This window comes from Lepisma saccharinum, chromosome 22 (assembly GCF_977018435.1).
Source record: "Lepisma saccharinum chromosome 22, izLepSacc3.1, whole genome shotgun sequence".
Taxonomy (NCBI): domain Eukaryota; kingdom Metazoa; phylum Arthropoda; class Insecta; order Zygentoma; family Lepismatidae; genus Lepisma; species Lepisma saccharinum.
Window position 1 is genome coordinate 20,620,482 of NC_139250.1, and position 576,716 is coordinate 21,197,197.

The window sequence follows — 576,716 nt, forward strand, 5'->3', positions numbered from 1 at the left end:
ATTCAGTTTAAATTGCGATCCGAACAACTGTGCAATGTGTTTCACTGGGATTCGAATCCGGGACCTCTTGATTGCAATATGATAACGTAGTCAATACGCTGTGCTGTGCATAGGAGAAAAGCCCAAGACCGTTCGGTCGCACCTATGACGAGAGCGCAAATTATACTTTATAATCTAAAAGAACTCTACTGATATCTGTGCGCTTCATGTGGTTTTGCAGCTGCTTCACACAACGGATGTTTACATTTCTGTGCTTCCTTGGCGCAGGCGGGAACTTCACTTCCGGTTTTGAATAGAATAACATGGAGTTCAAAGGTGTAAAGGCAGTGTCTTAAGAAAAGGCGACAATCATTGTGGGGCTTTTGATTACAACACGAGATTTGGGAACAAATATGTTTTCTAAGGTATCTATGCATAGTTTTAATTTTTCAGACAGATCTGATACGGATCAGTGGATTCAGGCATTACAGTGAAGAAACTGGACACAAACACGAGGAAATAGGCTTTATAAGTCGGCACTACATCACCGGAGTAAATGAAATGAAAATATTTTACGTGTTTCGAAGATCATAATTGTCTAACGCACATTTGTTGACTATATTAAAAAATTGGAACTGTTTATAATCATTCAGAATTCCAAAAAAATATTATGCAAACTTTATTAGTACATTTTTTACTAACTTCTAAAGACTTTTCTTGAACGACACTTGCAAAAAAAATGTAGAAGAATTAGTGGAAAATATTTGTGCTGGATATGCACTCTGCTTGTGGATCGAATAGCATGAATAAATAAATAATAATAATAAATTTCGAATAAAATTTGTATATTTAATTAGTTTAGTAATTAGTAATTGTATAATAATATTTATAACCGTCGCAATTATTATTATTATTTCTACTATTCTACTTTTTTTACTGGCCTTTACCACCCCCCCCCAAACATTTCTGACGACGCTCTCTCTAAGAAATATGATAAAATAAAAAATGGGCTGTGTTTGAATACACAATGTTGAAAATTATATATTTTACTGTTGTAAAATTGAAGTATTTCAATGTTTATAATTATATAAGCTTTATTTCAACCTGCAGAGGTCTTAACACGAAACTGTTGGAAGAAGATCAACATTGTCTTGGAAAATATTAGTATTGTCCCTTATATCTGCATCTAAAGGCTCCGGGAACTTCCAATTTTTTCCAGATACTTTTGTTTTTCTCTGTCGCTTTCAAATTTCAAGCGATCCAGTCTGAATGCGATCTTTTGTAACAGAATAAGCTCGAAGATAATCTGTATCCCACTTGTTTACATTGGGAGTGTGGTCAAACCGGAAGTTCATTTTGTACCTGCGATAATCGAATTGCCTGAACGATAATATTTTGTTTATCAAGGAATAATTGCTGAAACAAAACTCAAGTGTGTCGATTTGTCATCTGGAGAACCTGGTCAACTTACATGACGGACACCCTTTGGAGAGTAATTAACAAATTCCTGTTTATAGCGTAAATTCCAGTTAACCAACCAACAGACATGGAGGAATTAATTGAGGCAAATTTATATTAAAATGGAAAATAATGCAGCATTACTCCATTTGCAATTCCCATTGTTGGTAATCAAGCATGCAGGCGATGAGAGCTCTGTAAGTACACGTTACCTTTTGTGGAAACAGTTTTTATTTTTATTATTATTATTATGCATCTTTACTTCAAGTTTATATTATTGTGTTCCTTTTTTTTACACAATTTCAGGTAATTTTTTTTTTAAAGGGTTGCGGAAGCAACAGAAGAGAAAGTGTTGAAATGTCATTAAGTTTGTATTTGCTATGAACTTGCTTCAGTTTTAACTTGTGTGTTAAGAGATAAGGAAGGACAAAAATTGCTGCTACATTTCACGTCTTCTACTCAGAAGTCTTCTGTGAAAAAGCTCAAGAGGTGAGGGACATGTGTGAGTCCAAATGGTGAGAGAGGCTTTGGGAGCTCCCAGCATGTTTATTAATCACTTAGAAAGTGAAATGGTGTCAAGATTTTTTTGGGCAAGGTTTCCAGTTCAGTAAACGGCTTCGAGGTGATGATGGCTTCGTTTTCATCAGTTCTGTGAACGAGTCGCTTGTCTCTGAGGCTCTCAGAAGAGGTAAGGTCGATACAAAGTTCAAGGGACTTCTTTTTTATCACTAGGGAGCGGAAGTTGATGACTAAGAAAAATATAGGTATATGACCTATAGAATGTCCTAAAAAATGGAAAAAAAATGACCATAAAATTTGTTGGTTTCAGGTTAAAAATTGAAATGAAAAGGAAATTAAACAAAATGCAATCTTACTCTTAAAAAAAGGCACCATATGATACCACATGCACATTCAATTAAAATATGCAACAAGGATTTCCAATGGAAACAACCGAATAATTTTTAAACAATTTAACAAAAAAGTCGTATACACTGAACTGGTGTAAAATGCATTAATTTCCCGCATCTTTGCCTGGTTATGAAGTGCGGAGTGTTTCTGTGGCACTGTAAAGGAAAAGAAATTATCCGCGTAAGACAATTTTTGTATAGACATTTAACAAATTGTATAACAAATAGGGAAACCAAAATCAGGGAGGCATCCGGGAAAGGGTTCATAGATACGCCTCCCCCCCCCCCAGGAAAAGTACGTCGGAAATGTAATGTTTAACATCAAAAAAGAGTGTCTCCAGTTCAGCATTTCTTTTCCTCGTAAATTGCAATCCTGCGATATATATATATATATTGGATAAAAGCAAGGAGGGCCAAAAGGGCTAAGTAAAAATCAAAGAAGGTAAAAGGAAACACTCACCGGACAGTAGAAAAATTCAAAATTTTCGCTAACTTCGCTAACTTCGCTAATTTTTCTACTGTCCGGTGAGTGTTTCCTTTTACCTTCTTTGATTATATATATAATTTTATATATATATATATATATATATATATATATATATATATATATATATATAGGCCTATGTTCACCTTGGTGAAAAGACTCAAGAATATTACCGAAATGAAAGAAGTGACAAAATATGACGAAATACACCGAATATTGCGAAAAATGCTGGAAAAATACCGAAAATCGAGGAAAATTACATAAAACCAAAATGCAAAAAACGCACTTTAAAATAACCTTTTTTTGGGTTCTAGACGAAGTGTAATATTGTGTATGTTTAATGGGCATCGTGTCCGAGATGTCAGATAAAAGATGATATTTCAACAACTTCCGCTCCCTATTTATCACCTTTCAGGGGCGATTCCTCCATGTAGGAAGTGAGGAACTTCCTACATTTCATTTATACTTGCTTCCAGTTCTCTACTTTTAGGAGTTTAATAATAATGCGCGTTATAAAATTATGAGCTCAATGTACGTACAATTGACTAAGTTAGATACTGTCAAGGGTTGACTGCTGTCATTCGCTCCAGCTGCAGCCCAAAGACGATGGACACACAGGCTTTGCTAAAAAATGGACAGGGGAAGGTTGCGAGGAAGCATCGAGGGTATCCTCAGTCAGTGATGCCAACCCGAGCAAAATGGTACTAAATATAGCATAATCTGCAAATGTGAGTCTCTGGGAGAGGAAAATCAAATTCAAAGGAATATGTTTTCAGGAAATAGATGAAATGTTTCAAATAAAAGGGAGTATGCCTACACAGCGACAAGCTTTTTGCAACCATGCCTCGATCCATCCTCTATCTTTTCTGTATCCTGCCAGATTTTGTTCGCGAGAAAATTTTATGTCAGGAAAATGGTTGAAGGTTGTGGGGGTAAACAAATAATTATCTAAAACCGTTTCAAGTTTCTTGCTGAACCCATTTCGTTTGTTGAGCCATCGTACACAATTTTTCAAACATGCCTCGGTTTATCATAACTTCTTCCTAGACGCCAAAAAAGCCAAGAGTCGCCACTCACCTTCGGTGTGGGAAACTGAAGTAATGAGGGGGGCGCAGTATAAGTTTTCAAAATTAAGTGTTCAGGTATATTTTTTTTCGACGCGGTCAGTGCACAAGTCAGTAGGTGATCCGGAAATGACATTTGACGAGATTTTAGCTGTATCACTAGCATTAATAATTTTCCCCTCTAAATTTCCATTGTACGGTAAACAATTGTATCTGATTATGTATTTTGATTGATTAATTTTGTTCTTTTTACTTCGCTTATCTGCCACTTTTGGCTAGTTGCGAAGATGAGGAGGAGTATGATAAGATCAAATGGATGAAAGGACAATCACAGACATTTATGGACAAGGACAACACACGAGATTCACACAAGATTATACTGGCTGTGACTGCAGACGCCAGAGTCTCGTTAGTCTGCAAAATACAGTCTTTGGGGTTCCACGTGGAAGTGCCTATTGAAAAGAACACTGCTTACACTCCCCAGTTAAGGAAAACAAAGTTTTATTTAAGTCAACTTTAGACTAACCAGGACTGAACGTACAATTTAGAGTAAGATCCTAACCAATGTACCACGTGCCGCGACGCGGAATAGAACCCGTGACCCCTTGATTACAAGTCGCCAATGATATGTTACGCTATTGGGAAACCCAGTGTTAGGAATGTGCCTCCCCCAATAACGTCGTCGCCTTGTACTCAAAGGGTCTTTTACTCGATACCCGGAGGAGGCACTTAGTGATTCGGATACCACTTTAAGCTGTAGATCAAGTTCCGATTATCCTTTCTGTGCATAAAGTTGACTTAAAAAGAAACTAAAACTGTTAGGAATGTAAAAATACCTTTGTTATTGAGACTTCTGCGGTTTAAAGGAGAGGAAATCTTTGGTAGGCCTCCCCCTTAATTCACATCCTGTCATTGTCCCAATTAATGTAGAGAGCAAGACAAATCCATGTAAATAATTGAATTACAATTCAATTCCGGTTAATCAGTAATTTAATTGTTGTTGATGCTACAAATGCAGTTTGGCGTAGTGGCAGCGTCATCACCTTGTAATCAAGGGGTCCCGGGTTCGATACCCGGTGGAGGCTCATAGTGGTTCGGGTACCACTTTAAACTGTAGGTCCAGCCCGATTAGCCTTACGGTGCATAAAGTGTACTTAAAACACCAACTCAATCAATCAAAAAAATGCAGTTGGTGTATCGTCAGCAAACTGGAGAAACAATATTATGGATTCCCATCGCCTCTGTAAATCCCAATTCCTGGCCGCTCCCGTCAAGGAAAACAGGGCTAATATGTCTCTGTCACTTCTGAAGACCTTTCCTGAATGCTCCCATCATCCTCCTGGCGTGCCAAAACAAGTCTTGGCCTGCAGAAGAGGCAATTGGCCAATACATAATTACAGCTATTATAGGAATGAGCACCATTGGAGGCTGAAGCAGAGCACCAATGGCCCGAAGGAGTCCATGAACGTCTTTGGCTTTCAGCGCACAGCATCCTTCAGAAGGCTCACGGTATGAGCACACATGATATATGACAAGGACCTGCAGAAACACTTTCTCCGTTTTCTCGGGCAAGCGGAAGCGGACGAAAGGAAAGTGGATTCACATGTGGATGTCTCCTCGACTGTTTCACTGTTGGCACACAACCGTAAGAGTTGTTGATGAAACGGAGGGACAGACGGACGGAAGAAGACCAAAGTTTCACGGATTGTCACGGCACGTTTGACACAAACCCGTGCTCCGGAAAGAAAAAGTGAAAAAAGTGGATTATGAGGAAGAGCCAATGGCCTACCAGACTTATACATCTCGTAACTACAATCCCTTGAAACATTTCAGCAGATTCTTCCACTCTATCTTGAAGCAGTCATCCACACAGATCCTAAAATTTCATGCGGACCCATTCATGGTTATTTTGGCTCCAAAATTACCCTTCTAGATCGAAAAGTTTGGATAATTCCCTGTCTTGAAGTACCTTCAGTGCATAAGCATTAACATTGACAATGCTTGACATTAGCATGCAATGTTAATTGAACATTATCCATTCTCAACTTGATTGATTAATTGAATTAGTTTATTTAATGTTACATTTCGGCCACTTTGGTTTAATCGCGGCGATGAAGATGTCGTGGATCAAACATATATGGACGACACAACACAAGCACCACAGATGATTGTACTGATTATGGGACCAGACACCAGAGCCTCGTTAGTCTGCAAAATGCAGTATAGGGTGTTCTACCTTGACGATTAGGTGCTTTCCGAAAGGGTCATTCCTTGCACCTCTCCATTGTCTAATACTTCAAACTATACTTAGTGTGGGTATTAATGTGTCTGACAAATTTACAAGGAGATGCATTATTTCCATTGCTCTTTAATTTTGCCTTAGAATATGCTGTTAGGAAGGTAAGAGAAACTAAAGAAGGATTAAAATTAAATGGTGTGACTTAGTTGTTAGCATATGCACATGATGTAGACTTATTAGGGGATGATGTGAATACAATTAAGAATAATGCTAAAATATTTTTCAAAACTGCTGAAGAGATAGGTTTGGAAGTTAACATAGACAAAACTAAATATATGCTTACAGGCCGAAACAAAGTGTTAGGTAATAATCAAAATCTAATTATTGATAACAACTCGTTTGAACCAGTTTCCAAATTCAAATACTTAGGAGTAATATTAACAAATGAAAATTATATTAAAGAGGAAATAAAAAGTAGGCTTAATTCAGGAAATGCATGTTACTTCTCTCTTCATATACTTTTGTCTTCTCGTTTAATATCTAAGAAACTAAAAGTTAAAATATACAAAACAGTAATTTTGCCTGTAGTATTATATGGGTGTGAAACTTGGTCCCTTACATTGAAAGAGGAACATAAATTGAGAGTATTTGAAAATAAGATCCTTCGGAAAATATTTGGACCTAAAAGGGATGAGGAGACGGGTGAGTGGAGAAGGTTACTTAATTTAGAACTACATAATTTGTATTCATGTCCAGATATTATTAGAATGATTAAATCAAGAAGACTTCGGTGGGCATGCCATGTGGCACGAATGGGAGAGGAAAGTGGAGTTTACAGGATTCTTGTTGGGAAACCCGATGGTAAGAGACCTGTAGGAAGGCCAAGACGAAGATGGAGGGACAACGTTGAGATGGACCTAAAGGAAATCGGTAGGGATGGAAAAGAGTATATAGATCTTGCTCAAGATAGGGACAAATGAAAGGCCTGTGTTGCTGCAGCCATGAACCTTCGGGTTTAAGAAGGCTAGAGAGTTAGTTATTTAGTTAGTGTAAAAGCACTGGACAATGGACAATGCCCGAATAGCATTGCACCATTAGCAACTTTTTGACACCCTTTTAGCCCGTTTATCTATCTTAAGACAGATCATAAGAAACGTTTCCTTGTAACTTTTATACTCCATACCACACTATAATATACGCGTGTCATCAGTTTACAACTTCTGATGAAATCTCTGAAAGTGAAATGACCACTCAACTATGCTTTGCTTGCGCATATTACTATCTCCCCTGAAATTCACAGATTACAACCTGTGCACGTGTCTTACACTTATTGCAGCATTTCTAACAGCACATACATTGGTTTGCATTACATTATAACCCATGCATGATAGTGTTAATTTGTGTACTAACGGCCTCGCCAACTAAGGATCTGGCTTCTCATCCTGGCCTTCATAATCCAGAAGCACTTCCTTCTGAAACTTTCTCTCTGTTAATTGAAGAGACCAAATTCATCCATCATGGCAACGCACGCCATGACAATTTTGTATGATTTACCACAAGTGTTTCTTGATCGTATCTTAATTTCTATAATTCCTAGAATTTTAGAATGTATAACATTATCCGTCCACTTAATCAGTATCTGGACGGATGCACCTATATTCTCATACATACCTTCAACCTTATTAACTTTTGGTTGAAAGCAGAGACCTACTAAAGGTCAAATATCAGTCGAAGAAGATCAAGGTTGACAAGCAAGGTGCAATAAAGAGTTAAATAACTGAAACGTGACTCCACGGAAGGAAAGATGGAAAATTGTATATAAATGGTTTTGGAAGACTCAATTGAACTTCGTGCTCGTTTGAGAAAACTTTATACAAGATGGAATACGTGAATCTGTGAAACAAATTCCTACAGAAGTAGACAAATGGCTAGATGAAATAAAATAGCAATATTAGGATGGATCTGAAGTAAAGTGGTCAAGAATTAATTGCTATTGCCCAGGATAGAAACAAGACTTATGCTGCTGAGGCAATTAATCTTTGGGTTTAGGAAGGCCATACAGTTAAGACAAAATTTTCCTACAATTAATTTATCCGCTCTATTGGGTGATTTACAGTGTGATACTATGCAATATATTGAGCGCAATCAGTACAGCATACAGATAAGCTTGATACTGCCATAGTATTTCTAATAGTAGTACAACATTATAATAATAATGCATCTGCTTTACCTTTATAACTGATATTATTAATGAATCAATCCCGAAAATGTGTTTGTTCCGTAATGCATCAATTACACACAAACACAAACACACACACACACACACACACACACTTACACACATACATATGTGTGTGTGTGTGTGTATATATATATATATATATATATATATATATATATATATATATATAAACACACAACACACACACACACACACACACACACACATACACATGAAATGTACTCGTATTTATTTGTGTGTATGTGTGCCGTGAAAACACATTCACAGGCACGCTCCGGCTGCCTCATTTACCCTCCAGTGTTGCAAGCAGTATCCAATTACAAGAGGCTGGTTGAACCCCGGAGCCAATCCATGCAGGAACATTTCAGGGAAAAATTCCACCTGACAATTCAACAACGTTAAATATTAAGTCCCTACGTCCGCTGCGTACATTTTTTCCTTTCATGACGATACTATAACTTCGCACTGAATCAAGAGGACGACGATGTATCGAAGAACGCCGTACAATTTGGCAACGCAGGGGCAGGATTACATGGTAAGCAGCTGATTGCATCACCGCTGAGGATTGAAAACTCGACGACAGCGCCACTCTGTCCCGGAGTAACGAACTAAAACGAAACCAAGCCCTCTGCGCAAGTAGGATTCGAGAGCAATGAACGCGTGAGAGGGGAAATGAGCGCATGGAGGGGGGAAACGCGGCTGCAGCTACCAGCACTGCTTTGCTCCGTCTGCTGTTATGCGCGACCTTGCTCCACAGATTCCCGAGAAGAGAGAACTCTCTCGCCACTTATGAACAACAGATTTTTCTCCGCTTGACAATAAATCCTTTATCTGTCTCTTTAATAGATCTTCTAGACTCCAACGTGGCCATGAACTCTAGAAGTCTTCATAGCACGCACTGACCGAACCTATTTACCGCTCTTTTTTCTGCCTTCGTTTTTTCACAGATGCGAGTACTGGTACGCCTACACTTTCTACTCAACAACTGCGAGCATGAAGTCATATGCAACCTTGACACCAACACGCAGTTTCATGTCATTACATTAGGAACACGCTGAGTATAGAATTATGTAAGAATACTTTAAGTATCATCAGGCATGACGGGTCGTATACATAATAAAGAATGGCACGGTATTGAGAAGCTGAGAATGAATACCAACCCTATATTACTCTTAATAGAAAAATGGGGCAAGGGAACTAGGTTACTGGCAAGGTCGCGTCCATAATTGGGTTATTTCAACAATGCTCATGGGTAATAATACTAAGCATTGTCATTATTACACATAATGGCTCAACAATTGGCAACTTTTTCTGGTGTATATTGTTGAGGTATATTTTCTATTGATAAAATTACTTAGAATTATCTCTATCTTGTTAGAAAATAGAAACACACTATTTTCCTTAAGCACTTTTCCCAGGAATGGCTGCGTTTATGATGAGATACACAGAGAAATATCTTTCCAATATCTCTTGCGGTCTGTGACCAATTTTGCTCAAATCAGTGGCGTGCCCTGGATTTTCGAAAAAAGTAGGTTACGTATAATTTTGTTTAGTAGTCAGTCCTCACCTTGCCATTTTTTCTTGCCTTTGACGTTTTTCTTTTGGGCCAAACCCCGTTTCTAACATTAAGATAAGGGTTTTATATATATATATATATATATATATATATATATATATATAAAAAATCCTTGTATACTTTAAAGGGTGCAAAAGGGGCATGCTTGCCGATGCACCCAAAATTTTTAACTCATTCCTTAATTCGTTCACTGAAATTACCATGGTCAAAGTATTGTCAGACTGGCTCTTCTCTGCTTCCCCTAAACTATGCACCATATTGCAAAGTTTTACTATCAACATTCATCTGATCGTCATCCAATAGGTAGCACAACCACCTAAATAACCCCCAAAATAGAGAACTACCTATTGTACAATGTATTGATTCATTGAGTCCTCCTCCGTAGTCGAGCGGGTTAAGGCGTTCACTCGTCTTGAGATCGTTCGCTGCGGGACGGCGTAGGTTCGAATCCGCCTCTGGTCGGACTTTATTCGGCCTACGTATAGGGCCGTTGGCAACCCACCATCGTGAGGAAATTGGGAAGCTCCGAGTGAGTGAGCGTAACCCGGTCGAGAAGACCTACAACAACGGCTGGGGGTTCGTCGGGCTGATCACCCGTCACCCCAACACTGGTCTGAGACCTCCACGCTATAACAGGTGACGGCGGAACAGTGTGGGAGGGAGACCAGCAGTCGGTAGGTAAGCCAAGGCCCGCCAAGGTGCTGTAGAGCTGTGGGGTTATGTTATTGATTGATTTGCTTCATTTTACTTCGTTTTTTGTGTCACTTTTGCCTAATTCGCGAAGACAGTAATGAGCGATTATATGATGAAATTGATGAATGGACACTCACAAACATTCATGCCCAGACCCGGATTCGAACCCGGGACCCCTGGCATAGCCACGGGGGCGGCTAACCCATTAATTATAATGACCAGGGCTAGGATTTTCATGACTTAGCATATTTATTTTGGTAAGGGTGATGTGTGCCCTAAATATATAGAAATTCATATTGTGAAAAAACTAATTAAATTAGGGTGCTTCTTTAGGGCATATTTTGGCATATTTAGCCATTTCTGCATGATGGAGCATATTTTGATGGATTTTCGGTCATATTCAGCATATTTTCGCTTTTTCAAGAAATATACAGTCATTTCGAAGTGGATTCGTTCTTACTCCAAGGTTCACTCGAGTTTTTTACTGCAGCAAAATCTTTTTCATTTTCATTTGAAAATTTACAGAAAGTATTCATTGTGGATTGCAACTCAGAGCCCATAAAGTGATCTAAAAATAGTACGTATGTGAAAATATCTCAGTATTTAGATATTGATGTTTGATTGATTGATTTAGTTTATTTTACTTCGCGTTTTGTGCCTCTTGGCTAATTTGCGAAGATGGGGATGAGTGATGAAATGATGAAATTGATGAATGGACATTCAAAAACAACCAAGCCCGAAGCGGGATTCGAACCCGGGACCCTTGATATTGATGTTTGAAACAGTCCAGTTATAAGGGCATATTTTTCAGATTATAGTGCATATTTTGTACAATTTTAGGTCATAAGAGCATATTTTATTTTGCATATTTTGGTGTTTTTTTTAGGTCATAAAAATCCTAGCCTTAAAAATGACATATTTGGTTCCGCAACAGGACGTGAACCTTTTTTCTCGCACAATTTAAATTCGGTCCAAGTTTATTTCAATACGGAACTTGGACAGGTTTTAAATTGACCCGAAAAAAAGGTTCCTGGACCGAATTGAAATACTTTAAACATAAAAAGGGACCGGAATTGAATTTATTTAAAATTCCTTGACGTTTAACAACCCTGGCTAAGGGTATGATCAAGTGTTCAACTTTTATAAATAGTAAAATGTCATTTTAATTTTGTGCAAACCACTTCTGCTTTTGATTGTACAGAATGATGTTCCTTTTCTAATGAACCGACAATGATTTCAATTCATCAATTTTCTTTTTTACAGCAAATTCAACCAGCAGTTTACATCCTTCTGGGGACTATCTTTCCCGACCTGGAACTTTAGAGAATGACTAACACACAGCCTAAATTCCTCATAAGCAGTGTCAAGTTTCGCAATAGAACATTTCTGGACAGCATTTAGCAACAAAAATCTTTTACCCTGAGGTAACGCTCATCAACATTATCCACAAAAGTCACGTAGAACATGTTTTGCAATGTCTGGAATTTCAGAACGGCCCCAAATATGTTGTTTGCGTTGAATGAGGCGTTTCTGAGTCTTTGGGGGAGGTCCGTGGTTTTCTGTATGCTCATCCTCACCTGTACTGTGATGGATAGGACTTCTCTGACCTCTTTGCACCATACGGCACGCTTAACACTGACCTGCTGCAAACTTACTGCTTCTCTTGTTGATTGTAGCTTGCCAACATGGGAGTCGTTTGGTCACCTCCCGCTAAATACAGGGTGTACATAAAGTCCGGTAACACTTTCAAAAATTAATTGTAAAGAAACTATTAACATTACTAGTTGAACGAGTAAAGTCGTAAGTTTTTCTTTGTATTGCAGTTGTTTCCTGTAGTTCCATTTCTCGCCGCTAGATGGTGGCAAATTCAAGATGGCGCTTTCTGGAGCTGAAAAAATGTGTACTAATGGAGTACAAGAGTAGCCTAAACGGTGCTAGGTACAGAAAAGGTGAGATAGCCAAGTGGGGGGCTTTTATAGAAACCATAGGGGTAGCCGAGATCACGGGCCCCGCAGGAGCTATTTGGCCAATTTTGGGCATTTTTGCCGATTTTTCGAGCCGAGGCCAAGTATCACAAATCAAAATGGGGGCCATTTTTCGAAAGTTTGGATCTTGGTCTGCAACCCCTGGAAAATGGTTTCGGCGAGGTTGCCGTGGCAACGGGGGGGCGGGCCCCCCAAAAAGTAGCCTTTCGAGAGTGGATTTTGGAAACGCGCCGGGGAATTTTCGAAAAATTGGCGCCGTTCTAAAGGGAATCTGCTAAAAGTAAGAAATATCAAGTACGAACCCCCCCCCACCACAAGGTCGCAAAAAGTAAAAAAAAAAAAGACTTTTTCAAGTGACCATAGGTACCGAAAACATGAGTCGCTTTGGGAATTTTTGACGCGAAAATCGTAAAAAGTGGAGGGTGATTGACTAAACTGATTCCAAAGAGGAGGTTTCGGGCTACCACGTGGTATTTTGGTTTTTCTTAATCGACCGAAATTAACGAAACGGCGCCATTTTGAAATTGCCGTTTTCGAAATTTTGAAGTCACGTGACCTGCAAGCCATTGATGCCCCTCCAGGAGGGGGCAAAGTTTCGTCCGGGACCCCATTTTGGTAAATGTGCATATTCGGCATCGTTCGAAGGGAAGGTTCCGAGCAGTGTTCACGGTCCCCTTTCGACATGCTATCTTGATTTTTCAAAATGGTGGCCATTTTGGATTTTAAAGGGGTGAGAACTTTTCGAGGTTTTTGCAATTTTTCTGCCACCCTGTGTGTGGGTGCAGGACGGCGTTTCCCTAAGGGGTCCGGTGCGTATTAATAAAGGTTGCATCTATATGAAATGCATGTACTTGTGAAAGGAAATATCAAAGCTTTGGCTGTTATTTAGTTTCTTCAGTGTGCTGTAAGGATTTTATTTTTGTCATTTAGAGTCACTTTTCTGGCAGTTTTGACTAATCGCGACGATGAGCATGAATGATGATAGGATGACATTAATCCACGCCCTGATGTCCTAGCACGCTGTGATAATCATTCCGCCACGAAGGCCGACTAAGACCCCATAGATACGTAGCTACGCTAATCACTCCGGAATGGAGATTTGGTGTTTGTATTGGGTTGGCCCATAAGTTCTGGCGTTTTTTTTTAAGTGAAAATTTTGCGTGAAAAATAAAATGTGTTGGCAATGCGTTTTATGTTATTCGATAGAGAATTATGTGCTCTACAAAATAGTGTGTTTAGTTTTTTTTTATGATGATATACTTTTTGTTCTTTTCAGGTCATTAAAATGGAGTGTCAAGTCGACAAAAAAAGAGCATTTTCGACACCTTCTGCTTTTTGCGTTTAATCGAGGTACCAAAGCCACAGAAGCTGCTCGAGAGATTTGTGAAGTGTATGGCGGTAACAATTCGGTAGAGGAATCGCTACTTGTGTCCATGAGTTGACCGATGACGGTGAAGCAAACCGGCGAAGATCGTGGCTCGTTGATTTCTGTTGTTGTCGTTCAAAGCATGCGGAACCCATGCGCCCAACTTTTGAACCTTTCCCATCAAGTGAAAGTGACGCTCTATGGTACTGTGGGAGCATTCCATTATCTCTGCCAATTCCCTCGTCGTTTCGCATGGATCTTCGTGAATAAGCTGATTCAGTCGCTCCTCATCGAACTGAACGGAGCGTCCGGTGCGATGCATGTCTTTGAGGTCGAAATTGCAGTCTTTGAATCGCTGAAACCAATTTTGAGCCGTCCTAAGACGCATCGCTTCTTCGCTATACACTTCACAAATCTTGGTTTGAGTTGGTGTTTAAAGTCCACTTTATGCACAGTAAGGCTAATCGGGACTGGACCTACAGTTTAAAGTGGGATCCGAACCACTTGTGACTCCACCGGGTATCGAACCCGGGACCCCTTGATTACAAGGCAATGACGCTACCACTGCGCCATGGGGGAGGCCCTCACTTCACAAATCTCTCGAGCAGCTTCTGTGGCTTTGGCACCTCGATTAAAAGCAAAAAGCAGAAGGTGTCGAAAATGCTCTTTTTTGTCGACTTGACACTCCATTTTAATGACCTGAAAAGAACAAAAAGTATATCAGCATAAAAAAAACTAAACATACTATTTTGTAGAGCACATAATTCTCTATCGAATAACATAAAACGCATTGCCAATACATTTTATTTTTCACGCAAAATTTTCACTTAAAAAAAAGCGCCAGAACTTATGGACCAACCCAATATTTTTGTTATTTAGTGTCCGGTTTTCTGCCACTTTTGGCTCATCGCCAGAGGTCATCGGTAGATGCGGCGATGACAAAGCAAAATAATAAAAATATTGCTTTTTAAATATTTTAGGGAAGAAGAAAAATAAATCAGAATATTCGCATATTTGAGCGAAATTAGTCAAGTAACACCATTAAACAGCTAGAAATACGCAAGAGATTCGCTAAGTTTAGCGCATCGAAAGGAGAGCCCAGTTCTACACCCCCTCCCCCGTGCCCAACCATCCCGCTGCGTTTCCGTTGAGTGCAATGGGCCAGCTTATCGCAGCAGGTCTGCGAATCCAAGGTCCTTCGACCGCTTTTCCCCCCGCTTTTGAAGGTTTGGTCATGACAGACCTTTTTTTTTCAGCCTCCTTGTTTACAAACACGGCAGGGTTTCTGCGACATCAAGATGAAACTTCTCAGAATGTCCAGCACTGTAAAGCATGCAACACTCTTGTTTTTTAAGAGAAAGAAAAACATATTGAAGAGCATCACATAGAAAGAAATATAAGTAAGCAAAAGTATAAATTTCCCCACGGTTAGTGCTAGAAAGAACTGAAAAAAAGCAGTTCTGGATCCATTTTGTTTTCTTTATAGTATTTCTTCTTTTATTTATTTTTTTTTTTTTGGATCCTGCAGTTCAAATATCGATTTTTTGGGGGGAAAAATGTTCTTGGTTTACAAAACACAAAGTACTTCCTGCTGCTTTGTGTTTACTATGCTTACAAATGACAAGATTGATCACGATTTTTGTTCTCGAGGTGATAGACATACTTACTCAAACAGAACCTTTTCCCTAACATATCTTACTTTCACACCAGGGATGGCCAAAAATATCAGGATTCCGGAAAATCTAAAAATCTCGATTCAAAAATTCTACTACCCGGATTTCGGAAGCAATCCGAATTTCGGGGAGAGAAGTTTAACAATTTTTCCATTTAGCCATCTCTACTTCACACGTCATATACGAACACTGTTATCATTATCAACTCGACAATCAGGACGAGTGACGACATTTATGAAAGGACACTCAGAAATAACACGCATACCGGAACTTGAATCCGGAAACATCGGTCGTTCGAAATGGAAGCCAGTAGTAACATAGCAGTATTATTAAATCTTGGCTATGTTTATTTTCAGGGAAATAGATCTAAAATCTACTATCGCTCTGTGAGAACAGCTTTCTCTCTTCGCATCGTGGCAAGTCAATAACTGTTAATTTGTTACTCTCAGCTCTCAGATCAAAATGATGCGACGCAGCAAGCGAATGTGCACCCAAGTGGCATCTGGCGGCAGATCGCTGAACTCTTAGCAACGCGAGATTTTTTTTTTTTTTGTGACTTTTGAGCCAAAGCAATTCAGATGTCATTCCTTATTTGTGAGTGGTCTGCCTCAGATGACTAAGAAGACAATACTCACCAATAACACAGGCCTGCGAAATTGAAGTTATTGAAAAATACAAGAGACGTGCACGCTGAGTTTTATGTTATTGGGTGTGCTGATTTCGAAAATGACCTCCATTTTTTTCCATCACGTCAGGATTTTTTGTACAATCGATATCGATATTTTTGCTAAAATCCTATGTAAAAAGGAATTTTCACGAACAATTTTGCATGCACTATCTGGCAACAGTGGTTTTGATCCATTTAAATCTATGTAAAATCGATGCTTGGTGATGCAAATTGATTTATTAGCAATTGATTTTATTTTGTATAGGTTTAAATGGAAGAAAACCACTGTTGCCAGATCGCACGAGACACCTCTAGTCGAGAGAAAAACACAAAGTTCCCTTGCGTTTAGAATTTTAACATCCCATTATGGTGAAGTTTCTAGAAAAAAAGCACCAACGCATTATGTTCATTTGTGTTTATTAAGGTAACGTACATAAAATAGACGATTGACCACGAGGAGCAATGTATGTGTACATGAACGTTTGACACAAATTGTAAACTGAACAAACAACAAAACCAAACACAAACAAAGTTGATATTTAAGTACGTATCCTTTTGCCTTTGAAACTTCTTTTTGACGTTCTTCTTTTATGTGCAATCTCAGGCCTCTCTCGTGTTAACATCCAACAGTAGTCGGCGAGCATGTTCTTGTCCCATTGTCCTTGATATTTGCGCTCCATATCTTTAATATCTTGGTTGAACCTTTCACCCTGTTCTTCGCTGACTGCTCCTAAATTTTCGAGGAAATAGTCCACATGTGAGTGAAGGAAATGTAGTTTGACACTCATGGAGCAACCCAACGCTTGAAATTTGTCCAGCATATTCATAACAAGTGCTTTATAGTCAGGATCCTTGTAATTCCTTAGAAATTTACTGACCGCATCTTTGAAGGCAACCCAAGCTTCTTTCTCCGTTGTTGTCATGCTAGTCTCAAAGTCTCTATCCTTCATGAGGTTGCGGATATCTGGACCAACAAAGATTCCCTCTGTCAACTTGGTTGCAGATAAACCTGGAAACTTTTTGCACAGGTATTAGAAACAATCGCCATCTTTTGGAATAGCCTTGACAAATTGCTTCATTACACCTAATTTGATATGCAACGGGGGTAACAATACTTTTTTTGGGTCAACTAAGCTGTTCGGAATCACATTCTTGGTGCCTGGTTCAAGATTTTGTCTTTTAGCCCGTTCTTTCTTGACCCAATGTTGACTCTTTGCACGGCTGTCCCACTCACAAATGAAACATGGGAACTTTGTATATCCGTCTTGTTGACCAAGAAGCATGGAGATAACTTTCAAATCACCGCAAATGGTCCAACCGTGGTCGGCATATTTTATTTTGTTGAGGACGAGAGCCAGGTTTTCATAGCGTTCTTGTAAATGTACCGAGTGTGCAACTGGTACAGATGCATACTGGCTTCCTTGATGAAGAAGGACAGCTTTCAGGCTCCTTGTCGATAAATCTATAAACAGCCTCCATTCATCTTTATCGTAGGTGATATTAAATTTGCTCATCAATCCGGGAACATCAGAACAATAGACCAGGTTCTCCGCTTCCTCAAAGTACTGAACAAAGTCCTTTTCTCGATTCCTGTACCAATAAAAAGTGGTTCCTTTGGCCAATAAATGTTTTTCTTTCAATCTGGAGCCCAACAATTCAGCTGCCTCTTTCGAAAGGCCCAGATCTCTAATCAGATCATTAAGTTCAACCTGAGAGAAGGGCTGAGGTGAATCGCCTCCAGAGGGCTTATATTCGGTATCGGAGCCTTGACCGTCTGGATGTTCCGAGTCTGAAGACTCTGAAGAGATGACTGGTAATTAAGTTGGAGGCAAAGGCACTAGCACATAAGGTCCATGAGGAACGGGGTGTATGGCCGATAGAATGTTCTCAGGATAAGAGATTAGCTTGTGATTTTTTCGGTTATACCTGCGGACATGGCAGGCACAAAAGCAACAATCATCACAGTGGTTTCTCGGCTCCCTCCATGTCATAGGAATTCCAAAGCGTAAAGCAGTCTTCTTTCCGTTGAGCCATAAGCGTAGATCATTGAGACACTGCACACACACTTTATGAGGAGCCCACGATTTGTCCTGGTCTCCGAGTTTCATGCCAAAATACGCAAGATAAAGTTTTCTTACATAGTTTGTAATGGTCAGGCAGGGAGGAAAGCTATTCCACGCCGGAACAACATATTTATGGTAAATGTTCATACAAATCCACTTACAATTAAAATTTTCAAGAAAACGTGACGTGATTGACATTTTTCTTTATTTTTTTCGAACTCAGCACGACAAAATACATAAAGTTCACCTATCACTTCCCTTGTATTTTTTTCATCGCAGGCCTGTGTAATCTACTACAAACATTCGGCGTATCGAAATGCTTATTGATGTTTGAAACTTGTCATGGATGTGCAGAAAAGTGGATTAATAGAATTTCACCATGCATTTGACTATCGCCTCCACATAAATAAATAAATGTAAACAAATGTCACACTAATATGAGACTGTATGCACCATTACAACTCAAATCATCATATTAACCAGTAATAATCAGTGACGGCTATTAGTTAGAGGATTCATGAGGGGCAGTTACCCCCACTTTTTGCCACAATGAGCATGAGGGGCAGTTACCCACACTTCTCGCCACAATTGCACTCGCACCATGCTAAATCTTATCTAACAAGCCAAGGGAAAATAAACTGTGCTTGTCCGCCCCTCTTCCCCAGTTTTGTCACCTTGACCCCCAAGTTTTGAAACCCAATCGCCGCCACTGGTAAAAATCACTATTAGGTAACGTCTGCATACTCGCCTCAATTAGCACTCCGGCAGCATGTTTCTTCATACAGCTTATTTGCAGATGATACAATTCAACATTCAAGTGTATCAATATACGCTGTATAAAACACAACTTATTATCCACTTCGTTGACCCTGTACAACTCTACTTTTCTTGGTTCATTACCTGGGCGTGTAAGGGGTAGTACACCTCGCTAATTCTCTTTTTGCAAGGCAACGAGGCTCTGGCGTCTGAACCTACGGCCAGTATAATTCTCTTAGGGTTGTGTGTGTGTATTGTCGTTTGTTTTGTACTTATTATGTACTGATTACCTATTTACAGCCTCAGCTTTTAAGCCAGGTAAGAATATGATATCCTCAGACAGGCGTTTATATTAGTTACGGTAAAGCCCCCGTATAATGTGACGGGTGCAAATGGCCTAAGTGCTGACGCAACCCAGTTTATTTATTTATTTATTGAGAAAATTCAAGATACAGCACAGGTGACCATTTTACACTGAAATTGTCAACAATGAAAAAGCAAAATAATAATAAAAAGTAACAAAATAACACAAATTAACAAAGAATAAGTAACAAATGGCACTACTTGATATTATTTACAAACGTTTCTTCTAATAGAGGGCCGAAAGGCAAGCTCGGACAACAATATATCGATACTTGAGGAGAGATCATTGAATTGTGTGGCAAGTCTGTAAAACAGAGATCTTTTTGAATTTGTCTAGGTCTTTTTGTGTAAAATAAGCTTGTGTTGCGTGTTGTGCGTATAGGTACTCGAAACAGGAATTCCTCAAGGAGTGCGTTGCAGCGAATTTTGTCATTGACAATTTTGTATAAATAACTGAAATCATTCTGCAAACGGCGCTGAGATGCAGTCTGTAAGTTCAGAAAAGACAAGAGATGCGGAGATGAAAATTGCATAATGAGGGAACCCTGCATAGAACTATAGCTTGGAAGAAGTGAAAGACTGAATCGATCCTAGATAGCTGAGTGGGACACGCCATGGACCAGCCGGGAGAGCAATATTCTATTACTGCGGAAATGAATGACTTGAACTATAAAGTGAGGGCTGAGATGTCTCTAATTTCAGTGAAACGATCCATTAACCCAAGAGAAGCATGACCTTTTTTGTGGTGCCTGTAATATGATCCTCAAATGTGAGCTTTCCGTCGAAAACAATACCTAGGTCTTTGTGAGAAGATACACCATTTCAATACAATCAATCTCCCCTTTGCTACGGTTATACAATGCAAAAAGTCATTCAATTAAATAATACAGTAAAACCTCGTTAATCCGGACTAATGAGGATAAGTTGACCGCTTTAACGAAAGTCCTACCTACCCTATAGCGCTACAGCCCAATATTGGGCCCTGGCTTACCTACCGACTGCCGGCCTCCATCCCACGCGGGCCACAAGGGGGCCGTGGAGATCTGCAGCCAGACTAGGGAGATGGGTGGTCGGTCCGACCAACCCCCAGCCGTTGTAGGACTTCGCGACCGGATTACGCTCACTCACTCGGAGCTCCCCAATTTGCTCGCGATGGTGGGTTGCCACCGGACCTATACAAAGGCCAAAAATTCCCGGAGACCGAACCCGGGATCGAACCGAAAGCAAGGTGCCTTAGACCGCACGGTCACGGAGGAGGACTTAACGAAAGTCCGGATTAACTGAAATAACCTAAAAGAACAGTAGAAAGTCCATTAAAACTCCGTTTATAGCAACAAAACACGTTTATTATGGTGCATTTAAAGGGCATGGGCCTATTGTCTTTTGCCTGTCCGGATTAAGCGAAGTCCGGCTTATCGGGTTCCGGATTAACGAGCTTTTACTGTAGTTGCAAATTTAATAGTGTAGTTGACTTTAGAACGGTCCCGTCTATATTTCACAAGAGTTGGATGAAAGCGAAAATTCACCGTCTTAGACAGCAATTTATCCAGTCATTTATTTTACACTGTACTAAGGAAACACATTAAGAAAATCATGTTTCGCCTGTGACTGCAACTTCTTTATTCATCGAAATGGAGAATGAATAAGAGATGAAGGCGCGCTCACAAGCAGATACTTCAACTTGATTCAAACCACTCGACACCGCTCTCCCAAGCAGTGTAGCATTAAAAGTCAATATTGTTTCAACATGCAAAAATGACCTTTCTGTGAAGATGCTCTCATGACAACGACATTAGTGCCGCATCCTTTCATTTTAGAAGGTCAAGTGTTTTGCACAATCCGTACTGCACCTAGAAATAACGCCCTTACTTGTGTTTAAAGTTCGTAAATGTCACAAGAAACAACAACAACTTAGTTGTTGTTGAGTTTGTGTTTTAAGTCCACTTTATACACAGTAAGGTTAATCGGGACCGGACCTAGAGATTAAAGTGGGATCCAAACCATTATGTGCCTCCACCGGGTATCGAACCCGGGACCCCTTGATTACACTGCGCCATTGGGGAGGCCCAACAGCAACTTAGTTTCAGTAACGGAAATATGTGTGATTCAAACAACACACATTAGTTTCAATTCAACAACAAGATTCATTATGTGAACGGAACCTGACGTGGGTTCAGTTGAATTGGCGTCCACTTTATGCACAGTAAGACTAATCGGGACTGGACCTACAGTTTAAGTGGGATTCGAACCATACGTGCCTCAACAGAGAATAAAGCTCTTGACACCTTGATTACAGGGCGAGGATGACACCACTGTGCCATCGGGGACATTGATCAAATATATTTTCATAATACCTTCATAGTCTTGGCTAAACAAACTGAGTAGCTGATATCTGTTGCCAATGCTGGACAGGGGCGTAACGAGGCTGGGCAGCCGAGGCAGCGTCCCGGGGCCCCCGATCTGAAGGGGCCTCGAAAAGCAAGAAGACATTAATGGATTTTTCCTGATTAGTGTTTTGATAGATTGGCCCGCTACAGGCAGATTATATTGACGTGTGACGCCCACAGCTTGTGGTATCGTATGGTATCACGCCTGCAGTAATTATGACACGATACCCAACTGTGCTAAGCAAAGAATGCCAGAAGAGTAAAATTGTGGAGGTTTTAACACAATTAAATAAGAATTGCAACGCTGCCCGGGAAATCGTAAGTACAAAAAAGAACCCAACAACTTGCACCTCAAAATTGCGTTAGTCATAATTTAACTGTAAAAGGTAACCAGGAAAGTGCTCTGTATTTTTGTAACAGTTCAAAATATCTATATACTTTTTGGTGGCAGTATTCTGCGATGGCAAGAGTCAAAATCTTGAACAATAAATCAACAGAACCCAAATCTCAAAAAGCTTAATCCAACACTACATGTATGCTCTCAAAGAGAGGCATTTTGATGTCATGAAAGATTCCTTATTTTTTATTTGAAATATTTGCAGTAACTTGGGGGCTCCTCTTCAGAAGTCTGCCACGGGTTCCCCGGGAGCCTCGTTATGCCCTTGATGCTGGATTCGAGTTCTTTCTTAGAAGTCTTCCAGATTCCGTCAGCATCTAAAATACAAGATTTAATAAACTAAACAAGCAGACCCAGTGGCGCAACGCAATAGTGGATTCAAATCTTTTGCTAGAAGTCTTACAGAACCCTTTTGCATCTGAAGTACAAGATTTAAGAACCTAAAGTAGCAGAGGCCCAGTGGCACAACGGATAACGCGCTTGACTACGGATCAGGAGATTCCAGGTTCGAATCCTGGCTGGGTCGATTTAATATTTTCACTAAGACCTTCATAGTCCATTTCTTGACTAAACAAACTGAGAAATTAGTATCTGTTGCCAATGCTGGATTCCAGAGTTTTGCTAGAAGTCTTGCAGAACCCTTTTGCATATGAAGTACAAGATTTAAGAACCTAAAGTAGCAGAGGCCCAGTGGCACAACGGATAACGCGCTTGACTACGGATCAGGAGATTCCAGGTTCGAATCCTGGCTGGGTCGATTTAATATTTTCACTAAGACCTTCATAGTCCATTTCTTGACTAAACAAACTGAGAAATTAGTATCTGTTGCCAATGCTGGATTCCAGAGTTTTGCTAGAAGTCTTGCAGAACCCTTTTGCATCTCAAGTACAAGATTTAAGAACCTAAAGGAGCAGAGGCCCAGTGGCGCAACGGATAACGCGCCTGACTACGGATCAGGAGATTCCAGGTTCGAATCCTGGCTGGGTCGATCTAATATTTTCACTAAGACCTTCATAGTCCATTTCTTGACTAAACAAACTGAGAAATTAGTATCTGTTGCCAATGCTGGATTCCAGAGTTTTGCTAGAAGTCTTGCAGAACCCTTTTGCATCTGAAGTACAAGATTTAAGAACCTAAAGGAGCAGAGGCCCAGTGGCGCAACGGATAACGCGCCTGACTACGGATCAAGAGATTCCAGGTTCGAATCCTGGCTGGGTCGATCTAATATTTTCACTAAGACCTTCATAGTCCATTTCGTGACTAAACAAACTGAGAAATTAGTATCTGTTGCCAATGCTGGATTCCAGAGTTTTGCTAGAAGTCTTGCAGAACCCTTTTGCATCTGAAGTACAAGATTTAAGAACCTAAAGGAGCAGAGGCCCAGTGGCGCAACGGATAACGCGCCTGACTACGGATCAGGAGATTCCAGGTTCGAATCCTGGCTGGGTCGATCTAATATTTTCACTAAGACCTTCATAGTCCATTTCTTGACTAAACAAACTGAGAAATTAGTATCTGTTGCCAATGCTGGATTCCAGAGTTTTGCTAGAAGTCTTGCAGAACCCTTTTGCATCTGAAGTACAAGATTTAAGAACCTAAAGGAGCAGAGGCCCAGTGGCGCAACGGATAACGCGCCTGACTACGGATCAGGAGATTCCAGGTTCGAATCCTGGCTGGGTCGATCTAATATTTTCACTAAGACCTTCATAATAATAATAATAATATCGTCTTTATTGAGAGGGCGTGTTTCGGCCTCGCGGGCAGTTCTTACAACAAACCCTTTAAAGAAACATATTACAATTGACAATACAAGATTTAATAAACTAAACAAGCAGACCCAGTGGCGCAACGCAATAGTGGATTCAAATCTTTAGCTAGAAGTCTTACAGAACCCTTTTGCATCTGAAGTACAAGATTTAAGAACCTAAAGTAGCAGAGGCCCAGTGGCACAACGGATAACGCGCTTGACTACGGATCAGGAGATTCCAGGTTCGAATCCTGGCTGGGTCGATTTAATATTTTCACTAAGACCTTCATAGTCCATTTCTTGACTAAACAAACTGAGAAATTAGTATCTGTTGCCAATGCTGGATTCCAGAGTTTTGCTAGAAGTCTTGCAGAACCCTTTTGCATATGAAGTACAAGATTTAAGAACCTAAAGTAGCAGAGGCCCAGTGGCACAACGGATAACGCGCTTGACTACGGATCAGGAGATTCCAGGTTCGAATCCTGGCTGGGTCGATTTAATATTTTCACTAAGACCTTCATAGTCCATTTCTTGACTAAACAAACTGAGAAATTAGTATCTGTTGCCAATGCTGGATTCCAGAGTTTTGCTAGAAGTCTTGCAGAACCCTTTTGCATCTGAAGTACAAGATTTAAGAACCTAAAGGAGCAGAGGCCCAGTGGCGCAACGGATAACGCGCCTGACTACGGATCAGGAGATTCCAGGTTCGAATCCTGGCTGGGTCGATCTAATATTTTCACTAAGACCTTCATAGTCCATTTCTTGACTAAACAAACTGAGAAATTAGTATCTGTTGCCAATGCTGGATTCCAGAGTTTTGCTAGAAGTCTTGCAGAACCCTTTTGCATCTGAAGTACAAGATTTAAGAACCTAAAGGAGCAGAGGCCCAGTGGCGCAACGGATAACGCGCCTGACTACGGATCAAGAGATTCCAGGTTCGAATCCTGGCTGGGTCGATCTAATATTTTCACTAAGACCTTCATAGTCCATTTCGTGACTAAACAAACTGAGAAATTAGTATCTGTTGCCAATGCTGGATTCCAGAGTTTTGCTAGAAGTCTTGCAGAACCCTTTTGCATCTGAAGTACAAGATTTAAGAACCTAAAGGAGCAGAGGCCCAGTGGCGCAACGGATAACGCGCCTGACTACGGATCAGGAGATTCCAGGTTCGAATCCTGGCTGGGTCGATCTAATATTTTCACTAAGACCTTCATAGTCCATTTCTTGACTAAACAAACTGAGAAATTAGTATCTGTTGCCAATGCTGGATTCCAGAGTTTTGCTAGAAGTCTTGCAGAACCCTTTTGCATCTGAAGTACAAGATTTAAGAACCTAAAGGAGCAGAGGCCCAGTGGCGCAACGGATAACGCGCCTGACTACGGATCAGGAGATTCCAGGTTCGAATCCTGGCTGGGTCGATCTAATATTTTCACTAAGACCTTCATAATAATAATAATAATATCGTCTTTATTGAGAGGGCGTGTTTCGGCCTCGCGGGCAGTTCTTACAACAAACCCTTTAAAGAAACATATTACAATTGACACTTTCCACTTCTTGAAAATTTTTGTTGCAGTAGAAAGAATAAAAATACAAAAAAAAAAGAAATTGAAAAAAACATTCCTACTTATAATGTAAACAATTAATGTACTGAAGGTACAGAGTTAAATACCACAATTAAAATACAATTATTACAGCTAAAACTACAACCAATACCTCATTCCCATTCATTACAGAAAAGACAAAGCCAGGCACTATTGTTTGGACAGCAGATGTTTCTTTAGATTTATTTTGTATGTTGCAGGGTTAAGCTCCCCTGAGGTCAGTGGTGGGGGAGGTCATTCCTTTCTTTTATTGCGGTGACTATGAAAGAATTCCCATAGAATGTTGTTCTGTGTACAGGAATCGTGAAGTGTGTTTTTTGACGAAGGTTAATTTGTCTTCCTTTCTTCCTGTACGGAGCAATTTGATCATATAAATATCTTGGTTCCTTATTGTTCAGGATCCTGTACAATAAGGACAATGCCAAAAATGTTCTCCTATTCTTAACGTTTAACCAATTAAGTTCCTGTAAGTACGGGGATATTTCTTGACTAAACAAACTGAGAAATTAGTATCTGTTGCCAATGCTGGATTCCAGAGTTTTGCTAGAAGTCTTGCAGAACCCTTTTGCATCTGAAGTACAAGATTTAAGAACCTAAAGGAGCAGAGGCCCAGTGGCGCAACGGATAACGCGCCTGACTAAGGATCAGGAGATTCCAGGTTCGAATCCTGGCTGGGTCGATCTAATATTTTCACTAAGACCTTCATAGTCCATTTCTTGACTAAACAAACTGAGAAATTAGTATCTGTTGCCAATGCTGGATTCCAGAGTTTTGCTAGAAGTCTTGCAGAACCCTTTTGCATCTGAAGTACAAGATTTAAGAACCTAAAGGAGCAGAGGCCCAGTGGCGCAACGGATAACGCGCCTGACTACGGATCAGGAGATTCCAGGTTCGAATCCTGGCTGGGTCGATCTAATATTTTCACTAAGACCTTCATAGTCCATTTCTTGACTAAACAAACTGAGAAATTAGTATCTGTTGCCAATGCTGGATTCCAGAGTTTTGCTAGAAGTCTTGCAGAACCCTTTTGCATCTGAAGTACAAGATTTAAGAACCTAAAGGAGCAGAGGCCCAGTGGCGCAACGGATAACGCGCCTGACTACGGATCAGGAGATTCCAGGTTCGAATCCTGGCTGGGTCGATCTAATATTTTCACTAAGACCTTCATAGTCCATTTCTTGACTAAACAAACTGAGAAATTAGTATCTGTTGCCAATGCTGGATTCCAGAGTTTTGCTAGAAGTCTTGCAGAACCCTTTTGCATCTGAAGTACAAGATTTAAGAACCTAAAGGAGCAGAGGCCCAGTGGCGCAACGGATAACGCGCCTGACTACGGATCAGGAGATTCCAGGTTCGAATCCTGGCTGGGTCGATCTAATATTTTCACTAAGACCTTCATAATAATAATAATAATATCGTCTTTATTGAGAGGGCGTGTTTCGGCCTCGCGGGCAGTTCTTACAACAAACCCTTTAAAGAAACATATTACAATTGACAATACAAGATTTAATAAACTAAACAAGCAGACCCAGTGGCGCAACGCAATAGTGGATTCAAATCTTTTGCTAGAAGTCTTACAGAACCCTTTTGCATCTGAAGTACAAGATTTAAGAACCTAAAGTAGCAGAGGCCCAGTGGCACAACGGATAACGCGCTTGACTACGGATCAGGAGATTCCAGGTTCGAATCCTGGCTGGGTCGATTTAATATTTTCACTAAGACCTTCATAGTCCATTTCTTGACTAAACAAACTGAGAAATTAGTATCTGTTGCCAATGCTGGATTCCAGAGTTTTGCTAGAAGTCTTGCAGAACCCTTTTGCATATGAAGTACAAGATTTAAGAACCTAAAGTAGCAGAGGCCCAGTGGCACAACGGATAACGCGCCTGACTACGGATCAGGAGATTCCAGGTTCGAATCCTGGCTGGGTCGATTTAATATTTTCACTAAGACCTTCATAGTCCATTTCTTGACTAAACAAACTGAGAAATTAGTATCTGTTGCCAATGCTGGATTCCAGAGTTTTGCTAGAAGTCTTGCAGAACCCTTTTGCATCTGAAGTACAAGATTTAAGAACCTAAAGGAGCAGAGGCCCAGTGGCGCAACGGATAACGCGCCTGACTACGGATCAGGAGATTCCAGGTTCGAATCCTGGCTGGGTCGATCTAATATTTTCACTAAGACCTTCATAGTCCATTTCTTGACTAAACAAACTGAGAAATTAGTATCTGTTGCCAATGCTGGATTCCAGAGTTTTGCTAGAAGTCTTGCAGAACCCTTTTGCATCTGAAGTACAAGATTTAAGAACCTAAAGGAGCAGAGGCCCAGTGGCGCAACGGATAACGCGCCTGACTACGGATCAAGAGATTCCAGGTTCGAATCCTGGCTGGGTCGATCTAATATTTTCACTAAGACCTTCATAGTCCATTTCGTGACTAAACAAACTGAGAAATTAGTATCTGTTGCCAATGCTGGATTCCAGAGTTTTGCTAGAAGTCTTGCAGAACCCTTTTGCATCTGAAGTACAAGATTTAAGAACCTAAAGGAGCAGAGGCCCAGTGGCGCAACGGATAACGCGCCTGACTACGGATCAGGAGATTCCAGGTTCGAATCCTGGCTGGGTCGATCTAATATTTTCACTAAGACCTTCATAGTCCATTTCTTGACTAAACAAACTGAGAAATTAGTATCTGTTGCCAATGCTGGATTCCAGAGTTTTGCTAGAAGTCTTGCAGAACCCTTTTGCATCTGAAGTACAAGATTTAAGAACCTAAAGGAGCAGAGGCCCAGTGGCGCAACGGATAACGCGCCTGACTACGGATCAGGAGATTCCAGGTTCGAATCCTGGCTGGGTCGATCTAATATTTTCACTAAGACCTTCATAATAATAATAATAATATCGTCTTTATTGAGAGGGCGTGTTTCGGCCTCGCGGGCAGTTCTTACAACAAACCCTTTAAAGAAACATATTACAATTGACACTTTCCACTTCTTGAAAATCTTTGTTGCAGTAGAAAGAATAAAAATACAAAAAAAAAAGAAATTGAAAAAAACATTCCTACTTATAATGTAAACAATTAATGTACTGAAGGTACAGAGTTAAATACCACAATTAAAATACAATTATTACAGCTAAAACTACAACCAATACCTCATTCCCATTCATTACAGAAAAGACAAAGCCAGGCACTATTGTTTGGACAGCAGATGTTTCTTTAGATTTATTTTGTATGTTGCAGGGTTAAGCTCCCCTGAGGTCAGTGGTGGGGGAGGTCATTCCTTTCTTTTATTGCGGTGACTATGAAAGAATTCCCATAGAATGTTGTTCTGTGTACAGGAATCGTGAAGTGTGTTTTTTGACGAAGGTTAATTTGTCTTCCTTTCTTCCTGTACGGAGCAATTTGATCATATAAATATCTTGGTTCCTTATTGTTCAGGATCCTGTACAATAAGGACAATGCCAAAAATGTTCTCCTATTCTTAACGTTTAACCAATTAAGTTCCTGTAAGTACGGGGATATTTCTTGACTAAACAAACTGAGAAATTAGTATCTGTTGCCAATGCTGGATTCCAGAGTTTTGCTAGAAGTCTTGCAGAACCCTTTTGCATCTGAAGTACAAGATTTAAGAACCTAAAGGAGCAGAGGCCCAGTGGCGCAACGGATAACGCGCCTGACTAAGGATCAGGAGATTCCAGGTTCGAATCCTGGCTGGGTCGATCTAATATTTTCACTAAGACCTTCATAGTCCATTTCTTGACTAAACAAACTGAGAAATTAGTATCTGTTGCCAATGCTGGATTCCAGAGTTTTGCTAGAAGTCTTGCAGAACCCTTTTGCATCTGAAGTACAAGATTTAAGAACCTAAAGGAGCAGAGGCCCAGTGGCGCAACGGATAACGCGCCTGACTACGGATCAGGAGATTCCAGGTTCGAATCCTGGCTGGGTCGATCTAATATTTTCACTAAGACCTTCATAGTCCATTTCTTGACTAAACAAACTGAGAAATTAGTATCTGTTGCCAATGCTGGATTCCAGAGTTTTGCTAGAAGTCTTGCAGAACCCTTTTGCATCTGAAGTACAAGATTTAAGAACCTAAAGGAGCAGAGGCCCAGTGGCGCAACGGATAACGCGCCTGACTACGGATCAGGAGATTCCAGGTTCGAATCCTGGCTGGGTCGATCTAATATTTTCACTAAGACCTTCATAGTCCATTTCTTGACTAAACAAACTGAGAAATTAGTATCTGTTGCCAATGCTGGATTCCAGAGTTTTGCTAGAAGTCTTGCAGAACCCTTTTGCATCTGAAGTACAAGATTTAAGAACCTAAAGGAGCAGAGGCCCAGTGGCGCAACGGATAACGCGCGTGACTACGGATCAGGAGATTCCAGGTTCGAATCCTGGCTGGGTCGATCTAATATTTTCACTAAGACCTTCATAGTCCATTTCTTGACTAAACAAACTGAGAAATTAGTATCTGTTGCCAATGCTGGATTCCAGAGTTTTGCTAGAAGTCTTGCAGAACCCTTTTGCATCTGAAGTACAAGATTTAAGAACCTAAAGGAGCAGAGGCCCAGTGGCGCAACGGATAACGCGCCTGACTACGGATCAGGAGATTCCAGGTTCGAATCCTGGCTGGATCGATCTAATATTTTCACTAAGACCTTCATAGTCCATTTCTTGACTAAACAAACTGAGAAATTAGTATCTGTTGCCAATGCTGGATTCCAGAGTTTTGCTAGAAGTCTTGCAGAACCCTTTTGCATCTGAAGTACAAGATTTAAGAACCTAAAGGAGCCGAGGCCCATTGGTGCAACGGATAACGCGCCTGACTACGGATCAGTAGATTCCAGGTTCGAATCCTGGCTGGGTCGATCTAATATTTTCACTAAGACCTTCATAGTCCATTTCTTGACTAAACAAACTGAGAAATTAGTATCTGTTGCCAATGCTGGATTCCAGAGTTTTGCTAGAAGTCTTGCAGAACCCTTTTGCATCTGAAGTACAAGATTTAAGAACCTAAAGGAGCAGAGGCCCAGTGGCGCAACGGATAACGCGCCTGACTAAGGATCAGGAGATTCCAGGTTCGAATCCTGGCTGGGTCGATCTAATATTTTCACTAAGACCTTCATAGTCCATTTCTTGACTAAACAAACTGAGAAATTAGTATCTGTTGCCAATGCTGGATTCCAGAGTTTTGCTAGAAGTTTTGCAGAACCCTTTTGCATCTGAAGTACAAGATTTAAGAACCTAAAGGAGCAGAGGCGAAGTGGCGCAACGGATAACGCGCCTGACTACGGATCAGGAGATTCCAGGTTCGAATCCTGGCTGGATCGATCTAATATTTTCACTAAGACCTTCATAGTCCATTTCTTGACTAAACAAACTGAGAAATTAGTATCTGTTGCCAATGCTGGATTCCAGAGTTTTGCTAGAAGTCTTGCAGAACCCTTTTGAATCTGAAGTACAAGATTTAAGAACCTAAAGGAGCCGAGGCCCAGTGGTGCAACGGATAACGCGCCTGACTACGAATCAGTAGATTCCAGGTTCGAATCCTGGCTGGGTCGATCTAATATTTTCACTAAGACCTTCATAGTCCATTTCTTGACTAAACAAACTGAGAAATTAATATCTGTTGCCAATGCTGGATTCCAGAGTTTTGCTAGAAGTCTTGCAGAACCCTTTTGCATCTGAAGTACAAGATTTAAGAACCTAAAGGAGCAGAGGCCCAGTGGCGCAACGGATAACGCGCCTGACTAAGGATCAGGAGATTCCAGGTTCGAATCCTGGCTGGGTCGATCTAATATTTTCACTAAGACCTTCATAGTCCATTTCTTGACTAAACAAACTGAGAAATTAGTATCTGTTGCCAATGCTGGATTCCAGAGTTTTGCTAGAAGTCTTGCAGAACCCTTTTGCATCTGAAGTACAAGATTTAAGAACCTAAAGGAGCAGAGGCCCAGTGGCGCAACGGATAACGCGCCTGACTTCGGATCAGGAGATTCCAGGTTCGAATCCCGGCTGTGTGGATCTAATATTTTCACTAAGACCTTCATAGTCCATTTCTTGACTAAACAAACTGAGAAATTAGTATCTGTTGCCAATGCTGGATTCCAGAGTTTTGCTAGAAGTCTTGCAGAACCCTTTTGCATCTGAAGTACAAGATTTAAGAACCTAAAGTAGCAGAGGCCCAGTGGCGCAACGGATAACGCGCCTGACTAAGGATCAGGAGATTCCAGGTTCGAATCCTGGCTGGGTCGATCTAATATTTTCACTAAGACTTTCATAGTCCATTTCTTGACTAAACAAACTGAGAAATTAGTATCTGTTGCCAATGCTGGATTCCAGAGTTTTGCTAGAAGTCTTGCAGAACCCTTTTGCATCTGAAGTACAAGATTTAAGAACCTAAAGGAGCGCCTGACTACGGATCAGGAGATTCCAGGTTCGAATCCTGGCTGGGTCGATCTAATATTTTCACTAAGACCTTCATAGTCCATTTCTTGACTAAACAAACTGAGAAATTAGTATCTGTTGCCAATGCTGGATTCCAGAGTTTTGCTAGAAGTCTTGCAGAACCCTTTTGCATCTGAAGTACAAGATTTAAGAACTTAAAGGAGCACCTGACTACGGATCAGGAGATTCCAGGTTCGAATCCTGGCTGGGTCGATCTAATATTTTCACTAAGACCATCATAGTCCATTTCTTGACTAAACAAACTGAGAAATTAGTATCTGTTGCCAATGCTGGATTCCAGAGTTTTGCTAGAAGTCTTGCAGAACCCTTTTGCATCTGAAGTACAAGATTTAAGAACCTAAAGGAGCAGAGGCCCAGTGGCGCAACGGATAACGCGCCTGACTACGGATCAGGAGATTCCAGGTTCGAATCCTGGCTGGGTCGATCTAATATTTTCACTAAGACCTTCATAGTCCATTTCTTGACTAAACAAACTGAGAAATTAGTATCTGTTGCCAATGCTGGATTCCAGAGTTTTGCTAGAAGTCTTGCAGAACCCTTTTGCATCTGAAGTACAAGATTTAAGAACCTAAAGGAGCAGAGGCCCAGTGGCGCAACGGATAACGCGCCTGACTAAGGATCAGGAGATTCCAGGTTCGAATCCTGGCTGGGTCGATCTAATATTTTCACTAAGACCTTCATAGTCCATTTCTTGACTAAACAAACTGAGAAATTAGTATCTGTTGCCAATGCTGGATTCCAGAGTTTTGCTAGAAGTCTTGCAGAACCCTTTTGCATCTGAAGTACAAGATTTAAGAACTTAAAGGAGCGCCTGACTACGGATCAGGAGATTCCAGGTTCGAATCCTGGCTGGGTCGATCTAATATTTTCACTAAGACCTTCATAGTCCATTTCTTGACTTAACAAACTGAGAAATTAGTATCTGTTGCCAATGCTGGATTCCAGAGTTTTGCTAGAAGTCTTGCAGAACCCTTTTGCATCTGAAGTACAAGATTTAAGAACCTAAAGGAGCAGAGGCCCAGTGGCGCAACGGATAACGCGCCTGACTTCGGATCAGGAGATTCCAGGTTCGAATCCTGGCTGGTTCGATCTAATATTTTCACTAAGACCTTCATAGTCCATTTCTTGACTAAACAAACTGAGAAATTAGTATCTGTTGCCAATGCTGGATTCCAGAGATTTGCTAGAAGTCTTGCAGAACCCTTTTGCATCTGAAGTACAAGATTTAAGAACTTAAAGGAGCAGAGGCCCAGTGGCGCAACGGATAACGCGCCTGACTACGGATCAGGAGATTCCAGGTTCGAATCCTGGCTGAGTCGATCTAATATTTTCACTAAGACATTCATAGTCCACTTCTTGACTAAACAAACTGAGAAATTAGTATCTGTTGCCAATGCTGGATTCCAGAGTTTTGCTAGAAGTCTTGCAGAACCCTTTTGCATCTGAAGTACAAGATTTAAGAACCTAAAGGAGCAGAGGCCCAGTGGCGCAACGGATAACGCGCCTGACTTCGGATCAGGAGATTCCAGGTTCGAATCCTGGCTGGGTCGATCTAATATTTTCACTAAGACCTTCATAGTCCATTTCTTGACTAAACAAACTGAGAAATTAGTATCTGTTGCCAATGCTGGATTCCAGAGATTTGCTAGAAGTCTTGCAGAACCCTTTTGCATCTGAAGTACAAGATTTAAGAACCTAAAGGAGCAGAGGCCCAGTGGCGCAACGGATAACGCGCCTGACTACGGATGAGGAGATTCCAGGTTCGAATCCTGGCTGGGTCGATCTAATATTTTCACTAAGACTTTCATAGTCCATTTCTTGACTAAAAAACTGAGAAATTAGTATCTGTTGCCAATGCTGGATTCCAGAGTTTTGCTAGAAGTCTTGCAGAACCCTTTTGCATCTGAAGTACAAGATTTAAGAACTTAAAGGAGCGCCTGACTACGGATCAGGAGATTCCAGGTTCGAATCCTGGCTGGGTCGATCTAATATTTTCACTAAGACCTTCATAGTCCATTTCTTGACTAAACAAACTGAGAAATTAGTATCTGTTGCCAATGCTGGATTCCAGAGTTTTGCTAGAAGTCTTGCAGAACCCTTTTGCATCTGAAGTACAAGATTTAAGAACCTAAAGGAGCAGAGGCCCAGTGGCGCAACGGATAACGCGCCTGACTACGGATCAGGAGATTCCAGGTTCGAATCCTGGCTGGGTCGATCTAATATTTTCACTAAGACCTTCATAGTCCATTTCTTGACTAAACAAACTGAGAAATTAGTATCTGTTGCCAATGCTGGATTCCAGAGTTTTGCTAGAAGTCTTGCAGAACCCTTTTGCATCTGAAGTACAAGATTTAAGAACTTAAAGGAGCAGAGGCCCAGTGGCGCAACGGATAACGCGCCTGACTACGGATCAGGAGATTCCAGGTTCGAATCCTGGCTGGGTCGATCTAATATTTTCACTAAGACCTTCATAGTCCATTTCTTGACTAAACAAACTGAGAAATTAGTATCTGTTGCCAATGCTGGATTCCAGAGTTTTGCTAGAAGTCTTGCAGAATCCTTTTGCATCTGAAGTACAAGATTTAAGAACTTAAAGGAGCGCCTGACTACGGATCAGGAGATTCCAGGTTCGAATCCTGGCTGGGTCGATCTAATATTTTCACTAAGACCTTCATAGTCCATTTCTTGACTAAACAAACTGAGAAATTAGTATCTGTTGCCAATGCTGGATTCCAGAGTTTTGCTAGAAGTCTTGCAGAACCCTTTTGCATCTGAAGTACAAGATTTAAGAACCTAAAGGAGCAGAGGCCCAGTGGCGCAACGGATAACGCGCCTGACTACGGATCAGGAGATTCCAGGTTCGAATCCTGGCTGGGTCGATCTAATATTTTCACTAAGACCTTCATAGTCCATTTCTTGACTAAACAAACTGAGAAATTAGTATCTGTTGCCAATGCTGGATTCCAGAGTTTTGCTAGAAGTCTTGCAGAACCCTCTTGCATCTGAAGTACAAGATTTAAGAACTTAAAGGAGCAGAGGCCCAGTGGCGCAACGGATAACGCGCCTGACTACGGATCAGGAGATTCCAGGTTCGAATCCTGGCTGAGTCGATCTAATATTTTCACTAAGACCTTCATAGTCCACTTCTTGACTAAACAAACTGAGAAATTAGTATCTGTTGCCAATGCTGGATTCCAGAGTTTTGCTAGAAGTCTTGCAGAACCCTTTTGCATCTGAAGTACAAGATTTAAGAACCTAAAGGAGCAGAGGCCCTTTGGCGCAACGGATAACGCGCCTGACTACGGATCAGGAGATTCCAGGTTCGAATCCTGGCTGGGTCGATCTAATATTTTCACTAAGACCTTCATAGTCCATTTCTTGACTAAACAAACTGAGAAATTAGTATCTGTTGCCAATGCTGGATTCCAGAGTTTTGCTAGAAGTCTTGCAGAACCCTTTTGCATCTGAAGTACAAGATTTAAGAACTTAAAGGAGCGCCTGACTACGGATCAGGAGATTCCAGGTTCGAATCCTGGCTGGGTCGATCTAATATTTTCACTAAGACCTTCATAGTCCATTTCTTGACTAAACAAACTGAGAAATTAGTATCTGTTGCCAATGCTGGATTCCAGAGTTTTGCTAGAAGTCTTGCAGAACCCTTTTGCATCTGAAGTACAAGATTTAAGAACCTAAAGGAGCAGAGGCCCAGTGGCGCAACGGATAACGCGCCTGACTACGGATCAGGACATTCCAGGTTCGAATCCTGGCTGGGTCGATCTAATATTTTCACTAAGACCTTCATAGTCCATTTCTTGACTAAACAAACTGAGAAATTAGTATCTGTTGCCAATGCTGGATTCCAGAGTTTTGCTAGAAGTCTTGCAGAACCCTTTTGCATCTCAAGTACAAAATTTAAGAACCTAAAGGAGCAGAGGCCCAGTGGCGCAACGGATAACGCGCCTGACTACGGATCAGGAGATTCCAGGTTCGAATCCTGGCTGGGTCGATCTAATATTTTCACTAAGACCTTCATAGTCCACTTCTTGACTAAACAAACTGAGAAATTAGTATCTGTTGCCAATGCTGGATTCCAGAGTTTTGCTAGAAGTCTTGCAGAACCCTCATGCATCTGAAGTACAAGATTAAAGGACCTAAAGTAGCAGAGGCCCAGTGGCGCAACGGATAACGCGCCTGACTAAGGATCAGGAGATTCCAGGTTCGAATCCTGGCTGGGTCGATCTAATATTTTCACTAAGACTTTCATAGTCCATTTCTTGACTAAACAAACTGAGAAATTAGTATCTGTTGCCAATGCTGGATTCCAGAGTTTTGCTAGAAGTCTTGCAGAACCCTATTGCATCTGAAGTACAAGATTTAAGAACCTAAAGAAGCAGAGGCCCAGTGGCGCAACGGATAACGCGCCTCGCTACGGATCAGGAGATTCCAGGTTCGAATCCTGGCTGGGTCGATCTAATATTTTCACTAAGACCTTCATAGTCCATTTCTTGACTAAACAAACTGAGAAATTAGTATCTGTTGCCAATGCTGGATTCCAGAGTTTTGCTAGAAGTCTTGCAGAACCCTTTTGCATCTGAAGTACAAGATTTAAGAACCTAAAGGAGCAGAGGCCCAGTGGCGCAACGGATAACGCGCCTGGCTACGGATCAGGAGATTCCAGGTTCGAATCCTGGCTGGGTCGATCTAATATTTTCACTAAGATCTTCATAGTCCATTTCTTGACTAAACAAACTGAGAAATTAGTATCTCTTGCCAATGCTGGATTCCAGAGTTTTGCTAGAAGTCTTGCAGAACCCTTTTGCATCTGAAGTACAAGATTTAAGAACCTAAAGGAGCAGAGGCCCAGTGGCGCAACGGATAACGCGCCTGACTAAGGATCAGGAGATTCCAGGTTCGAATCCTTTCTGGGTCGATCTAATATTTTCACTAAGACCTTCATAGTCCATTTCTTGACTAAACAAACTGAGAAATTAGTATCTGTTGCCAATGCTGGATTCCAGAGTTTTGCTAGAAGTCTTGCAGAACCCTTTTGCATCTGAAGTACAAGATTTAAGAACCTAAAGGAGCAGAGGCCCAGTGGCGCAACGGATAACGCGCCTGACTACGGATCAAGAGATTCCAGGTTCGAATCCTGGCTGGGTCGATCTAATATTTTCACTAAGACCTTCATAGTCCATTTCTTGACTAAACAAACTGAGAAATTAGTATCTGTTGCCAATGCTGGATTCCAGAGTTTTGCTAGAAGTCTTGCAGAACCCCTTTGCATCTGAAGTACAAGATTTAAGAACCTAAAGGAGCAGAGGCCCAGTGGCGCAACGGATAACGCGCCTGACTACGGATCAGGAGATTCCAGGTTCGAATCCTGGCTGGGTCGATCTAATATTTTCACTAAGACCTTCATAGTCCACTTCTTGACTAAACAAACTGAGAAATTAGTATCTGTTGCCAATGCTGGATTCCAGAGTTTTGCTAGAAGTCTTGCAGAACCCTCTTGCATCTGAAGTACAAGATTTAAGGAGCTGAAGTAGCAGAGGCCCAGTGGCGCAACGGATAACGCGCCTGACTAAGGATCAGGAGATTCCAGGTTCGAATCCTGGCTGGGTCGATCTAATATTTTCACTAAGACCTTCATAGTCCATTTCTTGACTAAACAAACTGAGAAATTAGTATCTGTTGCCAATGCTGGATTCCAGAGTTTTGCTAGAAGTCTTGCAGAACCCTTTTGCATCTGAAGTACAAGATTTAAGAACCTAAAGAAGCAGAGGCCCAGTGGCGCAACGGATAACGCGCCTGGCTACGGATCAGGAGATTCCAGGTTCGAATCCTGGCTGGGTCGATCTAATATTTTCACTAAGACCTTCATAGTCCATTTCTTGACTAAACAAACTGAGAAATTAGTATCTGTTGCCAATGCTGGATTCCAGAGTTTTGCTAGAAGTCTTGCAGAACCCTTTTGCATCTGAAGTACAAGATTTAGGAACCTAAAGGTGCAGAGGCCCAGTGGCGCAACGGATAACGCGCCAGACTACGGATCAGGAGATTCCAGGTTCGAATCCTGGCTGGGTCGATCTAATATTTTCACTAAGACCTTCATAGTCCATTTCTTGACTAAACAAACTGAGAAATTAGTATCTGTTGCCAATGCTGGATTCCAGAGTTTTGCTAGAAGTCTTGCAGAACCCTTTTGCATCTGAAGTACAAGATTTAAGAACCTAAAGGAGCAGAGGCCCAGTGGCGCAACGGATAACGCGCCTGACTACGGATCAGGAGATTCCAGGCTCGAATCCTGGCTGGGTCGATCTAATATTTTCACTAAGACCTTCATAGTCCATTTCTTGACTAAACAAACTGAGAAATTAGTATCTGTTGCCAATGCTGGATTCCAGAGTTTTGCTAGAAGTCTTGCAGAACCCTTTTGCATCTGAAGTACAAGATTTAAGAACTTAAAGGAGCAGAGGCCCAGTGGCGCAACGGATAACGCGCCTGACTACGGATCAGGAGATTCCAGGTTCGAATCCTGGCTGAGTCGATCTAATATTTTCACTAAGACCTTCATAGTCCACTTCTTGACTAAACAAACTGAGAAATTAGTATCTGTTGCCAATGCTGGATTCCATAGTTTTGCTAGAAGTCTTGCAGAACCCTCTTGCATCTGAAGTACAAGATTTAAGAACCTAAAGTAGCAGAGGCCCAGTGGCCCAACGGATAACGCGCCTGACTAAGGATCAGGAGATTCCAGGTTCGAATCCTGGCTGGGTCGATCTAATATTTTCACTAAGACCTTCATAGTCCATTTCTTGACTAAACAAACTGAGAAATTAGTATCTGTTGCCAATGCTGGATTCCAGAGTTTTGCTAGAAGTCTTGCAGAACCCTTTTGCATCTGAAGTACAAGATTTAAGAACCTAAAGGAGCAGAGGCCCAGTGGCGCAACGGATAACGCGCCTGGCTACGGATCAGGAGATTCCAGGTTCGAATCCTGGCTGGGTCGATCTAATATTTTCACTAAGACCTTCATAGTCCATTTCTTGACTAAACAAACTGAGAAATTAGTATCTGTTGCCAATGCTGGATTCCAGAGTTTTGCTAGAAGTCTTGCAGAACCCTTTTGCATCTGAAGTACAAGATTTAAGAACCTAAAGGAGCAGAGGCCCAGTGGCGCAACGGATATCGCGCCTGACTACGGATCAGGAGATTCCAGGTTCGAATCCTGGCTGGGTCGATCTAATATTTTCACTAAGACCTTCATAGTCCATTCCTTGACTAAACAAACTGAGAAATTAGTATCTGTTGCCAATGCTGGATTCCAGAGTTTTGCTAGAAGTCTTGCAGAACCCTTTTGCACCTGAAGTACAAGATTTAAGAACCTAAAGGAGCAGAGGCCCAGTGGCGCAACGGATAACGCGCCTGACTACGGATCAGGAGATTCCAGGTTCGAATCCTGGCCGGGTCGATCTAATATTTTCACTAAGACCTTCATAGTCCATTTCTTGACCAAATAAACTGAGAAATTAGTATCTGTTGCCAATGCTGGATTCCAGAGTTTTGCTAGAAATCTTGCAGAACCCTTTTGCATCTGAAGTACAAGATTTAAGAACCTAGAGGAGCAGAGGCCCAGTGGCGCAACGGATAACGCGCCTGACTACGGATCAGGAGATTCCAGGTTCGAATCCTGGCTGGGTCGTTCTAATATTTTCACTAAGACCTTCATAGTCCATTTCTTGACTAAACAAACTGAGAAATTAGTATCTGTTGCCAATGCTGGATTCCAGAGTTTTGCTAGAAGTCTTGCAGAACCCTTTTGCATCTGAAGTACAAGATTTAAGAACCTAAAGGAGCAGAGGCCCAGTGGCGCAACGGATAACGCGCCTGACTTCGGATCAGGTTTTCTGGTTCGAATCCTGGCTGGGTCGATCTAATATTTTCACTAAGACCTTCATAGTCCATTTCTTGACTAAACAAACTGAGAAATTAGTATCTGTTGCCAATGCTGGATTCCAGAGTTTTGCTAGAAGTCTTGCAGAACCCTTTTGCATCTGAAGTACAAGATTTAAGAACCTAAAGGAGCAGAGGCCCAGTGGCGCAACGGATAACGCGCCTGGCTACGGATCAGGAGATTCCAGGTTCGAATCCTGGCTGGGTCGATCTAATATTTTCACTAAGACCTTCATAGTCCATTTCTTGACAAAACAAACTGAGAAATTAGTATCTGTTGCCAATGCTGGATTCCAGAGTTTTGCTAGAAGTCTTGCAGAACCCTTTTGCATCTGAAGTACAAGATTTAAGAACCTAAAGGAGCAGAGGCCCAGTGGCGCAACGGATAACGCGCCTGACTACGGATCAGGAGATTCCAGGTTCGAATCCTTTCTGGGTCGATCTAATATTTTCACTAAGACCTTCATAGTCCATTTCTTGACTAAACAAACTGAGAAATTAGTATCTGTTGCCAATGCTGGATTCCAGAGTTTTGCTAGAAGTCTTGCAGAACCCTTTTGCATCTGAAGTACAAGATTTAAGAACCTAAAGGAGCAGAGGCCCAGTGGCGCAACGGATAACGCGCCTGACTACGGATCAGGAGATTCCAGGTTCGAATCCTGGCTGGGTCGATCTAATATTTTCACTAAGACCTTCATAGTCCATTTCTTGACTAAACAAACTGAGAAATTAGTATCTGTTGCCAATGCTGGATTCCAGAGTTTTGCTAGAAGTCTTGCAGAACCCCTTTGCATCTGAAGTACAAGATTTAAGAACCTAAAGGAGCAGAGGCCCAGTGGCGCAACGGATAACGCGCCTGACTACGGATCAGGAGATTCCAGGTTCGAATCCTGGCTGGGTCGATCTAATATTTTCACTAAGACCTTCATAGTCCACTTCTTGACTAAACAAACTGAGAAATTAGTATCTGTTGCCAATGCTGGATTCCAGAGTTTTGCTAGAAGTCTTGCAGAACCCTCTTGCATCTGAAGTACAAGATTTAAGGACCTAAAGTAGCAGAGGCCCAGTGGCGCAACGGATAACGCGCCTGACTAAGGATCAGGAGATTCCAGGTTCGAATCCTGGCTGGGTCGATCTAATATTTTCACTAAGACCTTCATAGTCCATTTCTTGACTAAACAAACTGAGAAATTAGTATCTGTTGCCAATGCTGGATTCCAGAGTTTTGCTAGAAGTCTTGCAGAACCCTTTTGCATCTGAAGTACAAGAGTTAAGAACCTAAAGAAGCAGAGGCCCAGTGGCGCAACGGATAACGCGCCTGGCTACGGGTCAGGAGATTCCAGGTTCGAATCCTGGCTGGGTCGATCTAATATTTTCACTAAGACCTTCATAGTCCATTTCTTGACTAAACAAACTGAGAAATTAGTATCTGTTGCCAATGCTGGATTCCAGAGTTTTGCTAGAAGTCTTGCAGAACCCTTTTGCATCTGAAGTACAAGATTTAGGAACCTAAAGGAGCAGAGGCCCAGTGGCGCAACGGATAACGCGCCTGACTAAGGATCAGGAGATTCCAGGTTCGAATCCTGGCTGGGTCGATCTAATATTTTCACTAAGACCTTCATAGTCCATTTCTTGACTAAACAAACTGAGAAATTAGTATCTGTTGCCAATGCTGGATTCCAGAGTTTTGCTAGAAATCTTGCAGAACCCTTTTGCATCTGCTAGAAGTCTTGCAGAACCCTTTTGCATCTGAAGTACAAGATTTAAGAACCTAAAGGAGCAGAGGCCCAGTGGCGCAACGGATATCGCGCCTGACTACGGATCAGGAGATTCCAGGTTCGAATCCTGGCTGGGTCGATCTAATATTTTCACTAAGACCTTCATAGTCCATTTCGTGACTAAACAAACTGAGAAATTAGTATCTGTTGCCAATGCTGGATTCCAGAGTTTAGCTAGAAGTCTTGCAGAACCCTTTTGCATCTGAAGTACAAGATTTAAGAACCTAAAGGAGCAGAGGCCCAGTGGCGCAACGGATAACGCGCCTGACTTCGGATCAGGAGATTCCAGGTTCGAGTCCTGGCTGGGTCGATCTAATATTTTCACTAAGACCTTCATAGTCCATTTCTTGACTAAACAAACTGAGAAATTAGTATCTGTTGCCAATGCTGGATTCCAGAGTTTTGCTAGAAGTCTTGCAGAACCCTTTTGCATCTGAAGTACAAGATTTAAGAACTTAAAGGAGCAGAGGCCCAGTGGCGCAACGGATAACGCGCCTGACTACGGATCAGGAGATTCCAGGTTCGAATCCTGGCTGAGTCGATCTAATATTTTCACTAAGACCTTCATAGTCCACTTCTTGACTAAACAAACTGAGAAATTAGTATCTGTTGCCAATGCTGGATTCCATAGTTTTGCTAGAAGTCTTGCAGAACCCTCTTGCATCTGAAGTACAAGATTTAAGAACCTAAAGTAGCAGAGGCTCAGTGGCGCAACGGATAACGCGCCTGACTAAGGATCAGGAGATTCCAGGTTCGAATCCTGGCTGGGTCGATCTAATATTTTCACTAAGACCTTCATAGTCCATTTCTTGACTAAACAAACTGAGAAATTAGTATCTGTTGCCAATGCTGGATTCCAGAGTTTTGCTAGAAGTCTTGCAGAACCCTTTTGCATCTGAAGTACAAGATTTAAGAACCTAAAGGAGCAGAGGCCCAGTGGCGCAACGGATAACGCGCCTGGCTACGGATCAGGAGATTCCAGGTTCGAATCCTGGCTGGGTCGATCTAATATTTTCACTAAGACCTTCATAGTCCATTTCTTGACTAAACAAACTGAGAAATTAGTATCTGTTGCCAATGATGGATTCCAGAGTTTTGCTAGAAGTCTTGCAGAACCCTTTTGCATCTGAAGTACAAGATTTAAGAACCTAAAGGAGCAGAGGCCCATTGGCGCAACGGATAACGCGCCTGACTACGGATCAGGAGATTCCAGGTTCGAATCCTTTCTGGGTCGATCTAATATTTTCACTAAGACCTTCATAGTCCATTTCTTGACTAAACAAACTGAGAAATTAGTATCTGTTGCCAATGCTGGATTCCAGAGTTTTGCTAGAAGTCTTGCAGAACCCTTTTGCATCTGAAGTACAAGATTTAAGAACCTAAAGGAGCAGAGGCCCAGTGGCGCAACGGATAACGCTCCTGACTACGGATCAGGAGATTCCAGGTTCGAATCCTGGCTGGGTCGATCTAATATTTTCAGTAAGACCTTCATAGTCCATTTCTTGACTAAACAAACTGAGAAATTAATATCTGTTGCCAATGCTGGATTCGAGAGTTTTGCTAGAAGTCTTGCTGAACCCCTTTGCATCTGAAGTACAAGATTTAAGAACCTAAAGGAGCAGAGGCCCAGTGGCGCAACGGATAACGCGCCTGACTACGGATCAGGAGATTCCAGGTTCGAATCCTGGCTGGGTCGATCTAATATCTTCACTAAGACCTTCATAGTAAACTTCTTGACTAAACAAACTGAGAAATTAGTATCTGTTGCCAATGCTGGATTCCAGAGTTTTGCTAGAAGTCTTGCAGAACCCTCTTGCATCTGAAGTACAAGATTTAAGGACCTAAAGTAGCAGAGGCACAGTGGCGCAACGGATAACGCGCCTGACTAAGGATCAGGAGATTCCAGGTTCGAATCCTGGCTGGGTCGATCTAATATTTTCACTAAGACCTTCATAGTCCATTTCTTGACTAAACAAACTGAGAAATTAGTATCTGTTGCCAATGCTGGATTCCAGAGTTTTGCTAGAAGTCTTGCAGAACCCTTTTGCATCTGAAGTACAAGAGTTAAGAACCTAAAGAAGCAGAGGCCCAGTGGCGCAACGGATAACGCGCCTGGCTACGGGTCAGGAGATTCCAGGTTCGAATCCTGGCTGGGTCGATCTAATATTTTCACTAAGACCTTCATAGTCCATTTCTTGACTAAACAAACTGAGAAATTAGTATCTGTTGCCAATGATGGATTCCAGAGTTTTGCTAGAAGTCTTGCAGAACCCTTTTGCATCTGAAGTACAAGATTTAGGAACCTAAAGGAGCAGAGGCCCAGTGGCGCAACGGATAACGCGCCTGACTACGGATCAGGAGATTCCAGGTTCGAATCCTGGCTGGGTCGATCTAATATTTTCACTAAGACCTTCATAGTCCATTTCTTGACTAAACAAACTGAGAAATTAGTATCTGTTGCCAATGCTGGATTCCAGAGTTTTGCTAGAAGTCTTGCAGAACCCTTTTGCATCTGAAGTACAAGATTTAAGAACCTAAAGGAGCAGAGGCCCAGTGGCGCAACGGATAACGCGCCTGACTACGGATCAGGAGTTTCCAGGCTCGAATCCTGGCTGGGTCGATCTAATATTTTCACTAAGACCTTCATAGTCCATTTCTTGACTAAACAAACTGAGAAATTAGTATCTGTTGCCAATGCTGGATTCCAGAGTTTTGCTAGAAATCTTGCAGAACCCTCTTGCATCTGAAGTACAAGATTTAAGAACCTAGAGGAGCAGAAGCCCAGTGGCGCAAAGGATAACGCGCCTGACTACGGATCAGGAGATTCCAGGTTCGAATCCTGGCTGGGTCGATCTAATATTTTCACTAAGACCTTCATAGTCCATTTCTTGACTAAACAAACTGAGAAATTAGTATCTGTTGCCAATGCTGGATTCCAGAGTTTTGCTAGAAGTCTTGCAGAACCCTTTTGCATCTGAAGTACAAGATTTAAGAACCTAAAGGAGCAGAGGCCCAGTGGCGCAACGGATAACGCGCCTGACTAAGGATCAGGAGATTCCAGGTTCGAATCCTGGCTGGGTCGATCTAATATTTTCACTAAGACCTTCATAGTCCATTTCTTGACTAAACAAACTGAGAAATTAGTATCTGTTGCCAATGCTGGATTCCAGAGTTTTGCCAGAAGTCTTGAAGAACCCTTTTGCATCTTAAGTACAAGATTTAAGAACGTAAAGGAGCAGAGGCCCTGTGGCGCAACGGATAACGCGCCTGACTACGGATCAGGAGACTCCAGGTTCGAATCCTGGCTGGGTCGATCTAATATTTTCACTAAGACCTTCATAGTCCATTTCTTGACTAAACAAACTGAGAAATTAGTATCTGTTGCCAATGCTGGATTCCAGAGTTTTGCTAGAAGTCTTGCAGAACCCCTTTGCATCTGAAGTACAAGATTTAAGAACCTAAAGGAGCAGAGGCCCAGTGGCGCAACGGATAACGCGCCTCACTAAGGATCAGGAGATTCCAGGTTCGAATCATGGCTGGGTCGATCTAATATTTTCACTAAGACCTTCATAGTCCATTTCTTGACTAAACAAACTGAGAAATTAGTATCTGTTGCCAATGCTGGATTCCAGAGTTTTGCTAGAAGTCTTGCAGAACCCTTTTGCATCTGAAGTACAAGATTTAAGAACCTAAAGGAGCAGAGGCCCAGTGGCGCAAATGATATCGCGCCTGACTACGGATCAGGAGATTCCAGGTTCGAATCCTGGCTGGGTCGATCTAATATTTTCACTAAGACCTTCATAGTCCATTTCGTGACTAAACAAACTGAGAAATTAGTATCTGTTGCCAATGCTGGATTCCAGAGTTTAGCTAGAAGTCTTGCAGAACCCTTTTGCATCTGAAGTACAAGATTTAAGAACCTAAAGGAGCAGAGGCCCAGTGGCGCAACGGATAACGCGCCTGACTACAATTCAGGAGATTCCACGTTCGAATCCTGGCTGGGTCGATCTAATCTTTTCACTAAGACCCTCATAGTCCATTTCTTGACTAAACAAACTGAGAAATTAGTATCTGTTGCCAATGCTGGATTCCAGAGTTTTGCTAGAAGTCTTGCAGAACCCCTTTGCATCTGAAGTACAAGATTTAAGAACCTAAAGGAGCAGAGGCCCAGTGGCGCAACGGATAACGCGCCTGACTAAGGATCAGGAGATTCCAGGTTCGAATCCTGGCTGGGTCGATCTAATATTTTCACTAAGACCTTCATAGTCCATTTCGTGACTAAACAAACTGAGAAATTAGTATCTGTTGCCAATGCTGGATTCAAGAGTTTTGCTAGAAGTCTTGCAGAACCCTTTTGCACCTGAAGTACAAGATTTAAGAACCTAAAGGAGCAGAGGCCCAGTGGCGCAACGGATAACGCGCCTGACTACGGATCAGGAGATTCCAGGTTCGAATCCTGGCTGGGTCGATCTAATATTTTCACTAAGACCTTCATAGTCCATTTCTTGACTAAACAAACTGAGAAATTAGTATCTGTTGCCAATGCTGGATTCCAGAGTTTTGCTAGAAGTCTTGCAGAACCCTTTTGCATCTGAAGTACAAGATTTAAGAACCTAAAGGAGCAGAGGCCCAGTGGCGCAACGGATAACGCGCCTGACTTCGGATCAGGAGATTCCAGGTTCGAATCCTGGCTGGGTCGATCTAATATTTTCACTAAGACCTTCATAGTCCATTTCTTGACTAAACAAACTGAGAAATTAGTATCTGTTGCCAATGCTGGATTCCAGAGTTTTGCTAGAAGTCTTGCAGAACCCTTTTGCATCTGAAGTACAAGATTTAAGATCCTAAAGGAGCAGAGGCCCAGTGGCGCAACGGATAACGCGCCTGACTAAGGATCAGGAGTTTCCGGTTCGAATCCTGGCTGGGTCGATCTAATATTTTCACTAAGACCTTCATAGTCCATTTCTTGACTAAACAAACTGAGAAATTAGTATCAGTTGCCAATGCTGGATTCCAGAGTTTTGCTAGAAGTCTTGCAGAACCCTTTTGCACCTGAAGTACAAGATTTAAGAACCTAAAGGAGCAGAGGCCCAGTGGCGCAACGGATAACGCGCCTGACTACGGATCAGGAGATTCCAGGCTCGAATCCTGGCTGGGTCGATCTTATCTTTTCACTAAGACCCTCATAGTCCATTTCTTGACTAAACAAACTGAGAAATTAGTATCTGTTGCCAATGCTGGATTCCAGAGTTTTGCTAGAAGTCTTGCAGAACCCTTTTGCATATGAAGTACAAGATTTAAGAACCTAAAGGAGCAGCGGCCCAGTGGCGCAACGGATAACGCGCCTGACTACGGATCAGGAGATTCCAGGTTCGAATCCTGGCTGGGTGGATCTAATATTTTCACTAAGACCTTCATAGTCCATTTCTTGACTAAACAAACTGAGAAATTAGTATCTGTTGCCAATGCTGGATTCCAGAGTTTTGCTAGAAGTCTTGCAGAACCCTTTTGCACCTGAAGTACAAGATTTAAGAACCTAAAGGAGCAGAGGCCCAGTGGCGCAACGGATAACGCGCCTGACTACGGATCAGGAGATTCCAGGTTCGAATCCTGGCTGGGTCGATCTAATATTTTCACTAAGACCTTCATAGTCCATTTCTTGACCAAATAAACTGAGAAATTAGTATCTGTTGCCAATGCTGGATTCCAGAGTTTTGCTAGAAATCTTGCAGAACCCTTTTGCATCTGAAGTACAAGATTTAAGAACCTAGAGGAGCAGAGGCCCAGTGGCGCAACGGATAACGCGCCTGACTACGGATCAGAAGATTCCAGGTTCGAATCCTGGCTGGGTCGATCTAATATTTTCACTAAGACCTTCATAGTCCATTTCTTGACTAAACAAACTGAGAAATTAGTATCTGTTGCCAATGCTGGATTCCAGAGTTTTGCTAGAAGTCTTGCAGAACCCTTTTGCATCTGAAGTACAAGATTTAAGAACCTAAAGGAGCAGAGGCCCAGTGGCGCAACGGATAACGCGCCTGACTTCGGATCAGGTTTTCTGGTTCGAATCCTGGCTGGGTCGATCTAATATTTTCACTAAGACCTTCATAGTCCATTTCTTGACTAAACAAACTGAGAAATTAGTATCTGTTGCCAATGCTGGATTCCAGAGTTTTGCTAGAAGTCTTGCAGAACCCTTTTGCATCTGAAGTACAAGATTTAAGAACCTAAAGGAGCAGAGGCCCAGTGGCGCAACGGATAACGCGCCTGACTACGGATCAGGACATTTCAGGTTCGAATCCTGGCTGGGTCGATCTAATATTTTCACTAAGACCTTCATAGTCCATTTCTTGACTAAACAAACTGAGAAATTAGTGTCTGTTGCCAATGCTGGATTCCAGAGTTTTGCTAGAAGTCTTGCAGAACCCTTTTGCATCTGAAGTACCTGATTTATGAAACTAATGGAGCAGAGGCCCAGTGGTGGAGTTCCGTGGAAGCCTTCAGAGAGAGCGGACGCGGAAACTAGTTACTCCGTGAAGGTCAGTGAAAAGTTGCCTTCAGGAAACAACGAGCGGGAGTGCCGTGTGCGCGTTGCTTGTGGCGTTTGGTGCAGTTGGCTGTCGAGTAAATAGAATTGGAAAAGTACTTTAGAATAGTAAAAAGATGAATATTATTAGACAAAATACCATCCAGATACGTTTTCCGTTCGGGGCACCGAGGCCGTCGGCGCGAGAAATTCATGACTTTATTCATGGACAATTTCAACTCCACGTAGATGAGATCTTGGGAATACAAATACCTGGGGGTTCGTCGGGCTGATAACCCGACTACTGGTCTAAGACCTCCACGCTATAACAGGTGACGAGGAACAGTGTGGGAGGGAGACCAGCAGTCGGTAGGTAAGCCAAGGCCAGCCAAGGTGCTGTAGAGCTGTGGGGTTATGTTTATACCACTAAAATATGTACTATTAATATTAATGGAATCTTTTCGCCTGTAAAATGTAAAATGTTAGAAGAATTTGTACGGGTACACTCCATAGACGTATTGTTTTTGCAGGAAGTTTGTATGTGTGACTTTCCATCAATATATGGTTACGAAGCCATAGTTAATACTGGTATCAATGGCAGTGGGACAGCAACACTTGTTAGAAACGGCCTAACCATTACTAATGTAAAAAAGTTAGTAGATGGGAGAGGCATTAGCTTTCAAAGTAAAAACTATACTTTTGTGAATATTTATGCCCCATCAGGCAATCAAAATAGACAGTCACGTGAACAATTTTATAATCAGGACATTTTATATTTGCTACCGTTAAATGAATCAAAAATAATATTTGGGGGTGATTTTAATCAGGTATTAAATCCCAGCGATTGTTTAGGAGCTTATCAAAAGAGTCCAGCCCTTGCAACATTAATTGAAGAACTGCATTTGAAAGATATTTGGTTACAGAAGAGACAGGATATAATATTTACATATTTTAATAATAAATCTGGATCGAGAATAGATAGGTTATATACAAATACAGATCAAATAAAAAATATAACATCCATAGAAGCATTGCCAGCGACCTTTACTGATCACATGGCAGTAAAAATGGCAATTAACCTGGAAGAAACAAAACTAGTCAGGGGTCCTTCATATTGGAAGCTAAATATACAGTTATTAGAGCTTCCACATATCAATGAAATATTTGCACAAAAATGGGCCGAATGGTGTAAACAACAAAAGCATTACAGTAATCATAATGACTGGTGGGTTCGATATGTAAAACCAAAATTAAAAACTTTTTTCTGCTGGTATGGAAAAGAAAATGCAAAAGACAGAAACGGATTGATCAACTTTTATTACCAGTGTTTACACGAGGCATGTCAAGGGAGAGATGTCACCAAAAATTACCAAGCCATACAGCAGTATAAAGCCAAAATCTTAACACTCCAGAGGCAACAAATGGAAGGCATAACAATAAGAACCAATTCCAAGAATTTAATTCAAGATGAAAGAACTTCGATGTATCACTATGTACAGATGCAAAAACAACAAAAAACACTCATGATAATCAATCTTGTGGATTCAGGTGGAGAATCGCATGCGAGTCAGCCAGGAATCATGCAAACATTTTATGACTATTATGGGGAGCTTTATCAAACCGGGGAGGGGGAATCAGAAGCAAGAGAGACAATACTGAATTCTTTAACTAATGGTTTGCAAGAAGAGGATAGACAACTTTTAGATACTGAAGTAACAATAGAAGAAGTATATGAAGCGTTACAAACATTTAACCTTAAAGGAGCACCAGGAAAAGATGGTACTGGTTACAAGTTTTATTTGCAGTTTTTTGAGATTATAAAAAATGAACTAATCAAAATCATACAAGATGCCTTTAAAAATGGAAAAGTTTTACAAAATGAAGGCATCATCATATTGATACCGAAAAAAACACACGCAAAACAAGTAGACGACTACAGACCAATAACATTATTAAATTGTGACTATAAAATAATGGCTAAGATCTTAGCAAATAGGTTAAAGTCAATTTTACCACGGATACTCAGCGAGAAACAAACATGCATTGGCAAAAAACATAACATATTCAGTGCAGTTGGAGGGATTCGCGATCTGATATCCTATTATCTGGTGCAGAAACTTGATGCATGTGTGCTTGCTTTTGATTTCAAAAAAGCGTTTGATTTAGTGTCGCATGACTACCTGTTTGAGGTGCTAAAGGCATATAGATTCAGTGATAAATTTATTAATATTTTGAAAGGTTTCTATCAACATGCAACATCTCGGATAATGGTCAATGGATTCCTGTCGTCCCCAATAAATATAACAAGATCAATTCGGCAAGGATGTCCACTAAGTATGCTCTTGTTTGCTTTAACCCTGGATCCTTTGCTGCAATATACCAGGAATACTACTCCCGACGAGATACACGCTTTTAAGGAAAACCAAGTGTTTGCTTTTGCAGATGATTTATCCGCTTGTATCACCACAAACGAGCAAATGCAAAAAATGATGGCAGCGATACATATATACTGCCGTGCTAGTGGGGCCAAAATAAATATGGAAAAATCAAAGGCGCTACCCTTTGGCACATGGGATCAAAAATATCCAGATATAGGTATCCCATATGTACAGGAAATTAAAATATTAGGAATAATTTTTCACAGGGACGAGGAACAAATGTTAGAATCCAATTGGCAAAAGATAGCGAGAGACATTCGCATACAATGTTATAAAATGCGAAGCAGACAGTTGAACATGATACAGCGAGTGTGGTTTTTGTAAACATATATGTTTAGTAAATTAAACTATACGGCCCAAGTGATCCCAATCAATCAAAAATACCTCAGAATAATGAATTCAGAAATTGGTTGGTTTATGTGGTATGGACATTTTTTTCGAATACCACTATCCAATCTATGGCAAATGAAACTAAAAGGAGGATTAGAGCTCACAAATATTGAGATCAAATGCAAATCCCTATTCCTGGCAATATCCTATACGCTCTATGGCATTGAAGATTCCATTACATCATTATGGATACAGAGTAGTTATGGTACCGCCTTGAGGTCGATAAATCAATTGATTGGAAAAGATCGATCAAAGATCAATTGATGACGCAGCAGTTTTTTTGTTGTTTTTTTGGATGACGTCATAAAAGGGGCGGGGCTTATTTTGTAAGGATGATTTTGATTGGTTGTGACGTCATAAATGGGCGGGGCTTATTTTGTAAGGATTGTTTTGATTGGTTGAAGGAATTCGGGTTTTTCCCGCGGGAGTTTCCGGCGTCTGAAAACAGATGGCGTTGATGAGTCAGAAAGTCTGGGGTGGGGAGGAGGAAAAGTACGCGGTGACGGTTGGTTTTCTCGGAATTGGAGTACGTGTTTTCGGGGTCTGAAAACAGATGGCGTTGATGAGTCACGGGTTTTTCCAGTGACGGTTGGTCGGTAGTTTCCGGTGTCTGAAAACAGATGGCGTTGATGAGTCAGAAAGTCTGGAGGAGGAAAAGTAGGCGACGCGGTGACGGTTGGTTTTCTCGGAATTGGAGTACGTGTTTTCGGGGTCTGAAAACAGATGGCGTTGATGAGTCAGAAATTCTCGGAATTTGGGTGTTTCCGTTGTTTGAAGAGAGATGGCGTTCATGAGTCATTGTTGGGAGGAGGTGTTTTTCTCGGGCGACCGTTGATGAGTTTGAAATTCTAGGAATTGGGTGTGGTCTGAAACATGCCCGAACATGTTATAGATTGATGAGTCATTCTGGGGAGGAGATGTTTTTCTCGGGCGGCCGTTGATGAATTTGAGTGATGGAGAAACGGCAAAAAGAGAAAAAGGAGAGAGAGCGTCTAGATGTAAAGAAAATAAATAGAGTAAAAAAAGTAGGTTTCACGGAGGGGGTGACTGTGCATAGCGTACCAGGGCAGGAAGAAGATAGGAGAGGCACGTGGGCGTTGGATGCTCTGCGCAAAACAATGCGCGCCGAATATAATTCGAAAATACGTCACGGAGACAGTACTATATAAAAAAGAAAAATTGAGTACGTACCGCAGAACTGTTGATCGAAGCCTACCGACCGGAGATCATAACCGAGACTGGCACATCTGTTGCGAGAGTGAAGAAAATTGAAAAGGTAAGAGACAAATATTTAGTTTTAATGTTCTACCTAGAACAATGCAAATCGCTGGTCAAATACTATTATCACCTTCCCACAGTGAGATTCGTAAACATAAATACATCTTTCTTTTGAAGCAGACAGCTTGAAAGGTGTGAAAATAAAAAACGGTACCTGTGTCATCAACAGTTTAATGCAGAAGAGGATGACGTTTAACAGTGATCGATGGTGGGGGGGTCGGCTCCCGGTCCTCTTCTGCTGGGGGTGGGAGAGGGGGCGTATAGCGCCCATCCTCCTCTTCTTCAACCACATCTTCTTCCTGCTCTGACAAAACAGGAGAAACAGTAGAAGAAATAGAAGGAGAAACAGGAGGCACCAGTTGGCGCTGCCGATTGGCTATATCGTCATTTCGGTTACGCATTCTGAAAAACAGAATATAAGAATTAGAATATATTCCGTTCCATGTAGATATCGGCTAGAAAGAAAAGTTATCAGATATGTAGCATATATAATCGGAAAAACAGCATGCTATAATAAACGATGTTATCAGAAATAAACTGAAAAATAATTACCTAGCTCTATACCGACGGAGATTGGCGTGGAGCCTTTCCCTGTTCCGGGTACGTCGAGCCCGGAAAATAGCGGAGGCACGCTGTTGGGCCTCCTCAATTCTATTCTCTTCCTCCAGGTACCGCTCAATGTACCTCGTAGCCTCTGCGAAATGCGCAGCGCCTTCAGTGCCTGCCTGATGTCGATAATATGCATTTCGCAGTGCCTCCCCGTGATGGAGTATGTGTTCCTGAAAATATGTGTGAATTAATATATGAAAGTGATTAATTTGTGCAAAACATAATGAACATATTTTCTGTCTAATTTCAGATGTCGACACTCCCTCTCGGATTCAATTTGATGTATGGCGATATTAAGGAGACAACAGCAGGTCCGACAGAACGAAGGAACTTATGGAGCAAAACACATGCAAGACAGGTTGAAAAACACATCGGCAATTATGTGAATTTCTGTGAAGAAAATGGACTGGCGGAAGAGTTATTGGCAAAATTAGAAGAGACATGTAAAGATATCGAGGTATCGGTGGACTGTTTGGTCAAAATATTTACTTACATTGTTGACAAGAAACGAGATCCGCCAGTGTTTGGCGATTTTGTAGAGAATATACAAAGAGCGCAATATGTACCTTCCCATCTATCTTTAAGAATATGTTTCGAATTGATGGAGGTGTTTAAAGGTGTGAGAAATGAGAAGGGTGAAAATAAGAAGACAGGGGGAACAGGGGAAAATATACATGAACGAATGATGGAGATGTTGAAAAAAAGAAAACTGAACGAGTAACAAACACATACTAATACACTAACATCTACCAGTAGTGTAACAAAATATGTAAAAATATCTAATAACCTGTAGTACGAGTTGAAATAAAAAGTTTGTATATGTAGAAAACTTGTAATTTTCTGTAGAAGTTCAATGTGTTAATAAAAGATTTTGTACAGAACAATATTGTTTTTGTATATAAATAGTATTATATTAGAATGCCTAACACAGGATAAAAACCCCAAAAGTTTAATGAAAAAAGTACCACGAATCCTGAAATTAACTATGTTTTGATAAAAGAGGTACCGGATTCGAAACACTCCAGACATGGTTCGAATCCTGGAATTGCCAATGTTTGCATAAAGAAAACCAGGATTCGAAACCCACTCAGGTATGGTTGCGAATGTCGCCGGAGACCCTGGATTCGAATCCTACAATTAACTAAGGTTCCCTAGAAACATGTTTGATTCTGCTCAGGTATGGTTGTGAAATGTAAAAGGGTACTTACAACATGTAATAAATCTTGGCCATCCATGTTGCTGCCCAGATGAAAAGGAGATGAACTGGAGGGAAGGATGCCTGCAGAAGGAATTATATCCACTTCCTTATAGACACACACATCTGCAATTATTTTTTGCAACGTACGTTAGAAGTCTGCATATGAGATCACGACGTTTTTGTGAGGCACAACAGTTCCTTGATAATTTTCACAGAAGTTCCTTGTTTCGTGTCAGCACATGTTCTTCGAACAAGACTTCCTTATAGAGACGGACATCTGGTATCATTTTTTGCAACGCGGCCCAGATGAAAAGGAGATGAACTGGAGGGAAGGATGCCTGCAGAAGAAATTCTATCCACTTCCTTATAGAGACACACATCTGCAATTATTTTTTGCAACGTACGTTAGAAGTCTGCATATGAGATCACGACGTTTTTGTGAGGCACAACAGTTCCTTGTTCCGTGTCAGCACATGTTCTACGAACAAGACTTCCTGATAGAGACGGACATCTGGTATCATTTTTTGCAACGCGGTTTCCTAATTTCTTTATTTGCAATCGTAGACCCCCCTTCCGACCACTCTAACGAAAGGTCTCGACGTGCAGATTACGAATATGTAATCGGATTTGCTCTACGTCAATTAGGGGAGGAGTTAGAGCGATTTGAAAATTTCGATTTTTTTCACTTTTTTTTTTTTTTTTTTTTTTTTTTTTTTTTTTTTTTGCGAAAATTTAAAATCGCTGTAGCTCGGCTCCTAATTGAGCTAGGAGGGTGATCGATAGCTTGTCGGACTCGGAGTGAAGTCCTCTTTCCGGTGAATCAGGTTTCATTGTTCTAGGACCGGTGGTTTCCTACTTTCTTTATTTTCAATCGTAGACCCACCTTCCGACCACTCTAACGAAAGGTCTCGACGTGCAGATTACGAATATATAATCAGATTCGCTCTACGTCAATTAGGGGAGGAGCTACAGCGATTTGAATATTTCGATTTTTTTTACCTTTTTTCTGCGAAAATTTAAAATCGCTGTAGCTCGGCTCCTAATTGAGCTAGGAGGGTGATCGATAGCTTGTCGGACTCGGAGTGAAGTCCTCTTTCCGGTGAATCAGGTTTCAATGTTCTAGGACCGGTGGTTTCCTACTTTCTTTATTTTCAATCGTAGACCCACCTTCCGACCACTCTAACGAAAGGTCTCGACGTGCAGATTACGAATATATAATCAGATTCGCTCTACGTCAATTAGGGGAGGAGCTAGAGCGATTTGAAAATTTCGATTTTTTTAACCTTTTTTTCTGCGAAAATTTAAAATCGCTGTAGCTCGGCTCCTAATTGAGCTAGGAGGGTGATCGATAGCTTGTCGGACTCGGAGTGAAGTCCTCTTTCCGGTGAATCAGGTTTCATTGTTCTAGGACCGGTGGTTTCCTACTTTCTTTATTTTCAATCGTAGACCCACCTTCCGACCACTCTAACGAAAGGTCTCGACGTGCAGATTACGAATATATAATCAGATTCGCTCTACGTCAATTAGGGGAGGAGCTAGAGCGATTTGAAAATTTCGATTTTTGCAACTCATATGAGTCAGGAAGACATCTGCGTTGAATAACAGAATGTGTCACTGCTAAAAACCATCTTGTAAAGACGGTTAATTGATTCCGAGAATTTACATGAGCCTTCGTATCAGTCAGAAAAACATCTGCTGAAGACGTTTGACGATTTCTGAGAATTTTACATGAGTTGTCATATCTGCCAGGAAAACATCTGGTGAAGACGGTTAACTAGCCGCAGTAGAACCGTTAGGAACGGGAATAACTGCTTTGTCATGCTTGCGTATATAAAGAAAGGCGTTCTCTCCACAACACAGTGTTCGTGAAACAGTCATCGTACGATCATGGATGTACAGTTATCCGCTGACGATCTGTTAGCACGTTATCGTGATGGATATTACACAACACATGGACAGTTGCGGGAAGTGTTGACGATCATCGCGCAAAAAATCATCGCGGGAGAAAGTATCTCCCTAGTAGAGGAGTATGACCGTCTACTACAGACCGTGACATCATTCGTACCCGATCTTACCGGAGAAGGATGGAGAGATATTTCCGAAGAGTCGCCAGGCCCGTCATCGACACCTGATCCTGTATCCAGAGTTGCCGAGGAGAAGCAGATAGCCGTCACATCACCAGGAACTTCCAGAAGCACCGCATCCGGATCAGACCCGGAACCTTTACCAGGACCGTCATGGAGACCGGACCCTTTACCCTCAGCAGAACCGTCATCCCAAAGTGCTTCTGTATCAGATAGAAGAGGTAAGAAAAGAAAACGTGATACAGTGCCTCGTGAACAAATAGGGAACATAATATTACACAACATTCAAGAACGTGAATATCCCAAATTCCGTTCCAAAGGACGTCGTGTGGAATTCAGTTTCTCGCACCCTCCAGAAAATGTCGATCCTCACACATGGATCCGTGAAGGTGTTGAAAATCTTCTCACCTATGTTAAGAAAGACGCCAAGGATGAAGACAAGATAGGTTTAACTCTCTCTAACATATCTGACCCAACCGTGAAAGATATTTATGTCGGGTGGCACAGAAGCGACCAGTTACACAGTGATATGGTGTGGAACATTATGTATAAAATATTGCAGAGTGCGAAAACATTCACGGCTACAGATCGGTTAATTTTACGAGCCGACCATGTCGATATACCTGTCGGAGGTGGTGGAGGTAAACGAACATATTGTTTACCTAATTACATGTTAAGCACGCAAAAAAGGAGTATCGTCGGTGTGCCGAATAGGAAAAAACCACTCTGTTTAGCTGAAGCTTTGGTAATAGGAAAAGCTCATGCCGATAATGATCCGTCCTATTCACAGTATCGAAGAAATAGAAATCTTCTCAAACCTGTTTTCGAACTTATGCGCAAAGCAGATGTAGATCTCACAGACAATGCGTGTGCAGGAAGTGGAATTCCTGAACTGAGAAAATTTCAGCAAGTTCTTACAGAATATAAAATTGTTGTATACAACAATCTTCGTGATGTGAAAGATGTTTTGTTTGAAGGACAGGTTGAAAATGCTTCCAAATATATATACTTTCTGTATGATAACACTCGACAGCATTATGATGTGATAGTAAACCGTGTTGGAGCATTTGCGGCAAAACAAGAATGTCGTGGGTGTAACGAACTCATATTTCGAACAGCTCATAACCATCTGTGTAAACAATTATGTTCTATGTGCCGTTCAACTCCACCGTGTGTGCCTGAACAGGGTGTTCGCAGAATATGTCAGACATGTCACAGAATTTTCAAAAATGAGAACTGCTTCACAAATCATGTTTCTACACCATTCCGAAATGGTACAGTCTGTAGTGAAATCCAGCAGTGTCCTCGATGTTTCAGAATTATTCTAACACACAATACATATGAAAAAGTACATAAATGTAACATGAAATACTGTACTGTATGCAACTGCGTGAAACCTATAAATCATTTCTGCTACATGGCTATACCAAAACCTAAACAGAATTCAAAATTTCTATATATTTTTTACGATTTTGAATGTTACACAGATATTCCTCACTACGAGAAAGAGAAAACTTTTCTTCATGTTCCTAATCTTATTGTGGTGCAGACGGCCTGTCACGCATGTTACAAGAAAGAGGATCTAACGGTTCCATGTTCTGTTTGTGGAACAAGAGAGTTTATATTCTGGGATGACCCTGTAGACACATTCCTGTCCTACCTGGAATTGCAACATAAATTTTCCAACATAACCATTTGTGCACACAATGCCCGAGGTTACGATTGCACCTTTCTATTACGAAGAATGCTGGAAAGAGAAATGAAACCTCGTGTGATCTTAGACGGTACCAAAATCATCAGTATGTCATACCAAAATCTTCATTTTGTGGACAGTCTCAACTACGTTCAGACAAATCTTGCCGGATTTTCCAAACTTTTCGGTTTGCCTGTTCAGAAAGGCTATTATCCGCATCTGTGGAACACCTACAAGAACAGAAATTACATAGGGTCGATGCCTCCTCCTTCTGCATACGGCTATGAATATATGAAAACAGTTGAAGATCAGCACCGTTTTATGTCTTGGTATGATATTGAATGCAGCAAAAATGTACCTTTCAACAACAAAAACCAACTACTCCAATACTGCATCAAGGATGTTACGCTGTTGAGACAAGGATGTCTGAAGCTGAGACAGAATTTCCTAGACATATGCAAGATCGACATTTTCAAGGATTGCCTCACAATAGCATCTGCCTGTTCACTAATTTACAGGCATAAATTTATGCCGGCTAACACTATAGGAATAATACCTAAAGGAGGTTACCATCATGCTGATCAGATGTCCAAGTTTGCATTGAAATGGTTAACCTACGTGGAAGAACAAAATGATGTAATACTTCTTCACGGCGGACGTACTCGTGAAAAATATGTCATAGGAGGGCGTTACAGAGCGGACGGCTATCACGAGGAGACGCAGACGGTGTACGAGGCGCTTGGATGCTACTGGCATGGTTGCCAACGCTGCATATCAATTAACAGGGGTATGTATCCGAAAGGTGACGAAGAAGATGAAACCGTTCAGGATAGTAGCAGTGACAAAATTAGTGACATGTTAAACACTGCAGCCTTCAGATACGAGACAACGTGTCGTAAACTTGAGGCTCTACGTTCTGAAGGATACCATGTTGTCACAATGTGGGAATGCGATTTCAAAAAAATATTGCAAGCAGATCCTGAACTCGATAGACATCTATCGACGCATCCTATCGTTTGCTGCATTCCTTTAAATCCACGAGACGCCTTATATGGAGGAAGAGTTGAAACAGTCAGGACGTATTACAAAATCAAGGAAAATGAAAAATTACAGTACTATGATTTTACAAGTTTGTACCCTTATGTGAACAAATACTGTGCCTATCCTGTCGGACATCCTACCATATTTCTAGGAACTTCTATTCCTTCGGTAAATGAGGTTTTGAACATGGAGGGGCTCATAAAATGTACTGTTCTACCACCAAAAGCCCTTTTACATCCTGTTTTACCTACAAAAATGCATGGAAAACTGATGTTTGTCTTGTGTAACGAATGTGCTATCAGATTAAAATGTGAAGGTACATGCAGCCATTCCGATGAACAACGCTCACTTTCGGGGACTTGGGTCATTGCCGAGGTGCGTAAAGCTTACAGTTTAGGCTACAGAGTACTGTCAGTGTCGGAAGTGTGGAAGTATGAAACATCGATGTACGACCCTGTCACAAAAACTGGAGGACTTTTTGCTGGTTATGTCAACACCTTCTTGAAAATAAAACAGGAAGCGAGCGGCTGGCCTTCATGGTGTCAGAACGACGAGGATAAAAAGAAGTACATACAGAAATATTTCGATAAGGAGGGTATTCTATTGGAAGAAAACAGTATCGAAGTCAATCCTGGTAAACGTACTCTGGCTAAACTCTGCCTTAATTCTTTATGGGGCAAGTTCTGTCAACGGGACAACCTTTCCCAGACAACCATCATCAAGGAATCGAAAGATTTTCTCGATAAAATGACTGATCCAAATATAATGATTGGAGGAGTGGTATTCATCAATCAAGACACCGTTTTAGTGAACTGGAAATATGTTGAAGAGGCTGTCAGTCTGAACAGGAAAGTAAATGTTCCTATCGGAGCCTTCACAACATGCCATGCTCGTCTGAAACTGTATGAACTTCTCGAAAAATTGGGTGACAGGATATGTTATTGTGATACAGATTCTGTAATTTACGTAGATAGTCCTGAAATGGAATATCATCCCCAGACAGGTGACGCACTAGGAGAACTCACCGATGAATTGGCAGATTTCGGACCCGATGCAGTTTGTGAACAGTTTGTTTCAACGGGACCGAAAAGTTACAGCATGAAAATAACAAAACCGTTCTCCGAACCGCAGTATATCTGTAAAGTGAAAGGAATCACATTGAATACCTCCACATCGGAATTGGTTAATTTTGATACCATGTGCGACATGATAAACAATGAGCAATCTGAAGTTATGGTCGAAAATATTTTCAGGATCAGAAGAACAAAACAGTTTCAAGTAATCAGTACATATGAAAAAAAGTTGTTTCAGCCGGTACTGTTGAAACGACGTTTCGACGATGAACATTTATCGTTTCCTTTCGGATATTGTGCAGACTAAAATATGCCTGTAGTGGCCCAGAGTTTGAACCCTTCTTCGGACAGTCAGTGTATAAAATGTGTTTACAATGTGCCAGATCTTCATTTTCTCCAAATCTCCAGTATAAAACATGTTTCCTAAACTTTCCCATCCTTTCACCATGATGGTCAGCGGGGCATCAGGAAGTGGAAAAACTACTTTTGTGACAAATATAGTCGACTCCATCGTTCATCTTGTCGAAGGACCCGTCAAGAAAATCGTATGGTGTTACGATCAGGAAAACAGTATTCCGCAAAATCTTCGAGATGTGCAATATCATAAAGGGATCGTCGATTGGCAGTCGTGGAACGGAAAAACCCCTACTCTCATAATCCTGGATGATCTTATGATGGTTGCTCAAGGAGAAAAAGTAGCCGACCTTTTCACAAAAGGCAGTCATCACAAAAACATTTCGGTGGTGTTCATAACACAGAATCTTTTTCATCAAGGGAGAAATTGCAGAGACATTTCGCTGAACGTAAAGCATTTTGTTATTTTTAAAAATCCGCGAGATATGAACCAATTCACTGTGTTTGCACGACAACTTCATCCTCACCGCATGAAGGAACTCGAAAAAGTATATATAGATGCTACCACTCAACCTTTCAGTTATTTGTATATTGATCTTTCACAGTCAACACCGGATCCTTTACGTTATCACACAGACATTTTTAACCAGAATTACTCAACTGCATATCTTCCTCAGGAATGTTTAAAACTTCGAGATGAGGAGAACGAGGAAGACACGTACCAAATCACGTTCTAACAGGAATAGACATTCGTCTTCTTTCAAGAAACATTCACCTTTCTTGCACGTGTTGAAAAATTCACCGACCAAAATCCGTAAATCATTATTGAAAAGTGCTCCGAAAAAGACAATTCGTTTCATCAGCGAATGCTGCCTGAACGTTTTAAAAGGAAACGTGAAGATTAAACCGTCCACAAAACGTCGTCTGACACCTTACAAGTCGGTCTTACGCAATCTCGTGAAACCGAAAGTGAACATCGAAAAAAGAAGAAAACTTCTTGTGCAGAAAGGAGGATTCCTACCCTTACTTCTAGGGTCTTTGTTATCGGGTCTTCTCGGTACTCTCATTCCTCATTGAAAAATGGCATCTTCTTACAAAAAGATGATCGTCCTTTCACCGGAACAACTAGCACGTATTCGCGGTTCCGACTTATCTGTAACTCAAAAATTATCTGTTCTGGATAAGAAAATGAATGATATTCTGAAAATGAAAAATATAACAGACGATCAAAAATGGCGGCTTTACAGAAAAGAACTGGACGAGTATTTATATCTAAGTCGAAAATCCCAAGAACCATTACAAATTCCTATTGTTCAAGATAACGACGGTTCTTCTACTATTTCGCCAGGATCGACGTATTTTCCTCCGAACCTAGCAGAGACGTTACCCCGTAATACACGTCATCAGTTACAAAATATCATCGACGAGTACCAATCTACGGCTCAACATTTGATAGACGAACGTCAGGAAAAAACACTTCCTGATCCGAAGACGTTGAACTTCTCAGCGTCGTCAACGGAAAGCCCTGGACCGTCTCATCGACAGAAACAGAAAAAGAAGAAGAAAGTGGCCGTCCGTGTTTCCAGAAAAACTACACCTTTTCTGAGAACACCTGACGCATACAAGCTGGTTCCTCTGAGAAAAAGCCGTAGACAGAGAGATCAGTCATGGGAGTCCCTAAGTTAAAACACGATAAAATCCTCACCAAAATATATTACGATCCCCGACACAGGGCTTCATTCTCATCTGTAGATCGTTTATGGAACGCGGTACGGGATAAAAATATATCCCGCAATACGGTGAAAAAATGGTTGATGCACCAGGAAACGTACACTCTCCACAAACCTGCGAGAAAAAGGTTCCTCCGGAATCATTACAATGTGTGGAACATAGACATGCTTTGGGAAGCTGATCTCAACGACATGACTTCGATACAAAAACATAACGATGGATACAGATATCTTCTGACAGTGATCGATGTATTCTCAAAATATGCTTTTGCATTACCGCTAAAAAATAAAACAAGCAATTCGGTAACCGAAGCTTTCAAAACTATTTTCGGACGAAACAGACGAAAACCCGTCACACTACAGACCGACCAAGGAACGGAATTCACGAATTCTACATTCCAGAAGTTCTTAAAAATAAAGATGTAAATTTTTCGATCGCTTCAAATTATCCTGTGAAAGCAAGTGTAGTGGAACGTTTCAACAGAACATTGAAAGAACGAATGTGGAAATATTTCACATCGAAACAAACAAGACGTTACGTAGACATTTTACCGCAACTTCTCGAAGGTTACAATACAACTATCCACAGTTCCATAGGAATGGCACCTCGAGATGTGAACGAGTCTAACGTTTACATCGTGTGGAAACGTCTCAACAAAGCTGACAAACATATTTCACAGCCATCTTCAGATCTGAATGTTGGTGATATCGTACGAATCTCCGTCGTCAAAGGACATTTCGAGAAGGGATACGAACAATCGTGGTCACGAGAACTTTTCAAAATCCACTCCCTTGTTCAGCGATCACCTGTACCTGTATACATATTAGACGATTTAAATGAAGAACCTGTAAAAGGTACATTTTACAAACATGAACTGCAAAAAGTTTATTCGGATCCTGACGAAGAGTATAAAATTGATAAGATTTTGAACAGCCGGGGAAAAGGTAAAAATTTGGAATACCTGGTTCGCTGGCTCGGATATCCACCTAGTTTCGATTCGTGGATCAAGGCATCTTCCGTAAAACAGTTATCAGAAAAATAATTTCCAAAACATATTTATATCAAAATATATCGTCACCACGATCCAGTGAATTCTTTGTGTTCGACGAGAATGGACGATAATTTCTATGTTTACCTTCCGTCATCTGCATCGGAGAATTATTTTCCGAACAACACGCTGACCCATTTCAACGTAAAACTTGCAAAACGGATCGATCTGTCTCCAGAATTGTGGGAAGTCGGATTAGCAGAACTGCATTATTCAACTCTATACGACAATGTTTTGGAAACAGATTACGGAACGGTGACGTTTCCTGTTCGGACGTATGCAAGTGCTGAGGACCTGATCTCTACCATCGAAGAATCCCTTCCCAACGACCTGGAAATACGGAGAAACGTTCTTAAACAATTCTGGCATTTTCTGTTGGAAGCGCAATGGGACGCGTCGGGATCTTCTGTTTCTACGGATAATACACTCTATATTAACGAGCAGCCATTTTATTTTCCTGCAGCAACATATACAATAGAGGAGTTCATTCAGTTCCTGAAAACAAACCCTGCTAACGCCGTTGTTCCTACTCATCTCAGATTTTTCTTTAAAGAGGCTGTGAACAAACATCTGTCCGTGATAGGGGTTCCCGATCCTGAATTGGAAGGTGTTCCAACAAATACTGTTACACCTATAGACGAAACTGATGACTACGCTAAATTTCGATATGACGTATTGAAATCTATTTATTCTACGCACGTAGTGTCCAATAACGTCGTGGATAAAAACCCCTACATATTCATTTATTCCGATCTCGTGAAACAGCAATTGGTCGGAGGAGAAATGCTACGTCTTTTACGTCTTGCCCGAAAACAGTATTCGGAAACAGAATCATCTTGCACAGTACCCGTAGCCCATCATACATTTAATCCGATTCATTACGTTTCTCTGGATAAAGGTTCTTTCGAAACAATAGAAATTGCGATGTATGATAGAAAAGGATATTTTCTGCCTTTGAGAAACGGCTCCGTACCTACAATAGCTGTTTTACATTTTCGTAGGAAAGCAAAGTCCTTTTAAAAAACAGTAAGGAATCATTTTGCTCAGTCTATGTCGAAAAGCTGATGAATCACCATGAATTCGCAGACCGAATATTACAGTAATCAGATCCGTGGGGGAATTGGACCCATCTATCGTTCAACTAGAATTCAAAAAGGGAGAGGATTGGGGTCTCTCTTCGCAGGACTCTTTAGAATGGTGAAACCTCTACTCTGGAGTGGTGCAAAAGCGATCGGAAAAGAAGCTTTGAAAACAGGCGCTAACATTGTCACCGACATTGCAACAAGCCAGCAAACTCCAAGAACTATCGTTCGTCAACGTGTACGTGAAGCGGGTCAAAATCTTCAAAGTAAAGCACAACGGAAAATCGACTCTCTGGTAGGTTCCGGTATAAGAACAAAACCTGCAACAAAAATTGCTCAGTCGATGTTAAAACGTTCAGCCACCCGTATTAGAACATCTGCGATCCGTAAAAAAAGCGCATCCAAAAAGCGGAGAAAAACATCCACAAAATCTAGGACAACACGCAAAAGGAAAATTAAACAGAAGGCGGCAGGAAAAGATATTTTTGGATAATGATGGAGAATAACACTTGCATGATCTCACAGTTCGATCTTTTCAGCAAAAAACCTATTCAGCAAAATGTCGAAAAAACTTACACGGTCGCCTACAAGCCTATCACTTCCATCGATAATCAGAACATACTTCAATTTGCCGTTCCGCCGGCAGGAACAGATTTTCTAGATCTTTCATCTGCCTATCTCCGTCTGCTAACGCAGATGGTCAATCAAGATGGGTCTCCCATGAGTGCTTCCGAACCTTCCAACGCCCTCACAAAAAACTGCGGGGTCGTAAATTATCCTCTCCATTCACTTTTTTCACAAGTTACAGTGGCTCTCAACGGTATCGCTGTAACAGTTGCCGATAACAATTACGCATATAAATCAATCTTCGAAGCAGAAATCAATTACGGCAGCGATGCTGCGAACACGCATCTCACAAATGCCTTGTGGTACTTGGACACACCTGGACATCAAGATGCAATCACAGCCGACAACAAAGGTTTCACCACCAGAAAAGACTTTTTCCAGCACGTTCCGACAACCGGAAGTCCTACGGAAGTGTCTGCCGTAGTCGAACTTATGGGAAAACTGCACATAGATTTTTTCCACCAGCCTAAATACCTGGTCAACGGCGTTCAAGTACGTATCGATCTAGCCAGGTCACGTGATGCTTTTTACATCTGGGGAGATCAGACTTCACCAACCACCAGAATAAAAATTTTAAAGGCTGTTCTCGAAATAAATCACATCATTCCTACTCCTACCACCAGTTTGGCCATAGACAGAGCACTCTCTTACGCTCCAGCCCATTATCCGTTCACCAGAAGCGTCATCAAAGCTTATTCTTACGTTGCCGGAACGCAGCAGATTTCGATCGATAATGCTTTTCAAGGTGCTTTTCCGAATGTTGTTCTTTTTGCTATGGTATCCACCGCCAGCTTTCTCGGAGACTCTAAGAAAAATCCGTTCGACTTTAGAAGTTTCAATCTATCTTCTTTCCATCTTGTGAAAAATGGAGAACTCGTACCTTACGAACCCTTGCGGGTCACCACAGGAGGAAACGGAGGATTGATAACACGTGCCTATCAAACTCTATTTTCCGGTACAGGCATTCACCACGCCAATTACGGACACCAGATCACAAGGAAAATGTTCGAGAACGGATCCTTTTTCCTGATTTTCGACATAACACCTGACTCTTCAGGAAACGACACGCACACCAGTCTCCAGGAACAAGGTATCATCGGAGCCGAGATGCAATTTTCTCCCCAGCTGTCGGAAAATATAACATGCCTTCTGTATGCTGAATTCGAATGTGCAGTAGATATAACAAAAGACAGAAGTGTTATCCTCCATCAGTGAGACCGAATTGTCTATAAATATGTGTGCTTGTGTTTCTGGCTCGCAGTGTTATCGAGACAGTTCTGACGTAGACATTATACTACCTGTGATGGAGAAACCTACCAAAGTGATAACCCGTACTATTAAGCATAGTAGTGTTTCTTCGAAAGTGACAACTTCAAAACCTGTGAACATACAATCGTTTCCCGAACTACTTGACAACAGCCCTGGGAGCATAGAAATAACCAAAGACAGAAATATTATTATAAAAATATGAAAACATATGTAACGTGAGATGGGAAAACTCATCGAACTGTTAACCTGTGATGATATTTATAATAGTGATTCTTCGGAAGTACTGTCCGCCAAACCTGTTGACACGCAACCGTCCCCCAAAATATTAGAAGAATATCATCTTACTCTCATTTTACGTTTTCGGAAACATAGGCAGCATGAACACGTCGCAGATCAGGGAGATTCTATCTCAAAACTGTTCCACCAAGAACATTTTCTACGGTGTTTACTCGAGAGATCTTTTACCTCGGACGTTTCCTACCCCTGCTTTGATAATCGCAAACACTGACACTTCCAACTTCCAGGGTACACACTGGGTGGCCTTCTATTTTGGCAAAAACAATATTGCTGAATATTTCGATTCATACGGATTTCATCCTTTCTATCCAGAATTCGTAACTTCCCTGAATCGTCATTCCTCGGTCTGGACTTACAACAACATTCCCTTACAGGGGGTATTGGCCACGACGTGCGGACATTACTGTTGCGTGTATGCTTATTACAAAGCACGCCATGTTACGACCAAGGATTTCATTCAAGCATTTCCGCCCGGTGTCAGTAAAGATGGATATATCCTACACCGTTTTCGTCAGATCTTCAAATGTTTACCCCATTCCAAGTGCCCGAGAGGGGATCAATCGTGTTGCTCCATCCACACGATCCGGTGTCGTGTTATGCAAAAAGCTATATAAATGTGTGCTGCTGTAGCTTTCTCTCAGTGTCGTCGAGACAGCTCTAGTGAAAACATCATGGAGCCTACTAAGGATTCTACAATGGAAAAACACAATAAACTAGTGAAACGCATGACCCATCAGGATGATGCTTCCAAACGTAAAACCCGCAAACGTGTGCAGCCCCTCAAAATCGAAACTGTCCCTATCAAGAACGAACCGATGGACGAGGGGGTAGATGTGACTACAGACTGTGATTTCATGAAACGTCGTAGGGAGATCGGCTTTTCCCCAGATACAATCGAATGTCCTGGACTACACAACGTAGAGGCGTGTTTAGATCTCTATCTTGCTAACACATATTTTCTGAACAAGGAAAAAAACAAGTTCGTGGCAATAGGATTCGAAAAGCAATCCCCTTTCAATTTGGTGTGGGAGTTTTCGCAACAGGGGAGATCACCCGTACGCATCGATTCTAAGCAGATTAGAGAACTGTGGGCTTTGAAATCTGACTTACTGAATTACGTCGAAACAGGTCGTCGATTCAATTACTTGGTTACAGGAAATATCACCGTCAGTGCTGTAAATTTTTTCGGGAAACGTTGTATCTCGATGTATCAGCATCATTCATCCGATGCTTTTATTTTCACAGCCTCTGAACTACACTTATTTTTGTGTAACCTTTTTTGGCCTCTGCAGAAATTAAAGAACGAACGTTATCATAAATTGCAACCCGAAATGGAGGCTTTTGTATATTGCATCAAGAAAAATATGGTTTCAGAAAAAAAAGAAGTGCCCAATTTAGTGAACTATTTTTATATTCTTTGGTACAACGAACTGATGATTGAAATATATCTTGAGAACAATCTTGGGCAGACATTGACATTGTAAATAAGTTCTGTTACTTTCATGTATCTGATGTTGTAAGTAGCCATTGTAAATGAATCATTGTTCTTTTATGTATTGTACATCAACCGCTGTTATTTTATGTATTGTAATATAACCCTTCAGGTATTGTAAACCTTTCATATTCAATTGTAAATACAACATTTGTGTTATGCTATGTATTTAAACCCATATTACCGATTGTAAATAAAACATTTGTATATTTTAAAAAACTCTTTTATTTCTTGTACTTATTACAATAGAAACTGTACATCTTCCAGACATTTTCAACTGCACAGGTTTTTTTTACATTTTCACATTTGCTATGTTCTTTGCATCTTCCTGAAATGTTTTTCACACTATTCAATTTTGGACATTCAAGTTCTTCGATGTTACGTACGGATATTTTATTTTTACCTTTTTTTCCAAGTAATTTTTCAAACCATTTCACTTTCTCCGTACCTTTAACGTACACTATTTGATTCACAAGCACAACATATAACAGATCTCCTAATTTCTCATACGGCAGCCATCCATCTCCCCAGTTGAGACCGTGTTTGTTGGCACGGAGCCAGTAATTCACTCGGCGATACTTTTCACTCAAACAGTGTAAACCATATGGAGATTTCACTAAACAATCAAATGCATTGTCAAAAGGAAATTTTAAAATTCCGACTTCTTTCCACACAAATTCTCCTCCTGCTCCTCGAAGACCTTGAACGTCCAAAAAACAGACATCCATTTTGTTCATCAGGTGAAAACTGTCAACGTATCTTCAATGCTACCCCGGCATACGGCGCACTTGTCCAATTGGGAAGCACAGGATCCGCAGGAAACAAAATGTCGACACGGGAGAATTACAACACTGCTAGGATTCTCAAAACATATTTTGCACACAGAATCCACACTAGGTTTATCGGACGTTTTCTCAAGAGTCTCTATACTGTCGCAATACTTGCAGCTCTTGGAGTTACGATGTAACGCCGCAACACTCTGTATAAAAGGACACTGGGGTACCAACATGTAATGTCCTAGAATCGGACAATCTTTGGATGTCCAATCGCAAAGTCCGTACGAACAATGAAAACATAATACTCTGTCGCTAAAGCCTGAATAGTAAAATCCTGCAGTCACTAATTCTTCCGGTCAGTCACTAGCTAACCTCGTAGAAATTCACGCCATTATCAGACAGTCTTGTACCGCACACATCCATCCTCGCATGACGCTATTATCATGTATCCCTTCTATTTATACCTTCCTTTTTTCTACGTCAAATTTCCGTTAAACATACTTCAAATAGTCCTCTAGAAGACCGAGCCTAAAACATGTTCGAACATGTTCCTTTCAGACAGAAAATAACCACACCCGATTCCAAGAATTTCCAAGAATGGCTCATCAACCTAAAACATGTTCGAACATGTTCCTTTCAGACAGAAAACAGACACGCCCAATTCCTGGAATTCCCTAGAATGACTCATCAACGCCATCTGTTTTCAAACACCGGAAACACGTACTCCAATTTATATATGACGTCACATGCCAAAATAACATAACAAAAACTTTTCCTCCTCCCAACCCAGACTTTCTGACTCATCAACGCCATCTGTTTTCAGACACCGGAAACTACCGACCAACCGTCACTGGAAAAACCCGTGACTCATCAACGCCATCTGTTTTCAGACCCCGAAAACACGTACTCCAATTCCGAGAAAACCAACCGTCACCGCGTCGCCTACTTTTCCTCCTCCAGACTTTCTGACTCATCAACGCCATCTGTTTTCAGACACCGGAAACTACCGACCAACCGTCACTGGAAAAACCCGTGACTCATCAACGCCATCTGTTTTCAGACCCCGAAAACACGTACTCCAATTCCGAGAAAACCAACCGTCACCGCGTACTTTTCCTCCTCCCCACCCCAGACTTTCTGACTCATCAACGCCATCTGTTTTCAGACGCCGGAAACTCCCGCGGGAAAAACCCGAATTCCTTCAACCAATCAAAACAATCCTTACAAAATAAGCCCCGCCCATTTATGACGTCACAACCAATCAAAATCATCCTTACAAAATAAGCCCCGCCCTTTTATGACGTCATCCAAAAAAACAACAAAAAACTGCTGCGTCATCAATTGATCTTTGATCGATCTTTTCCAATCAATTGATTTATCGACCTCAAGGCGGTACCATAACTACTTACAGTTATGGACGGAGGAATTTCCACCCAAAAATCCGCCAGATCTACGCAGATTGCAAAACGGACCGATATATCTACGAAGTTTGATGCAAGAATTCAGTTATGTGGTTCTTCCGCCAAAAGGTGAAGATGTAAAACTCTCTCAATACTTATATACACTGTTTCACAAACAGTTGCAGATACCGACTCACCGCATTGAAAAACATTTTCCCAATAACAGATGGCAAAATATTTGGAAAAAAAAAAAATTAAATAAGAAATTTTTTGATACATCAGTGTATAGTTTTTGGTACAATGTAATACATGATATTATACCAACTAATGAACGCTTACATAATATCAATAGACAAACAACTAATAAATGCCACATATGTGGAGAGATAGACACCACTGAGCATAGAATAGTAACATGTAATGGAGTACAGGGAATTTGGAAATGCCTAACGACATATCTAGGACAAATATGTCGAACAGCACCCCAATACTTTCAACCGTCGATGTGTACAAGACCAGATTTCAAATATTTTCCAGAAAAGAAAAACAATGCAGTAATTTGGTTAATACAATATATTATGTATTTTGTAAAAAGTATGAGAACAATAGCATTTTGTTCTCACAGTATTTAAAAAGAACTAGATGGAAATTGTTACAATATCCAAAAATGTATGAGTATTTTGGAAACTACCTCAGTGTTGTTTAGAAAACAATAATTATGTACTTGTGGTGTAAAAATGTAAACAGGTATTTAATATATGAAGAAATGTATATTTATATTACAGGTACAAATGCATGTTTACGCCAAAAATATTGTATCAGATAGCCAAAATGGGACTCTTACTATAATACTTACTATCTTAAAAATTCTATACAATACTTTAACAGAATTTATGTAAGAAAACAGACCTATTTTGTATATATGCTGATAAAATAAAATTTTGTTTAAAAAAAATGGTTAGCACATAAAAAAAAAGAAAAAAAAGAAAAAAAGTTGCGCAACGGATAACGCGCCTGACTACGGATCAGGAGATTCCAGGTTCGAATCCTGGCTGGGTGGATCTAATATTTTCACTAAGACCTTCATAGTCCATTTCTTGACTAAACAAACTGAGAAATTAGTATCTGTTGCCAATGCTGGATTCCAGAGTTTTGCTAGAAGTCTTGCAGAACCCTTTTGCATCTGAAGTACAAGATTTAGGAACCTAAAGGAGCAGAGGCCCAGTGGCGCAACGGATAACGCGCCTGACTACGGATCAGGAGATTCCAGGTTCGAATCCTGGCTTGGTCGATCTAATATTTTCACTAAGACCTTCATAGTCCATTTTTTGACTAAACAGACTGAGAAATTAGTATCTGTTGCCAATGCTGGATTCCAGAGTTTTGCTAGAAGTCTTGCAGAACCCTTTTGCATCTGAAGTACAAGATTTAAGAACCTAAAGGAGCAGAGGCCCAGTGGCGCAACGGATAACGCGTCTGACTACGGATCAGGAGATTCCAGGCTCTAGAGTTCTTATAGAACGCATGATTTTGTCGCTTGAACCATAAATTACAGATTCTAGAGTTTCCATGCACACAAAATTTGCAATTGAGATCGCCGTGTTATATGTGAGTGTTGGTTCTTTAAACTAGAACGAATCTGATGTACAAGTAAATTTGTAGGAATGAACTGTTCTAATAGAGTGTTTTCGTATTATATACGTATTTTCGTATGTATTTTCCAAGTGTTCATTTCACATTGAAAGATCTCCCAGCTCGGCAGGTTGGGTGAGGGTGGCATTTTGTAGGGGGGCCCTGGGCCTCACGGGCTGTTGAGCCACGGGTTATTATTGTATCTAATGATAATAATAAGTTGTATGAATTATGCCAATCATATTCTCGCTGTAGGAGCCTGCTTCTTCCCTGACATCTAATGCTGTTAAACAACCCACAGATTGAAAAAATAAAAAGTACGTTAAGTAGGACTGTTTTACAAATTTAATTAGATAATATTTATCATGTCTACACTTCACAAGAAAGCAAATTGTGCAACAGTACTAATCAAGCAAACAAATTTGGATTCAAAATCTCTGTATTGACTCATGAAGAGCTACTTTTTATTCACACTAATCTACACACAAACCACATCCCATAATCTGGAAAGTAGCAAAATTTTGAATATTTGACGCACACTGTTCATTCATAGCTTCACGGTAGTTCTACTTGCAGACATATTGAAATAGAAAGAAACCATTTCTTTAGCTTCGCCAATTGCAACAATTACATCAATTGTGTGGACATTGACAAGCTTCGGTCTCAACGTCACCAGTTAGAGCAATCACATCAATCATTATGCTAGCATTCTGTAATAAAATATTCACATATAAAGAACATGTTAAAAATGTTATTATGAATATATATACTTTCCATGTGGTCACTAATAGAGTGGTCCAAAATAGGGACACTAACATAATAGGGCCTACCAAAAGCAAAGTTATCAATGAAAAGATTGTTGCTAAACTTTTCTTTTCTTAGTAGATCCTAGACTATCAGGAAACAAGGTTGTTTGTGTAAAAAGGATATTAGGACTGGAAAAACATTTTTCTGGAAAACCAGTTAGGTAAAATGGGGCACTTGTATGAAATAATGATAATCCGAGGTCTAATGTAAAATGTTGTTGCAAAAAGTTTCTTTAAAGAACAATTGCCATAAACTGAAAAGACAGGAAGTATTATTGTGTTGTTTTTTCCTTTGAAACATCTACACTAACAAATACTCTCTTATAATCAATTTAAACACTTAATAAACAACATAATATCACAGATTTGTCCGAGAATAAGAGGATAGGCCTAGTAAGTAAAACATATTTTAATATTGGACGGTGGCATTCAAAGCGGGGACTACCCTCAACGTCCCCGTCTTAGCAGACAGTGAACGCTTCAAAACATGGCGTCTCTTCACACAGATGTAAGATAATCTATCAAGCAATATGTCAAAATCTAACATATAACAATCAATGCTGTACTTATCAAAACTGATTGTTCAAAAGTGGCTTGATAAGGCCCAATGGGGCAAAATCAAAAACAGTTTTCGCGAAAACTTTAAAAAAACAACAACTTTGTAGATAAAAGAAGGTCGGGCTGCTGCGTCCACGACTCGATTCAAATTGGCATATATACGGCCAGTAATGGTAGCAGTATATTACGTCCCAGGTAACAACATTAATCAGTGAGAAACCGAACGTCCCTATTTGACCAGCTGTCCCCGTTTTGGACGACTCTCCCTTACAAGATTTTCCTCTGAATACTTAATATTTTTTTAAATATTGAAGGAAGCAATAGAAAAAAAATGTCTTCCAATTCTGAATTGCTGGTTACTGCAAAAATTAAAATATTTGTGCTTGTAAAAGTAATTTAATATTATTATTCACCATAAACATCGTCAAAATTTTTTGCAGGGACGGACAGGCTGTTGGTATTAATTGAATAGTAGAAATAATAATAATGAAATAGCAATTTTTATAATAATAATAAAAATATCAATTTAGTAGGTACTCCCAGGCTGTAATGCATTAAATGCAATTAAGAAACATTATGAATATCACTCTCTCGAATAGTTAGACTAACTTACATTATAGGAAAGAAGAATATCTATACCGCGTTTGGTAGAACCTGTCCCCTTTCCCGCGCTAGGCGATCGCTGGCATCTGGGGAAAGGCAAAGCCAGGCTGCCAATTAAAATACGCAACGTCGGAACAGCGCCTACGTAAGCGCCTCTCTTCTGGCTTCCATTCGCTCCTCGCTGCCCAGCAGACGATTTTTTCCTCGTTTCTCATTGGCACCGAAACTGTCGAGCGATCCTTAGAGCGGGAAAGGGGACAGGTTCTACCAAACGCGGTATAATTGTGTACTGAAGGGCAATCATAATAAGTAAAGAATGTAATTCTTCTTTTATTTATAAAACAGCAACGGTAAACAAGAGTTGTGAAAGAATTCAGAACGGCAACTTTTATATTTATTACATGTTAAATCGTATGATTTATCTTGTATCTGTTTGCAAGTAGGGTTTATGCGATAACTGAAACAAATTTTTTTTTCAAACGGAAGGTGTTTTCTAAAGTGCGTATTTAGTTTCATATTTCGCACCTTTTTAGTGCATATTTTAGATATTTTAAGTGCATAACTATCCTGACCCTACTTATCACAAACCCTATAGTTAAACTCAAAACTTGAGCAAATATCCCACCTAACAATTTCCACTTCAAGGGCTGTGAAGAGAAGGAAATTATTGGGTAATTTCCATTATCTGAAGGCAGAACTAACTAACTACAGTGTCAATTAAACACTGGGAAATGAATCTCATTTGTATTTGATGTACTTACAGCCGGGAGGTTTCCAGCCTGGTATGCTGTCCTTGCAGGGTATGGTTCTTTCACATCTGAAAATAAAACAAATTTTAAAATGGTGTTCATGGAATATTCCAAGTATCGTATCGTACCCAAGGTATTGGGTAAGAAGTGTCAAGTCTTAACATAGCAGAGAAAGGAATGCTGAATAAACTGTAATAAAATCCATGTCACAGTATTATTTGCATAGGTATTAGGCAAGTTTTACATGATTCTGATGAGAGCTATGTTGTTTGCAGGTTATAATTCAAGATGCAAACATTTTTTGAAAGAAGAGGCATTTCAAGACACATCAAATCTAAATCTCTTGTTTCTGAATTTAAGCTGAGGTTCTCAAAACTGTCAGAATTTGACCTGATGTCTGTTGAGAATGAGACTGAGTTTCAGTGGGTACTGGACAGTAAGCACAGCTTTGGGTACCTGAGTTTGAAGGGAAACAATGATTTTGAGCTGGAATTGTATTGCAAGAAAAGAAGAGTTGTGGGGTACTTTGTGAATTTTTATTATTCTGAAGATTTTTTTTTTTCCAGCAGACCTATACATCAAATTTGATGTTGTAAAGCTCGATGGTACAGATTATCCGGCAAATTCAAATATAAGATTGGTAGATAATTTTGTGCCACATCTGTTCTTTGAAATTGAGATCAGAAAACATGGTGTTGTTATAAACAGAGTGGTTTACCCCGGCATTACCTCTACAGCTTTGGCCACACTAAAATTATCCAAAACCGAGGCATCATACTACAAAATAGGTGGATTTGAGGCTGGTGATAAAATATTATCTAAAAGCCACACAGTGCTGTTCCCCATGCGCCTGTTGCCAGGATTCTTCTCAGATTACAAAGATATTATGTGGAAGGGTGGTTTAAGAATTACATTTAGAAGAGCTGCCAATGATAATAATGCTTTGATGAGGTACAGTACATTAAACTCTACCGGGGAAGCTCTGCCTAATACCCTACCTGATGAGGGCAAGTGCCTTATTCAGACTATGGAGCTAAGAATTCCAGTTGTTGAATATGAAGCCAGTTATGCTCTTAAATACAAAGCAGATATTCTAAAAAATCCACAGGTGCCTTTACAATTTTATACATATCAATGTGTACAGAAGCCTGCCACTGGTGCCTATTATGAATTTGATGCTACAAATTCATTCTCCAGTATACAATATGACATGCCAGAATTTGTGGTGGTACTGTTTCAGACTGGAAGACACAATAATCAAGAAAAAAATTCAAGTAAATTTGATAACTGCAACATCAAAAACATATATCTTAAAAATGGCAGAAATGAGGTGTTTCCTAGAGAAAATTATAATTTAGACATGTCCAAGGATGATTTTCTGAAATTATATGAAGCATTTACAGCATACAAAAGGGTCACTACTGGCAATACTGACATGTATTACACACCAGATGAATTTAAAACACAGAGACCCATGTTTGTCATCAACACTTCAAAAAGAAAACAAGTTGTGGTTAATGACAGGACAAACATTAAAATTATCTGTGAATTCCACGATACACTTCCTGATGACACCATATGTAGTGTTATTCTTATAGGTGAAAAATCATATGTTTATGATGTAAGAAATGAGAGAGTCACAGAGCAATTCTAGAAGGCCTCTGCATATTACCGGACCGGAAGTAAATATAAGTGGGTGTGGGTGGGTGAGGGTGGCTTTTATAAGCATTTTTGGCTTAGTTTTAAGTATAGGCAAAACAATATCAAGAGGGCCATATTTTTGACAAGCTTATGGACAACAATCTGGCAGATGTAGCTTTTACACACATGCGCAAATCTGTCTGAGGGGGGTTCTTCATTTGTACACTAGAATTCAAGATTCTTGGGATTTTGACAGAATAACACACTGTAAACAATAAGATCATATGGGTACTTGACATAATTTTAAGTGTGGGCAAATCTATCTCTTGAGGGTTCTTCATTTCTACACTAGGATTCAGAATTCTTGGGGATTGAGAGCATAGCACACTTGAGAAATTGGGGCATATGGGCATCTTGGCATAGTTTTAAGTGTAGCCAAATCGGGCTGTTTGTCCTCCTCCGTAGTCGAGCGGGTTAAGGCGTTCACTCGTCTTGAGATCGTTCGCTGCGGGACGGCGTAGGTTCGAATCCGGCTCTGGTCGGAATTTATTCGGCCTACGTATAGGGCCGGTGGCAACCCACCATCGTGAGGAAATTGGGAAGCTCCGAGTGAGTGAGCGTAACCCGGTCGAGAAGACCTACAACAACGGCTGGGGGTTCGTCGGGCTGATCACCCGTCACCCCAACACTGGTCTGAGACCTCCACGCTATAACAGGTGACGGCGGAACAGTGTGGGAGGGAGACCAGCAGTCGGTAGGTAAGCCAAGGCCCGCCAAGGTGCTGTAGAGCTGTGGGGTTATGTTAAATCGGGCTGTTTAATCAAATAACCTCTTCATTTGTACGCTATGTGTGTCCTCATCATTGTATTTTATACTACTAATATGAACCATTCCTCCTATTTATGCTTTTCAAACAGGTGAACCTTTTCTCCTGCACTCTGTAACTTTTCATGTAATTTGGGTTTGATTTTGTACGAAATTTTTAAATGTTCCTACTGTTCAACCACGGAAGATGAGACTAGCTCAAGAGGATGAATCTACGCACAATAGGGAAAGTGGGTAGAAACATGTATGAAGTATTGCTCTAGATTTTAGATCAGTATTAAGTATCTATGCATTTGGTTGTTTTATTATCACTAGTTTTGTTGTGTTTGTGTTGTCTTTTATAACTTGTAACTCCCCCTCTTAACATATTTGATCATAACGTTACTATGTGAAACTTCAGAGCAGATGATTTTCATGGAACCTGTATCCCTCATTCATTTCACCAGTGTCTTGCCACTTGAGTTATCCACTCAACGGATGCGCCACTGTGTCGGTGTTTGGAACTAAGGCAGCTAGACTCTTCCAAACATATACGTGACAGCAAATCAGGTGGTAAAGGCGCCCCTAACAGTATCAAGGCGTGGTTAAGCCTAACGGTCGCCGCCGGTTAGCTAACAAATCGTCCAGTGAGAATGTAAAATGTTCTACGTCCAATTTCTCATGTTTTCAGGAGAGCCCTTTAAAGTTTGACATGATATATTTATTGAACCTTTGTCACCATTGCGCTGAAAGTTTTTATCTCTAAAAATGAGTACCTACTTGTTTTGTTGAGAACTTATGCTGTAATTGCGAATTGAAATTTCAGATAGAACAATTGTACGCAACACCAGCAATGATTTGAGTGTGCCCGTGTTCTATCTACCAGATAGAACACTGCATTCTGGAAATGGGATGGAGATGAAACGATTTCATTATAAATTTGTCATTTGGTAGGAAAGTAAAATAAATAATTCATATTTTTGGAAATCAATGAGCTACTCTAATTCCATTACTATTCCAAATTTTTGTCTGGTAACAACAAAAGTAAAAACCGAAGAGCACTACTATTGCTAAGCAGCTCCCACAAGTGACAGGTTACAATGCAAGTGGTTTATGGTGCTTGTGGTTGGTTGAGGGCAGTGGCGTGGCGTGACTTTTTCAAAAGTGTTAACGGCTATCAGTACGACAATTATGCCTGCTAGGTGTTATCACTCCCCCCCCCGGTAAAGAAAACATGTCTTCGAGGTAGATATTTGTTCATTTCGTTCTTGTTTTGCAATCAGCACAGTGATTTAGCCACAAACACTCCTAGAAAGAACTACCACTTATGAGACATTACCACGAAAATCCAATAAATAGTGGTAGAGCCTTGTCAATTCCCCATCTGTCTCCGTTTCTTTGCAATGAGGTGCGAAGGGGAAGAAGAAGAACCACACTTTTCTCGGGTCAGTTTGACGTTTGTGTGGTGAACACTGAGCAGCCACAAAGGAAAGCACCCAGCTGTACGTACTACTGTTGCCAACTTAGTATTTTGGAGCAAGGTTTGTCAAAATCACGAATCACACCAAGGAACTATATTTTCGTCAATTACCTAACTGGTCTCAGTTGTAGTTCAGTCCAGCCTTGGTTCTGCAGTCTACCTCTAGTTGCTTCATAGAAATTGTATTCCTATTTTAGGCGGAATTTAGCTCTTTTATGCCAATTCGATGTGACAACACTGGCTGATCCGGTAGGTCTGAACAGTAACAGGGCCCCTTAACAGGCATATGAATAACCGCGTAGAACACTATACACCAAAGTCCTTCCCGCTCTTTCCTTGCATTGGCGTCCTCTTCTCCCTTGTTGCCTCTTCAGGGTAGCGGAACGGCCTCCCTCTTCGCTTCTGTCGGCTGCACAAAAAATGTCCTAGGCGATATCTACTCGACGGCAACGGTGTTCATTAACGTATTTAACAATGTTGTCATTTTTTTAAACAACTTTTTAATTCTTTACATTTTGCTGTTACCTGCGGTAACACCAGCTACATGCACGCCACGCCTCTGGTCGAGGGAAATTGTCTTAAGGTTTCATTGGCTGTTGGAGTTTGCACTCTCGTGGCTGCTTCCAAATTCTGCACATGTACCAAAAAGACACTCAATATAGTATATAATATGTATTGTATGTAGGCATCAGACGATAGCAGAGATGAAACAATTACATTCTAAGTAGACCACAGCCAAAATATCTCGATTTATTTACAATTTGGAGATGGGTCATTCCACGTCAAATCATCCAGGCCATGTCATCCACCATCTCCGATTTTGATGAAATTGGGTATACTTATAGAACTTTTAATTCTAATTACAAAAATTACAACTTTTTTGAGTTTGGTCAAGGGGTTCAGAAATTACGCGGTTTTTAAAAATCTCCATGTACGCCACTTGCGGCTCCGCTTTGAATGACACGCATTAGGTTATAATTGATCGTATCTTCTCTCAGGTTTGCCGTAGAAACTTCAAGTTCGTTTTCTTTTACTCAGGATAGCGTAAGCTTTCATTTAAAAAAAGGTTTCATATCAGTGTATCAATAATCATGTATTTTATGTATAGTTTCATGTATTTTTTTAGAAAAATAAATGACTAACTTCAAGAGCGAATTTCGTGCAATGCCCCCCTTCAATTTCCCCAAATTTATATACAGGTAGCTCAGAGTGTGTACTAATGCTTGATGGAAAAATTGGGATGGGCGGTTCAGAGACAGGGTGATAAAAAATAATTTGCATTAAAAGTTAATCTTATTAAAAATGCTTATATATTTAGCACAAAGTCTGAAGTACATTATGTTTTGAGGTATAATATTCAAAATACCGTGGTCAGCATACAATTGATTTCTTAATTATAATCGTTCAAGCAAAGTTGACTCTGTGTTTCATCATTTATTTGCAGTAGTAATGTAAGTATATGAAGACATATTATGTACTATAAATGCAATTTGAAATTTTTACACAAATCAAACTGCTATGTGTACAAATAAAACTGCTATGTTTACAACACTGTAAGTATTTCACAGAAACTGTAAAGTAACTCAGTTACTTTCAAAGTACCAGTAACTGTAACTAAGTTACCTTTTAAATGAATATCTGTAACTCGGTTACTTGTAAAAAGTAACTTACCGAACACTGTAAATAGCCTGTAGCCTGAGTTCAAAACAGTACATATTTAATCTTCCTGGTGCTGTTATATAGTACTTTGCAATCGCTGACATATTGTACTGCGGGTTGTTGTCATTTCATCTAACGTGATTAATAAGAAATTTATGCCTCTAATACTATTTCTACGGAATTGGTACTTCATTGCTGCACTTGTTACTTGATACTGTAGATGTCTATACAAGTCTTCTAAGTGTTCCAACTACCCCATCACAAGGTGATTTTCTGTGATATGTGGCAAAGAAAGCTAAATTTGTAAAAACTTCATTCAGCAGAAATGTGTATTATTAATTCTTACTTCATATTACGTATCCCCGTGAAGAGTAGCAAAAAAAAACTCCATATTGAGATAAAATGCACAAAAACAACGTTCTAAAAAAAATACATGAAACTATACATAAAATACATGATTATTGAAACATTGATCTGAAATCTTATTTAAATGAAAGCTTACACTATCTTGAGTAAAAGAAAACAAACTTGAAGTTTCAACGGTAAACCTGAGAGAAGATGCTATCATTTATAACCTAATGCGTGTCATGCAAAGCGGAGCCGCAAGTGGGGTACACGGAGATTTTTAAAAACGCTTAACTTCTGAACCCCTAGACCAATCTAAAAAGAGTTGTCATTTTTGTAATCAGCATCAAAAGTTCTATAAGTGTACCCAATTTCATCAAAATCGGAAATACCAGACTGACGACGATTGAACTTTGACTGGATCAAAACTTGAGCACTAGTGTAGATAACTGAGCGTTGCTTCAGCACTAGATGTAAATAAAGCCTAAGGGTATGACCACAATGGATCTGCTTTTAGGCAAACTTTTACACTGGGGAACAAACAATAGAATGTAAATAAGTGGGAGTGGTCACACTGTCAGCTAGTTACCATAGAGTACCCACTATCAATAGTTGGAAAATGGCTGCTTTAAAAGGGGCTGCATCCTCTTGGTCAATAAACAGGCATTGAAATCGTAGTCCCATTGCCGGCTGCAAAATGGTGAAGGGTCTCATTTCAATGGACTCAGCTCAAATTAGGGTGGGGATCTTCTTTCGGTGACAGTCACATAGGCACCAAATGTAACTTGTCAGGATGGATGTGGCCCATGGTTCATAATTTGGATGGCCTTGCTCCATATTGAAAACTAAATTCACCGTTCATTATAAATAATTTTTACTTGTATTTTTGGTCAATTTTAGTCCTTAATAATTTTAATTTGCATAAATCTATAACTCCTTTAAATAGACAGATGTGAGATGAATATTAACAATATCAATAATATAAAATTGAAATTAAACTTACATTCTTTATAGATTTCATTGACTGCTGCAAAATCACTGATATCATTTAAAATAACTGTCACTTTTACAACTGGAAGAGAAAATACAATTGCTAGAAGGTTATTTTTAATAAACATTTTAAAATATTTTATTAATTACTTAAAATCATAATTCTATCCTTACGTTATACAGGGTGTCATTTTAATGGCGCCAACGGACCACAGATTCGTATAGAGGACATTAAAACAAACAACTTTTCTCAGTAACATTTCTCCCGTTGGTGCGTCGATTCGACGCTATAGCCGTTCAAAAAAGACCGTTTTGCCGCCTGGATGCTGGCAACCTAACACAACATTTGATCGTATCTGTGACGTCATTTCCCGCTGCGAAACAGTTAATGGCAGGGTTGCAAGGAACACAAATTATCTGAAAAATGACAAACTACCAACCACATTATTAGCTGTAAAACGAAGCGAGAAACGCCTCCAGTAGACCAAACATCATAGCCTACCAGCCAGAAGATCAGCAGTCATCTCAGTGGAAGGGGGAAGTGAACTAACGATATGAGAAATTGTAAATGAAGTGTCAATGTCGGATTTTGTCTCAGCTTACATGTCAAATATGAACCATAATTAATTTTATTGGACTTACAGCTTACATGTGGCTGTTTACGCCCAGCTACATGTCAAATATTTGCAAATCTCGTTGCAAGATTGATATCTACAGGTTTGTGTCCAGATGCCTTGTAATACTTTTGTGCTGATAACGGAAGTAACCGAGGTTCACGTTGTTACATTACGGCTAAAACACGTACAACCACAGTAACAATGTAATGATGAATCAGTAGCGAATATACTGCCCCGTTCAAGATTGCAAACTATTACATGTGTATCCGGTGCATAGATAAACACAGTCGTCGGAGAGCTTGTATTACTACTACTTATATCCCTTTATTTTCAATAATTTTTGTCACTTGCCTCATAAAACCCTGGATATACATTACATTATGTGTTACTTACTTTTGGAATTTTTATTTCAATTTTGTAAACTGTTCAGTGTGTCACAGACAACTAGTATCAGAAGAACGAAGTAGATAGACTAAATTGTAGATGCCAACTTGGTAACTAGATTTGCAAATATATGACATGTAAGCTGAGACAAAATTTGATATGACCACTTCCACTTGGTTGATTGATTGATTCATTCATTCATTTATTTGGCACTTTCACTTGAATTCTATTTTCTTTCTACCATTTTTCGTATCGTTTGTTTACTTCCTGTTAGGTTACAGAATGTGTTTTCTTGTTTTGTTTTACGGTGCATAATGTGGCTGATTTAAGCTATGTCATTTTTCACAGAATATGTATGTTCCTGGCAACCCTGGAACGCATCGCTTTACGACGGGATATGACGTCACAAATGCAATCAAATGTTGTGTGTGGTTGCCAGCATTCAGGCGGCAAAACAGGCTTTTTTGAACGACTGTAGCGCCGAAACGATGTGCCAACGAGAAAAATGTTACTGAGAAAAGTTGTTTGTTTTTATGTCCTCTATACCTTTCCCTGGTCCGTGGGCGCCATTAAAATGACACCCTGTATATAAGCTGCTTAGAAATATATCCAGTATGTTCCAGAATATATTAACACGTTCAGGATTTAATATATCAGTGATTAAAAGACCTGTCTCTCCTACAAATTCTAGTATCTGTTTCTATAATCTATTAACTCCATAGATCCAGTGTGGAGTTTTCTTTTTCACAAATGGAGTAAGCCACCATCTTTAAAATTTAATGTAACAGAAAACATCAAGAGACTTTGTGAAAACAATGATGAATTTGAATTACCTGATGATATTTGGGATTCATAATTAAAAAAAAAAAAATCTAAAATAAAAATAAAATAGACTGCTTTTTTCACAGTTAAGTTGCTATATTACAACAATGTAACATTGACAACATCCATTATATAACAGATTCTTTTTGTTTAAAAATTACTAACCATTGTTATAACTGTATCTTTAGTCAAAATGAAAATAAATGTCTGATGAAAGGAGCGTGTGTTCTCCTGAAACGTCACAAAGAAAAAACTGTTTTCTTATGCTTGTAGTAATAACCGTAAACTACAGGAAAATAATTCTATTAACTTAGTTAAAGTAAATTATTTTTCGACAAGTGCCCAATAGTAATGAAAATTTCCAATGTACCTGGACTAGATATTAAGAGAAATTACATAGAGATGTAAGTTGTGGAAATTGTGAGTTAAGACAGAGGGTGGATCGGTAACACATTGTATTATTACGATAGTGGGTGAGTGGCTACAACAACATACAGTGACATCAAGGGTTCGAACCATGAATAACGCATGAATGTGTGTGTTATGTTCATCTGTCTTGATGAAAATGTAAAATAGAGTGTGCCGTATAGAATCCACTAGAACTCCATAACATTTCAATTAATTAATCTATTAAAACTTATCAAAGTGATTAGATGTCTTGGGTTCAATCAACTCATAGTTTATTACATTTTTTCGTTGTGTTATAAGCTGGAGCGATGGATGTGCAAATTGGGAGGATGTTTGTTTGATTGATTGATTGATTGATTTAGTTTATTTTACTTCGCGTTTTGTGCCTCTTGGCTAATTTGCGAAGATGGGGATGAGTGATGAAATGATGAAATTGATGAATGGACATTCACAAACAACCAAACCCGAGCGGGATTCGAACCCGGGACCCTTGGCGTCGCAGCGCGATGTGCTAACCACTCGGCCACAGGGTCGGGCGATGTTTGTTTGAACCTTGGGGCTAGCTGAGGGGGATGGTCCTATATATTAACATGAATACAATGGAACAGATAGGGGATGCTTTGCATAATTTTTGCTAGATGGAAGATACCATCCTCCCATATGCCCCTCCACTTCGAGCACTGGTTATAAGAAAATGGCAATTTGACTCATTTTTCATGTAATTGAATTTTAATCAACATTCACAGCAAATGAAGATTTACTTCCATACACATTGTTCTCCGCACACGATAAATACAGGATGATTCAAAAGTCTCTTGACATTTTCCTTATATTGCTAATGAATGGCGTTTTCCATCAAGATGGTACACCACCCCATTTCGCCAGAATCGTTCCGGACTACCTCGCTGACACCTTCCCCAATAGGTGGATCGGCCGTGACTCACCAAGACTTTGGGCGGCTCGCTCTCCAGACCTCACTCCCCTAGACTTTTGTTTTCTGTTTCATTAGCTAAGTCTAGGGTGTACCAAGTAAAAATCAACACCATAGAGCAACTGACACAGCGAGTAGTTGCAGCAACAGGGGAGATCACGTTCCTATTTGTTCCGGTCTACGCAAGGGAGATTGGGCCGGATCCTGTGGCCGAGTGGTTAGCACATCGCGCCAAGGGTCCCGGATTCGAATCCCGCTCGGGTTTGGTTGTTTGTGAATGTCCATTCATCAATTTCATCATTTCATCACTCGTCCCCATCTTCGCAAATTAGCCAAGAGGCACAAAACGCGAAGTAAAATAAACTAAATCAGTCAATCAATCAATCAAAGCAAGAGAGATTGGTGCTATGCCTAGACTTACGGGGCCACCACATTGAAATGTACTGAATTTGTCTTCTACTCTAGATTATACGTTTCAGCAGTACTGTCAATTTTGTGAATAGCATGCTTTTGGACTAAAATGTCAAGAGGCGTTTGAATCACCCTGTAGATATAAACGAACCTACTCATAAGAATTAAATGAGCTGAAGTCACATACAAGACATATGTTAGAATTGCATGAAAGGAAGTTGCATTGAGTGCTGGACTCACAGTCTTGTCATTTACGGTTCCAAGTTAGAGTCTTTGCGTGGGCATGGGTGTTCCTTATAAAGCAAACATTCTAATTACTGTTAGGTTCATGATTGTAAGATTGGCATACCTTTATCATATGAGCTGCCCGCTGCCTTCAAAATATGTCCTATGTTATCTAAAGCTTGACGAGCTTCTGCCTCAGTGCCACCCTCCACCAATTTCATAGTTTCCTTCATCAGTCCAAGAGTGCCAGATATATAAATCGTGTCATTTACTTGAACGGCTTGGCTGAAATTGTGTGAAAGGTGTCTTACAATATATTTCGATTGACTGGAATTTGACTATTTGTACACATCATTTCATATGGGGACATACTCTATGCTAACAATGAAGCATTACTATATTACTAAACGCACGGCCATGAAATTAGGCGGGTGGCAGAAGTTCGCGATGTTGCCACTTCGGAGCACAACCCCTTGTATTCGGAGGTTTAAGAGAATGAAAGATCTCGTTGTAGAGTTGGTCTTTGTAATCCATGTAATACAAACTGACAGTATTTGCTCGAAAGGTCAGGGATGACACAAAAGTGCCCTGGAGAGAGGTCGGTCTGACGCTCGAACTAGGCATCGTAGCTTGGTCGACGTTGCCACACAGTGCGCGGGAGCCTGCGACTTTTGTCCCGTTCTCGCTTTGCATATGTGGCACCCGCGCAATTCTGTCCAACCGCCTATTTTCATAGCTTTGCGTTTGGTTAAAGAAAGTGCGGGGTTGGAAAGAGCAGACCTATAGATAGATATTTTGGCTCCCTACGCAGGATTGTGGTTCCCCTCCCGCCACTACCAAGCACCGATATTTTATGTGCGTTCTTCGATATTTTCTCTTATGCCTTATGGTTTACGATATTTACATCTTACATGTTTTGAAATGAGGAAACAATGAAAAAGTCATTAAAAAATATGTTATATTTAAAGATCTGTAAAAGTCTGCGAATGGCAACAATTTCTTAAAACTAACAAGAATTAACAACGGCATGGAGTAGCCAGGATTTTAATTTTCGGAAAGAGATCGCAGAAAAAAATATTTCTGGACAAGTTGAGAATGTCAGTAATTAAGTAAGTATATATCTATATAATGGGGCAAGTCCGCAACTTCTTATCAACCCCTTAAATCAAAAGGGATTATGATAGAGATATTTTCGTGACGTGGTCGAACAGGGAATATCATGTACCGAGTTGAATTGTGAAATCTATTTTCACGTGGTGATCCCCCCCCCCCCAACTCTGCAAAAGAAGTGTCTAGGTTTACCATCACTTGATATTCTTCAATGGAAGCACATTGTATGCTTTCCTTCTCCCCTTACCTCTGCCAAGTGTAAATTTCTTCGTCGTATTATTTGACTTTGCTGTCTCTATTTTTCCTTTTAAAAAAACCTTTTGAATGGCACCCTCTGTGCATGGCGTCCTAGGCTTCAGCCCTCCCCCCCTCCCCAAGCCACCACTTGCTACGGGTCTGACAAAGAAAACCCTTGTGTCGAATATGTACCCAAATGCATAATGCTCCCACCTTTGAAGTTAAAGGGGGATGGTAAAATACTATTAGTGTTGGATTTTAATGTTATACACTCCCCTACCCTTTACTGCAAGCACTGCATCCCCTCCACACTTCTAGATAAAATATTCTGCAACTGTATTCTATCTCATCAAGACTACAATTTATACATGTCACATGTTTGATTTTCAGTGGACGTACAGTGGGATCCATGAGTATTACCGTGCAAATTGTTCATGACTATTTTCATTAATTTTTCTCTTACACCCTATGTGTTCTTAAGCGATGAATTTTTATGTATGCTGGTGCAGAAGTAGTCAACAGCTTGTTTTGAGTGTTATTTTAATTCTTGAAGCTCTTATTGGGTCAAATAAGGTGCGCGAACATGGTGATGGACAATTTGCAGGGTAATACTCATGGATTCCACTGTACATTTCATACTGGTTCAGATTCAACTTTAAACTATAGATCAAGTTCTGATTAGCCAAGTTTCACCATGAGTCACTTTTCTAACTATCTCAAGATCGAGATGCAACCTCCCCCCACCTCGCCCCTCTATTGGGAGTTCCAGGATTAATAACAAAACAGAATAACTAAGCCTTTCACATTTCATTCTGTTATAACAGAACAGGATGAAATGTGATGAAATTAAGGAAAAGAGTTGTACCTGATATTAATTTATCTAATGATTTCATTTTTTTAATTTGATAGACACCACAAAGTAGGCTGCTACATAATTCTGAGATCAGTTCATTGTGAATATTTTAATACAATCTGATGTCTAGAACCTTACATTTTGTGTGTGAAATGTCACACACGTAACGCTGGAATGCCCCATTAACGAAAAGTATGAATTTTCTTTTAAAAGTACTATTCTAGGAAGAGTAAGTTACACTTACTTGTATGGAGCTAATGATTTAGCTGCATGAGGTGAGTTGATAACTCTTCTTATGGTCTTGGACATGTTTCCCTCCATATTTAGAATTCTGCTGCAGACGAAGTTATTATTTTGGCTATAGATTTCAAGGATAATGGCGCTGGTTTTTTTTTAAAAAAATGCCTTTGTGTTGTATGTTCTTCGAAAAATACGCACTTTTAATATTATGCTCGGGCAGCTTGTTAACTTCATATAAGAAATTCTACAAATAACACAGACTTTTCTTTTAAGTAAAATTATGTTAATAGTTAAACTTGATAACAATAATCTGAGAAGATATCGATACTTGCTTTACATCTGACATACAAATTACAAAACATTTTACATGAGCATAATAATGCAAGTTCAAATCATGTACTGTGTTTTTAGTGCGTTTAACTCGGATCGTGGTGAGTACGTAAAGGGATCACTCTGCCTCCACTTCACAGACTCCTAAAATTAGACCGGATAAACATATCCTCTTCATTAGTCACATTGAATTCACAAAATGGTTGTGGTCGGAGCAGCACAACGGTTACGATTTGGCTTGCGAAGTTCCATTTTTGCATGTGAGTTTAGACATTCTGATTCAACTGCATTGGAAATTTGGCAACCATGTCGAGGAAGTGAGGGAGGAAACGCGATAGATTTCGGTTCGTCTTGGTGTTCCTGTATTTCTGCGAAGAAGAAAGATCAGTATTTCACCTAGTTTCACAATTAACGTACTATCACGAATCCAGCGTTGCCAAATTACAAAAAAGGTAGCCAGTGGGGCTCGGGGGCTCAAGCCCCACCCGAAATCCTACAAATATCTAATTTAAATTGTGTACATGGTAATTAATTTTACTTTCTTAGCAGAATTAAACATATTGTATAATAAGCTGTATCATACTGAGAAATTCATCTTCAGGCCTTCTATGCCCCACTTTTTTGCCTTTACGTGGTGGCTGCTGATAAGGGATGAGCTACCTCCCCGCAAAATAAAATTCTGGCTGCGGGCGTGCTGCTAACATAGCTGATGTAGACCTATGTTTGAATTGAAGAAATTATAAATAGGAAAGGACGGGGGAAATTTCACCTTTAACATTTCGACGTTGTTCTTTGCTTACGTTGTACGGTCAACGAAGTTAGTAATAAGTTGTGTTTTATACAGCGTATTGATACACTTCTGCAAATATGCTGTACAGAGAAACAAACTGCCGGAGTACTGAGTGAGGTGAGTGTACGTCAGTGGTTATGATTGTTTCATTAATCTCTACCGCTTATCAACCGCATCAAGTGCATTTTACCGAGGTTTTGTCGGTTTAATAGATTTAAAGTTTGCCATCTTGATACTCGTGGACCGCCGGCCCCGTGGCAGAGTGGTTAGCACATCGCACTAGAACGCTAGGTGTCCGGGTTCAAATCCTGGCCTGGGCATGGATATTTGTGAGTGTCCATCAATTTCATCATATCATCACTCATCCCAATCTTCGCAAATTAGCCAAAGGTGGCACAAAAAGCGAAGTAAAATAAAGCAAATCAAATCACAAAAATACTCGTGAACCGATTTCCCTCAAATGCAACAAAATAGCAGTCCAAGGTGTTTAAATACTCTAAGTAGTTACCTCAGCTCGTAACGATCGAATTTACTCTAATTATCCCGGTTACATTCTTAGTGACTGGCATCCACTTTGATCCCCCTCTCTCCCCACACATATATTCTTCAATTACGTACTACCTTCAGAATTTGGAGTGCATGTAAAATATGGAAAGTCAATTTTTCATTCGCCACTTTCAAAATGCGTTGACCGATTTCGCTGAACCTCCGTGTGCCAGACTATTACATCGAAGTAGTACAGTGGGATCCATGAGTATTACCGTGCAAATTGTCCATCACCATGTTCCTGCACTTTATTTGACCCAATAAGAGCTTCAAGAATTAAAAGAAAACTTAAAACAAGCTGTTGACAACTTCTGCACCAGCATACATAAAAATCCATCGCTTAAAAACACATAGGATGTAAGAGAAAGATTAATGAAAATAGTCATGGACAATTTGCCGAGCAATACTAGTGGATCCCACTGTACCTATCGCATACAAGCGAGGCCACATGAAACTTGGAGGAGATAAACACTCGTCTCGAATATCGAAATAAGTTTTATAAGCAACGCCCATTCTAGTGACGTTATTGAAATAATTTAATGCATTAAATTTATACATGCTGTTGTTGGACCTCTGTTCCTTTTTCGAAAACATTTCTCATCTTAATAATCTCATCGACGTTCTAGATTAAATCGAAAGTTGTTTGAGCTTCATTGGGTTAACTTTTTTGTACGCACTACCAAAATAATTGTGGTTTAGGCGATTGTTCAGCTGCATTGTTGACAATAATGAAGACAGTAACTATGAAACTGAAAGGGAACATAGCCTTAAGATTCGTGAGTATATTCGGTAGCTATTTCTGTTATCAAATGAGTAATCAGCGTATTTTTTCACTGTAGTTTCTTATTGCCTTAGCAATTAACCTGATTTATCGCATGTATCAGTTAGGGTTTAAAAAGAAATGTATATTACTTACAGTAGGTCAATGTCCAATGCCATATTCTTTATATGAACTCCTCTTCTGATGGTAAGAGACCTGTAGGAAGGCCAAGACGAAGATGGAGGGATAATGTTGAGATGGACATAAAGCAAATCGGTAAGGTTGGAAAAGATTGGATTGATCTTGCAAAGGATAGGAACAGATGGAAGGCCTGTGGTGCAGCAGCCATAAACCTTCGGGTTTAAGAAGCTAAAGAGTTAGTTAGTTAAAATATTTTTTTTATTATATTTCTATAAGACTCGTTTCAGAATTTCAGTGAAACACACGCTTAACGAAATTGATTGTGCACTTTGTGAAGTCACTTATTTTGTCACTTTCTTTAACCCAGCTCAAGCACTAAAGTTTACATTAGCGAAATTAACTGTAGTACATAAATGATGTATTTGTATTTATATTTTTGCTTTTTTCCCTCTTGTCTACTAATGAATGAAGTGAACTGACGAAGAAACGAACAATGACATTCATATCTTGCCAAGGATTCGAACCTAGGACCTGTGACTTGCAGCATGTTACGTTAACTAGCCTTAAGTAGATTTTGCACTCTTTATAAAATAGATGCAAAATGAAAACGCACGCACATAGAAAGATACTGAGCATTTTTTTTTCCATAAATTTCTCTTTGTGTTTCATGATTTCAACTTAGAAAAATATGAACAAGGTGCATTTTTGTCTGTATGTAAAGCCTGTTCGGCCAAAGAACGAACTTGAAAATTATATTTTTGTCCTCTCCATCGAAAGCCAAGGAGGGTCACATGAACCGCTGAACGAATCGGTTTTGTCCAGTTGCCGTGTGGAAATTCTCGTGGTATTATTCTGCGTTGCCAAATTTTTCGTTTCTAATCGTCTCGAAACAGGTGGCACCCTCACTCAACAAGGCCAAAACCGACGAAGCCTAATACATAGTATAATGGTTTCCGCTGCGTAGCAAGCGAATGAGTCTCGGATTCCCTGCCTCTCCCTGAAATTCGAGTGAAGGGTGCATGCTGACAGGAAAAGATGTCGTGTACGACTGGACAAATATCAGGCGTGTATTCGCGATTAAAATTATCCGATATGACATCTGGTGCGATTTTACGGAACTGCTTCATGTAGGATACGATGCTGTGTTTATGTCTAAAAGCATGGGAAATGTGTTCGAAAGAGTAAAGTCTACTGTTCAGTTTTTCGCTCTAAATCGTTTTATGGATCAGGACAAGTGAAAAGTTTACATGTGTTTCCACCCCGTGGAATCAACAAATGAAATTTGTAAATAAATCAGAGAAAACAGAATTGTTTGGCAGAAGATTGGCATGGACCGATAACATTGAAATGCGGTAAGGAAATTACGAATAATGCAAGAGTCCATTCACTTTATTTTCCGAAAATGATTCTATTACCATGAGAGTAAAGTTTTAAATTGTTCTTTATGAGTAAAACATTTTTTTCGAAAAAACAATGTTTTATCTCAGACCTTGTTGGTGGTATTATCTATTATGTATGATTTTCGGAACAGGTACAAGTCAATTAAGTGCGAGGATGAAAATAGTTTCAGAATTTAATGTCTGTAATCATAAAGATAACCAGAAAATGAAAATCAACATGCCAATTTTGCTGTTTCATTCAGTAAGTCCTCTTTCAGTGAAGCTAGCCTCGATGAAATTGTGAATTCTATTGTGTTACTATTAAACCAGCCTGCCTCTTTGGGGGAAGAACTGCAACGTTATGTTTAAACTTTTCTCCTGCCCAAGCTTTGCAAATACAAGTGAATTCAAAGAATTGCTTTATTTTCAAATCATTTCCGAGAGCTCCAGTTACAAACTGAGATGCAGATAAAACAGCACAGCACCAGTGCTTATACATTACTTTCGTCTGCGTTTTCGTGTTATTTTTTGCCTATCATAATTAAATGATTAGTTCTCAGCACAGCTTCACCTTCGTTAAAGTTCCTGGAATTCACATCGCATTCGTAATATTTAAAAATATCGCGTAATTTAAACGTTTGTTCCATACCAGCCATGACAACACGCTGCTATCACGTACTACTATGAATGTAAATACAGATTTATATAGAGCGGCCATATTGGAAGCGACACTAGCGCTCAGGTGGTAATTTTAATCGCGATTAGGAACTAGCAACACCGCTGGGCTTCCTGAAGTTCATTCTTTGACCGCCCGGACTTATATCGAATTATTCTAACATCTTTCCTTTCAGCTCTCAACAGTCAGGGAGGGACCTGAAGCAATAAATCTAATAAGCGAAAAAATGAACAGGGACCATCCGTACACCCATACTCTAATGAATGGTTATACAGAATTACTGGCCAATGGAGCTTGGGGTGAGTGTGAGAGTCCCCTGTATATAAGAAATTCTCCAAAATCCAATTCAAAGAAAATCCGGAGTTTTTCGCAGCACCTTAAGCCAGAAAACACAACTATTTCATTTGTGTCAGTGAGACTAAGGAGTGGACCTAACAAGTGAAGTTTCGGTTAAATATTCCTTCAATGTTTTATAAGTTTGAAATAATTTGAAATTTAATTTGTCGTATCAAAAAAACGCGTTTCAAAACACTTTCTAATAATGTGTCATATTTTCGAACAACCTTGTTTCATTGAACAAATTTATTCGAAATATTAATTTTATTATTATTTTATTATTTGGAGCCCAGGAATGCAGGGAGGGACCTGAAGCATCTACGAGATGAACAGGGACCAACCGTACACCCCAAGCTCCCGCCAAAAATTGACGTGTGTGTCGTTAATTAAAAAACTTTGTCCTGTTGCAGTATTTCCGTACCACAACAGAACAACTATTAGTGAAAGTTCACACCGGTTCACACTTTGTGAGCAAATATTACCTGCTAGATTAAAAAGAAGAAAAATTTATGCAGTATGTATTTTCATGTATTTTTATTCGCTTTTACATCGTACTGACATCTATTATGATAATTCTAAGTTACTTCTGTCCAATTCCCATTGCTTTTAGCAGTGATCAACAACTCAACAAAGATTTATTGGACTTACAGCTTTACTTTTAGCAGTGATAATAAGATATCACATCCAAGGGGAACTATACAGGTGAGTCCATCAACACTGTATTTGGGAATTTTGGGGTGACGTAAGTTGAAGGTAAAGACCCTCACAAATTTGAACAAAGCTACTGTTCTAGAGTGTCTTTTCTGTACTATTAAGATTTTCTAAGGATAAATAAACACGTGAAATTCTTTGCAAGTGTACTTATTATTAATTTGTAGAATATATTGGACGGGCGCACCTGTATAATGTCCACCTTCTGGTAAAAGTATCGAAGAAAAGAAATTATATCATATAGTTAACCATGGAATGAGGGAAAATATTTTTTCTTCCCTTTTCCCTCTTGTTCCCATTTCATTAAATTTTCTCGCGTTTCTAAGCTTGCAGTTTCAAATTTCCACCTACCTTCCTATGTTAGCATTTCTTTCTAAGAACATTCATGCCCAGGCCAGGAATCGAACCCTGAATCATCGGTAGCGACATCGTGAATCGACCACTCAACATACTTGTCACCAAGTGGCTTACATGTGTGGCGAATAAAATAATTTTCCATCGACAATGATGGGAGTTGGTTCTCCGGCGCAAGGCTGTCCAGTGCAAGCAACCTTGCGTCCCTCTTCCAACGGAAAAAAAGAGGCCCCCACAGATGGTAGAGACGTTGACGGCGTTGTGGGGCTTTCAACCAAGATCTACCTGCACCGCAATGAAACCAGATTTTTAAAAAAATATCTATGGGCTGTTCAAGTACAGCGCCTAGAATAACGTAGTGTGGAAAACGGCATGGTTTTGCTCTCTCTCGCTGGTTCCACTCGAAAATGATCCGCTAGAGGCGCTGGTGTTGACACCGGGACTTGGTGTTCGACTGCTTATAATGGAAGTAAATGGGGTTTTTGCTGCAACGTCTGATTCTTTTCCTTGTAACATTTCTTTGCATCAGAAAATTGTTATGATATTTGGTACAGTAGTCGCGAAAATATTAAAGAATATTATGAACCGTCGATCATGACCTGTCCTTGAGTTTTTATTAACAATACGGAAGAAAACATAGGTATGGATTGTAACACGTAACATGACAATTGCTGCGAGAATTAGTATTGTGTATGCATTATCCTGAAAGGTTCATTAATATTGTCATTGTAACAAATATTATTTTTATGGAAATTCACACAAACAATACTCGTTTATTTTAATTTATTTATTTTATTATTAATTAATTTAATTAATTTGCGGTTTATTTTCATCAAGTACAAGGTAGACATTTTACAGCCAAGTCACGAGTAAAAATGCACAGTCCTTAACACCAAAGTTCTACTTACCAATCGACACGAATGTAAAGCAATTTGTTGATAGAGATGACAAGGTACAGCCTAATCGGCTATTTGAACTCCATGGAATATGAAATTAAATTCTTTCGAATATCTGCATTTCGGGAAGATGACTTCATAATATGTACGCCACGAAACATTTTTTCTCCTTCATGACACTATTTCAATTTTATTAGTATACAAAAATAAACTTGTGTACACAATCCAACGTTTGACGTCCAGCCTCACATGCGATATGTTGATACTCGTGTTGCGTTGCACATAAAACGTATTTATGTTACTTTTCTGTGTAAATTAATGCCATTTCGTGACTGCAAATCACTCCACAAATATAACTGTTTCCATCAATTCACTTACCGCCTTTCTAGAGAAACAAATCTACACAATATATTCCAAAAACTAACTAAGCCGCATTACTTTCATAACAAAATTAGCCGCTGTGTCGATCGCACTGCCATCTACTTGTCATCGTCTCGGGGAACCAGTTTCTTGGGTCGTTTTCCACACTACGTTATTCAAGGCGCTGTAGTTCAAGGTTAAATTTTCACCCGGGCGAGGTAGCATTCCGTCCAGCCAGACTCGAGGACCGTAAACTGCTCCTTCCCCACCGACCTTTCGCTGCAGCGAGCTGTGGAAAGAGAGGTCTGTGCGCCGGATGGTCGTAGGAGAAGGCGCAGAAAAACACATGAACAGAAAGAGAACAGGCTCAAGATTTGATTTCCGGTTGAAATGAAGTCGAAATGTTTATTTAATTAGACGCAATTTCAAGTTCCTAAGGAATATATGGGATCCTGTAAATTTTGTAGCTCGAATATTTCCCAAGATAATGTAGCAAAACCAGTGAGAGAAAACACAAATTTTAACAAAACCTATTCGGCAGAACCACAGTTCTCTATGCGGTCCGCGCGCATGAAGCAAAACAACATTGAATAAAGGCATATCTTCTCGCACCTTTTTGAGAATGTTTTCATTAAACATTAAAGCGAGAACCCAGGATTATGTAACACTTTTTCGACTACCGTATACAGATCTCTTACCCAGAGTAAAATATAAGTTACAAAAACAGTGGGAGGAGTGGTGCAAAATAGAGCTACAAAATACCACATCCTATAAGTGGCATGCTCAAGTCAGAAATCATAGACCTAGGTACCAAAACATGAATCTACCTCGGGAAGTAATTGTTTTTATATTAAGAATGCGAGCAGGCAATGTATTTGTAAATCAACATTTTGTCTCGTTTAAAGATTGTGCCATCAACTTCCTGCCAATGCAGAGAAGCTAATCAAACACTTAATCATTTATTTTTCGAATGTCCCTTAAGACAACAATACCGAGACTCTCTATATAAAAACTTACAACATGCACAGGTACCATTTCCGATAACCTTATCTACACTAATATCTGAACCTCGCACTGCAGTTAATTGGATTCTATAGTTTCGCTAGAAAACGTAGGTTTACTAGTTAAACAACCACGATGTTTCACACTACAATTTAAATTAATAACCTCACAAAACTGTAAAACCATAAGAACAGGAAGACAGTGTTTCGAAGTAAGTGAATTATGTTCAACAACAGTTTGCAACATAGATACTAACAATAGAACCTGAACTCAGCAACTTTAGCTAGAAACTGCAAACGCGGTGTGAGCCAAAAAATAAAGAAGAAGAACATTTTCAGAACCTTCTTTTCTCCTTTCCCGGCTATAATTTTGCACCTTAAAATCCTTTCCCTAATAATCAGAAATGAGATTTCGTCGCTACTCAATGGGACGCTTCGGACAGTCCCCTGGCCCTTGAGCCGGATCTGAAAATATTATTCTGTGCTTACATATGTAGAGTGAGATGCGTAAGTATTACCACCAAGAAAATTTTCCATCACCATGATTAATATCTTTGTTTTATGAAACAAGAGCATACGAATTGACATAAAGCACCAAGTAAGCTGCTGACACTGCACCAGCAGACGTATAAATCCATTCCTTTAAAATGAATAGGATTAAAGGGAAAAATTATATTTTAAGTCATGGATAATTTGCCGAGCAATACTTGTGCATTCCATTGTACAGGGCCACCACCCAATTTGAATCCCTGGCATCTAAGCATTTCATAAAACCTGTTTTTTTTACATTCCTGCTTTTTCACGCTCAAAAGTGCGATTCTGAAGAAAATATCGCTAACTTCCGCCATTGATTAATTGATAGAATTACCTGTATGGAGAATACTGAAAAATATCTCAATCGATGAAGCCTTGTAACGCAGAAAATATGTGTAAATATCTCTTACGGTTTTCATGTTATTATCGATCAGTATTTGTGTTGCGCCACTTTTTAAACACTGTGTACTTCTGAGTGGTCAGAGTAATATACTAAAATTATACATATTAATAATAAAGCCACAATGAGGTCTGCTTAAACCTTACGGTTATTATCCCAGTTCTAATGTTGGTCAATACAAATAACATATGAGCAGTGGCGGTGATTGCGTTCCAAAACTGGGGGGGGGGCAATGTGCCCAAACTAGGGAGGCAAGGATAGTTTACTTCCCTTTGGTACATCAGGTTTTGCGTAAGGGGGGGGGTAAAGTGCGTATGAGGATTCAAATAATCCGTACAGTAACATATCCTTATAAAATTCAGTGATATTATGAAAGAACAAGATAAATTAATTTTGTCAATAATAAGTGTTAATGGTGTAAGTCATTCCTTTATTGCATTGTTTACAAACTTTTTCAAAAACAATATTTATATGCAATGAGAAAGTTTTTATAGTATAAAAATATAATAAACTTTACTTCTTTTTCCGTGACCTTTCACAGAATTTTACTTCGTCTTTGATATGCTACCTTCAGATTTCAAGACAAATCAATTCAGTTAAAATTTGACTTTCCTTGTCGATAATCAAATTTACTTAGAAATGAAGTTAAAATTATTATTAAACAAAGTAACTTAACATTACAACTCTGTTCTGTATTATACACATTCTTCAAAGCTTCGAAGGTTCTAGTCATTGTACAGTTTCAACTTCACCAACCACTGCAACAACTTCGATTTCTATTCTTGCTCCCTGAAATAAATTTGAATACACATAAATATTATATTTAATTGAAATATGTATAATAGTAAAATATCGATAATTTTTAAATATGTTACTTGGTAATAAGTACCTGAAAAGAAAACACACTTTTCATTAATGTAGGGGAGAGTAGGACATAAATTAAGAGTATCTAAAAATAAAATCCTTAGATTTTTTTTTTTGGATCTAAAAGGGATGAGAAGACAAGTGAGTGGAGAAGGTTACGCAATTTTGAACTGCATTATTTGTATAAATGTCCAGATATTAATCAAGAAGACTTAGGTGGGCAGGCCATGTGGTACGAATGGAAGAGGAAAAGAGAGTTTACAGGATTCTTGTTAGGAAACCTGATGGTAAGAGACCCGTAGGAACGCCAAGACGAAGATGGAAGGATAACGTTGAGACGGACCTAAAGAATATCGGCAAGGACGGAAAAAAATTGGAATGATCTTGCCCAGGATAATGACAGATGGAAGGCTTGTGTTGCTGCAGTCATAAACCTTCGGGTTTAAGAAAGCTAGAGAGTTAGTTAGTTAGAGAGAGAGGCAAGCGAGACAGGTTGGACAAGTGTGTCCACAGTATCTAAATTGTAAACCACGACAACTAATGACCCGCAAAAGGCTACTTGAAAAGCTTCAAACAAAATATATAGTATAGTCTTTGGTTGTAAGCAGTTTTACGCTCGCTTTGAAATTGAGGATTTTACAAATTATATTTATTTTTGAAGTTTTCTTTGCAAGAATGATGGAATATTATGAAACGTATATTATACACGGTGGCTACTATTTGTCGATATTGTAAGACCATATTTTCACTAGTACTGAACAAAAATATATGATGTGACCACAATTCGAAAGAGGAATATTTGTAGTTTCATACAGACCAAAGTGCGTCCAGCATATGGCAGGACAGTACCTAAATGAACACCTGCAAGTCGATGGATTGGTCGTCCAGCGGTCGACATGGACATGGTCACTCCATTCACCGGACCTCACAGTGTGTGATTTCTTCCTGTGGAATTTCATCAGAGTCAATGTTTACGTTCCTGCACTTCCATAGATATTGAAGGTGCATCGACATCGCCATCGGAAACATCACACAAGACAGGCTTGACAAGGTATGGCGAGAATGAGAATGGGAGTACCGCCTGGACATTCTCACCTACCACATGTTGGGCGTACATCGACGTAGTTAAAATATTTGTGAAATATCAAACAGCATTCCTCATTCAAATGGTTGCAGTATCATGCATTTATGTTCAGTACTGGTGGAAATATGGTCTTACAAAAATCGACTATTGTGCGCATCCTGTATATCGTCTATGCATGTTCGGGTCCCACTTTAAGCTATAGGTTCAGTCCCGTTTAGCCTTACAGTTCATAAAGTGGACTTAAAACACCAAGTCAATCAATCAAGTCTATGCATGTTGTAACTTATAATGCGATTTTTCCATAATATACAGGGTGTTCGGATTGGAATATCCTAATTTGAAATGTTTGTAATGAACATATGAGACCATTTTGTTTCGTATGCCAGGTGGTAGATAGTAGCATAACTGTGAAAATTTGATGTAATTGCAAGAAAGGAATGTGAAGTTGTTCCAGGTGGTGAAAGAATTCGAAATAATAATTTATCTTTAAATCTCAAGTTAGCAACCAATACTGTGGGGTTATGTCAAGGACATGGTGTATTCAACCAAAGGAACAACTATGGAACAGCTTGGTGAAAAGATTACAGTAGCCATTGGGACAGTCACACCACACATGCTACAGGCAACCTGGCGGGAAATGGAGTATCGGCTACACATCCTCCGTGCGACTCATGGAGCGCATGTAGAAATGTACTAAATGCACTTAAACCATACTAAATGTGCTAATTACTACTTTGCTCACAGAAACTTCATGACTATGTATAATTCATTTGGATACATCAAATACATGTAGAGTTACAGACAGTTGCCATTAGGGCGTTTCAATTCGGACACCTTATATCTAGATCTTTACGAACATCGTGCTAGTTTATGGTTGATGCAGCATCATTAGCCTCGCATAAATAACTCAAGTAAATAAAACATGTGGGGCAGGAAAAGAGTGTCCACCTAAATTCTCAGTCACACCTGCCCATGTTATTCTTGTACCGTATACAAGATGTTCTCTGCTGAACAAGTTACAATATTTCAGCTGAGGCTGCGCCGTTGTGAATTGTCACCTCCAGTGATACAGGTGCAGGCATGTAGGTGCAGGCGCCCGACCCTGTGGCCAAGTGGTTAGCACATCGCGCTGCGACGCCAAGGGTCCCGGGTTCGAATCCCGGTCGGGCTTGGTTGTTTGTGAATGTCCATTCATCAATTTCATCATTTCATCACTCATCCCCATCTTCGCAAATTAGCCAAGAGGCACAAAACGCGAAGTAAAATAAACTAAATCAATCAATCAATCAATGTAGGTGCAGGCATGTCAGTGTTATTCGGGGTGTAAGGGGTACCTTCCACGTAGGCGCCCAAAAGTCAACCTCACTTCCACGTAGTGCACCCTGGACTAAAGACTAACGAGGCTCTGGCGACTGGCACTATGGCCAGTATAATTTTGTGTGTGTGTTGTCCTGTTTTTTTGTCCTTGTGTGTGCTGAGTGCCCATTTACAGCCTCAGCTTTTAACAGAAGTCAGAAGATCTTAAGATTTTTATTTATGCAACGTTAGAGTTGTCATTTGTAATGATAAGGGGCTGGCCCCCGTATAATGTGACGGGAGCAAAATAGCCTAAGTGCTGACGCTCCCAAAATTTTAAATTCAAATTCAAATTGAATGTCGGTGTTATTCAAATACTAATTTTATGAAAATAGCTATATTTGATATTTAAAATGTTTTGCTAAATGTTACTTATGATGCCACACTGGAACACTCGGAAGCTTTTCACACAAGCTGTTATTCTTCGTATTCGATTCATCAAATAATTTAATTATTTAAGTCAATTGTGTTCATTAGATCACTATCAATATGCAGAGAGAAGAGACCTAATCTAGTCGATCTTCATGACGGAGTGGTTAGCACAGCGCACTGCTATGCACGGGTTCCGGGTTCGAATCCTGGCTTGGAGATGGACGTTCTTTGTGAGTACCCTTCATCAATTTCATAGTAGCATCATTCATCCTCAACGTCGGCATTATCCAAAAAGTGGTTGAATAGTGACGCTAAGTAACAAATATCAAATTGAACCCAGGATTTCTTGCATTAAATGGCAAAAATGCTACTCATTTTGGCTACATAGAATCTCAAAAATCACCTGTGGTATTTACAGATTTTCCAGTGTGTTGGGAGGAGAATTTCAGAAACTTCTTTCGAACCATCAGAGAATTAAGAACAATTAAATATAAATATAAGATAATCGTGACTAAAGTTACGCCCATAAGCTTACATGGAAAATTGCTCAAACCTTCGCCGGGGTAGGAGATCGCCTTAAGAGGCAAATGTTTGAGACCAGAGTAGGAGTATCAAAATACCATCCTGATCATAATGTTCATAATAAATATTTTAAAACGTGGACTGTCATACTTACAGCAGGCAGTTTTCCAACTTGATATGCTGTTCGTGCTGGGAGGGGATCCTTGAAATCTAAAGCAAATAAAAAAGAAAAAATATATTTGTACAGTAAAAGTAGCAGCAATTTTTACTATGAACATGTGACCATGAAATATTTATGTATGCGCTAAGTCGAACGTTTATGAAGGTCAAGAAAATCTCGAAGAAACGCGAACTTTCCGTATTGTGAGGGAGCGAAATGACGTCACCTTGAACTGAGGGAGGTATACTTCACGTGCACAGGCCGGGGTTCACTTCGCTGTCAGAAGCCGAGGCAGTACATGAAAGAGGCTTTGCAGTACATGCAGTAACTGCTATGTTCGTGGTCAATGTTTAGTTGGATGAAACGTGTGTCGAGTTTTGACTGTGTGGTGCTCCCCCCCCCCTTTCGTCTGTTTTTCGTGTTCAAGGTGTGAATATCGTGCACTGAAAGCTGATTTTTAAGTTGCTTTTCAACGTGAAGAACCAGGATGATTTGACTGTGTTGTTCGTGAGCTAGTGCCAGCCTTTTAGATACAGAACATGAAGATTTCATCTGTTCTACGGAAACGTAAGTACTGAACTTCTCTAACCTTTACTTTACCGGACATGTCAAGCCACTATTTAATTTTCTTACAAAGAGCTTTTTAAATAAAATTGCTTCAAACGCATGGTCGCATTTAGAAATATGTCTAGAGCTTTGTCATTACATTAAAACGAGATGCCATTTTATCGTTAGGCATCGAAGCTTCATTCTAAGGTGAAGTTAAGCCTATATGTTTTATACGCAAGGGTTGTAATACACCAATACAATATATATGCGTGTATCTTATGTTAAAATTACCAAACTTGATTATGATGTACTTCTACTTGACATGTCCTATACTACAGATGTACCTACTTGTACAAAATTGTAGTCCCTGGATGCAAATAAATCATATATCATACGTTAGAAAATGTATTATTTGAGGTTTTGATTAAAATCTAAATTTCCCAGCCTTGTGCTCGAATTATGTTAGGATAAACAATAATTGGTAAACATATTCCCCAAGCTTAAGGTAATGAACGCTAAACTTTTCTCAAATGTATACCGTAATAATAATAGTAATAATTAACATTAATAGGAACAATTCTCATAAATTTGAATGAAGTTGGTTTGAAAAGATTACGTCATAGATCCTTTGCACTGGTTTTTAAGATTAGGACACAAAAATTCAAGCTATTTAATTGTACGTATAAAATGGCAAGGAAAATACGAGTAATTGGTCGCGGTAAACTAATGTTGAAAAGGACAGTGGCGTGTATCGCTTTAACGGTACGTTAAAAAATGTACGCCTAGTGTTAATAATGCCTCCTCGTGGCACTGTGTTATCTCTTTGAAATCACATGACGATAGCTTCAAAGGAGTTTGATTGAAGCTAGACTTTCAAGGCAAGTTAGAATTGAGGCTAGTGTCAAGGTCGTTATTAATGGCATTGAAGCCAGTGCAAAAATCCGATATCAGTGATGTAAGCATAGGTCACTTCAGGCAAGTCTTCGAATTACTAGAACATAGAGTTGAGTAAAAAGTCTTAACAAACTGAAACAACAACTTGTCATTGTAAGCACCAAATTAGGAGTGAAAAGTTTGTTTGCGTACAAAAATGACGTGCCCTATCAGCTGATATTTAGAACTGTTTTTCATTTATTGGCATGTATTACACACACACACAAACAAAATATGAATTATGCACGTTGCCATATATCTAATAGTTGCACTCATGGGCGTAACTTTGCGGGGGAAAAGGTGAACAACCCCCCTCAATATTTACAGGTTTATTAAAATTTACAAGCTAATATAGTACTTTTGTTAAACATTGTGTGTGGCGTTTGACCAGAAACAAGCCAATTTACAGGCACAAAAACCAATATTTTGTATAAATAATTTTTAATGCTTTCTAATGAGTATTCGATTTTACTTCATCCATGGGGGCAAACTAAGGCTATTTTGGCATTTTTTTTAAAGAAAATACTTCCCTCTTGTGACTAGTATTAATAAAAGTACTTCCTTATTTTCTGTTAGTGCATTGTTAATTGTATAGCCATAGATTAAAGCGACAGAATAGAATGGTTTCTGCTCACCAGTTTTTTTGTTTTTTTTTTTACATAGAGGTTTTACTATATTTTCCCCACTACACAGTGGCGGCGATTGGGTTCCAAAACCGGGGGGGGGGGGGCAAAGATAGTATATTTCCCTTTGTAGATAAGGTTTTGCATAGTACAGAGAGAAAAGGGGGGAAACTGTGCCCTCCTAATCGCTGCCACTGCCACTACATTAAAGTTTCCTAGCATTTTAAGCTGAATTAAAATGTGATTTCAATTGTTTCACATAAAAACACTTTGATTCTGATTCACAAGCAACTACTGTACTTGAGTTTAAGGGGAAAAAATAAAAATATAGCCTATGTATTAACTTGCCACTTACATTCTCTGTAGATTTCATTGACTTTTCCAAAATCATTGATGTCATTCAACAGGACTGTCGTCTTTACAACTAGAAGGAAAACAAAATAAATATTTAATTACAATAGTAGAATCTGTGACATTAAATCAAAATTAAATAAATTGAAACTGTTAAAGTTTTAAAATTTAACGCATTTTGATACATCTGCAGTGCAACAGTAAAAATATATTTTCACTGTTCACTTTCCTCCGCGGCAAGAATTTACAATACCGGACCCTTCTGTAATTTCTATGCTACTGCTTATACTCACGAAATAATTAGTCGCGATGATTTATCTGAGGTTAACATGTTGGGGTGAGGTGTAGAAATTGTTCATTGACGTGTAGAAGTTGTAAAATAAGCTTTTCTATTTCTCGCAATGATTCTCCGTATACAAGTATGGGAACCATATTTGTTGATATGAACAATTGACGTTCGCAATTTGTTACGCTGTCTACAGCGTTGACAAACTGTTGATTACATACTTGGAGAACATGGATCCTGTAAGAATGGCGGAAGAGAACAGTAAAAAAAGTTGTTGACAGGTAAGTTGGGCAACAATGCATCAATCGTAAAATTGCAGGATACGAAAATGGCGTCTTCGATGAAGAACGTTTGCCGTTAAAGTGCTACGAAAATAAGATTTTTTTATCGGTTCGTTATCACAATTAGCGCAAAACCATTCACGGATAGCCCCACTGACCGTTCTCGGTAAGGTTAGGTTAAGTTAGGTTAGGCAAACATAGTTAAAATTTGGGGTCGTAAAACCATGCACGGGTAGCCCCACAAACCATTGACGGATAGCCACACGAACCATTCACGGTAAGGTTAGGTTAGGCAAGCATAGTTAAAATTTAGGGTCGTAGTAATGTCAGGAATGTATATTTCGTTTTTTAAGTATTGGAAACACAAAATCTTCCGGTAAATAATGAGCAATCGTGCATGTCTGTTCCGATCACGGACCACTCAATTTCGCTTATTTTGCAATTTCTATACGTGACCCCATGGCCGTAGGCAGGAAAAAATTTCGGGCGGGGAGTTCATTCATAATTGTTCCCATGGGCGTCGCCAGAAATTTGAATAATAGAAATAATAACAATAATTGTACAATAATAATTAAAATTTCATAATAATAAAACAATTTTATTTCATAATAATAATACTAATAATAATAATTATTATAATATTGTTATATCCTTGAGGGGGCTTACTCAATCCAGCAGTTGAGTGAATATCCAGCACAAGTTTTTTTTTTTTTTAAGTTTCATACAGTGTGTACTGAAATGCACAATAATTATACTTCGTCATTAAACTTTAGATACCTTCAAGAGAAAAGCTTTAAAAGTTAGATGGAAATTTTAGTCATAAAGCTTTTGTTGTTTGACTTTAAAATTAAATTTTTGGAATTTTGAAAAGTGTGGAACCAGTTATTCTTTATAAAAACTTAGCCTGGTGCATGGATTGTAACCTCAATCGCGAACGTAATGCGCTAGAAAACTGGAGATCCTAGGTTTGAACTTCTATCAAGGGGGATTTTGGACTTTATCAGACAGGGAATTTAAAAGTTGGAAAGGGAATTTTGGGACAATCATAAGGGAATCTTCAGTCTATATTCCTTGTGACGCAGGAGCAACACTGGAAAGATGACAACAGAAGTGATAATGGTGGGGTCGCGGGTGGGCTACGATTCTGAGAATAAATCCTGTTTCACTCAAGTTTCAGAATTCCAAATGTATGAAAATTCTAGCTCGATCGTTTCAACATTGTCTCCATGTATTTTTGTGATGCTTCGAAAAAAAAATTGAAAATTTGTTACAGATTTTGGTTTCTGAACTTCCATTAATCCAACATGTCAGAAGTTTCTGGGGGGGGGGGTTTGAACCCTAGAAACCCCCCCTCTAAATACGGCCATGCGTGACCCCCAAATTTTAACTTCAAGTAGTGAGTATGCGAAATATTACAAAAATCGGGGACGGGTCCGGTATTGTAAATTTGCTTCTCTTCCGCAGATCTTTTTCACACAAGCAAGTGAAATTTCATTATAATAATGAAAATAATATCAACTTAATTATTACCATTTCCTATGTGTGTTCCAGCAGCCTTTAAAAGCTGTTGTAAGTTCTCGAGAGCCTGATGAGTCTCTGGTTCGATTCCTCCTTGTACAACTTTTAGAGTATCTTTATTCATTCCAACTATACCAGATAGGTACACTGTGTTTCCAATCTGAATGGCCTGGCTGTAAGAAAAACAAGACGAATATTAACTTTGCAGATAAAACTATTTATTTAAATCACAAAGTAAAAATACTTTCGACTCAATATTAATATAATTACATTTTATTTGATCACGTGGTGGCCGTTTACCTACCGTACCCTCTCAAGAATTACGTTCAAATTTGTATTAATCGACAGATTTTGATGTTTTATGTAATATAACATTAGTTCCAGCACGGAGAAAACAAATAACGGAGATATTCGATCACAATCGACCCGCGTAAGCAAAAACCTGCCATTTCGGAGTGCTTTCGTCGCTTTTTATTATTAAAACCCTTTGTGTGCACACTCAAATAGCGAAAGAACACGTCGATATTAACTATTGGCAGCAAACCTAGCAATACTAACCTAACTACGTAAAATGATAGTTCCCGTTGTGGAATGTCGGTTTGGGTGCTAGATTCACTTGCGCGAAGCCTTCGGGCCATATGCGTGGGAAGGGAGTGGGGGGAATGCCCCCTCTAATCATGGAGGTCCGCAGATTTTTTCCACTGAGGGATAAGCAAGGTATTTTTCCATGGGGCATATTACCCCGATAATAGTGTTGCCCCCTCAAAAAACACCTCTTGAATTTGAAATTATCGCATTCCTGCATCCCCATTATAATAATTATTATAATTAATGGAAATTATTATGACTGAAACCAAATAATCAAATTTAGTTCTTTAAGGGGAGATGTGGCCATCCTTGCCCTCCTTCCAGACGTCTATGTCCCAATATTATTATATTTTTACCTAGAAATTTAGGATAGAGGCATTGGCCTCCTATCCTTGGACGGAAATCAATTTTGGGGAGCAAACATGGAAGTATAGGAAAGCAAGACTAGCAGAATCTAAGAGTAGCAGGACAAAAGGATACTCAAGATGGCATTTGTTTTCACGTCTTTCTTGCATTACCAAGATCACCTGTAGGGGGCACAGATCTGCAATTGCACCCTCGATTTCAAATTTTATACAAATAAAAATAAGTTTCGTAAAATTTTCTTAATCGCTTCGCTCGCAATTTGTTTTCTGTGATTCATTGTATGTAAATTACCAGGGAGAGATTTGCTGCTGCTAAACGAATTTCTCTTAAATGAATGAACAATTGTTTGGAGGAAAAGGACCGCGCACATTTAAGACAAAATTTATATGACTTTTGCTGTTGCTTTGTTATGAGGCGGATAAATTGATTATGTATGTATGTATGCGTGTGTGTATATATATGCGCACGATGCAATAAAACTTTAACAGGGAGATAAAATTAGGTTTATCTTTCCCAACTGAACTTTCATCAAGGGTTTTGCCCCGCCCCCCCGCTAATCAGAGGGTCTACGCATACCTATGCTTCGGGCTGTAAAGTAACACTCTAAGGTAACAGACTTATTTTACTTCACAGTAACACATTTCCACGAGCTAGAATCAACTGGAAACGTTCATAAACAACAAAATCTTCATAGCTATATGCAAAATATTTCACTTTCTGTAGGGGTACAGAGGGTCAAGGGCATGGGCGTCCGGAAGGGGGGGGCAAGGGGGGGCCGTGGTACCCACCTGGAAAATGAAAGTCAACCAAAAATTATATATTTTTCACATATAATTTCATTTCTGCCACAATAGTATGTGTTAATCATTGCATGAATATGATAAATTCAAATTTAAGCAATGTTTTTTGAGGGAACAACACTATCATTGGGGAAAATGTGCCTTGTTTGCCCCCACTGGAAAAATACCTTCCTTTCCCCTCCCTGGAAAAAATCCTACGGACGTCCATGGTCCAAGCGTACCGTCACGTGTTAATTCTAACGAAGGGCCTTTCTATTACCATTCTGCCAGCTGTGAAAGTAGTGCTTCGATGGTCGAGTGTGTGTTTTGTGGTCAACTTATGATCTGGTCAGCGAATTTTCTGGTTGGAGGGTAGTGGGGTGAACGTCACCCCACCCCCGGTACAAGCTAACAAATCAAGTCTCCTCTTTGATGTCTAAAAGGAAGGCGATCCTTCTAAGGGAGATCCTCACTGAACAGTAAACAATATTAAGAATGTAGTGATCTGTAAGTGATGACTAGGGAGGGACGATATCGGAAATTTGATATCAAGAAAATATCGTCACAGACGTTACGATAAGATATTTTTCCGTATCGTGATATCAGCGATACATCGTTTCCATGATATTCATTCATTGTTTTTTGCCTAAATGGCAGGTTTTTCACTGCAATCTCCAGCTTTCCCTATTCTCTGCCTTACGCTTCGTAATAGCATACGACCCAGTTAATTTAATATCATCCATAAGCTGATATCTTTCTTCCTCCTTCAACCATTCCCTCCAAGGCATCCCTTAGCCGGCAGTTCCTTCTTAGACAGTGTCTTAACCAGTTTCTTTTCCAATTCTTGATGGTCTCCAGTATAGATCTTTTTTCACCAACTCTTTTCAATACGGCTTCGTTTCTTACCTTGTCCGTCCATTTTACACGCTTCATTTTTCGCCATGTCCACATTCAAAAGCTTCGAGTCGTTTCTCTTCATTTCTTCTCAACGTCCAGGTTTCTGCATCATATAGTGCTACACTCCACACAAAACATTTCACTAATCTCTTCCTTAGACCTATGTCCATGGGTCCACAAAAAAATTGTTCTTCTATTGAAAGCTTCTTTTGCTATTGAGATTCTCATTTTCACTTCTTGTTTGCAGCTCATGTCACTGCTTATAGTGCATCCGAGATACTTGAAGCTATCCACTTGCTGGATTCTTTCACTGTTTGCTCTCACATTAATATTCCTTGGTTTCCGTCCTATGACCATTGCCTTTGTCTTCTTTACATTAATCTTCATCCCATACTGCTACAGCTGCTGTTTAACTCTTCTAACATACTATTTATTGTTATTTCATCCTCAGCGAATAACGCCATGTCATCAGCAAATCTTATGCAGTTTATTCTTCTTCCTCCAAATTTGACACCTCCTGTGCCCTGGAAACAATTTTTCACTATATCTTCTAAATAGATATTAAACAAAGTAGGCGATAGGCAGCATCCTTGTCGTACTCCTCTTCCAATTTCACAGCCTTGTGTCATTTCGTCCCCTGTTCTCACTTTAACTCGTTGATTCATGTAAAGTTGCTTAGAAGTCTTCTCTCTTTCCAATCTACACCAATTTTCTTCAGAATTTCTGAAAGTTTAACCCTATTCACTCTATCAAAGTCTTTCTACAGGTCTACAAATACTACAAACACCTCCTTTCCTTTCTCTAAATATCTTTCCCCAATGGTCCTCAGTAAACCAATTGCATCCCTTCTACCTCTTCCTTTCCTGAAACCAAACTGTTCTTCCTCTAACTCGCCACTGATCTTCGAGTATAGGCGTCTGTTCAGAATTCTTAGAAGAATTTTTGCCGAGTGAGATATCAAGCTGATTGTCCTATACTCAGAACATTTTCTGGCATTGCTTTTCTTCTGCAGAGGTACCAAAACAGTCTCCGTGAAATCTTGTGGCCAATCCCCTTTCTCATAGATTTCATTGCATATGTGCAGTATTTCTCTTTTTCCATCTCCCAGGCATTTGATAAGTTCAACAGGAATTTCATCAGTGCCCGTTGCTTTCCCATTCCTCATTTCTTTGAGTGCTTGCTCAAATTCTTCATTCAGGATATGGACCGTGTTCAAAATGTAAACATAAACATTGGTGAGGTCTTGCCCGGTCCCCCCGGAACTTCCGGTTTAGGCCAGTCCCCGTTGCTGCCAGTGCAGATTCACCGGCAACGAAGTAAGAAATGAGCGCTTGTTTTCATCAGTTGTGCGACGATAGTCAAGAAAAGTATTTGTTAAAGTTCTACAATGAAGGAGTGGACGTCTAGAATCCGTCGGAAGATCAACTGCAGAGCAGATTATTAAAATATGACGTGTCTTGTGGCCGCCAGTTGTATAGCATACTACATACAAGTATCTCATGTACACGCACGACGAACTCAAAACGTACGAAAGTTTAGATATATTCAATTATTTTGTAAATGGAAAAGTGAGGGAAAGAGAATTTTATAAAACTAGTGATATTATTATATTATAAAGTATGCTTAAGTGAATCTTTGGCAACAAATCTGCAGAAGTAATGACACATACAAATGCTAGTAAATATGTGTGCTTTCAACTTCGCCTTTCTGCCTCAGGAATTTAGGGAAAATTTACTTCAAACAACAAAGGAGTTTTCAGACTGAAGCGACAAGCGATATCGGGATTTCGTACAGAAGCATTCGATCTAAAGCAAACCATTCACCAGTCACGCTTGCGGAAATAACAGGCCGGGGCACCAACACAATGCACGTATTGATGAAACAGCCCAGTCCAAGCGACATGAAAGCGACAAGTGACATCTACAATTTGTCGTGTCGCTTTAATTCGGAAGGTGTTGTTTATTTTTTAATGTTGGTTTCCAAGAGACACGTATCGCTGCAGTCTGAAAGCTTCCTTTCGAACCAATTCGCCATGAGAAAATGAACGTGTCGCTGGAACTGGATTGTTTTCTCAGTACCATGCATCGTGTCGTCTCGGTCTGTTGTACTCGTATGCGAAGTGAATTGTTTCCTGTTGAGTAAAGGAGCCGTTGCTTGTCGCTTCGGTGTGTAATCTTCGTGCCACTTAAAAGTGAATCCTCAGTGATCAATGAAATTTTTGGAACCGAAGCGACACGACAAGCTGCACGTGTCGCTCAGACCCCCAATTTCGTGTATTGTGCCGCCTGAGACTTGATTTCCCATGAGTGGTAAATGCTTATTTATAGACTAAATGGACCTGTGTCGCTTGTCACTACGGTATGAACCACTGCTGTCGCGTGTCGCTTCGGTTTGAAACCTCGCCAAGAGGCGTGCTTTTCACCACAACACAATACGCAGATAAAAGATCAACATGCTTGTAACAAAATGCAAGTCGTACAGATCCTTTCTGGGTACCAATCCTTTCTTCGTTCTGCTTGTATTCACAGGTTTCGTCTCTCTACGTCCTTCGGAAACCTAAGAAATGATACTTGACTCAATAAATTTGTTCCCGATCAAACTGTGCAACCATATGCTACTCTTCTGACACACTATTTCCTTGTAAAATAATATCCTCTTTGCCCTTTCATATGAACGTCCATAGCATCGTAAGCGTAACCGGATGTTCGAGGGGAAACAGACGAGTGCGCATGCTCCGCGGTAGCTCCGCCTTTAACACCGTCTATAGTATCCTTTCTCATCATCAGGCATGTGTCAGGCCCGTAGCCAGGAATTCTTAGTAGGGGGGGCAAAGTCAATCACAAAGGGGGCAAATTTTTAATATATTGTGTCGCATTGGCAGATATAGCAGGGTGCACTTCCCCCCCCCCCCCCAAGCTATAAGTAACAGGAAAGGGATGATACCTTGAAACTCCAACGAACAAAAAAAGTTCGAGCAACATCAAATAACAGTATTTCGAGAATGACCTTTCCGGGCTGCCAAAGAATACAAAGATAAAGTCTAGTCGGGACTGTATCTACTTGATATTTACAGGTCGATAATGTTAATAGACGATTAATATGTACCAACAGCTTTGAGTTTCTCTGTAGAGCTGATTAAGGGAGCTTTTTACAAATCGTGCTTCATAATGTCTCCCTCTAGTTTCCAGTATGCAAGATTTTTACGCACAAAGGAATCTAATGAGAATCCAACTACAAATTTTGTCGCTTTTTAACCAAAATAATAAATGTGAAACACTATCACATTTTCATCATGTTTGATACTAACTAAGCTGTCCTACATCTTTCACCAGCCAACCTCTAGGGTGGGATGGTTACACAACGCACTACGAAGCCAAGGGTCCCAGTTTCGAGCCTGGGCATGAGTGTTCTTTGTGAGGAGAGGCGCAACCACTGGCGTACGCTACAGCCCCCTCATAAATTTTGAAAAATTGACATTTTCAAGTAAAAGCACCATAAACTCTGGAAAAACCAGAGTGGTAAATTCAAGCCCTATAAAATTATCCCCAGGTGACATTTTTGAGAGTGGAAAGTTGTAAATATACGATATATCTTATTGTGTATGCCGCCCACTAGAAAGCAGTCAGGGATGCCAAATTTTGAAAAACATTGGGTTCTTATAAGTTTCAAAAATCTCAAATTCTCCCATCCACGTATTATGATATTAATACGCACCATACTCGCTATTTAAAAAATATTATTTATTGATTTTAATACGAAAATATATAACAATAACAAATATAATAATAATAACACGACAAATTCTTAGGTGAAATATGTTCCCACTGACCCCTATAAGTTTGCGTCACTGAAAGCATCCACCTATACAATTCCAGCCCCTCCAGAAAAAAAAATCCTGCGTACGCCAGTGGACGCAACCAAGAATTTTTTGTCTGGAGGGGGCCAGTACCAGGACAAACATGCAAATAATAATAATTTTAATATAGGGGTGGTAGTAGTAGTTATAATAGTAGCATCAAAGATGTTATTAAAAATCGCGCAAGAAGGGGTTAGAAGTCGGTGCTAAAGCATTTGTGATGGAACAAATGATTTGAAAATGTTTTTCCAACACGTTCAATTTCACATTAGCTAATACTGGAAAACAAGCACACAACTGTATTTTTGAAAGACACAAAATGCGTGATGAACATAATCCTATTTGTACATATGACATGTATTACTTTCATGTAAAACATATATTTTATTCATGCAACATGGTGCGACGTAAAATAAGAAAATACATAAGTATGCAACATGTTAAAGCTAAATTGTGTATGCATTCAAAGTTTCTTTAATATATACAGTATATTATTTATGAGAATACATTAAATACACATAATTAATTTATCCGCCTCATAACAAGTCAACAGTAAAAATAATACAAATTTTGTCTCTTTTTCCTCAAAAGAATTATTCGTGCATTTGAAACAAAACTATTTATCAGCAACAGTCTGAAGTAGCTACATATTTGATCTTACTTCTCTCTCGGGTAAATTAAGAATGCATTATAGAAAACAATCATATTGGGATCGATGAGAGCAAGAACATTTTTAGATCCAAATTTTTCAAACTGAAAACATATTGACTCATTAGGGTGCAAATAATTTCACAGGGCACCATGGCACTTTCTTTAAAACATTTTTTATTTCATTTTGACCGTTTTGGCCCCATAGCTATGGCTCTGAACTTGGACTATAACAATAGCAGATATTGCGAGCGAAGCGAGGAAGAAAATTTTATGAAAATTTGAAACCAATGGGGGCAATTGACCCTCTGTGTCCCCCCCGGAAAGTTCCCTTGCCCGTCTGGAAGAAAAAACTAATTCCATCTTGAATATCCATTTGTCCTACTATTCTAAGATTCTGCTAGTCTTGTTTTTTTACTTAAATGTTTGCCCCCCTAGAATGGACTTCCGTTCAAGTGGGGGGACAATGCCCCCTGCCCCCTGTGGTTGCGGCACTGTTTGTGAGTGCCTCTTCATCAATTTCACGTCATCACTCATTGTCGCGATTAGCTAGAAGTGGCAGAAAAGCAACGCTAAGTAACAAAAATTTAATATCCATTCCCTCTCTCTACTGCATGAATCACTATTACCAAATGGTAGACTTGGGAAACAAAAAATTAAGTAGTTCAAACTTCATACCAACACATCCAAGAAAAACATTCAAACACATTAGGCACCTTTAATATAAGACTTCTCAAAATGTCATAACTGTTCTAGATACTGAAAATTACTAAATAATTTCCCGAAGTCTGAATCAGGCAGGGATTCCCCGCCCCCCCAATCCTAGTATGACATTATTAGGAATCCCACATACTTAATTAAATCACAAAATCAATAAGTGTCTGTTAAGTTGCTACAGTAATACAGGATATAATTGTAAAGATTAGTGAGAATACCAGGTTGGATTGTGTTCTGTATATTTCACAGGGGGGGGCAAAGCAGGCTCTCAGGGGGGCAGTTGCCCCCCTGCCCCCCTCTAGCTACGGGCCTGGCACGTGTTCTTCATTTTCTACATTCAGACTGTCTGGGTGATTCTCTTTCTAGTAGAGCTCTTCAACGTACTTTCCCCCACACATTCGATATTCCTTTTTCGTCTGGGATTTCACATCCTCCCTCTTCTTCTATCATCCACATTGTTTTCCATTTCTTCTTTTGGAAGCCCAAGCAGTTTACTTCACGATACATCAAGTCATCCCTTCCTCTTTTTTCCAGTTCTTCAATTTCTTCACATTTTTGTTTCATCCATTGTTCTCTTGCCCTGTCAGTTCCTCTTCTTAGCTGGTTATTCAGTATCCTGTAATTATTTCTTCCCTCTTTTGTATTTACATTCTTCCATTTTCTCCGTTCCTCCATCTTTCCAGCATACTTTCAGTAATCCATGGTTGATTTGCACTTTTCCTTTCCTTGTAGCCTATTGTTTCATCCACTGCCTTCTGTAAGCAGCTTTTTATTCCATTCCACATCTCATCCTTATTGTTACAACTAGCTTTAAACTTAGTATAGTTTCCTAGGAAATTTTCTGCAAATTTTTGTCTTTCTTCTTCTTCCCTTAGCTTCTCTAAGTGGGGTTTCTTGCTCACCTGATTTTGTGTTATCTTCTTCCATCTAAAATTGATTTCTCCTATTAGCAAGATGCGGTCTGAATTAATGTCAGCTCCTGGCAATGTCTTCGCATTTTTCAAACAATTTCGAAATCTTTCTTGTGCCAGTATGTAATCTATCTGGTATCTTTTGCATTCTCTTGGACATATCCAGGTGTATCTTCTTCTCTTATGTTGCTCGAACAGTGTGTTTCCAACAATTAGGGAGTTTCTTTTACAGAAATTTACCAGGCTTTCCCCTCTCTCATTTCTCTCACCTAATCCATATCTTCCTACTGTACTTCCATCCTGCCTTTCTCCTACTACAGCATTCCAATCACCCATTACGATAATGCATGATCCCTTTCTCTCTTTTTCCATCAAGTCTTCTATCTTCTCATAGTTTTCCTCCACTTCTTCTGACAACCCATTATGTGACATATACACTTGAATTAACACTAAGTTTTTCTTCTTTCCTTGAAGTTTTACCATTAAAATTCTGTCATCCACATAGCGCACTGCTATAACTTTGTCTCACACGTGGTCCTAGCACTATTCCCACACCACGGTTTCCTTGTTGATCACTTCCAGAATAAAACATCTTGAACTCATCACTCACTATTTCACCATTTTGTTCCCACCTCACTTCTGATATTCCCATAACATCTACTTTGTTTCTTCTCATTTCTGCTTTTAAGTTTTCTAGCTTTCCAGACTGTAACAGGGTTCTGACATTCCACGTTCCAATCCTTAATCTTACCTTCTGTTTGCTTCTCCTTTCACCATCAGTGTTCTTTGTCATAATGTGTCCTTTCCAGACATCCTCCTCCCGGACATCCGAATTGGGGGGCTAGTTTACGTCCGGACATCGCCAAATATCGTGACGATATATCACTGACACGATATATGTCGCTAAAATATCGTGACGATATATCGCCTGGACGGTATTTTTTCAATATCACGATATATCGTCTGGACGTTATGTCGCCAAACGCTAGTGATGACTACTTCAGATAGAGAGAGGGGGCGACGAACGCCTATCTACAGATTAAACTTACGTAGTGTCTGCTGCCACGTTCTTTTTCTGCTGTAACCCAAAAGAGACATACGTGATTTCATCATGCTATGTGTGCAATTACATCTGTAGCACATACTGTGAAGTTTTAGCGATTACATACACAAAAATGTTTTAAGTTTAGGTCTCTTAGCATTCTTCTAATAATAACCCTAAATGCTCTCGTAGTTAGGTTAGGTTTGTTAGCATTAAAATAATGACGCTAAATGCCTCCTAAAAAAAAGGTTCTAAATTACCTGTACATTCAATCCCATTAGTCATAAACTTGCAATTTTCTCGTATTCATCTGTTCTTAAGATTTGTAACATCCTCTTAGCAGACGAATTACGGTGGCAGGAGCAAATTTGACGCTTATTCTTACTGCATGGAAACACACGAGTGGCTGCAGACTCGGCCTTAAACTTATTGGATTGAAAATTATGGATACTAGAGTTTGGGAGTTTAATTAAAAGTTAAGCACTAGACCTACACAAAAACGAGTTACATCTAAGTTCAGCTTACTCAATTTTGCGTTAATCTATACTAACTATTTTTTTCCGAATATGCCTTCTCTTTTATGTCGTTGTGGGAACAAGAAGGTGCAGTTTCTTTCGTTTTGTAAACGATCGCTCTTTTTGAAATTATATAAATAAAAAAACTGTTAGTCCCAACGCGATTAAATTTTAATATAGAGTGCAGGCAGAAAGGTTTTAAACACAATTTGTAATTTTCATATTTAAAATTTGTCAAAAACCCGTTATCAAATTTGTGAAACAACTTTTCCTTAGTATTGGGTAATGCTACAAATACAATATCGGTCTTCTTTTGAAGTTCTTTGCATTTCTTTTTAAAATCCATTATTATTGTCAATCTGGAAATTATTATTGCATTAAAGTTGTAATGTTTGTGAATGCATATACTGTAATTGGCATTTTTCACCAACAAAAATGATTAGCATCTGTAGCCTATGTTCTTCACAGACAAATTAAGTCAAACTTTGCTACATTTCACGCACGTAACACATTCTCGTTAATGCTTTTCAATCATTTAGGCTACGTCATGACGCTCAAGTTTTTTTCTATTTGTTAGCAGACACAACAAAGTTCATAATTCTATGAAATCAGTCCATTTAGTAGCTATTTAATCCAATCGCGTATCTGGAACCTTCCATTTTACATGCTAATATCACACGTAACGCTGGAGTGCGTCAAATATGATTTTTTTTACTATATCTAGATTATAACTCCATTAAGCCTTGTTTCCATGATTATATCTAGATGTATACTAAATATCACCCTTCGCTCTGTCTTCAAACGCACTTGCTTTGGCGTCTTAATCCTTACCTTAATGTTGCCCCTAACCGTCAAAATGAATGAAGAGTGGCATGTCAATTAACAAAATATTAAAGAAATTAGCAATTGATTGGTTTGTTCTTATAAGTCCATTTTGTGCACGTAAATCGGGTTTGGACTACAGTTTGTTTAAAGGGGGATTCGAACCACTATGCCATATGCCTCCACCGGGTATCAAACTCATGACCCTTAAATCAACCAGTTAAAATATTCGGATTCATTTAATAACTGGGGTGTAAGTGTCTAGGCTGAGATTATTGTTCTGTACATGTTTTAGTCCTTTCATCAATTTCGTATCATTCATTCTCATGGTCGCGATTAGCCAAAAGTGGAAGAAAATTGACGTAATCAATAATTTAATAAATGCTTAAACTTAAAATAGGCGAATATCTGAACAATGTAAGATTACTACAAATCTCTCTTACCTGTAAGGAGCCAAGGGTTTTGGCGCATTTGCTGTTTGGATGACTTTCCTTATGATTTTCGACATGTTGACTGAAACTATTACTAATACAGAACGAATATGACTGAAATCTTTCCTTTATGCTTACTGTCCGGCAAATGGCAGTTGAAATACTCCAGTTCACTTTGTGATACTGCTGAAATGAGTTTAACCCTGGACTGTGAACTTCACAAATAAAATAAAGCAAGCAAATAGTGTGTCAAGTTCAAAGATAAACTCTTTATCTTATCTGTTTCGAAAAAACTTCCACTTTTCAACTGCCAGACAGTAGAAGCAGTTACACAGACAATGAATTGTGCTTGCATTAGATTATATTCTCAATTCGGTGATAAATTGTGATTCAACGAAATTGAATGTTACATCTTAACACTTTTGTACGCAAGTAGATAAAATATATGTACATTGTATTTATCAATGCACCTTACAACCATAGACGATAACAAGATTCATTCATACTTTATTGGTTTTAGCCGTATACCAGCTCTACACCAAGTGTCGTCCTAAACATACGTCACGCATGTAACATGATACTGTTACATCAAATTTCAAATTTTGAATATATATAGTTTTCATATACATTATACATATATATATCTCGTACATCAATATCATGCAAAATCTAAAATTGATAATAAATACAATTGTTATATCTGGTGACTATATCAAGTTACATATTTTAAATATTTACAATTTTCATATGTCAATAGATAACAAGATTATTAAAATTTAAATGGTTTTGGAATGCGGTTTTTTCTAAGGTGGATACATAGCCTACAGGTTGAACTAATCAGTGATAACTAACGAGAATTGGTATGTGAGAAATGACGTCAAGTAAATACTTTTCAAATACCGTCCTCTATTTTCATGGAATTCGGTACAAATAGACTCCTAGTATCAAGAGGTAGGAGTTTAAATATAACTAACTCTCTAGCCTTCTTAACCCGGAGGTTCAGAAACACAGGCCTTCCATATGTCCCTATCCTGAGCAAGATCTATATACTCTTTTCGATCCCTACCGATTTCCTACTTGGTCCCTTACATTGAAAGAGGAACATAAATTGAGAGTATTTGAAAATAAGATCCTTAGGAAAATATTTGGACCTAAAAGGGATGAGGAGACAGGTGAGTGGAGAAGGTTACATAATTTAGAACTGCATAATTTGTATTCCTGTCCAGATATTATTAGAATGATTAAATCAAAAAGACTTAGATGGGCATGCCATGTGGCACGAATGGGAGAGGAAAGAAGAGTTTACAGGATTCTTGTTGGGAAACCTGATGGTTTTTGGTAGACCAGTAGGAAGACCAAGACGAAGATGGAGGGATAATGTTGAGATGGATTTGAAATGTATACGTAACAAAAAAGGCCCGAATTGAAATATTTTATCATAAATCCCAAAACTCTGCGACCTACTTTTTACTTCTCCAAATAGCGTACTTAATTGTGGCATAACGAAGAAGACAAGGGCGCAGTTATAATGCATATTTATTAAATTATCAGTAACTAAAGAATCATTTATTCTTACGAAAGAAAATATTGTGCCTTCCGGTTCTCCATTAAATTTATTTGAAGCGTAAATCATACATATAAATACAAGTTTAGTTGACTCAGTTTTATTCTAAGATAGGCATTGTCGGAACTAGACCTACAGTTTAAAGTGGAATTCGAATAATTAATGTATACCTCTACCTGGAATCGAACCCTGAATCCTTCGATTACAAGACAACAGCGTTACCTGTACGCCATTCTGAAGGCCCAGGAAAAGTTGCATAAGAGCTGATAGGCTTTTTAATATCTATGTGGGTGCTGTTTTATTTTTTAATTATTTTGGCCGAGCGCGGTAAGTGATGTTCCAATGAACTAACCGTGAAGTGACCGTGGCACGCAGCGCGCTGCAACACAAGAGGTACCGGGTTCGAATCCTGGATAAGACATGGATGTTTGTTTGTCTGTCCTGATTGAAAAGCACGATGTTATTATAATTAATATGAGTTTGATGTATGGGGAAACTGCTGCGTAGGAGCTTTACTATTATTAAAATAAAGTACTGGTTCGAATTATTAACTAGAGTGCAAGTGGTTCCATATTCTATCCTCCCTACGAAATGTTTTTTTTTATATAATTTCCTCGTATTAGAACAAGAACATTACATTTTACAATAAAATGGCCAGTGATCTGTATCTGGAATTTCCTTTAAAAAAATAATAATGAATTGATAAACGTTCAAAGGAAATTTTTTTATATGGAAGATAAAGTTTAGAACTTGAGGTTATGATACTATCAAGCTAATTGTATACCCATTCAAAGATGTTGACAAAATTAATGGATGAACAATTTATATTTGGTGGCCTCTGTAACCTCGTACGAAGTATCAACTGACGATTTGCCCCCTGCAGGTGCCTTTGGCTATCAATGTTTGCACCTCCTAGAATTGACTTCCGTCGAAGGTTGGGGGTCAATGTCCCTGCCTCCACCTGTGGTTGCACCACTGAGTAAGTCCGAAATTTGGAGGAACAAATTGAATCAATCCTGCTACAGCAACTTGTTTTTTGGGAAGCAATGATCTCTCTATTCTAGGCGATTTTCTTCTATTATTATTGCACGTGGCAAGAGCACAAACAGGCTGATTTGTTCTCATTCTACCGGCATTCAAGAAAAGATGTGTATAAGTAAATAATCGATCCATTTATCTCAAGCTTCCGTATACGCTAACGAAGTAAGTTCCATTCTGTCCTCTTAAGGCCGTACTAAAGGCAATTTTGTGGTAATTTTTCGATAACAGATGGCAGCACCGTTTGCCATGGCAACCGAGGGCCATGTTGCCAGATCTCCGCGTAATCAAGGTAGATACATACAGGTTGGTCGATTAGGGTACTCCTTGATGAGATATGACGTCACGTTGGTTAGCAGATTTTATTGAAATATCTAAGTAGATGTGGAGCAACGTAATTGTTTATCATGAGATTTTAGTTGTATGTTCTTATTGAAAAAAAATACAACAATTTATCAGCAATGCAAGATAGTAATAGTCGTAATAGTAATATAAAATCCCTTGTATTATGTATAAAGATAGCTGTAGTTAATTCAAACACGAAATGCATAAAGTAAGAAGAGTAATTGAAATAATTGAAAACATTTTGCAATTACATTTGAAGCGAATGCTGCATTGACTGTAGAATTCACTTTATATGACAGTACTTGAACATATTTATATCTTTTATCGGTGACGTTAGCAGAATTTCAGTGAACATCTTGTAAATATTTATAAATATGAGCGCTCTCTAACGATCCTCAATCTTTTATCCTTCAAGTTAATAAACATGTAATTCTGCACCCTTATTTTTACTGAGTTTTAATATCGCGATTTTGAAAGAAAAATATCAGAAGAATCCTGGATACACAATAGAATACATATTTGTTATTTTTATAATAGTTCAATATTAAATACAGTTTTGTAGCGCATCTAATTTATTTGCATGTCATGTCACCACACAATGTCCTGTTTCATAGTTCTTTACGGATTTGGTCTATTCTGGTTTTCAGTTCTGCAGCTGATGTAGAATCTTTGGAAGTATCAGTAACATTTTCAAGTAACAGTAATTGTAACTCAGTTATTTTTCCACCTAACTAGTAAGTTGTACAATTACTTTACTGCATGGAAAGAGATATTAACTTGAACCAAATGTTCTCCTCAAAGAATGGGTAAATTGACGATTATTAAAGCCGTCCCCCGTGGCGGAGTGGTTTTGTCGACCTCCGTGGCGAAGTGATTAGCAGAGCGCGCTACAACGCCAGGGGTTCTGGGTTCGAGTCCCGGGTAAGGCATGGGTATTTGCGTTCGTCCAGTTGATAAGAAACAAAGAAAAATGTAAGAATTGAAAAAGTGTAAAAGTGAGAAAATGAGTGAATGGTGGGGGATACCTCCGTGTAGGGGGTATTTCCTTTTTTAAAAAAAAGAGTGGTTAAAACATCGCGTTACGACGCCAGGGGTCCCGGGTTCGAATCCTGGCCTGGGCATGGATGTTCGTGAGTGTCCATTCATCAATTTCATCATATCCACTCATCTCCATTATCGTAAACTAGCCAAAAGTGACACACAAAAAGTGAAGTAAAATAAAGCAAATCAATCAATCGATGATTATTAAAATCTCGAGACCATGAGGACAAATTTGTATTTTTTTCGTCAAGAGCCAGGATGTATCCCAAGTTTATTTGTATTAGAACACTTACCATATAAGACTACATACATAATCTCCAACAATCCTTATGGACAGTAATTTTATAGTTCAACAAAAATCCAAAAAAATATTTGGTTTGCTCAACAAAATGAAATGAAATGTTAATCGTCATTGCTTTGTAACAGAAGTTTACTGTGAATTTTATTGCGTCAATGTTTGTACATGAAATGTAAGAAATAAGTTATAATTTCATGAAACTTAATGCTTAGCATTTAAGATGAAACAAATCTAGAATAAAGTAACTGTAATAATAACTATGTCAAGTACTTTCTCAAGAACAGTAATAACAGTAATTATATGCGAATTACTTTCTCAAGTGATTAACTCGGAGTTACTTTTAAAGAGTAACTATTCAAACACTGCTGATATATCATCGTGTTCAGCAACATATTAGTATGAATTGCGAGGGAAGTTGAGCCTCCACCTTGGCAAAATGGTAACGTAATCGCCTTGCAATACAGGAGTCCCAGGGTCGATAGACGGTGAGTGTACAGTGATCGTCAAATACAAATGGGACAACTAGATCCTGAAAGTCTCCCTTCTCTGCAGTGTGTCTTGTGTGTTGTCTAAATATACGGCGATGAGTGAATTGTAATAGCAAATTTTCAATGGCAAGTTCTGTCACTGCCGTTGAGTTAGGCAACACACACATAACGCATTGCAGGGATGCAGGTATTTCAGAATATAGGTGTCCATTTATATTGCCGGTGACTGGATATAGTGGTTTGGATCCCACTTTAAACTGTAGGTCCAGTCCCAATTAGCCTTTCTGTGTATAAAGAAGATTTAAAAAACGTATTTCGAGGGAAGATACAATACAGTAATAAATACCATTAGAATAGAAGTTCAATAGCTTACAAAATAATTGTTTACAGTTAATACTAAAACTAGATTTTCGGGATATATAAAATCATATTTACGTTGTTGTTTCAATGCATATTTATTATTTTTCTTTATCGTACCCTGTAAAACATTATTGCGTTCTCTGAGAGCAGTGTTGGCGATTGGGTTCCAAAACTGGGAGAGGGCAGGGACACTTTAATTTCCATTGGTAGATGAGGTTTTGTATAGTATTGGGGTAAAAGTGGGGGCCATCTGCCCCTCCCCCTAATTGCCGCCACTCTCTGAGAGATATGCTTTTTGCAAATCATCATCGTATTCAGGAAGAAATTTATTTCCTTAGGATTTTTAAAAATACCTCTAAAAATTTAAACTTGCAAAAATATCAATGAATGCGTACCAATGCTGGACAGACAAGACAAGTAAGTCACACCCCTGGCACTGTTTTTTTTCTCCTGTTTCCCCTAATATACAATTTACAATTGATGATCACTTGCTATCAGATATTATTAAGGCTTGAAACATAATTTCTTGAGCATATTTTGGACTCTTGATTTCTAGTAAATCATCACCATTCAATCAAGTGTCTACGCTAGCAAGCAAAAATGTATGTACTCTTCCATGTAAAGTTCAAACAGTCCAGTTTGTTGATTTACAGTATATTCCGCAGAAGCTTATACACCAACTGGCATGGTACGCAACTGCCATTGTCGGTCCAACCTATTGTCCATTTGTACAAATTTCAATAGTGCTCTTTACTATTGGTAGAAGACACTTCGATTAGTTTCTCAAATGCTCATCTGCAAAAGGAACAAATAAAAATAGTTTTAACATCGTATATGAGACTATGAACTTACAAAACATGTTTAAAAAATATTGATATTACATTGTTACAACCTTAGACAAGTTGAGTTAATAATGGAACTTACAGATGTTGAGTAAATGGATTTGAAAATAATGGATCCAATTGGCACTATAATGCTTAACGATATCGTCCTGTTATTAAGGGGCAGTTTGGTTCACGATATGAGCTCACTTCAATGATCTAACTTCATAATAATGAATGTTAAATTTGATGAGCCTAAAACAGAAATTGGCAAAATAATTGTTACAAATATGTTCATAGTAGAGTGATGATTGCAACGCTATATGGAGTGAAGTTCCTCCAGGTTCGAATCCTGGTTTCATGTATGTATTTAATCATTATCTTTGTTCCAATCATCCATTTTATCAAATCATTATTCATCATCATTGTTCCAAGGAGCAGAAGTTGGAGGTAAAATAACAGAAATACATTATGAAATGGAAATTCAGTTCCTACTATATTTTTATTTGAATTATTATAGTAGACCAGCCAAGAAGCAAAAAACCTTTAAAAAACTTTTATCTGTATGGAATGTTAATAATAGGCATCCATGTAAAATCAATCAGTCATAGGTCTGAGAGAAAAACTAGTCAAGCTTCAAACTCACTGGTATTTGAAGTAAACTATTTAGTACAAACGGCTACTGAAATCCAATCTGATATTGAACCAAATATATGTAGCATGATCAGGACAAGTTATGATTTCTATGAAGCTCTGTGTCATCCACAATTAAATTATTGCCCTTGTATTTGCAAGTATGGGAGCATTTATCTATACCGGTACTCATATTGAAATTCTCAGTAAACATACAGACTTGTGTTCGATAGACGGTAAGATTTTAGTCTCATAACTGTTAGGCTGTACTTTTACACTTTAAATATATACAGCATCAAGTTATTGGACGAAATGCACTCTTATTATGAGCCGTCCTAATTTATAAAAGGACAAGAAAACAGAAGATCTTCATCCAGTTTACAAAACCGGTTTTCTGACGTGTTTCTGTAAAGGAAGATAACAGAACTGTGTCCGAAACTTGCAACATTCAGCGATCTCACGTTACACCTATTCGAATCAAACCTAACTTAGCCTGACCTACTTAATACATATGAATATTTGCGAGCTGCTTCAAAAATAAAAAGAGACAAACTCTTGTAGAAAATAGGTCAACAAGTACTCGTTTCAACCACGTACAACGGCAAAGTAAAAAACATTCAAACAAACTACTGATTTGTAATAAACATTCCGATGTTGTACATGTAAATAGCACGAGTTTCGTAGGTTTGGAAATTAACTTACAGGAATGAAAATAGAGCATTTTATGCAATATTGATTTAATGATATCAGATATAATCCATATTAAGCTACGTATATTTTATGCTATAGTTATGATCTCAAAACGGTAGTTATTAGGATTACGCCTAACGTAAAATATAACATTCTATTCTGATTTTACATTTACAAAGAATTATCAACTTCGTTTGGAAGTTAAAAAAGTCATGCAGTGTGAAGCGATATTCTCACCGATATTACATCAGAAGATATTTCTTCAACATGTAAATAAATTATACATTTTGCCTATATTTCAAACATTTTGCCTTTGATGGATAATATTAAGCAACAAGCAATTAAATATTAAGACTTACCTTCGAGCTTGTTCAGCTTTTTAACATCCTCCGTGGAATATTTGTTCCCTTGCTCTCGTATCTGTACGGAATTCGATATCCTCTGGTAGCTTGGTTTGATTTTCACTCTTTTAAGAACTTGCATTGATCATATCGTTAGGCAACACGGAATGAAATATTGGCAACAGTGTATGCTAAATCTGCACCACGGAGTATATTGCGACGAAACGCCACTTCAAAAGTTTTAATGATAAGCACTACTCTCTGAAGGTACGAAATGTTTTCATTTTTTCACATAGTATTTAAGATGCTTGCGGAAAGAACATGTGATCTTTGTTTCACCACGAAATCTTCCATACTAGTCATAAAAGAAAGAAAATGCACAGGTATCAACAAAACTACCACTTCAGCGCCATCTGTACGCAGCAGTTTGAACATGACGGAGACCTTATATTTTCTGTTATTTACTTAAATCCCTTCAATCGTAACAAAATTATAAGGTTCACATGTTCTAGTGAATAAAACAATCTTTTATATCAGAAAATTTCTTCCTTACCGAATCTATATTAGTTGTACGGTTACCCTTAGAAATTTGGGTCTATGATTTAGCATGGCTTTAGAACCCCCCCTTAATGACGTCATAGCGCGCACAGAATCATGGGAAAAAATCTCGGAACCTCGGGAATGGCATAGCTAATAAAGGTACCTTGGATTTGCCATTGCGCACACTGATCTTTGAACTTGACCATACTATTCACGGTCAAGGAGTGTTATGGTAGAATGTAAACTCCAACAGCCCACACTTTCAAATGACGCAAGAAACAGTTTCGTATCTACAAAAAGTTTGACTAGGCTATCTTGTCACCTTTCTAAACAACCTTTACGCCTAAGATTAGATGACCCCTTGCAACTCCTGTAAAGTCTGTTCGAGATATTCTCATATGAATGCCCCTTCTAAAGTTAGTTTCGATCTTCTTTAAAATCATAGAACCCGTGAATCTCTTTGCATAGGAACTACAACCAATGACGTACAGTCGGATCCATGAGTATCACCGTGCAAATTGTCCATCACTACGTTCCTGCACAGTGGCGTCGAGATTAGAATGCGAGGTTACCATCCGTTCTTTATCCTCGCTTGGTAATATACATTTAACACCCTTCGTTGATAACTGGGGATTATTCGTCACCCCCAGAGGTTTCGTATACAATTCAAATATGATATACATGCCAGTTATATTGCAATGTATTTAATTTTTACAATTTTGAGAGTAAAATGAAATAAAATTGCTCAGTTAAACGAAGACGGATTACATGCTCTTCTATATTGTTCTCACAACTTCAGATTCTCCGCCATCATCATCATTTGAACAAATGACACATTAAAAGTAGTGAATTCATGGTCGGTCACCTTTTGAATGGCATTTTGCATAAGCGTAGAACAAAATTTTTACACGCGTGGAAGATAACAGGGGTAGATTATTAGCACCAATAACGTTCTTTCCAACAACTCATTGCACCCATGAATAAAGCTCGTTACAGAGGAAGATTACGCAATCGTGCTTGAAAATTTTCGCAGAAATACCAACATAACAAAAAGAACATTACTATGGGATGGTGCATCACCCACGTTACCATCTAAGGGATAAATTTGAAATCTCAATGTAAATCGATAGAATAGGCTATATTCAAGGATACGTCAGCAAATTGTCATATTTAATAATTTCACTCACCCTAAAAATGTCTGTTTTCATAGACCTGTAAGAAGGAAGGAAGAATATTAGCCATTAGAATATTAGCCCCCATCGGTTTGCCCACTTCGCCCGCCCCTTGCTACGCCACTGTTCGTTCACTTTATTTGGCCCAATGAGAGCTTCAAGAATTAAAAGAAAACTCAAATAAAGCTGTTGATAACTTTTGCCCCCGCACCTTGGCCTTTTGCTAAGCTTTGTCTACCAAGAGAAAGTATTAAACTGTTCGGGAGATGTAAGTTTCTATTTAGGGGGGTTAGTATATTTAGTGAGAATGGCCATAAATGCGGCCCTTGTGAAAATTTTTAGGAGTGTTTAGGACATTTTGGGCAGGTGTTGGGGGTGTGAATAAATCTCTGCATGAGAGTACTGTGGTGCCGGGGTACTTATTCAGGGTGGCTACTCACCGGGAATTCCGAAATTAGACGTGAATTTTTGGCTCCGGGAATTATGCGTGAATTTTTCCCGTAGACGCGAAAAATTGGAACTTTTATTAATCCAAATTCAATTGAATTTATATTTATTTATAAATACCCTGAGGGAAGTTTTTCAAAGTTTAGCTTTTATTTTTATCGAGAAAGGAAAATAAAATTGCGTAGAAAATGAAACCGAATTCTCTCAATCCGTTTACTTTGTTAGTCTATCTGACAAGCTGAAGATTATTGCAAGATATCTGGAAGGATTAGTTATATTTGAGTTTGAAATTCGTAATTTCTTGTAGATAACTTGTGACTTGTGTTTGTAGATGTATTTCAAGCCTGAGTATGTGAAATGGCAAATGTAAACTCTGCACTTCAAATAAAATATTTTGGATATATAAACCGCTTAATTAAATTTTCGGATATATTGGAATCACACAGAGGCTTTATATTAATAATATATTTGTGTGTGTGTGGTGAGATGCGGTAATGGTAATACGTAAGGTCATGGACGTCCGCAGGATTTTTTCCAGGGAGGGGCAAGGAAGGTATTTTTTTCCAGGGGGGCAAACAAGGCACATTTTCCCCAAAAATAGTGTTGTTCCCTAAAAAAAACATTGCTTAATTTTGAATTTATGGTGTTCATACAATAATTAACACATATTATTGTGGCTAGAATGAAATTATATGTGTGAGATACATTATTTTTGGTTGACTTACATTTTCCAGGGAGGGGCACGGCCCCCCCTTCCGGATGCCCATGCGTAAGGTTGAAACAAGGAGCCGTGATTGTAGCCGTGAATTTTTGGAAAGTTCGCCTTGAAAACCGGGAATTATATCATGGCCCTAGAGTGGCCACCCTGTTATTCGTGTGGCCCACGGAGTAATATTGTATGATGATGTGATGCCGTTTGTAAATCACCCTGGTCAGAGTTTGAATAGGGAGAGGGGGTTTGATGTTCGAGCCACAGACTATAAGTTCGATCCTTCTGGCTAGTTGACGAGTGCTTTCCGAAAAATGATCTAACTGGTGGGGTACCATCCCCCCTATCTCCCTCACTTCGAGCACTGGTCCAGGTACGACTTTTTACGACTACTCCACTGGGATATCTCTGCTGGGGATATCTTTCGAGATAGCAGAGTTGGCACAATTAGTAACTTTTTGCTTATAGAGAAGAAACCGGCAAGCGTATTGGCAACATTGCTTCTGTTTCTGTTGCCCGGTTGTCCGTAAACATCGCAGTAGTGGGTGTGTACCTGAACGAAATATTACTTTTTTTATTTAAACATTTAAAAGATGTGTACCTATTAGGATAGTGGACAGAAGTAACTTTGTAGTAGATAAAGGTAGGAGTATCAAGAAGATGGATTTGAAAGGAAAGGTAGCGTTAGTCACAGGTGGAGCTGCTGGTATCGGCAAGGCATATTGTGAAGAACTACTGCGAAATGGTGTAAAGGTGTCTGTGTGTGACATTAACACCGATCTCGGAGAAAGTGTAACGAAACAACTTGCAACAAGGTATGGCAAAGGTGAAGTCATTTTTTGTCAGTGTGACGTGACCGACTATCCACAATATGAGGAAGCATTTCAGTCAACAATAGCGTTCTTCGGTCGTCTCGATATTGTAATAAATAATGCTGGGATCCTGAACGACCGATTTTGGGAGCTGGAAGTCGATGTAAATTTAAATGGGGTTATTCGAGGCACTCTTTTAGCTTTCCGATTTATGGGCAAGGATCATGGAGGGAGAGGAGGTATAGTTATAAACACAGGTTCTAATGTTGTCGTCAAACCATACGTTAGTATTCCCATTTATACTGCTACAAAGCATGCTATCATTGGATTCACTCGATCCTACGGAGACCCATTCCATGTGAATTTGACAGGTGTCAAGGTTATTGGAATATGCCCTGCGGCCACTAACACAGCACTTGTAACAGACGTTAAGAAGCAACTATTATCGTCTGAGTATGAGAGCGCCTGGAATCAAGATACTGCTCATAATGTTACACAAACTCCAGAACATGTAGCGAGATCCTTGATCCAGATACTGCATAAAGGACAGAGTGGCTCTGTCTGGATGGTGGAAAAAGGAGACCCTCCTCATCAAATAAATTTCAAGTAGACAGTATGAACATATATTAATAAAAAAGGAAAGGATTTTTTGTTTTTGTTTCTTATCTGCAATGATTCTGTAATAGTGATGCTAACGTTACTATTCAGACTTCCTTCATTATTTATATCATCCAGAACCAAATTTATACGGTAAGGAGAAAATTGTCGTCGTTATGGAATCGATACAACACTGTAAAATGCCTATAATATGCCTTTCTGGAAGACAAGCCAGTTAATGATAAAACTTGAGACAATACACAATGCAAGGCTGTTTTTCGAGATACAGTGTGAATTGTAGGAATTTCAGGGTGTTTTTCAGTAAGTCCCTAGCAGTAGCAATTTACCCTTGACTGTACATTATGTAGTAACAAAATTATAACTAACCATAGTGAGATGGAACATCTCCAAAACCTAAATTATGTGAGTGTTTTCTTCAATCATTGCAGGTTTTGTCTGACCTGAGCAATTAATGTAGATTATGTAGTCTCCCCTTTACATGGAATTTACATGTTTTATTTACTTACATAAAAGTATTGTTCAAATTATTATATATCTGTCATGGCAAGAAGCTTATTGATCATTGTCATTGAAGCTATGAATAGCTGCAGACATTGTTCCGTACAAATAATATTTTATTTAAATTTTGGTGCATTTTCCCATGTAGCTTATACCCTAATTTATTACGTACAACAGCATTGATTGATGCCTTTGAGCAGCTCCTATATTGGTAAAGGCAGCTGAAACATTGCAGAGATTCTGAATGTGTTGAGCTTTAGCTGCATACACTCCCACCTTCCCTCATGTGCCTTTATAGCACAGTCCAGGGTAGCTTTACCTTTTTTACGTTTAGACAATGTTTTAAGTTAACAAAAACTACTGTCTGTAGTGAAAAGTTCGAAAAGAAAAGCGGAATGGATTATAGGGCACAGTTGTATGCATTAATTGTGAATCACTGATATTAATAAAAAATGGTGAAGCACTGGAATCATGATATTCAGGTTTCAGGTTTGTCAGTAATGGTGCTTTGTTCAATTATCCTTGGAGATAAAAAAAAAATCGGTGTAGAATGTAAGATTTGATGTAGTGTAGTTGACAAGCCTGCAAGTTCAATCCACAACATGACAGCCAACAACTGTTCTTTGTTATTGATGTAGGAAAGAATCTCCAAAATCATATTAATACCAGTAATGACAACCATTCTGAAGGAAGCTGATCTAGCTCAAATCAGATTCTAATAACTTGACAAATTGTAGAACTATCCAAGTAGATACCAGACACTCATTGTTTCTCTGCTTCTGTTAACAGTATATGTAAAAATCCTAATGCACATTGTGCATGTGTGAAAACCTCTTTTGTCTTAAAATGTTCCTTGTGTGTGATATTTTGAATCCAGTCCATACTTATAATTTTACACCTTATATTGATAATAATTAGTTTTATGCTCGTGCAACTAATGATTTACATGTGTAAAGCTTTCAAGCATATTGTTATAGAAGTAGGGCTATGTAAAGATATGGAATTTTGATGTTGCCGTGCATAAGGCAGTATATGTTACTTATCAGATGCTCAAATGGTATGCAAAAATCATTGTTCATGTGTAATTAAGGTTTGTGACTGGTGTATAATAATGTGGCTTGCTGGATTTATTTTGGTAAATTTCCCATCACTGAATAGCTTTCCTTCATGGGTTACCTTGTTACCAAATTTGTTTGGTGCAAATGTGGTCCAAGCTGCCCCAGGAGTCCATCCGAAAAGCAAGGAAACAGTGGCTATAAGTTTTCAAGACAAAGTTCCTTTCAAGTGTTCTCTTCCACGAAGGAAATAGTAACCAAGCCTGTGTTGTGTCTAGCTCCCCTGCCCACTAATGAAAGAGTGTACCATATTTCACCACATAATCATCACACCCTGTTTTTTCAGCCCAAATATTTGTTTATAACTTTTTATTGCATAATTGGTGCATCAAACCATCATATAGCGAAACCGATATTAAAGAGACTGAATATTAAGTTTGGTTAAGCCAACTCTTCGCAATACTGTAGCAAATTTTCTCAAGCGTATATATCGACTATAATGCAGAAATCAATAACTAATGTATTAACATTTTCTTCAGAACAGAAAAATGTTCGCTAGACTGTCACAAACAAATATTGTTTGCCAATTTGGACTATAAATTTTACTGTATGTTCATGACAGGGGTGGTGCGAGGGGGTGCTTGCGTGCTCCTTAATTTTCTTCAGCACCCCCTACATTCAACTGAAAACACTAACATTAATATGTAATATTATGTCATGTCGTCATATTGAGCACCGAATGATAGGTACTGAAGTAAGACCGTTATTACTGTATGCAACAGGCAAGCACTGAAAGAGGTGCCGATACTTTTCTGTACTGGCGGCAGCCTCTGTAAATATCAGCGGCCGTTTTTTTTCCTTTCATCAGCATTGTTGTTACGAATTTTTTCTTCTTTTGTTTCTTCAAGTAGTCTGTTCATGGTTTCTGATAATTGCCTATAGCTTAATGTGAGTTATGTTTTTTCTTTTTTGCATTGTTGATTAACAGTTTGTTTTCCGCCTACTTGTTCTTCCTTACACTGGAGCGAAAATTTCAGCTGCTTTTATGGTATCACCAGATTGTGCTCGGGAAATTATTTAATGCGAGTTGTAACATGAAGGGTAGTTTTCTTCTTAATACATTCTATGTATTTGTTCCTAGTAAACGTACCATTTCAAGCTTTTTCAAAAACTGTTAGGAAGAGGCCGAATGTTCATAAAGAAATTTTACAATTCGTTGTTGGGGATAGTGCAGAAGGGATTTCAAAGATGACACAGTTGCTGTACTCTTCTCGTTTTGTCTTGTGGCAGACAGAAGGTATAATGTACTATGTATTTTGTGCCTTCATTAGTTACATTGAAAAGGTTCAATAATTGTGTTTTTAAGGGCAGGATGATTTTATTTTGTATTTCACTACATAGTTGAATAAGACTAAGACTGCAATGTGTATCTGAATGTTTACACTGTATGGCCACTTTCTTGGAGTACAGAGGTTGTTCAGCGTATATTTGACCAAACGCGATTCCTCCCCCCTGCACTCAGAATGAACTCACCCAACCTTGGTCAGGCATGTTTGTCAGTGTAGTGTGTGAGCTGTAAAAGAGTGGTTGTGTTTTCTCACTGGGCCAAAAATCCCGCCCAAACTGAGCCGCTTTTTGGGAGGAGTGCGTTGTATAACTTTCCAAGTGTTTGCATTTTCTCGCTTGGCCGAAAATGCTGCCAAAACAGTTGCTTTTGGGAAGGTTATGTTGTAGCCTTTTATGACGCAAAGTTCAGTGTGTCAATGATCAGGAAGTAGTGTAAGAGCAAGGATTGTGACGTTAGTTTGACTTTATTCAAGAATGTGATCGGCAAGTATAAGGATTGCATGGCCCCAGCGTTTGGTTCTCCAACAAAGGGGATGAGAACACAGCCGTGCACACAAGCCACCACCAGTATGCAGGTGCAAGGTGCAGTTAAGTTTCCAAAGACATATTTAGATGATTTTCCATCTGTCTTTGGGTCGGTGGATTCTCTTGCATGCCCATTCTGCGAAGTTTCGCCTGCATACTGGTGGTGGCTTGTGTGCACGGCCGTGTTCTCGTCCCCTTTATATATATATATATATTTTAATTTCAGTCAGTAATTTATGCTAATCAGTGGTGGTGATTAGGGATGCAGTTGCCCCCGCACTATGCTAAACCTTATCTACCAAGGGGAAGTAAACTGTCCTTATCCCCCCCCCCCCAGTTTTGGCACCTGGCTCCCCCAGTTTTGAAAGGTTGCATGCATGTTTCATGTTTTCCTTATTTTCAGAATCGCATCCCCTAAATTTCTTTCCGCACCCCTAGATGAATAGTCCTGGCACCGCCGCTGGTTCACAAGTATTCCGTGCATCCTGATCTTGCAACAAAGAAAGTTTACCTAATAATAAATAATTTTTAAATTTCGGCATACCAGCACATTTTTTTAAAGGTTCACGTAATGGTGGCACACCACTTTTTTGCGGAAAAAAAGTAAGTCTGCAACGATCATGCAGTCCATAATAGTTTGCTACAGAGCATAAATTGTCAGTATGGGTACTAGTGTTCTGATGATAGCGAAGTCCATAACTTCATTTGGCTCAACTTAACCTAAGTGAGCTTTCATACAAGTGACATGACAAGCTGCATATGTTGCTTGTCACTCGGACTGGTCCATTTTCTCAATTTCCTGCACAGGGTCGTTTCGGTCTGGTGGTCATGCATGTACATTGAACATTTTTTTACAGACTGCAGAGGCATGTGCCACTTGTTTGTTGCTTTTCACTTGTCACTTTGGTCTGAAAGCTTCCTAAAAAAGTGGTCCACAAGGTGTAAAATATGACAGCAACTACTGAAATAAAAAATTTATGGATACACTAGCAACCAAAATGTTTAGGCAAAATGATGAAGAACCATATAATCAAGACTAAGAAAGTTCAAAGTCAAAAGTTGATGCATATGTTCAAAACACAGGCTCACAGTCAGACAAATTAGCCACATCGGTGAAAGTATAGATTGAATAGTTGGCTACCATCAGATTAAAAAATTGAATAATTTGATGTAACTCGTTTTTATGTAGGTTTACTGGCTAATTTTTAATTCGAGTCCAAACTTGAGCATCCATAATTTTTAATTCGACAGTAATCATGAACTTTCCACCAAACATTACTAGTTTGAGTCATGGCCAGTATGTATGTTTTCTTTTAGTGTGTCATTTCTTCATGTTCATTTAACCATCAATCATCCTACATGTCATGGTTAGCCAAAATGACAGAAAAGTGATCCTAAATAATGATGATAATAATAATTACAAATGTCATAAGACATATATTATACATTTGCACAAACATTTTTATTTCTGAAATGGTTCTTGTAATAGTCCTGTTGATCACAAGCCACACAACCAACTGGCATCAGTCACAAAAAATTTAATTAAGTGTGTAGGTATTTTGGCACAATATTCTTGAAGAAATGTAATTATTTGAAACTTATACTGTGCTTCTTACCCAACTATGCTTATAAGGCAGCCTTTTACCATACGTGTAATGCAACACGTCAAAGCATTTAAATATTAAAAAAAATTAAAATGTGCACAGAAAAGTTGTAAGATGTAACAAATGTAACTGTATCATGTAAATATATTTGCCATCAAATTTCATATATTTCTAGAGCCTATTGTGGTTGAGCTCTGTCTCATAAGAAATTTCCTATGGTATTTCATTATAAAGATGATAGCCTACTTCATATTGAGTTAGTCACTAAATGCATTGCATGTTATTTGCTTCAATGACATTATGCAGAAATGTGCATATGAAATAGCCAGTTTTTAAATTTACAGAATTTATATAGAGTTTGTTAAAAAATATAGTCCTATAAAAATGTTGTGTGAGTAAATATGTCTTACTGTTGTCCAATATGTGGTTATATAAGTACATAGCTAAAGTAAAGTTACCTGTAATTGTGCCATCCTAGATGTTTACTATACACTATGGTGCTTACATGCTTAACATTACACCAAAATGAATGTCATGTTCAGTAGAAGTACTCTAAACTTAAATTAACTTATTGCTTGTAAATCTTATATGTGTTCTTATTTTCAGTTTCTGGCATTGATAAGGAACTTTTGCAAATATTTAAATAAGTACTTAAATGGAGGAACATAGAATTGTAAGAGGTTAGCGATTTGTTCTTCACCTATTAGGAATTACGAGAAGTGGACTTTTTGTAGTACTGTTTCCCATAGGGCTGGGACGATATCACTTTGAACTAATATTTGAAAAATGTAACAATTGAAAGTATTGTAGCAGTCAACGAAAGTTTTTCTTTAACCCGTAAGGACAAACGTATGAGTATTACTCAGCCGATTTTGAAATATAATTTTTCATCACTCCCGATGAGTGTCTTAGGCCAGCCACCATTCTCAGTAGTTTTCAGTGAACCCTTCCGAGTGTCGGGACCTTGAATCAGATGTTACTTAGTTCGTTCTGCTTGCAGGGCTGTAGGAACACTGCCTCAGTAAATTTCACCCAACGCATGCTCATATGTTTCAATTTGGTATTTCAACTTTATTTTTTTATCAATTGTGCGATTCAATCAATGCAAATGTTCACAATTTATAAAATTAGAGTAATCAATGAAGGTTTTAATATTTACATGCTTTAAAACAATCCAAATTTGGACTTCAGAAAGACCACGTGCATCCTTATGTCCCAGATGAGAGCGCGCGAGTTAAAATTTTCAAAATTTCACATGAAATAATCTTTTATTTAAAACATCCATTTCTCCTCACAGTTATAAAGTTATGCATTTTGCATAATTTCCAGGATATTTAGTCTTCAAAAAGTGTCTCACTGCATTTTTGTGGGCCCCATTAGCCATGCAGACTTTCAGTAATTAAATTTCAATTGGTACTTTCTGATACCAATACTACCGTGTGCGGCACGAAAAACTAGCCCCGTTCCGATTAGTATACAAAGTGTACATGGGGAACTGCAAGCTGTCATGCGAAACATGTTATCCAGTACGCAAATGTGTGTTCAGGTTAATGGTGACCACTTTCAATATATATTGTAAACAGTAAGTACATGTTTCATTATTATTTCAAGTGTACTGTACATATTGTATACTGATCGGAACGGGGCTAGTTTTTCGTGCCGCACCCTGTACTTTATTAGGTTCTGCAACCCAGTGTTGCTGATATTGATTCAGCCCTAGTTTTCCATGATGGTTGCGTATCATAATTCAGTCAGCTTGTTTATGTGTATGAAGAATGCCAAGCATGTAAATAACCTCATATAATTAATGTTACTCATGTGTCAAGCTGTGAAATGTTTCTAGTAGTGCATTATTAATCTAGTCAATTTATATCAATTCTTAACTATTACGATTGTTAATTAATATTGTATTGTATTAAGTTGAATATAAGATCTGATTATGTAAAGTCAAAAGCATGGGATATCCTTAATGTTATAAATTATTGGAAACTTTAGTTTCTACTTGCTGCTGATTTGTGTGTAGAAATTGTCACAGTGAAAGAGTATATATATCTCTTTCTGGCATGAATATTTATTATATATAATATATATGATGCATTTATGTTGACATGTTACTAACTTGTATTTATTATAAGAAAATTTAATGTTCGATGTATATTGAAACAGACACTGCCGAACTTTATTTGCTGACAAGTTACTGTTTTATTGAAAAGATTATAAATAATATCTTTGGATAAAATAAATTTAAATAACTTGTTGTACAGTCACTGACAGTTCTGGGTTGTAATGAATGGAATTGTTACAACCAGCAGTGTCCGTGACCGTACAAGATTTTCGAGAAGGAATGGTTCTGTTTGGTGAGATTATTGTGAAAGCTTCTTTATTAAGTTCTTCAACTCACAGATTTTTCGCTAAATGAGAAAGATGGTGCAAAGCAGGCATGTTGCCTGATAATGTTCACTTGAGCATGTGAACACTCCTGTATATGTTTTAAATTACGTATATATTAAATGTGCACACATATATTGATTCGAAAAAAAAATTGTTTGATGTACGAGTATATACACAATTTACTCTGACATGATTTCTTTCACGTCTAATAATAGTTGGTAACACTGACTCCCACGGTGTTCAACGGAGGGCTTTGAACACAATTGCTGTGCGTGTTGCATAAAACTGACAGCAAAGTGGTTGTTGGCCACTATACCCTGGAAATGTTCACTTTGCTGTGTGAACAGTAATGCAAGCGGCAATACTTCTTTCATTCGGCACCAGAGTGCACCTTATACAAGGCATGTCTAGGGGGACTCAGAAAGGTCTGATTTACATAGTTGCAAACTTTAGCAAGAAGTCACTAAACCTGGTGTATTTTAAGCAAATGAAAGCGCATGTTTAGTGTGTGTTCTTTGGGCAAATCAGCAAGTAATCTTGTTCGCAATAGGTACATTTAAAAAAATATATAAATATATCTAAAAGAGAATTATTACAGTTAATCTTTTTTCATCGCACAGTACTTGTAGTAACTGATCAATTCACCCGAATGCATGGATGGGCAAAGGACACATCCTGGGCGTTTGTTACCATTTGCACATATACGCCATTGGTCCGGGTAATAAAAGTAGATTGCGAAGTATGGTAGTCTTGCGTTGTACATACCTGAGATTGCATGTTATACTAATTACTTTGAACTAACCATTACTAATTATAAATAATGTAATTAAAAGGGTGTTAGCTGTATAAAAAAAAACTTGCATTACTTCAAATATAGCGTGATTTTGGGGGGAAATTGCTGAAAATAAGTTGAACTGTTATTCTTACTTTTTCAATTGAAGATGAAGTTACAAGGGAGAGGAGTAAATTTGCATTCAGTATAAAAAAATCATTGTGAAGGTACTTTAGTATTATACGCACTACCTCATTTGTCTAGATTAAGTTATATATAAATCATACAATTAGCAACCTAACCTAATTTAACCTAACCTAGACAAATGAGGTAGTCCGTATAATACTAAACTTCCATTGTGGACATCCATATATGAACCTCACGTGACACCACTGGTGCAAAGCATGAGTATAGTATATACTGCGGGGTATTTGTATCGTTAAGTATTTGTTGAAATTATTAATTTTCATAGAAATCTAACATGTAATGCACATTGCACATAATCGACAAAATGGGGTGGTGTTTTGCAATGCAGAGTCAAATGCAAACCTTAAAATTTCGACAAAAATTATGTTAGACTGTATATTGTTCAAATTTATACAAGGTATCAATTATAATTTACAGAACAACATCAAGGCTGCAACACTGATCTAGTGAACTTCAAAATGCAATTTTTTTTAAAATTTTATAGATGGCGCATACTTCACACAGTTGCACCAGTGAAGCTTAGAACTAATAGAAATTCTATGGCAAATGAAAATTCAATATCTCTGATGCATGCTTACTGCACCATCAAGTTTAGAGATGGTAGGAAGAAATTCAACATGAAATTATATGTATATCAGCAAATAGCACTCGCTGGATTTTTTCTTCAAGGGGGCAGTCATAAAAACTATTATTATTATTACTACAACTACTATTAATTCTTATGCTTTTTTAAAAAAATTACATACATTCGTAATTTCCATATTCTGTGTATCTATATACAATTTGCTTAAACGGTATACTTAACATTAATTCATGTAGGACAAAAAGCTGCTTTTTATAGTTAGATAATCTGTGTAAAATAGACTGTAATGTTAAATGTAACCTTGCTTCAAATGATAATATTAATAACAATAATAATGATAGTTGCTATACCTTACTTCCTGTAAGTCACAGAAAATACTATTTTTTAAAATAAATTATCGCTACAGTTTCACCATTCGAATTACATTCTCTTTCTAGAAGTTGCTTCCCCCCCCCAGCCCCTCCCTGTGGGTGCCCTTGATATCAGCAATTTGTCTATGTTTAAAATGCAACAAAGTTGTGCAACCATACATGAAGAAATATAATTGATAAAAATTAAGCACAAATTGACTCTTCCTCGTATCTTGCTTGAAAATGATCTTGCACACTGTGTTGTTTACAGATTGGATACTGCAATTATTTTTATCAGTTTCATCGTTCAACGTGGACCTTCCTGATGTAACAGTGTTGCCTTGTAATAAGGGGTTCAAGGTTCGGTATGTGGATAACCTGTTTTAGTGGCAGAACCTAAGAAACAAACTTTCAACCTCATCAAAACGCACCTGCCCATCGTTCTTGGAAACCCTGTAATTTTTCAGTGTTTCCTTGTAAATTTTATTCATAAGCTACAATAAAGCTATTTTATGCAATCCTAATCACAAAAACATAAAACTAATAACTACCAAATATTATTCTGTAAGAAAAACCTAAATGGCATTTGTACTTAATCCGAGCATGTATAGTCAGACATTTCTGGGTTATAAGGATACCATTGCGTGGTTGGTACAAACCAGTAGTGTCTGCAACTGTACAAGAATAATTGAAACTATATCAGGAAAAATCTGTTTGTGTACTATATCTACTATATCTGTAGATGTTTGTTGATACCGTGTATTGGAGATAGGAATATCAGGGGGATATATCCCCTTAATGATGAAAAATGTATAAGTATGTATTAGTGTATTGTACACTGTAAGCTTCCTCTTACTAATTCAAAGCTAACAACACATGGTCCATACAGACTAGTATTCATTACAACATTAATAACGTAATGAATATTCCAATATGCTATATGTATGTATGCATTTACTTGTACAAATCTGTGTAAAATGTTCTTAGATGTTCCTGGGCATGCTACATAATCAGATGCTCTGATCAAAAAGTTTATGCAACAGCTTATTCACATTCGCTCTGTGTATTTATAAAAACTATCAATGAGTGGACCAACGTTTTGAATACTTGTATTGATACTAATATCTTTTGTATAACTTTTCAGAATAAAATTTACTCGCAGCTTGTACCAGAGAGCATTTGAGAAGATTTAAATAGAATAAATGCTTCCTTTCTGTTTCTTTAGTTATTGTGTTTTTTTTGTTACAAGCAGATCTATATGAAAGCTGCTTTAATAATTATAAAACAATTGCTGTACCTGCAAAATTGATTTAATTATACAGTTCTGAATCTTAAGTTATTTTTATGTTGTATAATTCATATTTTTCTTATATTACATCACTTTTTGCCTAATTGCAATGACGAAGTTGAATGATGATTAGATGAAATTGTGAATGATGATTAGATGAAATTGATGAAGGACTCATGCAACAGAACAGAACCTAGAACTGTTACGAGGGTAGTTTGAAAAGTAAGGTAAACGAAGCAGAGATGGCAGCAGCATAATCAAAATTTATGCACCGTTGATAAGTTTGATCCTTCAAACGAGCTCTTGAAGAGTTTCAGCCCAGTGTGTTGTGAGCCTATTGTTTATGAAATGATTTCTCCTGGTCTGCAAAGTAGCAGTTCACAACATGAATCAATTCATCGTTAATCAGAAAATTAATCTTCATAGTCATCTTCGAGGTTAGGGAACAAATGGAAGTCGGATGGAGCTAGATCAGGCCAATAGGGTGGATGATCCAACAATTTGAACTTAAGTTTATGGATTTTAGCCATAGAAACCATTAACATGTGAACAGGTACATTATCCTGGTGGTTTTGTTCATCATTTTTTAAAACGCTTGCACGTTCACCTACTTCAAGTGATCAAACAATAACCTCACAACGCACCGGGATGAGACACTGCAAGGGCTCGTTTGAAGGATTAAACTTATCAATCGCGCATTGATTTCAATTATGGAGCTTCTCTGCTTTGTTTACCTTACTTTTCAAACCACCCTCGTAACACTGCAGTGGTGATATGGATCATAATAGTGATCCACTCATTGCATGATACTTCAGTGCCCTTTGCTTCAAGTGTACCTTCCTGGAACAGTCCTGGAAAACTCTTCGTTCAACATTTATTCGAAAAGATCCATTGTTGACTTGTAACTTACCACCTTCCTTTAAGATTCAGAACTTCAGTGAAGCACGGTAGTGATCCTGCTACTGAATGGAGCATTTTCGTGCATTTTCCATTTTCATACATGTAAATGTGTTTCTAAAAATCTGTTATAAATGTATGAAATGGGTGTGTCCAGACCACAAGAAACCAGTTTGTGAATCTTGTGTTGAAAGAGAATAACAACACTAGGATTCTAAGATACACTGCGTGTATTTTTGTTTGGATTCAAATGTAATGCACTAGATTTAGTATTTTCTTCCTCCTGTAAGGTTTTGAGTGAAATATCATGTAATATTATGTTAAGTGAACAAGAATACTGTAAAAAAGGACATGTTTGCGATAAATTTTGACAAATAATGCGTAAAAACTATAACATTTGATGGATCACAATAGTGATCCACCCGACCAAAGATTATTATTTTTTTCACTTGACCACTGCAGTGTTAATGACAGGAATGAGAGTCTGGGGCTCAATGTGCTTGACAAATAGTTTTTTAATTTAATTGTAGAGCCACGTGTTGATGGTGAATAAAATATGAAGTGGTGTATAAAACAGCATTTCAGTGTTAAAATGGTGAATATAATCCTAAATTTGATTTTAAAACTACACTTATTACACAAAATAAACATTTCCCTTCTAATAGTACATTTTTGTACTTTTCAGAGTTTTAAGTTTTTCCTATTTACAGAAGAATGTGATTTGAATAATTCAGACTTCAGAAAGTGTTGCATCAGTAAATAACTGAATTTCATGTTTAAGAGTTTATTTTTAATTTTGCAGTTGTCTGACAAAACATGGTAGGAAATGCACCTCACACCTTTCAAAAACATAAAAAAATAAGAATGTAGTGTGTTATTTCAAGTTTCCGTCAAAAACTGAAACACCATTTTATATACTGCTTTTGATCTTGAAATGTGATCAGGTTTTGTACCAAAATTTTGGATCTTCCATTTACCCTAAATATGTGTCCTTGTGGATAAGTAATTTCTTTGATGGGCCCAGCCTCCAGCACCATTAAGTTGAGTGGATGCCAAATCAAAGTTGCTGTAATTCAAAGCACCATAAAGCTGAATAAATGCATTTTCCTGTAGCGTATCAGCTTCCTTTTTCTAGATGTAGATGTTTTATGGACTAGAAAATATGCATTCTTATTTTGTCAAACTGTGACACCTTTTTCTTTTTTTTCTCCTGTTTCTCTAAACAAATACTCACCAAGTACAGATATCCCGGTAATAAATTATTCAGGCTTAATGATACAATGGTATATACTGCCTTTGTTGATACTTGATGCCACTGTAATGATGTTGTATTGTTATTCATACATAAATTATTTAAATATAAAATTAAATTGTCCTATTAGAACAGGTACAGCAATTTTAGTAATTTAAGGAGGTGTATTTATATTACTATATCGAGAATTGAAATATATATGCACAGTGTTTAAAGTATTAAATATGTTACTATTGTGTCATGTAATCTTGGATGTTTTGAAAAGAAATATGTCCATTGCCAGTTTTTATTAATATTTTATACAGAATTTTTATACTTTGTGCATGGTACAGTGTATTGTTTTTGTACCATATGTATAGTGTGATAACAGTTTAGTGCAGTTATTAGAAATATGTTTTTATGTAATGTAATTTATACATTTGTATTTAAGAACATTTTGCAGTGTTAATGTATAAGTGGTTCTATATAATAAACTGTTTTCATAAAATATATGCATATGGTGATTGATGTTGCAAACATAAAGGGGTATAGTATTTGCTATTGACTGTGGCTGCATGATTAAATTTGAACCCATACATTCTGATATCGTGAGTGAGTTAGAAGTTGTTTGTTGCTTCAGTGACGGAAATAGCGAAATGTACTGATGCTCCCAGCTACTGCACATGATAATGGAATCTTGAGTTCAAGTACCCAATTCATGATCTCTTCATGAGTTTCAGTAACATAGAGTACGTGGAAAATATATATGCGAATTGTGTGTAGGAGAACTACAAAATATCTTTCTCTGCTATTTAAGCTGCATTAGGCACTTCACTTTCTCTAACACCTGTCAACCCAACCCATTAACTATCTTTAAGGTATGAAATACACTGAATTATATCACATATGCATGCTGAAAGTTTTTTTTTTGGGGGGGGGGGAGTCTTCTAAGATCTGCTGCACTTTCCAAGTGACATAATATTATAAAGTTAGCTTTACCCCCCTTGTGCCTAAATACGTAACAACGAAACAGTATAATGTTCATTGCTTTTTTTTATTAATTTTTCTTCGCTTATTGCTTTTTTATTAATTTTTCTTCGCTTTTCTGCCACTTTTGGCCAATCGTCAAGCTGAGGATGAGTTTATGATAATGAAACTGATGAAGGGACACTCACAAAGAATACCCAGGCTGGGATTCATACCTGGATCCCTGAGGTGGTTAGTGTGGTGTGTTAACCACTCGGCCACGGAAGTCGGTCAGTGTCATGCTCACTTTTGTCACTACGACATACACGTGGTGTGTCCTCCCCTTTTTCACTAACCCACCTCTGTATAACATCTGAATCTGCTGTGTGCTCTGTCTTTCTCGTTTTGACATTTTTTAGGCACGTGGAGGACAACCATCCCTCAAGCATGTGACTGGCATTAACTTTAAAATATTACGTGGCTTAGAAGTGCAACAGAACAACACAGCTGCGCTTACAACAGAGACAAAGAAAGCTCCCATGTTCAATATATTTCAGTGTTGCAGTGAATATGGATGGGGACACTGGTACTCCACATGTTTATCAGAGGGTAAAGTATTTGTGAGAAGTTACAAAAGACTAACATGAAGTAGTATCAGATATGAACATTGCTTTTTAATATACTGAATAATGTACTTGCTAATCTCCAAAACTGTTTGCATTTTTGTGTGTTCCATTAATTTTGGTGGCCAATCTTGTACTGTTGTTTGGTGAGGTTACATTGTGTGTTGTTTTGCTCCACACCACTGGGTGCATTGTTGTCTTCTCATCCTTGGTAGCAACTGCTTCTGTACAGGGATCCAGATATGGTATGCCTGTCCACTGTCGTTGTTTCATTCATCCTCTTTTGAATACTGAGCTAGTTGTTACACTATTTGCCATGAATGAATGTATTAAAATTTTGGATGCATGCATGGGGAAATATACCCTTATATACAGTATGTTTCAAAAGTTGCACAACCCAAGCTTTGAAATTTTATTTGGTGGAAACCATAAGGGATATTTACTCCAGGTTTTCTGCATTATAAACTTGCATCCATTGAGATTTTTTAACTTAACATGATCAGTTTAATCCATACAGAATTTTTTTTTCCAGAATGCCACTTTTTGGTGAGAAAAATGTATAAGAAATTATTGAAGTCATAATTGAACGTCTGATAGCTAAGTCAGTGTCATTTGCTGCCAATATTGATCATGTGCATCATTTGATGAATTTACAACTTGCGATTATATTGCTTAAGTAAAAGAAATGCCATTTTAGAAGCATATCACCTTAGCTGGCAACACTAGCAGGTCGAAATTTTGTCAGCAGATGCAAGCAACATTTGCCTAAATATTGGCCATTCATTTAAGTGAAAAATCCTCATTTTGCACCGAAATTAGACACTTAAATGTAAAATTGGATACACCTGGCAAAGCTGCCATTGCATGGTAGTTGTCATACGTCATTTCAAAACAACAAGAGTGATAAGTGCGGCTACTAGACATCCGGATTTCATCAAAACTGTACATTCCTTTCATTTCCTATGCCCACTTTTTTATTATTACCATTGGGACATTAAATGTCCCGATTGAATCATTAAATTAATCATGTAGTCTATCATTGAGTTAATAAATTTGCATCAGGGTTGCTATGCATCTGCAAAACAATGAAATGTCAGGGAATTTGCAGACTGTCTGGAATTTATGTGCATTTTGGAGTCCACAAGAGAAAAAGTTGCAAAATGAACAAGCAGTTCAATTCCACTTCTGGATTCGGTTCTTGTGATTCCACTCCAAAAACAAAAATCTGTTTAGAAACTTGTTTCTTTTGTTCTTATGATTCTCAGGCTTGTGCAAAATTATGGTTCCTTCGAATTTCTGTAATAAATTTTCACTTTTATAATACTCTATATTAGAAAGAATATCAAAGTAAAACTTGGAGTCCAGATATCTGATAGATAAATAAAGTACATTGATAATAATATAATCATAATGATGATGATGAGGTTATCGTCTATTATTTTATAGATCTTAGTCTTGTTGGCACTTCCTATAGAATTCCTAGATGCAACAAAAAATTCTCCAGATGCTGTGTACTTATAAATGTAAGCAAAAAAAGCAGCATTTTCTACGACACTATAAATCTGCTAGAAAATTAAAAATTATGTATGGTTTGTGAACTTTTTTGTGTCGTTTTTATATTGTGGAGATCTGTTATGGTGAAAAAATGTACCTCTGTTACCATAGACTGAAGGGTAGATGCATGTGATTGTAGCACCCAATACATTTGTTGCTGATTGTAATTTTACATTTTACTCTTCAAATTGTCACATGTTCTTGTGTGTGTAGAATGAAATTTGGTAAAAAGAAGTTGTGAAAGTGAATATTTATAATAATTAACGGTTATATAGTTGATGGAAAAACACAAGGTTCAAAAGCAAAAATTATGATGATTAACATGACTGGAAAAATTTCATTTTTGGACTGGAATACCTGGAAATCTCGGGGAATTTCATAATCAAATAATTGTAGCAACTCTGATCATCCTACATACACCGGTTTCCCGAAATCGACGCAGCAGTCATAAACTTGTTGCTTTGTGAATTACAGTAAAGCCAGTGTAGGTGCTTCTCTTCGAACAACTCTCGCACACTAATATATGAATAAGTGATTAAATACTCAACAATGCATACATGCTGTTTTAATGAATGACATACTGACTCAATCAACTTTTGTGAACTGGGCTCTGTATAATCCTTAACCTCAATGTTAAAAAATGGATGCAGAGAGCATCTTGAGGGAGGTTAAAACTGCAAAGTAGTGAAGAGACCTGCACAGGACAAAAAGGGTAAGGATACACTCGGAGACAGTGCAAAAAGCTGAAAACATTTGTTGAAACACTGTCGTCATCTCCCAGCATGGATCATAAACAGTTGGGAAGATGAAAGTCTGCATGAAGTAAGCAAAATCTGCACGTTCAATAAGAATATGCTGAACACTTAAAATGGCATTCCACACACATTGGAGGGTCCAGCCCTTGCATGAAGTATCTAATTGGCAACCGAGTTATTATACTGTGTATGCTTTTAGAAGGAACATGAGTTCAGGCAATATGCAGCCAGTGCTGTTGCCAAACTAACTGCTAGCGGAATGGAAAGACAAATAATTATTAAATAATACCCATGGAACACACACTATTGCACAACAATCGAACATAAAGGCTGTATTGAATCTTCTCACAACTGGTCTCTGTTGCGTACGAGTAAACGATATGCAAATGACTTTACATTGCTCTTGCCTCAAATACAGAACTTGGACACTCAGTCGTAATGTTCGAAAATGCCCAGGACAATGTGTATATTGAGACGGATTGTTTTTCCAAGACATAACTCGGCTGTGTCAACATGGTGGCAATGATAAACAAACTGAATTTGTTTCCCAGTGTTTCTGCAAGAAACTATAACTCTGGCTGTAGGCGACGGAAATTCATGGGACTTGGGCAGTGAGGTTCAAAATGTCTTGCCCCATCTTACGTGTGCTGCTGGAAAATTTTCTACAATCAATATGAAAAAGGACTTGAAATTATTGTTTTTCAAAGTATTCACCCTTGATTGATACACTTTTGCATATGCTCAAACCAATTTTGAAAGAATTTTTTCCACTCTGAAGCTGATACCTCAGAAACCACTGTTCAGAATGAGTCAACAGCTGCTTCAGGCGACACAAATCACTCACCACACATCTTATTTTTCATGCGTGGGAACAAAAAGAAGTCATTAGGTGAAAAATCAGGTGGGTACGGATAATGAGTCATTAATTCAGCATTTTTACTGGACAAAAAAATCAAGTTTGGTGTGCTGAGTGGGAACTGGTGTTGTCCTGGTGAAGAATAATGCGACGATTTGAGTTTATTTTACGCAATTCATTGGTGACCTCACTCAGCATTTACAGTCCTTCGATCTTCGAAAGCTATTGTTGCCACATGTCCAGTATAACCGAAGAAACAAGCAATCATTTGGTTGGCAGCACTCCTCGAAAGAACAACTTTTGTTGGTTTCGGCTCACTTTGAAACACCCAAACAGTGGATTGCTGTTTAGTTTTCGGTTCGTATGAATAGACCCAAGTTTCGTCCCCTGTAACGATGTAGTACACCAAATTTGACTTGCCTTGGTTGAATTTTTTGAGAATTTCTTTACACCAATTTACATGAGCCTCTTTTTGAGCTTCGGTGAAGTTGTGTTTTTCCAACGGCTTGAAAGTTTCCGTACATTCAGATGACCATGCAAAATTGTATGTATTGCTTTCATGTCAATGTTCAAGGATGCCTGAATCTCACTGTATGTCACATGCCGATCTCTCAATCATTTCACGCACAGCATCAACATTACTAGCAACAACAGACGTGGATGAACGACCTTCACGAAATTCATCACTGAGAAATGTGCACCCACACTGGAATTCGGAAAACCAATTGTACACAGTCCTATTGGATGGTGCTTCGTCCCCAAAAGCCAAATGAAGTCGCTCGATGCATTGTTTCGGTGTTAAACTACATTTTAAATCATAAAAAAATCCTTGCCCAAAAGTGTTCACAAGAAATTTTAATTTCTCACACGAAACTACTACTTCAAATTGCTGTGAAAAATAAACGAATAGGCTTAAATAAACAATCCAAGATAATTTAATCATAAAAAAGATCTATTCTTCCGATTTTTATAATAGTGGAACACTATCGCCACTGTTGGTGGTAGTTTGCAGAAACTTTTCCAGCAGCCCTCGTATGATGAACCTTGAAGTGGCGAGTTTTATGATAACTTGTAGTTCTTGCTTCAGTTTCCTAACTGTGCAACGTAGCAGTCCTGCCGTAGGATGGTCACCATGGACAGGCTCTGCATGATCCTGCCCAATATCGCTTCTAAAACTGTACGCCATATAGAATGACTTCTTCACGAGGGAAAGGATGGTATGAGGAAGGCACCAATGGTGGGCTTGATAGGATGATTGTTGCATATCACATAGGGAAGACACAAGTTATTGAGAGTTTGCTATCGGAGACAAAACTTAGTAATCAAACTCATAAGATACTTATTTCATGCCACGTATTGTCAAGATATTTTAAAAAATTGGATAAAATCACAACATATACCAGTTTTGTCCTTCGATTTTTGGACAGACCTTGGTCCTTCAGGATTAGGAGGCAAGAATGAGTTGTGAAAGAATTAAAATAGTTAATCATGCCACTGTGGAGATCAACCATTCCTTTCAGCTATCTGAGAATCACTGAAAGACCAGGGTCAATCCAAAAATTTGGAGGACAAAACAATGTACATTTCTTTTATCTGGTTTTTAATTCAAAATCTCTGTAAACATTGATTGCTGTATATTCTTCCTTGGCACTTTCTATAACTGGTGCCATCAATGACCATTTCCAATGAAGCTGCTCTGTGAGTGTCATTAAACTATATGCAATATCTACCTAAAGACGTGTTTCAGTTGGATAAGCTACTGTTAAAATAAATGAAAGCTGGATCTTTTCTCAAAAAGTACATTGAATTCTTTGTAGTAGTTACATTATTCAGGGTTGTACACGTAGTCCTCTTGAGAGTCCTGCTTCTTTTTCCTTCAAGACAGCGTCAAGTCGTCCTTTCTTCTAAATGGCATGCTGATGTGCTGTAACCTTGAAAAGCAGAAATATGTTTTTCATGTCTACGCTTATCTATGATGGATCTAAAGTTTTAATTTCCCTATGGAACATATTTCCGTGGTTTCAGTTCCACTCTTAAACTGTAGGTCCAGTCCTATTGGGCTTTCTCTGTATGTAAAACAAACCTTCATTTTTTTTCTACCCTGCAATTTGCATTATGGCTTTCAAAAACTAGATAAGTTTTTTTGCATTAGTGTTACTATCTCAAAAATATCTTTGTACACTATATCAAGGTGATCTGCTCACACCAGATGAAAACACAAGCATATATTATCAGCACCAAAAGGTTTAGCAATTTTGATCAAGACATACATATTTATGAGAAAGAAACTTAAGCTCATTTAGCTTATGTGTGCATTTGGAACAGGAAACTTCAACTGTGAAAAATCTCAAATTCTACACTGTTTCCTCCCTCAAGTGTTTTTACAATACTGGAAGAGAAACTGCTAATTTCAAGAAATTTCAGAGAATTAACAACTTGTAAATGTGATCATTTGGAATTTCCCAACTATTTTGGATCCCAAAAAATTGGGATCGGGACAGGATCTTGCTGAAAAATGTCTATCCGAGGTCACTCATTTAGGGGATCAAACCTAGGTATCCTTTGAACAGACTGATAAATACAACTCTTGCAAATTAGTTAATTTTACAACTGTAGAAAGGGAGGAACTTTAATAGAAATTAGCTTAATGTTTTGAAAATGAAATTTCCTAACTGCATTTCTATGGATAAATATCATCAAAGTAAAAATTGAAACTCTAACTGTACCTGGAACCTCATCCATTACTAGACTCCTGTATTCTCCCTGTAGTTACTTCTTTCCATGAAATCTATAACAGAATAAATTGTCATATAACGCTTTATATAATGCTCTTCATAAAGGCCATAGTATCATGTAAAAGTTTGCATTCATAAACTTACCATAAATATTCATCCTTGGAGTTGACGATAATGCAATTAGTAAGCCCTCTGCAGCATAGCAATGGCATTTGCAAGTTCCGAAATCTTGTAGACAAGTCGAATTGCTGAAAAACTCAGACAAAAACATTATGGAGTGAACATTGATTATAACACACTCATAATTTGGATACAAACCTGATTAGCTTGTGTCCATTTTTTTGAAACCTGCAGAATACAAAGCATGTTAAAAACATTTGGAAATACAGGACCTAAGTTTCTACCACATTACATGGATTCATTGACATATGCAAACATTGCTTTGCACTACAAAAAATACTTCTCTTATTTATTCTCGGCTGACAATATTGAAGAAGTGAAGAATTGAAATTTGTTTGGAGATCAGTTCATTCAGATACCTGAAAGATATAAACAGAAAAATTCTAAAAAAAAAATCAAACTTTTTTGAGTTATCTTCAATTTACTATCATACTTACGCCATCTTGAGGAAAACTAGGATAGGATCAGTGCAAATTGATAGATACTAGATGTTGTCTTGGAGATTTCTGTAGCAATTACTGAAATATAGAAAATATAAATTTTATAAATGTTATGAACAATTAACGGTTATCTTGAAATGGACATATCTTGTTCGCTGTGGCTCTTATCTGCACCGTTGAAGACATCCAGCCTTATTTTCCATCGTAGTTTTCCAAAAGTTGCTTCCTGCAATAGAAAGTACAAGAACTTTTATAAAAAATTCAGTAACTAATGAGGGAAAAAAATGCAGGTTTTTACGTACAGATACGTTTGTACTTACTTTTTACTTTCCTCGTTCTGAGTACTGTAATACTGATCAGAAATCCCAATATTTGTGTGAATGGTTTGGAAGTTCATTGCTGTTGACTGCTCCGAAAATCTACCCTGAAATACATGAATTGTATGTTAAATTGCAATATGAATGCTGCAAAACAAGCACGAAAAACACATAATGAAAATTAATTTTCTTACATACCTGATTTATTTTTACCTTTTTTCCTATTTACTCTGAAAGTGCTTCATGTAATTTAACAAAATGGGCCATGGTATTACTGTTGCTCTGAAGTTATTTCTATTAAAATGCTCATAGTTGTGCATTAAAGTGAATGTTGACATGATATTGAACAACTAGAGCTCAGATTTATTTGCTGAAAAAGAATATAAAATGTTAGACATTATCACTAGCAACGTGTCAAATGCACCTAAAATTTCAATTCCTTGGTTAGTATTAGAATCTAAAATCTTAAGAGTACGTTCGTGGCGCTCTAGTCTAGGAGTAATTTTAAGTTTTTTTAAAAGAGCAAAAATAATGTAACTCTTACCTGTGTGAGGTTGCCTGGTGTGTTGAAGAAATTTTCTTATTTTTTTTCCAAGTTCTTTCATTAAGTTTGCCTGTTTTAGAAACCTATATTTGTTGGGAGAACTGTAACATTATATGCTGAAAGAAAACTTGCTGAAATGAACAAACGAACAAGTTAATTTTTTTGGGTGTGGCCATTTTGCACCCTTCAAAGTTCACGAGTAAAAAACCCTCTTATCTAAGCCCTTACTTTAAAGTTAAAAAAAGGGGTGTAGTTTATGCAGGGAGGGGTCACTTATTAAGTAATTTATAACTTATGCTGAGTTTGCAACACTTCTATCTAATAGGTTAGTATAAGTAAGCCTTATCTTACATTAAAATATGAGGAATTCGGTGTATGCTCTTATATGGAAACTAATGTGTGTGGAAAGTGACTCTTGAGATCGTGTCATTCTAATATAATGTAATCGAAGAGTAGAATACCTCAGGATTGGTGAGGAAGCACATTTCCAGGATATTGGGAAGCAAACATTTTTTCAAGACCTTACGAGTCACTTAAATAATATGTTACCTCTAACTTATACTAAGTTTGCAACACTCTTAAGCTTCTAATCTGTTAGTATCGGTAAGCCTTATCTAACATAGAATATGAAGGAGTTACTATATGTTCTTATACGGAAGTTAATGTGGGTGGAAGGAAAGTTATTGTTGAGTTTGTGTCTATCTTATCTACTTATTAATAAATTTACCTCTAACTTATGCTAAGTTTGCAAAATATTTATTATTTCTAATGGGTTGAAGCCTTATCTAACATAGGATATGAGGGACTTAGTGTACGTTCTTATATGGAAGGTTAACGTGGGTGGAAGGAAAGTGACTGTTCAAATCTTATCTACTTATTAATAAATTTACCTCTAACGTATGCTAAGTTTGCAAAATTTTTAATTTCTAATAGGTTGAAGCCTTATCTAACATAGGATATGAGGATCTTAGTGTATGTTCTTATATGGAAGCTTAACGTGGGTGGAAGGAAAGTGACTGTTCAAATCTTATCTACTTATTAATAAATTTACCTCTAATGCTAAGTTTGCAAAATTTTTAATTTCTAATGGGTTGAAGCCTTATCTAACATAGGATATGAGGAACTTAGTGTACATTCTTATATGGAAGCTTAACGTGGGTGGAAGGAAAGTGACTGTTCAAATCTTATCTACTTATTAATAAATTTACCTCTAATGCTAAGTTTGCAAAATTTTTAATTTCTAATGGGTTGAAGCCTTATCTAACATAGGATATGAGGAACTTAGTGTACGTTCTTATATGGAAGCTTAACTTGGGTGGAAGGAAAGTGATTGTTCGGTTTGTCAATCTTATCTATTTATTACTAAATTTATAGATTACCTCTAACTTATGCTAAGTTTGCAACACTTACTATAAGGGGTTACTATAAGTAACATACTAACATGTACATTCTTATATGGAACCTAATGTGGGTGGAACACGACTGTTGAGTTTGTGCCAATCTAATCTACTCCAATCTTATAGAGTAGAAGGTGTCAGGACTATTCCTGAGAGTGCATGTTTCCAGGAACACTTTATTTTCAGGAGCTTATAGTAGAATGAAGGGAAGGCTTTGTTTGTGGGGTATTGAGAATGAAGCTTGTTTTCAGAGGTATAAGGATTTGGGTCTGTGTACAGGGTTGGCATTGTTTGCAGAATGTTAGGAAGGGAACTTGTTTGTCATGTGTTCGGATAGGGCTGTTTAGGATATTGCTAGATTTTGGGAACATTGTGTTTACAGGTACAGAATTTTTGGAGGAGTGGCATTCTGTTTGCAATATTGTGAGTGGAACATGCATTTAGGGTGGTTAGGGGAAAAGGATCCAGCATTTTTTTTAGGAAATGGAATAGTTTTATTGACACTGGGATGGTAATGTACTTCTCAGTGGCATTCGGTAGGAGGATTCGTGATTTTTGAGGGAGTTGTATGCTTTTGTGGATATTAAGTAGCAAACGCTTTTCCATGGACACTGGAAAAAGGATCCATAATTTTTGGGAGAATGGTATGGTTTCTGGTATATTTCGAAGGGATATGCATTGTTTTTTTTTGGGGGGGGGGGGGGGTTGACACAGTTTCAGGGGTATTGGGATGCTCGAGGATAGCTGTAGAGAAAAGTATCCTGGAGTATTCAGGGAAATTGCATGGCTTCGAGTGGATATTATGGAATATTAGGTAGGGAATGTGTTTCCATAGGCATGGGGGGAAAATGGTAGGTTTTTTGAGGGTGATGACTGGGAAGGGAATGAACTTCCAAGGGTATTGGGTATAAGGAAGGGGACATCATTTGCATGTCTAACAGGGGTGGGTCAGTGTAGGATTTCTGAGGCAGTCACATGTGTAGGATTTCTGAGGCAGTCACATGGTTTCTGGAGTAGTAGGCAGGAAATGGGCATAGGGGAAAGAGTTCAGGATTTTTGAGGGAATTGTATTATTTTGTGGATATTAAGAAGGGGACAAGATTGCAGAGGCATGGGGTAAAGGAATATATGATTTTTTTTTTATAAGGATGGCATGCTTTGAGGAAGGGGAAGGGGATGTGATTTCTTCGGCTTAGAGTAAACAGATGCAGGAATTTGGGCACGGGATAGTTTGGGGGGGGGGACCTTGTTATCCAGAGACATGTGCGTTGAGGGAGATGTGCTAGTGGAAGGAAACTTATTTTTCAGTGGCCTTAGTTAACAGACCATACCCAGCTTGGTATGCTCGCAGGGAAGATAATTTTTTTGCTGGAACGTGGGTTATAAAGGGGTTCAGGACTTTTTGGGCATGGTTTAAGGTAGGGTATTGGTTTTTACGGGATGGCATGTAGCAAATCTGGATTATTGAAGGGAATTTGGTAGTGGTTTTCATGGCATGTGATATAAGGATTGTTAAACTTTTGGGGGAATGGCATGGCTTGAGCGGTATTTGAAAGGATTTTGAGGAGGTGCTATGATTTCAGGAATATAAGTATTGGGGTTTGTTTCAAGGAGCTTAAGGGTTTGAGGGAATTGTTTGGATCTGAAAAGAGCTGCAAGAAAATACCTCCAGTTTTACTGGAATTTTATAGTTAGGAAAAATCATTAGTTTCAAAATTTACACTCTTCATTGTCTGTACTTCCCTGCTTCATGCGCAATACCTGTTTTCACCTCTTCTTGCCTCTGGTAAAGTGAATGATGTATTTGTCCAACATGGGAATTGCATCCTTGATCCGGTCATGTGTGGTTGATCATCATCTTCTTTGTTTGAGCATTGGATAAGTGTTGTGCTCTTTGGTGTTGCAAGGATTTATGCAGTAAGATGATCAGTTCTGCAAGAATTATATGAACTGTCAACAAAGCAATTTTAGTACTAATGCAAGGAATAAAGTTAGGAACTCTATAGTAATAATAATAATCTGTGCAACAGCTCGTGAGGGCCTTGGCCTCCGTACCAACTTCCAGCCTCATTCCCACATGCCTCAGCAGAGATGGAAGACCATCCAACCAGTTACTTGGTGAAGTGTGGTCATCCTGGCGAACCCCCAGTTGTAAGTTTACGTAATTGAGTTATGCTACTCATTTGTAGCTCCCCAATCCTCACGATTGTGGGTGTCATACACAGGCTGAAATCTCACGAGAAAGTTGTTTTGCTTCTGGACTGAGATTGGAACCACCATTCGTTCCATAGACGGAGCCTAAAGTCTGATGCTTTAGAACGCACAGTCATGGTGCGAGACAGGAACTCTACAGTCAGGGGCGTATCCAGAAAGTAAATTTGGGGGGGGGGGGTCTAGCCAGAGGTGCCCATCCCCCAAGGCCAATGGCACGTCCTCCCTCTATAATAGTACGAGGATAATTCTCATTTTTTATTTTTAAATCGTATTTACAGAATTGAATGCATGTTGACACTTTTCGGAAGCGATTGTCTCTTGGGCAAGAAAGAGCAGAAGCTAAATTGTGATGAGGGTTCTAAATATTTTGACAACTACAGTAAAACTGAAAACCTTTTCACAGAGTACAATTAAGAAACTGTGGATAGATCATTTGCTTGGGATGGTTCACTCGGACAGCTCCATTTAACTGAAGTCAGATTTTCAGCTGGTATATCACTACCCAGTGTGAAACTAAAAAAGGAAACTTGGTGAATGTTATTTTCAGAATCCGCAAACCGTGCACACAGGGTTTTCTATACCTGCAGCATCAAGTATCTCATTGGAAAGTATGCTGAATCCACCATAGTATTTTTTTTAAAAAGAAAGGAATTTGGGAAGGGGGTCGGGACCCTCCCCTGGATACACCCTGGTCTGCAGTAAGAAGATAAAATGAGCCAATGAAATTCTAGGGATGGACCGGTATGAAATTTTGGCCAATACCAATATAGTACTGATATAAAATTTATTGATACCGATAACCAATATTCCCTATGGTCTCCATAGCCCCATACCAAGTTTCAGTGCAATCTGTTGCTTCAAATGGACTCCAGAGGGCTCTGAATAGAGCAACTTTAATTCTGGACACCCTGTATGTCCAGCAATAAAACATGTGGTATAAGTTAATTGTTTGATTATTTTATATTTTATTGTTACTAATTGGTACACTCAAAAACTCAATATGCTGACCAAGGCAGAATGTATTTTATTATAAAATATACAACTAAACATTACGTTTCAACCTTCTAGCAAGGTCTTCTTCAGACTATGTACCAAATACAGCATTTGGTTGAAATGTAATGTTTTATGTTTTATAATAAAATAAATTCTTGGTCAGCATATTGAGTTTTTGATTATCATGGGAACAAGGCTTAATGGTGTTATACCTTATCATCAATGAAGATTTCAGATTTTGATTTTTACCACCCACCCTCTTCCCCACAATCACCTAATGCTTTGTAATTATTGATAAGAAAACTAAGCTATTTTTAATTTTTAATTTAAACTTACCTTGTAGTTCCAGATGATCATGCAAGATCGGATGCTCGAATTGTTTCCTTAGATGTGCTGAATCCCTCGTTGTTCTGTCCTCACTTATGTATGCTTTGAGGATGATTGTAACAACATGATCTGTATTTTCATGTTCCTTATAATTGATCAAATTTCTTTCATTTCTGATCTTATTGCACATGTCTGAATATCATATTGCCTTGCTTTTTTGAGAGCTTACTTCTGTTCACTAGTTGTTTATTTTGCTTCATGGTTGCTTCTTACTGTCAGTGTCATACATGTTTTGTCTTCATCTGATATTCTGGCTATGGTTGCAAATGTTACTGCCTATTTGGTATTTTCATTGGAATATTTTTGGTATGAATCTTCTGAGGTTTGTTGAGTTTCTTATATTCAAGCATGATTCAACCTATTCGTCAATCTGAGTTCATACATTTCTCTTTATTGCTTCAATTATTTCATTCTTACTGGTCCAAAACGTTTCATCATAGAGAATATTCTTCTTGTAGCTTACTTGTCATTATTGGATATTTCTTCTCTTGTTGGATAGATTCTTGTTCTCACATAGTTATTTTGGAATAATGGTGTTCGCTCATTTTTCTTCATTCTAACATGTGGTAGTTTCGAAATTTTGCAGAGATATTTTGTTACTTGCTCATTTTAGAATTTGCAGTTCTCTATAACATTACCTTGAATGTTGATTGCTGATAAGGCACTTATGTGATGGTGCATGTAGCCTGTGTTTTGATGCATCCACAGTAGTTTAAAGTGAGCCAATCAATCCGCGTGTGCATTCTCATGGAATTCAGATTACTTTCGTCTTATGTCTTTTAAACTCTTTCTGGTTTCATATTGCTAATGCTTACTCATTGTTTATTCTGCATTCTGATTTTGTAACATTATGTAGATCTTTTGTTTTCAACCATAAGGTGGTGAAAGTTGATGTAGCCATCACTCGGTGTAATATTTTCGCCTGTCACTTTTCATGGAACTGTATTTGCATTTTTGCATGTGCTTCTCTCTGATGCTTTTTGTTTTGTTCCCTCAGCATATCCTCTTTTCTATTCTCCTGTTGAAGTGTTAAGTAATGCAACTAAATGTTGATCTATCAGCTCTTGTGTAGATAGATGGTCTGCTGTGTTAGACTCTTAAGAATTTATGGATGTTCTTCCTTGCATTGTTGAGGAATAGTATCATTCATTTGTATTGTTGCATAAGAATGTACCCCTTGTCTCCTTTGAATCTTGAATGTCAGATATCTGGTCAAATGGGTGCATGGCATGTCCAGTCTAGCATCATATCATGTGGAATGATGTATACAATCATTTGTAACACTTATGTATATGCTTCTCCATCTATTGCATTGGTCATGTATTATGTCATTCAAATCTTGTAATGCTTGTGCTTTGCATGATGTTATTTCAGGCTAAAAGGTAGCCATCAGTGATGTGAAGGTGATGTCTGCTAGGAGCCTTCTTTGACTTTAGGATTACTTCATTTCATGTCTTTCTTCAACTCAATACTTGCCATATGGTTACATGCTTCCCTTCCTTTTTCATGCTGTATCTGTAATTACGGAAGTGTTGTCATTCCAGTCTGGATTTCTTAAGGTCTTATTCTGATGCTGCAAAGAACTTAATAAGATGAAGGATGCTGTTTTAAGACAGTAGAAGCAAAAAATTGGATAAATTTAATTTTTCAACACTCTTGTTCAAATCATTGGCTTTATTCTGTGTTGGTTGAGTTGTAGTATTACAAATAACCTTATGTATTCTGCTGCAATGTGGATATTTAGCTGCTATTCACAAGTTGAAATTTGCTTTGCATCCAAATAACATTTTGTCCTATGAAGACTTGTTTCTTAGTAGTTCCTGAGTAATGAAACAGCTTTTATGTTTACATTAGAAGCTGAACATGACACCTCGCGAATCAGTTAGGGATAATTATAGTTCCATTATAACATCAGGGATTTTTAGGCTTTTATCCCATTGAAACTTTTTCTTGCAGTATAAACTACTGTTGTTGTTCAAGAAGTGTTAAGAATGCTTTCTCTTCACCTGCTCAAGTAGTATTGCCTTTAATTCTGCTTGTTTGAATGCGTAGTGCTTGTTCAAGATCTTGAAAAGTTGAATAATGTCTTCAGTTGGTTCAATTTGGTTTAATATCAATTCCATGTATCCATGCAATTAAGTTTCACTACTTCTTGGAATTTTGCTTGTAGTTCTTCTGGAAGATTGTTTCAAATATCAGTCCATTATTTCGAAGTTCAGTCATTTATAAATTAGCGTTCATAATTTCAAGACTTGCTATATCACTTCCACTTCTTCATCATATTGTCATGTTTTGGTGATTGCTGTCTCATATCTTGTTCTTCCAGTAATGTTGCATCATCATTATTTATCATGATGTTTCAGTGGCCTTACTAAACATTGGTTCTTTGCTGTTTCAAAGATATATTAATTGCTTGTACTCTGTTGTCATGAATCCAAGTGATGAAAGCTTTAGGAGTTCTGTAGATCGCATGGTAGTTCCCAAGAAATTGTCATCTGTAGATACTCAGCAAATGTGTGTCAATTCCAGCACTGTTATTTATCTGAGAAGTGATTTCAATGGTAGATGGTTTCACTTCATCAAAGACTGCTTTCAAGGATGTATTGACTAATTGAAGTTCGCATTTGTAATGTATTGTCATGTCCTCAACAGATTGCAGTATAATTTTCCTTGCATGTAGGAATTATTAAAATTTATCATAGCAAACGTGTAGTGCTTCCAGAATGTTTGTTCTTGGTCTCTTCAGAGTAGTTGAATGTCAGTTTTTCTGCGATACCAATGTTAAACTGTCTATCTCTCTCCATATGTAACTTAGCTGGCCTAATTCAACAATTGTAGGATTCGCTTATTGAGAATGATGATGCCAAATAGTTTCAAAGTGCCATACATGATGCTAATTGGAGATCTAGTAGCTTTATTGGCTCAGTTTGCATTTCTGTTGCTGTTTTGATTTGTCTGTAAAGGTAGATTTTATGAAATGCCTATTGGGTGTTCTATTAACAGGGCGGCTACACTTAAAATACAATAATTTGCTAAGAATATCAGTTCAAAGTGGTATTGTCTTTGCCCAAGCTTTTTATAGCTTTCAGTAGATCAGTGGGTACTTTTGAACATTCTAGGTCTTTAGAATCTAATCATGCAACTATCGCCATGTAATCAAGAGGTCCTGGGTTCGATAGCCGGTGGAAGCACATTGCACAGTGGTTTGGATCTCACTTTAAACTATAGGTCCAGTCCCGATTAGCCTATTTGGGCATTAACTAGGGGTGCGCGGGACAGATTTTTGTGGGTTGGGATGGGAAATTTTCTAAATACCAACATTCGGGATGGGAAAGATTTGAAATTTCTCGAATTCTTGATGTCATTTTCAGAATAAGTGATTGTTTTTGCATTTCTGAAAAAAAAAAAACAAAAAAAACAAATTTCTGCTAAGTTTCAGACACTTACATTGCAGAAAACGTCGAGAATTAGCGACTTTTTAAAATGACCATTCGGTATTTCCTGACTGCTTGGGATCCCAAAAACTTTTCCCGATCCCAGCTTTTTGGAATCCCACACACCCCTACTTATAACCCAATTCAAGCAAACCTACTGTTGATTCTTGATTTCAGTGTACTGCCTTATTAAAATTATTCTAATTTTAGTAGTAAGCAGTGTTGCACACCATGGTCCCCATAGTTACATTCCAGTGTCTTTCAGTTAACTTTCCTTCGTAGAATTAAGGAGGTTTATTAATTGGTAACACATGTGCAGTCAAAATCAAAAGGTTTATGAGGACCTAACTTCCCCATCACTAATTTTCACTCTTTCTTTGATATCCTGCCATTACTTGACTTGTACTTTAATGGTAAATTTACAGAATTAGATGTAAGCGAGACTTACTTGTAGATGTTCTATTAATTTCGGTGCTCTGTGTCTCCATCCCCTTGGGAACTCATTGCTTCGCTGCTGGGCTGGGTTCCAGCTCCTGTTGTTTCCATGCATGCCACTAGGAGGGCTAGTGTAGCCAGTTCATCTGCTGCATCCGATTGGTTTATGTTGTTGCAGTAGCTGGAGCCAAGTGTGATGCGCCTGACCACTGTGAATTACAGATTTATGTCATGCTTTATTGATGATTTTGTTTCATTTCTTGCCACGTTGAGTGGTTGACTTATGATCTCTCCGCTCAAGGTCTTTTATCCAAGTCCCAACTTTGGAATGGATCTTTCCATTTCATATAATCATGTTACGTTCCTAGTAACTTTCCTCACCCTTTACTCCTATAGCCGGGAGCATTGAGTCTCTAAGGGTCTTCACTGAAACCTATCTTCAGGGTAGGTGCAGAACAAATCCAACCACAGTCGTGAAGTTTTCATTAAAAGTTTATTTACTGCTTAAGTAATTACAGCCAGTGGTTAGGTAACTCGTAACTGGAACTTGGAGATCAATTCTTAATAGATAATTTCGAACTTACTAGAAAGGTCAAACTAGGGTGGCCCAAACCTAGGTTTTACAGAAGAGCAGCATACACCTATTCACTTCTTCCTAGATTAGACCGTTCCTATTTGGCCAGTCTAGGTTTTACAGAAGAGCGGCTTGCACCTATTCACTTCTTCCTAGACTGACACCAGAACAGACCTCCTTACGGACCAAACTCCTTCGTATTTATACCCAAAGTTCCAGCCTCGAACACCTGTATTTAGGTAATTTCTTATTACAATACTCTAAATTACAACAGAAAGATATTTGAAAAATACATAGTTTGGCAATTAATAATTTACAAAGAAAGTTTACATATTCATTTGAGTTAACAATTATTTCCTTAACGTTGATAAAATCTTACATCATGATTAGAATAATGCAATAAGAAAAATACAGTTTTCAATTCTTGAACCTCGCGTTGCTCAAAGATTAATAGTATGGTTAATATCTACCTGAAATACTCATTTACAATTTTTTGTTCCACATTTTGAACAAATAAACATATATATATATTTTTGGGTTGTATGTTAACCACTTTAAGACCATAGTCTTTCCTGTTACATGATCATTGCTAGGTCAAGGAAGTTGATGGAAAGCCATCTTATTTGTTTGGAAGGAGGTGCTCTGCATGAGGGAGAATTCACATTGAAGCGACATGTGACACATGTCGCTTGAAGATTACACCAATCAAATACCTGTCATTATGCTACAGTGTGAAACATTACTGCTGATTGGCACGTTCCAAAGCAACATGTGTTGCTTGTTGTTTCCATGTGAAAGTTCATTTAACTTGGAATAGTAGCTGAAAACATAGTTTTTATTTAGTATTTTCTGTGCATTTTTTTACCATTGTTAGTTCATTGAGCATTTTTCCGTGTGCTTCTATGATTTTATTGTATTTCTATCACTTCTTACCTTTTCTATAGCCTGACAAGTTAAGTCCCGATATTCGCAGATCGCTGCGGAGCAGTTCCTATTACTTCATCCTCTCCATCACTCTTCTACGTACTAGTCTGGCCTTGAGAGTACGAGTGGTGCCAACTCATCAAAATTAAGCTAAAACAAGTATGAGAAACGATTTTTACTGTGTAGATTGACGATACAGGCTCATATCAGTTTATCAGTGGTTCATTTGATTTAATCTGGTCTTTGAAAATGTGTGCGGTGTGCGGATCATAAACTGTTGTATTACGCATGCTCGCTAAGGTTTATAATGAAGAGGAACTACTGGGCAAATTACTTCATTTTCTGAATGCGACGTCGAGCAGTGGCTTGGTTTTTTTTAAAAGCCAAGTGGGGTGGGGGTTCTTTTGTTTATTGTACAACAATCGCTACGAGAAGGCAATCTGATAACATGCTTGCCTGTGTTTTTTTTAAAGCATTTACTCTTGGCTGCATATTTTTGAAATGCAAAAATCAAATCATGCCGGGTCCAACAAAATCCACAATCTGCTCTGAAAAGCCCCTTAGAGGACAGGCCATTTACAATGTTGCAACATATTTGCGAAATCAGGAGTTACATAAACTTAAGTATAATGTTGTTGAGTCCACAAGCGCCGCCACGGCAGTATCTAAATGGATGATTTCTCAAGTTTTAAAAGAATTGTATTGGATTGATTTGTTGTTTTAAGTGCACTTTATGCACAGTAAGGCTAATCGGGACTGGGCCTACAGTTTAAAGTGGGATCCGAACCACTATGTGCCTCCACCGGGAATCGAACCCGGGACCCCTTGATTACAAGGCGACGATGCTACCACTGCGCCATCAGGGAGTTCAAGTTTTAAAAGAAGGAAAAGAGTCATTGGCGAAAGATGAGCTGAATTTCTGTACTCCGACAGGTAGAAAACAGCCCAGGATAAAGTGAATAGACATTTCGTTGAAAATCCTTAGACCATTCTGCTCCCTCCAGGTTGCAACATTGCGAACCAACGTGGTTGCGGAGAATGGAGGGGGGAAATGTGGTGTGAGATGCACAACAGCTATTTGCAGAGTCTTGTTTTTAAACTTTTCAAGTTATAGTTGTAAGTTCCTCCTTGAATCATTTTATGCATTTGTCTTAAATTTATTTCTAAAATTCTACATTCAGCTCAATTGGAGAGAGAGGGGGGAGAGAGAGAGAGAGAAGGGGGGGGGAGATATGAGAGAATGAGTAAGTGTTTCCTTACCATATAAAAGATAAGAACACGTAGGAATATAAGAATTAGCCTAATGTCAATAAAAGTACAAGTGCACTTATCCCCCAACCCCCTCTTTAACTTCAGTCTTTAAACCACTGAAGCATCCAGATGTGTTGAATTATTCAAATTCAGCAATTACCATGTTTTTGTCCCTTGCATACAAATATACACTTACCTTTACAGTATTTTCATATTGTTCAGTCCCTGGCTAATTGTTTTTGGAAACATGCTACATTGGTTATTTTTCCAATTATGATACATTTATTACTAACTTTACTCAGCTTAATAATCACTCTTTGCATTAGAAAAGACGTTCCTTAGTAACCATGATAGAAGTTTTTTCCATTGTTACATTGTTGACAAAATGGGTCAACATTTCTGTTCCTTATGCATGAAAATGTCAGCAGTGTAACAGTGCAAAGGAGAATAATGATTTATTTATGGAAATTATTTGTGTTACTGGAAATATTTGACATTGTACCAGAACCAGACGTGTTACAAGACAGGAACACTGAGCAAAGCAGGGCCTTGTAAAAATAAATAATAATAATAATAATTTTAAGCAAGGTTGTTTATTTTGCGACTAGGCTTATACTTTTTAAAGTGGGATCTGGACCAGGTTCTTCAGCTTTTACACAGAAAGGGTTGGTCTTTTGTACATTTGACACATATATGGCATGCAATCTAAAAGAAAATGCATCTTGCGATTAACTTTCAACAAAAAGTTTTTTTTCTTTCAAAGTAGGCAAGTTAGTTAGTTTACCACAAAAGTAATACCACTATAGTTACTGAACTTGAAATATAATTACCAAGTAACTTTAAAAAGTGAGAAAATGAAGTTATGTTAATGTAGATATGGTAAATTTCTTATATCCGGAAAACGGCTGAAAGTTGCTAGTTCATTTAATTTGAATATTCATACTTACGTATTCTGCATTGAGAAACATTATTGAAGGTGTCATTTCCCTTATTTCATGGAAATAGGCTCTATTTGCAACATATCAAGTAAGTTTTCTTAGTTTCTTTTTGCCTTCGGTAACATGCAAAATGGCAGTCAGTTTTACTACTGTACTCTGCATGCAGTGTTTGCACCCCCACTCCACCCAAAAATACCTACGTAGCCCCACAAACCATTGACGCATAGCCCCACGAACCATTCATACATAGCCCCATGAACCATTTCCGGTAAGGTTAGGTTAGTTGGATCACATTTAGGTTAGAATAGTTAAAAATTGGTTTACAAAAAAAAATGCTTAGCCTAGCCCCACGAACCATTGACACACAGCCCCACGAACCATTGACACATAGCCCAACGAACCATTTGCGGAAACGTAACTTCTTCAGTTACAAAAACACGTGTTTGGAAACACTGACCACCATTGACCGTGATTACATCACACACAGGCAACATCCGGCTGGAAGGAAATGGATGAATCGGTCACACATTTATATCGAAAAATAGATGATTACCGGCAAAATTCAATGAACGATGCGAGAAAACACTTCCCCGAACTTCCACAAGTCTAAAGAAACAGCATTCAGTAAGTAATTTTTCCTGTAAATTTGAAGAAATCTGTTTTCTGGATATAAGAAATTTACCGTAGATACTCTATAGCTTGTAGAAAATATTGCATGTGTGAATTGTAGTCAGGCTATGCTTTATGTTTATGATGCCCATGTAAAGTTAAATTACTGTATTTGCTAATTGTATAAGATGCACTTTTCCCCTTAAATAAGATTGAAAAAAATAAGGTGCATCTTACATGCTGATACTCAGTTTTTGATTACCTTCATTTCTGGAAATGAAGGCTCCGCTGCAGGAGTACCAACCTACAGCGAACACTTGACTCACGTGAATCATGGGCAATCAGCTGACAACGGGAGATTTGAAAAATAATTACATTGTGTAACGGAAATATCACTGTATTAAGAGGACATGCTAAGAAAATTATAAGCATTATAAGTATTCTATCTTATTACACTCACTAATACATGAAATAAAAGATCAGAAAGAAAGCTCTATGCACTGCCACTTCACCAGTCACTGCACGTGAGTCCTTTCAACAGTTGGTAACATTTTGCGTGCCCGAACATTACAGTTTATGTTGGCCCGTTACAACGAGAAGTCCCCCGCTCTAGCCAATTCGAGCGCAGTTGCATCACTCGCAGAGCGACCATTTCTCTCAAGTTAATTCTGCGGGACTGTAGTTAGATTACGTAAGTTACTTGTTGAAAGTATACCTACATATTACTTTATAATTGAAATATTGTAAATTAATTATAATATTCCATGATAGAGCTTTTCCTAAAAAATGTACGCTGAAAAATACAGCAATTTTCATTATGTTATAATAACCTGACGTCGTCCTCTGTGGCCGTGAGGTCTAAGGTGCTGTGCTTTGGACTCCAGCTGTGCGATGGCATGGGTTCAGTCTCTGGGTTTTCGGCCTGTGTATATGGCCCATGGCAACCCACCATCGTGAGGCAATTGGGGAGCTACAAGTGAGTAGCGTAACCTGGTCTGGAAAATCTATAAGGGTTGAGGGTTCAACATGCTGATCCCATGTCACCCCATTACTGGTTGAAGATCTCCACACCTCTAAGTAGGATTGTGGGAGGGAGACTGGCAGTCGGGAGATATGCCAAAGCCCTTTCAGGGCTGTCGAGCCACAGGCTATATAATAATCCCATATAATTAAATGTGAAAATATATGGAAAATTCAAAATAAGCCTTTATACTTCAAAAGAAGTAAGTTCTGAAACACATTTAAATGTATGTGTGAAGATTAATATTTTTATTTTATTTTCTTAGCAAGTTATAATTTTGTTCATTACTTCAAATCCGGGAACTTTTCTAACGGTGGAAGCGGCCCCGGCGCCTACCCAGCGTCGAATAACATGGGTACCTGGGGGAAACCCTGGGGGGTAAAGGCGGTCAGGGGCGTGATGCTGATCACATCACCCCCACTCACGACCGGATCAAGAAAGTGTGGGGCGTTACCCCCACACCCCCTATACGCCTTCATGGCGTGGTGCTATGCACAGGGGAACACTTTACCTTTTTTTTTACCTTTACTTAAAGTGTACAGAAAATAACCAAAAAAGTAATTGTTACAAGTAACTCTTCTGAACACTGCACTGTCTGTAACCATAACTTCTGCAATGACTGTTTTGAAAATATCCAGTTGAGAAGCAAATCTTATGTGGTTGTACACATAATGCATATGCATAGACCCCTGGAAATTGGCATCGTTCTTCTCAAGTTACAAAAAGAAAAAAAAAAGCTTCTTATTTTTATTGTTAATAATGGGAATTAAGTTCCGTTAGTTATTATTGAAACAGAATAATGAAGTGTGCTCTACCATTTACACCAAAGAATAAATGATTTTGCAATCTCAAAAATGAAGTGTTATACTTGGAAGTTCACAATTTCCCCCTAAATTTTAAAGCTTTTTCTTGAACGAGGTGTGTAAAAGTTAATAACAAAATAGTATAACTATGCATTTCAGTACACTAACTGCATGAAATGTAAAAAAATAATGAAAACTGTTGTGCTTGATATTGACTCGTCTGGTGGCTTGAATAGAAAATTCTCCCCAAAGATGATGATGATAATTATTTTGGAATAGAATTTGTTGATCTTTCAGTTTTTAATAATTATTTTATAATAATCATTAAAAGCATAATTATTATTTGTAACTATTCATGTTTTCCCAATGCCTTGACCCCTCCTACAAAAATATCTGACGATGCCCATGCCTGCCTGCTTTGTGTTTTCGAAGTAATTGTTGTTTTTATTGAAGCAATTAAAACGTTTTCCCAGATTTCTTCACACATTTCACCAGTTTATTTCTATCCATGCATGCGTTAACAAGATGAAGTTTCTCAGTAGTGAATTGGCTTGTATCCGCCATTGTTTACAAATCACAAATCAATAGTCACCTCGGTTGAGTTAAGTTCAATTGGTGTTTTAAGTCCACTTTATGCACAGTAAGGCTAATCGGGACTGAACCTACAGTTTAAAGTGGGATCCGAACCACTATGTGCCTCCACCAGGTAACGAACCCAGGACCACTTGGTTACAAGGTGACTATGCTACCACTGCACCATTGGGGAGCCCCTAATAGTCACCCCGGAAACACAAGGTGGGAAACCAGAGAGCTGAGTATTGCATGCCTCCACAGCCTCGCTTTTAACTGCATTCGGATGTGCTTCTTGGAAAACCTGACTTCTAACTACAGTATTGAGATTGACTGACTTCTATCAGACTAATTATTACCACACGACATATGTGCATTTCTCTTAACAACAACTTTTTACATCAATTTCACTTGCTAATAACACATTGGAATATAAATGCAATCCAATTGTAACTTGTGGCCCACAGTGTATATTGCTGCAAACCTATTTCCAATTTCAAACAGTTAAACAGAAACTGCAGTCAATATAAAGATTCATCTAAAAGCATTGTAAATACAGGGTGTTCAGCCTAAGAGTATACTGTGCATATTAAATTATGGTAGTGTCTGCTGCCACGTTCTTTTTCTGCTGTAACCTCAAAAGACATACGCGTGGCAGCAGACTCGGTCTTTGTTTTATCGTGATTTCATCATGCTATGTATGCAATTACGTCTGTAACACACACTGCGAAGTTTTAGTGATTACTTACACAAAAATGTTTTAAGATTAGGTCCCTTAGCATTCTTCTAATAATAAACCTAAATGCATTCTAAAAAAAAGGTTCTAAATTACCTGTACATTCATTCCCACTAGTCACAAGCTTACATTTTTCTCGTCTTTATCTGTTCTTAAGATTTGTAACATCTTAGCAGACGAATTACGTGGCAGGAGCAAATTTGAGGCTCATTCTTACTGCTGACATGCGCGTAGCAGCAGACTCTGCCTTAAATTATTGAGGTGATGGTATACTTTTAGGCTAAACACCCTGTATTAAAAAAAAGGAATTTGTCAGATTTAATATTTTATGATACAGTTGTGATTATTTTTACATATTTTTTTTTCTTGGGTTATATGATGAAATTGATGAATGGACACACAGAACACCCATGCTCACACTGGGATTTAAACCTGGGACCCCTGGTATTGTAGAGGACTGTGCTAACAATGCTGACATGAAGATTGGCAATATGTTATGGACTCTGATTTTTATATAAACACAATGTTTCTTCTGTGGTATAGTGTTACTATATTCTTGGCATGTTTATACTTCAAATCTGATTTCTTTTTAAAGAAATACATTCTTATAAAGGGTGACCCAGAGATGTATACCCATTTTGGAATGAACATTACACAGTTAATTGTACACCAAACTGTATTATTTTTGTTGTATAATGTGTGTGATATATTGCAATTTATTTTAAATTTATTTATTTATTTATTTATTGCAGTTAGCATGGAATCGTGGTCGGTGGAACATCACGTGTTCATGTATGATGCCTATGTTGCAGCTCAGAGGTTCAGCACCTGGTGGTATTTTTTGGAGTTACAGTGCCTGTGGTTCGAAACTGCTTAACTCATTTTAAGATTGTTTTGCATGTTGGAACTGATCCATGCCGTCTTACGTGGAAGTGCTGGCTGAATAACCCCTGAGCTGCAGCCACTGAGTCGCAGTTTCTCATACAGGCATCATACGTGAACACGCGATGTTCCACCAACGATGACTCCATGGTGACTGCAATAAATAAATAAATAAATAAATGTAAAATAAATGGCAATATATCACACACATTATACAACAAAAATAATACAGTTTGGTGTACAATTAACTGTGTAATGTTCATTCCAAAATGGGTATACATCTCTGGGTCACCCTGTATATTTCAACTATATATACAGGCATAACAGATATTTAAAAGAGTAGGATAAATAAAAGGAAAATTAAAAGATTTTTTTAAAAATGAAGTAAAAGATAACAATATAACTGATCTTTTATTAATTTTGTTTAACTAATCATAGAATGCTGCATTGTTATTTCCATAATTGTTCATGATTATATATATTGTTTAATCCGGGAGAACATGAACAGCAGCATCTAACACGAGGAGGCACGTGCAGTTAAAATGACCGCAATCAAATATTTAGGTCTATTGGGCTTGTTTCGATTAGGTTTTTTTTGTATTTTATATTTCCTTCTTTCTTCTGTATTAATTTTATTTTTTTAATATAATATATAAAGCTGGTATGAGTTTTCAAACTTTTACAAAAATGTTTTGTTCATTTTGTAAGAATGTAATAGGCAAAGAAAACATGATTTTACCAAAATTTAATAAGTTACTGTTTTTGTTTTTATTAGCGTTTTATTGTAAGAATACAATATAATTATGAAAAAGGTAATTTTATATACCTTTGATGCAAGTTCCATACATTAAAAAACTATGGGCTCACCACAGAAAACTATGGGTTCAACTGAAAATCCAATAAAGATCTATTGTTAAATCTATAACATGAGAAGGTGCGCACGGTCAAAAACACCGCACAAGAAACTAAATTCTGCCTTTTAAATGGTAGAAGGCCACTGTAAAAATTGTTGGCTGGCCAGCGCATCTTCTACATGTTCAGCATGGATAAGGTGGGGTGTAGGAACCAAACAAACACACGTGTGCAAAAAGGCAAGCAAAGAAAAAAGAAATGCAGTCAAATCCCCACCGCGTGTGTTCTTCCGGGTTAAATTAACCAAAACTTGAAAAATATGCACATATTTGATGCATCAAATTGCCAAGAATATTAAAGTTATACACCATATGGAACATTGCCTTTGTATAAAAATCAGAGTTCGTAAACAGTGTGGTAATACAGTCAATTACAAAAAAAAAAAATCCCGTTTTAATGTCAGACATTTCTGGAAAAAAATTGTCACTGGCATGTGGTGCCTTAAGTCATTGTATCAGATTTTGTTAATAAACCATAAGTACACAATCTTATAATAAATCCTGTCACAACATTTGAGGTTTTACGTAGGGATGAGCCAATACCAGTGGCAATGGTATCAAAATGTTGGTTACTGATACCAGTATATTTTTTTGGGGGGGGGGGGGGAATTTTGTAGGGTCTGTAAAAATAGCATGCTACACTTTTGTTGAAGCTCAATATCCTGAAAATTATGCAAAATACATAATTCTTGTTAGTTTGGCAACAGTATTGTGGGGGATTTTGTGATTTAATAATTGTCTTATGTGGAAGTATGAATAAGTTAATGCAAAACTGCTACATTGAGTTCCCATTGAAAATTAAATTTATAAATATTGTAGGGCTTAGCTGATACCGATGTATTGGGTGGACTTTACTGATACCGGCCGATATTTTTTCGTCATTTTGGTCTTTCATGGGGTCTAAAAAAAAATTGTTATTGAAATTATGCAAAATTCGACTTTTTATTTTGCACCAATTTTGCGGCAGAAAACTGGATTTTGTGATTATATAAAATGTATTTTAATACAGAGTCATCGAAAAAGGTTTTTCGTGATTTCAAAATGACATAGCTAAGCTTATACCAAATGTAAATTATTTATTAATATACCAAAAGATGCAGAAAACATTCAGAATTTTTACATTACCTAGAAAGTTTAATTCGATGTGAGCTGCCACAGTTGCTCGGCAAACATCTAGGCGATAGTCAATCTCCGACCATGTACGCTGAAGCATGTCTGGAGTCACAGTTGTTATCTCAGTGTTGACTCTTTCCCTTAATTTCATGTCTTAGCTGGATTTTATAAGCATGAAGTTTCAGATGTTTATGAAGCACACTATGATTCCAAGTTCTAAACTTCGTTGAGCGATGGACTTTTTAGGGCTGCGCAAACATGACTGTCTCAAAGGTTCCACTTTCTCTTTGATGTCGGCGGTCGGCCTGGAGATTTCTTAAAACAATGGTTTTACCTATCTGTGGATCTGTGTGGTAAGTACGCCGAAACTGATGCTGTACTGTAACAATCTATTTGAGTTCAGCATACCACATCACACACACACTGCGCTTTCTGCTGTACACTCGCCATTAGTGCAGTGAGATGACTGACTAGTGAAACAGGCAGCGTGCGGCAGGATAGCATCTGTTCATGCTCCTATACTGATTGCAACCCCAACTGGTGGTTGACCTTGATGGCTATTTCTGGCGTGTCCTGTCCCCCAATCATTTTCGGGCGCTTGTGGTCCGATGGTTGTCAACAAACTAAGTTGCGAAGTAAAACCTGAAGGGATCACATTGCTCTCCTGAAGCAACGTTGCCAAGCATACTTCTGTTTTTTGCCAGTTGTCTTTATATGACTGTGTCTGCCTGCATTCTGACTTGTGGGTGGTCATTCTGGAAACTCCATCGTTCAGGACCGTGTGTACAGTTGTACAGGGTCAATGAAGTTAGTAATAAGTTGTTTTATACAGCGTATATTGATGCACTTGTATTTTGAATTGTATCTTCTGCAAATATGCTGTATAAAGAAATAAACTGCAGGAGTACTAATTGAGGCGAGTGTACCATCAATCCCCGCTGATTTCTGGGACTGACAATACCATTGCCCGAGAAGAGTTTTTCTCTCCTTACTGTAAGTTTGGCAACATATGGTGGACCCAACGCTCATTTGTGTCATCCCACGAACAGCGTTCGGTAACTTGACTCGAAAATGCCTGATCTCAGTAGAGGAAAATTCAACTGATCGCTCATGATTCGCTGTTTCCCAGCTGCAAGTTGGAGTGGAGTTGCGTTCAGTATAGTGACTTCAAGATCAACACACTGATAAATAACAAAACTCGTACACTTGTTGCAGAGTTGCTTCTTGATTTTAAAGAGATCGCTTGCTTTTTGATCATACAATTTACAACTGAAATCACGGATACCTTTTTCGATGACCCTCTATTATGTATTTCCTGAATAACTTAAAGCAAAATTCTTTGTAAATTGATGCATACAATTGGAGTAGAATAGTTACTCAACTTTCAATTATTACAATTTTCAAGTATCTGTGTGTATCGGCCTAAAATATTGTAAACTACTTCATTTTTTCAATTTCGGTATCTGGTTGAAATAGTATTGGCTCAGCCCTGGTTAATAACTATTGTGCACTAAAGTAACACATCCAAGACAGATCACGTTCAGAAAAAAACACAGGTTGATGTTTTAATGTAAAACTTTACTCTTTTTTTATTTCCCTAATACAGTTGGCAACCTGTACAGATTCCTTCAGTGGTAGATGTGGGTTTTAGCTACACCTCTGCTAAATATATCAACAAAAGTTAACAATTTACACTCTGTGCTTGGCGGGAAAAAGTCACTAAACTTTACAGAAAACAGTGAGAAACCCTCAACAAAAAAATTACAAAGAAATAAAGGTGACAATTAAACTCCCACATCTAGCACTTGCTCTGGACCAATCCCAAAAATTCTCTGTACAACTTCTTTTAAAAAAATCAATGAACTATAATAGAGCAAGATATTTTTTCTTCACTCAAAGATGTAGAAATGGAATATGACGATGGACGGCTTTATTTTGATATTTGCACACACACGCACACATTCTGTATCATTGACAATACTGAAAAGAACGAAATATAACAATAATCTCTTCCTTTATATTAAAGTAGCTATTTTTTATGACTTAAGTACATCAACAAATAGAAAATATATTATATTCATATATTATAATTTTTTAACTTTTTTTATATGACATAAAAGGTAAAATAAAAAGGAATGTTCATGCCAAAATATTTCTACATAATGTACATACTTATGAAGTCAGTTTCAACATATAAATCAACAAGAAAAAAGTAAATCCAGGTATGCAGAATTCGTACAACATTAATAATAAATTTCAAACAAAACAAGGTAAAATGTTATTGCCTTTTTGTTGTTTTGAACAGCTAAAATTGTTTAGAATATGTAGCTTTTTATTCATATCCGCTTCTGTTAACAATCTTAGGGGTAAAAACTTATTTCATGCAGTAGATAAAAGTGATTTTTCCTCTCTTTAGTTTAAAAAAGTGAACTTTTTACATCTATATGTATTTACAAGGGAAAAATTGTAAAATCTATTCTGCATCCCTTTAGTTAACACCATACCAAACGTACACCATAACAAACAATACACACTAGTGTACAAAAATAACTTCCAATATTTTTTGTCTTGTTTTTGTAGCTTTCATGCTACTTGATTGATTAGTACAAAATGGTGAATGTCTTAGAAGGAGAGCAATTTGTGATGGCTTGCTCACGTTCTCTTTTAGGAAGAAAAAAAAACTTGTGAAAGACAGTACCTGCCTAGTCATATTTTTTCTATTAATCTGTACATAACGTCCTGAGTCTTTAGATAATATGTTTCAATTTCTTTCCTAATTTCAATTTAAAATTGTATTTTTTTATTGGAAGCTCACAGCTATAGCACTTTCACTCAGTCTTAACACCTTCATAAACTTTCCCAGTTTTTTTTAAAAAAAAGAGGTCTCAGATATATTTTCCAGAAAAAAGGTGAATTTTAAGCATATTTCTTTCTCTAGAATAAGCAAATTTGGTTCAAAAGAAACAATTTTTTTCACCTTTGAGATGATTATAGGAAAAATACTGGGACTATGATCAACCTTGTCATTTATCTTCACTGTCGCACTAGCTTGCACGCTCTACGATTGACCATTTATAACGCATGCACCTTTGATATGATGATCATTGAATCAAAATCCAACACCTCAAATCATCATTACTCAGCAATCGGACTTATCCTCTTCGACAAGTTTTTGAGTGTCTTTGCCTGTGTCGACCATGGAAGGATCCAGTTCTTTATGCCTAATTTGAATTTGTGGGGAGGACCTTTGTATAACACTTGAAGGTGCTAGAACGGCCGACGCAGGTTCAGGTACTTCTGCCCCCTTCTTTGTTACATCTGCCGGAACTTCGTAAATTCCTCTTGTCGACGATCCATCGTTTGTTGCTGCTTCCATGTTTCCGATAGCATCGTACATCGGGTTGCTGAAATCTCTGTTCTTTGCGCTAATGTCACCCATGTTGTATTCTACATCCATTGGCTCCTGTTGAAATAAGATGTAAGGTCTCATTAACACATGCACTTCAATTTTGAGTTTCCTCGTTAAATATATGAAGAGCAGTGAAATAAACTATATGTATTTATTACAGATGAACTAATAACAACATACACATGATATAATATTAAATATGCATAAAGAAATTCATTTGTTACTTTTATTATATATATAATTTATAAAGTAGCAAACTAATTCAATTACCAACTGGTTCAAAAAGTTACATTTTTGTGTGCAAGTTTTTGTTTGGTTATTGCTTTTTATTAATGTAAATCAATTGTACCTCATACTTGTATTTGACTTGCATTCTTGTTTTACTCGTGTATTGGTGTAAATCTGACAGATAGAGAGCAAGAGACTCAAAACCATAGAGAGATATTATTCTTTGTTCTTTGTGTGTGTGTGTCTTGATATTATCCTTAGTAAAGTATAATTTAGTAATTTACTCTAAAAAGTTAATGTTTCATTTTTCCACGTAGCTTTTGTTTGCAATCAATTTCGCCACCTGTCTGGTGGCTTTGTTAGACATGTACTGTTTGGCCATTGGTGGCATGGTTCCTTTTTCTCCTGCTTACATTCGTGGAGGTGCTAGTTGATGCAGGCCTTTCACTTTCAGCTGCTCAGACGTGATACGTGGCGAGATTTTGGTGCTGTTCACTGCCCGTCTCGTCTGCATCTATGGGAAGGCATTAGTTTCAACTCACAAGCACAGGCAGGCTTTTTTTGCAGATGCTTGAAGGTTCGTACTTGTTTTTTTGAGGCTGTCGTGCAGGAGGAATGATACGTATGAATATATTTCTGATGGCAGGAAGCTAGGTTTTATTGAGGCCTCCAGGGTTGGGGTTGGTGTTGAGGTTGGGGAGAGTGGTCACTATGGTATAGTTTTTTTTGCAAGTTTTTCTAACGTGGATCTTGCTTGCATCAATTACTTTGGCACAGTTTATGCGAGTGAAAACTAATGACTCCCCACAGATGCAGACGAGATCGGCAGTGGACAGCACCAAAATCTCACCACGGGGCAAAAGAAGGAAGTACCACACCAGAGTTGCAGAAAGTGAAAGGCCAGCGTCAACTAGCACCTCCACAAATGCGAACGGGAGGAAAAGGAACCACACTACCAGCTGCAAGACAGAACAAGAACACGTGCGAGGAAGTCACCAGATAGGTGGCAAAATCCATCGTGAACAAAAATTACGTGGAAAAATGAAACTTGAACTTTTTAGAGTAAATTACTTATATCCAAACAAATATCTTTAGACAAAAGTATATTTACTTACGTGAAATTTAAAAGATTTCGTAATTCCGCGTTGCACAATTTAATGGTTCAATCCTATTAATTTCAAAGATCCACTGTCTTCATTCACAAAAGGGTACGGCGTTTGAAGCGGAGATGGTACCGCGTCAGTACATTGTTTGTTCCCGGGCGGCGGTGGTTGCGATTTTTCCCGTTCGGAACAAACAATGTACTGACGCGGTACCATCTCCGCTTCAAACACCGTACCCTTTTGTGAATGAAGACAGTGGATCTTCGAAATTAATAGGATTGAACCATTAAATTGTGCAACGCGGAATTACGAAATCTTTTAAATTTCACGTAAGTAATTTTAAACTGCGTTTACCGCAACCACCATGAAAAGTATATTTGAGGTTAAAGCTGAATGCTCGTAAAATATCAATAACGATGTTCTACCAATCCAATATAAAATTACAAATATTTCATGCATACACAAAGAGTTTCTGAACCAGGTGATTCGAATACGTTTTGCCTTGGAAAGACAAACTATTCATATAACAGATACTTTACAAAACTGTCCCATCCCATAATACAACTGTTATTAGTGCATATAATGAGAAAATGAAAGTTGCAGAAGTTTAAAATGTCCAGTTTTGGCATGTGCTAACTTATTTTGCTCAAGTTTTTGCTACATCATGTGACTTCTTCAGGAGTTAAGAATCAATGAGGAGGCTGCCTTGATTCTTCTTTTAACTCCTGAAGAAGTCGCACGATGTAGTAAAAACTTGAGTAAAATAAGTTAGCACATGCCAAAACTGGACATTTTTAACTTCTGCTACTTAGTGAAATGATGTGGTGTAAGTTATGCTTTATATAAAAGGAAAACTGTTTGAAATATGTGGATTCCAATCTAAAGTGATTGAATTTTGAATGAAGCATGCACAGTTGAGGTTGAACACTGGTATGATGCTCAATGGTAACCATAAATGTCATGTTGCCACAATCTTTGTCTGAATTACCATATGTCATCGCAATATCATACCTTACTATACTGAGTAAATTAAGAATTGATATGATCACAGGCAAAGTAAAAAATGTAAACATGTGCTACCCCCAGTATCTGACACTGCTCCATTGGTGTTTGTTATATCGCAAAGACAGTGCTGTGTAAATGTCATGCAAAAGTATCAAGTGACACTACAGACATTCAAATTGACCACCATCATATTGATGGCACATCCGAAAATGGAAAAGGAGACTGCTGCACACGTTATTTCTGTAGTGTGTGTGTGTAATACTACTGTCTAAACTATGTGAAAAATGCGAGCTTGTCCAGCACTCAAAAGTAGGTCTCTGTCCTACTCTATCATTTGTACAGTCAAGGAAACTATTAAATTTAATTGGGATCATTACAACCCAGAAGCATCTGTGACTACACTTTTACCTGTTCAGAAATTGCCCCACCAATTTTTACATTTGAGTTGCAATTTTTTGCAAAGTTTCTGCAAAATACACAGCAAGTTTTATAAATAATAGCAATCAATACTTACTCCTCTTCCTTGTGGACCGTTTGCTGGGAAAGCAGGAGATCCAAATTCAACATTTGTTCCTTGCCTGAAGGACACGCTCTGAGAATTAGTTAAACCACCCAGTCCAGTACCTTTGCCACTGAAATAAATACAAACAATGTTACATTTTAGTATGTGCCAAACATAATGCTTACTTAGTTCAACCATATTACTCCCTCTGTCCCATAATTATTGTCCGGTACACTTTTGTTTGTTGTCCCATAATATTTGTCCGATAGGCAAACTGTGACATTGGTGTATACAGAAGAAGAAAATTAAACACGGAAATGAGTCATACAACGTTATTACTCAAGGATCAGTACAAATTTGCTGATCAAGTATCCAAAATAACATAAATAAAAAGTCACCATTTTGGCATACTGGACTATAATTATGGGACAGAGGGAGTATTAATGTTTTATGTTTGCACAGTTAATAACCAAGAACTTGAAAATTTTCTCCACTAAACTTTCATGTATCTAGTAAGTGATTTCCTGCACATGTACTACTTTTTGTATGTTAATGTTGATGACTAAGCTGCACGTCAAGTTAACTTTGCAGCAGGTTTTCGCATATGTAGATCCAAACGTTCACGCAGAATATAGTTTCACTGAGACGGGTTCTATTCCGACACAACTGCATACTTGCAAGAAGACAGTTATTTAATTTGAAATATACAGGGTGTACCAAAAGTCCCATTACCCCCCCCCCCTTTGAATTGTAGACAAACCTGCAAAATGTTATTTTAACAGCATGCGTATGATGAGAGGATGGTATACCATTAAATCAGACGAATGACTGCCATTTACTACAGAGGATCTGTGTGCAAACCACCATTTTCATGGCACAGTATTATTCGCCTGCAGGTGCGATGTGAAATCCTCCGTAACATGGTGAGGGAAGCAAACTCACTGCGAACAGCTTCTTGAAGTTCCCCAGTTGTCTGATAACGATTATGGGCGACTTTCTGTTTGATGTGTCCCCATAGCGCATTATCACAAGATGTCAGATTTGGACTTTGGGGTGGCCATTTTAGAGGTGCTGGTAAATTTGGTGATCCTCGTCCAATCCATTTGTCTCTGAACACATCATTGAGGCATTCTCTTAAAATGGCCACCTGAAATCCAGATCTGACATCTTATGTTATGCAGGATTTCACATCGCACCTGGAGGCGAATAATACTGTGCCATGAAAATGGCAGTGCGCACACAGATCATCTGGAGTAAATGGTGGTCATTGGTCTGATTTAATGGTATACCATCCTCTCTCATCATACGCATGCTGTTAAAATAACATTTTGCAAGTTTGTCTACAATTCAAAGGGGGGGGGGTAATGGGACTTTTGGTACACCCTGTATAGGCAAAACGATAAATCCATTAGCAGGTATGGACTTGATTGGTTGCAATCACTATGTAGACTAACTTGGAACCATAGATTCGCCAACTGGGATGTCTATTGTGTTGAAGAAACACTGAAACTCCAGAGCGAGTCGAGCGAGACTGAATACTTCGCAGAGCACATGGAATCTGTGATACCAGTGCAACTACCACTGCCCAGGAACTAACAAAGAAAGGACACATTACCATCTCCATTCCAGACGCTGTACTCTTAGTGAATGAAGCAAAATTAATCAGAAAAAAAAGCTATCCAATTGTGCAACGTGAGAACACGGAACTTCACATAGGTAATATTAATGCATCACTTTGCAACTTCATAACTTCTTATTCATCATTGCTTTGTAATCAAGGGGTTTCAGGTTCAATACCTGCTGAAGCACATAGTGGTTCAGATCTAACTTTAAACTGTAACCCCAGACCTGATTAGCCTATCTGTGCATAATGTTGACTTGAGACAAAAACTCAATCATAACTTCTTATTGCCTGGTTCAATTCATTGGCACAAGTAATGCTGGATATTTTTACCTGTGTTTAAACCACACAAAAATAGTCATCCCCTGCCAATTGCATGCTGCCATGAAGACATAGGAATCTTAAGTAGGACTCCACAAATTCTCAATTCTGGCCATACTGGAGGTGAAAATATACTCTGACCACCTTTATAAACAAAACACACTGACAATAATAATATACAATAACAGCAGAAATTCAAAATAATGTGGTCTAATCCAGATTTCAGATCAAAGCAACAAGCAAACCTTCCACCCCAGTTCAAATGACAAAAGCAGAAAGCTTGTCATGACTTTCCAGTATGAAAGATTATATTTATTTCTCAGTTTGTTTTCAAGTGTCGCTTGTCACTTCTGTCTGAAAGCTTCCTAATAGTATCCTGTATTACAAATTCGCAAGCTTAACGTGAAGTCAGTCAATGCGAATAGAAAGGATGTGCTGAAAAAGAATATATGTCTGTGTACTTTCAAAAACTCCCCACATATTAACTTTTCTTCAAACCAGTATCCCAGAAAAGTCATATCCTTTTGCTATACTTACAATGGTCGTTTCCTTAGGAAGAAGTAGACTGCAACAGCACCAGCCAAAACAAGAAGAATCACAACAATTGGCACAACAACAGCTGCGGGATTTGGTCCTGCACTAGGTACTCGTGTGCGTTGGACATAATTATCACAGAACATGCCATAGTAATCTTCCGGACATTCGCAAGCAATATTACCATCATGATCTTCTTTACAGAAGCCTCCATTTTCACATGGGCAAACGTGGGGTGCAGGCCTTGGTCTTTCTGATGCTATAATGAAAAAAAAAAAACATTAAGGAGAAGACTGACAGTTTCACACCAGCTGTGCATTTATTTGAACTGCTACTAAAAAAATCCCCATCTGGACAAGAGAGAGTGAATTTCTCTAATTGCAAGTCGAAGCAACTTTTTAAGTTATTAGGCTAGAAACTATGTTTGAAAAATATGATGAATAAGAATTTACAGAATCTCATTTATTCCTTATGGGAAATCAACTTCAAGTTACGGCTAATCAAATGGGAGTTTCGACTTTCTCTATGACCAAGAAATTGTTTGATGTGTTCTTTTTCCATCCATGCACTTTTATACGCCATTCAATGTTTGATATTCCTGAGAGATCAAATAAAATAATGCTCCCATGAGTATCATGCATTTCTCCTTGCTTCCTATGGCCATCCTGGCAGTGTTGCCAAACCTGATGTGCATAAAAGAGCTAAATTTCATCTTAAATGGAGCTAAAGTTGACTTTGAAGGAGCTAGGTGCTGCTATTACCATTAAATTTAAAGTGTTTACAACTTATTCTTTGCTTTCACCGTCTAGAACTGGCGGCATCGCCCATCTCACTGATGGTCGTATGAAATCGAAAATAAAAGATTCCTGGACAACAATATTGTCATCTTCATCTCAGCCACGGCACTATAAAAAAGTAGCTGGGGAGGTAAGAGAGAGTGGGGCAACACAGCCAATATAACATTATCATATCAGGTGTAAAATGTATACCAATGGCAAAAAGTTGGTCTCTTAAGGCCGAAGCCTCATGGTGGGGCAGGCACCCCAGTTCACAGCCAAACGAGTGCACAAAAGAGCAAAGTTGGCAACAGTGCTCCCCAGCTGCTGCAGAAAGAAGTAGCTTGCCGAAACCCTCCCTCATGACCTTAAGTAGCTACATAGTGTAATTACACATCAGTGCAGAAGTCAGAATTGTGCATCACACAATGAGAAACCTGCCCTGCCTCTTAGATGGTTGTTGCACCATGGGGTATGGTTTTAAAAACATTCGTATTGAAATCAACTCAGTCCTAGAACCCACGGTACAGGGTAATTCAAAATAAATGGTGCAACTTTACACAGTTATTATAATGTTACAATTTAATCAAGTCAAGGCATCAACATGGGAACCACGTGTTATGCAGTAAACATCCAAACGATAATCAAGTGTACATGCTATACACGAGACAGCAAGTCATTCATTGTCCATGGTTTCAAAGACACTAACAATTCACAGTTGTAACTTTGGCAAATCTTTCGGAAGGTTGAAACATGTGCATTACAGTAGGCGCTCTCTATTTTATTTTAGTTTTGTAGGTTAATAATATCTTTTAACACTTCAGATTTTACTTTAGGCCTACGCGTTTTGTACTCAGCAAAAGAAATGCTGTACAGCCTTTACTTTTTTTTATTGTCTCATATAAAGTAGTGACAGTGTTTATACCATTGTGTTTTTAGTTTCATTTTCATACTTAATGAACAAGCTATCAACAGTTGCATTTGTGAGTGAAGGTAAAGAAAGTAGACGATACCTGACGAGAACATCTCGTTGTCGGTACGTACTAAGTAGGCCAGATGTAGTAAAATGTACAGTACAGTAAAATACACTTAAACATGGTTTAAACTACCATATAACTAATTTTAATGTATGGCCGTACCATTTATAGGATTTAGTGGTCTTTTTTGCATTACTTTGGTTCGTTCGGCCTACGGTTCGGTCCCGAGGTGGCCGAACTAGAGGGCGCCCTACTGTACTACCAAAATGCATGTGGAAATGTCTTTGCACCATTGTGAGTGAATCAGTTCTTGATAGCTCCAACACATAATATACCTTCTACTGGTCACTAGCCATATTGCAACATTGGCGATCCTGGTGTATATTGAGGCCTTGTTTGATTTTCTATCATACAGTAAATAGTAACGTCATAATAACTGTCAAAATGAATGGTGCAACTTTACAATTACACTGTATTTTATAGAAAAGGAGGGGGGATACCATTTTGAAATTATTGTACAGTGGGATGAACACGTATTGCTCGGCAAAATGTCCACGGCTATTTTCATCGATTTTTCTCTTGAATCCTTTGTGTCTTTAAGAAATGAATGCTGGTGCCGAGGCGTCGGCAGTATGCGTTTTGCTTCAATTCTTGAAGATCTCGTTGTGTAAAACAAAGCAAGTGAACATTGACAATTTGCTCAGTATTACTTGTGCATCCCACTGTACCATACATTTAAATAACAGTAAACTGGAGGTCACTTTCAATGGAAATTACAAAAAAAAAAAGTTCATTGACCTGAAGAGAATCTCAAAACCAATGAAACATTGCATATCTTCTGCAAAGACTTCGATGGAGATATGCAGCTTAGGATATTAGAATTCTGTAACTCACCTGCATCACACTCAACCTCGCTCCCCCCACGTCCATTAGCACTGTCTGGACAAGCACAACGGTGACCGGCTGGAACCACGAGGCACAAGTGGGAACATGGACTGTTATGACAAGGATTGTTGATGGTTGTGTTGTAACGGGATACATGATACACTGTAAAAGAAAAATTGTGTCTTTAGCATGATACATTCATTATACTTGAACTAAGAAATAAAAAGAAAATACATTTAATTATCGCACAGATTTCATTTCAATTTAGTAAAAAAAAATCTCAAGCAAGTTGGTAAAACAATTCACCGACAAAATATAATGCTATGTCAATTCTGATTATAATTTATCTCTGATACTGACTGATATATTTTAGGGGAGAAGCAAAATGCAAAATGTGGAATTTTTAATAATTCTGAATCAAAATTGTCTATCAAAAATGAATATCATTGACAAATGATTTATTTTAATGTTGTGATTACTGCATATGTAGATGCACAATGTTTGTCTTAATCATTTGGTAGATCGAGATGCTAAAATAATGTGAAGTTCATAAACTTGCAAACTATAAAACTTGTTTTCAGACAAGGTGCCCAGAAATTTTTGTAAAAAAAGGGGAATAGTTTCCTTTTGTAGTATATGTTTGCTATGCTGCTTCACTTTTTCATGAAAAACTGGAACACTGCCGCTTATATTCCAATGTTTTTAACCAGAGCCATATTTATTTTTTGCTATTTTTAGCACCAATTGACAATCCTTCATCATCTATGCGGGTGTAAGCTATGACCCTTGCCGAAGGCAATCAATTATCAACCTTTTTTCTCTAGTACACTCCAGGCAGAATTTGTGCAAGTTAACGAGGTTCTGACGACTGCATTCACAGCCTACAGAAAATACTTTTTTCTCTAAAGGTTAAGTGCTCAACTTTCGATCTCGTCGCTGAAATTCCCAAGTTCGATTCTCAGCCTGAGCATGGGTGTTCTTTGTGAGTGCCCCTTCATCAGCATCACTCATCCTCATCAGAATTATTAGCCAAAGGTGGCAGAAAAGAACCATAAAAAATACAAAAACTGATTACAATATTTTGTTTTTGCTAATGCATAAGTGAACTAACAAATCTTCAAGATGGCACTACACTACCTATTAAATTTTTCAACATCATTTACATTTATATAAAGTAATTTTAAGTTACTTTATTCTACGGAAGCTGTAACTCGCATAGCACAAGCTGTGAACAGGCTCCTCTTTATTTTTAATGATGGCAAATTAAATCTTCATTATTATTTGATGAAGGAATTTTTACAATTTATAAAGAACCACATTACAGTTACTACTGTTAAAAAAAAAAAAAATAACTGTTACTTCCAGATGTTGGCACGTCTTTTTCAATGTGGCCCTCTTAAAACAGCTCGAAAAATAGCCACTCTCTGTGGCAGAGTGGTTAGCACAGCATGACAAAAGGACAGTGGTCCCCATGTTCCCAGCCTGGAAATGGTGATCACTCATTCTCATCATCACGATTAGCCGAAAGTGGCAGAAAAGTGACTCTAAATAACAAAAATAAAATCAAACTACCAATAATACCATACCTTTGACTCCAGATGGATTAACAAGATCTTTAGTGATGAGAACTTGAACTCCTCTTCCAAACTTATCCTGTTTGATTAGTTCGCCCGTGTCTCTCGTGAGCCAGAAGATGCTGCTTTCGAACACATCAAGGGAAATCGGATGCTTCAGAGAGTCTGTGGAAAAAAAAATAATAATAATAATAAAAAAAATCAACATTGTAATTGCATTATTTCTAGCAAACACTGCTTCTTCATAGACATGCTACATGCAACTGGGAGAAAAGTGAGTTACTCAAGAAATGTTGCAAGATTCAGAAATTCTAAATAAAAGAGAGATTAAGTATGTTTTCGTATTGTTGACAATGTGGCATTTAACACCAACTCTATAAGATATAGTTATAATCACAGGGAAAAAGTTAATGGTTGATGAAAACTCATATTTCTCTTGTGACCTTGAAAACAATTCTCAACATAACAGTAGTCTATTTATCTTCAGTTGAAACCAGCAAACCTTGTTTTCATTTATGCATTTTTTTGTCGTGTTTGGCTTAATGGCCATTTTCAGTTTTTAAAATTACTGTTTTTAGATTCCTTAATTGCATTTTCTCTTACTAGTTATTTTGTAAATTTTATTTAGTATTTATTATACAAGAAATTAGACCGTGAAGAACAGTTTTATGCTTTTGACAGAAATTTGCACATAACGAAATAGACGGACAGACATACTATACAATTTGTTAAAATTAAGAGTGAGCCAATATCAATGCTGATACTTGGAAATCGGAACAATGTAAAGTAGTTTATAATATATTATAAATTTTAAAATATTATAAAACAAAAATAACCAATACTTCAATTTGTTGGAATTTAGTCACTGGATACAAGCCAATACTTTCTGGAGTTCATGTGTCTCGTGGAATTGGAAAAAATAACTTGAAACATTTTCACACTGTCTAAATACAGTATCCTGGAAACTATGCTTGTCTCATTCTGCAACTGCATAATTGTCAATTACTGATATCTATAGCCACATATTTATGGTGAATAAAATATCAAGATTTTGATACAAAAACTGGGCACATTTCAGAATCAAAAGCATTATATATAAAACTTAGGGATGGGCCGATGTGAAATTTTGGCTGATACCGGTAAAGCACAGATATAAAAATTACCGAAAACAGACCCGATATAAAATTTCAAATATTTCATTGACCTTCTTAAAAAATGTATGTTACAAGATGAACAAAGTTTTTACAATGCAAAAGAAGCTGCATATTTAGACATTTACTTAAAAAAAAGAGCACGGCCTGGAGATTATTTGTTTGTCAACAAAAATTATAACAAAATGGCGCACTATTGCACTAAATTGTAAGATATTTATACGTAGATATATCAGATTGGTAAAATTATCGGTAATATTACCGATAAACTGATACATCTATATCAGCCGATACCGACAGAGTACAGATTAATCTTTTCCATTCCTCCTAAAACTGCATTTCGGTGTTTAAATGGTGAATATAACTAAATTTGATTTTTAAAACTACACTTATTGCACAAAATAAACATCTCCCATCTAATACACATTGTATTGCATGTAGTTATCAGTGTTAAATTTATTTCTGTGTAACTTGAGTCCATATTTATATCTCAAATATTTACAGCAGAATTAATCAACTTTCCATGTACATAACTCGCAAGATAATTCCGACTTCAGATAGTGCCGTGTCAGTAAATAAACTCTACATTTCATGTTTAAGAGTTCATTTTGGATTTTGCAGTTCATTTCATGACAAAACAATGCACCCCAGACGTTGAAAAATCCTGAAAAATTGATTATTACAGTGTGTTATTTCGCATGAGTGTTCTTTGTTCAGTGTACCTTCAAAAATTTGGCCAACGTCACTCGTCCTCATCCTTGCCATAAACCAAATCATTAAATCAATCACATTTTGTGTTTCCTTCAAAAATGAAATATGCATGCCTCTACTGATATCTAGCATAGAAACCTCTGCTATCCTATATGTTTGTGAGTGTCCATTCATCAATTTCATCATGTCATCACTCATCCCCATCTTTGCATATTAGCCAAAAGTGGCACAAAAGGCGAAGTAAAATAAAGCAAAATCAATCAATCATACTGGGGCAACATCCTCTACTACTTGAGAAATACTTACCTCCACGCAGTATGACCACCCTGTTACTTCCATCCGGTTTCATACTTTCGATCGTGTTGAGCTTTGTATCCACCCAATATAAAGTGTGGTCCATTGGGTAATCTACAGCAAGGCCAGTGGGATAGCGAATTCCTTCCGTAACGAGTTGACGCCTCTTGTTACCATCCATCCAAGATACTTCTATCTTAGGCACTGCACCTGCATCTGCCCAATACATTTTCCCCTGCATTGGGTTAACAACAATGGATGTAGGCATTTCTATTCCTGTTGTAATGATTGACCTGCGGTAACGACCGTCCGTTTTGGCAACCATCAGACGTCCTCTTGGTTTGGGTCCGGATCGGTCTGTTTCTGTCCAGTATAAGTTATGGGCAATCCAATCTACTGCCAAGCTGGTTGGTTTCGAATTTCCTGGTTTGAGTAAAAATGCATATTATTAAATTAAGTTAAACTTACAGCATAATGGGTGGTCTCAAGTTTCATGTTTCGTGTGAAACATTTTAAAAGTACAAAATAATGTAACGAACTAGAACATGAGCAAAAAATATTTTTTGTTTGTTATAAAATCAATGTATAATTTGTATTGTATACATCAAAAGAGACTGTAGCCAGAAGAATATGTTAACATTGCATTGCACAATATTAATTATAGTATTTTTTCAATGGATCAGTTAATACTTTGAAGCATTAGCATGTAAAAAGAAACAGAATTTTCATGCATATTTACTATTATTATGGGGCACTTGTTGCATCTTGTCAAATGAGTAAAGCATAACAACAAAATAAGGCATAATAACAAAGTGTATGAAGTAAGTGATACATATGAGTCATTCCATGCCAAATCAACACAGATATGTGCAATTTCCAACTCCTTCGCATTTTGAAGGGGGTGTTAAGGGATATTTGACTCGTCATAGTTCATGTAATGATGCTTTTATCAGTCACATAGTTACAGATATTATTTTGTATCTTCTGATCCCATTGCAGTCCCAGAATGATTTTTTGATATGTTTTAGAGTATGGTATGAGGGACCCAATATATTTTTTTCACTATTTTTGGTGATGACATGTTTTGAGATATTCAAGATCAAATGTCAAGGTCATGTGACAAAATCATATTATTATCCAAAGGTAGGCTTGTTATATATCACTGGAAAGCTTGTTTCCCTGTACAATAAGCTTTATTTGAGCTTCGTAGGCAAAATAGGAGCGGACTTACAGTCCCATTAGTATAGCTAAGCGGGCTCAAAAAGGGCAATTTATGCGAACTTTGACGTTGAATAATTTAACAATTACAAGATGCACGAGACTCAACATTTTCATAGTTACTAAGTTCCATGCATAGTTTCAACTCCCCAAATTTCATGAAAATCGGAGATGGTCAGGTTGTGAGCTGTGTTGATTTCATATGGAATGACTCCTATATTAACTTTATTGCAGTTGAGCACAATACTTGCAAACATAGCGAGTACAAGAGTATAACATCTTTTACATATTAAGACAGCAGCGGCGGCTGGTGGGTCCGAATTAGGTGAAGGGCTAGGAGGAAAAAATGGGATAGTAGAGAAAATTGGTCCATAGTTACATACGTATTAGAAAATGGGTTTTCTTATGAGTATGTGTACCTATTGATCTGAGATTTTTCTCTATTTTCTTCGTATTAACCCTTCATTGAATTCAGACCCACCAGCCGACGCTGCAGCTAGCTACAATGTCTGTGAATAATGAACGAAACAAGCAAATGACAAATGTGTGTTGACTGGATGTTTAATGTCTGGCATAGAAGGTTAGTCAGTATATGACATTGTTACTGCTATATTGCTGGTAACACTTGTCTAAATTCACTGAAATACTAAACATCACCATTGTTATTGCATTTGTATTCTAGTTTTTTTTTTTTAAATTTTAAATATGATGTCATAGATCTTCCTTGAACATAACATTATTTTACCAATGGATAAAGTGAATTGCTTTTGAATTCTTGAATTAGAATGTATTTGTGGTTTTACAATATACTGGGTGGTCCAAAAGTCCCAGAACGATCACATATCGTGAGAAATACACATTGAATCGGAAAACTAAAAAATACGTGTTTAATAAGTGAAAGAAAGCTATTCAATGATATTACACTTCATTCCCCACCCCTGCCCCCAGAGGGTGGGGCAGGGGGCAACTGTGAAATGGAAACCCCCATTTTGTATTGTAGAATCAGAAAGAGGACTTCATTCCAAGTCCAACGAGCTATTAACCATCCTCCTAGCTCAATTAGGAACGGAGATATGGCAATTTTTGAAAAAAAAAAAAAAGGTGAAAATTTCATAAAACCCCCAAAAATTTCAAAGGGACATGTGACCATAGACCTTTCCCCCCCCCTTTCCATATACTTTATTGAAAGGTCTTGACGTGCAGATTCCGAATCTGCAATCACTTTCGTTCTAGCTCAATTAGGGGCAGAGATGGGTTTTATGAAAATTTTCACTTTATCTCCATTCCTAATTGAGCCAGGAGGATGGTTGATAGCTTATTAGACTCGGAATGAAGTCCTCTTTCCGATTCTACAATACAAAATGGGGGTTTCCATTTAAAATTTCACAGTTGCCCCCACACCACCCCCTTGGGGTGCGATATCATTGAATAGCTTTCTTTCACTTATTCAACACACATTTTTTTCGTTTTCCGATTCAATGTGTATTTCTCACGATATGTGACCGTTTCGGGACTTTTGGACCACCCGGTATATGTACACGTATGAAAAGACAATGTTGAAATGCTTCATGGCCATAATTAATTCATGTATTACTCTTCTTTATAATATAATTAATATAAAGAAATAAATCAATTAGAGAGAGGGAGCGAGAGAGAGAGTGAGTCTAATATACACTCACTCCCATTCATTGTACGCATCTACCATGGGAAAATAACATCTAGACCATTACATCCATAATTGCAAAATGACGATAAGCCATAGCCATTTAAAGGAAATTAGTTACAATAATTTTATTATTTCAATCAAGTTGGCCAAATTATGGAACAGTGAAAAAAACAACATGGATACAGTAATGATACCACATGATATCCCAAAAAAAGAAAAAAATCAATGACTTACCTTTCATCTTCAAATCTTGAGCAAAGCCAACCTTCACATCACCATTGAGAGCATTGACCATGTAGGAACGTTTGATAGTTTTCTCAAAAGAATCAGCCCAGAAAATCATCTCAGCCCGAGTATCGTAATCAATAGCTTCTATCCTCTTCTCGTCCAAAATCACATCAAGCTGCCGTTGTTCCATCGCATCGTACGCTCGTATTTCCGGACCATTTGAAAACAGGAGTGTCACCTCGGAATTTTCAGCCTTGCAGACACCACTGAACTGATCTGACAGTATGAAGCCAGGTAAGCAGGAGCAGCCGTACGTCCCGTTGAGGTTGCTGCATATTTGAGAGCAGTTGTGTCCGAACGTTGCACATTCATTTACATCTGGAATAAAAAAATATGAATATTAGGTACGGCTGAGCTGATACTGGTGAAAACATTGTTGGGAGAAATGAATTTTGTGATTAAATTATCTCATGTAAAATTATGAATATTTGAAAGCAAAACTGTTGCAATATTGTTCCCATGGATTGGAAACACACTGAAGTTAGAGTTGTGGCTGTTGGTGTGGGTGGCAATGGTGAAATTGGAATTGTGTGTGAATGAGGGGTGATTGTCGATTTTGAAGTTCAGGGGGAAGGGAGGGGGAATTGAAGATTCACCCTGGTAAAAGCCACGACAGATCTGGCAGATGGGAATATATATCAGTTTGGAGTGGCAAGTGCCTTTAGGTTAGAGGGTGAAGTTGTCTTCTAGTTTAAGGTTCTTATAAGCATATAAACAATATTTGTATTTGATGTAACTTTTCGGGAGAAAACATGCTCCCTTCATTAGACATTTTTTTTTTTTTTGGACATAAGAACTTGTAAGCCATTTTTTGTCCCTTATAATATGCATATAAAACATATATAATTGCTTTACATTACAAATGATGTTATACTTAGTTTGATTAATGTTTCAGTTATAACAATGGAATAAAATTTAACAAAAATAAAAAAGCAGTTATACAATGAACCTTGTCAATAATATTACATTGTTGAAACATAAAAACTGCGAAACAAGCTATTATTATTTTAAATGTTCTGTAGATATTCTTGATCTCTTTTGTAGTATTAAATTTCAAAGGTTGTAGCTTATCCTACTTGGGAAGAGAGAACTTCATAAGAAGTCTATATTACCTTTAGTTATTTAATTAGAAGTTATGTCATAACAAATAATGCCAATATGCCTAAATCAGCCAGTACAAATTAATCTTTCCTAGATCTATGCAAACCGTAACTGCAGTGAAGGATCTTTATTACACCAAATAAATGTTTAAAAAGGGGCTGTACAATCTCTGAATGCATAGTCAATTTTAAAAACAATTTTTAAAAATAAGCATTTCTTTTACTCTCTCGTGACATGAACATTGTGCAGTATAGAAGTAAAAGTAACATGTATAAAGTAAGGCTCTTCCTTGTTTTTCTTATTGTCATTTATCATCTGAAAATTGTTGGAAAAAAACAACTTACCTTCACATTTCTTCCTGTTGTCTGAAGATATTATGAAACCAGAGTAGCAAGAACAGATGTAGCCACCGTCAGTAAGGTTGTGACAATGATGTTCGCAGCCACCTCGAGTTGCTTCAGTGCATGTACTGGAGTGATCTAAAAGTTGGGCAAGAGAAGTATAACTTTAATAGTTATTTAACCTCACAAACAGTTCAAGAAAGCCTTACGTATATTAAAGTGTGGGAAAAAAATTATAACATTTATGAGAAAACTATGCTATACTCCTTGGTACAATAGCCCCTTGAGCCCTACAATTGGGTGACACATTATCAGTACATCAACTCGCATCATCACGGTTTCCTTGCTTTTCCTATGAGTGAATTTCATGAAAGAAGCTGTAATAATAATAAAGAGTCAGTATATCCATATGTACTAAAATGAAGAGTGGAGTGAAGTAACAACAAGGGATGAGAAAAGGCTGACCTCCATGGCACAATGGTTATCTGATAATGATATGAAACTAGGGGTCCCAGGTTTGAATCCCAGCCTGGATGTTCTGCATGTCCGTCATATCATCACTCATCCTCATCATCGCAATTAGCCAAAAGTAGCAGAAAAGCAATGTAAAAACCTAATTCAATCAATCAAGGGTGCGAGAAAATAATTCACATTCGACATTTATGGAATATCTAGTTATACTGTTATGACTTCATACAATTAAAACCAAAACAAATGTTGTAAACTGGATAATTGAATTCATTGTTTGGTGTGGTAAACTCATTGAAGGTACCGTGTAGGTAGTTCCTTATTTCCACGTGGCTGTTTTTGTCTGATTAATTTTGAGGACTACTGCCTTCATTAACACACAGATTGTGGAATCTAGGACAGAGATGGTAGGGCTCGACACCACAACCATATGCAATTTGTGCTGTGTCTGTCATATCGATCATTTTGAGTGTTAGTGAGGAAGTGATGAAGATTTGAATATGAAAGTGGTGTCCCTCCTACCTACTAGTATTAGTGGATTGATTCTTGTCTGCAATGTTTTAGTTTCTTTACATGACATCTCAAGCTGATCACCTACATGTTACTTAGGTAACTGTAAAGTATTTGTCAAGAGTATTCATTACATTGATGGTATTGGGATTAACATTACAAATTTTTGATTGATTTGGTTTACAGTAAAACCTCGTTAATCCAGACTAATGGGGGGATAAGTGACTGGTTTAACGAAAGTACGGATTAACTGAAATAACCTAAAAGAACAGTAGAAAGTGCATTAAAACTCAGTTTATAGCAACAAAACAAGTTTATTATGGTGTATTTAAAGGGCATAGACCTAAATACAACACCATTAAGCCTTGTTTCCATGATTATGAAAAACTAAATATGCTGACCAAGGCAGTAATTTATTTTATTAAAAACATAAACTAAACATAACGTTTCAACCTTCTAGCAAGGTCTTCTTCAGACTCTGTATCAAGTACAAAAGTAACAAGATACAAAAACAGGGTATTATATATACACAAACATTACTCCCTCCAGACTATTTAGAAAGTTGTTTGGAACTTTCTAGCAGGTGACTTTCAATTGCCAACTTTACTTTCACCTAAATGGCTAAACACAATTACTTCCATATAGAATGTGGTTGGACTTTTAATCTCACGCTCTTTCCCCTTCATTTTTCTTCCTTCTCCTCTCCTCTTTCTCTCTTGTCCTTTCCACTCTTTCTAACATCTTCTTCCATTCTTTGTTTAACTTCAGTCCCCCATTCCAGTTCATTGTCTCTTCTTCACCTTTCTTCTCTATTTCCTTGGCTTCCTTCCATTTTCTCACTAGCATTCTCTTCTCACTAAATACACTATACAGTACAGTACAAAGTCTACGGAAAACAATTTCATCAGTGGCTGACTGCCTTTTCTTTGGGAAGTTCTCTTGTTGACTTGTAGCCGCATTAAAAACCTTGCAGTCTGCTTTTTTTTTTCATGCTGTCTGTCCGGATTAAGCGAAGTCTAGCTTATCGGTGTCCGGATTAATGAGGTTTTCCTGTATTTTACTTTGCCTTTCTGCCACTTTTGGCTAATATCGAAGATGTGGATGAGTAATGATATGATGAAGGGACAAGCACAAAGAACAGCCATGCCCAGGTTGGGATTCGAACCCGGGACCACTTGCTGCAGAAAAGAAGTGACTCTCTACAAAATGCCCATTTATGCACCCATTTCTATACCATGCTTCCCATATGCATTTACGAACTACACCCATACAAAATATAAGTACCATTTCACTGTAATGCAAGTTCTTTTTTTTTTTAATGTTAATTGCATAATAAAATATACTAAAATATTCTACTTACGACAACCCAGTTCATCGGAGAAGTCACCGCAGTCATCGGCGAAATCACAAACTCTTGCCTTATCCACGCACTTCTTATTGGCACATTGGTATTCTGAGTAATGGTTGCAAGGCTTAATTCTAGTGGCACATATGGTCATGTTGTTCTCATCGCTGCCATCTCCGCAGTTGTCCACACCATCACACATTTGGTATCTTGGAATGCATTTGTGGTTTTCACACTGGAATCTTCTCAGGGTGTCACAGTTGAAATCTTCTGCAATAAAATAGATAAAGCAAAAATATATTATATAACCTACTTGCAAAGGGTTCTCTAAATACCAATTGATTGATTTGGTGTTTTAAGTCCACTTTATGCACAGTAAGGCTAATCGAGACTGGACTTACAGTTTAAAGTGGGACGCAAAGTGCCTCCACTGGGCATTGAAGCCGGGACCCCAAATACCGATTGATTTCCATTTAGATGTTGTAACATAAAATGTCAACAGTGAAGCAATGAGTTCTCAAGTGGATGGTGGCAGACGCCACCAAAATTAATAGAACATTTACAAGGAAGTTTCGCTGATATCTCTTTAGTAACTCGCTTACGTCTTATATAAAATGTTATAAAATTAAAATATGTATTCATATCCTACTGGTATGGGCCAGCATAGACAGAAGTTTGCCAGTAAAAACAGTCATTTTACCAAGTCAATGTTTCTATAAATAACCTGAAATTTATGGAATTTCTACATTTTGTCATTGTTTAAGAATGTGAAAACATCAAACATTGCATGCCGCTGAACAATATCTAATAAAAAGATCAGTTCTGCAGGTGAAAAGCAGCTATGAGACTACCTCCTTTCCCTTCTAAGCATCCAATCAATCATGTGTAACCACCCTTGCCATGTAAATAACACTATGTTATCACTAGGGAGACAAATTTATGGTAAATAAAAATTGAGGATGTTAGATCAGCGGTATATACCAGCGGTGGAAAAAAAAAAAATTGCACACACTTTTTCATTATGAGAGGAAACAACATACAAAAGAGTTATAATTTGATAAACTACTTCATTTTTATATACTGTACACATACACAAGTACTTGTGTACACATACACAAGTACTTAGATTTCAACTATAATTGCCAGTAGCGGCGATTAGGTGGGGCAAGGATAGTTTACTTTTCTTGCTAGACAAGGCTTAGTATTTAGAGGCCATAGTGCAGGGGCAAAGAAAGTGGGCACCCTGAACCCTCCCCCCACCCGAATTGCCGCCACTGGTAATTGCACTGAAAAAAAAAGAAGAATTTCACTTAACCACAGTTCTAAGTCTTGCTGTGCATATATATATATATTTTTACTCACTCTTACACATTCACCTGTGAGTGGAAGAAATATTTGTGATTCATAAGAAAGCTGGATGTGGTAGGAAACTTTAGGCAAAAGACTTTCGTTACAAATCGACAGTTTGCGTGCACAACCTCGATTGCCGGTTTTTGCATGTTTGCTACTTAATTTGATGATATTTCACGGTTATTTTGCGAAAAAGCATTCATTTCGTGGAAAAGCACACATTTCGCATTACTTCACGAATAAAACTCATGCATATTTCATCATTGGGGGTGTAGTTATGTGCTGAATGTTAAAAATTGCATCTTTTTTTCACATTTCGCGATTTAGCGCATCACGAAAATTCAATGTCCCTAGTTATCACTAAACGAATAGGAAGAAACATTTTAGAAATACTTAGAGTGAACAAAGTGGAGATTAAGAAATGGAAAAGTGGTAATGCTGTAGCCTTGTAATCAAGGAAACCCAAGTTGAATCCCCAGTGGAGGCACACAGTAGTTTCGATCCTACTTCAAACTGAGGCCCATTCCAGATTAGCATATTGGTGCATAAAGTGAACTTAAATGTTAGATTTTTCTAACAGTGCAACTTTTCATGGTTTAAATAAATAAAAATATATTAGTTGTTTTGCTTATTAGAAGTATCTAATGATTTTTTCCAGAACTAAATTATAAAATAAATATTGAAAATTTACGTGGACTTAAACACAAATTCATAAAGAGTTATTATTATTATGAATTACAGTGACTTCTGTGTAGCAAGAGTTATAAACAATCGCCTGGATGTCCTCTACATGCTGTCAAATTTGCCAATGGTTACATAAATATTACCATAAATATTACCTATTGTTATAAAATATTAGGTTAATATTTAGGTAGGCACACACAAAATTATATACACAGGGTGAGTCAGAAATATGGCTACACTTTTGAAGTAAATGTAGTGTGTTACTATACAATGTAGAGAGACATGGTGAATGGTACATTAAACTTTGAACTTCATTCTTTCATTTCAGATAAGTGCCCGAGCTTATGTCACTAGCCAAGATGGCGCTGGACATACAACAGCAGGTTACGCAGCGTGGGCAATTGCATAGCAGATTCATCATGAGAGCCGTGTGCACAGCAATGGACTTAAACTAAACAATTTGATGTAAGCAGTTCATTTCTCCACTTTCTCACAGTCGCCAGCAAGAATGTTACATTAAAATCACGTCTCACACATATCTTTCTTTTTTTTCCCCACATATATCCCTGCACTACAATACCTGAAGATGAGTGGCATTAGCTTTCAGAAGCATATCCGGAAATTACTTGGCTGGTGCTCTGAGAGAATCTATATTATTATCTGGCGTGAAAATGTCAAAAATTATTGATGTAGCTTTGACTTTACAGAGAAAGCTTTAAGAAACTTACTGCACAATTCTGGACTTTCATCTGATGCATCTCCACAGTCATCCGTGCCATCGCAGAGATCTCCCTGGTTCACACATAAGTGATTGCTGCACTCGAATTTGCTCTCCGGACAATAGCGACCTCCTGGGTATCTTGGTGGGCAATTCATTTCGTCGCTCAGATCTCTGCAGTCCCGGTCTCCATCACAGTGGAAGTATGCAGCAATGCAGTGTCCACTAGCACATTGGAACGTTCCATTCTACAAGAATAGATAAAGAATACAGGTCACAATGGATCCACAACAGTTGCTTATTGATTGGGTTACCACAGATATTGTAGGACCTGGTTGATCGTCATACTGGCACCCAGCAAGGGACGAACCCATGACAACATGTCTGAACATTATTGGATTGTAGTACCCTTGGTTCATAAAGCAACAAACAATAATTAACTAAACCCTTTTTGACCAAATACAATGATCATACCTTAAAAACCCATAAATATCCTTAAGATTTTTTTTATGTACATCACACTAGAATCAAACATAATCATACTGAACATACCAAAAAATCACTTGTCATGAATGAATGAAACCAGATATACGAATTGTTATGTATTAGTAAAATCCAGATTGATACTCCAGAAGAGTATCAATCAGTATTGTGATCAGTAGGGAGCGCAAGTTGATGAAATGCCATCTTTTTTCTAAAATCTCGGACACGATGCCCATTAAATACACACAATATTACACTTCGTCTAGAACCCAAAAAAGGTAATGTTAAAGTGCATTTTTTGCCAATTTTCAGGTTTTAGGTCATTTTCCCCGATTTTCCCGTCATTTTTCGCAATATTTGGTGAATTGTTTCGACATATTTTGTCACTTCTTTCATTTTGGTAATATTCTTGGGTCTTTTCACTAAGGTGAATTAATGCATTTTACACCAATTCATTCAGTGTATACGATTTTTTCATTAAATTGTTTTAAAATTATTTGGTTGTTTCCATTGGAAATCCTCGGTGCATATTTTAATTGAATGTGCATGCGGTATCATTTGGTGCCTTTTTTATATAAAAAAAGCAAGATTGCATTTTGTTTAATTTCCTTATCATTTCAATTTTTAACCTGAAACTAATGGTCATTTTTTGCATTTTTTATGTCATTTTTTCCCATTTTTTAGGACATTCTATAGGTCATATACCTATATTTTTTAGGTCATCAACTTCCGCTCAGGTTTGAACCAGTACTCTCCGATATCAATACCAGTTATATAAGCAGTGAAAGCAATTAGGGGGGGGGGCGATTGCCCACACCCAATTTTTCCCACTTTTGCTCCCATACTATGCTAAACCTTATGTATCAAGAGCAAGTAAACTGTTCTTGCACCCCCAGTTATGGAACCCAATCGCCACCACTGGATATAAGCATTGAGATCAATATCTACTCACCACTCAAACTTAGCTAGAACTAATGGTCAAGCATGACACACACAGGGTGGTGCAAAAGTAAGTTGACAGTCTTTTATTTATATTTTACAAGTTGGTGATTCGTAATGGCGGGCAACCTGACAGTCCAGGACAGAAAGTGGATCCTGAAGAATTACTGGAAATATGAAAATGAAGAAACGGTGCATCAGAAGTGGCAGCGCTAAACCTACTTGGCATATGTCAACTGTCAACCTATTTGTGCACCACCCTCTATTATTCAGGGTAAAAAAAAAATGCCTCCTCAAGGTATGTGCAAATAATAGCTGGAAATTACCTTGCACTTGTAACCACCGCAGTCATTCTCATCGGTGTTGTCACCGCAATCATCATCATGATCACATTGCCATCTGTTAGGAATGCACTTGTTATTTCCACAGCGGAACTCTGACTCGGAACATTCACGGTATGTACCCTTACACAAAGCTTCTGCCTCATCACTATTATCACCGCAATCGTTTTCGAAATCACACAGCCACCTCCTGCAAAGAAGAATAACATTCAACGATTAAATATGTCCAATATTTAGATGGTTCTGAAGAAAAGAAATAAAGATCGTCAAAAGTGAAGTGACCTTTCCGAGAATGGGGACAAATGGAAGGAAGAATTTCCTGGGTTTATGAATACTAGTGTGCTACGTTTTTTAAAATAACAACAGATAATCACAGGGTCTCGGTTATTGCAAGTCAAGCATGTTGCCACCTGTATACTAGCACTGTCTGCTATAAAACTATTAATCACTATTATTTTGTATTGAATTATTTTATGAATTTATATTCTACATATAAAATGTCAACTCTCTCTACATATTTTGCAATGTTCATTCATCATTAGATCTATGTAAGAAATAATTATGTAAATATATTAATTTCCTTTCTTATCTTCAACAACTCTTACTTCGTCGCAAACTGAAAAGTATATACCTAGGTATGATAAAGTAATGGTAAAGATATGATTAATGACATGATAATTAATCGTTGTCTCAGGCGTATCCTCAACATAAAATGGCCAGAAATAATATCAAATTATGAACTATGGAGAGAAACAGCCAATTGCAACCCAAGTTAAAAGGTGAAAATGGAGTTGGTTAGGACACACCTTACGAAAAGCAACTGAAGCAATAGAGAAAGCAGTCATAGACTGGAAACCCCAAGGAGCCCGAAGAAAACATGGAAGAGAGCAGAAGAAGAAGCAGCCGAGAAAGGAAAAACATGGAAAGAGGTCAAGGAGTTGACACGTCACAGAGCCAAATGGAGGCGTTTCACTGAAACCCTTTGCTCCTAATGGAGCAAAAGGAATTAAGTTGAGTAAGTCAAAGATATGATTAAAATTCCTCTTTTTTAATGAAATAATAACAATTTTGTGTTATTTGTGGAAAAATATTTCATGCCTATTGATTTTAGCAGCTTTCTTATAGCAGCCAAAGATGGTTTAGAGACTCTAAAATTGGTGATTAAAATATTAATCTGGATCCCCCTGTGTAGCAGTCAGATGCCCTACCAAATGGACCTCTGTGGGTCCATATATCTAGGGTGTTCAGAAAAGGCACGTAAGTCACAAAGTGTGATTTTTTCTGTTGCTTTCATACAAGGCACACTGAATCAATTATATAAAATATTTAGTATAATTTTATATTGAGCATGTGTAAAGATTCTAAAGAGTGATGATCCAACATGTATATCATGTGTGCAATGTTTGCTATTAAAATAATAAACACAAAAGAAACTGTATTCTGTAAGATTGCATTTTTAACTTAAGTGATTCTCCCCAAACAGCCTACATACATATATAAATGTATATGTGTGTGTGTGTGGGGGGGGGGATGTGTTGCAAATAACAATTATTATTTTATACCAATAAGTGTAAAAATAGTTTTATTGGTAATTATTCATCATACTCTTCAAATAATCTGTGAAGAATCTTATATAAATAATCCATGAATAAGAACATATTAGTGTTACACAGCTATTGCACATCATCCTGTACAAGACAATATACAGTACTGGCCATATTATTGGACTCATTAGTTGAAAAAATTAAACACAGATTAACTCACTTTATGTAGAGGAATTTGACAGATTTAAGGTTTTGTGATACACATTGCATTGTTATACACTGTTATACAATGTTCTTCTTTTTTTACAATGAATCCAATATTGTACAGTCAAAAGATTATGCACACAATCTACACTACAAATTGATGTTCATCACATTGCTTTTTTCCAATGTTAGAGGCTAAGGTTTCATATTCGCTAAGTCTTTGAACTGCGTGTTCCATGTGCAACAATTACATTTCCAACATTCTTACCTTGGAATGCATCTGTTGTTGGCACACTGGAAGTCACCAGTCACGTGGCATTTTGGACAGTTCTCAGGCAGCTCATCGCTGTTGTCTCTGCAGTCGTCTTTTCCATCGCAGAACAGCCATTTAGGGATGCAACGGTAATTTGCTTGCCCTGGACATCGCTGCCAACCATTTGTACAATTGCGTTGCCTGCAACGAGGAAGAATGCTCAGTGAACAACAATAAAGTACAACAACTGATTGCTAATAAATGCAATAGTGCATCTCATCAGTCATGACACATGTAAATCAGTGGACGATCTGCAAATGCATTTTGTAAGTTTTAGATTTTTTGAAAACTACTTCTGTTCCATTTTTTAATTTGACTTGTATGTTCATTGATATTATCTATGCTTCCAAGTGTGATACATTAAAAATAAAGTGCGAGACCTAAAAATAAATGCACACACTTTGAAGCCCTTGAATCCATGCATATTATGCCAGGTTCAAAAATTTTAAATTTGAAAAATTTACAAATTTTGAACAATTTTTTAAAAAATGTTCCTGCATCATTGATTTTTGTTCTAGTTTTCATATGTCCTAGCTAGGTACCTCCTCAATACATTTACAGAGCTTCTTGAAAATACCAATGAACACAGATTGACTGTAGCCCTCTGCACTACGGAGAGCTCATTTTCCTTTTCTATTTCAAATTTCAAAACCATATAGAACTAAAAAATTGAACTATGTGATACCTTAACATATAAAATTTCAGAACTGCTAATTAACTCGTTCACTTGGGTGCAATGGACACCAAAATATAAAGGAAACAAAATTTTTACATGTTTACTCTGATGAAAAATCTACGAAAATGCAAGGAATGATGAAGAGGGATACAACTTCTTCTGGTGGTGAAAATCAAAATCCTCAGCTAAGGGTTAAATCAATACTCTATTGGTACGAGTATTAGCCAATAGAGGTGTATCGGTAGTGATCAGAATGCTACATTTTAAAAGTTGCTTTGTTACAGTTACTGCTACTCGTCCAAAGAGTAAAAAAAAACAACCTTGAAACAACCACATGGATATTCAAAAAAAGTTACTAGTATGACAGCTGTACTTGCAAAATAGATCGTTATCATAATTCCAGTAATTTGTTAGATGTTTGCTCTAACATTGCAGATAGCTGGGGAATGCTTCTTTGAATGACTGATTTGGTGTTTTAAGTCCACTTTATGCACAGTAAGGCTAATCGGGACTGGACCTACAGTTTAAAGTGTGATTGAAACCACTATGTGCCTCCAACTGGTATCAAACCCGGGACCGGATGCTTCTTTGGTATAGCTAAATGAGCAACAGGTGGAGCGATGCTTTACGTAAGTTTCCTGTTGGGAATGCTTCCCTGAAGACACAGTGGAAATTTGTCATCTTGTAATCAAAGGGCCCCAGGTTCGATACCTGGGAGAGGCACTAGTGATTCGGATCCAGTCTCGATTAGCTTCTCTGTGCATAAAGTGGACTCAAATAAAAAACTAGGAAAGACCCCTAGTTGGAAGGATGGATCCTCCTGATGCTCCATTCCCCACACTGCTCATCATCATTCATCATTCTTCCTCATTTTCATATTTAGCCAAGTGGCAGAAAGCAACTCTAGATAACAGAATAACAAAATAAACCATTGTCCATTGTCATGATTAGCAAAAGTAATAGAAAAGCGATGTAAAAGTAGAAGAAATACATACATTTGGAAAAATTATCGTTTCTGAAAAAAAGTCAATAATTCATACATATTTTTTTACAATATCATACAATATATTGAGGAAATTGATGGGTAAATCCAAGTGTTTTAAACATATTGCAATTTTGAAATTTGTGAACAAATATTATGACCAAAAAATACTGTAATTGTAATTCCAGAAAGTGTATGTCTATCATTCTTGTAACAATAATTTCTTGGTGGTGAGATTCTATGTACTAATAATGATCAATGCTGTTAACGTACTGAGCCATTGAATGCTGGCACTATTTCTTTGTCATTGTCCATCCATTGAGTGCTAGTTTCCTCTATCCACAGGATTTGTTCCTGGGGTGGGACAAACTAAGCTTTCTCCCCCAGGGGTGCAGCAAACGAGGCATGTTTCTCCCCAAAATAGCGATGCAACTAAGAAAGATATTTGTAATCTAGATTATACGTATGTCCATGTAATAGACTTTGCCTTTATGAACCCCCTGCAAAAGTAAGTGTTATTGTCGAATTTTTCTTTGACTGTGGTCACATTCAACATTTTTATCAAAATGCTGAAAAGAAGTGTAGTTGTAGTGAAATTTTCGCTACAACTACAGGAATTTTGTAGCTTCGCTACAGCTACAGCTGCAATTTTCAAAATGTAGTGCTGCTATAGCTACCGCTACAAATTTTGTAGCTAGCTACAGTAATGTGCTACGTTCAACACATGTGTATCGGCTTATTAGTAAAATTAATTTTTATGAATGAAAGATATAATTCATATACCAAGGTTTTGTAAAGCAAATGTCAAAATATGAATTTTCTTAGTCTAAGGCAAGAGTGATTGCAGTTATCTGGTTATATACAGGGTTAGCCTAAAATAAATAGACACTTTCAAAGTTTTACAGCAAGGAGAGTGTTAATAATATGGCTGAAAAACTTCCATGGTTTGAAGAGTATGTACTGAAGTTTACATTGGTGAGTTACAAGTGTTCTGTGTGTGACCCTTTTGTAACATGACAGATATCAATGCGACAGTTCAGTTCTCCTCTCCCAGGACTTTTCCCCTTGCATAGACAACCACTTTCCTTAAAATTCTTGCTCCAATCGTAGATTGACTGCCATGTGGGTGGTTGATTATAATACAGTGTTCTAAAAACGATGCTGCGCGATAGTAACAGAATTTGTTTTTACAAATTCAATCACGCAGAATTCTCCACCTGGCTAGCATCCATACTGCTCAACTTACGTCAAGGGTGCTCAGGTGATGCTGACGAAAGAGGAGGCCGTAAACCTGAAGACTTTCTCTATGCTTTCTGATGTAACAAATAAATTTCAATTTATAAAGCGTTTAAACTGTCTATTTCTTCTAGGCTAACCCTGTACATACATTGAATGGTTAATGAACCATTCCAGTTCTTCACGGAACATTTGCAATTTTACATCCAATGGGTAAAATATATATTATTGGTATCAGTAAATTTTACATCAGTACTGTATTGATATTAGTCCATAAGTGCATTATTCTTTACAATTTTCTTAAACTTTGGATGTGGTTACCAGGATCAACTGTGAACTCAAATATCAAGGATTTTCATGACTATTTGTCTCATAAAAATTATTATGTATATTCAGATTACTCAAAATAATTGTCCACATACCTGCACATATATGCTGGCTCATCAGAATCATCACCACAATCATTGTCAAAATCGCAAACCCATAATTTTGGTATACATCTTTTGTTCTTGCAAGTAAATTCAGTTTCAGGATCACAAGGTCTGTTATCTGGAAGAAAAGAAACTTAGATTTAATCCATTGTCCTTTAACCTTTAATTTATGAATAATTATTATTTTTATTATTACCTATTTTTTCGAAATAGTATCTTTTTCACATTGTATTGTTTGTATTTCTTTTTCATTTTCTTGTTTCTTTAGGACAATTAATATAATGAATGATGATTATGTGGAATTGATGAATGAATTTTTCACAAAGCAACATCCAGGCTGGAAGTAAGATTCAGAAGCTTGTAACGTATTTGCGTATTTACTGATATTTAAAATGCATATTATTACGTAAATTTCGTTAAAAGTTTGCTGCAGGTGCTTGTCACCTGATTGCTCCCATATTTGTGTATAGTGACCACGTAGTTCGTTGAAATGATACAAGATGGCAGCACTACCTGATGGACGATGTGGGTTACGGCAGTTCGTAATCACACTCGCCCTTGGATCACGCAAGAGTCAACACTACTGGACTAAGGAACATTACAGAAGATATTATCCACTCAGACTTTGACTACAGGAGGACATGCAGTAAAGTGCTACGTTTCTACAATATTCCACGAAAACAGCGATGGTGTACTGCATAAACGGAAATAGTTTCTTCGTCTGCCCAAATTAGACAATGCTTGGTGAAGAAAGCATGGGGGTCGTGCTTGGTGAAGAAAGCACTTAGATGACACTTGGTGAAGAAAGCGAAGGAGAATTTGGGAAGAGCTCCTTCCATCAGGCAAAATTACGATGGAAAGATGTAATTTGGGACTTCATTTCACGAAGGAAGCCGTTTGACCACATTGCTGCTACATGGAAAATTGGGAAGTCTCGTGCCTAGGACATGTCACATTACTATGCAGGTATGAGCAGTGAACTTTATGGTGCAACGTGTGTGGTTTTGACAAGTACCAGCTTTGACCCCCTTTTGAAATTGCATCAAATGCTGAAATAGCAGGAGTATGTGTAATCGGATTTGCAACATACTTTTGAGTGATAAATTACATGACAGTAAAGAGGAAACCGGAATAATTTGGTTGTTTGCAATTTGCCAATAACTTTGCATTGTTTGTACATAAAAAGGTTACAAGTGATCACTGGATATTAGTACACGTACTTTACGATTAGAAACGACACGTATTAAATTAACGACATGAATTTCAAGTTTTTGATAAAAATGGAAAAATACGTTGTTCGTCGCTAAAATACAAATCTGGCAAATCGCGACAGTCTCGTAGTGCGACTCTCAATCTTGACCTAGCGAATATAATTTCAATTTGTGAAATTGCTTCCCCTTTTTGTAAGCATCTAATTAATTTGATGTTAATTATTGTAACCGTAATTTGAAGGCATGCAACTGTTGATTACGTAATTTGAAAATTACGCGAGTTTGTTGAAAGTCGTATTTGACACAATAAATTTAATTTAGATAAATTAAGGTTGTAACAGTTTTGCTGGTCAAAACGAAACCAGAAATTTTTATTGTACATTATTGCCAAAGTGAAGAATTATTTATACGTCAGATTAATTATGGCTTTAACCGTTGTATGAATGCTTGTATTTAATTTAAACCAAATAAACATATTTTAGATCCAATGAGATCAAATATTCTGTGATGTACAACATACAATAAACCAAAGAAATTGTTAATGCATAAAGTTGCGAATATTTAAATTGTTCTTGTTCTGTGGGATAAATAGGGCGATCGTCTGGAATTGCAGAGTCATGTAGTACTGTAATTTCACAATTGTTCACACATAATTTTTGAATAATTGTAAACAAGGATATATGCAATAAAAGATACATTAATAAAAATGCAACTATGAATATTCTTTGATATTGTTTGCCAAAACTTTGAAATTGAGAACAGCAGTCAAAAAAGGTCTAGTATTTTTTGCATGACACATATATTTGGTTATTTATTTATTTATTTATTTATTATATTGAACTCAACAGGTTTACACCAATTTACAGAGTTCACATTGTAATAGAATAGTACAATTTCTTATACAATACATAGAATAACAATATTGTAGAGTTTCATAACCTATTTCCATCTATTTTTCTAGCCAATGTATTCATAACTGATTTCTTGAATTTGGAATACGACATTGTGAACAAATCGACGCTTTTATTCTCTTTCTCCATAGCATTGTAGACCGCACTCATTCTCCAAATAGGTGACCTTTTCATGATATTTGTTCGCGCTTTGCTCACATAGAAGGTTCCATGCTTGGGTCGCATTTTTATGTTCGGAATGCGTATTTTGAATTGTGAAAGCCACAGAGGAGATCGAAGTTTGCCGTTAAAAATTTTCCAAAGTAGCATAAGGTCTCGGGCTGTCCTTCTGTGGTCAAGTCTGTCCATATGGAATTGCTCTATTAAGTTGGTATACGATTCGAACCTGGGGTATTCGCCTTCCAGTTTGAATTTCATGTATCGCAATAATTTTGACTGTACACGTTCTAAATTTGCTGTATGTTTTTGAACTTCTGTGTTCCATATGACAGAGCCAAATTCGAGTTTTGTACGCACTAGAGAATAATATAATATTTTTAGTGTTTGTGTACTTCTGAAGCCCCTGCCCGTGCGAATAATAAATCCAACAAGCTTGTACGCTTCGCTTATTACTTTGTCCAGATGATAGGGGAACGTTAATTTAGAATCAAAAAGTATTCCTAGATCTCTTGCCTTTTCCGCTTTCTTAAGGTTAACATTATTTATTTTATACTGATAATCTATAGGCATCTTTTGCTTGGTGTATGTAACAGAGAAGCATTTTTTAACATTTAGGGAAAGTTTGTTATACGAACACCACGCACTCAACCTATTTATGTCGCGTTGTAAGGAGGCACAATCGTCTGCACTTGTTATTCTTTTGTAGAACTTTAAATCGTCAGCAAACAAGAGTTTGCGAGAATCAATCAGATGTTCGGGTAAATCATTAATTAACAACAAAAATAGAAGAGGCCCTATATTGGATCCCTGAGGGATGCCCGAGCTCACCAAAAATTCATCGGATGAGGAGCCTTTGTAGGTGACATACTGTCGCCTGTTCATTAGGTACGACGCCATGAGTTTTCTTAGAGAGTGTGACAAATTAAAGCTACCTAGTTTACTCAGTAGTACGTCATGGTCTACTGTGTCGAAAGCTTTTGAGAAATCAGTATATATCACATCTACTTGCCCCCCTTCGTCTAATACTGTACTTGTATAATGCAATTTCTCTCCAAGATTAGTTTCGATCGAGCTGTTAGGTAGGAATCCATGTTGAAATTCGGATATGGAATTTTTCACATGGTTAAAAATATGCATGTATAGTATTTGTTCTAGTATTTTCGCAGGAGTGGATAAAATAGAAATAGGACGGTAGTTTTGTATTGTATTGTTTTCACCCGACTTTTGGATTGGACATATAGCAGTCACTTTCCATCTATCAGGAAACTGCATAGATGATAGGACAGAGTTGAAGATGATAGCCAGAGGAACCTTTAAAACATCAGCGCAACCTTTGAAAATGTATGGTGGGATTTTATCAGGTCCAGCGGACTTCTTTGGTTTTAACTTTTTGATAGCATTTTCGATTTCATTTGTACTGATTTCTTCAATATTCAGTATGTCTAGCACTCTACTTTGTGGATGCTCTGTCATAATTTCAATATTATACATGGACCCATTGCCTGTGTACACAGACTGAAAGTGTTTCGCACATTCTTCTGCAACTGCGTTTACGTTTGGTAGGGGCTCACCATCCTCAGAAACAGGGTGTTTCGGTTTGTCGCGTTTTTTACTATTGATATACGTCCAAAAGAGAGAAGGGTCATCCTGCATATTCTTTTCAACATTTAATACATAGTTATCATATGCAGCTGATATTTCTTTTTTTACTAGTGCTCTAATTTCTCTAAATTTATTAGCATGGTAAGTTGGGTCCCCTACACTTTGTTTCCACTTTTTGTGGTGGTACGCCTTTGATTTAATTTTCTTAATTATACTAGTCGTAAACCAGCTAGGATATTTCGGTGCTTTAACGTGTCTTAAAGGGACGCATTTATCGAGAGATTCGTACATTACATCATAAAACATGTCTACCATTCTATTAACATCATTGGAAAGCTTTAAGATCTCCCAGTTAACAGCAGATAATATTTGGTACAGTTTCTGAAAATCAGCCTTTTTAAAGTTGTAAGATAAATTGCCCTGCGAGTGTTTACAGCGTGTTTGCTTTACATGTTTCGCTTCTAAAATGAGACATGGGTGGTGTTTGTCCTCGGGTACCAGGGGGTCCGGTTCTCGTGTCAGTTGCAGGTTGGGAACGTTTGTAAGTACGAGATCTAGGGTTTTGTTGTTGCTATTGTGAATATCGTTTATACTATGCAATTGATGGAAACACATAAAATTATACAGGTCGCGACAAATGGGAGTTGACTCAATAAGATTGTAGTTATTGTTTGTTATGCATGGAATGTTAAAATCACCTATAAGGAGAATGTTATGCGCGGGTCCACAATGTCTTTCAATAAAAGCATAGAATACTATTGCAGCATGGTGTGATATATACTACACAGACGTATAGTGTTGGCAGTCCCTGAATTTTAATTTTCACGATCACAGAATCAATATCAGGATTTTCATCATACTTACATATAAGCGTTGCCGTGTATTGCTTCTGAACAGCCAAGAGCACACCCCCACCCAAATTTTTCCCTGAGTTACAAGCACTTCTATCGCTTCTAAACACATTGTATCGATCGTCAAATATTTCAGCATTGGCGTGTTTGTCGGTGAGCCATGTTTCGGTAATAGCCACGGCATTATAGTCGTTACACAATATGTTATGAAGAAATAACTGCATTTTAGTGCGCAGCCCCCTAACATTTTGATACACTACGTCAAAACATCCTACCTGGTCCAAACTGGCACGTGCACTTGCTTGTTTACATTTCCCGAGTCCGCGTTTCTCCCTTCAAATTCTCTGTTGCCTTGGCACCTGGGGTACCGTTGAACTAGAGGAGGGGTGGAATCTTGACCTATTTGTCGAAGATGGCCATTGTCCTCTTCCTTTCTTGTCACAGGTGGGTGATTAGTGGAGGGGGGAGCCTGTTGCTCGCACTGGTTTGCAGACGGAAGGGTTAACGCTGTCGCTCTTGCTTCCTCCGATGTTGTCAGATTTCCAATGTTGAGGTGGGAGGGGAGAGCCTGGTTCTTGGAAAACGAAGTGTCCGAAGAAATTTGTGTCGCAGGAACTCCTACATAATCGCTCTGGTTGTCTTCCAGGTCCCATATGGAATACTTTTTACCGTTTACATTAAGGTACATGTACGTGAGATGGGCTTTGCATCCTTGTTGTCTGGCTTCGAAGAGATGCTTCTTCAGTCGCTGCCTCTGTTGACGAACAGCAAAGGAGTAGTCCTGTTCGATATAAATGTTGGTGCCTTTGAGTTTGTAGCTATGTTTTAAAACTTCCTCCTTGGTTGTATCCCGCAAAAACTTACACACGACGGGCAGGGGTTTTCCTGAGTGCGCGCTCCCTGTACGATGGGATCTTTAGATGGAGTCCAACGGTAAGGAGAGATGGAGTCTGTTTGTTATTAAGTCTCACACCGCGTTTGCTGATTCATCCCACGTTTCGCGTTCTTTTTCCGGAACACCATGAAAAACAAGGTTCTGCCGCCGTGACCTGTTCTCAAGGTCATCTATATGATCCTCCAGAGATCGGACATAAGACTGCACTTCACTTACATCTAACTTGAGTTGGTCTGTTTCGGCCTCCATTTTTTCCATTCTTCCTACCAGTCTGCTCACAGTGACAGATCGTTGCTTCACTTCGCACATAAGAGCTTCATTCGAGCTTTTTACCTGGAGCATAACCTGCTTCAGTTCGAAAAGTTCGCTCTGGACATCAACGTTGTTAAGTGGGCCTGGATTCTGCTCAATTCCGCCTATAAGCAATAGCGTTAACACCACCAATCCATATGCGACATAGCACGTAAATCACTTCCTACTTTGCCTAGGGAGCCTGATCGCCAAGCAGCTCGGAAGAGGCCGATCACCTGCCGCCACTGCATCACTGAGATCCCCATCTCGTTCCACTTGACTGGCCGCTGGAGACAAACGAAAACACGTCCACTCGCTTCAGCACAAGCTTCTCAAGAGTAGATTTATTATCATTGCACGACGCATTTTGGAATTGTGATTATTTCTGAATTTGCATTAGTTGTGAAATAACTATCTTTATAGCAAACATTATTTGTGGCGATATTTGGGCCAGCACCATTCAACTTCCAGTGTTATTTGAGGCATCGCAAAAAACGTGACAAAAGCCTCCAGTCCAGCAATTTGTACGTTCTACTGCCAAAATGCTTACTTGACTCCCGGCCTCTTTGATTTTTATGGTAGCTTATAAATCTTCAGTGAACTAAAGCGAGTAGAACTTTACAAGCTTCAGTGAGATCACCATCAACATCCTCTCTGCAACTGTGTCAGCCACATGCATTGTTGCCTTTAATTTAATGAGGGTGCAACATACATTCCTAACATACATATACAGAAAACATTCTTACGGATTATTCAGAGGATCAGCATAACCTTAATTTCATATTTTTCAAGACTCAAAATGTGAGAAAATGTAAAATCTATGCTCCACAGAATATTCTTATTGTCCTTCCGCCTGTGTATTCTACTATGCAAATGCACATCTTTACATATGATATTGTTGTTTTCTTTTTGTAACACTTGATCATACACTTTTCTTCAGATAAAGTGACACAATTGATAGAATTTTTAAAGTTTGAGTCAGCTTATCTGCACACGAGTGTACAACATATTAAAAAATCAGAAATTTCAAAATTCCAAAGCTTTTTAGGTTTAGATGAACCAGTCGATTTCACTTGACCCTTCAACATTCAATATATAGCTCAAAGCCAGATAACAAAATTTAATTGAAATATTTCCATACCTAACAAAATACGCTTACAACTACCAACAAACATACCAAATCTCAGATGCAAAATTTCTCTATTGTGATGTTTAATTTTGAGCATTTTTCAAGTATTCATCCATATGTTATCAATTATGCTATCCCCATATGTAGTAAAAACATAATAAATGTATCAAATTACTGCCTTTCTTTGCACATTCTGAATTTCTTGTGTGCTAATTTTTAACCCATGTTTATGGAACTTTAGTAGTTCTGAAATTATTTTTTAAAATTTCTTAGTTTTTCACCAATTCACTAAGTAATTAAGTCCAGTTTGGACATGTACTTACTGTTTCCCCCTGGCATTCACCACATCATGTGGCTTCATCAGGAGATAAGACAAGAATAGTCTAAGTTTAAAACATGGAGAGGTACGTTGGGTTAAAAAAGGTTAAAATGATAAAAGGCAATGCAGTACCCTGTCACTCCTTCCTACTCCTCTGGCTGGCAACCTTTTTTAACCCATTTATCTCTCCATGTTTTAAACTTTGACTATTCTTGTCTATCTCCTGATGTAGCTACATGATGTGGTGAAAGCTAGACTGAAACGGTACATGTATGTGAAAACTGGACATCATTACTTAGCGGAATGATTGCATGTGGTGAAAGTTATATGTTATCTAAGTTTTCACTAAATTCTATGGCATTGCCTAGTTTTATGGGTCATGCGCACCATGACACTTTGTAAAGACAGAAATGTCATTTATGATAAGATGGAAATAAAGAGAAATGCAAAAGTATATTAAAAATTAATAATTTTAAATTAAGAGAACATAACGTACGGCAAACAGCTGGGTCTTCGTCACTCCTGTCCTTGCAGTCAGCATCGCCATCACATTTCCAGGCATTCAGGACACACCTGCCATTGGATCTGCACTTGAATTCCAACTCAGGGCACGGCAAGTCGCAATGTTTCTCGTCGGAGCCATCTCCGCAGTCGTCAACTCCATCGCAAATTGTTGCGGAGGCTGTGCAGTTCCTGTTGCTGCATTGGAAAGTTCCGGCTCGGCAGTGTCTCTCTGGGCAAGAGGATGGTTCGTCTGATCCATCGTGACAATCCCTCTCTCCGTCACACCTTTGTTGCAGAAAGAAGGTATCAGTTGTAAAACAGTGATTGTTGTGATGATTTTTATTGGACTTCTCTGTCGTAAGGTAGCATTAAAAACATAAATATTCACATTTTATTTTGAATGAGTTATTTCTCACAATATTATATTTCCAAAAGTAGTTGAATATTGAAACAACTAAGGAAATTATTTGAAAATTATTTCCTAGAAACATTTTATGATTACCTAGATACAATGTAAAATAATTATATTTTGAAAAAAAGATTGCACATTCTTGACAAATTTTCAGAGCAGTTTGAAATGTATAGGAAAAAGGTATCACTGAAATTTTAAACATTAAAAGAAAAAAAAATACAAAATTAACACCAAATAATTCTACTTCACAAAATCGATTTTGTATCTTAGACATGGTCCAGTTCAACAATTAATTTGTCTTACCTTTCACATGGACCTTTACTAGTGTCTGTTGTTTTTGTCTCATTAATAAATTGAAAAATGAATTTTACATCAGAAGTAAGTCATTATCTTTCCTAAGCTAATTAAGTATTTTCTGATCCTTGAAAATTCAATAGAAATTAAATACAAAATGGTAAATGTGATAATTTTGGATATTCGCTCACTAGGTATAAAACAACTGAAAAGTATGAAGGCTAATCATGAATTGAGCTACAGGTTTAACCCATCCGCATACTATTTAAATGCCAAATTTTTTGCTAATAAATACCATTTAAATTTGGCTATCTCCCGTGAAGGTTGCACAGCAAGACAAGATGTCAAATATTGTGAAAACTATCCAAGCAATTTACGTGAAAATTTTATATATTGAAGTGGAAGTATAGTAATAAGTATGCACATATGCAGTTTACTTGAAAGATAATTAGAAACTCACCTAATAATTTTGATCACACACATCTTTGCATTCCATTTCCATTCCTCAACCTTTTATTTTTTTTCTGCCACAGCCACCTCTTCCTCACTTTCACTACATTCTTCAATTTCACTAACACAAAATAAACCCCCGTGTTCATCTCCACTTCCAAAATCTACATTTTCCTCTCCATCATTATCAAAAAGCAACTTTTCAATCACAGAATATTCTACAACATTCTTACGCAACATGTTTGCAAGACGTAACAAATGAAGGTTTGTTTACATGAGAAATTACTGAACAAAACATGCTTGAAATGGTATGAAAAACTTAGCTGCACAAACATACACGTCATAGAATCGAAAGATCATACAACCTCTGCCATCTATTGAATGAAAAATAAACTACGTGATGAAAATCGGGAACCCGTCAGTTCGACGACTAGGTACGGCAAGCGAACGTCCAGACAGGCCGTCGATTCGACGACTAGGTAAGCGGATGGGTTAAGTGGGATTCAAATCACCACCACCCCATTGAAAAGTAAACTTCTGGTCGTGATGTATGTACTGGTATCATACTCACTAAAACTACACTTGTTGTCCTTAGTGCAAAATGTTCCAAGTTTAAATTTAAGGGGGAGGCTCAATATAGTTAAGACCAGTCAAATTAAGAATTAAGCTGCTATTATCAAGATAAAGCTACCTGGCCCTGTAGGCTGCCTTCTCATAGCACTTGGGTTAATTTTATAGGTAGCTTTCAGACCAATGTGACAAGCAACACCAGTTTATTTAGAAAGCATCCACTGTACGTCAGTTGCCTACAGACTGAGGCAACACGATGTATGCTATTGAGACAACAGTGCAGTCCAAGTGACACGTGCAGCTTATCGTGTCTCTCTGGTATGAAAGGTTGCATTTATTTCTGACTGTGTGTTTCCGAGTAATTTTGATCTGAAAGCTCCCACATTATGACAGCTCTTTCACAAACAGCTAACTATTGTATACGCCTTTTGAGATATATATATGTGGGCAAATCAAAAAGTAAGTTACACCCAAGCCGTGCTCCTGTACTAAAAGAGATAAAATAATCACACTTGGTGGCAACACTGTCCAGAATGTATTCTCCCCATACCTGAAGCAGCCATGCTGCAGCTGGTTTAGTATGCGAGTAGTCACCGTGTAAGTATGGTACGTCGTATTGAGGTGGGGTCCAACATCGTCCGATGTTTGTGGGCACGAATGCATAATCGGAGTGAAATCAATCACCAAATTCTCGATGTAGGTGAGAAAAAAATGTCGCACCCCGTGATCTGGAAATGGTGCAAGATGTTCAAAGAGGAAATAAAAAAAAAAGTGAACGACGAACAATGTGTCGGGCAGTCTGCAACTGTGAACACTATTGACAAAATGGAGCATGTGAATGCAATCATTCTTGCCAACCACCACGTGAAAATTAAGAGAGATTGCAAGTGAACTGAACATATCCTACAATAGTGTGTCTATGCTGATTCAAGACCAGTTAGGTGTATCGAAAACTGTGCTCTCACTAGGTGCTGCGATTGTTACCCGATGAGCACAAAAGTCAACTCAATTAATATTGGAAGGAATTTTTACACACATGAAATCGAAAACTGGTCACACAATTGGAAAAGTCCTTGGAATACCTTGGTGAGTATGCCGAAAAAAAGTCTTTGTCCAATAATTATTTTCTTTCTAATGTGTTTTGTTTGTTTTATACAGGGAGGTGTAACTTACTTTTTGATTTGCCCTAGTATATTAGTCCACAGATTATCCTTTTGATGCTTGCTCAGAGTCACAAGCGTTACGAATCAAGAGTTCACATCAAATGCAAGTTAACTAAGAATTAAGCCACATTATATTACAAAGTAATTTAATAATTACTAACAACACTTACTTCCAGAACCATGGAATACACTTCTCATCCTTGCCTTCACATCTGTGTTGCCCTGTGGTACAATTTGCTATACACGTCTTGTTGTCATTGGAGAGGTAGAACTGATTAGGACAAGCACACTTAAATGTAACTTGACCATTTCCGGGCGAAATTAAACATAGATGTGAACACCCTCCGTTATTTTCTCCACATGGATTTGGGAACGGCAGCTGCCTCAAGGGATGGTACACATGAATGTCGTATGGCCGGTGCGTAGTGTTGCGTATCACAGCCATATCTTTTCCAGTAAATTTATTCGCTTTGCTTATAGCTTTCTGGTTCCAATCGGTCCAATAAATGTAGTCATCAAATACAGAAACGGCAAACACGTGCGGAACCTTGGATCCGGAGAGAATAATATGTCTGTTCTTTCCGTCCAGATCGGTGAATGCGATATAGTCCAAGTGAGCGTCGGCGAAGAAGATGCGGTCAGTGAAGTAGTCGATCGTGAGAGCATTCGGCCATGCAATGTCATTCTCCCAAGTTAATATTCGGCTAAAATTCGATCCATCCATACCCAACCTTCCGATGAAAGCCTGCAGATGCCAGCTGGTGAAGTAGAGGAACCCGATTCGTGGATGAACGGCTATTGCTCTCGGATCGGCAATTCCGGCCTTCAGCGTCTTCCTATTCGTACCGTTGAGTTCGGAAACGTCGAGATGCTTGCTGTGTCTGTCGAGCCAGTATAGCTTCCTGCCGACCCAGTCGATTGCTATGCCCTCTAGCCCGTGGCTGTCGTGTCGTATCACAGATTCTTTTTCACCACTCCCGTTCACGAACGAACGGAAGATAGTTTTGGCACTTACATCACAGAAGTACATGCGTTGCTCCTTCAAGTCGAAGTCCAGAGCAACCACATTTATCAAGTCTTGGTGCATCAGAGAGTAATGCGAGGCGTCTATTGACATGTTTCGAATGTAGTATTTGTTTGTGAACAACAACCAGGGGGTGATACTGTCCTTTCGCTTGCATGTGTGTTCGTCAGTGGCACGTTCGTAGTAAGTTTCATTACACTTGCAGTAGTATGATCCGGGAGTGTTTGAGCAATATTGGGAACATACTCCAGGCTGTTCATTACACTCGTCAATGTCTGTGCAAGCTTTTCCATCAGCCAAGAGTCTGAAAAATAGAGAAATGATCTTCAATATCAGTATGGAAAATTTACAATACAGTAGAACCTCGATTTTACGTTTTTCAGGAGACCATGCTGAAAAAGACTTAAAATCAGAGAAAACGTAAAATCGAGGAAAATCTTATATAACATTTTGCTATGTTGGGACCATCAAGTTTGAATGTATAATGCGAGAAAATGTAAAATTCAGGAATGATAAATCGGGGTTCCACTGTAAACGACAACTGTTTCAAAGTCAGACTGAGAAATTTTGTTCTGCAGGAATAATGTAACATACTACCATAAAACCAGTGTTACTTTTTCTTAAACTAACAGAGCTACAGTTGCTGATTTCAGGAAGTAACTTAGTTATTGTTTTTACAATTATTTTATTTTCAAGAAGACATATAGAATGTTTCATGCATGAATTTCATTCAGGCTGTTCTTTTTTCATTGCCAAGATAAAAAAAATATATATATATTAATGAACAAGTTTTTTTTGGATTACTAACCAGGTGAAATCTATGTTAGCCCCTAACATTTCAAGATCATACATCAGGGAATGATGAGAGTATGTGCTCAAAATGTTGGAAGCTAACACCGATTTAACTTGGCCGGTAACCCAAGAACACTTGTTCAAACAACGTCGCCAGGAAAGCTACAATTCCAAAAAAAGGAACAATAATTGTCATTAAGTTAAAATTGAAGGGCTCTGGTGTAAAACATGGGAAGTGACATTTTGGTCACTTCTGAGTTCATTTAGAAAAAAAGTTATTAGAAGCTATACTGTTGATAAATTGTTTACCAATTTCAGAAGGCTTCACTGAGTCCAATGGAAATTGTATGACGGCAATTTCACTCAAAAATTGAAGCATGGCACATTTTATTTTGTAACTCAAAAATGACCAAGATGTCACTTACCATGTTTTACACCAGAGCCCTTCAAATAATCTTATACTTTTCAATATAAAAAATATACAGGTAATAGAATTTAAGGTAACCTCCTATACTTGAAACATGAATACTAACATTCTGTTTCTTTAGTAAACCATAATTTTGATAATTACAGTTGAACCAAGAAGCTCTGGCATGTCCAGAAGTTTGCCAGAGATTATATACTACTGTGTTCTAGGTGTTATAAAATAAATACTGTTACGGCACATACAGTACATAGGCAAGTCACCCGACACTCAGTGCTGTTCATTCCAAAGACATCAGCCAGGTAACTATAGGTCTTGCACAACAACTTCAGCTCTGGGAAAAGTAGAAAATATAGGGGGGAGGGGGGCATGTGGGTTTTGTCAAGAAAAAGGCAGGCTAGTGCAGCAAAATTCCAATGTTGCAACCTACAGTTGTAAATAATATCTGGTCACTCAGTTTAGATGTATTTTTGCATAATTGCGAACCAGGCAAGAAACCCTGTTTCCAAAGATACCCGCTGACCTCCATGGCGGAGAGGTTATCACAGCATGCTACGATGTCAGGAGTCTTAGGTTCGAATCCCGGCCTGTGGATGGTATTTTTTGTAAGTGCCCCTTCATCAATATAATAAAATAATAAAAACCAACGATGCCATTGAGGCAAACCCAAGAGAGAGCTGCTCACGGCTACTCTTAAAATGATTGAAATGGCATTTCGTGAAATCAGGGAAACGTTTTCAACTCCTGAGAAATTTAGAAAATGTGCAAGAAAAACTATAATAGACAATTTCGATAAAGAGGCTATTATAAGGCTTGCAAGAGATTAATATGTTGTAGACAATACTGTACCTACACCTTTTTAAAGAGGTTGCGAGAAAAAAATCAATTTTCGATCTGGGACCACATTAAAGAAATGTTTACGTTATATTTGTTTTCGTTAGAAAAGAACTGTATCCAATAGGAAGGTTTTGATCGAAAAACCAGGTATTGTTGTATTGCATGTGGATTTCTTGAGAGATATTAATGACTGCCGAAACACTGAAAGAGTCGTGTACTATTTAGACGAAACCTACATAAACAAACATCATACGGTGCAATGTGACAAAGACGTTGCAGGGCTTCTACCACCAAGTGGAAAAAGTAGGAAACTTCTAATGGCAACTATTGATGTAGCGCAGTTTCCTGTGGACTTCCGGAAGTAAAAAAATTTGGGGGCCATAGTGAAAAATATATCAAGAATACCATAACGTATTGAGATGTCAAGAGGGGGTGGATGGACATTTTAACCTAATGACTTCAGTTGTTATGAAAGGGAGAGGGAAGGAAATGGGGGAAGAGCAACCGTGGCTGTAAGATTAGAAAGTCGATACATTGTTTTTGTCAATTAAAACAACATACTCTATGTATACAGCTTTAAGAAATGCTCCTGGTTATCAGGCATTCTGGTAACATTTATTGGGAATAGCAAGAAATCAGTGCGGTTGCAAACACTGCTTTGGAAGGGCGGAGAACTGAAGACTAAAATTGGTAAACGCTGTAAATGCCACAATAATTCAAACACCGTTTTCCATGTTAAACTGTGAACTGTGCCACGCTTTATAATGTGGTAAACGTGAAAAGTGGCTGGTAGCCCTCTAAGTAGTTCAAAGGGCATGTAAAGAGGTCACTAGTGTGAACGTTTTTACCGGCAGATGTGCTGAACGATGCGATTTCCCAACACTTTCACTTTTGGCACTTACAACGTTTACCACGTTTAGTCCTCAACTCATTATGAAGTTTGTCACTGCCTCCGCGGTCAACTCGAATACTTTCTCCTCAGAGCTCAAGTTGTGGCGCAAGGCCTATAATAAGATGTCGGAGACTCGTTATTATTACAGCACTTACTCTTCGGGGCAGGCTTTCCACTAAGTTCTGGTGGAATATTTTCCCATTAGTCCTGTAGCCTCGTGAATAGTTCATGGGTGGTTTTTAGTCGAATGGGTCTGGCATGCAACCGACCTCCAGTTCATCCCAAAGATGTTCTATAGGGTTCCAGTTGGGACTTTGAGTAGGCCAACTAACCACATCCACCTGATTGTCCTCAAACCACGCAATGGACCCTGCCTTATGGACAGGGGCATTATCTTGCTGATAGAGAAAAGGGCCCATTCCAAACTCTTGCCACAGTGTGGGCAGCATGCTATTGTCTAAAATGTCCTGATAAACACCACTGTTCATGTTGCCATTGCCCAAAACTAATGGCCTGAGCCAAAACCAGGAAAAACAGCCACAGACCATGACAATACCGCCAAGTTCACTTGGGTGTCTGGTGACTTTTGGCTATATAGTGTACAGCGTGATTTTGAGCATAAAAGTAGAACAATTATCTCGCAATGTTAATAAAATAATCATGAACTGGCCCATATTCAGATGAACATTTGGGTCTAAATATTGCAAAAAATATGACCTTCCATGTGAAAATGTAAATAAAAATAACTCTTACTATCATTGCAGATAACTTCAAAAAGTAACAAAGTTATAGTTACTAATTTCAAAAAGTAATTAGTTGCAGTTACCATTACTCACAATACTGTATTTGTTACTTCTAAACTGTATAAAACATACAAATGATTCCTTCATTATCTCCAAAGTAACATGTGATTCCATGTTAATGTGTGGAACTGATGTGAAAGATATTATTAACTTGCACTATTGTGTCACATGAATGAAAAGAATGTGTTACATGGGAAAAATCACCCATTCATTTAAGAATGTACTGTTATATTAATTTGAGTGGGAATACCAAGAAGCAACACAGAATTCTTTCCATATTACTGATGGAATCCATTATTTGACAGTGGTTATACGCTGGAATGACATGGATTTATAGGGAAAATTGTCAATAATATTAACATGCTGATATTTCTATATTTGTTGCTGTCTACAAATGCTCTTCATTTCTGAAATTCTGTTCTTGTGAATATGACAAATAAAATGCTATATACAGGGTGTCTCATAAGTAATAGCGCAAACTGACACAGGTGAAAGTACATGATAATAGAAGCAAAAAAGTATCAGTAAACATGGGTCTGCAAACGAGCCGTTTTCGAGATAATTGCGAATGTGTGATTACAAGCTGCCACTGACTTCATTGTCATCCTAGTTGGTAAAATGCTAATAATACAGTAAGAAAAGTGACCCCCACAGTACGATTAGACTGTGTACTGATTGTATCCATCCTGTTTGATTACAACGCACCTCTCGGAAATCTTCTGTTTTGTAAACAAAGAGCAAACCTCGGACAGCGCAAGGAGTAAGCACTCGGTGTTTACAAAATGCAATCAATGACTGCTTGTACCCACACATTTGCACACATTATTAGCATTTTACCAACTAGGACGATGTTTACAAACAATGAAGTCAGTGGCGGCTTGTAACCACACATTCGCGATTATCTCGAAAACTGCTCGTTTGCAGACCCATGTTTACTGAGACTTTTTTGCTTCTATTATCATGTACTTTCACCTGTGTCAGTTTGTGCTATTACTTTTGAGACACCCTGTATAAACTACAAAATTTGACCTATTAGGCACACATAGGTGTACTTTATAGAAATTTAAGCTCAGTTGGTAGAATAATAGCATGCTTTGCTATAGACTTGGTTTTGAGTCCTGGCCGAGCCTGCATTTTTTTGCTTAATTTCTACAAAGTACAAAATTTTTATTTACTGTCAAAAAAATTATATTTAAATATAAAACAGATGTTCCATCTGACATTGGAGACTACTTACTTGTAACCTTCATTACACTCGCAGTGGAATCCTGTGGGCGTGTCAACACACTTATGGCCACACTGGTGAACTTCCACCTTGGCACATTCATTGACATTGCAATGGGCTGGTTCATCGCTGTCATCTGAGCAGTCAGAGACTTTGTTGCATACTGATGTTGATGCAATGCATTCCCCATTATTGCATCTGAACTGGTTTGGAGCACATGTCGATACTTCTTTTTCTAAAAGAAGAAAAAAACATGCGTGAACTCCCTTTGCAATATGTACAAGATAAACTTATCAGTTGGGCTATAGGCAATATTCCTATTGAAACTGTTTTTCCTTCTTTGTTCTATAAATTTCAGTGGCCACTGCCACCATCTTCGTTGGAACTCACTGTGCTGTTGCTTGGCATGCATCTTGCACCGGCCGCAGCTAGGTGCACTGTTGTTAACTGTATGTCTGCACCCGTACAGTTAAAAAGTTAAAAAGAAAAAGAAGAAAAAAGAAAAAAAACAGTTTCGTGGATAACGTGAGTACTAGTTTCTCCATATTTATAAAGGTTTTATTTCATATACCCAGATGTTATTAGAAGACTTAACTGGGCATTAATGTTGTTCTTGAAGGTTTGCATAACCACATTTTGTACATGCAAAATAATCTAACACAGTTATTTTTAGTGGTTTTTATTTGATTTTCTCTGTGACGTTTCGTTCTGGTTTCTCAGAACTTTTTTAAGCTACACATACAACAACACAACCTCACATGGCTATCAGAAGTGTAGAGGAAAGAAGAGTTTATGGGATGCTTGTTGGGAAACCTGATGGTAAGAGACATGCAGGAAGACCAATATGAAAATCGAGGGATAACGTTGAGATGGACCTAAAGGAAATAAGTAAGGATGGAAAAGACTGGATTGATCTTGCCCAGCAAATGGACGGATGGAAGGCTTGTGTTGCTGCAGCCATAAACCTTTGGCTTTAAAAAGGCTAGAGAAGTTAGTTCTATAACGTTAATATCTAAATACCCAGTTTCTATTTGAAAGCAAAACCCACTGCACCATTACTTACATTAATTAAGAGAGGTTAATGAACCATTCATGTTCTTCAAGGAACATTTGCAATGTTATATTGAACCAATAGAAAATCAGTTAACGGAATTGGAAAATTTTATATCGGATGTTAATTAGTATTGGTGAAAATTTCATATCTGTCCATTACTAATTGTAGCAATTTTTTGATTATTTTATAATGAACATTTCTATTGCTAAATTAGCAATTGTGACAGAATGGATGAATGACGATGAAGGTGGAAAGAACCAGGGCAAGTGCTGAAGAGAATTGGTTTCAGAGCAAGTTTTTCTATTGATGAATAACACTAAAATATTGATAGGAGTCCTGACCAAATTGTGCCTCATTTTCCCAAACAAATCTCTGGTATTTTAAAAGAAATATCTAGAGCTCTCTGTAATGCTGTAGCATGCCCTCAAATAAGCATTAAATCTTCGTTACTGCATACCAGTTCAAAATAATTTGAATTTATTAAACAATGATGTAAAGGAAAATACAGGGTGGCCCCAAAAAAGGCAACCAGATAATGTTCGTTAACTTATGGCCACCCTGTATAAGAAAAATATGAAATATGCAGAACTAAGAAACCTGTAAAGTTACTTCCTTGCCTTCTCTTCAGCCATTAGGTGCTCTTTGTTACAATGCTTGTTTTACATTCTTTTTTTTTTTGTTAATACCAATCTTTATTGTTACATTATTAATATTCATGTTAATATGTTTAAAAAAGATATACAATTCTTCAAGTTTCTTGTATATTTCGCTTGTGATTATATATTAATAGAAATAGGTAATTCTATTTGATTTAGTAATATAATTGTAAGATTTTTCTCTACGTTTATCATACTGAAAGAATATACAGGGTGCTCATAAAGTCTGGAACCACTTCTGGTATGATTTTCTCATTACAAGTGAGCTATGAAACCGATGATAGATGACTGAGTGGAGATAATTCTTCTTCGTGGGGAAGAATAGGATGCCATGTCTGGAATTTTGAAAATGGAGGGATTATGCTGTGAAAATCTCAGATGTAGATCACCTCTGGGAAAGGATAATTACTGCACTGGCTACTCTGGATCCTCTCAAGGTTTAACCTTGAGGAAGTTATGTTAAGGCTGGAGAATGTTTTTGCATTAAGGAAATGTGCTGTTTATCAGTTCTCCCACTGGTTCCATGCTTTATGGATGTGCAACATCTGCTTGCAACTTCCATTTAACAACAAAAAAAATGTTCCATGCTTTACAGATCTGCAACATCTGCTTGCAACACAATTAACAAAAAACAAAAATGTTCCAGCATTTACAGATCTGCAACATCTGCTTGCAACTTACAGTCAATCAAAAAATGTAAAAATCCCATTTCTTTTAAAGTTTCTAAGAATTTAAAAAGAAAAAAGTAACTTCATGGTATAATACTAATACTTACTACACCCGACTTCATCCGATCCGTCCCCACAATCATCTTCACCATCACACTTGTAGGTGTTCCTTATGCACTTGAAGTTCTGGCAGCTGAATTCATTCGGGCTACACGTTTTGTACTGGGTATTGCAGAACTTTCCTTCATCTGTTCCGTCACCGCAGTCATTATCATGGTCACACAGCCAACCCTAATGATAGAAAATATAGGTGTGTAAAGGGTAGACAACATGTTTTGTTACTTAACATTGCAATTAGTCTAACCACATGATAACGAGTGACCTTACTCAATTTTTTTGGAGGCCTGACAATAATATTGTATTTTTCAGAGCTATAAACTTATATTCCTCTATTTATCTTATGTAGTACTGAGCCAATACTAATACCGGTGTATTAGTAATGTAAACTAATAGTTGTGATTTACTCACTGATACTGGTCAATATCTTTTATGGAGTTTCAGTGTTACGCAGGGTCTGCAAAAACACCACACAGCACTTTTGTGGGTCTAATTATTCTAGAAATTATACAAAATTTGATTTTGTATAATTTGATTTTATGATTTCATATTTTAAAACCAAACTATGAGCTGATTTACAGTGGAATCTCTACATATTATTCAATATTTTGAATAACTTTTTGTTACAATCTTTAATATTGGTGAGAGTGAGTCAGAGTATCAGCACCAGGTCAAAGTGGTGTCACGTTAGCCCTAACTATATGCATATTTTTGAAGAGTTACGAGAAGATTGAATTGCCTACTGTTCATAAGCTTTTCGCAAATATAAATTGCCATCTACCTTGCCACAGTAATAATTTATTACTGTACAATTAAAATGCAAGTTAACTGTGATTTATCTTTGGTTTTGCCAGTGTTTTGGCACCTCTAGCAAGTCTTTCTCTGAAAGAAAGGTGGACTATATGGAGTACCAATGAGGAAAGAGGTTGAGCATTCTGTCATGTGATTGGAGAATGAGCATGTTTTCGCCACAACATCTTGGGAAGTGCCGAATTCTCATGTTTACTACATTCCTTGTATCTTACTGACCATGCCTGGGCTAACAGGGTATACACAATAAGCTGACCCAAGAACTATGGAGGTTTTCTTTAGCCCCCCCCCCCACCCAAGAACCGACAAGAGGAGTCAACCACTAATCATTGGATTTTTACGCTTGACCAGAAGGTTGCTGCTAACCAACCACCTTCCTAGTTGACGTTTCTTCCAGTTATGTGAAGATTTAAGACATTCAGTGCTCCAAATCATGAGTAAAGAACAAGTTAAGTAATATGCTTTTTAATCTTGAAAGTAATTCTCCTTCAAAGTGATAACTCCAACTTTATGTGGAATTTAAGAACAAGTAAGAATTGTAGCTATCCTGAAAGTGTGATTTGAACAAGTGTTCTCACGTTACCAGCCAAGTTGCCGTTTTCACATCACAGGCAGAAAAGACTCAAGGCATCTTCTGTATATAATCTACATAGAAATACTTGAAAAAAAAACTTGGCAAGTAACTACTCACTCAACATGTTGTGGTCAATATTGGGAATATGTGAAGCCCTACTGTCATATTTCATGTCCCTTCATGGTGTGTATGCTCGTGTACATGTTAAAATTTTCTTCCCCTTACTAACCATTGATTTTATATTTAATGAAATGTACATGTAAATACTTAAGATTTGAAATCTAATTGTATATAAAGCTGCCTATCAAAATTAGAAAATCTTACTAAGAATACTAGAATGACCTTTCAATCATTTAACCTCATAACTCAATGCAGTACATTCATGAGACGTGTAACAAATAATGGTTACAGGCCATTAATAGGGTCAAAGATGCCATCCACACTGAATCCTTACATTTGATATTATATCACAAAATTCAATATTGTTTTGTTTTTGCAATTTTTCCCTTAAAGGGAAGTAATGCAACCATACCTTATTAATACATCGGCCATTTCCACAAGTAAACTGATCTTCTGCACATGGTTCTGGACTTGGACAATTATGCAATGTCGTGTTTTCATCTGCTCCGTCAACACAATCAGGATCTCCATCGCAAAGCCACTTCTTCGGTATACACTGTGCTCTGTTCCATCGCTTGTTCTCTGCACATGTGAACTCTGTCTCTTCGTCACACTTTCTGTCATCTGCAGAAGAAGAAATAACAAAGATACATTTACTGCTTGAAATGTAAGAATATGAATAAAAAAACAACACCAAAAGCCACATGACACAAGATTAAATATAAAAAAAAAACTTGAAAGATATCCACTATTTGGGAAAATTGCAGCTTTTTCATCAAGATATAAAAGGGGAAGGTATATTTTCATGTACACTTGTGTTCACATAAAGTGAAGTTGAAGAATATGCCACTTTATCTGAATGGGAGTATACAATCACTTGCAATAATAATAATAATAAAAATTAAACACATCTTTAAATACTCTCTCTCTCTCTCTCCAACACTATGCATTGCTTAACTCTACATATCCATGAACTTCAACACCAAGTGTTCCATAGAAAGTTTGCCTATCATCCCGGAGTTTTGTTCATCCTGATTGTAGCCCAGGTAAGAAGATGAAGTTACAGTTTAAACATATACTTTTTCCTAAATTGAAATATCACGACATGCTTCTACATTTTCATCATTCTTATTCTCAAATTTATTTTTTGTACTTTATTCCTACATATTGCTAAAAACAAATGACTATGTTGATCAATGAAAACTTTCTTTGTAATATAATAATCACTCCAATTATTTCATTTCAATACTGTGTAATTATCAAAATTTCAGATATAACTGAATAAAATAAATATGATTTCTTGAATTACCAAGTCTCAACTACTTATTACATTCCATATAATAGCAGCATATACATGAAAGAAAGACAATCTTTAGAGGCTTGACGAAAACACGAAATATGAAATAACATGCTGTAATGTTCATTCTTCATGTTTCTGAAAGGTGTGAGGTGCATTTTTCTACCCTGTTTTGTCACGAAATAATGCGAAATGAACTGCAAAATGTGAAATATACTCTTAAACACAAAATTTACCGTTAATATACCGATGTGACACTTTCTGAAGTCTGAAGTATCCTGTGAGTTATGCAATTCACGGAAAATTGATTAATTCTTCTATAAATATATGAGAAGCAAAAATGGACTGCTTTACACAGGAATAAACGTAACATTCTGGTAACTACATAAATATGCTATTTGAAGGGGTAAGTTTATTTTGTGTAATAAGTGCAGTTTTTAAATCAAATTTAGGATTATGTTCACAATTTTAAAACCAAAATGTCATTTTATATAGCACTTTTGATGTGATTATTCACCACTATAACATCGAAATTTTATTTTACTTACCGCTTTTGAACCCGAAATAGACTCTGTTTTTGTACCAAAATTTGCTTTCTTATTTACCAAAAATATGTGCCTCAATCGCAGATATTTAAAATTCAACAGCCAGCTGTTGTGCTCTTGCCACTAATGTTTCTAGGTTAGGGTCCTGCCCTGGGCATTCGTGGTCCTTATGAGTGTCCTTTCATCAATTTCACATAATCATCACTCACCCTCATTGTTGCAATTAGCCAGAAAAAATAAAATCAGCAACCCCTACAACATTATCAGTCTAACTGTAGTGCTTTAGACTGGCTACTTACAAGCTTCACGGTCTTGCATAATTTATCAGTAGCACCAACTTCATGTGAATTTGTGTGTGTGTGGGGATGGGATAGAAAATGCCTAACCATCACAGTGTCAGAAAAGCCTCACACTTAGTATATATCTAAATACAATACAAAAATTGCACATTTGCGCTACAATTACCATTTATTTATCTAGTTCTTACTTTCTTGCTGGGGTGGTTAGGGGACGAACCAGTGGACAAAGGGCACATTTCCCCCTTTGCTCCCCAATAAAGTTGGCGACTATGCCACTTACAATGGAAGAAAAGGTAAATTACCATTTTCTTCTCCAAATATATAAGAAAATAATACTTTAGAAATTGTGTCTTTCATTTGTCAAATCTTGGATCTACAATATATACGACTACTACATTTAAAAAGCATTTCTACATACTGCATTGATGCCGGTCATCTTCATCAGAATTGTCCAGACAGTCGTTATCACCATCACATATGTAAATTCGAGGAATGCAGTTGCCATTGTCGCAAGTAAAGAGATCACCGAAGCACGTTCTTCCTTCTGATTTACAGTATTCTGGAGGTTCGTCAGCTGAATCGCCACAATCGTCGTCTCCATCGCAGTACCATGTTGCCGGAATGCATCGATGATTTGGACATCTGAAAATAATGTGCTCAATGTTAATTTTGACATGTAGCCGCTGCTAAACCTGGAAATGGAACAACAGCACTCACTGCACCGTAAATCAGTAAGAAAGAGCATTAGATTTTTCTGTACCCAAAAACAACAACAACAAAAAAAATGATAGTTTTCAGTGTTATCTTCTTACCTGAAACTGTTCTGTGGGCAAGTTCTTTGAGCACAGTGTAATTCGTCTTCATCACTGTTATCACCACAGTCGTTGTCGCCATCACACAACCAGTATGGTTCCACACATATGTTAGTCTTCTCGCATTTGAGGTGATTGGCTGGACATGTGGTGTTTCTGGGGCACCTGTCGTGGGTTTCATCAGATGTCTTATTGTCCTTACAGTCATTCACACCATTACATACCTAGAGAAAAAGATAAGGAAATTTCATTTTAAAAAATGGAAAATACCGTATATACTCTTTCAACACTTTTAGCTTTCCGATATTTTTCCGCTAGCTGAGGAAAAAAAGCTATTTCGCAAATATTTTTTCTTACTTCATAAAAGTACACTAATTAATGACTGAAAGTTATAACAGTAAACAGTGGAGTATTTATGACGATGTATAGGAGTCTATGGTTGTTACAAGCATAAAAACATAGTTTTTTGTTGTGATGTTCCAGAATTGATTGATTGATTTGCTTTATTTTACTTCGCTTTTTGTGCCACTTTTGGCTAATTTGCAAAGATGGAGATGAGTGATGACATGATGAAATTGATGAGTGGACACTCGCAATATAGGCTCCTAAGGAGGAATGGCGGATAGTACTAGACGCGTGTAAAGTCGGCTCCGAAAATAACGTTCGCTTTTTATTAACATAGAGCATTATCACGCCACCAAATGTTCTTACGGCACGTATAAGTAGTCAACCCGTGGCTTGTAGTACTATAGATTTCGCTCCATATCCCACAACGTACTAAAATTCCACTTTTTACAAAAAAGTTCTCAGTTCTCAATTTTCGTGCTTGTGAGTGAATAGCGACGCGGAGACAGTGCTACCACAAGAGCCATGGCGAACAAGAACCTCGGCCAACGATTCAGCGCGCTGGAGGCGAAACTCAAGACCGTGGAGGACAAGGTGGAAGCGGCTCTTTGCAGCGAGGCGCAGTTGGATCCCGGGGCAAGGGTGGCCGATGCCCCTTCTGGACTTGAGGAGTTACGGAGGGAATTGCAGGACATCAGAGGCGAGCTGGTCGTCTTCCGGGAAGACATGGAAACTATTCAATCCCAATTGACTCACCAGGAAGAGGAATTAGATAAGCTGCAACAATACAGCCGGAGGGAGTGCTTGCTGCTGCATGGAGTACCGGAAACGCCGGAGGAAGTCCCCACGGAAGTTGCTCTACAGATATTCTCCACAAAACTTGGCGTTGAAGTTTCTTCAGACTTCGTGAGCAGATGCCATCGCCTGGGAGCACCGAGGAAGAAAAGGTCGGCGGCCGACGTCGTCAGACAAGGTCATCGACCTTTGATTATAAAATTCATCTCGTATAAACATCGCGATGCTTTGTGGCGAGCGAAGAAGAACTTCAAGGGGAGCCAATACCTACTAACGGAGTCGCTGACTCCAAAGAGGCAAAGGCTTCTCCAAGACGCCAAGGCAACGTTCGGCAACAACAAGTGCTACACGATCGATGGAAAGATTGTGGTAGTTACGCCGGAAGGGAAACATTTTATAGAAACTGAGCGTGAATTGAAATCCCTCACGTGCAAGCGTTCGTAATGTGAGCGTCGCCGAAGACGAAACTATGAGTGTGTTTTTAGTGTTCTATGTGAAACTTTTTCATATCTTTTTAACCATGTTAAAGAAACAGCCATTGAAAATTAACCTTTTGTATTCGTGTATGTGCGTGTGTGTGTGTGTTGTGTGTAGTGTTCATCTTTCATTATATGTAATTATGCTCGAGCTGCTCAGTTGGACACCCACAAGGATTTCTCTCAACGTAAGTACGCTGTTTCTTATCATTAATATACGTATCTGCTCTGTTCCTTCACTCACTAGTAAACAATGTCTCAAACTAAGCAGTTGGTAAACCTGCCCGCGCACGGCGCATCTGGAACTCGCCCCTTCCCTCGGACCCCTAGGAAAAGAGGTAACGGTTTCACAGGCTGCCCGTCGCCCCCGACACTTCCCAACCGAACCCCTCCCCTCCAGTGCCTCACAATCGCGTCAGTAAACATGAGGTCCATCTCGGGGAAAATAGACGAGTTCAGACACATTGTTCTCGAAAGCGAATATGATGTAGTAATCGTCACAGAAAGTTGGCTGAAGGACAACGATGACGCTTCCAGTTTCCACGTCGAAGGCTACACGGTACTTCGAAAGGATCGAGTCCACAAACGCGCCGGTGGCATTGTTGTTTACTGTCGTGCTGATATTCCTGCCCAGATGCTTGACTGCGAAAATGTTGCTCCCGGCGAGGACATAGAAATACTATGTGCGTCATTGAAAGTAAATAACAAATCACTTGGCATAATTGCCGCATATAGACCCCCAAATATCCCCTATACTAGGTTGTCAGTTCTTGAAGATTACATTGCGCACGTGTTTCCTACTGTGGATAATTTAATTGTAGCCGGTGACATGAATAGCGATTATTTATCACCTAATAAACCAGAAACAGTTTTCCTCAAGTCAATAGTAGATACTTTCGGCATGACGCAAGTCATTCGTAAACCCACTAGAATCACAAGAACCTCTAAAACATTAGTGGACGTCATCATTGTAGATGATCCATCCATTGTACACTCCGCTGACGTAACGGTGCCGATCAGCAATTCAGACCATTGTTTGACTTACATCACGGTCCTTCTTGAGAAACCCGACAAACGTTTCAAAATAATTTCGTACAGAAACTACTCATCGTTCGATATGGAGAGTTTGGAAACGGACGCTAAACATTTTCACTGGGACAATATTAAGCACTTAGAGAGTATTGACAAAAAAGTAAACTTTCTTAATAATGGTATTAAGACTATTTTTGATAAGCATGCCCCTATACGTACTGCACGAATAGCCAAGAAAAAAGTACCGTGGGTAACCGACAATACCAAACTATTAATGAAACTTAGGGATAATGCTCTCAGAAAATATAAACTGACGAACAATCCGTCGCATTGGGATTATTATAAAGAACTGCGGAATTTCACCACGTCGGTTATAAGACAGGAGAAGAAAGCCTACCTCTCGTTCCACATCAATAGAAACGTCCATGATTCGAAATTAATGTGGAAAGAGATAAAGAAATGTGGTATTTACGGAAAGGTGGAGCCGAGTGTCCCACACTTTTTAAATGATCCGCATCTGTTAAACACCCACTTTATTGACAGCGCCAGTCCCTCTAACCAAGAAACCGATCTCATCCTCGAAGAGTGTGAACGCTTCCTTACAACTACATTTACTGAAAACGGCGACACCTTCTTCTTTCGACCCGTCAAAGAAGTAGAAATTGCACAACTCGTGTCCAAAATCCGTTCCAATTCCTGTGGCACAGACGGAATAAACCTAAAAATGATAAAGCTAATTCTTCCACACATTCTTTCACCTCTGACTCACTTGATAAATTTATCGTTACATGAGAACACCTTTCCCCTTGCATGGAAGGAGGCTAGAATCCTGCCCTTACCGAAGAAACGACACGTGACCGACATGAACGACTTACGACCAATTAGTATATTACCTGTCTTATCAAAAGTTATCGAGAAAGCAGTGTACAAGCAGATAGAAAGTTTTGTTACCAAAAATCAAATATTGCCTGCAGTACAGTCTGGTTTCCGACCTTCCCACAGCACCGCAACGGCGCTCATGAAAGTAACAGACGACATTTTACAAACACTAAACGAAAGTAAGGCTGCAGTCTTGGTCTTGCTTGACTTGTCCAAGGCGTTTAATCTTGTATCTCATCGGCTACTCCTTTCGAAAATGAGTTACTACGGTTTTTCGCCGGGAGCAATAAAATGGTTCCAGTCTTACCTTACTGGGCGAGTGCAATCGGTGACGCTTCCCTCAGGAGCTACATCGACTCCCCTTACGATACCCTCAGGGGTTGCGCAAGGAAGTATTCTAGGCCCTTTTCTATATTCCCTCTTCACCGCCGACCTACCCCTAAATGTACGACACAGTGTACCTCATTGTTATGCAGACGACACGCAGCTGATGATGCCAGTAGACCCCAAAAATGCAAAACCAGCAATTGGTCTCCTGAACCGTGACCTTCATGCTATTTATAAATGGTGTAAACGTAATGGTCTTGTAATCAACCCCTCTAAATGCTGCTTTACATTAATTGGTTCTAGCGCTGCCTTAAATAAAATTCAAATAAATGGGTTATCAATTAATATTAATGATGAGAGGGTCCCACACTGCACAACTGTTAAGAACTTAGGTGTGATATTTAATGAGAAACTTGACTGGCAAAACCACGTAACGTCTCAGAGTTCAAAAGCTTATGGTATACTTAGATTACTCTATAAATCATCGCACTTACTTTCGACTGATGTTAAATTGCACCTTATGCAAGCTCTAGTTCTTCCAATTTTCGATTACTGTGACGTTGTTTACGGTGTCAATTTAACAAAAAAGAATGCTAAAATTGCACAAAAAGTACAGAATTCATGTATACGTTTTGCATTTAGCTTGAAACGAAGGGATCACATACTGCCTTACTTAAATGACGTTAATTGGCTGAATATGACACGACGCAGAAAACTTCATCTGGCCTGCACAATATTCAAAATTCTGCAAACAAAAACACCCACATACTTATACGACAGACTCCAATTTAGACACGACATACACAACTACACGACTCGACACTCTAAGAAACTTAATCTGGACAGATTCTCAAAATCCATATTCCTGTCATCCTTCAAAGCTGCTTCTGCATATTGTTGGAATGCGCTGCCACCAGATGTTACCTCGTGTGCGACATATAACAGCTTTAAAAGGGCAGTAACAAAAGTACTTCTACATGAGCAAGGACAAATCATCAGTACACATGACTAGATTCAGCATGCTTACGTTGAAATCAAATCAAAACAAAAAATGAGCAGATTCGAACCCAAGATGAACATTTTGATGTGTATGAATGAGAGAATTTTTTTTTTTTTTTTTTATCTTTTTAGTGTGTTAATTACTGAAATATTTAGAAGTGAAAATGTAATGGAATCCGTATGTTATAGTAGTAATTGTATTTTATCTGTTTTATTGTAGTAGATTTTGCGGGTTAAGTGGTAGAGCAGCCACAGGCTGAACTTCGCCCATGAATAAAGAAATTCTAATTCTAAGAAATTCTAATTCTAAACATCCACGCCCAGGCTGGAATCCAAACCCAGGCCCCCTGGCATTGTAGTGCCATGTGCTAACCACTCTGCCATGGGGGCTGGCATGATGCTTCAGGAGAACACACGCTCAACAAAAAAACTGTGTTCTTATGCGTATAACAACCGTAAACTACAATGAAAAATTATCTTGTTGTATCTTAAGTAAACAAGACATTTCAATATATTCTCCTTAGTTCTTGTTTTCCTTAATCCATGTTGCTTTTCAGCTACGTTTGGTTAGTCATAATGAAGAAGATGGATAATTAAATATTTTTTATGACCAACCAACCAACCGACCGACCAACCAACCAACCATTTCTAACACAAGAGTTGAACCTGAAAGCTTTGTTAGAACCATGCAGTGTGATCTACATGACAAAGAGAAGAAGAAACATAAAAACAAAGTTCTTTTCCTCATGCTTTTCTGCTGCAAGCAGAAATATAATGAATTTTATCAGTTATGTCTTCTTTGTTAGGCTAGTGGTGATTTGAGGGGAATGTCAGTAATTAGATCACAAATGATTTGATTATGAGTTTTAAGTCAACTTTTATGCAGAAATAAGCTAATTGAGGCTGGACCTACAGTTTAAAGTGGAATCCAGAGCAGACCACTGTGTGCCTCCACTAGGTAACGAATCTTAACACCACCTTGATTACAAGGCATTTGATGTTACCACTGCACCATTAAGGAGGCCCTTGATCACAAATGACAATCAAAAATTAATAGAACACTTACAAGCTTGAAAACTGTTTGTTATCCTATCCTATTGTCAATCTGAGTTGTATTGGCATCTATTGATTACTTTTAAAACTACTAACGACTATTATTAGTAAGGCTGAACTAATACTTTTGCAGATGCTCTTCTGGATTTTCACTGATACCAATGCTTGAAAATTAGAACAATTAAAAATTTGTTCAAAATATTGATTAGTTTTAATATGTAAGTATTTTTAACACTCATCTGCATGAATTTACCCGAGTTTTCTTTAAAAAACATTCAGGAATTACATCTGAATATTAAAGTAGCTGTTATTTAATCACACAATCTATTTTCATATAATATTTTGCAAAATATATGAACATTTCATATTTTGCATATTTGTCAGGTTAATCCATCTCTGCGAGTGTCACACTGCATTTTTGCGGACACTGAGAAAGGTACCGGTGAATATATTCCAACCAGGGTGCCTGCAATGCCCCCTGAGATATCTGAAAAGACTTCATACTTCATATAATTCAAATTTTGAAATTGTAGCATGAGAACATAGACGAGGGTGCCACGAAAGACAGCAGATTATGTGCCTATGCAAATTATCCTAGTGCTGGAGATGCTTTATAAGAATTCTCTTAACTGGAGGAAAGCATCACTCCAAGTTTCCCCACTTTATCCACTCCTGCCCTCCCTGAGAAAAAGTCCTGTGGGCAGCCTTGATTCCAACCGATACTTTCCCCTACCAATATCACTAGTACTGGCCAATTCCGATGTAACAGCTTTAATATTGGCTCAGCTATCGCTTAACTGTGATCAATTTATTGACAAACACAGTGATCAGAGTTGAGTATGTAATTTGCCTAATAATCACAGAACGAACTGCTCTGCGGGTAAGCACCGACACATAATACCATGACAATAATATTTATATCTGATAATTACTTGTGACATGGGGATGCAGCGATGATTCCCACATGTAAACTCTCCATCAGCACAAGGTGGGTAGTCACAGCCTTCTTCGTCTGAACCATCCTTACAGTCATTTTCATGATCACATTTCCATGATTTGAATATGCAGCGTCCATTTGCACATCGGAATTCAGAAGGACTGCAGGAGTGGAATGCTGGGAAATAAAAGAAAAGCATCGTGTAAGTTTTACTGCTACAGTCCAGACAGAAAATTAAGATTCATAATACATGATACTGTAATAAAAATCCTTAATAGGTGGCACTGATATAATTCGTATCATACCCTCAGGTATGTGGGATCTTACTGGGTTGATGTAGCTCTTTGATCATTCATCCTTGATTATAGAGCAACTCGCTTTCATGGTAAGCCTGATGGCAGTGATCAGAACGCTACATTTTAAAAGTAGCTTTGCTACAGCTACAACTACTCTTCGAAAAATGTAGCTTCGCTACAGCTACATTTACCAAAAAGTAGCTCGGTTCGCTACTCGCTACTTCGCTTACTTTTGCGCAACTTCTGCATAAAAAACTTCATACAACCAAATGGATATTTAAAAGAAGACCCTAGTATGATAGTTGTACTTACCTGTAAGTAGATTCTGTTATTTTTTACCACGATTCTCGCCATTCGATAATTTTGATAGCAGTGTTTCTTCAGTTACTAATTTTTACTATAGTGTTTGAGAATAACGTACCTATGTAAGTGGCATAAATTCAAATTAAGAATTGAAATCTGAGTATTGCAATTAGGCAAAAATTAATGATTACAACTATACACAAATATATTTGGTAGGATTATTTATGTTTATATATCAACATATTTTTCTTGAGAATAAATATTTCATTTTTTAATAGACTGATATGAATGAGAAATATATCTTACTGACTCTTTCAAGAATGATAATTGTCGTGAACATGATGGATAACCAGATTTTCTGAGTAATAGATTTTGTCTTTATGAACCTCCTGGGTAGAAATTGTATTGCTTCTCCCAATAACAATTATTATTACCAGCTCAAAATTACTATATTGATTCTAGTAAATTGAAGTATATAGGAATAAGTATACTGCATATACAAAAATTTCGCTACAACTACAGGAACTTTGTAGCTTTGCTACAGCTACAATTTCAAAATGTAGCGGCGCTACTAGTAGCACGCTACTTCCGACCACTGCCTGATGGTAAGGTACAAGAGGTACTATTTACACACTCAAATGGCAAAGGCACAACACTTGAGTTTAAACTCCTACAGACTGGATCAGCATGGTTCTAGGAATAGGTATACCTGTCTCTGTACTGTAGCTGAAGTTCTGTGGTGAAGGCTTATGGTCGCGACCGTACAAAGACTCTGACCTGCCACTTGTGGACTTGTGTCAACACGGTCTCACCCAAAATATCATCTCTCTCTCTCTCTCTCTCTCTCAATGTCTGACAAGACATTCCCTACGTAGTTGTAGCAATTTCCTGATAGGAAAGGTTCGCTGTACGTTATATTTGACAGATTTTACAGATCCTTACGAATTATCACAAAAGGTAATGCTAAAGTTCCCCATGCACATTGCACCATGCCATGAGATATGCATAAGGGGATGCGGGGGGTAGGGTTCCACGCATTCTTCAATCTCAGCCATTTTTAGAGGTGATGTGATCAGCACGATACTTCAACCACATTTACCCTCCAGGTACACATTTATTTGAGGCTGGGTAGGCCTCAGAGTTTTGTGGGAACAAGGAAGGAAAATTCCAACCTGGAAATTGAACCTGGGACTCTCACGTGGCAGTCAGATGTCTTACTGACTAGACCACCAGGGCTTCTGATAATTATCAAACTATAATTAAAAACACACTGTGATAAATATGTTCACTTTGATGTATCTTAATCAAAACCTTGCTTTTATGGCTTGAAATACAATTGTTTCAACATTTTACAACTTTTAATAATATTTTATATTTTTTTACCTCCTCAAAGGCACATGGGTTTTCACTTTGTCATACGCATGTGTTGTGGTGGTTAACGTGGCCTCTCATATGGAATATACCTTCTTGGTAAGATTAAGACAATATTGTGTTTATTTCTTGTCCTGTAATATCTTGAGTTTTATTATTGGTACTTAATGTTGCGTCAAGTAAAAAAAAAATGTTTTTCATTACTCGCGGCTTTAAATAGTGTCTTTGTTTCCAGTAATTGTACTGGGAATATGTTCACAACTCATGGATTTTTTTTTTCATTTAGAAGGTGTGGTGACCTATGTTATGATCATGTGAACATGAATCTTAAAAATATGTACTAAATCAAAAAGGAAATTACTATGTGCAATACTTACTGCAGTAGTTCTGATCTTCATCACTATTATCTCCACAGTCGTCATCTCCATCGCATGCCCACATTCGAGAAATGCACTTGCCGTTCTGACAGTAAAATTTGTTTGCTTCACAAGAAAAGTTCTTTGGAACACACATGCGGTTTTCGTTTACAAGTTTTGAACTGTCATTGCATTTACATTCAGCCTAAAAATTAAGAAAATTGATTTATAATACTCACGTTAACACTACATTTACAGGATTTGTCTTTTATAGTGTGATTCATGCAATTTACTTTTCAGTTATTGTGATGCTATATACCATTTCCATCCTGATTACAGTCAAATCTTGATTAAATGATTCTTTTTTGAAAAAAAATGTTATTAATTATCTTTCTTCTACAAAATATGGGACAAAATGTAAGTTTTACTAATAAGCTATAAGATACAGTTCACTCTTTCTATAGGTGCAAAATATATGTTGCATTTTCCTACGTAATATCAAAATTATAGCATTATTGTCATACACAATCAAATACATATCAACTACTTTTGATTACAGAATCAGAAACTTTTAGCTAATTAATGCCAAGAAGAATTCTCCTAACAAAGACAAAGCTTATAAAACTTGTAATGAATGATAGAAATCATTTCACAAAGAATACATGTGTCATATTTATTTTTTACTATGGCATTACACAAATTTGCAAATAAATTCTTTCAATGTTTGATTTTTTTTATACAAAACTTACTCTTAGTAATTATATTTAGATTTATGTCGCTAACATTTATTTCACCATCAGGATTTAAGTTTTAGAAAGAAAACTTTGTGAACTTTAATAAAACACACTACTGTGGGCTCTGCTGACAATCCCAATATTGAACATTGTTACAATTCTGAAAACTCTTCTACAACCTTGTCTTCCTATACAGCAGATTCACAAAAAATATCTTTCAGCTTTCTCAAGCTCTTTCAAATTAAGAATATCTTAGCATGCAATATTAATTCGACATTATCCATTGTACAGTGCTATTAACTATACTTATTGTAATGCTACGTTTTAAGAGAGCACCTCTTCTCTTGTCTTCAGCCAAACAAATTTCTGTCAAACCTACAACAGACCAGTGGTTTTACTAAAAATCCAGTGCACAAACGAAGTATTCCATGATGCCCTTTGGAATTCTGTAATAACGTTTGCTCTACATATCCTTCTATTTCTATTTTCTGAGGAGAGAATACCATATTTGCTTGAATTCTACACTGGGATGATTATAAAATTTTGAACTATTGTTAAGAATGGCTTCTTAAGATATTCGTCAGTTTCGAATTTGGTTCTTTTTTAGTGTCAGTAGTGGCAAGGTAGACGAGGCTTAGCCTTAAAAAGACTAGCAAAAAGTTGGAGGGGGGGGGAGATTGCCCCCTAATCGCCAATGTTGTTTCACTGACTTCTATGTGATTCACTCCATGCATGCTCGGCTACTTTACACCTTAAGGGAAACCACTGCTCATCAGATGAGGACGTCCAGCGTGCTTTGCGATCGTGGTGTCACTCCAAAGGCAAGGATTTTACCGTGACACCATCGAAGGACTGGTGCGCCGTTGGAGGAAGTGCGTGGAAGTGGATGGTGACTATGTGGGGAAGTGATGTTCCAGAACTGAAGCCAAGATGTCAATGTACACATTGTCTTTTATTTGATTAAATTCTGTTCACTATAACCAGAGATATTAATCAACAGGCAAAACTTTTCAGCCCACCCTCATAGTAAAGAAGTTGCTCTTCACTGTGTAAATTGTACAAAGCTCCTTACAAATCCTCACTTAGCCTCAATTCCTAATACAACCGTCTTCAACTCATAAGGCTTATTTGTTTATTTACATTTTTACATAAGAAGAATGCAAAATAATCTAACAGTTATTTTTAGTGGTTTTTATTGATACACACATTCTTTCCTTAGAAGTGTAGAATGACTAGCCATGTGAGATTGTGTTTTGTATGTATATCTTAGTGTAGCTTGAGAAAGTTCTGGGAAACCAGGACAAAACATCACAGATAAAATCAATAAAAGCCACTAAAAATAACTGTGTTAGATTGTTTTGCATGTACAAAAAGTGGTTATGTGAACCTTCAAGAAGAACATAAGAAGAAGACTGCAATAGCATTGCACCCACAAGAAAAAGAAAAGTTGGATACAAATACCGATTTTCAATAGCTAACTTTCATTATTTCGATAATATAAATATCGTTACAATGATGAGAACACCTGTCCGAAAGTGATAGCGAACACTCATGCCATCCTCATATACCAAAAAGTAAAAAAGGAACCTAAAGTTAGGACAATTAAACTAAGATTGTCCAGACTCAATTAACCACTTGCCTGACACATTATTTTCCAAAAAATGGTCCATATTTTACACTTTTCTTTTATTGTGTGTTTGTAATGTACCAATATCGGCAATTAAGGAACAGTAACGAAATTCTATTTTTGGGGTCAAATAAGGCCACAAAACTATTCAAAAATCCTCCATAATTATTAACCCGGGTTAACTCGTACATATAAGGAAACTACTATAAATGTTTGAAAATAGCATATAAACTGTCGAAAATAAAATGTCTTCACATTTTAATGCTGTCCAAGTTTACAGACTATCACACATACTGTCTCACATCAAATGTTACCCACAGTGTGGTAAACCCGAAAGCATGGGCTAACACAGAGTGCAACATCGCAATGTGGGCAATAGTATCTTGACTCGCGACGAATCTTCTTTCCTCTCGCATCACTGGAAAGGCAACAACTACGTAGTGTCACGGGAATCTGGTAGATGGCAGCAGTACCTCGACAAGCTACCTACACCTTCCACCTAGTGGCCAAAATGGGAATTAACACCTATTAAAGCTCAAACGAGACTGTCAGAAAAGTGCACTGTAGTTGTGCGATTTTAACGAGATAACTCGGGTAAATAATATGTAAAGCAAAAACAAATTCAGAGTTAACTCTGGTTAATCAGGCAAGTGGTTCAGGCACCCTCAAATAAATTAGTCTGCACATGCCTAAACCTCTTCTCTAGAGTGAATCCAGAGTTTCCTATGTGTGTGTGTTTGTGTGTGTTCGCATTCACATGGTATGTTGTATATGTAGTTCTTGCAGCTTGTATGGGGTTTTCTGGTTTGGTGTTTGTGTATCAAGCCAAACTGGGAGATACTTACACTACAAATCAAACCATCCTAAGAGTACAAAGAATGTCATTTTGCAAAATTTTGATGTAAGTTTCTTGTCCAACTCACCGTTCCGTTTAGTCCTGGGTGACACGACTGAGCACATCCGCCATTGTTGATGTGGCAAGGATTCACTTGGCATTTCTGGCGACTGGTCGAGTACACATGAATGTCCCTGGGAGAATCTTCGAGCCTCTTCACCAACTCAATCATGTTAGCGCCGGTATGTTTTTCTGCACGATACACTCCACGCAGTTGAAGATCGGTCCAGTACATGTAATTCCCGTGGATGGTGATGGCAAATGGATATATAGTAGCTTGTATCAGAACCTGAAACGATATTTTCATAATTGTTTACTCCATACTAGGGGTGGGACAGCTTAATTGGTACTCTAATGGTATCAGTCAATAAAAGCACATTGGTATATCAACAAAATTATTTTTAAAAATGTTACCATTGCAATATTTCTACAAAAAACTCATAACTAGTGCAAAATTCTACTATTTTGATATTTTATTATTATGAAGCTCTAATTCACATACTCTGGCTTTGTAAAACAAGTGCTTTTTAAAGCAAATACAAATGCAATCCTCTAGTTACATAACATTAATTAAGGAGGTGAATGAACCACAGAATTATTATTTTAGAAAAGGTTTGATGTGAAATTTACCTCTCTATCTGTACCATCCAATTTTGATCTTTCAATCTTCTCGCGTACAGCATCTGTCCAGTACAACATCCTGTCATCATAGTCAATTGCTAACCCACTAGGCTGAGATAGGTCTCGATCTATTATAGCTTTCTTCAATGATCCCGCCATGGTGGTTCGGAAGATTTTCCCTGATGTTCCAAATCGTCCCCAGTCGGTATAGTACAATGTGCTGCAGACACAACGAAGAAAGAACTTTAAAATTATGTTAAAAATAATTAATTGTTTATGCATATAAAAACTAAGCTATGTGGTGAACAGCATTTTTAGGATCAAGCCCTATCAAGGAGCTTTTCATTGGGTAATTTGTGGTCATCTTTTTAAGAAAGTCAAATTTTGTAGCATTTCTCTGTAGTTTCAAGTATGTAAAATACTTGATTTTTAATTACAGGGTGTGACATAAGTAGTTATGTGATTGTTAGAAGAAAGTACTAGCTTTAATTTACACATAAGCATAGGTTAATGGACACTAAAAGTATTTCAATGACTTGGTCTTCCATGAGGTGATCAATGACATCCCGCTCTGCATCAAGGGTGATTCCAATGGGGTAGTTCCACATTCTCACATAAAGGGGTAAAAGAGTGGAAATATGACTGATATGACTTCAGTTTCAAGAAACCCTATATTTTAAATAATTACTTTTAATTATGAACATATTCGGCTGTGATCAAAAAAGTGTTGGGCGTAACTCCACACCCGCTACATGCCTTCATGGCATAGTGAAAAGCACAGGGGAGCTGAACACCTGTTACAGCAAATTTGGGCTTACAAGTATCTTAAACATCCATATTCAACACTTGCTGGTTTTGCATGTAATGCTATGATATTCTCTGATATTTCCATAACTTTTTTTTACCCTACATCAAGTTACCTGACTTTTCCACGATTTTCAGGTCATTGGGACCCCTGAATGAGGTGATATATACCAAATGTTTATTGTTTACTACCTGATCAATATATTATTGGTAACTTAGGTCATTAAATCAGTACCAGTAAACAAATTACATTGTTTTTTTGTGGAAATAATGAAGGTAATGAGCTTGAAGAGCCAGTGATGCACCCAGAGGGAGGTTTGCATCACTTTTATTGGTGTAGATTTTTCTAAAGATAAGAATATTAGTAGAGAATGCAGAAAGACTTGCTACTTAAAAAATCAGGCATAACCCCTCATATTATCATACACTCCCCACGCTCTTGCTATAAAATTCTTGGCTACTGAGTTTTCAATATTTGACACCTGCTGACCTTTTTACAAAGTCAATCATATGTTCATAGACTCCCACCTCCCCTACCTTAGGTAGATCTACACACACTTACCCATTGCATGGATCAACAACGATCGCTCTGGGTCTCTCAACCCTTGCAATCATAACCAAATCTGTGCCATCCAAGTTCATAGCGTAAATGCTGTTGTTTGTTGAGTCGGTCCAGTAAACTTTCTTCTGTGTCCAATCGTATGCTATTCCCTCAGGGTTGATGCCTTTAGTTATGATATCGTGTATGTCGTTGCTTGTTGGGTTTTCGCTAGACAGATATGATATGCGTACCCATGGACGGATTTGAGTGAAAAGAAGGCGCTTGTCAGCATAATCAAAATCGATTCCAACTACGTTTGTCAGGTTGCCCTAAAAATATAGAAAATGTAAGCATTAGTAATAATTATAATAATAACATGCTGTAATGTTCATTTTTCATGTTTCTGAAAGGTGTGAGATGCATTTTCCTAAGCTGTTTTATCACAACATGATGTTAAATGAACTGCAAAATTCGAAATAGACTATTCAACACAAAATTTAAAGTTTATTTACTGATGTGACACTTTCTGAAGTTTGAATTATCCTGTGAGTTATGCAATTTATGGAAAATTGATTAATTCTACTGTAAATATTTGAGAAGCAAAAATAAACCCCTTTACACAGGAACATACTTAATAGTCTGGTAACTACATAAATGTGCTATTAGAAGGGATATGTTTATTTTGTGTATTAAGTGCAGTTTTTAAATCAAATTTATGATTATATTCACAATTTTAAAACCAAAATGTCATTTCATATACTGCTTTTGATCAGATTTTTCACTGCTATAACACCATGCATTAATTTTCTTACAAAGAATATGTCCATGACATTGCTGCTGATATTTGAGCAAGACTGGTTGAATTGTGTTGTAGAACACATGGAAAGACGTGTGTCCCAATGAAAGAGAGGGGAGGGGTGTGTACTTAGGGAGAGCATGGATATTGGGGGAAGAAAAGGATATCAACCAAAGAATGTAGTCAATAACAAAGTCATTATACTTGTATAGATAAAATGCAGCATGATTGTTGCCACAAATTCTTGCCAGGTCTAACCTACAACGTATCTCATTAACCCCTTCCCTGTGGCGACATTGAAGGGAAATATGACCAAAAAAACAACAAAAAAAAACATTTATATATATGGAACTGTAAATTCATGTCATCGTAAATAATGCAAAAACTAATTATGAAAAGTCGCAAATAAACATTCCATATTAGGTACAGTCAAAGGTAAGGTTCCCCCTGCATGCAGTACCATGCCTTGAAGGCACATTTAGGGGATGTGGGGGTAGGGCCCCACCCCCAACTACATATTCTCGATATTGCCTATTTTGAAGGTGATGTGATCAGCACCATGCTCCGGGCACCTTTACCCTCCAGGGTTGCCCCCAAGTACATGTTGATTTGAGGCTGGGCAAGCCCCAGAGCTGGTTTACGCAGGGACTAGGCTGGTAAAATTACGACCTCAGAACACCCACCCCACAAATTGAACCCAGGTCTCCAGCACAGCAGCCAAGACACCCTACCAACTAGCTCTAATCCCATATTGCAAAAAATATTATTCAGGAACTGACAAAGCATCAACAATGGATTTTTTGATGGCCAGTAGCCCACATAGACTAATGATTATTATAACAGCACGAAAAAGTGGTGTCTATAAAAATGACTTGCCACAATACAAGAACAGTTAATTTTGAAATACCATCTATATATAGATGCTCCACAAAAAAGGCCCAATTTTAGAGTGTCTATCTATAGCTCCACCCCAGTTAAAGGGGTGTAAGGGGCGATCTTCTAGTACGGCACCCAAAAGTCAACCTCACTTTCACGTAGTACACCCCCAGTAACTGCAATGTTCCAGGCCAACGAGGTGCTGGTGACTGGACCTACAGCCACTATAATCCTCCGTAGAGCTGTGTGGTCCTGTGTTTGTCCTTCTTTGCCCCTTTATAGCCTCAGCTTTTAATAGCTAAGGATAAGAGTGCTGCAATGAGCGTTTTCGGCAAATAGTTCACACGGGCAACGATAGATGGCATGTAGAATTGATAGGTCTTGCACTGGAGCAAAAAACGATCGAACGAGCGGAATAGGCTCGAACTCTCGAACCCTATTAGTACATGTATTTCCATCATTTGTCTATGGTAATGGATCCTCAAATATGGATCGTGAAGTAAAAGACAAAGTGAAATTGAAAAATAAGTGAACATAGTCATAATCTCCATGTTAAAATGCAGGTTTGTATATCTTACCAAGATATGTGAAAATTAAATAGATGATTATGGGCTGAAACTACCAAGGGTGACGATTTATGTTTCTACGATTATTGTCATATTAAAATGATGTTCGATTGAATGTTATAACTAAATTTCATTATTACCCAGAATATGATTATCCTTTTCGGTAAGTGAACAATTATGTACACGTATTTGTTGCACTGATTGGTTGATTGATTGATTTAGTTTATTTTACTTCACGTTTTGTGCCTTTTGGCTAATTTGCGAAGATGGGGATGAGTGTTGAAATGATGAAATTGATGAATGGACATTCACAAACATCCAAGCCCAAGCAGGATTCGAACCCGGGACCCTTGGCATCGCAGCGTGATGTGCTAACCACTCGGCCACAGGGTCTGGCTTGTTGGACTGTGTTACGATATTTGTGATTGCTTAGGCAGGACTGTGTATCCATTTTACGTTTCCATCTGTAGATATTGCATACTTTCATATATATTGTGTTTGAGCCTTACATAATAATATATGGAATTATTATTTAGAATTGTAATTGCGTAGAGTGTTTTCCTTCCACGTATAGGTTTTAAGTTGACAGTGCTGCTTATTTGGTTCTGAAATACAGGACGTGGCCAATCATTCCACTATGAGTGCGGTACGCAAGCATATAACACTCGAGCGTGGGAGATTGGATCGAGTATATTCGAGGAAAAGTGGTCCAATGCAGTACTCTAGAAAGGCTATTTTAGTCCCCACAGACATTATAGTTTTCACCTTGTGTTAAGCAATGATTGAATGAATTAGTTTTAAATATGGAATGAGGAAGTTTTTGCAAGATATATTTTATTTTCTTGTTAGAGGTATGTCCTCAGTTATGTTTCAGTATTGCGTGACAGGCAAATATAGCCTATGTCCTTAAGCACCCATAATATAAAAAATCAATCAATCAATATCTCATTAAAGACTTTTGATATTTTAAGATAACGATGTATGAAATCACACACAGACTAAAATATCTGAAAACAGAAGAATACTTACCACAGGTTTGAAGGGAACATTTGTTGATTTAGGATCAAGATGAATGCTTCGAATTTCAGTCCTCGTCGAGAAGACCAAGTACTCAGACACAGGATCACACTTTTGTCTGTCCGAAAGCTGTCCAGTTGCACAATCACATTTAAAGTTGAACTTGTGACTTGAAGTTTGATCGTTCGGATACGAATAGCACAGTTGATCACAACCTCCGTTTCCTAATCGCAGGCAAGGATTGTGATCATCAGGCGGTTGGTTTGTCACATCGAAAATAACAATGTCTCTAAGGCGAGGTAAGTTCGTTCTCACGGTAATCGGCAATGATGTGTTATTCGGGTGCTTGGATGCCTTGAAAACTGTCGCGAGATTTCGGTCGACCCAAAATACAGACTGCATGTACACTGCGATTCCCATGGGGTTGGGAAGGTTTCTGCGTATTACTTGTCTGTTTCCGCCACTGTACGATACTTTCTGGATCATGTCCAGCTTGGAATCAACCCAATACACGTCATGAGTTACCATGTCGACAGTTAAATCTCTAGGGTTACTTATTCCTGATGTTACCATAGGATTCCAGTTAGTTCCATCCAAAAGAGCTTTTCCAATTCGTGGATATTGTCCATAGTCAATCCAGTAAAGTAATCTGTAAAAGAAAAGTAATTTAAAATGCTTTATACATGTATATATAATCTTGATAGCACAGTACAGAAAATGAAATGTCACTGTTTCTAATGAGAGGTCACGCAGTGTAAACTCATGACTATTTTTTTCCTAACTAGCAAATATTTTTCTTGATGGAGGTGTGTGAAGTTAATCGAGAAGTAAGTTTCTTCCCAAGAATATAATTAAAAATAATAATAAACTATTATTTTTATTGCCAATGCATTATTATTATTAATATATATATATAAATAGTGGCTCAGTCGGTAACGCGTCTGACTACCATGCTAAAGGTCCCGGGTTCAATCCCCGGCCGGTTCAATTCTGGGAACTTTTCTAACGTTGGAAGTGGCCCCGGCACCCACCCAGCATCGATTGACATAGTTACCTGGGGGGTAAAGGTGGTCAGGGTCGTGATGCTGATCACATCACCCCCACTCACGACCGGATCAAGAAAGTGTGGGGTGTTACCCCCACACCCCTATACGCCTTCATGGCATGATGCTAAGCAAAGGGAGCACTTTACTTTATATATATATATATAAAAAAATGTATGTATGTGTGTGTATATTTGTTTGTTTAGGCATAACTCTCGAATGCCTGGAGCAATTTCAACCAAACTTGGTACGCGTATCACTTGCAATCTGGAAATAAATACTGTGGGGGTAAGGCAACGGTGTGACCCCTATGAAATTGTCTGGCAACAAACATACTTGCATACTACATTGGTTGCCCAAACTCTAGAAAAGTGTCTATGGCAGACTGGTTAGTACAGTGTGCTATGATGCCAGGGGCCATCCCAGTCTACACATGGGTGTTCTTTAAGCGTCCCTCCATCATTTTCATCATACCAATGATTAGCTAAAAATGGCATAAAAATGGTGCTGAATAACAAAATTGGATTAATCAACCAAACTTCAGAAAAGTATAAACCGGTATTTGTTGATTTAGATAAAATTCAAACTTAGACTGGTACCAATGATGACCAGATAAACCCTAGTTATATGTTAGAATTACTCATCTAAAAGAATAACTGTGTTACAGTGATACCAACCCCTAAAAAGTAGCTGCAAATGTATGAGACATGAAATACCTTTTAATAGGATTCACAGCCAATTCTCTAGGTGAATCCTGGGTGGTTTTTCTCAAAACTTTCCTGTTGGACCCATCCAGCCAGCATATCTCCAGGTAGTTTTCATGTGGGAAGACATTCGTGAAATAGAGATTTCCAGCAATCCAGTCAATTGCAATACCACGTATGCCATTTGATCCAATTCCATCTTTAATAATGGGTGTGAGCTCGGTGCCATTGGGGCGAATTCTGAATATTCCATTCCAAACGCCTCTGTTGAATTCCACCCAATAGATCCACTTCTCAGCGTAATGAACATCAACATGAAGAATGTGGTGGCCTGTGTTGAATAAGCAGGAAAATTTCATAAAAGGAATGAAATGATTTGACATGAAGAAAACATTCTGAATATGAATATAAATGAGAAAAACTTGCACGTTACATCCGAAAGATTAAAAGGTCACAATGAGTAACTTTCGGGAATTGCCTTGCACATTAATTTCCACAAAACAGTCTAAAAATTTGGAATGTTCTAATTTCATTTTCTGGAAATATAGACTACTATTATTGCTACCAAAAATTTATATTTCATGCCAAAAAATATAAATTTAAGTGATCACTTTTGGTTTATTGATTCTTTGCAGTACTAAAACATTTATTGCTGGGTCATTTTCAACAACTACATTTGTTATTGATATTTTTCTTTCATCTTTCACTCGGTGCTTAAAAATTTATGAATTATTATAAGCACAGAATATACTCATATAAATTTATAAGATTTACAATTTCTGGTGTGTCCTATTTCCTTCACATTACTCACACCACCAAAAAAAATTTAAAAAAATAGATACAGTAATTCATACATACATACATACATACAAACATAAACTTTGATATTATAATCAAAAACTTTACAATTTTCATCAGTATAATGTAATAAAATATATATTTTAAAAAAATATTGTAAATAGCTCTATTTAAAATTTTAAATTCTACCACTTTAAAGACACTCAAACAATTTCTATATGTAAAGAAATTTCACTTTATTGCCCAAATTTACTTGGGCTACATGAAGATAAGTAAAAATATTTATATATATATATATAATATGAGTTATACAACAAACACACACACACACACATATATATAGTATTCTGCCCTTAAATGTTGAAAATGTTTATTAAAGTTTTTGAATATCACAAATGTTCACACAATGTATGCAGTATGCATATTTACAGTTGTCACTGACGGTTACATTTTCTGTCGTAACATGATTAAATTTTTAGTAAGCTATGGACAAACTATGTAAACAATAAAAGCAAGGCAGGCTACCCTCTGAAGTGAGAAAAGCTCTGAACAGAACTTGCAAAGACCTTTTAATGCAAAAACATAAAATAGGATATGCACCATACATACAGATGGTAATGTTGCCTTCATCTGTGCTGACATGATGATGTATCCTTACTGTACTATAAAATTTAATATGTTTAAGAAGTCAAAGTTAAGGATTGCTTTAAGTCGACTTTATGCACAACTAGGCTAATTGGGACTTGACCTACAGTTTAAAGTGGATCCTGAAGCACTATGTGCATCCACCAGGATGGAACCTGGGACCTTTTGATTACAAGATATCAGCATTACAACTACATCATTAAACTTTGGTCATTTACGAAGTAGTAAATGAGAGTGGCAACCATGAATTCGTAGTATGTGTCTGCATACATAGAGGATAGAAAATGCAATCTTTTGAGGGCCCATAGTGTTGAAATGAGACCTTAACAAGCAAACCATTAGTGAGTAAAGTTGTTTGTCTTAAAGTCCTTGATTCACATTATAAAAACAAATGAATGCAAGGCTCCCAAATAGTAGATAAAGCGCAGGGGTATACAGTAAATCAAAAACTTAACTGCAAGAAATTTTTTTAAAAAAAAACATGAAAATGTACACACCTGGTCCACTGATTGGTACCATGGCTTCCGAAGCATCCTTTAAGCTGTATCCCCTCGTAATGTCCAACTGAGACACTACTGCAAAGCTGGGGTATGGGATGCACTTCACTTCGTCCTCTTTCTTATAGCCAATGGAGCAGCCACAAACTCTGGTAGACAGGCTGCTAGGAATGCAAATGTGCTCACATCCACCATTTAGACTCAAGCATGGATGATTTGAAACTGTGAATAGATGTGTATACACATGAAGCATGTGCTCCTACTACGTATAAATATAATATTTTTTATCAGAGTTTGGAAAGTAAATTTTTAAAAGTAAACAAGATACAATTACAGTTACTTCACATGCAACTGCAATGTACGTTTACAGTTATTTTACTCTAGAGAAAATATAACTTGTATTACCTTTTTTTATGTATGAACTACAAGTAGGCTGATCTATCTTTCTCTGATGAGAATCAAAAATTAAACTTCAATTTTCATTAGGTTATAAACAACTAATATGGTTAAATAAATATGAAAACATAGAGGCAAAATTTCAAAGTACCTCAATTTTTCTTTCATATGAAAAACTTTAGAAAAGCAACTGTAAAAGAAGTTACAGTACATATTTTCTTACTCATTACTTGACACACTTAATTGAGTTAATTAATTACAGCTGTGTTATAAGTAAATCATTACTTCCAAAGACTTATTTTACATGCTTCCAATAAGCTTTTATTATTATTTGCCTGTTTACCTGCGTACTACTTCATTTCCAAGAAACACAATCTATGCATCAAGTAGCATATATTTGATGTTGATTTTTTTATGCATTATGTTGTCATGTTTCTAACACTCTAGGTTAATTACAACCACAATGATTGGATTCATGAAAGGAACACAGTAAAATGTGTACACCATAACTAGGATTTGAACCTAGAACCCTGGATTCACAGCATACTGTGCTAATAAGCACATTGCCATGGTTTGATAGATTTCCTCTAGAATAGAAGCAAGTTAAAACACATCCACGCCCACAATATTACATGTCACCGCTGAGTCGGTGAGGTTGGCCTCTAACTCTACATGAAAAAAATTTAGAAGCAATAATCACACTTATGAAAGGAGAGGAGGAGATGATAAGAAGAAAGAAAGGAAGCAATAGATAAAAAGAAAGGGATAGAGGAAGAGACAAAGGACTAAATAGAGAAGGAAAGTTTAATAGAAAGAAAGAGGAAGAAATAGAGATAATTGGAGGAACAGAGTGCTAGGGGAAGAAATAGAAAAGGAAAGACAAATAGGAAGAACCAGATAGAAAAAATATTTCTCTTGTAGTCTACGGTTATTACAAGCATAAAAACACAGTTTTTCGTTGTGACGTTTCAGGAGAACACACACTCCCTTTAACAGACATTTATTTTCAGTTTGATTAAAGATTCAGTTATAACAATGGTTATTTTTTAAACAAAAAAGAATCAGTTATACAATGGATGTTGTCAATGTTACATTGTTGTAATATAGCAACTTTTGTCTCTCTAATTCCCTACCTGACCAGTTATTTTCTATTGCTTCTATTTCATAAAATTGCCGTACTTCTTGTCTTCCTAAAATAATTCTAATAATATTAGGAGAAACAATTAAAACAGTATAGACCCAACAACAATAAAACTAAAATAATAAATCGATTTATATTATAATCTCCTTCTATATAAGAACCTCTATAACTAATAACTATAGAGGAAATATATATAACTAATCCTATAAAAATTATATATGGGGTTTCTACTGGTCGGGCTTCAATTCAAGTTAATAGAATAAAGGTTGCAAATATTAATCAAAATAACTGTGAAGACAAGCAGTCGGTTTTATTTTTATTTCAGATAAAAATTTTGATCACATTATTTTATATTTAAACATTATGAATCTCAAATATCATCAGGCAAATCAAAATCATTGTTGCTTTCACAGAGTTTCTTGATGTTTTCCGTTACATTAAACTTTAAAGATATTGGCTTACTCCACTTGTTAAAAAGAAAACTCCATAGTGGGTCTATTTTCATTATTTAATTTATTCCAGTGTTCTTCTGCAATGAACGAAGCTTCCCAGACATTCAAATCCATGTTTGCCACCCCTCTTTTTAAAACCCTACTCTTTTTAATGAAATGCTTCTCTTTGATGATGTGAGCCGACAAACCAGTTCTTGGGTTTAAATTTATATTGTCTGTCTGTCTGTTTGTCCTACATAATTCTTTGAACATGAACAACTTATATTATATATTCCTGTGGTTTCCACATCTGGTAGAGATTTTCTCATTTTGTATTCATTAAATGTAAATTACAAGAGAAATAATTCTACAATGTGTACATACAAGAAAAATTATCAGATAGAGAAAGTCACAAAGGAAGAAATAGGGAAGAAAAGCTGGATATGAACAAAGAAAGAAATAGGAAAAAAAGCTGGATATGAACAAAGGAAGAAATAGGGAAGAAAAGCTGGATATGAACAAAGGAAGAAATAGGGAAGAAAAGCTGGATATGAACAAAGGAAGAAATAGGGAAGAAAAGCTGGATATGAACAAAGGAAGAAATAGGGAAGAAAAGCTGGATATGAACAAAGGAAGAAATAGGGAAGAAAAGCTGGATATGAACAAAGGAAGAAATAGGGAAGAAAAGCTGGATATGAACAAAGAAAGAAATAGGGAAGAAAAGCTGGATATGAACAAAGGAAGAAATAGGGAAGAAAAGCTGGATAGGAACAAAGGAAGAAATAGGGAAGAAAAGCTGGATATGAACAAAGGAAGAAATAGGGAAGAAAAGCTGGATATGAACAAATAAAGAAATAGGGAAGAAAAGCTGGATATGAACAAATAAAGAAATAGGGAACAAAAGCTGGATATGAACAAAGGAAGAAATAGGGAACAAAAGCTGGATATAAACAAAGGAAGAAATAGGGAAGAAAAACTGGATATGAACAAAGAGAGAGAACTAGGAGAAATAAGGAAGGAAAGGTAGATAGGAAGAAGAAAATAATGACACAAAGATAGAAATAGAGAACGAAGGATAGAAAGAAAGAGAGATATATATAGAAGATATGGAGAAATAAAGGAAGAAACAGAAAAGGAAAGATAGATTGATTTTGGTTTACTTTACTTCACTTTTCTGCCACTTTTGGCTAATCGCAAAGATGAGGATGAGTGATGATATGATGAAAATTATAAAATAACATTCACAAAGAACACTCATGCCCAGGCCAGGATTCGAACATGGGACAAAAATAGAGGAAGAAAGAAACAGAGGAATAAGGGAAGAAGAAGGGAAAGAACGAGCTAGAGTCTTAGAAACCATGACCACAGATGCAGAGCCCACCTCGAAATATTTCATCTACCCTTGAGCCCACCCTAAGAAAATTCTCTTTCATGCCACTGTAACTCCTTCCTACCAGCAGAAGATTAAACTGCAATCAAACAAATTACCTGGCCTCTTCCTAAAAATAGTAAATGTTTTCAAATCAGCTTCGTTGTCAATCAGCGTTTTTGGATTGTCTCCGGAAGGCAGGTCAATTCGTTCGATTTTGTCATACAGTGGATCCATGAAGTACAGGCGACTATCAAGAACGGAAAGAGCCTTTGGAAGCCGGATGTTGTCTTTCTCTGAGAGAAGTACGCTCATTTTTTCACCGTTCACATCCATAGCTTTAATCTGCAAATAAAAATAAGCTTTCATGCATTTGTTTCATTTCCTCAGTGGAATTACACTAAAAATAACATGAGCGTTACCATGTAAGTAGGGACGTGAAGTTTTAGTTTTATTTTCCCCTAAATTTTGATTTATTTTTTACTGCAATTCGGTGTTATTTTTACATGCATTTTTACTGTTCCTTCTATGCTTAAGATGCTCACATTGTTATAATTCTGGAAAATTGAGGCACACTTTAGTCTTAATTATAAAAAATATATGACTTACATTTGTGAGAAATGACCAAATTTCTTCCATTTGGAAAACTATTTAATCTCATCAGCCACTAAATATGATATGTTTATTTAATGATAACACCCAAATCTTTGAACACAATGATGCACATCACATTTCCCTAACAATGCCAAAATATCACTCTGCGACATCAAACTGCCTTTTTATGAACACACACATACACGCCCCTCCATCCCCATGAAACACAACAAGTGCTTCTCCCTGGAAATTTTCGCGTTAAAGTGCAAAATTCGGTGTTATACTGTGAGTCGGGCAAGAAAATACATAAGAAAACAATTATGTTTGAAATACCGGTATATCTTTTTCAATAAAAAACATGCATTTATACAGAAATCATCAATGTAGTCATTCGAAAAGAAAGAAATGGTTAACATATTGAAAAGTTTTTCAAATTTCTATACACTTTTTAAAAAAAACATAAAACAAATACACTTTTAGATGAAAAACATTGAAGAATTATGAGGCGACAAAATTGCAAACTTACTTGTGGTGGGTATTGGGTACTGTAGTATAACATCTTTTTCTCTAAATCAATTGTTAGGGCTTCTGGTCGGTCTGAATCCTCTTTCAGCACAATAGGATTCGTTCCATCCATGTTAACTTTACCAATCTTCATTGGCACTCCAAAGCCACCTTCGTCCACCCAGTAAAGTTTGCTGAAAAAATTAATATAAAAATGATATTGCCATTGCTACAGTACCTGCTGCTAATGCTTATAACATCATCTAAAATGAATATATCTGCAGGTTCCACATGGTTTGTTTTTTTTCTGTTTGAGACTGTATGTCTAATAAAACTTTGGCACTACTATGACAAATAGCAGAAAACAATCACATAAAATTCTCTACATGTCATTCATAATAATTGAGAAAATTTTGAACAAGCAATGAGATAGACCCCAGTGCGCTTGGTCCACCAATATTTAACACGTACCTAAATCATTTAACACTTTGTCTTTTTTATATTAACCAACTGAGATAAGTGTTATATATACATTTCGTATTTACTACTTTTGCTAATGTAACAAACCGGAATAAAATGCTGTGTAATCAACAACGAGTAACGAGAGGTCGCCAGGGCAGTCTTGATCGAGAGGACGAAGACACCACAACTACAGGGATCTCCAATCAATTCACAACTTTTTCTCCATGAAGAAACCAGGATTTCATGAGAAACATTTCACAGATCAAGAGCTATTTATATATATTTTTTAAAATAATAAATCATCTTATATTCCTTTATTAATGCATGGCAGCGAATAGATTCACACATTTTATTGGTGATGTTTTGTGTAGTGTAGGACATTTGACTTTATAATATATACAATTGCAAACTCATTTTATTTGACAATGAAAACCCCTTACCCGTCACTTGGATCCAGACACATTGATTTTGGTTTTGCCACAGACGTCTTGTTGCCATTGTTAGCCAGAATGATTGTTCTATGTTTTACTTTCCCATCCACTTTCACAGCCTCGAAGTTGGAAGCCATTCTGTTTCCAATGTAGAGATTTCTTCCCAGCCAATCAAATGCAATCGTGTATGGTGCACCAACTATTCCCGTGTCACCATTGCCTAAGAAAGATGTTTTGTTTCCTCCTCCATAGTTGGTCATGTACACTGTACACTAGAAAATTAATAAAAAAATAACAATTGGTCAGGATATTACCTTTAAACAAATAAAATTACCATATTGAAATATTTATTATTGTATTTTCCATCATAAGTAGAATAAAAATGAATAAACCACTTTAAAACACAGACAAATAACACTACCTAGTTTACTGAAATGGCTCTAGAAAATGAAATTACCTTATCTATTCTTTAATGTTGCCATTTTGTACTAAATGTAAAATTATGAGACAAGATCAAGGCTTATCTCATCTTAGTACTATCTCTAGTTTGTTTATTTTCATGGTATTAAAGCTATCTAGGCATGGCCATGCATAGGAATTGAAAATGGAAGTGGTTCAAATTTGAGTACATGAAGGATATTACATGTATTATTATTAACATCCAATTTACATGCATACAAATATATTTTTCAAATATAATGCCTGTTTGGTGGCGAAGCATAAGTGGTAGACTTTCAATTTTGCCACCAAAGTTCCTTGGTTTTAGTTTCAGCCTGGGCATTGTGAGTGATGATGATGAAATTGATGAAGGCACATTCACAAAGAACACCCATGCCAAGGCCGGGATTCGAACCTGGAATCCCTAGCATCATAGCAAGCTGTGATAACCATGGAGGCTGCTTCATATAAAGAATCCTTAGGTACACTTCTGTTCACATCAAGTGGCACATTTTATAAGGTTGTACAATTTAAGTATGTGCCACTTTATCTGAACAGGAGTGTACAATGGAGTGGTTTGGATCCACATCAGAGCGGCTACTCTAGGACCTTGATCAAATTCAAACATAATTCCCAGTTTTCAAGGCGAACTTTCCAAAACTTCAAGGGTACAAGCAGAAGCTTTCTCTATTTCAACTTTATGTATTACCAGCTCTCACCACCCATACACATGAATATATTAACAATATAAAGGATCTGTGTGCTTCCGATGTATCCAAAAATTCCAATTCAATTCAATTAAACGGTATATATACACTATTTAAAATATTCAATTTAAGGAGCGGAGTTTGCATTTGCCATGTCACATACTCAGACTCGAAATATATCTACAAACACAAGCCCAAATGTTATGGACTTACAGGATATATTAATCTATGAAAAATTGTTATTTTCATATAAGAATTTCAAACTCAAATTTACCTATCAACTTCAAGATATCTTGCAATAATCTTCCGTCTGTCAGATAGATTGTTTTGCAAAGGACACTAACAAGCAAATGAACTTAGAGAATTCTGATTTATTTTCCATGCAGGTTTCTTTTCTTTTTCTTCTTCGGTAAAAAAACTGAAAAACTTGCCTCAGGGCATTAATAAATATGTATAAATTGAGATTTGGATTAATGAAATTTACAAATTTTCATGTCTACGGAGAAAAATTCACGTAGAATTCACACATAATTCCCGCAGCCAATAATTCACGCATAATTCCCAGAATTCCCAGTGAGTACCCACCCTGCACATAGAGATGTAGGTCCAGTCCAAATTAAAGTAATACACAAAAAACATTGAATTGTTTATGATGAAGATTTGGCACAGACAGGAGATGTACTACGTAGAATTTTCAGCGAAAAATGCAGATTTTAGCTGTGTGGAATCATCTCTGTCCTGCATTTTTCGTTGAAAATTCTATGTATTGAATCATTTGTGCACATCCTCCAAATGTAATGCCCTATGCATTTATTAAGCTTGTAAACACTAAGTGAGCAACCTTTACCATTTAATTCAATGATGAAATACTTACATTCTCATCATCATCTTCCTTTCCTTCCACCCAGAAGAGTGTTTCTGCTTTTCTGTCGAAGTCCAAGGCAATTCCGCCTTCGATTCCAACGACAGGGGTGAGGAAGCCGCTTGACTTATCATCTGGAGTCAGGCTGACATCTACAATCTGTGATGCTTTCATCACCATTAGGAATGGAGTCTCCTCTGTTGGTAAAGGAAAACACAAGTGTGAAAAATTTGAACATGTGTACAGAGTTCGGCATTCCAAAGTACAGGTATAATAAAAGTGAGTTTAATTAACAATTGAACACTTTTGGAGTGCTTACTGCATTATTCTATATATAATCTTCATATATACAGCCACTAGCATGCAGAGGATTTTCTTTCAGATGGGACTGGAATTGTAATGGTGAGATATTACATAGCTGATATCTAGACAGGGTGGGATACACAATAAAAATGTCATTTTTAATCTTAGTTTTAAAACTTGTTGAAAGACAAAAATAGTCAGGGGTCATTCTAAGGAAGTCTGTATTTACCACTTTGGCTAGTGAGTGTATACCCTGCTAGGTATAGTCATTGCAATACATTTTATATTGAATTAAGTATTCAAAAATATTTAATGTGCAAAATAATGTTTAAGAACATCGAAAATACATTACGATTCACTCCCATCATTGCTGTTGTGAGCAGATGCCTGCATCATTGTGTGCTCTGATGAACATGACAAACAAGGCATTGATTAATTCAACAGATAATGTATGTTGTGGCTACAGGTGTAGAAAATCCCAAATATTAATGAGTCATGGCATCGACTCAAACTCATCATATCCAATGCTCAAAGTGAGTGGGACATGGAGGGTTGGGGTTCCCTAGTTACTCAAAGCCAGTACTTGAGGTGGAAAAGGTTAGCTGGAGGGATGTTTGGTCGAGCCTTGGAGTTACCTGTGGGATGCCCCTGACAATGACATAGATGGAGGAATGACTTGCTAAAATTTAGCTAGCTGGGGGAATACAATTCCCTGCATCCTTCCTCATTTCGAGGACTGCATGATGCATTCCTCAGGTATTCCCAAGGGCCGGCCCCCATGGCGGAGTGGTCAGCACATCGCGCTACGATGCCAGGGGTCCCGGGTTCGAATCCTGGCCTGGGCATGAATATTTGTGAGTGTCCATTCATCAATTTCATCATATCATCACTCATCCCCATCTTCGCAAATTAGCCAAAAGTGGCACAAAAAGCGAAGTAAAATAAATCAAATCAAGGTATTCCCAAGACTTGAGCAAACATCTCCCCACCTAACAATTTCAACAACAAGGGTTAATTATGCTCAGGGAATGTTAGTTGCTAAATTTTAATGTAATATTACATAATGCAACATACTGAAGAGGGTGGGGCAAAAATATGTAAACACTTTTGGGTGGCCGCGGTGGCTCAGTCGGTAACGCATCTGACTACCATGCTCAAGGTCCCGGGTTCGATCCCTGGCCGGTTCAAATCCGGGAACTTTTCTAACGGTGAGAGCGGCCCCGGCGCCCACCCAGCGTCGAATAACATGGGTACCTGGGGGAAACCCTGTGGGGTAAAGGCGGTCAGGGGCGTGATGCTGATCACATCACCCCCACTCACGACCGGATCAAGAAAGTGTGGGGCGTTACCCCCACACCCCTTATACGCCTTCATGGCGTGGTGCTATGCACAGGGGAACACTTTACCTTTTTTTTTTTTTTACACTTTTGGGATGCTATAAGGTTTTAATAAATGAACTTATGGACACACCGTTTAGTAATGAAATAATGCAAAAAAAAAATATTTAGTCCACAAACGTAATGCAATAGAATCAGCAGCTAAAGAAAGTATAGGATACCATAAACCAAGAAAAAGTAAGCCATGGTTTGATAATGAATGTCATAATCTAATAGAAATAAGAAATCAGGCCAGACTTAGGTGGTTAAATAACTCTGATGATACAAATCTTAGCAATTATAATAGAATAAAGCGAGAAGTTAACCACACGTTTAGAAGTAAAAAAAGAGATTACTTGAAAAGCAAAATTAACGAAATTGAAACAAACAGCCAAAAAAAAAATGTCAGAGATTTATATAAAGGTGTAAATGAGTTTAGAAAGGGGTTGCAACCTAAAGTAAACTTGATAAAAGATAAAGACGGTGATTTTCTAGCTGACCCAAGCGATATTCTAAATAGATGGAAGAACTACTTTAATGACCTTTTAAATGTTCATGTAGGAGATAAATCAGAAGTAAATGAAGTACACACAGCAGAACCTTTAGTTCCAGAACCTAACTTGACTGAAGTTCAAGATGCTATTAAAAGGCTAAAGAATAACATAGCACCTGGCATTGATTTAATACCAGCTGAGTTAATTAAATATGGTGGAAATTCGTTAATATGTCAAATTCATAAATTAATTTGTTTAATATGGAATAAAGAAGATATCCCTCAACAGTGGAAAGAATCCATAATTGTTCCTGTGTTTAAGAAATGTGATAAAATGAACTGCAATAATTACCGTGGAATTTCTCTACTCTCAACAACATATAAAATATTATCTAACATTCTTTTAACAAGACTAACCCCATATGCTAATGAAATTATAGGTGATTATCAATGTGGATTTAAACGTAACAGATCAACTACAGATCAAATTTTTCACATCAGACAGACACTTGAGAAAAAGTGGGAATATAATCAAAATGTCCAACAGCTATTCTTTGATTTCAAAAAAGCATATGATTCGGTCAAAAGAGATAAATTATATAATATATTAGTCGAGTTTGGAATACCTAAGAAGCTTGTTAGTATGATAAAAGTATGCACCAGTGAAACAGAAAGTAAAATTCTTGTGGGTATTAATGTGTCTGACAAATTTACAATTCATGATGGGTTAAAACAAGGAGATGCATTATCTCCATTGCTCTTTAATTTTGCCTTAGAATATGCTGTTAGGAAGGTAAAAGAAATTAACAGACTAAAATTAAATGGTGTGACTCAGTTGTTAGCATATGCAGATGATGTAGACTTATTAGGGGATGATATAAATACAATTAAGAATAATGCTAAAATATTTTTCAAAACTGCTAAAGAGATAGGTTTGGAAGTTAACAAAGAGAAAACTAAATATATGCTTACAGGCCGAAACCAAGTGTTAGGTAATAATCAAAATCTAATTATTGATAACAACTTATTTGAACCAGTTTCCAAATTCAAATACTTAGGAGTAATATTAACAAATGAAAATTATATGAAAGAGGAAATAAAATGTAGGCTTAATTCAGGAAATGCATGTTACTTCTCTCTTCATAAACTTTTTTTGTCTTCTCGTTTAATATCTAAGAAACTAAAAGTTAAAATATACAAAACAGTAATTTTGCCTGTAGTATTATATGGATGTGAAACTTGGTCCCTTACATTGAAAGAGGAACATAAATTGAGAGTATTTGAAAATAAGATCCTTAGGAAAATCTTTGGACCTAAAAGGGATGAGGAGACAGGTGAGTGGAGAAGGTTACATAATTTAGAACTACATAATTTGTACTCATGTCCAGATATTATTAGAATAATTAAATCAAGAAGACTTAGGTGGGCAGGCCATGTGGCACGAATGGGAGAGGAAAGAGGAGTTTACAGGATTCTTGTTGGGAAACCTGATGGTAAGAGACCTGTAGGAAGGCCAAGACGAAGATGGAGGGACAACGTTGAGATGGACCTAAAGGAAATCGGTAGGGATGGAAAAGAGTATATAGATCTTGCTCAAGATAGGGACAGATGGAAGGCCTGTGATGCTGCAGCCATAAACCTTCGGGTTTAAGAAGGCTAGAGAGTTAGTTAGTTAGTCCACTTTAGTCCCAAGCTGCTCAACAATTCGAGTAAAGTACATGCTCTAAGTGTGTATCTCCATACTGCAGGAACTGAATTTCATACGGGAACAGATGCAGTTTCTGTCAAAGGATCCTTCGTAACGATCTTACAGAAATGCCTAGCTGCATGAATTGCCATCAAGTAGACCTTTTAGGACTCAGTAACACACAGTGTCTCACCCGCTCCACATTTTCATCCATCAGCATGGTTCTCGGTGCAATTGCATTTCCCTCCTGCTGATCATTCACACTTCCCACTTCACGGAGCTTTTTCACAAGAGCAGAAATTGTTTCTCTAGTGGGAATGATCTTTGCAGGAAACCTTTCTCAGAACTCCCTTTACATGAAAATTGGCGATGTACTCTGAAAATACTTTTTCACAATGAACACACGATGCTTCCTTTCATACTTGGTTGCCATATTGAATTGATGTTTTGTCAAGTGTTTTCGAGCTTACTGGTAAAAAATAAAACATTGTAATGTTAATTTTTCATGTTTCTGAAAGGTGTGAGGTGCACTGTACTACCCTATTTTGTCATGAAAGGATGTGAAATTAACTGCAAAATGCGAAATAGATTCTTAAAAACGAAATTTAGAGTTTATTTACCCATGCGACACTTTCTGAAGATTGAATTATCCTGTGTGTTACAAAATTCACGGAAAATTAATTAATTCTGCTGTAAATATTTGAGAAGCAAAAATCAACCCCTTTATACAGGAATAAACTGAATACTCTGGTAACTATGTAAATGTGCTATTAGAAGGGATATGTTTATTTTGTGTATTAAGTGTAGTTTTCAAATCAAATTTAGAATAATATTCACAATATTAAGAGCAAAATATCATTTTATATACTGCTTTTGATCCGATTTTTCACCGCTATAACACCAAAATTTTATTTTATTTCCCACTTTTGAACCCAATATTGACTCTGTTTTTCATTCCGCAATTTTGCTTTTTTATTTACCAAAAATATGTGCCTCTACATATTACAGATGTAAGTAAATATATGTAACTTACCTTCTGTGCATTTACCATCAGCAGACATTCTGTAACCAGGTTTGCATTTGCAGGAGTATCCGCTGTCCGTTGTCGGGGAAAGTAAACACATCTGCGAGCAAGTTGCCTTCTCACAAGGGTTTGGTGTTACCGGCTGAAGAGAAGGATGATGGACATGAATGCTAAGAGGTTGGGAAATTAGATGAGACACGACAGTCTGGTTCTGTCCTCGGAACTTGTTCGCAGAGAGTACCCTGTTGAGCTGCCTGTCGGTCCAGTACAATGTATCCTCAAAGATGGACAAGGAGTGGGGATGAAGGAGGTAATGGCTGCCGGCCAGCACCTGCTGTCTTCCGGAACCGTTGTAGTAGCAGAAATCGATGAAGTCTAGCTTTGAATCGGCAAAATACACCCTCTTGTTTGGTATGTCCAGTGTCAGTCCATTGGGCCAGTAGATTTTTGTACTTATGATAATGCTTCTGTTGGAACCATCCATACCGACTCTCTCAATGCGAGGATTCTCACCCCAGTCAGTCCAGAATAACCATCGAGCACTGAAATGAAAGTGTAAATGTAAGTTAGATGTTATGAACACTGATTTTTCAGTGTTAGTCTATCTTAAATCAGTGTAAGTTTTTAAAACTTTTGTTCGAATGATTGCATGAATTACGTTGCATTTCTGCCACTTTTGACTAACAATGAAGATGAGTGATGATGCAATGAAATTGATGAAGGGACACTCACAAAGAACACTCATGCCAAGGCTGGGATTCGAACCCAGGACCCCTGGTGACATAGCAACCTTCTGGAATTACATTTCTTAACCTTTTAACATCATGACTCTTTCTTATGTTTATTGAACTTATTTGTCTGTACTATACACTGCAGCTTAGCTGATAATCTTAACAATTCCAATAGCAATACTTGAACATGGTATAAGTGTTAATACATGAAATTGTATATTCCATTACAATTATACTAGAGTTTTGTGGGGTCGGGTGGGGGTTAGGGGCTGAAGTCCTAGTAATCCTACAAATATCTAATATAAATAATGTACAGAGACAGTTAATTGTACTTTGTTAGCAGGATTAAACATTAGATCGTAAAAAGTTTAGTGTATAATAGAGGAACCAGGTTATAGTTTTATATTCTACCGTTCACCTTGACAGGGAGTTTAGGCTCTCAACGGCCACTCCAGTTTACCGTAGCGGTGGTTTTTACATGTTTTATTGTGAGTTTTAAGGGGTTTTTAGCAAAGTGGTTTTAATTCTGTATAGGTCAAGCACTATGAAGTGTTTTTAACCCAAACCTTTCACCCAGTATCCTTACATGACACTTCTCTGACATGGCTTGATATTCCGAGCTGAAAACGACAACCTGAGGAAGGAAGCAGTAAAGCTTCCGAAACGTCGTCCACGTAAGAATACATACTCACTTGCGTAAGTAGACCAATTTGAATACTCTAACGTATTTTTGTTTATAGATAGTGAGTAACACGCACGAAACCAATATGTTATATACCGTTTAATCCAAAGAATAAATGAAACCACAGCTCTCAAAATGTATAGTTTTCTTTGAGAGAGGTCACACAATATAAACTTCACGAGTAAAATTTGGCTCTAACTTTTAAAGCCTTTTTCTTAACTGATTGTGTAAAAGTTAATAACAAAATACAATAACTATAAATTTAGTACACTAACTGTACAAAGTATAAGAAAAACAATGGACAACACTTGTGTTGAATATTCACTCATACGGTGCAAAGTCTCTCCACTTATATAATAATAATAATAATAATAATAACAATAAATTTGGATTAAAATTGGTTTATATTTAATAACTTATAATAGTTATTATTGTAAAATGACATTTATAACCATGGCAATATTTATCATTATTTCTGCTGATGCCTGCGCTGAGAAGGGATGAGCCCCCCAAAATAAAATCCTGGCTACGGGCCTGAACATATGTCTACGTTTTCATCTATGGTGTACAAATCTCTGATGACACTATGTTGCCATTCGTCACCGGACACCACATACCAGTACGTTAATCCGGTCGCAGCACCACATCAGTATCGTGTAGGGCCACCTTTCGCCGCAATGACGTCCGCAACCTTTCGAGGAAGACTTTCCACCAATTTGCAATATGTGTCGACGGGAATCTTGCCCCATTCCTTCTGGAAAGCGGCAAACAGCTCAGTGGTGTTTTTTGGGCAGCATGGCCTGGCTCTCAAGCGGCACTCCAACTCATCCCAAAGGTGTTCAATGGGGTTGATATCTGGACTTTGAGCTGGCAAATCAAGTTTTTGCACACCCATATCCTCGAACCACGTGTTGATAATGACTGCCGTATGACATGGAGCATTGTCGTGCTGAAACAGGTATGGGCCAATACCGAATTGTTCCTACAATGCCGGTAGCTCAGAATTGTCCAGAACTTTTTGGTACACATCGGCATTCATGTTTCCCCAAACTAAAACAAGAGGACCAAGACCATACCACGAAAAGCAGGACCACACCATGATGCCACCTCCGCCGAATTTCACTGTGGTTATGATACAGTCCTGTAAACAGCGTTCACCGGGCATACGCCACACCCACACACGTCCATCGGACCGCCACATCTGGTAGTGCAATTCATCACTCCACAGGACGGATTTCAGTTGTTCGAGAGTCGAATGGCGGCATTCCTTGCACCACTGTAACCGACGGGTCGCATTGCGGGCTGTGATATGCGGCTTGTGAACTGCTGCACGACCATAAAAACCAAGTGCGACGATCTCCCGGCGAACAGTACGATCACTTGCAGCACTACTGGAAGCCAATCGAAACTCCTGTGCCACCATCTGTAACGACTCCTTCCGGTTTGACTTCACCACACGTTTCAAGCATCGATGGTCACGATCTGTTAATATTTTCGGTTTACTGGGTCTGGGTCGGCATGTCATGACCCCCTCTCGCTTCCACTTCATGATAACATCACTCACTGTCGACCGGGTATCTGAAATTTGTTGGAAATCTCACGGGTCGAATGCCCAAACCTGTGGGCTCCAATGATCATCCCTCTTTCTGCCTCACTCAGTTTACGTTGTCTGTCCATATTGAATGCTGTAGCTGGTATGAGTGTATTCTCAACCGGTAACGCCTTTTATAGGTTGTATGACGTGTACAGATGATCCCAAGCACTTTTTGAGAGGTGTCCGGTGACGAATGGCAACATATGTTCTAATTTTTTGAGTACTTATGGAAACATGTACGTGAATTTTAGATGAAAATAACAAAAAATTCTGGCTTAGTCAGGGCTCGAACCAGAGACCTGGTGTGCGCTGTGTTGGTGACGTAACTCAAGTGAGGTATTAAGTTAATGTTTAGCTTGTCACAACTCCATTTCAGTCAGTTCAATATGTGCCTACTTCAACTACACTGATCACTAGACACATTTGAACCATTACATTTCTTACCATACAGCAAAAGAATAATTGAAATAATTGAGAGACTTTTTTTCTTTTACCAAATCATGTTCAATGTGAATTAAGTTCCAATTTTAGCAACTGCTGAAATTGCATTTGTTTATTGTGCTACTAAAATTATGAACGAAGTACCTTCTGATTTAAGGCTCAAAAATTGTAAAAACCAACACATCTCAATATTTCATAGCATTAGTCTTTCGTATATTTCACCCATGTTATAACAGGGGTGGACCTAGAACATGTGTTGTTGGGAGGAAACAAACAAAAAAGATGGCAAAGAATGAAGGGGGACTGGAGATCTTCCTTCATATTGCAAAATCTTTACTTAAGTCAATATAGACTATTATCCTTGTGTAATTTTCCTCAAATTTTCCATTAATAATGTGAAACGAGTCAAGGGGGACTCTGTAAAAAGCTAAATCTCCAGACATCGGTATTCGGCCAAGCAGAAAAACACCACACATTAACATTCCTGCAATACCGGAAGCACATGACGTCAGGAGACACTGCATTCTTCTGCGCTACCAGGTTCAAACCTGTCATCGATTGGCAAATGCAGAAGAGCTGAGAATGCAGCTAGGAAGTATTTACCAGCAGCTTATAAGAGGTAGGCTCTAGAATTCGGTATCTCAGAACCTCAAGAAGTACACCAACCTCCAGACGAAGACCCTCCAGCAGACTATACGCCTTCCCAAAAGGCTCTCATAATGAAGGTTGTGCGAATTACTCACAAGTTTAATATATATATAATATTAACTTACGTTTTGCGAGTATCGAGGTAACTCTTGCGACGTTTCGGGGTAAAACTGCTCCCTTCCTCAGGCTGCTTATGTTTAGGTTATGTATAAATCATAACCACGTCGAACTCTCCATAGGTTCAGGATATAGGATTGGTAAAAGATGTATGGTTAAAAAACAATAAAAATCAAAAACCCATTACAGGTGCACGTCAAACTACCATGCCGTTTTCCCAATTAGAAACGGCTCCTTGGTATGTTTAAACTTTAAAACTGTGAATAACCACGGCCTGCGTGTACTTTTGTTTTTTTATCCTTTCCTCCTGTTCTCCTAGGGTTTCGAATAGTCTCTCTACCTCCTCCTCCTCCCCTATAACAAGGATATCATCTACGTATCTGCCGTAGATCTTAATTCCCCTGTTTATGAGGCTAAGTGATGTATTTTTAATGAAGTGCATAAAAATACTCGAGATAATTCCTGAGACTGGATTCCCCATTGCTAGCCCTTGTTTTTGAATGTATATCCTCCCGTTTCCCCAACGTGAGCAGCCTGAGGAAGGGAGCAGTTGCATCCCGAAACGTTGCAGGAGTTACCTCGATACTCGCAAAACGTAAGTTAATATTATATATATATTCCCAAAAGACATCCCGCCAGATTCAACACACAAGTTTCAACGTCTGTCACAGAAATCGGAAGACTGTGGGTTATTGAACTTAGGACTCCTTGTCTGTCTCCTGACATCTACACACATCCGCTTGGCCGAGAGGTAAGTTGTACATCGACAACGTCATCCCTTGATTCTTTCCACTCACTGCCAAAGGCTTGTTAGAGATATTGTATGGGGAGCATAAAACGGAACCTTGCTCTACCATCTGATCCCTAAGCGTTCACTAGCACGATCCCCGTAGTTTATGCTCTTGAAACCAGTAAACGTATCAAATACATTCAAACTTACCCAGGTGTTGGGTCAATAGCCATACCACGAGGCTGGGTAATGTTTTCCTTCAGAAGTACCATCCTGTTTGATCCATTTTCTCTGGATACTTCTATGGTGTTCAATCTGGAATCAAGCCAATAGAGATTGCCAGTAATCCAATCAAGAACAAGGCCTTCCACCAAATCCAATCCGGTAGAGATTACCTGCAAAAATAATATTTACAATTAGAAAAAAAGCACATGCATATTTTTACTACACACACACACACACACATACATAACAGATATTGTCTGTAATCTACAAATTATATTATTTATTCAATTTAATGAATCATGAGCTATTCATTTCTCAACTTTTTAGAGCATGTACACCATTCCGTGTGAATAAAAAGACTGTGAACCTGATCACACAAGGATCACTACTTCTATTGAAGAAGTGTGAGTACATTCTCTGGTGAACATATACTCAGATTTATTTATGAATGAAAAAGAGTATCTTACCAGGCATTGAGCAGGTGCTTACATATACACTCAAGTGCATGTGAGTGTCCATGTATGCATATACAGGGTGTACACAAAGTCACTGACACATTTCAATTATTAATAAATTAGAAAGTAATGAATATACAAATAAACTGATGGCAATGATAAATAGATAAACTCAAAAAGTTTTATGTCCTGTATCAGTACACATTTGTCCCACTTTTGCCTAAAAACAATGTGTGCCACATATCAACAGAGGGGAAAAAAATCCATTGGGGTTGTGCTGGGTGACCTTTAGGGCAAAGGGATCGGACCACCAAGTCAAATCTATCTTCCCGGAAAGTGTTAGTTCAAACCACAACAATTATGACGAACCTTACAAAAGTGACTAACATTGATGAACTGAAAGCCAGAATAAACAATGCAATAGCCACCGTGGCATGCTGATCCGAACGTGGGAAGAAATAGATTATCATCTTGACATTCTCCGTGTGATAAAAGGGGCACACCTAGAAGTGTACAAATACAGGACATAAAAACCTTTTGAGTTACCTATCTATCATTGCTGCCAGTTTATTTGTATCTTTATTAGTTTTTAAATTATTAATGATTGAAATGTGTCAGACACTTTGTGTACACCATGTATATTGCCAGTCCTAAAAATGTTGATATATTTACAAGAAGTTACTAGGTTTGAAACCAGTGGCTGTTCCTGGTGAACAAACAGAAGGAGTGATGGGTAACAAATTTTGTCAACTAGTAATGTGAGTTTAGATGATGAATGAAATTTCTCATGCATTTAACAGCCAATGTGATAAGAAATTGCAGTACTCATGCTTCTCAAATATCATGATTTAAACGTTAGCACCTATTAACAGTAATACAAAGTTGATGGAAGAAGAAACAGAATGCTAGCAGATTTAGTTGTAGTATTTTCTAACTTAGCCAAGGGAAAGGAATACATAAGAAAGGAAATTGTGAGGATTTTGTAAAATTTTCATGAATCTTTTAGTTCAAAAGTTATCAAAACATGCATTTTACATCTACTTGATGTAGACTACATCATTGCAATTCAAAGTACTTTCCAGTGGACACATGAAAAGTATAAAAGTAGTACATATAAGAGGTCACTTTGCAGGCAACAAGAATCTGTATTTATTTCAGTCACCGAAACAATATTCCATCAATGAAAATTACATTACTTATTGCCCTATGCTCATGTCATAAGGATATGAAATACAGAATGATTTTTTCAGACAATTCTTTCTTTTTATGTTAAGGTCCTTGCTCCTGACAACTCTGCATTGCCTACAGTTCTTGGGAGGAGAGGCAAGCTTCACGCAGGGGTTGGGATTTGGGACAACAAAACCATTTGCCTTCCCTTGCATATTATTTTCCCTATCTGCCTCTTCAGGGAATGCTCTCAGACATGTAAAGTGCATGCACATGGTGGGCGGCACAATGCCAGACATCTTTCACTGTAAAAGTTAAGTTTTGTATTCCTGCACAGTGGCCTGCAACGGAAAACCATAAATAAATCTTAAAAAATGCTAAAAATATTTAAATCTTACTTCCTGTGGTTCTTTCCCTCTGTCGAGCCGCGAGATCTTTTTCAGTTTCATGTCTGACCAAAATATGGTTCCGGTATGCATGTTGGATGTCGTAGCTACAACGTTTTCTACAATGATGGGAACTCGTTCCAAGCCTTGTTCTTTGAGATCAGCAACCAGAATGGAATGGCGATTGGAGATGACCAAAAATGCAGCACTGTGATCTAGAAAATAAAAAGTCAAATGTATTTACTGCTCATGCATATGAATGAAAATGATAAACAATCACTCATATAGCTAACATCATTATTCATGTTGGCATTGCGTTTTCTATTTCAATTCAGGCTGGAGTTACATTCAAACTAGATAAACCTGACAAATATGTACTAATAAGAGGAAAATAGGCACATTAAACAAAACAAAATATAATTTCTTTGTTTGAATTTTTGTTTTAAGTCCACTCTATGCACAGATACGCTAATCGGGACTGGACCAAAACAAAATAGAGAAAGAGAGAACAAAGTAGAGAAATGGGTACTTAAAAAGAGAGCAAAGTGGAGAAACAGGTACTTAAAGAGAAAACAAAGTCAAGAAATTATAGATTTAGAAAACTAACCAAAATATTAAGGAAATGTCTTTGATTTTGAGCCCAAAAACCTGGAAAATGTGTTTTAGAATGTAGACTGGAATTACGAACTTCAATGTGCTACTGTATTACAGAAATCACCTTAAGTTTTAAATTCTGAGAATTTTATAATGTGTTTGATGTAATGTTTGCTGTCCCATTTTGCAATATGTCTAGCACTCATTCAGCTTTAAATTCAAATAAAGCGTTAATTGTTATATGAAGGGGCCAGGGTGAGATAGTGCCAAACTACATTCATTTTCAACACACATATGGAAGACCCTGGTTGGATTCCCGGGGTGGGTGGTCTAAGGTTGGAATGTTTCCGGCATTGTCCCTGTGCAAAGCAGCTCTGGGGTTCACCCAGCCTCAAATAAAATGCGTACCTGGGGGCAACCTAGGAGGGTAAAAGGCAGTTGAAGCATGGTGATGATCACATCACCTCCAAAATAGCTGAGATCGAAAATGTGTGGGATGTGCTTTCATGGCATGGTACTACATGCATGGAGAACTTTAACTTTTTTTTTTTACCTTACACACTTGAAAGTAATTTCAAATGAAATTACATGAAAGTCAGATCTTTATCCATGGATTAGACCACAAAGTACAAGTGGTAGAAAAAAAATTAGCACAATTGCAGATTTGTAGACTTTTCTTTTTTACTTTGGTTATCACAAGTGCAAGAAATGTGGCTTCGTATTATCTTGTCCCACCCCTTATTAAAAACCTACAGAACAGGTTTGCTTGAGCACTGGCAGTGTCCAGGGAGAGTTGGTGAGTTTAATTCAGGTGAAGTGATCAGCACCATGCTGCAACAGGCTGCCTCTCCCCAAGGTATTCATTAATTAGAGACTGGGTGAGCCACAGACACACTCTGTGTAGGGCTGTAATCAGAAACATCCCCACCTGTAGACACCACTCTTTGAATCACAACCAGGGTCTCCCATGTGGCTATCAGACACTACCAACTGGACCACCGTGCCTCATATATATATATATACAGGGTGTTTCTAAAGGTCGTTTACAACGCTTGGGAGGTGATTCCTCACACGAAAACAAGCAAAAAGTCTAAGTTCCATTTTTACGGCTGAGGCTTCGTTTCCGAGATAGGAGCCTCGCAAAAGGTGACAAAGTGAACGTCACACCTAACTGGGACGAATACTATCACAGATAGAGAGGCGGTTCCAAGGGAATCATAAAGGAATCGTATGTGCTCAGTCCGGAAGTCACTATGAAAAGTTCACTGCACGCATGCGCAATGGAGTCCTCAAAGGAATTGGGGATTTTCAGCAACAACAATGCATGGAAAAGGTATGTAACGCAGCAAGAAGGACCGTGACAATGAGAAATGCGTTCAAGACAACACAACCCGACCTCAAACATCAAAACATGACCACCGAACACAAAATCCGAAAAGTTGAGCACGGTTGCATACCCCAGTTACACGCGAGGAATGAACGAATCATGTCATGTGGCATACGAGAGACAGGAGGAGGGAAAGAAAAACACAATATCAGATGATTGCGACAACGTGTATTTTTACACGCGACAACTGCGTAATATCCCCCCACACACACACACACAACAAACAACAAATGCTACAATATCTTACGCACAGACAGTCCGTGTCACTGTACACCAACTGAAGATGTCACTTTCACCACACAAAGGGGGTGGGGAGCAATACCAAAAGTGTTCTCACTGGTATTTGCCGAGGGCAATAATCACAGACGGTTTTCAAAATGTCTGCCGTTTACTTCTACGCAGAGATGACAGCGACGAATCAAGGATTGTCGAGTACGAGCAAACAAGCCAGGTGTATCTGCTACCGTCGCGGCGGCGACGTTGATGCGAGCAACGAGGTCCTCAGCTGATGTGACAGGTGTGTCGTATACGAGGGTTTTCATTTCTCCCCAGAAGAAAAAATCGAGAGGGTTGAGATCTGGCGACCTTGGTGGCCAAGGCACAGGCTCATCCCTACCAATGAACCTATTGCGAAACACGTCATGCAGGAAATGTCGTACATTACGATCGAAATGAGCTGGTGCACCATCGTGTTGGTACCACATTTCTTGCCGCAGTGCCAAAGGTACGGTCTCCAACAGTTCAGGCAGAACCTCACTAAGAAATGCATGATACGTGCGACCATTCAGGCGAACAGGGAGAATGTATGGTCCAATTAAATGATCATGTACTATCCCACACCACACATTCACTGAAAACCTGTGCTGGTGATGGGCCACAAAAAGTGCATGTGGATTGTCAAAGTCCCATACATGACTGTTTCTACTATTGAAGACATCCATCCTGGTGAAAATGGCTTCATCTGTCCACAATACCTTTGCCCCGAAGTGAGGGTTTGTGTCCAGCTGATGCAACAACCATTGGCAAAACTCCATACGAGGGCGAAAGTCACGAGGTAACAGTTCTTGTACTTTCTGCAGTTTAAAAGGGTGCATTCCTTCATCTGACAACACTCGCCAAACATTCACATGAGACGTGTTTCGTGCCCGAGCGAGCACTCGCGTACTGGTGCCAGGATGTTCTGCGACCGCTGTTAACACATCTTCTGCAAACTGATGTGTGCGTACACTTCGGGGTCTTCCAACTTCTTGTCGCGGTGGTAACACTGACCCTGTTTCACGCAGTCGACTGTCCACTACCTGAAAGAAGGTGTGAGACGGTAAACGTCTATGTGGAAAGCGTTCTCCATAAAGATGCCTTGCCTCACGGCTATTACCACGTGCCTCCCCATACATGAGATGCATGTCTGCTAGCTGCTGGGTCGTATACGCAGCCATCTGTGTAATAGGGAGCTGGAACTGCAAAGTATTGTTTTTGTTTAACACTGGCACACTGCACAAATTGGCCGTATCACCGTACGAACACCACAGACCAATTGTTGCGATACTTGACTTGCCCACTCCACCACGTCAACTTCTTTCAATGCAACATACTAGTACTCTTCAATGCGTATGACAACCTAGAGCGAACTGCTGATCATATCCCAGCACCTGCAACACGATTGGGACGACTGCCGGAGAGAACCAACCCTTCGAGCTCCTCTCGCGGGAACAGCAGTCATGAAGGTCAAACGTAGATTACAAGAGCCAGACTTGCCTGTGCAGCGCTTCCAAAACTGGTCTCTTTTACGTCACAATGATCGCGTGCGAACACTTTTGGTATTGCTCCCCACCCCCTTTGTGTGGTGAAAGTGACATCTTCAGTTGGTGTACAGTGACACGGACTGTCTGTGCGTAAGATATTGTAGCATTTGTTGTTTGTTGTGTGTGTGTGGGGGGGGGGGGGGATATTACGTAGTTGTCGCGTGTAAAAATACACGTTGTCGCAATCATCTGATATTGTGTTTTTCTTTCCCTCCTCCTGTCTCTCGTATGCCACATGACATGATTCGTTCATTCCTCGCGTGTAACTGGGGTATGCAACCGTGCTCAACTTTTCGGATTTTGTGTTCGGTGGTCATGTTTTGATGTTTGAGGTCGGGATGTGTTGTCTTGAACGCATTTCTCATTGTCACGGTCCTTCTTGCTGCGTTACATACCTTTTCCATGCATTGTTGTTGCTGGAAATCCCGAATTCCTTTGAGGACTCCATTGCGCATGCGTGCAGTGAACTTTTCATAGTGACTTCCGGACTGAGCACATACGATTCCTTTATGATTCCCTTGGAACCGCCTCTCTATCTGTGATAGTATTCGTCCCAGTTAGGTGTGACGTTCACTTTGTCACCTTTTACGAGGCTCCTATCTCGGAAACGAAGCCTCAGTCGTAAAAATGGAACTTAGACTTTTTGCTTGTTTTCGTGTGAGGAATCACCTCCCAATCGTTGTAAACGACCTTTAGAAACACCCTGAAAGAGGAGAGAGGAAACACTCACCGGACAAAGAAAAAATTCAAATTTTCGTGATGGTATGTCACATCTTCAGGAGTAGAGAGACGTTGTATAACTAAGTGACTAGAGGGAAGAGTAAGCATGACCTGCAGTGTTGCCAGGTCCTGAAGGAAAAAAACAAAGTGTTGACAGTACCACAAAAAAAATGGTTCTTTCGCCTGGCTTGTCGAAAACCGATATATATATCCTATATCCACCTTGCTTCAAGAAATATTACAGCAGAAAAAAATTGAATGAAAAGATGGAATATTATTTAATTTGGTTTATTTTACTTTGCTTTTCTGCCTCTTTTGGCTAATCACAAAGATGAAGATAAGCGACGATATTATAAAATTGATGACAGGACACTCACAAAGAATACCCACGCCGAAGCTGGAATATGAACCCAGGACTGCTAGTAGCCTTGGCATGCTAAGAAAGTTCTTTGATGGAAAACCCGGACATACAATAGTCCTTGCACTAACAAATTCAATTGTTATGGGTAAAGAACTGTACAAGTGTATCTAAATTATTAAAATAATAAATTATATAGATTCTTACTTAAAGCCTTGCAAGACCTCTTGTTCGGTTCTAAGATGTATTCCTGATCACAACTGCAGTAATAGCTGCCCTTGGTATCTGTACAGTGTTGTGAGCATTCCCCAGGTGGGTTACATTCATTCAGATCTTCGCATGTGTGGGAATCGTTGGCTGACAAAGCTTCTCCAGGTGGACAGATGCAAAGCGCTCCCTGAAAAACAACAAAACTTCATTTATGTATTGTAGAGGATAAGAAAGTAATTTCAACTGAAGCAGATTTGAAAGCTGTGAAGAACAAAGCAAATATTTTATCAAAACCAATCTTAAGTTTTAGAGTGAGAGAGGGAAAGAGAGACAGAGAGAGAGAGGGAGGGAGAGAGAGACAGAGAGAGACACACACACACACACAGAGAGTGAAAACGAGAATTTTCATTTGTTCACAGTTTTGGTTTTAAGAAATTCTGTGATAATTTCAGCATCGAAGCAACAGCATTTGACTTTCAACCAGGGTGGATAAAAATCACGAATTTTATTTTTAAAAAAACATTATTTAAATCGCATTTTTTCTAATTTAAATTGATTTTTTAATTTTTTTAAAAAAAACATTTTTTTTCTGGATCAGTTTAAATAGGGTCCAAGTTCCGTATTGAAATGGAACAATATGCAACTTGGACTGAATTGAAATTTCGTGAGAAAAAAGTCTCTGGTCCTGTTGCAGAACTCAATAGAACCCATTAGAATTTATGGGTTCCTGAACTTTTAACAACCCTGGCTGAAACCTTTGAGGAAGTGTGTTGAAATTGGTGGTGGCCACATGGTGCATGCTTTGCATCACTTTTTCCTATTGGTTCCATACTTTGTGAACATCCTGTACACACCACTTACTGATTTTCAAATTTACAAATACCATAACAGTAGTTCAACTTACAAGAGGTGTTTGTTTGCACTCGTTAGAGCACAATCCAGTTTGGTGTTCACATTCTGCCAGATCACAGCCTTCGCCTTCATCTGCACCATTCGGACAATCAGGTTTTCCGTCGCATACAGATGTTAGGTTGACACATCGTTCTGTCACATTTGGACACTGCCATTCTCCTGAAGCACACCTGTCAAGGAAGCAAGCAATGTTAAGACACTATATACAAAAACATGGAAGGAAAATCAGGTCAGATATAGGATGAACAAAAATGAAAGTTAATATTCATACGATGATTATCTTTTTAGAAGACTACGTCCTCATATGCCTCATAGTTTATGGTAAGTGTGTCACACAACATTAGCCATTTTCTGTACTCAGAATTTACAGATTCGTAATGAAACTCTCACATTCTTTTTAATTTAGTGAGGCTATAAAAAATGGAGTTGAGAGGATGAAGAATGCTTATATCTTAGGTAACTCAAGGCTTATGGCTAGGGAAATTGAATTTTCGCGATGTGCGAAATCGCGAAATGTAAAAAGAAGATGCAATTTTGAACATTCTGGACGTAACTACACCCCCAATGATGAAATATGCATGAGTTTTATTTACGAAGTAATGCAAAATGTGTGCTTTTCCACGAAATGGACACTTTTTCGCGAAATAACCGTGAAATATCATCAAATTAAGTAGAAAACATGCAAAAACCGGCAATCGAGGTTGTGCGCGCAAACTGTCAACTTGTAACTAAACGTTTGCTTAAAGTTTCCTACCACTTGCAGCTGACAAACGTTTTATCTTCGATCACATCAGGAAGACTCTCCAAATTGGGATTTCCCATGCACATAATCTCAGTTCGAAAACTTCGCTCCCTGTCAAGATGCATTCCTTTCTTTCCCCGAATGTCTACCCAACTACCAGTTTCATTGAACTTGCTAGATGTAGCAGCAATAAGATTAGTCTGTTTTTTTTTTCCACCGCTGGTATATACCGCTGATCTAACATTTTATTTACCGCTCTCCTCAGTTTTTATTTACCATAAATTTGTCTCCCTACTTATGGCTATAAGTCATGGAAACTATTTTTTTTCTCAAGTACGAGGGGAAGTCACTAAATAGGTCACAAACTTATGTAGGATAGCTGCCAAAGGTGCCATTAGGTGGCAGCACAATCCAGCTTGATGATATTCAGTTAGCAGTCACATGGGCAACTCAGTCTAAAAATGGCAACAGTGTTCGAGGAGTGTACATTAGAAGAGTAGCATGCTGTTGTGCGATTTCTGTGGGCAAAAGAATTTCCTGCAAAGGATATTCATAAGGAAATGTTTTCTCTTTATGGTGGCAAGTGTTTTTCATGTAAAGCGCTGCACAACTGGGTCAATAAATTCTCGCAAGGACGGTCAAACGTTTCGCAGATGATGATGATGATAAACATGATGTGCGACTGTAGCTGGGACAACAGCCCAAAGACTTTTATGTAGCAGGTTTTGGGGAACTGATAAAGCTATGGGATGAGTATATCACTCAGTATTTTTTTAATAGACGTCTGTGACCTACTTATGGACTTACCCTTGCATAAACAATTGTATAATACTTGGACATGTCACTAGAGGACAGTGTGATATGCAGTTATTGCACAAAGGGGGATGGTAATTCAGTCAGTCATGGTGCAGAATGGACATAGACCTGATGTGAACAGCATCTGTTTATCAAAATAGCCAATCTTCAGGGGAGAAATGCCAAGTCAGCATTAGCATTTCAGCAAGGATGTGAAGCAACCAGAGACCAGCATCAGTCAGGATGGCCTGTGAGTGTGAGAGTGTGAGGACGACACATTCCAAGTAACCATAACTGCTGAGCCAAGTGCAATTTTTACGTGGGAAAGGTTGGGTTTAGGTTGGTTGGTAAATTGAAGTTGGTCTTACATTTGGCTAACGGTTGTTGCCAATGTTTGCCGAACCATGTAAAAGTGAGTCAAAATCAGTTTTAAAAACTACTTTCTCATGTTAAGAAAACTTTCAAGAGTATGCTGTAAATTCTAGAGCATAAAATAAGTGACATGGAACAGTGTATCTTTTCAAATATTTCAGTCACAGCAGATACTGGAAATATAATATTTTTTTAATGAAAGTAGAAGCTATTTTTAACTTGCAGTAACTCATCAGTCCTTTGTCAGCTGCCATGAATGAAAGATGTGTTTGGAATTGCTTATTGTTTGTCTCTTTGGCTGTAGCAGAAAAAGAACAATCTTGCAATACATGTTATGTGCAGACAAAATTCCATGAAAGGTGGGAAGCGAAGTAAACTCAAGAAAGTTTTTTGTGCTACCACTTGAAGATATCTTGAAAAAAATGATACCATATGAATGAGAAAGTGCTGTGTATTTCTTTTATTTTACACAAATAAATTGTACTGTAGTTTATATTTGACCTCACAATAAATTACATATAAACACAGTCAAAAAAGTTTTGCATCACCCGAGAAGTGATGAAAATAGCATCCGCAACATGCCGAACCCGACAAGAAACGATGAAGCAGAGCAAATTGTGCAAAGTAATGCGGTCGACGTGCAATACCGATCACCACAGACGACTACCGGAGTCGGCAAGCGCATGCGTGTGTTCGAGCGTAGCACCACGGTAGTCGGCAAAGGTTAGTTAGGTGGTCCTTGTGTCCAGTTAGCGAAGGCGAGCGAGTGCAGCTGTGTGCAAGGCATGCCTAGGTGTATGATAGTGCAGTTTGATCGGCCAAGATCATCATGCTACTGCAGACTGACATGTCACAACGGGCTGTAGCTAGGGCTGTTGGAGTGGTGCAAAGCGATGTCTGTAGGACCTGGAGGCGGTATTGAGACCCAGGAACAGTAGCAGATCGTCAACGGACAGGTCGTCCATGGGTCACAACACCAGCACAAGACCGCTATGTACGACTCTCACCTCGGCGACAGAATACCATGACGGCAAGGAACATCACTCATGCCCTCCAGGCAGCCTCTGGTGTGATTTGTCAAACCAAACTGTCCGTAACAAACTCCGAGAAGGTGGTTTACGTTCCAGAAGACCTCTCCGGCGCCAGTACCTATTGCCACAACATAGGCTCGACCGTGTGCATTGGGCCCGTGCACATCGAAATTGAGGACCCGGTAATTGGGCTCATGTGCTCTTCACCGATGAATGTAGGCTCTGTCTAAGGCCAGATTCATGAAGAGGATGGGTGTGGCGAGGCCCTGGACTGCAGGAGCGCCTTGGTGGTGTCCAGGGGGTCCATCCATACCAAGGAGGAGGAATCATGGTGTGGGCAGGGATCATGCTCGGACGTAGAACGCCCCTAATTTCAATTAGAGGGACACAAACAGCTGTTCGTTATGTCAGGAACATTCTCCAGACGACTGTGAAACAATTTCATCAGGAAATTGGTGACGAATTTGACTTGGTGGATGACAATGCTCGTCCATGATTATGCACGATGGTGCACGATTATCTGCAGGCGGCGAATATCCGTCGCATGCTCTGGCCAGCGCAAAGTCCCGACATGAATTGCATCGAACATGCATGGGCAATGCTAAAAAATGCCATTGCAAACCGTCCTGTGGCTCCCACTAATCTTTGTAAAGTTCTTCTTGCGGCACAGGACGAATGGGATCGCTTACCGCAAGATCACCTTGATCGTCGCATCCTCAGTATGCCACAGCATGTTTAAGACCTTCCTGCAACCAGGGGAGGACACGCCTGGTGGTAGAAAATATTTCTGGTGGATCCGCTATGATGAACAGTCTTCTTGTGACAGTTCCTTGTTTTTTCGCCTCCATCATAAATTGTGCCATTTTCTTTTTAAACACATTTCTGAGAAAATTGTACGTTTTTTGTTCTCTTTTAATTCAACATGTCTTGTTCTTCATATTTTCTTTTGTATTCCCACTGTCACTGTCAATAAACCTTGTGCTTCATATATCTTTCGTCATTTTGCGTCCTGATGCAAAACTTATTTGACTGTGTTTATATCAGAAAACAAACCTATTTATACTTTAGTTTTCAGTATGTTGGCCCAACATAAAACTACATGTTGGCCCAATGTAAAAACCACACCTTGGGCCAACATTGGAATCACAGCTAAAATTAACTTTGCCCAACGGTATGTTCTTACGTTTGACCAACCATTTTCAGTATGGTTGGCCCAACCACTGTTGGATACTTGGGATAGTGAGACAGATGCTATTCAGTACATCTCACATCATTGGCAGCAGGTTGCAGATCTCTTGAGGACTCATTTGAGGGTTCACCGGGTGAATATGTGTGCACATATTGTGTGTATACAGGGTGACAATTAATGAACTATATGAAATAAAACCGTCATAATTTCTGAACGGTTCACGTGAAGACGTCTAAACTGCGTGGCTGGCCACAGGGCATGATGAGAATTCGTATGCGTATGTGCACGCAACGTGTTGATGTCGGCCATTTGCAAGTGAAAATGTCACGGTCAGGAGTATTTTGGGGACCGCATTCTGGCTCTGGGGTACCCAGAGGCCACTGGAAGGGGACTCGCTTGGCCGCCATATTCCCCCGGATCTGAACACATGTGACTCATTTTTGTGGGGCTATGTTAAGGACGAGGTGTACAGAAATAACCCCAAAACCATTGCCGAGCTGAAAACTGCCATTCAGGAGGTCATCGACAGCATCGATGTTTCGATACTTCAGCGGGTCATGCAGAATTTTGCTGTTCGTCTGCCCCACATCATCGCCAGAGATGGCAGACATATCGAACATGTCATAACCTAAATCCGAATGTCTGTAGTGCCGTTTACATGTGCAATACAGTTTGTGTACTACGTGGTGTGTCACTAATTTCCATTTTATTTCATATAGTTCATTAATTGTCACCCTGTATTAGTGTAAAGTACCATACACTTTACCCCTTCCATTTGTACATTTCTAATTTTCACACCAGTCCCGCATTCTCATAAAAAAAAAAATAGTTGCCATGACTTATGCTCCAACCCTCGTATATAAATCAGAGTTCATGAAAAGTAATGAAGTTTTACTAATATTATAATCAATAATTGTTAAATTAAGAAACCTACCTGAATGGTGGAGGACCACACGCATGTCGAGAGTCTTCGTCCGATCCATCTCCGCAGTCATCACGCCCGTCGCATACATAAGCTTTGAAAACACAGTGCGAATTGTTGCACTTGAAAAATCCTACCTGGCAGTCAACCTTAAATATAAGCACATGCTGTTAGTGCACTGGATATATTGAAATGACTTCAGAGTTAGCCATTCAGAGAAGAAAATGTTGACATTACGAATAACACACAAAAACATACGAATCAACATTTCAGGGTTAGACAACATAAACATGTACAACACACAGCAAGAATATGTTAAGTAATTCCCAAATCTAATTTATAATTACTAGGGCCCGGAACTTTATGTCCTATAAAACTGTAAAATATGTATGTAATTATGTCATAAAATTGAAAAATATGTCAGAAAAAGGTAGAAATATTCCCAGTAAATCCAAAAATATGCACAACAGTACTTTCGAATTTCTCATAATACGGGATTCAGTATCTTCCGGGGAAGATCGACTAGGGTGGGAGTGGCGTATTAAATGAAGCCAGAATCGTGCACAACAATGAGAGAACATTTTCCCTCAATAATGTTTGCATGGCTATTAATTGTCGGCGAGATACAAAAAGGGGGAGGTATTATTGTTCTATTTTTAGTTGGTAAGAAAAGACTGCATCTGCTTTTAAATACTTCGTTCGTAATTTCCTTATCCTGGCATCGATAATATGAACTATCAGTTGCACTAAATATATGAAGAAAAATTATAAAATAACAGAGTATATGCAAGACAATTACGAAATTATACAGAAATGTGTCTTATTACGAGAAAATTGAAGAAATATGTTGTAAAAACGCGAAATTGGTAAAATATGTCAAAATATGCTTTATCAAGTTGGTATATTTCGGCTGATTTTCATCAGATATGTAAAGATCTCACCCCAGCACAGGATCCAATGCCAAATAAAAAATATGTTATAACATAAGTCCCGGGCCCTAATAATCACACTTATACTGATTGCGGGCCCAACTGGCAGCTGGCCTATGTTTTGCTACTGTAGGGGTAACATCTCTCTCTTGTTACAATGTTGCCAAGCATACGTCTGTTTTTGTCAGTTGTTCTTATTAGTTGGGAGTTGGTGTTTTAAGTCCACTTTATGCACAGTAAGGCTAATTGGGACTGGACCTACAGTCTAAAGTAGGATGTGAACTACTATGTGCCTCCACCAGTTATCGAACCCGGGACCCCTTGATTACAAGGTGACGACGCTACCACTCCACGATCGGGGAGACACAGTTGTTTTTATTAGCTTGTGTGTACAGTGTTTGGGTGTTTTGTTTACTTTTTCCATGCTTTGTGTACTATTGTAAAACTTTTATCCAGTAACGGCACTGATCAACTCTCTCTCACTCCTTTCCTTACAGTACATTTGGCAACATGCAGTGTATCCGATGCTCATTTGTTTCCTCCTGCCAGGATCTTTCAGTGCATTGTGACTCGAAAATGCCTGATGTCAGTCGAAGAGAATTTAACTGATCACTGATTCACTGTTTCCCAGCCACCAGTTGGAAATGCGATCAGTATAGCCCCGGAGCACATGAGTTGGGTTTTGTTACACTGAGTTGCATTGTGAACCCACACTTGGAGCTAGCTTTACCTAGGTTCTTGTGGAGAGACTATTTTATAATGACATGAAATGTATGTGAACTAGAAAACAGCTATGAGATTAACTTACTGGTATATAATAGTTATTGGCTGATAATGGTGTATGCACATAGCCATTAAACTGCATATAAAATTTCAAATCCTGAATAAACTTCTCCCATATAATTCAGCAATTTGCCACTGAATTTCTTTCTTTTGTGCATTTTCTATAACTTCACTGTACAGTCGAAACACAATTTTACGTTCCAAAATTATTATCCCCCATACACGCAATTTTCATGGCCCCAAAATATTATAAAATTTTCCCAGATTTAACATTTTCCTACATTTTAGATTTGATCGCCTTTGCCCCCTTTAAAAAAATACAATCGAGACTCCACTGTAAATGCAAACTTTCTGTTTGTCCTTTTTATAAATTTCTATGTTAATATCTAAAATTTTTTAACCTAAAATTATCTTTCCTATATAGTCTTTAACGTAAGCTTTCTGAAACAACTGCAAATTCTTTGTGTTCTATGGCAATATTCTGCTTAGTGTCATAATTTGATTATTTCATGAACTTCTCAGGTATTTCAAGTCCACTAAACTTCCCCATCAAGAAAGTAACTATTTTGCTAATATCGTATAATAACTTATTATGGCTATAGTTGATTCTTTAAACAAGAAATTCATTGTTTTAAAAAAAAAATGCTATTTTCCTTAATGTTTCAGTCAAGCCAAGTTCTTGGAATTTTAAGATTATCCAATATGCAAAAAATGAATTTCCAACAGATTGTTTATCTTTAGGTATTCTAAATGCATAATACCATAATTAAAATTTCTAATCTCATAGAACCTTTTTTCACTATTTTTTTGCCATTTTAAAAGAAATACTAGTTATCTATTATTCAAAGATTCTAATGTAATCCTGCAGTAAGTCATTATTTTGCTTTACTCTTAGTAATTATCTAAAACATAGTGACTTTTCTATGAAGTAAGGATATATAAATAAAGAATATTAATATTTTATTCTTGTAACACATGCATTTACAAAAACAGTGTTGTTAATAGATTTCCAAATCATTACATTCATGTAATTATTCACAGTCATCAATACATACCTCTCCACATGAAGCAGGTTCATCCGATTCATCGTCGCAATCAGCCGTACCATCACAATGCCATGCTCTAGGGATACAGATGCCAGATGCTTTACATTGGAACTGCTTTTCTCTATCGCATTGATCAGGTGCCAAAGATGCTTTAAAAAGAAATAAAAATGTTACAATTACACAGTTTCTTTTAAACAGGTTTCGAGTTTTTGGCCTATTACTTGATAATAAACTTGACATGGGCCATTTCCATCATACTGTAATGATAAAACAATTAGTAAGAGCCCACAGTATTGCAATTCTCGTTTTAAAGTACAATTATTTAATTTCCCGCAATCTTTAGATGATATCCAATGGTTAGTGGTTATAGGCAGCTGAAATCTACACTTCCTCTCTCACAGATATATATAAATATAATACGTTAAATTTTATATAAATTTTCTCACATGAATTTTTTTCTGTAACATTTTTTTGAAAATAAAAAAATTAAACACTGCCATAAAAGTTAGTGAAGCATATTTTCGATACATAATGTAGAAATAATTAATGAAAAATAACCAAAACCTTTTTCCTGGGATTGAAACTGTCACTAAATGTGAAATCTGAAGTGGAATCATTGTAAAAAAATTCCACAATGTGCCTATAAATTACTCAATGTTTGTTATTCTCAAGAGTATAAACAAAAGCACCACCACATAATCAACACAAATACAAGCAAAATTCAACAACGAAGAAAACTCGACATCTAGCGGTTGGAATTTGGATGAGGTGGTTTCAACCCACGTGCACAAGAGACGCAGTGAAATTATAGCTACGTCCATCGCCCATCTTATTGGACAGAAGATGTATGACAGGCATAGCCTGTTCGGAAAGGGTTATAGAGCATTCACTGCACAGACTGAGGAGACAAAATACACTGCCCCTATTGAGAACATAGCCAAGCCTGAGCAACATATGCAGATTGTCATGTCACTTCAGTGTGAAAGATAGCATTTTAATTCTAAAGGTTTGTTTCCAAGTGACACGTGTCACTTGTCATCTACCATGTGTCACTCCGGTCTGAAAACTCCCTTCCTGCTTGATTCATGTCTCCAGTGGGTCTTAAAATATGATTAAACTTGTGAAATGTTACTATTTGTGATTTGTTCTAAAACATACCACTTTATACAAGACCAAACTGTATAGTATTTTTAAAAATAAACTTACGACATCCAAGTTCGTCACTTCCATCATTACAATCAGGGATTCCATCGCATTTGTACGACTCTTGTATGCACTGCTTGAGGTCTGCGCATTTGAACTGTGATGCTGAACATGTAATAGGTGGGCAACCTTCTTCATCTTGATTGTCAAAGCAGTCGTTGTCTCCATCACAGACCCATGACTGAGGGATGCAATGTCCTGATCTGGGGCATGTAAACTAGAAAGAAGAGTAATTAGTGAGCCTACAATTGTAAATTCCTCTCCTTAACATACGTTAATAAAATAGAACAGAATTATTTCTTGTATTATTTCCTGTGTCATCTCAATGAGATTTTATTTACCATAATAACACAGCAATATCATGGCATAAATTGTAAATGAACCAGAAATGCAGCAAATCTTATTCATAATTGTCTACATTAATATTGAATAGGGATGGGACAGAATAATCGGTACTCTATTGGTATCAACCGATGTAGTTTATCGATAAAATTACCGATCTGATATATCTGTACCTTATCATTTAGTACAAAATTGTGCAATTTTCTTATAATTTCTATGGATAATCTCCATGCCCTACTAAAAAAGTAAATGTCTAAATATGCAACTTACATTGCACTGCAGTCACCTGGTAACACATTTATTAAGGAGATCAATGAACCATTCAGGTTTTCCATGTATCATTTATGATTTTATATCGGATCAGTAGAATATCGGTATCGGTAAATTTTATATTGGTACTTTATCGGTATCGGTCAAAATTTCATATCGGGCCATCATTCAATATCAATACAATAAATTAGTATTAAAGTGTATGTACATATGTATGATACCTGCTTTGCTTCATGTCAAGCATTCCAACCTACCACACAAAGACTTTCGTAATGCATCAGAAGTGCATTTTAAAACATATATGTTATAATAAATAAAATTATTAAGAATTGCATGTGTAGCAGCTAACTTCTATATTTTCTAGATGCGCCAAAGCATGCATCTTTCCCAGGAGCTAACATCATTATGAATTGGAATGCCAACTACAAAACGTAAGCAATATTATAATAACGTTATTTTCTTCTTGTATGTTCATATCGCTTCCATTGTAGAATTATTCCTCTTGCAGTTTATGGCTGTGACAAGCATTTAAACACACACTCTGATGTAATGTTCTGGGAAAACATATGCTCCCTTCAGACTTTTATTGATTGATTGATTTGATGTTTTAAGTCTACTTTATGCACAGTAAGGCTAATTGGGACTGGACCTACAGTTTAAAGTGGGATCCGAACCACTATGTGCCTCCATGTGGTATCGAACCCGGGACCCAATGATTACAAGGCGACGATGCTACCATTGCGCCATCGGGAGGTCCATCAGACATTTAATTTTAGTTTGATTAATGTTACAGTTATAACACTTATCATAGTTATAATGTTGCATCAAACGAATTGTTTAAATGCTCGTAACAACCACAAACTACAAGAGGAATTATAACAACATTGTTCTTGTTAATATTAGTTGTACTATGACAGTGTCCATGTGCACAATCTGCAAAGACATGATGGTTAAAAAAGATAAGGAAATATAAGGTTTCAAAGGTGTCTTTTAAAACCTTTTCTCCTCACTTTCTTCTCTTTACCCACTTGCTTTTAAACTGCACTTCTGATCCATGAAGATCATCTTCTCAAAACATTGGACATGCTAAGATCAATATTATACTTAGGTATGTTGCACCAAATTTAATATTTCTGTTAATCATAAATATATGGCTCTAGTTAATGATGTTGACAAATCTCACACCAGTTTATCTCTACTATGAACAAATGGCCCTCACCTGGAAGTAAGCACAAGTTTTCTCCGCACAATGCTCTCCTTCATCGCTACCGTCACCGCAGTCATTCTCAGAGTCACACTTCCATGTCATTGGGATACATCTCCCGTTGTCACAGTGGAACTGGCTGAGTGCACATGTTACATTGACACATCCAGTTTCATCCGAATAATCCCCACAGTCATTTTCAGAATCGCACTTGAATGACATTGGAATGCACCGTCCTGACTGACATTGGAATTCTTCTGACGAGCATGTTGGTTCTGGTTTTTGTGGGGAAAAAAACAAATGACAAAAACAGCATTAGTATATTTCAATAGTACAAATTGACACATGTCTAAACAATATGTGTAAAAGATATATGCAATACAGTAAATAATTTGGAGAGCGAATATGAAATTCAACAGTTCAGCATCCCAGGTTCGAATCCTAGCCTGGGCATGAGTGTTCTTTGTGAGTGTCCCTTCATCAATTTCATCATATCATCACTCATCCTCACCGTCATGATTAGCCAAAAGTGACAGAAAAGCAAAGTCAAGTAAACCAAAGCAATTAACATTTAAACAATTTTGCACTCAGTTAAATTAACCTTTAGACTGCCGAGCAGGTTTACACCTGGGCTTCTCGGCAGGAATTTTAAATTCGAACACTCTTTGGAGGAAAATTGTTATAACTCTAGCACTATGGGAGCAATCTACTTCGGATAACTTTTGTTTTTCAGCTAAAACATCAGAGCATGCAAGAGTGTACAATTCAGAATGTTGGACCGAGGAAGGGGGACTTGGGGGGCACGACCCCCGAATTTCAATGGAAAAAACATAAAAATCTAAAGTTTGCCCCTTCTTCCCCTGCTATTTTTGGGAGAAGGTGCAACCTTAGTATTCTCTTCAAAGAATGGATGTTTCCAAAGAGAATGAAACATGTTTCATGTTCCTGGGTGCCATAGGAGTTGAATAATGAGCCAAAATGTGAAACTCTGTTCGGAAATGTGTCATGGATATGTTGCGGAGGGGAGGAAGGGAGGTTGGTCATCAATGTGAATTTCCCAGGCTTGCTCCAGACCTGTGTCAGAGTTTCCACTCAAACATAAGAGTATGAAGGTCCAAAAAGCACATTCACTTCGTAATCAGCACCATGATGCCATATGGTGAAAAGTGTTGTGGTTTATCATTGTCCCTGAAGTCTGAAAGCTCCCTTTAGATAGTTACGAAATGAAAAAAAGGTAAAATTCCCTGTACATATAGCACCGTGCCGTGAAGGCACATTTTAGGGCATGTGTGGTGTAGGACCGCACACATTCTCAATCTTGGCCATTTTGGAGGTGATGTGATCAGCACCATGCTCCAGCTGCCTTTATCCCCCCTCAGCCGAGGTGGGCCCCAGGAACCCATTGATTTGAGGCTGTGTGAGCCCCAGAGCCACTTTATGCAGGGAAAGGCCAGAAAAATTCTAATCTTAGATCACCCACCCCAGGAATCGAACCTGGGTTTCCCACATGCCAGTCAGATGCCTTACTGACTAGACCACCATAGGTATGAAATAGCAATTGAAAATATTTTTAAGTGGAAAGAAGAGTGGAGACACGGACCACATCTGTAGGATGTCTTGACTCCCAAGTGGGGAATCCAGGTAGATTACCAAGGTAGGAATATTTCTGACAACATTCTGCACAAATCAGCTCTATGGCTCACATATCCCGTAATCAATAGGTGTTTGAGGACAGCCCTGTGTGTTAAGTCAGCCAGAGTATAGTGTTGATCATATCACCTACGGTATATACAAGATTAAGAATGTGCGGGGCCTTACTTTCACAAAAAAAATATACGAGGCGCATCCAGATAGTAAGTTCCGAAAGTGCCCCAAGATGGCAGAAGTGGTCAGTGCGGGACGTGCTTGCGCAGCAGTGGACGAGGAACATGTAGCCATAACATGGCACAAGCACAGTTGTGTGGAGTCAGTGGTGAGAGAACTGTAGTATGGGAAACATGGCTGCACGCATACAGTCTCCCGCCGAGTGCGAGGTATGCACGGTAATCAGGTTTCTCCACGCTAAGAAGCTGTCGGCGTCAGGGATCCCCAGCAGGCATGGTGATGCCTGAATTGGTGGAAAGTGTGCAGCAAACAATGCTGCAGAACTGGTGGTTTACAATGTCCGAACTCTCATGTCAGTTTCCGCAGATCTCCCGTTCCCTGCTGCATGAGATAGTCACCCAGCGCCTGCAGTTTCTCACGTTGTGTGCACGATGGGTTCGTCGTGGACATTGGTGTGGCCTGCTGTGCATTTTCTACACCATCTTCGGACAATTCCTTCACTAATGTAATTCTGTCCATACACTTCACACAACTGCTGGGGGATCTCTGATGCCGACAGCTTCTTAGCGTGGAAAAACCTGATTACCACACGTGCCTCGCACTCGGCGGGAGACTGTATGCGTGCAGCCATGTTTCACATACTACAGTTCTCTCACCACTGACTCCACACAACTGCGCTTGCGCCAGGTTATGGCTACGTGTTCCTCCTCCACTCCTGCCCAAGCACGTCCCATTCTGACCACTCGTGTCTTCTTGGGGCACTTTCGGAACTTACTTTCTGGATGCCCCTCATATAATAATTAACAGAAAAGTTGTGGGAAAAACTGTAACTAAATCTCAAATTGAATCAGAGTCTGACATTTATGTCATCTCTTGATAAACAAGGTAACTAAATCAAACCAAAATAGTGGAGGCAAATTAACTAATAGAAATTAGAGTATGCTTACACAACAAAGATATAAATATTAATAAACTTACTTGTGCAATTTTGCTCCTCATCAGAATTATCGAGGCAGTCGTCATCGCCATCACACACCCATGCCTTCGGAATGCACCGCTGGTTGTTACACGTGAAGTCCCAGGCGTTAGGACATGCTTGAACAGGTGGTTCGGCATTCGGATCAGAGGCACACGTCTTCTCATCAGAATTCAGTTTCTCTCCATACGGACAACCACACTTGGATATCAGCTCTTCAGAGCCATTTCTCGGGATGGCAAAGCAGAGTTTCTCGCAGCCGCCATTGTTGTGGGCACATGGATGGAGCTGATCAATTTTCTGGACAGCGTTGCTGTACACTTTCACTCCGTATAATCTGTTGGTCTGTGGTTCGCGTATTATTGTTTCTTCTTCGTCTCCTCTGTACTTATTCATTTTAATGATTGCATCTAACCTCCAGTCAGTTATGTACACAAATTCTGAATAAAAATAAAATAAAATAAATTAAATAGAGCAGAATATAACTTGATGCAAATATTTTCATTATTTGAATACATAACAAATTTTCTAGCAAAGTTGTTTTGAAGAAAAGAGTAACGTTGTCTTTGTGCTTGTGAAACCATAAAAACAGAAAAATTTAAACAACTTGTGTACCACGGACACGAAATTTGACAGAATCAGACAAGGATACCCCAAAATTGTTTCAATACAAAATAGTAGGGTATATGTTGAGGAGAACTCACACTGAAGTGACAAGCGACAGGCGACACTGCTTGAGGATTTTACCAATCAAGTGCAGGTTTGTGCAGCCTCTCATGCTGCTATGCTCAGTGCTCAAAGTGAGGGGAGATGGTATCCCCCCCAGCTAGCAAAATGTTAGCAAAGCATCCCCCCAGTAAAACTCAAGGCTCAACCAAACATCCCCCCAGCTAATATTTCCACTTCAGGCACTGGCTTCGGTGTGAAACATTGCTGCTGATTGATTTGTTCCCAAGTGGCATATGTCGTGTGTCACTTCGGACTGAAATCTTCCTTAGCGCTAAGCTGATACTGATTCTGCTATGATATCGGTGCTATTGGAAATTATCAGTTCGAATTAAAGACAGATGCCAGCTGATCATTTCTAGTTTGAGCATCTTGTGGGAGTCTGCATAAATGCCACACACCACTTTTGGGGAATCTAATTATGCTTGATATTATTAAAAAAATGCACAATTTTATTATATTTTGCACCAACACTGTGTAGCGAAAGTTAATTTCATAATTAAATGACACCTATTTTTAATGAGGACAATGTGGAGCTGCTTGAAAGTAATAGTGTTACACTCCAGTCTCAATATACAGAAAATGTTGGCAATGAGACTTGATTCACCGACCACACAACACAATGAAAAGATGTTTGACAGGCCTTGTCCTTAAAGAGCTGTCATACCTCGAATCTTTTTAATTGTAAAATTCCTATTACCTTACAAGAAATTCCTCTAATATTTTAAAACAAAACTGTGCTAGATTGATGTAGTGTAATTGCAAAATTCTAAACAACTGTTAATTGTTACAATGTTTAAGTATTGGTATTGCTGGGGATTAGTAAAGAATGTTGGCATCTGCGCTACATCTATTCTACCCTAGAATATATATGAACCAATCAGAGAACACAATATTCAGAAAATGGTAGTAAAGGAAATCGTTCAAGGGAAGAATATAGTTACCTACATAAAAGCTCCACAAATAGGATGATTAGGACTGGTTTATAAGGCAGAGAACGGGATGCCTGAAGGAATGTTAAGAGGAAAAGCTATATCAAAGCAGAGAGAGAAAAGACGAGCAATAACAGTTTAGAGGCTGGCAAATGTGAATTAAAAGCATTGAGAATTGGAGTGGCTGGAAAAGGCAAAACTCACCAAAAACTACAATGCCAGCCAGACAGGAAGGTGGGATTTTCAATTACATCTTGCATTTGTTTTAAACTCACGTCAATCTTAATAAGTGCAGAATTTCTTTTCTCTTTATCAAACAATTGTTAAAAACTTGTGTTTGTACATAATTTAATGTATCAATTCTCAAGCAACTATGAACTCATACACTACAAGTTATAAAAGTTGGAAAGAATTACTAATTTTACTTATTTCATTACATCCATACTATTATATGCAATGAAATAAAAATATGTAATTTTATAAAATAAGAATTCTACATCAAGTTTGTTTAACTATATCAACTATGAACATGCAGTTAATTAATTGTACAAAGTCAAACTTATAACACTAATCAAGGCAGTGCATAAGTGACCAAAATATATTTTCCAATGTTTTGATATGGAGTCAATATTCCTTTGTCTATATTTTCTAATTAACATAGCAACATTTAAATACACAAATGAGAATGGAAGAAGCACACACAATGTAGAAGAACATCTACCCAATATAGTGAAGTGAGAATTCGTAACTTTTAAACACAATCATGTGCATTTCAATAATGCCACAACAATGCCAAATTTTGCTCGACTGTACACATACAATTATGCAAATTTATGCGAGTGAAATACCCAAACATTATCATTGTAACTTACCTTCATGAACAACTATTGAAAATGGATGCCGTATCAAGGGTGAATTTACTGTCTTCACATCAGTGCCGTCTAGTTTGGAATGCTGTATGTGGTCAAGCAAAGCATCGCACCAATAAAGACGATCTTCTACAAAGTCAACTGACAGGCCATTGGGCCAACCAAGTGTCACATTGCGGAATATAATACGGCTTGAACCATCAGTGTGCACACGGCTGATATTGGCTGGTCGGTCCCATTCAGAGAAGAAGACAAACCTGCAAAAATAAAATAAGTGGCTTAATCTTCAACTTGAAGTTGTTTATGTAGTACAGGCACTAAACAATAAAAGTTACAGAATTTGAAAAAATTAAATGTAATTGTATAATGTATACATGTGAAACAATTTTGTAAAATAAGATTTCAAATGTATATTACTTTTAAAACACCAATACAAAGGCTAATGATATTGGCCAAAGTGCCAAGCAATTACATTTGTCTTAAACAAATATTCACAGTTTCAAGGATATTTAAACTGGAACATACAGAAATGTAAATTATATAAAATACAATATTTCTTGAATTTACATTAAAATTTTGCAGTTTTTGAGCTTTTCCAAGAAGGACCCTATTAATTCAGCAAGATTTACTTGAATAATAGGTATCTTAGAGTTTTTTTATTTAATAATCACCAAATGTCATATTCAAAACCTGTCTAAATGACAATGACTTTGTTGCTATTCATATTATTCATTAAATGTTTCAAGTTCAAATATATTGTGAAGAGTAAAATGTATTAAAATTTCATAGTGTGTTTAATGTTCATTAACATGCAACTATTTTCAAGAAAAACATTATTTTTGTAAAAGTTTACAAATTCAATATCCTTAAGAAGAAACATGGAAACATAAAAAAAATAATTATTGCAGTTCATTTACATTAAGGGCAAATCCAAGAGGCAGCCACACCACTTCCCTCTGATGTCCAAAATGTACTACAAATATATCTTAACATTTAATTTACATTTAATGAATAAAATAATACGAAATATCATCACTTACCCTTTATTTGGATGGACAACTATTGCACGTGGTCTTTTCAAATTCTTTAATAATGTTCTTCTATATGTAACGTTTCTTGTGCTCAAGACATTCAGGGTTCCTTTTCTGCTATCTATGTAGTATAAATTCTTTGCTGCCCAATCCACAGCCAGACCTTCGACTCCTTCATTCTGAGATGCCAAGACGATTTCACGACCTGAAAAAGGAATTCAATCAGAAATTTTCAGAATGAATAAGATCATGTATACGAACTATTGTTATGAGCTAAGGTTCTGTCCCAGGGCTGGTCCCTGGAGATGCAATTGGAGGCGTTAAAACCTTAGTCATACCGGATTTCACCCTCTGTGTTTGAGGGTAGGACCTGTTGACCAACGGGCAACGAGTCTGAGGTAGAGCAGTTAAATTAACGTAACACAAAGTGAATAGCTAATTGACTGAGTTTTATTTCGTAAATTATAGCACTCCAATAGAATAATGAAAGGGAGAAGTTAGGGGCGAAAGGATTAGCACCATAAAGGGGTAGGTACTTATCTCGGGATCGTCTGGATGCTGGAACATTCGGATTGGCGCTGGTCCCTCTAGCTGGCCCGAGGTGTCCTGCCTCTGGATAGGCCCTGGGTTGGGCCCACAGCTTCTGGGCAGTCCTGTAGTCGATTCTCTGCATCCAGCACTGATGCGCTCTCGCAACCCAATCTCGATCCTTGGTGTTCTCGTTGGCTTCTCCTCCTGAGGCAGGTTGTTAACCCCTTTTATAGTGCTCTCAGGAGTTGGGAAATGCTTAGGATAGGTTTTCCGGGTATGGGCGGTAACGCTATGATACAGGGGCAGGTACATATCTCGGGATCATCTGGATGCTGGAACAGTCGGCTGGGTGCTGGTACCATTAGCTGGCCTGAGGTGTGTCACTTCTGGACAGGCCCCGGCTTGGGCCCATGGCTTCTGGGCAGTCCTGTAGTCTATTCTCTGCATCGAGCACTGTTGCACTCTCACAACCCAATCTCGATCCTTTGTGTTCCCGTTGGCTTCTCCTCCTGAGGCAGGTTGTTAACCCCTTTTATAGTGCTCTCGGGAGTTGGGAAATGCTTACGATAGGTTTTCCAGGTATGGCCAGTAACACTATGATACATTATGATAGGAAATATCAACAATTTATTTTGGGAAATGTAAGACTAGCAGCGTTTCTGTCAAGTCACCTGGAATCTAAACCACAATGTTCCTAATTGACCTATTTTGATAAGACTTGTCCAACACACAAAAAAAATGTTTTTCCTTTAACACAATAGTGATCCACTCACTTATATTTACATGCTACTGCCGTTTGGCAACACTTTAGATATTTTCACCAAGTGTACCTTCCTGGAACAGTCCAGGAACTCTATTCATTCAGCATTTATTTGAAAAATATCAATTGTTGACTTGTTATAGAACTCACATGACTATTGACGGAAGCATTTTCGGAAACGTAGTAATTTAGTGAAATAACTTATAATTTTTTGTTAATGAAACAGAATACTTTAAAAAGGACATTCTCACTATCAAACCAGATAAATTTTGACAAAATACGGGTACAAACAACAATAGTGACCAATGACTTGTATTTTTTCATGTGACCACTACAGTGTTAGTTGAATTTTCTCCTGGAATTTGAAAAATGGATTGAGAATAAGTTTACATTTAGATCATGATTGTGGTCTAAGACATTCTTAATTTTTTAAATTTATATAGCTTGGAATAAGAAATATATTTATTTTACATTTATGTGTATATCTGAAGTCAACACTACATGCTTACCTTTTAACATATACACTACAGTCCCGTTTAACAGAAATTTATGGGATCCATGGTGCTTTGGTTGAACGAAAATTTGGTCAAACCAGAATAGAAGTTTTTTGATATACGTACAGTACATACATTTTATTACGTACAGTATTTTGATATAAAGTACATATGTATTTCAGCATGTAGGCATAAACAAAAAGCTTACAATTATACATAGTCATTTAACTCAAGAACATGAATTACAGTAACATTAAATCTTCAACAGTAAGATTTCAGGTGCACCGAACTGAATTACAAATCTCAACTGGCAGGTTGTCTCTTGTCCTTGAGCGTACAGCAGAGTATGCATGCTAAAAATAGACAGGGATGGGGGAGTGGGTGAGTACATCGTAACAATGAACTTACTCTTTGATAACTAACTGTTAGACCAAAACAAAGACAAAAGTGCTTTGTTGGTCCTCTCGCGTAAAACACGGTCATACACGAGTAACAGCTTTTTTTAGCGATTTGGTTAACCCTGAAATTCAGAAAATCAGGATTCAGTTAAACGGGACAGTAGGGTAACAATGAAACTCTCCCTTAATGGAAAATTTTAGTCAGGTGGATTTCTCTTAGACAAGATTGTTTGTAGATTTTACAAACTGGGTTATAATGTAAACTAGACCAGATAGTATCCAATTAACTCACCTGTTCCATCTTTCTTTATCCTGTAGATGACATCCTGAAGTACATCAGAATAGTATATGTAATCATCGTGAGAGTCAAAATCCAAGCCGACAAATCTTGCTCTGCGAGAAACCACAGGTAGCATTGCAGAACTGAAAACCTGATTCACGGGATTTAACACCTGCCCTTTAATAAATCTTTGCTGAGAATACATGAGAAAGTCTTGAATCACTGAAAAATTGAAAATTGCATGGTATTATTAAGAAGGAGCCTTTGAAAACTTGCATCATACATAGAGCTTACATTCTATAATGATGGTGGTTGAAACAATTCCTTTTAACACTTTCTTTCTTAATTCTCAGTTGGTGGAGGGTGTGACCACTTGAATGAATGAAATAAAATTTTGGAGTGTGTTGGCACATTTGGCCATTTTGCACCCTTCAATGTATTCGGGGAAATATCCCTTTACCTAAGCCTTCCAAAAAAAGATTGTAAGAAGCCCTTGAGAAACTTTAAAAGTGCAAGGCTGTAAAGGAATCTGTGAAGGATACACAAAAACTTCCTCAGAGACAATGGAGGAGACTCGCTATTCTCAAAAAGCTAAAAATATTTGTTAAAACACTGTCAACATCTTCCAACAAGGATGATAAACAATTAGGAAGATTAAAAGTTTGTCGAAGGAAAGTAAAACCAGATCATTCAATAAGAATATGCCGAACACTTAAAATGACATCACAAACATGAAACATTGGAAGGTTCAGCCCTTGCAGTAAGTGACCATGGATTGCTATGTTATAATGATGACTTCTTTACAGGAGGGATGGTATGAGGAATGCCATGCAATAATAATGGGCTTACTAGCACGATTCATTTGTTTTGCTACTCGATCAACTCTTAGGAGTACATATAAGGCTGCTGTATGGTTACTATTATCCTTCAGGACAATCACTTCCTTAGTGAGCACATGCTAGAGCATGTGCTCACATTCAGATTTGAATGAAAAACAGGACATTTTAAGAAACTGAGCATATATGCAACTAATTAGATCTCTGTGTAAGCTATGTCCTTACTAGATATTCTACAATATTAAGTTGCTTGTGACCACTTTTAGACATGACAACTAATGCCATCTATCTGCAATTGAGGGAACTATTTCAAACTGAAACAGCTATTCTCACCAACTTTCCACTAAGTTAAGATTAATCCTATGTGTGCCAGTAACTACTATAATAGATAACTCTGCAATTTGCTGTTTTACTTGAATTAAAGTAAGAAAAATATTTCTTTCTTCAATAAATGTAATAAGAAGAAATTCATATGATATAACAGGCTATTTCTTTCTGGTTTTCTTATTAGCACCTAAAAAGTAGACAAAAACAATATTTTTACTTACAATCACAATTTCGTTGGTTTTTCTCTAGCCTCCATCCAATGTTGCATGCACACCTATAGCCCAGACTTCCTTCTACACTAGCCGCAGTAACAATGCACATTTGCTGACATCCGCCATTATTGCTCCCACATGGATTAGTTGCTGCAACAAATGACACCATATTAGCTCCAAGTGCACACAATACACAAAACTTTATTACTTACAATATTCTAAATACAGTAAAACCTGTCTATACTGGAACATGATGGTTCTGAGCAAAATTTTCCGTCTTAACAGTTTTTCTTCTTATACAGGGTTGACTTTAAATACAGTATAGAGGAAATAATGGAAAGACAGATTTACATTTCGCATTACTTATAATGTAGAGTACTAATGCATGTACGTACATTAATAAAAATACGATACAGTCGCAATAAGCATAGCAGAGATTACAATTATGTAACTACACAACATGTTGGTACACTTTTTACAGTATTGTAAGAACGTACAGTACGTACTTATGTATCTTTTCGAACCCGTGACCCCTGGCGTAGTAGCGCGATGTGCATAGAGAGAAAGAGAAAGATTGAAGATGGAATAAGAGAGGTGAAGAAAGATTGAGATAAAAGTGAAGAAACAAAGAGAGATAACAAGAAAAATAGAAAGATGACGAAAGAACAGAGGAGAAATAGACAAAGAAAGGTGGAGAAAGAGGGTAAGAGATGAAAGAAAGAAACGGTATCATAACAGCTATGAGTATTGTAGCACATTCTTTCATATCGACAATGTTACCGATAAGCGAGTGGCAACAGAGGCATGTTCCACTTACAGTATTGCATTGTTTTCTTGCGAGCGAAAAAAATAAAGGAATAAATTTCCGTCTTACTGAGAATAACAACATCTTGTTGGTCTTTAAATGGTGTTCAGTTTCCGCATTAAGGAGGTTTCCGCCTTAAGCAGGTCTTTTTCAGGTATAAAATTGGTCTGTTCTGGGGACTATTTTTCCTCATTTACAGGTTTCCTTCTTATAGAGGTTCCGGGATATGCAGTTTTTACTGTAATAATAACCTGTGGCACAACAGCCCATGAGAGCCAGGGAGTGCTTATCGACTGCTGGCCTCACTCTCACATACCTCAGCAGAGGTGGGCAATGATCCAACCAGTTACAGAGTCACGTGTGGTCAGCACAACAACCCTCAGTCATTGTTGTAGGCTTTCCATGATCAAATTACACTAGTCATTCATAGCCCCACAATTTCTTCCTCATGGTGGTGGGTGTGGCCACTGGTCCCATACACTGGCCGAGATCTCAGGAGACAAGTGACAGTCAAATGAAAACCTTAATTTGTTTTAGTTTTCTGTCTAGCAGATTTCTGCATATAGAGTTACACAAGTATGCAGCATATTAGTATATATAGGGTGGTGCAAAAGTCAGTTTACCCATACACAAATTCAAATTTATACACAAAATTCAAAATACATACAAAATACAAGTAGATACACAAAATTCCAGTTTCAGTGGGTTTGCTCAAAGTGTCCTCCATTGTTTGCAATGCATTGTGTGCAACAATCAACAACAGAATTGTAAATAAGACACAGTAAACTTGTATCATTGTTGATTACATGAAACACATTGATAATTGAGTCTTTCAGTACATCCAAATCTGCCAGTGATGATGAGTATACCATATCCTTAAGAATTCCCTACAAACCAAAATCTCATGGTGTCAAATCACAAGAACGCCATAATGTGGAGGAGCTCCATCTTGCTGCAATACAAAACAGTGATCTGAATAAGTGGGGTTGTTTTCACTTATTCTCGATATAAGATTCTGCAGTAACATGTGCATCAAAGAAATAAGGTCCCATTACACCAAAGGAAGAATTGCCCCCCCCCTAAAAAAAATCACTCCAGGCATATTCAGCTCCTTTTCCATAAATGCATGTGGATTTGTATCAGACCAGTAGACACAATTATGACGATTCACAAGACTTGCAAACAACAAACAACCACACTACAACAAGCCAGAGACTCAACTATCGACAAAAGAATAACAAGTGCACTGTTGCCAGTGTCACACGACAATGTTACCAACCGTATACCTAAAAAATATTACTTAGCACATACACTATCGTAATACTATTATCAATGTGCTTTTTGGGAAAACTGACTTTTGGGACACCCATATATCCATTACTGATCCAAAGATATTTTCAAGTCTTAGAGTTAGTGCCTGTATATCTCAGGAAGAAGAATCTTTGGGATGCACGCGCAGTCACCTATAACCCATTGCAAAGGTCTTTCCACCCTCCTTCCTGCGAACTGAAGCCATTGTCGTACTTCCCCCTCCATTCGTAAACTTGCTGGCATGATAATCATGCATAGATATTGGATTTTCATTTGCTACATAATTTCTATAAGTTTTAGGCTTCCAGAGGGCAGGAAACCACTGTTCTTCATTGCTGCAAGTGTGTGAAGGAGGCGCCATCTTTAAAAATGACGAAAAAGGTGTTGTGAAGCTCACTTGATCAGTGTTGCATCCTTGAGATCGTTTTGTAAATAAAAGTTGATACCTGATGTAAATTTGACCTGGATACACACTGTCACACACAAGGGTCGTTCAAGGTTGACCAAGGCCTTCGTGCGTAAAATATTAATGAATCAATGCAGCGCTGTATTACTTCGGCAGGACAGACCATGATTCCATGCAAGTAACCATGATCCTTTGCGATGCATTTGGTGCATGCGCAGTAGTGTAAACAATGATGGCAGCAAGTAGTGTATCTGTTGCTGTGGAGCAGCGGCGTATAATGAAATTTCTCGTGAAGGAGAAGGTGAAACCTGCTGAAATTTGGCGTAGAGTGCAAGCACAGTATGGTGAACAAACACCGTCACGGGCAAGAGTGTACGAATGGTGTCATAACGGTTCATCTCCACCCAAAAAAAGCAAAGTGCTGCCATCTGCCAGTAAGATTTTGGGAACTGTCTTCTGGGACATGGAAGGTGTTATCCATGTGGATTTTTTGGAGAAGGGTGCCACAATAAATGCTGCCGCCCGGGAACAAACAAAGCAGTACCATCTCTGCTCCAGACACCGTACCCTTAGTGAATGAAAACAGAGGATCTTCAAAATTAATAGGATTCAACTATTAAATTGTACAACGTGGAAATATGAAATTTCTAAATTTCACGTAAGTAACCAACCTACTTCTTTCTATGCCAAAGGCATCAAGGAACTTCCACATACGATGGCAACAGTGTCTGGATGTTCAGCGAAAATACTTTGAAAAACTGACATAGTTTTGTGCTTCTATGTACGTATATTTCCTGTCTAGAAATAAAAGTCTTGGTCAACCTTAAACGACCCTTGTAATTGAACTTTAAAGTTTTCTGTCTCTGCCTTATATAACCACACCAGCAATGAAATTACTAATGCCATGCTTTAAAGTCCATGTATCAATATAAACCCATATCTCTGGAAAATTACTAAACAATATTTACACTGCCGAAAGAAAGGACAAATATTAATCTACTCACCATGCCGTTGTAACAATCCATGAACAGCCTTAATGCCCTTTGGTTCCCTGACTTCGGTCTTCCTGTATATGGCATGTATTGAGTTAGCTCCTTCGAACCTGTCAACGCTCATTATGCCTTGTTTAGTTCCATCCGACCAAATAATATGATTTTCAAATAGAGTAAGCCTTGAAGGAGAAGGCACTGATTGACCTGTAAAAAATTAGAATAAAATTTACATTTCAATTCCTCAAAGCACACAATTAAAAAATATACGATGGAAATTGACATACCCATAAAAAGTAAGTGGATAAGACAGAACCTGCAAACACTTTCTTTCTAAGAAAATGTGTGAATATCATTGTTCTATGTAAACTTTTCCTTTAATGCATGTTCAATCAGGACTTGAATCCCATGGCATTGCTATACCAACTGGCCTATTGAGCTGGCCCTGGTTTGATCTAATTTTGTTAACAAATGGAACACAAATACGCACCATTCTATAAATTCTAAAATCAAACTAAGAATTAGGATTTTGACTTAAATAAATATTCAGGACAAAAGTGATAAGTTCATTTTCACTGCTTGCATGCATATGATAAAAATAAATAATTAACACTAGTTATCACTTGTACCATGTTTTAACTAGGTTTAATTTGAGTATGCTTATTAAAGCATCATTTAACAAATTTAAAATTCGAAATAAAAATAAAAATTTTGTTGATTTTTATTGTATATTGAATAGCAATGTTGCCAACATGAACAGGATTTTATCTCTAAAAAAAATACTTAACGATATAATTTGTATTTTTATATACAGGGCTCTAAAATTAACTGAACTGGAACTGGAACCCTTATAAGTGTGATAAATAATATACTTTACATATTCAGTGGGTGATATGGTTCAAGGTAGAGGGGGAATTCAGCCTCCCCCACCCCTTTTGCTTTCAAATCTCACCCTGCTTCATTGGGACAGGTGATGTCCCAGTTCTGCATTTAAGGGAGCTTTCAGACTGGAATGACAAGTGGATTTCCCAATGAAGTGACAAGTGCCAGTCTGTAACAGAAGCATTCACTGAGCATGAACGACCGACAGATCGAATTAGCATGGCAAGCCATTGACAAAAAGGCCCAGTTCGAGCAACATGCAAGTCACAAGCAGAATGTGCAGCTTCTTATGTCAGTTTGGTGCGAGAGATTGCATTTTTTATAAAGGTCTGTTCCCAAGTGACACATGTCACCTGGCACTTTGGTCTGAAACCTCCCTAGATTCCAACCACTCCTCATATTTACATGTTAAATAACAATTTTGAGAAACATCAAACAATACGATAACAATCTCATAAAATGTAATAACAAAGAGAGGCATACACATTTAGTTTTTGACTGGATAATGAAATGTGAAATAACACACTGTAATGTTCATTCTTAATTTTTTAAAAGGTGTGAGGTGCATTTTCCTATCACGTTTTGTCACGAAATGATGCCAGATGAACTGCAAAACATGAAATAAGCTCTTAAATGCAACATTTAGAGAGTATTTACTGATGCGACACTTTCTGAAGTTTGAATAAACCTGTGAGTTATGCAAATCATGGAAACTGAATAATTCTGCTGCAACTATATGAGAAGCGAAAATTCACTCCTTTACACAGGAATAAACTTAATATTTTGAATGTGCTGTTAGAAGGCAAAAGTTTATTTTGTCTAATAAATATACGTAGCTTTTAAATAAAATTTAGGTTTAAATTCACCATTTTAACACTGAAATGCCATTTTATTTACCGCTTTTGATCCCAAAATGTGCCCAGATTTGAACCGAAACCTTGATTTTTTATTCTCCATAAATATGATACTCTAGTAATAAATTGTTTGTAATAAGACCATTGCTGCCTTCATATTACATCTTCAGCAAATACAACATATTTGTCACACAAAAATAATATCAGACACAAACTCTCATTCCATTTGATTCCATTTGTTTTATCCACTACATTCTATGATGTATTCGCTTCCATACCTCTTAGCACAAGTATTCTGTTTTGTCCTTCGTAGTCAACGGTCTCGATGTAATCTAAGAGTGAGTCACACCAGAACACCCTTCTGGCTATTAGGTCGACTGCTACGCCAGATGCTTTATAGGCTGCTTCTGATACAATGGATCTTGCATTTGTGCCATCCATGTTAGCACGCAGTACCTGATTACTGTCTGCTATGAACATGTACCTTGAAAAGAGAAGAAAAGTAAATTAAAAAGGCGATAAATGAGAATTAAGGAGCAGAATTTAAATCCTGCACAAAACTAACAGAAAGAATGAACTGATTATGTTTTGTGAGCAGTAAAAATACATTTTTGAGTAATCTGAAACATATTTTTTATAAAAGTGAAGAAATAATTTTCAAGTAACTATAATTTTTTGTACAATTATAAAGGAGAATTCTCATCTAAATGATCAAGCAACAGAGACATGTGTCACTTTTGGATTTCACCAGGTTTGTGGGGGCTGGCGGGCCACTACTGTGAGCAATGTTGCTGTTGATTGCCTCTTTCCTAAGCGGCATGTATCGCTTGTCACTTCAGTGTGAAATGTTCCTATGTCGCTTTTCACTTCGGTGTGAAATGTTCCTATGTTGCTTGTCATTTGTTGTGTGGCTTTTACGCACACAGCTGGAAATTGGAAAGTATATATGTAAGAATTTATTTCTTTGTAAATGTTCTGGCCTAGGTTGCTTTCCCTCAAGGGCTTCCCTGTTGAAAGGTTACAATAGGGGCTTTCCCTGGCGGTTTGGGGGTGGGTTGTTTGTCGGAGGCATAAATACCGGTCCCGACTTGTTACATTCTCTCTTTTCAGGTGCAGATCGCAGAAATTGGCCATCCCTCAATGGATTGACAGTTTTTTGGATGCAGCGATACACACAGACCCTAAGTGCCGTAGCTACGCGTAGGGACTTCTGTGTGATAAACTGCGGGAACGGGTTAGCGCTGTGGTAAATAGTGCGCTCGTAGCTCTAATAAGTTGTACTGCACTTAATAAGAGGATGGCGTAGGGACCTCTGCATGATAAACTGCAGGGGCGAGTTAGCGCTATGGTAAATAGTGCACTCTTAGAGTGAAGTCTTGATAAGTGCAATTCTCTGCGTTATGGGGCAAAAGGGAACCGGGAGCAGTTGATATTGGACTTGTTATGAAAAGATGTATATACGGCGACAGGTAGAAGTGTAAATAAATGTTGTACATAAAGAGATAACTCTGGGAGGGTTATTCTTGTCAACACACTTCAGTGTGAAATGTTCCTATGTCGCTTGTCACTTTGGTGTGAAATGTTCCTATGTTGCTTGTCACTTTGGTGTGAAATGTTCCTAAGAGTTGAGACAATACTGATACTAATCTAGATAATGCTACTGAGTTCCAACAATACTAATACTTTAACACTGTATCAGTTCAAATTTTAAGGACATTTAGAAATATTAATATGCAATCATCCCCATTGCAACTTAGCAAATTCATGTGCCAGAGTGTTGCTTAGAATGTTAAATTAGTTGTCATATCATTACAAACTCCTGTATTGCTGCATAATATTGCCATATCATTAATGAAATTAGTTCATTTTACATAATTTCAAAGATACTATTAAAGTATTCTTTGCTATTTTGCAGACCACACAAAATACCTGGTACTAAAAAAAGTATCAATTTGTATCAGTGATTGAATTTGAACTGATAATTTCTGATATAAGTATCAACTCAGCCCTAATAATGTTTGTACTTTTGTTCATGGAGAAAAGCTGAAAAACGACACTGACTGTTGTATTTATTTTAAAAGGATATTATAACCATCCTACACAAAGTCTTTAGCCAAGCTACTAACATGGGTGTTGGAAGGGTAGTTGTACTTGTCAGTCGATACCCCTCCTACCATGGAATACAAGTTGTTCATTTCATTGAAAAAAAAAAGCAAGGCTTTTATTATATTTATGATACTCAGTAAAAGAAATTAATTTCAGTAAATTTGAATACCATTATCATAACTGAGAAAAGTATTTAGATCAAAAAGTAGAGTCTGATTTACTGAAAACAGGTCAGAGGTTGAGAATTTCACTCAAATTCCATAAATTTCATGAATGAAATTTTCTCCCTAATTTTCAAATATTGCTCTTGATAGACGTGGAGTATAATTACAACAAAATATGAGAATGATTCAGTATTCCAATGTATTGAGGATTTGAAATAATAATAAAAAAAAGTTGTGCGACATGCTCTCTCATCTGGTGCATTACGTTGAAAGGTCTCTCCAAGGATATAATAATGATAAGAATGTTTCTAATACAGGGTGTCCCTGCATTCATCTACCACTTTGAAACATATACTGTGTCTTCAAATGTTGATCAACTGTACTGACAACCAACAGTGATACCTGAAACACACATGTATGCCATCTGTCACTACAGAAGAAACATTGTTATGTTTTGAAAATAACACCATGTCCTGTCAATCCTGGCTAATGCACTCGCGCACTTGAGTAACCACATTTTCCATTACAGCAAGAATGTGGCTGCCGGTATTACATTAATTTCCTTCACAAGTCTCTGCTTGAGTGGGTTTAGATCTGGTGGACATGTTTCCAAGACTCTGTAATGGTGTGGCGATCAGGTATTCTCTCATGTCTTCCAAAACTGAAGTGCCATCTAAACAGTCGCTGCGTCATGACAACAAATTCACTATTCTTGAGAAATGTCTCAACAGTGAATGCTCGATGTGCAGCCGACCAACACTCCATCTTTACTGAAATGGCGTCTCTCGCTCTGTACAAGTGTGTTTACAACCAGTCTACCCCTTCCCTTCCCCACCAAACAAGAAAAAGTAGATAAATAAATCCCAAATGCATACAGGGTGTCTCAATTTTGTAAAACCAAAATTCCCTGACTCTTCCAGACCAAGTCATTAGGAAATTCATGTATTTAAATATGTGTGTAAGAAGGTCACTACTTTTTAGCTAAACACCAGACTTAGAATCTCACTTAATCAAGTTTTTAGAATATTCACTTCACATGTTAAAAGTAATTATAAGACAGAAAATTGAAAGGAAATTGACTGTTGGATTGGGGCATCAGTGGACATATCACGTATTGACTAATGGCAAACATGGAATTAATTTTTGTACACAAAAATCATAACAATTATAGTATAAATAATATACAATTAGAGTAAAATTTAGCAGCATATGTATTAATCCAAATATCTACCAAACATAACACAAAAATTGCAACAAAAAAGTGGTAAATGCCAATAGCCACTTCATGCAGTAGATTTTTACTTGAAAAAAGTTCAAAACATGACCTTTTACTATAGTATTTAATATGCAATTTCTACCGTAACTACTGGCAATACTTAATATACCAAACTGAAGTATGGTTTGTCCACAATAAATTAAAAATGTCTTGCTTGTCCTTTTCTTCTTTGTTCACAAACCTACAATTAGTTCACTAGTACAAAAATGTTGGTTTTTCCAGAAAAACAGTAAATTTCCATGATATTCCATGGCTTTTCCAGAAAAAAGTAAATTTCCTGACTTTTCCACTAAAAAGTACTTTCCTGACTTTTCCATATAAAAAGTAAATTCCTGACTTTTCCATATAAAAAGTAAATTCCCTGACTTTTCCATATAAAAAGTAAATTCCTGACTTTTCCATAAAAAGTAAATTCAGATTAGGATCAATGGCTTACCTGTTATTTATTTATTTATTTATTAAACAAATGATACCACAGAACATTGTTCCATTGAGGAATACATACATTTTGTGCATTACATATATTTGTGCACGACTTTTTCATGAAAAAGTAAATACCCTGACTTTTCCAAGAAAAAGTAAATTTCCTGACTTTTCATAAAAAAGTAAATTCCCTGACTTTTTCATAAAAAAGTAAATTCCCTGATTTTCCATAAAAAAGTAAATTCCCGACTTTCCCATTAAAAGTAAATTCCCTGACTTTTCCAGGATTTCCACATTTTCCAGACACTGACATATTTTTGAATGGTGTTTTGGTGGATACTACATATGGCTGCCCCCAGAAAATATCGCCTCTGCCTCCCACACTTTTTTTTAGCGCTGTCACTGGGTACAACACAGTACAAACTAAAATCCAGGAGTACAATAAATCTAAAAATAATAACTTACCCTACAGTCGGATCAAGGGAAATGTCAGCAGGTGATGTTAAATTACTTCCTAAAACAATTGAATGCCAGCGCCCATCAATTTCGAACACATCAATCTTCTGTCCGAGTGAATCAGCAACATAAAGTTTGTCTCCTATCCAGTCAACTGCTATAGCCACTGGCGACCATGAGCCCGGAACTCCAATCTCTTTATTGTCCTGGGTTCCTAGTCGAGGTTGCCTATTTGTGTCCATCAACATTGAAAAAATTTTCTTTGTTTTTGTGTCGGTCCAGAAGAGAATGTTACGTCCAAAATGGTAGTCCAAGCCACTCGCAGCTGTCGTGTTTGCCACAACTTCCGGATCCGTGCCGTGAATGTCCATCCTTTTGATGTATTTGTCGTGAGCAAAATATAAATGTAATAAACTTGAGTTCAAAGCTCTGCACTTGCTCTTACTTTGAAGTTCATATCCCTCTGCACAAGAACAGCTATAACCACCATTTGTGTTGCTGCACAATTGTTCACAAAACTTCCACTCTTTGCATTCATCTCGGTCTGAAAGAAAAACCATGACAAAAAATTGCTACACGATTTATTCATCATATAATAAAAAAATAGGTTAAACCACAAAATAAGATATACATAAAATTAATCAGAAAACAAACATGATTTTAGCATGCAATATTAATTGGACATCAAATTTGGCATGATTCAAAGCCATGGACTACAGGAAGGGGGTGGGGGGCAAACTGGAACGTTGACCATTCCTGGAATTTTTTGTGCCTAATATCCAGTTATATAAAAAAAATAAAGCTTATTATTTTTATTGTTAATAACAGAAATAGATTTTTCTTGTATGTACACATTGCTTGCATTGCAGAATTATCTCTCTTGTAGTCTAGGGTTGTTACAAGCATAAAAACACAGTTTTTTGTTCCAATGTTTCAGAACACACACACTTTTAGTTTGAATCAAAACTGTGTTTTTATGCTTGTAACAACTGTACTACAAGAGAAATTCAGCTCAGTTAGTTAATATTCAAACAGAATAACTAAAGTAAAAACTGTGTTATACCGAAAAATGCATGAATGTCTTCCATATTCTACAATATATTCCAAAGAATAAATGTTTCCACAGTTTTCAAAATTCCAAAAAACAGTGTTTTATGTAAAGGTCAAACAACATAACTTTATAAGTAAATTGTTTCCGTAACTTTTGAAGCTCTTCCTTGGACAAAGTATGTAAAAGTTAATAGTGAAATAGAATAAATATGCATCTATTCATAGTACACTGTCTGAAATGTTACAAATAATGAAAAACAGTAATCAGTCATGTGGTGGATCTCCCTAATGTTGCTGTTGTTATAAGAATTCAGAATTAAATAGGTTTATTTGTATTAATTTTCCATAGTTATTATAATAATAATACTCAATTCTACTATTAAATGACCTAACACTCGATACAGAATTTTCTGCCTGCCCATGTTCACAGCTACATGCAAATTGAATTTGCACATTATGTCATCTTAAGCAATTAAGCAGATATACATACCTATACACGACCTACTGTCATTTGCAACTTGTCTTCCTTCAGGACAGTAACAGCTTCCTCCTGTTAAAGATGCTTGGCATTTATATTCACAACCAAGGGATGGACAACTACTTGAGGCTGCAAAGAGAAATGCTTTAAAATGGTATCCAAAAAAGAACAAAAAACTATCTATTATAACAGAATGTTATTCCCAAGTCAATTTTCTGGACGAAATCTTGGAAACATCAATATCAGAGCACAACTAGATTTAGGCCTAGTCTAGGGCCAACTAAACCAGTGGTGCCAAAATCAGAATGGAATTCAGGTGCTCTGTTTGGCTTATTTTATTTCTGCTGTACTTTATGATTATTAATTTTTTACTTACCATTGACATACTTGAGGACTCCCACATAGCCAAATGCCAATCTCCATGGTAGAGTGGTTAGCACCAGAACCAGGGGGACCCAGTTTCGAAGTGAGACCTGGGCATGAGTATTCTTTGTGAGTGGCAGAAAAGCAAAGTAAAAATAACCTACAGAATTTTTCACCGAAAAATGCAGGCTCGACCAGGACTCGAAACGGGTCTCTGGCATACCATTCCATTGCTCTACCACTGAGATACCGAGTCAGCCTGGCCTCACCTGATTTTGCGCTATCGCTGTTTTACCTGCATGGAATCGTCTCTGTCAGTGCTACCGCAACAAGATCTGTTGCCTTTGAAACACTTTAGATGTCGACGTTGCCTGGATCCTCCCAGCGTAGAGATGTTATTTCATTTAAATTAGGAACACACAGGAGATGTACTCGGTGTCTGACTAATTTAAATGATTGTTTGAGTTGGTGTTTTAAGTTCACTTTATGCACAGTAAGGCTAATCGGGACTGAACCTACAGTTTAAAGTGGGGTCCCAACCAATATGTGCCTCCCCTGGGTATCGAATCCGGGACCCCTTGATTACAAGACGACGATGCTACCACTGCGCCATCGAGGAGGCCTAAATTTAAATGTAATAACATCTCTACGCTGGGAGGATCCAGGCAACGTCGACGTCTACAGTGTTTCAAAGGCAACAGATCCCTTTGCAGTAGCACTGACAGAGACGTTTCCATGCAGGTAAAACAGCGACAGTGAAAAATCAGGCAAGACCAGGCTGGCTCGGTAGCTCAGTGGTAGAGCAATGGCACAGTATGCCAGAGACCCGGGTTTGAGTCCTGGTCAAGCCTGCATTTTTCGCCGAAAGATTGTACAAGTACATCTCCTGTGTGTGCCTAATTTAAATGAAGAAAAAACCTAATTCAATCGATTAAATATAGCCAAGTGGTTAGCAATCTCTCGTTGGTGTTTTACGTACTTTTACTAGTGGGAACCCCCAAAATTTCGGTGTTGGCACAGCATCCCAAGGATAATTGGAGAGCAACTTGAAAAGAAGTAGTGGGCTCCGGTTTCGAAAGGCACAACACAGCAACAATAGGACACAAAGCACTGACCATGAGTCAGCCAATGGAAAAGCAACTTGGTAGGCCCTAGCCCTCACAGCACACTTGTGCCATAGAGTCTTGTTTCATTTTATAGTGACATACTTGAGCACATCCAATGAGAAATGTAGCAGTTACACTTCTCTCCCCATTCAGCTTAATACAGAACCTTCAAGAAATCTACCCTAACCTAGATATTTTGAGTTCTGTCAGCAACTGTTAGGACATTTTCTATTGTCTAGTGTTTTTTTTACATCTACCTATTCTAACACTGCATTTCAAGAGATCACCTATTCTCTAATCTTCAGGTAAACAAATATGTTTTTGTCATAGGGATTAAACTTACAAATCTAGTGCACTAACCAACTACTCAATGGCATTGCCTCGAATTCTATACTACTTTTTGCTACATTTAAATTACAACTTCTATGAAAACAGTACACCATATTTGATTGAATTCTACACTGGGCCAGGTCTATAAAGGCAGTTTCTTTGATCAGATAATTAATATTGAATTCTGGTATAGAATCATTTTCACTAACAGACAAGCACTGAGGTGTTTATCACTCAGATTACTGACATTTGATAATACCTAGAATTACGGACAGCATTAGTGTAATATTTCAATGGTCTTGCAAGGAAAAAATCTAGGTAAGAATATTAGAAATCAGGAATGTAAGAAAAGTAATCTAATAAGATTATCATCTTGAGATTAATGACAGTTACATTTTCCCAAGCACATGATAGATATTAGCTATAACATGTAATTATGATTCATGCATTAAAAAAACTGAACAAAATAGATGACAACCACGTTTCATTTCTGAAGGACAATGTAGAAAGTGCTACTCAAAATTGTAATGAGACCAGTCAAAATGACTGGTTACAGTAATTCTAGGTACAAGAGGAAAATCTCCCCCTGCCTCCCTTATTTGAAATTACTTTCTAAATGTTATATCTAAATTATTACAGTACAGCCTTTGCATATGAAGTAACCATGTACATTTTTGGAGGAGATAACTAGAAACATATCAAAGCGGTTAAATTGACAGTTTCCATAATTCTATTGTAAAAGACGTTCTTTAGGTGCATTTTGAGACACAATATGTTAAATTGCCTTGCTCTTGTTTTGTATAGGGGTGAAATAACTATAAAGCATTATGTCAGTAAGAGTTGTTAGAGTCCAATTAACATGAGTTCATTTCCTTCTTGTGACTAGTACCTTTAATGTCTTACAAATTACACAGATGAAAGTTTTCGCAATGGGTTATTTTAATAATATATCAAGCAATTAGAGCTCTTCACATTTGTCATAATATAATTTTGAAAAATTATTTGAGGTGTATGTTGTGTGTAATGAGCGGTGTGCCCATGATTTTTGTATAATGGGCTGGGGATATGGCCATAAGGGAAGACTAGGTCTTGCTTTTTTTGGTGATTCGTATTTTGCCATATTTTCTTGTATTTAATATATAATAATAACCTGCGAGGCCTACTCCCACTTACTGAGATGGGAGATCTTTCAACCAGTAACAGGGAGCCAGAACGACAAACCCCCAGTTGTTGTAGGTTTCCATGACTGGGTTACGGTATTCATTCGTAGCTCAACAATTTCCTCACGATGGTGGTGGTCCCATACACAGGCCGAAATCTCAGGAGAAAAGTTGTTATGCTTCCCCCGGGAGATTCAAACCTGAGCACATCCCGTAGCCAGGGCCCAAAGCATGATACCTTAGACCACGTATTTATTTATTTATTTACTCAGAGTTTCAGAGTCTTATTTGGCCATTTTACACTGAAACAACATAAAGTAGAAACAAAAAATAACAAAAGATAAAAACAATAACAAGATGGGATAGATTTACATGTTCTTGGTCAGTAATATACAAAAATTACATATTCTGGAAGGAAAATATCTACATTGAGGGGAAGTTTGTTGTAGATTTCTGGGAGCCTGTAAAACAAGGAGCATTGTAGAAGGGATAGCCTAGTGGTTGGGTTGTGGAAGAGTTGCAGGTTGCGTGTTTGCTTTGGGGTACTCTAAGTGTGAATTCACTTATTAGGAGATCTGTTCTGATTTTGCCATTTATTATCTTGTATAAAAATTTCATGTCAGCTAGATCATGACGAAAGGATGGAGTGTGAATATTCAGAGCAGCCATGGTGTCTGATTTGGATACATGTCGAAAGGAAGGTATTCTATGGCGAACAATTGCAAGAAAGAAACTGAGAACAGAATCTATCCTGGTGAGATTGGTTTTTGAGGCCATTGCCCAAATTGGGGAACAGTATTCAAGGATGGGCGAGATGAAAGATTTAAAGAATAAAGCAAGAGATGATGGGTTTTGAATTTCGCTAAATCTGTATAAAAGAACGAGAAGTCCCATGGCTTTTTTTAGTGGTAGCTATAATATGATAATTAAAAGTGAGTTTTTCATCCATGATAATACCTAGGTCCTTTTGGGTGGAAACGTTTTGGATTGGATTGTTTTCAATAAAATAAGTAGACACCACTTTGTTCTTTTTTAGGGAATAAGTAAGGAAAGAGCATTTCTGAGGGTTTAGTTCTAAATTCCACTGACGGCACTACTTAATAAGTTCTGTGAGAGCATTTTGAAGAATCATCATGTCATGATGCGATGAGATCTCCTTAAAGAGTTTAGAGTCATCCGCAAACAAAAGTATATTGATAGGGAGGAAGGACAGTTTTTCAGGGAGGTCATCCATGTACAGAAGGAATAGGAGCAGCCCTAAGACATTGGCCACGGCGCAGAACTTTTCTTGCATTTAATGATCTTTTTCTCTTTAGTTTTACATTCCAAAGGGATACCACAGTAACATCTGTAAATTTACAAATTCTAACAATTGTCATTTTTTACAAGTAATGAAAAAACTGAAATTGCACTAGGTAAGCACAAGTAAAAAAAAAATAAAAAAAATTGTGACCTACAACGTAGATAAATGTAAAAGCGTAATACACGCCAAAACATGTGTGTGTGTGTATGTAAACAGACTTACAGCATGCAGTTTCTTCGTCTGCTCCATCTTCGCAGTCTCTCTTCCCATCGCACAACTGAGACCTGCCGATGCATTTGGGCGTGCCATTGGCTGAACCCTTTGGGCACAGAAATTTGTTGTCCTGGCATTTGTTCACTGTGCAGTTCTGTTCATCACTTCCATCGATACAGTCTCTGTAGCCGTCACATCGGAAACTGGCGGGAATACACAAAGCGTTGGCACAACGGAACTGGCCCACATGGCATGGTGGAAAATCTGAAAAGTAAGGAAAAACAAGGTTAGTGCTATTTGTCTCAGCTTCTGAAGTAGAAGGAATTAAATATTAAAGTAAAAAAGGTAGTGTGCTCCCCTGTGCTTAGCACCACGCCATGAAGGCGTATAGGGGGTGTGGGGGTAATGCCCCACACTTTCTTGATCCGGTCGTGAGTGGGGGTGATGTGATCAGCATCACACCCTTGACTGCCTTTACTCCCCAGGGTTTCCCCCAGGTACCCATGTCATTCGATGCTGGGTGCAGTGGCGTACGCAAGGGGGGGTGTTACGGGTTTTAAACCCCCCCTTGAGCTTTTGAAATTATATGGAAAATGCTGTGGAAAAAATAAAAATGACCAATTTATCACTGTCAAGGACCTGCGACAGTACTACTACTACTACTACTACTAATAATAATAATAATAATAATAATAATATAATTTGAATTATTATTCCCATGCAGCACGGAGAAAAGCACAGCATTCCAAACACGCGTCTTTAAGAGTGGATGCCTTGAAAATAAACACGAATTCTTGAAAATAATGTATAAGGGCAACTATGATTTTAAGGAGCAAAAAAGTTGTTTTGTATCTCTGCTGCAACAATGTTCAATGATCATTTATTTTTGTGTGTGAACAATGAGCATTAACTAAAGAAAGTTCTTGGTTCGTTGAAAGCGGCTAATGTATAGAGAAAGGCTAGGCCGACAAGAATAACTCAGTCACCAGTCCACCTTCCCGCGGCACGTTTGAATTTCTGAATTCAAACGACAATAAGCTTAATTATTGTAAAATGTTTTGTTGGTAATAACAGTGAGACAATCCAGATGTGAATTATCGGGGATATTTATGCGGCGACAAAGCCGGAAAAATTCCAACCAATTCCGGGAATCGAATTCGGATCTCCCGCATGGTTGTCAGATGCCCTACTGACCAGATCCCCGCAGTTTCTTGGATGAGTTCCGTACTTTGATTATTTCATTTTATTTTAATATATTTTCTTGTTTTTATGGATTTTCTTCACACTTAAAATGTCTCATCTCGTTAAGTAGACAATTATTTCGTAAGAAAGAAAAAAATGCTCTAGAATTTGTTAAAAATCGAATTACTAGAAATTAATTTCGTTTTATTGTTTTGATAAATACTATATTTATGTAGATCTCTACTACTTAATAGTAGTAGTGATATTAGTAGTATTATTAGTAGTAATTCAACTAATTAATTAATTATAAGTATTATTATTTAATTAAAGTATAATAAAACAATGGTAATGTGAATTTGGAGAAAGTTTTAGATATAACCCCCCCCCCCCCCTTGATGAAATCCTGCGTACGCTACTGGCTGGGTGGGTGCCGGTGCTGCTTCCAATGTTAGAAAAGTTCCCAGATTTGAACCGAATATTATATTTTATATTGAACCGAAATATTAAAGTTATAAACACAATTTATTCAGGAATAAGGGGTGACTATTTCAGAAGGTCCTCTCAACCTACCTTCTTCACAGTGTTCTCTGGGAACTACATATTTGAAACCTGATGTGATTGTCACTTCTGAACCAACAACCAACATAATCTTGTGTGGGGTTGTGTATTGTCCTTCCTCGTCTCAACAATAATCATTATCATTATCATCATCAACGTTATTAAAGAACCTTCATTCTCTTTAGCTCTTTTCTCACAACAAACCATAGCCAAAGAGAGGGAAGCCAACTTTCACGGCAGAGTGGTTATCTCAGCATGCTATGATGCCAGGGGTCCTGGGTTAGAATCCCAGCATGCCAGAGGGGGCCAGGAGAGTAAATGTTCCTTGGTTGACCAGTTCACACTGTAGAGCTCCCCAGCAAACAGGAAGAAAATTTATATTTGTATCGTGTTTAGGTGTACACTAAATGTTATTATGGGTAGATTGTATAAAACAGTTGATCCTTGATTAGCGAGTAAAATTGACCTGTAGTTACGCTGAACTCTCATTTCGTGTTGTATAAAAGTTGACTCAGATTAAGTTACTGTAATCTGAGGTCAAAGTTAACCTGCAAATTTTCACTGATCAGCAGACTTTGACTGTAGTTCAGCTGTTGTACACCCAACACAAATGAATTGCTCGTCACCATTTTCATTCAGTCTGTTTTTCACAATGTGATGATTATGAAATGAAATACAAACGTCAATAAACAGAGGACAATATCTGCTTCACATCAACAGAACGCCATACCTTAAAATAACACAGGGTGTAGAATACAAGAGAATAAACATGGAAATGGACCATTTGCCTACTAATATATTTGCTGTTGACTGTACCATTGTTGTCCTAACAAATATTTGCTTTAAAAATGTGTTGCAAGTGAATATATGTGGCAACATTCAAAGATGGGAGGAAATGAATTCATAAATTATTTTCCATAATAATAAAGAAGCACCAAGCATGCACAACAATGATTAATATTCTCTCTATTTTTATATATTTCCATATTATTGTGTGTCGTCGTTGTTTACTGTTCAAAGTGTACTGTATCTTGAAATTTATCTGAAATTACTGCAAGAGCATGTTGATTAATTTCACGATCACTGACAGGTTAATTAAGAGCAATCAAGTGTTCATACAAACAGAAAATATGACTCACTTAAGTTTTCTTTTGTTGATATTATGATACTTGCATTGGGATGAAGAGGGAGCATAAAAATATTACCATTTTGATTTATTTCATCCTGCCTAGTGTCACTGCAATTCAATTTTGTCCGCAGATTGGAACAGAGTATTTAACTTTGGCTGTACAGTTCGAAAGCACCAAGAACAGAAGTACGCAAGTGCACCGCTCGCAGTGCGGATGGTAGGTGACTAGGTCACGGGGTTTCCGCACTAGTTGTTAATTTGTTTAAAATCACGGAGGTAGAAAGCCAGCGACACAGGTAGATAGATATACGGGCCAGATGGGCCAGCAAGTTGTTGGTTATAGGTCTTCTAATATGTAGAAATATATATGTGTACGAACCTTTGAAAATGCTATGTGATTTCTATGGTGAAAAATAAGTGTTTAAAGCCCCTATCACCCCTATCACACGGAACTGGATTTCTAGTAGGAATGCCCTAGTTGGCGCTGAACTAACTTTCTAGGCAGCAATCATGGCCACCTGGCTGACTGCTTTGGAGGAATAGGACGGTAACAGTTTCATAGAATATGACATGTTCTAATTGCTACTTGCTTTCCTCGACTGGATTTTGTGGAACAGCCAATCAGAGCAAATTTCGCCATTTGAAGATAATCTGTGAGTGTGAAAAGGAGCGTTTTTGTCTGTGGTTTCCGAGTGTTACTCCAGCAATGTATAAAATATACAGCATGAAAGGTGCGTTGAGTTACACCATCTATGCTGAGTGCACGGTGTTTACATTTGAAACAACTAAAATATTCTTCCATACGTGTACAGTAAACGTTGTAAAGTATGTATTTAAGCAGCGCCATTGTTTTGTACCTAATAACGTTTTATACGAAACGTTATTCCTCTCGGTTGAATAGTTATCGGCTTTTAAAAATGTGAAGTGATACATTGTTTACATCTCACGCGGCCACCATTACAACTTCCCTCGTATGGGAACAAAAGTCTATCGACAAGTACGCTGATAAGTATCGTGTGAGGCGAAAACTAGCAAATTGGTAGCCAGTCCAGCACCAACTAGGGCATACCTACTGGAAATAAAGTTCCGTGTGATGCGGGCTTAAAACGCGAGGAAAACAACGAGTACTCAGTTTTATCTACTGATCGTATTTGGCGCTGCAGTCGAAGTGCAATTCGAAAGACATGTACTTCCAGTCCACAACTTGAAGACCGCACTCCAAGCACTGATGTGCGTCTACGCGTAAACAACGATAGTCTACATTTTACACGTAGACTACTTTATACACGTAGATTACGTAATCTATGTAAACAACATGGCAAAAGGTGATAACTTAGCAAAGGGCGCCGTGGAATTAAAAGAAAATTATACTGTGTATCAGTTGCTAATGTGTGAGAAGAACCTTTCATACTCTTCCTTCCAAATTCGAACAATTTCTCACCTAAAAAGAAACCTAATATAGGATATATTCTAGTGTTTTATGGGGAAAAGACAACTCTTGCCGCACGACTGCCATCTGTTGTTTTTTGCATACTATTTATCTTCTTCCATAGTTGACGATAGAAGAGAAGATAAATTTTGTTGTAAATAGGATTCTTTTCATTTCGTTAGGAACCAATATAGTTGAAAATGTCACTTTTCTTTCATGAAACTCTTCAAAATTACTTTTAATGCACTTTAGATTGTCTACGTAATCTATGTAAACTACAACACAATGTAATCTACGCGTAGATTACGTGTGGACAACGCATGTAGACGTAAACGTATAGTCTACGGCACATCACTGACTCCAAGACCATAGTCGGAGGATGCTCGCTTCAAGTACGGTCTTGCACCTTTCGGACACGGCCTGTGTTAAGTTCAACAAATTAATCTATTTCCGGTTATCATGAAACCAAAATTGGTCCAACATGCACCTGAATGTAAAACTGTTCTCTTTTCCATTTTTTTAATGTTCATTTACATAACAACTTTCATATATATTTCTATTATTATTATTATTATTATTGTCATAAATAAATATTAGTTAATTATATTTACTATGTATTATGTAACTAAATTATGAATAATCATACCAAAATATAAAATTTTAGCTAAAAATTTGCTAAAAACATTAATAATAGAAGATGAGTCATTTTTACTCATGGTTAGTAACCACTATAGGTAAAATAAGATTAGTGTTCTAGGTTTAAAAAACCTTGGAATGGCGCCCTAGGCTTCAGCCCCCCCTTCCCTCCTATATCTTGCTCGCCTTGCTGAAGTTGTTACATCACGCACGTTTAAATCATTACGAGCAATCTAATTTATTTAACCGCTGTATTTAGTGTACAAATAGCTATAATAAAATTCTAATTCGATATATGCACTCATTTTATAATCGCAACTGAATATTAGGGCCAGGTAGTTATTCTGATTCGTTTAATCGAGTGGACTGCCATCTGGTGGAGGGTTCCAAGTAAGAGACTTTTTTGCACGACCAAGAGCCTTGAGCATGAGTAAATCACGATAGCCTCTTTAGAGTGTGAAATTAGCTTTTGCCGCGAAAAATATAACGGTACCTCATGTTATAGAAAAGAAGCACCTTGCAAGAAGACAACGGTCTAAAGAAGAGGTGGTAAAAAGATTTCACACTTGACTTTCTGACTTCGGCAACCAGGCTAGTTTTTCCTCACGGTCCCTTTTGTGAACTCAAGAGAATAATCGACTTGTTCAGGCTTGGCACAGGACCGCGAGGCATTGTGAATGCCTCGAGAATGGAAAGAAGTGTAAAGGTATGATAAAGAAACTGCGCTAAAGAGCAAAGTTTTGCAGACTCATGTGAAAGAGTTGTGGGGAGAAGAAAAGATAACGCGAATACCTGAGACGTGAGAAGAGGGTGTAAAGGAATTACTTCCTGTAGCCCGTGGAGATAGCTGTAGTTTCTGCCACATCCTCAGAGACTCTTCTCCTTTCACGAAATGGGGTATTTTGAAGGGTCTTGGAGTCACAAATTTCGAAAGTTTTCGTTAACGTTCACCCTAAGTTCAGAATAACAATGGGTGATTAAATTGCCTCTCTGACATCATTATATAGGTTAAATCATGGAATAAAGAACGTGCATAGCTCTATAAATAGTTTTTTTTCTCCCAGTGTAATAAAAATATTGAGGGGAATTGCTCACTCGCTTAATTTTCTTTCTCAACTTCTATATCTTCAATTTAGTTTCCACCCAAATAAATAATTTTCCTCTAATATTTTTATTAGGGTATCGGTATTGGTAAGTATGGGTTGATTTTCTTTTGCCGATACCAAAGATTATCAGTGACTAGAAGAGCGGGCAAAGGCAACAGCTCGTCTCAACATTTGTCCTTTTTAAAAGTTCGTTCACCCTTCCTTGTGACAGATTGGGAGACCAGCAAAGGAAGTTCCATAGATTTTCCTAGAAACACTGGATAAAACCCCACCCTCCTGGGAAGCAGATGGCAAGATCAAAGGCATGGGTAAGATAATGCTGAACCTAAACGTGACCATGAGGGCATGGAACTGCTTAGTTAACGCTGTGGGAAATAAACCATTCATTACCAATTGCTTGAAGCTCGTGGTGGATGTTTTTAACCCCCCGCCGCATTAATACCGGGTCAGGTAGTTGCGAAGCTCTTGGAAATGAGGGATGAAGGTCACTGTGAAATTAGCTTTGTATTATCTACGTTCAAGTGCGAAGGAGACTTATCAATTTATACTTATCCTTTTCACCTTTGTCTTTCGTGTGACTGTCGGTATCAGCCAATGATGGCTATGTATTTCCGCCGAAAGCCGGTCCCCGTGACAGAGTGGTTAGTACACCGCGCTACGACGCCAGGGTTCGAATCCCAACCTGGGCATGGATGCTTGGGAGTGTCCATTCATCAATTTCATCACATCATCACTCATCCCCATCTTCGCAAATTAGCCAAAAGTGGCACAAGAAGCGAAGTAAAATAAAGCAAATCAACCAATCAATAATTTCCGCGGAGATTAGATTGAGAACGTACGGTTTTGAATGACAGTACTAAGAAAGATAAACTAATCGGGACTGGACCTACAGTTTAAAGTGGGACCTGTATCACTATGTGCCCTCACTGAGTATCGAAATCGCGATCTATTGATTGCAAGCCGACGGCGACACCATTGGAGGGCCCCCTCTAAAGATTTATGTAGCTACACCACTACTTACAATAATGTACATAAAATATTTATCAGGAACTTTACTTTTTACCAAATTGACGTACCATCATTTTTTTTTTTTTGTTATTCATTAAATATTCAACTTTTTTACTTCTTTGACATACATTTTCCTTGCCATGACTGTTGTTTTTACACAAATTTTAGCGGTCTTAACTACACGTAAATCAGATGATGAATATTTACTGTTTTATCTCCGATTTTATAGCGCCTTTTTACTACTTATGTAATAACAATATTTTTTAGTCAAGATAGATAGAACAAAATAAGTATTAACGTTGTCTTTCCTCAGTTTCTTAGTCTGTAGTTACATACAACAATACTCCATACGCATCCGAGAAATTAAGTACTAATTAATTAATTTTCATGTTATTACAAATAATTATATTAACGTATTATATAGAAACACTTTCATTATTATAAAGTCCGAGACACTTAGCTCGGACTGGCTCCCCAAATTATATATTTCTAATGTGCCTAGTGATGTGACGTGTTAGTATGACTCGGTTACTAGCCTTTGTTATTTTGTACTGGATTTATACAAGCATCGGTATCGGCTCAGCTCTAATTTTTATCATTTTTGTTATTACTAATGAAGAGTTTGAAGTAGTACTAATTGGTCTTCTAAGTTCAAGTTTAAATTTACGCTAGTAAGTCGGTAAATCGATTGTTTGCAAAAAAATTTAATAAAATCGCTCCGTTCGCAAAACAAACATTTCTGCAAGTCACATCAAGCTTACGTGAAAGCATTCGTGCCCTGTTTGGCTCGTTGCTAAATTTGACTTTCGCTAAACAAAAATCTGATAAAAGTACAAGTTTGGCCGAGAATGTGAAAGATTTTTTGTGTCGCGACACCCTGTGTATCAGGTAAATATCTCAAGATGTGAAATTACGAAGCTTCTATACTTATTCTTCATTGATTGACCGATTGATTTGCTTATTTTACTTCGCTTTTCTGCCACTTTTGGCTAATCGAGCAGATGAGTGATAAAATTGATGAAGGGACACAAAGAACATCCATACCCAGGCAAGGATTCGAACCCCTGGTGTCGTAACGCGGTCTGCTAATCACTCCACCACGTAGGGCGGCATTATTCTTTTCATATTCGAAAAAAAAACAAAAAACTACGTATGTATAATACAATGAAAAGTTATTAAATATTTGTTCATCTAGGTAAGGTCTTCCGCTATGCACACGATTATGACTGCCACAGAGCATAGACCAAACCAAATATGCCAAATCCCAAGGGTTTCTACGAGCAAAAATTAATTGGAAATGCGTTAATTGGCCTGTGTATCCCAAAGAGCCAGCTAATGCTTTACCAACCAACGCAGCTTATTTAATATGTATGCCTTTCCACCAACAGCAAGAATGCGACGTTCAAAAATTCAAATATCTCCCCACCGGAGGGAACACTTCGATCGAGACTGCAGTTCCTGTTCGATCCACTTCCGAGCCGAGCGATAAAGCAATTGTGGGATTCCACACAACTGAATTGCGTGGAAGATCAAAACTAAGGTTCCTAAAATAGCGGACATTCCGGATGCACCTCAACAGTTGGCAACGATGTTCATTTCGCTACCACGAGAACACAACTCCGTTTTGCTTTTGTTTTCACCTTGCACAGTTCAAGGCCGAGCGAAATATAGATTATACTATAGGTGCTTGCATACGGATATTTTGCGATCTACTGTACACATTTTGCAAATTTATGTAGATGTATGTATTCACACTGGACTATTGCGTACAGAATTGACCAGAATATTGATTAATGACTGACTGACCGGAATTATCACGTTTACTGATGGTGCATGCATCAACTTTCTTCGCAAACCTATGTTTGTAAAAGCAAATCATACTATCTGTTTGACGTGCGAAATTATTCAAACAGGAACGTGTGAATAGAATTGAAAATTACCGTTGGGAAAAAATAAAACATCCGCTCAAATGAAAGGCATACACGAGAGGAATTACAATTTGAGAAACAAACTGATGTCGTAGATTGAATTCGTATCCAATGATTTTAAACTGTGTAAACACATGCATCATTAATATTTAAAAATGCTCATTAAAAAACAATCGTAAATTTAAGTCAACTGTATTCATGTCAATTCATTTTTGCTATCTTCTCTTAGTAGCATAATTATTTTAGTACCTCTTATTGCGGCAGTAGTACTATGTTTTTTTTCAATTATTGCAGCAATTGTTTATATTAATCAACAAAATTAATACATCAGGACACATTGATAGTGCCATCGTTTATTATCCCCCCACCCTTTCCAAGCTCTCACACTGGCTACGTGCCTGTTCCCTATGTGCTGCTTTATTCTAATTTCCCCCTCTTTTTCACTTCTTTCTTCTTTGTTTCAACTTTCCAACAACAAACAAACACGTGAGAACGAAAGAGAAGCTAAAAATAACTTAATTCAACAATTCCATTCGGAGCAGGATATCTCCCACCACATTCATAACTGGAAGAATTTGCGAATATTTCTAGAATCGACAACAACCATAAACCCATAAGAAAATAGAAAAGTCCGGGTCAAATTATACTGTGCTGAGTTCAAGGTCTGGCTATATATCTCATAATACTGTAATGATCTAATTGAAAAATTTGTGTTCCTTTTTATTTTTGAAGTGCTGTGACATTTTGTCCAATTATTTTCTTCATTTTAAAAATTGAAATCGGTAATCACAAAACAATGACAATATAAATAATTATTATTATTTCTGTAAAAATTGAAACTTCAATCAAGTGCAGTGATAAAATATAGAGCGCCCATGTCAACGAGAAAAGAAGACAATATGAAACAGGATTATTTATATGAAATTGTCTACCTGGTGCACACAATGCCCAAATGGACAATTTGCATGATAATATTTAAGACTATGTTTTAACTAGCTGTTATTAGAGTAATCTTCATAAAATGTCACATTCCAAATTGTGGTTCATTTTATTTGTTTATTCGTAAAATAAAGAACAGGATTTAATCTTTTAATGGAATCCAAAATATTAACCTTATATATTAATTTGTCTTAAATTTTTAACATTTTTCATAAAATTGCTCCGTTTTGGATTTCGGAGATAACTTAGCTAGCATAGAAAATACGTTCCATGTATATGTAGGATTTCTATCGTATACATACAATGAGTACACACACACATGTAGTAAATGTTTGTTTATTGAAGTACTTGGGACTTACCCTGGGTGGAGTATAGTTGTAGCATTGACAGCTACGAAAGAGACACGTGCACGGCCATGTAAACAACACGAACATCCATCATCCACCATTAAAAGCCCTCCCACAGGGCTTTTTCTATCCCCGTGTTTAGCTTTTAACTTCTCAGCCACAAAACTTCTTTCCCTTACGCTTAAGTGCGTCCTCCGGACTCGACTTCTAAAAGATTACTTGCTTCTTTAAATATTTAATACTGTGTTCCTCGGACGAACGTTCGAAGGGAACTTTTTCGGGGGAGGGGGGAGCAATTGAGGGGGAGAAAGAGGAAAGTCACTGGGGTTCCCGCAAGGAAATTGGAATTGATGGCGGGAGTCCGGTGATTGCGACAGTGTTGCAACATGATGAGGTTTCTCTGTGCAGAGGGAGAAAAGGGGAAATTTTTATGGGTAAGTGCAGTAAAGTTCATTTTGTTTTTGCTAAGCTGCTAAATAAGTAACCACCTGTTCTTCTTCCCATGATATACAGGGTTTGAGCACATTTCAAGGATGAATAAAAAAAAAAGAAGAAAGTAGAGTGCCAATGTTTTGTTTGTTGTCTTTTATAGACATGTCCAAGTCGAACAGTTTCATTTACAACACATGCGACGAATAGATTTATCCGGGCTTATCGTAAAAGCGCCTCTCGCTCGATTCATGAAAATTCGGAGACCAGGAACCTGCCAGATGATTTCCTATGTTCGACACTTCTTGTATCATTAATTTGCTGATACGAACGTTTTATGGAGTTCTTTCCAGTACGATTACGCTTATACTATGAGCCAAAATGCCTTTGCATAGCTAGTTATTGCAGATTTGGTTTCATGAAATCAAAGAACGCTCTTGTACGCAGTGATATGCCGTAGACTATAAGTTTACGTCTACATGCGTTGTCTACACGTAATCTACGCGTAGATTACATTGGGTTGTAGCTTACATAGACTACGTAGACAATCTAAAGTGCATTAAAAATAATTTGCAAGAGTTTCATGAAAGGAAAGTGACATTTTCAACTATATTGGTTCCTAACGAACTGACAAGAAAGAATTCTATTTACAACAAAATTTATCTTCTCATCTATCATCAACTATGGAAAAAGATAAATAGTATACAAAAAAGACAACAGATGGCAGTCGTGAGGCAAAATTAATCTTTTTCCTATAAAACACTAGAATATTTCCTATATTAGGTTTTTTCCTAGGTGAGAATTTTTTCGAATTTGGAAGAAAGAGTATGAAAACTTCTTACACATCAGTAACTGATACGCAGTGTAATTTTCTTCTAATTCCACGGCGTCCTTTGCTAAGTTATCACCTTTCGCCAAGATGTTTACATAGATTGCGTCATCTACGTGTATAAAATAGTCTACGTGTAGAATGTAGACTATCGTTGTTTACGCGTAGACGCACATCACTGCTTGTACGGTAACCATCTTGGTACTGAGGTTCCTTACCTTGCCACCGTGGCGCCACGTACAAAGTCATATAGCTGGTTTATCATTTGCAACTAAAGAAAGTTTGCTACAATAGTGTGTTGCTTTTTAATTCATATATCAAATACGCTCAATAATTTATAACTATCCTGAACGTTTGGCATCTGATACCCTCACTGCTCTCCAGAGAAAGAAAGGTCACTAATTAAATCTCATTATGTGTGATATGTAGGTGAGGCACGGAAAAAAAACTGCTTCATTTGAATTAGAAAAGCATGTTTGGTTAAGATTTTTGGTAACCACAAACGAAAAATTTGGTATTCTATACTGAACAAGGTAGTCATTGTTGTTTAGAATCCTATTATTTTTTAAATACAAGTATCAATTTAAACACTCGTAAGAAAGCAACTGCTTGTCACTGAACTGCAAAATACTGAATATTTGATGAAAGGGGCACTTTCGGTCATGGACTGGCAACATTGGACCACGCAGTTTCGCCAAGAACGCTTAGGAAGCTGCCAGAGGGCGCTACAAGTTTGGTGCAACTTTACGAGATTCGTAAACGTCCTTCGAGGTTAAATTGCGAGAGCTTCCTTTCGTTCTCAAACGGGATTGTTACGGAGGACAAAGTGCAGTGAAATAATTCGTGAAGAGACCCCACTCGTGACGATTTTAGTTCCGCTTCGGTTTCCTCACTCAAGGGAGAAAGTGATAAACTGTTTGTTCAAGCACCAGTTTCCGTTCAGGAGGTTGCTATTTACGTCATTCTGTGTGTCCTAAATGTCATGCTAAACGTGAAAAGTGAAGTTTCTAAGTTCTTGCCCAGACCAGTAAACGGGCACCAGTTTGGAAACATTTCCCCGCAGTTTTGAAGCATAATTCCTGCAGTTTTGAAGCATTATTGCTTCAGTTTTGAAGTATCATTCCTTCAGTTTTCAAGCATTATTCCTGCAGTTTTCAAGCATTCCTGCAGTTTTAAAGCGTTTTTCCTGCAGTTTTGAAACATTATTCCTTCAGTTTTTTTAAAACATTTTCTAATTTTGGATTTGGATTCAGGGCAAATGGACAATGAAAGAAATCGCAATTTCTAATGTGTAGTTAGTTTCTTACTGAGCCACAATATGAGCTTGGCGCTGACATCACCATCCATGATTTCTTACACAAATTTTACTCGCCGCCCTCCACGTAGTACACCCTGGACTCATAATACCCTGAATATACATTATATTGTGTGTTGCTAACTTTTGGAATTTTGAGTTCTTTGATTTCTATTTTGTCATCTGTTCAGTGTGTCACAGACAACTAGTATCAGAAGGACGAAGTGGATAGACTAAATTGTAGATGCCAACTTGGTAACTATATTTGAAAATATTTGACATGTAAGCTGAGACAAAATTCGATATGACCACTTCCACTTGAATTCTATTTTCTTTCTACCATTTTTAGTATCGTTTGTTTACTTCCTGTTAGGTTAAAGAACGTGTTTTCTCGTTTTGTTTTACGGTACATAATGTGGCTGATTGTAGCTATGTCATTTTTCACAGAATATAAGTGTTCCTGGCAACCCTGGAACGCATCGCTTCACGGCGGGAAATGACGTCACAAATACAATCAAATTATGTGTGTGGTAAAACGGGCTTTTTTGAACGACTGTAGCGCCGAAAAGATGCACCAATGAGAAAAATGTTACTGAGAAATGTTGTTTGTTTTGATGTCCTCTATACGTTTCCGTGGTCCTTGGGAGCCATTAAAATGACACCCTGTATAGTTGGCTATCTGAACACACACCACGAATCCTTCAAAAGGCATCATGGGTGTTCAATTTTGTTCAGTGGCGGCGATTAGGGGGCAGTTGCCTCCCACTACTTTTTGCCACTTTTGCCCCCGCACTATGCTATACCAAGGGACTGCCCTTGCCCCCCAGTTTTGGAACCCATTCGCCGCCACTAATTTTGTTTATTCTCTTATCTCTGCCCATCTTCATCGTCGCGATTACTCTAGAAATGTAGAAAGGGACTAAAATAGCCAAAATAAAATAATAATAAAGTCAAAGCCGTGGTTCTTTGAAACAATACAAGTCGAACAAATAAAAACATATGTCTCATCCATTGCAATATTAAATTCCACATAACTCCAACTCTTAGTTAGGGGTTGTAGAAAACTAAGAGTTGGGGCCTTTGTCATGTATTTCTCCAAGGATGCAACCAAATGTTTCTTTCGAAGGATTGTCCATAGCACGAGCTCCAAGCCTTGCAAGTCCGTTGTATTATTGCGGCAATAAATTCAAAGCCGAAGACCGACCGAAATAATCCACGTCGAACGCAGATAAGCCCAAATTGGAGCCGGCACCCCCTTAAAGGGACGAGAATAGCTACAGGGTCAGAGGACAGGGGTAGAGGGAGTTTTAATAACTTTCTGTCTAGGGCCACTATCTGCGAGGAGGAATGGATGGGAAAAGGGGGGGGGGGGTATTGTTGTCCGTCGTTGTTGTTTGCGAATTCCGACTCCTATCAGGACAACAACAAAAAAGTCTTCCCTTCTCCTCTTCTCCATGTCCTCACCAAATGAAGCCATTTGCATGCATGGGACGAGCCTACCCTACGTCAGAGCGATTTGTTTCTTCGTGGCCCCTGGAGCGGGGTCCTGAAAAGGGTTACCGAGTTATGGACTCTGTGGGGATTTTCGGAGCGGTGACGCTGAAAACTCAAGGTTGTATTTTCAACCTTGTTTAATTCGTTACCGTATTAACTCTATCTTACCCGACGGGGAAAGAGGGGTTGACAGGCCCACCGCCTCTATTTTTTTATTTTTCAACCGTGAAAATTTAATTACAAAATTGAAAAAAAATTACATTGTTTCCTAGGGAGTTCCCAATATTTCTGTATTTCTTTGGTTCATAAAAACGTAAATATAATGTAAATAGGAGGCAAAATGTACTAGGTGGGCTTATCAGGCACCAGAGGCGTCTCCTGAACGCATGCGTCAATTGTGGGGGGAAAAGGACAGATTGCTCTGCGACGACATTAATGAGCATTTCTACATTCTTATTTCTTCATATAGGAGAAGTATTTATTTTACACGAGAGCGCTGAACTAAGCTTATATTACATTTCTTGGATCTGAAGTGAAAGAAAGGGAATCTTTTCCCACAATTGACGCATGCGTCACTTCAGATCCAAGAAATGTAATATAATCTTAGTTCAGCGCTCTCGTGTAAAATAAATACTTCTCATATATGAAGAAATTAGAATGTAGAAATGCTCATTAATGTCGTAGCAGAGCAAGCTGTCCTTTTTCCCACAATTGACGCATGCGTTCAGGAGACGCCTCTGTCAGGCGCCATCTTTAATATGCGTTATTCCGAGACAAGCCAGTGAGAGAGTGTGGTTGGTAATGATGGTAATATTGGTAATTATTATAATTAATGAACAACGACACCTCAATAAACAAAAAGCATTAATGACAAATTATTATAGTTTTGGTGAGTTTTAGTGAAAGGTAAAATATGTGTGCCACTCATGCCATAATTGTTTATTATTTCTTATTAATTATGATAATTTTTATAATTATTATAATTAATAAAAAATGCACGTGTATAATTAACAAAGGAAGCAGTGATTCAATAACAAAATAGTTTCTTGAATTTCTCTGTGAGCTCCCCCCCCCCCCGGATAAGTACGTTTCTGAATTGCATAGTGAAGGGTAAAATTAGTTGATTGATTTCTTTTACTACGCTTTTCTGCTACTTTTTGGCTAATCGGGAAGATGAGGATAAAATTGACAAAGGGACATTCACAAATAACAGTCATGCCAAGGCTGGGAATCGAACCCAGGACCTCTGGCATCGTAGTGCGGAAGAAAGGTTGATGTTTGGATGGATTCAAAAAGGGTCGAATATTCAACGTCCTTGGCTACAAAATATTTTCTTTTAATTGGGCAAACACGTCTTTAACTGTGAGAAATAGAGAAATTCATACTGTCAATGAATGTACAATTATTTCCAATTTTATTACTGTGTGCATTTTTTATAGTTTCTTCATTCATGCGGTATTTAATGTGAAATAGTGTACTGCTTCACACATCAGTAGTAAATAAATTTAGAAGAGTTTTCAGGATTACAGTGCAAAAATATGGAGAAGTAAATAGAAGTATAGAAATATTTCAATGTTTTTTGAACAATACAATCGGGACCAAGTGAGTAAGGCTTTTTATGTCTTCGTTTATATACATTCTTCCCGATACTAGTTTAACACAGTTCCATGTGTTACACTGATGTGCTCCAAATAATTATGAAGCAAGTTTATACGTAGAATTTTATTGTGAGAAAACGACAAAATTTTAAAATCTAATCTGATGCGGAATTTTGTAAACGTGAAAAGGAATTTGTAAACCGATGGGAAGTTATGTAAACCTAATCATAAATCTTGTAAAGAATTTGTAAATGCGGCAAATTTTTAAAAATTGCTTGCCTATGCTGGGTAAAAAAAAAGTTTCACGGCGGATATCATTCTCGAAAATAAAATAAGCCAATTTATACCCATAGACATATACGAGGGATAGTCAGAAAGTAACGTTCTATAATTAATATCTAATGAAACTTAGATTCTGATTGGTAGATGGCAGCGGTTTCCAATGTCAGTTGCACTTGAGTCTTGAAATATATATATACACAATGATTATTACAGTGGTGAACAGAACATTAGATATTAATTAGTGAACTTTATTTCCTGACTTCCCCTCGTATTTATTTCTACTGGGAGAAACGTAAGCTGAAGGGTTTGGGAAATATCATTTAAGAAATATGAGGAATTCTTTGTAAATGAACGGAGCTAATATTTAAGAGGCACCTGGCTTGTTACTTTCAATGCAGGCCTTAATGTTCCCTGTTAATGTCCCTTGAAGGAACAATGGGAAAACCAGACAGGCCGTAAGCTAACGACGCACATCTCGTAATGAAAAGATAATATTTTGGTTCTTTCTTCCTCTCTCTGGCGTAGCTGTAATGTTCCACTACGCTCCTGGCCTATTATCCTTTTCGGTTTTCCCACTTGCTCTCGTAAGCTTCCGGAACGAGTCTAACAACATGTAGAACAGCGCCCGAACGAGAATTTCCATTCATTTGTCTTGGAAACGCGACGTTTATGAGAAACTTCAAGGTCGATATCCCCGTGTTAAAGTAGGGAAGAAGCTTTTCCTTTGTGTTTTAAGGCAACATTGTACAGTGTCGAGCAATAGTGCCCGCGTGACCCCTTAACTGTAGAATGCAACCCACTTTACAGCACTCGCAGATGGGTTGCGTACAGAGTCAGGCGTAACGTAACGGTTGCCAGCTACTCTTAAACATTTGTGAAACTTTTTAATATGATTTTAGAAAATTGAGGGGCTTAAAATGAAAACAACCCTTCTCACACGTAACTTGTCAGAAAGTATTTAGTATGTTGACATTCGTAATTTTGATCATTGATTGATTGATTGATTTGATTTATTTTACTTCGCTTTTATGCCACTGATGGCTAATTGCTAAGATAAGAATGAGTGATGATGTGATGAAACTGATAAATGGACAGTCACAAAGAGCATGCATGCCGGGATTCGAACCTGGGACCCCTGGCGTCGTAGCACGCTGTGCTAACCACTCATAATTTTGGTCTTACTGACTGGAATATTCATTCCTCAATATGTCGCGACAAGGGTACCTTTTTATAGAATCGATTTTACCAGCTTGTGAGATTAGTTTGTAGCCACCAGAGTGCGCTAAAATGTCAGAATCGCACTAGGTTTACAAAACATGGAATATCTTTGATTTGATTTGATTTATGTAATTGGTGTTTTAAGTCCACTTTATGCACAGTAAAAAAACTATAACAATTCAGAATATTAGATGTGTAATGTTATGTTAAATCATAAAGTCAGGCGAATTTCAATGATGAAATTGAATTGAATTACATTTTACATTGAGCAGCTACTCGTTTTTCAACTTCTGTACCACATACTTCATGTATATGTAGGGTCTACGTACAAACTGTCTACCACATCGTTACTAGTACTAAGGACATTTTGAACGGTATGTTCTGAAAGTATTTTAAACAGATGCGTCGCCACCAAATAAAGGGAGGAAGCGAGAGAAAGGTACAGAAAAAACAGAGGATGAAAGATTGATAAGAGATAGAGATAAAAAAGGAAGAAAGAAAAATAGATATTGACAAAGATAGAAACAAGGGGGGGGATACAGAAAGAGAAACTGATATGAAAAGAGTGCATTCCTGTGTATTCTGACACTGTTTCTCACACCTGGAAAATGAGACATTTGTTAAAGTCATGCAGTCAGAACTTTTTACTGATTAAAGATAGGTTGAAAAAACCTTAACCGTAGTATTTCTCGTGAAATTCTAGCCTGATTTGATATATCATATCACCCCCTTCCTTTAAAAAAAAAGAATGAGTTGAATTCAATACGGCGGCCATCAATATGCGGACGTCCGCTTGAAACACACCAATATGGTTCCCCCTAGGCCTAACCTGTATCCATCATGACCAATTGTACCCAGCCTAACTCCTTGGCATCTTATAAAGGGTGTTAAGGCACTTTTGACACTGACAACCAACCCTGCAACCAATGAACAAGACCTAATTGCACTTACTGCATCCCACTTCGTCGCTCCCGTCACCGCAGTCGTTCCTGTGATTGCACTTCTGGAAGTTCTCGATGCAGCCTTGTCCGTTGGCGCACCTGAACTGGTCCAGATTGCACGCCGCCTTGTGGGTGCAGCCCTCCTCGTCCTTCTTGTTCCTGCAGTCGTAGTACCCGTCGCACTTCTTCGACATGGGCAAGCATGGCCCCGAGTCCGCCACGCATTTAAAATCCCCTGGCTGACACTTCCGGTACGCTGAAAAGAGAAATTGATACCAGTTAGCCATCAACGTCGCCAAAACTTTTACTTCGCTTTTTGTGCCACTATTGGCTAGTGGAAGATGGGGATGAGTGATGATATGATGAAATCGATGGACACTCGCAAACATCCATGCCGAGACCGGGATTCGAACCCGGGACCCCTGACGTCATAGCGCGATGTGCTAACCACTCCGCCATGGGGGCCGGCTTGAGTAGTAGAAATAATAACAATAATTATTATTACCACCGTCATAATCATTTTACAATAATAACTAATAAAAATAAACCAATTTTATCCAAATGTTATATGTGTAGCAACACTGTATTAGTGGCTACAAACTCGTACATATCCACTACATTTTCACGTTTGGTACCATGGAACATTTCTTTTATTCCCCCTGCATAGAAACTTGTCGCCTGGGAGTTCAGCCAATCCAACACTGTCTTTTCAATATCTCGGATTATTAAAATAGTTGAGATGCAAGCCACTTTGTTTGAGGTGCAGGAAGAAGTAGGCTAATAGTCACTAAGTGCAAGGTTCGGACTGTAAGGTGGTTGATCAAGAAGTTCCCATACGAACCTCTGAATCGTCTGGAGAGTTAGGGCAACAGTGTGTGGTCTAGCGTTGCCATGAATAAGAACAGTTCCACGTCGTCGGTTTTGTTTATCACGCCTAAATTTTGATCTCGTTTCACAGCATGCCTGCGATGCTATTATTTTGCCCGGCTCCATGAAATCCACCAAAAGCACACCTTGTTTGTCCCAGAACACAGTTGCCATGACTTTTCATGCAGATTGAGGTTGCTTGAAATTTGTCGCCCTTGGTGGGTGTGAAAGCACGACACCATTGTCGTACCTTTCCTTCACTCATTACACTCGGATCATACACTTGACATAATTCTCTTGTGAATTTCGGCAGCATTATGACCTCTGGCGTTAAGAAATCATTTCACAGACCGTACTTCTCAACTGGCAGGTTTGTTTAATCAAGCAGCCATTTTAGCTCACAGGATAACCAACAACTGACTAGCGAAAATATGATTGCTGAATCACCAATGGACGAGTTGATATTACCGTACAGTCGCGATCCAATCAATGTTGCCAGACACTTTTTATAAATAATCGGCCCTTATTTTTTTAAATGCACCTCGTATTATTACTACTCGTGTATAAACGCGAGATTTTACTACTCGATCCACCAGATTAGTGAATATCAAGCACGACTGTTTTTCACTATGTTTTACATTCCACACAGTTAGTGTTTTAACTTTTATACACACCTCGGTCAAGAAAAGCTTTGGAAGTTAGGGGGATATTTTACTCGGGACGTTTATGTTGTGAGATATCTTTCTTAGTCTACTCCTAGATTTAGCCTTGGCTACCACGCGAGAGACCAAGGGTTGCTGATTTCAGGGGTGGGTATTTTTACGTCATTGTCCCTTCATCCAGAGGCTCTGTGGTTTACCCAGCCTCTAATAAATGGACACCGAGATGGTAAAGACGGCCGAAGCGTGGTGCTGATCACATAACCTCTACAAAAGGCTGAGATCGTGTACGTATAGTGGGGTCCTACTCCCGTCATCCCCTGTATATCCATGGCATCCGTAACTTGGGACTTAACTTTGGGGGGGGGGGGGAGTCGAAAAAAATGTATCCCATAAAAATAGCGTCCAGGATTATTTGCTAAATAACATACATTTGTGCAAAAATATTATTTATTACTTTGCTCCTCAGGTTTCATTGATATTAACAAATGTATCCTTAACTTGTAAATTTTAATAAACCTGAAAATTGGTGGGGGCAAGTGCCCCCCTTGCCCCCGCCAAGTTACGCCTACACCAATCCGATACTAACAGATACTAAATATACGAATACGTGTATACACATGAATTCATGTGAGCATGCACAAAAGACCAATGCACTTACGCTGGGCGCACTTTGGGTGGATAAGACAAACAATGGTGCAACGTCAGACAACCCAACCAGAGAGCCATCCACTGTAAGTAAACCAATCACAACATCCATACCCCACCTCTCCAAAAGGCGATTGTTGATGTGCTTCTCTGCATTTTGACAACAAAGAAACACGCATTATCGATCCCCCAACAAAGAAATAAACCCATCTTGAGCGCCATTGTTGAGAACGAACACATTTACGCATCGAGGAGCCATTTTAATTCAATAGAACCCCTCTTCTCCCCCCCCCCCCTTCAGCTATTCCCGCAAGAAGGATATTGGGAAGAAAGAATGGTAGAAGAGGTGGAAGGTCTAAAGCGTGTGAAGTCCTACATACCATCAATCTAGCAATTGCGTTTCCATGGTTACCGAGAGAAGATACTTCCAGATGCCCATAGAGGTCAGGGCACGCATTGCTCCTGCTGCTCTAACTATAAATATTCCATGGTGTGGACAATGGCAAGGGTAGCAAATGGGATGTTGGGGGAGAGACAATCCTCAGTGTTGCCAACTGATTGCTCTCAGGCTAGGGTTGGAAAGATTTGTGAAACAAAACAGTTATTTTTGTTTTAAGCATATTTTAAACAGTTTTAATAAAAAATGTTTTAAACAGTGTTTTAATAAAAAAAAACATGTTTTAAACATGCTTTCAAAAATCTTGTAGCATTTTTTACAGCAGACAATATTTTACATGGAAGCATTTCATGAAACATTCTGGTTAGCGATTGTGATGCGAAGTGTGCAGGAAAAAAAACAATAGAATGCAAGATGCAAGTTTTTAAATGTGGCTAGAAGTCAACAAGAGAACTTCCCAAAGAAAAGGCAGTCAACCACTGATGAAATTATGTTTCCCGCAGACTTTGTACTGTACTGTATAGTGTATTTAGGCCTATGCCCTTTAAATACACCATAATAAACGTGTTTTGTTGCTATAAACGGAGTTGTAATGCATTTTCTACTGTTCTTTTAGGTAATTTCAGTTTATCCGGACTTTCATTAAACCGGTCAACTTATCCCCCCATTAGTCCGGATTAACGAGGTTTTACTGTATATACAGAACGAAAGGCATTCTGAGTGATGAGGTTTTTGTTTATAATTAATAAATTTAAAGAGAAAGAGGTGTATTGTAAAAGAGGGAATTGTTATTTAATTAAAGAGAGATCGTGTAAACAAACCGAAACTATACACAATTTTGGTAACGTAAAGCATTGGCCAGTCTCACCTCTATACAGAGATATTTCTACCCATGTTTACAATTGTAAAAACTAGTGTATTCTCCCATACGTGTACTGTATGCACTACGAAGAATATATTTAAGCAGCGCCATTGATTTGTATCTAATACCTTTTTGTATGGAACGTTATTCCTCTCGGTTGAATAGTTATTGGCTTTCAAAAATTTGAAGTGGCGCATTGTTTGCGTCCCACTCGGCCGCCATTACAGCTGCTCTCGTGACCTAAAGGTCGCTTCTGATTGGTTATGCTACGGGAGATGCTAAGCAAATGAGGACCGATTCTATATGCTGAATATGCTATGGTATCAATGTAAAGGCATTAAAATCGCCATAAATTAGGCATTTTCGAAAAATATTAAGGACGTTCAATGAAAAAGTACAGCGTCTTACATTGCAGGGTTTGTTTTACTACGTCCCTGTCAGTTGGTAACCTTGAAATAGGGGTTGCAGCAAAATTTTTGACGTCAGCTGATCCCTTGAATTATTTCTACGGAGAATACCAGATCCATAGAATTTGATGGGGGAGACTCGACAGATGGGATTGGACCTCATGCAATGGGTCAAATGGTTCGGAATGTGATTCAGAGGCCGTGAGAGGGGACACATTGCATATGTAGTGCATGAGGGGAAACAAAATGAGGGGGTTGAAATGGCAGAAGAAGACCGTAAGGTTGTTTTTTTTGTGACGAACGAAATGTCCTCTCCTAGTGTTCACGAAACTAAAATTGCCAATTTGTTTCTTTCGCAGTTCCAGAGTTGACGGTAGAGGTCACTAGAAAACCAGATAGCTTTATTTTAGATGGCAGCAGTGTCTTCGAGACATTGTAGCAAATGACTTAACCTTGTAATTTCAGAATACGCATACTTTCTTACAGATTATCACTATATTAGCTAACGAAACATTTATCTGGATCCTACACTCGAAATCCTGGATAAGACATTGATGTGTTATTGCAGTGGCGGCGATTACGGTGGGAAAATGGGGGCAGTAGCCTCCCACTTTCTGTTACAATGACTATGATATCAATTTGAGGTTGTCTTAAAAATACCAGTTTTATATGTAGTTTTAACAGTAGCTATTCTTTCTCATTATAACTCTAAATATACATGCGTTAACTTGCGTCGAATATTCTTGGATACACTTTTTTTAAAAAAAAAAAAATAATAAAACACTTATTTCCTTCAAGTTTTGACGTCACACAAGAATTCTCGAAAAAAAATTGCTTCGACTGTCTCATCTCTGTTCATTCCAACCTTTTGTGTATTCTAATTCGATACTATTTTATAGGCCGCCATCTAGCGGTACGAGTGTCGAACTAATTGTTGTTCTACAGCGTGATCACTCTTTATTAGATGTCACCACCGGTGGCTTGCGAGTAAGAAATCCACTGAATTGAACGAAAATTGCCGATCTAGTGCACTGCTTATCTATGGTCGTGATTAAATAAACTTATTTCAATTTTCTCAAAAGGCGAACTGCGATTAAATAGCTTCCAGAGGAAGTCTTTATAAAATCCGCCCACTTCGAACAAAATGCAGAAGTTATTTCGAAAGTTTGCCATTGAAAGGGTTTCAAGAGACGAAGTTTTAATTGCGTTACGGAAAGTTACAATGATGCTTGTTTTCCTTAGCTGAAACGAGTTCATTAGCACTTCCTTCAACACCAGGTTTCTACCGACTTAATGAACGAATCTTACGGCCGAGAAGCTCCGAATAGGAACGTTCCAGTAACATTTAGAGGTACTTGGCAATCATTTGGGAATCACTCGTTACAGCATAGATTGTCTTTTGTTTCATGAAGACAATACAAGAAGACAACGTAATGTGCCTTCTGCCCATACAGTATAGACACTTCGAGAGGGGGGTTTGAGGAGTTTCCATCCCCGAGAAAGACCTTTATAATAAGCATGGGCGCCCGGAAAGGGGGGCACAGTAATTTGCGTTCATTATTATACTGACAATTGCAAGTTTTGATTGATTGAGTTGGTGTTTTAAGTCAACTTTATGCACAGAAAGTCTAATTGGGACTGGACCTACAGTTTAAAGAGGGATCCGAACCACGATAGTGCCTCCACCGGGTATCAAACCCAGGACCCCTTGATTACAAGGCGACGACGCTACCTCTGCGCCATTAGGGAGGCCTGCAAGTCAGGCGTAAGACTGGTACAGGTTTGAAATGAGAAGTAATCATGTATTCCTCAATATGCAGTCACGACAACAAAAAATAGCAAATTGTAGTCACGAAAACATAACAATGCTGACTTTCCTAGGCACGCCACTGACTGAAACCGCCTGAGACGTAGAACCATGGGAGTTAGGCCGTTGATAGAATATTATAAATAATAATATTTTTATTAAATTACTATTAACATTATAATATCATTGAGAAATCTTCAACCCCATCCACCAAACAAGTGATTGTTCAGTACAACTGATTTTCTTTATTTCTTCTTACAAACTCCACATACGTAGTTAATGTATTGAAGTGCATATTGTACTTAGTCATTAAACTTTACATGCCTCGTTCAATAACAATTTTGGAACATCTGAAGTTTACGAACAAAATGTATCATTTTTCTGCAGTTTTGATAACCAATGGAACCATTTATTCTATGGATTAAGTGGTAGAATATGAAATCCTCAATTTCTGATCTCGACACTCAATTTTTCGAACATACTCTATCCATTTGCAATTCTACTGAAATGCTAATTGACTAACCTTTATTTCCTTTGTCGACCATCATAATAGTAAGCTATTTGTTTCTTTTTAAATTTGAAATGAAACATGCAAATTTCAGGGATCGGGGAAGGGGGTTCGACCTTCCTCACGACACCCATGCGTGGGAAAAAAACTGTATTATCATCCAATAACATAAGTATCCACATTACAATATATACAGATAACTCTTTTCAATTCGAAATGACTAAAACATCACGCCATTAAAGATGATTTCAAAGGAAATAGAAGTTCGAATTAAATGGAGTCCACTGAAGTTTCTTTCCCTCATCTGCACAATTTTCAACCGCCATCCTAGTCCATTCGCTTTATCATTTCGTACACTATGGTTGTGTCCGAAAGATACAAAGAGCAGACTCAAAGTATGGTCTTGACGGAAGTGACGTCACCTAGTGTAGTTCGAAAACGCCAATCGAACGAGCAATCGATACCACATCGCGGACCACACCTCGTTCCAGGTTTGAGCATGTGACTCGCGCACTCATTGTTCATGTGTTTGAAATCACGGAGGCATAAAGCCAGCATGTTGTTGGTTCAAGTTCTTCTAATGTGTGAAAATGCATGTATACGAACATTTGAAAATGCTATGTGATTTCTATGGTGAAAAACAAGTGTTTAAAACTCAGGGGAAACAACGTGTCCTCAGTTTTATCTACTGATCGTATTTGGCGCTGCAGTCGAACTGCAATTCGAACGACTTCACTTCCTGTCCACGACTTCAAGACCGAACTGCGAAACCATTCTCGTAGTATGCTCGCTTCAAGTACGGTCTTCCACCTTTCGGACACGGCCTAAGACTTTGTCCGAAAGGTACAAAGTACATACTTGGAGTATGGTCTTGGCGGAAGTGACGTCACCTAGTACAGTCGAAAGCGTCAAGTTCACGAGGTATCAAGACCACAGTGCAGAGCCCGCCAAGGTTGCATGCTCGGTCACGTGGCAAGCGGACTTGTTGTTCATTTGTTTGAAATCACGGAGGTAGAAAGCCAGCAAGTTGTTTGTTGTAGTTCTTCTATTGTGTGGAAATGTATGTATAAGTACATTGGCAAATGCTATGTGATATCTGTGGTGAGAAACAAGTGTTTTAAACGTGGAAAACTAATATGTCCTCGGTTATATCTACTGATCGTATTTGGCGCAGCAGTCGAAGTTCAGTTCGAAAGATTTTCACTTCCAGTCCACGACTTCATACCTTTTCTCGAAGTATGCTCGTTTCAAGTATGGTCTTGCTCCTTTCGACCTAAGTCTCGTTCTCGTATCAAGTCTCGAAGGGGCTGGTGTAGGTCTCGTCCTGATTTCACAAGATCGTCGTCTGTTTTGATACAACCCCTGCCCTGGACAGCGTGAGTGATGCTCCCTAAGAAATAAAGAGAGAATTTTCTTCCCTAAGGGAAGCCCCTCTGTACTGACTGACAGACTTACTCCATCTTCCTAGATAGGACAAAGCACGATCATTAGCGAAAGAAGATGAGCCGGGTGCAAGGCAATATTTTTCTTGGACTCCCATAGGTCCACACGAATGACGCTCGCGAGAAACACCCCTGGCCTCGGTGACGTAGGCAGTCATGTGGATCCTCGCATGTCCAGAAAGGGTAGATTAAAGCGGCGAGATGTGGCTTACTTTGCTTTGATGTTCGCCGGCCGTGTACGCCGTAATAACCCCCACCCCCTCACTGCTCTGCAGATACAAAATAAAAAAAAGGAACCATCGCATGGCCATAGTCACTTACTTTTTCATTTCACACATGCGTAGCTCGGTCGATGTTCGTTACGCCTGCGCATAACTGAATAGTTGGACATTTAAACTGCTACGTTTAAAATATAATGCTCTTCTCATGCTATGATGTAAATTCCGGTACGCGTATTTACAAAACCTATAGTACTGCAGAACCTCCAGCGACATTTGGCTACTGATTGGCTGCCATTCCGGAAGTTGATGCAGCGTTCCTTCAAGTTAACGCTAGATGGCAGGGTTCAAATGAACAGTGTAGATTTCAGATATCCATCCCAACAAGATAAAAAACCCATTTACAATAAGGTTCATTTTTTAGCAAAATTATTTAAATTAATGTATTAGAAGACAGAAATCCGAACTCTTCTTGAAGTGAATGATTTTTGTATTTAAAGTCACATCAGTGCAAACATTGTAACTACCAATGACAATTGAGAAAATTATGTATATCCAACGTATAGCATTTTAAACATTATATTTTATTATATAAACGTATATTTCTTAACATAATTTCGACAATCTGTTTACAAACTTTATTACTATATAATCACAAGTCTAATTGTTCCATACTTTTGCTGTAAATGAAGAAATAAGGAACAATGGACAAGGAACATGAACACTTCCGGTTCACACAGCCAATAAGAAAGTGTTATATACCTCTGGCTGCAGCACTATAGGGTTTGTAAATACGCTTCCGGTACATGATCACTGGCGTACGCAGAGGAAGGGATGATGGGGCTACAGCCCATCCCGAAATTTTGAGAAAATCAAAATTTTGAAATGAAATCAGTAATGGACTCGGGGAAAAAACCAAAGTGCGGACTGAACCCCCGCCTTGGAACCCCCGATTACATTTTTTTGTCTTTGAACAACATTTAGGACGAAAGTTAAAAATGGTAATTATGTAATATTTTATAGTGTATCATCGCCCTCCCTTCTCCCATAAGCGTAACTTGGCGGGGGCAATTTTCAGCTTTTACAAAATGTACAACTTAAGGATATTTTTGTTAACCTCCTGGGGCCTGAGAAGCAAAGAAATAAAGAGTATTTTTTATATAATTTTGCAATTGTAACTTTCGATTCTGCACCACGCCCCAAGTTAGGCGCCTATGCCAACTGTTTCCGGGGAAAAAAATATAATTTTATCTGGTTATGGACTAACCTGTAGATTTTCGGTTACTAAGAGAGTGTGTTTTGAACTTTGTGTGTAAAATTTATATAAAAAATGTATCTTTATGCAATTAAAATGTATGATGGGAGTAAACAGCCAGGGGAGTAACGTGATCGCTCAGCTACTTGATGGCCAAATAGGATTGTTCAGCGAGCGCTGCTCACTTGATCGCTGAGCGAACTTGAACCTTGCTCGAAACAGAATACATCGTTTTTGTGTTTCGATCTCGTGAGGCAAAGGGAAGAAGAGGAAAACTGTATAAGAATGCCGGGTTGGCGACCAATGAGGAAATATATGATTAACGGCTTGCGATATAGCGTAATTACAGAGAGAAGTTCAAGTAACAGGTGATGTAATATTCCAGTTTTCTTAATTGTATTAAAATGAAAGTGTTGTTTATTTCAAATATTAAATATACACCGTAGTTTTAGAAAGTTGTGCAAGGGTGTGAAAATGGAAAATTTCGACGGTTTTGTTCACATCAACTATTCTATTTCCATAATTAACAGCTTTTCAAACACCGAAATCTTTTTCACTCGATGCAGCCACATTAATCACAGATTCAAAGGCACTGATATTTTGATCAACGAGCACAAAGCGTCTAGTAAATTATCTGTCTGCTCAACGTGCGAAAATCTTGCTCAGAAAGCATCGCTCAGATACTAGACGGGCTCCAGATGTAAAGCTGTTAAGTCCAATGAAATTTGTTGATGATGATGTTTGGATATTTGGTATGTATATTCTGATCCAAAATTGTACTGCACTGGTCAAAACAATTAGGGGAGCAAGCAAGAAATCCCAAAACCAAAGTTGGAAAGTCAAAAGTAGCAATGTATGTTGATGAAGTGAGTGTGTCCTCAACCAGTACAATTCATCTGTGATGAATCATCAGCATGAAGAGCTCTCTAGTGACACCATAAGGCACGTGGCAGAATTTGTGATATGAGGAGCAATCACGAGGTCACTTGGGAACACCGGTTGTGTGGTGCTGGCAGACCGTAAGTGCAGGTGGGATTCAGTTGAGTAGTGTTGAATAGGAACGATGGCAGAACAACACGATTTAGGGGAATCTAGCGCATGGAGAGCCATTGGGAGGATGGAAGCAGGGCAAACACAACGTGAGGTGGCTGCAGCCCTTGGTGTGTCACGCAGTGTCATTTCCAGGTTGTGGACACGATTTCAACAGACAGGTACAGTACGAAGGAGGCCTGGGCAAGGTCGCCCACGGTCAACAACAGTTAGGGAAGGCCGGTACTTAGCATTGTCGGCTCGCAGGAATAGGCAGCAAACTGCAACTGACTTGCAACGCGGCCTTGTTTTGGCAACAGGACGAAGAGTCTCGGGCCAAACTGTACGAAATCGCCTGCGGGAAAGGGGTCTTTATGCAAGAAGACCAATGGCGTGTGTTCTTCTGAATGCCCAACACCGTAGGGCCCGCAGACAGTGGGCTGTGGAACATCGTGAGTGGGGACATGGAGAGTGAAGTTCAGTTCTCTTCTCGGAAGAGTCGCGTTTCAGTCTCCAGTCAGATAATCGACGCATTCTCATCTGGAGGGAACGTGGGACTCGCAATTATCCCGCACATGTGCGCGAAGTGTCTCAGTATGGTGGGGGTGGCTTAATGGTATGGACAGGGATCAGTGTTGGTCGACGTACCCCCCCCCCTGCACATTATCCGGAACGGTACTTTGACAGCCTTACCGTACCAGGATGAGATCCTCAGGCCTCATGTTGTCGAATGGCTGCAGATATCGGTGATCGTTTCATTTTTGTGGACGATAATGCCCGACCTCACCGAGCACGTCTGGTTGACGCCATGCTACGGGATGAGGGTATCGAACGAATGGTATGGCCAGCGTCCTCCCCAGACTTGAATCCCATTGAACATGTGTGGGACACACTCGGAAGACGCATTGCTGCTCGGCCAGCGCCGCCTACAACTCTGCAACAGTTGGAAATGGCCCTTCTGGAGGAATGGGTGAATATCCCGCAGCCTGTCGTTGATAACCCTATTGGTTCCATGCAAAACAGATGTGCATCTGTCATAGCAGTTCATGGCGACCACACGCCTTATTAGAGGTATGGATCTGTTGCGTATCTGCCCATTTCTGTTGTCTTATCACCGGTGCTGTTCTCCTGATTTTGTGCAGTACCTTGCAGAAATCACCCCTAGAACTCTGTTGTGCCAATGACTCAATAGACATGTATTGTACTGGTTGATGGACACACTCACCTAATCAAAATACATTGCTACTTTTGACTTACCAACTTTGGTTTTGGGATTTCTTGCTTGCTCCCCTAATTTTTTTGACCAGTGTATTTGGTTTATGGAAGTTTCACAACTATAATTGAGGAAAGGTTGTTCAATATTAATATCAGATTATTATTATCTTCAGTTTTTCATTTAAAGTCTGAAGTATATAGAAGTAATATTATTGATAGTAGCGTTATGATTTGAGACACACAGGGAGATGTACAGTCACGGACTCGTCTGGGTTATAACAATCCAATTGACTTTTAATGGGATCATTACAACCCAGAACTGTCCGTGACTGTACAATAAAAATAATACAAGTATCTACTTTTCAACCGCGGTGGCTCAGTCGGTAACGCGTCTGACTACCATGCTAAAGGTCCCGGGTTCGATCCCGGCCGGATCAAATCCGGGAACTTTTCTAACGATGGAAGCGGCCCCGGCGCCCACCCAGCGTCGAATAACATGGGTACCTGGGGGAAACCCTGGGGGGTAAAGGCGGTCAGGGCGTGATGCTGATCACATCACCCGCACTCACGACCGGATCAAGAAAGTGTGGGGCGTTACCCCCACACCCCCTATACGCCTTCATGGCGTGGTGCTATGCACAGGGGAGCAGTTTACCTTTTTTCTACTTTTAAACACAACTAAGAGACTAAGAAGATCACTTTTCGAACATTAGAAAGTATTTAACACTCCGAAACAGGTTACCAAAAAGATGAAATAGTACAGGGTGATTCACAGTAAACAAACACATTTCTTTCCTAATTTATTTCAACAAGAATGTTGCTAAACACAATTTGTTATGCCACAAATGTAGAGTAACTTTGGGAGATTACTACTCTCTACAACAAATGCTGAAAATGTCCTCGATGATGCTCCAAGCACGTCGTTTCATGTTACTGGCCGCTCGTTGGAGAACGCTGTTGTCAATACCATTTGCGCTGTCTTGTTGAAAATATCCTTGACTCAGCTCTACATCGTCCAGTTACTCCACAAACTTCATGAAGATGCGTCGGTACTCTGCAGTGTTCACAGTCACTTCGAAAAAATTGGTCCCACTATTCTCCGTGCGGAGATTGCGCACGAAACCCAGTACATGAGGACATTTTCAACATTTGCTATAGAGGGTAGTAATCTCCCAAAGTTACTCTACATTTGTGGCATAACAAATTGTGTTTAGGAACATTCTTAACATTCTTGTTGAAATAAATTAGGAAAGAAATGTGTTAGTTTCCTGTGAATCCCCCTGTAGTATCTGCTTCTACAACTTGTAAACTCCTCAATAATGAACAGAATGAAATCAATTATCACTTCTCATGTTATGAAGCTCCCGCCCCCTCCCCCTTTCACATTACACCCGGAAAACAGGAGAGAAATGTTCCGTTCCTCTCCCTGAACAAAAGAATCACTTCTTGTGCGGAATCACACAGCACGCTACAAGAAATACAAAAAAATAATATGAAAAGAAAACAACCCTGTGAGGCAGGAAGAAGAATTACATCCCACAATACCCGGGTGATCCAGCAGTTCCCATCATCCCCCGCGGCATCGACAAAAGAAAGTCGAGCAAATGAAAGGTAAACATGGGAAGATTTCTTGTTACGAATTTCTTCGTCCCCCTTGAGATATGAGAGGGGGAACTTGGGATCCCCCCTCTTTTAGGTTCTTGTCTCCCGGCAAGGTACTTGGGGATTTGTTAGGCAGGCTAGTAAAAGAACTTGAACCGATCTGCCACCACTGTTACCCGAAATGATATGACTCCTTTAATTTTCTTGCATGACCTAAAACCGTGCGTGTAGGCATCGGAAGTTGATGAAAAATCGTTTTTCTGAGACTTGAAAACAATGCTTAACCTGATAGTAGTCAGTTTACCTTCAGTCAGAATCAGAAAACATTGCTATTATTTTGCATTTTTCTGCCTTTTTGGCCGTTTTTATTGCACTTTTCTTTAGTTTTCTGATTTATTTTTCCCTCCCCCTGTTGTTTCGTGAATTTTGAATACATTTACTGTCATAACTTACATTTAAATTTCCTGACATGGTATTTTTAACAAGTTCGCCATTATTCGAAAGTACGATAAATGGAAAAGCATGATTTGTTATTCTATAGGCCACAACGTTGTAGGTTATTTTTTTTTGTATTTTTAAGGTCATTCTACAGACCGTTTTCAACATTTGTATGACAATTATTATTTTAAGGTCATCCTATAGGCCATTTTTCAATATTTTACAACATGCAACAGCATTTGACAACATTTTAGGTTATCAACCCCCGAGCTCTAGTGAAGATAATCTAGCAGGGGTTTTCATGAGAGGGAGAAATAGGAGATGTGTCAACGCGTAATTCAGAAAGGAGTGCATTATGATGATCTTATACAAGTGTATATTTTTCTTTAGCTTGTCTATATGTTTACCTCAATAATGATGATGGGCATGAATTGCATTGGCAGATTCATACTGTTACCCTGCCCCCGTGTCAGGGCAAGTGTTTTTTTCCTTATTTAAATATTTTATTAATATGTTAATTAATTGGGTAATCAAGTGTATAAACATATATATGTGTGATTAGTGTAAATCAATTTATTATGTATTTTTAGGTTCGTATTATTCCATGTAGCTCTGTTCTTTTTTCGTGTTTCGAACGTTCAAAAGAAAGGCGGGCAGTTTAGCTGTTAAAGATTAAAAATTTTGAAAGAATGTCCGTTGGCAACAAACGCCAACAAAACGTATATAAACTCCCAGATGAGAGTGGGGGAGGTCGGTTGTTGGAACTGAGACTTGGAAGGGAGAGGCTGTGTTTGCTTCGGTCAGCTAGGACCGGAGGACAGGTCTCCCGAAACGGATGCTGTAAGAGATTGGATTGCCGGGCAAGTTAGTGCCTTGGTGTCCAGTTTACAGGTAAAAAGGTAGTTGTACTGGATGTTATTTTGAAGTACGTAATTACGGTGCGCCGGGCAGCCTAGTACCTTGTCACCGTGGAGGTTGAGAAATGTACACGTCGGGCGACCTCGCGCCTGTTTAACGTTTCTTGGAGTAACGCGAGTCTACCTTGTGACAAGCGTACTCCCGATGTAATTCATGAAATGTAAAGCATCTAGTTACAAACAATAGAGATTTTCCAACATCAAAATTAGAGTTTTGGCCCGATAATTAGAGAAATGAACGTCGGATACGACTTGTATATACTTCAAATTTTACGTTAATTAAACTATAGAAAATATCCAAAATTTCCGTTTTTAATTTCACAGATGCTGGACAAGGTAATTTATCCCCCTGATAAAAAAGGTTTCGCAAAGGTTATCCGTTGTCTCTTGTAGTTAATAATATAATTATGTTGACTTGTAGCAACCCACGTGCATTGTCGTACAAAGATACCCCTAGACAAAACAGAACCGAGTACGAAGTGCACCGAACCTCGAGTGCGGAGGTAAAGTGTGGGGGGCCAGACCAGTAACAATACATTATATAGTTCGCGATTAGCCAAATGAGGTAGCAAAATGAAGTAAAATAAATCAAACCAATCAATCAATCTGTCCTCTGTAAAAATGAAGTTAATGTAAACCAATGAACATGACTTCTAAGAAATCCTATTAGTTGTTGTAATGACAGCTGTGCAGGTATCTTGCACTTTGCATGTGATAAAGTCAATATCACTTAACATAGCTGCTAATCTGAAGTTGTGGAATCTTATATTATGGTTAATTGGTTTGGTTTATTTTACTTCGCTTTTCTACCACTTTTAACTAATCGTGACGATGACGATGAGTGATGATACGATGAACTTACAAAGAACACCTATGTCCAGGCCGGGATTCGAACCAGGAACCCCTGGTGTCGAGAGTGTGTGAGTAAAAATAAAAATGAAGCGTAATGAGTATTCCTTGTACCGGTAAATTACCAGTAATTGCGTATAAAGTGTGATATTTTTTTTATTCTAAATTTTCATCAAGTACCTCTTGTGGTCCGAAAAATTCGGAAATTCAACTCAATTATAGTTTACCAGTCTCGAACGACTGAAATCTCGTCTCGATTTTATAGAGGTCTGATCTCGATACTTCAAAATGGCTGTTCGATCTTGGTACCATCCGTCTACGATACCTTACTAACTGCTAAATCTTAATAGACTCCCACCTTCCCTCAACCTCCAATGAGATAATAAATCTCATTAAGAGACACTAAACATGAACCATAAAAATCTCGAAATTAGTCAAGGTGAAGTCCGCCACCTTTAAACTCTCCATATGCGTGTGCTTTTCCTTTCACGTGTGTTATAATATATGTGCCAGTCCGCTGCTGCTTCTTAAAGTTACGGCCACCATATATCACGAATAACAACTGGAGTGGACCCTTCTGCTAATATCAACGGACCACGAATGAACAAGGAGAGTGTAGGTTTTATGAGTCATAAAACGGTAACGATGCCCTCATCGAGTTGACTCAGAGGTACCCATTGTTTTTAATGAGTGGTTCCACTGTCGCTTAAGAATTGGGTGGCAACAATGGGAGTGCAGTTGTGAAAATGTGATTTCATTTAACATGAAATTAAACCCAACAGCAATGGCTTTCTAGATTTCCAAATGGAGGTGTAAATTTTTTTTAGGGGAAGTTAATGTACCTTACATTAAATATACAAGTTTTCGATGTGTATTAGCATATCGGAGAAGAATTCAATTTTGATTCAGTACAGCAACATCTTTATGAAATGGCGCCAATTTATAATGAACGCTACATTTACTTTGCAAAATGAATAATTGTAATTGAATTGCTGAAGTGACATCTGGCCTAGCCAAACATTTCAAGTTCACTAGATTGAATTATTTACAGTACAGATCCTTCTTCCTCACAAAACTAAATCGAAAGTGAAATTATAATTAATAATAATTGATTAAAGGAACGCATTCATTTATACACCCACATGCAACATCAGTTAAATATGGACAGTGGTCAGGTACCTCAGCCTGGATATCTTCACTCCAGCTGCTAATGTTATAATGTGCATCACAATCAAAGTTTTCGTTCAGTGGCGCCAACACCGCCTAACAGTTGAACTAACTACTTCAGGGAGTTATCAAGGAAGGTCATATTTATACAGCCTAGGAAGAAAACTACTCCGTCCATATAGATATTGATTCGTTCGTATGTTCTCTTTCCGAACAACCGAGTTGTGCATAATGTGGAAATTATAAATTAAATCACAGTCCCAGTATCGTCAACTGTATAAATAATAGTGTCATTAGCGTTTTTAATTAATGAAATTATACTGAAACTTGAGCATAGATTGTCAACTGTTTCGTTGAAGTTTTTGTTTCAATTATTAAACCTCGCATTGCTTTTCAAAAGTGAATGAACACAGTAATGGACAATTTGCCTCGTGTTATATTTAGCATTTACCTGTATTTACAACAAATCAGCTTCAATTGACGTGAGAATATGCTCCATAGGTAAACTCCAAACTTGCATCTGTTTTCGAACGTTTTAATCAGAGGAAACGGCTGCTCGTGAGGCATAATCATTATTAGCACTTCAACTTGCACGGAAGACGCTCAACTTGTTCCGTCGAAAACCCTTCAGGGTGCAATTTCGAACGCGGCCGGAACTCGACCTCAACACGTCGTCTTTACGGGGTATAGAGTTGAGTTCGCCGTCAAATAGCTTCGAACAGGAATTCCTACCATTGATTTCCATCCGGATTGGTGATGAGGCGATGGCTTGTGTGCAGATTCCTCGCGGGTTGTGTTTGAGGTGATGCCCCTGAGTTATTTACAAGCGTTGGGGAACTTCCAGATGGCTGGTCCGTGGTAGATGCATGCTGCAGATGATGTTGGGAATGCACAGTGTTAACGCTGTCCATACTCCCCTGTTTTAGGGTGTGTGCTCGAACAAACAAAAGAAAATCGATTATATCGAACAGTATTATTGTGATTTCCGGTTTTTTATGTGCAGCAATTTTTCATTTTTTTATTTTGGACCAGACAGCTTTTAAGCCGTTTTTTGTTCATTATAATATGCATATAAAACACATAATTGCTTTACATTACAAATATACGTCTTTCCCCTCCCCCCTATTTCACAGACATTAGTTTGAAAAAGAAAAACTATAACCCATCAGAACATGCAGATTGACAACTAAACTTGACAAATTTATTGGAAACTGAACCGCTTAATTACATACGATTTTGTATAAGATATTCTCTCTCTATTATATTTTGAGCATACCAGTATTATATGTTGTGCGTCTGCACTTTCCCAGCAACATTCACATTTCTTATTGTTCGTTATTCCAATTCTGAATAAATGTTGCCTAGTACATAAATGACCTGATCTCAGTCTGTTAATTAATACAATTATATTTCTTGTACCACGGACATGATGAAACCATGATTTGTGTGAAGCAAGACTAGTATGTTCCTCGATTTTTAAACAGGATTTTTTGTATCTTAGCAACAATGGCGATTTGAAAAAAACAGGACTCGAACACTCAAACGTGCTTGGTCATCTAAATGGAAAGAATAAGTACGGGAATTGCTATTACTAGGAACGAATTAAATGGCCGTTAAGGTATATCATATACTGATTTATACGTAAAAATAATCATTATATATATATTTTTAATTAAAAGCCTGTACGTAACTACCTGCATACAAAAGTTCCACTTTCCTCAAGCTGTATGGTTGATTCTATGAATAAAGAAACCTAAATTCATGCATGAAAGTGGAAGAACTTTCTGAATTGGTGCATGCAAAACAATAAATTGATAAAATCATAATATTGATTGAACTTATGCACTTTCATGTACATTTGTGATTTTATTTATTTATTTTAATGTTGTATACTGCATTAATTATATTTTGTAGTATTTTTTACTTACTATCAATATTTAATCATCATAACAAAGTGCGCTAACTTAATTTTCACAGCACTATAATAGAGCGGTGTTATGATAATCATCATCATGGAAGCCCCACTCATCATGTATTTTATGTACGTATTTTGGTATTTAACCATTCTAAGTGATCGACGACTAGATGAAAAAGAACTATAGTCCGTTACAGAACCTAACCTTGGATTCGAATGCATATTCTGTGTATTACATCTCAATATGATAGCCGACAGGCCGCTTGCATTATAGATATTAATATTTCCTTAAAGACAATAGCTACTTCATTCGAGTTGAAAACAACTTTCCAAGGCAGATGTACAGTCATCGGCAATAAAAATGGGACACCTAGATCCTGAAATATTAGCTTCCCTGCAAGGTGTTAAGTGTATTGCCTAACTCTAAATCTAAGTGGATTTTAATAGCAAATTGTCAATGGAAACTTCTACCATCGCCATAAAGTTAGGCAACACACATAACACCTGTGCAGGGAAGCGAGTATTTCAGGATCTAAGTGTCGAATTTTTATTGCCTGTAACTGTACATTTATAAGCATACATGAACTAGCAGTTGATAGCATTCAGATATACGAAAGACTTCAAATCGTACGAATGTGCATCAAGCGAATATCGTTCCTTCCAAAATTTATGAGACAGTTAAAGCCAATAAACAAGCTCTTCACTTTGACGAATCAATTCACACCTGCCAAACTCTATTTATAGTTCTTTGAGGTGTAAAACAAGGATGCTTCACGTTGTTAACAGGAACCTGTCAACCAGAGAGCCCTATTTAACCAAGTAAATGGCTAATTACCACCACTTAATTTGCACGTAAAGCAGAATAACAAATTTCCTTTGATGGTTGGAATCGCACCCAGCACAGAAGTAAAATCTGAATAATATTCTTTGTTAACATGAGATTTACCAGTGTTAAATCCAAGGTGACAGTTGAAGTTTGTTGTCCGCAATGCTATACATAGAGAAATAAGCATTTGTGTACTCGATTTCGTGTTTTCAGTTTCGGGCATTTTTCCTATCTGTATGGTGCAACACTAGCATATTTGTTTCATGGATACATTCATCTCTAACCGTCGTTACGTAATCGAGAAGAAAACAATCCATGTACTCAACCTCTGCAAGATCAGCAATACTGGCCGTCCGCTTGGGGGGGGGGGGGGGGCTAGCTGGGGCTAACTTTATTCATGCTTTTATCCATTACAAAAATCATCATGGGCATTCTCCTTCGGAGACAGGTGATCCCCATATCATCTTATGCAAAAGAAATGGAATTGTTAAAAGGCATATATACGCTATTATAGATTATTGCAAATTTATTACAGAACACATTTCTTCTTTTGAATAAAGAACGTATAATTTTCATATGTGATAATTAGGGCCCGGGACTTTATGTTATAACATATTTTTCATTTGGCTTCGGATCTATTATTGGGGTGAGATCTTTACATATCTGATGAAAATCAGCCGAAATAGACAAACTTGACAAAGCATAGTTTGACATATTTCACCAATTTCGCGTTTTTACAACATATTTCTTCAATTTTGTTGTAATAATACATATTTCTGTATAATTTCGTAATTCTTTCGCATATAATCGGTTATTTAATAACTTTTTCTTCGTAGATTTGGTACAACGGGTAGTTCATATTGTCGATGGCAGGATATGGAAATTACGGAGGAAGAAAGGTGCCGTGTTTTCTTAATACAAAACAATATAATACCCCACTTTTTTATCCCGCCGACAATTGATAGCCTTGCAAACATTATTGAGGCAAAATGTTCTCTCTCATTGTTGCACGGGAAGTGAAGAAGTTTCGTTCTCATTTCTTTGCCTTTTTCGCTTTTCACAAAAATCAGTGAAAAGTAAAAATAACATTCGGTACATTACAGCCTCTACTCTACTCTATCGGGTATGGGAGAAATTCGAGAGTACTGTTGTGCATATTTTTGGCTTTACTGGGAATATTTCTGCATTTTTCTGACATATTTGTAATTTTTCATGACATATTTTCCAATTTATATGACATAATTACATACACATTTTTCAGTTTCATGGCTACTACTGTAAATAGATGCATGGACAACTAAGCTAAGGGGTGTGAGTTAATTTTGAGTCAAGAAAAAGTGAAAAGTAGTTGTAAAGAGGAACAGTGAACCAAACGCATAGAACTAGAAGGAAAATGGTTAAATATGGTAGATAGATTCAAATGGGTGGTATAGTGCTCCAAAATGATAAAATAGAGGAAGAAATCACCAGAATAATTGCACAGACAAACATACGTTCTTCTGAATATGAAAGTGCTTATAAAAATGTATAAGGGCTATTACCAAGCTTCTAGAATAACAACCTACAGAGAATAAACATCGACGACGACCATGAAAAAGAAAGACGACGGCAGATGCAAAATAGATCTTGCTAGTAGCATGATGGCAAAAAACAAGTAAAGAATCACGAATGAAGACATGAAAAAAATGGCACAATTGTAAAGCTACATGTAGAAGGTCACAGAGTGAAATACCATGGACACTTAAAGAGAGTTGAATGAAATACTGCCACAAAAATAAACGAATTGAGATTTAATACAATAGAACGAAGAGGAAGAGAAGAAAGAGGTGTATAGATACAGTAAAGATTCTGTAAAGAAGGGTGTGGAAAGATGGGGTGAAGACTGGACTCAAGTGAAGAAGGGTAATCCACCGAACCTAACCTAACATACCCGGAAAGAATATGGAGGAGAGCAGTGGATGCAGTGGATGCAGTGGATGCGATTGGGTTCCAAATCTGGGAGGTGTGGGCAAGGAGAGTTTTCTTTCCCTTGGTAGATAAGGTTTAGCATAATGCGGTGGCAAAAAGTGGTGGGCAACTGCCAGTGAAAGACGTGAGATGCAACTATTAGAAAAAAAAACTATTAGAGATGAATCAATACCGCCAGTGACAGAATAACAAATTATAATCATTACAGTAAAAATATAAACTTTATTGGTGCTACCATTACAGTAGGAATCCATTTGCAATAAAATGACAAAAATAAACTATAAAGTCTTCGAAATATATACTGTAGTACAACATACATAATGCATAGTACAAGCTTTCCTCGTGGGGCATCTCGTTTCGATTTGTTCTATCGGGGAAAGTGGGAGAATATGGCGCTATTGATAGTGAAAGTGTACATAAATAGACTTTTTACTTGAACATGCAGTCTTACAAAAGAGGAAATCGCAAAACACATCTAGCAACAAGTAAAACTGCTTTTAATAAAAATCCAGCCATCTTTCAGCACTTCATATCAAAGCACAGAACATCCACCGCTATTTTTTTATCACTTAATCATGGTTCGCAGACAACCGAGTTTCATGTTACGACTTCCAACTCTATTATTTATGACGGTAATAAAAACACTTTCCGTTGTTTATGTGCGACTAAATCCAGATTACTCCGGCCAGCATTGGGCACAATGAACAACGGACAAATTCGTTTGTCAGAATGCATATTCTCTTCCTGCCCCCCCCCCCCCCCCCCAATGTATGTTCAGCTTTGGAGGTTATTTCTGAACTTTTAGTATCAGAACTCTTTCGGATAGTTTTACGAACAAGATAAAGCATTCCATTGCGATTGTACGTACACGTCTTGTAACATAACTACTGTCAACAGTATTTACATTCTTTAAAAAATCAACCTTAATTTTAAGTTGCAAGAAAAGAGCTATCTAATACGTGTCCAAACAAACACGTAACAACTTGAACAATGCTTTAACAAATATGTGGAACAGACACAAACGCTCTACTGAATGAAAGAATGCTATGTACACTCCTGTCCTGTTCACCTAAAGCAGCACTCTTTGTAAGTTTGAACAGTTGAAGTATGTGCCACTTTATCTGAACAGGAGTGTACAATGGCTACATTTTCACAAATTGTACTTAACAGTTAATCGTAAAATCGATGCAAACTAGTTGACGTGTTTGCACTTGACTTACGAATAAATAAAACGCAAAACTTGTTTGAAATGAGCGAAAAATATCACTGAAATTGAATCTATAGACACAAATATTTCCCCCACTTTCGACTGCATAAGGCAACCGCACATTAGGGTAACAGAGAGCTTCTGGAATGAAAAAAACCAAAGAGGTTGAAAGCAACTAGACGGCATGTCAACCTCTCTCGGTTCGTTATCCTGAGAGGTAGGAAGGTGAGGCTCTTACGCTCCCACACTGCTCCTAGATTAAACTTAAGCTTCTTACGAAGGATTACCACTGAAATGGATTGCCCGTTAATAATAGACACGCTAGAAGAAGGAAGAGAGAACGGACAAAAAAAAAGCGTGTAACCAAAGTGTGCGAAGTGGAAACAACTAGAAAGCGAGGGGGAGTACACAAGGATAACTTGTAATTCAATGAGGGCTTGGAATAAGCCACCAAGAAGAGTTTCAGAGGGAAGGAACGTGGAAGGGATTTAACGGTTCTCACTGAGTGCAAGGGCAAAACAAAACAACATCGAAGGTAGCTTCTCACGTGCATTGTTAATGGCATTACTGAAGTGGATTTTTCTGCTTTCTAGAGACAGGAAAAATTGCTCAGTGAAATCGATGTACACATACAGGTGAGTCAATCAGACATGGTGAACGGACATTAGTTGACTAGAAGTGACGTCAACTTAAGTAGAAGAGGTACATAATTCGTTTTCATTATATTTAATACAGAGAATCTTGCTAGAAAAATGAATAATAATAATAATAATAAAAAGTAGCAACGTTTAGTATTAGCCAGAGTAATAATGCATAAAAGAAGTATGAAATCAGCATAAAATGTAATTCATACAAACATGAAACTAAGTTGGTATGTGGCACATAACAATCATACTCATTGATTAAGCCTACTTATTTAAACAATCATGTCCTATGTTCCTCTTTATTCAAGGAGAGTAGCTATTATAATATACTTTTAACAATTTTATGAAATATATTATCCATATTAGTGTTATAACTCATACATTCAGTTTTCCGCTAAATATGTTTAAACACAATTTCCATCTCATTGTGTTAAAAGATTTTTGATTTTAAAAGTAGTAGATAATGGAGTTTGAAACAACTGTACAAACAGAATCAAGAGTAAGGACAAGAAAAACTGCTACATTCTGAGTTGTCTGGAAACTACACTGAAAATAACTCTCAAACGTCTTCGGAAATAGTTATATATGAGGATCTTTTAAACGCATACGTAGGATATAAGTGGATGAGACTATGTGCATGGACATTTACAACGCCTATGCATCGTGATATCAATACGAGAGAGAGTCAACAACGCTTAAAGTTTTCAGTTACCCTCAACTCTTTCTACGTAATCGCTTTTTTATTACCTTATTTTCCTTCTGATTTATGACACAACTAAGTCGCTTCGTTGTAATGGGCTAGCCATTTTGCCTGCAACATTGGTTAGGGCTCACCGGCTATTTTGAGCCCCATCTCCCATTTTCTCTCGCCACTTTTGAAGCATTTTGCTGTTTAAAAAAGGGTTTCTTCCAGCGTAAATTATCCCCCGCAATTTCCCTAAGCCCCTGGGCATTCTGCGCGATCTATCATAACAGTTTGTAGCAACGAGCATGGCTTTATTACATAACAGCTCCCTTCGTGGTAAGAAATTTCGTATGCAAGCTGATGTTATTTAAACGTTATTTCCCTTCTATAGCGAGGAAGCGCGAAAATGCTTCTACGAGTTAAATGTGTAATGAACCTCAAAGCGTTGTTAAAAGAGAATGTAAATACTGTAATATATGTGTAGTGAAACGTGTATTTTAGAAAGAAGGACCTGGCACTACTGTCGATAACAACATGGCCGACAATGAACAGTCTTGTAAAGCCCGACGCAGCTATCAAACCAGTCAAATACTTAAAATAAAAATATGGTGTTTACAATCCAACAAAACTCACAGTCATTTTGCCTTTCTCCTTCCGTAACAGAAATAGTGCTTCATATTTACATTTGGCAACACTAGTCACTAGCTAGCCAATGAACATGCACTGCATAAAAGAAGCAACCACTACGACATGCTATATTGCCACATTACCGTCCCTGCCGAACGGTGTGAACCGCGAGCTGGAGCGCTATTCAATTGTTTTCAATGATGTTTGCGCGAGTGTGTCCAGTAATGGAATGACAATATGGCAACAATGGCGAAGGTTTGACGAGCAGGATAGATCACGTGATGCTGAGAGAAATGGAGACGAAACGAAAATTGGGATCTGCGCAACGGCAAAGATATGTGTGTTGCATTATTTAATATAACATTAGTATTAATAATAGTAGCTAGAACGAGACAAACACGCACTATATGTAAATCTAACTCTTTGCATACACGTATGGGAGCTTTCAATCAGAAGTGAGAAGTTAGTACAAGCGACAAGTGGCATAAAATGGATTCACTGCTGTTGTGCTAACAACATGCCGAGGCGACACGATGCACGCTATAGGTGTGTTTCACCTACGTCACAAACTGTTGCATTGTGGGATCGAGCTGCCATGATTGAGGTCAGTTCTTGTAAGCATGCGGAATGCAAGCGGGCGGGCGGGAGATACAAACACAGACGCTCGTGATTTAAAACAGTGTAGTTGGTGCAGATGTAACGAACGCTACGTGGTGGATATTTTCTTACAAACGACAAATAAAATTGACCGCAAACATGGCAGATTTGCACATCCTGACGTCACATGAAACCCACCGGTTGAGAAAATGACCCGAGCGACACGCGACACTGCAGCTTGCTTGTCATGTTACTCAAAGGTTGCATTTATAACTGAAAGTTCGTTTCCTAGTGACACGTGTCACTTCGGTCCGAGTGAAGTTCCTTTCAATAGAGCCGCGTGGGCCAATCGGTCGATCTCCGTGACGTAGTGCAGCGAGCTAAAGGTCTTGGGTTAAAATCCCGGATGAGACATGGCTGTTTGTATTGTTCATTATGAAAACTGAGTAAAATAGTGAGAATAAGAACGTAATTGCGAAATAACACTGCAATACAGCAAAGAGGAAAAGTCTGTAATAACTGGATTTTAAAAAGAAAGTCTGACTGCATCACAAGATACCCGAGTTCGATTCCCTGGATGATTTGAGGTGGGAATTTTCCCAGCAATACCTGCATGAAGTGACTCTGGAGTTCTTCCAGCCTCTAATGAAGGGTACATGGGAGGCCGGAGCCTGGTGCTGATCACATTACCTCCACAAATGGCCGAGCTTGTGGGGCCCTAACTCCACATTCCCACTGTATGCCTTAATGACATGTTGCAATGCGCCGATGTAGCTTTACCTTCTACTATGTCCGTTCAATAATTTATCAATGTTGAAAGCATGGAGGAAAGAAGAGGTTGACAAAGTCCTATACGCGGACTTTGAAGCGGGTGTGAAGTCACACGCTCCCCAAGGTTGACCAAAATTTCGAAAGCGTGTTACTCTTGACATTTTGAAATGGCATTTGCGAACTTGTTCAGCTGTGTTTCCACCACTAAAAGAGAGAATGGGTCAAAATGTATAACGTTGAACAGGGAAATAAACCTATTTATCACGTACATTACTACCGAATAGTAATATCTTGCTTTATTATAAATATTGTTGACGAAGTTGGTGAAACATCTTCCTTTGTACAGTAAAGTTAGGTAAAATGTTAATTATTTATTTACTTAAAGTTTCAGATACATTACTGATGACCATTTTTACTGAAACAGAAACAGCATGAAAACAACAACAACAAAACAATAGAGTACAAGATGGCACAGAATAAATAATCTACACTCTTAAAGATTGTCGGAAACTGTGTTCTGGTAAGAATATGTCAACATTCGGAGGCAGGATATAAGGCTATAAGGAAGGCTATAACACAAGCAATGGATGACGTACTTCATTTCCTAAATAAAAGTACCTTAAAATCTAACATGTGTCACGAGAGCAATTTTGTAAAATGGCGACAAGTTTAAAGGTTTTCAGTCTATATTTCTTTAATCTGGCAGACACGAGGAAAAGTTTCACACAAAAACGATTCTACTCGTGGAAATAAAAGGTTCTTGGCTCACTTAAGTATTTTTATACCTCTAACAGTTTCCTTGTTACGATAGCCTCAAAACAACATATGTATGTATTTATTAGTTTGCATTTTGATAAAAAAAAACAATGGATCTTTACGAACATCAACATATCGTAGAACATGTATTCAGTGTTCTCCAGTGAATATTTCAACCCCTAACTCCACCTGACTCAAATGCATTTGTTATAAGCTTTGAATTGTGATAATGAGCACAATTGGCACATTAGAATGATCTTATTTCCAACAATGGAATAGGCGGATCTGTGCGATTGCTAGCTGACACATTTATCTCGGGGATAGTTGAGAAATTTATTACACAGCAATGCGTTCGTTTAAATTCACACACGAGTTTCATCGCTGCCAGTTATTCACGCACGCATAAACTTGCATGTGTGTTTGTGGAGAAGTGAATATGTATTGGTACAACGCTAAGCTATTTGAATTTGCTTTTCTGTTGTTTGCGAGTTCAATGGTGACAGCGCATTAATAAATCGATATGTTGATCGATGTTCCGGGTAAATTTTAGTGTCTGTGTAAGCAGTAGTGTATAGGCTATATGTATGTTAGTTTGCTTCAAAAGTATCTATTGTATTTTTGTTGATCTCAGCCTTTTATTTTGTCAATATATAAAAAATAATTTGTGTGCAAAGCTTTTCAGACATTATAGTCATCCACATTGGCACGTAAAGCAACATGACATTACTTATTCGATACGACAATATTAAGAAACTGATTGTTTATTAAAAACGGAACAGAGATTGCATTTTCAAATTTGCAATTAATCACTTCAACATTTTCACATATTTCCAATAAATCGTAAAACAACATTCAAAAATAGTCAACGAAAAATAAAAATAATAAGAGACTTGCTCTAAAATTTATATTAACGCTGCGGATATTTTCAAACCGGCATACAAATAAGAACTGTTAATCCAAATGTAACAACTTAACGTTTCTAATAAAGAGTACTGTTGTTAAAGGGATTCGTGTAAATGAGTTCGATCCGACTGAAATTAACTTTAGGCTAGCAATATATGGTTTAAAACTTTTGTTTACCTTAGTAAATTTTAGCATATAGTTATAGGTTTCAACTTTTTTTTAAAAAATATTCGTCTTTTCTTCCTCTGTAGCGTTGTGCATTCGGCTTTGTAAATAGTGCCAGTGGCGCTATCATACGCAGGTGTTCAGTTCCCATCAGTCAGCATGCTGTTCGGTCATGCACCAGGCTTCGCTGTCGATGAGTGAGGAAAGCTAGATTAGGAATGGAATAAACGCATGGAGAACTGGCAACTGATATCAGGAACTTGCATTGAGGTCTGGCGGTTAAATCTCGCGTGGGTTTCACCCATTGAACTATATATAACCCAACGAGTTAGAATAAGTACTAGCTATAGGGCGGACAAAGTGCTCCCCGGCAATTGTTTTTGCTGACGCAAATTGAAGTTCAGTCTGCCATGATATGAGCGCCTGAAGCTCTAACGTTCTATAATGTTAACTGGGCAGAATAAAATAAAACAATGTTGCTGTAGACAATAGATGCGCGTGTCCACTTCATTTCTAATGTGTTATGGTGTTTCTAACCGATTTGGAATATTATATTAGTGTAAATACATGGATTTCTCACCTCTTCTGTTTCATTGTGACTGTAGTAAGAAGTGGATGATCAAATGGTCAAGCATGGCCTTAAATGTAGCCTTTATATAAAATTCTGACATGCACAGATATACAGTGGCGAACCAAAGAGGGTTGATGGAGATAACCCCACCTCCCACCCTTCGACAGAAATACCATTGGAAATAAGGTATACTTGCCCATCTGTTCTCCGACTCACCATTTTATTTTCTTCTGCCGAATATTCACGCCGCAATTATTAGTACTGGCTTTTAGGAGAATTTTGGCGTTTCGCGCGCTTATCTATATTATAGCGGACGGGATATCAATTTCTCGGAATGGAGAGACTTTCGACACTGTTCATAAATTCCAACTCGTTTGGTGGCTCAGTCGGTAACGCGTTTGACTACCATGCTAAAGGTCCCGGGTTCGATTCCCGGCCGGTTCAAATCCGGGAACTTTTCTAACGTTGAAAGCGGCTCCGGCGCCCACCCAGCGTCGAATAACATGGGTACCTGGGGGGGGTAAAGGCGGTCAGGGGCGTGGTGCTGATCACATCACCCCCACTCACGACCGGATCAAGAAAGTGTGGGGCGTTACCCCCACACCCCCTATACGCCTTCATGGCGTGGTGTTAAGCACAGGGGAACACTTTACATTTTTTGTTTAAACTAATTTCGGTGTCAATAATCCCTAACACCCTCTTAAAACTTTTGACAAATGCCCAATTTAACCTTACAGCCCATAAATTATGGATAAACCGCTGCCACAATATATTTGCATTACTCAATGAAAACTAGAGAAATGACGCCAATACCTTATTTTATGAACAAACATTTGCTCTAAACGGCAAATATTATATATACCTCAAACTACGAGTATGTAACATGAAATTCATGAACATCGCTCCTAACATTCAAATTCGCCAACATTTGCCAGTTTTACTTGAATGCACAGAGAGGAAAATCATGTAATTACATAATTTTTTTAAAAAAATCCTGGCTTTAATGATCTGTAGTAATTAATGAGACTTTCTTAAGTTAGCCTATTTCGCACTGAATAATAAAACTGGAAGAAGAAGAAGAAGTTAACTATTTGCTCGCTTGCCTCAGCTCACCAGGACATGAGCTACCAGTCACTCATTACAACGAAAAAAGTTTTTTTAAAAAAAATGAAACACGCCGCGTTGAAGCTGCTGCCACCTAGCGGAAATAGAAAATGCACTTTCCATTTACCCATACATATCAGACAGAACGAGGTGTTCGTGTCGCTGTCATTATTTATATTCTGTGCCACGTTCACTGCCGCTCGACTCGTATGCACATGCAACCCCCACCCCCCTTCTCCAGCCCCCGAAACCCAACCTTTCAACCCACCGTGCGCCCAACTCTTACAACGATGGAATTCAATTTTCCCTAACTCTGTTTCCCCCGTCAGCGTAGCTTCTCCTGATCACCACCAGGGGGCTAACAAGACCCTTGCTATTTGTTTGGCGCGCTACGTAGCTAAAAGGGGGAAACCCGCGTAATGTTATTAGTAAGGCTTATAATGTAATATAGAGCTAAGCCCAACAAAACAATGAGGTTTTCCCATACCCGTGCGGGGGTGGAGGTAAAAAAATGCTGATTTTGAATAACTAATAGCGGCATTACTATTCCGTTCCAATCGAGTAGCCATTTGCACAGTAGTTTGCGAGTAAACTGGACACGTGAGTAAAATACAGCACTGTCATCATAACTTTAGCACCATCGCGTAGATATGTATATGATACATGTAGAGAATAACGATTATGGGACAAGCGAGGGCGTACACACATGATGACGTCAAAACAGCCAACAAGATTATCTGTACAAAGTCCAATCGCGTTTTTTCTTCCTGCGACGGTGCTGCCAACTGGGGATCCTAAACTGGACAATGGGGTATATTAGTGGTGACGTCACAGCAGACGACAAACCAGGATTTGAGTCTAATAACGGGCAAACATGTTTTTTCTCCTATCTAAATCAATGGGATTTTCCATCGGAAGGGGTAGCTTTAATTATTGTGACAGCAGTTATGAAACAAAATTATGATGCGTATCGTACATCAATGTAAAGATGAGATTTCGGAGAAAACGTCAATATATAACACATACCTTGAATAAGGTAATGAATAACCAGAGTAAGAAAATCATGCATTTTTATACAAAAGTTGGACATTCCAGTTCCGAGCACAGCCGAAGCCGGCCCGAAGCTCACCCGGTCTCGAGTCGTGTCACGCTGCCGCTATGGGTGATGGAAAACCAATAGGCTCAGGCGATTGAAGCGACGGCGCCCATTGGCTGCGATTTCGGGTCGAATTTCGTTTGGAGCATTCGCTTTACTCGACTTCCTACTCCATTTATTCTTTACATTCTCATCTGTAAGGTATGTGTTATATATAGACATATTATCCGAAATCTCATCTTTACATTCATGTACGATGCACATCACAATTTTATTTCGTAACTGCTGTCACGATTCTTAAAGTTACCCTTTGCAACGGAAAACTCAATGGATTTGGATACGGGAAAAAATACGTTTTTATTTGTTTAGACTCAACTCCAGCTTGTCGTCTGCTGTCACACTAACATGGTCCATTCTGTAAGCAAGGTACGACTTGATTTTTATGCCTTGTCCGGGGGCCTCACTCGTACCTAACCTACTCACATATCTATTATGAGAAATTATATGCACACGTTAGTAGATTAGACAGTACTGTTTTTCTGTAGTTATGTTTCTGTTTGACTGTGCAGCAAAAATCTGAGCAGGAGTTTCACGTATGCCCAGGCTACGAACAAGACACCAAATCATGCAGAACTGCACAGTTGATAACGTTACCCATTCCCTGACATTCGCTACGAGACTCGGCGGCAAGCGGCACGGCATCAGCGCTTGTCTTTCCCGGTGAACGGGTCCGCGACAGTCGCTAGAGTCTGCTATTAAAATTACAGTTTTCATATTGTGTACTAACCTTGACTACTGAAGGTGTTGAAAATGATGTCCCTCTGCTGCAACACATTCATGGCATCTTCGAAGGAAATTGGCATTTACACGTGCAAGTTCGTCTACTGTAATTCTCCCAATTTCTCGTACAATACTCTCTTTTAACTCACGGATGGTGTGCGGATTGTTTTTGTATACTTTATTTTTTAGATTTCCCCATTTTTCTTTCCACTTTTATTCAGAACTTGCCCTGTTACTCTTAAACTTTTTTTTACGAGGTTTAATATAGTGGTCCTATGTGGAACGGGAACACCAGCAAATTTCGTTGCAAAACGTCGTCGCACTTCTCCACAATTCCTCTTTCCGAAGTAACACTCGACAAGATAAATCCTTTGTTGTAATGTAAACTTTTGTGGTGCCATATTAAGCCACAATCTTCAACACACGGACACGACACAACACAACTTCCGAGGGAGGATTATTCTGGCGTCAGTCTGCAACGTCAACAGAAAGGGAAAGAGAGCCAAAAAACAGACTGTAGCGTGCGACTGTCGCGGACCCGTTCACCGGGAAAGACAAGCGCTGATGTCGGGCCGCTTGCCGCCGAGTCTCGTAGCGAATGCCAGGGAATGCTCTGTACTACTGTCCGTATGAGATTTTGACTAGAACCATGAATCTTTGCGAGTGTCAATTTCATCACGTCATCCCTCATATCCATCTTCGCAAATTAGCCAAAAGTGGCACAAAAAGCGAAGTAAAATAAACAATATAGTATAAAAAAAACAATTCAAGAGTAAGGTACTGTGATTGTTGTGACAATCCTCATGAGCCCCACACAATCTTTAATTTTAATTAATAGAGTGTACTCTTACGTAATATAAAATAACTTTAAAGATACACATGCAAATGTAAACATAAATGCTAAAATCATGTGGTTAAATATGCATTGAAATAATATGAAAATGCTTACAATTTATGTGAACACTAAGACCATTCATTGTATGTAAATGGTCATTTTATTTTATGTTGTGTGTACTGCGAACTCTATAGGTAAAACTCGGACGTTACACACGAAACGTCAGTTAGTGAGTGCTGCCCTGTGATTGGTCAGATGATGATCAGATGATAGAACTTGAACCTGGGAACCTTTCATGTGAGATCGACACGTAGGCACTCAACTCGCATAGCCACGTTATAATGGTGTAGATAGAAACCAGTGCAAAAATAAATCAATTCTCTTCTAAGTTTCCAAATTCGCTAGTTTCCTGAGGCTAGGATCTGCGGTGAAGAACACAAAGTGTAAATCAGAAGGGAAAAAAATCCCTCTACAAACAACAGCTGTTGACAAACGGCCACTGCGGTACCGTAGAAGCGTTGTCGATATTTGAACTTGGTTTCCGCAGCCAAACCTTCCAATAAAGCATCAAAAGCACCGCAGTGAGCTACAAGGGAAAGCATATTATTGAGAGCTAGGGTCATTCGGCCTTCGCAAGCCATCAGAAGCTGGGGTAATAGGGGACAATGTGCACCACGAACGGTAATGGAATGGGGCAAAGGAAAGGGTAAAAATATAGGTAGGTCGATATTTCTAAAAAAATCCCTCACACAGAAAAATCCCTTTTTCTACAAAATCCCTCTCTTTCTAAAAAAAATCCCTCAAGTTATCCAGTAGGACAGTAATTATTATACGGTTTGTAACTACTGGAAAAGGACTACAATTGTTACTTTAACTCATGAATTGCAAAAAGATCAAAATAGCATTGTTAATGGCGGACTTCACCTTAATCTTAGCCTCTCTACCTCCTGGGGCAATCCTTGTTTTGAGAACAAAATTTGCCTCACTTATCATCACCAATATTCTCTTAATGTGTGACCTATCAGTTTCAAAAGTGAATAACATCAGTAGTGTCTCCAGGCAAAAATACCAAAACGAAAGAGTTTTATGCTTGCACAAAATGCAGCGACGAAAATTACGTTCACAGCAAAAGACAAAGAAACTGAGTTACTTTAGTGGCAACACTGCGTTTCTCGGAGTCAATAGATGGCAACCTTGAGCCATTGCTCAGCCGGTAAAAGGCTGATTCCTCTTACTATGCATCACTGAGTGGCCTCAAAGATCGCCAGCTCTAGCTCAATCGATTTTTTTATTTTAATGCTTCTATTTTATTAATATTTGTGTTAATTAGCGTCGTTTTTCTGTCAATTTTGGCCGATTTTGGAATATTTTCAATACTGTTTGTATTGAGAATATGGGTAATCTGCCTGTGTTCTTAAAGATAAATTTCCCTTCGCCACAAATCTTCCTCGAAAGAAATCCCTAAGCCAAGGGATTTCTTTCCCCCACAATAAACCCGCACCAGTCCTCTGGCGGGATAAAAAGTAAACAGCTCCCAGCCCGCAGTCGTTAAAAACATATGGAGGGGGGCAGGAGGAAAAAAAAGTTGAAAGAACACTCATAAACAGACCACTCAATTTTCCGCGCGGTAGTGTGATACAGGGGGCGCTTTTATGGGTCGTGAAAAACTTCGGGTGGTCGTCCACTTCACAACACCCTTCGATAGCTCGCTGACTTGCCGCCGCGTGTAAGCTTGAGACTCGCTCCGAAGCAATCATCGCTCTGGATCTTTACGAGAAAGCCGCTTGGAGGCGCTTTGGTGCAATATTCTTTTTCAACGGTCTAATCCCATCTAAATTTTATTTCACCTCTCTTGCTTAAGAAAATGATTTGAAGTTTTACAGTTTCTTTAATAAAAATAGCAGGTTGCCAGCAATGTTATTCATTTTATTACTGTGGAAGTACTTTTATCTCACCATTTACAAGAGGTCATAGGTAAAACACATGTAATTTATGTCGAGACTAGATCCGTATCATGTAAGTGTTATCGCAAAAGGTGTCGCTCAATTTTTTAAAAAAATATATTTTTCAATTTAAAAAAAAGGTGGATATGATTGAGTGGGTTGGTTATTGTACATCGCTTTTCCGACACTTTTGGCTAATCGCGACGAAGGGGATGAGTGATGAGATGACATTGATGAAGGGTCACTCACAAAGAACACCCATTCCCAGGCCGGGATTCGAACTCTGGTCCCCTGGCGTCGTAGCGCGAGGTGCTAACCACTACGCCACGGGGGACGGCTGGAAATGTTATGTGTATATCATATTCTGACTGTACGCATTTCGATAGTTAGTTTTTCAGCATACTTTATGCTCACATGGGCTAATTTTGACTGGACCTACAATTTAAAGTGAAATTTGTACCAGAGTGAAACTTGTCTCAACTGGAAATTGAACCCTGGGCACCTTAATTGTAAGGCGAGATCGTTATCACTGCGACATGAGGAAGTCTCGTTGATATTTTTAATTTGAATTTGAGTTTTAGGTCTACCTTACGTACGGATAGGCTAATCGGGACTGGTCCTACAGTTTAGAGTGGAATCCAAACCACTGTGCAATGTACCTCCACTGGGTATCAAACCCGGGACCCCTTGATGCGGCGACATTTCCACAACGCCATCGGGGAGGCCTAATTGTTATTTTCAATGGCATAGTATAAACACACTCACACACACATACATTGGGGTATAATAGCCGACACCTTTGAAGACACCCATTTGTCAAGCTCACTTCCACGTAGTACATCCTGCAGATTAACGAGGCTCTGGCGCCCAGACCTGAAGACAGGAATCCTATGTGGAATTGTGTTTTGTCGTCCACATGTGTTTGTGATCATACGGTCCGGTCATCCATCTCACCGCATCATCATCCAATACCATCGTCGCGATGAACCAAAACTAGCAGAAAAAGCGACGTGGGTTGCCCAAGTGAAACTAAGACTTTTGCCATAGCGTCGTAGCTTAACTACGCAGAGCTTTGTGTTTGCTCTGGTAGGTGGCGTTGTATGTAAGAAAGCATACATCGTATGCATACCACCAGAGATATTTCAGAAACATTGCCATTGAGCAAGGAAACTGTTCACACCATTCTCCATCGACGGTTGGGATACCACAAACTGAAATCGGCCCTCAAGAGTAAGCGACCTGGCATGTTGTCAAGTGGGGTTCTTCTGTTGCATGACAACGCACGCCCTCATGTTGCACAGGTGTGCCGTGATCTGCTGCGGAGTTTCCGCTGGGAAGTCCTCGATCATCCTCCCTACAGACCCGATATCTCGCCCTGCGATTACCACATCTTCGGGCCACTAAAAAAAACATCTGAAGGACCGCCGGTTAGCCAACGATGCTGAGGTCCGTGACGCCGTTCCGCAGTCAACCACAAATGGTTTTCGCTGAGGGTATCCATACCCATGTGACACGCTGAGATACTTGCTTGAACAGACAAGTTGACTATTAGTGTTGCCCACGGGACGAGACGGGACAGGCTTTTAAAAATTCGAGACGAGAAGAGATTGATCATGTGTCCCGAGACAAACGAATATTTTCGAGACGAGACAGCATTTCACAGCATTTCCACGAGACGAGACAGGTCAAAGTCTCGTCTCGTGGGCAACACTAGTGACTATGTGTAGAGGATATGTCACCCATGGATCACTTTTACTTCCTGTATGTTCATATATTCCAACCAATAAATCATTACAGGAAAAACCAAGAGTCTCACTTTCATTTGGACACCCCTTATAGCAACCTAATTCAATCAATACACACAACTCGGTGCTTCGGGGGTTCAAATTCCACCATGACGGAAAATACACTAAAATAAGTAAGGTGAGCCTTAAGGCGAACTGAGCGCAAAGACAGCTAAGTAAACAACCACTAAAACTGCTCCTTATTGACGTCCTGTCACAACCTACCATCTCTCCTCGTCAGCCAATGACCAGACACCAATTAGACGGAATAGAGGAGACGACCAACTTGTAGAAAAAGGTCTCCTGGATCGGAGTATCTTATCTTCCTCATCATGGACGTACTTCGGTCCCTCTCGGTTGCCTTGGAAACGGGATGTCCACCGCCTTAACTGGACTTAAGGGATTTTCCAGATTCTCCAAAGAAGGACAGGCCGATCTAATGGCCCTAGACACTTTTTTTCTCCAGTGACTTTACCTCAGCGCCAAATAAAGACGAAAGCCTGTCAAGCTTTGAAAGGTCTCAAAAATTGCATCTAAAACAAGCTTAAGCATGGCAATAACTGTAATATTCATTGAAGCCCAGGAACGTAGTCACCGGAGGGGCAGAGAGGGGCCCTATACCAGTGTAAAATAGTGACAGTCCACTCAATGATCCCCTACACACAGATAATAAAGGACGAGAGGGTTAAAAACAGGGACAGAAATAGAAAATGAAGAGAGAAGGTTGAAGAAAATTGGTAACAGAGGGAGCAAAAACAAGAAAAACAGAAAGGAAGAGATAGAGAAATGAAGTAAGAAAGGGAAACAGTGGATACATAACAGAGAAGTGGAAGACAAAAAAGTAACAGAGGAACTCGGGAAGAAACCCAGAAATAGAAGAAGGAGAGAAATGCAGGAAATAAGAGAAACAGTTGAATAATGAAAAAGGAGTGTAAGAATGAAAGAGAAAAAGTTGAAGAATGAAAGATTCCAAAAGATTCGCGCGGCAACTGAGGACCAATCAGATACAGCCTTAGAAACAAGCAATTGAATATTCGCCATACATGATTGGGCGAATATAAAATCTCGAAGATATTGACCGTAGAAAAGTCTCACTTTCGAAAATCTCCGTCAGATGTCAGTCAGGTCACTGAATCCTAATAATTACCTGATTCTTTAATCTGGAATTGATTGAATTTAATTCTATAGGGTGTTCTGTATAGGACGCCGAATTAGAAAATTAAATAACAATAGGGAAAATATTATGAAAATAGTTATATTTCACATAGAGTAAGCAGCAACATCTCCCATTTACGTATGATAGACAATGTCAGGCATATGTCCAACCCTACTGAGTCTGCATGTATTTATACGTTCCACAAAATTATTGATAACTCTCTTGCAGATGTCTGTCCCGATGCCTCCAATCACCCGTATGATTTCCACCTTCAGTTCCAAAAGGGTTCGTGGTTTGTTGGCGTACACCTGTGATTTCACAAAACTCCATAAGAAGAAATCGCAGGGCGTAAGATCACACTCCGCCTGCCAAAACCCACACCACACAGTCGTTCTCAGCGGATGGATGGATTTCACGCTCCTGGATCATTCGAGGATTTTCGGAAGGAAACCACAACAAACGAGTCAAAACAATTGAGGCTACATTAATCGACATGACAACAGATGCCAACATTGTAAGGACAGGTCTGCCAACCTCGAAACAAAACAATAGCACTCGATTCAAATTCGGCGTCCTATACGAACACTCTTTATATATAATTATAAGTTTGTTATAGTTATTTAACTCTAAATATCATGATTAAAATAAAATATTAATAAGGTTTAACGTGATTAACTAGAAGGTTCTCCTAATAACTCTCTGCATTAAGAGAACATATTACGAACAATTCGATAACTGCTGCTTTCTGCTGACTGTAATGCCGTTACAAGTAGCTGTGATTTACAGTGCTAACAGTGGAGACGATTATGAAGGGAATTGGGGGGTGCGACAGTTGCCTCCCCCATTTTTTGCCTCCTCACTATGGCCTCTTAATGCGAACCTTGTCTAACGAAGAGAAAGTAAACTGCCCCCCCCCCTTGTGCACCCAATCGCCGCCACTGGCTGCCTAACTATAGATACAGTAGCTTTCTAGTGACCTATACTCTGTCCCGGTAATCTCTGGAGCAAACACGTTCGAGGGAATGGGATTGCGTGGAGGGGAAAGAAGCTACCCGCCTTTCCAGCAGCGTGTACTGCTTCGCTCCGCCCACTCGTTCTCTGCCCTTCTTGCGCGGCGTTGCTCCCGAGATTACAGGATATAGTTGCTTTCTACTGACTGTAATGCCGTTACAACAGGCAGTGTTTTATATTGGGTAACCATAGATGCAGTCGCTATCTAGGAACCTAATTCAGTTACAGGTTACAGTTGTATTTTGTTCTCTGTAACGCAATTGGCAGTATTTTGTAGTGCCTAATCATAGATGGCGTTGCTCTAGTGACTTAGCAAAGCTACACATAAAACCTTCTCTCTGCTTACTATACTGACATCTGTGATGTGATATTCTGCATAAACCCTAAACTTTTGAAAACATGGATAGGGGTTTGGAACAGCAAATAGGGTATGGTTGTTCCAGAAGCATTTCGTCTATTCACCATTTATCCTCATGTGACCGTAAAAAATATAATGTTCTTTATGCAGTAAGTGATTAATTAACACGACTTGGAATTTATTCTTTGTTGTAGGACTTTCGGAAGCTTTACTGTTAAAAAATTAAAATTATCATCAAATAAAGAAAATATTGAAAATATGGTCGAACGTTTAGCGTTACTTATATAGGAATTCGGAAAGGGGACATCGCTTTAATTTTAAGAGTTGGGTACGATAAAAATATATATGTTTTCATGTTACATAGTGACTATGTATACGGTGTGCGGTTCCTGTACTTATATACACATAACATCCCTGCTCAAATACAATATCTTGTTTTCTCAGAAGCACATAAAGTTAACAAAATGTACACTTTATTCTTCTTCCAATTTTCTGGCAAATATTTGATTTGCTTGCTTGTAAGTTGGAACAATGGGAGCTTCCTATATATATATATATATATATATATATATATATATATATATATATATATATATATATATATATAGAGAGAGAGAGAGAGAGAGAGAGAGAGAGAGAGAGAGAGTCAGTCAGGGAGATGGAATAACTCCTCCTTATCTCGAGTTTTGTGAAGAAAGCGTTCAGCCAATGGGAAAGGAGTATCTTTCTTCACCCCTTTCCCCAAAACCTTTCACAGTATCCCCTACAACGATATCTTTCTTTTGGATTTTTTGGTTCCTCTCTATCATTTTTTCTGTTTTCTTTACAAATTTCCCCCTCCATCCTCCCCTACCCCCTCAAACCCTCGTTCGTGGGTAATTCTATTATCCTTACGCCGGGACAAACCACACAAGTTGGTCGACTCGTTTTTTTTCCATAATTCGTCCAAGTCTTGGATCTCCTTTCATCATTTCCAAAACCATTGCTCTTCATAAACCATCTTATTTCTTCTTTTGTGGGTGGGGAAGGGGATGTTCCGAGCGGAGATAATGCTGTCAGCATTCCAAGTCTACGCGGTGTCGTCCTTGTCTGATACTCCATTTTCTGAAGCGTTATGCATTTTCTTCTGCATAAATTAATGTATACAACAAATAGAAAAGGATAGAAATCGATATATATATATATATATATATATATATATATATATATATATATATATATACACACACACACACACACACACACACACACACACACACACAGAAAAAACGAAAGAGATGGAAAGAGAGAGGAAACAAAGGCAAAGAAAGAAAGAAAGAAAATAGAAGAGAAGAAAGCAAAGTACAAAGAGAGCAGGAAAGAAAGGGAATAGAAACGGAGAAGGAAATAAAAGAGAAAGAAGAAAAAGAAGTAAAGTAACTAAAAGAAAAAAGGACAGAAAGTAAACGAGAAAGTGAGAACGCAAGAAAGCATAACAAAGTGAGAATGAAATATAGTAAAAGAGAAAGACGACGAAATAAACTAAAATAGAGAGAATGGAAATAAGTAAAAGAGATAGAGAGGGGAAAAAGAGAGTAAATCTTGTGGTAGATTTTTATTCGGAATAAAAATATAAAGATCTCTAAAGAACTAGTGTCGCGCATGTAACGGCGTCATGGTTCCCAAAGAGCAACTGCCACACATGGAAGGGCATCATAGTCTCCAAAGAGCAAGTGCCACACATGGAACGGCATCATAGTCTCCAAAGAGCAACTGCCACACATGGAACGGCATCATAGTCTCCAAAGAGCAACTGCCACACATGGAACGGCATCATCGTCTCCAAAGAGCAACTGCCACACATGGAACGGCATCATAGTCTCCAAAGAGCAACTGCCACACATTCAACGGCATCATAGTCTGCAAAGAGCAACTGCCACACATTCAACGGCATCATAGTCTACAAAGAGCAACTGCCACACATGTAACGGCGTCATGGTCTCCAAAGAGCAACTTCCACATATTCAACTGCATCATGGTCTCTAGAAACAAACCGCCACACACGTAAGGACACGACAGTCACTAGAAACAAACAACAATCTCCATAACGTCATTACAAATAACGTGTTATTTCCAGAGACTGTAATTAAAGTATTATGTAAACGAAGAAAGTGATTTAAAACAGTATATTAACAGAGTAGACAATGCAGCAAATATTAAATATGTTATTTAACTATATAACCTTGAACTTCCGCAGAAAAAAAAGAAGAGGAAAAACTATGCCAACTTTCCTTTCAATTTACAAATGGCAGCGTTAGACACGATGTTCCGCCCATTAAACAACGTCACATCGTCAAAAATATGCTTGTCCCTTTGTGTAAATGGATGCCGGCTTGCAAATTTCAATTTGCAATTTTAATAGCTCCATCCCACAATGGGGGAGGGGGGCATCAAAAAGATTGTTTCGCCAGGATCGTGAATAATGCTTTCTGTTGAATCTGACATCAAACGCAAGGTCCCGACACCCAAAAGGGAAGCGGGAATCGCATTCTATTGAATCCCAACACGGTCAGGAGGGTGAGTGTGGGATAGAGCTGGTTTGGGGGAGGGGGTGCATTGATGTCCGTACGATAATATCCAATCGACAGAACGACCCGATGACGTATTGTTTTGTGGATGCGAATGGATGCAATATTGTCCGCACGTGGCTCTCTTCCTGTCACCGCTGCCAACCATGAGTGTGTATGGGGAAAACTAATCTCATTATAAAGAATGCTTTTTGTGGAACTTGCTCGAGTACATTCTATAATCGCGACGGGTACTCATCGATAACCTGTTTCGATTGAGGGCAACGATGTATCGTCCAGTTTCGATATGTTTTTGCCACCTTAGGTTCTACTTGCTAGCACTGCAGAGATAATGGATCGAATCACGGATACAGTAGAGTCACTCTGGGGGATACGCCCAACTTTTGTTTGGCGGTTTATAGCTTCGCGAAATGAAGGAGTGTCGCAATGAAAAGGATGTCAAATGAAAGCTACATGTTTTGTTATTGTTACCTATAAGTTTTATTACTGTAAGTCTTATAGCAAAAGAACCATAGAAAAATAAACAGATGAACGTCAATTTGGGCAAACCACCCCGTGTTCATGGTAAAATGCCCACCGATTAGGGGCATACAAGAAACAATTGTTGTAATACTTGACATGACATATTTAAAGGAAAATAATACACAGCATTAACTGGAAAATTATTAACGTTTGTTTCGTAAACAGAACATCATTTGTACAGACAAGCATAGCGTTTCTAACAACATTTATTTTGAATTTACCATAGCCTCTTTTACTGTTTACATTTGTGAGAAATTGCATTGCACTTTAGATACATGGGAGTGAATTTGATACATATTTCATGCATCCACATACTACAACGAATATACTGGATCCAGTCACATTGTGGTCCTTTCTTATCACAGTAATGCCCATGGGCATATTGTACTTAATTTCTGTGGGCATATCACCACACAGCTACAAGCAGAAAATTGAATCACTGGGTTGGCAACTCTGAGCACCATGCGGCAGTTTTACTCTGCAGATATGTATCCCTGACTCTTGATCTTTACACCAAATGTAATTTCGTTTCTTTCTCTCTTGAGAATATTATTGCACACTGTTAATACAGCAACGTCCAAAAAATTATTACCTCAAAAATTAACCCTGAATGGCTTCAGATTCTTCTCACAAGCTCCAACCCTGCTGCATCGTCTCACCACGGAGGGCGCTTTCAAACAAGAGTCGCAGAGTTGCCATAACATTAACGTTGCACGAGATACGAGGGGGTGGACATTTAACCCCGATGGGCATATTCCCCCGAGTAACTCTATAGTTTGTTTCCTACGCTTGCTGTAGAGACTTAAATAACACAGGTATGATCACAACGTAATTCAAGTAAAACCCGTATATTACAGCGCATTTTCCACCTGGCATGGACCATATTAGTGTGACGTCACTGAGCAAGATTGAGTCCAAACATTGTAGTCACGTGGTTTTGTCTTATTCAATAGCACTGGATTTTTCATCGGAAGGGGTAACTTTAACGATTATGACAGCAGATAAGAAACAAAATCGTGACGCTTTGCAGACGATAAGCTAAAGAATAACTGGGGTAAAGATCGCATAACATCTCGCCATCCCGTATATTCGCCGGACTTAGCCCCTGCGACTTCTACCTTTCCCTCCCACATGAAATCCATCTAAAGAAGCGTCGTTTCGTGTCGGAAACCAATGTGAAAGCAGCATCGCAGGAGGCATTACTGTAGATTGCAAAACATGCCTTCAAGCACTACGTCCAGCAAAAATGTATCATCGCCCAAGATGATTAATTTGAAGGTGCTTGTGCATCTATAAGACGAGTCCCCGAACTTTTGGATTGTACCACGTGTGTGTGTGTGTGTGTATGTATGTATGTGTGTGTGTGTATACATATATAGCTAATTCCATGAAAACATTGACTGAACAAACATGTACTCTTACCATATAAGCTTGTATTGCTTTAGAAAAGTCTGATATATATATATGCAATCCTATGTCAAATCACAAACCCTGAGACCTTCTGTAAACAAAACCACCTGCATGCAGAAAGCATTGCAAACTCATAGAAGTAAAATAATACACACAAAAATCCAGCGTTGTTACAGGATTCATTACGTAAGGTAAAACAATGGTCAATTTGTAGTATGGGATACGCTGCCGCAAATGACGTCTCACTTTAAACCCAATGCTCTTTCTCCTTTTTACTTATTGCTTCACCTTTATGGTTAACTCTTTGCACCAGTAATCATTTCCCAAAAATTTGGCTTCTTTCTTGCATGTGAATTGAATATATTTTACTTGCATTTTTTTAGACAAAATGATATAACATGGTAATGTATATTTCTAAGGTTTGATAAAGATAGGAGTGTATTTGAAATTTGTTTGTAGATTTTATGTAAATTGTATCTTATGTAAATAAAATATATAATGGGCATAAACAGCCATATGCATTGCTGTAAGTCCAATAAATATATTGATGATGATCAAAACAAGACAAAGAAAGTTTGTAAATTTATTGCGGTTGGAAACTTTGACAAGCATCCTAATAACTATTTTTGTTCCGCCAAATATAGTGCACTTCGTAAAATAACTTGGTGACATGGCAAGGAAAGATAAGTGTGAACATTTTGTAGTAATATGCACTGTAACTTTCAATGAGCTTAGAGATTTGTGTACATAATGATATTTTATAACATTGGTTATTTTCTAAAAATAATCATGTGAACAGCAAGGAAGTAGTGCAACTTAGTAATATTGCCTGACTTATCCTTAGAAAAATAACATGTCCAGTTCTATGCTTGCGGGAAAGTCTCCGTGTTCTCCGAGCTTGTTTTCAAAACACCAGCAAGGACAGCCTTTGAAAAGGGGTGAGAAACAGATTCTACTCAATATTTATGTAACGTTCTGTCAGTGGTATCCTGAGAAACCAGTAAATGAAGTGGTTAAGTTGGTATCCCAGTGCAGTGGTGTGTCAGTGTCTGCAGTTTTAAGGGTTATGAAAGAGAGAATGACCGGGAGAGTAACAATGTATGCGGCTGCATATTCGTCTGATGTTTTGAGAGCGGGTTCTCACATTCAGAGGCTCTTATATAAAATGAATAGGTGCGGCGAACTATGAGTGTAACAGCAGATGATTGCGGTCATGAATCAGCTGACGCGGAGTGATACATCGAATCGGTGAGACCGTTTGTTTACAGAAGGTCTCAGGGTTTTTGATTTACACCTTAGTTAAGTCACACACACGTCAAAAGTAACCAGAGAATTTTCCCTACGTCTAGTAAACAAACTGATATGATTACACCAGGAATAATATATACTTCCGGACAAACAAAGCCACCTGGACCTTACCTTCTTCACAATCTTGAAAAGGCGTGCCTTTAAAGTGTCTAAGTTTGTCCGAAACTATATGCATTCACCATATTTACACGAAATGTTCTCAAAAATAGTTTCTTCGATCAAAACTGATGAAGAAAAACACAGCGTTTCAAAATGGAATAAAAAATCGTTTACTTACTGCATTCGGCTTCGTCCGTACCATCGTGACAATCAACTGTCATGTCACAACGATAATGTGGTGGAAAGCAGTACGTCTTATTCCAGGTGTACTGCCCGCAAGACAACTGCCCCGGTTCGCAATCAGGTGGCGCTGAAATGAAGAAAAAAAGCAATTAATATAAGCATTTATATGCAGTTATGTAGAGGGCGATTCAATTAAAAATGAACACTTTTGACAAAATTTACTTCCAGGTTCGGACCAGGGAGTGCAGTGTTTTCCCAGCAAGATAGACAAACAGGTGCTTAATGTGGAGGATGGTGCTAGTTCCTGGACATGAGACACAGAGAGAAATGAGTACAGCGAATGAGTGACTGTTATGACGTCAGAAGATTAGAAATAGAGATAGTAAAGGAGGCTTTAGAAGGAATTAGAAGAAACTCAATAACAAATATGGCAGGCCATTAATATAAGCATTTACATACAGGGTGATTCAATTCTAAGTGGACACTTTTAACAAAATTTCACTCTTAGTTGGTACCAGGGAGTGTGGTGTCTTCCCAGCAAGATAGGCAAACGGAACTCAATAACAAATATGGCTGATTGCCCAGGCCTGATGAATACATATGGGACAAGCACACATGCCTTGTCCAGGATACGAACGTAGTTCTTTCTTAGCGCCACCACACTGGCTAGCATGACGACGATTGTGACCAAACACCTACCTACATTAATCTTAAACACAAGTTTCATAAATGAGGGGAAACTGTCGGTCGCAACATGTAATTTTTTAAAAAAATGCAGTATTTAAGTTGTGCGTTTTTTTAATTTTGAAATGATCAATTTAACATCTCCCGTTCCAATGACGCTATATAAAGATTCGGGGTTGGTGGAATAATTCCGAAACTAAAATTGAACACAGGAATATGCGCAAAAGGCACAACCGCGAAGAGAGGGAGAGAGAGAGAGAGAGAGAGAGAGAGAGAGAGAGAGAGAGAGAGAGAGAGAGAGAGAGAGAGAGAGAAAGGAAGAAAGAAAAATAGAGTAGAAAGAAGAAAATAGAGACGGGAAACAAAGATGAGGAAAGAATGAAAAAAAATAGAAGAAAAGAAAGCAAACTAGAAAGAATGAAGGAAAGAAAGCAAAGCAGAAAGAGAGAAGGAAAGAAATCAAAATTGAAAGGAAGAAGGAAAGAAAAAGAAAGAAGGAGATAAAGTTGGATAATAAGAGATAGGAAACCAAAAGAGAAAGAGAGAAAAGAATGGAAACTGAAAGAGAGAGAAGGAAGGAAACTACAAGAGAAAGACAGAGAGAGAGGGAAGGAAACTAAAAGAGAAAGAGAGAGAGAAGGAAGGAAACTAAAAGACAAAGAGAGAGAAGGAAGGAAACTAAAAGAGAAAGAGAGAAGGAAGGAAACTAAAAGAGAAAGAGAGAGAAGGAAGGAAACTAAAAGAGAAAGAGAGAGAAGGAAGGAAACTAAAACAGAAAGAGAGAGAAGGAATGAAACTAAAAGAGAAAGAGAGAGAAGGAAGGAAACTAAAAGAGAAAGAGAGAGAAGGAAGGAAACTAAAAGAGAAAGAGAGAGAAGGAAGGAAACTAAAAGAGAAAGAGAGAGAAGGAAGGAAACTAAAAGAGAAAGAGAGAGAGAAGGAAGGAAACTAAAAGAGAAAGAGAGAGAAGGAAGGAAACCAAAAGAGAAAGAGAGAGAAGGAAGGAAACTAAAAGAGAAAGAGAGAGAAGGAAGGAAACTAAAAGAGAAAGAGAGAAAATGAAGGAAACTAAAAGAGAAAGAGAGAGAAGGAAGGAAACTAAAAGAGAAAGAGAGAGAAGGATGGAAACTAAAAGAGAAAGGAACACCCGAATAAGCGCGAAAGAAACAACGAAACGGATTAATCGCGAAAATTTCACTTTCGCGCTTAATTCCATTGTTCTGGCGACACAAGATTCGTGCAAAAGTAATATAAATCTTCCATTACCGCCCGTTCGCGATGGCGGCAATAACATTTAGCCACTATCTCTTTATCGTCACGCAACACACGCAGAACTAAAAATCGCTTTTTCTCCAGAGATTTCGAACCCATCTCATTTTACGCTCTCAGAGTTACCGTCCACGTATGTTCCGGTCAAGAACTTTATAAATCTAACCGGAACTTGGATCCGGGCCCGGAGATTTAATCGATTTACAGTCCTCCGCCCGGCTGCCAGTCCGTGTTAATAAATTGTATCATTTGCACAGAGCGGCGATTCGATCCTTCTCTGTATTTCTTTATTCCGCGTGACGTTAGTCTTTTTTTTCTTCCTTTAGCCATTAAAACGGTGGATTTATTCCCGTCTGGGGAATGCCGAGTGTCTTTTAGGAAAAGGGGGGAAATCCCTGTCCTTTCATTCCAGAAGATTGGTGGCGAGGGATGCAATAAGACGTTCTTCTGTGAAAGCCTTAGCAACGCCTCAGATGTCCGCAGTATTGTTACCTTTGGCTGGGGTTGTAACTAGGGAGAGGCGTGCCCCTTTGCTGGATTGAGTATTGTACTTGTTTATACCAGAGAGCTCTACTTGCGGTGGGAGCTTGCCGCCTGTATCTAGAGACCAATAAGAGCAGTAGTGGGCGATTCACTTGCTTTCAGATTTTTCTGCCTTTTTCTTTCCCTGCCTTTCTTTCCTTCCCCCGAGAGAGAGAGAGAGAGAAGAGAGAGAGAGAGAGAGAGAGAGAGAGAGAGAGTTTTTCCTGTTTCTGAAACCTTTCCCACTGGTCTTTCATTCTTTCTCTTTTCTCTATCGTCTCTTCTGTCCACTCTCTCTGTCGTTGTCCCTCTCTGTCTCTCACAAAAGAGAAAGAAACAGATGGAGAGAGAGAAGGAAGAGCAAGACTGAGCCTCTCTCCTCCCTTTCTTCCTCTTCCACTCTTCCTCAAAAAGGGAGAAAGTAAAACAAAACAGAGAGGGAGAAGGAAAGGGTGAAGATAGAAAATATATTTCCTTTTCTCTCTCTCTCTTTTTCTTTATTTTTCTTCATTTCTCGAGGATCCCTCTCTTCTTTCGTAAGAAGGTGATAGAGAGAGAGAGAGAGCTTGCCCCTAGATGAAGAGATTATCCCCTCTCCCTCCCTCTATCTGTTTATTTTTCTTTATCTTCCGTCATTGTCTTCTTTTTTATCATTTTCTCTCTTTTCATGAAGAAAGAGCGTGAAGAGAGAGATAAAGTGAAAAAGAAAACAATAACATACTGTATTGCTACTCATGGATCAGGTGGCGAGACTGACGAAGCCTCCTGCCTTGCTCACGCCCTCCTTTCCACTCCTCTTGCAACGCTCCAGCACTGCTCGATATGCAGTTCGCACGTGCATTCAAGAGCGTTCTTCCACAAAAAACGACGGGTTACCCATGCCTGTCCTAGACTGTAACACTACCGCGTATCAGTTATGTAAATATTTCTAAATCTCGTTTTACCTGTTCACGAACAACGCATTGCTGGGATAACTGAAAAGATGGGTCAAACGTCTTCAACTTTCTTCCACTACAGCCTGCTCACGAACAATAAGGATGAATTATGATGAAATTGATGTACCGGGTGGCCAGAATTAAAGTTACCCAACGCAGAGCTCTCTGTAGCCTGTTTGAGGCATCGTAGAACTCTGAAATTTGGTGAATCCACTATGCAGACCATGGCAAAGAGGATGGCGATAAAAAATAGTTCAATTTTCCGCCACCAGGTTGAAATGTGGAGCTGTACTTCCATGATGGGTTGTAATAATGACGTAAACTTCTCCAATTGGTTATGTATTTGCCTTTACCTTGCAATCTTGCAATAAACGAGAGATTATTTTCTCGCAACTTCCAGCCACTAACAAATGTCTTTCTAATTAATAACTCAGCTAAATCACTTAACGTGATTATTTGTACAACCCATCATGGAAGTACAGCGCCACATTTCAACCTGGTGGCGGGAAATTAAACTATTTCTTTCTTTTATCGCCATCCTCTTCCCCATGGTCTGCATAGTGGATTCACCAAATTTCAGAGTTCTACGATGCCTCAAACAGGCTACAGAGGGCGCTGGGTTGGGTAACTTTAATTCTGGTCATCCGGTACACCCATGCACAAACAGGGGCTCTAACTAGCATGCAACGACAAGGCGTCACTGCGTGTAGAGATTATAGACGTGAACAGCTAATTATCTTCGTAACCATTTGCTTGTTGAACCTTGCTTCGACCCCCACGATACCTTGAAGAAAGGCATTTTCTTATCGTTATGTATGCGACCACGTGTCACAGTCATGGTTTCGAGCGGCGTATTTTCTGTCCGAAAGTGATTTCGTTTCAGAAATGGACAGGCTGGGTAACCAATCGGTGCATGGGAGTGTGAGTACTTATGCGAAAAACGTAGGAAGTCATGGCCAAAAAGAAACATTTGTACTGATACAGGATACATTCATGGTTTAATGGGCAAGGGTTAAATCCTGCGACTTCAGCTTGCCGACGTTTCTGCTTGCATGATGATGTAATCATAGCCACCAAATGCTAAAGCAAGTTTTCTGACAGAAAAAACATAAATTACAGTGCCAACACTGAATCTGTGCCGTATATTTGCGTACATGCAGGATAACAATTGCCGTTTCTCTAGGACTCTTATCTTCAAAATAAAGAAACCGTTACTTCCCTCGCACTTGTTCATTGGTCGAGTCACTACTGCGCAGAGACTCGTTTTCGTTCCTCTATACTCTGTCCCAGCTAACTGTGGAGCAGGCAAACGAAATCAAGTCTCTGCGCAAGTAGTGACGCGAGACGGCTTCACCAATGAACACGTGAGAGGGAATGGGGTTACGTGGAGTGGGGGAAAGTGACTGCCTTCCCAGCTTCGCTCTGGCCACTCGATTTTCCTCGCTTCTCTGACGCTATCCGCGGCCTTCCTCCACAGTTAGCTGGGACGGGGTATAGATCAGTGGTTCTCAAACTTCTTTCTCATTGCACCCCTTAGTCGTAAGTAAACGTTTATGTAGCACCACAATAGGTTTTCTCCGAATAGTGGGTTTTGGGGAATTCTATGGAATGCCTGATTGGTGGGAAATTTTTGGTATGATGGTAACGTTTATCTGCAATAGAGAAAAATGGAATTTCGGCTGGATGTGGAAAGATGATAAACAAATTAACATTAGAATCCTAGGTTTATTACTATATTGGGTGTTCCTACTTTTACAATCTTTATGATTAGTTACAAGAATATTAAGTGAAACACATGTATGCTAAGAAGTATATAAATAAACTTTAATTTTCATACATCTTTTCAAGTTATTGAAAAAAAAAAGTTTGTAAAGAAACTCCCAATCACAATTTTGGAGTTTTTATTGTAAATTCTCAAGAGTTTCTCGTGAGAAGGATGTGCCTGCATAGCCTGACAGTTTCTTGACGTTTGGTTGTACACAAAACTTTCAAACAGAGATTCGGATCCAAATGTAGTCCATTAATGATTTTGAACGATTATTTTATTTCAAAACATATGAAACAAAGATAAGAGTGTCAGTGACAAAATCAGCCTTATTTCCCTGTTGAGTGTTAAAGCTATTAACAATGAAGTCTGCTCTACACACGTGCAGGAAAAATGTTGTCATTTCTCTTCCGAGCTGATCGCGTACCCCCTTCAAGTCCTTGTACCCCTGAGGGTACGCGTACCACACTTTGAGAACCACTGGTCTAGATGGCTTCTATCAGTTCAAACTTTGTCTGGGTTAAACAGCGACACACTGTACATTGCGAAACTATTATAATACTACAACAGATCATTTCTAGTTTACTGATTCACATATGTAGCCTGTATAGTAGATAGTAAATATGCCTTTGAGCACAGTTTTGATTTCTTGACCAAACGACCACAAAAAGTTGAAAAACTCACTTTCTCTCCCTGTTCCGCGCCTTATTTATTGCGCTGACGATGTTTCACGGGCGCAGAAAAGCAGTGATGAGTGAAAGATGAGCTCTCATCCTCTCATCCTCTCATCTTCTCATCTTCTCATCTTCTCATCTTGTCATCTTCTCATCCTCCAAAATGTTTGTAGATCGTGACCTTTGTAAACCTCTCTCTCGAGAACGATGTGCCACACACACACACACACACATACACACATACACACATACACACATACACTCATTTTCTCTCCACGTTCCGTGCCTTATTTATTACGCTGGCGATGTTTCAGGGCGCAGAAAAGCAGTGATGAGTGAAAGATGAGCTCTCATCTTCTCATCTTCTTATTCTCTTATTTTTGAAGGACCAAATGTTTGTAGATCGTGACCTTTGTAAACCTCTCTCTCGGGAACGATGTGGCACACACATACACACGCGCGCGCGTGTATCATTTTCTCTCCCTGTTCCGCGCCTCATTTATTGCGCTGACGATGTTTCACGGGCGCAGAAAAGCAGTGATGAGTGAAAGATGAGCTCTCATCCTCTCATCCTCTTATTCTTGAAGGATGAATGCACCTTATTGTAATTTTCCAAATCCCGGTCAAAATATTTGTATATCGTGACCTTCGTAAACCTCTCTTTTTCGGGAACAATATGGTGCACACACATAACACGCATGAGGTGGAACTGTCAACGGGTTCATTGCCATCCGCTTCCGCAGTGGACGACTCCACCCTCGGCAACCACAAACGGCAACAAACTCCCCGAACCTAATTATCTCGCATCCGTTTCTGCCCGAAGCGAATCTGTAAGAGGATGCGAGGAAAAAATGATCGAATACCATGATAAACACGCATGAGGTGGAACTGTCAACGGGGTTCATTGCCATCCCCTTCCGCAGTGGACGACTCCACCCTCGGCAACCACAAACGGCAACAAACTCCCCGATCGAATACCATGATAAACACGCATGAGGTGGAAGTGTCAACGGGGTTCATTGCTAGGACATTGACTATAGCCCTCATTGTGTTTTCACCAAGGGGGTCGCGGTTCCTATATAACGCACCAGTTTCTCTTTTTGTACATCATTATCATAGTGAACGTCAATTGTGGCAGTTCAGTATTTCTTAATTTGTTTGTCTGGCAGTATACATATATATCATCGTGGAAGTTTTAGTGAGCTACAAGTTTTATTTTGAAGTCTCTCTATTTTTCTTGAAAGGTGAACGTCAATTGTGGCAGTTCAGTATTTCTTAATTTGTTTGTCTGGCAGTATACATATATATCATCGTGGAAGTTTTAGTGAGCTACAAGTTTTTGAAGTCTCTCTATCTCTCTTGAAAGGTAAGTTTTTTTTCATGATATATATATATATATTTATTTTGTTTTGCGTCTGACACACACACACATATTCAGAGGAATCATAAAAATTGACGCACACACCTCCTACAACAGTGTGTGCACTGTTCGCGTCTAATATATATATGTACTTGTGGAAGGAAAAAAAAATGTTTAACATTTTTCAACTTTTTTTCCTTCTGTTTCAGTGCGCTTTCCCCTACCACCACCACCATCACCACAACCCCCCAAAAAATTTCTCTGTATATATATATATAAATAACAGAGGGAAAAAATGGAATCGCAACCAGGTCCCTCCGGTCTTTGCGGGAAAGTGGCATGTCGCAACTGTGGAACATTAATTTCTAAACCTAACATTGCTAGGCATTTGAAAAAATGTCGTCTACTGGATCATGATGTTGTAGTCCCGCCGGCAAAGAAATCTCGCATTGATGGGCATGAAGGCGGTGCTTTGAATAAAAGTGCACGCATCATGACCTATAAATCTGGAAGTGAAAAGTGTGACTCGAGCATCTTCCTCGACAAAGTGAAATCGCGGGTAGTTGATCAATTACGTGATTGCCTCGTCAATGTTGCAATTAAAATTCATCTCGTCTTGACCCTGCTGTATGAGAAAGTTGTCTCGTCCGAGTCAAGCACTTTTAGTTTTTACGTAGGGTGCGAATGCTTACACGATGACAATAACGAGGATCTGGAGGAAATTGTGACACGGCTATTCGAGCACTTGGGAGAAAAACAAGAAGACTTTGAAGGTAGAGGAAGTGGGTGGACTCTTTGCGGTGAGAATCACGCGTTAGAACTTCGAGTCTGCAATTTCAAACCATTACGCAGCGCTCAAAAAAACAAGCAAAAAAAAAAGCAAAATGCAGTGTTGAACATACAAAGTAACGATGCGAAGAGTTTCCTGTGGTCTGTCATCGCCGCATTACACCCAGCAAATAATAACCCCCAACGCCTGTCCAATTACAGAGGATATGAGGGAAGATACGAGAATATGATGAGAGGAATTTCCTATCCTGTGCCTCTGAATAAGATCAATCAATTTGAAAAAAACTATAGAGAGGAAAAAAGAGAAGATATCAATATTTCTGTGTTTGGGGTTGACGATTGCGACAACATTCGTGTGTTAAGACCTGCTAGAAGCCAGAATAATGTAATTCGACTCTTGCTTGTAGATGACCGTTACAGTTTGATACGGAATTTCTCACGATTAGTAGGAAGACAGATCACCAAGGATCACGATAAGATCGAAATTTGCGATCGATGCTTGAGAATTTTTCGCGAGGGAAAGAAGATGAAAAAACAGCACAAGTGTTTTGGCTCCGTGAATGCAGAACCCGAAGATGTCATGCCGGAACCCGGAACCAAGATGAAATTTCAGAAACACCAGGCTCTTCTCCACCATCCCGCTGTCCTTTATGCCGACTTTGAAAGCTTCCAAGTTCCCATGACGTCTTGCGACCCTGATCCCTCTACCTCAAGCACAATCCAAATTTTTCACCACGAGCCTTGCAGTTTCTCCATCTACGGAGAAAAATTGAATGATGTCATCCTGTATTGCGGACCCGATGCGGCAAAACATTTTGTTAAGAAGATGGCGGAATGCGCGAGAGAACTTGCACCCAGCCTGAAAGGCTCTTACGTTTCTCCACCTGCTCTCACGACGGAACAACAACGGGGACATGACGCGGCAACAAGATGCGCGGAGTGTAACCAGGCTTTCACCGCCGAAAATTACAAGGTCGTCCACCATGACCACCAGAATGGATTATTCCTGAGCACCATCTGTAATTCGTGCAATCTCAAGATTAAGGAGTCGCATTTTGTTGCCGTGTTTCTGCACTACACGGAGAAGTACGATACGCATCTCTTCGTTAAAGAGCTCTACAACATAACTTCTCGAATCAGCATCATTCCGAGAACGAGCGAGAAGTACATCGCGGTGAGAGTGTGGATCCCTCTCCAAGAAGGAGGAAGTGTGGAAGTGCGAATCCTGGACTCTTACAATTTCCTGTCCTCCAGCCTCGCAAGCCTTGCATCTCAACTTGGCGACGAAGATCTTGTGGCCACCAAGCAAAAATGTTTTTCGGGGAGAGATGAGAATTTGAATCTGTTGCGTCGCAAGGGCGTCTACCCCTACGAGTATGTCAACGATTTCGAGAAATTTGACGAGACGGAACTCCCACCCCGGGAGGCATTTTATTCTCATCTCACGGAGGACGTCTGTTCCGAAGAGGACTACGAACACGCTCGTAGTGTATGGACGGCATTCAATTGCCAAACTTTTCGCGATTATCACGATCTCTATCTGAAATTGGACGTGACTCTCCTCATGGACATTTTCGAATCGTTTCGTAAGAGATGCATCGCAATATACAAGTTGGATCCTGCGTATTTCTTCACGACGCCGGGGTTGACTTGGGAATCGATGATGAAATATACCAACGTGGAACTGGGACTCATCGCAGAGAAGGAACAGTATGCTTTCATGGAGAGTGCGATACGCGGTGGCATCGTCCAATGCCCCCGACGCCATGCTCGGGCAAACAATCCTCATACGCCTGGTTACGATGCATCGAAGCCCAACACCTATATTGTCTACTGGGATGTCAACAACCTGTACGGCCACTCCATGTCCCAGTGTCTTCCCATCAGCGACTACGCGTGGATGACCGAAGAGGAACTCTCCTGCGAAGATTTTCTCAACTGGAGCGAAGATAATGAATGGGGCTGTTTCTTGGAAGTCGATCTCGATTATCCCGAAAGGCTTCACGAGAAACATCACGGATTGGCCCTGGCCCCCACCAAAGAGAAGCCACCTGGAGGATCATCGGAGCCAAAACTAATACTAAGTATGGGGAACAAGCGGAATTACATTCTGCACTACCGACTCCTCCAATTTTACATAAGTCACGGCTTGCAGTTGAAGAAAGTTCATAGAGGATTGAAGTTCCGACAGAGCAAATGGCTGGAACCCTACATAGCCGAGAACACGCGCCGCAGAGCGCAATCGACATCGCCTGCAGACAAGGATCTGTACAAACTGTTTAACAACGCCATCTACGGCAAGACGATGGAAAACGTGCGTAATTACATCGACGCAACGTTGGTCACGGACGAAAAGAAATTTGAGAAGATCGTCGCGTCCCCCTACTTCAAAAACTTCACCATTTTCGACGAGAATCTAGTATTCGTCGAGAAGAACAAGAAGCAAGTGATGCTCAACAAGCCGATTGCCATAGGTGCCACTGTCCTTGAACTATCAAAATTGCACATGTACCAATCGTACTACGATCAGTTTCAACCTTTTTATGGAGATAACATCCAAATATGTTACATTGACACGGATAGCTTCATTTTTCTAATCCAAAACACACCAAACCTCGAACGTGATCTGACTAAGATGAAGTATCTGTTTGATTTTAGCAACTTACCATCAGGCCATCACTTACATTCGGCAGAAAACAAAATGACCATAGGAAAGTTCAAAGATGAAGTTGGTGGGAAGTACATCAGCGAATTTGCGGGGCTTCGTGCCAAAATGTACTGTGTAAAGATTGCAGAAGAAAAAGAGATCAAGAAAGCGAAGGGTGTGGGAAAAATAAGTACCAGCAAATTTAGCATGCAAGACTACAAGGAATGCCTTTTTCATAGTAAAAGGCAACTCAGCGCCGATCATCGCATTACAAGTAAATTGCATGATTTGTACACGACGCGCGTAACCAAAGTAGCATTGGATGCAACAGACAACAAGTTACGTGTTCTCGATTGTAAAATCCACACGAGAGAGTGGGGCCACTGCAATGGAAGCGATAAATGTGACGTGTGTTAACTGTAACCCCATAGCCATGAAGTCCGCTGTGTCTTTTTGCCATTCTTCAAAAAACAGATGGAGGAAAAGAGGGGCCCTCGGGCGATGAAAAGTTGCAAGCTGTTATTATGTTGTTAAGCCCGCTCTAAACGAGGCCTCATTAAATTCAACTCTTATTTTTCATCGCCCAAGGGCTCCTCTTTTCCTCCATCTGTTTTTTGAAGAATGGCAAATGCACAACGTGTTAAATAACTAACAAGGACAATGAATCTCTTTGGTTTTCGCAAACAAAGCAACATGGACACTGCATCACCAAATTTCAATAACCTCTTACCTTCCGTGTTATCTAAACTCAATGGTCTACTAATTGTACATCTTAATAGTATATGGACGAAAATGAATGACGATGTGGGCAAGATGTTTTACGTCTTCAATAACAATTTACATTTCTATGAAATTCCGATCGACGGGAAACTTCAAATCACTGTGAATCCGGAAAACGCAGGCGAAATCAAAATTTCTACCGGCAAGAACATTTTTCGAATCAAGCACGACAAGATGCTTTCTAATATTACGTACGATGTTTCTGCAGGAGATTATCTTTACATGGAACTTCTCGGAGATTACGACAAACTCATTCCTCTCTTTGTAGAATTACGAATTGTTTATCCTATTATAAATAACCGTTAACCAAAAATGCCTAACGACATTTTCGGCAACACCAAGCGTGTAGACCATGCAGAAGAGATTCTCATGCTGGACGTTCGAGTTAAGAAGTTGAGGACCGATTTGATCGCTTTGCAGGAGACCTTAAACAAAAGTTTAGAGTCGGAAATCGCTACGCTCCAAACGCAATGTCTCGACCCCATTCTGAAAATCGATTCCGAACTGAAGACGCTGATAAAAAATTATGTTGACGTACCTTCTTACGACAACATTCAAAATATACAGTTGAGCATGGATTCGCTTCAAAATGATTTGGCCAAATTACAGCAATTTCAATCGAAAAATGAAGATTTGGAAAAATTGAAACTCGAAATCGAAGAGCGAACTTCCGCAATAGAAAAGAATTTCTCTGAACTTCAAACCGTCGTGAATGATATTGATGTAGAACGCTTGCAGGTCGTTGTTTCTAAATTACAAGAAGAATTCACCGGCACGTTGGAAGAAATCAAATCCAAGTTGCAGACTTTGGAAGATACAATGACGAACCTACCATCGTCGGACGAACTGCAGGTCATCGGTAAAAGCGTCGCGAACATAAAAATTCAACTGGAGGCTTATCAAGATTTCGAACACATTCAAACCACCATCGCTACGCTTCAGGCGTCTCTGGAGTTGATCAACGAAGAAATTAAAAATATTCACGCTGAAGCAAGTGTGTTGACGAGTATTCAGGACACGTTAAGCACGGTTCAGCAGAAGATCCAATATTTGGAAAATTTGAACGTCGAATCCAATCTTACTCATTTTCATCACGTACTGGACAACATACAGGGTGACTTGGAATCGTTACGAACGAGCGTGCCTTCAAGCGAAGATTTGGAAAAATTGAAAACGGCGGTGACGGCACTATCCGATTCGAGTGACATCAAAAGTTCGTTGAGCGATCTCGAGAGTAAAGTGGCCAATCTCCCCACCTCCAAAGAATTACACGCTTTGAAAAGGAACATATCACGTATGCTGAAACGACTAGAAACGGAAACAGCGAACGTGGAACAGATTCGAGACGAACTTGCTTCGCTGGTGTCGACGCTGCCCACTTCGCAGATCGTCGCCGACCTTCACACCCAGTTTACAGAGATGCGAATCATCGTGAACGATCTTACCGAGAAGAGCTCGAAATTGAATCAAATCGAGAACCTTCAGAACATTGTCGTCAACATCAGAGATCAAGTTGGAGTGCTGGAATCAACGCAGGAATCGACGCTGGCCTCTTTCGGTGCCAAGTTGCAAGAACTCAACGAAAGCTACAAGCAGTTGAACGTGGAAGTGAAAATCAAACCGTCATTTTCTACCGTAACGGATACCATAGTCGAGCATTTGGTGCCCGTACAAAACACACTGGGTCAGCTTCACAGCAACCTCGTTAGCGTCGATACTAAATTCGCTAAACTGCATTCTCTGCAAGCCATCGAAATCAACAGCGTACCCAATCAACAGAGAATCTCCACGTTCGTCGAAGGTAACAAACTGTACATGCTGCATCCTTATCATCCGTACTACAAGTTTCTCCTCGATGGCACGATTCAGATAAACGAATTTTCGTACTGGTCTCACGGCAGAAAAGCTAGCGTTCCCACCATGACTTTGATATCGAATCGTGGTGTCCAGAAAGCAGGAAACATTCCTCTGGCGCGTTGGAACGAAACGCGCAACATATATGAAATACACGAAGACGAAGATCTCACCGCTTTCGACGTGAGTGCCGGCGATAAGCTGATCGTTCAAAACACGAGCGAAGTGCCACCCTCTTTGAATCCCATCACGCTTGTGCTTCTCTTGAAACGTAATCTCTAAGAAAAAATGTCAAGGCAAGCCATCGTCCAAGAATTGCATAAACCTCCACGCCGTAACTACGAACGTTTGGCTGTGGTAACCAAGGGAATCGACGACCTCTGGGAAAGCGACCTCGTCGAAATGAGTAGCGGCAAGTTAAAAAACGTACATAAATTGAACAAGGGCAACAAGTACCTCCTCACCGTCATAGACACATTTTCGAAATTCGCATGGGCTCTACCTTTGAAGGCGAAAACAGGAACGTGCGTCACGGAAGCATTCAAGACAATTTTTCGCGAAAGCGGCGGCAGACGACCTCGGTTTCTGCACACGGACAAAGGGAAGGAATTTTACAACGCCGTATTCCAAAAGTTTATTCGGAAACACAACGTTCAACATTACTCGACCTTCAGTGACGTCAAGGCCAGCATTGTGGAAAGATTCAATCGCACTCTGAAATCGCGCATGTGGTCACGCTTCACGCTTCAGGGAAGCTACAAGTGGGTCACTATTCTTCCGGAACTCGTTAACGACTATAATCACACACGGCACGGAACGATAGGCATGAAGCCAGCTGACGTTACCAAGTCTGACGAGCAACGTTTAATTTCTAGCGTTTACTGTCCAAAGTACACGCCCACGACAAAAAAAGCTAAATACAAAATTGGAGAACAGGTGAAGGTTAGTAAATTGAAGCGAACGTTCGACAGGGGTTTCACACGAAACTGGAGCACTGAACTTTTTACCGTGGTTCGAGTTCTACCCGGGAACCGTCACACGTATATAATAAAGGACAGTGGCGGTGAAATTTTATTGGGGCGCTTCTACGAGGAGGAACTCTCTAAAACTAAATACCCCGACACGTACCTTATCGAAAAAGTTTTGCGCAAGAGAGGCAACAAACTTTTGGTGAAATGGCTGGGACTTCCGGAAACAAGTTGGATCGATTCAAACGAAGTGATTCTATGAGTACGTGGAATGTTGTGAAACGTTTACCTGATTCGGAAAGTCAAACGAGAAAAAAAAAGAACGGCGAATTGCTCCCCGACAACATCCGCTGTCTGATCGTAGGTCCTTCGGGGTGTGGGAAAACGACACTGCTCGTGGACAATTTTCTCCTCGCACCAAATTGGCTAGATTGGAAGAACAGGCACCTGTACGTGTTCTCGAAAAGTTTGGAGCAATCCAAATACCAGCAACTGATGAAACTGTACGATGGTCTGGACATTGCAACGTTTGCTTTGGAAATAAAACCACTCGACGATTGTCGTGAAAATTCGGTCGTTGTGTTCGACGATGTCATCCTGGAAAATCAAAATGAAATTCGCAACTTTTTCACGCAAGGTCGTCACAAAGGAATGGATTGCTTTTACCTAGCTCAAACGTTTTCCAAAATTCCAAAACAGTTAGTACGCGACAACGCTAATTTCATATGTTTGTTTCGTCAAGATCACACCAACCTCAAGCACGCGTACGATGACTACGTAGGCGGAGACATGAACTACAATCAATTTTCGGAATGCTGCTGCTCTACTTGCTGGAACGGTGACGATTTCGGATTCGCGACGATCGACATGACGAGGAAACCCAACGACGGAAAATACAGAAACAAAATCAACGACTTTCTAAACGTTGCAACGTTGTGAGAAACGACGTGTATAAATAACGTCATGACGAAACGAAAAATCGAAGACGAAAATCTCAAGCTTCGCGATTACCTCGCGAAACGCTTCAAAGGTTGGAAATCCGAGAATCGCGGATTCTACGAAGAGAAGAAACGTCAGGATCAACCTGTGATCGATGCCATCAGCGGTCTAGGTAAAGAAATTAAAAGTGTCACGGAACAAAATAAAAATTTGATTAATGAACTCGTACCGCTCGCAGCTAAAAGTTACGCCGTACCCACGCCCATTTCAAGCATTCCTTCGACGCCGTTCGAACTGAAGGATGCACCGGCACGACGTCGAGCCATAGGCAGCACGTCGTCGTCTTCGGATAAAATCGAGTTGGGACCTTTGGCACGAGACTACCTGAGTACAGGGAAATTCGACAAGGATGAAGTGTTCGGATTGTATCCCAGCATGGAAACCAGCGAAGGCGGCGGTGTGGTGTGGAAGATTGGGAAATCGAAGGTGACCTTCGAAGGCAACGATATTAAAGTCAATTTAGGCGACAAGGATAGTTGGAACAGGTATCCGGGTACGGTGGGACTGTGGGAACTCGTTGCCAAAAAGCAGCCGAAAGATTACACCGACGAAGATTACCAAAGTTACAAGGAAATTCTGATCATGACGGATGCCTTGTACCAGAACAACGACGCCTCGCAGAATAGGGTGAAATCGAGCAGCGGCGAGAAGTACAGGAATCTCATCAAACCGATTTGGAACCAGGTCAAAACAGGCAGCGGCGTCAAACGCTACAACACGTTACCCAAAGAATTCGTTTGGGTGGACGACGTGAGGAAACTCGTGGACCGATTGTTGGTGATAGCCGGCGAAGAGAATGCAGGCAACCGTAATTTCTACAACGAGAAGGTTGGCATCGTGGACATGATCAGCACGAAACTTTCCAACTTCATCGTTAACGACGACAAGGGCATAGGTTACCTAATCAAAATCATCAACACGCTGCCTCCGAAATTTTGGAACGTGGCCGAAGGAAAGGGACTTGTGAACGACATCATCAACAAGTTACCTTTCGAGATGCATCTACCTGGCTACCAGTACTGCGGACCGGGTACCAAACTCGAGAAAAGATTGGAGAGAGGAGACAAGGGTGTGAATCCGTTGGACGCCGCATGCAAAGATCACGACATCGCCTACAACACCACGCAGACGGATCTGGATGCACGTCACGAAGCAGACAGAAAGTTAGAGCACGCAGCTTTCGAAAGGTTCGTGAGCAGAGACGCATCGCTGGGTGAACGGGTCGCCGCACTGGGTACCACCATCGCCATGAACACGAAACAAAAATTGGGGTGGGGTATATAAATAACATACAGTAAAAAAAACAACATGGCTTGCATAACTGATTTGCCGCACGAACTACTATCTAAAATATTCAAAAAGGTAGTTAACGGAGATGTTAATAAACTTGTGATCATAGCTAAAACGACGCCGGCATTTCACATGGGATGCGAAATAGTTCTCAAGGACCATCTTCGGGAGATCAGCGGCCTGAGGTGCGGTGATCTCAACATTCTGCTTTTGGCCGCAGGGGAAAAATTAAACGATAGGTTAGATGAATTGCACGAGGCAAGGCAGGGAAGAAGACGGTACACAGTAGATTGGTGTAAGTCTAAGCAGGAGACGGAAGATATCATTACGCTCATCATTGCGTTTTCGGAAGCACGGACTTTCTTCCTCTAACACACACACAAAAATCTTCGATACAAAAATCTCATGAAAAAAAGTATATATAAATAACACACATCGTGAAAAAAAAAATTTCTCTCTAACACTCTGAAATTTTTCTTTGATATGACGACTGAAAAAATGAGTGATCTCCAAGCATTAAAACAAATGCTAAATTTGTCAGTCGAGTATGTAAAAATTCAGGAATTGGAAGTCGACAAACCTTACACGATAACTTCCGGTTCAATCGTTTCTACCCAGTATGGTCCCAAGGTATGCCTGTTGCTCAACGCACAATACAGTCTATTTTTACCAGATCGATACGCTAACATGTTATCCGACGAGAATCTATCTATTTTAATCGAGAACAAAACTCGAATCGTGTACAAGGGGACAAAGGAACTTCTTGGCAAGAAAACAAAGCACATAATAGAATTTGTGTAACGACTGCGAGGCCTTGAAAATATATAAATAACATACCGTAAAAAAACTACACAAGAAAAAATCTCAGAATATATATATAAATAACATACCGTGAAAATAACACATAGAGCATCAACATGAAGCCCAAGGGTGTCGTGTACCAGATACCATACTCCAATCTAAAAAATCTAGGTGCCCTCGATGGGTTACTCACCAAGAAACAACGCGAGAAGAAACGTTCTTGCTTGTCGAAAGGACACGGAATGAAATTACTGCTCAGCACACCTCAATTGAAAAGATTGCAGCGTTCGCGGAAACAGCAAAAGATCGGAGGTTTCATATTCAGCATCCCCGCCATCCTGGCAGCATTGGGGGCCGTGGGAAGTTTGGCCGGTGGAAGTGCCGCCATCGCGAAAACCGTCATCGACTCGAAGAAGAACAAGGCCGAGTTGGAAGAACAGAAACGTCACAACCTGGCCATGGAGAAGAAAGGAGGAAAGGGCGTGATGAAGAAGTTTAAAAAAAAGAAACAGAAGCACTCACCAACCGAGACATTGAATCTCTGATCGAACCGTTACAAATCAAACACTTCAGAGGAGTTTTCATGTCCGACTCGTTACCTTCAAGCGTTAAAAGAAGAGAATGCGGAGTAGTCAACTTGGACGGTCAAGAAAATCCAGGCACGCATTGGATATGTTACCACAAAAATGATGATAAAGCATTCGTTTTCGATTCTTTCGGAGGTGTTCCACCTACAAATTTAATTCATTATCTGAAAACGAGCAAAACCTCTATATACTACAACGACGAACGCATTCAAAATTTCGGAGACGTGAACTGCGGTCATCTCTGCCTCTCCGTGCTCGCGTTTCTCTCTAAAATAAATAACCCTACGATCGAGGATTTCCAGAAAGCATTGTGGAACCTCAAACAGCATCACTAGGATGGGCGTGTTCCATCTCACGAGCGAATCTTCAATCTTGAAACTCACGCTGCACGACGACATCGTCTATCCTAAATCCGTGGCTCTGCGTGCATTCTACAGCATGTACCTCATACCCAATGTTACGCAGCACAACAACAAAATTAGCGTCGGAAGCGAACACATCGTCGTCACGCCAGGACAATACAATCTTTCCACTTTGCAAGCTCAGTTACCCAAAGGCACGTACCTTTCTCAAAATTCGGTCACGCACAGAGTGGAAATCCTGTCGGCGACGGAGACCGTGGACCTGGGCACCATAGGAGAACTTTTAGGTTTCGAGAACAACACAAAACTCGAAGCTGGCATCAAGCACACGGCAACAAACATTCCTAAATTTTTGGCCATAGAGACTCTGAACGTACACTGTAACGTGGCGGAAGGAATGATCACGAAATCCTCGGACGGATTAGGAAGTCACAAGCAGACGGGAATTATAGCCACTTTCAAACCAAGTTCCGAATTCATGGAACCGATCATCTACACGCCCTCTTCGCCGATCTATTTTCCAGTATGTCGCAACCGCATAGACGACATAGAGTTGGTGGTGACGAACGAGAAAGGAGACGTGGTGGATTTCGCAGGTGCAACAACTACTGCCATCGTGGAGATCAACGTATAATAAATAACCATACATAGTGAAAATGGAGCAAATCGAAAGTTACGAATTGCAATCTTTCCCTCCCAACCGTCGCACGTTTGCCAATCTGAACGAAGCGAACAGGGAGATCGAATACGACGTGGACGTAGGCGACGGGTTCATTCATCCTCACAGAGCGGACCTCTACCTTCAATTCGACGTGGTGAAGAAGGAAAGCGGAGACGCGTTTCCCGCAGCAGCAAACTTGATACTCGTGGACAACTTCGTGCCTCACCTGTTCTCGCAGGTGGAGGTGAGGAAACACAACACCGTCATCGACAGAATAGACTATCCAGGCATCACGTCGACGGCAGTGGGAACGTTGAAATTATCCAAAACGGACGCAGCGTACTATCAGGCCGGGGGATTCGAAGCCGGGACCAAAATATCGACGAGAAGTCACACGGTCCTCTTTCCCATGCGTCTGCTTCCAGGATTCTTCTCGGACTACAAGGAGATCATGTGGAAGGGAGGACTGAGGATCACATTTCGAAGAGCGGCCAACGACAACGACGCACTGATGCGATACGCTACTTTGGGTCCGGACGGCACTACGCCGATAGCCAACACTTTACCCGAAGCAGCCAAGTGCGTCATCCGGAGCATGGAATTGAGAATGCCGGTGGTGGAATACGAAACGAACTACGCCCTCAAGTACAAAGCGGAGATCTTGAAAAGTCCGCAGGTACCGATTCACTTTCACGGTTACCAGTGCGTGCAAAAAATAGCGTCCGGAAGTCACATGGAATTCGACTTGACGACGCAGTTCAACAACATACAGTTCGACATGCCAGATTTCGTCGTAGTGCTTTTTCAGACCGGGAGGGACAAGAATCAGGAAAAAGATTCCAGCAAGTTCGACGACTGCAAGATCAAGAACGTTTATCTGAAGAATGGACGCAACGAAGTGTTCCCGCGCGAGAATTACAACCTCGACGTGACCAAAAACGATTATCTCAAACTTTACGAAGCGTTTTCGGCTTACAAACGCGTGACCGAGGGGAGCGTGGACATGTACTACACGCCCAGCGAATTCAAAGCACGGAGACCCATGACCGTCATCAACACATCTAAGAGGAAGCAGGTGGTGGTCAACGATCGAACCAACATCAAGATCGTCTGCGAGTTCCACGATGCCTTGCCCGAGGACACCCTATGCAGTGTCATCCTGATTGCAGAGAAGTTCTTCGCCTACGACCTGAAGAACGAGAGGGTCACAGAGCAGTTTTAACAAGTTTTTAACATCTTTTCTTGCACAATAAGAAATTTTTTGTACTAGCACAATCAGTTACAATGGCACAATACGAATTTCACTAGTTCAGATCAGTTACAAATGTCAATTTCATTAGTTATCAGTTACAATATCTTTTTTTGCACTATAGCACGAGACAAATCAGAAAATTTGCACAAAAATTTGTTGTTGTTTTTACACAAGAAAATTAACAATAAAATTTCTTTTTTTATCGTTTCAGATGCTGTCGAAACATCAAAAACACATACACACACACTAGAAAAAAGCATGCAACTTTATTTGTAACACACACACATACATTCTCCATCTTCATCAAGAAAATATTAATAATAAACATAATTATTTTTATCTATATCTCACAATAAAACTCTATATCCAAAAATATCACAACATCAAAATAACACTAGAGTCGTTAGTACACGTTGCATGCATTACGGAGGTCCTCTGTAGGGTTTCATGGAAGTTTGGGGGAAAAAAAAAACACGTGAAACTCTACAGAGGTGCGGTAATCTATCACCGCAGCCGTTAGAGAACCTTTTTTTTTACTTTTTGGTTGGGCACCACGCACCCTGGCGAGGTTATAGGGGCCAGGTATCCTAAAAAACAACAATTATTATTTTGTTTGTTTGTTTGTGTTACAATACGGAAATAATAAAAGGCATACGCGCACGCGCGCGCGTGTGTATATGCCACATCCTTCCCCCAAGAGAGAGGTTTACGAAGGTCACGATATATAAATATTTGTTCCCGTTGATTCCAGCACTCCAACTTCATCTCTAATGTTGACGACAATATTCTGAAGGTGGAGAGAATAAGAAGATGAGAGGATGAGAGGATGAGAAGATGAGAGGATGAGAGGATGAGAGGATGAGAGCTCATCTTTCACTCATCACTGCTTTTCTGCGCCCGTGAAACATCGTCAGCGCAATAAATGAGGCGCGGAACAGGGAGAGAAAATGATACACGCGCGCGCGTGTGTATGTGTGTGCCACATCGTTCCCGAGAGAGAGGTTTACAAAGGTCACGATCTACAAACATTTGGTCCTTCAAAAATAAGAGAATAAGAAGATGAGAAGATGAGAGCTCATCTTTCACTCATCACTGCTTTTCTGCGCCCTGAAACATCGCCAGCGTAATAAATAAGGCACGGAACGTGGAGAGAAAATGAGTGTATGTGTGTATGTGTGTATGTGTGTATGTGTGTATGTGTGTGTGGCACATCGTTCTCGAGAGAGAGGTTTACAAAGGTCACGATCTACAAACATTTTGGAGGATGAGAAGATGAGAAGATGAGAAGATGAGAGGATGAGAGGATGAGAGCTCATCTTTCACTCATCACTGCTTTTCTGCGCCCGTGAAACATCGTCAGCGCAATAAATAAGGCGCGGAACAGGGAGAGAAAGTGAGTTTTTCAACTTTTTGTGGTCGTTTGGTCAAGAAATCAAAACTGTGCTCAAAGGCATATTTACTATCTACTCTGTATTGAAATTCGAAATTCATCATTGGCAGGTTCCAGAATATTGGATTTGGATGTCGCTTTGGGAGCGTATGAGAGATTGAAGACTCTGCTAGAGAGCGGTATGCCACATGCGATTCTGGGAAAAGGTCTTTTCGAGATGAGCTCCTTACGGGAGACGAGTTTCTTCTATATCCGAGTCACGTACCAAGGCGGAAATCGAACCCCAGACTGTGGTGGAGAAAGCGAGTTCTGTTCTCTCAAGGGACAAGACGTGCGTGTGCGTCTTCAATTAATCCCCGCTCCCTTTCTCCCCAACTCACTCCCTTACCCTTATAAAAGTCGAGAGAGAGAAAGAAATGGTGCCGAGAATTTGCAAAGCGAGATGCAGAAAAGGCTTCCAAGATGCTGGATTAATTGTCTTCTTACGTGAGACATTTTTGCATTTCCGGCAGATAAAATATTGTCCTCCTCTTTGCAGGATCGTGTTGCTCTCTTCTTATTTTTCCCTTCACCATTCTTTCCTCATTTCTCCATGTCATCTTTATGGTAATAACTCACGCGCTTCGTTCTTTCATTCTTTCATTTCGAGAAAACATGATCTGAACACTTTTTCTCCTTCTGTACGCTGTTAAGGAAGAAAATATTAAACCTTTTTTTTTGAAACTGTGAAATAATACTTATATTTCGCACGAGAGTTTTCCAAAAATTAGTCATTTAGTGCTCTAATGTGTTGCAGGAGAAAAGACAGTATTCGAAAATGGCGCGTGTTGACTGTGTAGTTCATTATTTACCGAAGAGATGTCGCAAAAATCTCCCATCACCCATGACCACATCGCAACACGGCTCCAACTGGCCTAGGAAACATCGCACTTAGTTTCTAGTAGTTCAGAAACACCTCAACAGATGGCTCTGTTTTACACAAGATAATATCTAAACGGTAGAATATACATAATATATACATATCTCGTTGTTCCAAAGAGTAAATATCAAAATTATGAAGTGTAAAATTATACTGCATTTATGTAGTTTCTCCGGAAATGTTTGCTCAAAAACATAACATGGAAATGTTTTTCCACTTGTTGAACGAAGGAGAAAATAGGTTTTAACCTTTATCAGGCCATCATGCTTCATTGGAACATACCGTCTTTGTATCTGAGCTTGACTTGAATATCGTCAATAAATGGTGTGTATCTAACAGTCTTAAAATAAATCTAGAAAAATCCACTTTCATAATTATTACTTCTAATTATTCAAGGCCGAATTAAAAATATTAAGATCGAGCTCAAAATAAACCATCTGTCCATTGTCACGAATTACACTGCTAAAAATCTTGGTCTGATTTTTGACGAAATATTGGAATGTACAGAACATGTAAAGACTCGGGAAAGCTCTTGGAACACTCAGGAGTCTGATTCGTTTCCGTGACTTCCTCCGTGTGGAATGCAAGCTAAGACCCATCCAAGCATTACTATACTCGACTACTGCTTATGGCCCTGAACTCTCGCAAAAGCTCAGAAAAAAATACAAATGGTGCAAAATGCGTGCACCAGATACATTTTACAACTAAAAAGGTCTGATCATATTCTTCCATTTTAAAATAATCACGTTTTTACTATGGCAAACAGAAGGAAGTTGAATTATGTCTGTTTCATCCGAAGTATACTGACAGAAGGTAGAAAAATTGATGAATATGTTACCCCTAAGCGGAACAATTTCGATTTACCTCATCATTCTACCACGGCCTACAAATCATCTTTCTCCTTTTCGGCTCCCAAAGCATGGAATGCATTGTCTGTGAACGTTCATAAACAACATACGTTTCAGAGGCAAAGTAAAAGATTTGCTGTTAATGGAACAATGACAGAGTCGCGGCACACACTTAAGGCATCAAGCCACTCACTACATGGAATTGCATTATTATTATATTATTACTAGAGCCCGGAAGTTCAGGCATTTATTTTCGTTAAAATAGACAGGCAAAAAGGCATTTATAATGTTGAAAATAGGCATTAAAAATGAAAAAAAGGCAAAATAAACCGAAAAAAAGGCACATTTGGAAGTCACTTACTTTTGTCTATAATTTCTGGCAAAATGTTAAAATCTACATTGGGAAGAGCATTTCAATTTTCACCAAATCCACGCACGTAATCATGTAACTTACCACTTGATGGCACACTAAATTTCGGCATGATGACAACTACACGATCCTTTCCCTCCAAAGTGCAGAACTAAACTAAAGATAGAGAACTTTATTTTGGAATTGATGCAAAGGCCCTTGGAGATTAGTGCTGTTTCTTGTCAATAACCTCCTGACACGGACGCTGGACGTGATGACGTAATTGTGCAGATGTTCTGCAACAGATTTTCAGCAGTCAATCATTCACAAGGAAATGTTAACCGTAAGGCTATATCCTAACTCAGCATGAAATACTTTTTTCTCACACTTTTCTCCTTCAGCAATGTTGAAACATGCGTGAGTTCAATATTACTTAAAAAAGGCGAAAATTATTCACATAATAAACGGAAGAAAAATAAATGCCAACAACGTTTTTTGGGAGAAAAATAATTTATTTACACATTTTTTTTAAAAAAATGGCCAAATTTCGTTGAAAAAGGCAAGAAAAGGCATTATAATTAAAAATAGGCAGTGGGGTCCCAAATAGGCAAAATTAAAAGGCTTCTAAAACATTCGAAACAACATAAAAAACATATATCCGGAAAAATTTTATCAATATATGCAGTAGATAAAAAGAGGCATTTTGCCAAACTTCCGGGCTCTAATTATTACTATTGACTTTTTTATTTGTAGTTACACATTTTGTGTATCTATCAAATTTTTGTGTATTTCTTACTGGCGTATCTGTGTATGTATTATCTTGCATCTAGCTTATTGCTCCATACGCAGTTTATCTATATGTAACATTATATTGACAAGGGTTGGTGGCAGAGCAACCCTTGGATGAACATCGCACGCTTAACAAATAAAATATATTATTGTTATTAATATTATTATTATCATCAAGTCTCACGACCTCGTCTTTTATCAGCATCACAAACAAATGAATAAACGCGAGTGTAGTGCAAAATCATGGTTATATTTAAATCGAGTCAGATGCATGCTAACATTTCACATGACAATCAAACTCCAATGTACATAAGATATGATTAGAGGCAAGGTTGGAATCAACAATATTACTTTGGACTTACTAAAAATGTCGATCAAAACGTACTTGGAAATAGTTTCGCACCCCGACATAGATGGCAGCAGTGAAAATTTGCGATTCGATAAATGGGCCAATTTAAATCGAGGAGCATTGCCTTTGCGTATCTCGTTCATTGTAACCCTTTAAACATCTTACGCGGCTCTTTCATCGTAACGAATAAGGCCTTTACTTGCTCTCGATTCCAGAGTCTAAAGACTGAAAAGTCAGCAACATTTTACAAACAAGGACGCCAAACTTCATTTGCTCTCAGCGCCATCTCTTGTTCGTTTTTTCGCAACATTTCCCTTTTTTTTCTCTCTCCCTGGTTGAACATAACCTTCAGCTTCCGAACATTCCCCCTCCCCCTCCCACCCGCGATTGTTTTTTGTCTTCGGCTAATGAGCTTTGAAATTGATCCATTCGGGAGAGAGAAGAAAGGAGCTTGTTTTGAGAGCGTGCGGAGGGGGAGGGGCGAGGATAGAAGAGGGGGGGAGATCAGTGGTGTTTCAATTTATCAGAGACTGTTGTTGCTTGGAGCTGTAGGTAAATAGTGTGTATAGAAACAAGGATCCGTCCTATTAAGAAGAAGAAAAAATGATGAGATCAACAGAAGCTAACGGAACTCTAGGGAAAGTTGTTGGGTTTCGGTATAAAAAAGACAAGCCCAATTATAGTGACGTAACTACAAGTTTACTGTAGTGAAACCAGATCGCGCGCACGTCAGACATAAATACTATCACAGAGGTGTACTTATCTCCACAAAATGTGCCATATCCTTAGGTAAATTTTTTAACGAAGATTAATTTTGGCATAAAGAAGTTCGCGATAAATTTAGTAACTAAATCCAAACTGCTGCCTTAGCTCCTCTCCCAACAACACCAACTGTAAGATATATTAGAGTGATTAATATGAACACTAAAATGGACGAATTAGGTTTATTGTGATACAGATGCGAATGAAGCTAGCAAGAACATTTTAAAATCTATTTCTTTGACAACTAACAATTAGTCTAAGTTAACAGTCCGCCAAATCTTCTACAGTGAGGCATAACAGAACTGGTAAAAACCACAAACCATATTTTCAAAATATATTCTGTACCCCCCCCCCCCAAATTTACTATGACGGCACGGTTAATTTCTGACCCCATGTTTACTGAGACATTTTTTCCTTCTAGTATCGTGTACTTTTCACGGTTTCCGATTGCGCTATAATATCTGGTACACCATATGAACCCGTATCACCCTATACATCTTATCCTTAACCTGATAATTCAATGACGACAATACCTTCATTCTTCTTCAATAATTTTGAATTAGACGCACTAACTAGCACTGTACTTGAATGTGATGGTTAAACGTCATAATATTTCCTCTTGTGACAAAAAACTATTTTTCAGTAAAAGGTGAAAGATTGCTTGCACCTCATCTATTGCCTTTTCTCGAAGCAATTTTCCATCGCCTTTGCTTTACCGTAACGAAGCTGTACTTTTTCTAGAAGTAATTTGCCAACATAATAGGAAGCGAGAGACTTGATGAATCGGCACGGAGGAAGTCTCCACTGCCACAGCGATAGAGGAGAAGGGACACTCTTTTGACTGACTTGAAATAGTCAAGATGACTCTTTTGGTTTCTCTTCGAACAGGCTGAGTCTGCCTGACTTAGACCGGCTTTAGACGAAAGCATTTCCTTTAGCATTTTTGCTAGCATAAATGCTATGTAAAAGCTTCCAAAATTCTTATAGCAGATAGTACATTACACGCAAGTATTTAAAGTAACTTCTCGGCTAGCTTTTGCGATTACAATGTATAACATATACAGCATGAAAGGCACGTCGAGTTACACCATATATGGCGAGTACGCGGTGTTTACAATTGAAAGAACTAAAATATTATTCCATACGTGCACAGTAAACGTTGTAAAGTACTTATTTAATCAGTGCCATCCTTTTTCTACCTAAAACCATTTAATACGAAGCGAAATTCCTCTCCGTTGAATAGTTATCGTGTTTTAAAAATGCGAAGTGATACGTTGTTTACATCTCACGCGGCCGCCATTACAACTGCGCTCGTGACTTAAAGCTCGCCTCTGATTGGTTACGCTACGAAAAATGATACGGGCCGAGCCTATCCTTGAGAAATGCCATGAAATATGCCATGACATCTGAAATGCCATAAGATTTCTCACTGTTCACGGTAGCATTTCGTCTGAAGTGGGTTTTAGGCTGACAAGCTACCAGAAGCATGGAGAAAGCTAGTACAGGCTTACGCTTAGAACTTTGATTTGGGCTTCAGACTTCGCGTATTAGACACATAATTATCCGTGTTCGAAGGTTTTAAAATCCAAGTGCTGAGTATTTGCCATTTCCAGTTGTTTTGTAGTGCATTTTGTTTCAGTAGTACCTCTTGGCCCCTTACCATCAGGCCAACTTGCTAGCGAGTAAGACTCTCCTCTGGAGATTTTAGAGTACATCACCCAATAAGTAAATTAGGAGTGGCTGGTTCGGTCCCTAATTCGTAAGAATGATACGTTACAGAAGGAAAAATCATTGAGTCTTTCATTCACTCGTCTTACACGCAGAAAAAGCTCAAAACACAAGTAGATAGAATTACTAGAACCTTACCAAGAAGGATCTAAATCTACAAGAATTTTTCAAATAGTGTTGCATTCTTTAAACACATTCCGTAAGCCTTTAATATTCTTTTGTCGAAAGAAATAGCACATAACAAAGATATATTATTTTAAGGTACAACAAGAAACTACTGCTCACTAACGAAATAAATTATGGAAATACAATTGTGTTTTCTTCATCTAGTTTCAAATTTTGAACTTCCGATTCAACGAATGAGCAAGTCTAGCATCAATTGTTTTAAGTAAGGACAAATTACTAAATGTCTGTGCACAGGAAAAGAGAATAGTCATCGAATTCATGTTACGGAAACGTAGTAATCTGTTGCAAACGTACCCGGTGAAGGCACATGGTGGTTCGGATCCCACTTTAAACTGTAGGTCCAGTCCCGATTAGTCTTTCTGTGCATAAAGTGCACAATAATTCAATCAATCAATGTTGCAAACTTTCCTGTAATTGCTGTTTTGAGTTGTCGTTGACGATAACTTTCGATACGATGCATATTAATACCGTACGTCAAGAGAAAATAGAGCGCTAAGTTGCATAAAAAGGCAAACTGATTTTTTATGAACTTTCTTGCACTGGTGGTATTCAAAATCGAAATATATTTCGAAAAACTAAAAAAGGGATTTTGTAGATACGAAAAACTAATCTTTTTCGAGAAACTAATTTTTCTTACAAAAGATGCTCTGAAAATCGATAAATTCAGTTTCCAAGTTTCCTTTTGTAAGGTCGGGCTTAACGATTTTTTTTTTTTGAAAAAGTGAAAAGCGAAAAATTCGACTTTCGAAAATTCAAAAGCAATTCTTTTAGAAAATGGTCATCCCTGGTAGATACTTCGTCTACAATTGCTGTCTTGTACAGCAACTAATGTTAAATGCATCGTGTAATACTTTATTTCCAGACTTCTAACAAAAGGAAACATTATTTTAACATATCGACTAATATTAGAGTTCACAATTATTTGCATTTATTTAGATTGATTGATTTGCTTTATTTTACACCTCTTTTTGTGCTACTATTAGCTAATTTGCAAAGATGGGGATGAGTGATGACATGATGAATGAACCGAACATCCATGCCCAGGCCAGGGTTCAAACCCGGGACCCCTGGCGTCGTAGCGCGATATGCTAACCACTCTGCCACGGTGGCTGTTGCGATTATTAAGAATAAAGTTTGTAAATATTTTGAGTAATTTGGCAAGCTAATTGAGAATAGAGGTTCAATTTAAATAATTAATATCTTATTTCTCAGAGATGACATCTCGTGGTCTTGAAATAAGTAATTTCTCTACTCCTACGTAATGTTTTCGGCTAAGTCAGGTGTTAATTGATAGTGTAATCAGTTTATAAAGTTGTTTGTAACAAACAAATATATCGAATGCACAAAGTAAATTGTGCATTAAAATTATTGATACGAACCTATATGTGAATCAGCGTCAATTTCCGTTTGTCACGAACACAAGAGGGCTGTGTATGTGTGTGTGCAGAATAGTTTGACGTGCAATGTAGTAGGTCGTGCGGGTGCAACGCGGGGCTTAACTATCCTTTCACGTATGCAGCCCACAATACCGTGATGTTCACCGGGTTGCCTATAACTCAGTTAGATTGACATTTTTCCTTGATCTCTTCCTATTATAGCTATTGATCAATTTTGTGTGCAGTATTCTTGGTTTCAAGAACTACACCCTGTCCCATCTATCTTTGGAGTAAGGCTGCGGCATAGAAGGAGGGGGGATCGAGTGGGCAGAGCGAAACAGTACACGCTGCTGGGAAGGCTGGTAACTGCAGTCGTTCCCCTCGCCACGCAATCCCATTCCTCTCGTGCTTACTGGTGAAGCTCACAACTTGCACAGAGACTTGTTATCTTTCGCCTACTGCAGAGATACCTGGGACAGAGTGTACACACATTAAACCAAAGACGGATTGATTGATCTGTGCTATTTCACTTCGCTTTTTCTGAAACTTTTGGCTAATCGCGAAGATGAGGATGAGTGATGATAGAACACAGAACACAGGCTGGGATTCGAACCCGGGCATTGTAGCGCGCTGTGCTAAACACTCCACCACGCAGGTCGGCAGGGTTTACATCAAAAACAAAAAACAATCACATATGCTGTCGCATCTAATGTCCTTGATTGCATGCTGTAATAAATTTCGTATGTGATTTAAATTTAAAATACATCTTTTAAAGAGAGGAGACATGAAAAACATATGAAATGTTGAATACTCATTGCTGAGACCACTTATTATAATGTAAATACTAGATCCGCAACCGGAAACGAGATCCAGGCTGTAAAATCTGAAGAATGAACTCAGAACGACGATAGAAGAAGAGGGAACATGAAAGAAACAGCGGGAAGTGTCCAAAATGTAAGAAAAGATGGACGAGAAGGAACGACTGAGGGAACCGCATGAAATATATGAGGAAATCTCGCATGACCTACCAGAGAGGGAGAGGAATGCATGAAAAAAAAGGTGACTTCCTCAAATTCATGAGTGATTTGATCTTTCCACCCGCCTGCCCCCTGGCGAAGACATTTGGAAGCTCTCCTCCGAAAGTAGAACCTCTTCTCTGATAGGTCGAAAGAAATCTGCCTGCGGGGGGTGACAGTGAAGGGGAGAGGAAGGAACGTCACTCCGTCTTCCCCAAAAGGACTCCCTTTCCCGTCTTTGTGACTGAGGAAATGAAGGCTGGTTATGAATTCAGTTCCTCGAGGTATGAAGAAAAGGGGGCGGTGGACTTTGTGTATGGGTGGCCTTAATGCCAACCGTTTAGATCAGTTTCTCTTCTGTTTTTCGTCATAAACGTTGACGTCTTCCTCAGAGACGAAATAAAAGGCAGCATCCTCAACGTGGCTTAGAGCTTGAACACGTTCCGTTTGAGGCGAAGACGAGATTTATAACATTCTGTTCTCCAAATCAGCTTCTTGAGATATCTGAGCCAGTGGAACGTACTCGAATTTCGTCAGGGAGCGTATCACTTCTTATTTTAGTAATTAGTGCTATATTTTCTCATTATTTCTGAACTTCACTTACTTTATAGAAGACCTGGACCCCATACTCCTTCCTTTGCGCACGCCACTGATTTGTTCTCGTTTTTTCACTTGGCCAAGAAATACACAGGGTGTCAGAATTATGGCTACACGTTTGAAGTAAATGTAGTGTGTTACTGTACATTGTAAATGAAAATGGTGAATGGTATATTAAACATGAAACTATATTTTTTTCATTAGAGACGCGCCCGAGCTTATTAGCCAAGATATGGCGCTGAACACGCAGCAGCAAGTTAACGGTTGCAGCGTGCGCAATTGCATACCAGAATGATCGTGCGAGTCCTGTGCACAGCAATGGACTAACTACTAACTAACTCTATAGCCTTCTTAAACCCGAAGGTTTATGGCTGCAGCAGCACAGGCCTTCCATCTGTCTCTATCCTGGGCAAGATCAATCCACTCTTTCCCATCCCTACAGATTTCCTTTAGGCCCATCTCAACGTTATCCCTCCATCTTCGTCTTCCTACAGGTCTCTTAGCAGCAGGTTTCCCAACAAGAATCCTGTAAACTCTTCTTTCATCTCCCATTCGTGCCATATGACCAGAACAGCTAAGTCTTCTTGATTTAATCATTGTAATAATATCTGGACAAGAATACAAATTATGTAGTTCTAAATTATGTAACCTTCTCCACTCGCCTGTCTCCTCATCATTTTGATATGATCCATAGTTTTGTGACGTCACAACTTTAAAATATGTCACTAATATATTTCTTTTGTGAATGAAAGCGTAATTTTCGTGTTATTATATGTAATATTGCACATCTTTTTGTAAATAGTGAGTGATTCATCTGTACTTGAATCTGTGTTCTTGAAATAGTATAAAAGCGAGGATATCGCGTAAGAAATATCACACTTTTTCGCAACGGATCGACGAAGCTTTTAAACTTAAAAAGAACTCCTCGGTGTTGTGCATACATCTTGGTATGGTAGTTCGGGGCGCAAGCTAGGCCTATGTGATCATAGGTACGCCGATAGCCATGCATTGATGCTATGCACAATACTGCAACCATTCTACGTTAAATAATAAAGCTAGCCTAAGGATTAATTTGGAAATAAAAGGCTAAAGAGCAAATATTGGCTCAGTTATCATTGCATATCTCTTGGTGTGGTAGTTCGGGGCGCAAGCTAGGTCTATGTGATCATAGGCTTGCCGATAGCCACGCATTGAGTTTATGCGTTTTAATTGAGTCAATTCATCGACAAAGCGAAATCCTCGCCTTCGTCTCAAGTATATTTGCATTATAATTGCAATAAATAACGAATAAATCCTTTTGTTTTGTCTACTGCAATAATGTGGTTTCATTCCTCTGTGCTATGAAGCATTGTCTTTGCCTAACATTGTCCCTGTACCTGAGAGGAACCTGTGTACTTCGCCGAGTCTCATCGTTCACCGCTGAGTATTACTGAGTTATTAATAATAAGAATAATACAACGACATAGTACCAAATCTAATAATAATACGTTTAATAATAAAACTTAGAACGTATCAATTTTTCTAAGGATTTTATTTTCAAATACTCTTAATTTATGTTCCTCTTTCAATGTAAGGGACCAAGTTTCGCATCCATATAACACGAATGGCAAAATTACTGTTTTGTATATTTTAACTTTTAGTTTCTTAGATATTAAACGAGAAGACAAAAGTTTATGAAGAGAAAATTAACATGCATTTCGTGAATTAAGTCTGCTTTTTATTTCCTCTTTAATATAAGTTTTACTTGTCAGTATTACTCCTAAGTACTTTAATTTGGAAACTGGTTCAAGTGGCTCGGGTTGTGTCGTCGCTATGTATTTGTGAATGTCCCTTCATCCATCTCATCTTATCATCATTCATCCTCATCTTCGCGATTAGCCAAAAAAGTGCATAAAGGCAAAGCAAAATAAACCTGGTGCCGTAGCGCGGTGTGCTAACAACTACGCCACGGAGGCTGGCTTATACTCAGTTATGATAATCAGGACTGGACTTACATCACACACAGACACACGTATATTTATACATAGACAGGGGTCATGAGTTCGAATCCTAGCCTGGGAATGGGTGTCAATCGATTTCATCATATCCTCACTCATCCTCGTCGTTGCGATTATATATCTGGTGGTCCAAAAGTCCCGGAACGGTCACATATCATGAGAAATACACATCGAATCGGAAAACGAAAAAGTACGTGTTTAATAAGTGAAAGAAAGCTATTCAATGATATCACACTTCATTCCCCACCCCCACCCCCGGCATCTGTGAAATTTTAAACGGAAAACCCCATTTTGTATTGTAGAATCGGAAAGAGGACTTCATTCCGAGTCCAACGAGCTATCAACCATCCTCCTAGCTCAATTAGGAACGGAGATATGGTGATTTTAAATTTTCGCAAAAAAAAAAAAAAAAAAAAAAAAAAAAAAAAAAAAAAAAAAAAAAAAATTGAAAATTTCATAAAACCCCTCAAAAATTCAAAGTAACGCTCTGCCCCTAATTGAGCTAGAGTAAAAGCGATTGCAGAATCGGATTCTGCACGTCAAGACCTTTCAATAGAGTATATATGGAAGGGGCGAAAATTTAAAATCGCCATATCACTAGAGTTTGAAAGAAATCTATTGATATGGAAACACTGACATGGTTCCTACTGACAAAACATTAGATTAAAACATGCAGAGACATTACAAGAGAAGGTAAAGTACTCTGAGAAGTCACAGGAGGAGGAAGAGAGGGAAAAGATAATCAAAGTAATGGATTGTTCCCCCGCGGTGAGCATTGACGGTTGCAGAGGAATAAGGATAAAACAGAGGAACACGGAAGGAACCCGTCCCTGAGCCCCAGAAGAGATTAGCTCCAAAAGGCGGAACCAATCCTATCTTCCGGTCAATGATTCCGGGACTTCCGGAACGGTGCGTTGGCTCTTTCCTGGACGAATCCCGAATTTCTCGAGGCTCGAGGAAAGAAAGATTAAGGGAATCTGAGAGGAGCAACAGGGAAGTCTAGTCTTCAGGATCATGTCGACATCTTCCATCTCAACACTCACACATAATTATTATTTAACAAGGGGAACGAATTTTGATGCCAGTGGTTAGCGATGATTGGTTCCACGATTGCCAAGAACTGGTTTTCATATACATGTATAATACAAGGCATGTTCAATATATAACCAAAATTTTGCAATAAAATCTCCGGTAATATGACCATGAACCCGAAACGTCACATGCTACCTGAGTATTAACGACGGAAGCCCCGTAGCACAGGAAGCGAAATTCCTGTGTTAACGGCGGAAGCCCCGTAGCACAAGAAGCAAAATTCCTGTGTTAACGGCGGAAGCCCCGTAGCACAGGAAGCGAAATTACTGCGTTAACGGCGGAAGCCCCGTAGCACAAGAAGCAAAATTACTGCGTTAACGGCGGAAGCCCCGTAGCACAGGAAGCGAAATTACTGCGTTAACGGCGGAAGCCCCGTAGCACAAGAAGCAAAATTACTGCGTTAACGGCGGAAGCCCCGTAGCACAGGAAGCGAAATTACTGCGTTAACGGCGGAAGCCCCGTAGCACAAGAAGCAAAATTCCTGCGTTAACGGCGGAAACCCCGTAGCACAGGAAGCGAAATTCCTGCGTTAACGGCGGTAGCCCAGTAGCACAGGAAGCGAAATGACTGCGTTAACGGTGGAAGCCACGTAGCACAGGAAGCGAAATTCCTGTGTTAACGGTGGAAGCCCAGTAGCACAGGAAGCGAAATTCCTCTGTTAACGGCGGAAACCCCGTACCACAAGAAGCGAAATTCCTGTGTTAACGGTGGAAGCCCTGTAGCACAGGAAGCGAAATTCCTGTGTTAACGGTGGAAGCCCAGTAGCACAGGAAGCGAAATTCCTGTGTTAACGGCAGAAGCCCCGTAGCACAGGAAGCGAAATTACTGCGTTAACGGCGGAAACCCCGTAGCACAAGAAGCAAAATTCCTACGTTAATGGCGGAAACCCCGTAGCACAGGAAGCGAAATTCCTGCGTTAACGGCGGTAGCCCAGTAGCACAGGAAGCGAAATGACTGCGTTAACGGTGGAAGCCACGTAACACAGGAAGCGAAATTCCTGTGTTAACGGTGGAAGCCCAGTAGCACAGGAAGCGAAATTCCTCTGTTAACGGCGGAAACCCCGTAGCACAAGAAGCGAAATTCCTGTGTTAACGGTGGAAGCCCAGTAGCACAGGAAGCGAAATTCCTCTGTTAACGGCGGAAGCCCCGTAGCACAAGAAGCAAAATTCCTGCGTTAACGGCGGAAACCCAGTAGCACAGGAAGCGAAATTCCTGCGTTAACGGCGGTAGCCCCGTAGCACAGGAAGCGAAATGACTGCGTTAACGGTGGAAGCCCTGTAGCACAGGAAGCGAAATTCCTGTGTTAACGGTGGAAGCCCAGTAGCACAGGAAGCGAAATTCCTCTGTTAACGGCGGAAGCCCCGTAGCACAGGAAGCGAAATTACTGCGTTAACGGCGGAAGTCCCGTAGCCCAGGAAGCGAAATTCCTGCGTTAACGGTGGAAGCCCCGTAGCACAGGAAGCGAAATTCCTGTGTTAACGGTGGAAGCCCTGTAGCACAGGAAGCGAAATTCCTGCGTTAACGGTGGAAGCCCTGTAGCACAGGAAGCAAAATTCCTGCGTTAACGGTGGAAGCCTCGTAGCACAGGAAGCGAAATTCCTGCGTTAACGGTGGAAGCCCCGTAGCACAGCAAGCGAAATCCCTGCGTTAACGGTGGAAGCCCTGTAGCACAGGAAGCGAAATTCCTGCGTAAACGGCGGAAGCCACGTAGCACAGGAAGCGAAATTCCTGCGTTAACGGTGAAAGCCCCGTAGCACAGAAAGCAAAATTCCTGTGTTAACGGTGAAAGCCCCGTAGCACAGAAAGCAAAATTCCTGTGTTAACGGTGAAAGCCCCGTAGCACAGAAAGCAAAATTTCTTTGTTAACGGTGGAAGCCCCGTAGCACAGGAAGCGAAATTCCTGCGCTAACGGTGGAAGCCCCGTAGCACAGGAAGCGAAATTCCTGCGTTAACGGCAGTAGCCCCGTAGCACAGGAAGCGAAATTCCTGCGTTAACGGTGGAAGCCCCGTAGTACAGGAAGCGAAATTCCTGCTTTAACGGCGGAAGCCCCGTAGCACAGGAAGCGAAATTCCTGCGTTAACGGCGGAAGCCCCGTAGCACAGGAAGCGAAATTCCTGCGTTAACGGCAGTAGCCCCGTAGCACAGGAAGCGAAATTACTGCGTTAACGGTGGAAGCCCCGTAGCACAGGAAGCGAAATTCCTGTGTTAACGGCGGAAGCCCCGTAGCACAGGAAGCGAAATTACTGCGTTAACGGTGGAAGCCCCGTAGCACAGGAAGCGAAATTACTGCGTTAACGGTGGAAGCCCCGTAGCACAGGAAGCGAAATTACTGCGTTAACGGCGGAAACCCCGTAGCACAGGAAGCGAAATTCCTGCGTTAACGGCGGAAGCCCCGTAGCACAGGAAGCGAAATTCCTGCGTTAACGGTGGAAGCCACGTAGCACAGGAAGCGAAATTCCTGTGTTAACGGCGGAATCCCGTAGCACAGGAAGCAACATTCCTGTGTTAACGGCGGAAGCCCCGTACTACAGGAAGCGAAATTCCTGCGTTAACGGTGGAAGCCCCGTAGCACAGGAAGCGAAATTCCTGTGTTAACGGCGGAAGCCACGTAGCACAGGAAGCGAAATTCCTGTGTTAACGGCGGAATCCCGTAGCACAGGAAGAAAAATTCCTGTGTTAACGGCGGAAGCCCCGTAGCACAGGAAGCGAAATTCCTGTGTTAACGGCGGAAGCCCCGTAGCACAGGAAGCGAAATTCCTGTGTTAACGGCGGAAGCCCCGTAGCACAGGAAGCGAAATTACTGCGTTAACGGTGGAAGCCTCGTAGCACAGGAAGCGAAATTCCTGCGTTAACGGTGGAAGCCCCGTAGCACAGGAAGCGAAATTCCTGTGTTAACGGCGGAAGCCACGTAGCACAGGAAGCGAAATTCCTGTGTTAACGGCGGAATCCCGTAGCACAGGAAGAAAAATTCCTGTGTTAACGGCGGAAGCCCCGTAGCACAGGAAGCAAAATTCCTGTGTTAACGGCGGAAGCCCCGTAGCACAGGAAGCGAAATTCCTGTGTTAACGGCGGAAGCCCCGTAGCACAGGAAGCGAAATTCCTGTGTTAACGGCGGAAGCCTCGTAGCACAGGAAGCGAAATTACTGCGTTAACGGTGGAAGCCCCGTAGCACAGGAAGCGAAATTCTTGTGTTAACGGCGGAAGCCCCGTAGCACAGGAAGCGAAATTCCTGTGTTAACGGCGGAAGCCCCGTAGCACAGGAAGCGAAATTCCTGTGTTAACGGCGGAAGCCACGTAGCACAGGAAGCAAAATTCCTGTGTTAACGGTGAAAGCCCCGTAGCACAAAAGGCGAAATCCCTGCGCTAACGGCGGAGGCCTCGATAGCATCAGTAGAGTGCCCAGGATTTTCCAAAAGGAATGACGTGTAGTTTTTATGGTAGTCAGTCCTCATTTCGGCATCTTGTCCTCTGACATTTTTTAAGGCATACTGGGCCGAAGGGAGGGTGTGACCCACACCATGTAGAGTTTACGTTCAGTTTGCAGATCGTGAATAAAGGAGAGATAGTGCAGTGGTCTCCTGTTGGCGTTGCAACTGTTAGATAGGCCTACATTCTGACTTGGGCGCCGCGGAAAAGTCTTGAAACACTAACACTAAGGGCGCCGTGAATGGATCAAGTTTGGGAACCACTGCCTTAGTAGATACAGATGTAAAACAGACAAACATTACTCAATCAAGACTGCATTTTAACTTTGAATATTGTATTTAAAGTATTTACAGTTAAAATGCAGTCTTGATTGAGAAACAGTTGTCTGTTGTACATCTGTATTTAAAGGGTGTCTCAAAAATATTTTCGTTTTTGAATCCGCCCTCTGGGGCAATTCGCACATTACGGAGAAATGAGATGGATCGCAACCTTGTTAATATTTAGTTGCCATGGAGCGCTTTACGGGGCAGCAACGTGCTTTTTGTGTTCGTGCGTTTTATAGAAATAATGATTCTTATGTTGTCGTTTGTACCGGCATCATTATAATCTGGCAGGAATGAGAGACGTTCCAAGGGCAAATTTAATTAAATATTGGGTGAGAAAGTTTGAAAACACTGGAAGCAGTATGAGGAGTAAACCGCCAAGGTGATCAAGATCAAACAGAAACGTTGCCCGTGTGCGCCAGTCTGTTAGTGAGGATCCTCGGCAATCGTTAAGACTGCATGCAGCTTCTTTAAATGTGCATAAGTCGACAGTTCATCGCATTATTCGTAAGGATATGCATTTCCACCCATACAAAATTGTTATTACACAAGAATTAAAACCACAAGATCCTGCCAATCGATTCGAGTTCGGTAGAACAATGAGAGATCGCTTCAATGGTTACAATAACATTAACTGGCCACCGAGAAGTCCCGATTAGACACCAGCAGATTCTCTCTTATAGGGTTACATTAAGAGTAAGGTATACAACCCAATGCCACAAAATTTGAGAGAATTGAAACAAAGAATTACAGATGAAATCAAATGCTATTCCTCGTGCAATGCTTCGGCTAGTGATCGAAAACGTTAGTTCAAGAATAATTGAATGTGAAAACATGAACGGTCACCATTTGTCCAATACTCTTTTCCACAAATAAAAGTTTAATATTTAAGCTTTCTTTCGGTAATAAATTTATCTTTATACAAAAAAATTAAGTATTTATTTTAATAATTTTAAAAACGAAAATATTTCTGAATCACACCTTACTCAGCTACTGAATTTAGCTCTCAATCGACAGACTTATTACGAGCAGCTATATACGAAAAATTGAATCAACTACTAACAGAGCGGAAGAAAGAATTAAGTTTAAGATTAGAAAAAAAACAGGAAACACGCAAAAATAATGGGAAATTTACACACAGAAAAAAATATGGTTTAAGAACTTAAACATATAAAGGAAATAGAGAGTTAACATCTTAAGAATGAGTCAAAGAGACATAAAAATAAATTACCCCCTCTATATTTTATTTTTAAAAAATCCCTGAATGTTCATATGGAGCAGAACTAGAAGATATATATTGTTTCCCAGTGCTATCAATTGAACATTAATTAGATTCAAATATACATGTCCATTCTTCTCGCAAAACCAAAGATTGAAATCATATTTATAATATATACAGTACATTCACATGGAAAAAAAATCGAAAAGTTCTATATTGTTTTTCGCACTAGGTCACTCGAACTTCTCTTATCTACTTTTTAGCTTTGGGTCAGTTTAGTAGCGCCGCTGTAGTAAAATATCAGAACTAATAACTCCAAGTCAGAGAGACAGGTCTCAATTATTTATACTGCCTAGGAAAGGAATGTCTGTGAATGATGAACAACGATTCCTTATAGGTGGGTTTCATGTGACGTCAGGATGCGCACAGCCGCCATGTTCTCGGCCATTTTTAAATGTCGTTTGCAAGGAAATATCCACCACGTAGCGTTTGTTACATCTGCGCCAACTGCACGTTTCTTTTAAATCACGAATATCTGTTCTAGTATCTCCCGTCCGCTTGCTTGAATTCAATATGCTTACACGCATTGGCCTCAATTATGGCTGCTCGAAGACACAATGCAACAGTTTGTGACGTAGGTGAAACACACCTATTACTGTATTAGGTTAATGGAGATGATGAAGATGTATCGCAATTAAATGAAAGAACAAATATAATAGGACACGCATTTCATTGGCGAACTCGAAGCGGGAATTCTTTTTCGATCAAAACTTTGGAAATTTTACCACTCAGTATGCCTGGGCACTGATTTTTATGAAGAAATTTTAAAAAATGTCCCAATTTCCCAGTTATGATACAATTACGTGAAATCATGCAGTGAAAATGGATTTCTGAATATTATCTCGTCAAAGAGTTTCAGGATATTAAAAAGAAGCCCCTCCCCCCTCCTTCAGCTTGGTGGACACGGTTTTGTTTCAATATACCTTCATAGGAAAGGGGGGGCTTACGGATAAGATGTAATCCTATAGGCTCCCCCATACGTCGATGCCCGAAAAGCTGACGATCGATGTATCAAAGGGAAAGCAATATTACAACCAACCTCCTTTCATATCCTGCGAATCCAATATCCCCCAAAATCTTCCTACGGTCTGATCTGCAGAGATTTCTTTCAGAAACACCAAGCCGAAAGCTCAATTCAAGTTTTCCCTATTCCTGAAATCTCCTCGCAGGTTTCCAGCTTGGATGTAGCAAATAGGTTGCGGTCCGGTTGTTGTTCGCAGTGGTGTCTTTAAGTGGAGGCATGGGCGTCGCCAGAAATTTTTGTAAGGGGGTCAGACCATTCATAAAACTTGAATAGTAGAAATAATGACAATAATAAATATTAACCTGTTATAATTGTTATTATACAATAATTATTATAAACTAATAACAATAAACAAATTATATTTCGAATTAATTATTATTATTACATAGATGGTGGAATTGGCTACGCGATTCCACCAGATGAGTGAATATTAGGGCAGAGCCGACACTGGTGCCGATTTATCGGTATGTGACGTCTCACATAAAACTATAAGTTTTGGAATTTCGAAAACTATTGCATTAAATAGTAGAATATGAAAATACAGTAATACCTCGTTAATCCGGACTAATGGGGGGTAACTTAAATAACCTGAAAGAACAGTAGTAAGTGCATTAAAACTCCGTTTATAGCAACAAAACACGTTTATTATGGTGTATTTAAAGGGCATAGGCCTAAATACACTATACAGTACAGTACAAAGTCTGCGGGAAACAGAATTTCATCAGTGGTTGACTGCCTTTTCTTTGGGAAGTTCTCTTGTTGACTTCTAGCCACATTTAAAACCTTGCATTCTGCTTTATTTTCTTTTGCCTGCCTGGATTAAGCGAAGTCCGGCTTATCGGGGGTCCGGATTAACGAGGTTTTACTGTATGTGGTTTCTGTAATTTACACGATTTTGGTTTTCATGTTTTAATGCTAACGAAATGCACTTTATTTCGGTTATTAACAGTAAGAATAACAAGCTTTCTGCTTTTTTAACTTGAAATGAACCATGTCAAAACATTCGACCCCCTTCCCGACGCGCATGGGGGACAGGCGCGTTCAGAAACTGTCCCCTACTTTTCGACATAACCTCGTATATACAGGCGCCATCTCTGAAAAATCGCATCCACGAAAAACACAGGTACTTCCTTGTCTTTTCATTAAACCCCTTCCCTCCCAACGTACCCTATTACTTCTTTTCTCAGCAAGACATTACTTCTTCCCTAATAGCCCTGTTGTGTTACTTCTATCTTGTTAATTTCTCCATCACGACTTTTTCGTCCATTCCCGATCTTTTCTTCTATTACGCTTCCTCGATGCCATTCTCGAATCTCTCTCGTTTATTAGAAACTTGCTTTTTCGCCTACGTCTCGACAACTACATTTATTTTTCTTTACTTTTTTTAACGCTTTTTTCTCTCATTTACCTTCCTCAAGTGAGCTCTACATCTCTTGTACTCTCATCCTCCGAGCTATGAACGTTTTCAAACTTTTTTCTTCTCTTGCTCGGAGAGAAGACAAGAGACAGCATCAAAGATACGAGTATCTAATCAAGTTTTCGAGTAACTAACTGCCCCCTCCTTTCCTGCGATTTAAAAGAGAAAGGAAAAGAAAAAAGAGGGGACGAAGAAATTGTAAAGGTTTTGTCACATTCCGAGAAATTGATGTAATCTTTTGCTGTCTGTCGCAGCCAGGCAGATATGACTCCCCTTTTTTTACGTGTAAATTTTTTTCTCCATTGTTGCAAACTTGCGTTGTTTTGAACCAAATGTGGGGTTATTTCTCCCGGGTTTAGATGAATGCAAAAGCAGCAATCGCCAGTTCGAAAGGGTTTGTTTTATGTTAATCCTAAACTATAAAAATTCGGATATCAGATCTGGAATTCGCGATTTGGATATCGGATCTAGGATTCGTGATTTCAGATAGCGGATCAAGGATTCGTTATTTCGGATATCAGATCAAGGATACGTGATTACGGATCGAAGATTCGTAATTTCGGATATCGGATCAAGGATTCGTAATTTCGGATATCGGATCAAGGATTCGTCATTTCGGATATCGGATCAAGGATTCGTCATTTCGGATATCGGATCAAGGATTCGTTATTTCGGATATCGGATCAAGGATTCGTTATTTTGGATACCGGATCAAGGATTCGTTATTTTGGATACCGGATCAAGGATTCTTTATTTTGGATATCGGATCAAGGCTTCGTTATTTTGGATATCGGATCAAGGATTCGTTATTTTGGATATCGGATCAAGGATTCGTTATTTTGGATATCGGATCAAGGATTCGTTATTTTGGATAGTGGATCAAGGATTCTTTATCTTGGATATCGAATCAAGAATTCTTTATTTTGGATAGTGGATCAAGGATTCGTGATTTCGAATATCGGATCAAGGATTCGTGATTTCGAATATCGGATCAAGGATTCGTGATTTTGGATAGTGGATCAAGGATTCTTTATCTTGGATATCGAATCAAGGATTCTTTATTTTGGATAGTGGATCAAGGATTCGTGATTTCGAATATCGGATCAAGGATTCGTAATTTCGGATATCGGATCAAGGATTCGTCATTTCGCATATCGGATCAAGGATTCGTCATTTCGGATATCGGATCAAGGATTCGTTATTTCGGATATCGGATCAAGGATTCGTTATTTTGGATACCGGATCAAGGATTCGTTATTATGGATACCGGATCAAGGATTCGTTATTTTGGATACCGGATCAAGGATTCTTTATTTTGGATACCGGATCAAGGATTCTTTATTTTGGATATCGGATGAAGGCTTCGTTATTTTGGATATCGGATCAAGGATTCGTTATTTTGGATATCGGATCAAGGATTCGTTATTTTGGATATCGGATCAAGGATTCGTTATTTTGGATAGTGGATCAAGGATTCTTTATCTTGGATATCGAATCAAGGATTCTTTATTTTGGATAGTGGATCAAGGATTCGTGATTTCGAATATCGGATCAAGGATTCGTGATTTCGGATAGTGTATCAAGGATTCTTTATCTTGGATATCGAATCAAGGATTCTTTATTTTGGATAGTGGATCAAGGATTCGTGATTTCGAATATCGGATCAAGGATTCGTGATTTCGGATAGTGGATCAAGGATTCTTTATCTTGGATATCGAATCAAGGATTCATTATTTTGGATAGTGGATCAAGGATTCGTGATTTCGAATATCGGATCTAGGATTCGTGATTTTTGATACCGGATCAAGGATTCGTATTTCGGATATCGGCTCAAGGATTCGTGATTTCGAATATCGAATCAAGGATTCGTGATTTCGGATAACTGATCAAGGATTCGTGATTTCGGATAGTGGATCAAGAATTGGGTATCGGATTTAGGATTTGGATACAGGATTTAGGAATCCGCATATCCGATTCGAATAATATGGTATTAGGATAATTCCTATTTGATAAGCTAATCGTTTAGCTGCTTGTGTTCATCTCGACGACGATGATGAATGATGAATCTAACATCGATCCCTAAAATATTCCAATTGGCATTACATAGAAGGGCCTCTGAGATCGCCATATTCCACATTTACAGCTTAAACGTCAAAAATAAATTATCTGTTAACTTTTGCTTCAAAGAAGATTTAGTAGGCAAAATTTACCTCCCGAGTATCTCGCCTCAATTTTCAGGACATGTGCCTCACCTACGAACATATTTGCTGATCACCAACTCGAAGTATAAATACACAAACCGTTTCGAAATCGACAAACAAGTACAAGGCCACTTTTCCAGGGAAGAAGCACGTTTGCGAAAACTGCAAACGTACATGATGTTACCGCAGTTGCCTCAAACGGGATATTTTTCTCATCAATCCGAGATATTCTCTCGTCCCCCTCGCACCACACGCACATGCGCACCGCTCTTTGAATATACCGACGCAGTTTCTCGTCGGATTTACGAAGCTCAAGACGTAATCCCTTATTCTTTTGATTCCCCACGTTTCATAAATGTTTGCCTGTCGTGTTTGCTTAAGAAGACAAGCAAAGGAACATGGAAACGAAAATCCACAAAACAGACAATTTTTTTTTTGTAAAAAAACCAAAACCAAATGACATTCAGTAAAACCAATGAGATTAGACTTGTACAGAAACTACTCCGAAATCATACAGATACTCAAACTATATATAAATAAGTATTTTTTGAAGTTTATTGAGAACTTCTGACACCAAGAATACCCCTCAGGGCCATTGGTACATTTACATTTCAAATTATAATATGTTGTCATGGTGCATAATATATACATAAATACTATCTATCTATATATAAAAATGGATGTGTGTGTGTATATACAGGGTGTTTTCGGGCTGATGATACAAACTTTCAGGGATGATGGAGAAGCGCACATGTATCAATTTGAGATAAGGAACTCTGGTCCGGTAACGACTTAGTCGAAAGTTATAAGCGAAAATCGGTGTTATGAAGATGTAATACTTTTATTACCTGCACAAGTTTCACAAGCTGTTCCGTGGCCACTTGATTTCCTCTTGTGGGGTCATGTGAAAAGTCTTGTGTACGAGACACCTGTCGAGACTGAAGAGGATCTCCTGGCAAGAATTCTCGCTGCCTCTGACATTGTTCGAACGACCCTGGGGTTGTTCCAACGGGTACGCCAGAACTTTGTGCGACGATGTCATGCCTGCAGCGAAGCTGGGGGACGCCACTTTGAACAACTGTTGTGAATGTAGCAGCTTCTGAAACTTGTGTAGGTAATAAAGGTATTACATCTTCATACACCGATTTTCGCTTATAACTTTCCACTAAGTCGTTTCCGGACCAGGGTTCCTTATCTCAAATTGATACATGTGCGCTTCTCCATCATCCCTGAAAGTTTGTATCATCAGACCGGAAACACCCTGTATGTATGTTTGTTCCGGCATAACTCTCGAACGCCTGGAGCAATTTCAACCAAACTTGGTACACATATGACTTACAATCTGGAAAGAAATATTGTGGGAGTAAGACACCCCTGGCACCCCTAGGGTGGGGATGGGAAGGGGGTGACATGTAAAAATAATCGAAAACGACCGATATTAGTGTGGAATCCATAGCTTCCGGGGCCGCTAAGATGAATACTGACACTACCAATGCCGTTCAATTTATTAATTCTTGCTATTGGAGGTGAAACTAAAAATGTTTATAATCAAGTTTTGAGTTAAATTAATATTATAGTGATTTTGTAAAATATTTTACTTTATAATTTGTATATTGTACTTATACTTTATAAAATTACTTACACATGTTTACAAGTCAGAAAGCATACATTAGCATTATGGGAACAAGAGAGGTGCATACTATGGTAGGGCACTATTTCCCACAGTTTCCACCAGCTCCCTGTGGCTTTTTCTGGCATTTCTCACCCGAAGATCGGCTATTTTCATACACGAACGCTGTTCACACTGTGGCACGGGGTTGGCACCACTGCCCTCTGTACCACAACCGTTCATCACACTGCCATCTAGTGTCGTGTCCACATAGTACGATCATATTGTGGTACCACGGTTTAACATTGAGAAGAAATATAGTTGTCATGACTTATGCTCCAGCCCTCGTATTAGTGACAGGGAATGTACACTCTGTCCAAGGTATCGCTGGAACAAGCGAACGAAAACAAGTCTCTGCGCAAGTAGAATGAACCGATGAACACGTGAGAGGGAATGGGATTGCGTGGATGGGAGTTACTAGCCTTCACAGCAGCGTGTACGACTTCGCTCTGCGCGGTATTGCTCCATACATTCCGAGGACAGAGTATAATTGAGATAGTAACAAGAGAACTATGATGAAAACGAGAAGAGAAGAGAGAGAGAGAGAGAGGGGGGGGGACAAAAGCGAAAGAAAGATACATAAGAGGCTTCACACAGACATAACAATCCTGTCCTCCAGGACGCTAGGGACAAAGACAGAACGAGAGGATGGGAAGACGGAACGAAGAACAACGAGAGCCTTATCACACTTTCTCTCCTGACGCTCTCACCATCTCTCCGGTGAGTCTGTTTGTCTTGCAGCCTCTTAACAAGCTCATTAATATCCGCCGGTGTGAAGTTCTCCGTCGTTGCTCTGGGGAACCGTCAAACAAATGCCATCGTCAAACAACGGCGGAATATAAGGGCCTGGAGATTAGGCTATACCGCAAAAGGGACTCGGCTTGTGTCTTTGTCGGAGTGTCATAGAGGCATGGAGACAAAAAAGTAGCAATGAACCCCCCCCCTCTCTCTCTCTCTCTCTCTCTCTCTCTCTCTCTCTCTTCTCTTCTCGTTTTCATCATAGTTCTCTTGTTACTATTTCAATTATACATATATATACATATATATAAAAGATAAAAAAGGTAAAGTGCTCCCCTGTGCATAGCACCACGCCATGAAGGCGTATAGGGGGTGTGGGGGTAACGCCCCACACTTTCTTGATCCGGTCGTGAGTAGGGGTGATGTGATCAGCATCACGCCCCTGACCGCCTTTACCCCCCCCCCCCAGGGTTTCCCCCAGGTACCCATGTTATTCGCTGCTGGGTTGGCGCATTTTTCACAAAAATCTTGGATTAGACAGGGTTCCACACTTGAGCAAAAAGCTCATATGGGCATGTTGAGCCTGTTTTAAGTGTAGGCAAATCTGCCTGAGGGGGGCTCATCATTTATCAAGCCAGTAATAGGTCAAATCACACTTCGGTTTGTGTGTCTTAAGAAAGGGTCAATCCTTACACTCCGAGACTTGACTTTCGAGATCGAGAACGAGGCGCTTACAATTCGAGACGAGAGACTGTCCTGTGACGTCTCGATACAATCTGTATACTGATACGCGCCCACCATTCAGAAACAAGCTACACAAAAATGTCCCGGTTTCCAGTTCAGCAAATTTATAGAGAACGGGATTGGCTATTGCACTCGGCCAATCGATGTGAACGTTCGACGTTCTCTTGTTTTCCTTCTGAACAACTCTTGTCCTTGTTTTCTGGTTCTTCGTCTTTGTCAAGGATTGATTTACATGTTTCTCTCCGGCTTTCTGTGTATTTGCCAACGTTTCCTCCAATTTCTTTAACCTCCCCCCCCCCCACTTCCGCCTTCAGGTCAACTTTCCTACCGGTAGAGTAGATGCTTCAAACACTCTCATTACGTATCTGTCTCGGTAAATTTATAAATATCTATGTGTTTATTCATCATTAAGCATTACAATATTAAGATATTAAGATATCGTCTTCAGTGGTTATCACACTACTCTATTCGCAGTATTTTTTCCAGGGGGGGCAAAGGAGGCATATATTTCCCCATAATAGTGATGCCCCCTCAAGAAACACTGTTCCATTTTGAAATTATCATATTCCTTCAACGCCCTTAAAATAATTAACATAAGTAGTGTGACTGAATTGGAATTATGTGCAAAATATATAAATTTCAGGTGGACATTTTCCCTAGGGGGCGCCGTGCACCCCCCCCCCTTCCGGACGTCTTGACTCTATTTACAACTGCCTGTTGGTGTACACATGAATTGAACATTGTGTATGGCAAGAGATTTTAAATACATTACAGGTTTAGCATTTTATCAACTAGGATGACGTTTACAAACAATGAAGTCAGTGGCGGCTTGTAACCACACATTTGCAATTATCTCGAAAACGGCTCGTTTGCAGACCCATGTTTACTGAGACTTTTTTGCTTCCATTATCGTGTACTTTCACCTGTGTCAGTTTGCGCTATTACTTTTGAGACACCCTGTATAAACAACACAGGAAGGATTGATTCAATAACAAATAAATTTCTTGAATTTTTGATAAAGTCGTGTGGGCCTATGAGCCCTCTCAGCTAAGTAAGTTTTTTGTACAGCACGGGTAAACTAGGGTTAAAAATAAACTCAGCCCTTTTAGTGAAGGTCACCCCTTACACCACAACTAAGATGAGATAATTTAGTTTCTGCCACGTGATCATATCTTAAAGAAAGTGAGAAAATGAAGTTGTCTTAACTGTCACTGATATCTCAGAGAAAAGAGGGGGGAGACAATCACGTTCTGATCTCTACCAGGGATCACGTGATCTGTCAGCTTGAGAAGAAAGTCCCGCCTCTTCTCTCGTCTTCACTAGGGCTGACAGCTGTGATCCCGCGGTCCGGGAGTTCCCAAACTGGTGTTGCCCCCCTCCCCCCGTCACTCACCCGTTAACAGGTTTCCCGCGTTTCCGCCGACCCAGAATCCTCCACGATTTACATAGTTAAATACACCCGCATGCTTAATGGCGTCCGTGCCGCGAGTAAATACTGAAGTCCATGGTTGAATGGTAATCCAAGAGTGTAAACCGGATTGAAGGTTCAATTAAGCATTAGCAGAACGAAGGAAAGAATTTTAGAACATGCACGGGACGCGTATTTACAACCCTATAGTGCTGCAGAACCTCCAGCGATATTTGGCTTCTGATTGGCTGACATTCCGGAAGTTGATGCAGCGTTCCTTAAAGTTAACGCTAGATGGCAGGGTTCAAATTAACAGTCTAGATTTCAGATATCCATCCAAACAAGATAAGAAACCCATTTACACTAAGGTTCATTTTTTAGCAAAATTATTAAAATTAATGTTTTAGAAGACAGAAATCAGAACTCTTCGTGAAGTGAATGATTTTTCTATTTAAAGTCACATCAGTGCAAACATTGTAACTACCAATGACTATTGAGAAAATTATGTATGTCCAACGTATAGCATTTTAAACATTATATTTTATTATATAAACGTATATTTCTTAACATAATTTCGGCAAACTGTTTACAAACTTTAGTACTATATAATCACAAGTCTAATTTTTCCATACTTTTGCTGTAAATGGAGAAACAAGGAACAATGGACACGGAACATAAACACTTCCGGTTGCGTATTTACAAACCCTGTAGTGCTGCAGAACCAGAGGTATATAACACTTTCTTATTGGCTATGTGCACCGGAAGTGTTTATGTTCCGTGTCATTGTTCCTTGCTTCTTCATTTACAGCAAAAGTATGGAAAAATAAGACTTGTGATTATATAGTAATAAAGTTTGTAAACAGATTGTCGAAATTATGTTAAATATACGTTTATATAATAAAATATAATGTTTAAAATGCTATACGTTGGATATACATAATTTTCTCAATAGTCATTGGTAGTTACAATGTTTGCACTGATGTGACTTTAAATAGAGAAATCATTCACTTCAAGAAGAAAGAGTTCTGATTTCTGTCTTCTAAATCATTAATTTAAATAATTTTGCTAAAAAACAAACCTTAGTGTAAATGGGTTTCTTATCTTGTTGGGATGGATATCTGAAATCTTCACTGTTATTTTGAACCCTGCCATCTAGCGTTAACTTGAAGAAACGCTGCATCAACTTCCGGAATGCCAGCCAATCAGTAGCCAAATATTGCTGGAGGTTCTGCAGTACTATAGGGTTTGTAAATACGCGCACGGGACGAGCTGCAAGCGTTACTGGCACCCACACACTTAAAAGTGATAATTAAAGTGTGAACTTGTTATTAACTGGCTGGAGGGTCGTATGTTAACACCTTAATGTATTACGCAAAAGCGTGTTTGGAAACACACACCAGGGGCACTGGCTCTGGTGACGTCACGTGACGGCACACTGTCTCTGAACCTGCGAAGCAATGTCGCGCATGACGGGTAGAGTGGGCGAACCAAAGCGATGCGAACGGCTGGTAGCTGCAGCCGGTTTTCCCCCTGCATGCACTCACTTCCCCTCTCACGCGCTCATTTGCCGAGTCACTACTTGCACAAAGATATTGCGTGGAAGGGGAAACGAGACTGCAGCTACCAGCAGTTTGCACCAGCGCACACGGCTTTGTTCCGTCCACTCGCTTTCTCCCAGTCTCTACCGTAATGCGCGGCCTTGCTCCACATATTCCCGAGAAAGAGCGTACAAACATTTTACGATGCAGCATCATGCAATCACAGAGTTTGCTCTTGAGTGTGTGACGTCACATGTGGCTAAACGCTAAGAAAATTAATACTGGACATGCCTATTTTCGTCATATGTTTATGTTCCGTGTTAAAAGTACGTACTTTCGGTCGTAACCACACTCTTCTATACTTAGCTGATTGGTTAGGCAAGCCAGGTTTGCTATTGTAAAGTCACAGTCGAAGACCGAAGCTCGAGTTCTATGTGTGTGTCTCTAGTCATACTCATTCAATATCATCACTAGGACTAGGGTTTTCATAACTTACCATATTTATTTTCGTAAGGGTGATGTATTCCCTAAATATATAGAAATTCATATCATGAAGATACTGATTATATTAGCGTGCTTCTTAAGGGCATATTTTGGCATATTTAGCCATTTCTGCGTGATAGAGCATATTTTGATGGATTTTCGGTCATATTCAGCATATTTTCGCTTTTTCAAGAAATATACAGTCATTTTCGAAGTGGATTCGTTCTTACTCCCAGCTTCACTGGAGTTTTGTCTTCTTTTTTTGACTGCAGCAAAATCTTTTTCATTTTCATTTGAAAATGTACAGAAAGTATGCACATCACATTCTGAACAGATTAGAAGCTACAAGAAGCAAGCATAGGTTGGTCACGCGGTATTCCCGTCCACTATACCGCGTTTGTTACAACCTGTCCCGGTTCCCACGCTAGTTGCTCCCTGGCTTTTCTCGGTGCTGGGGAAAGTCAAAGCCAGGCAGCCAATTAAAATACGCAACGTCGCAACAGCGTCTACGTAAGCACCTCTCTTCTGGCTTCCATTCGCTCCTCGCTGCCCAGCAGACGATTTTTTCTTTCGTTTCTCATTGGCACCGAAACTGTCGAGCGCTCCCTAGCGCGGGAAAGGGGACAGGTTGTAACAAACGCGGTATACGTATACCCACTTTCACACCTCCATATCGTTAAGTTACGGTAGAGTCAGAACACAATGAACAAATAAATATACTCTGTCTAAGGAATCTCTAGAGGAAGTGAACGAAAACAAGTGTATGCGCCTCGAGAAGGATCGAGCGAGTACAGCTACCAGCCATTTGCAGCAGCGTGCACTGCTCTGCTAAAACTCGCTTTCTCCCCTTCTCTTCCATTATGCGTGGCATTGATCCACAGTTTCCAGGGCCAGAGTATTGATTGATTGGTTGAGTTGCTGTTTCAAGTCCATGCTATGCACATTTTGGCTAAAAGGGACTGGACCTACAGTTTAAAGTGGAATTTTAACCACTATGTGCCCGGGACCCTTGATTACACGGCGACGCTACCACTACCCATCGAGGAGACCCGACAGTTGAGGAATTACAAATGAATACATTAACAAAATGTTAGTTCTACAAGGATATACATAGCACGCGTCTGTAACTTTCGTGGTTGTACACTACGTGTCAAAAAGTAGTTGAAGTGTGGAGGGAGCAAGTATGAGACCCGTGTTTAAGTTCACTTAATGTTCAGAAGCTTAATAAATACGGGTCGGACCTACAATTTAGAATGGAATCCGAAACACTATTCAATGTCTTAACTGGGAATCAAATCAGAAAACCCTGACTACACTACCAGGGAGATTATGGAACTCATGTGATAACTACAAGCACTGCAAAGACACCTGCCTCCATTTTGGTGGTATTTTATGCTCAATTATACTCTTGACGATGTCCAAAGAAGTTACGAACCTCGAGATTAAAATATCAGTTCTTTCCTGCAGTGCAATCGGGACACTAAATTATAGATCAAACCTTTAACAAGTATTCTACTCGAAATAATGCCATAACTTTCAATGCATGAATAATAAAATATGAGCACAAAGTGGAAAGTGTACATTTGTTTCCTCGGTGCTGCCATCTATTGACATTACCAATGTCATACAATTTCAGCACATGTAAATGATGTCATCCTCACGATGTCAGTGATATGGACATAAATTTGTGTTTCGGCATGTTGCCTTAATGGTCCTCGGATTGTTTTACCATCTGTGAGGCACTGAATTGATAGTCATACATATGAACAAGTGCACAGACGTATTCATCGATAAATGACGTAACCTGTATCGTCCTGACATCTGTCAACGATTTAAAAAAATAGACGGTCACATCCGTATGCATTTTTAGAGTAGAGGCCCTATATGCATCTATGTACTGTATTTATTACAAAAAGAAAACAGAAAGGAATTTACAAATATGTTCCTTGGCCGTCAGGGTTACAACCGTGTCTTAAAAATTAACTTAGGGTAAAAATTGAACACGAACTGAGCAAGGAAGTAACATACGGACAAGCTGATATGGAATTACGTAGAGGTGAACCCGTTTGTAATGAAAATCTACAACACGCGACTGAAAATTCAAACCATCTAGAAAATCTATCACTGTTGTGCGGCAGCATACATCCAGGGTAAATTGCTGTTTATCGAGGGCTCGTAGCGTCGAAACGAGGCGTCAATTAGGTAACCGTTATTAACGAACATTGAATTCTTTACACGATGTGATATTTGTCACTGTTATACGGCGACACCCTGACAGACAGGTCAACACATATCAATGTTTAAACGAAAAGAATGATTGACAATCGATAAAATGAACGATAGACAGACAAGCGCCTTAAGTGAACAGAATAGTTCGACAACAGAAGCAAGCCATTAGGATTACTGTTTATCAGGAATAAAGACTAGGGAATCGTGCAAAACGTTGTTTAAGAAATACAAAATATTACCCTCCCTTCACTGTACATATGAAATGGTATGTGCGAGAAAAAAATTACGCCACGAAGCTCAATACAGAAACACCCGAAACAGCTTCTAAAGGCATACCAATAGGCTAACATTAGTTCAAGGACCCGGACGCGTATTTACAAACCATCGAGTGTTGCATAACCAGACGGATATAATGCTTTCTTATTGGCTGTGCCCACCGGAAGTGTTTATGTTCCGTGTTCATCATTCCTTGCGTGTTTGTTTTCAGGATAAGGATGAAGATATCAGACTCTTGATTATTTAGTAATAAAGTTTGTAATCAGATTGTGTGAAGAAATATACTTTTATATGGGGAGACAGTAAGAAAATACTGTTCAATCGTTGTCTGGTAATAAAAAATCAATACGAAGCCATCGAAATATAATAATGTTGAATAAATATCTTGAAACATGGTTCTAAAATGCCATTTCTGTAAAATCAACCATGAACATGACATAGTAAATATACAATAGGGGCGTATTAGCAACGGATAATGTTCTTTTAAGTGAAGATATTTTTTTCTGAAAGTTTTGCTTTTCTGTCTTTCAAAACATCAATTTTAAAATTGTCCTCAAATATCAACCTGTGCTTATAGAGGTTTCTTATCTTGTTGCGATGAATAACTGAAATCTACTCTGTTAATCTGAACCCTGCCCTCTAGCGTTAAACGCATTAACTTTCGGAACGACAGCCAATCAGAAGCCAGCAGCAATATAGGGTTTGTAAATACGCGACCCGTACAGATGGCAATTAAATTATTGAATAACCTACGAAATGATATAAAAGCAGAACATAATGACTATGTTCAAAAATGAACTGAAAAACTATTGCAAAGAATATTATAGCGTTAGTGAATACTTAAAGTGCAAATTATAGAAATTATATATTTGTATGAACTGTACTGAACCCTCCAAATATCAATATGTATATATGGTTTGTATGGAGTAATAAAATTCAAATACAGTAGCGTCTCGTTTATCCGACCTTCGCTTATCCGACATACCATCGGCAACAAGATCTGCAAGTTGTGAGTGTAGTCTATTTTTAGTTTCTCCCGACTGTACCCCGTGGCGCGCCCACCTACACTATGACTCATGTGTCTGTCATTCGCTACTCAGTGCAGTGCTGGTTTTTTCTTAACACCTCCCTATTATCCAACATTTTCGCTTATCCGACGTTCTGCCAGCCCGTTTATGTCGGATAAGCGAGACTCTACTGTACATCCAAGAAAAAAAAAATCGACAAAAAGCAATTCAGGATTGCATTTTCCAGCACCGTCTTCTTTGTATCCTGACGAGGTATGCAACCGGCACTACCGTGTTGTCATTCTGGTTGCCTATTTCTAAGGATAAGGCTCGATTTCCTTATTCTTTACATTTCACTGGGGAAAAGTCAATTCTGATACTGAGTGTACAATGATTAGACCTTGAGTTAGGTCCAGTGCTCGACGCTTGGGCCTGTTTTGGCGTTTTTTGCGAGCTTGGAGAGGAGTTGAATGCTTTAAATTCTCTCTCTGACCCTACCTTTACTTGCAGCTTTGTCGCCGCCCACTTGCTCCCAACGTTTGCGGTGGGTTGTTTCCTGGGGCTAACCCCCAGGGAGAAGCAAAACCCCAGGAACAAGACCAGCGTGCTAATTATTTCTGCTTTTGTGTCGCTGTTAATTCTACACAGCTGTGGGGAAGAATTCGGCGGCTGATTTGCAACATTAAAAGTACCACTTCATTACATGCCGGTATTATCATGCATAATGCATAAATAATGGCAGAATCGGAGAATTCCCTGACATGGTGCAGATATGAAGGACAGAGAACAATGGTTTGGCTGGTCACGTGCCTGTGCCCCTATTTCATCAATTCATCCTCATCGTCGCTATCAGCCTGGGGATAGAATTTGAGTTTTTCGAAGTTCACTTTATGCACAGAAAGGCTAATCGGGACTGGACCTACAGATTAAAGTGAGATCCAAACCACTATGCGCCTCCATTGGGTATCAAACCCTGGATATAGAAAAAGCAAATACGTTCACGAACGTAGCTTGGTGCCTAACTTTGGAGGGGTGGACAGAATCGAACTTGGGGCACAACGTCGGGGGGACAGAATGGGAAAGTTCTTCGGCCCATAAAAATAGGGTCCAGAATTATCTGCTAAATGACTTTTACATTTACGAAATCAGAAACATAATTATTTATTACATTGCTTGTCGGGTACCAAGAGGTTAACAAACGTAACCTTAAGTAGTAAATTTTAGAGAATGGTTTTCTACAGACTGGATGGAGCTCGTGTCACTCCGGCGTGAAAGCTCCCTCTTATAGCTGCTACATACCTTAGAGGAGAGCTATGCAAATGATTGATTGATTTGTGTTATTTTACTTCGCTTTTCTGCCACTTTTGGCTAATCGCGAAGAAGAAGATGAGCAATAAGATGAAACTGATGAAGACAGGGTCGTTCAAGGTCCAGAAACCGATACATTCTAATGGGTTCTCCAACAGAAACGGAACCTTTTTTCTCGCACAATTTAAATTCGGTCCAAGTTACGTATTGTTTCATTTCAATGCGGAATTTGGACCGGATTTAAACTGATCCGGAAAAAAGGTATCTGGACCGTATTTAAATTCATCCAAAAAAAGGTTCCTGGACCGAATTGAAACACTTTACAGATAAAAAGCTTCTTTACGGCCAACAACCAATTTATGCTTGCTAATTTTCTCTCCTGGACCGGAATTGAAGTTTATTTAAAATTCCTGGATCTTTAACAACCATTGATGAAGGGACGCTCACAAAAACATAAATGCCCAACCTGGGATTCGAACCCGGGAGCCCGGGCGTCGTAGCGTATTGTGCTAACCACTGCGCCACTATAGAAATGCATTTGTGCAAAAATCGAGTCAAGAATTTCAAGATGGCGGACTATAAATCTACTTTGTAAAAACACATTTGCGGCTCTTGATGAGCGGAAAATAGATTTTCTCCTTTGGAAAGAACCGCTAAGTATAAACATTCCGCCTTTCAGAAGACTTCCCAAATAACACTTTCAATATTTCTCCCAAAGAACAAGAGCTTCTGTGGTCTTTATCTCCGACCAGTCAAACGAACCCACAGAATACTTCCCCAAGGGACTACCTTCTCCTATGGTAGATATCCATTTTACATGCAACGCTGGTTTCCATTCTCCACGCAGGCGGCTTGCAAGAAGAGTTTTTGGCAAGGGAGCAGCACCTCCTTTGAGAGGGAAAAAAGTGCCTGAATCTAAGAGACTGGCCATTGTCGACACTCGCTCTCGTTAATGACGTCAGAAATTGTAACGCTCGCACGTGGTAGTAGGGCCAAAAAACGGTCAGGTCATGGTTGCCAGGCAAGTGCTATTTAACGTATTCTCTGCATAATTTTGGAATTTTAATTCTTGTCAAGTCGGCTGACCAACAGATTAGATCCACAGGGTCAAGCATTTTACTTACTATATCTCTGCATTACTGTGCGAATTAAGCTTTTTGCTTTCGGGGGGGGGGGGGGTAGTGCCAACTCAGTGGCATATTTAATATTTCATTTAGGAGGTAAATGTTTTGAGAATTCGAATTTGCTCACTGTCACGTCAGTTGAACGACTTAAAGTTAAGTTATGCGCACATATCACCCAAACGACGCATTATGTTAGGATGGCAGTGTAGGAATAATCGTCGATTTCAAGTCAGTTTCTTGACCAAGCTGAGGAACAAGCGTCGATATGAAGTAAGTTTCTCGACCACGCTGAGGAACAAGCGTCGATATCAAGTAAGTTTCTCGACCACGCTCAGGAACAAGCATCGATATCAAGTAAGTTTCTCGACCACGCTCAGGAACAAGCATCGATATCAAGTAAGTTTCTCGACCACGCTCAGGAACAAGCATCGATATCAAGTAAGTTTCTCGACCACGCTTAGGAACAAGCGTCCATATAAAGTCAGTTTCTCGACCACGCTTAGGAACAAGCGTCAATATCAAGTCAGTTTCTCGACCACGCTCAGGAACAAGCGTCGATTTCAAGTAAGTTTATCAACCACGCTTAGGAAAAATCGTCGATTTCAAGTCAGTTTCTCGACCAAGCTCTAAGGGGGGAAAATATTTTATTGCTGGCAACACTGGAGCTCACCGAGAATTCTTGAAAAGTATGACGCCATTCAAACTCAGTGCGTCTACGTCACGCTTATGCCTCGCTGTTAAAAAGACGAGAACGTAAAAAGAATCGCCAAATTCAACAAGAAATTAGCACATACTTTATCGCTCTTACGTAACAACCTTTGTTCTAAAACTTTGCACTGTGAAAAGAATGTTCAATAGCTCCTAAAATGGCCCAATTCTCATTTCTGGTCTAAAAGGTGACGTCAGAAAACATCTGAAGCTCGAAGTATATTGGCAACAAAATATGAACACTTGTTCACGAGAAATACAGGGGTATTGAAAAAGAATGGAGATTTACAAATTCCACACATCTCCTAGCTTTATCACAAAGAAACAGTGAAAGACGAGTTCGAATCCCGGTCATCCTAATTGCGATTAGCAAAAAATGACAGAAAAGCGATGTAAAATAAACCAAATCATAAAATTATTTCACATTCTAAAAAGTTACACATGCTTAGAATTTCATCTAGAGCATTCAGGTGAATTTTTGTGTGGCTTGTTTTCGCTGTTGTGTTAGAAAATAGGTTTCAGAGTAAGCAAAACTTGGCTAAATGGTTAGTGCTTTTGACTTTAGTGTGAAAGGTCCCGGGTTCGATTCCTGGGTTGTAGGTCTCCTAAAATGTCAGTGTTGTCGTGAGGACAAATTTGGAAGCGCCTTGAATTGTATGAGACACTCCAATTTCGAAATCCAGAAAACAGCGGCGATGGGACTCAATGTCCTGACCACGCGTCACCATCCTCAGAGGTATAGTTATGTGATGGATTGATTTGGTTTATTTTAGTTCGCTTTTCTGCCACTTTTGGCTAATCGCGAAGATGAGGATTAGTGATGAAATTGCTGACAAAAAACACCCATGCCAGGCCGGGATACGAACGGGAATTGCCGGGTGTCAATTGAAGGTGGGTGTCGCATTTACTCTTTAGTGCTTTCATTTGATTCCGGGAGGGGTTGTAGCCCCATGAGTCCCCCCTGTGGTCCCAAGCATTACGCAATGCCTGCAGCGGGGCTGGAAGCCCGGACATTACGATTACAACACACGGAGTCGCTAGAGAGAAGTGCAAGTGGTAACCAAGCCGAGAAACTTGTCCTTGTCAACCAAAGAAAACGGACAAACAGAGATGGCACCAGTTTCGCACCGCGTTGTCGATTTGCATAACAGCATGTAGATACGGCACCAACTCCCTCGGCAGTGTGTCATCAAGACGAAGAACACGAGTTGCGATAGCGGGCCCAGACCGACGACAGAAATCAATAACAGATTCATCATCTTCTTCTTCCCCTCCTTCTCGCCCAGAGGTGCAGACCGCGCTTCCCGGGTATTAAAAATGTATCAAAGTTGCATTAGAATGGCGCGAAATCTCAGAGGACTCAGCGGGAAGAGGAAAAACACCGTGAAACGCGGCAAAACTGGTGACGGTTGTGTGTTGGTGAAAATAGATTAAAAGCTGTAGTAGGATTGGTGGGTTTTCTCGGCCTCTGATAGCACAAGAGCTCAATGCTTCTTTCTCTCCCTGTTCTTACTTTCCTTTCAGTGTTTCTGTTGTTTCACCGACCTCCGTGGTCGAGTGGTTAGCACATCGCGCTACGACGCCAGGGATCCGGGTTCCAATGCCATCCAGGCATGGATATTCTTCGTGAGTGTCCCTTCATCAATTTCATCATATCGTCATTCATCCTCATCTTTGCGATTAGGCAAAAAGTGGCAGAAAGACGAAGGAAATATAAATAAAATCAATAAATCGTTGTGATTAGTCAAAAGTGGAAGAAAAGCGACGTAAAATAACCTAATTCAACAAATCAATTCAAGTCGTTTTTTTTCTTTCATTCTTGAGACCTCAGAGCTTCCGGGTGCTATCTCCGGTCGAGGCGCACAGTGCTTTGGGTCCTACTTTAAACTGTAGGCCCAGTCCCGATTGACCTATTTGGCATAACAATCTTTCCTTCTCTCTCTTTCTCTACACCCATTTCTAGACAACCATTCGTAATTCGCAGCTCTTCGAGGATGTATCCGATTAAAACCGTGTGCAATGGCATGCGAACTTTTCTCCCTAGACGTCACTTTGACCTCGATGCGTTACTAACGCGCTAAAGACATTTCAATGTTAATTTCTGACACCTCGAAAAGGAGCAAATTGGTACAAGAATTCAGTCATAACTTTTTACTGGTTGAAGATACGTCGAAAACACCTTCACCATTCCATTTATCGTGAATTCTAGCCTGATTTGATATATCATATCAACCCCTTCCCATTTAAAATTCTGAAGTTGAATTAAAGATGGCGGACATCAAGATAGCCACCGACCGCGCGGGCGGTGTCAATGTGGTTCCCCCTTGGTCTGGCAACGATTGGTCGTGATCATTTTCACGTTGCGCGCTGCAGTAGCCTTGTATCGGGGGTGTTAAGGGACTTATTTAGCCACCCTGTATATTGTTTTTCTTACACATTCCCCTTTGTAACATTTCGGAAGCGATCGCTTATTAAACTTCAATCTTGCGAGAATGAAAACTAATGTTCTAAGATCTACCAATGGCTGCCGATCGGCTGTAAAAATTTCCCCTACTGGAGTATGGAAGCGTCTTTACGTCCGTAATAAACGAATTCGTAACTAGGAGCGGAATTCTCCAATTTAAATACGAGGGGCGTCTAGAAAATAAATCCGGTGCTATAAATCTCAACCATATATTGCACGAATTGCCTGGAGCTGTCCAATTCGTCTCGACCAACTCTGAAAAAGCTTAGGGACCTTTTCGTCTAGATGTATTCATAGAAAGCACCAAATATCTCACTTTCAAAAAGTAGCCAAAAATTTAAAAATGTAGTCTATGTAGAGATAAATAATTTATTTTAAGTACGAATGTTAGTCAAGCAAATTATTATGCTTCAGTTTAGCACAGATCTAGTAAAAGTTATAATGGTGAGTTGACAAAAAACAAGTAATAACATTGAGAAACCAAGCTGACCTCTAGTGATATTTATAGGAAACACTTTTAAGTAGTCAAATACGGCGCACTGGTCAGAGGGCGGAAAACAAAATTATAACAGTTATATAACGTATCTGTGTAAATGATTACCCAACGGTTAACAGCAGGCGAATTGTCCACCATTTTAATTCAGTCTATTTTTCACAATGTGATCATCATGAATTGTAATAAAACATTAATGAGAAGAGGAAAACATCTGTTTCGCATCAATAGATCTCCATTCATTGAAACAACACAGGGTGTAGATTCGAAAATAATAAAAATAGCGATGGGCAATTTGCTACTATCTTTCCCATTAGCTGTATGTAACGTATCAATCATCACACCCAGTGATGTGCGTCTACGCGTAAACAATGATAGTATACATTCTACACGTAGACTTTTTTATACTCGTAGATGACGTAATCTATGTAAACAACATGGCGAAAGGTGATAACTTAGCAAAGAGCGCCGTGGAAGTAAAACAAAATTATACTGCGCATCAGTTGCTGATGTGTGAGGAGAACTTTTCATACTCTTTCTTCCAAATTCGAACAATTTCTCACATAGGAAAAAACCTAATATAGGAAATATTCTAGTGTTTTATGGGAAAAGACTAATTTTGCCTTACGACTGCCATCTGTTGTTTTTTTGGCACACTATTGATCATCTTCCATAGTTGGTGATAGGAGAGAAGAGAAGTTTTGTTGTAAATAGGGTTCTTGTCAGTTCGTTAGGAACCAATATAGTTGAAAATGTCACTTTCCTTTCATGAAACCCTTGAAAATGAATTTAAATGCACATTAGATTGTCTACGTAGTCTATGTAAACTACAACCCAGTGTAATCTACACGTAGATTACATGTAGACAACTCATGTAGACGTAAACTTATAGTGTACGGCACATCACTGGTTACACCTTGTTCATTCGTCATGCCTCTATCTATTCTATAATTCTTCTCATTGCTTCCCTATTTCTCTCTATTTCCTGTCTCTGGTAGGTTTACTTTGGTCTCTCTCTAGCTTCGCGATTAACGATAAATCGTAGTACTAAAATAAGTATTGGTTCTTGAACATTTCTAATAGGAACTCCTAAAGTGGGATACATTTACTACACGGTGGGCTGTAACCCACCCTTGCCCAGCCTGTAGCGAACGTCCCTGAAGAGCGCGGATAAATATCACGAATATGTTCGTCTGACTGGCTGCTCCATGCACGTGATGTGACGTGCATGAAACATCTGCCCATAAGGACCAATCACGTCGCGTATCTCCTGTTATAAATTAATCGTGCTTAGCATGGTGCAGACAACTATAAAGGAATCCCCACACCTTAATCTATGGCAACACCAGCAAAAACGGAACTTCAAATAAGAGTGAATGAGAGCGAAATGATGAAATACAAAGTGGAAAGTCCGTGTAGAAGAAACTTGGAAAGCAGAACCACAAAACGTAATTAAGTGTGAAATTAGTCCTCTGTCCTCTTATCTCCGTGCCTCGTCTTTCTGTCTTCTTTTATTTTTAACCAGCTTTCAACTTTAATTCATCAAAGCGTTGTGAAGATTGTCTTACTTCTCAGACATGTTTGGAAAATATGTATTTGTCGCACAGTCGCCACAGTATTCTCAGGACACGGACTTAAAATTAACTGCTTGAAGCTGATTTTCGCGCAATTAAGCTCGTATCTACCAATTCGGTTTGGCAACACTGGTTGAGAGACTCTCTTGCTTATCTCTGGCTGTATAATCGGATGTGGCAAAGTTTGGATAATTTTAGGGGGGACACCCTGTATATGACCTACGGGACAAAGATAAGGACAACATGGTTCACAGCTCTGTCTGGCTCCGTCAGTACAGTGCAGACCTTCCCACGGCTGTCGTGCTAACGTTGACCGTAATTCAAAATCAATGGTCAGAATCGATTTTGGAACTCACTGCCCGTCGCCTCGCACCCCGCCCCCCTCAAACTCCCTCTTGACCACTCTTGGGAGGGGTGGTCTTAGCGTGTAAGAACTCCTCATCTCATGTGGCAACAGGTCAGTGGATTCTCAACGGATTTATCAAGTTGAGAGACAGCTTAACTAAAAGAGGGCCAGGGGTGGGGTAGGGGGGGGCAAAGTCTTAACAGATAATAATAGGAGCTAGCTACTCTGCTCTTTATAAGGATTAATGCTGACCAATGAACACTGCAAATGAAATAAAGCTGATGTTTGTTTGTTTCTTCGATGAAACACACAGTGTTGCCAGTCCGTATGGAATTACATTAATCGCATCAAATTTTTGTTGCTAGAATTTTCATGACAGATTTGTATATTTCGCTTAGACTGAAAAACTATAAAAAAGCAGTGAGGGATAAGGTTGTAATTTAAAGAGTTTCCAATAAACAGATTGATTTGATTTACTTTACTTAGAAATTCTGCCACTTCTGATCGCGAAGATAAGGATGAGTGATGATATGATGAAACTGATGAACGAACACTAACGAACAACACCCAAGCCCAGGTCGGGATTCGAATCCGGGACCTCTGGCGTCGTAGCGCGCTGTGCTAACCACTCCGTCGCGGGGGCTGGCCCAATAGAAGAAAATTGAGAAGTACAGGCCTGCCGTCTATCATAATATTATAACTCACATGACAGATAAGGGATATCCCAATGAAGGAAATTTCTTTCGACATAGGGAAATTTTAACACTATTTCAAGGGAAATTTTCTCAAAATCTACCGAAAATGGGTAAAAATTTCTGTAACTCACAAATTGCTGTTTCTTTCAGTTTCTTCTTCTTCGTTTTTCATAAACAGATCGTCTTCAAAATACTGTTCATACAGTGAAGCGAGGGATATTTATAAGAAACGGGACATTTTTGAAAGGTAAATCGTACCACTGGATTTCCTTCTCACAGTTCCGAAGAATGACGTCACAACAAGTTAAGAACATCTATCGCAATATTCTATAATATGTACTTGACCTAACTTACTCACGTAAGCATATAAGGGTAACATTACGACCAGAAATATTTTTCTTACAAATGTCACTAGGTTAGATATGTCAGATATGGTGTTCTTGAAGTTTCATTTGATCAAATATTGGCTGCATCCAGAGAAATCAACAGTTGTGCAATTGTTACGCTCTAGATACACTGTACTTTCTACTCAACTGTTGAGTAAACAGTTGAATAGCTAAACTGAACACACTTTGCAATTTTCTTGGCTAGCGTACATTCGACGTATTCTATTTTAGGCTGGCCAATAGGAAGCTAGTCAGCTCAGCCGCGAAAAACTTACTCCAACTGTTGGGTGTCACTGGATGCAGCCGCAATACTGCTGATACTTACGGCACGCCTGGAATTCGTCGTCTCCTTTTTCACAGTCCTTCTGGTAATTGCACACCCATAGCGACGGGATGCACTTCCCTTCTGGACAGGCGAACATGCCTGGTGCACAACTGGATGCATCTAGAATGAAAACACAAGAAAACTTGCACTATCATGCAGAAGAGAGAAACACAAAAAATACTATCGTTAAAAGGTCAAGGCATATTACGAGAAGTGTAGATATTCTCTGTACAATCGGACACTGTTGTAAATTACAAAAGAAAATAACTATTTCTGAATATAAAATATACTCGCATGTATACTCACTAGTATAGCTACGTTCTAGAAAGCATGGAAGCTTTCAAACTGAAGCGACACGCGACACTTGTAGCTTGAGGATTTCACCAATCGAACACGGGATTGGTAGCCTGTAATGCAAAACGTTGATGTTGATTGGCTTGTTCCCAAGCAACATGTGTCGCGTTGTCGCTTCGGTCTGAAAGCTCTAATCGTTTTACGTGCCGACCTTGGTGGCGGAGTGATTAGCACAGTGTGCTACGACGCGAGGGGTTCCGGTTTCGAATCCAGGTATGAGTATGACTGTTCATTGATTGATTTGGTGTTTTAAGTCCACTTTATGCACAGTAAGGGTAATCTAGACTGGACCTACAGTTTAAAGTGGGATCCGAACCACCATGCGCATCCAACAGGTATCAAACCCAGGACCGTTTGATTATAAGGCAACAACATTACCACCGCGCTTTCAAGAAGGCCCTAGATTCTTAATTGAAGTAAAACATTATACATATAAAACATTCTGAATTAGAAGTATGGAATTCCAGCTTACAAGTAGACGAGATGAGACAAGACAGACTTACTGTCCGAGAGTCTCGTCTTTCGAGATTTGAACAAGAATCAGACTTTAGTACAAATATCGATACAAAACAGAGATCGATACAGTCAACTGAATTCGAGACGAGATCGTAACGAGACAGTCTTATTCACTTTTAAGCAGTGATGTGCCGTATACTATAAGTTTACATCTACGTGCGTTGTCTACCCTTAATCTACGCGTAGATTACATTGGGTTGTAGTTTACATAGACTACGTAGACAATCTAAATGCATTAAAATTAATCTTCCAATATCATCACTCATCCACATCTTCGCAAATTAGCCAAAAGTGGCACAAGAAGCGAAGTAAAATAAATCAAATCAAATTGATTTTCAACGCTTTCATGAAAGGAAAGTGACATTTTCAACTATATTGGTTCCTAACGAACTGACAAGAATCCCATCTACAACAAAATTTATCTTCTCTTCTATCAACTATGAAAGAAGATAAATAGTTTGCAAAATGAAAACAGATGGCAGTCGTGAGGCAACATTAGACTTTTTCCAATAAAACACTGGATTATTTCCTATGTTAGGTTTTTTCTAGATGAGAAATTGTTCGAATTTGGAAGAAAGAGTATGAATAGTAGTAGAATTTTGTTTGACTTCCACGGCGCCCTTCGATAAGTTTGCCATGTCGTTTACATAGATTACGTCATCTACGAGTATAAAATAGTCTACGAGATATAACACTGAATGGAAGTATGGAGTTTCAGGAAAATAACTTATACACCGGTCTTTAAGTTGATTCAGAATGCTCTTACAAAAAGAAAAAGAGTTCAAGAACCAATTCTTATCGTCTCCTAGCATCCACAGCACAATGGATACAAGAACGAAAAAGGAAATGGCGTTTGGCAGTTGCCAATGCTCAATACTGTTTATCTCGGGACCACAATGGATACCAAGAAACACGTCAAGTACTATTCAGTCCTGCTATTCAGAGCTTCTGAGCGCTCAGTGGATGTTCCCTCCAACCATAAGAAGCCGCCACGAACGTTCCATCGTGAGCTATTCAACTCCAGGATTCCTGCTTTCCCGGGAAGAACTTTTTCCCCTCTAGGGATGCCAGAGGGAGACAGCCGAGAGGAGAAGGGGGGTTGGAAACGGATGGGGGAGGATACCGTGACGTGCCGAGGCACTGGGGGACAGTCACGTGACGTCAGAAAGGCGTGCGAGAAGCCCTGGATGGAGTTTCTGATTAGGCTGTCAAGTACCCATGTTTAAAACAGAGGAGATAAGAGTGGTACACGAGGATGCTACCACGCTTGGGAGAGAATAAAAAATAATATCTCTTTCCCTTTCCTTCCGCCTCCCTGATCGTGGATACACGTAAAGGACAGTCATTCTGAAAAACATGGTGCGGATAAACAAAGTGGAAGAAAATTAAATAAGCAAAATGCGTGAACGCTGCTGCAAAAAAAAGGAGGACAGACGGACAGAGAAAACACGGAAAACAGAGACGTCACTTTGACTCCAGAAAGGTATATGGTTGCCTGAACTTTATTCAGGAGTATAATGAACGGTATTTTTTTCTTTTTTTGGTTTTGAGCCAAAGCGAATATTCTCGTCAGTTTTTTTACTATTGCAGCACACGTAAGACGAGATAGTGCCCGTATACTAAGACCCAATCCGAATCTTCATCATCCAAATTCGACATCAGAACCCAAAAGGATTCTTCAACCGCGTCTTCGTCATCCGAATCTTCATCTTCCAAAACAACCAGGATTCAACATATGAATTTTCGTCACCTGAATCCACCAGGATTCGACGTCGAATTTTCGTCTTCCAAATCAACCAGGAACTGATGTCCGATTCTTCATCTTCCAACTCCGTTGCAAAACAACATCCGAATCCGTCACGATTCGACGTTTGAATCGTCGATATCCAATTCCACCAATATTCGACATTCGCACGTTCGTCTTCCAAATCCACTAGGATTCCATATCCGAAATCTTCGTAATCAGAATCCGCTAGGACTTGATTCCCGCAACTGTCAGGATTTGATGCCTAAATCGTCGACATCCAAATCCACCAACATTCGACATTCGCACGTTTATCTTCCAAATCCACAAGGATTCCACATCCGAATTTTCAACTTATGAATTCCCTATTCCCTGTCCCAGCTAACTGTAGAGGAGGGCCGCGCATAGCGGCACAGGAGGAGGGAAATCGAGTGGTGAAAGCGCAGTGTTGCCAACCGTACGGTTACATGTACGGAAATTTCATGGCATGTCTGGACGAACGGTTCAGATCCTAGTCTGTACGCTAAATGTACAGCTTGTCAGAATTTGCGCCTGCTGTTTTATCCCTAATATTTCCCTAAGATATTCTAAAACCAAGCGAACGGACTTGGAGACAAAAATACGGTCTTGTTTGCCATGTGCGTACGGAATTATCGTTTCCAAAGTTTGCAACGCTGATAGAGCAAAGCTGGGAAAGCGGGTAACTCCGTCGTCCATTACGCAATCCCGATTCTCTCACTTTCATTGGTGGAGACGTCTTACGTCACTACTTGCGCAGAGACTTGTTCTCGTTCGTCCGGTCTACAGTAAGCTGGTAAAAGGTTTAGGATTCAACATCCAAATATTCGTCATCCAAATCCACCAGGATTCGACATCTGAATATTCGTCATCCAAATCCACCAGGATTCGACATCTGAATCGTCCTTTTCAGAGATTTCCACGATTCAATAGGCAAATCTCTCTTATCTCAATCCACCAGGATTTGCACACTCGAATCTTTGTCACAACTTCGTCATCCGAATCCACCAAGATTTGATATCCAAATCCTCTTCATCTGAATCCACAAGAAGTCGATATCAGAATTTTCTGCACTTGTATTTACGTACATAGTACCGAGAGTTGTAGCATTGTATGGATCAATTATGTACTCTTACCTTTCTCTTATCGAGCCATATTTGGAATTTTGGGAGGCAGGCCTCCTAACTTCTAAAGTATGCAAAACTGTTGCAAACTGCTGTTGCTATTTTTCGCTGTTTCCAATGTACAGTCGACATAAAGTATGTTATAAACCGTACGTGTTCCTTTAAAAAAAATGCAACTTGTTTGAATGTTATGGCTTACACTCCCGCTAATACAAAACCATACTACCTTGTTTAGTTTTAGAAATATTTTCGTGGTGGATTTTAGGGGAAACCGTGACAAACAGTGAAACAGAAACAGTGTCAATACAAAAAATTCTCAGTTGAAGAACGTATTGCCAACATCTCCTAATGAAAACTTTACACAAACAAGGCTACATTAAGAGAAACGCTTGAAAGTGATTTAAAAATTCATTTCTTTACATTAAAACCCTTTCACGACTTCACAACCCTTCATTCCCCTTTTCTTCTTTTTAATGTCGCACCATTTCTTCTTCCCCCTCCATCCCTTCAACACGCTTCAGAAAATACTGTTACAAGTGTGTCGAGCTCTGCAGCGTAGTTTTCCCCCCAGGGGACGCTTCAACGCGCAGCCGCGGGCAATAAAGATGTACCCAACGATTCTGTCCCTTGGGGCAGAAACAGGCGAGGGTGGGGTTGGGGGGTAAGGGCATTTCTACCCTTCTTGGCGTAAACGTTAGACTTTGAGAGACAATTCAAAGTATCAGTTCTACCATTATCGTTCTTGGTTTACGTGGCAGATGTGAAAAGCTTCACTTCCGAAAATCAACTTCAGCTTGACAATGTCCCAGCGCATAGCGTAGTTGCTGTCAACAAATGTTGCCAACTTCAAGTATGAAACAATCACTAAATTACATGGTACTGGCTGTACATTTTTGACTGGAAATCGTCAAAAATTAGTTCATATTGCAGAATTTTGAGGATTTTTTGAGCAAACACTCGCCCATCCAAACACGATAATAGCGATTTTGGTTACTTTACGTTAATTCTACATCCGGCGGTTAAAGTTTACGATCAGGATGGTTGATGAAACAAACAAAACACTTCAAAGTCGTTGGGCCGTGAAATTTTAAACTCGTCTTTTTTAAGCAAAACGGCAACTTAATTTTGCTATTACAAATCAAAATTTCGAAAATTTGTATTTTTCATTCCACCCTAATGTACGGAATGCGATTAACCTTTGACTCAGTGAGGACTTTATAACATATTCGAGCAGGCCTCATCTACAGAAAGGTATCAACTCGGGGGAAACCCCGGCACCTACAGACCTGTTCGGTAAAATTGGGTCAAGGTTAAGTCAAACCTTTTCCTGCTTCCCCAAAAATAGGCAATAGTTAGGCTGGAGACGTCATTGAACTCACCGATCTCAACTACTGACAAGTTTTTCTCCGTAGAGATAATATTGTTCCATGAAACCAAGTGAGGTATTACGACTTTTTCTGTTATTCTATTGACTATAAAACAAACCAGATGCACAAACCAAACTTATCTCAGATATTTCCTCATTTTTAACGAATTACAGAATCGAGACGTGTAGAATAAGCTTACAAATTTAGTTCTTACATATAATATTTGGCAACACCAATACCAGCGCCATCTCTTAGTGACTAAAGGAAATAATTTTCACGACAAGCAACCTTAAAGTTTAACGATTTGTAGTGCCGTAATGTGTAGACTAAACTTGCAAATTCGGTTCTTACAGATCATAGTTGGCAACACCGATACCAGTGCCATCTCTTAGTGACTAAAGGAAATAATCTTCCCGACAAGCAACCTTAAAGTTTAACGATTTGTAGTGCCGTAATGTGTAGACTAAACTTGCAAATTCGGTTCTTACAGATCATAGTTGGCAACAGTGATACCAGCGCCATCTCTTAGTGACTAAAGGAAATAATCTTCCCGACAAGCAACCTTAAAGTGGCGAGAATTGAAGACTCGTGTCCCCAAAGGGAAGACAACGGCATTTACGTCTAAAAGAACGTAAGGGTTGCCTCGTAAAGCCCAGAGCCAAAGAAAGACATCTCCCCTCGTGCTTGGCAATAACATTTGACGATCGCCATAAAAGAGAACAAGAGGTGAACAAATATGTCGCAACTTTTCGGGGAGCGTGAAACACGAGTTCATCTAAAAGCGAATTCGCTCAATTAGCTTTCGGTCAGATCAAATTAAGAGGCACCCTCCTCCCCTTCTGGGGGGCCTTTTGAGCTGGCTTCGAAGACCGTTACTTCCGCAGAATTGCAGATCATCCCCTAATGAAGATTAGACAAGGGTGGGTCCTTTTCTCCTGAGGGACGTATTTGGTCTACTCGTGTTTGTTGCAGGGTCAGTGTTCCCAGATTCTTTTCAAGAAAAAAATCCCACAAATTTCCCTTCGCGTGTAAAGTTTCCCTTCATTGCCGTAAAAATTCCCTTTACTCAAAAATATCCCTTCTGGCGCTAAAATTTTCCGGCAATGAAATTTCATTCGCAAAAAACAAAAAAATCTAAGGGAATAACAGAGAGCATGAAATACTAATATCCGCAGCAAGATGAAAGATAAAGAACAACCACTTCGTACATATCTAAGCAGATAAAGAAAGTTTTAGACACTCATTTGTAGGGAAAATGTGCAAAACTGGGAAAAAATGTGACACTGACAACATATTTAACATGCCCCAGCATTTTTTGTACACAATATTTTAAATTTAAATTTGTGAAGATCTAATTTCTACCGTAAATTCTGAATGGGAGGTTTCTATAATTTTGGTACTATTATAGTATGGGGGACACACCTATAAATCATATATTTCGCACTTTTGTACATTGCTAACGTACTATTTTGGAATGCGGAACATTTCCTAAGGTGAAATAATGCATTTCTAACTAAGATAATGTATATTTCTTACATTTACGAGTACTTGCTGTTACTTGTTATTTTGATTCTGTAACACATTATGGCGGGCGATAGCGTACTGGTTCAGGGCGCGTTGTGCGAGTGTTTTGTCGATTTATGCAGTGTTGCAACCTCGTTCACCGGAAAATACCTACTTTCGTGCCTGGATTTGAAATTATGCTAATACCTTGAAACCATTGACGTTAGCCTCACAAACCATTCACGTTAGCCCCACAAACCATTCACGTTAGCCCCAAAAACCATTTTCCGTAAGGTTAGGTTAGGCAAGCATAGTTCAAAAAAATTTAAAAAATAAAAATAGCTACTTGACACGTCATGTTATAGTGAAAACACGGCAAGTTTGAAACACTGACTACGGGGTTTACGTTATCTAACAGACGGGACATTGTGCTCTCGTGCAGAAAGCAAATGGCGGCAGCAGAAACAGCGTGTCGGACAGAGATGTTAGCAGAAAACAACATGTATTCGCATTAAAATGGATCAAAACTACATTCACGAACTTCCACAACGCTACAGAAAATGATTTCCGTAAGTACTTTCTCCTGTAAATTTGAAGAAATCCGTCTCCCCTATACTATAATGTTACCATAATTTTTATTAACCTACACTTCAGCGCACTCTAGTGGCTTCTCTGTAATATTTATACATCAGGAATTGCAGTGGATGATATACAGTGTGTCCAAAAGATGTTTAACGAAAAATTGCATCCGGATAAAACAAAAAAATCTAAGGAAATATTAGAAAGCATGAAGAGGTGCAAATAGCAAGATAAAAAAAATAACCACTTCGTACATATCTAAGTGCATAAAGAAAGTTTTTATGCCTTGTAAAAGTGAAAATATGTTAATTATGACCAAAAATGAAAAAAAAAGTCCATTTACGTATACATGGTTAAATATGCAAACATGTGCCATAATCAATATCTATGTATATATTTCTTACCCTTACACCTCTCCCATCAAATATGTACAGCAAAGGAAAGAAAATCGTAGCCTCATTCCTCATGAAATTGCTCCAAACATTTTTCTTATATTTCGTCGCTTTCTACATCTGTGCATCAATCGTGACAATGAAGATGAGTGATGAGATTTTAGTCCAATTTATGCACAGGTAGGTTAAACAGGTTTCGGCCTACAATTTAGAGTGAGATCCGTACCACTATGTACCTCTACCAAGGACCCTTTGATTGCAAGACTACGGCATCGTGGAAGTAATAGCGTATCAATCCCTAAGATTGTATGTTTATTTTATTAAGTCTCTCTGAACGCTTCATGTTGACCAGGGCATTCACTTGTTTTTCTCAGCTGTCTCAAGCCTCTTAGGCATGTTTACAATGCATTGTGTTGTGCCATGCAAACCTCCTGAGCATTCAGGAAACAGGTAACACTTCTGGGTTTGGTGTCAGCGGTTTGCATGGTAGCAATTATAATAAACACGATTCGGCGATTCGGCATCGAGGAAGAGCTCGATGGCCAGGGAATATAGAGGTGAGACAAGCTGGGAAGGGACTGGACTTTGGGAATTGAGTTGGTAGAGAGAGGAGGTCAGCAAGACAGGAGGTCGATAGTGGAAGCACGCTTTGGTCAGCATAAGAGAGAAGCTTACAGAGGACTTCGCTATTTTCATTCAGCTAAAGACTTCAGTTAGACAGGTAATTATCCTACACCCAGCCATGATACAGGTTCAACGGTTCACAAAATCCAACGAGTTGCCATTGTCTTTTCAGTAGTTTAATTCCTTTGTGTAATTTGTACCTTTCGCATGCCAAGCAATAACTAACTCGTCATGTCAATGACGAGTGGTCTCATCAAGAGGATGAATGATGAGTAGTTTACATCACCCCATCGATTAACTGGTTCAGATCCCACGAACTTTAAGGTTCGTTACGTGGTGGATTTGCTGGGGCTTCTCATGCATTTTTTCGGAAATGCGATGAGAAAAGAGTTTGTTAGCCAGTTTAAATTTAACCCCACCCCAATAGCTCGTTACGTGGTGGATTTGCTGGGGCTTCTCATGCATTTTTTCGGAAATGCGATGAGAAAAGAGTTTGTTAGCCAGTTTAAAAATTCAACCCCACCCCAACTTTCGTTACGTGGTGGAGTGCTTGAGGCCTTTTCATTTTTTTTCGGAAATGAAAAGAATTGCAGTTAATGTTAGCCAGTTTAAATTTAAACTCACCCCAATAGCTCGTTACGTGGTGGAGATTTGCGGGTCTTTTCATTTTTTTTAGAAATGAAAAGAAATTTTTAACCAGTTTAAATTCAATCCCACCCCAAAATTTTGCTCATTTATTTAGTTTCGTTAGTATGTCCTTGCCAAAATTAATTTTGAAAATACATAGGGCTTAAAGTTTTTTGCATTAATGGGGGGGAGAAGAATTTATATATGCCATGATAGATGTTTAGTCTAACATGAGGATGAATTTGATTAAATTTATCGACTTCAAGTTTGGGTCGGTAATCAGCGAAATGTAGAATGCGAAGGAAACTGCGCCCTAGCTCCGTCGCGGTTACCCGCGTCGGGCTGGCGCTATGGTATCAGGAGCGTCCGGCAGTCCGCGTGGCGGAAGGTTCGATGTCGGGTATCAGGCAGCCACATTTTGCCAAAAATGCGGTCGGCCAGGGACGTCTGTGGACGTTTTCCTATCAATCTGCTCCTGGTAGCTCTGTGGTTCAATCACGAACCCGGTACCATGGCTACAACAAATTCCCACTTGGGAAATTTTTTACCATCCAGAATTTTAAATAAGGAATAAAGGAAAGGCATTTAGATTTGAAGATTTCTTGCATTGACAGTGATTTTAGAATTTGTTTTACATAATCTTGAATACGAAAATTATTACAACGTTGGTTATGAGGATGCAGTAAGCTACAGTGAACAGTAAACTATTTTACCTTTAACATTTTAATTAATTAACAACGTGGATTAAAAGTGGATTTTAAAGTTATTTATGAATGAGGAAAATAAATTAGTGCCACCGAGTCAGAGTCAATCGGCACCATGGTGCAGTTTAACGAGTCATGGCAGAGAGTATGCTTGTTTGAGTCAATATTTTGTTTTTGTTATTATTATTAATTGAAATTCCTTAAAAGTTTAATTTAACTTTTGTACAAAACTGACCGTAACTTGTAAATGATTTAGAATGCTTGAACTATAACTGCTAAGATTATTGCAAAGAGGATATTACATTTTTATATATATATAGTTTTGGGAACGTATAAGGCCCCGAGGACCACTCATTTATATTCTTAATGACTGAAGTCTCCTAGCACCTCATGAAGGGAGCTTAGATTAAGGAGATAGTCAAGTTTATACGAGATAGTCACTTGCCTTACGTTACCTTAACTTACGCATACATTGCCTGAAAATTTTTAATTCATGTTAATATGAAAAGAAACGAAACGCCAATTATATTCCTCGACACGCTGTACAATTATGTCCGCTATTACGCCAAGCGTATATAGTTAGAGTGGCGTACCGTGATTAGGGTATAAACCGCCCGATTAATTAAAAGTTCTAGTTGAGAAGTAATAGATGTATAATTAGGCTGCAGTGACGAGAGATGTCCGTTCACAGGTAAGCAGTAGTGACGAGAATGAGTCCGTACACAGATATACATATACTTATATGCTTTAAGCAAAGTTAGGCACAGCCAACTTATTTTGAATAACTAGAAGAGAATTATGAGAGCATCACACGGCGTGGACGTTTCTCACATATTAACGAGATTTTTTTTTGTTAGTATATATTTATATTCTTTTCCTGTCCGAAACATTGTTTTGTTTGACAGTTGAATATTTATCCTTAGCACGTTGTAGCTTCGAACGTTAAAAACTTTAAAATGTAGATTGTTTTAAATCTTAAAATATAAATATTGCAATTTTTGCTCCAAGTTACGGCATTTATTAAAGTGAAACAGGTCTAATATTTTAAATCCACTCGCGTGATATAATAATAATTTATAATAAAATAGCACTAATAATATTAACAATTAAAAGCAGACTTATTATTTAATAATGTGCCGTAGGCATAAAAGTTTTTTGCAGTATGTAATAATACTAGCTCAGCGAATACATCACTAGAATTTTATAGTTACTCTTCAGAAGAAGGTATATGATTATATTAGCAAAGTTTATTTTAAGCGCCAGTTATGAGAATATTTATATTATATGAATATGTAGACGTCGACGTCAAGATTTTTTTGCGCTCCTATAACAAGTATTTTCCTTCGGATATTGGATTGCAACCGATAATCCTGGAAATCCATTCTGCCATCGCAGAATGATTATGATTAAACCACAACGGTTTTAGTTTAAAGCTTTGCCACAATAATATGCTAAGCATATTTTAGAATGAGTAGAGAGAATTAAAGATTCTTCAAGTTTTAGTGATGTTAGTATTTTAATGCATTTAAAGATCGCATAAATAATAATTATTATTTTATTTCAGGTAGTCAGGAGTAAATCAGTTTCAATTTTTTTCCTTACTTTGTACCGTTCGATTGATTTCAAAGTATTTAAGAATAAAAATAACACCTGAAATTAAATAAGATAAGTTTGCAGTAAAATTTAAAATAAGATAAGTCAAACAGTGCTAATAAATTTAGAGAATAAATAAATTACGCAGATAAATTGAGTCTAGAGTTAGAAATAATTAAAAGTTGAGTTAAACTATCTACTAATTAAACTAGGCAGGCTTAAAGTACGTGTTAGTTTTGAAGAACTGTTTGTTTTGATTGCCTAAGCAACATGAAAATCATTGCGATTTTAGTTATTTTAAACGGATTTCTTCCACACGTAAAAGCTTCTAATTTTATTTATCTGTTGAACAAGTCCTTTGACTATCCTTATAATATAATTACAATTTTATTATTAACAACATTTATTATTAGTATTTTTATAATTTTCATAATCTGTTATTTTCAATGTCAACGCAAGAAATCTATTATTTATGACCATGAGTGTACCAACGAATTACAGTTAAGCAAACTTAATAATGATTCACCGTCCATTGATCAGATTTACGACGATGTTGCACCGATTGTTGAAGTGGTACCATTGAAAACAATAAATCCACCACTGCCGCCTCCACTGCCTCAGTCCATTATTATTCAACCTAGGGTACAACAAGAAGTTCAAGATGTATCCAGAAATAGTTTAGTCATTAAAGACGACAGTATAGATTTGCCGAAGAATATTTTATCCGTTAAAGATAGAGTTCAGAAATTTGCCGTAAGCAAGGATCCTAATTTTGTTCAAAACAGTCACAAAATGGAAAGTGAATTGCCTATTTCACCCTGTGTTCAGCCAGTTGTAAAAGTTAAAGAGTTATTTGCGAATCAGTCACCAGTAAAAGTTGAGAAAGTTTCAAATGTTACTTTAAACGCAGAAAGTAAGCCAAATTTTCAGGTTCCCGAACCTGTCGTATCGTTCACAGACCATATTTTTTACGACTTCATGTTCGCCTAGAAATGTTATATTAATTACGATTCAAATTTTAAGTATGATTCATTTTTTACGTTTAATTGTACCTTATGCAAGGTTTATTAGTCATTTAGTTTGCTAACAGCTTCCCAACTGTTGTTATTACGAGCACGGAAGTGTTCAAGTAACACGCTGTCGTAAGCGCAACGAAGTTTTTCCCTTTCTATCCCATCTATGACGTAATTTTAAAGTCCTTGACTTTATTTCGAACCCCCGCAGCGTTTACTAGACCTTGTTCGTAGTAATTTAAAGTTTTGTAAACTTTAACGCGTCATGCTGGTGGTCAGCAAATCATGGCGTTGCATTTTCTTTCTCCGTTCCTTTGCCCGCTGCCTGGAGCAGCGACTTTTTCCCCTCCACCTCTCCGACCGCTCCCCGAACGTACCCGAAGTCGCCGATCACGGCAGCGAACTTGCAAGAGCTCTCGTTGTCGCCATAGAGAAATTTTCAGTTGCGTCCAGCGACCACTAATGCAACTTTGCACAATTTAGATTGTCTGGTATCAGCAAATTCCTTTCTCCGCACTGAAGCTCTCTCCCGAGTACTTTGAACACGCTGGAAGCTTAGAAAACACTTAGCATGGAGATTACATCAGCCAGGGGCGGTCGTTCATTAATATTTTATGGGATCAGTTTAGCTAAGCATATAGCCATTAGAATTTGATTTTCACGATAGAACTTCATGTAAACTATGTTAGGGATAATTTTTGTTACATAAATAACTTTTGCCATAAAACGTCGCATTTATGCACTTCAGACTAATCACAACCTATAATTTTCAAAGGAACAACAAGACGATTTTTTTTGCGTTTTTCTCGCAAAATTTTCCCGTTTTTCATAGAGATATTTATAGTACGTAAATTTTTTGGGAAATCGACGTACATTTGGTTTAAATCAGGATAAAGATAAACGAAATTTTGATAAAATCAGGGAAATTTCTACAAAAGGGCAATTTTAGCACTTTATGCACATAGAGTAATCAAGATTATTAGCAACAGGCCCAGGCTAAGCCTCGGTGATTGGCACAGGCATGTGCAGCAAAAGTCGCCACGGCATCGTTAGCCTTTCCAAATTTAAACAGTGTGGTTTACCACAAATGTTATAATTTGAGAATTTATTATTATTATTATTTATTATCAGGAAATTTAGCTCACTTACCCAATTTGCACCTTATTCGACAATGCAGCAATAAATTCATTACTTCTTACTGATTAACTTCATGTTAATGTTAGTACAGTAGGTAATATTAGTAATTTGTATTTATATTCTAATATATTGCATAACTATTCTCTATCTATTTTTTTTGGACATACCTAAGGAATTGACACACTATTCTTATATGGGTCAAGTATACTTTTCCGCGGCAGGTCTGTTTACACGGCCAAGTGATTTGAGATATACGGCGGACTCAAGAAGTTTTGAGTGGATACATTTCTTTTGTTTAAAGGAAATTTGAAATTGTGAAAGTTTTTCATTATTTTTATTGTGTTTCAAATTTGAATTTCACCTTTTTAATTCCCTGATGCTATATTTGTTACCACCTGGAGTTTCAACGAAACTCAGAAGTAGCATTTAGAACATGCTTGCAACACTTATCTTTGTTTATTAATTCTACATTTTGTAATTTTGAAGTGAAGTCTATTACTGACAATAAATTATTTCAGTTTATCAGAACACGCAATGGTATTTTAATATCAGGTTCAGGTCAATTTATTGTTATTCAGAATTTGAATAATAATTTGAATACGCACAGATCAGTTCAGCTTACCGAAGGCCAATCTTTATTTTTTAATTATCAGGATTTTTCGCAAATTATTGTGGATCAACAAATTTTACACACAAGAATTTTAGCTTTCGAACAAGTAAAGATGAAAGAAATTGAGTTACTACCTAATATTCCCAAGAATTTATCTGATTTCACTATTCCCCAATGGACTTCACTTGAACTTGCTTTAAAACAACTTAATCAATCAATTAGTAAGAACATTTCATTTCAGGAATTACTCCTAAACCCTTTGCCCATGTCTATATTAGTTTTTATTATTTGGAATGTTTTATTAACCGCAACCCTAGGATATTATTTGTATAAACATTATCAGCTTTCTAAACAGATTCATTTAGAGCAGCGCAGTAATAATTAATAGGTTAAGGCAACACATTAATCATGGACATTAATATTTTAATTACGGTTGGATATTTTATTTAAATTTTCCTTATTTATTTTCAAAGAGTTATGGCAATTATTTTATATATTTATTTAATTTATTTTATTTTGATGAGACAATTTAATTTGATTTTAAAGAAAAGGCAGTGGAAATAAGTTGGTTTTGTGTACATGCATACTTGAATTATATATCCCCATCCTATTGCAATTTCCTTTCTTTGTCATAATTTTTCCTTTTAACCTAACCTGTCTATACGGAGCACCATGGACAAGCAATGCCTACACCATCCATGGGCATTTTTCATGACGGACATCCGCAAGCAGTCTATTATTACCAGGCAGAAAGACTGAGTATCATTCTACGAGGGTGACATGCAGACATTTTAAGTAATATTTCAAGAAGAGACTCGTCACCACCAATTTGAGGGAGACATGCAGACATTTCTAATTACTACACGGAGACTACCTTTTACAGGAAGGATGTAGTCAACCATACATTTCCCAGTATAGCGGACTATACATTATCAACAACACCTAGTGATGGAGCTAGATAAAATTTTCCTCCACACTGTTTGCAGTTCGAACAACAATTTTTCCCTATCTCCCAAGTTCTACGGGTAATTTACCACATTTTTTTACATTGCCCCATGCAGTCAAGACGACAAGCAATCCAGAAAGAAGAAGAAGCGTAGAAAACGTACTTTCTACAAACAGCAGTTCTGGTCACAAACAATAATTACAGAATTGTGCTACAGTGTTTCTACACATACACATGCGAGCTCCTATCATGTGTATCTATTTGGTCATTTAACATGCATTATGGGAAACAGTACTTTTCCATAGTCCTTATATACATTTTCAGTTTTGTGCCATGCATGAGAACCAGTTTTATATGCATTCAAGTTTATATTATACTACAAGGAAGCGACAAGCACCAGTGGTGTCAATTGACCAGTGCAATTAGTGCATAATTTTTTTTAAGATGAAATTTTGCACTTTGAATAATAAACGGACATGCAAGCAATAAAAAACATAATTCCAGCACTTTCGAACATTTTAGAAAGCATATTTAGTGACAATATTTTATGCATATGTTTGTCGCATGCAGGTATTATTGTTATTTTTTTTCCCTCTTCTCACCAACATGGAATATTGAAAGCGACACATTTGTTCGCAGAACATTTATTTGATATTTAAATTCAAGCACATAGTTTTGTCACTTGGAAGATTATTAATTTTGTGTGCAGTCATACAAAGGTATTCACCACGCCATAGATGTGTATACAGTGTACAGTTTAAACGTAGAAAAGAAAATTGAACGCTATAATTAAGTTTTACCAGCGACAGTTTTCAGTGTAACTCACTATATGCATTTGAATATTGTATAATAATACATTGGAATGTGCAACACAGCCATGCAAGTTTATATATTTGGCGATGTTAGGAGTGCAGTGCTACGTAGTTCGTAAAACATACGCACTTTGATATGATCAGGTTTTCACACGGACAAAACAGTGAGAAGTGACAATGTTTTACATGCTTACTTACGTGTACTTACTTGTGCACCTTTTTAAGGTTTTTTTTTTATTTATTTGAAGAGTCTATATCAAGTGGCAATATAAATAAACATTGTGAATTCCGTTCCATCTTGCAAGACGCTCCAGCCGTTGGCCTCGCGGGAGACACAGAGTCGTTACCGCGTGGCGAGGCATCATAGACTCTTGACTAGGAGCAGGTTGATGAGCAATTATACATAATACACATTACGTACACGCACATGTGATACATTAAGAGTTTTCTCGCTTAACGACATGAACTTTTGTGATTTCTAGTCTTATAATAGTATATATTATTGTTTTTTACATCGTATAAACATACGAATTTGTTAGTATTAAGGGTATTATTCATTATAAAGTTTAGGGAATGAAAAATTTCTTTCCTTCAGGATGCAGTAAACAACAGACAGTTATGGTGTATTTCTTTTGTATATTTGGGTTTTTTAAGAAAATATATGGAATTGGCGAACCTGAGTCATGTCAAGCTTTGCGATTTGACTTTTAAATTTTCAAAGGAGAAAATTTTTCCTAGGAGGCGCGAACGTATCAATCCCTAAGATTGTATGTTTATTTTATTAAGTCTCTCTGAACGCTTCATGTTGACCAGGGCATTCACTTGTTTTTCTCAGCTGTCTCAAGCCTCTTAGGCATGTTTACAATGCATTGTGTTGTGCCATGCAAACCTCCTGAGCATTCAGGAAACAGGTAACACTTCTGGGTTTGGTGTCAACGGTTTGCATGGTAGCAATTATAATAAACACGATTCGGCGATTCGGCATCGAGGAAGAGCTCGATGGCCAGGGAATATAGAGGTGAGACAAGCTGGGAAGGGACTGGACTTTGGGAATTGAGTTGGTAGAGAGAGGAGGTCAGCAAGACAGGAGGTCGATAGTGGAAGCACGCTTTGGTCAGCATAAGAGAGAAGCTTACAGAGGACTTCGCTATTTTCATTCAGCTAAAGACTTCAGTTAGACAGGTAATTATCCTACACCCAGCCATGATACAGGTTCAACGGTTCACAAAATCCAACGAGTTGCCATTGTCTTTTCAGTAGTTTAATTCCTTTGTGTAATTTGTACCTTTCGCATGCCAAGCAATAACTAACTCGTCATGTCAATGACGAGTGGTCTCATCAAGAGGATGAATGATGAGTAGTTTACATCACCCCATCGATTAACTGGTTCAGATCCCACGAACTTTAAGGTTCGTTACGATAGGATGAATGATGAATTGATGAAACAAATAAATGAACAAACACAATGCAACACCCATGCTCTAGTAAAGATTCTAGCCTAGGGACACTCGCTTCTGAAAAAGGAAGTACCGTGTGGCCAGAATTAAAGTTACCTAACTCAGAGCCCTCTCTAGCCTGTTTGAGGTATCGTAGAACTCTGAAATTTGGTGAATCCACTATGTAGACCATGGGGAAAAGGATGGCGATAAAATAAAAAAAAATAGTTCAATTTTCTACCACCAGGTTGAAATGTGGCGCTGTACTTCCATGATGGGTTGTACAAATAATCACGTTAAGTGATTTAGCTGAGTTATTAATTAGAAATACATTTGAAGGGCCAGGGGGAAAAACGATGAATGTCGATTTTTCGCCCATTTCGAGATCGCAACGCCATCTGATAGTTCAGAAGCTGTACTATAAGAATGAGAACGGCCTTGGTTGGGAAACGATGAGAAGTGCCTGAAAAACCCATTATTATTTTGGCATATATTAACGTTCTTATGGAAAGAAATACTTTGTTTTTCATTTCCTGGCAAATTGTCTCGAATGAACATTCATCGTTTTTCCCCCTGGCCCTTCATTTGTTAGTGGCTGGAAATTGCGAGCAAATAATCTCTCGTTTATTGCAAGATTGCAAGGTAAAGGCAAATCCATAACCAATTGGAGCACTTTACGTCATTATTACAACCCATCATGGAAGTACAGCGCCACTTTTCAACCTGGTAGCGGAAAATTGAACTATTTTTTATCGCCATCCTCTTCCTCATGGTCTGCTTAGTGGATTCACCAAATTTCAGAGTTCTACGATGCCTCAAACAGGCTACAGAGGGCTCTGAGTTGGGTAACTTTAATTCTGGCCACCCGGTACATTATTAAAAGCAATGAACGTATCAGAACACTTTTGGTATAAAATTTCCCCCTAATATCCCTCAAATTTCCCACCACCTGACAACACTGGGAAGAGTACAAGGTCTCCTCAACACACGACTCTCTCCCTACTCCCACCCTGCTCTAACGATCCCTCCCAGGCCAGCACTTATTCAATTCGAATTTCCGAAGTTCCACTCCCTGGACTTCCCACACAGGCGGGAGCGATATTGAAACAAGTTGAAACTCGCTGCTCACCTACCTTTCACTTCGATCCACCTATAACCCTTGTATCCTATGGAAGAGAGCCTGCCCCGAGGCTACTTGATTGAAAGCTAGACCCTTCATCACTCCAAAGACCGGTTACTGGACTGCCCTCTACATTGCAGAACTCCGAAGCTCGCTAAATTAGAGCTTTCTGAATATTAATTACTGGGTGAGTACCCCTCCCCTCCCTCGCAGAAAAGCTGCAATAATTAGACACGGACTGATGGCTCCGAGGAATATATGGTTGTGGAGTAAGATAGGGATTTTCACAGTACACTCGCTTTTTATCATATATGAATACTCACTGATAAGAGACTTATAGGGAGGATGTGAAATTTGAATCACGAAGAAAGAAGGCCCTATAAAAAAAGCATCGTGAGTTCTCGAGAAGATTGCAAGTTTTGGAGAGAAAACATAACTTGGGTTAAGAGTTAGGTGAGTTCTGGAGTAGATCCAATGGTTTGGATAACGTTACTCTCTTATCTTTTGTAACTGGAGTGAAGCACGAAGATTCCAAGTTTTGGAGAGAAAACATATCTCAGGTTAAGAGTCAGGTGAGTTCTGGAGTAGATCCAAAGTTTCGGATAACGTCACACTCTTATCTTTTGGAACTGAAGTGGAGCACGAAGATTCCAAGTTTTGGAGAGAAAACATAACTCGGGGTTAAGAGTCAGGTGAGTTCTGGAGTAGATCCAAAGTTTTGGATAACGTCACTCTCTTATCATTTGGAACTGAAGTGAAGCACGAAGAATCCAAGTTTTGGAGAGAAAACACAACTCGGGTTAAGAGTCAGGTGAGTTCTGGAGTAGATCCAAAGTTTTGGATAACGTCACTCTCTTATCATTTGGAACTGAAGTGAAGAACGAAGAATCCAAGTTTTGGAGAGAAAACACAACTCGGGTTAAGAGTCAGGTGAGTTCTGGAGTAGATCCAAAGCTTTGGATAACGTCACTCTCTTATCTTTTGTAACTGAAGTGGAGCACGAAGAATCCAAGCTTTGGAGAGAAAACATAACTCGGGTTAAGGGTCAGGTGAGTTCTGGAGTGGAGTAGATCCAAAGCTTTGAATAACGCCCGAAGATTCCAAGTTTTGGAGAGAAAACATAACTCAGGTTAAGAGTCAGGTGAGTTCTGGAGTAGATCCAAAGTTTCGGATAACGTCACTCTCTTATCTTTTGGAACTGAAGTGAAGCACGAAGATTCCAAGTTTTGGAGAGAAAACATAACTCAGGTTAAGAGTCAGGTGAGTTCTGGAGTAGATCCAAAGTTTTGGATAACGTCACTCTCTTATCATTTGGAACTGAAGTGAAGAATGAAGAATCCAAGTTTTGGAGAGAAAACACAACTCGGGTTAAGAGTCAGGTGAGTTCTGGAGTAGATCCAAAGCTTTGGATAACGTCACTCTCTTATCTTTTGTAACTGAAGTGGAGCACGAAGAATCCAAGTTTTGGAGAGAAAACATAACTCAGGTTAAGAGTCAGGTGAGTTCTGGAGTAGATCCAAAGTTTCGGATAACGTCACTCTCTTATCTTTTGGAACTGAAGTGAAGCACGAAGATTCCAAGTTTTGGTGAGAAAACATAACTCAGGTTAAGAGTCAGGTGAGTTCTGGAGTAGATCCAAAGTTTCGGATAACGTCACACTCTTATCTTTTGGAACTGAAGTGGAGCACGAAGATTCCAAGTTTTGGAGAGAAAACATAACTCGGGGTTAAGAGTCAGGTGAGTTCTGGAGTAGATCCAAAGTTTTGGACAACGTCACTCTCTTATCATTTGGAACTGAAGTGAAGCACGAAGAATCCAAGTTTTGGAGAGAAAACACAACTCGGGTTAAGAGTCAGGTGAGTTCTGGAGTAGATCCAAAGCTTTGGATAACGTCACTCTCTTATATTTTGTAACTGAAGTGAAGCACGAAGAATCCAAGCTTTGGAGAGAAAACATAACTCGGGTTAAGAGTCAGGTGAGTTCTGGAGTAGATCCAAAGTTTCGGATAACGTCACTCTCTTATCTTTTGGAACTGAAGTGAAGCACGAAGATTCCAAGTTTTGGTGAGAAAACATAACTCAGGTTAAGAGTCAGGTGAGTTCTGGAGTAGATCCAAAGTTTCGGATAACGTCACACTCTTATCTTTTGGAACTGAAGTGAAGCACGAAGATTCCAAGTTTTGGTGAGAAAACATAACTCAGGTTAAGAGTCAGGTGAGTTCTGGAGTAGATCCAAAGTTTCGGATAACGTCACACTCTTATCTTTTGGAACTGAAGTGGAGCACGAAGATTCCAAGTTTTGGAGAGAAAACATAACTCGGGTTAAGAGTCAGGTGAGTTCTGGAGTAGATCCAAAGCTTTGGATAACGTCACTCTCTTATATTTTGTAACTGAAGTGAAGCACGAAGAATCCAAGCTTTGGAGAGAAAACATAACTCGGGTTAAGAGTCAGGTGAGTTCTGGAGTAGATCCAAAGTTTCGGATAACGTCACTCTCTTATCTTTTGGAACTGAAGTGAAGCACGAAGATTCCAAGTTTTGGTGAGAAAACATAACTCAGGTTAAGAGTCAGGTGAGTTCTGGAGTAGATCCAAAGTTTCGGATAACGTCACACTCTTATCTTTTGGAACTGAAGTGAAGCACGAAGATTCCAAGTTTTGGTGAGAAAACATAACTCAGGTTAAGAGTCAGGTGAGTTCTGGAGTAGATCCAAAGTTTCGGATAAGGTCACACTCTTATCTTTTGGAACTGAAGTGGAGCACGAAGATTCCAAGTTTTGGAGAGAAAACATAACTCGGGGTTAAGAGTCAGGTGAGTTCTGGAGTAGATCCAAAGTTTTGGACAACGTCACTCTCTTATCATTTGGAACTGAAGTGAAGCACGAAGAATCCAAGTTTTGGAGAGAAAACACAACTCGGGTTAAGAGGCAGGTGAGTTCTGGAGTAGATCCAAAGCTTTGGATAACGTCACTCTCTTATATTTTGTAACTGAAGTGAAGCACGAAGAATCCAAGCTTTGGAGAGAAAACATAACTCGGGTTAAGAGTCAGGTAAGTTTTGGAGTAGATCCAAAGTTTTGCAGAGCTACCATCGCTTTCATCTTCTGGTACTGAAGTGAAGCAATTCTTTCAGGTTAACGATCAGTTGAATTTCGGGGTAGATTCAAAACTTTGGAGAGATAGCTTCACTATTACCTTTTGGCATTGAAGTGAAACAGTTCTCTCGGATTAAAAGTTAGGCGAGTTTTGCAGCAGATCCATAGGTTTGGTTAACTAACGTCAGTATCATCTTCTGGTATTGAAATGAAGCAGTTCTATCGGATTAAGATTCAGGTGAGCTCTGCACTGAATCCACAGCTTTGGAGAGCTAACGTCACCATCATCTTCGGGTACTGAAGTAAAGCATTTCTTTCTAGTTAGAAGCCAGGTGAGTTCTAGAGTAGATTTAAAGCTTTGTAGAGCTAACGTCACTTCTGGTACTGAAGAGAAGCAGTGCTCTCGAGTTAATGGAGAACATTCGAAAGTCTTGCAGAGCTAATGCTACCGTAAAGTTTTGATGTGAAGAAGTTCTGTGGGTTTAAGACATAGTGAATTACGGAAAAGAGAGAATGTTATGGAAATGTTTTCGAACAATAATTTCGCGCTCATCTTCTCGCGACATAAATCTGAAGATGAGAGTGTCAATAACTCTTGAAAGCTGGAAATCTGCTAGTATTTTTGTTTGTTTTTAGTTGACTTACTTTTACATATAGCTCCTGCTGTATTAAATGGATTCTAAATAAATAAATTCGGGTAAAAGACCTGATTGAGAGAAAAATAAATATCTAGTTATCATCATGGTTTGGGCAGCCCTGGTTTAAATAATGGACATCTGTGAACAAAAACGTACGACATTCGGAAGTATTTGGGATCCAATTCTGGGTGACGGGACTAAATCCGCATACATGAAGTACGTGTCTTTCGTTAGACATTCCTGGACATTTAAAAGCAATCGAATGCTTCCGTTGTCTGTAGCAACGCTAGATGGCGCAAGTGTCGTACTTACTAAAGAAGACACTGCAAGAGGTCGCAAGTTAACAGCTTATTTATTTTCCAGAAAGTATCACTACCCTAATTTAACGTCTCTTGAATATCTAAACAGGTTTTCGTCATACATGACGTATATACTGCATTTTTTAAACAGTGATTGAGTCTTCTGTATGGATTTATTCTTTTATAGAAATTTAATTTAGGCTGAACAATGACCATACACAGAGAGGGGTATGTATTCCTGGCCATTTCATTACTTGTAATCTAATGTGATCCTGAACGAACTTAAGGGGAGGAGATACAGTTTAGAACCAATTGTGCATTTATTTCAGTATCGCCAGAATGGGCACTGCTACTAAAAAAAATACCCTCAGTGTATCCAAGAGTATGAATTTCTCTCCATGTTGCAAGTGGAAGTGTTCTTTTATGTTGATTATTAAGCTGGACACATTGTTTGAAAATATATGATTAATAAGAATTTTCGGAACCCCATGTATTCCTTATGGGGAATCAACTTCAACATCAAGTTACGGCTAATCAAATGGGAGTTTCGACTTTCCCGTTGGTGAAATGCAACTTCAAACTGCCCTCTTCCCGTCGACATCTTTTTCTATTCCATCGGAGTTTTATATTCCCAAGAGAACGAATCAAATCATACTCCCATATGATCAATGATTTTCTCCTTTCCTCCTGGCAGTGTTGCCAAACCTGATGCGCATCAAATAACTAAATTTCACCTTAAATGGAGTTAAAACTGGCTTTCATGGAGCTAGATTTACGAAGACTGGATAAACAAAGGAGTGGGGGCACTGCTATTATCGTTAACTTTCTTGGTTTTCAATATCTAGATCCGGCGGCATTGCCCATCTCAATAATCCATCTCAATATGAAATCGAAAATAAAAAAATCCCTGGTAACAACATTATGTCAATTTCACGTCAAACACGCCGCTATAAAGAAGTAGCTGGGGAGATAAGAGAGAGAGTGGGGCGACACAGCCAATATAACAAAATCACGTCAATTGCAAAATGTATAATTATGACAAAAGTTGGTCTATGTGGACCGGAACCAGTGATGGTATCATAGTGGGGCAAGGGGGTGGGCGTCCCAGTTCACAGCCGAACGAGTGCACGAAAGAGGCAGATCTGGCTCCAAGAGAGCTAAGTTGGCACACTGCGACGGACGGAAGAGCTTGGGAAGAGTCCCGTGGAGACTGCATAGCATGCCCGCATTGCAAACTCAGGCGAGATTATAATGATGTAGAGGGCTAATAATTTTGAAGCGAATAATAATGTACAATCATCTATACCACCTCACAAAAATGCATGGCTTGAATTGAGAAATACTGTCTATGTATGCAGTGGCCTGTTAATTCAAATTAGGTCGAATTGTCCCATGTTCGATAGGTCTCTTACAGTGGCGGCGATTGGGTTCCAAAACTAGTTTAGCAAGGTGCCAATACGGGGAGGGGGGAGGACAGTTTACTTACCCTTGGTATATAAGGTTTAGCATAGTACTGGGGGAAAAGTGGCATAAAGTGTGTGAGGGAGGGGCAACTGCCCCCTTTCGCCCCCCTAATCACCGCCACTGGTCTCTTAAATGTTGAACAACTTCTGTAGGAAACGCTTTCTTTACCCACAGTTTTTGAAGGGATTGCCAAAAACACTCGGCTTTATAATAACCGTATCTCAGAAACAAATATATATATTTTCGTTCGTTCGTGGATTTCCCCTATCTCACGTTGCCCTTGCAATTGTTGATATTGCATGATACACGAAACTCTCCGTGGTGACGTGGTTAGCGCCAGGTATCTCTGGTTTAAATCCTTGTCTAGACATTGGTGTCTTTTGTTATTTCATCATATCATCCTCATCTTAGCGATTAGCCAAAGGTGGCAGAAAAGCGAATTTAAAATAAACCAAATCAATCAATCCATCATAGAGATATTTTAGATTGAGTAATCTTGAATTTCAGTCTGTCCATTAGTCAGTTTATAAATACTGTGAATGCTTCTTACAACATCGCAAGTATCATTAATGTTTTGGATTTTGCTCAGGCAAGACTCCCTAGTTGTTGTTTTCAGGTCGTCTCTCTTAGCGAGGAACGCTAGTGGCAACACTGCCACGTGCCCCTGGTAGTTATGTCAGAGCAAGCGTTTGCTGTGTTGGGTTGCATACGTACAGGATAGATTTTAAGCGCTTATAGCGCAGAAACTAAGCGCTCTCGAGGTAATCTTTATAGGGAAAAGTTACTTGTTTTTATGATATAAACCAGCACCCAAGAGTTGTTGAAAGAGTTTTGCGACACCCTGTATATATATTTGTGTGTGTGTGTGTGTGTGTATTTGGAATTGAAAAAATATCAATATGATAATTTTAATTTTGTGTAACTCGTTAGTTGCTTCTCTTGGGCCATGTTGAAAACTTCGGAAAAACCTTTGCGTATTCGATTGATTTGTTTTATTTTACTTCGCTTCTTGTACCACTTTTGGCTAATTTGCGAAGATGGGGATGAGTCATGTCATGAAATTGATGAATGGACATTCACAAACATCCATGCCCAGGCCGGGATTCGAACCCAGGACCCCTGGCGTCGTAGCGCGATGTTCCAACCTCTCGCACCATCGTACGATTCGGTTCAGGTCGAAGCCTGAGCATGTGTGTTCCTTTGTGAATATCCTTTCCGCATCTTCATTGACTCTCGTCGCCAGAATTCGCCAAAAGTGGTAGAAACGTTTCCCACTAAACACATAAGAAATTCTCATTATTTAGTTCATAAAAAAGCTTACAACTAGTAAACTGTCAATGCACTAATGCTTTGATTAGTATTGTGGTTGCAGCACACAGAGCGCTAACTTCTCTCATGCTTATCTTGCCGCTGTAGCCAAGACAATCAGGAAAATAAGAGCACACTGCTGCCAGAACAAAGACTTCACACACACAACCCCCCAACGAGCAATTTGGTCCTTCCCCATTTCCGCCACTGTGAACTTCAGAGGCTGAGCAGAGTTAATGATACAAACCCATTACCTCTATTGTCTTAACGCCATTCATCATCCTTCCCCCTAACCTTAACCACACCCTTTCCCTCTCGCACAACCCAAAGTGGAAAAAGGAGAAGCCCTCATCCCAGGAAGCAGTTATTCTTCGGAGATCCGGCCCTCATCTTGGTCCACGGGCATCTCAGCATCCCTTCCCCCCCCCCCCCTTTCCGAGAAGAAGGAAGATACTTCCGCTTTGGGAAATTGAGCGTATAGTCCTTCCTAAACAAAGGAACAACGATTTAATTAAAATTGAAACCGGTGCCTCAACTGGAGACCGTGACAATAGTGTAGAAGGGGTGAGATAAATGATCCATATCGTTCATGGTCCGTAGAATGATTTATAAACACGGACGAATCCTCCCGAGAATAAAAGTAAGTTCCATTTGACTTTTAAAAAAGCATATTTTGTCATATATTTATCATCAAGAGAAAACTTCCCTACATACTCACCGCCATTGTAAAGGTACTTGTCCAGCAGACAAGATTTTGAAAACCCCGCGTCGAAGATATCTGCGCCTGCGCAGTCTGGATGAGACAACAGCGGCATGTGTGGCAGGATTGAAAACTAGTACTCGTGACAGGCGGCAGATTTGTTTGTTTGCTTTACTAAAGCTAGTTTCCCTGCAAAGGCGTTCTGGCGGAGGGGCAGGGGGGACCGTCAATTAAAATTACATATTTTCAAGTGTATAATTAATCACAGTAATTTGCGTTAACTTTTATAAAGGACTGATAATTTCAAACTGTTTTGGATGGGAAATATCTTGCTTTCACCACCCCTTCGAAAATATCCTTCAGATGGTCATATTTCACGATATAAGAAGTGTTTTAACAATGTGAAGGCCAGGGGCTGACCCACGGCCATCTTTAATAGAGGCTGGAGCCTTCAATTTGGCAACCCTGTAAAACCGTGACATCAGCTGACCGATGTTTCTCGGAAGAAACAAAAAAGTAATAATTTTATGTAGCCTATTCATCCCGTAATAACTTCATTCGCTCAAATTATATTGGCTAGTGTATTGAACGTTATTTTTCCTAAGTAAAGCAATATGTTATCTAGTTGATAAAAATACCAAGTGTCCCACAAAGGGGTTTACACTATTTGAATGTTAATAAAAGAGAAAGTATTACAGATAACCTGATGGAACTTGTTGTATCTGGATCTGTCATGATTAGTGCTTGTTGCCATTCATTTGTTTTTCTTTAATTTCAGTTCAGTTGCCAGTAGTGACAAGTGATTGACAAGATGGCTGGAAACCTTTCCGTGGAGCAACGGAAGTGGATTTTAAAGTGTTTTTGGAAATGTGAGAACATGAAAGAATTGCAGAGACGATGGCGGGCAGAATTTGATGTATGGACTTCTTGGGGGATCTTGTGAAAGTTTGTACCACTGCTTACATCCCTCTTTCGTCCGATACTGATTTCTTCCTGCCACACCGTCCCAGATCACACACAGTTCCTTCCCTCTCAAACTTGTCGCGTAATTTCGTAATTGTTACACGTGACGGTGGCGCAGTATCAAATTCTTCCCGCCATCGTCTCTGCACTTCTTTCATGTTCTCACATTTCCAAAAACACTTTAAAATCCACTTCCGTTGCTCAACGGAAAGGTTACCAGCCATCTTGTCAATTACTTGTCACTACTGACAACTGAACTGAAATTAAAGAGAAACAAATGAATGACACCAAGCACTAATCATGACAGATCCAGATACAAAAAGTTCCATCAGGTTATCTGTAATACTTTCTCTGTTATTAACATTCAAATAGTGTAACCCCTTTGTGGGACACACTGTATACATGTTTTGAGCAGCACATCAGCATTTCACGGAGCATTCCGTACGTTTCACATGTGGTGAATCATCGAATATAATAAATATCCCATATCGATGTCATTAATATTCTTAATTATCATGTGCAAAATAAATTAGCAACGTCGAAGAGCTATAACCATGACAGAGGCTTAAAACATGTTTACACAAGAAGCAAATCCCACGCTGACGCTGAGAAAAGTTGTGTGCATGAGGCACCACACGCTAAGCTTTTATTTGTACAAGGGTTAAACTACAACACTCAAACAAGAATCCGGGAAACAATACAAACTCAAACAAGCCTCTAAGAGCATAAAATTGCCTAACCTAACAAAAACTATAGAACACAAAATGGCTAATTCCTTCACTGTAACATATTTCTTCAAGAGAAAACAACGGAAATGAAACACCTTCTAATTTCTAAACCATGCAAAATTATCCACTTTCTTGCAGGGACTAGATAGTCACCAGCAGTTGGCATTATTTTAGCCTTGTACATACATGGGCTATATGCAAACAAAACAAATATTTGTCCATATGCACATCGTAATTACAATGCACTGTCTGTTGAACAAAATCTTGGCAATTATGTCATAGACTGCTAAAATGAAGACGTTGTACAGAAATATGTAGGATACATAAGATTTATTTAAACTCTTAATGTAACACTCGTTCATGCTGGTTTACGTATCACATCCACAACTACTTTTTACGTCTTACTTTTTGAACTTTGAGTCCAGTGTGTTAGATCTTCCATCGTAAATATTTAGTTGTTAGATTCGAATGTCATTCCGAAGCTACATATTGTTGGAAAGTTGCATACTTGACATTGCGTATGAAATGCGAAGTTGGCATTGCATTTTCTGCTTATTTCAAGTTACTTAACGGCAAATTTATGTTTCAATTGTTAATGTATGTTTTCCATTTACATCGTAATGTCAATCTTCTGTCCAGATTTAGAAAAAGGAAAACGTTTTACACAGATTCCCGTGTTTCTTTAAGAGTCAACATCAATTTTGCTATTCGCGCCCATGTTATGTAGCTTGATGTTTAGGCCGGCGTGACAGCGTTGCCACATTTCAGGATTCCGGCCCTTATAAAGCAGGCCGTGGTTGACCACTTCTACATACAACTTCTTGGCCAAATTATGTCAGATGCATAGTTATAAATATTTCTTTTACCACATTTCCAATATGTAATTTCATTTCATTTTGCGACGCTTTTCCAAGCCATTATCTCTTCATTGGTGGAGACCCAGGGCCGTATCCTCCCTCTACTCCAAGGCCCTCTAAATCCGGGCCTGATGATACAATAAATGAAACGTGAATACACAGAGTAAACAAATGTAATACAGTAAAACTTTGTTAATCCGGCCTAATGGGGGGAATAATTTGACCACTTTAACGAAAGTCCGGATTAACTGAAATAACCTAAACGAACAGTAGAAAGTGCATTAAAACTCCGTTTATGGCGACAAAACACGTTTATTATGGTGTATTTAAAGGGCATAGGCATAAATACACTATACAGTACAGTACAAAGTCTGCGGGAAACAGAATTTCATCAGTGGTTGACTGCCTTTTCTTTGGGAAGTTCTCTTGTTTAAAACCTTGCATTCTGCTTTTTTTGCCCTTTGCCTGTCCGGATTAAGCAAAGTCCGGCTTAGCGGGGTACGGATTAACGAGGTTTTACTGTAGTACTGTTTTCAATTTGTTCCAACGGGGATCGAACCCGGAACCATTGGCGTCAAAGGCAAGAGCCCTAACCACGCTTTGTACGAGCTAAAAAAAATACAGATCCACAAGAAATATGAAGAGGTATTTCACTAGAAATGACAGCTGCATGGTTCTTAGACAACAAGATGAAATTTTAAGATGATGCTCTCATTGTATGAATAAAACGAAAACGGAAAATGAAATGGGACATTCTCCACATCCTAATTCCGGCGAAACGTACAAAAAAAGTAGTAAAAAGAGAAGAAAAATCTTATTTTTCATCCAGTCACAAATCAACCCAGGACAGCTTTCATTTCTCGCGATTGCACCCGAGAGATGAATGAGAAGTGCACGATTTCGAAACGCCTTAACAAGAAGTTAGACCATTTCAGCCACTCTCCCGTCTTGTCACGTGTTTCTCTACGCTAGCTATGACGTTCTAGCAACCCTCCCACCCTTTCTCGGGCACTGCGAAGCTGGGAAGGGGGCTAGAGAGGGAAAACTCCCCCATTTTGCATTCGTAGGTGGAAAATTTGATTTCTACCATCCGTTATCCCTCAAGAATTCTCTTCGCTTTAAAAATGCAACGCAGCTTCGCGGTCCTTTATGCAGCGAGGACAAAATGCAAAAAGTTGTCTGTGAAGGAAAATACTTCACATTAGCAGTGTTGCCAGCAGCAGGCGACAAAAAATCCAATGTGCACTATATGTTACACTAAGGTTCGAAACAATGACTGATGAGAAATATTTACGTGCAATTTGGCAACTAATGCATAACATTTAGGCGCTATTCGGCGATTTATGTGTAACATTTAGGAGATGTTTTGCGACTGATGCGGAAAATTTAAGGGCTGCTTGACAACTGATGAATAACAAGGTTCTATTTAACGGCTGATGTGTAAACTTTAAGGGCTGCTTGACAACTGATGCATAACAATGTTCTATTTAACGACTCATGTGTCAACTTTAAGGGCTGCTTGACAACTGATGCATAACAATGTTCTATTTAACGACTCATGTGTAAACTTTAAGGGCTGCTTGACAACTGATGCATAACAATGTTCTATTTAACGACTCATGTGTAAACTTTAAGGGCTGCTTGACAACTGATGCATAACAATGTTCTATTTAACGACTCATGTGTAAACTTTAAGGGCTGCTTGACAACTGATGCATAACAATGTTCTATTTAACGACTCATGTGTAAACTTTAAGGGCTGCTTGACAACTGATGCATAACAATGTTCTATTTAACGACTCATGTGTCAACTTTAAGGGCTGCTTGACAACTGATGCATAACAATGTTCTATTTAACGACTCATGTGTAAACTTTAAGGGCTGCTTGACAACTGATGCATAACAATGTTCTATTTAACGACTCATGTGTAAACTTTAAGGGCTGCTTGACAACTGATGCATAACAATGTTCTATTTAACGACTCATGTGTAAACTTTAAGGGCTGCTTGACAACTGATGCATAACAATGTTCTATTTAACGACTCATGTGTAAACTTTAAGGGCTGCTTGACAACTGATGCATAACAATGTTCTATTTAACGACTCATGTGTAAACTTTAAGGGCTGCTTGACAACTGATGCATAACAATGTTCTATTTAACGACTCATGTGTAAACTTTAAGGGCTGCTTGACAACTGATGCATAACAATGTTCTATTTAACGACTCATGTGTAAACTTTAAGGGCTGCTTGACAACTGATGCATAACAATGTTCTATTTAACGACTCATGTGTAAACTTTAAGGGCTGCTTGACAACTGATGCATAACAATGTTCTATTTAACGACTCATGTGTAAACTTTAAGGGCTGCTTGACAACTGATGCATAACAATGTTCTATTAAACGACTGATGTGCAACATTTAGCTCATTTAGGGTACTTTACTAGGGCCTCCCCAATGACCTAGTCATCGCCATGTAATCAAGGCATCCCGGTTTTGATACCCGGTAAAGGTACACAGTGCAACGGATACCACTTTAAATTGTACACTCTATGTTGGGAGTCTGTGGAACAAGGCCACGCTGCTGCAACCTGCTGGTAGCTGCAGTCGCGTTTTCCCCTCCATAAACTCACTTCCCCTCTCATTGGTCGAGCAATATCGAACCACTACTTGCTCAGAGACATGTTTTCTTGTTGGTCTAGTCTCTTCCAGGACACAGTGTAGATTCAGTCTCAATTAGACTTAATCAGCCTGTCTGTACATAAAGTGGACTTCAAATCAAACAGACTACTAATAATACTATTAATAACAATACCTTGCATTTATATACTCCAAAAATAGAGCACATTCCCGGCACTCACAAAGCAATAAATGTAATTTACACACTGCTGGTCTATCATCGTCTTCACCAGATGCGGCGGTTGGGTGTCAAAACTCAGGAAGTGGGGCAGGCTATTTTACTGTTTCTTCATAGAAAACGCTTAGCACGAAGAGGCCATACAGCGGGGACAAGTGGCAAAGGGTGAGGGGTAACTGCCCCACGTTCCCCTAATCACCGACACTGGTATTACCCCTGTCTCTACAGGCTTTCCTATTTGCACTATCCTTTTTTAATAACCCTGTATATGTGAGTACTTCTCGATGTTTGTACACTCCTCTTCTGATAAAGTGAATTTGGTCCAAACTTTAAAATGTGCCACTTTTTGTGAATAGCAGCGTACAAACATCGAGCGGTACATATATACACAGGGTTATTCAAAAAAGATAGTGCAAACGCGGTAACACCAGCGGCGGCGATTAGGAGGGAGCGTGGGGCAATTGCCCCCACTTTTTGCTCTTCATGCTAAGTCTTGTCTACCAAGAAAAAGTAAAATGACAAGACAGTAACAATTCCATTGATATGGCAACACTGCTCCAAGAAACTCTTTATTGGAACACGAAACCGAACCTCTAGATTCAGTTAGCGACAGCCCTAACAGCATTACCCTGACATCACGTTTACCTCTGAGTGAACGATGTTTTTGTCTGCAGTTTTCGCTCATCACTTTCAACCCTTAGGATATCCCCTTTCCCCCCGTCCCCCTCATACTGTAACTGCGTCAAACCTTTCCTTCTAGTTAAGGGGAATGAGAAGCTTTCGTTTGTTTTTTTCTGGCAGTAAACGTCATCATATGAAGCTCTAGTTATTAAACCGTGATAATAACCTTTGAGATGTTACGTGTGGAGAGAAAAAATGGAAACTTCAGGAATTCATCCTTATTAAACCTGAAAATCCCACTAAAACGAAATTGGATTGCTCCTTTACAGCCACTTCGAAGAAAGTGTCGGCCATGTTGTATTTTATATATGAATTTAGTTTCTCGGCAATAACTCCTAAACCACTCAACATGGGGACCTCGTCTTTTTTTAACTCTTCCTTAAACTATAGCCGTGTAACAGGTTAACATAAGTTTTACTACTCTCAACCATGTTTGGTCGGAACTCATAAAAATCATTGCAGTTGTAAACGGAATGAGTAACACATAATATTTCCCCACTAACATGTAGAAGAAACTCGCAGAAGTATGTAGACAATATGTAGGTATATTCAAATACGTATGATATAAGGTAAAGTACACAAATAAGGGACAGGTTCCTAATATGAGACACCGTATAGTCTGCCATCTGTCGGTAACTATGGGAACTCAATGCTTGTGCTTCGAAGGCGTCGTGCTCTTTGTCCGACGTTAGTTGAAAGTGAACAAGGAAGCTGAGAGCAGGTCGAATTATTTGACACATTTTGATCGATTGATTGATTTAGTTTATTTTACTTCGCGTTTTGTGCCTCTTGGCTAATTTGCGAAGATGGGGATGAGTGATGAAATGATGAAATTGATGAATGGACATTCATAAACAACCAAGCCCGAGCGGTTTGATTGATTGATTGATTTAGTTTATTTTACTTCGCGTTTTATGATTATTGGCTAATTTGCGAAGATGGGGATAAGTGATGAAATGATGAAATTGATGAATGGACATTCACAAACAACCAAGCCCGACCAGGATTCGAACCCCGGACCCTTGGCGTCGCAGCGCGATGTGCTAACCACTCGGCCACAGGGTCGGGCTTGACACATTTTGAATTTTTGTAGTGGTTTATTGACGAAAAGAACAACAGTGAAGGCATTTTATGCAAATAATAATTCTAATCACACTTGAGTCGGTATTTTGTGCAAAAGTACAATTCTAACCACACTCAAGTCGGCATTTTCTGCAATGAATAATTTCTAACCACACTAGAATCGGTATTTTTAGCAAGGAATAATTCTAAACCCACTTGAATTGCATTGATTTATTTTATTTCGCCGTTCTGTCACATTCGGCTAATCGCGAAGATGAGAATGAGTGATGGTATGATGAAATTGATGAAGAGAGACTCACAGAACATCCCTGGCGTCATAGCGCGCTGTGCTAACCACTCCGCCACGCAGGTCTTCTAAACCACACTTGAATCTGGACATTTTTGTGCAGAATAATACTAGCCAAACACATAATATATCCAGAATCATATTCCGCCTGTCTCCATGTTAAATTGCCTTAATTAGACAAGACAGTTTTTTCTACCTTGTGTGAAGAGGCATTTATTTCACTCGCTATATCAAGCACCTCTGTTACTCTACTCACCTCTGTGAGAGTTGTACGATTAATATTCATGATGATTTGGATGTCATCATATGCATATGACAGTCCAAGTATGTCGCTGACCGATTAGCACGCAGTTCGCCTACCCGTGTTATGTAAATATGTTGCAGGGAACGATGTCACATGTGGAGTTGGAGGAAATTCGGTTTGTTTTCAATTTGCTGTGGTCTAACAACAACAAAGATGGCTGGTAATGTAATTATTTGTGTGGGTATAGCATGGGCGTGAATCGTATGCAAGACACTGGTAGAGTCAAAAAGCTTGGCACTTGCTGTGTTGTATCCAAGGTTGCCTTTTTACACAGAACTAACTACAAGGGAGTCAAATGTAAACCTTCATTTGTTTTTGTCTCTAATCTAGTAGATTTCTGTATGTAGGGTTGCAACAAGTTTGCTGCACTTTAGCGCAAACCTATTGCTGATCTAGACATACTTTCAACTTTTGAGTTAGTGCCTGTATATCTTAAGAATCACGCGGAACTGGATTTCCAGTAGGAATGCCCTAGTTGGCACTGGAATGGCTACCCATTTGCTAGTTTTCGCCTCACACGTTACTTGTTATCGTACTTGTCGATAGACTTTTGTTCCCATAAGACATTGCGCAGAGCAGACAAGCTAAAAGATGGACGATCAATTTGAAGAACGTTGCACGAGAATCACTGCTGTTTTTTTTTTTAAAAAAAAAGAAAAGTATTGACTACAAATTGGCTTGAAAGCAAATATGCGTACTGAACAAGCTTTTAAGGAACTCGGGCATGCACAGTCATACACGAGATTCGCAGGATTCATTCATTAAAACAATATATTTTTCAACTAAATATATCAAACATTCAATGCACTTGTAATAATAAGGATTTTCATCATCGGCTAATCATATTTGTGACGTACAAATCTCATCGCTTTGCATCTAAATATGAATGAACTGAACACAAATGCACGCCATCTCTGTTGCTTTTCCTTTCATCGAGTTACGAACAAAACAAACCAACACTCTGAAACCACAAACTCGCAGATTATCTTCACGTGGCCAAACTTCGCCCTGATTGGCTGTTCCACAGAATCCAGTCGAGGAAATCCAGTTGCAATTAGAACTTGGCCTAGTCCTCAAAACCAATCACTTCAGCGCCAACTAACTGGAAATCTAGTTCCGTGTGATTCGGCCTTAAGTCTTTGAGGTCCACGTGCAGTCACTTATCAGTAGGGCTCGAAAGTTCAGGGAAAGTCCTCTTTTTTTTTTCCTAGTGTCCAAAGACGAGGCCCAACATAATACCTATATGTGTTCATTTTGGGTCATTGTAGGCCAGAAAAAGGTGAGTTTTATTTGTTCTTTTTGCCTTTTTAGGCGTTTTTTGGCTTATTCGTCCTTTCTTATACTATTTTTAGGTCTTAACGGCTTTTTTTTGCGACTTCACCTTCTTTCGACTACGTTTTTACTGCCCATTCTCAATTCGAATCATCATCAGTTCATCACCCCTTAAACATCCTTTCTGTAGTAAAGAAATAATAATAATAAAAGAAATATATTTGAACCATCCCTGAAACGAGAGAAAAACATTCTTGGACGACTGAAGCAGGTACGGTACAAGGTCCTCTAACCGTAACATGTCTGGAAGGTACGTGGCAACTTTATCATGTTTTGAAGCTTTCAGCACGGTGTATAAGACCATATACATTGAATATGTAATTAAAACTGAAGTTATTAATTAATTTGGATCACATTTATACGTCCTCTTTTCCGTTTTTAGGTCCTTTTTTTGATATTTTTAGTTCATTTTATAGGTCTTTTTTTGGCAATTTATAGTTCTTCAACTTCCGAGCTCTACTTATCAGCAAATGCGAAGGCCTTTCCACCAGTGATGTGCGTCTACGCGTAAACAACGATAATCTACATTCTACACGTAGACTATTTTATACACGTAGATTACGTAATCTATGTAAACAACATGACGAAAGTTAATAACTTAGCAAAGAGCGGCGTGGAATTAAAAAAAAATATATACTGCGTATCAGTTGCTGATGTGTAAAGAGAACTTTTCATACTATTTCTTACAAATTAGAATTTCTCACCTAGGAAGAAACCTAATATAGGAAATATTCTAGTGTTTTCTGGGAAAAAGACCACTCTTGCCTCACGACTGCCATCTGTTGTTGTTTTTTGCATACTATTTATCTTATTCCATAGTTGGTAATAGAAGAGAAGAGAAATTTTGTTGTAAATAGGGTTCTATTCATTTCGTTAGGAACCAATATAGTTGAAAATGTCACTTCCCTTTCATGAAACCCTTGAAAATTTATTTTAATGCACTTTAGATTGTCTACGTAGTCTATGTAAACTACAACCCAATGTAATCTACGCGTAGATTACGTGTAGACAACGCATGTAGACGTAAACTTATAGTCTACGGCACATCACTGCTTTCCACCCATCTGCCTGCGAGCAGAGGCCATTGTCGAACTTTCTCCTCCATTAGTAAACTTACTGGTGTGCTATGCATGCACAGAGATATTGAATATTATTTTCGGAGAAATTTCTGTAAGTTTTAGGCTGACAGAGGGCAAAATGCAAGTTACGATTTCTCCTTAATCTCTTCTTCTTTTATGCTTTCTCTCTCTTGCTTGCTTCACTTTCTTTTCTAAATTCTTACTTCTTCTTACACTACTGTTCGTGAAATTTACGTTCCACAGATATCGATTTGATTTCTGTTATTTAGCTTCGCTTTGAGGCTACTTCTGGCTAATTCCGACGCCGAAGTTGAGTGATGATATCGTAACCTAGTTTTAATGCTACGTTGGGATCGAACCAGAGACCCTTAGTTGACTCTTGGATGATGTAGCTATTCATCAGTCATCTCCTGATAGTTATCACTCTCTTGGCCTAAAAGTGAGATGTACGTGAGATCACGTTCAAAGGAATGACAAAAGAACTGACTTGAACTAGAAATGGGTTTTATACTCTCCACGACTGAATCGATATGGACATTGTTAAGAAAAGGATCTTACTTGCCTCCCGTTTGGATGCAGGTTTTTTCCACAGATTGTCCTCTCAATAATGACAGATGTCACATATCTGATTTCACTCCGCTCACTACTTACTGTCCAAAAACTGTCCCTCAGCTCCCATGTTCTCCTCACCATCCACACTCATCGACTGCCCTATAACGTTTGCGTAATTGCTTATTAAGCATTCCTTTGGCTGCTTCCTGTTAGGTTAAGGATAACAGCAGACTTGTCACTTTTACCCAACGCCTCGGGTACGATACGATACGTTGAAGGAACACTCACAAAGAATACCCAAGTCAAGGCCAGGATTCTAAAGACTTTTATAAAAGATTCATAGTTTCTATTTATGATTAATAAAAGTTTAGCATATTTAAGAATATTTCAGTTATGTCTTAGTGTCTGAAGAACATATTCTGACTTTGTTGTCTTAAAAAAGAAAAGCTTTTAATGGCACCCCAGGCTTCAGCTCCTATACCCCATCCCTCGCCTGCGGGAAACTGGCATAGTTTTAGAATAATAATCCTAGTTCCATATATTGTAAATCAAAATAAAGCAAATAAAGAACACAAGAAACGGGGGAACCACAATTCCGAGAATACAGATTTTGATTTAAAGGCTCCAGGGCGATAAGCTCATATCCCTGAATGTATGCGGGTGGAGGTTGGGTATCTTTCGGGGGTTCACACCCCTATATAATATTCCTAGCGCTGGCGAGAAAGCGGAATAATTTCATTTCGGTGATATCGTGTAACACTGATGCTGATACCGCCAGTGATGTGCGTCTACGAGTAAACAACGATAGTCTACATTCTACACGTAGACTATTTGTACACTTAGATTACGTAATCTATGTAAACAACATGGCGAAAGGTGATAACTTAGCAAACGGGGCCGTGAAATTAAAAGAAAATTATACTGCGTATCAGAAGCTGATGTGTGAGGAGACCTTTTCATACTCTTTCTTCCAAATTCGAACAATTTCTCACCTAGAAAGAAACCTAATATAGGAAATATTCTAGTGTTTTATGGGAAGAATACCACTTTTGCCTCACGACTGCCATCTGTTGTTGCTTTTTGCATACTATTTATCTTCTTCCATAGTTGATAATAGAAGAGAAGATAAATTTTGGTGTAAATAGGATTCATTTCGTTAGGAACCAATATAGTTGAAAATGTCGCTTTCCTTTCATGAAACCCTTGAAAATTAATTTTAATGCACTTAGATTGTCTACGTAGTCTATGTAAACTACAACCTAATGGAGATTACGTGTAGACAACGCATGTAGACGTAAACTTATAGTCTACGGCACATCACTGGATACCGTGCAACAATACATAACCTACTAATGACGTAGCATGTAAATAAAGAGTTTAAGCACAGGCTTTGCTATAAGAAGGTCTTGTTCAGGTCTCGGAGTCACAGCAAGATAGGGAACGTCTACCAAATCTTTCTTACGCCATCTGAAATTACTGTTTTTGCAAAACCTAGTGAAGACTGGCTCGTACATGTATGTCGGCCATGGTTGACTGGATTTGAAATTAGTCCACACTTTCTCCACTTGCGTACAATTTTTAGAAGTAGAATTCGTGTGTCACTTGGCGTAACATCTTGTGGTTTGGATTCGCATAAATTATAGATCTTTTACGTAGGTTTTCCCGGAGAAAAGGGGGAAATATTGGCTCCTCGACCACGCTCTGCTTCTTGGGAGATCATGCGGGCCTCAAGGCTACGTGAGGTTACAGAAAGGCCAAGAAAGAAGCATTGATACTTCTTTCGTCTGAATCTCGGTGACTTTCTCGCGGTGATCAAGGAGGGGTGTCCCCCCTCCCCAACCGAAGTCATCCCGCCTTAATATCTAATATTTAGCGGTCGCGTCTCTGTAGCACGTTCAAAGCTAACAATAAAGATTAGTTAATATAATAGTTACGGGCATGAACGCCAGGAAGAAGGGGGCAAGGGGGCCACGCCCCCCTTGGAAAATGAAATTCAACCCAAAACTACATATTTCACACGTTTTGTTTCATTTCAATCACAGATGTTAATTATTGAAAGGGCGTTGCAGAAACACGATAAAAAAACTGCTTCAGTTTGATGTTAAGAGGACAACACTATTATGAGGGAAAATGTGCCTCATTTGCCCGCCGGGAAGAATTCCTGCGGACGTTCATGGAAGGCAGAATCAAAATTGGGGCTTAACTTTGTTGGGGGATTTGAAAAGTTTTTCATCCCATAATAATAGCGCCAGGATTTTTTGCTCATTAACTGTTACATTTGCGACATTACAAATAATACACACTTAATTGCTTTGGTACTCAGATAGCAGGAGGTTAACAAAAGTAATAAATCTGAAAATTTCGGAGGGGGAGGGGCAAGTACCCCTTATTTTTCTAATTATTTAATGTTTAGTGCTCAAACACACATTCATATTTTATTTATTTTTAAAGCTAATTAAATTTTAGAAGAACAAGCTTTAGTTGTCAATCTGTTTGAACCCCAAAGATGTACAAACTGATTACAGGTTTCTCTAGTAGATGGCACTATGTGCAAGGGTAAATGGCATATCACTGCATCAAATAGGCCAACAAACAATGACACACTGGTCTCTCTCCAAGATACTTGTTACTCAGCCAATGGAAACTCAAGAAAACCACGTGTCCTTTGCTCTGACACGTCGCACCATCTAGTAGAGAAAGTGCTAAACAATGAGTATCCTCTGCGGGAGCGCAACACTTTGTCAGTGAAGTTTGTTTCTCTAGTCATGTACTCTAGGGTGGATGTACACTATCTTGTCCTGGGTACGGGAGTTCTCAGTTACTAAATTGAACTAAAAGAGGAAACTAACTTAAAGTTACATAACACTACAGCCTCTGTCACATGCGTACTCTTGCATAGAAATATCCTAGAAAGCGTCTCCACCCCAAATCTGCTCCCTTGGTATATTCATTTCCTTCCTTGAGCAGCCGGGTATGCCTTGTAATTCGATAACCTGGTAGAATTTCCAGCGTGTGGTCTTATCCAGCCGCCTGTGGCTGTAGAACAGGGCCCCTTCCAGCATCCGGTCTGGAGCCAAGAGAACAATGAACGCCGCCCTGCGATGCAAGGATATTGCGAAAGGTGTCCCTCCAAGAGGAAGGGAGGTATTTGGAAATGATCGTATTTCCTGTGGAAGGGATGGTCCCTCCTAGGTTTCTCGAGTGCAGGGTCAATATTGAAGAGATTGTTCACACCGTGTTCCACAACGAGATCGAATTTCAAGTGCAGACAATGTTCCTTAAGGAATTTCACATGCTCAGTATTAGAGTACTGCGTGATAATAATCGTAGACACATATATGTAAAATTTCTCCCTTGGTAGTTTCAGCCCACAATCATGTTTCTGATTTTCATATATTGCTGTATTGATAAGATAGACTAAACTACATTTTAACATAGAGATGATAACCATGTTTACTTAAGTTTAAATTCCACTGTGTCTTTCATTTCACGAAACATATATTTAAGGACCCGCTACCACAGACAAATTACTGTTATACGTGCACTAGTGGGCTTCGAGCGTATACCGCTCGTTTTGCCTGTTTGCAGCTCTCGATTCCGTACGCTATCTAGCGTCGTTCGTGCGAAGTATTTGGCGCTCGAGCGAAATCTTCTTCCTACAGCACTCTACTCAGTAATAACGAAGAATCTAAACATTTGAATGGCAGTTGAAATGGTTCGGTGTAAGGTTTAGAGCGATGCTCTGAGTACACTACGAAAAATTGAGAATAATACGTAGGGAAACGGTAGGGGGGGGGGGGCTGTGGGTCTGATATTCTAATTTATATACATGCATACATACATGTGTGTGTGAAACAAAAGTTTGAAACTCCGTGTGATAGGCATGGTATCAAATTAACCCACCGTTTAAAAAACTAGGCGTAATCAAAAATTTGACGGGATCTTCTAGGCTTGTCGAGGCGAGACAGAGACCAGGGCCTGTGAAACTCGTCGACACCCAGAACGAGACCAGCCCTCGAAGATTGTCGAGACAAGACCAGATCAGGCTCTTAGGGACTTTGCCGCATCAGATGGCCGAAAAAAAGAGAATAGAAATACTTGACGCCGCTCTACCAAGAAAGAATAACTTTATGGAGCTGTCGAATCTTGAATACTAAGGCAGTGAAGGGAGCGTGGGTGATGCAATCAGCTGCTTGCCATGTAATCCTGCGTATGTGCGGCGTTCTTAAACACATCGTCATTTTTATTCAGTGATTTTCATATCACCGTGAAGATAAAACAGTACATTGACAAAGCGGTGACGTAGTATGTAAAACATTACTGACGTTTTTGACGACGAAGCAAATGTAAGTTTAAAGGTAAAGTTACCCGTGCATATAGCACCGTGCCATGAATTCAATTTCGGCAATTTTTGGAGGTGTGATGTGATCAGCACCACGCTCCGGACGTCTTTACTCCCGAGTGTTGCCCATGGGTACCAATTGATTTGAGGCTGGATGAACTCCAGAGCCTCTTCATGCGGAGACAAGGCCGGAAAACGTCCGACCTTAGATCGCCCACGCCGGGAATCGAACCCGGGGCTCCCGTGTGGCAGTCAGACGCCCTGCAAACATTCATTAAAAAAAGAAAAGAATACCCCTATTCGGCAGTATCTCCGTTATTCACACATTTCTCAAACTTTCACACGTGTCAATTTTCACTGCATTCTCGTTTTTACTCATTTTCGGACAAACAAACATCCAAGTCCTAGCCGGGACTCGAACCCGGGACCCCTGGCTTTGTAGCGCGCTGTGCTGGCCACTCCGCTACGGAGGTCGACATGAACTAGACCACCGCGGTGAAACAAAGGAGGAACTTTAAAAAAAAATGGCAACATGTACACACTTACACAACATAAACAAGTACAAATATTACTCAACTGACTTGTTCACAAGTTGGCCTTTGTCAATTTATTCCTAGTCCAACTCTAAATATATATAAATGGTGGCACATTTATGACTGAATATGGATAAAGGTATACATTGAGCATCCACTATTAGTATTTTTCTACTAAAATAATAATGTTCTAATAGTTTTGTACGTGGAACACTAAAATTTTGAACAGACGCTTCCAAAATAAAAATAAAATTAAATGTACAAATGAGCGCCATCTATGAGTAGCCACAGTAGTTGATTGTTAACAGACTACCCTGCTTGTGCACCCGAGTCCCTGTACCTTCCTAAGGTCTGGTTAGGGTAACACCGAGACAAACAAACGATACGTGCCCCAATTGCTAATGCACCTTCTCTCCATTTATAATTGCTTGCATGGCGAACGTGAGGGCAAACAACCGTTGAAATGGCGGAGGGATACAGTAATGGAGGCTTGGATCAACCGTAATTAGGTCCAAAGTAGAGTGTTTGCACATTCAAAGCGGCTGCCTACCTTGCAGGCAACCCTATCACGTGACACGTGACCGAAATGTAAAACTCACTTCATTGGTCTGGGCTGGGCTTCCCCAGGGAAAGATACGGGGGTAAATTTAATGAAAAACGGGCTAGATGTGAAAGGGGACACGGTCCAGGCACGATAGAGAAATTAGTGTGTCGTCTGCATATAGCACGGTTCAATTACACTAAAGAAAGTTTAGTTGGTTTAATTCATGCGTTCATTTGTATTGGTAGGTTTATCGTGACGAATAGGTGAGAGGACAGTAGGGACGGTGTCGAGACAATTCTTGAATTTCTAGACGAGGCCACACGTACAGGGATGTGGAAGTAAGGCCTCACACATCCTCGATGTAGGCCAATTATGGAGGTGACGTGATCATCACCGCGCTCCGGCCGCTTTTACCAAGCAGGGTTGCCACAGGTAGCCAGCCATTTCTGTGAGGCTGAATGAACTCCGGAGCCGCTTTCTGCAGGGACAATGCCGAAAGAAATACGACAATAGATCATGACACGTCCTTTCCCATTGCACTAATATATATTGTTATTAATTATCTTTTCTCTTGTACAAATGTTTGTTGTTCTTTAATCTTAATTTCTGTAATTCACCTATCACTGATAATGTCAGGGTCGTGACTAACCTGTATATACTTATCTTTTTAAGAGCTGTTGCCATGGCAATTACGGGTGTGCTTTGTCTATACTTTAGAAGTTCGGGCTCGGTTTTTTAATAGAGTGATAAAGTTGAATTATAAGAAGTTTAATTTCTTTGAGTGACATGGATTATATGTTAAGCATATAAGTATTTAGTTTGCAAAGAAGTAAAATATACTTTCTATTTCTTAGTGCAAACTTAACTTTGATTTTATTTGACGAACTAACAGAGAGATATTACCCCATACTCTGAGAGGCATCACACGAATGCTTTCGAGTCTTTCATGTGAACTAATTATTTGCTCTTTTAGTTAAATCATGTTCTTTTGACTAAAGAACGTGTCAATCACTAACCCCGAGAATTTAATTAAAACTGAATTTTTCTAAAAATATTTTAAATGTTTTAATTACTATTGATAATACAATTTAAAAATGAAACAATACCTTTGTTTTCTAGTTTCATACACCAAATCTTGGCATAAACAATGACCTAGACAAGCAGTATAAGTAACGGATCGGTGCCTTAGGCTATTAAATAGAGCAGGAACCATTTCCCGTTTAACGGAATGCAACTAAAGGATATTTCATAGATAAAGCTGCAGCAAAAAATGGAGAATGGGAAAGTAGATGTCCTCTATAATATCTGCCATCAATTCTCATTGCAGAAAACCGTGGCGGATTGGTTAGCACAGCGCGCTGCCACCCCAGGGGTCTCGGGTTCGAATCCTGACTTGGCATGGGTGTTCTTTGCGAGTGTCCTATTATCAATTTAGTCGTATCACTAATTCTCATCGTCGCGATTAGTCAAAAGTTGTAGAAATTCGATGCAAAATAACAAAAATCATAGCAAAATGTAGCAGAATATATTGGAAATGTGCTAATTGGTTCCGGCCTTATTTATTTTCCGCCTGCTTCACGCCTCTTATTTCATTTAGCAACAAGATAATATATCCAAGATTTTTTGGCTTCAAACTCATCCACATAATTTAATATTAATTCAAAATCCCAGGCAGCACAAACAGGAGGAAGAACTCATCTTTTATGCAGATTCATCAAAATAGACCGAACCGAATCGATGACGTAAACAAGTCAATCACAGTTGGGAGGGCTTCGATGCTCTCCCTAAATTCCAGAGTTTTGGAAATTCAGCATAAAGAGCATTCATTTGGCAAGTCAACCGTGGCAGATAGGCGGCGTTGGTTGCGACTGCAGCGACGCGTGGCGGCGCTGTGAGGAAGGTGCGCAAGCGTGAAATCATGTTTTACACCCATCTCTTCCATGGCACTGTAACGATGAAACAGATCCCTCTGTGAACTGAAATTCATTAAAATGAATCGCCTACTGTTCTCTTTCGAATCGTAGAATAGTGTATATTCATAACAAATGCGACACATTAATCCAAAGCAGTGTTTATCCATATTATTAACGCGAAAATCGTTTCAAGATATAAACTTCTGTTAAAGTCTGGAATATTCAATGTTTATACAGGGTGTCATTTTAATGGCACCCACGGAACACGAAAACGTATAGAGGACATCAAAACAAACAACTTTTCTCACTAACATTTTTCTCGTTGGTGCATCATTTCGGTGCTACAGTCGTTAAAAAAAAAACCGTTTGCCGCCTGAATGCTGGCAACAACACACAACATTTGATTGCATTTGTGACGTCATATCCCGGCTTGAAGAGATGCGTTCCAGGGTTGCCAGGAACACACATATTCTGTGAAAAATGACATAGCTACAATCAGCCACATTATGTATCGTAAAACAAAACGAGAAAAAACGTTCTGTAACCTAACAGGAAGTAAACAAACGATACGAAAAATGGTAGAAAGGAAATAGAATTCAAGTGGAAGTGGTCTTATCGAATACTGTCTCAGCTTACATGTCAAATATTTGCAAATCTAGTTACCAAGTTGGCATCTAGAATTAAGTTTATCCACTTCGTCATTCTGATACTAGTTGTCTGTGACACACTGAGCAGATGACAAAATAGAAATGAAAGAACTCAAAATTCCAAAGGTAAGCAAAACATAATATAGTGTATATTCGGGGCATTATGAGGCAAGTGGCAAAATGGTTGGAAATACAGGGATATAAGTAGTAGTAATACAAGCTCTCCGACGACTGTATTTATCTATGCACCGGATACACATGTAATAGTTTGCAACTGTAAACAGGGCAGTATATCCCTTACTGATACATTGTTACTGTGGTTGTACGTGTTTTAGCCGTAATGAAACAACGTGAACCTCGGATACTTCCCTTATCAGCACAAAAGTACCACAAGGCATCTGGACACAAATCTGTAGATATCAACCTTGCAACGAGATTTGCAAATATTTGACATGTAGCTGGGCGTAAACAGCCACATGTAAGCTGTAAGTCCAATAAAATTTATTGTTGTTGATATTTGACATGTAGGCTGAGACAAAATCCGATATTGACACTTCATTTTGAATACGTTTTTACCATTTCTCATATCGTTGGTTCACTTCCCCCTTCCCCTGAGGTGACTGCTGATCTTCTGGCTGGTAGGCTATGATGTTCGGTCTACTGGACGTGTTTCTCGGTTTGTTTTACAGCTAATAATGTAGTTGGTAGTTTATCATTTTCACAAAATTTGTGTGTTCCTTGCAACCCTGCCGTGCGCTGTTTCGCCGCAGGAAATGAGGTTACAGATACGATCAAATGTTGTGTTGGGTTGCCAGCATCCAGGCGGCAAAACGGTTCTTTTTGAACGGCTGTAGCGTCGAATCGACGCACCAACGAGGAAAATGTAACTGAGAATAGTTGTTTGTTTTGATGTCCTCTATACAAATCTGTGGTCCGTGGGCGCCATTAAAATGACACCCTGTATATGATACACGTATATGTTCTAATTGAATTAGACGAGATCTCTGCCAGGTATGGACGGTACTTATTTATTTATTTATTCACTGTAAAAATTGAGACTAGACGAGCCTGTTTCATCCTAGATTTTATCCGATTTTAACTAACTTACAAGAGTTACACATGTGCAGTATTATGAAGAAGGTAAGAAGTTTACGAACGTTCTATTTGATTGAGTGGTTAAGAACTAACCTGTATGAAGCCATCTGGGTAGATGAAAGCTAGCTGAATCAATGTCCAAGGTGACACTTTAAGTTTGATGTACTGGAGGCAAAATTAATGTATCACTAGAATGTAAACCATGAAACGACAGTGTCGCAATATGCAGATATTAATCACCAGAACAAGAACAGTCTGTAGGTAAAGTTATTTACCATAGTATATGGAAAAGCGAATGTGGAAGTCGCTAGCGCCATCAAACGGCTGGACGACAACTTTGTCACAAAACCATGGGCTTTTGCTATTAGTCCGCGGCCGACAAAAAAACTCATAAAAAAGTGATTTATTAAATTTGATCAATTTGCATTGTAGAGTGTATTACATTTTGTGTTTATGTTGTAAAATGTTCTAATCGGGACTGGACCTACAGTTTAAAGTGGGATCCGAACCATTATGTGCTCCCACCGGGTATCGAACACGGGACTGCTTGGTTACATCAATTTACCTGAAGCCATAAAGTGTAAATGAGTTTATTGCTTATGAAAAAGAAACAATTAACATCAGGAAATGCGCATTTTTGTACTACATTTAGTCTTTTCAGTTGTTTGCAATTTTTTCCTATCTGCATAGTGCAACACTAGAGCTTATATTTCGTATTCGTTTCGTGGATAAATTCACCTTCTACCGTAGGTACGTCATCACCAACAAACCTCTGTACCTCTAATAACCTTGTATCAGAATATCAACCTGGCAGTTCGACGTGGCACATCTGAATGAAGGTAACTACCGACTGTAGGGATAGAATAAACAATACTGAGATCTCCATGGCAACTACTCCATAGATAAAAGCATCGTAACCTAAATTGTAAAACAACACATTAGAACCGGGGAGAATCTCTTCCCAATGCTTTAAATAAGATCCAATAGGGTAAATATCCTGTGACGGTGAAAAGTAACGTTACTGGACGAGCAGAGAACGAGACAGACATCTGTAAAAACGAGACGAGACAAGACTTAGTGTCTCGAACTATCAGTCTCGTTAAAAACTCTGGTATGAAGTTTGAAAATTTTACTTGAACCAAATTTACTTTACAATTCGACTTATTTAAAGAACTACCAAACGGGGAGAGAGATAAGATTGCGACTGTCATTCTTTATAACATTCACAATTTTATTGTCACGATAAAAATCTTTGATAAGAAGAAGGAGAATTCATTATCACTGGTACTGTTTTAAGAAATGGATTATGGCTTATATAGTCTAATGCACGAACTCGTAAGTTGATTTCTGTATTTTACTTCTTGCAACAAATTATATATCCTGTGTTTGTTGCTAATTTAAAAGCTAACAGCAACAAGATGAAGGTTAGATGTTGTAAAATAGGAACACTTAGGAGAGGGGGGGTGAGAGAATGAATGAATGATTTGATTTATTTCACTTTGCGTTTCTGTCATTTTTGGCTAATGGTGAAGATGAGGATGAAAGGTGATAAGGTTAAATAGATGAAGGGATAATCATACGTACATATGGACAGCACACCACAAAGTCCCACAGAGGATGGGTCCAGACGCCAGGGCCTTGTTAGTTTGCAAAATGTAGTCCAGGGTGTATTACGTGGAAGTGTGGTTGACATTTGCGTGTCCTCGAAAAGAGTCGCCCCTTACACCCCGGGAAGAGAAGGTCGGGTACCCTATTCTACACCCTCGAATGTTCAAGATTATTTTTTTCTTTATGAAGATTATGTGATCCTAATTGTGAATAAAAAAAGTTGGAGCGCGGAAAGAAGTATTTACGACTGTACAGCCGTTTAAAGTTGATATTTTGTCGTTTGAAATTGTTATGTCCAAATTTCCCACCGATTCCGGGCTCCGCCCCTGGGGTAATTGACTTACCGCCTCCTACCGCTACCGCGGCCCCGCCTCCGCTCCGGCTACCAGCCTTTATCTATAGAGTCCCTTTCAAAGGCATGTTAGAAATTGGCCGGAGTCACCTGCCCCCAACACTATTTCTCACTGTTTTCCGCATTGACACATGCAGATACCAAGAATGAAGGCTAAAATTAAACCTAAGAAGGTAACTTACCTCTTTTTACCAAGGCCAGGCACTGAATTGCGGGTCGAAGTTAAATTTGTAAGTCCAAAAATTAAGTAACTCCTACGTTGAAAGTCCTTGTTGTCCTTTTCCACAGAATACCACCCTCCACATCCTTCCCATCATACGAAGTCGCAAATTATCCCATCCCACAAGTCATTTACAAAAATACAACCCTCCCCTTTACGGCCTGCAGTTGCCAAAAACAAATAATTAATTCCAATTTCCGAAGTCGCATAAATGAAATGCAATGTCTGAAATGTCCAATCCGCCAATATATAACACAAATAACATATCGCAATCGCAAATGTTCCCATTGCACAAGTCAATCATAAGAAGAAAAAGAAAAAAAATCAGACGTGCGCCTGTGACATGAATCCATCATCCGCCATCATAGAAGCTCTGAAAAACCTTCTTGACGTTACGCAAGGATTTTTTTTTTTAAAAAAAAACGTAAGTTTCATAGCACGTAGATCTAAAAAAAATAACTTCCGCGCTATTTGCAAACACTGTTTGTTATGAGGAACTAAATATTTTCACGAAAATATTTGAAATGTGGCTGAAATCGACGGTGTAGAAAGGGGTATCAGAGCCGATTTCTGTATATGCACAAGTTTGCTGCATTTTAGCACTGACCTATTGATGATCTACATATAGTTTCAACTTTGAACTGGTGCCTGCAAACCTAAGAATAGGTCTTTGTGGTCCACGTGCAGCCACTTATGAGCCACTGCGAAGGCCTTTCCACCCATCTGCCTGCTAACAGAGGCCATTGTCGAACTTTCTCCTCCACTGCTGGTGAGGTGAGCATCACAGAGATATTGAATTTCCTTTGCCGATAAATTTCTGTAAGTTTTAGGCTGACAGAAGGAAAGAAACCCCTCCTCTTTACTGGTGTGAGTGTGTAGAAGAGGCGCCATCTTTAAAATGACAAAAATGGAATTTTGAAGCTCACTTGATCAGTGTTGCAGCCTTGAGGTCGTTTTGTAAGTAACAGTTGATACTTCATGTAAATTTGAGCTGTATACAGTCTACCCTACAGTTTTTATTGGACTTTTAAGGTTTTTGTTTGACTCTTCTAATAGTATCTGTAACGGTCGAATTGGCCATTACTGGTTTTGGTAATATGTTAATTAAGTGCTGGCCAGCTACAAGGTGTAGGGTTAAGTAATATGTTTCCATGAATGTACTTTTAAGTTATTATTACATGTAAGTGTATATGCTTGTTGGATTGTGCTTTGCTGGATGTTAGATTCCCCTGTTTTTTACCTCCCCGGTTGGGGGAGCTAGCTGTCTTTCAAAAGACCGTTGGCAGTGAAATTTTCCAACGCTACGGGGTCCACGTCCACGGACGTTTACCCCGACCATAAAAAAGGCCAGTGGGCTTTAGCAAAAAACAGTGTTTCCCCATTGATCGACGAAAGAGGAACGTCTCCTCACGTTTAGTCCACTTATGGTGGCTAAACTGGATATAATAATGTAGCATCTGGTTAAGCCAGCCCCTGTTGCTGTCCCAAGTCCCCTTTTAGAAAAAGCTTTGAATATGTGGATATTTCCGTATAGAATAATTGATGCCCAAAGGAAGGAGTGAAGGCGTAAGGAAACGCATTTGTAATGAACGGAATGTCATTTAAGCTGAGGATAGGTCCACAGAGATAGTTATGCCAACCCTGCGGTAAAGGAAGTGCCGATGGTTATGCAAGACACAATAGAAACACTATGTAAAATATGTATATATATATATATATATATATATATATATAACTACGTAAAATAAACCAATATATCCTACGAGAATGTTATGATTTAAAGAACTACGGTACTGTCCATTTAACAAGTTCTATATTCACTTTCTGTACATGTGTAAACGAACCAGGGACATAAAATATAAATTGTTATGTGAAACCCCCCCCCCTTTTGTAATTCCGGCTCAAATATAATCTGCTCGCTTTGCACCCAGGGTGAGGTGAAAGGAGAGATTGAGGGATTAAGACAGGAAGTAATCCAGAGGGCCGGATAGAAACGAGGGATAGGGGGGCTGAACTTTCACATATCTGAGAGAGAGATGAAGATTAGATGCTGAAAATTTGGAGAGCTAATTAAGACTGTAGTATCATGCAGAGAGAGAAATAACTAATATGTGTATGTTTGTGTGTTCTATTGCAATACCGACATATATGTATATATTTCGAAAATGGCACCTGGCTACCGACTGGCAATTAGGCTATCAGAAAGGAAGAGGAAACTCATCTCGAAGCACGAACATGAAATATAGCTTATAAAAAAACGGAAATGTCCATCTGGGATGTGTTCTGCATGCAACGGAGAACGGTGCAACGCGTTCAGCTGATCACGAACTTAATGGCTGAACGTGGAGGTTTTTCGTAATTTCGAATGAGGTCATCTCACCGTTGTTGGCAATCTTTGCTGGATGGGCGAGAAAAAGAGTGAAGTTTACGACTCATGCTCACGTCCGTTGAGTTACCAGGTGTGCAGTTCCCACTGCACTCACATGCACGTCAATGGCTATAAAGTTCAGCGAGTGTATTACCTCATGTATTTCAATTGCATGAGCTCAAGTCTCTTGTAATATGCTTTCAACGTATTCTGTTATGTTCTCCCACATGCATTGATGTAGTCGCTAAGTTAAGTGAAATATTAAGTGGAAATCATGTTTCCATTAACCTTGGATTATGTTTCCATACACACACACACACACACACACAGGGTGTACCAAAAGTCCCACTAACCCCCTCCTCTTGGAATTGTAGACAAACCTGCAAAATGTTATTTTAACAACATGCGTATGACGAGAGGATGGTATACCATTAAATCAGACAAATGACCACCATTTACTCGAGAGGATCTATGTGCACACAGTCGGCACAGTATTATTCACCTTCAGGTGCGATGTGAAATCCTCCGTAACAAGGCTGGCGTGAGGGGAGTAAACGAACTGCGAACAGCTTGTTGAAGTTCCTCACTTGTCTCATCACGATTATGGGCGACTTTCTGTCTTTCTGTTTGATGTGCCCCCATAGCGCATTATCACAAGATGTCAGATCTGGACTTCGGGGTGGCCATTTCAGAGGTACTGGTAAATTTGGCGATCGTCGTCCAATCCATTTGTCTCTGAACACATCATTGAGGTCTGTATCTCTCCATGTTGCGAGACTGATTTATTTATTTATTTATTTACTCAGAGTTTCAGATACAGTCTTATTTGGCCATTTTACACTGAAACCGGAATTAGAACGTTTGGGTCTTCTTGGTCGAATCTGTTTCCAACAGGATGGGGAACCAGCGCACTTTGCAATACGTGTAAGAGAATACCTCAATGATGTGTTCAGAGACAAATGGTTTGGACGAAGATCGCCAAATTTACCAGCATCTCTGAAATGGCCACCCCGAGGTCCAGATCTGACATCTTGTGAGAATGCGCTATGGGGCACATCAAACAGAAAGTCGCCCATAATCGTGATCAGACAACTGGGGAACTTAAAGAAGCTGTTCGCAGTGCGTTTGCTTGCCTCACGCCAGCCATGTTACGGAGGATTTCACATCGCACCTGGAGGTGAATAATACTGTGCCGACGGTGTGCAAACAGATCCTCTGAAGTAAATGGTGGTCATTTGTCTGATTTAATGGTATACCATCCTCTCATCATACGCATACTGTTTAAATAACATTTTGCAGGTTTGTCTACAATTCAAAGGGAGAGTAATGGGACTTTTGGTACACCCTGTACCTATATATGCATGCACACACACACACACACACACAAAACCTATCCCGCTAATCTCTGGAGAAAGGCCTCGCATAACGGCAGAGAAGGGAGGGATCGTGCGGGCAGAGCGAAGCAGTACACGTTTCTGGGAAGGCTGGTACAAGAGTCGCATTTCCCCCTCCGCGCAATCCCATTCCCTCCCCCGTGTTCATTGGTTGAGCCGTCTCGCGTCACTACTTGCGGAGAGTCTTGTTCTCGTTAGCTTGCTCCAGATATAAAGTTCTGCTTATATTATCTGTAGTGTGGTCATTTCTACAACAAAATTATTAAAGTGCAATCGAGCTTTATGGATTCATATTCTCTCCCCTTCTCACCAAACCAGAAATATTTGACCGTAATAAACTCAATGGAGTAAAGGTCAAATTACATAGAGAAATACAAGCGAAACGAAGCAAGAGGATACGCAAATGAGCAAGGGGGATCAAGTTTATAACGCTATGGCGTTTGACGTCATTCGAATAACAACAGCAGTTACAACAAAGCGGAAATCGTTAAATTAATATAAAAATGCTCCTATAATAATATTTTAAAACATTACAATTGTAATCTTTTGTGCAAAATAGACTATTGTTATTTCAAGTCGCTTTTCTTCTACTCAAGGGCAGCGTTTCTCAACTGCCGAACCCTGGTGTCGATTATACCGGACCGCGAGAGGTTGTTCTGAAGCGACTTGCAGCCTGAGCTGGCAACCACCTGAAAATATGGCCTTTCGTTCGGGGTTCACCAGCGATAAAATGCATTTTTTTTTCGCGCCAGTGCTGGTGAAGAATCAAAGCAGCTGAGGGGGGACTGTCACCCGTGCAGACTCCACATTTGAATTTCAACGGTTGAGCATTTCTCGAATTAGAGCCGGAAAGGTAAAGCGGGTCCCGGGTTCGATACCCGGTGGAGGCACAAGTGGTTCGGATCCCACTTTAAACTGTAGGTCCAGTCCCGATTAGCCTTACTGTGCATAAAGTGGACTTAAAACACCAAATCAAACCAAACCAAGGTAAAGCGGCTTGCAGCCTACGCTCAAGAGTAGTTGAAACCGACAATCGTCTCCGCACAGCGAGGAGCAGTTGCAACTGACAATCGTCTCCGCACAGCGAGGAGCATTTGCAACTGACAATCGTCTCCGCACAGCGATGACCAGTTACAACTGACAATCGTCTCCGTACAGCGAGGAGCAGTTGCAACTGACAATCGTCTCCGTACAGCGAGGAGCAGTTGCAACTGACAATCGTCTCCGCACAGCGAGGAGCAGTTGCAACTTACAATCGTCTCCGCACAGCGAGGAGCATTTGCAACTGACAATCGTCTCCGCACAGCGATGACCAGTTACAACTGACAATCGTCTATGCACAGCGAGGAGCAGTTGCAACTGACAATCGTCTCCGTACAGCGAGGAGCAGTTGCAACTGACAATCGTCTCCGCACAGCGAGGAGCAGTTGCAACTGACAATCGTCTCCGCACAGCGAGGAGCAGTTGCAACTGACAATCGTCTCCGCACAGCGATGACCAGTTACAACTGACAATCGTCTCCGCACAGCGAGGAGCATTTGCAACTGACAATCGTCTACGCACAGCGAGGAGCAGTTGCTACTGACAATCGTCTCCGCACAGCGAGGAGCAGTTGCAACTGACAATCGTCTCCGCACAGCGAGGAGCAATTGCAACTGACAATCGTCTCCGCACAGCGAGGAGCAGTTGCAACTGACAATCGTCTCCGCACAGCGAGGAGCAGTTGCAACTGACAATCGTCTCCGCACAGTGATGACCAGTTACAACTGACAATCGTCTCCGCACAGCGATGACCAGTTACAACTGACAATCGTCTCCGCACAGCGAGGAGCAGTTGCAACTGGAAATCATCTTCACACAGTGTCGAGCAGTTGCAACTGACAATCACCAACACACAGCGTGGAGCAGTTGCAACAGCCAATTTTCATCGCACAGCGTGGAGTAGGTGTTTGCAGCATACTTGAGACCCTCACTGACCTAGCGAAAATCGAATCCGGACCTCAAGAATTGAGGCAGATTAGAAATTCTCTGGCCTCGACCATCTCCACAAGAACGCCACGTTACGGCAGAACCGAAAACTAAATTCGCGCTATTTACCAACAAGCAGAACTTTCGGCTTCCCCTCAAAGACCAGCAAACTCTTAGGGTCGTCAGTGATATGAATTAATTGGAGACATTGTTGGACTGGATATCCTCGCGGACAACAATCCAGGCAGTTATCATAGAGCCGCGGTTCAGAATTTCCCGCTCAAAACTTGGAACAATTTGTCATTAGGGTCCGCGAACATGGAGGGACTCGCCACACGCTTTGAGAGCCCGCATTGTCCATTGTCCACCCCGCCAGCAGTCCCTGGCAACACACACGCTGCGGCCGTGTGCCTTAATTACCCGCCAGGCCTTGCAAACCACTTGAATCCTGGATACCCAGAAATTTGCAGTATTGTTGGGTTAAATATCCCTATTTTCCAGGCTGCAGTCTAAACAGGAATGGCCGCAAGCGTCCGGGATACGGGTAGTAGGCGAAACATGAAATTCCCACTTTTCCCCTTCCGTGCAAAATTTCTATCGCGTTAATTCCCTTTGCAGTTATATCGTTTCGAATTTGCATCGCATGAGCAAGTTTTGGCGATAATTTTCCTTTTGAGATTATTATCGGTAATTTCCTTCGTATTTATTCCATTTCGAAGCTACAGACAATTTCATTTCGCGTCAAACTCTTTGCACATTCTCAGATATCATCCCATATCCACGTAATTTCCTGTTGCAATATTCACAGTTGTTAGTTTTCTAGGTAATTCCTCCCACGTTATTTCTGTCATATTTTCTTGCAGTCTCCATTTTTTATGTAATTACTTTCCATGTTATTCCACTTGTAGCTAATTACCGTCCAGGTAATTCATCTGGCGATATTTTTCGTAGCTATTTATTTACTATATAATTATTTTCACGGTAGTTCTCTTCGCGATACTTTCCTCGGCAATTCCTGTCATGATTATTTATTTTATTGATAGAATATGAATATCTAACTACAGGCCCTATGTCATGTTTCTTTTTCCCGGCAGTCACGAAGAGGCGCCCAGGAAGCCTATGACGTGACTGCTGTTGTAAAAATACTCGGAGCTGTTACTGTCACGTGTAGGGAACAAAGTGGAGTAGAGACCAATCACGACAATCACTCATCCTCTTCTCTCCCTCCACCCCTCTATAACACCCCTGCTTATATCTCCTCCCTCGCTCTCACACTCTTCCTCCTTTCCTTACTTCCTCTTCTCTCAACTTCTCCTTTCCTTTACTCTTTTTATCCATGCTGTCTCTTACTTCTCTCATTTGCTCTTCCAATCCTTTCCTTCTTTTCCCTTTTCACCACACTTTCTCTCTTTTAAATTTCTCTCATTATTGCCCTCACCTTTCCTTTCTTATTTCTTTTCCATTCTCCATTTTTCTCTCTTCTCAGTTTCGCTTTCTCTTTCCGTTTTCTATACAATTTCTCTATTTCTCTCATTATTTTACTCTGGTTTTATCCCTTCTTTTCTCTCATCCTTCATGTTCCTTCTCCCTTTTCTATACATTTCCTCTCATTATTGCTATATACAGGGTGTACCAAAAATCCCAATACCGCCCCACCCCTTTTTGAATTGTAGACAAACCTGCAAAATGTTATTTTAACAGCATGCGTATGATGAGAGGATGGTATACCATTAAATCAGACAAATGACCACCATTTACTCCAGAGGATCTGTGTGCACACTGTCATTTTCATGGCACAGTATTATTCGCCTCCAGGTGCGATGTGAAATCCTCCGTACTATGGCTGGCGTGAGGGAAGCAAACACACTGCGAACAGTTTCTTGAAGCTCCCCAGTTGTCTGATAACGATTATGGGCGACTTTCTGTTTGATGTGTCCCCATAGCGCAATATCACAAGATGTCAGATTTGGACTTTGGGGTGGCCGTTTTAGAGGTGTTGGTAAATTTGGCGATCCTCGTCCAATCCATTTGTCTCTGAACACACCATTGAGGTATTCTCTTAAAATGGCCACCTGAAATCCAGATCTGACATCTTATGTTACGGGGGATTTCACATCGCACCTAGAGGCGAATAATACTGTGCCATGAAAATGGCGGTGTACACACAGATCATCTGGAGTAAATGGTGGTCATTGGTCTGATTTAATGGTATATCATCCTCTCATCATACGCATGCTGTTAAAATAACATTTTGCAGGTTTGTCTACAATTCAAAGGGAGGGGTAATGGGACTTTTGGTACACCCTGTATATCTCTCTCTTCCTCTCTTCCTCCTCCTTTTTACTTCCTCTTACCCTTTCCTCCACACTTCCTATTTCTCTCATTATTGCTCTCTATATTTCTCTTTTCCTTTCTTTTCCTCCATTTTCTCTACACTTTCTCTCTTGCAATGGCTGGACTCGACTTTATGGTGAAATACTTTGAGGGCTGAGTTGGAAATAAAATCAACCTCCTACGGGGGGATTATGGGGGCGGAGTTGCTATTTTACTTCCTGGAAGCGATATATATCCCCTTGCAAGAAAGTGATGCACAAAATCCTTGCGTTCAGGGCATAGGATCCCAATCACCTTTTGGGACAAGCAAGAGGGGAATGAATCAATAAGTTCAACCAAGCGCATTAATTTTCTTGTGTGATCAGATGAAGTGAATGTTGACGTAGAACTCTGGTCACGTTTCCGTCTGATGCTCACCCTACCCTCCTCACCGGGCCCAATTTATCACAGTCTACTTCCTTGATAGCCTTATGGTCATAGGTGCCCTGACTTACATCCGGGGGATATCGAGAACTAATTTCCGGTTTGAAGATCTGTGGTTTCGAAACCATCTCAAAACTAGATGGTATAACCTATCACTGAAAAACGTGACTTAGTTGTTTCAGAAATAGAGTTAAGAAGGTAAATGATAGTTTTATGAAATTTTGTAACTTTTTTGTTCTTTTATTGTAGAAATTCTCAGTCAACTCAGAGAGAGAGAGAGAACAGTTGCAACAATCGCAAGAATCATATCGAAACAGCTTCTAACATTTGCATCTCCGCACAGCTTGGAACCTTTGCAACTGATAATAATCTCGACACAATGATGAACAGTTGCATCTGACAGTGATCTTCGAACAGCTTGGAACAGTTGTAACTCTCAATGATCTCAATACAGCGTGGAACAATAGGAAATGATAGTGATATCTGCACAACTTGAATCAGTTGCAAATAATCATCTCGACACAGCTTGGAACAGTTACAACTGACAGTGATCTGTCCACAGCTTGGAACATTTGCATCTGATAATCATCTAGACACAGCTTTGAACAGTTACAACTGACAGTGATCTGTCCACAGCTTGGAACATTTGCAACTGATAATCATCTAGACACAGCTTTGAACAGTTACAACTGACAGTGATCTGTCCACAGCTTGGAACATTTGCAACTGATAATCATCTAGACACAGCTTTGAACAGTTACAACTGACAGTGATCTGTCCACAGCTTGGAACATTTGCATCTGATAATCATCTAGACTCAGCTTGGAACATTTGCAAATAACAGCGATCTCTGCACAGAGTGGAATAGTTGCCACTGACAACACCACCCTGCATTTTCTTTGTAAAAAATCGGATGATTTGAAATCAATAGGTGCTTCTGGAAGTATTTTGAATGCTGATCACGGAAATGACATCCATTTTTCCCCATCACGTCAGGATTTTTCACAATTTCACAATCAAAACTATCATATTCGCAATTCCATTACGTCCATTACAGAATGCAATAAAATTAATTTAAACAAAGGAAATTTCGGATGTTTACAAACCAATAGGTGATTCTGGAAGTATTTTGAATGCTGATCATGCACATGACATATATTTCTTCCCATCACGTCAGGATTTTTCCCTAGATCATGATTTTTCTCCACGTCATTAAGTTCAATCAACACACTACATTATAACATTGAGTTTTGGACATTTTATGAAGGAAATTTTTAGGAGGGATTTCGAAAATGGAATTTACGTAATCAAAGTTTACAATTTTCATATCAATGTGTCTTGTGAAGATGGAAGGTGGATCAAATGCTTACTATTCTGTGTGCATTTATAGTTCGAAATTGGAGGATTTGTATTGTAGAAAGCCAATATTTTACCATCATCTAAACAGAGGAAATCATGGAACTACACATTTTATTGTGAAATTAAGGCAGTTAATATATTGCTATTTTCTGAAAAAAATACACGTGATGGGTAAAAATGGATTTAGTTTTTGGAGTCAGCATGCTGAAATTATTCAGGGGCAAAAGTCATCTGTGAGTCATCCAAACCCATGCAGGCCTGTGTAATCATCTCAACACAGTCGTGAACAGTTGAAACTGAGAGTGATTTCCGTACAGCGTGGAACAATTGCTAATGAGACTTCCCTGATGGCGCAGTGGTATCGTCGTCGCCTTAATCAAGGAGTCCCGAGAGGAGACACATAGTGGTTTGGATCCCAGTTTAAACTGTAGGTCCAGTCCCGATTAACCTTATTGTACAATAAAACACATACTCAATCAATCAATTAATTGCAAATGAAAGTAATCTCCACACAGCTTGGAACAGTTGTAACTGATAATAATCTCGACACAGTGTTGAACAGTTGCAACTGAGTGATCTCCGCACAGCTTTGAACAGTAGCAACTGACAGTGATCTCCGTACAGCTTTGAACAGTTGCAACTGACAGTGATCTCCGCACAGCTTTCAACAGTTGCAACTGACAGTGATCTCCGCACAGCTTTGAACAGTTGCAACTGACAGTGATCTCCGCACAGTTTTGAACAGTTGCAACTGATAACAATCTCGACACAGTGTTGAACAGTTGCAACTGACAGTGATCTCCGCACAGCGTGGAAAAGTAACAACTAATAATCGTCTCAACACATTGTTGAACAGTTGCAACTGACAGGACTTTCGTACAGCGTAGACCAGTTGCACTAAAAATAATATCCTACAGTTCACTCACCTCACATAGTACTCCGCCAGTGTGTTTCTTTATACAGCATATTTGCAGAAGATACAATTAAACCTACAAGTGTATCAACATAACGCTGTATAAAACACACCTTATTACTAACTTCGTTGTCAGTACAAATGTTGCTGCAAACGCAACACCCTGAGTAAAGCAGATGAGACGTTTGGCGGTCACTTTCGTAAATATTCGGTGTTGAAATTGTTACTTAGCCTTTACTTGTGTCTACCTTTTTCCTGGTACTTTGGCCTCTTCTCAGTTATGATTACAAGTGCCATTTGTTAGGATCAGTACTGCGGTTCATGTTACTTGTTCTCTTGACATACAAACCACACTGACTTGTAAAGTAGAGAGCACGACCTAAAACTGGATATCTTTTTTTATTTTCTAGAAAAAAAAGGGGTCTCAGGGGTACACAAAGCGGGGACGTTTACTGTTGCAGAAGCGAATCGAGGTATCTCATCGCCGCGTCTTTGAAGTCGAATATTTACTTTATGAAAGCAGAAAAGAATGAAAAAACGGAGATGAAGCTAAGAGGAGAATGGGAAGGGGGGGTCAAAGTAACAGGGAGAGGAGGCGAAATCAAATTTTCAAGCAAGCGCTTCATTTGCACTGAAGGGTCCTCTCAGCCTCCCTTCCGCACACCTACGTTCTTTTGAGGCAAAGGAGAAAGTCTCTTTTTTCATTTGCTTTCCCTTTTTTCCGCCAGTCCAGAAAGAGGCGCCCAGGAAGCCTACCACGTGACTGCTGTTTTATGAATAACGTAACGAGTTGGGGTCAGACCATTGCCTTGGGGGCCTCCCGACGGAAATTTTCATGTACGTTCCGTCCTGAAAAGAGGAGGAAAAAAATGCGCATTTTCTGCCACTCTCCTCTTATTTCGAAGTTGTGGAATTTCTGTGTAAATTCCATCTTGATGTGCGTTAAACCTTGCACTGCCATCTGCCGCGTTAATCCACTAACACAGCATATATCCTTGAGAGTTAGGCAACGTGCATTTTTTTTATGTATAGCTGGTTGCTGTCTTCTTAGGATAGCGTAGTTGATTCTATATCGTTTTACGGGGGGGGGGGGGGTTCAACTGCACTAAAACCTCGAAATTACCATTTGGACATTTCAAATGGTCCTCTTTCTTTCAAAGAATCTCAACAGTGTGTCCAATAATGGTTTATTGCTTTCCGATTCAGGGTTTTAGGGAAGGTATGCTTTAGGGACGGAGGACAACTCTGGTGATTCTTTATTCCTTAAAAATGTTGCGAGAAATGTAGTTAAATATTGAAAAGGACTATCCCTTGCGAAAATGAAAGAAATAGGGGGAAACATATAGTAAATATTTCGGTTAACAAACAAGTAACTCTTACTTGTAACTGCGTTACAACTAACTAGTAACTTCCTAACACTGCAAATTCAAGTATTTATCCTACGAGTAATTTTAAAAAGCCAACCGCAATAAAGATGGGACACCTAAATCCTGAAATTCTCTCTTCCCAACAAGGCGTTGTGTGTGTTACCTAACTCTACGGCGATAAGTGGATTTTAATAGCAAATTTTCAATGGCAACTTCTACCACCGCTGTAGAGTTAGGCAACAGACATGAATACTTGTTTTGCAGTGATGTGCGTCTACGCGTAAATAACGATAGTCTACATTCTACACGTAGATGACGTAATCTATGGAAACAACATGGCGAAAGGTGATAACTTAGCAAAGGGCGTAGTGGAATAAAAAGAAAATTATACTGCGTATCAGTTGCTGATGTGTGAGGAGAACTTTTCATACTCTTTCTTCCAAATTCGAACAATTTCTCACCTATGAAAAGAACCTAACATAGGAAACATTCTAGTGTTTTATTGGAAAAAGACCACTCTTGCCTCACGACTGCCATCTGTTGTTGTTTCTTGCATAGTTGATGATGGGAGAAGAGAAGAGAAATGTTGTTGTAAATAGGATTCCTTTCACTTGCCTTTCATGAATCGCTTGTAAATTAATTTTAATGCACTTTAGGTTGTCTACACGGTCTATGTTAACTACAACTCAATGTAATCTACGTGTAGACAACGCATGTGGACGTAAACTTATAGTCTACGGCACTTCACTGCTTGTTGGCAAGATTGTATGTCAGGATCTATACTCTGTCCGGGGAATCACTGGAGCGAGTGAACAAAAGCAAGTCTCTGCGCTAGTAGTGACTCGAGAGGACTCGACCAATGAACAACTTCGAGGGAACGGGATTGCATGGAGGGGGAAAGGCGACTGCACTTACCAGCCTTTGCAGAAGCGCATGCACCTTTGCTCTGTTCACTTGCCTGTGACTGCACACTTCCTGAAGACAAATTATTCCAGGAAAACAAGCCCACAACCTTGCGCAACACCCGCAGAGGGGAACAAACAACACAACCGCTTCCTTGAGGTAAAAAAAGAGACAAAAGAAGATCTTGGAGCAATGCAAGCAAATTCTTGCTCTTCATATTTCCCATGCTTCAGTGCGTTCCCGATGCTACCGTCCAGAATTAATTTGTTTCTCCCTGTTTCAAGCAGGGAAACTTGGGTCGGGACAAACGCTGAAAATTGAAATTAATGTCGCGGAAAGCAGAGCCCGAATCACAGGCTTCATTTGTAAGCATTGTTCCCTTAAAAATGCGAAGTCGCCGTGAAGCAATTACACAGACTCGAAACTGGTGGCGCTTCTGTTTTTACAGCGTCCTTCGCGTGTACGCTGCTCCCTGTGAATTATTATAAACTTTGCAGCTTTCGAAAACTCGAGGTAGAGCCAACGTTAATTATCAGACTGAATTATTAATAACTTTTGCGTGAATTCAGCAAGAAATTAACGTCTGAGAAAACTGCCGAATGGGGAGGTTTTATGAGATTTATGTCTCCCGCTGGATGTCTTCGGGACTGTAATGAACATCTTTTGGGCAAAGCGTGGTTTGTAATTTCAGATGATAATCGCATTGTCCCGAAGACAGGGAGACTAGTATCCCGTACCGTAAAATGATTTGAATGTTGAAGATTAAAACAGTTTCATTTAACTGTAACATTTCTGAAAAAATGTATCCTGGCATTTATGCAGCCTATACCCACACTGCTGCACAACTGGTTGCATGACGTCGCATTGGCCGCGATCCAGGTGTCGCTAGTAGTGGAGTGAATAGAGCACGGGCAGATTTAACGCAGATAGAGGGATGATTTAGAATTGAGATATTCTACATTTAGTTTACTGGATTTCTCATTTACTTCCACAATGAAATTTAGTAACTTGTACCCCTTTTAAAACACATTATTTTGATTGATTGAGTTAGTCCACTTTATTCACAGTAAGGCCAATCACAGTAAACCTACAGTTTAAAGTGGGACCGAACAACTATGTGCCTCCACCGGGTATCGAACCCGGGACCCCTTGATTACAAGCCAATGACGCTACCACTGCGCCATAAGGAAGGCCCTGAAATGTAGTGTTGATGCACGTACAGCTGACACAGAAGTGGTGATTTGGTGGGCTTGGGGGTAGTTCCCCCCCTACACACTTTTGCCAATGTCTGCCCCGTACTACAGACTCTTAATGCTAAGCCTTGCATACCAAAGAGAAAGTAAGCTGCCCCCCGCTCCGAGTTTTGGCACCCAATCACCGCTACTAGCTGGCACATTTAAAAGCTGAATTAAAGTTATGGTAGGATTTTATACTCAGAATTATTATAATACTATACACAAATTGTGGGATTTTCGGAATTTTAGTTCAAGAGAAAGGTGAGTCACCTCTTGAATTTTTGAGACAGATTATCAGGAAACTATAGGGACTAAACGCACGACCATTAAATTAGGCGGCTGGGCAGAATTGCGCTGTTGCCACGCATAGATAAATCAAAGCGAGACCAGGACAAAAGTCGCTGGTTCCCGCGCACTGTGTAGCAACGTCCATCGGGGTTACGTTGCCTAGTTCGAGCGTCAGACCGACCTCTCTCCGGGGCACTTTCGAGTCCCATTCGATACAGAGCTGGCGATCGTGTGAATCGTTAAAGGCCCCAGAAATGGAGTCCCATATCTATAACTCTACAACGAGATCTTTCATTCTCCGAACGCACGGGGTTGTGCTCCGACGTGGCAACAGTGCGAACTTCTGCTACCCGCCAAATTTCATGACCGTGCGTTTAGTACAAAAAATAACACAGAAGTGGGAAAAATAAATGAAGCTGGTATTGTGGGACATATTAATACCAAAGAATAAAAGTGTCTGGGGCACGTATAAAGAATGCCCTCTACATGGTTACCAAAGATAATAATGAATTGGATCCCAAATAGGACCGAGAAGATGACCAAAGTTGTGATGGGCAGACAACGTAAGAAATTGAAAGGAAACGACGGCGGAGTTGATCTTGTTAAATACGTTGACTAGATGTCCGTCAAGCGAATATGATCATTCACTGTTAATCTCTTTTCCACAAGATTTGCTTGCTTTAGAAGAAAAAAGAAAGAAGTCTCGCGGATTCAGATCTGTGTTTACCGGTGGACAAAAGTATCTTCCATTATAACATTTACAATAGGACAGATGCTTCACAAACACCAAATGCTTTGGTCAAAAACATAGAAATTGAGTTGAAAGCTTCTCAGCGCCATCTCCGCTGAAATTCTTAAACAACGTTGAGCGTTTGTTAATAATTGATTGATCGATTGAGTTGGTGCTTTAAGTCCATTTCATGCACAGTAAGGCTAATCGGAACTGGATTTACACCGGGTATCGAACCCGGGACCCTTTGATTACAAGGAGACGATGTTTCTATCCTCCTCAAAGGAAATGGAATTGTAAATCATCTTAACTAACAAATACAAAAAATAATTCATGTCCATTCGTGTACTTCTACTATACAGGGTGATTAAAAAATGTTAACAATATATGGGGAAATAGAAAATATGCTTAAAGAAGGAAACTTTTATACACGAATTTAGTGTGTTATACAGTATGTTTAGTGTGTGACAGTCAATGCGAACATGGGTGTTACAATAATTTGTTCAATATTATTCTTTAAAGAAGTAAACGAAGACTATCTCCCATAAAGTGTTAACATTTTTTTAATCACCCTGTATTCGTGTCCAGCCTTTGCAATTGACCGACCTTATTCAGCCGAGACAACAGCAGACTGTTTTCTACTTAAGTTTTCATGGCATTGAGTTGATATTTTGATATTTTATATTATATTAAAGTGTTCACGCGAAACTTGCAAGTAGATTAGGTGGACGTTAAGTTTGAACTCCGCAATAGAAATTTTAACAGGTTTTCGATGTTGCTGGTCCGATAGCTCTTCTTCTGTATGACCTTGGATTTTCTTAGAATGCAAATATAGCATTGTTTCTAAATTACCAAATATAACGAAACCAGTGTGAACCAACACCATTGTGAAGAATGGTGCATCACGTAGCAAGTACATGCTCATATCATACGTCCAAATAGCTCCCTGGCCAGTTAGCATTCTAACGATATGGGAACCTGGGTAATGCATGCCTCTCTGACTGGTCCGATACGGGAGCAAACATGTCAAAAGGGTCGATTGTTTTGTAACGCGACACCGCATTCACTTTGCAACCCATACATGCTATTGTATTTCAACGGTTCGTCTGTTTAATTCATTACGTACTACTGAATCCGTACACATTTACTCGAACCGTACTGTTCTGTTTCGGAAATTTGCAACGACATTATATGACTTCACTTTATAACAAGGTGCTTAATGTGTGTAGCAACTCGGGCAAATTTCTACGACTTTTTCTGAAAATATTGAATAAAAACCTTTATTATTGACTAGAATTTTTATGCATAATTGTTTCTATTGAGTAATGAGTTGGTGTTTTAAGTCCATTTTATGCACAGTAAGGTTAATCGGGACTGGAACTACAGTTTAAAGTGGGATCCGAACCACTATGAACCTCCACCGGGTATCGAACCCGGGACCCCTTGATTACAAGGCGACGACGCTACCACTGCGCCATCGGGGATAGTTAACGCATTTACTAAGTGAAAGTGGGATAAAAAGAGTTATTTATATTTCAGTTTAATTAATTTCCAACTCAGAGCTGCTGAAAATAATTTTTTACAAGGTACTACACACAATTTATTCCGGATTCAATACCCAGTGGAGATCTCACTTTAAACTGTAAGTCCAGTCCCGATTAGCCAACCTGTGCATTAAATGGACAACAGAAAAACTCATTTAATTTATTTCATTTTACTCACTTTTTAGCATTGGGCATTACAGAAGTCCATTTAGTGGCGCCGCTGTAGTAAAAATCAGAACTAATAACTCCAAGTCAGAGAGACAGGTCTCAATTATTTATACTGCCTAGGATAGAAATGTCTTTGTGAATGATGAACAACGATTCCTTATAGGTGGGTTTCATGTGACGTCAGGAAGCACACAGACGCCATGTTTGCAGGCAATTTTATTTGTCGTTTGCAAGGATATATCCACCACGTAGTGTTCGTTACGTCTGACAAACTGGACGTTTGTTTTAAATCACGAATGTTTGGGTTAGTATCTGCCGACCGCTTGTTTCAATGCTTACAAGAACGTAGGAAGAACGTAGGTAAAACACACCTACAAGATAAATAATGCTTTTACCGTGCGTAGATGAGTATATACATGAAGGAGTGGTTTAATATAGGTCTACTATGAACAATGAACTACACAATCGTTGTTATAACAACGTTACAGACATTCAGGAGACAAAATTCACAATGTGAGTGAAAATAAGCTAACAGCACCGTCTGCCACTGATAGCAAAATGATGCAAACTTTAAATTCTGCAAAAAAGCGAGCTTTTTCTGGTGCAAAACATGCTTCATCTTACACCATAAACGTCCCACTGAAATAACAATAAATCAAGCTCGGGTTTCTCGCTGTGTTTGTTGTGGTGAACGGAGACTGAGTTTTGAAAACTTCCCCTGAGCGACTCTTCACTGGAAGCTGGAGATATCGGGGATGGATTCTTCACGCTCGGGTAAAAAAACTCAATGTCCTCGGTTTTCTTGGGAAGTTCATGCAAGATTCATATGTGTAAAGTCACTGTCAAGCAAAATGGCACAAGGGCTTCATCTTCAAAACGAAAAAGCTTTTCTTTGTTCCTCTTCTTCCATGTTCGTCTTCTCGACAATAGCATGTGTTCTGTAGGTATACGGCATCGGTGATTTAATGTAGGTAATAGTGCTTTGTATAATAAAGCTTTGAGCGTCGCAACAAGATAAATTCTTGTTTAAATCTGGCAAGAGTGAAATCTCCTAGACACAACCATGTATAATAACATTTATTTCTAATCCAAGGGGTCACGGGTTCGAATTTCGACCTGGGCATGAGTGTTTTGCGATTGCCCCTTATCAATTTCATCATATCATCATATCATCACTCATCCTCATCGTCGCGATTAGCCAAAAGTGGCAGGAAAGGGAAGCAAAATGAACCAATTCAATCAATCAATCCAAAAGAACAAAGAATATTGGCGACAGCAGTGGGTTTGTGCGGCGTGGTTGCATACATGAATTATACCAAACCATTTGTTCTCTTTGATGCCTCCTGCACAATGTATCTAAACAGGAACTCTGGAATTTTCGGTTCATTTTCCATAATCAATACACTCCAGCAATATCTCAGTTTTAATCGATTTAGTACGCTCGGGAAAAAAAAGCCAATTGAGTACATTGTCTGTGGCATGCAATAAATATCATCCATTGTCCTGCTGGATACTAAATATTAGATGGCTACATATGAGCATTGCATTCCATCGCCTCAGGCTTAGGTTGCAATTAAATTTTCGATGTGGCGAAAGCATTTGACGTTGTCCAATATGAATAATGAGAAGGGCTAAAATGGCCCTTTTGTAGGGATGGCCAATTGTTGTGCCTGACCGGAGGGCTTGATTGGTTGTTTCGCGTTATAAACTCATCCAATATGGTGATTCAAGTTGGAAGTTTCGCTTGCAAGTATCTATGTTTAAATAGCATTGACAGTGGGTCGGTGGGGAGGGGGTAGTTTGGGGTTGTGATTGCTGAAGGCACTACGGAAAGAATCCCTATATTGAAATGACAAGCATGATGATATTGGTTGGGCAATGGGGAGATAGGAGAGCGGTTGTTTTAGCTGGTAGCTACATTTAAAGTCGAGTATTTGTACAGATTGGTTAACCACGACGTGAAGGTGAAAGGGCGATTTGTTGTTAAGGGTTCAGGAATCCATAAATTCTAATGGGTTCTATTGGGTTCCGGTACAGGACCGGAACCTTTTTTCTCGCACAATTTAAATTCGGTCCAAGTTGCGTTTTGGTTAATTGAAGAAAGGTTCCTGGACCTAATTGAAATACTTTAAACATAAAAAGGTTCTTTACGGTCCAGAACCCATTTACGCTTGCTGATTTTCTCTCCTGGACCGGAATTGATTTTTTTTAAAATTGCTGGAACTTTAACAAACCTGGTGGGGAAAAAAATGGAAGACGCATCCGTGACGTTGAATGAAAGCTACGGTGAAAATCTCAATCAAGGTGGAACGTGACGTCACGACTCGCCGAAGTACGAGAAAGGGCTGCTGGTATTTTAGAAACAAGCTTATCTGTTGCTGTTGAACAACACCTTGTTTGGTAGATGTTTTATCAAAAAAAAATACTTCAGAATTAACGACTCCGTTTAATGCAGTCCAGTACCTGTCTAGCTTGAAATTAGATTTGTTAACTATTTGTACTAGTGCGACCTCAAGACTCATATATTGCATACTAGGTTCTAGTTCTACTGCAGCTGAGTTGGTCAGGTAAGAGCACACATACATATGCGAAACTCTATTATACGTGTCCTAGTAACTTGTCGGGTCTTGAAGAGAGGACTTGTCGTCGGGATTGGTCCTGCAGAGGGGACTTGTCGTCGGGATTGGTCCTGCAGAGGGGACTAGTCGTCGGGATTGGTCCTGCAGAGGGGACTAGTCGTCGGGATTGGTCCTGCAGAGGGGACTAGTCGTCGGGATTGGTCCTGCAGAGGGGACTAGTCGTCGGGATTGGTCCTGCAGAGGGGACTTGTCGTCGGGATTGGTCCTGCAGAGGGGACTTGTCGTCGGGATTGGTCCTGCAGAGGGGACTTGTCGTCGGGATTGGTCCTGCAGAGGGGACTTGTCGTCGGGATTGGTCCTGCAGAGGGGACTTGTCGTCGGGATTGGTCCTGCAGAGGGGACTTGTCGTCGGGATTGGTGCTGCAGAGGGAGACTTGTCGTCGGGATTGGTGCTGCAGAGGGAGACTTGTCGTCGGAACTGGAGCTGCAGAGGGAGACTTGTCGTCGGAACTGGTGCTGCAGAGAGAGACTTGTCGTCGGAACTGGTGCTGCAGAGGGAGACTTGTCGGAACTGGTGCTGCAGAGGGAGACTTGTCGTCGGAACTAGTGCTGCAGAGGGAGACTTGTCGTCCGGACTGGTCCCGCGGAGTCTACATGTCGGAACTGGTCCTGCAGAATTGAATTGTGGTTGGAAATGATCCTGCAGAGTCTACTTTTCGTCTGGACTGGTTCTGAGGAGTCTACTTTTGTTAGGACTGCTCGTGAGGAGTCTATTTTTCGTCGCGACTGATTCTTGTCTTCATGACTGGTCCTCCATAGCTTACTTGTCATCAGAACTGACCCAGCAGTCTACGTGTTGTCGGGTTACTCATGCACAGTCTACATGTTGTCAGGACTGGTTCTGTAATGTCCATTTGTAGTCGGGACTGGTCCTGCAGAGTCTACTTGTCATCAGAAGCGATCCTGCAATCTACTTGTCGTCGGAACTGGTCCTGCAAAGTCTACATGTCGTCAGGACTGGTCTTGTAGAGTCTCTTTGTCGTCGGGGTTGTTCCTACAAAGTTGAATTACCGTCTGGATTTGTCCTGCAGAGCAAACACACCCACATCTTTAGGTATAAAGCACAATGCCACCAGAACATCAAGCTTAAACTGTAGATCCCAGAGAGAGATTCCAAATAAAGAGATCATCTAAGATGACGTCGATAGCTGACACGTTCCACTTGTCATGATACTTTGCAGGAAAAAAATGTCCTCTTCAATTGATCATTACTTTCCACGTACGTTGGCCGAATTTTGGCTCGAAATCTTTTGGAAAGGAAAGAAGAGAACAAAAAAGACGGTAAAGCTGATAAGTTTTTTTCGTTTTTCTTCTCGAAAAGAGTTTTGAGTAGAAAAGCGTGTAGATCTGAAGGGGGAAAAGCTCGCAGGAAGCTTTGTCAAAGCAGAGAGGGCTTTCGTCGTTGTTGGGAATTTTCGTGGAGCCCTCTCGTGGACATTTTGTCCAGTGGTCGATCCAGAAAGGTTGAATAGGGGGAAGAGGGAGGGAACAGCGTGTCATTCTCTGACATAGAAATGTCTAGCAGTTCTCATCCTAACCGACGTGGCGCTGTGCGAGAAGAAATCGTCGCCCTGAAACGGGGGGGGGGGGGGGTTAAAGAAATGAAGAGGAGGTGGGAGGGGCACAAAAACCGAAGTGCATCATGGGATAGAATGAAGGCCGTTATACGAGAGGGGAAAAGTTGGGGAGAATTCAGGAACTTTTCCTATTTTTTCCCCCGCCGGAAACTTAGGGGGGAAAGGGGGGGCGGAACCCCACGCGCCTTCCTTTCTTCTATTTATTGACTCAATTACTCGTCTACTCGATTTTTCTTCCCCTTATCTTGCAAGAAAGAGGGGGTGAAGCATAATTGAGGGGTTCATTGTTAGTAAGATTTTTCTGGGGGGGGGAGGAGGCTTTTGTGAAGTGTCAACAGAGACTAGTGCGCGAACTGTGACAATACCAAACACTCCTTCCAATTTGGAGTTTCGGATGTTTCCCATTGGATGGCGTCATCAAATTAAATTGGCTTGTTTTCACTTCGATACGAGTCTCTTAGTAAAGAAAGCTTCTTTTTAGAATCAATGCATAAACTTCCCTTTCTCAGCTCGTATCCATAACGACCGTAGTTAATTTCCCGCCGTCACAGGCATCTAGTGTCGGAACGGATATTAAGAACCTTCTTTCGTGAGACTGAACTTCTTTCAGCTGTTCCGCTAGGTTCATTCAAAGTGCATTATTAGTTTTAATGTCGTCTCAAGGGGTGATCGTTTCATTTTAGACATCAGTTTGGAACGAGGGGGAAGGAAATAGTTTAATTTGGACGATAAAGTGGGTCGGGGGTGATCGTTTGATTTTAGATGTCAAAGTAAAATGAGGGAGGAAGCAATGTTTGACGACAGATTTGGTCAGGGGTGATCGCTTCATTTTAGACGCCATAGAGGAAGGATGGATATAAGGTGGCAAGCAGTTAAGTTCACTTTAGATGACAGAGTCGATCTGTGACAGTTTCATTTTCAGCGTGAAACGGCGAAGGCAATTTTGGACAACACACTTGGTCAGGGGTGATCGTTACATATTAGACGTCAAAGTGGGACAAGATGGAATCGTTTCATTTCAAACATCAATTGAGGCGAAGATGATAGTTTCATTTTAGAAGTTGTGGTGAATCAAGAGTGATCGCTTCATATTAGTTGTCAAAGTAGAGTGGTAGCGATCGTTTCAATTTAGAAATGAAAACAGGACGGGCGATCTGTATCTGCTTCATTAATAAACGATTTATTTTTAGATTTAGACGTACCGGCGAATGAGTGATGAAATCCCCTATTCCGCTTAAGCCCTTAATCCGACCAAAACAATATGGCCACCGAGCGCACTTGCGATGTTTGGGATTTTGTTTCATCGTCATCGCACTTTAACAAAACGTAAGAGATAAGTGCGAGAACGTCAAATCAAGGTTTTACTGTATTTGCTTCCGTAACGCAGATGCGTGAACATGTAAAAGACAGTGTGCATACATTTTGATGTTGCAATTATAAGAATGTATATTTCCTCAGTTTTCCCACAATGCTTTCCCAGAACTACCCTACTCATGAATGAAAAAAAAATGTTTAGAAATCTACACGTGCAACAACTGACAAGTACATCTCTACGCTTTGAGCAACTGTGACCGAAAGAAGGAATGAAGTCGTCTAATTTTGTCCGCGACTATACGCGCAACGTCACCCGAGCACTCTAAGCGAGGCGAATTTTCTAACGTCACTGTGGCAAATCTCCCTTCGTTCCTTTTCTTCCAGCGTTCTTGCAAAATGAGGTTTTCACGTAAGGAACCTGGAATCCAAGTTTTTTTTTCTTCGCCGCTTTTTTCCCCTCGAATTCGGCTTCGTTTCTCCCGAAAGTAGGAGAAGACGTTTCGTTGACAAGAGTCTGGAGCAGTGTTGCCAGGCCGAGCTTGGAAAAAATCAGGAAGTGTTTTTCCAAAAATCGTTTTAACTGCATGCCCACTTCAATCTTATCTTGACGTTCACGTTTTTTCTGGTTGTTACTAAGACGAGCAGTAAAAGTAAAATTACAGCCAGTGCACTGCAAAGTCAAAGCGTGTTGTAAATTCACTTTATGCTCAGATAGGCTAATCGGAACTGCATGTACAGTTTAAAGTTGGATCCTAGCACTGTTCATCTAACTCCATCGGATACCTTTTATAAGGTGACAGTATTACAAATACTCCCTTGCAATGCTCTCCCTGTACCATCAAGGAAATGGAGTGAAAGATGTGACTGTCCAGACACACCTAAATGTCAACCTACACACTGCATTTTGTAGACCAACGAGGGTCTGGTGCCTGGACCTAATGCCAGGATAATCCTCCGTGTGGTTTGCTCCGTATATTTCTGATTGTCCCTTCATCCTCATCTTCGCGATTAGCCAAAAGCGACAGAAGCTCGAGGTAAGATAAACTAAACCAATCAATCATCCATGAAGTTAAGTCCTCACACATTCTTGATCTCGGTCATTTGGAGGTGATGTGGTCAGCATCACACTCCGGTCGTATTTAACCCTTCCAGGATTGCCTCCAGGTAAATATTGATTTTGAGGCTCAGGGAGCTCGCTTTCTGCATGGATATTGTCAGAATACCACTTCGAGGCTCAAACCCGGGTTTCTCGCTTTGCAGTCAGGTACCCTACCGACTGGAGCACCACTGCTTCATATTACTACGAGTAAATTGAAGGTGATAATTAAGACAGAATATATCAGCTTCGAAAACATCACAAACTTCCCGTTGTTGAATCATATAGATTGTTTCAGGTACATTTAATGACAGCATCTTATGTGGAGATCCTAAGCGAGTCTCATCTAGTAGACTCCTCCCACTCACAGATTTTCAATCCTCATGCGCATGCGCAAAATCGACCAGCATGCGCAAAACCTACGCTTTTCTGCTTCTTTTCTTAGTATAGGATCACTGACTGGCGTAAATATGCATGTTGTATTGAAAATTTGAAAATAAAGGTTTGATTCTGGCCTAAAAGAATCGAACAGAGCGGATGACAGTTCACTTTATATCGCTCGGCTACATTTGTAACTTAATAATAATGCTTTGGAAGTTAACAGTACTTACTATTTCTTGCAGGAATGGTTGTTCGCTTAACACTGTACGGTAATGGATGCTTACCTGCAACAGAAGAAAAAAACTACATTAAAATGATATAGTTAACATATCGAGATTGTACTGACACAGAGACTACTAGGGGTGTGATAAAAAAAATTGGGGGTTAATTGTCATAATTTTCATATACAGTGTGTGTGTGTGTGTGTGAATATTAATATTTCTACTTCAGCGTAGAAAATTCTGGAATCTAAAGTGCCATTTCCAACAAATTTTTAACACTTGTAGTGAAGAAAACTTTTACCATTAGAAATTTTCCGACTTTTCTGGATCCCGAAAATCAAAATATGTTTCGCCGAATCTGATATACAAATTTCTAGATCCTGTACACCCCTCCTAGTAAATTGAAAAAACTTCAAATGTGCAATGAGACTTTCTCTGTCCCCTGCTGGTAAAAATCAAACTTTAACTTACTTTGTCCGAGAGCTGGTAGACGTTTTAAACTGCATTTTGATTACTGGAGTACTTAGCTTGAAAGCTACAAATGACTTTCATTACAACGCAGCTAAGTCAGTTATTTATATAACAATTGCACTCCATCTGTCGGCAAGAAATTAAGAACATGGCGAATTAAATATAGTTTTATAAAAGAAGTGTATAATAAGGCAATTTTACGTGCTTTGTGCTTTAGTATTAGTATTTTGAAGGTATTTAGGTAAGTTCAACGGGTGTGCAAGGAGAACAGCGCACCGTAGCGGTAACATTGTCGCCTTTTAAGCAAGGGGTCCCGTGTCGATACCCGGTGGAGGCATTTAGTGATTCAGATCCAACTTCAAACTGTAGGTTCTGTACCGATTAGCCTTTCTCTGCATAAAGTGGATTAAGAACAGCGTACGACAAACATTGATATCAGCAGACACGCCAGTGTCGGATCGACACATTACAGTTATACCATAGCCGCAACGCCCATACAAACGGCTCTTGCAAACTGTTCATTTGCGTACCCCATGTTGACTGCGACTATATTATCTTCTCATAGCGTGCACTTTTTCTGAATCACCCTGTATTTTATATATTTCCGGAATGTGTTCAAATTTTATCAATTCAACAACGATCTTGCATCTAGAGATGTACAGAATAGATTTAAAAGCACAAAAAACAGATCTGGACACAAAACAGGTTCTATTCATGTAAAAACCAATACATCTGGCAACACTGTCTCGGATGATAAAGTTTGCTTTGGATAAGAAGAAATTCGTTGAACATGAAGTCCGGGAGATCTCTACGTGTTGCGGTACCGAAAACATGTCAAGCGATGTTTCTACGGTAGCTCCACTCCCCCACCCCTTCCAAAGAACGTGCCTTAGAAAGAACACGTGACATTGAGACCTTCAACTTCGGTCTTACATAACATGTCCTCTTAAAAGCATGGGGAGCAAAAAACAATATTTCATCATCTTCCTGGTTAAATATTGCAACGACGCTGGAAACTGAGTGGAAAAGCATTTGATGTACTCCTAAACACCAGACAAAAAGACTGCTCGGGCTAGAAGATCATTCATTCATCTAGTTTTACTTGTTTGATTGAGGAAGGGACGGGTTACTTAATCATGGGGGGAGGGCATTGGCGGGGGCAAGGGGTCACTTGCGCCGGCAAAGTAGAAACTAGAAAAAAGTAATATTTGTGATTACACAAAACGACACGGATATTTTGCAAATAATCCTGGACTCTATTTTTATGAGATTGAAAACTTTCGAGTGTCTTCCCCCAAAGTTAAGCCTCAGGTTTGATTCTGTCCCCTCACAAGTAGACCCCGGGTCTGATTCTGTCCCCTAAAAATTAGAACCCAAGTCTGATTCTGTCATTCAAAATTATGCCCAAAATCTGATTCTGTCCTCCCAAAATTAGGCCCCAAGTATGATTCTGCCTTCTCAAAAGTAGGCCCCAAGTCTGATTCTGGCCCCTAAAAAATAGAACCCAAGTCTGATTGTCCCTTCAAAATCAGGTCCCAAGTCTGATTCTGTCCTCTCAAATTAGACCCCAAGTCTGATTCTGTAACCTCAAAATTATGCCCCAAGTCTGAGTCTGTCCCTGAAAAGTAGGCCCCAAGTATGATTCTGTCCCTCAAAAGTAGGCCTCAAGTCTGATTCTTTCCCTACAAAATTAGGCTCCAAGTCAAATTCTGTCCCCTAAAAAGTAGGCCCCAAGTCTGATTATGGCCCCTAAAATTAGAACCCAAGTCTGATTTTCCCCTCAAAATTAGGCCCCAAGTCTGATTCTCTCCCTCAAAAGTAGGCCTCAAGTCTGATTCTGTCCCCTCAAAATTAGGCCCCAAGTCTGGTTCTGTCCACTCAAAATTATGTCCCAAGTCTGATTCTGCCCCATCAAAAGTAGGCCTCAAGTCTGGTTCTGTCCACTCAAAATTAGGCCCCAAGTCTGATTCTCTCCTCAAAAGTAGGCCTCAAGTCTGATTCTGTCCCCTCAAAATTAGGCCCCAAGTCTGGTTCTGTCCACTCAAAATTAGGCCGAAAGTATTATTCTCTCCCTCAAAATTAGGCCCCAAGTCTGGTTCTGTCCACTCAAAATTAGGCCCCTAGTCTGATTCTGTCCCCTCAAAATTAGGCCCCTAGTCTGGTTCTGTCCACTCAAAATTAGGCCGAAAGTATTATTCTCTCCCTCAAAATTAGGCCCCAAGTCTGGTTCTGTCCACTCAAAATTAGGTCGAAAGTCTGATTCTGTCCCTCACAATTAGGTCCCAAGTCTGGTTCTGTACACTCAAATTTAGGCCCCAAGTCTGATTCTGTCCCCTCAAAATTATGTCCCAAGTCTGATTCTGCCCCATCAAAAGTAGGCCCCAAGTTGCTCCCATGGGGGTATGGGCTATCCGACCAACCCCGCTCTGTAGTCGCCACTGTTCACGCATCGTATTGCAAAAGCGAGAAGTTGGACCATCAAGGCCAGGTATCTTATTTTATAAAATTGATTCCCCCCCCCTCATATTTTTCTCGTAACAGGTGACACATAAGGTATCGTATCATCTGTTGTTAATGGCGTTGGATTCAACATATTTAGCCCCAGCTCGCCATCAATAGGAAAACTGTGCAAATATTATTATTTCATACATAAAACTACAAACAGACAAATTATACATTTAATACATTACACACGCACTTTCATTTCTTCGTTGCGCCAACAGCCATTTTTATTCCCCAGGGGTACAAGTAAATTATGTTCTTGTCTTGTGAATATATAGAAGGTATTCACCATTTGTGAGAATTTATCAGGTATTTGGTATTTGAATTTGAGAATATATATCAGATTTCAAATTTATGTTCGACGATGCTGATTTAGCTTGCATTATTGCCTTTACAACGCTCGATGACTGTTTTAATGGCCTGTGGTGTCATTATTTTATATTACGATTGAATGTAATGAATTATAGGCAGCATGTGAAAATAAAATATGTGTTATATTTCTTAGTATTAATTTATAATTTAATACGATTAAACATATTTTGCTAGCCACGTGTCCAGCACAGCTTTTAAATGTTGCGGGTTGAGCTAAACAATTCTAGAATTTACCGTTAGATGGCACTCTTGTTAACGTACCACATCAGAGCAAATTACTGTGGCTTTCATAACTATACGAGAAATTTCTTCATTTAATTAAAAGTGCATAGATACTTTCCAAATGCTGTTCAAGCATACTATGCATAAATGAAGTCATTTCTCAAAATGAGAACTAATAGTTTTCTCGCTTGCAATAATGTGAATACAGAAGTTGTAAATAAAATCGTGCTCGCAACGATGATATTCAAGATTTTCCTAGTCGTTTAGCTGGTGCCTTGGTAGCGAATTAATGTGACAGTTAAAGATACCTCCTTGTAATTAAAATTGGGAAGAAAAAGCAATAAGAAGTAAGGCGCTGCTGTCACAGCGCCAAGTAAGTATCTTATTCGTTTCCCAGCGAACTTTAAATTTCAAATCCACAGATTTAACCTTAGCTTATCCGTGCCGTATATAAAACTTACGTACCTCAGGCGGATGGGGGTACAGACATTTTCAAGAAACAATTTTGTTAATGAATCACTGCTTCCCTTGTTGATTATATAGGTGCCGTTATATAATAATTACATAAATTGCCAACACTACAAACCAGTACACTGTCAGAGGCATGAGTGTCATGTCGGAATCCTCATCACAGGTTGCGGGGAGGGCAGCTCTCCACGGCTCGTGTAGGTCTGGTAACGTGTTACTAACGCAAGTGTCATAAAAAGGAACGTTATTCTCCTTATAATTAAGGAATGGTGGGTATCATTCCTATTAAAAGTATACTTGTAGCTCAAAGCCAACCTCCATGGTGGAGTGGATAGTACAGCGCGCTGCGACACCAGGAGTCCCCGGTTCGAATCCCGACAAGGTTGTTCTTTGTTTCATCAATTTCATCACTCATACCCATCGTAGCGATTAGCTAACAGTGGCAGAATAGCGACGCCAAACCACAAAAATCAAATCAAATTATTCTCTGTCCTCTGTAAGAACGAAGTCAATGTAAGCAAAAACACATGACTTCTTAGAAATCCTATTGGTTGTCGAATCACAGCTGTGCAGAAATTTTGCGCGTGCGAATATAGTGCATATGATAACGTTGAAGTTGTGGGATCTTATATTATGATCTGATAGCTACAGCCAATGTATTCATGCCCAAAATAACGTGAGAACTAATACATAAGAAAGGAACTATTCCTCAGAAGTCTAGTGATTTTGTTTACATTAGTTTTGTTGGTGGATAGAGAATAAATCTTATTTCTTTCAAAATAAGTCATATTTCTTTCACAATAAGTCATATATCTTTGATAATAAATCATTATACATACGCAACCGTGTGAGCGTTCGCGCATCTACTGAAGCCGCTCCCCTACATCCACCCCGATTGTTGATCTTATTACTTTACCAGGGAGAGCAAATAAGAATAAATCTCATAGATACAGGAAATAAAACTTCGAGAAAGCAGGGGAGGAAGAAACGAACAGAGACGAATCACGCTTATCAAGTTAATGCGAGCAATGTATTCCGATCATCAACTTCTTTCCCTTCAGGGAGTGTCCCCCTCGGTCGTTCCCCCTTTCTCCCTAATGTCCCCCGGCCCCCAAGGGTCCAATCCTGCCGCCACCCTACTCGTTAGGCCCCTAATTACAATAATCAAACAATTCCCCCTGTCAACCCACGGCTGTCGAAGCAACTCTCGGTGTAAAAGGTCAGATGTTCTTCTGAGCCCGTTGGTCATTATTCTTTTCAAGTTATATATTTCGACTACAGTTCTGCCTTTCTCATTTATGCTAGAGAAGCAGCGGGCCCTGGTCAGGTATGAATATGTATATACCCTTTTGTACACTTGGCCGTTTCGTCAAATTGGTTATTGTAAGCCTGGTCAGATAGGCTTTTGCGTCACTTTTCCGCCACCCATGACTAATAGCGACGATGGATAAGAATGATTACAATACCCGGACGGAGAATCGAACCCGCAACCTTCTGCTAACGAGGCGGAGTGGCTATCACAGTGCGCTACAACGCCAGGGGCTCGAAATCGAATCCTCGCCTAAGCATGGATGGTCACCAATTTCATTGCTCATCCTCATCGTCGCGATTAGCAAAACGTGACAGAAAGGCGACGCTAAATAACAAATCAAATCAAGTCTAAACTTTTAAAATGGGATAGGATATACTGCAACATGCCTCAAACGGAAATCGAGTAATAACACAACAGCCAAAAAGTTGGTTTTCCTTTGCAATTCATACAAACATTCAGTACGTTTTTTCTAAAGTTAAATGTAAGTTTGAATCCAAATACTGGTAAACTTCAACACAACTTTTGTCATTTAACATTTAAAAATATATTTCGAAACAAAAAAAAAATAGATTCAACTGGTCAAAAGATTTAAGAAGTATAAAAATGAAAGTAAAAAATAGGAAGTGTTGCCAATTCTTACATTAAATTGGAATATTATGAAATAATTAGTTGTTTTAAGGCAAAGGATAGCAATTGCTGCCAATTCTTAATGCAAAATTGGAATATATTCTTCTAAGTTAAAAGATAGCAAGTGTTTCCAATTCTTACATAAAATTGGAACATGTGAAGTACGTAATTCTTTTAATCAAAAGATAGCATTTGTTGCCAATTCTTATATTATAGACATCATATGGTGTAATAATTAGTTGATTGATTGATTGAGTTGGTGCGTTAAGTCCACTTTATGCACAGATAGTCTAATCGAGACTGAACCTACAGTTTATAGTGGAATCCGAACCACTATGTGCCTCCACCGGGTATCGAACCCGGGACCCCTTGGTTACAAGGCGACGACGATACCACTACGGCACCGGGTAGGCCATAATAATTAGTACTTTTCAAATGTAAAAATGGGGGACAAAGGTCATCAAAAGATTTAACAACTGAAAATAAAAAATGGAGAAGTAAAGGAAATTCTTGAAATAAGAAAACAGAATGTAGAGAGTAGCAAAGGAAACTGTGATAATGAAAAATAGGACATAAAAGATGTGAAAACTGTCAAAATAGAAAAAGGAAGAATTAAGACTATAGGATAGTGAAAATAGAAAGTGAATAAACGATATAGTACTTTAAAAAATTGTGTACGATACTGAATATTGGAAAAATTAAGATACTTAAAAACCAAGAAAATCGAGATTTTAAAACAGTGAAACTGGAAAATAGAAGAATTGTAACAACGTAAGACGAAAGATTATAACAGGAGGATTTAAAATAAAGTAGCTTTAAAATTGTGAAAATGGGAACGAGGAGAGTGGATGAATTTCAAAAGCAACAAAACGACGAAAGATATGAACTGAAGAAAGGAATATCAAGAATCTTATTATTGTACCGGTAACAGATGTATGTGTGTGTAAGGTTGAAGACATGAAAACCGAGTTGGAGAAAATAGACAGCAAATTGACGGTAAGAGGAAAACATGAGAACTAGAGATCGAATAAGAATCAGCAAAGACTTGTAACAAACCTGAGAGTTTAAGGTTCTATATTTTAAGAAGTTAAGATTTTTAAAATGTTTGTTACTTCAAATAATGTGCAAGCTGTCACTGACAACTATAGTTAGATTGATACAGTTGTGGTTGGAACTTGTGCATATGTTTAGAAATACGTCATAATCTGTTCGTGTTGACGTCACTTTCTCATCTCAGCAGAGGAAGTGAACCCAACTGTATGTTTTTCACCTGACGGCAGACTCAGTTAGAAAACAGGTGAAGGTGAGAGATCAACAGAAACGTGGTAACGGTTAATGGAATGCCGGAATAGTGTAATTGGTAACTATTTTCGTTTCATTCTGGCTATACTCGAAATAATGATTAAGTTCAGAAACTATCGTGTATTTATGCTTGTCTTGTCCAACGTTAATTCTATAAGCTAATGTGTGTTTAGTGATTGTGATGTGATTTAATATGCTATAGAATTGTTGCTCTTCAGGCAGAAACGTAAGCAAATCTGTACCTTGCTTGTAAGTCCACATACGATAGGAAATATAAGTGTTATAAAACTGCGTTTAACTTCGAATGCTGTGTTGTGTTTCTTTTCTACCCAGCAAGCCCTGATGATTTGCAAAGATTCTCATGTTCACGACTAAAGGAGTAGCGGACTAACTTTGTGACGACTGGTGTCCAACTGGAGTACGTTGCAGACTTAAGAAGTTTGAAGAAAAGTCTTCAAAATAATCTTCAACTATATGTACGCTTCTTTACACATGTGTCCCTTAGTGAAAAGGAACTATCATTAACGTTCAGACAACATATCTTCTGGGAAACCAAGAAGGATGAGATAAACAGACATAGATACGTACAGGAAAATACCATAAAGGGTTTAACGACGTCTCCCAAGTTTTTAACAGCTTTTGGGGTGCACAGAACGGATGGATAAGAAGAATATCTCGCAGTCTTTTCAATCCTATCCGACTGCAAGGATTCCCATCTCGGTCAGTTTGTAAAAAAATCCCTCGCTGGGGGTAAAACTTTCCCTTTTCCAAGAATTTTTTCCCCTTTTGTAAGAATTTTTTTTTACAGTTTTAAACAAACGTGTACAAATGTGTAGGAGTTTTGTAAATGTTATTTTTCCCCGCTGAAGGGAATTTTAGCACGCACAGGGATATTATTTTAAAATCGAGAGAAAGTTTGTTACAGTGTGAGCACAATGAGTACAGACTATGGTATGAAAATGGTAATTTGAATGCGGGAAGGAATTTATTAGAGTCAAAGGTAATTTTTACTACATCATATTACTACTTCTTATTCAATCGCAGAGAAATTTCTTCTACACAGAGGGAAATTAGTAACTTTGAAATTGGAACTAAAAATAACAGTACATGGTGTTTGAAATTACACGCAGAACAGTATCATTAATGCATATATATAATGGAAAGAAATCATTTTTACATAATCGAATACCTAAATATAATATCACTAAGAATAACTGAATGTATACATATTTGATATGAATTTTCTGTTCCTGAAACTTTGACATTAGATTATACACGGTGAATCTAAAAGAAATATACAGATTAAACTCTTTGTAAATCAAAAACTGTTTGTCTTATCAGGAACCATTTAGTACTGTTTTATAGAGAAAGTCTTCAAGTTTAACAACTCCACTTTTCGTTTGTCTTCGTGACGTGAGCATCACGTGAACGCCCTTGACGTCAGTCGAGCAATATGGCCGCTAGGCAAGTAGAAACAGCTTTCCGTGTGCATGAATACAATTAATATTTGTCGTGTTACAAAAGGGCCACACGTAGAACATTTGTAACTTAGCTATGCAGACTTCAGGACACACACTTTCAGTATTTCAGACATGTTATTAAAACTCTTGTTTCTGTAAAACTTTGAAACTATTAATTCTAGGCTCACCCTGTATTATACTACCTTGTCAAATATCTTGTACTCTAACATTATGTTCATTTCATTTGTTCATTTCTTCTTTTACTTTGTAAGATTTCATTATGCATGTACGGTTGAAAGTGCTATACTTTGTAAATAGCACAATAAATATCGTTTTAAATATTTTTTTTACGGCTTAACGGGATATTTGGAGCAATTGTGGAAATTTTCCTATGTCGAGAAAACAATCTAGCAAATGGAAAATAAATACTTTTTTTCCCATCAGAGGGAAATGTATACTGTACTGAGGGAAATGTTTACTACGTCGAGGGAAATATTTACTGCATTGATGACATTTTTTGCTGAAGTGAGGGAAATTTGAATTACGAAGAGGGAATATTTTCTGAGCGGAGGGAATGTTTCCTACACCGAGGGAAAATTTCTCTAAACCGAAGAAAACTTCACCCAAGACTGGTCTTGACGAAAGTTTTCATTTCATTTCGGGACAGAAGGAACGGTAAGCGGGCAGAGATGTGGTTTCGCCAATTTCAGCAACTTTGCAGTCGGTATCTTACAATCAATGCTTTCTGATATTGAGTTTGCACTTTTTCTTTTAATATTTTTCTTTCATTCCTTTCCCCTCTCCCCACACAATACTACTCCCTTCTTTCCCCCTTTTTAAAGTCTTCCCCGTTTATTGCCCCTTCGGTTTATCTGTTCCGGAAGAAACCAAATCTCTCCTGCGCGATCTAAATGTAGGGTTGCCAGGTGTATATATTTTGTATGAAAAATTTGCATTTTTATGGTATTTGAAACAAATATTGGCAATGTGCTCTTACCTTTATAATGTGTTGCGCTTGTTCAGTGCATGTCCCTTATAACCACGCACGTTTAACCCTTCTCAAAGGGCTCTTTGCACCTCTTTCTTTAACTTTAAGGTAAGGGTTCACTTGAAAATATGTCACTGATATATTCCTTTGTGAAAGAAAGCGGAATTCTTGTTTTATTTCATGTAAATTGCACCTTGTTTGTAATTCATATCTCTTGTTTAATATTTATGTTCCATTTTGAGTGATTTCAATGTATCTTTATACAGTAGACTCGCGATTATCCGAGCTAATTGGGACCGAGACTATCTCGGATAATACGGAGATAATGTGCTAATAGGTCTTAAATGACGAAACAACGCTTAAAACTGTATAGTAATTAATCCCTCTGTCCCATAATTATTGTCCGGTACACTTTTGTTTGTGGTCACAAAATACTTGTCCGATATTCAAACTGTGACACTTGTGTATACAGAAGAAGAAAACGAAACACGGGAATGAGTCAAGGATCAGTACAAATTGGCCGATCAAGTATCCAAAAGAACATAAATAAAAAGTTACCATTTTGGCATACCGGACTATAATTATGGGACAGAGGGAGTATTTATTACTAGTACAACATAAATGAGAAGATTACATTTTCAAAGATTCCTTCATAGTTTTTTGCACTGCTCATATTCATCTTTCTTCATCGTTTTCCGCGCTAAACCCCGCTGACACTTTGAGTCACCCACTTTTCAATGTCCTGCTTACGTCTCCAATCTCCAACAGTCACTTCCCCGACTCCATAATCAGCAGCAACCTTTTTAATAGACTCACCTTTATCCAACCTTTTTATTGAGTTGAATTTTGTTTCCAGAGAAACCTCACACCTTTTCCGTTTGCCACTCATACTATATTACTCGCTTAGAATAGGCCTACACAGATTTAAACACCACCGTAACAATCGGATACACCGATGTAACGAATACGTGCAGCGTGAACGGTGACTTGACTCCAACTAACTAGAGTTGACGAGCTGTATCTTTGCGGGTGAACCCTGCCCAAGCACGGCTGCGCAGTAGCAAGGGGGAGGAGCTAGCGGCTGCGCGTCATTATCCTTGCGTTCCGTCCTTGCTTTCTACCACCCAAAGGGCGAGTAGGTGGCAACTACATAAACGTATCTCTCTCACACACTGCGCGGAGTAGCCAAGGCCACCCGCAAAGATACAGCTCGTCACCTCTAGTAGTAAACAAACAGGGGGTACGTTATAAAGCGCGATGTTTTCCAACCATTCCCTCGGTTAATCGGGACTCGGTTAATCGCTAGTCTATTGTTTTTTTTTTTACAAAATGCATTGTGTGAATTTGGAATCTAAACTTGTGTAGATGACAGTTTTGTTTCTAGCATGCTTTCGTAATTAGTAAGTTTAATCTGTGATCTTGAAAATATATAAAAGCGAGGATTTCGCCTGAGAAATGAACATTCGCCGCAGATCGTCAAAAAATTTAATCTCAAAACAACTGCTCGCTGTTGTACAGTGGGATCCATGAGTATTACCGTGCAAATTGTCCATGACTATTTTCATTATTTTTTTTCTTACATCCTGTGTGTTTTTAAGCGATGGATTTTTATGTATGCTGGTGCAGAAGTTGTTAACAGCTTGTTTTGAGTTTTATTTTCATTCTTGAAGCTCTTATTGGGTCAAATGAAGTGCACGAACATGGTGATGGACAATTTGCACGGCAATACTCATGGATCCCACTGTACATATTTGTTGGTATGGTAGATCGGGGCATAAGCTAGGCCTTAGGTACGCGGTGGCTCAGTCGGTAACGCGTCTGACTACCATTGCTCAAGGTCCCGGGTTCGATCCCCGGCCGGTTCAAATCCGGGAACTTTTCTAACGGTGGAAGCGGCCCCGGTGCACACCCAGCGTCGAATAACATGGGTACCTGGGGGAAACCCTGGGGGGTAAAGGCGGTCAGGGGCGTGATGCTGATCACATCACCCCCACTCACGACCGGATCAAGAAAGTGTGGGGCGTTACCCCCACACCCCCTATACGCCTTCATGGCGTAGTGCTATGCACAGGGGAACACTTTACCTTTTTTTTTAGGTACGCCGATAGCCACGCATTGAGGATATGTGTGATAGTTCAGCCAAGACACCGGTAAGGCGAAATCCTCACATTCGTTTCAAATATAGTATTTGCATTATAATTGTAAGAAATAGAGAATCAATCCTTTCATTTTATGTACGGCAGTAATGTGGTTTTATTCCTCTGTGCTGTGAGATATTGTTGCCTAACAATGCCCCTGTATCGGAGGAGAGTCTTTATACTTCAGCGAGTTTCATCGTTCACCGCTGAGCATTATTCAGCTATTATTTATGTATGTAATAAAAATGTATGTATGTATGGATGGATGTGTGTATGTTTGTTACGGCATAACTCTCGAACGCCTGGAGCGGTTTCAACCAAACTTGGTACACATATGACTTACAATCTGGAAAGAAGTACTGTGGGGGTAAGACACCCCTGGCACCCTTAGCGGTGGGAAGAGGGTGACATGTAAAAATAATCGTAAACGACCTATTTTAGTGTGGAATCCATAGTTTTCAGGGTCGCTAAGATGAATAGTGACACTCCCAATGCCGTTTAACTCCAAGTTCATTTTACACTATTGTTAGAATTCATTTTTCCAGTCTAATAGAAGATTTGGATAAATAAATACCCGGGAAACGCCGGCCAATCAGCTAGTTATTAAATAAAATACAACTACTGAATACCAAATATAATACTTAAACGTATCATTAGAACGGTGTAAAATGGCCATAAGTGCTGACACACCTTAAAATTTTAACTCAACCAACTTTCAACTAACAAACCATATATATTAGCATGCAATGTTACTTAGATATTATCCATTGTCTAGCGCTTTACACTATATTTATCCTCACACTCCGTTTGGAGAGCGCACCTCTTCTCTCGTCTTCAGGTAAAATATATATTGCCTGTGGTGGGAATCGAACCTACGACATACCTGTGATTTTTACTACAAGTCCGTTAATCTAACCACTACTTCACGGCGCCGCAAAAAATTCTGTACTATTTTTTGCTCCATTTAAGCTTCTAATTATAATTTTTGAGAAGAGTGGACCATGTGTACTTGAATTCAACACTGGGATGACTTACAGGGTGTTGGACCATTGCTATGAAGGCTGTAAAATTAGCAAAATCCGTCAACACGTTTCAAGACGGCGGACGTAAAGCTGTCCCGGGAGTCTATGGAGCAATGCCGTGCATAACAGTAGAGGAGACAGATCGAGTAGGCGGAGCGCAACGGTGGTAGCAGTAATATCATTTTCCTCTTCGTGAATTCACATTCTCTCTCCGCGTTCACTGCTCGATCCCTCTCTATTCACTACTTGCGCAGAGATTCGATTTCGTTCGTTTGCTACAGATATTCCAGGAAAATAGTATATTTTTCCTATGTTGCATGCAATGAAATGCCTTTAAAATGGTAAATATCGAGTTGATATTTTCATAATAACTTGCAGGATACCTTGAGGTACTGATTCAGACTTGGATTGAAGTAAAATATACTATGATTTTTGGAATATACACTTACCGTTGTTATTGTGTGGGAGAGGATTTTTTTTCCTTTACGGGAATTCTGTAATTTTCTTGTGCAATTGTGGCAACCATATGGTATCCCCCTACTAGAAATGCCCCCCTTCATCGACAAATCCCTGATCCGTTTCCCCTCACCCTCTTTTTTGGGGTTGGGTCAGGGGTGGAATCTCGCCCATAATGGGAGCAAATAGGGTCCCTCCCTAGGGTCTTCAATGCCGCTTGCCGCTACGAGGAACCTGCCAATCCCAGTCGCAATGAATATCAATCGCCATAGCAATGGCCAAGAGGAGGTCGTGGCGGAAGCGAACACGATGTATGTGTGTGTGTGTTTTACCGAAGAGGACCACTGTGTATCTGTACAGCAGAGGACAAAAGCATCGGTAAAGATGTGGTTGTGAAATATTGCAAAGTATCCTGCAGATATGTATTCTGGTGATACAAAGAGGTTTGGCCTGGTTGCAGAACGTCCAGGATACCTCAAGCAGAAATGGATGTGCTCATTTTTCCTTAGCCGCCTTCTATAAAAGACTCGATGTGAGAAATGATATCGAGATGAGACAAACCTTGGTCTCGTTTCGAAATTCAAGCCCAGCTCTCTAGCCGAGACGAGACCATCAATTGCATTCTTAACCTTACTTTAACGATGAGTTTAATATCAACTAGTAGGCATGGATTTTTTACGTATTTCGACTATCTGCAGTTGTATTTAGTTGCATGATTAACCTTAGATTAATCCTGAAGTCAAGAAAAAGGTTAAGTTATCAACCTCCAATTTATCCTGTTTCAAAGTCTCGTCCAGATCCAGACTTCAGTAAACTAGACTGTAAGGTTTACGACAATTCTGCTAAAGTAAAGAAAAACATGCGGCTTATTCACATATGAGGGTGACTGTGGTTCAGAAGTGCCTGTTATTTATAGAGACTTGATTTGAGATTGAGAAACCAAGATAAGACACGCGAGCAGACATCTGCAACTAGATAGGACTGAGAACGAAAGAAGCATTTTTAACTGGAGGATCTCTACTAGCTTAACTACACCATGTACTTATTGTAACTATAGTTATTTTCAAGATTAAATTAATACGATTTTTTAAATATTACTATTTGCCGTTATATTTGGTAGAAATACGGACACGAATCTTCAGTTATTTTTGTTACACCAGACGTTGTGTTAAGCATTCAATTGCTTTCTAAACCTTACACTAACCACAACTTAGAGTTAAATTAAATATTAACTACGATATTCGCATGGATTTTTAAAATATTTTCACATATTTCCACAGTTGTATTTGGTGGCAGATTCACTTCAATAGCACCACTATCTACTGGAAATACATTATCCGTGCATTTAATTGCATGGCTAATCCTAGATCAATCCCACATGTAAGCTCAAGTTAAGGTAAGGTTAACATATCCATAAGACGGACAGTTAACACTAGAGTGCAGCAAATACACAACTTGGGAGAAACTTCGCCTATGTGAATTTTTGTAACGGGGCTGTCCCTCATATGACACCAAAAAATAAACATTAATTTTCATTTAATTATAATTAATCTCATGTTTATGTATATGTAGGTTATAAATGTCAAAGTAACCTTTATACTTCAAAATCATCGTCGTTCTATTTACTTTTAGCAAGGTATAATTTTGTTAATTACGTTGAACCATGTAACTTCGGCCTTATTGAGAATAATTGTCAGATATTGTTATAATAACACAATAAACACTCTTGGGGCACGTGCAGTAACGATTTTGGTAATAAATTTTTCACCTTTTCTCTCGCAATTTTAATAATTATCAGGTGAACATTTGCTTGAAGATATTGCAAAAAATCATATTTCTTTCACAATACGTCATATTTCTTTCACAATAAGTCATATTTCTTTCACAATAAGTCATATTTCTTTCATAACAAATCTGAATAATAAACCTGAAGATATGAAAAAACGTAAAGAAAAGTAACTCTTTATGTCGTTACTAGTTACTTGCAAGCACTGTTACTCGTAACTGTGTTAGAAGTAACTCGTTACTACAAACAATGACGAACACACATCAATCATTTAGGACCTCTGGCGTCGTAGTCGCAATCCCCTACGCCACAGAGGAGGGCAAGAAAACTGTAATACAGCACAATTTATGGTCCATACATTCAAAGAAATACACACGGCACCTGAAAATTGGATGATATTCCTCTACAAAAGTAAGCTAGTGCCATCTAAATTCTTTGTACAAAAATCCTTTCCTTACGTTCCACTCACCCGCGTCGGGTTGAAACTGTAGGCTCTCTTAACGATGCCTCTGTTGCTCTGGTGTCATCCCTCACAGAGAAGTCGCCCCCCTCCCCGTCCCCTAAAAAAAAATACGGCTCCATGCATAAACTGGTACAAGTGTAGCAAAAGAGAGCGCCAAACAGGTCCCGCGCGAGCAAAACCGCGCATTAGAATTTCCCGTCATGCCTCGCGAAAACGCTCGCAGCCGAAAAAAAAGGGAGGAGTTCCATAAAATATGCCCCACTAGCGGATAGCTGCAACAACGTGGAAGCGGCAGCAATATGGAGCAGAAAAGATTTTCGTCACATAATGCTCCGACCATGCTACCTGTTATCTTTATTCATGGTTTAGCGCTTGGCGGTCTTCGTACACCAGGGATATGGGAGGATTGTGGTGAACGTAATCCCTTCTGTGGCTGCACAGTAGTCCCAGCGCCACGTGCGGTTTAGTAGACACGGTAGGGTGTTCACGTACTTACGTGAACGTCCAAATTAAGTGTAGCACAAACGGTAGGTTATTCATAGTTACTTTAACGCGTATATCAGCTTAGTTTGTCGGAAACAGACTTGTGTTCACGAAGGTACTGAACATGCTTTTCAATGAACTCGGGCATCGTAATACATGAGATTCGCAGGATTCATAACAAAAATATTTCATTAAATGTCAAACATTCAATGCACTTGTAATAATAAGGATTTTCATTATCGGCTAATCATATTTGTCACGTTAAAATCTCATCGCTTTGCATCTAAATATGAATGAACTGAACATAAATGCACGCCATCTCTGTTACTTTTCCTTTCATCGAGATACGAACAAAACAAACCAACACTCGGAAACCACAAACTCACAGATTATCTTCACATGGCCAAACTTCGCTCTGATTGGCTGTTTCACAGAATCCAGTCGAGGAAATCCAGTTGCAATTAGAACTTGGCCTAGTCCTCAAAACGAATCAAGCTGACCCAGCCAGCCAGCCATCAGATCAGGTAGCCAGTTTAACGCCAACTAACTGGATATCCAGTTCCGTGTGATTCGGCTTTTTGTCGCCAAGCATACTGTCTTAGGTAAAAATCACAGCGATATTGTTCTGCAACCCAGCTCTATTACAAAAATGGGTCCTGATATTTGACCCCGGAAGAAACCTTTCGATTCTCTATTTGCCCTTTCCCTTCCTTCCGAATTCCTCGAAGCCTATTAGCAGGTCCACCAAATGGATTTTTCTCTGAGGAAGCAATTCTTGTAACTCTCTCTCTCTGTCTTGCAGCAAAGGGACACCGACGAAGAAATCTTTAGGAAGAAAAGTGCAGCTTAGAGCGGGACGAAATATTCTTCTACTCAAATCTCCTTCCTCAAATCCTTGCAGGGAGGTGAATATTCATAAGGCAAAGTGTCTGTCCTTTCATCTTCTTCAAATTTAATCTCTTAATGGAGAAATGAAAGGGAAAAAAAGACAAAAGAATCTCGGGAATCAACTTCCATTTGCCTCCCTTGAATCTTAATGGCAGATGCTCTCGTGAAGGTGCGACGAATGATAACGAGACAAGGCGAGCTCGTTTTTTGTTTCGAAAGTAGTGTTGTTTTGGTTTTCGATGCGAGTCCCTCGAAGGAGAATTCTTATTCTCGAAGAAGCACTCTCGAATTGGGAGCCTCGTTCTGCCTCTCGAATTGGGAGCCTCGTTCTACTTCCCGAATTGGGAGCCTCGTTCTGCCTCCCGAATTGGGAGCCTCGTTCTGCCTCTCGAATTGGGAGCCTCGTTCTGCCTCTCGAATTGGGAGCCTCGTTCTGCCTCTCGAATTGGGAGCCTCGTTCTGCCTCTCGAATTGGGAGTCTCGTTATGCCTCTCGAATTGGGGGCCTCGTTCTGCCTCTCGAATTGGGAGCCTCGTTCGGCCTCTCGAATTGGGAGCCTCGTTCTGCCTCTCGAATTGGGAGCCTCGTTCTGCCTCTCGAATTGGGAGCCTCGTTCTGCCTCTCGAATTGGGAGCCTCGTTCTGCCTCTCGAATTGGGAGTCTCGTTTTGCCTCTCGAATTGGGAGTCTCGTTATGCCTCTCGAATTGGGAGTCTCGTTATGCCTCTCGAATTGGGAGCCTCGTTCTGCCTCTCGAATTGGGAGCCTCGTTCTGCCTCTCGAATTGGGAGCCTCGTTCTGCCTCTCGAATTGGGAGTCTCGTTATGCCTCTCGAATTGGGAGCCTCGTTCTGCCTCTCGAATTGGGAGTCTCGTTATGCCTCTCGAATTGGGAGCCTTGTTATGCCTCTCGAATTGGGAGTCTCGTTATGCCTCTCGAATTGGGAGCCTCGTTCTGCCTCTCGAATTGGGAGCCTCGTTCTGCCTCTCGAATTGGGAGTCTCGTTCTGCCTCCCGAATTGTGAGCCTCGTTCCGCCTCTCGAATTGTGAGCCTCGTTCAGCTTCTCTGAAAATTCCTCTTGCAGTGAAACTGTTAAAAGGGGTGTCTCATTCTAGGGGAGTCTGATTCTCAAAAGGAGACTCATTTTTGGTGTCGAAAGTATTTCCTTACGTTTTGTGTATGTCCTGTGCAGGTTCATTTACAACATTCACTTTTAATCTTTCCCAAAGAGTTTTTTTTTGCATCCCCTTTTCCCACTTTCAGTTGTCAGTTTAGGAGTCAGATCGACATAGCTCCACTTCTAATCATTAGCAGCAGGGTAGTGTCACTTATCTTTAGTTTACTTACTTTTTAAGAGTCAGGCATATTCCTAAGAATACATTATTTACTCTCTCTTGTAAATTTGGTAATTTACAGTTACGTCCCTCCGGTGCTCACACGACGAAATGTTTCGTTTGTTTCTCTTAAAGATAAACAAGTGTTGCCAACCCTGGATGCAAATCAGCCAACTAATCAATATGGATGACGAGGACAAAAAGGAGACGAGAACTTAAAGATCTCAGTTTGGCTCAACCTCCATACAAACCCCAGAAGCGTTTCTGCGAACATCGTGACGTCTCCATCCCCCCCCCCGCGCCGACGTCCTTTTCCTCAAGAGAGTACTTGAGAAAAGTCAAACACGGATGTGCTCATTTACGACATCTTGTTAACGATATCCCCCTTTATAGGTACATCCTGTGTCCACATTCAGTGTACACACGCACTCACACACGGCACACATACGCACACCCTCGGAGGCAAATGCACGCATGTGCGTGTCATCGTAAATGACTCCCGCCACTGGCCAATAACAACTCCATCCGTCATGAAATTCTGATTGCCTGCCTCTCCCCCCGCCCATCTCCCCAATTTCCCACGCAGCCCAGATTCACTTGCCATGGATCCATTTCCTGCTTGGGACTAGAAGGAGGGAATCTCGTCAGTGTAGCAAACTGTCAAAGTATTTCACCGCATCGTAACGAGACATGCCACCGCATGACGTTTGGAAGTAAGTGTGTGTCGAAGGGGTTAGCACAGCACGCTACGATGCTATGGGGTCTTGGGTTCGATCCCCAGCCTGGGTGGCTACTCGAGGACCATGATAAAATTCAAGTATAATTTCCGGTTTTCAAGGCGAACTTTCCAAAAATTCAAGGATACGAGCAGATATTTTCTCTATTTCAATCTTACGTATTACCGCATCTCAACATCCACGCACAAATACTTTAATAATATAAAGGGTATATGTGATTCCAACATCCAAAAAATATAATTCAATTAAACGGTATACGTAATATAATTAAAATTTTTAAGCTGAGTTTCTATTTACAATCAAAGATGCAACCACGAATTTTTGTCTGGGCGGGCGGGGAGAAAGTGCCAGGATAAACGTACTAATAATAAGTGTTAAAAATAATATTATTATAACATTATTATTATAATTGATTTGTTTTATTTTACTTCGCTTCTTGTGCCACGTTTGGCTAATTTGCGAAGATAGTGATGAGCGACATGTTGAAATTGATGAATGAACACTCACAAACATCCATGTCCAAGCCGGGATTCGAAATGACATCAATATTGATTTAATAGGGTGCAAATAATGTCACGGGACGCCAATGCATTCTCTTTTTTACAACTTTTGTGCCTCCCTGATGGTGTAGTGGTAACATCATCGCCTTGTGATCAAGGGGTCACAGGTTCGATACCCGGTAGAGGCACAAGGCACAGTGGTTCGGATCCCACTTTAAACTGTAGGTCCAGTCCCGATTAGCCTTTCTGCGCGTAAAGTGGACTTAAAACCACAAATCAATCAATCAATTTTACAACTTTTTTCCATTTAGATAGTTCGGCGCCCAAGGCCGGCTCCCCCCTTAATAAGACTAAGAAAAGCAGGAATTGCGAGCGAAGCGAGCAAGAAAATTTTACGAAAATAATTTTTATTTCCATAAAATGTGGATAGGATTTGGATTAATAAAAGTTGTAATTTTTCACGTCTACGGAGAAAAAATCAAGTAGAATTCACGCATAATTCCCGAAGCCAATACTTCACGCATAATTCCCGGAATTCAAGGAATTCCCGGAATTCAATGGATTCACGGAATTCAATGGATTCCCGGAATTTAAGGAATTCCTGGTGAGTAGCCACTCTGCATGCTCATTTACGCGATTAGCCAAACGTGGAACAAAAGCGAAGTAAACCATTTAAATAATTATATACTGTATATATCTGTGTGTGTGCGTGTGACTCCATAAGCGTCGTTCACTTAGGGTTATCCGGAGAGATGGCGCATAGGCTACAAAATTAATTTTCCCAGAATATTGTGGGGACAGGTCCACCCTCCCCCTCTTGTTAACAACACTAGTCGATTCTCTTCTCAAAAAAATCAAGCCGACAAAGTGGCTAGCATAGCGCGCTAGGATGAAAGGGTTCCCGGGTTCGAATCCCGGCGTGTCCTTCATCAATTTCATCATATCATCACTCATCATCATCTTCACTATTAGCTAAAAGTTTCAGAAAAGCGAAGAAAACCAAATCAATTACTTGTAACATCATATAAATTGCTTTAATAAAGTGGATATTAAATAACAAACAAAGTATATCCCAAAGAGGCTGCAGGATATGATTATCTATGTGGCATTCCTACACCCGAAGTTTATCAAAATCGAACCACTCTCAGGACTTCCTACAGTTCGCCTACCACGAGGTTTCCAGCAAGGATACTAAAACATTTCAATCTCCCATGGGTACCACATACCCTGCCCAATGAACCTTTCATGATAAAATTATTCTAATAATATCAAGCGTAGTTTAGTATTACCTAACCTTCTCCTCCCACCTGTTGTTTCATCTATTTTAAGTATTACTATTATTATATCATTGTAAAGCTTAGAAAGTTTCCAACAACATCCATTTGAACATTTTCTGGGTATCTCTTCTGCAACAAAGTAATCTCGAATAAATATTGTAATATTTTTTGCATTAGAAAGTGGCTATCCTGACAGAAACAGTGAATATAATATTTTTAATACTGTACATAAAAGACAACAACATATATCTAGGTTCTGTTGAGGGTTATGGCTAAAACACTGAAGCGACGCGTAAAATCCAACATGGCGGTCGTTTGTTTCAAAATGGAGGAATACTCACAACCGATTCTTCTGTTATTCCCTGGTAGTTAATGAAGAAGCACTGGGCAAAACATACTACAAGGTTTCAGATTTCTATTTCTAATGTCTGAGTTTGGCCACTTTTTGGGCCTAATTTTACTGTATTAATCCACATACGATAAACTTCTTATGTTTAAGGTTCAGAATACATTAAATGTTGCACATACATCTTTTGACATGTACAGTCACGGACACTGCCGGCTTGTAACGATTTCATTGAAAGTCAATGTAGTCATTACAAGCCGGCAGTGTCCGTGACTGTACACATACTGTCCATTCATGAGCAGTAACATAGCGTCATATGAATACATTGGCCCTAGCTTCGAAACCAAGGTAAGACGTGCATCCTTGTTCCTTCATCTAGTTCGGTTGCACTTTGTGAATAAGGATTTGACAGAACAGACACAAGCGAAAATATTAGTCTTCGGACAACAACAAATGTCATCCCTTTCTTGGCACTTCTTGAATACCCGAGTTGGATACCCTGACGAGATATGAATGAACTCCCAGCGCGTCAATCCCCTTCGACTCGGAGCGGTCTATAATCTTATGTCACGGTTCAGCCTCGTACTTTTCCTATTCATTACCATCTATTACCCTTCTCACCCCGTCAATCGAAAAATTGACGTTTGAGAGACAGGTCGGGGGAAATATGACACTCCGCAAGAGGCGAATCAAATGGGTGCCAGAGGAAAAGGCAAATGAGGGAAAGAATGTCAAACGGAGAAGTGGGAGAAAATGAACTGAACAGTTCACAGTATCAGACAAAAAGAGCTCGAATTGTATAATAAAAAAAGAAGTAGAATGAAGTGTAAGGAAACAGTGCCAGAAAAAAATTAAGCACTACACAAAAATAAACATAAGGAAAAGTAACAAGAACAAGAAAATTAAGCACTATACAAAAAAGAAACAAGGAATTATAAAGAACAAAAAACAACAAAGTAACACCGAAGAGAATATCAAATAATATAAAAAGAAATAAACCTGACATGCACATGAAAAATGAGATATAAAACACAGAGAAGTAACAGGCAAAAGAAAATTAAGAAATGTACAAAGAATCAAACCAGAAGATATGTATAGAATGAGAAACAAGAACACAAAGAAGTGCAAGGGAAAAGAATAATTGAAGAGTACAGTCTGAGAAAATGTAAATAAAGTAAGTGTAGGAGATGATAAAATCTGTACAATATACGATCAAAGAAGAGACAGTTCCACATGCAAACTGTGCAAGGGAAAAGTAAATCTCCACACAAAAATCAAATGGAAAGGTAAAACGAGACACTCTTAAATGGCAAAGAAAGGGGGAGATGACACAATAAAGCAACAGAAACAGAAAATAGAATCGTACCCAAAGTGTAAACGATGCACTATTACAAAGTAGGGTAGTAATGTAACCAAGAAATTAGTGACTTGATACTTTACAGAGATAACGTGAAGGCGTGTAAACTGAACCGTAAATAAAGATGCAAAACATTTTAAGTAAACATTTTGATAAAATAAGAGTATGTTGGTGAAAAACTGAGAATGAGAGATGATGTTGCGCAGCAAAGTAAAGAAAAATTCAAAAGAACGTAGCGACAGACTACACATAGATAGGACAGATACATAATAATTTTAACACAAGAAATTCACCTAAGATTACAGAAAAACGTTAAAAATGGGAAATGCAAGATAATGCTGCGACAAAACAATGTACACGATAATCAGACGAAAAATTTGGATAACGGCGTACAGCCAGACGTTACGACAAAGATAGACCAGGGACTGAATATATCACCAATGGAGAAATGAAGATTAAAAGAGGAAAGAAATCTAAGAAGGAAACATACAAAACTGGAAAGTAAGTTAATGATGCCAGACATGGTTAGAAAGAGAGTTAAGAATGAGAAGTCATACAAGAAGAGGAACACAGACTAGTCGAACTGAGATGAATGTACTAGAAACACAGTCAAAGAGGAAAAGAAAATTAATGTATAATCTGAATAACAAGAAGTCAAGGAAAATAGCTTTAGCCAGCCAAAGAAAGGACCAAGAGAATTCGTTGCTTTCCGGCTAGTTGCTCTGTGAGAATTAACAGAGGAACAGTCCTGAAGGATCTCTTCTAGCCAAACAGTCCGAAGAATGAGGAGAAAATTAAGATAAAGAAGCAACGCTAGACAATGACGGATCAATTCCTGAGTAGCATCAAGAAGAATGCCCTGACCAAAATCAGGTCGTCTTGACTTCCGTTTTCAAGCATGTGCCCTGCTCCCAGATGTGCCCCAGGCAAAGGATCCTATTAACCATCCTCCCAGCCTTAATTGCCCCTGGCCGAGAGAGCGTCGTCCCACCCGAGAGCCTCGCCGGAGATTAAGGAGATGGAGGTGGCCATGTTTAAATTTCGCTCAGCAAAATGACCTCGCATAGCTCCTCCTAATTTCCATTTGCTGGAGGTTCTTCTTTGCGCGTCCCATTGTGCCGAACATGCAAACCCGCTACACTCCAATTTTCACGGGCAGCGTTTTCCCTACATGTAGAATGGCCAGTGCGAGGGTGATATTAAGAGAACAAGGTCCCCTACATGCACGATGGGATGCATATTGTTACCTGGTTCTGCTGGTGGTCGTATATGACCGAAACATTCACCGCCTTCCTTCTACCAAAGTAGTCCTTCTCAAAATTCTTTGATGACCGGGAACGTCCTAGATTCGTGAAGAGGATAATCTGGGGTTGGCGAACACTACCTTTGCGTGGGGTTAGCGAACGCCACCTTTACATGGGGTTAGCCAACACCACCTTTATTTGGAGCTAGCGAACACCACCTTTGCAAGATTGATTGATTGATTGAATTGGTGTTTTAAGTCCACTTTATGCACAGTAAGGATAATCAGGACTAACACCTTTGCAAGAGTTAGTCAACACTACCTTTGCGAGGGGTGAGCCAACACCACCCTTGCGTGGGGTTGGTCAACATTACTTTTGCGTGAGGTTGGCCAACACTAGCTTTGCGTGAGGCTGGCTAACACTATCTTTGCGTGGGGTTCGCCAGCATTACCTTTGCGTGGGGTTCACCAACACTATCTTTGCGTGGGGTTAGCCAGCACTACCATTACGTAAAGTTAGCCAACATACCAACACTGCTTTTTTGTTTTGGGTTAGCCAACATTATCTTTGCGTGGGGCTAGCCAACGCTACCTTTGCGTGGGATTAGCGAACGCCACCTTTGCATGAGGTTAGCGAACACTACCCTTGCGTGAAGTTAGCGAACACTACCCTTGCGTGAGGTTGGCGAACACTACCCTTGCGTGAGGTTGGCGAACACTACCCTTGCGTGAGGTTAGCGAACACTACTTGGAATTAGCAAACACGATCTTTGCGTGAGGGTTAGCCATCACTACCCTTGCGTGGAATTAGTCAACACCCCTTAGTGTGGGGTTAGGGACGATTACCTTCGCAAGGGGTTATCCAACACTACCTCTGTGTGTAATTTCATCAATAAATCCTAATGGAACTAATAATAATGATGAATGATAAAATTTTGTTGTCACCATTTCAATTTTTCTAAGGGGAAATTTAGATGAAAAAGGGATATTTTTCACATGGAAAAGGTAAATTCTAATCTCTGGTTGTGGCAACACTGACCACAGACCCTCAAGTCCTTTCAACCAAACTAGCGCCTACCGGGAGACTCCTTCAAAATTTTAGCAATTTCTGACATTGATGGCTGATCCAGACGGACAAATTGACGGTAGATTTAGCGCATAAAAGTATTTTAGTGGCTAGTTACGTCCTTGGAGCGTATGCGACAGTTTACACACAGCCCCCGTGCAAATTGCATACCATCAAGGATACCGCTCGGTTTTTCTGCTCCCTGCAAGGTATTGGATTGAAAGAGACGTCAGGTACTAAAGAGCGACTGTCTGGATGCCTGTTTTCCCTTCTCTGAAATGACTGAAATCATCTCAACAGCATTCCGATCAAAAGGAATGTTGACGGGAAGCTCGGAATCTCGCAAATTGCAGATCGTAATGCCTACAAGAGCCGAGAATGGAGGAAAGAAACATCCATGACGACTCCATAGGAAGGAGTGGGTAGCGGGCGGGGGGGGGGGGTGTGAAACGAGCTGGAGAAAGTCCATTGCATCCAGTCCTCCCAAGCACGAAAACATCATTAATTCTGGTGAATCATTTGCTCGTCATTGAAAGCCAGATGTGCTTAACGAGTCTGGCGCTGGTGATTTTTTTCAGCAACGTGTAGTCTTCGTTTCTGCCCTCAGAAGGAGATCCAAACATTACTGAATAAGTTCTTGCAAATCTTAAGAACCATGTACATTAAACATAGGTGTCTACGGCGTTGCTATGGTGACCATACTCTGGAAGCGAAGGTAATAGATGTCTTTATTATAAGTTGATTGATCGAATTGGGTTGTTACTTTACGTCGCTATTCAGCCATTTTCAGCCATCGCGGCGATGAGAGGGATAGAGGAACAATCACGGAACGTATGTACGACACAACGCAATTACTACAGAGGATTATTCTCCATGCAGGTGGAATAGCCTACCCCTCGCTACGGGTCTCCTTATAAGCATTCAACATCTACTTCGCGATTAGCCAAAAATAGCAGAAAAGCAAAGTAAAATCAATGAATCTCTCTTTATACATACAAACACACATTGTAATAAAAAACTCAATATGCTGACCAAATTTATTTTATTATAAAACATAAACTAAACGTAACGTTTCAACCTTCTAGCAAGGTCTTTTTCAGACTCTGTGCTAAGTACAAATGTAACAAGATACAAGAATAGGACGATACACAAACATTACTCCCCTCCAGACTATTAGAAAGTTGTTCTGGAACATTCTAGCAGAGTGTGTACATAGGAGAAACGAAAAAAGGCTGAAAGACAGGTTGAAACAACATAGGGATGATGTACGACTTGAGAGAGAGAGAGAGAGAGAGAGAGAGAGAGAAATGCGATATTTAAACACACGAAAGAAACAGGACATGACAAAGAGTGGGATGAGACTAAGCAGATAGGAAGGGAGAAGAGAATACTAGTGAGAAAATGGAAGGAGGCCAAGGAAATAGAGAAGAAAGGTGAAGATGAACTGGAATGGGGGACTGAAGATAAACAAATAATGGAAGAAGGTGTTAGAAAGAGTGGATAGGACAAGAGAGAAAGAGGAGAGAAGAAGGAAGAAGAATGAAGGAAAAAGAGCATGAGATAAAGAGTCCAACCATATTCTATATGGAAGTAAATATGTTTAGACTTTTAGGTGAAAGTACTGTTGACAAGGGAAAGCCACCTGCTAGAATGTTCCAGAACAACTTTCTAATAGTCTGGAGGGGAGTAATGTTTGTGTTTATATATCGTCCTGTTTATGTATCTTGTTACATTTGTACTTGGTGCAGAGTCTGAAGAAGACCTTGCTAGAAGGTTGAAACGTTACGTTTAGTTTATGTTTTATAATAAAATAAATTTCTGCCTTGGTCAGTATATTGAGTTTTTCATATGATGGAAAGAAGGCTTAATGGTGTTGTAATTGTAGTAAAAGTATGGAAAAATATAGTGAATTTTCCCTGAATCACCCTGTATATATAAACACGTCTGTACTGCATTACAAAACTTTCCACTATCTCTGTTTAGGCTGAGAACTACTTTGTCTCAACTTGGGCTATAAACGAGTTGCATTGCTTCTAAACTCAAGAATCCTTCGCAAAGTTTTCTAAGTGCATTGCCAAGGGAACGTAGCGAAAACATTTCTGTAAAATGGATCCATGTGCACTCGTAAAAGTTAAGATAGTCTTCTTCATCTGTTCTTTTCTTCTTGTTTCCGAAAAGATACGATCTGAGAGAAAGAAGGGTTATTCTAAAGTTGGAGAGCTTGGGTTTAGTCACCGCGCACATAGCTTGAACAAATAAGAGACGATCACGTGATGTGTACGACGTGTGTGGAGGGCGGAGTGTGTGTTTCAGGTACAATGTGCTACGTGAAGGTGACACGCCTGGAGGTTACCTCGGATGAAGTCAAGGTCAAGAATTCTTAGATGTCACATTGCACGTCTAAGAAGCAAAATTTTAAAGATTACGCAATCTTGTGACGCCTTGTTCTCCATGTTGAAAGATGCTTTAAAAACGTAAAGCTGCCTCCTGTGCAATACACGTGAAGGCATATGGGGGATGGGGACGTAGGGCACCACACTTTCACAACGTCTGCCATTCCTGGAGGTGATGTGATCAGCAGTGGCGTATACCGAGTCCAAGATTTAGACTATCTCACTATGTCACGTGGTCCTAGGCTATGAAATAAGTTTACCTACTCCTAAGAAATCAGGTTGCCAACTCATAGGAAACCAGGTTGCCAACTCATAGGAAATCAGGTTGCCAACTCATAGGAAATCATGTTGCTGGTTTTAAAATCTAATTAAATATCACCATTAAAATGTTCTGGGAGGCGAATTCAGCCATCCATGGCTTCACGAAGATGGCATAACAGAATGTCTGTCGTACATATGATTGGTTGTAGAACGTCCAATCTCAAAGAACATTTTAAAAACTTACATAACGTCAGTGTTGCCACTACCTCTTCTCTACTCTAAGTCTGTGGAGCAAGCGAAAGGAAAACAATTTCTCTGCGCAAGTAGGACACGAGGGGGCTCGATCAATGAACGCGTGAGAGGGGAAGTGAGCGCATGGAGGAGAAAACGCGGCTGGAGCTACCAGCTGTTGCTGCACGCACTCGCTTTCTCCCCTTTTGTACCGTTATACACGACATTGCTCCAAAGACTCCTGGGACAGGCTGTAGAATCAGAATATCCCTTTTCAAGGTGTACTGTCCATTTTTCTCGTCCAATTTTCCCATTCACCTTACAAAAATTGAAATCACAAAACTCCGTCAATTAATATTAAGAATAATCAAACATAAATTCAGAGAAATACTAGAGCCGGTTGACTGAATGAAAACGAATAGGGAATAACTGACAATGAATATTATCATTAATTTTTTGTACATTTTATTAAAACTATTGGACATACAGTTGTGTTATTGAAATAATTTTAAAGGTTTAAGCAGATATCAAAATTTATTAATAGGATTTGTTTTTGGAGGGTGAAAAATTTCGCGACAGGAAACACCATTAAGCCTTGTTTCCATGATAACCAAAAACTCAATGTGCTGACCAAGGTAGAATTTATTTTATATTAAAACATAAATTAAACGTTACGTTTCAACCTTGTAGCAAGGTCTTCTTCAGATTCTGTACCAAATATAAATGATATAAGGTACAAAACAAGAAGATTTTATATATATAACACACACAAAAATCATTCCCCCCCCCCCAGACACAAGATTATTAGAAAGTTGTTTGTCTGGAATATTCTTGTTTTTTCACCTGACAAGCGATTTAGATAAACATTTACTTTCGTCTGGAACGTGGTTGGACTCCTTATCTCACACTCTTCTTTATCCTTTCTTTCTTCATTCCTCTTCTTTCTCTCCTCTTTCTCTCTTGCCCTTTCCACTCTTTCTAACACCTTCTTCCATTCTTTGTTTATCTTCAGTCCCCAATTCCAGTTTATTGTGTCTTCTTCCCCTCTCTTCCCCCTTCCTATCTGCTTAGCCTTCATCCCACTCTGAAATAAATTCTGCCTTGGTGAGCATATTGAGTTTTTGGTTATCAACATTGAAATTTCCCTGCTTTTTCGTTATTTTTCATAGAATTTATCTTCCTTTCTTTTCAGACAAAGTTGTACCTAAATTTCCTGTCATGTAGCAGTGACTGGAGGACAGCCGGTACAGAAAAACATATTTGCAGGTGTATGGACTGAGCATCAAAAGAGGCATCAATAACTGAATTCCCCGAAAGCTATGTTGGTAGAACGTATTTGCCTGGCCAATCAGGGATGCCAATGACTCAACATCCTTCCCTGTTTGTCTTAGTTGGCTTCTTGACAGCATGATGCGGCAACTCCTCTTCGGATGACCTTCACTTGTCATTGTCAACTTTAAACCACCTCCGGGAAGCACGGATTGGAGAGCCCTTGCATTAATTCAAAGACTTGCCTCCTCCTTGCCAAATGTTCGAAAAGCAAAACAATTAATGAAAGCTAGAACAGAGGAAAGGAGAACAAGAGGAAGACCCCGGAAGACATTCGAAAAAGGAATAGCAGGAATAGGACAAAAGAAAGGTAAAGGAATACGAGAAATGAAGAGGATGGTAAAGGAACGGGAGAGATGGAAAGGGAAAGAGGAAGAAGAGAAGTAAGAATATGTTCTCTGAACAGAAAATATGTAAAAATATGTAACAAATTCATCCATGTCACACATCGACACTTGTCAGTTTTACTTGGCTACATACAAAAGAAAAATATGTAATTACATAAAAATAGTGGACTCATTCATAAGGTTCAATAAATATATAAATTGCTGGGTTTTCTTTGGAGCACACAATTGCACCTCTTATAGTAAACTACATAATATTAATCCCTAAATTCCCGATTCTTGCACCTCTAATAGATTACTGGTACTCTTTCTAATATGTATTGTAGCTGTAAGACTCATATATGCTACATATGAGTCTATATATGGTCATATGTAGGGCAAGGATTTTGATGGCCTTAAAATTGCCAAAATGCCCTATAAACTTAGAAAAATGACCTAAAAATTCTGAAAGATTTGTAGAACAAATTTATAAACTACAAAAATCAAATTACAAATTAACGTTACAGCATCTATCACATGTTCACTGCGTATGGTATTACAAGTAAGAAAGTTCACTTTTTGTCATCTTTTACACTTTATGTACTGAGTTGCAGTACACAACGAAAATCATATGCAAATTTTCAAAAGTGAATGATTGTCGGCTGTCGGACAAGAGAGCCTTGTACATGGAAAAACTTCTCTCGACTTCCAATGAACTTGACTTGAAATGAACAATATCGCTTGCTGTTAAGTCACTTTCAATTACATGGAGTGCAACTAAAGAGGCATTTTGAACAATAATCCGTTCGGCAACAATGTATTTACTGATAGAGGGGGAAATCAAATTGTTTGAGCTGAATTGTTACACAACAGCTTGTTTCAACAATACTGCACAGAATTTCTTTGTTTCTTCAAACACAATCGTTCAGAACTGCGCTGAGGGCATAGGCGCCGACTCCATGGGGCTTGGGGGGGGGGGGGGGGGCTCGAGGCCCCCCCCAATGTTAACGATGTGGGGGCAGAGCCCTCCAAATAATTTTCCTTAAGAGGAACTAATGTATTATTTTGCTTCTCCTGTAAAGTTTACTCTGAATTGTGCCACATGAACTTAACTTTAAATACATATTTGAAATGTTATAGACCATCAACTTTGGGGGGGGGGGGTGAGACCGCTAAACCATCAACTTTGGGGGGGCTATGACCAGAGACAGCAAAACACATGACTTATTACTATAAATTAAGTATGTAATTATGAGTATTGTTAAAATTTTTACTAAAAAGAGTTTCAAAAGACGATATGCATGAACTAGGGTAGTTCGGGCTACAAATGGCTCTCACATGACATTCAGAACGAGATCATTGATATATTAGGGAGATCTGTTTTGCGCTCCGTGGTAGCAGATATTAAAAGTCGGGAATTTTTTGCTATATGGTTGACGAAACTTGTGACATAGCCTATCCATCCGTAGACAATTAATATTCTGCATTAGAACTGTGAATAAGATAATTGATATTTATTAGGAATTCATGGGCATTTATGAGATTCCGAACACTGAAGCCAAAACTTAAAAAAGGGAGAGCGAGTCATTCATTAATTTATTTCAGTGATCTGAGCCCCCCTAATAATTTTGGCAAGTCGGCGCCCCTGACTGAGGGCAATGAGACGAGAGTCGGGAACCTCTCTCCTTCAAAGGGTTACATTTGCATGTAAAATGCTCCTTATTTCACCAAAATGTAAGAAACGTTCCTATCTACTTATGCAACGTTTCTGCCTTACCAAAACCAAGATGCATTTGCATCAAAATCCTACCCCTAGTCATTATGCATACACGCACGCACTCGACTCTTTAAAACGAACACAGATGGCAACAATGCGCTGTTTATTTAATCTACCTATGAAACACAAGCAAAACACACGTATTTACATTAACCGTTCACACAGATGAAACAAAATATTCGCCGTTAAACAAAACAAGTCATTTTAATTGACCTCGCAGGCGAGAGTAAAACCTGATTGCATGAAGCTTGGCAGAACGTTGTGGCTGTTAAGAATTTTCGAATCAGCAGGGCTAACCAGAGGTGTAACCATGGGATGTTTTAGGCTGCTGAGGCTAAAGGGTAAATAAGATATTTTCAGGTAGGCTCTGCGTCGGTTGTTATGTGTCTGTCCATTTTTGCCTCTCTCATTTCTCCCTCCCTCTCTTTTTCTTTCACACTCAGTTTTTCTTTATCTCTGTTCATCCTTCTTTCTTTATGGCTTTCACTCCCTCTCTGTGCCTTTTTCTTTCCTCTTTCCCTAACTCTTTCACTTGCTTTCTCTGCCTTTCCCTATCTCTGTGCTTCTTTCTCCAGCTTTCACTCCCTCTCTCTATCTCCTTGTCTCACTCTCTCTGCCTCTTTCTTTAACCTTTTTACTACCCAACTATCTCCTATCCCTATCTCTCTGCCTCCTTCTCTAACTCTTCCGCTTCCTCTCTCCTTCTTTCCCTATCTCTCTGTTTCTTTCTCTAACTCTTTCACTCCATTTCTCTGTCTCTTTCTTCCCCTCTCTCTGCCTTTTCCTCTAACTCTTTCACTCCCTCTCTCTATATCTTTCTATCCCTCTCTCTGCCTAATTCTTTATCTTTTTCACGCGCTCTCGGTCCATTTTACTCTTTATCTCTTTCATTCCCTCTCTCTGCCTTTCTCTTTATTTCTCTCCCTCTCTCTGCGTCTCTTTCTTCCCCTCTTTCCTTATCTCTTCTCCTTGTATTTCTCTCTACCTCTCTGTGTCTGCCTCTTTCTCTCTCTACCCCTTTCTTTTCAATTATCTCTCTCTCTCTCTCTGTCTGTCTTTCTCTCTAGCTCTTTGTACCTCCTTCTTGCTTTCTTTCACTCCTCTCCCATGTCTCTTTCTCCCCATCTATCTGCCTCTTCAATTATCTTTTTTCTATTTCCGTCCCTACCTTTCCATCTCTCTGCCTCTTTATTTTCCTTACACACTCTCTCTCTCTACCCTTTCTCTCTTTTAATACTTCTCTCTCACTCTCTCTCTCTCTCACGGCCTCTTTCTTTCTCTTTCCGTCTAGTTCTCTCTCCATCTCTCTCCCCACACCTTCCTTCTCACCTCGGTGTGTGTGTGTGTGGGTCTAGAATTACGATAAAAGAATAATCATAATTTTGAAATGTTCAGTGGTGTTCTTTGAAAATCTCTCACATTGACTTCAATTGTTTGCCTTCTTCACAGACATTGTAATTAAAAACCACAGTAAAGAAGCTCCGACTACGAAAGGAACTAGAAGATGCATTCTCACCTACGCAATCGAAAGGATTTCGCACGTGCATGAAATGATTCACAATTCATGACGCACGCAACGCACTGAGCCAAAGTAGGCCAAGTTTTGGATTGATTTGGTGTTTAAAGTCCACTTTATGCACTGGGCCTACAGTTTAAAGAGGGATCCGAACCACTATGTGCCTCCACCGGTTATCAAACCCGGGACCCGAAGAGAGAGAGAGAGAGAGAGAGAGAGAAAGGGAACAAGAAAGAGAGAGCAAGAAAGAAGGGGAAAGGGAGAATGATAAAAATAAGAGGATTTTAGATAAAAAGAGGCAGAGAAAGAGAGAGAAAGGAGGGAGAGAGGGGAATCTAGAGAAAGAGACAGAGAAAGCGAGAATGATGGAAAGAGAAATTGGTTGATTGATTGCTTGATTTGATTTATTTTACTTCGCTTTTCTGCCACTTTTGGCTAATTTGCGAAGATGGGGTTGAGTAATGATATGATAATGGACACTCACAAATATCCAGGCCCAGGCCGGGATTCGAACCCAGGACCCCTGGCGTTGTAACGCGATGTGCTAACCACTCCGCCACGGAAGCCAGCTGAAAGAGAGAGAGAGAGAGAGAGAGAGAACAAAGATGCAGAGAAAAAGAGGAGGAGATAAACGAGAGGGAGAGATAAAAAATAGAGAGAGAGGGGAGAGGAAGAGGTAGAGAAGGAAGGAAACAAGGAAGGAGAAAGAGGCAAAGAAAAACGAGGGAAAGGGAGAGAAATATCGATGTTTGTTCAATAGTGGCTGACAGCGAGACCCAAGTTCCTATTACGTAATTCACATAGGTACCCACGTGTTTGAAAAGAAAAATGAATCAGGATTAATTTATTCACTTCAAATGCATCAAATTGTTTCTCTCTTGGTTCGTCATTCATAAAGAAAAGAGAAAAAGAAGAGAAGAAGAAAGGTGATAAAGAAAGGAAAGAAAAAGGAGGAGAGAGTAATATAAAAAAGGAGAGTAAAAATAAAGGAGAGAGAGAAAGCAAGATAGGAAAGAAAAAGAAAAGAAAAGTGAACGAAAGAAAGGAGAGAGAAAGAAAGAAGGAAAGAGAAAGAAAGAAAGAAGAGAGAAAGAAGGAGAGAGAAATAAAGGAAAGAGAGGTGGAGAAATAAAGGAGGAGGGAGAATGAAAGAAAGGAGAAGGGAGAAAGAAAAAAGAAGAGAGAAAGAAGGAGAGAGAAATAAAGGAAAGAGAGGTGGAGAAATAAAGGAGGAGGGAGAATGAAAGAAAGGAGAAGGGAGAAAGAAAGGAAGAAGAGAGAAAGAAGGAGAGAGAAATAAAGGAAAGAGAGGTGGAGAAATAAAGGAGGAGGGAGAATGAAGAAAGGAGAAGGGAGAAAAAGAAAGAAGAGAGAAAGAAGGAGAGAGAAATAAAGGAAAGAGAGGTGGAGAAATAAAGGAGGAGGGAGAATGAAAGAAAGGAGAAGGGAGAAAGAAAGAAAGGAGGAGAGAGAAATAAAGAAAGGAGGAGAGAAAGAAAGGAGAGAGATAGAGAAAGAAAGGAGAGGGATAGAGAAAGAAAGGAGGAGGGAGAAAGAAAGGAGGAGAGAAAGAAAGACAGGAGGAGAGAGAGGGGGATTAAACAGGCAGAGAAATTCAAATCAATCGTTCATCGAAAATTATGATCCGAGACGAGAAAGTAAGCTAGGAAAACCTAGAGCCAGTTTGCAAATGAGCTAAACCCACACTGAATCCATTACACACCAAGAAGGGAACCGAACGAGGGAAATTTCAAGAAGCACGCTTTCAGCAGAAGATAAATAACACCAGGAGGAAAGAAAAAGCGCTACATTGTCGACCGATGAGCGAAAGAATCCCAATTCTCATAAAACAAAGAGGAGTCCGAGAGCTTCCAGACATAAAAGCGAGAAAGACTCACAAATTTCTGGATGACAACTTCGAAAGTCGCTCGCATCACAGCAAAAGCGATTTCTTCAGAAGTATCCTCAAGGATTTCGGAACATTTTCGCGCGCCTCCTCTCAAACTTCCCCTCCCTTGTTCGGCGTTCATCGTAAAATGATAAAATCGCTAAGGATTAGTGACTTGGGAACAAGGGCCCCATTGTTCCCGCCAATGAGATTTGAGCAGATCCGCGTTGTCACAAAGCCAGCGAACTTTCCCGACTTCTCGCTGACGACACTATCCCTGCCCCAAAAGCTTCATTGCCTCGCCGAAAGACAAAGAGTGAAGATATTAGCGCTGGATTGATCTACCCCCTCCCCTCATCATCCCCAGACAAGGTATCTACTCCTACTGAAAGTTTTTGAGATATTTTTGATGGAGTTTCTCTAGTATAAAAGCCTGTATGATCACTCTCCCTACTAAAAGCGGATTGAGGTTTTGTCCAATCAGATCAAAAGGATGTACTTTACCCTGAACGTATTTGCAATTTATATCCTTAGGTTCATAATGAAAGCACTGAGCATATTAAAATGAGCACTATATACAAATTCGCTATACAGCTTGCCACAAGTGATGGCCGATGGTCTCGCGAGCAGATAGAAACGTTGAGACAGACTTAGTGACGTTCCTCGTGATGTCGCAGTGACGTGATTCTGTAGAGAGTAAGGTTGTTCAAGGTCCATGAACTTTAAATAAGTTAAATTCCGGTCCAGGAGAGAAAATCAGCAAGCGTAAATGGCCTGTGGACCGAAAAAAACTTTTAACGGTGGGTTAACCTTTTGACGCCCAAGACCTTTTTTCACAAGTAAGCCTCTGGGTACCGAGCGGATTTTGAGCAAAATGCAGGGTTTCAATTCAATGAGTGTAGATCGGAGGCTAATTGCCCTAGAGAGATGAGTGATATACCGTTGTACGCGGAATGAACCAGAGATTCAGACTATATGAATTTTTTGCAAATTCGGCGTATATGTGGCGGGGAGGAGGGGGCTAACTCTCAAAATTCCAAAATTTCGGAAAAAAAAATTGGTTCCCCCACCCTCCTCCCAAAAAAAAGTACATGACAGTGTCGACATGCACATGGAAATGATCGCTGACATGTAAGAAACACAAAAATATTTGCATTATTATCATATGACCAATGTAACTTGAGTTGTACCCCCAAAAGGAATGGTCGGCACGCCACTGATTCAAGCTTCAAAATGCAGCGGTACCTTGAAATGACTATAGCTCAGAAACTAAATGCCCTAGAGATATGAAAGATATACCGTTGTACGAAGAATGAATCACAGATTTAGACGATATATAATTTATGGAGGGGGAAAGGGGAGAAATCCCCTGAAAATACTTTTTTTTAAATAAATGGGGTTTCGCCCCCCCGCCCCCCGAAAAAAAGGATATGAGAAGTTCAAAATGCACATAGAAATTATCGCTGGCATGTAAGAAACAGAAAAATATTTGCATCATTGTCGTATGACCAATGTAACTTGAGTTGTACCCCCAAAAGAAATGGTCGGGACGCCACTGATTCAAGCTTCAAAATGCAGCCTTTCCCCCTCCATTTTCATGAAGACAAAAAAAATGCAAAAAACCATTTCTGTTAAATACATGTGTTAGGAACAATATAAAAAAATAAAATCGAAATTCTAGCCAAAAATAGAAAAGTTATAACGTAAAAACTACGACCTTGACACAGCGTCTCGATCGAGACGCTTGGTACCCCGAGGGTTACTTTTGGGTATCTCGTTCGAGACGCTTGGGCACCAAAAGGTTAAACAAAATTGTTTATTGCATTTTTTGATATTGTGTTTAATAAATAGAACCTGGAAAGTATTTCAATTCGGTCCAGGAACCTTTTTTCCGGATGAATTTAAATACGGTCCGGGATTTTTTATCCGCATCAGTTTAAATAATGTCCAAGTTCCGTATTGAAATGAGACAATACGCAATTTGGACCGAATTTAAATTGTGCTATAAAAAAACGTTCCGGTCCTGTTACGGAACCCAATAGAACCCATTATAATTTATGAGTCCTGGGCCTTTAACTACCCTAGCAGAAATTTCTTTCTGCAAGTAGTTGGTTGGAGCAGCAGATTATAGTAAAAGTCACAGGTCTGTTGTAGGCTCTATCCCCAACACTGACAATAAGAAATTTGTCCAAGGTGCTCTCTTGGAAAGTAGTGTAATAGTAAGTAGATTGGTTTGTTGGTTGATTTGGTGTTTTAAGTCCACTTAATGAACAGTAAGGCTAATCGGGACTGGACCTACAGTTTAAAGTGGGATCCGAACCACTTGTGCCTCCACCGGTATTGAACCCGAGACCCCTTGATTACAAGGCGACAAAACTTCCACTGCGTCATCGGGGAAGCCTAAGAATAAATAATGTTTATAGCACTAGACAGTGGATAATGTTAAATTAACATTGCATGCTAATGTAAAACCACTGTCATTAACATTCTGAGAATTTATAAAAGCATTGTCTATCCCGGAACATGATGCTTCCGAGAAAAATTTTCCGTCTTAACAGTTTTCCTTCTTATACAGGGTTGACTTTAAATACAGTATAGAGCGCTGCAGGAAATAATGGAAAGACAGATTAACATTTCGCATTACTTGTAATGTAGAGTACTAATGCAGTACGTACATGAATAAAAATGAGATACAGTCGCAATAAGCATAGCAGAGATTACAATTATGTAACTACGCAACATGTTGGTACACTTTTTACAGTGTTGTAAGAACGTACAGTACGAACCCGGGACCCCTGGCGTCGTAGCGCGATGTGCATAGAGGGAAAGAGAAAGATTGAAAGATGGAATAAGAGAGGTGAAGAAAGATTGAGATAAAAGTGAAGAAAAAAAAGAGATATAACAAGAGAAATAGAAAGATGACGAAAGAACAGAGGAGAAATAGACAAAGAAAGGTGGAGAAAGAGGGTGAGAGATGAAAGAAAGAAACTGAATCGTAACAGCCATGAGTATTGTAGAGCATTCTTTCATATCGACAATGTTGCCGATAAGCGAGTGGCAACAGAGGCGTGTTCAACTTACAATATTGCATTGTTTTCTTGCGAGCGAGAAAAATATAGGAAGAAATTTCCGTCTTACTGAGAATAAAAACATCTCGTTGGTCTTTAAATGGTGTTCCGTTTCCGCGTTAAGGAGGTTTCCGCCTTAAGCAGGTCATTTTCAGGTATAAAATCGGTCCGTATTTACAGGTTTCCTTCTTATAGAGGTTCCGGGATATGCAGTTCTTACTGTAATACCAAATGAGAATTTTGAACTTCTGTGGAATATTTGAAAGAAGTGTAATTAGGAAAATAACCATTCTCGCGCTAGCTACGATTCTACACAATTCCCAAGATATGAAATTCCACTTGTAAATCCCGCCTAGTAGGAATGATTCATGATTCCTGCGAAGCATACGCTAATGGCTTCATCTTATCGCCACTGTACAATTCTCAGTCACCATCTTTCATCTCTATCTCCGTTCTCTCTATTTCTCCACCTGAGATCTTCGTCCTTCTACGCATCTCCACCAGCTGTTCTTTCCTACCTAAAACGTATTTTCTCCACTTCTTACTCGACTCTCTCTCTGGGTCGATTTTCGGCCAGAGACTGTCGCCGCAAGTCTCCACCACAGCATCCAGAAAGGAGCATTTAGATTCCAAGCATGTAGAGAGAGCAGCTCTAAAAACAATTTCCCTTCCCCTGTTCTTACTTTTCCTTTTCCGACGAAAAGAGTTTTTCTTTCTCCTCTGACTCAAACGCCAGTGTTGACACAAAGCAAGTTACAGAGTTACTAACGTCACTAATTAGGGATTGGCTTTACGAGTCTTGATGTCGAAGTGCAACAATACTTCCTCCATTTTTAGTAACAAATCAAACAGCTCAATAGCATGAGGCTTATTATTTAATAGCTAACGCCCACCAGAACTATTTCCGTCCTCAAATGGAGTGATGACGTCAGCAGCGTACGTTTCCAAATAGATATTCAACGCGCGAATCTCCTATGGTTTTGCATTACAAGACAGATCACTAAGGGGTGACTTTTCTCACAATGATAGAGAGAGAAAGAAAAGAGAGAGAAAACAAAGAAAAGAGAAATATAGAAAAGAAGAGAAAAATACAGTGAAAATAGAAAGCAAAGAGAGGGAGAGAGAAAAGAGAAAAAGAGAAAGAGAAAAACAGTAGACAAAGAAAAACAGAAAAGATAAAGAGATTAAGAAGAGAGAAAATACAGAAAGAGTGAACAAGACAGTGAAAAGAGAAAGCAAAGAGAGTTAAAAAAAGGGTGAATAAGAGAGGAAAAAGAAGAAATATTAAAAAGTGAGAAAATAGAGAAAAAGTGAAAAAGAGAGAAAATAGAGAAAAAGTGAAAAAGAGAGAAAATAGAGAAAAAGTGAAAAAGAGAGAAAACAGAGAAAAAGTGAAAAAGAGAAAATAGAGAAAAAGTGAAAAAGAGAAAATAGAGAAAAAGTGAAAAAGAGAAAATAGAGAAAAGTGAAAAGAAAGAAAATAGAGAAAACAGAAAAAGTGAAGAAGAGAGAAAATAGAGAAAAGTGAGAAAATGGAGAAAAATTGAAAGAGAGAAAATAGAGAAAGTAAAAATAGAGAAAAAGTGAAAAAGAGAAAATAGAGAAAAAGTGAAAAGAGAGAAAAATTGAAAAAGAGAGAAAATAGAGAAAAAGTGAAAAGAGAGAAAATAGAGAAAAGTGAAAAAGAGAGAAAATAGAGAAAAAGTGAAAAGAGAGAAAATAGAGAAAAAGTGAAAAAGAGAAAATAGAGAAAGAGTAAAAAAGAGAGAAAATAGAGAAAAAGTAAAAAAGAGAAAACAGAAAAAGTGAAGAAGAGAGAAAATAGAGAAAAAGTGAAGTGAGAAAATAGAGAAAAAGTGAAAAAGAGAAAATAGAGAAAAAGTGAAGAGAGAAAATAGAGAAAAGTGAAAAGAGAGAGTGAAGAAGAGACAGGAAGAGGAAGAGAGTGAGAACTTATAGACAATCCACATAACAGGAAATCTAGATTAGATCTACATTGGATATTATATAGATATTTATGAGCACAGCCTATAACGTCGAATCTACAAGTGGTAAAACACACGATTGCTCACAAGCCTGTGTCTAAATGATTAGATTAAAAACAGACCTAAGTACACTAAAATTAAAGGAAATCTGATGACGTTACATTGTATTTTTTCGTACAATATCTTGTTCTTCTTTTATCTGACCATCTGATCGAAAACTAACCGAAACGCAAGTTGTAGAGGGTTAAAAATGCAACATAAACAATAAGACAAGCTATACACATGTATAAATATATACAAACATGCTTATATTTATGTATGAACATTTTTTTCTACCTCTTGCACATTACAAGATGCACTGAAGGCACATGAGGATGTGGAATATAGAGCTCCACGTATTCACAACCTGAGCACTCTGTGGAGGTGATGTGAACAGCATTACGCTCCGGCCGAATTTACTCTCAGGTATCAATTTATAAGAGGCTGGGCGAAACCCAGAGCAGCTTCATGCAGAAAAAATTAGCACCTCAAATCACCCACCCTGGGAATCAAAACATGGGTCTCATGTGTTATAGTGTGTGTGTGACTATTTGCATACATATTGGATCGAATTATATTTTTTCAAGTTCTCCTATCATAGAAATTAAGCCCAAAGAAACACAACGTTATGAACAAATGTTGTTCACCTTGAGTGATCTACGAACCTTTCTTGTAAAAAGTTGTAATGTCATTTTTACAATATAAACATTATCAATGTTTATATAAATTATATATATACACACACGTGGGTTAAGTCATAAGTCACGGTAACTATTTATTTTCTCGCACACAGGGGACAACACGAAAAATATAAGATGTACGTTTGAAAGTGAATGGAGTGTACCTTCGAATGAAGCCACCAGATGAAGTCTGGATGCAGGAGACTGTCGTAGGGAAGAGGCAGAACACAGGATATTGGACAACAGTATTTTATTACGAGGCAGATCGGCAGTTGACACTCTGCCCCGTTTGAAGGCCTCCACCCACCTCGCCACTGAAGATAGGGCATGGCATGCACACCCAGAGCTTCCCGTAGCTCTGTATGGCATTCTCGTGCATCTCTGCCGCGGAGAACTACTATTTTAACGTACGAACGTTGCTCCTGCACCATGACCTCCATTTTCGAACACTGTCACTCACCACCGTTGTTCATATACACCATCTGGTGGCTTCTTTCGAAAGTACATTCCCAAACTTATATCTTAGATTTTTCGTATTGTCCCCTGTTCGCGAGGAAAAAAATAATTGCCATGACCTATGACTTAACCTACGTATATATATAAACACAGAGTGCGCCAAAATATCCCGACAACTTCTTTATATCGTTCATATTTGAAGTATTGTGTGGTTAATATAGGTGGTGACACCACAAGGGACCATTGGCAATTCTGAGTGTCGCTTCATCAATTTCATTGTGTCATCACTCATAATCATCTTCGCGATTAGCTGCATTAGTGGCAGAAATGCGAAGCAAAATAAACAAAATCAATCAATTGTAGCAGCGAAAAATACAGTCCTATTACACCATGCAAGTAAGAGGTACATTACAGCGAGACAAGTGTAATGTAACTTGACACCAAAATTGCACACACCTTGCGGAGAGGTTGCGATGCTGACTGTATGGGGACTATATGTGTGTACGTGTGGGGGGATACTGTGGAACTATGCGTACGAGTATGTGAAACGTGCCAACATTCCGTACAACAAGCCAATTTCGCCCTGCAATAGCGAATCGCATAGGGCTTTCGATTCGTCTGGTGTGTTTAAGGCACTCGAACAATTCGGAAACAAGCGCGTATCGAAATTTTTGCTGTTCCGCTCGAGCCCTTCCGCCTCGCTGCCCTTCGCCCTTTTGTCCCGGTATGATCGATATGAAAAAGGGCTTTTGTGGGCAGCGCGGGGCGATCATTGAACTGAGAACTCTGGACGGTTTAAAGGAAGCGCTCGCTGGGGTGACCTGGGGAAGGGGGGGGGACGGAAACGGGGGCGAGTCGAGTAAGGGGAAGATAGGGACGGCCCCTCACGAACTTTACACTTAGCGTAGCCTTAGAGTTTTCGTCAGTGTTGCCATAGCAAATCAAATGTGTATTGAGTTGGTGGAATTTCATGTAGCGGGATAGGGACGATGGACAATTACAGTAATGAGGAAAATATATTTATCCAGAGAGTACACACAGAAAACGAAATGCATCAAATCTATTTGATGCCATGTAAACACATCAATTGATTGATGCCCTGTAAACACATGAATGGATGCCCTGTAAACACATCAATCGATGCCCTGTAAACACATCAATCGATGCCCTGTAAACACATCAATCGATGCCCAGTAAACACATCAATCGATGCCCAGTAAACACATCAATCGATGCCCTGTAAACACATCAATCGATGCCCTGTAAACACATCAATCGATGCCCTGTAAACACATCAATTGATGCCCTGTAAACACATCAATTGATGCCCTGTAAACACACAAATTGATGCCCTGTAAACACACAAATTGATGCCCTGTAAACACACAAATTGATGCCCTGTAAACACACAAATTGATGCCCTGTAAACACATCAATTGATGCACCAAAGTGTGTGTTTTGTCCAGTAGCGGCGATTTGGTGTCAAAATTGGAGGGAGGTAGAATACTTTACTTTATCTTGGTAGACAAGGTTATAGTGGAAGCACAAGCTAAAACGCCTGCGCAGACTCGCGACTCCTGTGCACCGTACTCCCGCGTGGAGTGGAGGGTACAGAGTGGAGCATGCAAGGCTCGGCTGGACTTTTCGCGGCTGTCAAGACACATTTTTTCAAATTTTCCTTTCCTTTCGATAAACCGCTGTGATATTCCAAAAATCTAAAAAATTACTTCAGCTTCTAGAGCATTGACGTGAATTTTGTGTACTTTGCTTTCGTTATCGTCTAGATATTTTCAATAGTTTCGCGATAGCGTAAGTCTATTAAACTATTAATAATATCTAGATAACGGAAAAAGCAAACCACATGAAAATTTAAGTCAGTGCTCTAGAATAAATTCTAAGCTGAAGTAATTTTTCAGATTTTTGGAATATCACAGCGGTTTATCGGAAGAAGAGAAAATTTTTAAAAAATGCTCCTTGGAGGCCGCCAAACGTCCAGCCGAACCTTATGGCCAGAGTTGAACGAAAGGAGGGGGGAAATGATCGGAGACTTCTCGCCGAAGGCTCTTTTGTTTGTGGTCGCTCTAGAGCATTAAGAGACCATAGTGCGGGGCAATTGCCTCCCACGCCCCCCTCTAAACGCCGCCACTAGTTTTGGCCGTTACCAAGAATCCGGTTTATTGTTTGATGCATTATTGTATTGATATATCATTTGCATGATGCATTATTGTATTGAAATATCATTTCTATGATGCATTTTTGTACTGAAATATCATTTGTATGCTGCATTATTGTATTGATATATCATTTGTATTATGCATTATTGTATTGATATATCATTTGTATGATGCATTATTGAATTAATATATCATTTGTATGATGCATTATTGTACTGAAATATCATTTGTATGATGCATTATTGTATTGATATATCATTTGCATGATGCATTATTGTATTGATATATCATTTGCATGATGCATTATTGTATTGATATATCATTTGCATTATTGTATTGATATATCATTTGCATGATGCATTATTGTATTGATATATCATTTGCATGATGCATTATTGTATTGATATATCATTTGCATGATGCATTATTGTATTGATATATCATTTGCATGATGCATTATTGTATTGATATATCATTTGTTTGATGCATTATTGTATTGATATATCATTTGCATGATGCATTATTGTATTGAAATATCATTTCTATGATGCATTATTGTACTGAAATATCATTTGTATGCTGCATTATTGTATTCATACATCATTTGTATGATGCATTATTGTACTGAAATATCATTTATATGATGCATTATTGTATTAATATACCATTTGTATGATGCATTATTGTATTGATATATCATTTGTTTGATGCATTATTGTATTGATATATGATTTGTAAAGTTAACTCTAAAAGGCACCATACCATGCACACGAGTTATTTTCTTCTTTGTTAATGCATCATTTGATGTGTCTTGATGCATCTCCTTGCATCTCTCGATTATCTTCTTCAATTCCATCACATAATCACTCATCGTCGCGATAAGCCAAAAGTGGCAGAAAAGTTAAGTAAATTAAACCAAATCAATCTTTCTAGTTATTTATTAGTGCTACTATTATTACAATGTTACTTACATATAGTTAAAAGTGTTCTGCATTGCAAAAATGCAGTTTTAAGTTCGTTTTGTTAAGCGTTATTTTATATTTTTGTAGATATTATAACGAGATTGGAGTTTTGATATCGAGACGAGACCGAAAACAAGTTTTCTCCTCCACGAGATGTTATCAAGTTTCGTCTCGTCTCGGTACAGTGAGAGATGGCAACACTGACTCTTACTTCGGGGTTTCCTGCAGGACGGAGAAAGCCACAGCGGAATGCCTTTTCCAGCGTTTGTTAACTTCCTTTTGTCCCTTATTGTTGCACAAGACGAAAATGGAAAAGAGAAAGAACAATGTTTCAGGAATGGAGTTGCCTCATTTGCATACTTTTGTCTATTCCCATCATTAACGCCAACGTTAAACAGACAGCCCCCCTTTCTTGCCCCCCCCCCAAACTCTTCCTTCCCTCCATCAAAACGACTTCGAGAAAACAATGAGGAATATTCGAGTGGAATTCTCAACTTCACTTTAAAACACTTCTAAACTGTCTCTCGCTTATTTTCAAGTGTTTTCTTTTTTCGGGATTCTCTGCCGGGTTCTTTCTCCAGTTACATTTTTAAAATTATAGATTTCATTGCAGACGATTGCATCTCGGAACCGAAGTTCCCCGGTTGCGTATTTACAAACCCTATAGTGATGCAGAACCTCCAGCCATATTTGGCTCCTGATTGGCTATCTTCCGGAAGTTAATGCAGTGTTCCTTCAAATTAACGCTAGATGGCAGGGTTCAAGTTGACATTGTAGATTTCAGACATCCATCCCAACAAGATCAGAAACTCCTTTAAACTAAGTTTATTTTTTAGCACATTTTTAAAATTATTACACAAGAATGGTATTATTTAGCACATGTCAAGTTGTGAAATTTCTCCTATAATGTAGTAATCACTTCACATAGGTTACAAGCGCTTTTAGAAATATTTAACATTAGGGTCTATTGTTTTTCGATGGTTTGATATTGATTTTTATCGCCAAGAAAAGATTCATTGTATCATTGTATTTTTAACATTTTCCATATTTTTATATATTTCTTAACATAATTTCGACAATTTGATTACAAGCTATGTTAATAGATAATCACGAGTATAATTTTCTTGTAAACGACTGACACGGAACATAAACACTTCCAGTGCTCACTGCCAATAAGAAAGCATTATATACCTCTGGTTTTCAGCACTCCAGGGTTTGTAAATACGCTCCCCGGTTCGAATCCCGGACTGCGCATTGGTGTTATAGGTGTCTCATCAACAACTGAATCCAATCATTTGTCATCCTCATCGTCGCGAAAAGTGACAGAAAAGCGTCGTAAAAATAACAGAAACGGACCATTGTTTCAAATTTGGAAATAAAACTTCTGTTTTCTCGCAACTGCAGTGGCGGAGATTGAGCTCCGACACTGGGGGTACGTGCCAATACGTGGGGAGGGAGGCAAGGACAATTTATTTTCCACTGGGAGATAAGGTGCGGGGACAAAAGTGGGGGACAACTGCTTTTCCCCCTATTCACCGACACTGACAACAAGTTTAGTAAAGTGTTTTGAATGAGGTAAGAAAATCAGTGGTCCTCCGTGGGGGAGTGGTTAGCAACGCCAATGGTCCCGGGTTCGAAACCAGGACTGAGCATGGATGATCTTGAGTGTCCATCAATTTCATCACATCATCACTTATTCCAATCGTTACTATTAGCCAAAAGTGGCAGAAAAGTGACGATAAAGAAGGAAGTCAGATTTGCCACCCTTTAACGTCTTCACTGAACCACAATATGAATCCTTTTGCCTTTTCTCCTCAGTGTCGTAGCCGTCATTATATTATTCCTTAATGCTATCAAGGGTTAAATTTGTCCGAATTTTTTGGAACACCCTGTATATCGACTTTTTGACCAAAATGGTTCTAGAATCGAGTTTGAGCCCTTCTCAACACAATACACGGTTTTTTGGACGCCCACTCATGGTTACTTTCAGAACGTTTTGAGATAAGAGTTGGGGCCGGTAGACGCATTGTCGCCACGAGCGAGATAGGGCATGCGGCGTTCTCCCTTTGATAGTTGTTGCCAGTGAACACCTCCAGCGGATGGGGCTCGTAGTTAAACAAACAATTCACTCCTACTTTTTCAACAATGCACACGGGCAGAGCCAATAGAGGATTAACGTACTTTCTCCAGCAAAAACTTGCACAATGGGCGAATGTCAGTGGCGTTCTGGTCCATTGCATATTGGGGCGTTAAGTTATATAGTTAGCCATTTCTTGTTTGCTTTTCAGGAAAGTTGAGGCAAGATGGGGGTTGGGGGAGGGGTGATCCCCAGCACACCCGCTGGAAGATTTACTTTTATATTAGCAGTGTTTTGAATTTTTGTGACACGATCGCCTCCAGTGTGTGAAAAATCATTCACTGCGCGTGCGCAACCACCAGACCGAGGCGACACAAAGCACGCTTTTGAGTAAACGATACAGTCCTTTATTTATTTCTGAAGAATCATTTCCGAGTGTAAGGCCAGGTATAATATTGATTGATTGATTTGGTTCATTTTACTTCGCTTTTGTGCCACTTTTGGCTAATCGCGAAGATGAAGATGAACGGTGATAATATGAAATTGATGAAGGGACACTCGCAAACAACACCCATGTCCAGGCCGGGACTTGAACCCGGTACCTCTGGCGTCGTAGCGCGGTGTACTAGGAATGATATAAAGAATGTATATTTTATATTTCGTATTCTGGTGGAACATTAATAAAAGTTTCTGATGTCTTCAACTGGATATTTCTTCACACTTTGAATTCAATTTTACAATTTCTGAATTATTATTAGGTTTCATAATATTCTACTTACCACTGCCCTGTGTGACGTTATTGGTAATAGTTCTATTATCAGCTCCTAGGGTAACAGTGAAATTAACTCACTAGGTAAGGGTGGGTCCCTCGAGGAATACGGAAATTATGAACGTACCTGTAAATATAAGAGAAATCTAATTAGATCTACACTTAAGTTCATTTCAACAATCAACAAGGCTCTCAAGGGAAAACAAATACAGTATTGGCCAAATTATTGGACTCATTGTGAAAAAGAAGCACATTTCCTTGTTTTGAAAGTGTTCTTAACTAAATATATTTGACGATTGTTATAACTTTATATGTGATTAAACTGTTTGTCTGCTTCGATATAATCTTGTTTCCCACAATCCCTTCTGTTACTGTGTCCCAACAACAGATGGCAGCACGATTCCTTACATATTCATAAAAATGCCTGGAACAATACGTACATTGTTTATTGTGTTATTTATGCCAGTTTTTGGTTATAACAAAGGAAATAATATTAATTCTGATTGTCGTAAGGGTTTTCATTACTTGTATCTCCGGAGCAACATGTAATTTAATAAACCACGTGGTTTGAAGTTTGGAAATATGAGTGATAAAGGAATTATACACAAACAATAAACACTTCCATAGCACACCATCCTTCTTTCGCAAACTGAATTTAGAATTGAGCAACATGTATTCAAAGTCAAAGCGAGTACACGTAATTTCGTTCCACTTTTGTGCGGATAATGAGCAAAAGTAATTTGACCCAACGACGCTGTTTTCCGCACGGAATTGTCTACCCTTCGCTTCCCACCAATGGCAGCCGAGAACCTTGAGTCTTGAAACGAAGACTCCAGGATGCAAATCTTCCCGACACGCAGGTCTTAGTGGGCAGGGAAACTAATTACTGGAACCTTGACAAGTGTTCAAACTTTTGCGTTGAGGGAGTCCCCTACTCTTGTTTCTCGCATGTTAAATAACCTTCCAAGGTCGCTTGTGGTTTCCTCTGTGTTACAAGCATTTACTCTGGTGTTGAGTCAGTAAAGTTTCATAACAAGCTTATGTGCACAGTCTCTCAATATAATGTCAATTTATCAACACACGATGGAGAAAGCAATATTACATCAATACACAGTATTGGTTCCAGGGTGGTCACTCCAGGACCACGATTAATTCAAGTGTAATTCACGGTTTTCAAGGCGAAGGTTCCAAAACTCAAGGGTACAAGCAGATGTTTTCTGTATTTCAATCTTACGAATCACCACCCACAGACAAATATATTAACAATATAAATGGACTGTGCGATTCCAATGAATCCAAAAATTCTAATTCATATAAATTAGACGGTATAAGTATTCAAAATATATAATTTAAGGTAGGGGTTTATATTTGTCATTTTACATAGACTCGAAATACATCTGCAAATACAAGTCACAAATGTTACGGGATATACTTACTTAATTGTATAAGTTTCTGAAACTCAAGTTTATCTAATCAACTTCAATATATCTTATGTTGCAATAATCTCTGTCTCAGAGAGATAGTGGCTAAACAGATATCATTGTTTTTCTTCAGTGGTTAAACAGATATCGTTGTTTTTCTTCAGTGGTTAAACAGATATCGTTGTTTTTCTTCAGTGGTTAAACAGGTATAATTGTTTTTCTTCAGTGGTTAAACAGGTATAATTGTTTCTCTTCAGTGGTTAAACAGATATCATTGTTTTTCTTCAGTGGTTAAACAGATATCATTGTTTCTTTCAGTGGTTGAACATATATCATTGCCTTTCTTCAGTGGTTAAACATATATCATTGCCTTTCTTCAGTGGTTAAACAGATATCATCGCTTTTCTTCAGTGGTTAAACAGATATCATTGTTTTTCTTCAGTGGATAAACACACATAATTGTTTTTATTCACTGGTTAAACATATATCATTGTTTTCCTTCAGTGGTTTAACAGATATCATTGTTTTTATTCAGTGGTTAAACAGATATCAATGTTTTACAACCTTGGTGACAATGAAGTTCGACCAGAAAGGAATACGTGATTAAATGCACAGAGGCATAGGCTGTGGAATGGGTGACCCGCAGAAGTGACGCATGTGTGTAAGAGGAGGCGTGTGAGCAGGCAAGAATCGTGATCCCAGCATGTTGCACCCAAGGTCACGTAAAGAACGAAAACGGGGAACTATACGCGTAACATTGAACTTCGACCAGGCACCAGACCCATACGGTAAATTCCAGACAGTGCCGCATGCGACGGAAGCATGACGTCACGGACACGATAAGGGAGTCCGCCGTATATAAGCGCGTGCTGTGCACCGAGGAACCGCAGTGCATCATCACCATGGCCAGGGGCAAACCTATTGACAACACCGTGAGGAGAAGAGTGGTGGAGTTGCAACGGGATGGACTCAGGGAACGGGAAATAGGGCGCCAACTGAACTTACCCAAGTCAACCGTCCACTGCATCATCAAACACCACCAAAATACGGGTACTACAGAGCCAGGTAAGGCCCCCGGTCGAAAAGCCTGCTGAGCGTGCGTGACCTACGGATATTTAGGCGCTATATCCAGACCAACAATCATGTTTCTGTGGCCGAATTACGACTGTGGACTCGAGAACGCTTTCACATTGAAGTGTCAACCAGAACCATTCGCCGTTACCTACAGCGATGCGGTTACCGAGTGTACAAGGCGAAACGTAAACCCTTCCTTTCCATGTTGAACAAAGGCAATCGACTACGGTGGGCACGAATGTACCGGGGATGGACATTTTGGCAGTGGAACAGGGTTTTGTGGACGGACGAATCCATTTTCAATGTTGTGTACGGGAAAATACGTTAAACAGTCATTTGTCGGAAGGAGGAACAGAATGAAGCAAAATGTTATGCACGTCGGGTACAGAAACCTGCGTCAGTGATGGTATGGGGATGCATGACGGCATCCGGGGTTGGCCCACTACACGTCCGTGAGGGCATTGTGAATGCACACGCCTATACACGCATACTGGAGCGGCATCTTCCCACAGTGCGTAGGCACATGTTCCACAGGCTGCGTCTCATCTTTCAACACGACAATGCCAGGCCTCATACAGCGCGGCTGACAACAGAATGGTCGACTCGCCATCACGTGCGCCATGGCCACCATCGAGTCCCGACCTCTCGCCCATTGAGAATGTGTGGCGTGTTCTTAAGCGACGTGTGCAACAGAGGGGACCCACGACAGTGGCTGCTCTTATCGCCTGCCTGCAGGAGGAACGGCACTGCATCGATGTGGAATACCTTGAACGACTCGTCCGCAGCATGCCCCGACGCATTGCCACAGTTATTCGCCGACGGGGCGGCGTCACACCATGGTAAACAGGATCCCCTCTAACAGTGGTCGAACTTCAATGTCACGTGTAGATGGACGAAAATGTTTTATTTTGTGTGGACACCATACATTGCTGCGTTGCAGCGGAAATTTATGTTTTCCTTTGTTCCATGTAGCCTGCTGAATAAAATACGTTCAGCATATGCATGTGTTCTCCTTCTTTCACAACGCACTCCTATATTTGTGACTGGTCGAACTTCATTGTCACTAAGGTTGTACTTCACTAGTTAAATATATATCATTGTTTTTCTTCAGTGGTTAAATAGATATCACTGTTTTTCTTCAGTGGTGTAAACAACATTTTCTTCGATTGGAAAAAAATAACATCGTTTTTCTTCACCACGCCCTTGAGTCACGGAGATTGCAACACTGTCAGTCAAAATTAGGAGAATTCCTAGTTTCCAAGTCTTGCACAAGAGGTTTCATCATAGCACTGTGCAAAGGTAACGTTTCGAATTGTCTCGTTCTACTTTCATGAGACAAACGCACGGGGAAGTCGTGAATTACTTATATCCAGAAGTGAATTCGTTAAGGACGCTCTAATAGGTGACACGTTAGGGAGCTCGAGGTAATTCCTCGAAAGCGGGGCGTTAATATGTAATATTCTCAGTTTTGCAACTGGGAAATAAGTCATTTGCGCATGCGCGGGGAGTGAAAGGCTTTTGTTTTGTGAGATACTTTATTACACAACGTTGTCGAGCCGAAACGGAACATTTAATGTACAGGCAGAGGATGACATGAATAGATTATGCTAATAACGAACGAAATTCAACACGGATAATGGCGGATTTAGGACTGGCACTTGGAAAAGTGTGGTTCTCGACCTGAAACGTATTCTATCCAACATATGCAGTGTTTTTATAGAGATAACACTGTTTCTTCATTGGTTAAAAGGAAAACAGTTTTCCTTTACTGGTTAAAATGATAACCTATATTTTCTTTACTGGTTAAATGGAAAACAATGTTTACCTTACTGGTTAAAAAATAACTAACCTACCTTCACTGGATAACATTGTTTTTCACAACTCTTTAGAAGTATGTCTTTTGTTTCAAGTGTACTTTATGCGCGGATAGGCTAATCGGGACTGGACCTACAGTTTAAAATGGGATCGAAACCACTATATGTGCCTTCCCTGGGCATCGAGCTGGGGATCTCTTGATTTCAAGGCGACGTCGTTACTGGTATGCCATCGGGAAAGCCTGTCACTAGTCAAATCAACCGAGATGATGTTTTAAGTCAACTTTATGCACAGTAAGGCTAATCGGGATTGGACCTACAGTTTAAAGTGGGATCCAAACCACCGGAAATCGAACACGGGACCCCTTGATTACAAGGCGGCGACGCTACCACTGCGCCATCGGGGAGGCCCGTCTGTCACTAGTCAAAAGGATAACATTGTTAAATGGTTACAATGATAATATAGTTTCTCTCCATTGGTTAAAATAAAAACATCGACTTCGTTCACTGGTCAAGGATAATATGAGTTTTCATCATTTCCCATTATATCATGTCTTCTCATTGCCGAGATAAAACTGATATACTGTAGATATACAACTTAAAATAGGAGACTAAAGAAGCAAGGGCCCTTTTCTAGAATCATGTGGCCCCTGTTAAACCAGGAAGATGTAAGAATATAAATGCATAATACATACAAATACATATAACATATTCATTCAATTTTATTTAAAATGCTGAGGCATCAATACCAATTTATGAAAAAAAATAATACTGTTATAATAATTTGCTGATACAACACTGTAAATGCTGTTTCAATAAATAAATAGACACGGGCATTTGAAATTAAAAAGGCTTACGCGGATAGTACAATACATGGTCAATGCTAGAAGTACATAAACAGAATTTTGCAAGAAAATCTCCGGAAATATGCCCAAGAAGACGAAACTTCGTATGTGTGTGCTACTTGAGAATTGTATATTAATGGCGGAGGGTACATATAAACACATTTATATATGTAGCCTCTCCCCTTCCCCTGAGGTGGCACTGATCACGACGATGGAGAAGAATGGTACAATGTTTAGAGAACGAATACAAAGGGTAAACAACCCTTTAGCCAGGATTTGAACATGAGACCACAGCATTGGAAAGAAGTGTTACATTCGATAAGCATAGGAGCTCTGAGAACGTTGAGTTCCAGGTCGCCACATCAAAGAAATAGAAACTGATATAAAGCATGTTGTTGTTTACACCATCCCGGCTCGTTCCACGGATCTACTATACTGACAAGCGCCCTTGACCCTTTCTCTACAGAAAGGGCGATAAACAGAGCGAGGAAAGAAGAAAAACAATAAATTTTTCACGTCCTTCACGAATCTTGATGCATCAATCAACAAGCATTTCCACTTCCATTTTTTTTTGAAAGCATATTTTCCTTTCCTTTCAGTGACGTCAGTCTTTCGAGATATTCTCCTTGGAAGTGAAAAATTCATCGCTAGGAGCCTGTGAGGGAGAGGGGGGCGGGGGCATAGAACGAAAGAACAGCTCCTAGATATTGCCAGCTCGTCATAAATAAAAGAAGAGAATACAATTCTCAAATGCTTTCCGAATCTGTTACCTCGCTCTAAAATGCAAGAAAGAATCTACACTGTGTACATTAGGAAGAAAAAAAGGTGAATGGGGGGTGACATCATGCCCTCCCCCTATTTCTTTGTTGATCACGAAACAAGAGGGCGTTTAATCATTGTTTCATTTTTGTCTTCGCTTTTAGGCGAATGAGAGCAAGAAAATGGAGACGAAGGTAACAATGGAAGGCGAAATGTTTCTTAAAAAATAAAAGAAAACTTGCCTTGTTCGGTCTCCTCTCTCAATTTTACCTAGCACCTGCTACTGCTGGGAGCTGAGATTCAAACACTACTAATGGGGTGGGGGATGGGAATGTGTTTTATAAACAAATTATGTAAAATATTGTTCCCATTATAACTACAAGTAGACATTTATGTTCTCTGTAATAGGAAACTATAAATGTTCTCTCAATATATGCCGAGATGTTATATTTATCTCTATGCCTGTCTACCCCAATCTCTGTGTGACTGACTCTCTCTTCCTCTGTACCTGTCTTTCTCTCTCCCTGTCTCTCTCTCTGTATGTGTGTCTCTTTCCCTCTTTCTCCCTATTCCTCTGTGTCTGTCTTCCCCCTGCCTCTCTCTTTCCCTGTGCCTGTCTTTTTTTCTCTGTCTCTTTCTCTCTGCCTGTCTCTCTCTCTCTTTCTCTCTGTATCTTTCTCTGTGCCTGTCTTTCTTTCTCTCTGTGTGTCTTTTCCTCTTTCTCTCTCTATCTTTATCCTTGCCTGTTACTCTTTCTCTCTGTCTCTCTTTCTCTGTGTCTATTCTCCTCTCTGTCTCGCTCTCTTTTCTCTGTGTTTGTCTTTCTTTCTCTCTGTCTCTTTTTTCTCTGTGCCTGTCTCTCTTTCTCTCTGTCTCTTTCTCTGTGCCTGTCTTTTTCTCTGTCTCTATCTTTATCTGTACCTGTCTTTCTTTCTGTTTCTATTTCTCTTTCTCTCTCTATCTTTATCTGTGACTGTTATTCTTTCTCTCTGTCTCTCTCTTTCTCTGTGTCTGTCCTCCTCTCTGTCTCTCTATATTTTTCTCTCTTTTTTCTCTGTCTCTCTCTTTCTCTGTGCCTGTCTTTCCTTCTCTCTCTCTCCTTCTTTGTACTTGTTTATTCTCTTTCTTCGTGCCTTTGTGTCTTCCTGTCTCAGTTTATCTATGCCTGTCGTCTTTCTATCTCTCTTTTTCTCTATGTTTGACTCCCTCTCCCTATATCTGTTTCATTTTCTTTATTTTCCTCTGGGCCTCTCTCTCTCTCTCTCTCCCCGAGCCTGTCGTTCTCTCTCTATCTATACATCTCTTTCTCTCTCTCTCTCTCCGTGCACATATATATTCTCTCTCTCTCCAAGTTCCTGTTTTTAACTCTTTCCATCTCTCCCTCTGTCTTCCCACTTTTATCCTTCGTATCTTACTTGACTCTTTCCATTACTTAATACTTCCTCTACTTATCTCCTTCATATCTTTACATCTCGATTGTGCCCGGGCGTTGCCTTCAACTTCAATGTGCATCTCAGTCTGTGTGAATGTGCGAGTCCTTCTTTCTATGTGACCCTTTATCTCACCTTCCTCGTCTCTCTATGACCCTCTCTCTGCACGATCCTCTTTGTTTCTATACTTCCAACCACGCTCCGCCCTCTCCATTGTGCCTCGGGTGATGTCTTCAACGTGAATGTGAAAACTGCAGCATCCACAAAGGATGGGTCGTCGCCGCCTCTAATATCAGGACAAAGGGAGCTGCACGTCCTCAGGACCTTCTTCGACAAAGTCACCGACGCTACCGGACCAACTGCCCTACACGGGAAGAGGCATTAGGCAAATTCGTTCCAAGAGAAGCATCTGAAATTCAATTCATTGCCGAAGCGTTCGATTCAATTCCCAGATAAGGAATGTCAATGTGAAATTACCGATTGAAGTCAACTCAAATTTGTGTCCATATTATGAGGCTAAGGATGTCCTCAGTGTCTGAAGGCAACTGGATGGTAAAGAGAAATTTGATGTTGTCCAGGATGGAGACAGATGGAAGACTTACTGTTTCTGCGATTCAATTCAGTAAGAGTTACTTTCTCCGAGTAACACTTCAAGGAACACCTACATTTCTCGAGTAACGCTACAAGTATAGCTACTTTATTCGAGTAATGTTACAAGCAGCAGTTACTTTGAGTAACGCTGCTTTGTCTGAGTAATGTTGTAAGCAACAGTTATATTTTTCCAGCAAAGTTACAAGCATCTGTTTCTTTGTCCGAGTAATGCTATAAGTAAGAGTAACGCGTTACAAGTAAGAGCTGCTTTGTTTGACTAACGTTGCAAGTAACAATTACATTTTACTAGTAACGTCACAAGAATATGTTACTTGGGCCCGATTAACTCTTATAGGTAAGAGTTACTTTGTCCAAGCAACACGGCAAAAAACATTTTTTCCGAGTAACGCAAGAAGTAACAGCTACCTTTCCCGATAACCCTACAACTAACAGTTACTTTGTCGAAGTAAGACTGTAAGTAACAACCTACTTCAACCAAGTTACCTTTTTCATGTAACGAATAACGACATTAAATTACTTTTATAGATAGTTTTTGGAAGTTTCAACAGTAATGAACAAAACTTTGATTTACTAAATACGATTTTAAAATATATATATATATATATATCCATTTGCTACGAACAAATGTAATGGCTTACTTTTATGTTTCTTGGAGGCACATAGTGGTTCAGATCCCACTTTAAACTGTAGGTCCAGTCTCGATTAGCCTTACCGTGCATAAAGTGGACTTACAACACCAACTCAATCAATTTTAAGTTTCTTACCTAGTAATTTTTATATTCAGGTGTATTAAAATTTAATGAAAATTAGTGTTAATTTTAAAGTGAAATTAACCCTTTTGAGTTAAAATAACTTTTCCAACACTGCAAATAACCAGATATTTCAGGGAGCAACTTGTGAGTTCTGGTATCTCTGGCCCCACCTCACATTCATCAACCCCTCACTCCACTCGACTCAGTTCAACTCCACAAAGTTTTCTATCTTTGAGGAATTTCAAACTCCTGGCGGAGTGGCTTGTTAAGTTAGATAATTAAGCTTGACTGGAAGATGTAATCGATCAATCCAAAGGAGGGAAAGAGGCAACAACTTCTGCTTCTCCCTAGACACCTTCGCTGACAACCAACCACGCTCTGGACTCTCGCTCCCATTTTTTTTTTTTACTTCATAAATTAATGTTGGGAGGAAACCTACACGCTGAGAAACTTGTCTCGGAAACAAAAGACGATCTATCGTAAGCTTATTACTATGCGGCATCGTGTTGAGGAAGAGGTAAAAAGATTGCTTTTGAGCTTACTTGCCGTTATTGTAAAACGTTCGGAGCAATGTACGAGGGTTGTTCAAAATGTCTTGGTGCTCGATTTAAGGAGATGCGGCGATGACAAAGCAAAATTATTAAAATTTTGCTTTTTAAGTATTTTAGAGAAGAAGTAAAAAAAATAAGTCGCAAATACTTGCATATTTGAGCGAAATTAGTCATGCGACGTCATGACACAGCTATAAATATGCAAGAGATTCGCTTAGCGCATCGAAAGGAGAGCCCAGTCCTAACCCCCGTGCCCAACAGCCCCGCTACGTTTCCTGTTGAGTGCAAGGCGGGCCAAGTCATCGCAGCAGGTCTGCGAATCCAAGGGTCTTCTACCGCTTTCCCCCCCCCTCTCTTGAAGGTCTTGTCATAAGAAACCTTTTTTTTCAGCCCCCTTGTTTACAAACACGGCAGAGTTTCGGTGACGTCACCAAGATGAAACTTCTCAGAATGGCCTAAAGCATTCAACGCTCTTGTTCTTAAGAGAAAAACACATTGAAGAGCATCGCAACGCAACTTACACAGAATACATGAAAGTAATGGTACATAGAAAAATAATATAAGTAAGCAAAAGCATAAATTTCCCCACGGTTAGTGTTAGAAAGAACTGGGGGGGGGGGACAGTTCTGGATCCACTGTATTTCCTTCACAGTATTTCTCCTTTCCATTTTTTTTTAATCCTGCGGTACAAATATCGATTTCGGAAAATAATGTTCTTGCCTTACAGAACACGAAGTACTTCATGTTGTTGTGTGTTTACTACGCTTACGAATGACAAGACTGGTCGAGATTTTTGTTCTCGAGGTGACAGACATACTTACTTAAGACAGAACCTTTATCCTAACATATCTCACTTTCACACGAGGGATGGTCAAAACATCAGGATGCCGGAAAATTTAAAGTCTCGCTTCCGAAGTTTTACTACCCGGATTTCCGAGGCAATCCGAATTTCGGAGAGGGAGAGGTGTTTAACAATTTTTTCCTTTTTCTGGTAGAATTTAAGAAAGTTTAGTCTTCCTTATTTTACGATCATATACTCTGTAGGAAAAACTGAATTTGGCAATCTCTACTTCACACGTCTGTACGAACACTGTTATCATCATTATCAATGTAGGAATTTCCCCCCCCCCCCCCTCCGCGGTTGGAAGATTGACCCTGAGTTTGGTAACTCTCGCGATGACTACGTAAAAATGTCACGCTTCGCCACTGATGCACGGGCCTAATTGAAATAGTTCTACCCACTGAAAATAGCCTGTAAGGGAAATTTTCACTATCATTAGATTGTGTTTGATTCAATTTGATTAGATTGTTATTATTTACCGTCGCTTCTCTTCCACTTTTGGCTAATCGCGACGATGAGGGATGATTTGATGAGTTTGAGTTTCGATGTAAGTCCACTTGTCTGCACAGAATTGGGACAGGATCTACAGTGGGATCCGAGCCACTTTGTGCCTCAACCGGGTATCGAACACTGGACCTCTTGATTACAAGCGAGATGATTTGATTAAATTCATGAAGGGGCACTCACAAAGAACATGCCCAGGCCAGGATGCTAACCACTCCGCCACGGAGGTCGGTGTATACACGAGGGCTGTCCAGAAAGTCACTCACGTTTCGGCGGGGTGCCGCTAGGGGCGGGGCGAGCGCTGCCATTTTGTGCAGGGAGTTCCGCCCGTTCAGTGCGCTTCCAGCTGTGGACGTGTGAAGTTCGTGTCGCTCCTGCTCTGTTCATAATACATTGTTAACATGAGTGTTCCGATTGACATTCATCGACAACTGTGTGAAGTTTACGGTAAAGATGTGATGAGTGAAAGTGGAGTGTGGTGCCTCATGTTTAAAGATGGCCGCACAAACGTTCACGATGAAGACCGAAGTGGGCGACCGAGTATTGTGACAGATGAACTGGTCGCAAAAATCAATGACAAGATTCGTGAAAATTGCACTCGGGCCAACCGGACGCATGAACTTTTAGAGGCCTTTCATTGGGAGGTTTTCGACCATCCGCCATATAGCCCGGATCTCGCACCAAGTGACTACCACTTGTGTCCCCACATGAAGACCTGGCTAGCAACGCAACGCTTTGATGGCGACGCAGACCTTCAGGCTGGTGTGCAGAAATGGTTGAAGTCACAGGCGCCACCATTTTATGACAATGGACTTTGTAAGCTTGTTCAGCGACTTGTACGGCGACTATGTCGAAAAGTAGTGTAAGAGTGTCGCTTCAAAATGTATATAATAAAAAATGTCTACTTTCACTTGTCTTCTTTTTATTCCAAAACGTGAGTTACTTTCTGAATATCCAAATAAGAAGATACGAACATTAGTAAAATATAAGAGAAACACTGCTTTCGTAGAAAAGATTACACAGGCAGGGGAGAGGGTTGGGAAAAAGGGCAATTGCTTTCGCATTTGGCTACTACGAGGCCACCACTTCTATCCAGAACTTTGCAGCACGTGCAGAAGAAAACAGCGCCCCCACGCGTAAGCCAAGAACAACAACATATCCTGCGCCTTATGCAACCAAACTTTACTTTCAAACTCCTCGGCTTCTGGCCGATACAATCTCCCTATAACAAAGTTTAGAATTCTGCCGCAGCACTTCCAGTAGCGCTGGCGGTTGTTAGTGGCGCATCTTTATAGAATTACCCCTCCTCCTTTGCAGAACACGCACGAGGCAGCAGGCCGAACTACAAAATTGGGTCACTGCTCCCGAAAACCGTACACAATGCCCTATATACATGGTCCTACTAGAAATAATGATACACAAAGGTTGATGTTCTGACGTGACAACAGAATTTTTTTATGGATATACAGGGTGTCTCAAGATTCTTTGAAAGTCTTTGGTTTTTACAATGCCGAGATGAGAGTGGATATGAAGAGACTGGAAGCAGTGACGCCACCACGTCTTGAAAGTGGATACTCCACAGGAATAAAGTACGGCGTGATGCTTGGTATAAAGTAAATTTCTAGACTGACAACGAAAGGAACAATCAACAATTCGTAAGTGACAAATGACGGAAAACGCATAAAAAATGGTGCCTTTACGCTAGCTGTGACGTGACTTAAAATCAAAGTTTTCCAGTGTCGTAATGAGAAAGCCCTTATGATACCCCACTTCATTATCATCCTACCGTTTGAAAAATTGTCCGCAAATTATTGGGAAACCCTGTATGTAATAGGGATATCCTAGTTTTCGAGTTGCCTGTTAGATAGCGCTGCAGACATAGGTGAACATGTTACTATAAAATAATAAAAAGTTTGGAGTTATAGTTAATTAAATGGAAAAATAACTGAAGTACATTTTGAAAAATAAATGTAGGTAACTTTCGAATTCATTTTCTACTGAGACTTTAAGACTTTAACGTCAATAATGTTCATTTCAACTATTTGCATGTTTCTGCTAAATATGGCTCTGGTTAGGACTAACAAGTGGACGTAACCGATACAATCAAAACAAGTAATGTCTTTTCAAATATGGAAAGAAAGGTTACTGATGTAATTATAATTTATGGCACCAGAGTGAGGCACAGTACTGTTATGTAAAAGCTGATCGTCTCTGAATTTGTTCGCCAAGTTTACGTCAAATTGAACTTGTTTAATGTACTCAAACTTACCGTGTATTAAAAGCTAACTTTATTATGATCTAACTGAGCAAAATCAATCAGCAAGTAGCGATTTAGTTGAATCGCATACGTATTTATCAGTACTCGGAAAATATTTAGTGTTCATACCGAACACACTATCCAGAAAGTTTATTAACCCTTTCACCCCCAGACAGAGAAACGTGAAAACCCTCTACATCCCAGGTTCTAATGTAAAATCTTCAATAATAAAACCATTTAATATTCCATGACAAATATTGCCTGAATCTTCATTCCAATTAATATTGTATTTCTTTGAACTTTGTAGGAAGTTCAGTGATAACCATAATATATTTTTGTTTTTATATACTGTGTTATGTAATAGTACATAAAGAAATAACAATACATAATAAACATTATATATAATATATATTGTATTATATATTGCGTCGTTATTCACTCGTAGCTACACATTTTGTAAATATTACATTGTTATATGGATATGCATAATACAATACATATAATACATAAACAAATACATATTAGTATACATAATTGAAGTACAGAGTAGTACAGCAAGTCCAGATGAAAACTTCCTACTTATTCTTTTCCATTCTCTACTACTTTGTTGTTTTTTGAACTTTGTGAAATGTTCAGTGATAACGATAATATGATTTTTAGTATTTATTTTTATATTTATATACTGCGTTATATAATAGTACATAAGGTAATAATAATATGTAATATATATATATATATATATATATATATATATATATATATAACACATAAAAGAAATACATTGTATTACATATTGTGTCTTTACTCACTTGTAGCTACAAATTTTGTAAATTTTACATTGTGATATGGATAACATAATAAATATAATACATAAAACAAGTACATAATAGTACAGCAGATCCAAATGGAAACTTTCTACTTCTTCTTGTCCTTATGGTACTTAGCAAAGTGTTCCGGAGAGCATGAACCAGGTTCATCCGGTTAAACTTTCCACCTATCATATGATAATGGTGTGTCTTCTTCATCTTCCGAAATGGACTCCGAAGATACGTCAGATTTTGTAGAGGCTCCAGAATTCTCCGTAATATAGATGAATCACTAGAATCACTAAAATAATTCATTTTCGGAATGAAAGAAATCAACCGTCCTTCTTCGTCAACTCTCAACAAATAGGCACAACAAACGCTCGTTGCTTCTTTCCATATATGGTCATAAGGGGCGCCAATGTTTCACACCCTGCTGGTTATTACGGAAGGCAACAATAGAACCTTCACGGTAGAGCGTCCCAGAAAGAATTTCCCTTTTCCCTGCCTCAAACCAGATACCCACGTTTACAAAGAAAACAATACACTACGAACACATCATACGTGATGTGCTTGGTCTGCACGACCATTCTGTCAACACATCATACGTGATGTGCCTGGGGGTGAAAGGGAGTGTGGTTGAAGCTTCGGTATTTTCTTTAAAAGGCGTGTCAAACAAGCATAACAGAAATATACGTTAGCAACTGGAAAATAGAAACATGGGAAATACTATGATTCCTAAAGCAGGAGTGAAAGCTAGTTAAACTTTTGCAGTACCTCATCAGAGACCTCGCATGCAGCTCAAAGATTCTTCTTCAGGTATACAAGCACTAGCTAGTTGAAAATATATGTAGACTAGCTGATTGATCGGGTACTTATTTACCCCAATCTTCTATTAGACAGGAAAATAATGAATTGTAACTATAGCGTAAAATGAACTTGGAGTTGAACGGCATTGGGAGTGTCACTATTCATCTTAGCGACGCCGAAAACTATGGATTTCACACTAATATCGGTCGTTTTCACCCCTTTCCACCCCCATCCCTAGGGTTGTCTTACCCCCACAGTATTTCTTTCTATATTGCAAGTGATATGTATACCAAGTTTGGTTGAAATCGCTCCAGGCGGTCGAGAGTTATGGCGGAACAAACATACACACATGCATACACCCATTTTTATATATTACATTAGCAATAGGTCTATGCTAAAATGTAGCAAACCTATGCAACTCTACAAGCAGACATATACTATATCAGAGCCGAAGTACTTTTGGGTGTGAACCCTCCCCTTTCACCTAATCTCTTACGTCACTGGAGGAAGTCGGCGACGTGGTTGGTCGCTTGCGGCTACGCGTCATAGCAGGCTCGCGAGACAGCCAATCAGATGAGCATGTTCTTCAAATCTGCCTGTGCTCGTGTTATTGGAGCCAGGAAATAACGCTGGCCGTACGTTAGATACAAGTTAATCTTCATTTGAACTCTCCCTTGTATAGTACTCTGTTCTTGAACAAGCAGTAACAAATATTTAAACTATTCTTGAGAGTTTCTCAATACTTAGATCTGTTGTCACCGACTGTATTCTTGTCAGGAACAGTTCTTTCTTAACGAAGATGTTCAGACCGAGGAAGTATTTTTTACAAATAATGACTATTATTGATGGAAAGATAAAAAGCATATCTCTGTTGCCATGGACCTATTGGGGGGGAAGTAGATCCAGAGAATATTCATGTACAGGGTATTCGAAAAGTTCCGGTACTTCTAGATTATATTTCATAGTACATATGTTCCCTAGGTATATAGGATATATTTATTATATATTACTATTTATATTACTCTAAATCTCAGGAGATGGCAATTGAAAGAATTCAAAAATGATTTTTAAGATATTTGTATTATAAAAAATATAGTGTACCATTATATTATAATAACTTATCATGCAATGACCTACTTAATGAGTTTAATTATGAAAGTCTTATTAAAAGAGGGGAAATAACACAACAAATATTTCTGTAAAAAACAATGACTGGCATCATAGATAACCCTACTTTTCTCCAAAAGATATGTTTCAAAGCAAGGAAATGTGGCTTAAGGCTGCGACAATTGATATCTTATGATATTCTTAAAACAGAAAGATTCAAGAATTCACCATTACTTAGAATGTCCTTTGCGTACAACAAAATATCTATATTGCAATCTAATCTTGATTTTAGTATTGAGTACAAAAAAATATTAAGACAAGTGTTTACAACATAAATTATCAGATTTAGTGTTATATTTAGCAAATACAGGGTGGCGCACGAAATGTCTTACCATTTGTTTTGTTTATTACACATTTATTTATTATCGAAATATTACAAAATTAATGCATAGTGAATTATCAGAGTATGGAAAGTTTGTTTAGTGCAGAATGTGTTCAATGTGTCCACCATTATGGTTCACAACCTCTTGCAAGCGAACCTTTACATTTGTCACAACCCTCCGGCACAAGTCCTCCGAAATTTCACGGCACAACTGCAAAATAAAGGCCTTGAGTTGCACTACATCTGCAGGCTTCCTTGCGAAAACTTTATCTTTCAAGAAACCCCACAAAAAAAGTCACAAGGATTAATATCCGGGCTATGCGGGGGCCACAATCTCCCACCTTCGTGACGTTCAGGAAACCGATTAGACATTACACGCACATTAAACATCTCATACAGGAAATCAAGAACAATGTTTGCAGTACGTGGGCGGGCTCCATCTTGCATGAACCACTGAGTGTGTAAATGGAGACCTGTTGCCAAGAGCTGCGGAATAAATGAGTTCTCCAACATTTCCTTGTATCGTTTTTTGTTTACTGTGTCGTCAAAGAAAAACGGTCCAATGATTCCATGAGTTGAAATTTCTGCCAACACACTCACTTTTTCTCCATAATTCTCACGTTCATGCAGTTTGTGAGGCTGTTCACTTGCCCAGAATCGAACATTTTGCTTATTTACCACACCATTTAAATGAAAGTACGCCTCATCTGTAAACCAAGTGTTGTGCAGAACATGATCTTCTTCCACTAACCACGAAGCAAACTGATGCCTTCGTTCCTGGTCCACTGCCGTTAGTTTCTGGACAACTGTCATTTTGTAAGGGAACAAGTGAAGATCAGAGTGGAGAATCCTTTGGATTGACCTACGAGATATTCGTAACTCAGCGGCCGCCCTTCTTGTTGATTTGCTTGGACTTCGTGCCAAAGCCAGGCGAACTGATTCAATGTTCTCAGGTGTTCGGACACTTGACGGGCGCCGTCGATTATTCTCCAACACAGAGCCAGTGGTTTCTAATTGTTGGCGCAATCTGCGAATGGTCTGTTTGCAGGGAGCCCATCTTGTACCAAAGTGTGCACAAAAATGCCTTTGTGTCGCTACCAAACTCTTTGTTTCTGCAAAAAACATTACAACTTTCATTTTCTGTTCGACACTCAACCGGCCGTTATCCGCCATCTTGCAAACTGCTGTTTCGCAACAAAATAGAGTCCGATACTGACTTCTCCTGACATCTACCTGATTTTCCATGAACCAACTCACCCGCATACGTGTTTTGAACATTCAATATATGATATTTAAAATTTTATGAGGTGATTGAATGGTATGACATTTCGTGCGGCACCCTGTATATCACTGCATATGAATAAAGATGACATCTTGTTTGTTTTTTTGGTCTTGTTTTGTATTGTTTTGGGTGAAGCGCTTCTAAATTGCTAATTGGGTGTTATATTATTCTATAGTATAGTTTAGTAATTTATATTACATTATATTTGTGTATGTGTTCTACCTGTGTTTGATTTGGTTTATTTTACTTCGCTTTTCTGCCACTTTGGCAAATCGCGAAGACGAGGATGAGTGATGATATGATGAAATTGATGAAGGGACACTCAAAAAGAACACCGATGCCCAGCCCGCTGTGCTAACCACTCCGCCACGGAGGCCGGCGCGCAACAACTGACATAAGAATTCGAAATCATTCGCAAGCAACCTAATACGTGACGATTTTCAACACGGTCGTAACAGGATACGTGCAATCAGTGGTACGCGGACAGCATTCTTTACCCAACCCCACACATTGACTTCTCAATGTAACCCAAGAACGTTATATTTCTGCGCATTTTTTTCCGACCCACAACTTCCTCCCTCCTCTTTACGTTTATAATGTACGTATATCGTTCCCTTCTCTCTCCTTTTCTTGGCAATTTCGTTCTTTGGACTCCGCTTCCGCTCTTTCCCTTTGTGAAGATGTCGTTAAGCGCCCTAACGCGCTACGTGTCTTTGGCTCCTAATATCATTACATTGCTTTGAAGGTCCTTTGAAGTGGCCTTCCCTAATGCTAAACCTGGCGAAAGTAGAAGAGAAGGAGGGTGAGGGGGAAGGGAGAGCAAAAACTACCCCTGAAGGGAACAATCCCAACGGGAACAGGAAATAAATGTCAATTTTCATTCCTGTTTAAGAGGACTCCTGATATTCAACTGACTGGTAACGTGTCTTTAACGTTAGAGATTGGCGATTACGAATCTTTTAGTATTTAATGGGTTCGGATAATGAAGATTGGGATATTGAATTCAATATTCGAGTTCTGGAAATGGAGTCGAAGATTCAAGTTAAAGATATCAAATCCTATACTCGAGTTTCGATTATCGAATTCATGATTCACGTATCGAATATCGAATTCAAGATTAAAGTGTCGAATGCAAGATTAGAGTTTCGATTATCGAATTCATGATTCAAGTATCGGATATCGAATTCAAGATTAAAGTGTCGAATGCAAGATTAGAGTTTCAATTATGGGATTTAGATTCGACTTTCTGATATATTGGACAGGACATATAGACTCGAATTTCGGATATAAAGTTTAAGACTCGAATTTCGGATAGCCAATTTGAAATACGGGTTTCGAATATCGAGTTCAAGATATGAGTTACGAATATCGAATTCAAGATTCAAGTTTTGAATAACCAATTCAAGATTCGTGTTTCGAATGTGCAATCTAGATTCGAGTTTCGGATATGGAATTCAAAGTTGAGTTCAGTGCTACGAGTTAGGCATCAACAAACAAGGCTTATTCTGTATCGCACTGTTGAATCCAAAGTTCTGGGTTCGAATCCACTTCATCAGCTGATTCCTAAAGCCAAACATTTGTAAGAAGTACATTTTTGTTTACTTTGCAAAAATGACAAATGACTGCAAATTACAATGTTAGAAACAATATGCGCAAATGACCTGTTCCAAAGCTTTACATATTTCGCCTGATATTATGTATTTTTCGTTTAGAGTACACATAAGATGCAGTATTTCCACAATTTCTCTATTTTCATTAAGTAATGCATATATAATTTGAGAAGAAAAATTAAAATATAATTTCTCCATAAAAATTCAGTCACTTTCATTATCTGATTAATTTACCTTACTATCACTTTGTAAATCAAAGAAAAGATCAAGGTCCTTCAGCATCGTCATATTTCTTAAATAATCCCTGATGTCCTTAAATTAAAAAATGAGAGATTAATTTAGTCAAATTACTTCTATTACTGTCAGAAAACTAAAAATAGAAGAGGTACAAAAGAAAAGAATACGAAAATATTATTAAATATTTTAGTTATTTTTTTACATATTTCGCACTATATGGTTACAAAAATCTGGTTACTTTATAACAGTAAAAAACTAGATTAACAAAATATCGAGAACGATATGCGAATAAAAAAAACTAGAGGAGAAATTAATAATCTCCGTGGCGCTTTCGCTTGAGGGAAAAAAAATATTCCCGGATATCTTTCAAATATTTCCCTATGCACTGGCAACCCTGAAAGGAAAGGCGCCTAATTCGTTCATTCACTTCGAATCCATTTCTTCAAATTATTCCTCAGCTGAAGAAAGTAGTTCCAACTTTTTCGTCTTTTCTTCTTTCTTTTCTTTTCTTTGTTGCATTTCTCGGATTCAGCCGCCAACTTCCAATTTTCGTGGCGCTGCGAGTCGCGGAAGAATATCGTGTGAAGGATTCGCTAATTCTTTGAGAAGCGATCATTCACGGGGAACCCACTTCAGAATTTCTATGGAACTTACTTTCTTCCTCTCTGGAGCATTCTGATTCGGTTAGGAAGAAAATGGCAGAGAAAAAAGGAGAAGGTAAAAAACAGAACGATAGTGCAAAAGGAAAAGTACTCTTCTCTGCCCGATGCAATGTACAGGGTGCTTCAAAATTTCCGGTTGGTTATACTGGGTGTCCCAAAAGTAATGAAACCAAAACTTTGAACGCACGTAACTTTTCTACAAAACGCGATAGAGACATGAATCTTACACTGGATATTAACTTTGTCTATGTGGATAATTCTTAAACATTAAACGAAAAAATTATCTACAATAACGTTCAGTATTGGGAAAATCTTACTAAGGTATAAGTATGAAGTAAAAACAAACTTGGATTAAAGCCAGCTGTGGAGACGCTTGCAAAACTTTTTTCGATGTCTATCAATGGTCTCTGTGGGTATTATCGAATTGATAAAACAACTATAATTTTTTATGGATTGCAGCCGACGTATGGGATTAACTATGACATTTTCATAAAGTATTTTTTTTTCAAAATTACGAAGTGTACTGGCAACATTGGTCGCGTCAGAAGGCAGTACCACTTGTGCACGAGATGTTAGGTGTGGTTAGGTTAAATTTCAAATTTGTCTTTGTAGCCGTTGTCTGTCTTTCTCCATCTATTATCTTTCTATCCCTGTCTCTTTTTCTATTTTTATAACTTTCTTTGCCTTTGTCTCCTATGTTCTATCTTTCAGTTTTTTTATAATTTTCTCTGCCTTTCTCTTTCATTCTTTCCTTTCTTTTTCTATTTTCTCTCTTTCTTTTCTTTCGTCTGTCTTTCTATTTCTCTATCTTTCTCTGCCTTTGTCTTTCTCTTTCTGTTCTTTCCCCTGTCCCTTTTCCTATTTCTCTCTTTTTGCCTTTGTCTGTTCTTCTTCCCCTATTATATTTATTCCGTTTCTGTTTCTTCTGTGTATTCTTCTCTATCTTTGCTTTTCGGTGTATTTCTATATTTTATTTTCCTGTTTGTTTTTGTTTATCACCTTCTCTCACTTCATATATTTATATCTCCATTTTTCTCCTTCTGTTTCTCTTTTCCTCTTTACATCTCAGCTTCTTACTTTCCGTATTTCATTTTAGTCTCTCTGTACTTGTCTCTTTCTTTCTCTTTGCGTCCAATGTGCGTTTCCTGTCTCTTTTTCTCACTTCATCTCTCTACTACTTTCTTGCCTCCAGATCTCTCTCTCTCAAACCTCCACCCATCACCACCATCTCGCCTCCATTTAAGCAAGGATCGAACATCTCCCAATATGGGCCATATCCATCGAACGTGCTTCTCCAACCGAGAGCCTTTGTCTCGCTGCATTAGGGCAGCGCTTAGCGAGAAAAGCCTGTTGTAAAGGTCCGAAGTATCTGCCTACTGCCTTCCTCCACCCAGCCATTGCTTTGCTTAACGCTCACACTTAATATGAACACTGCCCTGTAGAGAGTCTGGAACGAGAGACGAAATCTGGAATGACAATTAGAGAAAATTGATGGAAGAGTAGATTTTGCATGAAGTAGAATATCACCACGAAAACGTAACCCTGTATTCTCTACTGTTGACAACTGACACGAACTTTAGAATAACAGATGTGTTGTATATTGTCAAGACAAAATAAACAGAGAGTACAAAGCGAACAAAATACAGATTACAGGAAACCCTTTGATATTTATATACGAAAATATTGAAATTATATGTAAAAACTAAAATATGTGCTAATAGTTAATATATATGTAAAATTCGCAAAGAAAATGCAAAGTAACATTAATTTTAGAATCATATAATGATATACTTGTATTTACATACAAATCAGTTCACAGATCATAAATTTTCTCAGTGAGTTTCATGTGTTCGATAACATCCAACACACTTTATGAAAGGTTTGACCTTGATCGACCTCCCAAAAAATTCCTTGAGTATGCCCCTGATAAAACTGAAAAACCTACATCATTACAAACCTCTTCATTTAATTTTCTCAAATTAGATCCTTGCACAAGAATATGAAGTTGATAAACTGTATTTTCGGAAGTTCATTTGTGTACACATTCAGCAAATGTTAATTTTATTTAAATATTCGTTTTATAACGCCGCAACCATTTGCGCACACTTTAGATCCAGAATTGCGCACAAATCTCACTGACCTGTCTTGCGCACAGATTTTGATCGAGCGTTGCCACATTGATAGCTTTAAAGTCTGTGCGCAAAACTGTTTTTCTCTTTAGACAGGAAGTGAGAGAGAAATTAGAAATAAAATAGTAAATCTCTTAAGGATTAAATAAAAAATATAATTAAAAATCATTGTAGACAGCAGTGTAATTGTGAACGCTAAGAAATATATTACTATGAGAAATGTTTTCATTATTATTTTAATTTGTTATTTTTAATAATAATAATGCGAATTTATATTCCCTAAAGAAAACAAGAAGAGAGTTTTGTATGAAAAATATAGATTCTTTCTTTACATCTGAATCGGAGCAGTGACATCACTCATAAAGAAAGAGTTAATTTTGCACACTGAATCGTTATAACCCACCCCCATTTATTTGGCCTGGTTTGTTAACACAATATGTACGGCATCCCCCAATTCGCCCTTTATGACATTCATTTATGGACACCCTGTATATTAGGTCTTCTCAATGATAAGTCACTCCGTCTAGTACCAACAACAAAGTCCCTTCGCAGTAACAATTCTTGTGACATATATTATCCTAAAATCAGGGCAACCATTTATGGGCACCCTGTATAATTTGGCTGATCTGTGAGTGGTTACGGCATACTCCGTCTAGTACCAACAGCCAAGCTCCTTCGAAGTAACAACTCTTCTTACGTACAATCTGCTGAAATCAGGGCAATCTTTTATGTACACACTGTATAATCTGTCTGCTCTATAAGGTTTGGCATACTCCGTCTAGTATCAACAGTCAAGCCACTTCCAAGTAAGTAATCAAGGGGTCCCGGGTTCGATACCCGGTGGAGACACAAGTGGTTCGGATCCCACTTTAAACTGTAGGTCCAGTCCCGATTAGCCTTACTGTGCATAAAGTGGACTTAAAACAACATATCAATCAATCACTTCGAAGTAACAACTCTTCTTATGTACAATCTGCTGAAATCAATGCGATCATTTATGTACACCCTGTACAATCTAGTTGTTCTATGCGATGTTACGGCATAGCAGTTCTAATGCTAGCAGCCAAGCTCCTTCGAAGTAACAACTCCTATTATGTATAATCTGCTAATATTAGGGCAATCAATTATGGACGCCCTGTATAATCTGTCTGCTCTATGAGGTTAGTACCAACAGCCAAGTCCCTTCGCAGTAACAACTCTTCTAGCAGGTTCACAAGGATTACGCTTGCACTATTTCATCTTGGCGGAGAGCCCTTACGGAATCCGGACCCCACATTATCCTTCTTGTAATTGAGGCTCGTGGATTATCCGGACATGGTCGTTTGTTGCCAGCGGCGAAGGCAGGATTCACTTCCAGCCTCCGCAAGAAGAAATTCCTCTGACAAATCGTCTCCTGCCCGCTGGGCACCCGAAGTCCGTTGGCAGTACGTCACGCTGTCTTCACAGACTGATGGACTCCGGAGAAGAGACTTTATAGAATTGCCTCGACGAAAACGACACGAGGCATCGCTGAAATGTTGGTTTTCCAAGAATTTCTTAGCTGCTACCAAGAGTTTCGCAACAATGTGTTTAAGAATGGGCAGTTAGTGTTCTCTGCCTACTAAAGCTACCATTTACATGGTACGACCAGCTTCTT

General features: G+C 39.0%; 4 protein-coding genes, 1 long non-coding RNA gene and 91 other non-coding genes across 96 annotated transcripts; 92 read left to right on the forward strand and 4 right to left on the reverse strand.

Moving 5' to 3' along the window:
• The first annotated feature begins 22,753 nt into the window (after nt 1–22,753).
• On the forward strand, nt 22,754–22,826 carry TRNAR-ACG (transfer RNA arginine (anticodon ACG)). Its single transcript has one exon. It is a non-coding gene; the product is annotated as a tRNA-Arg (tRNA).
• Nucleotides 22,827–22,984: 158 nt separating this feature from the next.
• TRNAR-ACG (transfer RNA arginine (anticodon ACG)) lies at nt 22,985–23,057 on the forward strand. The gene has a single exon. It is a non-coding gene; the product is annotated as a tRNA-Arg (tRNA).
• Nucleotides 23,058–23,215: 158 nt separating this feature from the next.
• On the forward strand, nt 23,216–23,288 carry TRNAR-ACG (transfer RNA arginine (anticodon ACG)). Its single transcript has one exon. It is a non-coding gene; the product is annotated as a tRNA-Arg (tRNA).
• A 158-nt stretch (nt 23,289–23,446) lies between these two features.
• Nucleotides 23,447–23,519, forward strand: TRNAR-ACG (transfer RNA arginine (anticodon ACG)). The gene has a single exon. It is a non-coding gene; the product is annotated as a tRNA-Arg (tRNA).
• Nucleotides 23,520–23,677: 158 nt separating this feature from the next.
• Nucleotides 23,678–23,750, forward strand: TRNAR-ACG (transfer RNA arginine (anticodon ACG)). The gene has a single exon. It is a non-coding gene; the product is annotated as a tRNA-Arg (tRNA).
• A 158-nt stretch (nt 23,751–23,908) lies between these two features.
• Nucleotides 23,909–23,981, forward strand: TRNAR-ACG (transfer RNA arginine (anticodon ACG)). The gene has a single exon. It is a non-coding gene; the product is annotated as a tRNA-Arg (tRNA).
• A 256-nt stretch (nt 23,982–24,237) lies between these two features.
• Nucleotides 24,238–24,310, forward strand: TRNAR-ACG (transfer RNA arginine (anticodon ACG)). The gene has a single exon. It is a non-coding gene; the product is annotated as a tRNA-Arg (tRNA).
• A 158-nt stretch (nt 24,311–24,468) lies between these two features.
• On the forward strand, nt 24,469–24,541 carry TRNAR-ACG (transfer RNA arginine (anticodon ACG)). The gene has a single exon. It is a non-coding gene; the product is annotated as a tRNA-Arg (tRNA).
• A 158-nt stretch (nt 24,542–24,699) lies between these two features.
• On the forward strand, nt 24,700–24,772 carry TRNAR-ACG (transfer RNA arginine (anticodon ACG)). Its single transcript has one exon. It is a non-coding gene; the product is annotated as a tRNA-Arg (tRNA).
• Nucleotides 24,773–24,930: 158 nt separating this feature from the next.
• Nucleotides 24,931–25,003, forward strand: TRNAR-ACG (transfer RNA arginine (anticodon ACG)). Its single transcript has one exon. It is a non-coding gene; the product is annotated as a tRNA-Arg (tRNA).
• Nucleotides 25,004–25,161: 158 nt separating this feature from the next.
• TRNAR-ACG (transfer RNA arginine (anticodon ACG)) lies at nt 25,162–25,234 on the forward strand. Its single transcript has one exon. It is a non-coding gene; the product is annotated as a tRNA-Arg (tRNA).
• A 158-nt stretch (nt 25,235–25,392) lies between these two features.
• On the forward strand, nt 25,393–25,465 carry TRNAR-ACG (transfer RNA arginine (anticodon ACG)). Its single transcript has one exon. It is a non-coding gene; the product is annotated as a tRNA-Arg (tRNA).
• A 789-nt stretch (nt 25,466–26,254) lies between these two features.
• Nucleotides 26,255–26,327, forward strand: TRNAL-AAG (transfer RNA leucine (anticodon AAG)). Its single transcript has one exon. It is a non-coding gene; the product is annotated as a tRNA-Leu (tRNA).
• Nucleotides 26,328–26,485: 158 nt separating this feature from the next.
• On the forward strand, nt 26,486–26,558 carry TRNAR-ACG (transfer RNA arginine (anticodon ACG)). The gene has a single exon. It is a non-coding gene; the product is annotated as a tRNA-Arg (tRNA).
• A 158-nt stretch (nt 26,559–26,716) lies between these two features.
• TRNAR-ACG (transfer RNA arginine (anticodon ACG)) lies at nt 26,717–26,789 on the forward strand. The gene has a single exon. It is a non-coding gene; the product is annotated as a tRNA-Arg (tRNA).
• Nucleotides 26,790–26,947: 158 nt separating this feature from the next.
• TRNAR-ACG (transfer RNA arginine (anticodon ACG)) lies at nt 26,948–27,020 on the forward strand. Its single transcript has one exon. It is a non-coding gene; the product is annotated as a tRNA-Arg (tRNA).
• Nucleotides 27,021–27,276: 256 nt separating this feature from the next.
• Nucleotides 27,277–27,349, forward strand: TRNAR-ACG (transfer RNA arginine (anticodon ACG)). The gene has a single exon. It is a non-coding gene; the product is annotated as a tRNA-Arg (tRNA).
• Nucleotides 27,350–27,507: 158 nt separating this feature from the next.
• Nucleotides 27,508–27,580, forward strand: TRNAR-ACG (transfer RNA arginine (anticodon ACG)). Its single transcript has one exon. It is a non-coding gene; the product is annotated as a tRNA-Arg (tRNA).
• Nucleotides 27,581–27,738: 158 nt separating this feature from the next.
• Nucleotides 27,739–27,811, forward strand: TRNAR-ACG (transfer RNA arginine (anticodon ACG)). The gene has a single exon. It is a non-coding gene; the product is annotated as a tRNA-Arg (tRNA).
• A 158-nt stretch (nt 27,812–27,969) lies between these two features.
• Nucleotides 27,970–28,042, forward strand: TRNAR-ACG (transfer RNA arginine (anticodon ACG)). The gene has a single exon. It is a non-coding gene; the product is annotated as a tRNA-Arg (tRNA).
• A 158-nt stretch (nt 28,043–28,200) lies between these two features.
• On the forward strand, nt 28,201–28,273 carry TRNAR-ACG (transfer RNA arginine (anticodon ACG)). Its single transcript has one exon. It is a non-coding gene; the product is annotated as a tRNA-Arg (tRNA).
• A 158-nt stretch (nt 28,274–28,431) lies between these two features.
• On the forward strand, nt 28,432–28,504 carry TRNAR-ACG (transfer RNA arginine (anticodon ACG)). Its single transcript has one exon. It is a non-coding gene; the product is annotated as a tRNA-Arg (tRNA).
• Nucleotides 28,505–29,293: 789 nt separating this feature from the next.
• TRNAL-AAG (transfer RNA leucine (anticodon AAG)) lies at nt 29,294–29,366 on the forward strand. The gene has a single exon. It is a non-coding gene; the product is annotated as a tRNA-Leu (tRNA).
• A 158-nt stretch (nt 29,367–29,524) lies between these two features.
• On the forward strand, nt 29,525–29,597 carry TRNAR-ACG (transfer RNA arginine (anticodon ACG)). The gene has a single exon. It is a non-coding gene; the product is annotated as a tRNA-Arg (tRNA).
• A 158-nt stretch (nt 29,598–29,755) lies between these two features.
• TRNAR-ACG (transfer RNA arginine (anticodon ACG)) lies at nt 29,756–29,828 on the forward strand. The gene has a single exon. It is a non-coding gene; the product is annotated as a tRNA-Arg (tRNA).
• A 158-nt stretch (nt 29,829–29,986) lies between these two features.
• On the forward strand, nt 29,987–30,059 carry TRNAR-ACG (transfer RNA arginine (anticodon ACG)). The gene has a single exon. It is a non-coding gene; the product is annotated as a tRNA-Arg (tRNA).
• A 158-nt stretch (nt 30,060–30,217) lies between these two features.
• TRNAR-ACG (transfer RNA arginine (anticodon ACG)) lies at nt 30,218–30,290 on the forward strand. The gene has a single exon. It is a non-coding gene; the product is annotated as a tRNA-Arg (tRNA).
• Nucleotides 30,291–30,679: 389 nt separating this feature from the next.
• On the forward strand, nt 30,680–30,752 carry TRNAL-AAG (transfer RNA leucine (anticodon AAG)). Its single transcript has one exon. It is a non-coding gene; the product is annotated as a tRNA-Leu (tRNA).
• A 389-nt stretch (nt 30,753–31,141) lies between these two features.
• Nucleotides 31,142–31,214, forward strand: TRNAR-ACG (transfer RNA arginine (anticodon ACG)). The gene has a single exon. It is a non-coding gene; the product is annotated as a tRNA-Arg (tRNA).
• A 158-nt stretch (nt 31,215–31,372) lies between these two features.
• On the forward strand, nt 31,373–31,445 carry TRNAL-AAG (transfer RNA leucine (anticodon AAG)). The gene has a single exon. It is a non-coding gene; the product is annotated as a tRNA-Leu (tRNA).
• A 389-nt stretch (nt 31,446–31,834) lies between these two features.
• On the forward strand, nt 31,835–31,907 carry TRNAL-AAG (transfer RNA leucine (anticodon AAG)). Its single transcript has one exon. It is a non-coding gene; the product is annotated as a tRNA-Leu (tRNA).
• A 564-nt stretch (nt 31,908–32,471) lies between these two features.
• On the forward strand, nt 32,472–32,544 carry TRNAR-ACG (transfer RNA arginine (anticodon ACG)). Its single transcript has one exon. It is a non-coding gene; the product is annotated as a tRNA-Arg (tRNA).
• A 158-nt stretch (nt 32,545–32,702) lies between these two features.
• Nucleotides 32,703–32,775, forward strand: TRNAL-AAG (transfer RNA leucine (anticodon AAG)). Its single transcript has one exon. It is a non-coding gene; the product is annotated as a tRNA-Leu (tRNA).
• Nucleotides 32,776–33,136: 361 nt separating this feature from the next.
• TRNAR-UCG (transfer RNA arginine (anticodon UCG)) lies at nt 33,137–33,209 on the forward strand. Its single transcript has one exon. It is a non-coding gene; the product is annotated as a tRNA-Arg (tRNA).
• A 158-nt stretch (nt 33,210–33,367) lies between these two features.
• TRNAR-ACG (transfer RNA arginine (anticodon ACG)) lies at nt 33,368–33,440 on the forward strand. The gene has a single exon. It is a non-coding gene; the product is annotated as a tRNA-Arg (tRNA).
• A 158-nt stretch (nt 33,441–33,598) lies between these two features.
• TRNAR-UCG (transfer RNA arginine (anticodon UCG)) lies at nt 33,599–33,671 on the forward strand. The gene has a single exon. It is a non-coding gene; the product is annotated as a tRNA-Arg (tRNA).
• A 158-nt stretch (nt 33,672–33,829) lies between these two features.
• Nucleotides 33,830–33,902, forward strand: TRNAR-ACG (transfer RNA arginine (anticodon ACG)). The gene has a single exon. It is a non-coding gene; the product is annotated as a tRNA-Arg (tRNA).
• Nucleotides 33,903–34,262: 360 nt separating this feature from the next.
• On the forward strand, nt 34,263–34,335 carry TRNAR-ACG (transfer RNA arginine (anticodon ACG)). Its single transcript has one exon. It is a non-coding gene; the product is annotated as a tRNA-Arg (tRNA).
• A 158-nt stretch (nt 34,336–34,493) lies between these two features.
• TRNAR-ACG (transfer RNA arginine (anticodon ACG)) lies at nt 34,494–34,566 on the forward strand. Its single transcript has one exon. It is a non-coding gene; the product is annotated as a tRNA-Arg (tRNA).
• A 361-nt stretch (nt 34,567–34,927) lies between these two features.
• On the forward strand, nt 34,928–35,000 carry TRNAR-ACG (transfer RNA arginine (anticodon ACG)). Its single transcript has one exon. It is a non-coding gene; the product is annotated as a tRNA-Arg (tRNA).
• A 158-nt stretch (nt 35,001–35,158) lies between these two features.
• On the forward strand, nt 35,159–35,231 carry TRNAR-ACG (transfer RNA arginine (anticodon ACG)). The gene has a single exon. It is a non-coding gene; the product is annotated as a tRNA-Arg (tRNA).
• Nucleotides 35,232–35,389: 158 nt separating this feature from the next.
• On the forward strand, nt 35,390–35,462 carry TRNAR-ACG (transfer RNA arginine (anticodon ACG)). The gene has a single exon. It is a non-coding gene; the product is annotated as a tRNA-Arg (tRNA).
• Nucleotides 35,463–35,823: 361 nt separating this feature from the next.
• TRNAR-ACG (transfer RNA arginine (anticodon ACG)) lies at nt 35,824–35,896 on the forward strand. Its single transcript has one exon. It is a non-coding gene; the product is annotated as a tRNA-Arg (tRNA).
• A 158-nt stretch (nt 35,897–36,054) lies between these two features.
• Nucleotides 36,055–36,127, forward strand: TRNAR-ACG (transfer RNA arginine (anticodon ACG)). The gene has a single exon. It is a non-coding gene; the product is annotated as a tRNA-Arg (tRNA).
• Nucleotides 36,128–36,285: 158 nt separating this feature from the next.
• TRNAL-AAG (transfer RNA leucine (anticodon AAG)) lies at nt 36,286–36,358 on the forward strand. The gene has a single exon. It is a non-coding gene; the product is annotated as a tRNA-Leu (tRNA).
• Nucleotides 36,359–36,516: 158 nt separating this feature from the next.
• Nucleotides 36,517–36,589, forward strand: TRNAR-ACG (transfer RNA arginine (anticodon ACG)). Its single transcript has one exon. It is a non-coding gene; the product is annotated as a tRNA-Arg (tRNA).
• Nucleotides 36,590–36,747: 158 nt separating this feature from the next.
• TRNAR-ACG (transfer RNA arginine (anticodon ACG)) lies at nt 36,748–36,820 on the forward strand. Its single transcript has one exon. It is a non-coding gene; the product is annotated as a tRNA-Arg (tRNA).
• A 389-nt stretch (nt 36,821–37,209) lies between these two features.
• On the forward strand, nt 37,210–37,282 carry TRNAR-ACG (transfer RNA arginine (anticodon ACG)). Its single transcript has one exon. It is a non-coding gene; the product is annotated as a tRNA-Arg (tRNA).
• Nucleotides 37,283–37,440: 158 nt separating this feature from the next.
• Nucleotides 37,441–37,513, forward strand: TRNAR-ACG (transfer RNA arginine (anticodon ACG)). The gene has a single exon. It is a non-coding gene; the product is annotated as a tRNA-Arg (tRNA).
• A 158-nt stretch (nt 37,514–37,671) lies between these two features.
• On the forward strand, nt 37,672–37,744 carry TRNAL-AAG (transfer RNA leucine (anticodon AAG)). The gene has a single exon. It is a non-coding gene; the product is annotated as a tRNA-Leu (tRNA).
• Nucleotides 37,745–37,902: 158 nt separating this feature from the next.
• TRNAR-ACG (transfer RNA arginine (anticodon ACG)) lies at nt 37,903–37,975 on the forward strand. Its single transcript has one exon. It is a non-coding gene; the product is annotated as a tRNA-Arg (tRNA).
• A 158-nt stretch (nt 37,976–38,133) lies between these two features.
• Nucleotides 38,134–38,206, forward strand: TRNAR-ACG (transfer RNA arginine (anticodon ACG)). The gene has a single exon. It is a non-coding gene; the product is annotated as a tRNA-Arg (tRNA).
• A 158-nt stretch (nt 38,207–38,364) lies between these two features.
• Nucleotides 38,365–38,437, forward strand: TRNAR-ACG (transfer RNA arginine (anticodon ACG)). The gene has a single exon. It is a non-coding gene; the product is annotated as a tRNA-Arg (tRNA).
• Nucleotides 38,438–38,595: 158 nt separating this feature from the next.
• TRNAR-ACG (transfer RNA arginine (anticodon ACG)) lies at nt 38,596–38,668 on the forward strand. The gene has a single exon. It is a non-coding gene; the product is annotated as a tRNA-Arg (tRNA).
• Nucleotides 38,669–38,826: 158 nt separating this feature from the next.
• On the forward strand, nt 38,827–38,899 carry TRNAL-AAG (transfer RNA leucine (anticodon AAG)). The gene has a single exon. It is a non-coding gene; the product is annotated as a tRNA-Leu (tRNA).
• A 158-nt stretch (nt 38,900–39,057) lies between these two features.
• TRNAR-ACG (transfer RNA arginine (anticodon ACG)) lies at nt 39,058–39,130 on the forward strand. The gene has a single exon. It is a non-coding gene; the product is annotated as a tRNA-Arg (tRNA).
• A 158-nt stretch (nt 39,131–39,288) lies between these two features.
• TRNAR-ACG (transfer RNA arginine (anticodon ACG)) lies at nt 39,289–39,361 on the forward strand. Its single transcript has one exon. It is a non-coding gene; the product is annotated as a tRNA-Arg (tRNA).
• Nucleotides 39,362–39,519: 158 nt separating this feature from the next.
• On the forward strand, nt 39,520–39,592 carry TRNAR-ACG (transfer RNA arginine (anticodon ACG)). The gene has a single exon. It is a non-coding gene; the product is annotated as a tRNA-Arg (tRNA).
• A 158-nt stretch (nt 39,593–39,750) lies between these two features.
• TRNAR-ACG (transfer RNA arginine (anticodon ACG)) lies at nt 39,751–39,823 on the forward strand. The gene has a single exon. It is a non-coding gene; the product is annotated as a tRNA-Arg (tRNA).
• Nucleotides 39,824–40,210: 387 nt separating this feature from the next.
• TRNAR-ACG (transfer RNA arginine (anticodon ACG)) lies at nt 40,211–40,283 on the forward strand. The gene has a single exon. It is a non-coding gene; the product is annotated as a tRNA-Arg (tRNA).
• Nucleotides 40,284–40,672: 389 nt separating this feature from the next.
• TRNAR-ACG (transfer RNA arginine (anticodon ACG)) lies at nt 40,673–40,745 on the forward strand. Its single transcript has one exon. It is a non-coding gene; the product is annotated as a tRNA-Arg (tRNA).
• A 158-nt stretch (nt 40,746–40,903) lies between these two features.
• On the forward strand, nt 40,904–40,976 carry TRNAR-ACG (transfer RNA arginine (anticodon ACG)). Its single transcript has one exon. It is a non-coding gene; the product is annotated as a tRNA-Arg (tRNA).
• Nucleotides 40,977–41,134: 158 nt separating this feature from the next.
• Nucleotides 41,135–41,207, forward strand: TRNAL-AAG (transfer RNA leucine (anticodon AAG)). Its single transcript has one exon. It is a non-coding gene; the product is annotated as a tRNA-Leu (tRNA).
• Nucleotides 41,208–41,365: 158 nt separating this feature from the next.
• On the forward strand, nt 41,366–41,438 carry TRNAR-ACG (transfer RNA arginine (anticodon ACG)). The gene has a single exon. It is a non-coding gene; the product is annotated as a tRNA-Arg (tRNA).
• A 158-nt stretch (nt 41,439–41,596) lies between these two features.
• Nucleotides 41,597–41,669, forward strand: TRNAL-AAG (transfer RNA leucine (anticodon AAG)). The gene has a single exon. It is a non-coding gene; the product is annotated as a tRNA-Leu (tRNA).
• A 189-nt stretch (nt 41,670–41,858) lies between these two features.
• On the forward strand, nt 41,859–41,931 carry TRNAR-ACG (transfer RNA arginine (anticodon ACG)). Its single transcript has one exon. It is a non-coding gene; the product is annotated as a tRNA-Arg (tRNA).
• A 158-nt stretch (nt 41,932–42,089) lies between these two features.
• TRNAR-UCG (transfer RNA arginine (anticodon UCG)) lies at nt 42,090–42,162 on the forward strand. The gene has a single exon. It is a non-coding gene; the product is annotated as a tRNA-Arg (tRNA).
• Nucleotides 42,163–42,320: 158 nt separating this feature from the next.
• TRNAR-ACG (transfer RNA arginine (anticodon ACG)) lies at nt 42,321–42,393 on the forward strand. Its single transcript has one exon. It is a non-coding gene; the product is annotated as a tRNA-Arg (tRNA).
• Nucleotides 42,394–42,551: 158 nt separating this feature from the next.
• TRNAL-AAG (transfer RNA leucine (anticodon AAG)) lies at nt 42,552–42,624 on the forward strand. Its single transcript has one exon. It is a non-coding gene; the product is annotated as a tRNA-Leu (tRNA).
• A 158-nt stretch (nt 42,625–42,782) lies between these two features.
• On the forward strand, nt 42,783–42,855 carry TRNAR-ACG (transfer RNA arginine (anticodon ACG)). Its single transcript has one exon. It is a non-coding gene; the product is annotated as a tRNA-Arg (tRNA).
• Nucleotides 42,856–43,244: 389 nt separating this feature from the next.
• TRNAR-ACG (transfer RNA arginine (anticodon ACG)) lies at nt 43,245–43,317 on the forward strand. Its single transcript has one exon. It is a non-coding gene; the product is annotated as a tRNA-Arg (tRNA).
• A 158-nt stretch (nt 43,318–43,475) lies between these two features.
• TRNAR-ACG (transfer RNA arginine (anticodon ACG)) lies at nt 43,476–43,548 on the forward strand. The gene has a single exon. It is a non-coding gene; the product is annotated as a tRNA-Arg (tRNA).
• Nucleotides 43,549–43,706: 158 nt separating this feature from the next.
• On the forward strand, nt 43,707–43,779 carry TRNAL-AAG (transfer RNA leucine (anticodon AAG)). The gene has a single exon. It is a non-coding gene; the product is annotated as a tRNA-Leu (tRNA).
• Nucleotides 43,780–43,937: 158 nt separating this feature from the next.
• Nucleotides 43,938–44,010, forward strand: TRNAR-ACG (transfer RNA arginine (anticodon ACG)). Its single transcript has one exon. It is a non-coding gene; the product is annotated as a tRNA-Arg (tRNA).
• Nucleotides 44,011–44,168: 158 nt separating this feature from the next.
• Nucleotides 44,169–44,241, forward strand: TRNAR-ACG (transfer RNA arginine (anticodon ACG)). The gene has a single exon. It is a non-coding gene; the product is annotated as a tRNA-Arg (tRNA).
• Nucleotides 44,242–44,399: 158 nt separating this feature from the next.
• On the forward strand, nt 44,400–44,472 carry TRNAR-ACG (transfer RNA arginine (anticodon ACG)). Its single transcript has one exon. It is a non-coding gene; the product is annotated as a tRNA-Arg (tRNA).
• Nucleotides 44,473–44,630: 158 nt separating this feature from the next.
• TRNAR-ACG (transfer RNA arginine (anticodon ACG)) lies at nt 44,631–44,703 on the forward strand. The gene has a single exon. It is a non-coding gene; the product is annotated as a tRNA-Arg (tRNA).
• Nucleotides 44,704–44,861: 158 nt separating this feature from the next.
• TRNAL-AAG (transfer RNA leucine (anticodon AAG)) lies at nt 44,862–44,934 on the forward strand. The gene has a single exon. It is a non-coding gene; the product is annotated as a tRNA-Leu (tRNA).
• A 158-nt stretch (nt 44,935–45,092) lies between these two features.
• TRNAR-ACG (transfer RNA arginine (anticodon ACG)) lies at nt 45,093–45,165 on the forward strand. Its single transcript has one exon. It is a non-coding gene; the product is annotated as a tRNA-Arg (tRNA).
• A 389-nt stretch (nt 45,166–45,554) lies between these two features.
• On the forward strand, nt 45,555–45,627 carry TRNAR-ACG (transfer RNA arginine (anticodon ACG)). Its single transcript has one exon. It is a non-coding gene; the product is annotated as a tRNA-Arg (tRNA).
• A 158-nt stretch (nt 45,628–45,785) lies between these two features.
• On the forward strand, nt 45,786–45,858 carry TRNAC-ACA (transfer RNA cysteine (anticodon ACA)). The gene has a single exon. It is a non-coding gene; the product is annotated as a tRNA-Cys (tRNA).
• A 158-nt stretch (nt 45,859–46,016) lies between these two features.
• TRNAL-AAG (transfer RNA leucine (anticodon AAG)) lies at nt 46,017–46,089 on the forward strand. Its single transcript has one exon. It is a non-coding gene; the product is annotated as a tRNA-Leu (tRNA).
• A 158-nt stretch (nt 46,090–46,247) lies between these two features.
• On the forward strand, nt 46,248–46,320 carry TRNAR-ACG (transfer RNA arginine (anticodon ACG)). The gene has a single exon. It is a non-coding gene; the product is annotated as a tRNA-Arg (tRNA).
• A 158-nt stretch (nt 46,321–46,478) lies between these two features.
• Nucleotides 46,479–46,551, forward strand: TRNAR-UCG (transfer RNA arginine (anticodon UCG)). The gene has a single exon. It is a non-coding gene; the product is annotated as a tRNA-Arg (tRNA).
• A 158-nt stretch (nt 46,552–46,709) lies between these two features.
• TRNAL-AAG (transfer RNA leucine (anticodon AAG)) lies at nt 46,710–46,781 on the forward strand. Its single transcript has one exon. It is a non-coding gene; the product is annotated as a tRNA-Leu (tRNA).
• Nucleotides 46,782–46,939: 158 nt separating this feature from the next.
• TRNAR-ACG (transfer RNA arginine (anticodon ACG)) lies at nt 46,940–47,012 on the forward strand. Its single transcript has one exon. It is a non-coding gene; the product is annotated as a tRNA-Arg (tRNA).
• A 158-nt stretch (nt 47,013–47,170) lies between these two features.
• Nucleotides 47,171–47,247, forward strand: TRNAR-ACG (transfer RNA arginine (anticodon ACG)). The gene has a single exon. It is a non-coding gene; the product is annotated as a tRNA-Arg (tRNA).
• A 154-nt stretch (nt 47,248–47,401) lies between these two features.
• Nucleotides 47,402–47,474, forward strand: TRNAR-ACG (transfer RNA arginine (anticodon ACG)). Its single transcript has one exon. It is a non-coding gene; the product is annotated as a tRNA-Arg (tRNA).
• A 158-nt stretch (nt 47,475–47,632) lies between these two features.
• On the forward strand, nt 47,633–47,705 carry TRNAR-ACG (transfer RNA arginine (anticodon ACG)). Its single transcript has one exon. It is a non-coding gene; the product is annotated as a tRNA-Arg (tRNA).
• Nucleotides 47,706–48,092: 387 nt separating this feature from the next.
• On the forward strand, nt 48,093–48,165 carry TRNAR-ACG (transfer RNA arginine (anticodon ACG)). The gene has a single exon. It is a non-coding gene; the product is annotated as a tRNA-Arg (tRNA).
• Nucleotides 48,166–71,476: 23,311 nt separating this feature from the next.
• Nucleotides 71,477–71,549, forward strand: TRNAR-ACG (transfer RNA arginine (anticodon ACG)). Its single transcript has one exon. It is a non-coding gene; the product is annotated as a tRNA-Arg (tRNA).
• A 775-nt stretch (nt 71,550–72,324) lies between these two features.
• Nucleotides 72,325–87,900, reverse strand: LOC146004703 (rutC family protein UK114-like). Its single transcript, XM_083143655.1, has 5 exons — nt 87,768–87,900; nt 85,448–85,608; nt 81,539–81,607; nt 74,619–74,674; nt 72,325–72,600 (listed from the first exon to the last, which is right to left on the reverse strand). The coding sequence occupies exons 1-5, from the start codon at nt 87,842–87,844 to the stop codon at nt 72,523–72,525; spliced, it is 441 nt and encodes a 146-aa protein (XP_082999781.1). The 5' UTR covers nt 87,845–87,900; the 3' UTR covers nt 72,325–72,522.
• A 9,490-nt stretch (nt 87,901–97,390) lies between these two features.
• LOC146004914 (2-iminobutanoate/2-iminopropanoate deaminase-like) lies at nt 97,391–117,700 on the reverse strand. Its single transcript, XM_083143949.1, has 5 exons — nt 117,461–117,700; nt 105,889–106,049; nt 103,796–103,864; nt 101,330–101,385; nt 97,391–97,766 (listed from the first exon to the last, which is right to left on the reverse strand). Exons 1-5 carry the CDS (start codon nt 117,523–117,525, stop codon nt 97,707–97,709), a joined length of 411 nt encoding a protein of 136 aa, XP_083000075.1. The 5' UTR covers nt 117,526–117,700; the 3' UTR covers nt 97,391–97,706.
• Nucleotides 117,701–128,466: 10,766 nt separating this feature from the next.
• Nucleotides 128,467–129,535, forward strand: LOC146004989 (15-hydroxyprostaglandin dehydrogenase [NAD(+)]-like). Its single transcript, XM_083144092.1, has one exon. It carries the CDS (start codon nt 128,596–128,598, stop codon nt 129,355–129,357), a length of 762 nt encoding a protein of 253 aa, XP_083000218.1. The 5' UTR covers nt 128,467–128,595; the 3' UTR covers nt 129,358–129,535.
• A 23,959-nt stretch (nt 129,536–153,494) lies between these two features.
• Nucleotides 153,495–157,575, reverse strand: LOC146004712 (uncharacterized). Its single transcript, XR_014443958.1, has 2 exons — nt 156,024–157,575; nt 153,495–154,412 (listed from the first exon to the last, which is right to left on the reverse strand). It is a non-coding gene; the product is annotated as an uncharacterized LOC146004712 (long non-coding RNA).
• A 14,257-nt stretch (nt 157,576–171,832) lies between these two features.
• mgl (low-density lipoprotein receptor-related protein megalin) lies at nt 171,833–434,647 on the reverse strand. Its single transcript, XM_083143948.1, has 54 exons — nt 434,532–434,647; nt 371,744–371,875; nt 327,681–327,926; nt 309,333–309,587; nt 304,861–304,977; nt 303,330–303,864; nt 299,174–299,379; nt 297,175–297,366; nt 293,658–293,798; nt 292,286–292,495; nt 289,820–290,015; nt 288,783–289,036; nt 286,255–286,692; nt 283,468–283,727; nt 281,640–281,853; nt 280,443–280,582; nt 277,688–277,824; nt 272,617–272,794; nt 271,710–271,899; nt 266,654–266,856; nt 264,619–264,803; nt 259,475–260,007; nt 254,595–254,779; nt 252,585–252,847; nt 251,705–251,876; nt 250,704–250,929; nt 247,248–247,469; nt 245,320–245,638; nt 243,573–244,209; nt 240,327–240,634; nt 238,970–239,180; nt 238,368–238,628; nt 235,105–235,288; nt 232,753–232,934; nt 225,915–226,138; nt 225,521–225,744; nt 223,374–223,585; nt 221,448–221,631; nt 218,975–219,197; nt 213,136–214,293; nt 210,069–210,361; nt 202,196–202,322; nt 198,835–199,020; nt 196,804–197,008; nt 195,066–195,303; nt 192,319–192,573; nt 189,984–190,118; nt 188,485–188,856; nt 185,379–185,789; nt 183,223–183,375; nt 181,646–181,798; nt 179,002–179,257; nt 176,535–176,652; nt 171,833–173,738 (listed from the first exon to the last, which is right to left on the reverse strand). Exons 1-54 carry the CDS (start codon nt 434,626–434,628, stop codon nt 173,415–173,417), a joined length of 13,680 nt encoding a protein of 4,559 aa, XP_083000074.1. The 5' UTR covers nt 434,629–434,647; the 3' UTR covers nt 171,833–173,414.
• Between the last annotated feature and the right edge of the window lie 142,069 nt (nt 434,648–576,716).

Coding starts and splice junctions, on each gene's coding strand:
- LOC146004989 (XM_083144092.1), top strand. CDS start 128,596: ATGGATTTGAAAGGAAAGGTAGCGTTAGTCACAGGTGGAGCTGCTGGT.
- LOC146004914 (XM_083143949.1), bottom strand. CDS start 117,525: ATGTCGAAAATCATAAGGAAAGTCATCCAAACAGCAAATGCGCCAAAA. Junction 103,865..105,888: donor TGGAACACACATAGGAAATG/GTAATAATTAAG, acceptor TTTTCCTTCTAG/TTGTAAAGACGACAGTCCTG. Junction 97,767..101,329: donor AAGTTGGAAAACTGCCTGCT/GTAAGTATGACA, acceptor AATTTATTTCAG/GGAGCAAGAATAGAAATCGA.
- LOC146004703 (XM_083143655.1), bottom strand. CDS start 87,844: ATGGAGGGAAACATGTCCAAGACCATAAGAAGAGTTATCAACTCACCT. Junction 81,608..85,447: donor GGGCAGCTCATATGATAAAG/GTATGCCAATCT, acceptor TTTCTCTTCCAG/TTGTAAAAGTGACAGTTATT. Junction 74,675..81,538: donor CAATGAAATCTATAAAGAAT/GTAAGTTTAATT, acceptor TTTTATTTTCAG/ATGTGAAAGAACCATACCCT.
- mgl (XM_083143948.1), bottom strand. CDS start 434,628: ATGTTCGCCTGTCCAGAAGGGAAGTGCATCCCGTCGCTATGGGTGTGC. Junction 266,857..271,709: donor GAGGTCTTGCAAGGCTTTAA/GTAAGAATCTAT, acceptor TTTATTTTCTAG/ATCACAGTGCTGCATTTTTG. Junction 247,470..250,703: donor TATTTTTAGGAAGAGGCCAG/GTAATTTGTTTG, acceptor ATCTATTCACAG/TTTCAAATCATCCATGCTTG.